This window comes from Carcharhinus amblyrhynchos, chromosome 2 (assembly GCF_965287045.1).
Source record: "Carcharhinus amblyrhynchos chromosome 2, sCarAmb.v2.hapA, whole genome shotgun sequence".
NCBI lineage: Eukaryota > Metazoa > Chordata > Chondrichthyes > Carcharhiniformes > Carcharhinidae > Carcharhinus > Carcharhinus amblyrhynchos.
This window is the reverse complement of record NC_137325.1, coordinates 58,564,957-59,136,965: the sequence shown is the minus strand read 5'-3', so window position 1 is coordinate 59,136,965 and position 572,009 is coordinate 58,564,957. Positions and strand designations below refer to the sequence as shown.

Sequence of the window (572,009 nt, the reverse complement as noted above, 5' to 3'; positions counted from 1 at the left end):
TGGGCTGTTCACAGTGGGTGCTGTGTGTAACTGGGATGTTCACAGTCAGTGCTGTGTGTAACTGGGCTGTTCACAGTCAGTGCTGTGTGTAACTGGCCTGTTCACAGTGGGTGCTGTGTGTAACTGGGCTGTTCACAGTGGGTGCTGTGTGTAACTGGGCTGTTCACAGTCAGTGCTGTGTGTAACTGGGCTGTTCACAGTCAGTGCTGTGTGTAACTGGGCTGTTCACAGTGGGTGCTGTGTGTAACTGGGCTGTTCACAGTCAGTGCTGTGTGTAACTGAGCTGTTCACAGTCAGTGCTGTGTGTAACTGGCCTGTTCACAGTGGGTGCTGTGTGTAACTGGGCTGTTCACAGTGGGTGCTGTGTGTAACTGGGCTGTTCACAGTGGGTGCTGTGTGTAACTGGGCTGTTCACAGGGGGTGCTGTGTGTAACTGGGCTGTTCACAGTCAGTGCTGTGTGTAACTGGGCGGTTCACAGTCAGTGCTGTGTGTAACTGGGCTGTTCACAGTGGGTGTTGTGTGTAACTGGGCTGTTCACAGTCAGTGCTGTGTGTAACTGGGCTGTTCACAGTCAGTGCTGTGTGTAACTGGGCTGTTCACAGTCAGTGCTGTGTGTAACTGGGCTGTTCACAGTGGGTGTTGTGTGTAACTGGGCTGTTCACAGTCAGTGCTGTGTGTAAGTGGGCTGTTCACAGTGGGTGCTGTGTGTAACTGGGCTGTTCACAGTCAGTGCTGTGTGTAACTGGGCTGTTCACAGTCAGTGCTGTGTGTAACTGGGCTGTTCACAGTCAGTGCTGTGTGTAACTGGGCTGTTCACAGTCAGTGCTGTGTGTAACTGGGCTGTTCACAGTCAGTGCTGTGTGTAACTGGGCTGTTCACAGTGGGTGCTGTGTGTAACTGGGCTGTTCACAGTCAGTGCTGTGTGTAACTGGGCTGTTCACAGTCAGTGCTGTGTGTAACTGGGCTGTTCACAGTGGGTGCTGTGTGTAACTGTGCTGTTCACAGTGGGTGCTGTGTGTAACTGGGCTGTTCACAGGGGGTGCTGTGTGTAACTGGGCTGTTCACAGTCAGTGCTGTGTGTAACTGGGCTGTTCACAGTGGGTGCTGTGTGTAACTGGGCTGTTCACAGTGGGTGCTGTGTGTAACTGGGCTGTTCATAGTCAGTGCTGTGTGTAACTGGGCTGTTCACAGGGGGTGTTGTGTGTAACTGGGCTGTTCACAGTGGGTGTTGTGTGTAACTGGGCTGTTCACAGGGGGTGCTGTGTGTAACTGGGCTGTTCACAGTCAGTGCTGTGTGTAACTGGGCTGTTCACAGTGGGTGCTGTGTGTAACTGGGCTGTTCACAGTCAGTGCTGTGTGTAACCGGGCTGTTCACAGTGGGTGTTGTGTGTAACTGGGCTGTTCACAGGGGGTGTTGTGTGTAACTGGGCTGTTCACAGTGGCTGTTGTGTGTAACTGGGCTGTTCACAGGGGGTGTTGTGTGTAACTGGGCTGTTCACAGTGGCTGTTGTGTGTAACTGGGCTGTTCACAGGGGGTGTTGTGTGTAACTGGGCTGTTCACAGGGGGTGCTGTGTGTAACTGGGCTGTTCACAGTCAGTGCTGTGTGTAACTGGGCTGTTCACAGTCAGTGCTGTGTGTAACTGGCCTGTTCACAGTGGGTGCTGTGTGTAACTGGGCTGTTCACAGTGGGTGTTGTGTGTAACTGGGCTGTTCACAGTCAGTGCTGTGTGTAACTGGGCTGTTCACAGTCAGTGCTGTGTGTAACTGGGCTGTTCACAGTGGGTGCTGTGTGTAACTGGGCTGTTCACAGGGGGTGTTGTGTGTAACTGGGCTGTTCACAGGGGGTGTTATGTGTAACTGGGCTGTTCACAGTGGGTGCTGTGTGTAACTGGGCTGTTCACAGTCAGTGCTGTGTGTAACTGGGCTGTTCACAGTGGGTGCTGTGTGTAACTGGGCTGTTCACAGGGGGTGCTGTGTGTAACTGGGCTGTTCACAGTGGGTGCTGTGTGTAACTGGGCTGTTCACAGGGGGTGCTGTGTGTAACTGGGCTGTTCACAGTCAGTGCTGTGTGTAACTGGGCTGTTCACAGTGGGTGCTGTGTGTAACTGGGCTGTTCACAGTGGGTGTTGTGTGTAACTGGGCTGTTCACAGTCAGTGCTGTGTGTAACTGGGCTGTTCACAGGGGGTGCTGTGTGTAACTGGGCTGTTCACAGTCAGTGCTGTGTGTAACTGGGCTGTTCACAGTCAGTGCTGTGTGTAACTGGGCTGTTCACAGGGGGTGTTGTGTGTAACTGGGCTGTTCACAGTCAGTGCTGTGTGTAACTGGGCTGTTCATAGTCAGTGCTGTGTGTAACTGGGCTGTTCACAGTCAGTGCTGTGTGTAACTGGGCTGTTCACAGGGGGTGCTGTGTGTAACTGGGCTGTTCACAGTCAGTGCTGTGTGTAACTGGGCTGTTCACAGTCAGTGCTGTGTGTAACTGGGTTGTTCACAGTCAGTGCTGTGTGTAACTGGGCTGTTCACAGGGGGTGCTGTGTGTAACTGGGCTGTTCACAGTGGGTGCTGTGTGTAACTGGGCTGTTCACAGTCAGTGCTGTGTGTAACTGGGCTGTTCACAGTCAGTGCTGTGTGTAACTGGGCTGTTCACAGTCAGTGCTGTGTGTAACTGGGCTGTTCACAGTGGGTGCTGTGTGTAACTGTGCTGTTCACAGTGGGTGCTGTGTGTAACTGGGCTGTTCACAGTGGGTGCTGTGTGTAACTGGGCTGTTCACAGGGGGTGCTGTGTGTAACTGGGCTGTTCACAGTCATTGCTGTGTGTAACTGGGCTGTTCACAGTGGGTGCTGTGTGTAACTGGGCTGTTCACAGTGGGTGCTGTGTGTAACTGGGCTGTTCACAGTCAGTGCTGTGTGTAACTGGGCTGTTCACAGGGGGTGCTGTGTGTAACTGGGCTGTTCACAGTGGGTGCTGTGTGTAACTGGGCTGTTCACAGGGGGTGCTTTGTGTAACTGGGCTGTTCACAGTCAGTGCTGTGTGTAACTGGGCTGTTCACAGTCAGTGCTGTGTGTAACTGGGCTATTCACAGTGGGTATTGTGTGTAACTGGGCTGTTCACAGTGGGTGCTGTGTGTAACTGGGCTGTTCACAGTCAGTGCTGTGTGTAACTGGGCTGTTCACAGTCAGTGCTGTGTGTAACTGGCCTGTTCACAGTGGGTGCTGTGTGTAACTGGGCTGTTCACAGTGGGTGTTGTGTGTAACTGGGCTGTTCACAGTCAGTGCTGTGTGTAACTGGGCTGTTCACAGTCAGTGCTGTGTGTAACTGGGCTGTTCACAGTGGGTGCTGTGTGTAACTGGGCTGTTCACAGGGGGTGTTGTGTGTAACTGGGCTGTTCACAGGGGGTGTTATGTGTAACTGGGCTGTTCACAGTGGGTGCTGTGTGTAACTGGGCTGTTCACAGTCAGTGCTGTGTGTAACTGGGCTGTTCACAGTCAGTGCTGTGTGTAACTGGGCTGTTCACAGGGGGTGCTGTGTGTAACTGGGCTGTTCACAGTCAGTGCTGTGTGTAACTGGGCTGTTCACAGTCAGTGCTGTGTGTAACTGGGCTGTTCACAGTGGGTGCTGTGTGTAACTGGGCTGTTCACAGTGGGTGTTGTGTGTAACTGGGCTGTTCACAGTCAGTGCTGTGTGTAACTGGGCTGTTCACAGGGGGTGCTGTGTGTAACTGGGCTGTTCACAGTCAGTGCTGTGTGTAACTGGGCTGTTCACAGTGGGTGCTGTGTGTAACTGGGCTGTTCACAGGGGGTGTTGTGTGTAACTGGGCTGTTCACAGTCAGTGCTGTGTGTAACTGGGCTGTTCATAGTCAGTGCTGTGTGTAACTGGGCTGTTCACAGTCAGTGCTGTGTGTAACTGGGCTGTTCACAGGGGGTGCTGTGTGTAACTGGGCTGTTCACAGTCAGTGCTGTGTGTAACTGGGCTGTTCACAGTCAGTGCTGTGTGTAACTGGGCTGTTCACAGTCAGTGCTGTGTGTAACTGGGCTGTTCACAGTCAGTGCTGTGTGTAACTGGGCTGTTCACAGGGGGTGCTGTGTGTAACTGGGCTGTTCACAGGGGGTGCTGTGTGTAACTGGGCTGTTCACAGTCAGTGCTGTGTGTAACTGGGCTGTTCACAGTCAGTGCTGTGTGTAACTGGGCTGTTCACAGTCAGTGCTGTGTGTAACTGGGCTGTTCACAGTGGGTGCTGTGTGTAACTGTGCTGTTCACAGTGGGTGCTGTGTGTAACTGGGCTGTTCACAGTGGGTGCTGTGTGTAACTGGGCTGTTCACAGGGGGTGCTGTGTGTAACTGGGCTGTTCACAGTCATTGCTGTGTGTAACTGGGCTGTTCACAGTGGGTGCTGTGTGTAACTGGGCTGTTCACAGTGGGTGCTGTGTGTAACTGGGCTGTTCACAGTCAGTGCTGTGTGTAACTGGGCTGTTCACAGGGGGTGCTGTGTGTAACTGGGCTGTTCACAGTGGGTGCTGTGTGTAACTGGGCTGTTCACAGGGGGTGCTTTGTGTAACTGGGCTGTTCACAGTCAGTGCTGTGTGTAACTGGGCTGTTCACAGTCAGTGCTGTGTGTAACTGGGCTATTCACAGTGGGTATTGTGTGTAACTGGGCTGTTCACAGGGGGTGCTGTGTGTAACTGGGCTGTTCACAGTCAGTGCTGTGTGTAACTGGGCTATTCACAGGGGGTGCTGTGTGTAACTGGGCTGTTCACAGTCAGTGCTGTGTGTAACTGGGCTATTTACTGTAGGTGCCTAGCTGGGCTTCTCATGGTGGATGTTGTGGGTAACTAGGCTGCTTACAATGAGTGTTGTGGATGCATTGACCAATTGACAATGTATTAAGGGCCAAAGGGCATCCAGCCATCACTAAAGATTTCCAAAAATGCACTGTATGAGGAGCTTTTGTGTAAGTAAACCTGGCTGTGCTTAAGCTTCTTTCGACCTCAATGGGGTTGTGATGTCAAATTGCTGGGATGGCTGCTTAGGCCTCTAGATTCTCCTATGAGGGAACGCCTCAGCTATAAGACTGAACAGGGAATGCGAGTAGCATGGACAAAGCATAAGGGCATGACAGTGCTTTCTGGCTGTGAGTGGGAGTGCCATAGTTGGTCATTCTGCATTAAATACTTGGACATATCTGCCCACAGGGAGGTATGGACAGATATCTGTCCATATAGATATCTGTATATCTATATACAGTTCAATGCTGCATTCTTGATAGTGGTATTCTGATTGAGGAGGAGAAGGGCCCTGCACCACATAATGCAGCTTTGAGAGACCTCCTCCGACTCCTATTTTCTATGTTTCTATCAGAGCTGACTTGACGTGTATGGTTAAACCTCGTGTTGTCAGACTTCTTGACATGTATGGTCCAGGGGAGCCCAAAGAAGAAGGAGAGGCTATAGGGATAGATGGATTCATAAGAACATAAGAAATAGGAGCAGGAGTAGGCCATCTAGCCCTTCGAGCCTGCCCCGCCATTCAATAAGATCATGGCTGATCTGTCGTGTCTCAGTTTCACATTCCCGCCCTCTCCCCATAACCCTTAATCCCCTCACTTATCAAAAACCCATCAACCCGCGTCTTAAAAATATTTAGCGAGGCAGCCTCCACCACTTCAACGGGCAGAGAATTCCAGAGATTCACCACCCTTTGAGTGAAGAAGTTCCTCCTCAACTCCGTTCTAAACCGTCCCCCCTTTATCTTGAGGCTGTGCCCCCTAGTCCTACTGTCCTTTCTGAGCGGGAAGAGTCTCTCCACCTCTATCCTATCCATCCCATTCATCATCTTATACGTCTCAATGAGATCTCCCCTCATTCTAACGAGTACAAGCCTAATTTATTCAGCCTCTCCTCATAGCTCAACCCCCTCAACTCCGGCATCAGCCTAGTAAACCTCCTCTGCACTCCCTCCAAGGCCAAAATATCCTTGCGTAAGTACGGCGCCCAAAACTGCACACAGTACTCCAGCTGCGGCCTCACCAATGCCCTATACAGCTGCAGCAAGACCTCCCTACTTTTATATTCAATCCTCCTCGCTATGAAGGCCAGCATCCCATTCGCCTTCCTGACCACCTGCTGCACCTGCAGGCTGGGTTTTTGCGACTCATGCACAAGGACCCCGAGGTCCCTCTGCACCGTCGCCTGCTGCAGTTTTTCTCCACGTAAGTAATAGTCCTTCCTACCATTATTCCTACCAAAGTGGACCACCTCGCACTTGCCAACATTAAATTCCATTTGCCAGTTCCTGGCCCATTCGCCCAGCCTATCTAGATCCTTCTGCAGACTCTCCACACCCTCCGCGCAATTTGCCTTTCCACCAATCTTGGTGTCATCAGCAAATTTCGACACCCTACACTTGGTTCCCTCCTCCGGATCATCTATATAAATGGTAAATAGCTGAGGCCCCAGCACCGACCCCTGGGGCACTCCACTAGTCACCATCCGCCAATCTGAATAGCACCCATTGACCCCCACTCTCTGCCTCCTATTTGACAACCAGTCCTCTATCCACGCTAACACCCTACCCCCAATGTTAGGGGGATTAGCAGGGTAAATGTATGAGATTATGGGAATAGGGCCTGGGTGGGATTATGGTTGGTGCAGACTCGATGGGATGAAAGGCCACTTTCTGTACTGTAGGGATTCTATGATTCTATGATTGAAATGCCGGCAATGGCAATCTCCAACACCAAAGATTCCAACCATCTTCTCTTGACATTCAATAGTGCTACCATTGCTGAGTCCCCACTATCAACATCCTGGGAGTTACCATTGACCAGGAACTCAACTGGGCCAGCCATATTAATGAAAGCAAAATACTGTGGATGCTGAAATAAAAACAGAAAATGCTGGAAAATCTCAGGACTGGCAGCATCTATGGATTGAGAAAATGGGGAACAATCTTACCAGAATTTGGCAGAGTGTTGGTTCCGGTTAGAAAAAAGCATGTTTCACTCTAGAGAAACAGGTCAGTTTTCTCCCCAGATTTTGCCACACTCGGTGAGTTTTATGCTGTCATGCAGGGGGTTAGAGCCTCAACACACCTGCAAAGCCCAGCTGCACTGAGAGCGGAATGCCATGTTTATAGGCCACCTGATCAGAACACGAGTGACCCTCTCCCCCTGCACCATCGATCAGAGACAGCACTTATACCCCCACCTCCCTGGTGAGAGTTGGAAAACAACCTGTTCCACTATCTTGATCAGAGTCAACACCTCTTTCTCGCCACCCCTTCCCTGCCCAACAGTCAGTGCCAGCAACCCCTCCCTTACCCCCAAACATCAGACCCCTTCCACCCACCACCCCCCCCCCCACCCCCCAGCCCCTCCAACCACATAGTCAATGCCAGCACACCTTCACTCGAACTTGGGCATGGTGACAACCTGACAGTGCCAACATGGCAGTGCCAACCTGTGCCAAGGGGCAATGCCAGGGCAGAGTACTACCTGGCTATGTCCCTCCCCCTTGGGGGCTATATTCACCTTTATATCATTATTTGCATGTTCCCCTCCGTCCCAACTTCAAACCGTTCACTGTTCCTCTACAGTTGCTGGGTCAAACTCCTGGAATTCCCTTCCTAACAGTACTCTGGGTGTACGCACATCATGTGAACAGCAACTGTTCAAGAAGACAGTTCACATCCACCTTCTTGAGTGAAATAACAATGGGTAATAAACATTGGCTTAGCCAGTGATTTTCCATGAAATAATAAAAAGGAATCTTTCTGAATGGATACATTAGGTGATCTCTAATCACTTGTGATATCTCCAACTTGTTGCAAACCCAATAGTAAGGCAGCCCATGCTGTAATTGATGGTCTAAACTGTCTGAGGCTTAAGACCAGGTTATTTCTCTATACAGGGAGAGTGACAGTGGGATAGAAAAAATTTATAATTGCAAACTATAAATTTCAATCAAACTGTTTTGTCATTCTTTAAACAAGTTAAGGTTTTAATTATTGTTGGTTTGAGACGAATAATTTGGAATTGCAATGCTTTCTATTCAACATAATTCATACTGCAATTAAACTCCTGAGCGCACTAATGAACTGCAGCAAAATTGTCAACATCATTAAAAAGTATTGGAAAGGTAACCCTTAAACAATGTAATTATACTTCCTTTGCATTTGTTGTGTCAATTAAAATACTTTATAGGCTGAAACATTTTCAGAAAGTAAAAAATAAACTGAAAATGACATCAAATACAAATTCATATTGTCTAAAACCACTCTTCAATGTACATTAAAAATTTAAAATGAAAGCAGGTTACATTGCTGGTGACTCTTCCAATAAAAGACAATTTTATAGCGTGTGAGCCTACTTTGAAGCTATTTAACTTTTCAAAATAATAAGACACAAGTATGCATCAAAGAGCAAATCTATTATTAATTTTGTTAATAATACAAAGAGTACAGGAGAGGCTTAATATGGAAACTTATACCTGTGTTCTTAAGCATATGGTCATCTTCCATATCTGCAATAATGATACACAAAGTTAAACCTCAATCGCTACTCTGATTCCATAATTGCTGCCTTATCTTCTGACTAACCATTAGATATAAAATGAGGGAAAACTTTATTGACCTAAACATCAGCAAGGGTGAAGTCATTCTATTTGGCTTCTGTCAGAAGACAACCATATTAGATTCAGTGGTGAGTAATGAGCAAGAACTAATTCACAAGATAATGGTGCTTGAATATTTCTCTGATACTGATCATGATATGATCAGGAGCAGTATAATGTTTGAAAGGTAAACTGTGAAACAGCTACGAAGAAGCACGAGTTAGATTAGAGGTATCATGGCAGAAGTTTAGCGAGAGATGCCCAGAAAGAATTTAATGTGAAAGAGAATGAGTTTATATTCCTGAGGAGCAGTAGGTCTACACTATATAAAAGAGGCCATGGATGACTTAAGAGTCATGTGACTGCAAAAACCGAAAAAAGAAATTGCATACAGCAATGGAGGGGGGGAAAGCACTGATATTGGTGAAAGGGAAAGATATTAAGAATCGCAAGTGCAACAGAAGGGAAAGTAAGAACTATAAAGTCTGCATGAAAAGAAATTTACAATGGATATCAAAATAAACACAATACCTTTTTGCCATCACATTTGGAGGGGAAGGTAGCCAGTCGCAATGTGGGCTGGTTGAACAGCAGGATTGAGATATTAAACCAAGGCCCCAGCTGCCTGCTCAGACACATGTAAAAGGTCCCATGGCCCTATTTCAAAGACAGGATAATACTAATCGACTGCAGCAGGATAACAGACTGAGAAGGCAAGTGGCAGATAGAATTTGATTAAGAGAAGTGTGAGCTGGAGTGTGAGAGAGGCAATATATTTAATGGCACAGTTCTAAAGAGTGCACAGTGACAGAGGGACCAGAGTTATATGTGTGTGTGTATAAATCTTTGAAAGTAGAAGTATATATTGAGTGGTTAGCAAGGTGTACACAACCTTTCACTTCATAAGTAGAGGCACTGAGTATAAAGTTATAAAGTTCTAGATAGACCTGTTCTGGTCACCACATGAAGGATGTGAGGGTCCCTGAGGGGGAGGGGGAGTGGGGAAGTGGTTGGGGGGGTGTGGAGGGGGGAAAAGGGGGGGGGAGAGGAGGGTGGAAGAGGAGGGGGAAGTGGAGGGGGAGGGATGAGTGGAGGAAGGGATGGGGAGTGGTGGGGAGAGTGAAATGGAGGAGGGAACAGAGAGTGGAGGGTGAGGGGTAGGAGGGGTGGGGTGGAAGGGTGATGTGGAAGGGAGATTGGAGGGAGGATGGGGAAGAGGGAGTAGAGGGGGGATGGGGAAGGGGGAGTAGAGGGGGGACGGGGAAGAGGGAGTAGAGGGGGGATGGGGAAGGGGGAGTAGAGGGGGGATGGGGAAGGGGGAGTAGAGGGGGGATGGGGAAGGGGGAGTGGAGGGGGGATGGGGATTGGGAAGGGGGAGTGGAGGGAGAATGGGGATGGGGAAGGGGGAGTGGAAGTGGGAAGGGGAGGGGGAAGAGGGAGCGGGGAGCGGGAAGGGGGGAGGGGAGAGGAGGGAGGCAGACAATGGGAGGGGGAAGGGGAGGGGGCATGGAGTAGAGCATGGAGGTAAGGAGGAGGGGAGGGAGGAAGAGAAGGAGAGGGGAGTGGAATAGAGAATGCAGGGAAGGGAGGAGTGGAGGGGAGAAGAAAAGGGGAGGGAGGAGTAGAGGGGAGAAGAAAAGGAGAGGGAGAATGGAAGGGACAAGGGAGTGGAGGGAGGAGGGGGAGTGGAGGGGGGAATGGGGGTGACGAAGTGGGAGGGAGAGTGGAGGTGGGAAGGAAAAGGGGTGGAGAGGAGATTTACCAGAAATGTTCCAGGGATGAGCGTTTTTAATGCACAACATTATGGTGGAGAAGATAGGGTTGTTCTCCGCTGAATGAAGCAGATTGAGGGGAAATGTGATAGAGGTGCACAAGATTCTGGCAGGTTTGGATATAGTAGACAAGAAAAAACTATTTCTGTCAGATTTTGGACAAGGGGGAAATATGAGGAAGAACCTTTTTACACAGTAATCGGTAATGATATGGCATTCACTGTTCACCAGTGTGGTGGAAACAGAGACAATGAATGATTTCAAAATGAAACAGGATGGATGCTTGATGGAGAACTTGCAGGGCTCTGAGGATAGAGCAATGGAATATTCCTAATTGCTCCACAGAGAGATTGGATGGATTCGATGGATTGAATGACCTCCTTCTAAATGATTTAATGGGGCGGATTTTTGTCTTTGAGGTGGGAAGCTCAAGTCAGGAAATCTCTCAGTTGGCAGGCCTGTTTCTATATCATTGGCCCCCACATGCATTATTTTCACTCTGGACAGGCAGAAAGGGGAGTCAGGCCCACTGACCCTGGAAGCAGTTTCAATCTTTCAATCCTGGGAATGTCCACAGTTGATGGGGAGTTTTGAAACATAATCACTGCTGTAATGTAGGATTAATTTTGGCAGAGTGATCTCCCAAATCCAGCAATGTGGTAAATGACCAGTTGATTTACTCTGGTGTTGATTAAGTTATAATTGATAAAAATACAGGCCAGGATTTCTCCAAAACAAAACTAAGTGCCAAATGGGAAGGAAGGTGGGGCCATTTCCCACCCGTTATTTGGATGTACTTACCAGAGTAAATCTCCTACACTCTGTGCAATGCAGAGTACCTCAGTCTGATTCACTTGGAAACTCAGGGACAGAGCCTATTTCCAACCAAGAGGCTGGCAGCATACTGCTGAATGGGCCTTCCCGCATGCACTGATCTGTCAGTGCAGGGATCGGCACATGCGCAATGCCTCCTGCCCACCATTGCCAGCCTCCTGATCACTGGCCTTCCCCGGTGTCCTCAACAGCCCCCACTGGAGAATCGGACCCACCCCCAGGCCAAACCCAATCTCCCCACCCCCTGGCCTGCCCTGATCTCGCCCAACCATTGCCAGCCTCAATCTATCCCCCCCACCAGTCCTGACCATGCCACCCCTTGGTTAGCCCTGACCCCCACCCCCTTTCCAGCCCTGACCCCTCCTACTCTGATGTCCAGGTCTGGCCCCACCATCCGCCACCCCCCACCCCACCATGACAAGCCCTGATCATCTCCTCACATTTGAAATTTCAATTGAAAAATAACATCAATTCTTCCTTTTTCCTTTCCTCACTAACGCTTTTGTCATTAAATCGCTTTCCAACCTTATGTATCATCGATGTGTTAACCAATGTGTTTGTCTGGCTTTCATCAAATTAATCTTAAAATAGTGAAAACATATTTTATTGCTTTGATAGTGTTAATACTACTCGCGCCTTCTTCCTGGTTGTTGTTCCTGGAATTCAGATGCTGGGTGTCATTTGGCATTCAAAAAATTTAGAACAACTATTGCAAGAAGACAAAGCAAAGCATCACAAGTGTTCCTTTTCTGATGGAACCCGCTGTGGCAGAATGATGAGGTTCAAGTGGAATTGAACTGAGTGACTGAAGCCAGCATGGGGTTCTTCTTTCAGTTTGCTACGCTGAGTGATTTGCTGACTACAGTTAAGAGGAGACCATCAGCAAATGTACACCCAATTTCAGTTAGTATTTTTTGCCCATTTTTATAATCTTATCGCAAGCTGCAATTTCCAGGGGCATCCACAGAACTTTTGAAAAAAAAAGTTCCAACATATAGAAGCAGATGAAATCTTGAAGACCATATTACACTTCGACATATCTGTTTCTATGTGAAATCTATTTCAATTTCACCCACTGATCCCACTTGCAGAGTGGAAGTAGATCTCCACGCACTGATTGCCCCCAATAGGCCCCATGCGCCCTGTATGCCCTTCTGGCCTCACCCCCCCCCCCACCCTTGACACTGCCCACTGCCTGGTGGGCAGTGCTAAGGTGCATAGTGGGCAGAGCCAGTTTGCCTTTTGGGCAGTACCAGGGTGCCAGCTTGCACTGCCATGCTGGGACTGGCCAAAGTGCAACCCCTTGCCTCCAACCTCTTGGGGGGAGTCTCAATGGCCTCTCTCCCCACCAGCAGAGTGAGGATGCCTATTCCCCATTAGTGGGGAGCCGTTGTAATCTCTGGTAGTGGGAATCACCCTTGGCGGGTGGAGATAGCAGCGGGCCTGAAGAATACTGTCCTGGGCCCACTAATCATATGGAAATGTCAATTTCAATGAGATATCTGTATGATAATCAATTTCATGCCAATTTCTGGCGTGGAGCTGATTGCACTAAAAAATGCAGGCGACTTGTGACCCACTGTACACCGAACCTCACAGAATGCCTTCCATTGGTTTCTTGCAAACTCACTGCACTACTCAAGCAACACAGCAGGCTGGGAGAATCCCGGACATAAGTTCCTGGCTCCATGTTTGGGGATTGGGGAAGGAGGTGGGAATGTTCTGTGGGGTATTTGTTTCTCTTTTATGATTTTTCTTGTTTTCAGATCATGGTGCTCTACAAAGATGGCGCCCTGATCTGTCAGGTGCAGAGGTTGCTGGCGTGGCACCTCTCCATCAGTGTGACATCGTGGGACCCATCTCCAGCAGCTTTTGACAATCTGTCAGAAGATATGGCAGGAACAGCCAGCAGTACAGCTGGTGGGATGCACACTGCCTTTCCCACCTGACTCAACACAGTGTCCAATGAAGAGAAAATTCTACCCAATCAGTCATTTTAATATTTCTTTGACAGCAAAACGGATAATGAAACAGGGAATTACGATGGGGTGGTGATGAAAAAATGAGGAGAGAAGGCCAGCAAATTAAAAAGATGCACTCGAGGTCTCTGTCAAATCTGAATCCTCAGCTGAGAAAAATGAAACTCCACAGGGGGTTTCCTGCTGTAACTTCATGGCACCTCCAGAAAAATAACCATTCTGAATGAATCCCTACAGTGCGAAAAGGAGGCCATTTGACCCATCAAACCTGGACCGACACCAATCCCACCGAGGCCCTATCCTTGTAACCCCACACACATTTACCCTAGCTAGTCCCCCTGACACTAAGCACGGGCAATCAACCTAACTCGCATATCTTTGGACTGTGGGAGGAAACCAAAGCACTCAGAGGAAACCCACACAGACACAAGGAGAAGATGCAAATTGAACGCTGGAATTGAACCCAGGCCCCTGGCACTGTGAGGCAGCAGCGTTAACCACTGTGCCACCAATTTTCTGGGACTTTCTCTGCTTTTCCAATGAATCTGAGATGGATGATCATCTGGAAGATCAATGGGTGAGTGGTTAGCACTGCTACCTCACAGCGCCAGGAACCTGGGTTTGGGTCACTGTCTGTGTGGCGTTTGCACATCCTCCCTGTGTCTGTATGGGTTTCCTCTGGGTGCTCCGGTTTCCTTCCACACCCCAAAGAGGTGCGGGTTAAATTGATTGGTCATGCTAAATTGCCCATTAATGTCAGGTGTTTAGCAGGATAAATAAGTAAGGTTATGGGAATAGGGCTAGGGTGAGATTGTGTTCGGTGCAGACTTGATGGGCCGAGTGGCCTCCTTCTACTCTGTAAAGATTCCATGATCATGAGAACCCCTGTGGAGTTTCCAGGTCATTGTCTTTTCAGTTTATAAGGATAAACAAGTGTCAGGAAGCCATGTTCCTTTGTTTTATTTTGAACTTTTTTGCTGAAATAAAGCATTTCAACTACCCAAGGAGAGATATATTTGTGGTGCAACCCCTCCCTCAAGTATTCCCAATTACCATTCCTAAAATACGAGATTACATCGACAAAAATATCAGATGTTAGTGCCTTATGCAGAATTTAGATTTGTTACTCTATGCTCATTTAATGCAGGATTTATCTGACAGACACAGAGCACGAGTTGCCACTGGGGTATTGATTCGTGGTATCAGACCATTAGTCTAATAGTGACAAGCAGATGGAGCCTTCCTTCAGCCTTTGACATACATGATGGCAGTTGGATTTCTGTGAAATATGAAGACAAATGGCATGTTCTCTGGTCCGTGATTGTCTCTACTGTGTGCAACTCATACTTACATAAAAATAAACAAGAATATCTGTGACATATTTGCCAACAGTGCAAGTCCTGCTTACTGTAAAACAGGACTAGAGAAATATTTATTTCTGAAAACGAGCAAGATCAAGAGGAAATAAAATAATCCAATACGTGGTTTAGCATGATTGCATAATATGGATAATCTACAGAATTGTTTTGGAAAGCTTCCTTTTCAAGGTTTTGTTCCCTTCCATTTCTAATCTTATACAGTGCTGGCTCATTATCACACATATTCAGCCAGCATTCACAGTGAAATCAAGCTCGATAATATTTTATTTAATATTATTTTCAGCCTGCGATTCTGGAGAGATAATTTTTTCAAAAATGTCAAACACACACGAGCTGCAGTTTGAAGCTAACTACAGATCACTTGCTCTCACAGACTTGAGTAACGTCACAAATTTCCTTAAATTATAACCTGGGTTACTCATTCACCTGACATTCCTCTTTCTACTACTGAGCAGAGAAACTGCTTTTAAATTGGTTAGCACCTTCTGCAAAATGAGGGAAAATATTGGGTAAATGAACCAATATCGCATACATAATTTCAGGGTTTGGATGTTCCCTTCACTACATATTTACAGCTAATAAATGTAATGGTATGATGTGACCCAGCAGATATAAGGTTCAGCAATAACAACTTGCATTTATACCACACCTTTAATATAAAAATTCTAACAATTCTCACCAAAATGCAATTCTGTGCAATAATATTTAAAAGACAATGCAAGAACTCCCAATAAGCTAAAAACTGTGCAAGCCACTAGATAGACCACAACTGGAATACTGTGAATAATTTTGGTCCCTTTATCTGAGGAAGGATATACTAGCACTGGAGATAGTCTAGAGAATGTTCACTAGGTTGATTCTGGGCATGGAGGAATTTCCTTATGAGGAGAGGTTGAGTAGGTTGGCCTGCACTCATTAAAATTTAGAAGAATGAGAGGTGGCCTTATTGAGACATGTAAAATCCTCAGGGGGATTGACAGGGTAAATGCTGAGAGGCTTTTTCTCCTTATGGGAGATTCTAGGACCAGAAGGCATAATCTCAGAGCAAGGTGTTAGAACAAAGAACAAAGAACAAAAACAGCCCGGGAAACAGGCCCTTCGGCCCAATGAGCCCGCGCCGCCATTTTAACATTACCAGTCCCCCCCTCTACCCATGACCCTTATCTATTGTTTTATGGCAATCCACATTGAGGGAAACTAATTTAGGGGCAATTTATTACTTCCAATCAGTCTAATAGCACATCTTTGGGGTGTGGGAGGAAACCGGAGCACCCAGAGAAAACCCACGCAAGCACAGGGAGAATGCGCAAACTCCCACAGACACCGGCCCAAATCCATGTGTCTGCACAGCAATCAGTGATAGTCACTGAGCTGTCGTCTTGCCCAGTATCTGGTCCAGTTTAAGCACACACTAATGACATGAAGCACTAGGCCATTCTCGAACATTCAAGAGCAGCCCAAGTACGACCCATCGCGTGTATGCCCCTTGTCGGACAACAAGCCCCGTTGCCTGTTTAAGACAGAGATGTGGAGGAATTTCTTCTCTCAGAGGGTAGTGAATCTATGGAATTCTTTACTGCAGAGGGCTGTGGAGGCTGGATCATTAAATATCTTTAAGGCGGAGATAGATTTTTAATCAGGGAGGGAATTGAGGATTATGAGGATAAGGTGGGAAAGTGGAGTTGAAGATTATAAGATCATTCATGATTTGGTTGAATGGCAGAGAGCAGATTCAAAGGGCTGAATAGCCTACTTCTATTCCTGCATCTTATGGTCTACCAAAGATCATCCTTCTGAGTGTGTTTCCTTGTGTGAATAATAACATGAATACTCCTCAATCACACTGAAAAAAATTGAAATCCTGTAGACAGTGTAGAATTACTTGGAGAGTAAAGTGGTTATTATTCATACAAGTAATCTCAGAACTCAGCACAGTGATTTTCTAGTTCCTATATTAAGCTTGCTTAATCAACACTCTCAATTCTATCAGAGTAATCTGCACCTGACTCTGAATGAGACTAAAACAGGACTGTACTGTTGCCCAATGATTCCATAACTATTCAATAAAAACTATCCATTGTACCCATAGAATCCCTACAGTACAGAAGGAGGCCATTTGGCCCATCGAGTCTGCACTGACCACAATCTCACTCAGGATCCATGCCTATAACCCCACATATTTACTCTGCCAATCCCCTGACACTAGTGTCAATTTAGCATGGCCAATCAACCTAACCTATATATCTTTGGACTGTGGGAAGAAACCGGAGCACCCGGAGGAAACCCACGCAGACACAGGGAGAACGTGCAAACTCCACACAGACAGTGATCCGAGGCCAGAATAGAACCTGGGCCCCTAGCGCTGTGAGGCAGCAATGCTAACCAATGTGCCACCCCACAATGATGAATCACTCCAAGGAACGTATCGCAGTGCGATATGTAAAATGGGTCAAGAGCTAAACCTGCTTACACTTAACTAATCTGTTAATGTCTGCTCATGATCTTTTCATCAATAAACCAATGAAAAGATGCAGAGTATAATATCTATGGATTCTGTTTACCAGCAGTGAGAGATGTACATTCTGGTATTTCACAATCAACACTTAAAGGATTTTGCTTTAGGGAGCATTAAAGTAAGAATATTTATTCGGTGCATCTATCTGAAACATTTCTCTGAAACAGAATGCGGAATGGAACCCCTGAATGAAACTATATTGAGTGGGTACAAGAGAAGAAGATCCTTGGGGTGTATATTCAAGAATCCATGGGGGTGGCAGGGTAAAATGATGAGATAGTGAAGCAAGTGAAAGGGACACTTCTTTGCAAACAGAAGCATTGAGTTGAAAAGCAAGGAACTTGCGCTGAACATTTACAAATCTGGTTATTACTCAACTGGCATTTGTGTATAATTCTGGGCACCATACTTCAGAAAGCTGTTAAAACACGGGAGAGGTTGCAGGTGAGGTTTGCTATGCTGATACCAGGTGTAAGTAACATTATAACGGTGAGAAAACTGGAGTGATCCACACCAATCTGTCCGGCACAGTGCAGACCGCAATCGTCCCACAGTTGTTTTATGGGTGAATGGTGAGTTGTGCCCTGGTTCTGGGGTGGGGAGAGGGGGGAGCTAAACACACCAGTGAGCTTGGCTGCAAAGTGATCAGGCACCATTTTGGAAGGACGCCTTGATCTCACAGTGCACAGGAAGATTCAGTCCATCACCTCCCCACGGAAATCGGGACCCGCTCCCTCCGTCAGCAGTATGTTTTCCCACCCCCTCCTCAACGTGGGTCACGCATGAGGACATTGGAACCATCCTAATGGTTCTGCTTTCATGAACCTTGACATGCCCACGCCCCGCCCCCCATCATGACCCCTGTCCTTTCTGAATGTGATCCAGGTTACACCAGTAGAAAGGGACCGGGAAGTTACAAACCATTTGGCGTTGGGTGCAAAACCGATTTTTAAGTCCGCACGCTATTTTCCAAGATTGGTGCCATCTGCACCAGGCACAGTGAGACTGGAAAATCACCCCATCAGTTTTGTGGGAAGATTGAGGTTATTCTTCTTCAAATAGAGCAAGTTAAGAGAGGCCCAACTAAGGTATTCAAAAATTAAGGTGTTTGGTTGGAATAATTAGGGAGAAAACCATTCCTGCTGGCAAGGTTATAATAATTCCCAAAAGACTGATGGGGAACAGAGGAGACTCTTTTTCACAAAGAGGGTTACTAAAATCAAGAATTCATGACCTAAAAGAGTGGGAGAATCACATTTTGTAGGGACTTTTAAAAGTCAATTAAACAAGAGCAGAATTAATTGGTAGCATCTTGGGGAATAAGGTGGACTGCAGCACTAAATTGCTCAACCCTTTCAAACTATCAGAACAGATACAATGACCAACTGGTCTCTTGTGAGATGTACAGTCCTATGATCCTTCATTTATGCATGTATCAGTGTGGCAATTAATGTGATATACAGGACATTATACACTTTATTTTAATTTTAAAATGCAGTTTGGACCCCTTTTCCTTTACAATCATTGAATTGTACAATCTGATCAATTAATAAATGTTTCTAGCAACTTACAGTGCAATTATAACCTACAGAAAAATGTAATAACAAGAAACAATTCTAGAAGTTAAAGCCTATTACATAACTCTATGGCTTGAGAAACAAAGTAAGAAGTCTCACAACACTGGGTTAAAGTCCAACAGGTTTATTTGGTAGCAAGCACCACTCGCTTTTGGGGCTTTGCCCCTTTGTCAAGTGAGTGGGGAGTTCTGATCACAAACAGGGCATATAAAGGCACACACTCAGGTTACAGAATACTGATTAGAATGCAAGTCCTTACAGCTAATGTAAAAACTTGATGTCTGTGTCGATAAGCGCGGTCTTCTTGGAGACCCTCTCCACTTGAAGCCGGCAGTTTGCAGTGTCGATGGTGGTGTTGTGAGACTTCTTACTGTGTTTACCCAAGTCCAACACTGACAGCTCCACATCATGACTACCATTCAGTCTGCCCACCCCGATTTTCACCTACTCTGATCAGAGCCGGCACCCCACCCTTCTTCCTCCTGACCGCTGGATCCCTTTCCCCCAAACTCCCACCTACACAGTAAATACTGGCATCTTCCATAGATTCATGAGCACCTGGTTACACAATTCTGTTCCTGAAACCAGTTTATATATGTTTGTTTTGCAGAATTTGAAGTAGAGTGCCAGTATAGAAGCAACTATATAGAGTTGTGTTCAGATCCTATTTGGGACAGTGTTTTTAGTAGTTAACACTTCATCCAGAGAAATAAATACTGCCGTTGAAGGAAATCCATCAATGATTGACCAGGACAACATTGCTGTAAAAATCCTTAACAATGGTGAGGCATTTAGTAAACTTGGATTATATATCTGATATTAAAGAACAAACTGAGCAAAATGCTAGACATAATGATGAGAACTGACAAGATAATAAGTTGAGATATTTTTCTCGAGTAGAGGAATCCAGGGCATGAGAACACCACCTTCGACTTGAAACTGAGCCAGTTCATTGCAAATTCAGGAGGAAAAATCCTCACGTTCGCAATTGTAAGGATATGCAAAACAATTCCCTGGCAGGTCACAGATGCAGAATTAATTGCAGCACTTCATTGGGAGATGGGTTCTTAGGCTAAAAAAGGGCAGTCACTGTATGTGACAGAAGTTGTTGAGAATGGCAATATTAAGGGACATGAAGCAAAATCACAGTGATTCATCATTGTGGGGTGGCACATTGGTTAGCATTGCTACCTCACAGCGCTAGGGGCCCAGGTTCTATTCTGGCCTCGGATCACTGTCTGTGTGGAGTTTGCACATTCTCCCTGTGTCTGCGTGGGTTTCCTCCGGGTGCTCCGGTTTCTTCCCACAGTCCAAAGGCTTTTCTTTATATCCAGCAGGTTTGAAGGCAGGTGGCCTTGGTGAATGTATTGGGCCCATCATCCAGCTGTCCAGCCCTGCATAATCATATTAGCAGCTGGTGTGGCAGTGGACAGTCCACCCATCACTGAGTCAATTGGCGCCCATAAATGGGCAACTAATGCAGACTTAAAGGCCTCAACTGGCCACAGCCAGGAGTTAATGGGCTGAGGGAGAGGCCAGGCTTGTCTGGCAGTTTTTTTCCCTTGGATTAATAGTAAGTAGCAGGGCCCTAGTTGATCGGCCCATTGGAGAGCAGCCACCCCACCTCCCCCAATCCCCAACACCCCCCAACCCCCACTAATGTTTTACCCTACCAGAGGTTGTCATCACCACGTGGCCTCTGAAACTCTAGCCTACTACCCATGCCACCCTCCCCTGCCCACACCCTAACTGTGGCCTCCCAGCAGTGAAACCCTGACCATATTTAAATAATGATGTGGATGTGCCGGCGTTGGACTGGGGTAAACACAGTAAAAGGTCTGACAACACCAGATTTTAGTCCAACCAACTTATTTGATAGTAAACGCACAAGCTTTCGAGGTTTTCCCTCGAAAGCTTGTGTGTTTACTATCAAATAAATTGGTTGGACTAAAAGCTGGTGTTGTCAGACTTTTTACCATATTTAAGTAATCCAGTGCCACATGCCCCTGCATGGAGGAAGTGGGAAGTAGGGACATATTCTGATCAATGTTGTAAATTGTATCTAACATTTTATGTAAGCTGGTAAAAAAAAGCCAGTGGCACAATTAACTTTGTAATTTTAAACTGTACACTTTGGTTCTATTATTTCCAGTCTGATTAGCCAGCCAAACCCTCATTCAGTGCCACAAATAAAAATGCTCACCTATTCCCAGGACCAATCTATTACTCCTTTTGTAGCAGTTGCCTGACGTCAGATTGTAGTGGACTAAAGTGCAGCAGCTGTGAATTTGATAGATGAACTAACATTTGTCTTCCACGAGAAAGGCTTTTTGTTTTTTTAAGCGATTGCTTTGTAAGATTGCTGCAGAATATTGCTGCAACACCTGCCATCCCTTACTTACTTGGAGTGAAATTCATTCACTTTTGTTACAAAACACTATCTCTGTTGATGCATCTCACTTTTAAAAAATGTTTTAACATTTTTAATTTTTTTGTGTCATAAACCTCACTTCTAACATTTTTCCCGTTTCGAGTTTCGGGTAAACAGGTTCCATGATGTGGGATAATTGTGGCCATGCACTTTCACCCTATGCTCCATTAGGCAAAATAAAATCAAATAGATGGAAATTTCCCCCCAAAACATTCTAAGGGCAGAATTTTATGAAAACATTTCTAAGTGCCAAACAAGCATGAAAACAGGAAATAATTGCGCCTATTTTTTGGATGAGTTCCCAGTCGTAATTGTACGGCACTTAGGGAAAAAAAGGAGCCAGGATACAATTCTCGCTAGTAGGCAGGGGGGAGGGTGGGGGGGGGCAAGGAGCCTAATCTCACTAGTGAAGCCGGCCCAAAGCATAGGGAGATCTCTGGTCAACCCTCCCATACCCCTCAGCCCACAGGCACCAGGAATCGCCTGCTGCCAATCGCTCCCTGTATCAGTCTCCCCACTACCCTGTACATTACCACACCACTGCCCCCATCACCACCCTGCAGAATTCCTACCGCTCCCTGATCTCTGCCCCTGCAGACTTCCCCCCACCCTCCAGAGCTCCCCAACCCTCTGATCGCTGCCCCCATAATTAAGCCAGAGGTCCAGTAGGAGTGCCGATCAGCACTCCTACCAATCAACCTCAACCCTGCCCTCCCCCACACAGGGCAAGGTTCCCCCTTCCTTTTCCCCCCTGCCGAGCTAGCCCCCTGCCTCCCCCCTTTCATGGTTCCAACCCCTTCAGGCCCCAAGCTCCCTCAGTTCCCACTCTCTTAGCACTGTCCCTGGCATTGGCAGGTTGCCTGGTGGGCAGTGCCAGAGTACCAGGCAGGCACTGCCGAGCTGGCAATGCCCCATGGGCACTGCCCAGCCCTGAACCCGACCACCCAGTTGCTTCAGTGACCTCCAGTTTCACTGGTGAGGCCATCACGTCTGCTCCATGTTAGTGGGGACCAGCTATGATGTTCAGTAGTGAGGGCCTCGGCTGATGAGGGAGTTAAGATAAATGAGCCCAGACAACAGTGACTGGGACTCACTAATGACATGCAAATCATGATATTAATATTGAAATCAGCCTCTCGCCCTTTCTGGGTGCAAAGCTTATCTCTCCAGCCAAACAGTGTGGGTAAATTCGAGAGCTGGGAAACCAGTGCAAAACCGATTTTGCGCCTCTTACCCTATCTTACTGGCTCTCCTCACCCATTGACCAGTGTGGCAGACTGATAAGATTGTGCCCAGTATATCTTTGTTTTAAACAGCTAGATTTGAGCTCACCAGATGGTCACTTGTGAATACTCTGCTCATTGACTCTCTTTAAATCTCTACAGCCAATGGGAAACAGATAGGTAAGGGAAACACAGCAAACAAAAAGTGAATATTTCAGACCCCAGAAAATAACACCCATGATCTGAGCAGTAACTCTGAACACACTATGAAAAAATGAGGATTTCTCTTTGATTTTCAGGGTCGGAATTCTCTGCCCCTGGTTTTCCAGTCCAGCTGCTGTGAACAGGATTTTGGCTGAATGCCAAATTCTCCGTTCTTGCTGACAGTGGCAGCAGGAAATGTGAGATCGGAGAGTGCTGGCCCATATATCTGTAGTCCATATATTTAGCTTTTTATCAGTAGGTTCTGTAGCTTCATCACCATCAACAGCTATGTTACATTTCTTAACCATGATATGGAGATGCTGCAATTAGACTGGGGTAAGCACAGTCAGAAGTCTCACAACACCAGGTTAAAGTTCAACAGGTTTATCTGGTAGCACAAGCCACTAGCTTTCAAAGCGCTGCTCCTTTATCAGATGAGTGGGAGTTCTGATCACAAACAGGGCATATAAAGGCACAGGCTCAATTTACAAAATAATGGTTGGAATGGAATCTTTACAGGCAATCAAGTCTTAAAGGTACAGAGAATGTGAGTGGAGAGAGAGTTAAGCGTAGGTTAAAGTGATGTGTATTGTCTCCAGCCAGGACAGTTAGCGTCTCGAGTTCTTATGAGGGCATCTTTCAGCATCTCCACTGTTGCCACAGTGAAAAACCATACTGACCTCCTCAGAAGACAGGACACAGTGAACAGAGTACCCTTCATTGTCCAGTACTTCCCTGGAGCGGAGAAGTACGACATCTTCTCCAGAACCTTCAACATGTCATTGATGAAGATGACAATCTCGCCAAGGCCATCCCCACACCCTCACTTCTTGCCTTCAAACTGCACAGCCTCAAGCAGACCATTGTCCACAGCAAACCATCCAGCCTTCAGGAGAATAGTGACCACGATACCACACAACCCTACCACAGCAACCTCTGCAAGACATGCCGGATCATTGACACAGATGCTATCATCTCACGTGAGAACGCCATCCACCAGGTACAAGATATATACTCTTGCAACTTGGCCAATGTTGTCTACCTAATACGCTACAGGAAAGGATGTCTCGAGGCATGGTACAGTGGGGAGACCATGCAGACGCTGTGACAGCAAATGAATGAACACTGCTTGACAATCACTAGGCAGGAGTGTTCACTTCCAGTTGGGGAACACTTCAGCAGTCACGGGCATTCGGCCTCTGATCTTCGGGTAAGCGTTCTCTAAGGTGGCTTTCACTATATATGACAAAGCCGAATCACTGAGCACAAACTGATAGCCAAGTTCCGCACACACGAGGGCAGCTTCGACTGGGATCCTGGGTTCATGTCACACTATCTGTAACCCCCATGACTTGCCTGGGGGCAAAACCTCACTAACTGTCCTGGCTGGAGACAATACACATCTTTTTAACCTGTGCTTAGCCCTCTCTCCAGTCACATTGTCTGTACCTTTAAGACTTGATTACCTGTAAAGACTCACATTGCAACCATTATTTTGTAAATTGAGTTTGTGTCTTAATATGCCCTGTTTGTGATCAGAACTCCCACTCACCTGATGAAGGAGCAGCACTCTGAAAGCCTGTGACTTGTGCTACCAAATAAACCTGTTGAACTTATCCTAGTGTTGTGAGACTTCTTACATTTCTTAACTCCAGAATAAGCTATATTTGCTTATTTCTTTATCCATGACCATTTTATCCATCAGAGAAATCCCTATCTTTGGGTTAAATTGTTACAATAAGAAAATGAGGTATTTACTACTGTTATCAATTTGAAGTATTGAAAATGGAAGGAGTATCAGTGTTAAATCAATGATGATAAGTTAGAATAATGGTCTTAATCATTTAAAATAATTTGATACTATTAGAATGGCTTTTATAGTAGACAATAACATTTCACAGTTCTCTAGATAAAATGCAATGAAAATGGTTTCATGTGAATTCTGTGAATGAAATTTAACTCTTTTAAATATTATTAACATTAACTTACGGGGACAAAATTTCTTTTCACTGAATGGGGGGTGATTCTCAGCCCATGTTCGCTGTCAGAGAGAATGATGAGACAGGCTTCTAATTTGGAGAGAATTGGAAAACGCGGTTCTCTCTAGAGAGATCGTATTCAATTATTTTCACCACCCTTCGTCAATGATGACAGAAGCTTTATGCCCATAAAGGACAGGAACCTCATTTTGATGTATTTGAATAAATATTAATATAATTATCAGGCGTCTCACCCACCATGCTTTCCTCCCTTTCTGTATTTTCAAACACTGGTGAGATTTACAACAGGTTCATCCAGACGTGAACTGTGGAGGGGATACCCCCGGGGGCACAAAGGTGAGGATGGCCTCTGGGGTAAAGGGACATGCCTTGGCAATGCCCTGGAGGTACTCCAGCACAGGATGGCACTGCCAGATTGGGACACTTGGCAGTGCCATTCTGTGCCGGGGACAGTTTCGGGGCAGATCTTAGTGGAAGACTCATGAGGACATGGACTCATATGTGTGTAGTGATGAGGGCTGGGTGTGCACTGAAGTAGGAGGAAGTGCCAGTGATGATTGAGGTGAGGAGTGGTTGTGGTGGGGTAGAGAGATGGGGATGCTGGCGATATTCATGAGAGAGGAAGATGTTGGTAATGATCAGGGACGGACAAGAGAAATGCCAGTGATGATGGGGGGCAGTGGGGTGGAGAAGCTCATGATGATGGTGGAGGGCGGGGGGGGGGGGGGGGGGGGGGGGGGCGGGTGTTTTTCTTTTAAAAAGGGCAGCCCAATCTCTGTAGAAGTGGCTTTGCCGACGTCTTTAGATCATGCTCCTAAAAATGATGGCGTCAAAAACGTCCCACTGGTTTGATTTGACAAAGTGGTGTAAGATTTGCAGAGAAAGCCTGTCTGTTTGCCTGGAGTCAACCACTTTTCAGCCTGATTCTGACACTTCCATCCTTTCTATTGAGGCTCCTACAGACTGCATCAGAATTTACTGGGCTCAGGAGAAGTTACCATTCTGTTCTCACAAAAACTCTTTAAAAACGTCACACCCTGTTGATTGAAGCATAACCAGGTTTTATAACCAGTGTATTAAGTTCATAATTATTACTAAACAGCATAAGGTGCCTGAAAATTTGATTTTAAATTTGTGGAATTTCACATTTCTCTCTAATGATAAAAATATATGTTACTTTTTAAATGTTTATTAATGACATTTCACTTTTTTCTTATCCCACATCTATGTCCCAGATATCAGTTTTTTGTAAAATATAATGAAAACTGAAGAATATTCAGCTCATTTAACTTTCCGGTTTGCTGTCTATGAGAATTCTCCAATCTGATTGGCTGCTAACTCTATTTGAAGGTAACACCGTGGGCTGGATTTTCTGGCTGCATTCGCCCTAAGGCCGGAAATTCCCACCTGAGGTAAATGGACCTTGGCATGGCCCGTGTCCCATCTACTACGATTCCTGTGGTAGGTGGGACAAGAAAATTCCATTCTGTAGCTTTGTACACCTGAAGATTTTCAAGAATTTGCACCAGGTTGAAACTATCAACGATAAAGGGGAAGTCCATGCCACAGAACTCATGATACTTTTTTGGACAGTTTCCTTCAAAGGCAGCAGTGAGTGCTTTGCAATTGACTGTGAAGTCTGGGTCAAGAAATCTGACACAAGGGACATGCATAGGCTTGACATACTTTTGCATGGTAGAGTGGAAGGTTTGGACTTGCAAATTCCCATGTTGAAGGTTCTTGATTTCAGCTGAGAAGAGCAGCAAGCAAAAGCTCATTGTTTCTCAAAATAAAAAGAGTGAATAGAATGAAAGGTGCAATTTCCTAATCTTGGACTATCCTTGTCTGACTTTTCGCCACAAATTACACAGAGATGTACAATTGTGTAGGTAATTGCTTGTCTACAAATTCATCCAAGAAATGGGATATGACCTATTGGATCTTTTGACAGGGTGAACAGCTGGGTGGCTGGGGGGATGGGTCATTTGGCCAGGGTTGGGGGCAATGTGGGAGCAATTGGCTGGGTTTGAGGGGCAATTAAAGGGTGAAAAGCTGCAGCATGCTACGGTGCAGAGGGACCTGGGGGTCCTTGTGCATGAATCGCAAAAACCCAGTCCACAGGTGCAGCAGGTGATCAAGAAGGCGAATGGAATGTTGGCCTTCATAGCGAGGGGGATTGAATATAAAAGCAGGGAGGTTTTGCTGCAGCTGTATAGGGCATTGGTGAGGCCGCAGCTGGAGTACTGTGTGCAGTTTTGGGCGCCGCACTTACGCAAGGATATTTTGGCCTTGGAGGGAGTGCAGAGGAGGTTCACTAGGCTGATACCAGAGATGAGAGGGTTGGACAATGAAGAGAGGCTGAATAGACTGGGTCTGTACTCGGAGTTTAGAAGGATGAGGGGGGATCTTATAGAGACGTATAAGATAATGAAGGGGATGGATAGGGTAGAGGTGGAGAGATTCTTCCCGCTCAGAAAGGACAGCAGGGCGAGAGGGCACAGCCTCAAGATAAAGGGGGAGCAGTTTAGAACGGAGTTGAGGTGGAACTTCTTCACTCAAAGGGTGGTGAATCTCTGGAATTGTCTGCCCGTTGAAGTGGTGGAGGCTACCTCGCTAAATATATTTAAGACACGGGTAGATAGGTTTTTGATAGACAAGGGAATTAAAGGTTATGGGGAGAGGGCGGGAAAGTGGAACTGATCCACTTCAGATCAGCCATGATCTTATTGAATGGTGGGGCAGGCTCGAAGGGCTAGATGGCCTACTCCTGCTCCTATTTCTTATGTTCTTAATCAGCTGGGGGCTATCAGGGCGATATCCAGGGGAAGGGGGGACTGACAAATCTTTCTGTTTTATTGCACAGAACACTGAGAAGTCTTCCATGTTCAATAGTGCCCTCTAGCTGTCAGCAGCAGGCATTCTGGCAGGAATAGATTCCATCCACCCACTGTATTGGTGTGAATCACACTTTGCTTCTTTTGTTGCATGAAGTGGAATAAAATCTGTCTGAAAAAATGGGCATGATTCTCTTCTTTTTTCACACTCATTTAGTACTTAGAATTTTTTTAGTAAGATCACCCTGAAGTCTTCATTGGCACCTTCTTAAAGCTCTATTTATTTAATTGCATTCAAATTCCAGTATCTGCCTTGATGGGATTTGAACCTGCACTCCCAGGACCACAGCATTACCTTGTGTCCCTGGATTACTAATACCAGTGACAATATCACTGTGCTACTGTCTCCCCCAGTGCAAGGTTGTCAATCAATTCATCACAAATGTGCAGCATCCATGTACTAAACAAATTGAAGGTTGAACTGCACCAAAATGGAGAAAGGCAGGATCATGAAAAGAGTGAAAAAGCACACAGATTTGTGATTTGGAAAAATATGCAAAAACATTTGGCAACAGACAGGCAAGTAATATGTTAGCCTCATCACAAGGGTACTTGAATATAGAATAAAGCTGTCTTGCTGCAGTTGTATAGAGCCTTGGTACAGTTTTGGTCTTCTCATCCGAGGAATATATTTACCATCGAGGTAATGCACTGGCTGTTTATCAGATTAATCTCTTGGGTGGCAGGGTTGTTTTATGAGAAGAGATTGAGGAGATTAAGTACGTATTCCCTGGAATTTCAAAGAATGAGGAGCAACCTCATTGAAACATAAAAAATTCTTACAGCATGTTACAAGCTGGATATGGATAAGATGTTTCGCTTGGCTGGTGAGTCTAAACCTAGAAGACATAGGGCAGCATTTGATGGCCTCACTCTGATAAGACTGGAAATTCCTGCCCAAGGTCAATGGAGATTTTCGTTGCTGGACCTTCACCCACATCGTTTCCATGGCGGGCAAGGTGGTAGAGTTCCGGCCATAATCTTAGGATAAGGAGTGAGCCATTTAAGATTGAAATGAAGAGGAATTTCTTCACTCAGTGCATGGTGAATATTTGGGATTGTCTACCTCAGACATCTGTAGAAACTCAGTCGTTGTACATGTTCAAAACATTAATTGATAGATTTCTGGAGACGAATTACTTCATGGGATGTGGAGATGATCAGCCATAATTTAATTCAATGGCAGAGTAGGTTTGATGGATTCCTATTCCTATGTTCCCAGGGAGATTATTAGGGGCAATGGTCTGCAATTTATTGGTAAATCATTTCAGGATATGTGTGAGGAGTGGAATATTAATCACACTACCTCACCTCACTATCCTAGAACTAACAACTGAGCTAAACGAATGATTCACCCAGTGAAATCTCTAATTCTCAAATATTGATAGATCAAGCAAGATCTGCACATTGTAATATTATATTTGAAAACGACACCTTTAAATGCATCTATTCCATCATTGGCAGAGCTTATCTTTGGCAGACTGGTAAATGCCAATTTATCCTTCTCTTATCCATGCTACTCCCTCAGAAAATAGAGAACAACTTTTCAAATCACAAGAGGAGATTACCAATGTACATGATAAACACGCAGGTACAGAATTGCTCAGTTTACAGTTAGAACAAGTTCACATTCAGGATCCCACAGAAGGTCTGTGGCAACCAGTCAAGTGACAAGGATTTGTTCAGAACCAAGGCCCTATTAAGTCATTACACACAAAGGTGCAATGTGAGGCAGAACTGAGGGCAACTCAAATCCATTCCAGCTTCTCGATCACTGTACAGTCCTATTTTATCTCAAACATGATCACAATGCAATCAGGCACAACATTCAAGAATAACAATCCCATCAATCATTGTGAGCAATTCCAGACAAGATCACCATTGCAAGATTTGGGTGTATTAGCAAACTATTCATCAGCTCTCTGCATTTATGTAATACAAAGAACAAAGAACAACACAGCACGGGAAACAGGCCCTTCGGCCCAACGAGCCCACGCCGCCCATTTCAACATTGTGAGTCCCCTCTCCACCCATGACCCTTGTCTATGCTTATGGCACTCCACATTGGAAACCAGATTGAGGGGAGACTAATTCAGGGACAATTTGTTACACCAATCAGCCTAAGAGCTCATCTTTGGGGTGTGGGAGAAAACCGGAGCACCTGGAGAAAACCCATGCAAGCACGGGGAGAATGCACAAACTTGCACAGACACTGGCCCAAATCCATGTATCTTCACAGCAAACAGTGATGGTCACTGAGCTGTCATGTTGCCCAGCATCTGGTCCAGTTTAAGCACACACTAACGACATGAAGTACTAGGCTACTCTTGAAACATCCAAGAGCAGCCCTCGCACCGTGTCTATGCCCCTTGTTGGACAACAAGGCGGACCGAAGCACCTGTGGATTAAAAGAGAAAAACATCAATACCATGCACATCTTATGCAAACATTCAAGGGAATCCCCAGAAGCTCAAACTAAAGCAAGTGAGCCAGAAAAATATGTTGGAAGGTCCATAGGAATCAATTGATTCCCAGGGACATCCCAAGGCTCCTGATCCTCATTTAAAACAGTAATGGTAGCTGTACATGAATATTTATTGTAAATACTCTCACATCTTTGGAAGGATCATTCTACTTGGACACTAGACGCGGGCCTTGGTTCTTAGACAGGTTGTAGATATTTGTTTATTAGTCCTATATTTTAACAGGTTGCAGAGTAGGCATGTTGCACCGAAGCATGATTCAAATCTCTCTCTCTCTAGAGAGAATACTGGTCATGCTTGCCCCAAGGCTGGAAATTCCTGCCTGAGGTTAACAGACCGTTGCATGGTCTGTCAAATTTTCTGTCCCGCCTGCTATGATTCCCGTGGCAGACGGGATGGGAAAATTCTGCCCAGAGAGCCTAATACATGACTGACTGGTGTCAGTAGTACATCATCATCTATGTTGTAGATTAGCTTATCCCCTTTATATTACAGAGGACACAGGATAGCTGTTAAAGATGCAAAGCTTCTGAATGCAACAAACTGGAACAACACTTATGTACAAATCTCAACAGAACGGGAACATTAAATTCTGCCTTGAAGCTTACCACTGGGCAACATTTTTCTCAACTCTTGAGAGGGTAACTGCATTGATCAATATGATATTGTCAATGCAACGATCTCACAGTCAGTAAAGGATTGCTCATTTTATTTAATGTAGGCATTTCACAGATGGAAACGAGGCAGATACAAGATGATTGATTCAAGAAACTGGATAAATGCTTGAAAAGTAAATGTGGCTAGATCAGCAAATGGGATTGAAGTAGACTGCTGTGGTGAAACTGAACAGCAACTGAGTTACTGGGCCAGACAACCTTCTTCAGTGTTATAATTTCTGTAATTCACATTTTTTGCAACTTTACAGAGCATCACTTCAATTTCCTCACTGGACGATTCCAGATCATTTTGTATTCCGTAAAAGAAAATGAATCATTCAAACACCAGCATATTTAAATCCTAACTAGGTTGAATTTAAAAAGTCAACACACTATTCCTCTCTCAAACCTGATCATCCAAAACCTTGGATCAGTTCCAGGTCACACACTGTGCCAATCCAGTACAACCTGGTGTTGTCAGACTTCTTACTATGCCAATCCAGTACAACATCCCTATTGCTGTGTGGCGGCACAACTGAGAGGTGGTGGAGCTTGGTTTCAAGTTGCAATTAGTCATTACATGCCTACCCTCAGCTGTAGGTAGCTTATACTGGATGGCATGGCTTTGCATTCATATCTCCACTGACCCAAATAAAACCCATTGTCATAAGGATGTAGAGGCTTTGGAGAAAACACTTACCAGGGTGTTGCCTGGTATGGAGGGCATTAAGCTATCAGGAGAGGTTAGAGAAACTTGGTTTGTTCTCACTGGAACAACGGAGGTTGAAGTCTACAAGACTGTGATGCACATGGACAGAATGGATAGTCAGAAGCTTTTTCCCAGGGTGGAAGGGTCAATTACTAGGGAATATAGATTTAAGGTGCGAAGGGCAAGATTTAAAGGAGATATACAAGCCAAGTTTTTCACACAGAGAGTGGTGAATGCCCGGAACTCGCTGTGGGAGCAGATATGATAGTGGCTTTTAAGGGGTATCTTGACAAATACATGAATAGGGTGAGAATAGAGGGATATGGTTGCTGGAAGGATAGGGGATTTTGGTTCAGTCGGGCAGCATGGTCAGTGCAGGCTTGGAGGGCCAAAGGCTTGTTCCTGTGCTGTAATTTTCTTTGTTCTTTGTTCTTTATTGTCATCAATTGCAACTCCAGTCTAAGTGCATTAATTGATGGCATATTCCACAGGACCCAACCTTACCACCCCTTTCCAAATTAAGATAGCCAGAAGAGAACAAGAGCAAGAAAAGGCATGTAACGTGTGCTACACAAACTGTGGGACACCCTCCATTAATGAGGCACACAGTGAGCTCGATAGAGTCTGTAAATCATAGATCGGGATAAATAGATGTGACACACAATAGTAACAGCACAGAGATTCAGTACACAACAGAGATCTTCCGCAATTGCTTCTGGTGAGAAACTGGGAACTGAGTTCCAGTCTCCAATGCAAGATGCTCCTTGACTCATGACAACAGCAGAACAACAACATGGAGCACTCATACCCATTGATCTCAATGGGTACGACATGCCACACTCACCATCCACACGTTCAGCTCATCAGACTCGAGGCATCTGCTTCATTTAGCCCAGTTATTGATAAAATAAATATAATAAAACCCCGAGGGAAAACAAATGTTCCATTGTTACAAACAGAGCAGTGGTATTATTCTGTGTTCTTCATAGACTTCCATTTGGACAATGTGTTTTGTTTTACTACAGTTAGACATAACCTTCTAGCTACCTCTCTTGCAAATAATCCTCCTTGCAGGAACAATGGGGAAACCTTGAGGTCTCTCACATGGGGAAAACAGGGAAGTAGAATTCCAGAAATGATGGTGAATGACCAACTGACATGTGTCCACTGACATCATGACTGACCCATTTTCCCAAGGATCTAAAACTGGACAGCTAGGGCAGTGGCTGAGTTTGGCCCTTTTCATGTGCAGTTTGAACTCCTATGATGCATAAAGGACCCTGATTGCAATTCCAGTGGCCAGTAGCCCAAACATTGCCCATGAGGAAGATTTACCCTCATCATGACGTGAGAACCAATTGGAATGTGAATACTGATGCATGCAGGATATACCAATTATATAGGGTGCACATTTACAACTACACTAGATCTGCTCTGTAGTCCTATCTGATAAAGTAAACCTCTGACACAAAGTGAATGACTCAATGCAATCTTAGTCTGGAAAATGATGTGCAAATGTGCTGGACTTTATTGAGCCCAATATAGGAGGACAGTCGACGCAGATTCATGTGGTCACCTTCACAGTGAGTAGATTATTATTTGATCTCTTTGCTCCTAATATGAAAACCCGACAGGACCAATTCCTTGCATGAGCATTCCAAACACAAGGCTTAACTTGGAAGAAATGCAAATCATGAAATCACAAGCATGCAATCTGTGGTTCTCCGACCACTATCTCAAATAACTGAAAAATCTTGAATAAAAAAAATGAATTTTTTTTCTCTTTTCAGACACAAGGGTCTCAATTTTCAGTTTTCATCCGCTTGGTCCTGTTGAGTCGGGTGTCAGCCTGCAAACGTGGTGCCCTCCCTTTATTTGAATAATTTGCATCATTCAGTTGAGCATGATCCAAATTGTGGTAGGCTCAATGGGTGCTGCCATACTGGGGTCCAGCTAACCTACACTGCTGAAAGGTAGTCTCTTTCTCCTAAAGGGAGTTGCACTGAAGAAAAAGCAGCTGATTGTCACATTGTAACCGTCTGCAAATGGAAACAAAGCGCCAACGAAGAGAATAGAGGACTCCCAAGTTTATGAATGCAGCATTGGAGGCATTAGCCATGGGTGTCGACAGGAGAGGAGAGACCGTGTTTCTGAGGGCTGGGGCAGGGTAGAGGAGGGGTACAGGAAACCTTCAAGGAATGTTCTCCAAAGGGGCTGGGAATGGGTGGCCAGAGAGGTCAGCTCCCTGAGTCTGGCCTGAGTGCTGACAGCAACACCTCATGGTCAATGTGTCTGAATGTATCTTCACAAGACATCTCCCACCCAAAGCATAAGGCTTTCACACTGCTAAATGCACCGCACTCCCATCATCATTACCAGGACTCGGGCCTCAAATTCAGGTAGTCCAACTCACCGTCACACACTTTCAAATGATGCTGGCATCACAGTCTCTTCTTGCTGCCCCCATTTTTCTCCAGCCATTCAACAGTGGGAGGCACATCATCCGATTATAGTGTCATACAAACACTGACATTCTACTCTCCCTTTTTCAGGACAGGTCACCCATAGTAATTGAGAGCAAAGCTCAACTGTTTCCCAGCCTTACCATCATACAGGACGTCCCATCACAGGATTCCCTTGACCAAGATCCTGCAATATAACCCTCAATAAATCTTTCCAAAACATCTTTATCCAAAAACAAAAATGAATTATTCCCCTTGTGCATTCCTTTAGTGCTTGCCTCGCCTTTATCTATCTTGATATACTGATGTTGTCACACCCTACTGGCTGCAGCAAGGCTGGTGGAAGACTTTACCCCGCGGAGACTGCAGATCACCTTGTGGAATATCCTTGAGGTGCTATGGGCTTTGATTGAGTGCCTTCACATTGCACCTTCTTGGTATGTGTGCCAGCAGTCTGGGTCAGTAGACTGAGAGGCAAGGCCCTGACAGATTACCAGCTGTAATTGGAACAGGAATGTCATGATCCTGAGAGAGGAGAGCAGGTATATGCTGCAGGGAGCCACTTCCACATCCTCAGCTTACCATCAATCCTAGCTATCTTTTGTTCTTTAAGATGTGGATATGGCAAGGACAGCATTTGTTGCCCATCCCTAACTGCCTTTGAACTAAATAGTTTGCTAAGCTATTTCACAGGACAGTTTAAGACTTAACCACATCTCTGTGAGTTTGGAGTTACATGTAGACCAGCTCAGACCAGGTAAGGATGGCACATTTCCTTCCCTAAATGAACCAGGTAGATTTTTATGACAATTTTAGGAGAAAGAGATTATCTTTCAGCAGTGTAGGTTAGCTGGACCCCAGGATAGCAGCACACACTGAGCCTCCCACAATTTGGATCATGTATAGATGTATTAAGTAAACTTTAATTCTTCCCACTGCCGTGGTGAGATTTGAACCTGTGTCCCCATGGCATTAGCCTGGCCCTCTGGATTATTTGTCCATAGATGCTGCCACTGCACCACCATCTCCCCATGGGAATAGATTGTTAGACAGCCATAAAATCAAACATACTTTTTTGAGCATTGCGATCCAAATCATGATGGCAGCAGTCTGACACTGCATAGCATCTAACATGACGTCAGCCAGAACTTACATTGTGCCACTGATTGGTTGGGTGGCTTCTGCCTAGGCTGCGGTGGAATCTGAAACAGTGACCACCAGACAGTCCTTCAAGGAAGAGCTCCGTAAGTGCAGTCAGGGAGTTGATCACCATTTCCACACTCAAAGCTCTGTGTAAAGACTTGCACTATGTTGGATAGACCCCTCTCTGCTCACTGTCAGTGAGAAGAGGCTGTCTGAAAGGCCTGCTAATTTCTGTGGAAACATTTCCGTGGAAATGACCATCAGCCTTTTCCTGTTTGCCACGGCATCCAAGTTTTCATTGGAGTCTTCGCAGCAAAAGTTATCTGGGACCTTGCCCTCTGGTGACCTGGTACACATTTGATCCTTTCCCCTGCCACATTTGCAGGCCATTTGTACTCACTGACTCATTACAGGTTGATCCCACTTCTATAACATCCCTTGAAGTATGAAACTTTTTTTTCAAATTTCTATTCCACCCAAAATACCAGATTCATATTCTAATTGAATCCAATTCAAGATCTGCCAAAAGGGACAATCAAGATCCATCTGACAAAATGAGACATGGCATCCCATCTTGGGCTTGATCTGACACTTCATCTTAGCCAAAAGGCCAAGGTGGTTTTGAAAAATAGCATCAGGCGATGCCTTGGTTGAATCTTATTGGCTCCCCTGATCATTGACTCTACCCTAACTAGGAGATCAACCTGCCTGATCACTGACTGTCCCCTGCCAGGTACGAGATGTGCCAGTATTCGAGTAGGGGCTGAAAATGTCATATAAAGTGATGGTTCTTCCTCACGTCCACTACTTACTGTGTCCATGGTTAGACTGCACACACTGGCCAGGCAACAGTCCTTGCGTATCAGAAAGCATAAATGCAGGAAGCGATAATTGGGATCAGGGTTTGGGTGGGAAACAAATACTACACAGTCAAACAATTTGCAGCTTATACTTTGCATCAGATAACAGAGTGTGTGTGAAGTGGGATTTGAGCAGATATATTTGCAGAGCATATTGCTAACTGGAATGGTTTTGGGGACCCTGGTTGCAATAAATTCAATGACAGCACACCAATATTTCACAGCACCAACTCCTGCAAAGGGACGTGGCCATGCCTGTCTCTGCTGCTTTCTTCTATTGTGTGTAAGATAGAGGGAAAATGTCAGTAAACGTGTTGCAATATGTTCCGGTGATGTGCCTGTTAGAGCTGAATCACTGGAGGTATTCTCATATGAATAGTGAAATGTGGATGTGAGGCTCACAGCGGTTGTTTTAAGTATGTGAAGGTGAGAAACATGCAAATGTCATACAAAGGCCTGATTGCTAGAGGTTGTGAATAAATGAGTCATGAGGTAGCGGTGCATTGAGCAGTGTGTAAGGTTGGTGGTGTGATGAATAAAATATGGCAATATAAGATGTGCTGTCTGACCTTGAACGCTCATGTGAGATCAGTGACCTTAGTGGCCAGTAGCCAGGAGCTTGAAACCAGATTACTGCATTAACTTTGATGACTATCTGGTCCCATTCTCTGTGCAGTGTATGCCTGGAGGACATCATGGTGTCCTGTGGAAGCATTAACACCTTGCCTCCTTTCTATCTCCTGACCAAGACCTCCAGCACCGTATTGAAGAATCTAGGAGCCCTCACATTGGTCTGATACAATTGGTATTCTTGCTTCCTTGAGACAGTTCTTATACCTTTTGCAACCACAGTACATCTCCCCTTTAAGAAATGCAGGCCAACTTTAACTTCTGCTCGTCTTGCATGGGTATCCTGGGTACGCTGTTGAGTGTGCAGCTACCCAGGAACACACTTAGCTTTAGGCTGTACGCCACCATCACGGAATGAACAAGTAGTAGAAGTTTGTGTGCAGTCTGCATCATCTTGATCAAGTGTAGAGTAATGGTGCTTATTGCACTATTGTAATCACAACACCCATTCCTGCAAATGGGCCACGGTGTGAAACTAATTGAATGGCCACTTTTCTTTTCAAAAATACTAAAATGATTACAACAGCTGCCATACAGCCACATCACTCAGTTTATTTCTCTAATTGGTTTCAGCCGTCATGCTCCTTTCTGGCTGAGCTATGCACATTGACTTTTAGTTCATGGGAAAATTCAGTAACCCAGTGCACCTGTATGGAGTACAGCTTGGAGACAGGGCAGTGGTTAGGAAATGACCAGGTTCCAACTACTGATCTACCATGCAGTCATTTAACAATAGAGACTTGCCCAATACTCCCTGTGAATGGGGCTCAGCCAGGCTAGAGAATTAAGCCAAACATTTTGTCGTGGGTGGTGGCGGGGAAACCAAGTTTAAAAATGGCTGAATGGGGGAAGTAAACTGGTTGCACATTTGGAATAGGTCCAGGCACCTTCTCTTCTGGAAATGTTGAAGTGGAGGTGTAGTTTATACTTAGTGCCCTAGCTGGATTCCTCCCCCTATCTGTCAATGATACTGATGGTTCCCGAATGAAGTAATGGTAGGTAGCAGGATGTGGTATCAGTTTGAGGTGCTCCTTCTAATGATTTCTGATCTTCCTATTCCCCCACCAGCATCCAGCTACTGAAAGCCCCAATCTCAACCAAAACCTTTGTGGGTTTCCAATTTGAATCGTCAGGATTCTCTTTTCTAAATGCAGCTTTTGCCATTTCTCACTGCATCATCAGTGCCATTTCTATGTGGTGGATCTATCTTGGTGGCAATGATCCCACCAGGGGCTGACATGACCCCTGATGCCATGGTGTCAGTGGAGCAGATGCAGGTCCCACATTGCTGACAGCAGGACCACAGCCACTTTCTCCTTCTCTAGTTCATCTTGACTGTCTGCTCCCTTGTTCCCCTCAAGTTGAGTTGGTATTTTCTTCATCGTCCAACTCTACAATTCAAACTTTTCCATCCTTAATCCAAACCAGCACTCTCCCACCTCTTCATCCAGTTATTCTACTCCCCACAGTTCATGGTGATATTCTTCCCCCTTGATTAATCATAGAATCATAGAATCCTTACAGTGCAGAAGGAGGCCATTCAGCCCATCAAGTTTGCACTGACCACCTAGACCCCATACCCATAACATCATATATTTGCTCTGCTAATCCCTTGACTCTAGGGTCAATTTAGCATGGCCAATCAACCAAATCTGCACATTTTTGGAATGTGGGAGGAAACCAGAGCACCCGGAGGAAATCCACACTGACACGAGGAGAACATGCAAAAATCCACATAGACTCGAGGCTGAAATTGAACCTGGGTCCCTGGTGCTGTGGAGCAGCAGAGCTAACCACTCTGCCACCGTGCCACCCATCCTTCTTCCATCTTCACATGAAGCTGCTCTTCTCCTTTCCCATGGTCACTTCCAACGGCTGTCCTCCTCTTCCTTCACTTAAGTGGGAGGGATTCTGGTTGCTACACACTATGGGTGGGAATTAATGTTTGTCCTCACCAGTTATTATGAACACAAATAACTCTCAGATAATTTGTGATCTTCTTGGGGTTACGACATTTATTTGTTATTACCTGTGGTAATCTAAAAATAATGAGATTAGGAGGAAGACTGAAATATCCCTTGAATCTATGAGAAGAAAGTAAGCATCTAAAATGAAAATAATTGGAAATATCTGAAGGCCTTAGATCTCCTGAATTGAATGGTAATGTATCTGAAGTGTTCTCTTTTGGCATTTGCAGATGTGAATATTAGAATATTATAAGCTAGGTATTTCTTTATAGCAGTTGGAAGGTTGAAAGCCTTGTGGGTCACCCCTTTGTGGGATGAGGAAACTAAAGTAAGCCACCGGGTTTTCTGCACAGTGTGACATTTCCGTTATTGGAGAGGTGCCTGCTACCATGACTAATGCTGCAATGTTAGTTTAATTGGTTTCCTTGGTAGTTTGAATTTTCTTACAAGTATTAACTTGTAGCCAAGTATACCCACTGGATCAATTATTGGGATGTGTCAGAAAAATCTAAAGGAATGAACTTGTGAACTGAACAAAGAAAACCAGGAGCAGCCAAACCAGAAAGTAGAAAATATGCCACATTGAAGTTTTCACACCTCAGACATAAATAACACAATGTAATAATCTAATGTAAAAAAGGCATCTATGATTCATGTTCTAAATAGCGAAAGAGACTCAGGTGTCTGAAAATACTCAATCAGCCAAGGGAGATTTTTGCACGAAGATGTTAAAGAGTTCTGGTAAAATGAATGTGAAGAACTTCCAGATAATTTGTGATCTACTTGGGGTTATGACGTTTATTTGTTATTACCTGTGGTAATCTAAAAATAATGAGATTAGAAGCAAGACTGAAATAACCCTTGAATCTGAGAAGAAAATAAGCATCTAAAATGAAAATAATTGGAAATATCTGAAGATCTTAAATCTCCTGAATTGTTTGGTAATGCATCTAAAGTGGAATCTTGTGCAGTCACTGGTGGCGAGCTTGGAGATGGGAAAAGTGTTTACTTAGTGGTGCATACCGGAACCCCACCACCTTCCTACTTCCACCAGAATTAAGTTCTGGGTGGGAAGGCTTATAGAATCCTACAGTATAGAGGAGACTATTCAGCCCATTGAGTCTGCATGGACTCTCCAACAGAGCATCCCACCAAGGCCCTATCCCCAGAACCCACATATTTACCCCACTAATTCCCCTAACCCACACATCTCGGGACATTAAGGGGCAATTTAGCATGGGCAATCTACCTGACCTGCACATCTTTGGACTGTGGGAGGAAACCGGAGCACCCGGAGGGAATACATGCAGATATAGGGAGAACTTCAGACTTCACTCAGACAGTCACTGAAAGCTGAAATTAAACCCAGGTCCCTGATGCTGTGAATAGTAACCACTGTGCCACCGTGCTGTCCATGATTGACTTTCCCACCCTGCCACCAATTGAGGCTCTTAAGTGGTGAAATAATGATCATGTCTGGGCCTTATCCTGCCACCACTAGTAAAAGGTGAAGTCCTGATTGTCTGCTGTCCTCTTTGAGGGGGAGATCTGACTGGTGGAGATTTAACCTGAGGATCACTACACCCCTGGCAAGGGGCAAGGTTGAGAAGATGGGCCTTCATGAATAACCTCAGTTGGTACAGGAATTGAAATTGTGCTGTTGGCATCATTCTGAATCACGAATCAGCTGTCCAGCCAAATGAGCTAAACCGAACACTAGTATTACCCAGCAGCAGGCAGGTCTGTTGTCAGTGGTCCTGCATGACAGGGAAGGCTGTGTGGCCATGACCAGCTTGTCACCTCCTGTAGGTGAGGTCCATCAGTCAAATATATTCAAGGTTTGATCGAGGTTTGGACATCAGGAGGTGGAGGGCTGCTGAGAGTCACCACTGTCCACTTCCTGCTGACCTCCACCTTGCCAAACCCTTCCAACCCCGACTGACATTATTTACTTGTGGCCTGGGTTGCTCCGTGATCACCGGATTCTGGCTGGCTGACATCCCAGCAGCAGCCACAGTGACGCAGCTGAGTACAACAGCTGGTACATCTGATGCAACAGTACAACATTGGCCTCTAATTGGTCAGCAGATACCCGTAACATCAGATTAACATTGGAAACCAAAACAAGGTTTAGCATTGCCAGAATAAATGAACATATGTAAACTTGAATCCTTTGCTGTTTTGCCTGCTACATCTCTGCTGTTATCAGATCAATGGCTGCCAGAAAGAACTTGTATATGATACCAGCCATCCTTCTTCAGTGTGCAGTTGCAAATATTGGAACATTTCTAATGCTTATAATATCATAAAAATGTGGCAATGGGGTTGCTTCAATGTCTTTAAGTTAGAGTGGAAAAAATCAGGTTCAACTCCTTAATGCTAACTCCTACTGGATAGACTGTGTGATCTGGCTTGAAGTCAGGTTTAGACTCGATTGTAATGCCTTCCATAGACAAATGGACCTCTGACCTTCATTGCTTATGGTCATTAGGTGAGATACAAGAAAGTGACCAGCATCTCTGAAATTATGGAGGATTTTAACAGCAAAAATGACAGATTAACTTTATATAGTGCCTTCAACATAATGAAACATCCCACGGTACATAATAGGAGCATTATAAAACAAATATGACATCAAGCCAGATAAGGAGATATCAGGTCAGATGATCAAATGTGTTGTCAAAGAGGTAACTTTTAATGAAAGTCTTAAAGGAGGAAAGCAAGGCAGAGAGGCCAAGAAGTAAAGGGAGAGTATTTCAGAGTAACTGAAAGCACTGTCACCAGTAATGGAGCAATTAAACTCAGGGACACACAAAAGGGCCAGGATGAGCTGATTGCTGATAACTTGGAGGGTTGTGGAGCTGAGGGAGGTTATAAAAAGAATGAGGGGCGAGATTTGAAAACAAGGCTGGGAATTTTAAAATCAAGACATTGCTCAACTGGGAGCCACTGTAGCTCAGCGAGCAACGTGATAATAGGGGAAGGGGACTTGCTGCAAGTTAAAAATCAGGTGCAGAATTTTTGCTTGTCTTCAAGTTGAATGTGGGAGATCAGATAGGAGTGTATTGGACTAGTGAAATCTAAAGGTAATAAAGGCATAAATGACTACAGATAAGCTGAGACTGGGGTAAAGTCAGGCTGTGTGATGGAGGGAGAAATACATGGTCTTAAAGATGGCGCAGATATAACCAACAGCTCATTTTAGGATTAAATGTAGCACAATGGTTGTGAACAGACTGGCTTAATCTCAGTCTGTTGCCAGGGAGAAAGATGGAGTCCGTAGATAGAGTACAGAGTTTGAAGTGGGAATGAAAACAATGCCTTCAGTCTGTCCAATATTTAATGGAAAGAAATTCTTGTTTGTTCAGGTCTGGATATCAAAAACAGTCTGGTAATTTAGCAACAGTGCAGGAGTCAAAAGAGGTCATGGTGATGTGATGTCTTCAGTAGATATGTGAAAACCAGCACTTAATTAGCCCAAGCTTGCAATAGCTGCCAGATTCCTTGATGCACCTTTATGTTAGATTTTGTATTGATGCATTCAGGTAAATGTTCAGGGAACTCAATGTTCATAATGTCAAACATTGTCCATTTTTTGTTCAGTATACAAATATAGGTTTGTGTTGATATGTAATTAATTACAGGAGCTCTCTATGCAATTTAATCAGCAGTGTGAGCAAGAAGATCACAGAATGAGGGCACACCATGACAGAAAGTGGGCTCTGAGATTTTCTGGAGCTGCACTGGGACCTTGGTGCAAGATGCAGAGGAGGAGAAGATATCATCAATGTGGAAGGGGCACCAAGACAAGCTCTCTGAATGCAATGGGAGCAGGTTGCTATGGCAGTCAGTGCTAGGAGTTTAGTGTTGAGGACCCAGATGTGGTGCCACAAAATGTTCAATGAACATTTTGAACAGTCAAGGTCAGTGAATTAATCTTCAAATGCCTTATCTCACTAACTACACCGCTAGCCTTACACACTATCTAAGTTACCACACCTCCATCTCTCACTTAGTTAGTCTCTATCAATCACTGTTCAAATCTAACATTCATAGCATCATCTAACCTCAACACACTCAGCACTGCTGCAAGCTTCACACCCACAAAATTGAACACACTGCCAACTATTCGACCATGACAGCCACATCATCCAAACACTAGCACACTGGTCTCTCTCTCCTGAAGGACAAGGTAATGTACAACCACAAACAGCAGCAGGTAACCAATGGGGACAATCATTGCATGTCCTTCCACTGATGGAAGAGATGGTGCTCACCATCGTTGAGGTGGACATGACAGAGACAGCCGTCAGTGATGGCATTGAAATGTTTGAAAATGACAGTATGTTCATAGCTAATTCACTCTTCCACATCCCACACCCCCGCCCCTCCCTTGATCTCTTCTGATTAACAAGCTGCAGATGGTGTAAGAATGCCCCTCTTACTCACCTCATCCATTCATCACAAATGTAACCCTGTGTCTGTCTCATTTCAAGATCTGCAAGCTGACCAGGTGGAAGAGAAGAAGATGAGAGAGCAGGAAGTCAGCAATGGTGAAATTCTGTCCCTCACATCATATTTGCAGCCACTAGCTTGAATACTTTAGAGGCAGGGTAGATGCAGCATTGTACAGCTCTGCAGCTAGGTTGGGTAACAGAGGTGCCAGCTTATCAGAGAGTGAGATGGCCCATGAATTTGTCGAGGAGAATTCAGATGAGGGTTTTGATGAGGTAAGAGGCTTTGAAGGGATCCACAGTATCCAGCAGCAATCTGCTCTCCAATACATTTCTAGGATACCTGAGGCTCTGAGGGGTATGAAGCTGCTCTCCTCTTTTGAATACATTTGTCCTCTAACTACTGCCCCTCCAACAAAGCCCTTGCTGCTGCCTGTCAGACAGACAGCCCTGATTGCTGCTGCTCCTGCCAGGGTGATGCAGTCCCAACTGGCCTGACCTTCTAGAACCAAAGTTGCTCCAGGGTGACCTCAAGACCTTCTCCACGCTTCCCCCTACCTCCCCTGAAAATCAGCAGCATCCACCAGCCATGCTGCAGCTACTGGAGTAGCACACTATAGGAGCATTCGGACAGGTAAAGGCACATGCAAGATAGACAGAAAGGCAAGACACAACAGTAATTAGTTGGCTGCTCTACAGAATATTGGTTAGTTTGATTTATAAAATTGATTTGAATTCTTTGAGTGGGGATGGCTGTTATTTCAACATTGTGGCCAAGATAATCTGTAGCAGGAGAAAGGTAAAATGTTGGGCGATTGTTGAATGGGGAATTGGGGTTACATTCACTGGTACCGCAATTGGATGAACTAAATCACAGGCAGGCCAGCCAGAATAGGAATGTGTTGGGTACCTTCCCACTTCCCTCACTTCCTCCTCCTGCTCCATTTCCTCTTTCTCCTCTTCCATAGTTGTTTGCTACATAGCTGGTGGCAAGGACTGTGCCCTCATAATAATGAGGTTGTGCAGAATGCAGCAAACCATAATGAATCATGTGCTCCAGTAAGTACAACAGGGCTCCTCCGGAGTGGCCCTGGCAACATAAGCCACTCAACAATGCTCCATGTGGTGTAATGCTCTCATTTGCATGCTGTCCAAGACAAGTTTTTACACAGAAGGTGGTGGGTGCCTGGAACTCATTGCTGGGGGAGGTAGTAGAAGCAGATATGATAGTGAGTTTTGAGGGGCATTTGGACAAACACATGAACAGGATGGCAATAGAGGGATATGGTGCCCGGAAGGGCAGGGGGTTTTAGTTCAGTCCAGCAGCATGGTTGGTGCAGGCTTGGAGGGACAAAGGGCCTGTTCCTATGCTGTAAATGTCTTTGTTCTTTTGTTCAAAGCTATCTTCTCTCAATGTCTGCTTCTCTCATGCATGCAGTATGTATATTCCACCCCTTCAGAATACAGACGCTCATTGTTTCTGCAACAATGGCAGCAAATTGGGAGGTGTTATAGATATCATCTGCTCCAATCCGGAAAGAGCCTAACATTCCATGGCCATGGCTACATTCACAGCCACTGGCAATCCCATTCGCACCCTGCTCTGAAGCTGCAGCAGCTTATAGTTTTCTGTGAGTGCTTGCTTAGTGAAATAATGTGATTGTACTTACTGTGGCTCTCTGAGATTGAGGTAGATAGATTGCTTCCGAAAGACACTAGGCAGATATAGCCTCCTTTTTCTCCTTCCTCCTCCTCCTTCCTTCAGCAGCCTATCCTCCTCTGTGCTGCTTCTGCTCAATCTCTTGTCATGCTACAGGTTAATTGTGCTAGAAACCAGAACATGCTTGACTAGGGGCAAGTGTGTAGAATCAAAAATGATACTATTGGCACTACGTATTGATTATTATTAAACTCTACCTAATTTGCATACATCCAGTGCCAATGTTCCTCCCAAAATAGTGTCTATGCGTCCACCAGCAGAAGTGTGTGCACAAGGCATGGACACTATCCTGAACCTAAAATGGCACCAATCATGCGGAAGATACAGGCATTATGCAACTGAATTTTAGGGCCTATATTCTCTCAACTTAAGGGATGTAATTTTTTTCAAACGCTGAAAACACTGAAATAGAATTTTGTCAGCATAGATTAGCATTTGGCATTGAGGCCTTCTGAAAAATGATCTGCCCATGATGGCAATCTAACTTTTCCCTTTTCAGATGTCGATGAATGTGTTTATTTTTAGCACTTTCTGCTTTTATTTATTTCACTGTTTATTAGTAGCTACCCAATGAGGATGCTTTATATATTTAACTGCCGGGAATATGTTTTTCAATTCACAAGTAGGCTTACATTAACACTACAATGAAGTTACTATGAAAATTCCCTAGTCGCCATACTCTGGCACCTATTCGGGTACACGGAGGGAGAATTTAGCATGTAATCTGCACATCTTTGGACAGTGGGAGGAAACTGGAGTACCTAGAGGAAACCCACACAGAAACTGGGAAGTAAGTGCAGATTCCGCACAGACAATCAAAGGTTCAATTGATTTCCTCCGTAATTCCAATGGGAGATCAGGAGGAAAAACGGATACAGTTGTAAACAGGCTTTCCACTGAAGCTATATTGGCTAATCAGAAAGTAATACAAGAAAATCCTCAGCAATGATATTTATAACCATAACTTTTTTTTAAACAGGAAGTTCAGGAGAAAATGACAATTGATGCAAGAATTTCCAAAGGAACAGTAGCAGGAACCAAATCCTGGATTTTTTTTTCAAAGAAAGATTTTCTATTGCAGCATAGAAGTATGCCTGTCCAAGCACAGCCTTTTTATACTGTGTGAAAAATTAAAATTCAATCATACAATCTTAATAGCCAGTTGAACATCACCATGCAGATATAGTAAAACCTGCATGCTGAGTACATAATCATTCATAATGCAAAGTTCAGACCGGAATAGAATTTTGTGTTACAATTTTCCTTGCACTACAAAGAGGAATATGTTGGTGACTTTGCTATCAATCCTAACATGCACTCTAGACACCCACATGAGGATATTTACATTAAACGGAATGCTTTCACATCGGAATGGCAGATAGAATTGCAGACAGGTTAAATGAGAGTGCTGCCAGTTGCCAGATGAAATATAGTCTGAAAAAGTGTGAAATGATCTACATGGATTGGAAGACAGCAGAATATTTTTAAACCTTTTTTTTGAAAGGTGAGAGACTAATAAATGGTAGAGTGCAGAGAAATCTGGATGCCCTCGTACACAAACCACAGCAAGTTAACATGTAGATACGTCAAGCGATTAGAAGCCAAATGATACATTTGTCTTTATTGCAAGGATGTTGGAGCACAATTGTAAGGATTTCTTGTTGCTGAATTCACTCCCTCTCCCCACACAACTACACTCTGCATTATAATCAGCCACTCTCCCCACCCCAACACTAATCAGCCACTCTCCTCATGCTCCCCACATACTGTAATCAGTGCCGTTCCCCACCCCCAGACTATAATCAGTTCCTCACCCTCCCCTTACACTGTAATCAGTCCCTCGCCCCTCCCCTCACACACTGTAATCAGCCCCTCCCTCTCCCCTCACACACTGTAATCACTCTCACCCTTCCCCTCACACAATGTAATTGGACTTCTCCTCTTCCCTCACACTCTGTAATCTGCCCCTCGTCCTCCCCTCACACACTGTAATCAATCCTCTCCCCTTCCCTCACACACTGTAATCAATCCTCTCTCCTTCCCTCACACACTGTAATCAATCCTCTCCCCTTCCCTCACACACTGTAATCAATCCCCTCCCCTTCCCTCACACACTGTAATCAATCCTCTCCCCTCCCCTCACACACTGTAATCAATCCTCTCCCCTTCCCTCACAGACTGTAATCAATCCTCTCCCCTTCCCTCACACACTGTAATCAATCCTCTCCCCTTCCCTCACACACTGTAATCAATCCTCTCCCCTTCCCTCACACACTGTAATCAATCCTCTCCTCTCCCCTCACACACTGTAATCAATCCTCTCCCCTTCCCTCACACACTGTAATCAATCCTCTCCCCTTCCCTCACACACTGTAATCAATCCTCTCCCCTTCCCTCACACACTGTAATCAATCCTCTCCCCTTCCCTCACACACTGTAATCAGCCCCTGACCCCTCCCCTCACACACTGTAATCAGTCCTCTCCCCTTCCCTCACACACTGTAATCAGCCCCTGACCCCTCCCCTCACACACTGTAATCAATCCTCTCCCCTTCCCTCACACACTGTAATCAGCCCCTGACCCCTCCCCTCACACACTGTAATCAATCCTCTCCCCTCCCCTCACACACTGTAATCAATCCTCTCCCCTTCCCTCACACACTGTAATCAATCCTCTCCCCTTCCCTCACACACTGTAATCAGCCCCTGACCCCTCCCCTCACACACTGTAATCAGCCCCTCTTCCCTCACACACTGTAATCAATCCTCTCCCCTTCCCTCACACACTGTAATCAATCCTCTCCCCTCCCCTCACACACTGTAATCAATCCTCTCCCCTCCCCTCACACACTGTAATCAATCCTCTCCCCTCCCCTCACACACTGTAATCAATCCTCTCCCCTTCCCTCACACACTGTAATCAATCCTCTCCCCTTCCCTCACACACTGTAATCAATCCTCTCCCCTTCCCTCACACACTGTAATCAATCCTCTCCCCTTCCCTCACACACTGTAATCAATCCTCTCCCCTTCCCTCACACACTGTAATCAGCCCCTCTCCCCTTCCCTCACACACTGTAATCAGCGCCTCTCCCCTCACACACTGTAATCAGCTCCTGACCCCTCCCCTCACACACTGTAATCAGCCCCTCACCGCTCCCTCATACACTGTAATCAGCGCCTCTCCATCCCCTCACACACTGTAATCAACATTTTAAATGATGAATCAGAACTGCATCCCAACATATGAAAAACTAAATGCAGCTGACGCCTAACTAGAGAGATGTGCACCAAAGAAGAAAACTTGAAAAAACAGGAGAAGAAGCTTTGCTATAAACAGGGATGTGCATCCCAGATCGTAACAACTCATTGCATAGAAACATGTGTCACCTCTGGTTATTTTGCCATCTTATGTATTTGTCCCAGCTCCCCACTGCCTGTTGTTCTTGTTTAAAATGTGTTAGGTCACAGTTCATCTACTGCCTCAATGATAATTCTGAATCAAATTTAATAATGCTCTTTACTACTAAACCAAAAGCTTTAGGAAGCATTTAGCTAAAAGAAATCTGAGAAACTGGGGATCTCAGAAGCATAGGCATAGTTTAACCAGAGCAACACAAGTAATTATATTAAATTCTGAAACTCATCTCCCACAGTAATTAATGTTGTCCTATTGGATTATTAGGTAAATTCTTCCGTTTTATGCAAAATTAACAATAATTACAGTGGTTGGATTAAAGAACATCAAAAAACAAAGGAGATAGTCCTTTGAAGTGGTGGAGGCTACCTCGCTAAATATATTTAAGACACGGGTAGATAGGTTTTTGGCAGACAAGGGAATTAAGGGTTATGGGGAGAAAGCAGGAAAGTGGAACTGAGCCACTTCAGATCAGCCATGATCTTATTGAATGGCGGGGCAGGCTCGGAGGGCTAGATGGCCTACTCCTGCTCCTATTTCTTATGTTCTTATGTTCTTATAGTCATTGACTTCAGGAAGTGTAATAGAGAAAATGCCCCTGTTTATACCAAAGGGATGAGGTAGAAAAGGTCAAGAGCTTCAAGTTTTTAGGTGTCCAGATCACCAACAACCTGTCCTGGTCCTCTCATGCCAACACTATAGTTAAGAAAGTCCACCAATGCCACTACTTTCTCAGAAGACTAAGGATATTTGGCATGTCAGCTATGACTCTCAGCAACTTTTACAGATGCACCGTAGAAAGCATTCTTTCTGGTTGTATCACAGCTTGGTATGGCTCCTGCTCTGTCCAAAACCATGGTTGTGAATGTAGCCCAATCCATCAAACAAACCAGCCTCCCATCCATTGACTCTGTCTACACTTCCTGCTGCCTTGGAAAGGCAGCCAGCACAATCAATGCCATGCACCCCGGACATTCTCTCTTCCACCTTTTTCCATCGGGAGAAAGATACAAAAGTCTGAAATCACGTACCAACTGACTCAAGAACAGCTTCTTCCCTACTGCTGTCAGACTTTTGAATGGACCTTCCTTGCACTAAGTTTATCCTCCTCTACATCCTAGCGATGACTGTAAAACCACATTCTGTACTGTCTCCTTTCCTTCTCTGTGAACAGTATGCTTTGGCTGTATAGCACGCAAGAAACAATACTTTTCACGGTATATTAATACATGTGACAATAATCAATTCAAACTTGAATTGATGGGCAATTAGCTACATTCAGTCAAATTGTACTTGTTTAGAAATCATGGACGAGTGCAAACCGCAAAGGAAAGAATTTGGCAAAAGGCCATTGAAGCAAAAGTTTTCTTGACTGGTCCCGGGAAAATAAATCTCAGTGTTTGTACAGGACATATGTGCAAATTGGCTGCTTTGTTTGTCTCCACTGCAAAAGTATTAATTAGATGTGAAACGCTTTGGGATGTCATTGAGACAGGGCGAGAGAGTGAGAAGATAAAATAAACATGCAAGTTTAATAATTACCACAAACCAATTCTAAACTTCATGATTCAGCTTGCTTTCCATCTCTAAACTGCACTTGCTCAGAGTATAGCATCCCAGAAACTTCAAAACACAGACATAATTGGCAATTATCTTCAGTAAACAGAATGTTAGATCTGGGAAGATCATCAAATCAAATGACAGATTGCTGAAAGAGGTTCTGAGGAAAAAATATTAATTAAAGGATTCTAAAACACAACAGTATTTTCACCAGTGAATTTAATATTATTTATAAATCAGCTTATCATATTATTTTGTACATTTTTAGGGGTGAATTGCTGCTGTGATTTTCGCTGCTCTTTGTTCTAAATTTATTTGAGAGCTTCTCTACTTCTATTTTGGTTGTGTCACAATCGCAGACTAATATTCTGCCAAAATTTTACATGGGAAACATTCTAAACTAGGAATCAGCTGTTGAGATAGTCAATAACTTAAACTTATAAATGGAAGTGATGTAAAAATGGGTCTTGGAGATTTTAAAAGATAGGGCTGGGACTATTTCCTTTGGCAGCTTGTTTCTATTCTGGATTATCGGGATGGGAGGGAGGGGCCGGTTGTGTGGGGGGCACAGGGATATTATTGACGCACCGTCTTGGAAACTACTATCTTGTGCTTTGCTGTAACTAGACAGCAATTGTTTCTGTCAAGTCCGATCGGCCACTACATTTTTTAGAGAACGTGATCAGTTTATTTTTCTTCCTTGCTTGCTGTAGAGATTCCCAGACCTCGGTCTCTTTCTCATTCTCACTGTCTCTCCAACTCTGTCTCTCTCTGTGTTTCCAATACTGATTTGTGCAGAATCTTGCAAAAAGCCTTTGGATCACTTCCATCTTATTTATGGGTCTTGCCGTACACACAACTTGAGTACTCCAGGATTGCCTGAACAAACATTTGATAGACTATAACTCTAATATTTTAGTTGCAATACCAAAGATGTGTCCTCAAGAATCCTAGAGCCCTGTTTGGTTTGGAGGTGACCTGTTGAATGTGGATTCCCCATTGAAGATTGTGCCTACCTGTTGCAGAATTTGATTACAGACCTCAAAACTATCCATTAACTGATCTTTTTTGTTGGTAATGGTTTGAACCATGGAAACATAGAACAGAATTTGACATTACTTGGGCAGGTTTGCAACCAGAAGCATGTGAAATCATGTGAGAAGACATTGGTTATGTGCCTGAGCATCATCATGCACTCATCTGTTGTGGCTGAATAAAAGGTCATTTTTCAACATTGTGAAGCCAGCAGATATCTCATCCAGTTGGAGAATATGTCAGAAATGTGGCCTTTTGATTTTACAGCAATTAATGGTGTAGTGAGTGCTCAAAGTTCCAATATGCCCTCCTTCTGGAGTGATTTCTGTCAAAAACAAAGAAGCAGAAAATGATTCCTAAAGTAAATTTTATTGCTGTCAAAGTTAGCTTCAAAAAGTAGAATTCATGCTTTCCCTGCTTGGATATTTTACTCAAATAACTTTGTGATCCATAAAATTGGTTTCTAGATTTTTCTTTGTAGTCCTTTATTGACAAGGGCTCTTGTTGAGTCTTCACATCTGACAGAAAGTTATAAGATCAAGTCCCGTTCCAATGACTTGGAACATGTGATCTATGCTGACACTTCAGTGCAGTACTGAGGGAGTGCTACATCATCAGAAGAGCGGTTTTTGGGATGAGTCAATAAATCAAGGCACTATCTCTTGGGTGAACATTTCACCCAAGTGAACGATTTCTTGACATTTTTGCATGTGAGCAAGTGAGTTTTGTTTTTATTTGGACAATGATGTGGGAAGAGTTAAGATGTCATTCCTGCAGCATTAAGATATTTTAAGCTTCTACCTATTTTGCTTCTGTTACACGTTCCAAACCACACTAAAGATTCTGCTGGTATGAAAAATAGCCAGCGAGATGGTATGAAGAATCTCCACACTTTTTTACACTTGTGCCCTGCTTAGGCACATTTCGAGGCCATAATGCAAACTAAAATCTACTCTAGTATTTGAAACAAAGCAATTTGATTTGCCTAATATTTTAGTTATGTCTCCCAACTGATCAATCAGGATTGGTTTTTATATATTCATAGTAGATTCTATTTGTCTTTACTCATTTATGGAATGTGGGTATCGTTGATTGGCCTAGCATTTATTGCCCATCCCTAAGGACATTTAAGAGTAAACTACGTAACTGTGGCTCTGGAGCCACATGTAGGCCAGACCAGGTAAGGACAGCAGATTTCCTCCCTAAAGGACATTAAAGAACAAGATGGGTTTTTATGACAATTGACAATGGTTTCATGGTCATCATTAGACTTTTAATTCCAGATTTTTATTGAATTCAAATTTAACCATTAGCTGCGGTGGGATTTGAAATCGTGTGAGAATTACCCTGGGATTCTGGATTACTAGTCCAGCAACAATACCACTGCATTCTGCCTCCCCTACTGGTAGCCTTCTAACCACGTCCCACATTTTAGATTCAGAAATACCCTGTCTTCACCTCTCTGCATAACTTCATTGTTGAGAAGTTCTGCCACCTTCTTTGATGCTTGCAAGAAGCAGAGATGCTGATGTGGCAGAACCAAACGCTAGCAGATTTGGAGCCTACTTTGCCAGCAAAAATCTCACTACAAAATCTAACAGATGATCATTTAAAGATGACAGTTTTTTTAAAATTGTGGTTATAATTTTGAACCACAAGAACTTGACAAATCGATTTAATGAGAATGATATCAGTAACAAACTCCAATTAATTAGCACTTAATCCTCCAAATACTGGACGGCACAAATACAGAAATTTGATGTGAAGCACTATAGTTAATCCAGACTTTTAACATTGCTGAATTATGCAATGTTCACAATTATCAGATATCTCTTGCTATGCACCTTCGCTGCTGTGTAATATTCACACACAACCACTTATATACTCTTCTTTGTCTATCTTTATTTTATCTCAATATATTTTAGATTTGCACAAAGCATAGTGATTGACTCAATCCTAAAAGATCAGCACTGAAAACATGTTACAATTGTACTCAGTTACACCCCTGTCTGGGAATAAGTCATATTTAACACTTCCTCTGTAGGAATTCTGGTATCTGTGTTGAATCAACTGTTTCCTAGACTCATTTGAGATTAATTTAGTTTCTTATTTTATAAGAAGGAGAAGATTTTTTTTGCTTTATCATTAAGTCGATGCTGAACAATAAAACATTTGTCAATTTCTTCCACTCAGCGTTACTGTCAGTGCTCCAAGGAAAGGTAACAGCATGTTGAGATGCAAAGCTTCCTCTATTCTGCCCAACATTGCGTCTTCATGCAGCTTCAGAAGAATTCTCCTTACTTTACCAGTGTTGTGGGGTAATTGAGATGACCGGAACTGTTTTAACTATAAACGATGCAAAACTCACAAGGCAGATATCTCTGTATAAAGATGTAACATTTATTTAAAACAACAAGCAGCTGCAAGGAGATCATCAAAAGCGTTAAGTAGCTCTGAGATAGAGTGACAGAGCCTGTCAGATGAATCTAACGTATACAATCGAAAACAGATCAATTAAAGCTTTACTTATCTATCATTCCCACCTTTCATTAGTTTAAATCAATTACATTTAACATACACATATTAATAATACTCTCTGACATTCATCTCAGCCAACTGCATTCTACCATTCAGTATGGTGATATTTCATTCGGACCCTAACTCCCATCTTGGAGGAAATCACTTCCTTTGTTGCTTGGTTACTAGACGCTTACTACAGGGGTCAAAGTGGACGTTATCACCGGATTGTTGCCAAACTGGATAAACATGTGATCCCATGTCCAGGCACATCCTTATCCTAAGTCTAAACAATGAATAAACCCATTCATGAATGTTGCAATATATGTTCCCGCATAAGAAACTTTCTGATATGAATTTTACTTCCCAGGCATCTGGTTCTAAATTATTGGCCTTTATCATCATGCCTTGCGGTAACCTGCTTTGGGCTGAAGTGAACAATGACTCATACAATATGTAAAATACATTAAAATATCAACATATATGTTTAAAATAATTACTTGTTTAATTCTTTTACTGCATCCACATATATGTAAACTATTCTCTCATTGGTTTATTAACTTGTTTCAAGAATCATTTAACTCTTTACTGGTAGTCTTGTCAAAATTCTGTTTGAAACCCTTATTAACTGGTTGGAAATTTCCTACATCAACCAGCATGATGTAATTGCCATTCCATGGTATGGTCTCTCGGCTAGATTTCAACTCTGTCCTTAAAGAACCAAGAACTGTGTTCTCAACACCATTCTGTTCTTTTCAAGACAATTCTAACCCAACTCAGAACATGCAAACTTTGATGTTTGTGGCAACACATATTAAATGTAACATGATTACTCTGAATACTGTAATATTTGAGGCAAAATTTGAATCTTCACTGAACATTGTAATTAAAATTGGATTGGTTATTTAAGAGGTAGATGATCCACTCCAGCCAATTAATTACCATGGGGAGAAGAGTTAACAACTTACCTCATGGAGTGTGGGCAGGTTAGATCAGATGATCAGATCAGATTAGGTCAGATGAGTCCAAAGATGTGCAGGTTATGTTGATTGGTCATGCTAAGAAATTGCCTCTTAGTGTCCAGGGATGTGTAGGTGAGAGGGATTAGTGGGCACAATATATAGGGATATGGGGAGAGGACTTGGGTGGGATTATGTTTGGTGCAGACCCGATGGGCCAAAGGGCCTCTTTCTGCACTGTAGGGTTCTATGGTTCTACGATATTCTAGATCACGGTCAGAACGTTTACAAATTCTGCTTATCCAGTATTCATGTTTCATTACAGGCATAGCAATCATAGATTGCAATGAGCAGCACGGTGGCACAGTGATTACACTGCTACCTCACAGTACCAGGGACCCGGGTTCAATTCCAGCCTCAGGGAACTGTCTGTGTGGAGTTTGCACATTCTCCCCATGTCTGCATGCATTTTCTCCAGGGTGTTCCGGTTTCCTCCCACAATCCAAAGTGCGGATTAGGTGGATTGGCCATACTAAATTGATCTTAGTGTCTGGGGGATTTGCAGGTAAATATGTGGAGTTGGGGGAATAGGCCTGGGTGGGATTGTGGTCAGTGCAGACTTGATGGGTTGAACGGCCTCCTTTGGCCCTTAGAGTCTGTACTGATTTCAATCCCACCCGGGCCCTATTCCTGCAATCCATCATATTTACCCTGCTAATCCTCTGACATTAGGGTCAATTTAACATGGCCAGTCAACCTAACCTGCACATTTTTGGACCATTGGAGGAAACTAGAGCACCCAGAGGAAACACACGCAGATGTGGGAAGAATGTACAGACTCCATACAGTCATCTAAGGCTGGAATTGAACCCGGGTCCCTAGTATTGTGAGGCAGCAGTGCTAACCACTATGCCACCATGATAATATGACAGACAAGGCAGCAAGTAAAATAAGGATATGGAAGGAGGCAACAGTGGAGCGGAGGTGCGAGTATAGGTATTACACATTAACTGAATATAAAGGAGGCCTGTAGTACATCTTTGACCTCTTTAACATTGGCAAACTGAAAAAATGGGGTGGGAAGAAGAAGTTATAAATAAGCTAAACATTTATTTTGTCGATCGTGGAAGTCCAAATGAGATTTTTTCAATCAATGAGTGACCATTGAGGGAAAGAAGAATTCATATAGCAATATGAGCTCATGTTACTGGCTGACTAGAGTGTCACAAGAATCCAGTAGCGAGGCAGAGGCAGCGGAAACTATTCACATTTCATTGGTACTTCTGGCACAAAGCTGGTACACTTCACCAATCTGACTGGTAACAATATACCAAGTGAGATACTGGACAGTCCAACAGCTCAAAAATGATTTGAGAGAGTGAATAAAATCTTTCTCTCTATAACAAGATGATTTCTGAAACCTGAAATGAAAGATAGCAAGTATTGTAAAAGGAAAGCTTTGTCTGGAAAGAAAACAGGCTCAGCTACAAAATGATGCTCGCGAACTTGATAAGTGTGAAGAAAGGGAAGCTTAAAATTCAAACAGTGAAGAAATGGAGAAGTACAACACAAAGTGTATGCTGGACACAATCTTGCCAAAAATGGAAAAACATTTCATGAAACACCACACACTTTTAGAAAACAGCATTCATGAATTGGAGCAAGACCTCAGAATCAGATCAGACACCCCATCATGTAAGCAGGTCTATCCGGACAGAGCACAGTCACAAAACCACAACAAAAGAGACAGCAGAACAAAACATTGTGGCTGGTCATTGTTAAAAGAGTGAGACATCAAAAACCTCAAAAACAAATAGGCTCACATCAAGATTACAAAGAATAAGTCCCTATCACAACCACCACAGCAATCCAAAACCACATAAACTGTTCACATTAGAATTAATGATGATTAAATGCTCTAATGGGAAGCTTGATTTTCCTTTGAGGAGGAAGTTGCATGGATATTGAAGTGAAATTACGGATTGTGTTTTCCCATCCTGATGCAGCGTGTAATTGCATCAGATAGGTTTTAAAAGTTGCAGATGGGACCCAATTCCTCGATTCCTATCCCAATTCCTATTACATTAACATAGGAAAAGGGGTGGGTTGGTGAACCCATGTTCAGCTGTCCCAACGTTGCCAGCCCCACTGTGGAAATGAGCAGCTTTTGAAGGTGACTCAGAGATGTTGTGAACCTTGGAGAACTGTATGAAAGTTGGCAACACAAAAGGTGTTGCCAACTTCATTTCATAATGAAATGATGATTCATATGTCATATACATTTTTCATACAGTGATCAATAATAGGTTTGAAAAGGTTTTGAGCAACAACAATGTAAAAGTGAAAATGTCTTCAGAAACATTACAATGCATTATGCAATGGGTAAAATGCACTTCTGTGTTGTATAATAATGAAATTCAGATTTGACAGCATAAATTGACCCCTCTGTTTTTGTTGAAGTTCAGCTCAGTCATCGTTGGCTGTTTCAAAGCCTCAACAGAAGATTGAGCCATTTAGTTCAGTTCATCCATCTATGTGGCTATTTCAAAGTTTTCATTGATGATTGATGTTCTCACTGTTTGCAAAGACTTTGGTATATTCAGCTTTGGAAGTTTTATTGACACAGTTGTTCAATGGAATCCTAATGAATGCTTGGCTGAGTTCCAAGCCCACTAATGGATTGAGATCAGCAAGAGATGTTCAATGGTACCTCAATTAATGTCAGTTCCAAACCCACTATTGGATTTGATTCAGCAAAGGTTGCCAAGTGGATTGTGAATTTACTTAGCATGACCAATTTATGAGTTTCTTAAAGACTTCCTGATGTTATTATAGGGTTCATGAGTTTTGTATATAGTGGATACTGTATGAGTGGCTTTGGAAGATATGATGGAGTGAGGAGATGAGGAGCCAAGGACAGTATAGGGGATTCTAGGTGTTGAGGGAAGTAGATAGAGTGGTGGAATAAGGGAGCCTTACATTCTTCTCGAACTGGTTTGATATTTCAAACAACAGAGGTGGCCCTTTAAAACTGGCCGTCTTGGTATCAACCTCCCTCTGTCTCTACCTTGGGCCTGCTGCAGGAAGTGGCAAGCATTTACCAGCCCATCCTCACCTCCCTGCCACTGCTAAACAGGAGGCGGGAGAACAATGTCAGAGATTCCCTTACTCCCAATTCCCACTTTCAAGATACGAATCCATCCCTTTGTATCCTTCCAACCTGGAGGTTGTCACTAGCAGCTACAGTGTAGAATTATAATCTGTGCAACTAAAGAGCACATTGATTTAGGTGTGGTGCAGGAAGGACAGTTTCAGATTCTGGGATCACTGGGACCATTTCTGGGTAAGGTGGGACATGTACAAGTGGGACAGTTTACATCTGAACCAGAAAGGGATGAACATCTTTGCTGGATGTTTTGCTGGTGCTGTTGGGAGGAGTTTGAACTAATTTGGCAGTGGGAGGGGATACAGACTGTTAGCAGAGAAAAGGGCCAGAATCAAATAGCAAAGCAAATAAGTCAGAGGGAGTGCAGCTGTATAAGATTTCAAGGGAATAAAGCCAGGCTGGATGGCCTCTACTTTAAAACCAGGTAAAACACATAGGTTGAGGGCAGTGACTGACACGTGGAAATGTGATATAGTAGCCATCACAGAGACAGGGCAGGGAGGGGCAGGATTGGCAACTCAACATTCTGGGATATAGAATCTTCAGGCGAGACAGGGGAGGACGTAAAAAAGGAGGAGGCATTGCATTATTAGTTAAGCAGTCAGTACTGCAGTGAGGAGAGATGATGATATCTTGGAAGGAGCATCAAGTGAAGCTTTGTGGGTAGAGCTTAGGTGTTAAAAAAGGTAGCCACATTGTTAGGTGTTTATAGATAGTCAGAGGGATATTGAGGAGCAGTTATGTGCTCAGTTTGTGGAGGTGCGTAAAACCAATAATAATTGTTATTATATTAGGTGATTTCAACCTTCCCAACATTAGCTGGGATATACATAATGTTAAGGGCTTGGATGGAGTAAATGTCTTGAAATGCGTACAGGAGAACTTTTAAATCAATATGTGAAGGGCGCAACAAAGGAGGGAGCTGTGCTGGACTTGATTCTGGGGAATGAATCTGGACAGGTGGTTGAAGAGGTGGTGGGGGAGTATTTTAGTAATAGCAATCACAACAGGGTACCAGTTAAGCTTGTATTGCACAAGGGAATAGATAAGCTGTTAAAAAAAGTCTTGGATTAGGAGAATTTTAGTAAAATAAGATAGGATCTGGCCAAGGTAGAATGGAAGTAGCTTCTAATAGGAAAATTTATGTAAGAGCAGTGAGGGGCATTCAAAAAGGAAATGGAAAGGGTGCAATCCCAGCATGTTTGCTCTGAAGTGATAGGTAAGAATAACGAGCCCAGAGAACGATGGATGACCAGAGGTATTCAGGATACAATGAGAAGGAAAAGAAAGGCTTTTAAAAAGTACAAGGGGAGAAAATCAGTGGAGACATTAGTGAGGTATAGAAAGTGCAGGGTGGATCTTAAGAAGGCAATTAGGAATGCAAAGAGAGGATATGAGGTAGCTCTGGTTGGTAAAAGTAGGGGAAATCCCAAGGTATTCCATAAGTATATCAATAGGAAAAGGATAACCAAGAAAAGAGTAGGGCCCATTAGGGATCAAGGGGGAAATCTGTGGGTGGAGCCAGAGGACATTGGTAGAGTGTTGAATGAATACTTCACATCCATCTTCACCCAAGAGAATGAGAGCAATGGTATGGAATTCAGGGAGAGAGATTGTGAGGTTCTTGAGCAAATTGACAGAGAGAAGGAAAGATATTGGCGGTGTTGGCAGCCTTATTTCCAAGTCCAGATGAATTGTGCCCTAGGCTGCTGTGGAGGCAAGGGAGGTAATTGCAGGGGTTTGACCCAAATTTTCAATTCCTCTCAGGCCACGAAAGAGGTGCCAGAGGACTGGAGAACAGCTAATGTGATTCCACTATTTAAGAACAGTTGTAGAGATAAGCCAGGGAACTGCAGACCAGTGAGTCCCACATCAGTGGTAGGGAAACCATGAGAGAGACCTCTGAAGGAGAGCATCTATCGCCACTTGGAGAGGCAAAGTCTGATCAGGAATATTCAGCATGGCTTCACCAGAAAGGGATCATGCCTAACAAATTTGATTGAAATTTTTGAGGAAGCGACCAGGTGTATTGATGAGAGTAGTACAGTCAATGTTTATATGATTTCAGCCAAGCACTTGATAAGGTCCCACATGGGAGGCTTGTAAAGAAGGTAAATTCACATGGGATACAGGGTACTTTGATGAAGTGGATTCAAAATTGGTTCAGTTGTAAGAGACAGAGGGTAATGACAGAAGGCTGCTTTAGTAACTAGAAGCCAGTGTCCAGTGATGTACCACAGGGATCTGTGTTGGACCCCTACTTTTCGTCATTTATATAAGTGATATTGATGACAATGTGGGGGTAGGATTAATAAGTTTGTGGTTGACACAAGATTGGACGGGTGGTTAACAATGAGGCAGAGTGTCTTGGGATACAAGAAGATATAGATGGAGTGGTCAAATGGGCAGAGAAATGGCAGATGGAATTTAACCCTGAAAAGTATGAGGTGATTATACATTGCAAGGAGTAATTTGACAAGGAAAGTACTCAATGAATGGTAGGACACTAGGAAGTTCTGTGGAACAAAGGAACTTTGGTATATTTGTCCACAGATCTCTGAAAGTGGAAAGGAATGTTAGTAGGGTGGTAAAAAAGGCATATGGCACACATGTCTTTATCAATCGAGGCATAGATTACAAAAGCAGGGAAGTCATGTTGGAGTTGTATTGAACTTTGGCGAGGTCACAGCTAGAGTACTATGTGCAGTTCTGGTGGCCACATTATCAAAAGGAAGTGATTGCACAGTAGGGGGCGCAGAAGAGATTTATCAAGATTGTGCCTGGAATGGAACATTTGAGTTATGAAGAGATGTTGCATAGGTTTGGGTTTTGTTCATTCAAGCAGAGAAGACGAGGGGCGACCTGATTGAGGTGTTCAATATTATGAGAGACATGGACAGAGTGGACAAGGAGCAGCTGTTTCCCTTAGTTGAAGGGTCAGTCACGAGGGGACATAGGTTCAAGGTGAGAGGTAGGAGGTTTAGAGGGGATGCGAGGAAAAGTTTTTTTATCCAGAGGGTGATAATGATCTGGAATGTGCTGCCTGGGAGAGTGATGGAGGCGGCTTGCTTCACATCCTTTAAAAACTACCTGGATGCGCACTTGGCACATCATAACATCCAGGGCTTTGGACCAAGTGCTGGCAGATGGGATTAGGTGGAAGTTCAGGTGTTTTTAATGTGTTGGTGCAGACTCAAAGGGCCAAAGGGCTTCTTCTACACTGTAAAGTTCTATGATATTGTTCTTGATTATTACTGTATGTAGTAATAAATGCTGCAGATCATAAGATACTTAGCTATATTATATTCTAATAATGAGTTTCAACTTTTTCTCTCTTTAATGCAGATGAATTTAGTCTTTAATACTAATACCTAAATAATTGTCATTTGCTTCTTACTCACTTCAAAACTATAAATATATAAGATTAACCAACATAAAATCTCAGCCAAAAAAAAATTCCGTCATTAAATTCCAGAGTAAAGATAAAATTGCAGCTTTGTGATTCAATGCAATTTCTTAAAAATTGCAATATACATTTAAGCCTGAATATTACAAAGATAATCAAAATGCCATTATTGCATTGATTTCATGATTATGACAAATACTAAAAGTATTTTCCTTTCTATCCATCCATTCTGCACAGACTCAAGCTGCCACTGTTTAAAACAAACCCTGAAGACTTAAGTGGAGGAATTATTGTAAAGGTAACTGAAACTATGAACGTAGACCATAGTGTCAAACTCTAATAGAAATATACAAATGTTCTTCCAAGGGTAAACCTTCATAGAAAAATCTGGTAAAGAACAGTTCTGACATTGTGGCAATGCACCAACAATATTCAGATGGCTGGTCATTAGATTTCATGTATTGCAGCAGCCAATTTCATCCATCACTGCCAATGTATAACGGCCAGCACAGGTGCCCAAGGGGTTTGTAACCCTTATTAGACTTTCAAATATTTATTTCACCTTATGTTGGACAAAACCAATGTCATAGCAGTGGAGCTGGAACTCAACACCATTTAGTAGTTGAGGTTTGTCCACCATGCAAGGAATTTATTCTCACTGCCATGGCAGAGGAAGGACCATCTTCGAATCATCTTCCAGCTGTAGTTCAAACAGGGCAAAGTGCAAGTGTCTTAGTTGCCCTGCTCCCTTGGAAACTGGCCTTTTTAATCTCATTTATTTCTCATAGTAGTACAGTGTTGTTGTCACTCACAATAATGGGATAATATGCATTTGCTCTTGGGGGTATCATACTGTTGGTTCATGTCATGAAATGAAGATATCAATGTAGCATTCAGAAACATTGTCATAATTCGTTACTTATCATGAATGGCTGACTGTATTCCAGAAATATAAGAATTAACCTTCACACCTATGCTCCCAGGTATAATATTATAAAGCTTTGTAGCTGACCTGGTCGCATTGAATAGACAAGTTAGATATGGGTCGACTTCATTGTAACCCTAATTCTCCATCTGGGTACAATGTTGGGGATGTCAGAATGTGGAGACTCAGCTCCAGTTATAATTTAGGGACAATTTAAATGAGGCTGAGGTTACATCTGCATGCAATTCATATCTGATTGGTTCTAATGTTGCATCATTTTGAGACTTGGTCAATATTGTCCCAGATCTTCCAGTCAGCTTCAGTGCTGTGTGGAGTGACACTGCTCATGGAAATTTCGCCAACCCCACCACATTGCATTATTTCAGCTGGAACCTCAGATCCAGGCTGCAGCAGCAATGTGTCAGCGAGATATCTCCATGGCTCACCGACAAGGATAGGTGAAGTCGGGTGAAGAGAAGGCATACCCAATTTTATGACATTAGCTGCCTCATTCAGGTAGATTTTTTAAAGCTCTCGAGTCTTTTAGTGAATGAGTGGGTAAATGGGTGTGTGAGTGGATGGGTTGGTGGGTGGTTGTTTGAGTGGCAGCTGGACAGCCAGAGACAGCCCTCACTATGTTGCTTCTTTATAAGCAGGCGCACCCCATCATGATATAACAAAAGAACATAAGAACATAAGAAATAGGAGCAGGAGTAGGCCATTTAGCCCTTCGAGCCTGCCTCGCCATTCAATAAGATCATGGCTGATCTGTCGTGGCTCAGTTCCACATTCCCGCCCTCTCCCCATAACCCTTAATCCCCTCGCTTATCAAAAACCCATCAACCCGCTAATTTGTAAATTGGCTAATGGTCTTTGCATAGGGTTAGGGACACCTGGGGCAGAAGTCACACCTTTTAAGAGCTGCTGATCAGCACCACCAAGAAGGCAGTGGCCACTGGTGGTATTACACCCAACCCAGCCCTTCCATCAAGGAGGGACACAGACACAGGTGATGGCAAGAAGGGGGTTACAGGGTATGCAGGAGTGTCTGCAGCAAGGGTAAAGGGGCTGTCTCCCCGCCCACTCGCCACTCTTCCTGATTCCAGGCCCCTCCATCAGGCACTGAGAGTCTTTGAACAAGCGAACCCACAGGCAAACACATCAGCAAACCTGGGGAGTCTTATCTGAATTATTTGCTAGCTTGGGGAATGCAATGACTCCACACAGATTGATGTAGCAGTGACTAATTGAAAGGATTTATTAACAATAAGAACTTTATACACAAAGGGATCAATAGCATGACTAACAGAGGTCAACTCTTAACAACACCCCAACTCCAACGTAAACCCTCCAGCTTCGAGATTGCCCATCCTCCTTCCCAATTGGCTTGGATTCATGCACTGGCGTTCCATTGGCTCCAGCCTGGTCGGATGGCGTGCAGAGGCTAACCCCTTAAAAGAGCAATGCTCCCATAGTCCTTCCCCCTGAACCCCTTGGGCTACCTGTGATAAAACAAAAAGAAAAGCAGTTAACACATTGGCAGAGAAACAACAAATTACAGAAGGGACACCAGAGAAAAAAGCTGGTCCGGAGAGTTGAATGCCTTAGCTCTCTCAGGGGCTCTTCAGCAGCCAATGACATAGGATCCACCAATGGGGTGGACTTGCTAGCTAACCCTGGAGCTAAGCTTGGGCCTGCTTCGCCTTCTGCCTCAGCCACCTAAACCAGAAGCTACCTTGGCCCCATTGTGGTATTGGAACTGTCCCATTCAGGGGCTGCTACATATACACTTACTCATCACCTGGAATTAGCTCCAGTCTCTTGTGTAAGTGGGTGGCATGCTCCTTAACTCAATGTCCCTGTGACTCCATAACTCTCCGTGGTACCCAGGCTGATCCACCACCAAAATCCTATACCAGCACAAGGACATTCACATCGAACAATCTGTCACCCTTTTGAGAGTCATGATGCTCTTTTTGGAGGCTTACTTTGCCTCCACCCTCCCTGACAAACTTGAGAACAGTGAGAACTCTCACAACACCAGGTTAAAGTCCAACAGGTTTATTTGGTAGCACAAGACACAAGCTTTCGGAGCACTGCCTTTTCATCAGGTGAGTGGGAGTTCTGTTCACAAACAGGGCCTATAAAGGCACAAACTCAATTTACAAAATAATGATTAGAATATTCCATTTTTCACATTTCATCAACGCTGCCGTTGCTGACAAAGGGGCAGCGCTTTGAAAGCTTGTGGCTTGTGCTGCCAAACAAACCTATTGGACTTTAACCTGGTGTTGTGAGACTTCTTACTGTGTTTACCCCAGTCCGGCATCTCCACATCAAATTTGAGAACACCAGGTATGCAGGCATCGACCTATCAGCCATTCTGCAGACATCACTCCACTGGTGGCATGAGGTGTAGTGTTGTAGGATAACAAAAAGCATATTAATCACGATGGCACCAGCCTAAGAGCTCACTTCTTTATTGAAACTGAACATATTTGAGGCAGGATGGGAGTGGCTAATCTACTATGGTGTCTATCATTAGACTTGAAATTCATCTGCTGTGATTGTCGTTCTGTTGCCAGACACCAACACCTCAAGCAGATCATGGATTGCAAAGGTCTGCCTCAATTTCTCAATAGTACATGTGTTTGTGGTATCTCTTGAGTTGAACATGTAGCCACTTGGAATGGGCATCTACTAGGATCAGGAACATGTGCCTCAAAAAGGTCCAGCAAAATCTAGTGACCCTCGACAAAAGCCTGGCTGTTCCAAGGGTGCATGTTCACTGATGGAGGTAACAATTGCAGAATCTGACAACTTTCATATTGCCCAACAATTTGTTCAATGTCTTTATCAATGCCAGGCCACCCGACTTGACTGCTGACCAACACTTTCATTTTGTTCTGACCAGGATGGGCAGCATGTGACTCTTGAAGCAGGGGCCATTGCCCCAGATGTGGTACAATAGCATAGAACCCCCCCCCAACCCTCACATACACACACACAATAGCACTCCATCTTCACAGGTTATTTCATCCCTGCATTGCAAAGACGGCTTCACTTGCACTGCCTTGTCGAAGTGCCATCTTGTCTGTACCATTTTCTTGACCTTTGCCAACACCAGGTCAAACTGAAAAGGCTGCAAGACCTGGCAATCATCAAGCCTGTGCGGTTTTCTGAATGGGCCATGCCTATTGTTCCGGTTCTGAAACCAGATCATACTGTGAGGAACTGTGGAGATTATAAACTGACAGTGAACAAAGGAGTCCAGCTGGATTGATTCCCAAGAACCCTGCTTCATCCAGCCATGTATTCATCTACCTTATCCTTAGTTTTTCATACTCACATCCATGGTACTGGGAGTAATCCAGGTCCTGCTTGCTACCTACCTCCCTAAATCCTGACTGAAGGACCACATTCTTCATTTTGCCTGTGTTGTTCGTACCACTGTGGACTATGATCTTCAGTTAAGCATTCTCCTAGGTGGCTTTCATGACACACAACAGCACAGAGTCGCTGAGCAGAGACTGATAGCCAAGTTCCGCACACATGAGGACGGCCTCAACCGGGATCTTGGGTTCGTGTCACACTATCTGTAACCCCCATGACTTGCCTGGACTTGCAACATCTCACTAACTGTCCTGTCTGGAGACAATACACATCTCTTTAACCTATGCTTAACCCTCTCTCCACTCATATTGTCTGTACCTTTAAGACTTGATTACCTGTAAAGACTCACATTCCAATCATTATTCATGTAAATTGAGTTTGTGTCTTTATATGCCTGTTTGTGATCAGAACTCCCACTCACCTGACGAAGGGGCAGTGCTCCAAAAGCTAGTGGCTTTTGCTACCAAATAAACCTGTTGGACTTTAACCTGGTGTTGTGAGACTTCTTACTGTATTTACCTGCTTTCCTGCCAGTGGAGACAGCTTCTTCTTATTTACTCTATCAAAATACCTCATCACTTGAACATCTTTATTAAATATCCCCTTAATCTTTCTCTGATTGGAGAATAATTCAGGTTCTCCTGTCTCTCCACAGTACACACTGAAGTACATCAACTACTTCCAGCTCCAGACCTAGCAGGATCTTCCACAAAGACAAAGATGATAGGTAAGAGTGGACAATCTGGTTTCACGGTACTTATACTACAGGTCGCAATTGATGTTCACGTGGTTGGTAATCTGAAATTGATCTCCCATCCGATATAGAAGCCTTTTGATTGTCAGTCAGCTTGTGAAACAGCCATTCCACTCCAGATGCAGTGAAAATGAACATCTACCCCATTAATTCTTATCTACGCTTACACAATCTTCAAATTGGAGTGCATCCATGTAAAATCCAAGATTTAGCTTTGTAGCCCCACGGCTATCAGTTTCTTCAGGGAAGCATGAGGCAATATGTTGAAACGTTTAGCAAAAAGTAAAGCATTGCAGGTAGGTTTCCCTGACTGATAACAATCTATAATCTCAAACAAAACCTCAATCTGTCCAGCACATTCTCTACTGAAGCAGGACTTAGCTTGCTTCTTTAGATCTCTGAAACAGCCAATAAAATACCATAGCAAACAGCTTTAAAATTCACGGATATGAGATTCCTCAGTAGTTTTTGGGCTCACTAGTGAAAGGAACCATAACTTGCTCTAGAGCATCGAGAATATGTGTGCCTCAAAAGGGATCCCATTCAGCAGACTCAGAGGACATGTCAGTGAATTCACAAGGATATTGCTGTCCTCCCACATTTCCCTGAAAATGAGAGAGCCACAGGTCTGAACAATATTTCTGCTGAATTCCAGGTTTTAGGAATTTAGCAGAAATATTGTTCAGATCTGTGGCCCTCTCATTAGCTGGATGCTGCAATCTGTTGTCCACTGCCTCACACACAAATGTTTTTACTCAGACACCTTATCTCTGTAGCAGACTCTTACTTTTCATGGAGAAAGTTATTTCTATGACCTTTTTGGTCAAATACTCAATATAGTGTTCCTTCCACACTTAAAGATACTTTTGCACATACGTTGGAGATTACCATATCATAACTCAGTAAGTTCCTCATCCACAACCACCATCCAATTCCTTTTCTAAAACTGTTCATGGAATCAGTAACCAACATTTTATCAGGTGAAGCATTCTAAATCCTATAAACTCTGAGTAAAACCATTTCTCACCACCCCTCTAGATCATTCCTCAGTGGTTTTGAATCTGCAGCCCTGGGTTATTGACCCACTTGCTTTTCTATCAAAAGCTCTCATCACCTTGAAAACATCTATCAGGTTATCTCTTAACCTTTCTGTTCCAAGGGAATCCAACCATGTAGCATTAAGCAGTTCAGGGCTGATATGGGATTGGAGAAACAGTACTTGCCACATGATGATGCAAGAGGCCAACACATGAATTGGAGTCAAGAAGGAGGAAGCTCATTGTTTAGACTGAGTGGCACTTGAAGCCTTGCATATCTGTAAACTGTTATATTTGTCCAATAAATTCGATATTGTTCGGACATATATATGTCTCTGCAATCATTCCTTAACCAGTCACAATTGGTTACAACATGGTGGCAGTAGTGAAGGAACCATAAATCTGTGAAAATCAACAATTACTTCAGCAAGGCGTTTGATAAGATCCCCCATGCAAGACTTCGAGAATGTGAGAGGGCATGGGATCCAAGGGGCTTTGGCCTTGTGGATCCAGAACTGGCTTGCCTGCAGAAGGCAGAAAGTGGTTGTGGATGGGCCTTTTTCTGCATGGAGGTCGGTCACCAGTGGAGTGCCCCAGGGATCTGTTCTAGGACCCTTGCTGTTTGTCATTTTCATAAATAACCTGGATGAGGAAGTGGAGGGATGAGCTAGTAAGTTCGCCGACAATACGAAGGTTGGTGGTGTTGTGGATAGTCTGGAGGGATGTCAGAAGTTGCAGAGTGACATATCTAGGATGCAAGACTGGGCAGAGAAGTGGCGGATGGACTTCAACGTGGATAAGCGTGTAGTGGTCCATTTTGGCAGGACCAATGGGATGCAGGAGTACAATATCAAGGGTAGGAGTCTTAGCAGTGTAGAGGAGCAGAAGGATCGTGGGGTCCAGGTCCATAGGACTCTTAAATCGGCCTCGCAGGTGGAGCAGGTGGTCAAGAAGGCGTATGGTGTACTGGCCTTCATTAATCGAGGGATTGAGTTTAGGAGTTGGGAGGTAATGCTGCAACTTTATAAGACCCTTGTCAGACCCCACTTGGAGTACTGTGCGCAGTTCTGGTCGCCTCACTACAGGAAGGATGTGGAAGCTATTGAGAGGGTGCAGAGGAAATTTACAAGGATGTTGCCTGGATTGGGAGGCATGCCCTATGAAGATAGGTTGAGGGAGCTAGGTCCCTTCTTCCTGGAGAGACAAAGGTTGAGAGGTGACCTGATAGAGGTTTATAAAATGTTGAGAGGAATAGATAGGGTGGATTCTCGGAGGCTATTTCCCAGGGCTGAAATGGTTGCTACGAGAGGACACAGGTTTAAGGTGCTGGGAAGCAAGTACAGAGGAGACGTTAGGGGTAAGTTTTTCACTCAGAGGGTGGTGAGTGAGTGGAATCGGCTGCTGTTGGTGGTTGTAGAGGCGAACTCGCTGGGGTCTTTTAAAAGACTTCTGGGTGAGTATATGGGATCTTATGGCATTGGGAGTTACAGATAGTTCTATGGCTTGGTAGGTATAGATGTGATCGGCGCAACTTATGGGCCAAAGGGCCTGTTTGTGCTGTAGTGTTCTATATGTTCTATATAACAATTGTTAACAATGTTGTAGCAAAACAAGGCATTAATGAAACAGCAGACAAATTCAAAGGAGTCTTAAAAGCCTTTGATAATTATACAGATTAGCAAGATATTGGAAAGAGCCAAGTTTAACAAAAGTGTTCGGGTGAACCAGGTGTCTTTATCAATGATACGTCTAGCTGAAGGCTGCGAATACTGAATAAGTGTGGAATAGAAGGAAAATAGAAAGAAACTTAAGCAATGAGTAAGGAGGGCTGAAATGGGTCATGAAAAGTAATTCAATAGTAGGATTAAGGAATATCCCAAGGCTTTTTATACATATAAAAGGAGCAAGAGGGGAGCCAGGAAGATGGTTGGCCCATTCAAGGACTGGGAAGGAAACCCACGCGTGGACAAAGAGGAAATGGGCGAGGCATTAAATGAGTACTTGGGTCAGTATGTCCTGTTTGTGAACAGAACTCCCACTCACCTGACGAAGGAGCAGCAAGTGCTCCAAAAGCTGGTGGCTTTTGCTACCAACTAAACCTGTTGGACTTTAACCTGGTATTCTGAGACTTCTTAATACAGGAGAGGTCCCAGAGTACTGGAGAATATCTAATGTTGTTCTTTTGTTTAAGAATGATAGCAAGAATAATCCAGGTAATTGCAGGCTGGTGAGCCTTATGTCAGTGGTAGGGAAATTATTGGAGAGGATTCTTCAAGCTAGGGTTCACTCCCACTTGGAAATAAGTGGACGTATTAGCGAGAGGCAACATGGTTTTGTGAAGGAGACATCATGTCTCACCAACTTGATTGAGTTTTTTAAGGAAGTAACGAAGATGATTGATGGACGGTAGGGCAGTGGATGTTGTCTACATGGACTTCAGTAAGGCATTTGACAAGGTCCCTCATGGCAGACTGGTGCAGAAAGTGAAGTTGCATGAGATCAGAGGTGAACTGGCAAGGTGGATACAGAAGTGGCTTGGTCAAAGGAGACAGAGGGTAACAGTGGAAGGGTGCATTTCTGAATGGAGGGCTGTGATAAGGTATGTTCCTCAGGGATCAGTGCTGGGACCTTTGCTGATTGTAATATATATAAATGATTTGGAGGAAAATGTAACAGGTTTGATTAGTAAGTTTGCAGACGACACAAAGGTTGGTGGATGTAAGGATAGCAATGAGGACCATCAGAAGATATAGCAGGATATAGATCGGTTGGAAACATGGGCGGAGAGATGGCAGATGGAGTTTAATTCAAACAAATGTGAGGTAATGCATTTTGGAAGGTCTTGTGCAGATAGAAAATATATAGTAAATGGCGGAACCTTTAAGAGTATTGATAGGCGGAAGGATCTGGGTGTACAGGTACACAGGTCACTGAAAGTAGCAACGCAGGTGGGCAAGATAGACAAGAAGCATACGGCATGCTTACCTTCATTGCCAATTTTTAAACTCAATGCCCCGGCCAATCATGTTGCAGCTTTATAGAACCTTAGTTAGGCCGCTCTTGAAACATAGTGTTCAATTCTGGTCACCACACTACCAGAAAGATGTGGAGGCTTTGGAGAGGGTGCAGAAAAGATTTACCAGGATGTTGCCTGTATGGAGGCCATCAACTATGAGGAGAGGTTGGAGAAACTTGGTTTATTCTCACTGGAATGACAGAGGTTGAGGGGCAACATGATAAAAGTCTGCAAGATTATGAAGGATGTGGACAGATTGGATACTCAGAAGCTTTTTCCCAGGGTGGAGGAGTCAATCACTAGAGGACATAGATTTAAGATGCGAGGAGCAAGATTTAAAAGAGATGAACGAGACAAGTTTTTACAGAGAGGGTAGTGGGTGCCTGGAACTCACTGCCGGGGGAGGTAATGGAAGCAGATATGATAGTGAGTTTTAAGGAGCACCTTGACAAATACATGAATAGGATGGGAATGGAGGGATATGGTCCTGGGAAAAGTAGGGGGTTTTAATTCAGTCAGGCAGTATGTTCGGTGCAGGCTTGGAGAGCTGAAGGCCTGTTCCTGTGCTGTAATTTTCTTTGTCCTTTGTAAATGGTGTCATGGTGATCTGAGACCACAACATAGTTGTTGTTTTGGATGACACCCTATCTGATCTGCTGCAATCCAAAGAAGACTTCATTTTGGAGAAGGCATGTGGAGGGCAGTGGCAGGGGTGAAGGCAAACTGCATCCAGAACACCTTCAATGATGGTATAATTAATTAAAATTTATTAAATAATAGTTAAAGCGTTGTGGGGTAGATGGGGTTGTATACAAATTTAAATGTAAAATATACTTGGACGAAGACTTTGGCGGAGATATAGGGTGGGATTCTCCCAAAAAAACTCTAAGCGCTGAATTTGCATAAAAACTGGAGTAAATCTGTTTGTTTCTTCAAAGGAATTTCAACAATGAAGCTCCCACACTGTGGACTGCAGACAGCCCTAGTGTGAATCTCATTAAAAATCTGTATGGGGTCTATTGCTGCAGAGTGGGCTGATCTGTCAGTGCCGAGATAGGCGCATGTGCAGTAGTGCCGCATTGCTGGACCCCTGATCACTGGCCAGCTTGATGGCTGGTCAGCTCTGCAATCCTGCATTGCTGACCCTCTGACCACCCCGCCGACCACTTGACTGCTGGCCTCCTGGACATGTCTCCCCCTCTCTCCTCCCAACCCCATTGGCAGTCATGATCTCCCAATTTGCCTCTCCCCCACCCTGATATCCAACCCTAATTGCTGGACTCCCTCCCTCTGTCATTAGGTCCGAGTGCAGTGTAGCAGTGGGAATCCCCTGCCCTCTTGGCACTGTGTGATGCCTGGTGGGCAGTGTAAAGGTGTCCCTTGGGCAGTGCCAGGGGACCAGGCTGGCACTGCTAAGCTGGCAATGTCTAAGGGACATCCCTGTTACCCCTGACCTCCTGGAGGTCCTCCATGGACCCCCTTCACTCCAGCAGGGTCGAAATACCAGCTCCCTGTTAGTGGGGAGCTGTTGTAAACCACACTGGAGTGAAATATTCCTGGTGTGGGGGGGAGGCTAGCGGGCCTGGAGATTTCAGTCCAGGGCCTGCTAATTACATGTAAAATCAACATTAGCATAATTTATACAGTTCCGTCCCAATTTCTGGAGCTGGTGATGCTGGGAATCCATTTGAGTCTCCTGGCCCATTAGTAGTTAGAGTAGTGCAGCTGGCTGGGAAAAATCACCCTCATATTATTCATGTGTTCAGAGTTGAAAGGGTTAATGCATTGGGTTGGAGAAACATTGCAACAGCTTGGTACATTCGCCAGAGGAAAACTTGCTGCGGGCTGCAGAGAAGGGGGATGAAAACCCCAACAATAGTCTTATACAAAGTTATGTTCATCCAAAAAACTTGTTATCGTTCAGCCATATCTATGGGCAGAATTTTCCAGTCCCACTGCCCTGCCAAAATCAACAGGCTTTCGGCTGCTCTCTGAATTTTCCAGTCTCGCTGTGTTGATAGCCATTGTGGGCGGGACTAGAAAAGCACAGCCTTCGTCGCTATAATTGTTCATGAACCAATCAAAACCAACGTACATCAGTCCTAACATTTCCAACCTCTCCTCATCTCTGCTAACATCCTAATAAATGTCCTCTGCCCCCTTTCAGAGGCCTTCCCATCTTTCCTGGGGCCCAGAATTCTCCAACATGCTTCAGCTGAGTCTTAAACAGTAGCTCATAATATCTGATGTGATGTCTTTGCTGTCACATTCTGTTCTGTTATTTAGAAAGTGTTCAATTTGATTGAAGAATCCACCTTTCTGCTGTAACTATCCTGGGAGGATCTCACATTCTCTGAATTAATGACTAGTACAGCAACACGACAACAATGCTATTGCATGACAATTCTCGATCAGAGCTCAGTTGTACAACTTTAGCACGCATCATCATTCCACAGGCCTGTAATAATCCAGTCTGGTTAAGTGTGGTCTAACTGCATTGTGGCAAATCCTTGCTGCTTATCCCACAAAACATTGCCTCACGTTAGGGGTGAAATGTGGTTGATCTCAAGAGGGCCTCCCTGCAATCAGAATCTGCCATAAGTCTTTCAAGATACTTGTTTAGCATTATTTTGTTTCAGACCATACAAAATTGTGTAGTCACCTACAAGCAGCTCACATTTCATCACACCAGATAAATAGCAAAGAAACGACAGCAGTGAAGACAATGAATGCATTACAGAATTGTTATATTGAGTGCGTGCTTCTGCCATTTTCTATTTACTTGTGATCTCTATGGCGCTCAGTTGAAACACAAAGATTAGGACCATCACCTGTTATTTAATCTTATTGATTTTTGTACAAGTACAAACCTCTTTGCAAACCTGAGTAGACAAAGAATTCTCCGCCAATATTAAATTAAAAAATTAGGAAGATTATTCTGCTCAACTAAATGGATTATCTCAAGGATGCTACTGATGGGTGTAAATATATATGTGCATTGTATGGAGCTTAGGTAAATGAAATCCGGAGGAATTATCTGTAATGGAGCATAGTTTATCATGCAAGCCTTGACTAATCCTTTATATCAGGAAAAAGGGATATGAAAAATGGGCAGTTTAGAAGTGAAACTGTGGGAATTCATCAAATGATAAATGCAGTACTCTTTACTGTCTATTAATCTGCTATGTATTTAATCATTTGTATTTTAACCTAGTTGCAGTAACTTAATTACGTGTTAATGATTTTTTAAAAATCAATATTTTCATCACTTTTGCACTGAGTCATCCCTCTCCCTGGCAGCAGTCTGAGAATAAGCCAATGTGGTTGGGAGCCACATCTGATACCATGATGAGTTCTAACCTCATATTTGCACCATCACTAAGACAGCCCATTTCCACCTGCATAACATCTCTGGCTTCACCCCGTCTCAGCTCATCCTCTGATAATGCATGTCTTCATTGCCCTAGAATTGAGTACCCCAATGTATCCTTCGTTGATTTCCCACATTCCACCCTCCATAAACTTGGAGTCATCCAGAACCCCGCTGCCTTGTCACACCAGGGCCCACTCACCTAATCACTCCTATGCTCTCTGATCTACATTGGATCCCAGTCAAGCAATGTCTTGATTTAAAAATTCTCATCCTTGTTTTCAAACCCCTCCCTAACTCTGTAATATCCTCCAGCCCCACAACCCACTAAGATATTTGCACTCCTATAATTCTGGCAACCACAATTTTAATCCTTCTATCAATGGTGGCCACACCTTTAGTTACATAAGCCACAAGCTCTTACCTCACTTTCCTCCTTTATGACACTATTTAAAATCTTTGACCAAGTATTTGATCATCTGATCTGATATCTTGTGATGCTACTATGCCTTTCAGAGACATTTTAATGATGTTCTCTGCGGTTTTTAAGCAGGCCTTTTTTTTTTGATTTTGGCACCGTGATGCCTGTGAACCAACATTTTTTATTGTTGCTGAGGCCATATGATGGACCTTCTGTTAATTTTTGATTTGGACTAATGCAATGTCCTAGAGTTTTATGACCCTTTTGGGAATTGTTGATTTGCAATTGATTGGCAGATCAGGTACCTTTGAATGTTATTTTCTCACAGGAGAAATCCAAAGGTCTTTACTTTCATTTTGGCAGAAGCTGTTAGGACAACAGATGGAAAACAGTGTTTCACTCCCTGGTATTGGGAATTCTGCTTTTGGTAGCTGGCTAGCCAGAAGCTAGAGGGAATTGGTGTCCCTATCTCTCAAAGTGTGCCAGAAGTTCCAGGAAAGGAAAGCCTCACTGTTTCAATTCCATATCCAAAGGACTAATACACAGCAGCTGTTGCAAAACTGCAAGATCCAGCATCATGTGGGCATACCTACTTTCTGTGCCAAGCTTAAAATGGGAGGTATATTATAGCAATGTTTGTATTGGTTCTTAGCTGTTAAGGTTTATACAAAGTTATAGTTGTGTTTTTGTAAATGGTAAAGTATTGCTAATTTGTTTATTATGCGTTTAACTGTATTTTTAAACAAACTTTGTTCAAACTGAAAAACCTACAGTCTAGGCTGACTTCATAAAACATCTTGGATTATAACAATCTTTTAATGGAGTCATTCTTTGTTTTATAATGCTTGTATGAAGCACCTTGGAACATTTGATTATGTTGCAGGTTTTATTTAAATATAAGTTGTTGTTGTTTTCCTCAACATCAATTCTCAAAACTTTCAAGTACACATGGCAACATTTAATATTTTCACCCTAAGTTCCTTAATATCTATGTCTAGGACTTTGATGTATCAGGTAAGTCATCTTTGAACCTAATGCAATTGTTTGTTATATTTAATATTGCATGTTTAATCAAAAGTATGTCATGGTAAATTCTACTTACCAGAGCAACAAGTTGCTCTGGGGGTTGTGAATGAGTTGACCATTTGACCAATACTTTTCCTAGTTTGATGTATGGGGCTAGATTTTGATGGAGAGGGATGTCCCAGGAGGTAACTTCATATCCTGGTGCTGAACCCTAAATTGAACCAGGAACTCTCCATTTTCTTTTGGAGCTGAATGGTTGATTGGAAAGAGGTCTGGCCTGATAACTAATTTAGTGGTTAATTTGGTGGAAATAGAGAAGTTTCCACCCTCAGAATGGGCTAGATTTAAAAATACAGGCTGCCCTTTCATCAATTCTGAAATTGCTCCATCTCCATTCACCTTAAACTCTGAGGGTGCAGCATTCATTTCCAACTACAGCCTGCCTGCTGCATGGCTGGAGTCCCAACGGCCTTGTCCACTGCTCCAATACAATGTCAGGAAGCTAATGACCCCCCCTGTGCTGGATAAATATTTAATACTGGCTCCTCCCCTCATTTGTGTTGGATGAGATTGTGGGCAGCATGTGGCTGGGGGAATTGGGGGTGCTGTGATTGTGGGGACTGACTGTCAAATTGATGGCCACGCTGAACCTTTATGCTCCTTCCAGGCCCCCAGCTAGATGTCTGTGGCCTCCCCAGTCAGCTGTGCAACTGTGTCAAGCAGGTCACTGAAGCCCTGTATACCCGAGTTGGACAGTACATCAAGTTTAACCTGGACCAGGCACAGCAGGAAGCCCAGGCTACAGGGTTCGCAGCCATTATGGGGTTGCCGAATGTACAGGGAGCGATCGACTGCACCCGTGTTGCCCTCAAGCCCCTCTACAGAAGACTGATCAACAGAAAGGGGTTCCACTTCCTGAATGTTCAACTGGTATGTGACCACAATATGAACATTATGCACATCTGCATGAGACACCCAGGTAGCGTGCACGACAGCTTCACTGTAAGGAGCTCAGACATCCTCGATGCATTTGAGGAGCAGCCCAGGCTATGGGGGTTGGCTTGTGGATGATATGGGATACGCACTTTGGACATGGCTGACAATGCCTGTATGGAGGCCTGTGACTCAGGCGGAGACCTACTTTAATGAGGCCCATGTAGCCGTCCGCGCGATAATGGAGAGGTGCATTGGGCACCTCAAAATGCAATTCCAGTGCCTGGACCGATCTGGCAGGGCCCTCCAATTCAGCCCTCTGATAGCTTCCCCCATTATGGTCATGTGCTGTGCCTTGCACAATCTGGCTCTACAGAGAGGTGACATTTTGGAGGAGGAAGAGGACGACATGGGGGATGACCAGCTGGGCATTGCTGGGGAAGATGACCTGCAGGAGGAAGAAGAGGAGGAGGAGGAGGAGGAAAAAGAAGAACAGCACACTGAGGAACACCACCCAGGCGTTGGAGAGCTGGCAGCTCAAATTAGGCATGCAAGGGTAGCAAGGGAGGCCCTGATCACCAGGCAGTTCAGCCATCAGGGGCTTGCGTCTGTGGGTTCCATCCGCCTCCCCCACGCCCCCAAATTCCTCCTCTTTCCTACAACATTATCACACCAGAGTGGTGGGCCTGGATACTCTGTGTTAGCGAGTTTTTTGGCAGACAGGAGGGTGATGACAATTCACTAAGCACCATTATGATGGTGCCCTGATGCAAACTAGGCTGACACCTATCTGAGCTCCGCATGCACGCTGGCACCTGGGCCCAGTCTGTGTAGTGGGTAAGGGATCTGAAACCCCCATACAGGGCTCTGAGGCAGGTGGGGTAAGGGACGGGAGCGAATCGCTTGTGGGATCCGGGGAATCAATGGCTTCCTTTTCTCAGCTACACAGCATTAAGGGGCCTCCCCAACTGACGTCAACATGAAGCATCCCTCCGGCAATCATCAATGGAAGAGGATTCCAATTTGGGGCAAATCTGAGACAAATTAATCACAGATGGGTGGTGAAAAAGCAGTTCATTATAATAAAGGATTTAAATAAGATGTTCTAAGCTTAAAAACTTGAGAACAGAAAACACTAAGGTGCTTAAATATTTTCTAACTAGGTCAGCCGTTCACCAATGCAATTTCAGTGCAACGACAACTTCCTAACCTTACATGGCCTACCACTACATCTCAGTGACACCCCAGAATGTACATTGGAGGTGGAGGGGGCCAGTTGCCTGCCTCACCCATGGCCTGTGATGCACGTGGCTGGTGTCCTCTGGAGGTCTGGCCCTTGAGGGCCATGGTTTGCTTCCAGGTGTCTGGAATGCTTCTATAACACCCTCCTCATCCCGTTGTGCTGAGATGCCCCAGTGTCAGTAAGGGGGAAGTCAGAAGGTGTAGCAACAATCACAATCAGTTGGCTAGAAAGCCCTGGCATGGGCTTGAGCCCTTCCTCCTCCATTGGGTTTCCTATGGTTCCTGGGTCACTCAATGGGATGGCGGTGCCTCTGTAGTGAGCTCCAGAAGTTCCGGCATCACCTGGCACTGCCAGTCCTGGAGGACCACCTGTATCCTACCCATGGTGGTTGAGCCCTCTGTGATAGTCACGAGTCAGGGGCCACCTCTCAATGGCCGCAGCAAGTGCCCTCTAAGACTGGGCCAGCTCTGCAACACCGCAGCCATGACCCTCTGTGACTAGGTCACACTCTCAGGGCTGCTACGGTAGCCCGCTGTGTCTCAGCGCTGTCCTGCTGGGTCTCCTGCAAGCTCTTGAGCCTCTCAGCCATGGGTCGCAGAACCTCGAGAATCCTGTTCAGTCCCTCAGCTGTGGCCCGCTGTGACTCGGTTGCAGCCCTCTGGGACTGTGCTGTGGCCTACTATGACTCGGTCATCGTTTGGAGCCTACCACCCATTGTGAAGATCCCCTGCGTCAGGCTTTCCACAGTAGACGCCATCCTTGCAGTGTTGGCCTGAGAAGCACACAAGACGGGCAATAGCTGGTCTGCCTGAAAGCTTTGGGACTTCTCCCAACTGCTGCTCAGTTGGTCCTGTGTGGCTGTCAGCCCCTCCTACATTCCCTGGCACTGTTACTGAATCTCCAGCAGCTGAGGGAGAAGTGATCTCAGAAGCCCGGTTTGTAGCCTGGGGAACCTTTGGCAGGCCCCCGCGTGCCAGAGGCCTCAGACATCCTCTCCTCCAACCAATGTACATTATTAGGTGTGTCATGCTCACCACAGAGTGACCTAGAAAGCTCACCACTAGTTGTATCCACCAACGTGTCAGTATCTGAGATGGTGAGTTATGAGGTGAATGCTGATGCCAAAAGGGTGCCACACTTGGAGCTCCTTTCACCCATATTCTCCAAGGACTTGTCCGAGCTAACTGGACCAGGATGAGCGGGAGTTGCAGTATGGGCCTGAAGTCTAGAAGGCCCCGGAGTGTTCAGATCTGTCCCTGCGACCCAAAACACAGGGTTAAGTGCAAGGGACGGAGAGGAATCCGGGATGCCAAACAGGTGATTTACATTTCTCTGTTGAGCATAAAGCACCAAGAAAATTACATCACAGGAACAGGCCCTTCGACTCTCCAACTCTGTAATGACCAGGCTGCCCATCTGATTTGTAATCCCCTACCCTTCTGGGGACCACACGTCTTTGTTCCCATCCCATTCACATAGCTGTAAAGACACCCCTTAAAGGTCACTATTGTATCTGCATCCGCAACCGCATCTGGCAGTGATTTCCAGGCACCCAATACCCTCTCTGTGCAAATAAACAGGCCTCATACATCTCCTTTAAAACTTGCCCCTTGTATCCAAAACTCGTGCCCCCGAGAAGTTGCTTCAAAGTGCGTGGAGGAATAACAGGTGCTCACGTCTTGACGTCAGTCCGACAATGCTGTCACTGACAGCCTGCACCTCCCCTTCTTTTGACAGCTCCAGTGCCCACTCCTCAAAGGCAATGAGGATCTGGAGGTCTGATTCGCCACCCCCGCTTTGCCTTCTCACGGGTGTTATGGTCAGTCTTCTCCTGAGGAGACAGAAGGAGCCATGAAAGAAATGGTGGCGTGACTGCTGCAGAGTATCAGGTGATGGCCCTTCGAGGAGAAGTGCAATAGAGCTTGTGGGATGGATAGGAAGGAGCTGCTTGGGGGTCAGGAGCTGGAAACATTCTGGGTGCTGGAGATGGTGGGATCTGGGGGAAGATGCAAGATGGATTCACCCTTGCTGCACAGGCGAGGTCATTGACTTTCTTCCAGCACTGCTTCCCAGTTCAGGGGAGGCCAGCACCCTGGCAATGACTTCCCCACAAGCCGCATGTCCATCAGCAGCACCCCTCCCCAGTCTGCCTCCTGCTGGGGGGAAATAGGAGTCCTGCCCTGCATCCAGTAGCTGCCCCAGGTTGCCCTCAGAGAATCAGGATGCTGATCGTGCACACATTTGTGTAGGAAAGCCTTCCTGCCTGTCCATTCTTGAGTTTTTAATGGAACTGGTCCTTATTAGGGCAGATCAGCTGCAGGCAGTTTGGCAGAACATTCCAGCAAGTTCCATGTAGTTTGCTTGTTAGCATTGAGGGGAAGGCAAATGAGCACTTGCAGGTGTGCTGATTGGGCAGGGGCATGGGGGTGGGGGTGGGGGTGGGGGTGGGAACGGGGGTATGGGGTGTTGTTGTTGGATCAGTGCCTCAATGATTGGGAGAGGGAGGGAGATGTCACACAGCATTCGGAGTCCAGAGAAGATGGGGACCTTGCGTGGGATGGTCCAGGGTGGGGATGAAGGGATCACTGCCTGATACCTGTAGGGTGGCGGAGGGAGGGTGGATCTCTCTGCCTGAGATCAGTGGGGGGGAGGGGGGGGTCTGCTGCCATTCTGCCTGAGATCGGTGGGCCTGCTGTGACTCTGCCTGAGATCAGTGGGGGGGGAAGGTGGGTCCACTGCCACTCTGTCTGATATCAATGCAGAGATAGGGGAGGGGCCTACGATGGGTCTGGGTGGCGGGAGGTGTTGGGGGAATATCAGCCTGGGAGCGACATGGCAGGGGAGCAGCATTTTATCATTTATTTTGTGCATGTGGGGGCACCAATCGTAGCCGCAGGATTTTGGGTGCGCTAAGCCCACTCACAGGCTTAGTGCAGTGCGATTTGGAATCGCTGATATTTTTTCAGCAAAGTGCATGTGGGGGCACCTGAGAACGGGTCTAAAAGTCAGATCTGAAACTCCCAGTTTCAAGTCTGCCCAGCACTTAGAATCAAAATGGTAAAATAGGGTCCACTATCTGTTTACATACATTGATTTGATATTTATGTCTTTTACAGGTCTGATTTTAATTGTTCCATTATTGATACCTTCAGCTACTGAGGCCCAAAGTTCAGAAATTCCTTCCCTACACCTTTCCACCTCTCAATCCCTCTCTGTTCCTTTAAGATACTCTTTAACATCATAATCCTTTAACTAAGGATTTGGTGATCTGCCCTGATGTTAACTTATGTGGCTTGGTGTCTAAATTTGCGTGATAAAGTTGCTGTGAAGCTCCCTTGGGAGGTTTTATTATGTTGAAGGCGCTATAGAAATGTAAGTATTTATCGATGTTGAAGTGCCATTTCTATTTTTCTGAAGGTGATTGTAATGAAACTTGATGATTTGAAGCTTGATACATGTTGATGGGCTCTTTTATTTTATCGCAAGTTAAATATTTAGCTGCAAATAACTTCCAGTTTCTAATAATTGGTGTGGCTACAATTTTTCTAATAGATATTGTCAGCTTGGTTTAAAACTGTATGGAATTGTCCAGGGATATATCCTTTATAATTACAGTGACTAACAATCCTCCACGTGGGGTTTCACTGTTGCTTCGCAGCAAGATTGAAGTGCTTCCTGGAATTCCAATTCAGAGAGTTATTTTTAGCTCTGGATTCAGCGTGTTCACAAACCAAATTTAAATCCATCAATTACCATAACTTGCTTTGAATTTTAAGCACTGAGGCCAATTAACTTGCTTCTTGTCATTTAAAAATAAAACTTTGGTGACATTGTGAAAATTGCTTTGTTGACACTTCCACGATAAAATGTAGGTTACAATAAATGCAGCCCCTAATACGTATTCCGAGCCTGAAGCAAAACGAAATATCAGTCCTTGTTTCAATTGCATATCTGTCACTTCATTTGGTTATCCTGACATGTTGTTGATTACAAACTTGCACTTGTGTTAAATTTAGATCACTGATGGGGAATTGAAAGGTTGAGTACCAAATAACCTGAATTGAAGCAATAAAGTCTTCATCCTTTTTGCAATGAGTTTTTTTTAACATTCTGATCAAAGAACATATGAAAATGGAAGATTTTTTAAAAGAAATGGTCTTGTATTGTGAACAGTAATGAAATGGAGAGTAATATTTTCTTGAGACAGGGGCACAATGCTAAAATTGTCAAGGTCATTCTACAAAATCATGTTGCAGTTTTTTGCCCTGTTCATTAAATTCCTCAATGCTGCATTCCATGCTCTCCATTAAATCCTTGCAAATAAATTTAATCCCAGCAAAATCATTAGAAGCATCCAATAAACTATGATCTCTAATGGCCAAATTAAATCATGCAATCATGCATGTCATTGTTAAATAAGATTAATAGAAAAACTAATTTAAAATGGATCCTCCAGGCATTTGAAAATTGTTTGAGATGTATTTTGAACAGAAATACATTTCTGTAAACAAATGCCTGTTTACTTAACCTTTTATGACCACAGTCTTATACATGTCATTTGGGAACAATTGAGCTGGTTTTCTTTTTCCTAAACATCCACCCTCGGAAATTATTGTTACAATTTTTCAAATCTCAGGCTTAAAATGATACGGTGCATACAAATGTTTCAGTGACGTGTGAAATATCTCTGCAATTTGAACAAAATATTAACCCAGTTTTTTAAAGAAAGGATTAGTGCCAGTATTCACATTCCGTAAGGTAATCTCACACCATTTTAAATTCAAGGCAATGGTGCAAGTCTAACATTTTAAGATGATCTATTATTAGGTGCAAATTTTCAGAGTTTGCCGGAGCCCTGCCCACCAGGAGTACGTGATAGGAATTGGAGTGCTTACCCTCCCTGATTTTGCAGCATTTTTAATGGAGCAGAAGCTTTTGATTCCAATTCACAATTTTTCCAGAGGCTCGCAGCTGGAACAGACACTCATGAAATATCTTTAACTAAAATGAAATTGATGGTTTGGGAAAAGAAGAGGATTATTCATGTGAAAAGTACCTAGTAAATAAATGGCAACTAGTCCAATTTCTGCAGGACTGACTATGTCTATCACCTGAAGTGCTTGTTGGAAAGCTCAATGTTGCTGTGTGCTTAGATTCCCAAACAGTCTGTAATAAGACTCGACATACAAGAAAACATATGTTTGGTATGCCTAGTCACATTTTCACAAGTAATGGATTATTTTAAAGTGGACTCACTACACGCAGTATGAATACTTGCCTGCTCACTTACATGACAGTAGCATGTTAAAAGTGTGTGTTGAGTGGCTGCACCACTGAGCTAGGAGTGCAAGATTGTGAGAGGCCACCACAAGTTAGAGTTCATCTACGTGAAGGAGTGGTGCCTTTTGACTGGTACAGGAGCTGGAAAGCATTTTAAAAGTGAGTTTGCTTGGGGAAAGGCACAGAGATGTTATATTATGTTGGAGGACATGTTCCAAGCTTCCTCAACGCAGCACCAGAGTGTTTGATGCAGGAGATGGACAAGAGGAGAAAGGTCCCCTATCCACATGGGAGTAGGAGGCCCTCTTGGCAGGTACTGCAAAGTCAGTGGGAGCCGATTGCTATCATGAACAATGCCTGTTGTGTAGTCCTGAGGTGACCTGGCAATGATGTGATTGATTGTTCCAACATTGGATTTAAATATTAAAAATGTATTACTGTAACAAACATTAGTCAAATATCTTTCTTTCTGCAGCAAAGAATTTCAATTTTAACACAGTCATGCCGCATATCTGGAGCTCATTCAATTAATGAGAATTATTTTCAGAGTTTAGATGACTCCTCCTCTGTTTGTCCACTAGTGATGCTTGACATCACTAAAGCCAATAGCACAACAAATATATTAATAATTTGTGGCTCAATTGATACACGTTTACCTCAAAAATATTTCATTCCTTCTGCTCCAAGGTAAGTCAGAATGCCAGCATGCAAATGTTTGCTGTCTGTGAAGATTGGCAAACTTCAATCTCACTCAGACTCACAACTTTTCAACAAATGAATCATTCAAGGCAAAATTGTTCAGTTCTTCTTATACCCTTGCATTCCATAAAAATCAAAGTCAATAATAATTATTTTCTTCCTAACTTATTAATTCATTATGTGGTGACTTAAAGTAACCTTAATTCATAGATCACACAGCAGTTAAAGTGACAAATATCCCCAAACCCAAAGAGTAACACCGCAGCTTCAATTAATCTTAGATTAAAGTTTAATTAAGATTCCACTCTCTTAAACTGTCTCACATTGGCGGAGGGTGGGTGTGCCATCACTTCAGCTTTTGGATTTTCTGTTTTGCTGCTATGTTCACTGCAGAGGACCAGAAAAATTAGGAGCAAGTTAGTAACATCAGGGCCAGTGAACTATACTGCAAAGGTGACAGTATCATAGAATCCCTTGGTGTAGAAGGAGGCCATTCAACCCATCTGCAAGAGGGCTTGTATGCAGGGGGGTGCTCTGCAAGGGTGGGTGGTATGCAGGGGGGAGCTCTGCAAGGGTGGGTGGTATGCAGGGGGGAGCTCTGCAAGGGTGGGTGGTATGCAGGGGGGAGCTCTGCAAGGGAGGGAGGTATGTAGGGGGAGATCTGCAAGGGAGGGCAGTATGCAGGTGTGAGAGAATTTGCTCTAATGTTTGTAATTGGAATCAATGTTTGTGATTGGAATCAGTATCTTGGAATTGGTGTAATAAAAGAGATTCAAAATGGAAGATGGAATGAAACCAGTATAATCACAGAAGTATGTTAGCTAATTGTAGTATGATAATCAAATAAATATGATTGAATGACATGTAATCAATATAGTTACCCATGTAACCCACCAAAGTTGGTATAGTAAACACTTATTAATAAATATAGACAGTAGCCTCCCAAGGAACACTGGACATTGTCCAGCTTAATACGTGACTATAGCAAAAAGGAGAGTAAAATAAACACGTTTTCTTCACTAATTGATCTAAGTTAGCTAAACCACGATTATTGTGTAAACAGAATAGTTTGGATAAGGGCAGAGACTGGAACTACCATGGTTTCAAGGAAAAAGAGATATACTAATGAGGAACCAATCTCAAGCAGGGTAGATAAAGGGCTAGCCCAGAAATAATGATGGCTAAAACAAGGAAATCTAAGGGTAAGATAAGAGTTCTGAGATATGGAGCTGTAATGTGCATAAAAAGACTGTAAGCGGAATGATTCATTGGATTGATCCGGACATCCCGGCTTTATTGTCTTGTACTGGAAAATAAAGTCTACTGCTTGGAGGATTACGACTCAGACTCTCTGTTTCAAACGGTTAAAATCAGTTGTCGTCCTGGGGAACCACGACACAGGGGGGAGTTCTGCAAGGGGGCTAGTATGCACGGGGGGGATGATATGCATGGAGATATGGAATGCAGGGAGGAGCTCTGGAAGGAAGGTGATATGCAGGGAGGTGATATGCTGGGGGAGGGGTCTAGATATGACCAACTTCCTCACGGATACCACTTTAACTGGAAATATGGGCATTTCAATGATTGGTGGCCACTGTGGCAATGGCAATACCCAAATTTCTGAATCTTGAGAATGAGAACTTGGTTCCTGTGGCGTGAATCTTGCTGAAATCTGGTGGACGTCCCCTGCCAGAAGGGAAGAAAACTCCTCTGCAATCTGCAGCTCTCTCTTTCTGCCTTTTTCATGGGTGTGGTGTCATTACAGTCCTCCTTCCCTGGCTTTATTAACTTTGCTCCAAAGCTTGGTCTGGTTTTTATTGTTCTTTAGGCCTCCAACAAACCTGCCTCCAAGTACTGATAGAGTCTAAATCGGTGCTGCGAAGGAAACCTTGTGCGAACAAAGGCACAGATGAAATGTGACATGGACGGTGATAAAACAATTATTTTTGGGAAAGTTAGTAGATCTGCTGTTTACCAAGTTAGGACATTATTGTATCTTCTCGACAAAATTGGATTAAGTTTCTGAGTAAGGTCAGGCTGGATGGCATCTAATTTAATGCCAGGAGTATTGCAAGTAAAACAGATGAGTTGAGGACAATGATTGATATAAGTGTGATATAAGTAGCCATCACATAGACATAGTTGAAGGAAGGACACAATTGGCAACTCATCATTCCGATATATAGAATCTTCAGGCGAGACAGGGGAGGAGGTAAAAGAGGAGAAAGTATTGCATTATTAGTTAAGGAGTCAGTTACTGCAGTGGGGAGAGATGATATCTTGGAACGGGCATCAAATGAAGCTTTGTGGATAGAGCTTAAGAACAAAAAAGGGGCAGCCATTTGTTAGGTATTTATTGTAAACCCCCAGATAGTCAGAGGGATATTGAGGAGCAAATGTATACTCAGTTTGTGGAGGTGTGTAAAACCAATGCTAAAAGGGTTACTATATTAGGTGATTTCAACTTTCCCAATATTAACTCAGATATACATAGTGTTAAGGGCTTGGATGGCGTAGGTGTCTTGAAATGCGTACAGGGGAAATTTTAAATCAATATGTAGAGGGTTCAACAAGGGAGGGAGCTGTGCTGGGCCTTATTCTGGGGAATGAAGCCAGACAGGGGTTTGCAATGGTAGTGGAGGAATATTTTAGTGATAGCGATCACAACGTGGTATAATTAAAGTTTGTTATGGACAGGGAAATAGACAAGCTACAAAAAGAAGTTTTGGATTGAGGGAGAGTGGGTTTTAGTAAAATAAGACAGGATCTGGCCAAGGTAGACTGGGAACAGCTACTGATAGGAAAATCTTCAGAAGAGCACTGGGGGCATTCAAAAAGGAAGTGTGAAGGATGCAAGCCTCGCATGTCTCCTCTGGAGTGAGATAGGAATAACGAGCCTAGAGAACCATGGATGACCAGAGATATTCAGGATACAATGAGAAGGAAAAGGCTTTTAAAAAGTACAAAGAGAGCAAATCAGTGGAAGCATGAGTGAAGAATAGAAAGTTCTAGGTGGAGCCTAAGAAAGCAATTAAGAATACAAAGAGAGTATATGAGAAAACTCTGGCTGGTAAAAGTAGGGAAAATCCCAATATATTCCATCAGTATATATGGGAAGAGGATAACCAGGGAAAGAGTAGGGCCCATTAGGAACCAAGGGGGCAATCTGGGTGGAGCCAGAGGACATTGGTAGAGTGTTGAATGAATACTTCACATCCATCTTCACCCAAGAGAATGGTATGGAATTCAGGGAGGGAGACTGTGAATTTCTTGATCAAATTGACATAAGGAAGGAAAGGTATTGAGGGGTTGGCAGCTTTAAAAGTAGATAAATCTCCAAGTTTGGATTAATTGTGCCTTAGGCTGCTGTTGGAGGCAAGGGAAGAGATTGCAGGAGCTCTGACCCAAATTTTTAATTCCTCCCTGATCACAGGGGAGATGCTAGAGGACTGGAGAACAGCTAATGTGATTCCTCGATTTAAGTGTTGTAGAGACAGGCCCGGGAACTGCAGACTACTGAGTCTCATGTCAGTGGTAGGGAAACCATTGGAGAAACTACTGAAGGAGAGCATCTATCTCCACTTGGAGAGCAAAATTTGATCAGGAACAGTCAGCATGGCTTTGTCAGAGGGAGGTCACGCCTAACAAATTTAATTGAACTTTTTGAGGAAGTGTAGGTGAGGGTAGTGCCGTCGATGTAGTTTATATGGATTTCAGCAAAGCATTCTGACTGGTAAAGAAGGTAAATTCACTTGGGATACAGGGTCATTTATGAAGTGGATTCAAAATGAGCTCAATTGTAGGAGACAGAGGGTGATGACAGAAGGCTGCTTCAGTGACTGGAAGCCAGTGTCCAGTGCAGTACCACGGGAATCTGTTTTGGGCCTCCTATTATTCATCATTTATATAAATGACATTGATGATTGTGGGGGTGGGAGGGTGGGGGGGGGGGCGGTGGCAGGTGGTAGGATTAGTAAGTTTGCAGATGACACAAAGACTGGATGGATGATTAACAGTGAGGCAGAGTATCTTGGGGTACAAGAAGATATAGACGGACTAATCAAATGGGAAGATAAGTGGCAGGTGGAATTTAACCGTGAAAAGTGTGAAACAATACATAGGATAATTTGATAAGAAAATACTGAATGAATGGTAGGATGCCAGGAAGTTCTGTGGAAAAAAGGGACCTTGGTATGTTTGTCCACAGATCTCTGAAAGTGAAAGGGTATGTTAGTAGGGTGGTGAAAAAGGCATATGGGACACTTGCAGTTATCAATCGAGGCATAGATTACAAAAGCAGGGAAGTCATGTTGGAGTTGTATTGAACTTTGGTGAGGCTACAGCTAGAGTACTATGTGCAGTTCTGGTCACCACATTATAGGAAGGATGCAATTGCACTGTAGGAAGCGCAGAGGAGATTCGCCAAGATGTCGACTGGATGGAGTAATTAAGTTATGAAGAGACATCACATAGGCTTGGATTTTGTTCGTTCGAGCAGAGAAGACTGAGGGGTGACCTGATTGAGGTGTACAAGATTATAAGAGACATGGACAGAGTGAATAAGGAGCAGCTGATTCCCTTAGTTGAAGTTATTGAGCTCCAGAAGCCTTACCCTGTAATTTACAAACAACTTCTCTAATATGGGAGGGTTTCAGTTATCTTTGATGGTACCGTATATGGTAAATCTTCCTCTGTGTTTTCTTCAGTAGTTATGTTCAGTGGAGGATTAATGTATTAGGCACACCCAATTTGCTGTTCAGGTGTAAGGCGAAGTACTCACTCGTTGTAGACAGGTCAGCAACTCTTCAGCCCTCCCTATAAGGACAGCTACATTCTCAAATCCAGGAACTCAATGCAAAGACACTCCACAATGCTTCCAGACACTTTCAATAGCAAAGACATTCTAAAATACCTCACCTGCAAATTGGGTATCTGGCCCTTTAAATATACTAACTGCAGGGCCCCTCTTGCAACTGTGTGCATGTTCTGTAGGGAGTGACAGGAAAACATGTTAAATGGGCCTGTGTGGCTCAAGTTTATAAATGGAGAATCAAATCAGCCTACATGCCTGGCTATATGATGACACACAAGTTAGGAGGTTCCTTGCAGAGGTAGGGGCTGCCTTTGCTAACATCCTTCCTGGCTTTGAGAGGTGGAGGGGCCATGCTGGAAGTGATTGGAGGTGGTGCCCATCTCTCTCAGCGCTATGGATCCAATTTTCACACTCCATGAGTATTCGTATTTATGCTTTTCTTGCCAGATCGTGCAGCACTTGGTATAGTCTGCAGGCGTGGCCAATGCCACCATGCCAGTGGGGCAGGGCTGAAAAAGCAATGCTGGGAATTCCGAGATTGGGGCATCTTTGCAAGAAACAAGGGCCCATCCCCCCTCCATCTTACCCCCCTCCCCCACCAACCCACAGAATCACAGAATACTACAGTGCAGAAGAGGTCCTTCGGCCCTTCAAGTCTGCACTGACACATGAAATCCTCTGACCTGCCCACCTAATCCCACTTGCCACCCAAAGAACACAGGGAACTCCCCCCACTAAAGAGTGGATGTGATTTGACAGTACCCTGACATTGCCCCCTTGGCACCCAGGGGCAGTGCCGGGGGAGCAATGTCAGGGTACTGCCTGGGCATGTCCCCCTCACCTCGGTGATTGTACTTACCTCAGTGCCTCTGGCAGGTTCCCTTCACCTGCTTCATACTTTAGAAAAACCTGCTGTAAATCTCACTGACATGACATCACACCGATAAGGGGGAATTCATAACGTGGGGGGTAGGGGGCAACGATAGGCCGGGGAATCCCTTTAATGAGATGTTAATTTATTGAAATGAGGCTCCTGACCTTTCTGCTTGGGAACCTCATTACATCACAGGCAAAGAGTGGGGAAAATCAGCAAACGAGAATCTCGCTAGCGAGGTTCTGGTTTTTAGCTCTCTATATTTTGCACCCACATCCCTGTTTCCACTCATGACGAACGTGGGTACAAAATCACCGCCTAAGTTTTAAAAACAAAATGTATCGGTAAGACAATTTGTTTTCCGCAGTGTATTGATTTATCTTCTACTCTTGCCCTTGTGACTTTCTTCCCTTCATCTTGGCAGCCTGTTCAGCTTTCCTCAGCATTTTTTACTTCAGTTTACCAAAACACATACAAAACAAACTGGTAATTGCCCCCCAAGTGGTTTGGCATTCAGAAGCAAATTGTTTGAACTAAGATTTAACTCTGTTGGTTGAATTTATCAGCACGAGCTAGCTGGTGTATCCTTTCAGGTCAAATATAAAAGATCAGAACAACAACTCACTTTCCAACAACATCAAACCATCGACATTGCATTTCACAGAGCTCAAGAAGGAAGTAGCAGAGTGAAAACTTGGCATTTACCTAAAATAACACACAGCTACATCTGTAGAATCATAAAAAGAATCATAGAAACTCTACAGTGCAGAAGGAGGCCATTTGGCCCATCGAGACTGCACTAGAAACAATCCTGCATAGGCTCTATCCACATAACCCCATATATTTACTCCACTAATCCCTTAAACCTATGCATCCCGGGACACTAAGGGAAAATTTAGCATGGCCAATCAACCTAACCTGCACATCTTTGGACTGTGGGAGAAAACTGGAGCACCCGGACGAAACCCACGCAGACATGGGGAGAATGTGCAAACTCCACACAGACAGTGACCCAAGCTGGGAATCGAACCCAGGCTTCTGGATCTGTGAGGCAGCAGTGCTAACCACTATGTCACCGTGCCATCCGCACTTCAATAAATTGTAACACATTTTATTGGCTTTATGTAAGAGTGTCTGACACATGCAGAAACCAATTACCAAGTTTAAGAGTTACCAAATCAAGCTATTGATAAAGACATGTAAATTGTGATCTGAATTTCATAGGCATGGAGAATGTACAGACCTTCCAAAATGGTGGATGGAACCCAGTTCTGGAGGTACTGCTCCCATTTCCAACAATCCCATTTTTGCTGGTAGGGGTAAGGGATGGTTTAAAAAATAAACGATCTGCCTGTGTCACTGAGATGTTAAAAAAATCTTGCCCAGCAGATACAATGATTCATTGTTCACATTATTCTAAGGACTATCATTATGTCTTTATTAATGTTTGGTGGCTTTCCACAATTTATAATTATCCCAGCGGGGGTCCTAATTTCCCAGTTTGATTGACAGATCCAAGAGGTTATTAAAGGGTTAGGTGTCTTTGACATGGTGCTGAAGTTAATGGAAATTTTTGTTTGTAATTACAGGGTCTACAGAATCCAGTTTTGAAGCTAAGGAGGCTGTGGTATAGAAAAGACCCCAACTGAAAATTATTTTAGCTGTCAGGAGCTTACTTGTGAGTACGTTCCAGATGAAAGGATGGTGGTGGTGGCGCGGTGGGGAAGTGGGGGGGGAGGAGAGTTGCGGGGAAAGTGATGGTAATGCCAGCAATGATGGGGAGAAGGGGGTGATGCGTCAGGTATGATCAGGATGGATAAGACCACAGATACCTCTGGGGTTAGGGGTGTGGAGGTAAGGTTTTGTTTTACTGATTGGTGCACCCTGTGAAAAGGGCACCCCAGTCTCAGTGCAGTCGCTTCCCAGCTCTAAGAGTCACACCCCTCCCCCCACCCCCACCCCCCGCCAGACTGATGGCGCAAACCACATCCACTTTTTTGGCAGTTAAAGTGACAAAATTGGGAGAGAAAACTAGCCAGTGGAGCTGGAGAGTTCAGTGCCAGTTTTCACTCCAGAATGACATTCTGCCAAATTCCCATAAGATCCCATCCAAAAGGTCTGAACAATTTTGAAGGACCATGCTATGATCTGAGGTGAATACCAATGCTTCTGAACCATGTCAAATAGGTGGAGCTATTAGACTGCAGGTGCAAAGAAAAGTTAGTTTCCCCTTTGTTTACCTTCTATTACCGTCAGGACTATGGACCAATTCCATTATTTACTGTTCCAATGACAAACTCTGTTCCCTAGCCATTGATTTCACACCTCTCTGAAGCTGAATCAGCCTGTTCTGACCTCAAGGTGAGTTTCCAACCACATATTTGCACTAAGACCACTAAATAGAGTCCCAACAGTGCAGAAGGAGGCTATTTCAATCTCTGTCTCCACCCCTGCCTCAACTGCTGCTGAAAACTCCAAACATGTCTTTGTTATCTCTCAGTTAAACTATTTGAATGCACTCTTGGCTGCCCTCCCACACTCTCTACTGTTAGAACTTGATGTCCTCTAAAAATCTGCCTCCATATCCTTAATTGCCAAGTCGTATTCAACGATCTTCCCTGTGCACACTGATCTACATCGGCACTTGGCTAAGCAACACCTTTATAATTCACATCCCTCCATGGCCTCACTTCTCTCTATCTGTAAAATCTTTGCCAGTCTAGTATAATGGTATCTGGCATAGTAAGGATTAATGTGGGACTGGGAAACAGTAGCAACCACAGTGAGATGTAAAAAGATACCTGAACTGTGTAGAATGGTGAGCCCATGGCTTGGGCTATGCCCGGTATAAATGTACATGGGTGTGTGTTATCAAATGCTTAATGTTCAACCATACAAGACTCAGAACTTACCACATTTCCCCTTTTTCCACCGCGTTTTCCCATCCAGATTTGGCCTGAAACATATATGGTCCACAAATGACCACTTCTAGAGAGGTAAATTCAGAGCTTCTGGCAGCTTTCTGATTCAAATTGGTGGAGGGGGAGAGGCAGGGAGGCGGGTCAGATGGTTCTCTGGTGGTGGGGGGAGGGAGGCGGGACAGATCGTGCTCTGGTGGGATAGGGGGAGGCAGGTCAGGTGGCTCTCTGGTGGGGGGAGGGGAGGAGGGAGATGGGTCAGATGGCCTTCTGGTAGGGGGAGGGAAACGGGTCAGATGGCTCTCGGGTGGGGGGGGCAGGGGGATCCACTGCCACTCTGTATGTGATTGTTGGGGTTAAGTGGGGATCCGCTGCCACTCTGTGTGTAATTGGTGGGGGGGTAAGTGGGGATCCGCTACCACTCCGTGTGCAATCGGTGGGGGTGAAGGGGGCCATGATCAATTTGGGTAGCAGGGGGATAAGGGAGTCAGTAATATTGTGGGAGTGGGAAAATATCAGTGGGGACCAGGGGAGAGGCAATATCTGGCCTGGAAACAATGTGGCAAGGGAGCATTTTTCTTTTTTTTTACTGTGCATGCACAGTTGAAGGCTCTGATCAGAGCTGCTGCATTTCGGGTGTGTTAAGTCCCACCCACAGGCTCCTGCAGCGCAATTCAGAATTGCTGCTATTTTTTCAGGCAGAGTGCATATGGGGGCACCTGAGAGCTGGTCTAAAAGTCAGACCTGAAACATTCCCAGTTTCAACGCTCAGAATCAAAATGGTAAAATCAGGCCCAACGTGTTCACACCAACCCCGGTCATGTTTTTCTCTGCCATGCTCTTTGATGCCTTCCATAATGGCATTGAAATTGGATATCACGTGGAACTGAGGCTGTTCAATCTGAGTTTACTCCAAGAAAAGATCCAAGGTCTCCAAGGTTATTCTTTCTGGCTTCCTGTTGGTTGATGACTGTGAGCTAGCTGTCAGTTTACAGAGCTCAACATACAATGCATCACAAGCTTGTTCTCCGAGGCATATGACAATTTTGGTTTTATGAATAATAAGAAAACATAAATAACCCATAGAATCCTTACATATAATCTCTATAGTGCAAAACGAGGCCATTTAGTCTGTCTAGTCTACACCAACTCTCCAAACTCTCCAGAGCATCTTATGCAGGCCTGCTCCTCCCATCCCCCATCCCTTTAACCCCATACCCTTAGCATGGTCAATCCACCTAACCTATACGTCTTTGGGCTGTGGGAGGAAACCAGAGGACCTCGGAGAAACTCACGCAGGCACAGGAAGAACTTGCAAACTCCATACAGTCACCCAAGGTTGGAGTTGAACCCAGGTCCAAGGCACTGTGAAGCAGCAGTGCTAACCACTATGCCACCATACCACCAAAATGTACCAGCCTGCTCCAGGAAAACCCTATCTCAAGTTCAAGTTTTCTCTCCACGTGGAAAACCTGTCCGCAATAGTTAAGTTCACATCTCTGTGGTATACTCTCTCAATCTAAGTGTAGTCTTCAGCAGACTTTGAACATCAGTCTGACAATGAAAAGGAATAAGTCTGTCCACCAGAAAATCTATAGAGCAGTAGTATGCTCAATCTGCTCTACACTTTGTGATGTCAGTGTAACTTGAAGAGATATTTTTAAAAATTTATGTTCTCCCAGCTGACAGCCTCAACTGATGTCATTGTCATCTGTTGTCCCCAAGGAGTCCTTTTATTGCTACTTAAGTGGTTTAAATGGGTTTTTTAATGTTTACTCTGGGATTAGTTTTATGGCCCTGCACTGTTAGGAGAAAAGATCATGGGTTCTGGACAGGCTTTTTCCCTTCCTAGAGATTTTAAGTTTTGTTTTTCTGTTAGGCTGCAGTTTGAGTTTGAGGTTTTTAGAAGGGACAGCAAGCTGAAAGAAAGTATTCTCTTTCTCCCTGTTCTATTTGGAAGTTCTGCTGGTTACCTGAAAACAAGGTCTTGCCTTTCTAAAGGGGAGAATCTGCTGTAGGTGGCTTGATCAGAGCCTACCTGGGGTTCTGGAAAATGGTTCTGACTTCAAAATGTTCTGAGTCTATCAAGAGAGTGGCAGAATTCAACAAAAGAACTCAATTCTAGTATCTCGCGAGCATTAGACTTTGCTCTGTTGAACATGTTAAAAGGGTTTTGTTTATGGGATTGGTTTGATTGGAGCATCTTAGATATATTTGTTAAAGGTTATACAATATTGTGGTTGTTTTGTTTTTGTTTGTATTTGATAAAAGTGATTGCTAATTTTGATTCCATACATGTTAACTATATTTTTAATTAAACTTTGCTTGATAAAAGCTCTCTTGTGGGTCATTTGAATCATAGCTGAAGTGAAACATATCATGCTTGTCTGAGCCAAATTCAAGATGCAAAATTTATGATCCAGGCGAGCTCCATAAAACACTTTGGAGTTTCTGACTTGAACCATAACACCATACATTTCTTGGACTGTATACCAAGGCCAGGCCAAGAAGCTCAACCATTTTCACTTGAGCTGCCATTAGAAGCTTCTGAGGATCAGATGATAGAATAAAATATCAGTGACTGAGATGTGTACCCAAGCTGACATACCAGGCACCAAACTGTATTTTGACATCACAACTAAGTTGGGCTGGTTATGAAATCAGAATGCCTGGTACTTACTTAGCAAAGTGAATCTTCTATGGAGAATTTGGGCAGGAATTTACAGTGACGTTCATCCCAAAACCATAAAATCCTGCCCCAGGTCAGCAGACCTTTCCATGGTCTGCCCTTTGCCTGCTCTGATTCCCATGGCAAGTGGGACAGTAAAATGCCAGCCACTGAGTCTGGGATGCACTCTCATGACAGCAAAGGAAGCTCTGCAAGGATACTCTGAAGACAGTACCTGGCACAACCAAACAAAAGGATACGGCTCCTTCAGAGGCAAGCTCATAAAATGCACGGCGAGCAAATCAAAGCCAGCAACTCATCCAGAATTCAGTCATCAGTGGTGTCCTGTCCCATTTGCAGCAGAAACTTCCAGGTACAAAACAACCTTAGCAGTAACCTATATACCCACCGAAACACTACCAAACAAATGATAAACACAGTCATTTTCACCATGATGTGGAAATGCTGGTGTTGGACTGGGGTAAACACAGTAAGAAGTCTCACAACACCAGATTAAAGTCCAACAGGTTTATTTGGCAGCACAAGCTTTCGGAGCGTTCCTCCTTCTTCAAGTGAGTGAACAACCGTGAGTGGCAGCAAATAAACCTGTTGGACTTTAACTTGGTGTTGTGAGACATCATACTGTCCATTATCATCGTGACAAATGAAAAAGTCGGTCATTTGTATGGGCAAGGTTTGTCCATTCTACACGTTCAATTTACCCAAATGAAAACATTTTGAATTAATTAATAGCTGATCTAATGCAAACAAGTATCCACAACTAAGATTACACTAGCTGTCATACTGACATATTGACAATTTGGTTTTGAAAAATAGTTATTTATTTTACAGTTGTTTTACGTCATACTTCCTTCAGATACAGGAGTAAAATGGTGCCAGTTAATATAAACATAGCAGTCTGAATTCAAGATCCTACAAATTAAATGGGAAATTGACCAACTGATGACTATTTGCTTTAATTAATTTCTTAATTAAAAATGAAAATTATGTTAAACTGGAAATGTTCATTGTAGATTTTATTTTAAACATTCAGGAGAATATAGAGAATTTTTAGGTATAACAAAAATAGAACATATTAACTTTCATAACTGCCTCTTAACATATTACTGTACAAGTCACAAATATGAACAGAAACTTATTTTTAAATATACTTAATCACTCAATTTGCACAGCACAGGTGAGTAATATTTAAATTGTATGTTTGCATAAAAATGTATTTCTCAAAAGATCCAAGTGCAATACTATGCCATTATAGTTACATGAACAATCAAGAAGTTAATAATGGGTGACACATTTCTAGTTTTTTTATTGCTTAAAATTATGTACCTGAGTAATAATTTTCTATGTAGACTATCAAGTCCCGGGAGGCACTGAAGAACTAAAAATTGTAAATAGTGACAGAATTACAGAGATAACAGATCTAGGAATCTGCAAGAGTCCTTTGCACACTAGTAATACTGGTACATTCGCAATGAGGTACAGTACAGCTTAATCAGAAATTAAGTCACATATGAGCAGCTATTACTAAGAACGTTCAGTAATATTAGTGCATCTTATGATGTGAGTTCAATCCATTTAGCCATATTACAAATAGCAAAGTATTTTGAAACTAAAGAGTTCTACTTTTGTATTTGAATTACATTAGATGTCATAAAATGGGGAAAAAGAGAGTGATCACTTATAGCTACTTTCTTTAAGGATGCAAAAATAGCCTTAGCCAGTGCCGGTTTTATAATTGAATCAATATTTACAATTACATTATATTGAGCAATATAGTGCAACATGCAAAATTATATAAGTAGCCCCTTTCCCCAAAAACTTGTCATCTTCAACTTTGGTGTGATTAATGTGCCAAAACATCTAGATAAACTCTAATGAAGAAATGGTTGATGTTTTTGAACATTGAAACCATTCATTGTATGCTATGGCAGATTCTCAGAAGGCAGCAGCATAACAAGATCTTAATTACACAAATAAATCAGGCTGGATAAACTACTAATAAAGCAGGTGATAAATACAAGTATTGCTGAAAAAAGAGACAGGCTGTCAAAGTTTTTCAACTTGCATTCATCAGAATTGATACACAAGTAGACAAATTGTAGAGGGAACAACAATTTATACTACAGGATTAGTTAGTAAGTGGACTCTGATCAGTATAGAAATTGCTATGGAGAATGCACCAGGGGAAAGTTAACTGACAAGCTTTTGTTTAGATTCAAACAAAGCAGGTCAACTTTAATTAATCAGGGCATTAATGCAGTCGACACTGATTAGTCAAGGCAGTGCCATGAGGAATAAACAAGGAAATGGCTGTCCCCCAAGTTGAAAAAGGCATAATGCATGGATGTGCTCCTTCTGTCTCCAAAGGACAAGGCTCTGTGTATGAATAGATGTGGCTCCTCGCATACATAAGTGAGCCAAACAGTGAGTCAGATTGATAATCCTAAATTGGTTGTCAGTGTAATTCTTAATGTAATCAGGATTGTTTAGCAATTACTGTCCAACTATGGAATCACAACTAATGTTGGACATTATGTTTTGAATTTTGCATGCACAGGCCGGTTGGGTACAATAAGTACTTTGTTTATTATGAAAAGGAGGTGTTGTTAGCTATGATCCATCAGTCATTGGTACAGATGGCCTACATAACTGGTATAGTAAATATACTGTGTGGTTATATAGTGAGCAATGATCTCATCAGGGGAATCATTGTCACACAAACCCATGAATGGGCCCAAGCCCACCAAATTCAGTTCTGAAAAGTGGCCAGCTTACTTCAGACTACCCTCGAAAGTAAAGAGTCTCAAAAATTTTGAGTAACAGGTCAAGCTAGTTGTTTCACATTATTATTATTTAGTAATGACACAAATAGTATACTCCACAAACAAGGTGCTGCCATCAAGCCAAAAAGTCATTCTGCCAATCACACAAATGAGTAATTTGGTATTTGAATTTCAGTGCTGGTGTGATGCCAGATATTAAGTCATACATCCCAACAACTGATAGATCATATCAAACAGCTGTTTGTAACAACAGAAATATTGACTGTACCCAACCAGCCCATGTTTGCAAAACTCAAAGCGAAGTGTCCAGCATTAAATGTGATTCCACAATTGGGCTATAATTATTAAACAATCCTGATTGTACTAAAAATTACATTGATAACCAATTTAGGAATATAGCCAGACTTGCAGTGTAGCTCACTTGCATATGCTAAAGCTATAAGCATTCACAGATAGGGCCCTGTCCTTTGCAAAGAGAAGGCACATGTCCATGCATTTTATTATTTTCAAATAAGCAACAGCTTGGGAGATGCCCATTTCTTGGTTCATTCCCCATGACAATGCCTTAACAAATCAAAGTTGATCCATGGCAACTTCTTACCCTGCCTGGTTTGAATTTAAAAGTTTAGCAGTTAACCGTTCCCTGGTGTATTCTCCATGGTAATGCCTTGATCAATCAGAGTTGATTTGCGAATGAATCAGCACTTTCTAAATTGCTACTCCCGTTATAACTGGTATTCTTGCATATCTATTGTGATGAGAAAAGGATTTTGACAGTGTGTCTCTTTTTCTGCAATACTCAATACTAACAACTATTAGCTAAATATAACATGAAAGATATGGATATTTTTCATTTTCAGTTGGAATTATCTGTAGCTGGTTTGCTTTTTCCCCTAACTAAATTAGAAAGCAGTATAATGATAGTGTTACAAAATCTGATCAGTCAGTACTGGTATAATACATTGATTATCTAATCATATCTGTGGAGAATTTGGTGTTCTAATGGGTTGATAACTATTACTTTGATCTTTACTGGGAATATTTCAAGATAGCTGGGATTGCTTCATGAAACAAACTATGTCAGTTATCCTGTGTTCACACTGGAAGAGAAACTGATACTGCTTTTAAAAACAGAACAAGACTAGTTTCTTCATTATTTCAAAGGTCCAATTAAAAATATCAAATACATGGAAATAGATTATGACATGAAAATGAAACATTGACTAGTTGATTGGTGGTTTCAAATCAGCATAATATACTTGAGTTATTCCTTATGCCACCTTTCTTGCATAAACAGTCACTTCTTAATAATTTTACACTCAAGCATAAAAAATATTATGCCAACAATGTGCATATTAAACTGAACTTTTACCAGATGTTGCCCATTACTAAACATGATGAAAATCAATCCCTTAAGATGGTTCCTCACAGTTTATCAGATTGTTTCATTTAAAGGCAATATGATAAACTATAAAAACAATTAAATAACAAAAGGTCAGGAGAAGAAAACATTGTTATTTAGTTGTGACATCAGTGCTAGTCTGAGTCCCTATCCACAATATTTAGTTGCATATTAATCTTAAACTTTTACTACATTGAACAAAGAACACCGTGTAACAATAATAAATGAATCAAATTCTTGTGCATTTTGAGCAATAAATGCAGAAATCCCTTTGAAGCAATTGAGTTTGTTCTGTAAGGAAAATATTGGATAGGAAATATTAATTGGATACACTGCAGTGTATTTGTCAATATAGCTTCTGGTTTCACTCCATGTCTTATTCACAGAGTTCAATGTGCATTTCAAGCAATTAATGTGTATCCGATAATTCCTTCCTATAATCCCACGTGCAGGCAGCTCTGTTGCGCATCTCATGATGATTTCTTATGGAACTCCGAAAAGCAGACTATCGTCTTGCAGTCAAATGGTTCTTGATTGCCCATGGATAAGTATAGTTCCTGAAACAGAAACATTGAGGGAATTACTGTGAGTCCAGCAGACATGAAATGGGATTACCTGTAATCTTTCATGGAATCATAGAATGGTTATAGTGCATGAAGAGGCCCTTTGTGTGTTGTATCTGCTGGCTCTCTAAAAGAGCAAATTACCAAGTCCCACTCCATCATCAATACTCTATAGCCATGGAATATTTTTCTCTTCAGATAATTATTCAATTGTCTTTTGAATGCCTTCATCCAATCTACCTGCACCACACTCTTGGACAGATGATTCCAGATCCAAAACATTTGTTACATTATAAAGATTTTCCTGATGTCATCACTGCCTTTTTTCTGATCAACTTAAACTCTCTGGTTCTCAATCCTTCTGTCAATGAGTACAGTTTCTCTATTCAGATTTCAAATACCTCTGTCAAATCACCTCGCAGTCTTCTCTTCTGCAAATAGGACAGCCCAAGTTTGTCTAATCTATGAACATAGCAGATGTTTCTCATCTCCGGGACTATTCCTGTGAATCTTTTCTATACCCTCTAATATCTTCACGTCCTTCCTAAAGCCTGGTGTCCAGAATTGGCCACAAGTCACCACTTGAGGTCAAACCATAATTTAAACAGATTCATTGTAACTTCCTTGTTCTTATACTCTACGGCCAGCATATTAAAGGGGATGAGTACAGGAGGTGTGGGTGTACAGCTCTCCCTCCTCCTCCCAGAAGTCAACATGGAGCGGAACGCCAGCCTGCCCCACAGCCATAACATACCGTGGATGGGCTAAATTGGCTACAAATGGACTTGAAACCCTCAGTGAGGAGGAAGTTCCACCTTGTGAGCTGCTGCCCAATCCAAATGGTCATCAGCTATAACAATCCTGACAGCACCAAGGATGCATTAATGGACACTGCTGGGACTGCAAGCAGGCCTGAGACGAAGGCCTATGGATCCTGCAGCAAGATAAGTCTGGGCTTCTGGGCAGGAAGGATTTGGGCAGTTTAGGAAGGGGAAGGAGGTGGGTTAGGGGGCGGCATGTTTTGGTGGTGAGAAGAGGGGTAATATCTTAGAGAGACTGCCTCTGAACATTATGTCTGCCTTCCTTCCCGCTCTTTTAAAAGCTTTTAACAATTTGGCAAATCTGCTTGACTGCCCATGCCAACCATATTATGGCATGGACAGAGTATTATCAAGCTCAATTGATGCTTGAGTATTTATTTAAATATGGTGGGTGGGCTGCTGGTATTGGTGACCACCCCACTCCACTGTATGGTGGTGAGCTCAGGAATGTGTTGGAGTTGTCACCCACCCTATTTTACGTACTCCTCACTGAAAATACAGTCAGTGGAGGCATGCAAAATCCAGCCCTATTCCCCTATTTCTAAAGCCCAGGGTGCAGTATGCTTTATTAACCACTGTCTCAACCTGCCTTGCTATCTTCACTTATAACCCTAGGTCCTTCTGTTCCTGCACCTGTTTAGAATTGCATTCTTTATTTCATATTTCACAACCTTGTTCTTCCTACTAAAATGCATCAGTTCACAATCATCTGCCACTTGACTGCCCATTCCACCCACCTACAGATAAAAGCACAGTACTGCAGTTGCTGGAATTTAAACAAAAACAGAAGAATGCTGGAGAATCTCAGCAGGGCTGACAACATCTGTGGAGAGAGAGTACATAGAACATATAGAACATAGAACACTACAGCACAAACAGGCCCTTCGGCCCACAAGTTGCGCCGATCATATCCATACTTACCAGGCCTACCTATAACCCTCAATCCCATTAAATCCCATGTACTCATCCAGGAGTCTCTTAAAAGACCCCAACGAGTTCGCCTCCACCACCACTGACGGCAGCTGATTCCACTCACTCACCACCCTCTGAGTGAAAAACTTACCCCTGACACTTCCTCTGTACCTACTCCCCAGCACCTTAAACCTGTGTCCTCTCATAGCGACCATTTCAGCCCTGGGAAATAGCCTCCAAGAATCCACCCTATCTATACCTCTCAACATCATATAAACCTCTGTCAGGTCACTTCTCATCCTTCGTCTCTCCAGGGAGAAAAGACCTAGCTCCCTCAACCTTTCCTCATAAGGCATGCCACCCAATCCAGTCAACATCCTTGTAAATCTCCTCTGCACCCTTTCAATAGCTTCCACATCCTTCTTGTAGTAAGGCGACCAGAAGTGCGCACAAGTGGGGTCTGACAAGGGTCTTATAAAGTTGCAGCATTATCTCCCGACTCCTAAACTCAATCCCTCGATTAATGAAGGCTAGTACACCATATGCCTTCTTGACCACATCCTCAGTAGAGTAGAGCCAATGTTTCGAGTCTAGATGACCCTTCATCAGAGCTGCTGATGTGAATCAATCGAGGGGATACGCTGGGGGTGCAAAGATAAGTATAGCCCCTTGGGGGACTAATGGGGGGAGGGACATGCCTTGGCAGTGCAATGCAGTGGAGTTCCAACTTCATGCATGCATGTTTTTCTTTTAAACATGTTCCTTGAAGCCAGCCACCCCATCTCAGGGCAAAATACTGTTGAACAGGCCGCACTTGAGGAGCGGATAGGCTTATTGCTGCTGGGATAGGAGTCTCAATGGGTTATGGGCACAGCGAGGTTTGGAGAATTGAGGGATTAGCACAGGGGGTTGGAAAGAGATTGGGAGCAGAGAGGAACAGGGCTGGGAGAGATTTGAGGGAAAGATGAGAGAGAAATGGGCAGATTGAGAGCTGAGAGAGAATTTGAAGAAAGAGATAAGGAGTGGGGAGAGTCACAAATCATGGGCATGGGAGTTAGTGATTGTCAGGGGTTGTTAGAAAATGGTGGTCAGGAAATGAGGGGTCAGTGCTCACGAGGGAGAGGAGGTTTTGGAATGATGATGGCTTTGGTGGGGAGCGGGGGAAGGAAACAATCACTTGGGTAATTAAGGAGATTAATAGGTCTGTTTTGAGGGCTGGAGAGATGCATTTCTGACACAGACTGCAAGAAGTGCTGGAAAAGCACACTATTGCTTCATGTTGCAGTCCTGGTCTCCTTGCAGCTGTTGGGTTTCTAAAGGCCTGGGAAAGCCAGTACTAAGCCTAAAAAGCAGAAAAAAATCTGAAGCACATGGCCTTGTTAAAATATTTAAATAAATAACACACTTCTTGAGGTAAATTAGTTGCCCAACTGCTGTCATACCTCTGTTAAAAGTAAAACTGCACAGGTTTGAGATGAAATAAATTCAAGTTTTGTAGTTTTTTACAGATGTATTTCCTGCCTGATCCAAAACCACACATTTTGGGAGATATAATTATTTGCTTTAAGTTTAAACTCACCTGTTGACAGTGTTCAGGATATCATAGTAACCATTTTCAATCAGAACATCTTCAATCATGGTCTACATATGAAACAAGCAGAAACATTGTAGAATAACAAATGGCATTTTAACTCCTCATCTTTCAAACACATACTTTTTATATATTAAATCTTTGTAAAAATATTTTTAATTTAAATTAGTATTCGACATTGTAGAATTAGGACAATTAGAGCAGATACCAAATTACGTATTCAAGTTTTTGAAACACAACAAATAAAATGCAATGTGGTTACTTTTTATAAAAAGTTAAAATTTTACCTATTATTAAAAAAAAGTCTAACACAAATTGATAAAACACTAACCTGCATCTGCTCATATGTTATTCCTTCCTCATATTCATAGCTGCAGGTATTGACTAGATTTTGGTAGGGAAGAATACCAACATTAACCATCAAATATAGGCTGTTGTAACAGATATACATGTTGCTGCTCACTGCTGCATGATTATTTAACATTCCATTTCAAGGATTTCTATCCATATAAACAAAACTCTGTTGTTTTTTGTCTTCACTGTCTGAATGATAATCTCACAGACTAAATTGCGTGTTCTTTGCAGAATCCGATCAATTTTCACTCCATTGATTTCAGTTGGGCTCTTCAACAAGTGCGCAATATTTTTCTGCCAGATCACCATCTCGGCATTGATTTCAAAATTTAATCCAAAGACTCTGCATTATCACTCTTCCTCTCTATTATTATTACACTATTATTACTCGCTATTATTACTTTCTCTGTTACAAAATTTGCATAGTTCATGCACCAATGCCCATGGGAAATTTTTGATACATGTATTCTGAAAAGTATTTACCCTATGATGTCTATTGTGTCAGCCTTGATTCAGTGGTAGCCCCTGGCCTCTGAGCCACCAGGCTGTGGGTTCTAATTCTACTTTGGAGATGTGAGCACAAAATTTGGGCTGGAAACTCTAGCACTGAGGGAGTGCAGCACTCACTGATGTGCCAATTTAAAGTTAAACTGAGGCTCTGCTCTCTGAAGTGGATATAAAAGATCCCATACATTATTTGAAAAGGAGGATGGGAGAGTCCATACTCCCCATGCCCTAACCAATAATTATCTTTCAATCAATATCATTAAAACAGGTTATTTAATCATTAATACTATTTATGGGATCTTACTGTGCACCAATTTGCTTCTGTGTTTCCAAAGGACAACAGCGACTATATTTCAAAAATATCTCATCAGCTGTAAAACTCTTTGGAGTGTTCTGAGGTTAAGAACAGCAGTAAGCAAATGCAAGTCTTTCTTCCTATACACTTTGAATAGACTAGGTTTGAAATTGTGATAAAGTTTTAGCAAGCATGGTTATTCATAACAAAAAAAGATTTTCTCAAACAGTAGGAATGTGCTTAATTAATAAAAGTAATAAATTGTTTAAGAGTACAAATAAGCAAATTTATTTTCATATGAATAAGTTAGGTTTTAAACTGATCACTTTTTTGCTAAACAATTGAAAAATTCAGTTATGTATATGGGGTTGATTTTACCAGCCCTGGAGCGGTGGACTTCAGGGTGGGGAGATATGGTGGTTCAGAAAATAACAGGGTGCCATCTTGAGACAGCTCCCTGACAGATTCCTGCCATCAGAACTTTCTTAGGGCAGGGGATAGTGAAGAATGGCTGCCCAGCAAGGAGGTAGGCAGCCAATCGATATAATTAGGGTCCCAGTTAGAGGTAAATATTACTAGCTCATAGTGGAACTGCATCCTTCCAAGTGTGGAGAGGATGCAGTCTCTCTGAGAGAGTTCAGGGCACCTTTGGAGTTATAGGCCTCATCATCCCAAAAAAAAGGTCAGGGACAGGAAAGATTATCCCGTCTTCCCCAGCAAGCCATCAAGGAGCAATCTGAGCAGCAGACTGGTTTCCCCTTCTGATTACTATATTTAATTTTGCTTCTCTGAGGGCACTTCCACCATGAGGCACCTTTGAGCTCTCCTACCTGCCTCAGCAGCATCCACCTCTCCTGGTGGCCCTCTGATTGGGCCAACAGCAGTAGGAGCCTGTAAGGATGGAGGGGGACAATTATAAGGTTGCCTCCAGGGATATTGTAGTGCTGGTATTGTTGGAGCTTGGAATTTACATTTGGTTCCAACATCAGGGTCCCAAACCAATAGAAAAATCCTGTTCATTATTTCTGGTCTATTCGGTCACACGATTTTTCAACATACATTTTAGTTGGTAGGGGTCTTTGTACCTCAGTCCTATTCTAAAGATCTCCCCTCCGTAAACTCCTGTGCTGCCTGCTTTCTCTTACCACCTTTTGAAACATTCCTTAAAATGTGTCTCCTCCAGCACATTACATTCATAATGTTAGAGTTGTGAAATATAAAAACAAAAGGTTGCTTATTTCCCTCATAAGCAATTTTTTTATAGTTAAGTAATTTGTATTCAGTGTCTATGCAAGCTATTACACTTAAAATAAGTAGTTGGTTGAACATGATTCCAAAGTATAGTCAATGCATAAATGTGTAAATTATAAGACTTTATCCATAGGCTGTTTGGTTTTCTTCAAACATCAATATAACTGCAGAATTCAACATGCTTTGCTGGACAAACCAGGTATGTATCTATTAAATAATCATTACCTGCCCTGTCTCCAGGGAATGCTGCATTCTCTTTTGATGTCTGGCGCATTAAATTACAACTCGCTGTCACAAAGTTCAGTTCAATCAGTTCAGGGGAGCCTTGAAGGAGCTATCAGAAAGAATACTTTTAGGAGATGTTGTACATCTGCTTGTAACATCTGCTTGAACAGGTATTTTGTGTCGGTCTTCACAGTGGAAGACACAAATAACATGCCAAAAATTGATGACAGGAAGGCTATGGCGGGTGAGAACCTAGAAACTATCATTATCATGAAAGAGGTATTGTTGGGCAAGTTAATAGGGCTAGAGATAGACAAGTCTCCTGGCCCTGATGGAATGCAACCCAGGGAATTAAAAGAGATGGCGGGAGAAATAGGAAATGCACTAGTGGTAATTTACCAAAATTCACTGGACTCTGGGATTGTTCCCACAGATTGGAAAACAGCAAATGTGACATCACAGTTTTAAAAAGGAGGTAAACAAAGGACAGGTAACTATAGACCAGTTAGTTTAACTTCTGTAGTAGGGAAAATGCTTGAATCTATCATCAAGGAAGAAATATTGAGACATCTGGAAATAAATTGACACACTGGTAAGATGCAGCATGGGTTCATGAAGGGCAGGTCATGTATGACTAATTTCGTAGAATTCTTTGAGAACATTAGATGTGCAGTGGACAATGAGGAACTTGTAGATGTGGTGTATCTGCATTTCCAGAAGGCATTTGACAAGGTGCCGCACCAAAGACTGCTACATAAGATAAAGGTGCCTGGTGTTATGGGTAATGTATTAGCATGGATGGAGGATTGGTTAACTAACAGAAAGCAAAGAGTGGGGATAAATGAGTGTTTTCCTGGTTGGCGATCGGTGACTAGTGCTGTGCCTCAGGGACTGCAATTGTTTACGATTTACATAGATGATTTGGAGTTGGGGACCAAGTGTAGTGTGTCAAAATTCGCAGATGACACTAAGATAGGTGGAAGAGCAAAGTGTGCAAAGGACCTGAAAGTCTGCAAAGGGATATTTGTAGTCTAAGTGAGTGGGCAATAGTCTGGCAGATGGAGTACAATGTTGGTAAATGTGAGGTCATCCATTTTGGTAGGAATAACAGCAAAATGGACTATTATTTAAATGGTAAAAAATTGCAGCATGCTAATGTGCAGAGGGATGTGGGTCTCCTTGCGCAGAAATCTCAAGGAGTTGGTTTGCTGTTGCAGCAGGTAATTAAGAAGGCAAATGGAATTTTGTCCTTCATTGCTAGAGGGATGGAGTTTAAAAACAGCAGGGTTACGTTGCAGCTTTATAAGGTGCTGGTGAGGCCACACCTGCAGTTCTGCGAACAGTTTTGGTCTCCTTACTTAAGAAAGGATATACTGGCACTGGAGGGGGTGCAGAGGAGATTCACTAGGTTGATTCTGGAGTTGAGGGCTTATGAGGGGAGGCTGAGTAGACTGGGGCTATACTCACTGGAATTCAGAAGAATGAGGGGAGATCTTATAGAAACATATAAGATGTTGAAGGGATTGGATAAAATAGAAGCAGGGAAGTTGTTTCCACTGGTAGGTGAAACTAGGACTAGGGGGCATGGCATCAAAATAAGGGGAAGCAAATTTAAGATTGAGTTGAGGAGGAACTTCTTCATACAAAAGATTATGAAACTCTGGAATTTCCTGCCCAGTGAAGCAGTTGAGGCTACCTCATTGAATGTTTTTAAGGCAAGAATAGATAAATGTTTGAACAATGAAGGAATTAAGAGTTATGGTGAGTGGGTGGGTAAGTGGAGTTGAGAGCACAAAAGATCGGCCAGGATCTTATTGAATGGCAGAGCAGGCTCGAGAGGCCAGATAGCCTACTCCTGCTCCTAGTTCTTATGCTCTTAACATGGTTTGGGCAGTCAATTTTGCTGCCTAGATCCTTAAAAGGGTATGAAGGAATGCACCTAGTGACCAAATGCAACATAAGATAACTTGTTTGATATTTACAATCTATACTTGATTGATTGTCTTTGTGTATAAACTCAATCTTATTTGCAACTGGTTACAAAAGAAATATAATTGAATATTTAATACATTAATTACTTATAGAAATGATTCACATTCCAAGCAACATGTAGATGTAATCTTTTGCACATTTGTAATTTGATATTTCCTGTGATTGTTTAAATTTGTGAAATTACCCTGAGTATAATGTCTTCACTTTGAAAACTGCAATGATGTTCAGAAACATATTTCTGAATTTACTAATTATTGAAATTTCAGATCTTTATGTCAGGTCATCTTATCTGTGCTATGGAAACAAACCTTTTTAAGCTCAGCTTTCAAGTTGCAGGGATTGCTCTGTGGACTAAATAAGGACTTTTTAAACCTTTCAATAACACTTTTTCGAAAGTTGTGATGTAAAGTTGGTGGAAGCTGTGAGGAAAGAGGAGAGAAATACATCAAGAATAGAATTGTTTTATTAATTCACACTTACATTAAAGTTTATTTATTATTGTCACAAGTAGGCTTACATTAACACTGCAATCAAGTTACTGTGAAAATCTCCACACTCCGGCGCCTGTTCTCATACACTGAGAAAATTTAACACGGCCAATGCATTTTACCAGCTTGTCTTTTGGACTATGGGAGGAAACTGGAGCACCCGGCGGAAACATACACAGACACAGGGAAAACGTCCAAACTCCACACAGACAGTGACCCAAGCCAGGAATCGAACCCGGTTCCCTGATTCTATGAGGCAGCAGTGCCAACCACTGTGGCACCATGCTGACCCATTACAAAAATATGAATATAGTTTGTTAATATTGAAGCCTGAAGCTACTGCATTCAATGATTCATATACACATCATAATAATGCATGCTATATATTGTGGCCGCATTAAACTGTCCTAAAGCACCCAACACTTTGTGGATTACTGAATGCGTCCTAAATTTCATACAAAACATTAACGCAGAAATGTCAAAGCAACATCATTGTGAGAAGTAGAGCACTATCAATCATTCTGCACTGATTTCTATTTAGTACACTCTGGTTTCTCTTGATCCAGAAATATTTTATACCTCTCATTAGGGAGCATTCAGAACAATGCAAAACTTCCAAAGATTATTCATTTTACCTCTTTGTACAGAGTTCAAAAGAAAACATTTCTTACAATGTAACTGGCTAATGCAATGGTTAACATGTTGCTCTTTTTAATTCTGGGGACTGAGTTTGAATCTAAATAAGACAAAATATGAAGGTCTCCTCTATTAATAAAATGGTGAAATGAGGTTCAAATTGTTCAGCCACAAATATGTCATGTTGAACAATAATTGTTAATTTCCCTCTCCAATTCTGATAGCTGGCAGCTCAGATACTGACACTGTGCATAATTTAAGACTTAGATGCAAAATCTGTTTGTGGTGAAACACTGGGTGAAAGACAATTGCTCAGACACCACTATCATCATCCCTGGGTATGTCCTGTCAGCAGGACAAACACACCAGAGGTAGCATAGGTATAGGAAGGAGTTGCCCTGGGAGTCCTCAGCATTAACATGGCATACCATGAAATCTCATGGCATCAAGTTAAACATAGTCAATGTAATCTCTTGCTTGCCATTACCTATCATGCCTCCTCAGATGATGAACCTCTTGTCAGAACAAGTCCCTTGTGCAAACACCTTTTACTATGGCTAGGAAACAGATGTCATATGTCAGTATTTAAAGACTTTTGTGCCTGTCAATTACTCCATCCTCTCAATCCCCACTGTTCTCTCTCCTTGCTCAATCTGGTGAGTTCCAGGAAGTTCTGGAAACTCAGACACTCAAAGTTAACAACACAATCCAAGGATATGGCTTCGCTCAAATGTCTTTTAACATGTGTGAATATCAGACTCAACATTCCCACAGTTTCCATACATTAATGAATGCACACGAGTTAATGCAAAATGTGGCAAGCTTTCATTGACGTCCCAGTACACGAGCAGTTTCAAGTCTGAACCTTCCATGTGCACAGAAATCCACCTGCCCTGGCTGTTAATTGAATCAATTGGGGATAAGAACATATGGGAGATAAGCACAGGTTTCATGAACACATAATAAGAAAGACTTAATGATGCAGAAGTGGACTGGAATTAGAAGATACACACGTGTCATGCTTCCTTCACCAACTGGCTAACAGGACTATAGGAGTGGCAGCTTAAAATTCAACATTTACTTGTAAATTGTGTGGTTATTAATTTCATAATTTAAATGGATATTGGCTTCTTAAAAAATTAAGTCATGGCTTAAGTTTATTGAAAATGAGAGCTACATTGATTTAAAGAAGAACTTTCCAGTAGGTACTATATTTCAGTAATAATGGCCAAAACACAACTGCTTTACTAATGTTCTTTAGGGAAGGAACTATACCGTCCTTAATCTGCATGTGACTCCAGATCTACAGTGGTTGACTCTTAACTGCCCTCTAAAATGGCTTAGCAAACCACTCAAATGTGTCAAGCTGCTGTAGAAACTTTAATGTAAAATCAAACCAAATAGGCCACCTGCCTTCGACCTAAGCACTGAGTCAACGCTATACAGTCCTCCTCACTATCACCTGGGGACTTGTGCCAAAAACATTGTCTTCCAGACTAGTTAAGCAAAAACTTGGCATAGTACTTCTTACCAAATCATACCTTATAGTCAACATCCCAAAGTTCTGCATCACCATCCCTGGGAATATCTGTCTCATCAGTAAGACAGACCAACTGTCACCATAGAAAGCATTCTTTCTGGTTGTATCACAGCTTAATATGGCTCCTGCTGTGTCCAAGGCCGCAAGAAACTACAAAAGGTCATGAATAAAACCCAATTTGTCACGCAAACCAGCTTCCCATCCATTGACTCTGTCTACACTTCCCGCTGCGTCAGAATGCAGCCAGCATTATCAAGGGCCCCACGCACCTGGACATACTCTTTTCCACTTTCTTCTGTCAGGGAAAAAAATACAAAAGTCTGAGATCGCATACCAACTGACTCAAGAACAGCTTTTTTTTCTGCTGCTATCAGACTTTTGAATATTAGGTTGACCTTTCTCTACACCATAGCTATGATGGTAACTCTCCTTTCCTTCTCTAAATATGGTATGCTTTATCTGTATAGCGCACAAGAAACAATATTTTTCACTGTATATGTGACAATAATTAAATCAAATCCAATTAAAAGCATAGAAGTATATAGTTGGGAGACAATAGCCCTGGGAGTCCTCAGAATTGAGTTTGAATCTCATAAGATCTCACGATCTTAGGTTAAACATAAGCAAGGAAACCACTTGATGATTACTACATACTGCCACTGCCCTCTTTCAGGAGATGAATTGATATTTCTTCATGTACTCAAATATGACTTGGAAGAGGCATTGAAGTGGGCAAGGGTACAGAATCTACTTTAGTTGTGGGACTTCAATGTCCACCATCAAAAACAGTTCAACAACACTGCTACTGACTGAACTGGTTGAGGTTTAAAAGACATGTCTGCCATGCTGGGCCTACAGCAGGTAGTCAGTGAACCAATGAGAATGAAAAACCGACTCAACCTCACCCTCAACAATCTACCTGATGCAGATGCATCTGTCCATTACAGTACTGGTCGGAATGGCAACAGCAAAGTCCTTGTGAAGAAACTTAGGATACCATATATTTTCTTGTCAGGCACTCCTGTGATGTTAAATGGGATAGATAGATAGATTTAGCAGCTTAAAACTGGGCATCCGTGAAATGATGTGGGCTATCAGCAGAATTGCATTCAACTACAATTTGTCACCTCATAGCCTAGCATGTCCCTAACTCTACCATTACCATCAAGGGATTAACCCTGGTTCAATGAAGAATATAGGAGAATATGCTAGAAACAACAATAAGCATACCTAAAAAAAAGTTGCCAATCTGGTAATGCTATAACAGTATTTTAAATGCATGCTAAACAATGGAGGCAGCATGCAAAAGACAGAACATAGTGATCCAGTTACTAAAGAAAAAAAGCAATGAACTGAAGTCCTGTCTCATTCAGTTGTGAATGGTGCTGGGCAATTCAACAACTGACTGGAGGAGCCGGTTCCACAAACATTACCATCCTCTATGAATGAGGAACCCAGCACCAGTGCAAAAGACAAGATTGAAATATTTATAATCATCTTCAGCCAGACGTACTGAGTGGATGATCCATTTTAGCCTTCTCTCAAGATCCACAGTAACATACATTCCAGGCTTCACCTAATTCAATTCACTCTTTACTCTTGATATTAAGGCACTGGATACTGCAATGGCTATGAGCCCTGACAACAATCTGGCTGTAGTACTGAAGATTTGTCCATCAGAGCTAGATTTGCTATCAACCAAGCTGTTCCAATACAGCAGCAACACTGGCACATACCCAACAATGTGGAAAATTCCACAGCTATGTCCCAGTATATGCAATAAGCAGGATGCATTCAAACCTGCCAATTACCATCCCATCAGTCTATTCTCAAATATCGGCAAAACGATGGAAGATGTGGTTGACTGTGCTGTTAAGTGGCACTTACACAGAAATAACCTGTTTACTAATGTTCAATTTGGGTTCTGCCAGGGTCCACTTGGCTCCTGATCTGATTACAGCCTTGGTCCAAAGATGGGCAAAAGAGCTGACTTCCAGAGATGACATGAGACTAACCGTCCTTGATATCAAAGCAGTATTTAACCAAGTGCAGCATCAAAAGGAGCCCTGGCAACACTGAAGTCAATGGGACTGAAGGGGAAAGCTTTCCACCAGTCATTGTCATTCCCAGCACAAAAGAAGATGATTATGATTGTTGGAGGGCAATCATCCAAGTCCGAGGACATTGTTGCAGTTCTGCAGGTTAGTGTCCTAGGCCCAACATTTTCAGCAGCTTCATCAAATACCTTTCCTCCATCATAAGGTCAAAAATGTGGATTTTTATTGACGACTACACAGTTTTCAATAGCACCTGCAGCTCCTTGGATACTGAAGCAGTCCATGCTTGCATACTGTAAAACCTGGAAAATGTTCTGCTTTGGACTGATAAGTAGAAGTGACATTTTTGCCAGGCAATGACGATCTCCAATAAGAGAGAATCTAACCATCTCCTCTTGACATTCAAATGTATCACCAACACTGAATACCACTGCAACAACATTGCTAGGAGGTTACTAGGACCAGGATATAACTGAACCAGCCATATAAATATTATGGCTACAGAAATAGATCAGCGGCTGGGAATTCCATGGTGAATAACCTACTTCCTGACACCTAAAGCCTGACTCCCAATTATCAGGTACAAGTCAGGAAAGTGATGGAATACGCTCCACTTGGCTGGATGAGTACAGCTACAACAACGCTCAAGAAATGTGACATCATCAAGAACAAAACAACCACCTTAATCAGCACTCCATCCAGCAATTTAAATATCCACTGCCTCCACTATCAGTGCAGTGTGTATGTATCATTTACAAGAAACACTGCAATAATTCACCAACCCTTTTCCAACAAGACATTCCAAATCTATGACAGTTGTTATCTAGGACAGAAAAAAGTTTCATGGGAGCAACATCAACTGCAAATTCTCCTCCAAGCCAACACTATCCTTTCTTGGTATTGCTGTTTTTTTTCTCTTGCTCGGTCAAATGTTTGGAACTCCCTTCACAACAGCATTGTGGGAACAGCAGACCATATGGACTGCAGTGGTTGAAGAAATAGTTCACTGCTTAACAGCAATTAGAGAGGGGTAACAAACGCTGACCGTATCAGCGATGCTCACATCCTATGAAAAAATAAAAAAAGAAAGGAAATACAATAAATCAAATGAATTGGAATACATACTTGTGTAATATAGATGATTTTGTGCAGCTGAATAAGAATCTGTTGGATTGGGTCACTGATTTGACGTACTTTCCGTTGGGACACTGCTATTCCTGCAGATGCTAAGAATGAGAATGCCATAAGTAAAACAACTGACCATTTAGATACTCTAAATATATGATGCAAATGCTATCATGAGAGTACTAAGATACTACTTCATTTGAGAATAATACAAAACAGATTATGTAGTCACACTGACACTTATTCTGATTTAAAAGAAAGGAAACAGAGTTGTTTTATATTTCATGGAGGACGTGTTTTAAACCATAATAGAACCACAGTATCAGATTAAACACTAAATTCTGTCCATGAGCCTTCAAATGAGTTGTAATTAATTATCTGACCACAATTAGTGTGAACAAATTGCCACAGAAAGTTACAAAAACATATCAACCAACACCCAAAGAATTTGTACGTGTGAGTTTGTGATTGGAGCTTCTGCTGACTAAAACGTTCAGTAGTATATCGCAAGTAGCATTTTAAGTCTGAAAGTTTCTTATAAACTAACCTTTTAAACAGTACGGCATTATTAGAATCTTTCCACTGATCAATACAACCATAAGATAACCATGTTTATTGCTGAGCTTACCCAATCTAACCTAAACAATGATTTGTTATATTCAACCAGAGTTGGAATAAAGCTAGATAAAATACAAGGTACAAATATTCTTATTATTTGGCTTGAAGGAGGAGGGAAGGGAACAACACTGACCCTTTTACAGCAAATAGCCCATTGGTATAAGATGATCTTTTTCTCTTTCCTCACGCACATATGTTGCATCACAGCCTCTCTCTGATATTGTTCCTCAGTTCTTTGCTGAGAAGAGGCAGCAATGATGCATTTGATACCAAGGTGCATATTAAAATGTCAGTAACAATAAAACTTGTGCAAGTAAAATTGTAGCAACTGCCAATAGTCATTGTCAATATCGCATAAAAATACATTAAAATACAGTAAGATATAGCCCAATGTTGCAGCCTGTAATATAGAAAGTGAAATGTGTAATTGGAGGGAGCTTTTCATGTAAGGAATGAACTTTGGTGAAAAAATTAGGAAGATTGAACACCTTTAGTAAATATCTCCTTAATTTGTTCAACTTCTACATACAATCAAGGTGATTTTAGTGTTTTTCTTATTCACTCATGGGTGTTGCTGGCTAGGCCAGCATTTATTGCCCTCAAGAAGGCCCTTTATACATCCCCAGTGCTGTTAGGCAGGGGATTCCAGGATTTTAACCCAGCGACAGTGAAAGAAAAGTGATATGTTTCAAAGACAGGATGGTGAATGGCTTGGAGTGGAACTTTCAGGTAGTGTGTTCCCAGATATCTGCTGCCCTTGTGCTTCTAGATGGCAGCAATTGTAGATCAGGAAGATGCTGTCTAAGGAATCTTGGTGAGTTGCTGCAGTGCATCTTGCAGTACACACTGTTGCCACTGTGTATCAGTGATGGAGGGAGTATGTTAATGGATTAGTGGGTTGCTCTGTCCTGGAAGGTGTTAGCTTCTTGAGTGTTGTTGGGAGTTGCAGGCATCCAGGCAGTTAGAGAGCATTGCATCACACTCCTGACTTGTACCTCGTAGATAACAGGCAGACTTTGGAGAATCAGGAAGTGAGTTACTTGTCACAGGTTTCCTAGCCTCTAACTGTTGGTTTCCTCCGGGTGCTCTGGTTTCCTCCCACAGCCCAAAGATGTGCGGATTAGGTGGACTGGCCAAACAAAATTGCTTAGTGTCAGGTGGACTAGCTAGGGTAAATGCATAGGGTTATGGAGATAGGGCCTGGATGGGATTGTGATCGGTGCAGGCTCGATGGGCCAAATGGCCTTCTGCACTATAGGATTCCATGATTCTATGATTTAACCTGTTGCTATAGCCGCTGTATATAAACGGCTAGTCAAGTTCAGTTTCTGGGCAATGGTAACCCTAGGATGTTGATAGAGGGGGACTTTGGCAATGCAGTCTGCTATATCACATATCCAGTGACAGTGTGGCATTCATTGTAATAGTGTTACCATGTGAGCCTGGGTTGTATACTGGAGTCATAGAATCATAGAATCCTACAGTGCAGAAGGAGGCTATTTGACCCATTGAGTCTGCTCCAACCACAATCCCACCCAGGCCCTATCCCTTAACCCCAAGTATTTACCCTGCTAGTCCTCCTCACACTAAGGAGCAATTTACCATGGCCAATCAACCTAACCCACACATCTTTGGAGTGTGGGAGGAAACCGGAGCACCCAGAGGAAACCCATGCAGACACAGGGAGAATGTGCAAACTCAACACAATCAAGAAAGAGTGAGATCAGCGAAGCCAAAGTTCACATTCTAATGCCATGTTCTGCCTACTCCTCATTCTCACGGAAGATGACCACTGTGCACACACTGAGCACCATTTTGGAATTCTAGAGTATTTGTAGTATTTTTTAAAAAGTGTGCAAATCCCAATTTCTCATTCCAAGTCCTTCCAGTGTTTTCTCTGACAATAAGGTCATGCAATTAATTGGGGTAATGTTTGGGAACTGGAAGTAGGAGAAGTTCCAATTTGTCCCAATCTCCACCAACACCGCAGCCAAGGTGGCAAGATTGACAGGCTTGGCTCCCTATCAACTGGGATACATTTCAGAAGAGGCTGTAGCCAAGAATCAGATATGTTTCACAGTTTTTGAGGTCAGAGATTGCAGATAGTGATCACAGGGGTAGGAGTTGATGATGGCTAGAGGATGTTTTTGGATCAGGTTGATTGTGAGGGTTCACGGTGGGAGGGAATGGGGTGGGTTTGGATTGGTAATGAGGTTGGTGGTGACCATGGAAATTATGGGGAGGAGAGTCAGTGATGGATCCAATATTGGATATTGTGATCCAATATCTTCTTGGATTCACAAGAAGATATTGTGTAGGTGCAGGAATGGGAAATGTTTGGAAGTTTGTATGCTGAGCTTGGAAGAGAAGTTTCTGTTTCTGTGAACCCCATAAGCAGTCACATTCAATTTCTCCCTTCTCCTTTTACTCGCCAAGTTTCCTGAAATATAAAGACTTACAAAAATAGAAACATACAGTCTACTTAGAAGTTTTCAATGACAGAAATCTTCTTGAGAGAAAATTGGTTGCTTGCTCCTCATTCCACCTCCACTGAAACTGAAAGTGGGCAGATTCTAGGCAGATTAGGTTCCTGTTTCAGGTTCATTCCCTCTCACAGAACCAAACGCAGTCATTTTTGCAGGTTAAAATTACTGCCAAGCAATCAGCCACATAGCTGTTTTGTACACTGATTCCAGTGTTTGAATGTCTCATGTGTTTCTTGGTGACTGGTATTGACGATGCAGAGCACTACACATTTTGAATTAAATTTCCTCTGGATTGTATTCTCCTGTTTTGTTGTATGGTTCAACATTCTAGTTTGCTTTGCTGATTTCTGCTTTGCATTGGTTGGACATGGTGAGGATTGAGTATAATGGGGCTTAGCTATTCACTATTTCAATGGCATTCAAGGCAGACATATGTTACCTATTTTCCTTCCAATCTAAAATACTTTCTAATCCAATCTAAAATACTGGAGGGAGTGCAGAGGAGGTTTACTAGGCTGATACCGGAGTTGAGGGGATTGAGCTATGAGGAGAGGCTGAATAAACTAGGCTTGTACTCGTTAGAGTTTAGAAGAATGAGGGGAGATCTCATTGAGACGTATAAGATGATGAATGGGATGGATAGGATAGAGGTGGAGAGACTCTTCCCGCTCAAAAAAGACAGTAGGACTAGGGGGCACAGCCTCAAGATAAAGGGGAGGCGGTTTAGAACGGAGTTGAGGAGGAACTTCTTCACTCAAAGGGTGGTGAATCTCTGGAATTCTCTGCCCGTTGAAGTGGTGGAGGCTGCCTCGCTAAATATTTTTAAGAAGCGGGTTGATGGGTTCTTGATAAGAGAGGGGATTAAGGGTTATGGGGAGAGGGCGGGAAAGTGGAACTGAGCCACAACAGATCAGCCATGATCTTATTGAATGGCGGGGCAGGCTCGAAGGGCTAGATGGCCTACTCCTGCTCCTATTTCTTATGTTCTTATGTTCTTATTTACACTAGTGTCGTGTGAGTGTACCTTTAAGAAAGTATTTTTTAAATCATGCAGCTTACAGCTTCAGTGATGTCACTGGGGTGGGGCTAAGTGATAGGGCAGTCAAGTGATAGGGCTTTCAGTTTAGTTTGTGCCAGTCAGTGATAGGGTTTTTTTTTGGGCAGTGTGTTTGGAAGCAGTTTAGCAGCTAGCTAAGAAGCTATCTCTTTCTCTCCCTGTATTTTTCTCTTTGTTTGGTTCTGCCTTAAGGAAGCTGTATTTTGGGAAATAGATTTGACTACAATCTCTTCTGAATTTCTTCACATTCAACATAGAAGGCTGAATGTTGGTTACAGGTGGGCATTAATCTATGTTGTATTGTGTTTATTTGGACAATATTTTGTATTGAATGTTGGCTTTGGTTGGAACACATTAGAGATATTTCCTTAAGAGTTATACATTATTGTGGTTGTTATGTTTCTTGTTTGTTATTGTTAAAAGTTCTTGCTAAGTATCTTACTATACCTGTCAACAATATTCTTAATTGAACTTTTTTTTTGATAAAAACTTCTCGTGGGTCAGTTGAACCACACACTGAAGTGAAACCTCTCATACTCATCCTAGCCAAATTCAACGTTACCAGTCAGGCAAACTTCATAGAACACCTTGGAGCATCCAACCTGACTTGTAACATTAGTTTGTGGTGAATTTGATCTGCAATTGTTTTATCCCATTCACACACTGTAGGTGGCACTGTGACATAATGGTTAGCACTGTTGCCTCACAGTCATGATGTGGGTATACCGGCGTTGGACTGGCGTAAACACAGTAAAAAATCTGACCACACCAGGTTTTAGTCCAACCGATCTATTTGATAATAGACTCACAAGCTTTCGGGGTTAGCCCCTTCGTCAGGTGAATGGAGAGTTCTGGCCTCAGACAGAGCATATAAAGCACAGACAGTTTAGAGATTACTGATTAGAATGCGAATCCTTACACCTAACCTGCTGTTCAAGACCTGAAGTGGCTGACAATGTGAGTGGAAGGAGCACTGATCACAGGTTAAAGAGATGTGTATTGTCTCCAGACAGTACAGTAAGTGAGGTTTTGCAAACCCAGGCAAGTCATGGGGGTTACAGATAGTGCGACATGAACCCAAGATCCCTGCTGAGACCGTCCTCATGTGTGCGGAACTTGGCTATCAGTCTCTGTTCAGCGACTCTGCGCTGTCGTGTGTCGTGAAGGCCGCCTTGGAGAATGCTTACCCGAAGGTCAGAGGCTGAATGCCTGTGACCACTGAAGTGTTCGCCAACAGGGAGGGAACAGTCTTACCTGGTGATTGTCGAGCGATGTTCATTCACCTGTTATCGTAGCGTCTGCATGGTCTCCCCAATGTACCATGCTTCGGGACATCCTTTCTTGCAACGTATCAGGTAGACAATGTTGGCCGAGTTGCAAGAGTATTTACCATGTACCTGGTGGATGGTATTCTCACGTGTGATGATGGTATCCATGTCGATGATCCGGCATGTCTTGCAGAGGTTGCTGTGGCAGGGTTGTGTGGTATTGTGGTCACTGTTCTCCTGAAGGCTGGGTAGTTTGCTGCGAACAATGGTCTGTTTGAGGTTGTGTGGTCGTCTGAAGGCAAGAAGTGGGGGTGTGGGGATAGCCCTGGCGAGATGTTCATCTTCATCAATGATAGGTTGAAGACTCCGGAGAAGATGTCGTAGCTTCTCCACTCCGGGGAAGTACTGGACGACGAAGGGTACTCTGTCCACTGTGTCCCGTGTTTGCCTTCTGAGGAGATCGGTGCGGTTTTTCGCTGTGGCGTATCGGAACTGTCGATCTATGAGTCGAGCACCATATCCTGTTCTTATGAGGGCATCTTTCAGCGTCTGGAGGTGTCTGTCACGATCCTCCTCATCTGAGCAAATCCTGTGTATACGGAGGGCTTGTCTATAGGGAATGGCTTCTTTAACATGTTTAAGGTGGAAACTGGAGAAGTGGAGCATTGTGAGATTGTCTGTGGGCTTGCGGTACAGTGAGGTGCTGAGGTGACCGTCCTTAATGGAGATGCGTGTGTCCAAGAATGCAACTGATTCTGGGGAATAGTCCATGGTGAGTCTGATGGTGGGGTGGAATTTGTTGATATCATCATATAGTTGTTTCAGTGATTGTTCACCATGAGGCCAAAGGAAGAAAATGTCATCGATGTATCTAGTGTATAGCATTGGTTGAAGATTCTGTGCAGTGAAGAAGTCTTGTTCGAACCTTTGCATGAAGATGTTGGCATATTGAGGTGCAAATTTGGTCCCCATGGCTGTTCCATGTGTCTGGATGAAAAACTGGTTGTTGAAGGTGAAGACATTGTGGTCCAGGATAAAGCGGATGAGTTGTAAAATTGCATCTGGAAACTGGCAGTTGTCAGCATTGAGTACTGAGGCAGTCGCAGCAATGCCATCGTTGTGGGGGATGTTGGTGTAGAGCGCCGAGACATCCATTGTGACGAGGAGTGTCCCTGGTTCAACTGCTCCGTGTGTGCTGAGTTTCAGTAGGAAGTCCGTAGTGTCGCGACAAAAGCTGGGGGTTCTTTGTACAATGGGTTTCAGGATGCCCTCGACGTAGCCGGAGAGGTTCTCACACAGAGTCCCATTGCCCGATACGATGGGACGGCCAGGTGTGTTTGCCTTGTGTATCTTTGGGAGGCAGTAGAGATCTCCAATGCGGGAGTATGTGGAATGAGAGCACGGAGGGTGCTCTGAAGGTCCGGATCAAAGGTCTTGATCAGATTGTTGAGTTGACGAGTGTGTTCTTTGGTCAGATCTGTGGGTAATTGTCTGTAGTGTTCCTCATTGTTTAGTTGTCGGTACACTTCTTTACAGTAATCCGTTCTGTTCAGTATGACGATGGCCCCTCCTTTGCTGGTTTGATGACAATGTTGCGGTTTGTCTTGAGAGCGTGGATGGCGTTGCGTTGTGCTTGGGTGATGTTCGGGGCTGTCTTGCGGTTGATGAATCTGGTGTTAACGCACCTCCTGATGGTTTGGGCATACAAGTCCAGTCGAGGGCAGCGGCCTTCCGGAGGAGTCCAATTGGATTCCTTCCTCTTAGGTTGTTGCACTGTGGATCTCTCTGTCGGTTGTTCTGGTTCATCGGCTGTCTCATTGTGTTCGCTGTAGGCCTCTTGGGGTTTGTGGAAAAACTCCCTCACACTGCCAGAGACCTGGGTTTGATTCCCAGCTTGGGTTACAGTCTGTGCAGAGACTGCACGTTCACCTCGTGTCTATGAGTTTCCTTCGGGTGCTCTAATTTCCTCTCACAATTCGGAAGACATGCTGGTTAGGTGCATTGGCCATGCTAAATTCTCCCTTGGTGTACCCAAACAAGCGATGGAGTGTGGCAACTGGGGAATTTTCACAGAAAAATGCTCCTGGGCCTGGCGAGACGTGCCATCAATAGGTCCAGGCAGCGGGCGATCGACGTGGGTCATCCATCCTTACTGTCTGTCCCTCTACCGCGGCTACATTCGCGGCCAGGTGTCCCTGGAGAGGGAGCATGTGGTGTCCATGGGCGCAGTTGATGCCTTCCACGTTAGGCACCACAGGGGCTGGGGTGCATTATAGACCTTGACGATCACATTTTGATTTAAAGTTTTAAGTTTCCTTTCGATTTTGGTTTTTGTTTGGGCTGTTCGCCCCCTTCCTTTTTGGGGGGCTGCCCCTTTTAATTTGTCCCTAAGTTAATTTGAGTTTGTTTACTCGTTTGGCATGCAAAAGAGCACTTCATTGCACTGTTAATGTAAATCTACTTGCGACACAAATAAACTTAAAACTGTTTAATTTGTAATGTCTGAGTTCCATCCTTCATTTAAGATGCTCTTATTAATTTGATATTGCTTGCTAATGTAATAATTTTGCATTGAGTTTCTGAATCCAAATAAATGTAAATTAGAAATAGTACTAGCTTCGATATTGAGCCCTGGGACATCTAACTCTACTTTGCCTGCCCCATGTTACTCCATTAACCAGTACCCCACTATTTATCATAGTGAAGGCAATTTCCTACTAATATCTAGGTTTAGCTTGAATCTCCATAGCTTTTTCCTTCAACTTTATTAAATCTTTCCAATCCTTTCACATTATTTACATGTTTTTTATAAGCTAGGAGGTTTTGTAGTACAGTGGGTAGCACCCTGGCTCTAAGCCAGAAACTCCAGGTTTAAGTCCTACTCCAGAACTTGATGGCCATGAAAGGCACATTCATTATGTGGTCAAACAAGTTGATTTTCATTCTGTAAATCCTTCCAATATACCTATGGCAAGCAGCAAGAGCAAGATAGTCTCTATGTCAGCTATGCTTGATGTGGAGTAGTGCCACTTGAGCAATAGCTTTTAACAACCTACTCCAAGAAAAGCTAGTTACAGAAACAGCTTTGTCTGCCTCATGCATCTCTAGGCAGGGAAAGAGAATCAAAAAGAAGTAAAACAAGCAGCACTAAGTAATTGCCTCCAAAATTCGTATACTGTTTCTTGATAGCTATTTTCAGGTTTTTGTCAATAATTTTTTTCTCTGACATATAATAATGTTCAGAAGTTTTTTTTTCATTTTCACTGCATATTTTCCTTTCTATAGTTTTCCTTGTTTATAATTTCACATAACTACCATGATCTTTCAGCCTTCGAAGCACTATATCTGGCAGACTATGGCATTGCCACCCTGAGCTTAAGGAATTTCCTGTTCTCTTCGAGCAAGGTCTAATTCCAACTGAAGGTAATGGCAGAAGTAAGCCTAGTTGTAGGAGATCTAAACAAGCAAGACAAAGAAAAGACTGAAACGTTATCTCAATAAGTGAGTATTAATAAATGTACATTGCATTACAATAATTGTAGTTTCAAACAATGCTTAATTACCTGGTCTAGATTTGATATTTATTTGCCTTGACTTCCCTTCAGATCTGTGAAATAAACTGCAGTCAACATATAAGAACTTTATAAATGAGCTGTTGCTTTATTTGAAAATATGGAGTATTGTCACTTTACTGATTAATACCTAAAGAACTGAAGCATAATCTCTTTGCTAGCATATCAATGGGGACTGGGGAATAATCTGTGGCACATTTACCTAAAGAGATCATTTTGTGGGAGGGAATTAATAATTGTATTGTCTAGCGCTCAAAATAATTAAGAATTGCATACAGACATTCCAGACTGGCTAAGTAACAAGTAGAAAAAAAGTCCAACATTGAAAAGTTATGAAGCAGACCAAATAAACTTAAAGAAAATAAGGACCTATTACCAAATAGCAGACTATGTACCTCTCTGTGTTAAGCCACAGAATTCTAAAGGTCTGTATGCAATTGCCTTTAATTCAAACAAGTTAGTTGGTTCTACTGTGGGTATGTTTTTACATTACAAAATTTTTAAATGGGGTACTGATATCGCTTTGAGTGCACTATTAAATTTGATATCAAATTGATTCCAAATTCGGATTATTAATATCAAATTGTAATTCAAAGCATTGAGTACACTTGAAAGCAAAAATGATGTTAAAATTTCTGAGTAAGGGAAGCCTCTTTAGTAAATGCCATTTATTTGGCAGATAATATATTGTCTGTGAGCAACAAGCAATGATGACATTGTTTACTGTCGAGCCACATGTCATTGAAGGCTGCCACAAATATGACCAAAGGAAAGTCACTGTAGAAACCATAGCAGCAGTTTCCAGGAAAATGTGTCATTCAAATATATAAACTGTCACTAGGTTTAAGCACAAAAGTGGTCACAAACCCAGAAAAAGTGACAAATTCTTTCTTGGATATGACCAATAAATGAACTACGTTATGAACAAATGATGTCTTACCAGCCAATAAGAAAAATTTGCTGTCTGAATCTTGATGAAAGATCCTTCCAAAGAAAATGGAGCTCAAGGAGGAGAAAGGAAGACAGAATTAAAAATTCCTTTGGCATGGGTTTCCTCTGGATGCTCCGATTTCCTCTCACAGTCCAAAGATGTGTAGATTAGGTGGATTAGCAGGGTGAGTATGTGGGGTCTTGGGAATAGGATCTGGTGGGATACTCTATCAGAGTCAGTGCAGACTCGATGGGTTGAATGACCCCTTCTGCATTGTAGGGATTCAATGATTCTATTCTACAAGGAGTAATCGGGAATCATTATATTTCCTATGGTGAACTCTTTTAATAAACATTGGAAACAATTGAGATTTTAATTAAGTACACATTAACTTCACAGAATTGAGAAAAACACACGCGCACACACAGTTACAATCCAAGTCAAGAGCGTTTTCAGCTGAGACTTCAGGAGACTCAAACATTACATTATTGCATTAAAACATTTTGTTCAGCTCCTATCTGTCAAACAGAAAAGTGGAAGCAATCATTCTGTATTTTGAGTGTCCATTCTACTGGCATGGTTGGATGAGGATAGTAACAATGCCTTGATTGTGGACTGTTTGTCCTGATACAAATAATCAGGTGTATTTGGCCAGTCTACAGAGAAGCTTTACACCTGAAGCGAAGCAGCTGACTGGAATTCTCTGGTCTCACACAACCCACTGCAACTGCCAACGAGTTGGAAAAATTGGCACTTAGCCAAATCTCGGCGAATTCCAGTCCCAGGTACATTATGCTTAGTTCTAAAAGTTTGTCACTTCTCAGCCAACTAATAACTGAAGAAAAATAGATTGAAATGGAGTCTCAAATGTAGATCCATGACAGCGCACTGACATTGTTAACTTGATGATGTAGCTTGACAATCCTTTGAGAAATTTAAATCTTTTCCCTATGATGCATGAGATCATAACCTGGTCTCATAATACTGAAATAAAGGATGCGGCAAGGGTTCAGATATTACTAAATTAGCAGAGATAAAGGAAATCTTAAGATCCACAAACAACAAAACACATCAAGATGTCTGACAAATCTATAAAAGCCTACACGTTAGACAGGAGCGCCCAGTGTAGCTGGGGGAACAGTTAAATACTTCACTCCAAGGCTCAGTGACCCTGGAGTGGAATTTCCTTTCTCACTTAACCCTAGTTAATATTGGTTTGCAAGAACTCAGAACTTTATGACATTGAGAAATCTGTGAAGCAGGAAATTCTTATCACTGCAAAATGCTTAAAGTTCTAACAATCTTCTGATCCACTTTTGAACATGTGTCCAGAATAACCACTACCTGTCTGAGTACCCTTGCTATGGATAAAGAACTCCAATATCCCAGTCAACAAGGCACTGCTGGGACAACAGAGCACTCTAAGGTGGGGGGGACTTCCTCTCAAGAAAGGGATGGAAGTTTTTCCATTAAAGAAATTAATAATGTTCACTGCATGGCAGCTTTTGGTATTGTGGGTGGTTTCCTCCTGATGTTTTAAACTAAGAGGGTGGACACCATGGAACACAGTAAAATCCAGTCCAAAGTTATTGCAAGCTCATAAAGTCAGTCAAACAAAGCTAGCTGTCCCCTTCACAGCTGTGTCAACAAGGGATCTAAAACTGAATGCACTGAAACTTTTGAAGCATTCTGAACAGATGCCCAGCCGGTCAATCAAAGAAGTCAACCAGCTGGTGAACAAGATTGCCATCTCAAAGATCAACAGATCGCTGGAATTTAAATCAATCCAAGATGAAAGCTTTGTGTCCAGATGACAGATTAAAGTCAGACTCTCAATAATGTTGAATGCAGAAGAAGTACTTTAATGGAAGTGAACACTTACAAAATGCTGGTCACATTAATGGTGATTTACCTTTTAAGAACAAAGCCCTATCATCAATCATTACATTAAAACATAAGTTCTCATGCAGCATGTACCATAGAATCCCCACAGTGCACAAGGAAGCCATTTGGCCCATCGAGGCTGCACTGACCTTCTGAAAAAGCATCTTTCCAAGGCCAAACCCACTGCCCTATCCCTGTTACCCTGCACATTTACCATGGCTAACCCACCTATCCTAATATCTTGGGCCATGAAGGGGCAATTTAGCATTGCTAAATTTATTGATTGGAACCTTTATAGGTCGAATAGTACAGATAGTGCAGTTTTTGTACCGTGTGTGCAGGAAGGTTTCCTGAAAAATATGTGGATAGGCCGACAAGAGGTGGGACCACATTGGACTTGGTACTGGGTAATGAACTGGGCCAAGTGTTAGATTTGTTTGTGGGAGAGCACTTTGGACATAATGCACACAATTCAGTGTCTTTCATTATTGCAATGGAGAGGGATAGGGCCATCCAGCAGGGCAAGGTTTATAATTGGGGGAGGGGTAATTATGATGCAATTAGGCAAGAATTAGGGAGCATAAGATGGGAAAAGAAACTGTCAGGGAAAGGCACAAATGAAAAGCAGAACTTGTTCAAGGAACAAATACTGTGCGTCCTCGATAAGTATGTCCCTATCAGGCAAGGAGGAAATAGCTGAGTGAGGGAACCATGTTTCACAAAAGAGGTTGAATATCTTGTCAAGGGGAAAGAGGAAGTGTTTTAAGGATGAGAAAACAAAGTTCAATTGGGTTGCTTCAGGGTTACAAGATGGCAAGGAATGAGCTTAAAAAAAGAGTTGGGAGAGCTAGGAGGGGGCATGAGATGTTGGATGTGGGTCGGATCAATGAAAATTCCAAGGCTTTTTATTCTTATGTGAGAAATAAAAGAATGACCAGGTGAGGCTAGGGCCGGTCAGGGACAGTAATGGGAACTTGTGCATGGAGTCAGAAGAGATAGGAGAGGTGATGAATGAATACTTTTCTTCAGTATTCACCAAGGAGAGAGGCCATGTTTTTGGGGATGAGTGTGTGATACAGGCTGATAGGATGGAGGAGGTAGATGTTCTGAAGGAAGATGTATTAGCAATTTTGAAAAATCTGAGGGTCAATAAGTCCCCTGGACCAGATGGGATATATCCTAGGATTCTTTGGGAGGCAAGGGAGGAGATTGCAGAGCCTTTGGTTTTGATCTTTGGGTCCTCACTGTCCACAGGGATAGTGCCAGAGGACTGGAGAGTGGCGAATGTTGTTCCTCTGTTCAAGAAAGGAAATAGGAATGACTCTGGTAATTATAGGCTGGTTAGTCTTACTTCAGTGGTCAGTAAGTTAATGGAAAAGGTCCTGAGGGATAGGATTTATGATCATTTGGAAAGATACAGCTTAATCCAGGATAGTCAACATGAATTTGTGAAGGATAAGTCTTGCTTCACAAATTTGATTGAATTCTTTGAGGAGGTAACTAAGCGTGTGGATGAAGGTAGAGCAGTTGATGTCATATACATGGATTTTAGTAAGACATTTGATAAGGTTGCCCATGGTTGGCTCATGAAGTAAGTAAGAAGGTGTGGGACAGAGGGAAATTTGGCCGATTGGAAAAGTAACTGGCTATTTCATAGGAGTCATGATGTGGGTATGCCAGCGTTGGACTGGCGTAAACACAGTAAAAAGTCTGACAACACCAGGTTTTAGTCCAACCTATTTATTTGATAATATACTCACAAGCTTTCGAGGGGACTGCCTCTTCGTCAGGTGAATGGAGAGTTCTGGCCTCAGACAGGGCATATAAAGCACAGACAGTTTAGAGATTACTGATTAAAATGCGAATCCTTACACCTAACCTGCTGTTCAAGACCTGAAGTGGCTGATAATGTGAGTGGAAGGAGCACTGATCACAGTTTAAAGAGATGTGTATTGTCTCCAGACAGTACAGTAAGTGAGGTTTTGCAAACCCAGGCAAGTCACGGGGGTTACAGATAGTGCGACATGAACCCAAGATCCCTGTTGAGACCGTCCTCATGTGTGCGGAACTTGGCTATCAGTCTCTGTTCAGCGACTCTGCGCTGTCGTGTGTTGTGAAGGCCGCCTTGGAGAATGCTTACCCGAAGGTCAGAGGCTGAATGCCCGTGACCACTGAAGTGTTCGCCAACAGGAAGGGAACAGTCTTGCCTGGTGACTGTCGAGCGATGTTCATTCATCCGTTGTCGTAGCGTCTGCATGGTCTCCCCAATGTACCATGCTTCGGGACATCCTTTCTTGCAACGTATCAGGTAGACAATGTTGGCCGAGTTGCAAGAGTATTTACCATGTACCTGGTAGATGGTATTTTCACGTGTGATGATGGTATCCGTGTCGATGATCCGGCATGTCTTGCAGAGGTTGCTGTGACAGGGTTGTGTGGTATTGTGGTCACTGTTCTCCTGAAGGCTGGGTAGTTTGCTGCGAACAATGGTCTGTTTGAGGTTGTGTGGTTGTCTGAAAGCAAGAAGTGGGGGTGTGGGGATAGCCCTGGCGAGATGTTCGTCTTCATCAATGATATGTTGAAGACTCCGGAGAAGATGTCGTAGCTTCTCCGCTCCGGGGAAGTACTGGACGACGAAGGGTACTCTGTCCACTGTGTCCTGTGTTTGTCTTCTGAGGAGATCGGTGCGGTTTTTCGCTGTGGCGCATCGGAACTGTCGATCTATGAGTCGAGCGCCATATCCTGTTCTTATGAGGGCATCTTTCAGCGTCTGGAGGTGTCTGTCACGATCCTCCTCATCTGAGCAAATCCTGTGTACACGGAGGGCTTGTCCATAGGGAATGGCTTCTTTAACATGTTTAGGGTGGAAACTGGAGAAGTGGAGCATTGTGAGATTGTCTGTGGGCTTGCGGTACAGTGAGGTGCTGAGGTGACCGTCCTTAATGGAGATGCGTGTGTCCAAGAATGCAACTGATTCTGGGGAATAGTCCATGGTGAGTCTGATGGTGGGGTGGAATTTGTTGATATCATCATATAGTTGTTTCAGTGATTGTTCACCATGAGGCCAAAGGAAGAAAATGTCATCGATGAATCTAGTGTACAGCATCGGTTGAAGATTCTGTGCAGTGAAGAAGTCTTGTTCGAACCTTTGCATGAAGATGTTGGCATATTGAGGTGCAAATTTGGTCCCCATGGCTGTTCCATGTGTCTGGATGAAAAACTGGTTGTTGAAGGTGAAGACATTGTGGTCCAGGATAAAGCGGATGAGTTGTAAAATTGCATCTGGAAACTGGCAGTTGTCAGCATTGAGTACTGAGGCAGTCGCAGCAATGCCATCGTTGTGGGGGATGTTGGTGTAGAGCGCCGAGACATCCATTGTGACGAGGAGTGTCCCTGGTTCAACTGCTCCGTGTGTGCTGAGTTTCAGTAGGAAGTCCGTAGTGTCGCGACAAAAGCTGGGGGTTCTTTGTACAATGGGTTTCAGGATGCCCTCGACGTAGCCGGAGAGGTTCTCACACAGAGTTCCATTGCCCGATACGATGGGATGGCCAGGTGTGTTTGCCTTGTGTATCTTTGGGAGGCAGTAGAGATCTCCAATGCGGGGAGTACGTAGAATCAGAGCACGGAGGGTGCTCTGGAGGTCCGGATCAAAGGTCTTGATCAGATTGTTGAGTTGACGAGTGTGTTCTTTGGTCGGATCTGTGGGTAATTGTCTGTAGTGTTCCTCATTGTTTAGTTGTCGGTACACTTCTTTACAGTAATCCGTTCTGTTCAGTATGACTATTTATGACAGGTTAGGTGTAAGGATTCGCATTTTAATCAGTAATCTCTAAACTGTCTGTGCTTTATATGCTCTGTCTGAGGCCAGAACTCTCCATTCACCTGACGAAGAGGCAGTCCCCTCGAAAGCTTGTGAGTATATTATCAAATAAATAGGTTGGACTAAAACCTGGTGTTGTCAGACTTTTTACTGTATTTCATAGAAGACAGAGGGTGGTGGTAGATGGAAAATTTTCAGACTGGAGACCAGTTACGAGTGTTGTACCAGAGGAATCAATGCTGGGTCCTCTGCTATTTGTGATTTTTATCAATGACTTGAAGGAGGGGGCAGAAGAGTGGGTCAGCAGATGACACCAAGATTGGTGAAGTGGTGGATGAGGTGGAGGGCTGTTGTAGGCTGCAAAGAGACATTGATAGGATGCAGAACTGGGCCGAAAAATAGCAGATGGAGTTTAACCCTGATAAATGCGAGGTGATTCATTTTGGTAGGACAAATTTGAATGTGGATTACAGGGTCAACGGCAGAGTTCTGAGGAATGTGGAGGAACAGAGAGATCTTGGGGTGCGTTTCCACAGATCTCTGAAGGTTGCCACTCAAGTGGATAAAGCCATGAAGAAGGCCTACAGGGTGTTAGCTTTAATTAACAGGGGGTTAGCGCTTAAGAACCGTGGGGTAATGCTGCAACTGTACAGGACCTCAGTAGAATCACATTTGGAATATTGTGTGCAGTTCTGGTCACCTCACTAGAAGAAGAATGTAGAAGTGTTGGAGAGAGTGCAGAGTAGATTTACCAGGATGTTGCCTAGTTTGGAGGGTAGGTCTTATGAGGAAAGGTTGAGGGAGGTAGGGTTTTTCTCTTTAGAGGGGAAGAGGATGACAGGTGACTTAATAGTGGTTTATAAGATGGTGAGGAGGATAGATAGAGTGAACGTTCAGAGACTATTTCCTTGGGTGAATGTAGCTGTTACTAAGGGGCTATGAGGTTCATGGTGGGAGGTTCATGGTGGGAGATATAGGAGGGATATTCGAGGTAGGTTCTTTACTCAAGAGTGGTTGGGATGTGGAATGGACTGTCTGCTATGATTGTGGAGTCGCACACTTTAGGAACTCTCAAGTGGTTATTGGATAGGCACATGGAGCACACCAGAATGATAGGGCTGGCTTGATCTTGGTTTCGGACAGAGCTCAGCACAACATCGTGGGCCGAAGGGCCTGTACTGTGATGTACTGTTCTATGTTTCTACGTTTAGCAACTAACCTCCACATATTTGGACTGTAGGAGGAAATCAGAGCACTGGGGGAAACCCACACAGACACAGGAAGAATGGGCAAATTCCACACAGACTGTCACCCAAGACTGGAACTTAACCCAGGTCCCTGCTGCTGAGACAGCAATGTGAACACAATTAATCTCTCAAGATCAGAATGGGGTCTGGGATCCTAGAATAAGACCCCTTCCTCGCCATTGTTAAATCTTCTCAGCTTCTGTTCAGACATGGATGAGCACACTAAAACCTGGACCAGAATGTCTGTGCACATCCTACAATGAAAGCTGCAATGAAATGCTGACATCTAGATCAGAATTCTCCCAACAAAATTCTAAGGATTTTCGTGGGAAAAGTGGAATAATTTACGCTGCTCTTTTCAGTGGGAGTTCAGAGTAAAATCTCCCATGCTTTGTGCACTGCAGAGGCCACCAGTGTGAATATCATTAAATTTCAGGGAGGAGGGGTCTATTATCGCCCAGGAGACTGGTGCAGAGGCCAGGTGATTTCAATGTGCAGTGGCCCCGAATGGTCAGCTTCCTGTTCCTGGCCAGCCTGGGACCCCTATAGTGCTGACCCCCAACCCCTACAGCCTGATTGTGGCTCTCTCCAGTCATTCCTGGGCACCCCCACCCCCCCCACTCGCCCCGATCTCCAGGTTCTTCTCTCTCCCCACCCCCCCAACTCTGACAGACCCCAGCCTGCCCTGATCGCTGGCCTCCCTCCTGCCCCGACCGATCCTCATGCAGAGTGGCAGCAGAACTCCACTCCCACCGATCATCCTTGGGCCCTGCACGCATCAGGCCCCACTCCTTAGCATTGCCCATGCCTGACGGGCAGAGCCAAGGTATCCCTGGGCCTGGGCACTTTGCCCCTTGGAAGTGTCAGGGACACAGGCTGGTACTGCCAGGGTGCCCAGACCGAGGGTCCCCACACCCTGCTACCTGACCACTAGGGGCCCCGAATGCCCCCTCCCCCTTCAATCGGATCGTTCCTCGAAAGTGGGGACCTACTGTAGAGCCTGTTAGGGTGAAGTTCTCTGATGGGTGGAGATGCTAACGGACCCAGAGAATTCAGTCCCGGATCCGCTAATTACATTTAAATTTATATTAAAAAGAGATTACAATTATGTACGTGGCCTTCCTGCTGGTTTCCAGCACAGATCTGATGGTGCCAGAAATCTGACACTGGGAGATACGCTTGCAGCAGGAACGCACGCGCAAATCCTGAGCATGCCCGGCCACGAGATTGTCCCAACCTGCTGCGCTAGAAAATTTGCGTGGCTGGATGGGAGAATCACCTCCCTGCTCCCCCTCCCCAAATTCTCTAAAGTATTAATGATGGAGAATACATCAGATGTTTTATTCTTAAACTATTTATATAAAATTATATTCTTATTAAACTATTTATATAAAGGTGTTCAAATATTATTGGCCATGTGTAATGTCCTCATCATGGCAGAAAAATGGTGCTAGAATGGCAGAGCTGGAATCTGCTGACAAACTCCCTGAAAATGGGCATCAAATTGTAGGAAGACCTAGCACCAAATTTTTGTTCTCTGAAACTAATTCCGTGAATTTTCTGTAAATGCAAGTAGTCATCCTTAAATCTACAACAATAACAAACTTGCATTTACACAGGGGCTACAATGATGGTAAACATTTCAGTTGAGCTCACAGCAGACAAAATAGACCATAAGCTAGAGAAGGAGATATTAAAAGGAGTGAATAAAAGCTTGGCAAGAGAAGAGGGAGTGTAGGAGCCTAGATATTTGGAGGTACAGTTGACAATAGTATGAATGAAAGGAATCGGAGCTATACATTGGAGGAACACAAAGTTCCCAATGGTTTGAAGTTCACAAGGTTACAGAGACCTGGAGGAATGAGGCCATAATATGATTTCAACAGAAGACTAAAAGTTTTAAATGAGGCATTGTAGGGTTGTGAGCCAGAAAAGTATCTCATATTTTTGGTTAAGGCCAAGTTAATATTTTCATTGCATTTTTTATGTAAAATATGAAAAATTATCAGGACTGTGCTGCAAGTGTTCATTGTATAAAACATCATTTTACTAGGTATGTAGTTGATCATGACAAATTCACTAATCACCTTTCAAGGTCAAGAGAATGACTTGCTAATATTACTGTTCACCAGCTGAGACAAACTGCTTAAGATTGAAATGAAAATTTGACAAGGTTTACGCAATATAATGCAGAATACTTACTCAGTCTGACACTGAGTCTCAGTGCCAATAGAACTGATACTTCTTGGTAATGTAGCTGCAGGGGAAAAGAAGAACAATTTCACTCTTTCACAGTAACATGATCCATTCTTTATTGCAATTAATTTACTATGTTTTAAAATATGAGGGGAAGCATTTCTTTGGTTGTTTATAGGTACACATATTACAAATGCATTTTTATGGACTTGCATAATTTCATTAAAGCCCAATGCTCTTCATCATAAAAATAAACAGTTGAAAACTAATTTCCTGAATAATGTAGCTGCAATCTGAATTTGTCCAGTTTCATTTATGAAAGAATGACCTGCTCAATCGATGTAGCATATCTATAATATTACTGATCACTGGAAACTCTGTTTCCAGAAATACCATCACACCTCCTGTGGTGCTGCTCATGATAAGCGAGAAGAAAATCACCAAAATAATTGAGACATGAAATTTAAGTATGATACAGGAAGTGTATATGATTTGCAAGACCTTTAATATATGACTAGCAGATCTCTAGTGACAATGTTAATGGCAACCAAAGTTTTTAAATCAACAGGTTATTGCGCTAAGCAGCATTAAATGTATTAGCATCGAGAAGATGCTAGAATCTGAAAGCACTATGATGGAAACCTGGACTAGATTTTTGTCATGGAGATAGGAAGCAAGAGCTGGATCTGTCCCTGTGTCAGAAACCGGCTCTGATGGGAACTGACTGAAGTTCAGATTGTTGATATGGAAATGGTTTTCCTGACCAATTAGAGCCAGTGGGGACTGGGGTTAAATGAAGTGAGGGACTCATTCATACATCCATGGCAGTCATCATTGAAGCTGCAAATTGTCCTGAGAGAGAGTTTGTATCAGAATATTCCACAACACCACAGGGGAAACCAGAGGCCTGGCACCTGTGTGGGAGAGGATGATGTCCTCTTCCTGGAGAATGGCAGATGCAAGTCATCTCGTCATGCAGCAGGGCACCTCTTGCTTCAGTTTAATCTTTTTCTATATCCAATTCCTCCTCCTTCTGTTCCTCACCTGTTGAGCTAGCCCTTTCCTTGGCCTCTCCAACCTCAAGTCCACACCCCTTTGGAGGGCCATGTTTTAGAAAGCACAGCAGACCATCATTATAAACAAGGCCCTTATAGAGTACAGCTGGGCACCACCAGTCAGTCCAGTTCCTTCTGAGCCTGCGATGCACATTCAGCTGTGAAGCTGATCTGTTGTCCAGTCTTGGTGAAGACAGAACTTTCCACCTGGGTAATGCATTGGTTTGTAACCACCTGTGAGAATCTGCAGGGATCAGCATTTTGAGGGCACAGATGTAGATGATCATATTTCTCAGGTGTTGTAGTTTGTTTTGGATTCTGATTCTCAATCATATAAAGGTATCTGCTCCTTCATCCCCTAATCTTTCTCCTCTGGTCTCTCATTGCCCTGTCTTTCCTGTGCAGGTTGCTGTGCTTTATCTCTAATGGCCTTTATCTCTGAGGGTGCAGCACCCATTTCCATCTGCAGACTTCCTGATATCAGGTGGTCTAAACAGTCTTGCCCATTGCTCCAATGCCCTTGTGATGCCAAGATGGTAATGATGCCCTGAACTGGCAAAGTTTACAATGCTGATTCCCCTCAACGTATGGTAGGTTTCTGCAACTGTTAACTTAAATAGGATAAGCTCTTTCACCTACAAGAGGCCACTGCAACCTTTAGAAACTTTTCTGGCCCCCATGTCAAGAACTGGGAGCAAAGTCTTTGGGTGGACAATGTGAAGTGGTGAATGCATTTGGAGGCATTGGACAGGTTTTTCCAGCAGGAAGGAGTAATTTGGCAAGGAAGTATATTATGAAAGATCTGACACCAACAAGTTCTGAAAAACAAAGGGACCTTGGCGTGTTTGTCCATAGATCTCTCAAGGCAGAAAAACAGGTGGGTAAATAGGGTTGTGGAAAAGGCATATGGCACACTCGCCTTTATCAGTCGGGGTATAGATTACAAAAGCAGAGAGGTTATGATGGAGTTTGGTGAGCCCACAGCTAGATTACTGGTCGCCACATTATAGGAAGGATGTGAATGCACTGGCAGAGATGCAGAGGAGATTCACCAGGATGCTGCCTGGGATAACCGCAGGATTACCTCCAGTACTACCTGCTAGTGAGCACGGAACTAAGTGGATTGAGCAAATTGACACATGGTTGAAGAACTGGTGTAGGAAGAAGGGCATCACGTTTTCATAAAATCCTAGAATCCCTACAGTACAAAAAGAGGCCATTCGGCCATTGGATCTGCACCGATTCTCCCAAAACAGCATCTTGCCTAGACCCACCCCCCTATTCCCGTGCACTTACCACGGCTAATCCACCTAATCAGTATACCTTTGAATACTAAGGGCAATTTTAGTATTGCCAATCCATCTAACCTGCACATCTTTGGATTGTGGCATTGGGATCGCTTTTGGGCAGGTGGGGCCTGCACAAAATGGGCTGCATCATAGCAAGACTGGGATGAACATTCTTGCAGAGAGGTTCACTCATGTTCTCAGGGATGATATAAACCAGATGGGCAGAAGATGGGAACCTGAGAGGGAACACAGATTCAAAGGAAATAGAACTGATAAAAGGAAGTAGAAAGGAAAAATATAAGACGGGTGAAGCATAGGCAGCCATCAGATAGAGTCATAGAGGTTTACAGCATAGAAACAGGCCCTTCAGCCTAACTTGTCCATGCCACTCTTTTTTTTAAAGCCCCTAAGCTAGTCCCAATTGCTGGCATTTGGCCCATATCCCTCTATACCCATCTTATCCATGTAATTGTCTAAATGCTTTTTAAAAGAAAAAAATTGTACCAGCCTCTACTACTACCTCTGGCACTTGTTCTAAACACTCACCACCCTCTGTGAAAGAATTGCCCCTCTGGATTCTTTTGTATCACTCCCCTCTCACCTTAAACCTATGCCCTCTAGACTCCCCTATCCTTTGGGAAGAGATATTGACCATCTAGCTGGTTTATGCCCCTCATTATTTTATAGACTTCAATAAGATTACCCCTCAGCCTCCTACGCTTCAGAGAAAAAAGTCCCAGTCTATCCAGCACCTCCTTATCACTCGAACCATCAAGTCCCAGTAGCATCCTAGTAAATCTCTTTTGAACTCTTTCTAGTTTTATAATATCGTTTCTATAATAGGGTTACCAGAATTGCACACGGTATTCCAAGTGTGGCCTAACCAATGTCTTGTACAACTTCAACACGACGTCCCAATTCCTGTATTCAATGTTCTGATCAACAAAACCAAACATGCTGAATGCCTTCTTCAGTCTTTCCGCCTGTGACTCCACTTTCAAGAAGCTATGAACATGTACCCCTAGATCCCTTTGTTTTGTAACTCTCCCCAGTGCCCCACCATGAACTGAGTAAGTCCTGCCCTGGTTTAATCTACCAAAATGCATCACCTCACATTTATCAAAATTAAACTCCATCTGCCATTCATCAGCCCACTGGCCCAATTGATCAAAATCTCATTGCAATCCGAGATAACCTTTCTTCACTGTCCACTATGCCACCATTTTGGTGTCATCTGCAAACTTAATAACTATGCCACCTAAATGTTCATCCAAATCATTAATATAAATTACAAATAACAGTGAGCCCAGTGCCGACCCCTGAGGCACACAGCTGGTCACAGGCCTCTGGTTTGAAAAACAACGATGTACAACCACCCTCTGCCTTCTGTTATCAAGCTAATTTTGTATCCATTTAGCTACCTCATCCTGGATCCTGTGAGATTTAACCTTAAGCAATAATCTACCATATGGTACCTTGTCAAAGGCCTTGCTAAAGATGACCTTCCTGATCCTTAAGAGGTCCTACTCTCCCCCTAGTTACTCGTTTGCCCTTTTATGTATTTGTAGAAGCTCTTTGGATTCTCCTTTGCCTTATCTGCCAAAACAATCTCCTGTCCCCCTTTTTGCTCTCCTGATTTCTCTCTTAACTCTACTCCTACGCCAAGGATTCAAGGGATTCACTTGATCCCATCTGCTTATGCATGTCAAGTGCCTCCTTCTTCTTCTTGACCAGGACCTCAATATTCTGAGTCATCCAGGGTTCCCTACTTCTACCTGCCTAGCTCTTCACTCTAAGAGGAACGTGCTCACCTTGAACACACTTTTGAAACCCTCCCACTTACCAGATGTCCCTTTACCTTCCCAGAGACTCCCCAAATTAACTTTTGAAAGTTCCTGCCTGATATCATCAAAATTGGCCTAGCCCCAATTTAGAATTTTAACTTTTGGGCCAGACTTACCATCTTCCACAGCTATCTTAAAATTAATATAATTATGGTCACTGGTCCCAAAGTGATCCCTCGCTAACATTTCTGTCACCTGCCCTTCCTTATTTCTCAAGAGGAGGTCAAGTTTTGCCCTCTCTCTATCCACATACTGAATGAGAAATTCCCCCTGAATACACAAGAAATTCCTCTCCATTCATCGCTCTAATACTATAGCTGTCCCAGTCAATATTAGGGAAGTTAAAATCCCCTATTGTTACCACCCTTTTTTTTTGGAGCTATCTGTAATCTCCTTACATATTTGCTCCTCAATTTCCTGCTTACTATTTGGGGGCCAATAGTATAACTCTATCAGTGATTTCTCAGTTCTACCCACATAGACTCAGAGGCCGAACTCTTGAATATGACCCCTCTCGGTACTGCCCCCTGATGTTTTCCCTAATCAAAAGTTTCCCCTCCTCTCTTACCTCCTTTTCTATCTTTCCTGTAACATCTGTACCCTGAAACATTGAGCTGCCAGTCCTGTCTCTCCCTTAGCCATGTTTCAGTAATAGCTATAATATCCCAGTCCCATGTACCCATCCATGTCCTGAGTTCATCTACCTTGCCTGTCAGGCCTCTTGCATTGAAATAAATGCAGTTTAATCTGAACTTCCCTTGTTCTCTGCTCTGCTTATGCCTGATCTGTCTGCTACTAGGATTACTGACACCATCTTTACTACTTAATGTGTTCTCTTTAACTTCTAGATAGAATCAGGTTGGAGAATAATGTTAAAAAAGCAAATCTATCTGAATGCACATCATTCACAAGAAGGCTGATAATTTAGTTGCACAAATTGAGGTAAATGAGTATAATTTAATTGCCATTATGGAGACATGGCTGCAGGATGACCAAAATTGGGAACTGAATATCCAAGGATTTCTGCACTTAGGAAGTACAGGGAAAAGGAAAAGGAGATGTGATAGAAATCTGAAGTGACAAAGTCAGTACTTTAATACGAAAGGATATTAGATCAAAGGATCAAGATGTAGAATCAGTTTGGATGAAGCTAAGAAACAGTAAAGGCATAAAACATTGGTGGGAGTTGTTTATAGGCTATCATACTGTAGTGGTAATGCTGGCATAGTATAACTCAGGAAATTACAGATTCATGTAGCATGAGTAATTCAGTAATAAACGGCAACTTCAATTTACATGGAGACTGGTTTAAACAAATCAGCACTAATGCTGTGGCCAAGATGTCACTGCCAGGGTGGCAGTGCCCAAGGGGCACCCCCTTGCCCTCAGCCTTAATGAACTCCGGTTCCACTAGCAAGGCCAACACGACAGTTCCCCATTCATGGGGAGCAGGTGTTTTCCTTGTCAGAGAGAACCTCTCCCAGCAAGGCTACAAAGGCAAGTGAACTCAGATGATTGAGGGCAGGGCTCACGAAACAGATGTAAATTAGTATTTCCATACATTTTAATGAATTATTCAGCCTCTTGCCCATTTCCGGCGAGAAGCTGACCTCGCTGGAAATCTGGCTGTCATAAAATTGTCAGAACCAAGAAATTGGACATGATCCTGATTGTGGGCAGCACAGTGGTTAGCACTGTTGCTTCACAGCGCCAGGGACCCAGGTTCAATTCCCTACTTGGGTCGCTGTCTACGTGGAGTCTGCACATTCTCCCCATGTCCATACGGATCTCTTCCAGGTGCTCCAGTTTCTTCCCACAGTCCAAAAGACATGCAGGTTAGGTGCAACGGCCATGCTAAATTCTCCCTCAGTGTACCCACATAGGTGCCAGAGTGTGGCAACTAGGAGATTTTCACAATAACTTCATTGCAAGTAAGCCCACTTGTGGCTAATAAATAAACTTTACATTTAAACTTTTTTCTCGACTCTCTTCTGATTTTATGGCTTGCTCCACCATGGGTGGGGTGAGTCAGTAAAATTCCACCCAAAATATTTCATGCATTATTGCCCTTTTATTTGATCTATAATACATATGAAATTCTACAAAATTACCTCATCGAAAGGTAAAATTTAATCATAAAACAATTTCCAAGTTCTCCAAATTGGCAATAAAGTTTTTTTCTTAAATTCCTGATAGTTTCTGAAAAATTGTTTACTAGCTGCCTATCTTGTTTTGATTCTCACATTTCCTCCTTCAAATGTATCAGCAAACTACATGAACATTCCAGTTAGTAGGAGTAGGTCCTTCGAGCCTGCTCCACTATTCAAAAAGATCATGGCTGATCTGATTGTAACCTCCCACCCCCAACTATAATTTTTTTACCCCCTTACTAAGAATCTATCTTCCTCAAAAGGCAATTGAGCAGAGCTTTTGAATATTTTTAAGGCAATGGAAAGGAGCTCCATAACTCAGTCTTAAAAGGGCAAACTCTTATTTTTAAACAGTGACCCCAAGTTTTAGTTCATCCAACAAAAGGAAACATCCTTTGTGTCCAGTTTTCAAGTCCCCTGGGGATTGTAAAGTTCAATCCAGTTGCCTCTTTCTCTTCTAAACTACAGGGGACAGAAGTCGAGCCTGTCCAGCTTTTCCTTATTACACAACCCACCCATTCCTGGTAATAATCTAGTAAACTTTCTTCGTATTGATTCTAACTCACATATGTCCTTCCTTAAATATGGGCACCAATGCTGTAGACAATATTCCAGATGTGGTCTCATCAGTGTCCTGTACAAGTAAAGGATAACCTCCCTACTTTTGTATTCAATTCCCCTCACAATAAACAACATTTTATTAGCTTTCCTAATTACTTGCTGTACTCGCGTTATAGCCTTTTGATTTATGTACTAGATCTCCCTACACCTCGAGCTCTGCAATTTTTCATCACCTAGATAAGTTGCTTTTTTTTATTCTTCCTGCCAAAATGGACAATTTTGCACTTCTCCATACTACATTCCATTTGCCAGATTTTTGCCATTCAATTAATCTATGTTCTTTTATAGCCTCCATATGCCCCCTCATAATTTACATTACGACCTATCTTTGCTTCTTTAAATGCAACCCTTGACATAGGGAATGGATTTTAAAGCCCTCCTGGCAGCAGTTTAATGGGGGGGGGGGGAGCGGAATAATTGGACAGGAGGCTGCAGGAACGAGCTCCACAACATTCCTGCCTCTGCCTGACTGAATTTGGGTAACAAGATCAAAGGCAGGCTTCCTAATTGGACACTAAGGTTTCATTTCAGAGGCAGGAATGTCATGGGGCCCTTTCCTGCAGCCTCCTGCCCAATTAATCCCCCTCACACCAAACTGCTGCCATATTTATATTGACCACAGGCTTGTAACACAAAGGAGTTTATTTTTGCACTGGAGGTAAATGTCATCCTTGGTGGTTAATGGTCCTTACAAAACACCTATTATCCCAACTTTGAGCAGAAACATCAGTTCCCTGGTCCTGTTTATAACAGTCTAACAAAGTTGCAATTCATCTTGGTTCCCATTGAGAGTTAGCTCAGCTCTATTCCATGAACTTGCCTGTGAATAGCAACTATCGTTCACAAACTTACCCACAGATTATTTCCACGGTTGTGTCAGCTTTTTATTAACCCAACTGTTTAATTCTAAAGAATCATCTAAAGTATATTGGTTTATTCATCATGTGTGTCCCAAAAGTATCCACGGCTCTATAAATGGTGACATGAAAGAAAGATTTGCATTTTTATGGCACTTTTCACAACCACTAGAAATCTCAAAATGCTTTACAGCCAATATAGTTCTGAAGTGTAGTTACTTCTGTAATGTAGGAAACATGTAGCTAATCTGAGTACAGCAAGCTCTTAAACTCCTATAATCAGCAATGCAGTATTGAATTTGATGATCTGCCATGATCAAAATGATTGGCAGAGCAGGCTCGAAGGCCTACTCATGCTTCTATTTTCTATGTTTCTATAATGACCAGCTGATTTGTTTCTTTGGGGTTGTTGACTGAAGGATAATCACTGGCCAGGGCACCAGCAATAACTTCCTTGCTCCTCTTCAAAAAGAGTGTCTTGGAAACTTTACAACAACCTGAAAGTGTAGACAGGCAGTTTAATGTCTCACCCAAAAGACAATACTTCCAGTAGTGCCACACTCCCTTCAGTAATGCATTGGTGTGCCAACCTTAGCTTTTGTGCTCAGCTCCTGAAATGGAATTTAAACCCACACATCCTTATTGAGCTGACACTGCTACCAACTGAGGCACAACTGACACTAAAGAAAAATATGACTCTGGAAATGCAATGTAGGAATGCAAGATTAATTTTGCACTGACAGTATATAGAATACAGAACATTTTTGACATTGTATAAATAATCAAGAGCAAACTGATAAATCAATAATAAAACAGGCATTAGAAAATTAATACATTTAAGGAAATAGTAGGTATTGGTCTAAAATGGTGAGTTGAGGGCAATGAGAACAAACAGAGCTACTATAATATGAAGCAAAGGTTAGTTTTAGGCTCCAGCACAACACCAGGTGATAATAGCATGATGTCCCAAATGGGCAACTAATTCGTCGGTAGCTCATTTATCTGATCATGTTTTAAATACTCAATACATTAGGGAAAATTGCCAACCAGTGGGAGAAATGGATACCAAGTTGGGATATAGATATCAGAAATTGGCTCCATGTCAACAACTAATGATCAATGTCTGCAACTACACCATGAAAAGTAACTATTCCAGAGCACCGCCCAGTGCCTGGAGCCTGCAACTGCATGGGAATACTAAAATATGAATTCTCGAGTTTGTCCATAACTTTTGATGCCCATCAGAGAACCTGCTTTAATGTCGCCAGCAAATATCCAGCTTTTCTTCCTTTTGCCAAAGTACCATAAATACCAAGAACAAAACTGGACTCAGCACTGATTACTGAGACATCATTTTCCAGTTTTCTCCAGTCAAAGGAACAGCCTTACCTCTTCATCTATCATTAAATTTTTCTATGTATCGCAAGGTATTTGTATTTTCAATCTGAGTAATCCCAAGCCACCATTTCCTTTACATAGAACATAGAACATTACAGCGCAGAACAGGCCCTTCGGCCCACGATGTTGCGCCGACCAGTTACAAAACAATGACCCACTAACCTAAACCAATCCCTTCTCGTCCATAAACCTATCCACGGATCTCTTAAATGCCCCCAAACTAGGCGCATTTACAACTGCAGCAGGCAGGGCATTCCAATCCCTCACCACCCTCTGGGTAAAGAACCTACCCCTGACATCCGTCCTATAACTACCACCCCTTAATTTAAAGCCATGCCCCCTCGTGCTAGATTTCTCCATCAGAGGAAAAAGGCTATTACTATCCACCCTATCTAAACCTCTAATCATCTTATATGTTTCAATAAGATCCCCTTTTAGCCGCCTTCTTTCCAGCGAAAACAACCCCAAATCCCTCAGCCTCTCCTCGGGTTTAAAAGCACTCACCACTGCGAATCGGCCTCATTGTTCCGTTGGAGCAGAGTCGAGAGGCAGCGATTTTTGTGCGAGTAAGGAGGCAGTAAAAAGGTGCGTTTTTCTTTTCTGTTTATTTTGCTTAACTGTTTAATTCTAGTTTCAGTTGCGAGTTTTTTCGGCTTTTTTTTTAAATTAGTTAGAAACCGGAAGTCGTCACTAGGGCGTCGACCGGTAGTTGTAGTTTTTTTTCAGGCCTCTAACCCTATAAATTAGTCCAGAGAGGATACCCGATTCTCTACACTAGTAGAGAATCCCACCCTCCCACCTCCTCTAACCTAATTATAAGTGTGGGGAAGTTTTTTTTTATATTTTTTACTCTTTTTTTTTGCTGTTACCTGTTTCAGGGATGGCAGTTCGGGCAGTGTGCTGCATCTCCTGTGGGATGTATGTGGTGAGGGACTCCAGTAGTGTTTCAGGGGATTTTACTTGTAGGAAGTGTCTTAGATTGAAGCTTCTGGAGGAGCGTGTTAAGGAGCTGGAGGTGGTATTAGATGAGCTCCGCATAATTCGTGAGGCTGAGAGAGACATTGATAGGAGTTTTAAGGAAATAGTCACTCCTAGTAATCAGTCTTGGGTCAATGTCAAGAGGAGGGGAAAGAAGCATGTGGGAGGAGAATCCCCTGGGGCTGTTCCCCTCCAAAATAGGTTTTCGGTCCTGGAGGCTACAGTTGAGGAAGCATCAACTGGGGATAGCCAAAGGGAGCAGGACTCTGGGGGTGAGCCTATTGTAAAAGCTCAGGTGTCTAGGGGATGCAAGAGATTGGGCCTCGTGATTGGGGACTCTACAGTTAAAGGGACGGATAGGAGAGTTGGTAGTAAGGGTAGGGATTCAGGGCTGGTGTGTTGCCTACCAGGGGCTGGGGTCCGGGATGTGTCGGAGAGGATATTCAAGACTCTTAGGGGAGAGGGGGATCAACCCCAAGTTATAATTCATGTGGGGACACATGACATAGGGAGGCTAAGGGAAGGGGATATTAAGCAGAGTTTCATGGAGTTGGGATGGAAACTAAAGGCCAAGTCAAACAGAGTGGTTATCTCTGGACTCTTGCCTGTGCCACGGGATAGTTTAGAGAGGAATAGGGAGAGGGAAAGTTTGAACTTGTGGCTGAGGGGATGGTGCAGGAGGGAGGGGTTTAATTACTTGAGCAATTGGGGCTCATTCTGGGGAAGGTGGGATCTCTATAAGAGTGATGGTATACATCTGAACCAGAGGGGAACAAATATCCTGGGGGGTAAATTTGTGAAGGCTATGCGGAGTGGTTTAAACTGATTCAGAGGGGGGGTGGGATCCTGGGTAGAGGGGGTGAAAGTGAGGGGGGCATAGAAGGGGACGGCATTGCACGGCATTGTGGGGGTGGGGCGAAGCGAGGTTTGAAATGTATATACTTTAACGCGAGGAGTATTCGCAATAAAGTGGATGAACTTGCAGCGTGGACCAGTACCTGGGACTTTGATGTTGTGGCCACTTCAGAGACGTGGATAGAGCAGGGTCAGGAATGGATGTTGCAGGTGCCGGGGTACAAGTGCTTTAGTCGGAGTAGAGAAGGAGGTAGAAGGGGGGGTGGAGTAGCATTATTGGTCAAGGACTATATCACAGTGTCAGAGAGGAAGTTTAATGAGGACTTGTCTGTTGAGGTAGTATGGGCAGAAATTAGAAATAGGAGAGGAGAGGTCACCCTGTTGGGAGTCTTTTATAGACCTCCAAAAAGTTCTAGAGAGGTTGAGGAAAGGATTGCAGAGACGATCCTGGTTAGGAGTGAAAGTAATAGGGTAATTGTTATGGGGGATTTTAACTTTACTAACATTGATTGGAATTGCTATAGCTCTAGCTCGTTAGAGGGGTCAGTTTTTGTTCAAAGTGTGCAGGAAGGTTTTTTGACTCAATATGTAGATAGGCCAACTAGAGGTGAGGCTATATTGGACTTGGTGCTGGGAAATGAGCCAGACCAGGTGCTAGACTTGGAAGTTGGTGTGCTTTTTGGTGATAGTGACCACAATTCGGTTACGTTCACCTTAGTGATGGAAAGGGATAGGCATGAACCTCGGGTCAGTAGTTTTAGCTGGGGGAAGGGTAATTATGAGGCCATTAGGAGAGAATTAGGAAGCATTGGTTGGACTAGGAGATTACAGGGACTAGGAACGTCTGAAATGTGGAGTTTTTTCAAGGAGCAGCTACTGCGGGTCTGTGATAGGTATGTCCCTGTCAGGCAAGGAGGAATTGGTAGGGCTAGGGAACCGTGGTGCACAAAAAAAGTTGATTTGTTGGTTAGGAAGAAGAAGGAGGCTTATGTTCGGATGAGGCTTGAGGGCTCGGGTAGTGCAGTAGAAAGCTTTAGATTGGCTAGGAGGGAATTGAAGAGGGAGTTAAGAAGGGCTAGAAGAGGGCATGAGATGACTTTGGCTGATAGGATTAAGGAGAATCCTAAGGCGTTCTATAGGTATGTCAAGAACAGAAGGTTGGTTAGGGCAAGATTAGGGCCAGTTACAGACAGTAGGGGGAAGTTGTGTGTGGAACCGGAAGAGATTGGAGAGGCATTGAACCATTATTTCTCTTCGGTGTTCACGCAGGACGATATGAATGTAGCTGAGGAGGTCACTGGGGTGAAGGGGTGTAAAATAGAAAGTATTGTAGTTGATACAGAGGATGTCTTGGATATTCTAGATGGGTTGAAAATAGATAAGTCCCCTGGTCCAGACGGGATTTACCCTAGGATTCTATGGGAGGCAAGAGAGGTGATTGCAGAGCCACTGGCTCTGATCTTCAGGTCGTCGTTGGTCTCTGGTATAGTACCGGAAGATTGGAGGACAGCGAATGTTGTCCCATTGTTTAAGAAGGGGAACAGAGACTTCCCTGGGAATTATAGACCAGTGAGTCTTACTTCTGTAGTGGGCAAGGTTTTAGAAAGAATTATTAGGGATAGGATTTATAGTTATTTGGAGAGTAATGAATTGATTAGAGATAGTCAGCATGGTTTTGTAGCGGGAAGGTCGTGCCTTACTAACCTTATTGAGTTCTTTGAGAAGGTGACCAAAGAGGTGGATAGGGGTAAGGCAGTAGATGTGGTATATATGGATTTTAGTAAGGCGTTTGATAAGGTTCACCATGGTATGCTTCTGCAGAAAATGCAGATGTATGGGATTGGTGGTAATTTAGGTACTTGGATCAGGAATTGGTTAGCAGATAGGAGACAGAGGGTGGTGGTTGAAGGTAATTATTCATCATGGAGTGCGGTTACGAGTGGTGTGCCTCAGGGATCTGTTTTGGGGCCACTGCTGTTTGTAATCTTTATTAATGATCTGGATGAGGGTATAGTTGGGTGGATTAGTAAGTTTGCTGATGACACCAAAGTCGGAGGTGTGGTAGATTGTGAGGAAGGGTGTCGAAGTTTGCAGGGTGACTTGGACAGGTTGCAGAGCTGGGCTGCGAGGTGGCGGATGGAGTTTAATGCGGAGAAGTGTGAGGTAATCCATTTCGGTAGGAATAACAGATGTGTTGAGTATAGGGCTAACGGGAGGACTTTGAATAGAGTGGAGGAGCAGAGGGATCTAGGTGTATGTGTACATAGATCCCTGAAAGTTGGGAATCAAGTAGATAAGGTTGTTAAGAAGGCGTACGGTGTCTTGGCGTTTATTGGTAGGGGGATTGAATTTAGGAGTCGCAGCGTCATGTTGCAACTGTACACAACTCTGTTGCGGCCGCACTTGGAGTACTGTGTGCAGTTCTGGTCCCCACATTACAGGAAGGACGTGGAGGCTTTGGAGAGGGTGCAGAGGAGGTTTACCAGGATGTTGCCTGGTATGCAGGGGAGGTCCTATGAGGAGAGACTGAGGGATTTGGGGTTGTTTTCACTGGAAAGAAGGCGGCTAAGAGGGGATCTTATAGAAACATATAAGATGATTAGAGGTTTAGATAGGGTGGATGGTGATAGCCTGTTTCCTCGGATGGAGAAATCTAGCACGAGGGGGCATGGCTTTAAATTAAGGGGGGGTAGTTATAGGACGGATGTCAGGGGCAGGTTCTTTACCCAGAGGGTGGTGAGGGACTGGAATGCCCTGCCTGCTGCAGTTGTAAATGCGCCTAGTTTGGGGGCGTTTAAGAGATTGGTGGATAGGTTTATGGACAAAAAGGGATTGGTTTAGATTAGTGGGTCAATGTTTTTTTTTTAAAATAAGACTGGTCGGCGCAACATTGTGGGCCGAAGGGCCTGTTCCGCGCTGTAATGTTCTATGTTCATAGGACCTCCCCTCCATACCAGGCAACATTCCTACCTCACACTTCTCCGCATTAAACTCCATCCGCCACCTCTCGGCCCAGCTCTGCAACCTGTCTAAGTCTTCCTGCAAACTATGACACCCTTCATCACTATCTACCACACCTCCGACTTTGGTGTCATCAGCAAACTTACTAATCCACCCAACTATACCCTCATCCAGATCATTAATAAAAATTACAAACAGCAGTGGCCCCAAAACAGATCCCTGAGGCACACCACTCGAAACCGAACTCCATGATGAATATTTACCATCAACCACCACCCTCTAAGCCCATTTTATAGAATATAAAACACCCAGTCTGCAGGTGCAGCAGGTGGTCAAGAAGGCGAATGGGATGCTGGCCTTTATAGCGAGGGGGATAGAGGTCTTGCTGCAACTGTACATTTTATAGAATATAAAATACCATCTGAAATATCCCAGATGTAGAAATTTCTAACTTTTTTTTAGCAATGCCCTCCAACTTGATTAATGTATTTGAGAAAGTTTCTATTTTTACTATCACTCATTTTTAATGGGGGTTAAAAAAAGTTTTTAAAATATCAAAATGTGTAGGTTTCAGGGGACTCAACATTAAGTTGTTAATACACAATTGAAGTTTAGCACTCCGTGTCCTCCCTGTGCCCCACCCATTGATCCTCACTCCGAGGTATTATTTTGAAATCATCTAGGGTACTATATTTGAGATCACTACCTTTGATCTTCCTTAGACCCTTGTTGTTCAAGTAGAATGTTACATTCTTTAGTGCTTTCTTAATATTAAAGCTTTAACTTTAGGCCAGTTTTTTTGCAAAATCTCTCATGGATTGAGAGATTTTTAATCATACTGATATAAGAATCATTCATAGAAGAGCTATATCACCGGCAAAAGCAAGTGAAGAAACATTCTAGGACCTCAGAGTCATATTTTAGCCAAAAGTTAATACTGCTTCCAAAAATGACTTTGGAAATTTAATATCTACAGACATATGAATTAGAAGCAGGAGTAGGCTCCTTGGTCTCTTGCACCTGCTCTGCCAATCAAACCCTACACTCCCACCTATCCTTGATAACCTTTTGCGCCCCCCCTGCCTTGATTATCAAGAATCCATCTACCATCTTTCTTAAAAACATTCAATGACTCTGCTTCCACCACCTTCTGAGAAGCAGAGTTCCAAAGATTTACGAAGCTTTGAGAGAGAATTTTTCCTGCCTCTGATTTAAATGGGTGATCCTTTATTTTTAAGCAGCGACCCCTAGCTCTAGATTCTCCCACAGAGGAAACATCCTTTCCATATCCACCCTGTCAAGGCTCCTCAGGATCTTAAATGTTTCAATTAAGTCACCTCTTACTCTCCTAAACTCCTAAAATACATATCAACAATATATAATTACAGCAATCTATTTCTCTATCCCATTTGTCAGGACTTCTAAAAATTCTATTAAACTTGTAAACACAATTTACCTTTACTAAATCCATGCTGACTGTCCTTGATTGATCCGTGCATTCTAAATACATAGATGAGTATAATTACAGCACATAATACTGAAACATATCCTCCATTACAGATTTTTTTTAATTCATTCATGGGTTGTGGGCATCGATGGTTAGACCAGCATTTATTGCCTATCCCTAGTTTCTTTTGAGAAGGTGGCATTGAGTTGCTGCCTTGAACCGCTGCAATCGATGTGGTCATAGTGCTGTTAGGGAGAGAGTTCCAGAATTTTACCGCAGTGACAGTGAAGGATATATTCCTAAGTCAGGATAATGAGTGACTTGGATGGGAAATTTCAGGTGGTAGTGTTCCTATGGTTCTGCTGCTCTTATCTTTCTAGATGTTAGTGGTCATGGGTTTGAGTTCATGTTGTGCATCTTGTAGATGGTACACATTGCTGCCAATGGTGTTATAGGGAGTTATTGTGGAAGGGATGCCAATCAAGCAGGTTGCTTTGTTCTGGATGGTGTCTAGACTGTTATTGGAGTGTTGTTGGAGTGTATTCCATCTTACATTTTACTTATGCCTTTGTAGATGGTGGACAGCCTTTGGAGAGTTAGGAGGTGAATTATTTGCTACAGGATTCCAAGCCTCTGACCTGCTCTTGTAGCCACTGTTTTAGGTGAGTCCAGTTGAGTTTCTGGTCAATGGTAACCTTAAGGATATTGACAATAGGGGTTACCATTGATCAGAAACTGAACTGGACTAGCCATATAAATACTACGGTGACAAAAGCCTACAGAAATCCTGTGGTGAGCAATTCACCACCTGTTTTTTCTCTTACACCAATGGGTGGAATTTTCCATTCTCTGCACAGAGTGCTGCCTGAAGTGAGAAAAGCAACATGCAGCTCGCAGGTTGCACAGCCGAGTTTTCTCTCCAGATAATCCAGAATTCTACAAAAAAAACTCTAACGGTGTGGCCCATGCCGGCACCCCGATCTCTGATATAAAACACAAGAACATCCCCCACTACATGCACAAGGAGCCACTTCATGAAAATGAGAGATCCCCCATCCCATGGCCACAGGGTACCCCCACCTGTATGGACACAGGAACCCCTGCCACCCCATCTCAATGCACGAGGAACTCTGTAGATGCACATGGAAACCCCCCTCCTTCCTGAAATGGAGCTTCGAAGAGGGCCCCTTGGCTGTACCCCCTGGCAGTGCCAGGATGACATAGAGTGCTAGGGTACTGACTGGGCATGTCCTCCTCCCCTCAGGGGCTATACTTGCAACCCCGCCCCCCACACCCCTCCCCCCCCAACCGCCCACCCACCCAGCCCCGCCAAAACGGATTCTATTCATCTGGTTCCCACTTCTGAAAAGCAATTGTAAACCTTACTGATGTGACGTCACGTTGGTGAGGGAGGAATTCAAAATGTGGGGGAACGAGGTGGTGGGAAAGCCTGCTAATTATATTGAAATTCATTGAAATGAGATTCCTGACCTTCCTGACAGTCGGAGTGGGGAGAATGGGAAAACAAGATCTTGCCGGTGAGATTCTCGTTTTCTGAATCTTGCTAGATTTTGCACCCATTTGTGTTCGCGGCGAATGCAGGTGCAAAATCACAGAAAACCTGTCCCGTAATACATAGGAAATAATGTAACAACAAAATGTACCGCTGCCACAACAAAGCTTAGAACAAATATCATTACAATAAACATCACTAGTATTTTTCAATAGTTGGGAATTACGATGTAACTGTTCTTTATCTAATGATCACTTCTTCAAGCTTAAATTTGAAAGAACTTTTACTGAATTTGACAGCAAATTATTGATTTAGATAGGTTGAGTGGATGGTGACTGAGACCAGGAATAATTGTCATATACTCTAATTGGCAGGATCTGGCTAGCGATGCCACCCCAAAGATCTGTGGTGGGTCTAACCTATTTTCCAGATTTACCAACAAATTAGGTGATGGAATAAAAAGACATGTCCAAATTTCATGGAATCATAGAATCCTACAGTGCAGAAGGAGTCCATTCTGCCTATCGAATATGCGCTGACCACAATCCCACACAGGCTTGATCTCCACAACCCCATGCATTTACCCTTGCTAGTCAGACTGATACTAAGGGGCAATTTAGCATGGCCAGTCAACCTAACCTGCATATCTTTGGACTGTGGGAGGAAACCAGAGTACCCGGAGGAAACGCACACGGGGAGAACGTGCAAACTCCACACAGACAGTGACCCAAGCTGGGAAACAAACCCAGGTCCCTGACACTGTGAGGCAACAGCGATAACCACTGTGCTACTGCGCCGCCTCTGAAACAAATATAGAATAGTGTCGTAAGCAGTAGAGATGGAAGTGTAAAATTACAAAATGATCTGGATAGACTTTGTGAATGAGCAGAGCTGTGGCAAATGGATTTCAATGCAAGAAACTGAGGTTATCCACTTTAGACATGTAAAGGATGTAATGGAATTCTTTCTAAATGGTGAAAAGCTAATAATAGTGGAGGCCCAAAGAAACTTGGGAGTCTATTGCACAGTTCATTTAAAAGGTCATGAACAGATGCAAAAAATAATCAAAAAAGTTCATGGAATCCAGAGTTTTATATATCTGGAGGAATAGATTACAGCTGGGTAGAATTCATGCTTCAGCCACACAAACCTCTGGTTAGGCCACAGCTGGACTATTATGAGCAGTTCTAGTTATCATACCTTAGGAAGAATTGATTCATACTAGACTGCAAGCTGTGCGGAAAATATTTACTGGATTGATATCTTAACTCCAACAGCTAAGCTTCAAAGCAAGACTAAACAATATGACTTTGTATTTTCTGTATTCAGAAAATTAAGGCATGGTTTGATTTAAATTTTCAAGATATTAAGGGGAACTAATTGGGTAGACAGAGAGAAGCTATTTCTGCTAGTTGAGGAGTCAAGAATCAGGGAACATAGTTTAAAATTAAAGCCTGACCTGTCAGGAGACAAATTAGGAAATACAACTGCACGCCAATTTGGTTAGTAGTTTAGAACTCTCTGTGCAAATGGCAATCATGGAGATCAATTTTTAATTTTAAAGCTGGGATTGATGGATTTGGGGCAAAGCTGGGTATATGGAATTAGCTCACAGATCAGCAATGATTTCAATGGCCGGCTGAACAGACCCAAGGGACTAAATGACCAACTGTCATTCCTTTGTTCCACTATCATTATAGCCTTCCACTCCCACAAGAAGTCACATTCATATTTTCCACAACTAAGTGGCTTCAGTCCCATGGGCTAGAGAGGAAACATCCTTTATTCTTTCATAGGATATGGTTCCACTGGTAAGGGCAACCATCTCTAATTGCCTTAACTCAGTGGTTTCCTCAGTGGCAGTTAAGAGTCAATCATATTGCTGAGAATATGGAGTCACACATAGGCCAGTCCAGGTAAGGATGGCAGATTTCCTTCCCTAAAGGACATCAGTGAATGGGATGGGTTTTTACAACAATAGTTGTCACAGTCACCATTGCTGAGACAGGCTTTATAATTTCAGATTTATTAACCGAATTTAAATTCCACTACTTGCAGTGATGGAATCTGAACCATATCCCTAGAGCATTAACCTGGGTCTCTGGATTAGCAGTTCAGTAACACTACTACTATGCCACCATCTCTGCAAAAATATCCATGATCCAATGAGAAATGATCTAATGATCATCCTTAATCATTATCTAGCAATGCTTTCTGAAACATGTACAGTAAGTATATAGACTTCAGTGGCTTAGCTATGAGACCAATCATTGTGTACAGTCATGCAAAGAAAGGCTATTTTGGTGACAGAACAGAGGGCAAAGGTAATCAAACCCTCTGCTTCTGTAACATTGGTGCTGTCATGAAAGGAGGAAAAAATGGCTAAGTAACTTGCTGAATAATTTTCAAGCATAGCAGTACTTGTGAACAATCTGAAACAATGAACTATGAAATTTTAAAATGATACTCCTTACAACACCTGCAATATATGAGACTAATACATGAGTGTATCAACGATAACTGAGACTACGACATGCATGTAATGGATTGCTTTAATATTATGGAAATATTAGCAATGTATCTACCTATATTTGGTAAACTAGTCATACTTGGAGAATGAACTAGGTATGGTGAGTTATTTTAATAAGACTAAGGAAATGAGATCAAAGTAAATCATCTTCACTGTCTGGATGATAAAAGTATCCAATACGTTTGTGCCAAATCTCTCACCTTTGTAACGTACACAATGATAGTTAGTTTTAAACATTTTTTTCTTTCTTTGAACAAAACTTAGTTTTCAGACAAACAAATCAAGCCCAAATACTTCATTATTGCAATAAATTGACAATATCAAAATCACCTGTTATATCAACACAGCCAGAGCTTTCAAGGGAACATGATTGAAGACTGTTGCTTAGATGTGCTGCTTCTGCTCTGGATAGTGATTGAGATAATCTTCCCCGACTAAACAAATTAGAGGAAGAACTCTGACCTGTAAAGAAAACAATAATCTATCATAAAAGATTGTGGATTTGGTTTACAATTCTCAAATAAATTAGATAACCGATCAGATATTTTCAATCTATTTGTGAAAAAGGATTGATATATTATTAGATATATTTAATTGTGATATTATTCAGTATTACTGAGATTGCAACATGCTCCAGTATTTCACCCAAGTGGTTGCTTTTGAAGTTGTTGACTGTTGTTATATATTAATGTTGGTTTAACTCAGCCCAGATCTGATTGCAGTACACAACCAAGGAGGCATTGAAACGCATTCTGTCCTTAACTAATGTTCACATCTGGGCAGTTCTTAGGAGTACTCACTTCCATATCAAATACAATGACATTTCCGATAGCAGACTAATGAAGATACTGAGATTACCAGCATGCAAATACCTTTAATCAACTCACAATATTTAGAAAGCAAGGACTCAAAAATCACTAACAGAACAGAATAGAATTGAATTCGATGAGTGCAAAATCGATTTAGAAGACTACTCTGACAGTTCAGCCAGACAGTTTACTCAGTGGGTAGCTGGGCCATACAAACTAGGGAGATGCAAGTTTGTTCCATAATGTGTGAGGATCAGATGATCTTAGTGGAGAGAGCAGGGGTGGAAGTAATAGGTTAGAATGATATGGGTTAGAGAGGAGAAAAGCAGAAAACTCAGTTTTCTGCGCTCCTATGGAGCAACCCCTGCTGAAAGTATGAATGTATGAACATTAGGTGGCAATAGGACCAGGCTTCTCACAACCCATAGGTATGTAGCCTGCTGAAACCTACTACTGAGTGGAAAATCCATACCCTGAATAATAGTTATGAATGAGCTGAGTAACTGACATCATGGAATGATATATCAAGGTTTTCCGGATTGAAAGGGGAATCTTTGCAATTAAGATTGTTGTGAATCTAGCTAAGGAGATTTTGTAAGGGTGTGTCATTTGAGTGATGATTTGTCTCAGGGATCACAGATGGAATATGGCTGCTGGTGGAAGCAACTCCAGGGCTAAATTTTTTGAATGGAAAAAATGAGTGCTCCTATGTACCTAAGGACTGTGGAACAGCACAAAATGCAAAATTTCTGTGGGGACTGAGGTGGGTGCTGCTTGATATGATTATATGTTAATACATACAATTATTAGTAATAGGCACCATGTGGAACCTACCAAAGAAACTGGAATGAGAGGAAGATCAATCATTTGCCAATGTCAAGTCTAGCTTTGAAAAATGGGAAAGGTAAAGATCCAAGCAAGGAAATGAAGATTTGGAGAGGTTTTGTTCAAGGGGAATGACATTTTAATTTTATCACAACAAAGGACACTGGAAGGCTGAAGATTGTCCCCACGTTACCTACCAGTGAGGCAGGTAAATGAATTATTATTACAGATACAGGATCAGTACAGTCACTGACGTTAGCACGTGGTGTGAAGCTCACTGTAAAATGTTTGCTGAATAATAAGGTATTGATGGCAATTGTTTATCCATTTCTTTGGATGTGCCTTATTTACACATCCAAATGTGCCTTTTTTACTGGCTGTTAGAATGGATGCTGTTCCCACTTTACATGGTGAAGGAGTTGATTTCTTCTTAGAAAACAACTTGAAAACAGTTTCATTTTCAACAGGCTCAATGCCCTTCCCTAGTTTTGGGAAAGGCATCAGGCCTGTTGAAACTGAAATTGTACAGGAAAAGCTGGGTGACGTGAAAGACCCACCGATCTTTTGTAAGCACACTACTAAACTTAATACTTCAATTTAAACATGTTCACTGAGTCAGAAACTCAGCATGCTAATTTAAAAATGACATGGAACTACAGGCTGATAATTAATTATTAAGGGTAGTTGGAGATGATGTAAATCCAGTTGAATTTAAAATGTAGAAAAAGCATGAGCAAGATGATGCAAAGCAGACATCAACAGTACTGAAAGCTGCTGATGTAAAATGGGAAAATGTGCTTTGAAAGAGAGTGGAAAAGCTGAGTACAGAGTTAACACGATAATGTGACGAAGGAAATATATTCTTGAATGTAAACTAAAGCTTACAACCAAAGAGGTCATATTTCTTGATAAAATGTAACTAAAACAACTCAAATGCAATGGGAAGGAAAAAACTGAAAATTTGTGAATTGAATGAAATTGAACATGTTTTCTTAGCTGAACATTGATAAGACTTTAACAAAGTTCTTTAGAGAAGCTAAAGAGGATTTTACTTGACAGAAAAATGAACTGCTTGCATTAAGGAGGCAGTGTTAAACTTGTGTCTCCTGGAAAAGTGAAGAGTTAGATCATGGAGAAAAATTTGGAGTTAAAAGTCCTGAATTTGAACAGGATGCAGTGAATTTAATTGTTATGAAGAACGCCGAATGTTTGGCTAATTGAAACATTTTTAAAAGACTTGGAATCATAGAATTCCTACAGTGCACAAGGAAGCCATTCAACCTATTGAATCTGCACCACACCAACAACAATCGCCCCCAGGGCGATCCCCGAAACCCCATGTATTTAGCTCTGTTAATCCCCTTGAAAATAAGGGACAATTTAGCATGGCCGTTCCACCTAACCTGCAAGTTTGGATTGTGGGATGAAATTGGAGCACCTGGAGGAAACCCATGCAGATACAAGGAAACATGCAAACTCCACACAATTACCCAAGGCCAGAATTGAAACCAGGTCCCTGCCAGTGAGACAGCAGTGCTAACCACTGTGCTTTGCTTTGATTTGATTTATTATTGCCACATGAATTAGTATACAGCGAAAAGTATTGTTTCTTGTGCGCTATACAGACAAAGCATACTATTCACAGAGAAGAAAAGGAGAGGGTGCAGAATGTAGTGTTACAGTTATAGCTAGGATGTAGAGAAAGATCAACTTAGTGCAAGGTAAGTCCATTCAAAAGTCTGACAGCAGGGAAGAAGCTGTTCTTGAATCGGTTGGTATGCAACCTCAGACTTTTTGTATCTTTTTCCCAACAGAAGAGGCGGAAGACAATGTCCAGGATGCATGGGGTCTTTAATTATGCTGACTGCTTTTGAGGCAGAGGAAAGTGCAAACAGAGTCAATGGATGGAAGTCTGGTTTGAATGATGGACTGGGCTCACAACATTTTGTAGTTTCTTGTGGTCTTGGGCAGAGCAGGAGCCATACCAAGCTGTGATATAACCAAAAAGAATGCTTTCAATGGTGCGTTTGTAAAAGTTGGTGAGAGTTATAGCTGACATGCCAAATTTCCTTTGTCTTCTGAGAAAGTAAAGGCATTTGTGGGCTTTCTTGTCTATAGTGTCGGCATAGAGGGACCAGGACGGGTTGTTGGTAATCTTGACACCTAAAAACTTGAAGCTCTCGATGACTTCTACTTCGTCCCCATTGATGTAGACAGGGGTATGTTCTCCACTATGCTTCCTGAAGACGATGACAATCTCCTTTGTTTTGTTGACACTGAGGGAGAGATTACTGTCATCTCTATCTCATTCCTGTACTCTGTCTCGTCATTTTTTGGGATCTGACAATGACCACTAGGGTGGTGTCATCGGCAAACTTGAAAATCAAGTTGAAGGGGAATTTGGCTAGACAGTTATAGGTATATAAGGATATAGTATGGGGCTGAAGACACAGCCTTGTGGGGCACTGGTGTTGAGGATGATCGTGGAGGAGGTGTTGTTGCCTATCTTTACCGATTGTGGTCTGGGAGTTAGGAAGTTCAGGATCCCTAACGCAGAGGGAGGAACTGAAGCCCAGGCCATGAGTTTGGAGATGTGTTTTGCTGGAATAATGGTGTTGAAGGCTGAGTTATAATCAATAAGTAGGAGTCTCACATCGGTGTCTTTGTTATCTAGGTATCCCAGGGTCGAGTGCAGGGCCAGGGAAATGGTGTCTGCTGTGGACCTGTTGCAGCAGTAGGGAGCTGTAGTGGATCAGGCAACCTGGGTGGCTGGAATTGATTAATGCCATGACCCATCATTATGAAGTCCTTCAAAAGGTTAGTCATCCATCATTATGAAGTGCTTCAAAAGGTTAATGTCAGAGCCACTGGATGATGATCATTAAGGCACGCTTCTCTTTGGTACTGGGATGATGGTCATCTTCTTGATGCAGATAGGGACCTCAGATTGTTGTAAACAGAGGCTGAAGATGTCTGCAAATACTCAGCTGATCTGCGTAGGATCTGAGTGCTCATTTGGGTGCCCCATCCGGGCCAGTCGCTTTCCATGGGTTGACCTTCAAGGAAGCTGCTCTGACATCTGCAATGATGACCTCAGGTACAGGTTCATCTGAGGTTTCCGCAGTGGAGGGCATGCTCTCGCTGACCTCTTGCTCAAAATGGGCGTTGAATGCATTGAGTTTTTCAGGGAGGGGTGCGTTGGAGCTGGTGATTTTACATGCCTTTACCTGTAATGTCTTGCAGACCTTGCCATATTTGGTGGGGGTCTGTGTGGCCAGCCTTTGACTCCAGCTTAGTCCAGTACTGACTTTTGGCATAAGAACGTAAGAACATAAGTAGGAGGAGCAGGAGTAGACCATCTAGCCCTTCGAGCCTGCCCCGCCATTCAATAAGATCATGGCTGATCTGAAGTGGCTCAGTTCCACTTTCCTGCTTTCTCCCCATAACCCTTAATCCCCTTGCCTACCAAAAACCTATCTACCCGTGACTTAAGTATATTTAGCGAGGTAGCTTCCACCACTTCAACAGGCAGAGAATTCCAGAGATTCACCACCCTTTGAGTGAAGAAGTTCCTCCTCAACTCCGTTCTAAACTGCCCCCCCGCCTTATCTTGAGGCTATGCCCTCTAGTCCTGCTGTCCTTTCTGAGTGGGAAGAATCTCTCTACCTCTACCCTATCCATCCCCTTCATTATCTTATACATCTCTATAAGATCCCCCCTCATCCTTCTAAACTCCAACGAGTACAGACCCAGTCTATTTAGTCTCTCTTCATAGTCCAACCCCCTCATCTCCGGTATCAGCCTAGTAAACCTCCTCTGCACTCCCTCCAAGGCCAAAATATCCTTGTGCAAGTGTGGCGACCAAAACTGCACACAGTACTCCAGCTGCGGCCTCACCGGTGCCCTGTACAGTTGCAGCATCTTTGATGGATCTCCTTGGATCGTACTTGGCTTTCTTGTATAGGTCAAGATCATCTGACTTGAATGCCTCAGACCTGGACTTCAGCAAGCAGTGGATATCCCTGTGCTATTATGATACTTAAAAAAAATACATGCTGACAATGAAGGAAATGAAGATCAGGAATTTAAAAACTGAACAGAATCCAAGTGTGATTCAAACAGTGGAAACTCAGATGGCAATCCCAAGGCCGGAATTAAGCCTAGGACCCTGGCGCTGTGAGGCAGCAGTGCTAACCATTGTGCCAACATGAAATAACAGCTCAATGAGGGCTTGTCCAGGAGTTGAACCTAGCACCTCTTGCAAGCTCCCACTTCATAAAGCCAAAGCAAGGTTCGTACCTTTAGATCAACAAGCCGCCACTAATCCAGACAAATGTGAGATATTAGAGGATCAAATTTAGATGTGAATTATACCGTAAATGATAGAACCCTTCAGGACATTAACATACAGAAGGATCTGGATGTGCCACAGTTCCCTAAAAGTGGCAACACAGTGGTCAAAGTAATTAAGAAGGCCAATGGCATGCTTGCCTTCATCCTCCAGGGTATTAAGTACAAGAGTTAGGAAAACATGTTGCCGATATAAAAAACCTTGGTTAGGCCAAGGTATTACGTGCAGTTCTGGTCACCACACTGCCAGAAAGACATGAAAGCTTTGGAGAGAGTGCAAAGAAGGTCCACTAGGAATTTCCTTGGTCTCGAGCGTGTTGGTTATGAAACAAGGTTGAATAAACTAGGATTGTTCTCACTGGAAAGATGGAGGCTGAGGGGAGACCTGATAGAGATCTACAAAATTATGAGAGGCATAGACGGGGTGGATAATCAGAGGCTTTTCCAAAGGTTGAAGTGTCAGTTATAAAGGAGTACAGGTTCAAGGTGAGAGGGGAAAGGTTCAAGGAATGTGCAGGGGAAGTTTTTTTATGCAGAGAGTGGTGGGTGCCTGGAGTGCACTGCCAGAGGTGGTGATGGAAGCGGGCACATTAGTAACATTTAAGAGGCATCTGGATAGGTAGCTGAAGAGGGAGGAAATAGAGGGATATGGACTGAGTGAGGGCAGAAGGTTTATTTTTTAGTTTAGTTAGGCATCATTGGCACAGGCTTGGGCTGAAAAGCCTGTTCCTATGCTGTACTTTTCTTTGTTCTTTGTTAGTCACTAAATTGTCATGAGTTTCCACTATTTGAATCAGACTCTGACTCGGTTCCATTTTTAAATTCCTGATCTTCATTTTCTTCAGTGTCAGCATGTATTTTTTTAAGTATCATGGTAACACAGGGATAGCCACTGCCTACTGAAATCTAGGTCTGAAGTGTTCAAGTCAAGCGACTCTAACCTATACAAGAAAGCCAGATATGATCTAAGGAGATCCATCAAAGGTGCCAAAAGACAGTACCATTCTCCTCGCCTATCTCTATCCATCTGTAGAATTTTATATCCTCTTCACTGCTTGCTTTCCCACCTATTTTAGTATCATCCACACATTTTACAATGTTACACTCTGTCTCTGCTTGCAGATCGTTAATATAGATTGTAAACAGATGAGGTCCAAGGACTGACCACTGTGGCACCCTGCTAGTTACATTTCTTCAGCCAGAGAAGGACCCATTTTGAATCAGCCAATAACCTGAAAAGTTGCCAATTGATCAGTAAGGAGCTCCCTTCTCTAATCTCCCAAGTTATGACCCCATTGCTTACATATTAAAAATCCATTGGCTATAATTGTACTGGCTAGCCCCGCCCATTGATGGGCAGAGCGAGCGGGTAAAATTGCGTGAGAGCTGAGACGTCAGGGTCAAGCCTGATTTCTCAGCTCTTGCAATCTTACCAGCACTGGATATCTGGCATGATTAGCCTCTTGGTTATTTCCGGCAACAGGCTAAATAGTTTATTCAAATATATTACAATTCTAATTTATGTGAGCTTGGCAGTCAATCATCTGGGCTCACTTGCCTTTGTGAGCTCACCATGAAAGGTTCTGTCAGTGGGGGGCAGGTATTTTCCTTGCCGAACAGTCGTGTTGGACCATTGAGGTCTTCCCTCTCAGGGAGGTCGAGGGAACGGAGTGGAGTGCTCCTTGGGTATTGCCCAACAGGCAGGACCTGGAGGGGAGAGGCCATGTCGGCAGCTTGATCAGGTAATGGAGGAGAGGGCACTGCCACTCTGCATGCAATCAGTGGTGGATGGAGGGGGGACTCACTGCTGCTCTGCATTTGATCAGTGGAGAAGGTGTGATCGGTCTAGGCAGCGGGGGCAATATTTTCGGGTGATGTGGGGCTCACAATTGGCCACGGGGCTGGAGGCGTGGCTGTGTTGAGGCCAGCTGCAACAGCATGGGAGGTTCAATAAAAACATAAGAACATAACAACATAAGAAATAGGAGCAGGAGTAGGCCATCTAGCCCTTCGAGCCTGCTCCGCCATTCAACAAGATCATGGCTGATCTGAAGTGGATCAGTTCCACTTTCCCGCTTTCTCCCCATAGCTTTTAATTCCCTTGTCTGTCAGAACCCTAGCTACCCGTGACTTAAATATATTTAGCGAGGTAGCCTCCACCGCTTCAATGGGCAGAGAATTCCAGAGACTCACCAACCTTTGAGTGAAGAAGTTCCTCCTCAACTCCGATCTAAACTGTCCCCCCCTTATTTTGAGTCTGTGCCCTGTAGTTCTGCTATCCTTTCTAAGCGGGAAGAATCTCTCTACCTCTACTCTATCTAGCCCCTTCATTATCTTGTATGTCTCTATAAGATCCCCCCTCAGCCTTCTAAACTCCAATAGACCCAGTCTATTCAATCTCTCCTCATAGGCTATCCCCTTCATCTCCAGTATCAGCCTGGTGAACCTTCTCTGCACTCCCTCCCAGACCAATATATCCTTTCGCAAATGCGGCGACCAAAACTGCACACAGTACTCCATTTGCGGCCTCACCAGTGCCCTGTACAGTTGCAGCATGACCTCCTTGCTTTTATATTCTATTCCCCTCGCTATAAAGGCCAACATTCCATTCTTGATCACCTGCTGCACCTGCAGACTGGGTTTTTGCGATTCGTGCACAAGGATTCCCAGGTCCCTCTGCACCGTAGCATGCTGCAGCTTTTCACCCTTTAAATAATAATCCCTCCTGCTATTATTTCTACCAAAGTGGATAACCTCACGTTTGCTAACATGATACTCCATCTGCCAGGTCCTCGCCCACTCACACAGCCTATCCAGATCTCTCTGCAGACTTTCCGCGCCTGCCACGCAATTTGCTTTTCCACTCATCTTCGTGTCATCAGCAAATTTCGTTACCCTACACTCAGCCCCCTCCTCCAGATCGTCCATGTAAATGGTAAACAGTTGAGGCCCCAGCACCGATCCCTGCAGCACTCCACTAGTCACCGACTGCCAACCAGAATAGCACCCACTGATTCCAACTCTCTGCTTCCTATTAGACAATCAGTCCTCTGTCCACGCTAACACATCACCCCCAACTCCGTGCACCCTAACCTTTTGCAGCAACCTTTCGTGAGGCACCTTATCAAACACCTTCTGAAAATCTAAAAACACCGCATCCACCGGTTCCCCTCTGTCTACCGCACTAGTCACATCCTTACAGAAATCCAATAAATGCGTCAAACACGACTTCCCCTTCACGAATCCATGCTCCGTCTACTTGATCAAACCGTTCTTTTCTAGGTGTCTCGCTATTTCTTCTTTGATGACGGATTCTAGCATTTTTCCAACTATGGACGTTGAACTAACCGGCCTATAATTCCCTGCCTTTTGTCTGCTACCTTTTTAAACAGCGGCGCAACATTAGCCATTTTCCAATCTTCCGGCACTTCCCCAGAGTCCAGCGAATTTTGACAATTAATTACTAAGGCACCCGCTATCACCCCTGCCATTTCTTTCAGAACCCTGGGATGCATTCCATTCAGTCCTGGGGACTTGTCTACCTTTAGTCCCGTTAGTCTATCAAGCACTACCTCTCTAGTGACAGTAATCAAGATTGATGTTTTTTCCTATTACACTTACTCAGGGTAGAATCCTTTATGGGGCTAGGACTGGAGCTGCTGGAGTGATCTGAAATGTTCAATTCATCATCCAGTTCTGCATATATGTCTGCAATACAACAGAAAGAAAAGTGACACTTTTTAAAATGAGGGCATACGAGAGCAATGTTAATATCTTAGGTAAATAGCATAGGAACAAATAAGTAGGAGTAGGTCATTCAGTCCCTTGAGTCTGTTCTGCCATTTATTTAGATCATGGCAGATCATCTACCTCACATCACTTTCCCATACTATCCCCATATTCCTTGATGTCAATAGCATCCAAAAATCTATCGATTTCTGTCACAAACTGGCTCAATGACTGAGCTTTCACAACCTTCGGGTGGAGAATTCCAAAGATTCAGCATCTGAGTGAAGGAATTCCTCCTTTTCCTCTCGCTCTAAAATGGTTTTCCCCTTACTCTGAGAATCATTTTACATTACAAGTATGATCATTAAAGTAATAACTTATATCTTTAAAGATGCTGTGAAAATAGATCATTAATATTTGATTGGTGAGGGCTGAAAGGCCTATTCCTGTGCAGTGCTTTTCTTTTTTGTTAAAACACTAACATTGTATTTTATTATATTCTAATTGTATGAAAAAATTCTGAATTATTATTTGGCCATTCATGTTTTCGATATCAACATTTACAACATATACTGTAACCAAATTATTTGTATTAATTCTGTATTAAGTAACATTTTAGATGGGCTAACCATTTAGAGCTCTACATGTCTACCCATTCAATATTGTTAAGAATCTCAATTGTACCTTTTTCTGTGTTTTCTGCAGAATTAATGTTCTCAAGAAATACTGCATCATTCAGTATTTCATTCCCATCTTTAACATGCAGCGTGTGTATGTCATCTAATGGATTATCACTTGTTTCTGACGACTCACTTTTTAGACTGGCTGTTCCAATGCTGCTTCCCAGATTTGACTTATTGTGCTGCTTTAATTCAAGAAGGTAAACATTAATGCAGGAAGATAATTTGGCATTTTACCACACAATATAGCAACTCCATACTGCAGCCTTAGTTTTGTGGAAGATATGTATAATGTATGATTGAACATATAAATTATATTTGGTGGATCAAAGGAAACCTCCCCAGTGAAACATTAAATTATAAAAAGAATGGGCAGTAGCTGTGAAGAATCTCCTGGATTGGTTTCCACGTTTCACCTTGCCGAGAGCAAAGAACAGAGATGGCCAACCAGAAAGTGAAGAATGCGGTGATGGCTGAAAATATGTGAGCCTTGAGGATGCTGGGTCCTGAAAGATACAGATGTCAGATTGAACATGTAGCAGTTGGTGAGCAAGCCAAAATGGGGGAAGCATCTTCATGACTTTGTCCTCCTCACTCTACCTGTTGAAGATGTATTTGTCATGAGAACGTTCGTTGGAGTGGCCAGTGCACTTCTGGAAGCCAAGCTCTGTCACATTGATTACACCCTTCATTCTGTTGTGTGGCACTACCACCATGGTAAATAGGATAGATTAACAGATTTAGCAGATGAAAATTGGGCATCAATAATACACTGTGAGTCAAGGGCACTAGAATTGCACAACTCGATGGCCTGTAACTTCATGGCCCAGCCTATCCTTCATTACCATCAGACCAGGTCCCATTCTTTCCAGCTGATCTTGAGGTTTTCATGTTTTCAATTTTTTAAACAAATTCTTCAAAGTGTGGGAAAGAAGTGGAGGATGGGGGTGGGGGGGTGCGCACGGGGGAGTCTGTCTACTGGGGATCAGGGAATACTCTCCTCCAAGATAGGTTTAAGGCAGCAGGTATTCTATCACCCTTGCTGCCCCCGTTCTCTCACCTCCCAAGCCTCCCTTCCCAAGATACTGGACTTACCTGTTTCCAGGAGTCCATTGGGTCATCTTCAGTTTCCCCGTTCCAGTCTTGGCAATGCCCATTAATGTGCTCCAGGCCCATCTGGGGCTAATGGAGCTTTTGTCTAATCTAACCAGCCAGCAGCTCCTGAGGGTAGGACTTGCTGCTTAGTGATGGGTGGAAATCCTACAGGTTACCTATTTAGCCCACCCACATTGCTTTATGGCTGTGGGGCAGGCCAGTGTGCAATGGGTCAGCTTCACAACTTCTTTGCATCTGGGCAGATGAGGTGGGGGGGAGTGACAAGCTGTCTGTGCCTAAGTAATACTCTGCCCTGCATTTATGATTCATGTACAAATGATAAGAGAAAAAATGAATGCGTTTTGTATTGTGAATATATACAAATAGCCACAAGAACAGTTAATCTTCCTTTAAGGAAACTCAATGCTTTAGGTGGGCTAAATGGGTAGCCTGTGGGATTTCTGCCCCTTACTGGGCAGCAAATGCTGACCTCAGGAGCTGCTGGTCAGTTGAATTAGCTAACAGCTCCATTCACCCCAGCAGCACCTAAAGCACATTAATGGACATATACAATTAATCCACAGAAACATATATAATTTGAACTTTTGATGAGATAATGTGATGGTTGAACTTCCAAAAGGCATTTAATACATTGCCATATATTAGACAGAGATATGACAGATCTAAAGAAGAATCATATTGGACTCAAAATGTCAACTCTTTGTCCATAGCTGCTGCCAGACTGGCTAATCTTTTCCTGCACTTTCTATTTTTATATTGAAGGTGGTGGGACAGGTTGAGGAAATTGTTTAAAAAGCATAAGAGATGCTGTTTTTTATGAATGGCGTAAAAAGTCTGACAACACCAGGTTTTAGTCCAACCAATTTATTTGATAGTAAACACACAAGCTTTTGGGCCCGAAAGCTTGTGCGTTTACTATCAAATAAATCGGTTGGACTAAAACCTGGTGTTGTCAGACTTTTTACTGTGTTTACCCCAGTCCAACACCGGCACATCCACATCATTTTATGAATGGGGCATAGAGCGATGAACATTTGTCAAACGTGGATTTGGCCACAATTGGAGCAGTGTGTTCAATTTTAGAGATTATACATTAGGAAGGATGTGAAGACCTTAGAGATGGTGCAGAAACAATTAATGAGAATGATTTCAGGTATAAGAGCCTTCAGCTCATGGATAGACTGGAGAAGCTGAGACTGTTCTCAGGTGCTCAAAATCATGAAGGGTCATGACAGGCAGATGAAGAGAAACTATTCCCAAGGGCAAAAAGGTTGAGGGCTGGAGAACACAGATTGGCAAAAGAAGTGATAGGCAAAAGAACCAAAGGTGACATGAGGAAAATCATTTTTATGCTGTGAATGTTTATAATCAAGAATGCTCTGTCTGAAAGGGTAGTGGAAGCAGGTTTCATTGTGGCTTTCGATAAGAACTTGAAGGGAAAACAATTGTAGGCTAAAAGGCAAGGGCTAGAGGTATGAAACTGATTAAACCGCTTTTGCAGAGAGCACACATGGGCTTGATGGACCAACTGGACGCTTTTTGTGCTGTGACCGGCCTCTGAATCGATTCCATAATTCCTTCCTATATCGCCACCAGATTTTACAGTATAGTAGTCTGTAAGGCCATTATATTTAACAAACTCAGTTTTTACTGAAATACCACATTATTCACAAGATCTTGCAAACACTAACTTCTATAAATCCATTATATTAATTGTAACAATAACCAAAGTACAGAAAGACCCATAACATTATACCAATTACATATTTTATACTGCATGAAAATTTATTTTACCAACTTTAGCCAATTGTGTATGTGAACATGACAGGATAACTCTAAGTGTTTTGCAAGCTCCATTACTGAACAAGTATTAAAACACTGAATTGAACTATTAAGCCAGCTAAGAAATTTAAAAATACTGCAGCAAATTCACTGGGCCTCACTACATGAGCCTATATTTGCTTCTGATTATGAAATGTAGAACAGGATAATTAACACTATTGGCTTTCAACATAACTGCCTTCCAGATAGTTATCTTTGAGACTTAAACTTGATGACAAAAAGTATATGATGAGAATGTAAACAGCAAATAAAAAAACAGGATTTGTACAAAAAGACATCATGACTGAATATTTTTCTAATTCTGCACAGACCACAGCAGGCTACAACTGTAACATAATACTGCATAAAGAAGATTAGGATGCTTACATGTGACATCAGGGAGATTTGGTGGTGGTAAGTCATTACATTTCTGTTAGCTTCCATGAAATATCTCTGTGTGCGCCTTCTCTCCCGATCAAGCTTCTTCTCCATCATTATCTGCATTGCGCATAAGTTGTCCATGTATTTCATCATAATATCTGAAATCATCGCACTTACTTCTACAACATCTGGTCGTGCTTCTGAATCAGAGGTCAAACACCTGTAGTAATTGATTAATTTATATAACAAAAACAAAATGGAGTTTCTAAGTAAAAATGCAATGATTTTTAAAGTTTTATATTCTTTGGTATACACATGTATGCCTACATATTGTGCACATTCCAGCATCACATAATACACTGTAATTGAAAGCATAAATATCCTGTATGGTTGCTGAGTATTGTTTTCAAAATTCTATGAACAAAATTGAAGAATATGATATATTAGCATAATTGAATAAAATTGCCCAGCAAGAACAATTTAAAAGTGGAAAAAATTGTATTTCTTAGATGTTCCAGGCCTGAAATCTGTCTGGAAACAACTATGGTTCCACTTCCAACACTGAAAATGTTTTATATCTTTATTTCAAGTGTAGAATACAATAACTACAATCCGGACACGAGAGGCAGAGGTAGTGGTAATTTCACCTGTTGACAGCAGCTGCCACTCCTGCCTCCATCTCAAATGCTGACAACTGCCAGTCTCCAGATGCAATTTTACAACTCATCTGCCTCATCCTGGACCACAATGTCTTCACCTTCAACAACCAGTTCTTCATCCAGCCATGGGGACCAAATTTGCATCTCAATATGGCAACACCTTCATGCACATGTTCAAACAGGACTTTCAACTAATGGTATACACTAGATACATCAATGATATTTTCTTCCTTTGGACTCATGGTGAACAATCACTGAGACAACTATATGATGACATCAACAAGTGCCATCTCACCATGGACTACTCTCCGGAATTGGTTGCATTCTTGGACACACGCATCTCCATCAAGGACGGTCACCTCAGCATCCCACTGTACCGCATGATAACCTCATGATGATCTACTTCTCCAGCTTCCACCCTGACCACGTTACAGAAGCCACCCCTTACGGATAATCCCTCCATATACACAGGATCTGCTCAGATGAGGAAGGTCACAACAGACACCTCCAGACGCTGAAAGCTGCCCTCATCTCATCCTTCGACAGTTCCAATGCGCCATAGCGAAAAACTGCATCTACCTCTTCAGAAGACAAACGTGCGACACGGTGGACAGAGAACCATTTGTCATCCAGTACTTCCCCAGAACGGAGAAGCTACGACACCTTCTCCAGAGTCTTCAATATGTCATTGAAGATGAACGTCTTACCAAGGCCATTCCCAAACCGCCACTTCTTGCCTTCAAACAACCGCACAACTTTAAACAGACCATTGTCCATAGCAAACTACCCAGCCTTCAGGAGAATAGTGACCACAACAGCGCACAACCCTGCCACAGCAACCTCTGCAAGCCGTGCCAGATCATCGACATGGATGCCATCATCTCGCGTGAGAACACCATCCATCAGGTACACAGTACATACTCTTGCGACTCGTTGTCTACCTGATATGCTGCAGGAAAGGATGTCCCAAGGCATGGTACATTAGGGAGGCCATGCAGATACTACAACAACGGATGAATGAACATCGCTTGACAATCACCAGGCAAGAGTGTTCTCTTCTGTTGGGGAACACTTCAGCAGTCATGGGCATTCGGCCTCTGATCTTTGGGTAAGCATTCTCCAAGCGGCCTTCATGACACACAATGACACAGTCACTGAGCAGAGACTGATAGTCAAATTCCGCACATGAGGACGGCCTCAACCGGGACAGTGGGTTCATGTCACACTATCTGTAACCCCCACGACTTGCCTAAGCTTGCAAAATCTCACTAACTGTCCTGGCTGGAGACAATGCACATCTCTTTAACCTGTGCTTAACCCTCTCTCTACTCACATTGTCTGTATCTGGTAAAGACTCCTATTCCAATCATTATTTTGTAATTTGAGTTTGTCTCTTTATATGCCCTGTTTGTGAACAGAACTTCCACTGACTTGACGAAGGAGCAGCACTCTGAAAGCTAGTGGCTTTTGCTACCAAATAAACCTGGTGTTGTGAGACTTCATTTCTAACATCAGGGTATAAAAAATGTCACAACTGCACTTCCATGTAGAGAGGTACCAATCAAGCAGGTTGCTTCATCCTGGATATAGTTTGTTGCAATGTGATCTGCAGGTGTATGAGACAGCTTCATATAATGGGCATGTGGAGAAGGAGATTAGCAAGTTGTGAGCAGGATAGGAAGTGATTATATGCAAAAAGTGAAAGCAGTTTGCAGAGGATTTAAATGCTTTCCAGTTACAACTTTGAGGTAAAAACAGAATGTGGCCTATCCCTGCTTTGAGGGTAGCAGCAAATAAGTTTTGCTTTTGTTATTCATTCAGGGAATATGGGAATCACGACAGGCCAACATTTATCACCCATTCCTAGCTGCCCTCCAGAATTGGGGTTGTCTGTATGCTATTAGGCAGGGACTTCCAGATTTTGACTCCATGACAATGAAAGAATAGTGATTATTTTCAAATCTGGATGTTGTGTGGTTTGGAGGGGAACTTGGAAGTCATGGGGTCCCAATGCAGCTGCAGCTCTTGTCCCTCAAAGTGTTAGAGATCACTGATACAGAAGATGCTGTCAAAACTTTGCTGAGTTGCTGGTATGCTGGTACACATCCAGTCCATGTAATGGAGAGAGTAAGCATTGATGGGGTACTGATTAACAGGCTGCTTTTGTCCTGGATGGTTTCAAGTTCTTGAATGTTGTTAGAACTGCACTAATCCAAGCAAGTAATCCAAGCAATAATTCACCACAATCTGACGTGCCTTGTAATGTGCTGGAAAGGCTTTTGGCAGTCAGAAGGAGAAATACTTGCCACAGAATATCCAACCTCTGTTCTACTGTTGAAGCTCACACTAATTCTTTACTGGACCAATTATGTCTGTGGTTAATAGTGACTCCCAGTATATTAATGCTAAGGAGAAGGGTGCAGGGAATCCAATTAACGTAAATGTAAATTCTCTCATTGTGGATGATAATTGCCTGACACTTCTGTAGCACAAATATTACTTTTCACTTAGTAGTCCAAGCCTGAATGCTGTTTAGGTCTTGCTGCACGTGGACAGAAACTGATTCATTATTTGAAAATTGTGAACATGAATATTTAAATCATCAGCAAATATCCCCAGTGTTGACCTTGCACTTTACTGGAAGTCATTGATGAAGCAGCTGAAGATGGTTGGGCCAAAGACTCGATACTCAGGAAATCCTGAAACAATATTCTGAGATTGAGATGATAGGTCTCCAACAACCTCAACCATTTTCTACTGCGTGCTAGGTATGGCTCCAGTCAGTGCGGGGTTTGCTTCGCAGTGACTTTAATTTTACCAGAGCACGGTCAAATACTGCCTTGATATCACTCTTGCCTTACCTCTGGAATTCAACTTTTTGAACCTTGTTTGGATCAAGTTTCCAATGGGGTCCAGAGTGGAATTATTTTATGATCCTGAACCACCACCACCACCACCACCACCACCACCAACCCCCCCACCAAGTTTTTGGTATAATCTGTTAGAACCAGTAACATTTTGAAGTAGACAAAGCATGAGATTCAAGACAACTTGCTAAAAGAATAAAGACACAGGATTCCATGGGTTTTGAACAAACAAAAATAAACTTTACTACACAAAGTCAAAGATAAGACAATTTATAATATCTATCATATACGTGAACATTCAGGTCCATGTGAATTAAACAGGGAAATCATGGTCAAACTCACCACACTGCACAGTAAATGGCAGATGCAAACAAGACTGATATTAGATTTCTCAACAACAAACCCAGACCTCAGTAAACACTATGGGTGGAATTTTCTGGCTGATCATGCTGGGCGGATTCTATGGTCCTGCTGCAGTGAACAGAATTTTGGCCAAATTCTCCATTCTTGCTTGCAGCTGTGGATGGGCATAAAAATTCCAGCCTATGAATAAGCCAATTTTATTAAAACACTATCCCTCTCACAAAGGATTTCAGTTCCTGGAGACCTCCTCTTATTCTCTCAAAATGTTGTTCCAACCTGGATGGTCTCAAAACAATCCACTTGTTTTGGCAGCACAGTGGTTAGCACTGCTGCCTCACAGCGCCAGAGACCCAGGTTTGATTCCCAGCTTGGGTCACTGTCTGTGTGAAGTTTGCACATTCTCTCCGTGTCTGTGTGGGTTTCTTCCCACACTCCAAAGATGTGCAGATTAAGGGAATTGGCCATGCCAAATTCTCCCCCTGCGTATCCGAACAGGCGCCGGAGTGTGGCGACTAGGGGATCTTCACAGTAACTTCATTGCAGTGTTAATGTAAGACTACTTGTGACTAATAAATAAACTTGAAACTTTACTTTTATTTCATAGGATTACAATCTCAGCTCCCAAGACTCCATTCCCCTGGAACTGCAGTCTGCAACTCACAAGCACAACTTCAACTCTGTTTGGGTTGAGCAGAATACTACTGCTCCAAAGGAATACCTTCATCCCAATAGCATGAGTTACCGTCATCTTAGATCATCAGGGCTGCTCCCAAGACCCCATTGTGTAAACTCCATCAACTGCAGCCCTTTTCTGCTTTGAGCCTCTTTCTATGTCCCTCTGTTTAATTCTTCTTAACTGAGAATTCTCTCTGTCTGGGACATTTCCATTGGACCTCTCCTTGAACCCTTCCCCTGGACTGTTCCCCAATGTGGCATTTTACTCCCTGGTAACATGATCAGAATATTCACACCAGTTATCTCTTGCAAAGGGCACTGAGTCCATTCTCAGCCTGAAGAGCTACACAGCACCAGATTGTGTGTGAGCTGCTTCCTGCCAGTCTACGCATAGCCAGAACTCTCAGAGCCTATCAGGACTTGGGAGTTTCCAACTTCTGCCAACTTTAAGTTTTGATCTTGTAACAACATAAACTGCATACAGTAAGAAAGTGACATTCGACAGCATTGTTGCTGACACATTCCTTTACTTTGCTGATTATTGAAACTAGACTAACAGGGTGTAATTAGCTAGACTGGATTTGCTCTACCTTTTGTGGCTGGATGATACTTGGGCAATTTCTTCACTTTGTTGGGGAGCTGCCAGGGCTGTGGCTGTCATGGACATCTGCAGCTGGTAGACTGATGAAAATGAGGTCAAGTAGGTTTTCCCTCATACTGATTCTTTCACCATGTCTGCAGGCTGATTCAGGCTGTTACGTCCTTCAGGAGTGGCCGGCTCAATCACTAATGGTGTACTGACTGACGTTGAACTCAATTTCCTTGCTACTCTTAGCGCTTTTTTAAAATGGTTTTTAACAGGGAGGAGCACTGATCTAACAGCTGAGGGAGGGAGGTGGGAAATCTTTGTCCATGTTTGACCTGATTCCATAAGAATTCATGAGGTCTAGGGTGAATATTGAAGACTCCCAAGGCCACTGTCTTCTGTCTACCACAGTGCTGCCACCTTGGGTGAGTCTGACCTGCCGATTAGACAGGATATATACAGGTATATGGATGGAGAAGTCTACGATTTTAGTTGTCAGGTGCCTGATTAATCCATGTGACAATTCTCCCAATTTTGGCATATATCTTCAGAAGATGGGTTAGAAGTTTCTTTGTCATGAATCGGATGACTAGAGTGGTCAGGTGATCTGTCCAGTTTTATTTTATTTACTTTCTCATGGTGCTTAGATATAACGCAGGTGCTTTAAGTCATTTCAGACAGCAGTTCAAAGAATTAACCATACTGCAATGGCTCTGGGGTAATTCAGAGATCAGATCAACTAAGGAAAGGAGGTTGCCTTCTATGAAGGGCTTTAGTGACTAGATGGATTTTTTTCGACAATTTGTAATTGTTGCATTTTTCGCCAATTCATAACTGCATTTTCTTAAAGGATAGGCCTGAATGGGTTGGTGATTGGAGAAGCAAGTAGGACTGAAAATGGAAGTGTATAGACTAGAGAAGAGTGTGTGGTGGAAGCATTGTGGAAAAATCTTTGAGGAATAGAGACACCAAACCATCATTCTCAGCCTTGTTGCCTTAACAAAGTGATTTAGTATTTTGCAGTATTGCATCCACGTCCTAAGGATGATGTAGTTGAACCTTACATTCTTTGCCATCTACCTCCAAGTCTGCTGCAGCTTCCTCTGGAATAGATCTGTTGGTGAGCTCCATTCTGCTCCACCAAAATTGTTATTGCATGATCAGTGAACGCTGGAGCACTGGAATGAGACGTCTCTTACCCCAATCTCCAAATTATGACAACTTTAATAGAGTAAAATGACACCCTCTTCAAGTGCCAGAAGTATAAATGGACACCAAATCTAATGAAAATCAGGCCCTTAATTCAATGAGTTGCCCATCATTAGCAAACTACCTACATATCTTTTTCTAATGAAATTCAAGTAACAGCTAAAAGGATTCACGTCTCTTATTGATTACAGTGGGTTGATGGTCTTTTCACCCCAGTGATGTTCATCATTAGTTAACATCAGCCACCTCATCTCCAGAGGTCAAGAAAAATCCTGAAGTTGTTAGTATTGAGCCTTTTCTTTTGAATAGCCCAATAAAGTAAGTTGAATACAAACGTATGAATTAGGAGCAGGATAGGCCACTCGGTCCCTGACGCCTGATCCCTCAATACAATACGATCATGGCTGATTTGATTGTAACCTCCCACTTATTCCCGATAATTTTTTAGCCCCTTGTTTATCAAGAATCTATCTACCTCTGCCTTAAAACATTCAATGACTGCTTCTACTGCTTTTTGAGGAAGGGAGTTCCAAACATTCAATATCCTCTGAGAAAGAGAATTTCACTTTATCCCTGTCTTAAATTACCCCTTATTTTTAAGCAGTCACACCTAGTTCTAGATTCGTCCAGAAGAGGAAACATCCCCTCCACATTCACCCCACAATAATCTGTCAAGACCATTCATGATTTTAGGATGACCTAATATAAAAATCAACACCCAAGTGAAACACAAATTCTGTTTCTTGAGCTGACTGCAAAGCAGAGATGCAAGTTTTCTTCTATGCTGATAAAAATAATTCTCCAGAAGTTATGTGTAATAATTTTGCCAAGGCCAGTCCTCTGTCACCAACACTCTATATTTACAAAATGCACAAAGTACCACTTCTGTGGCATAAGTGTAGAGCTCCTACCAGCTATTTGTGTTCCGAAGTTCCTTTGACCAAAGCATCATTCAGGTACACTGCTACCTGAAATAATCCATGGAGTATGTTCTCCATTACCCATTGAAAAATGACACTTGCGGGAGACCCAAAAGGGCAGGCGAGTATTCGTATGAGCTTTTTGTGCGTATTAATTGTCACATACTTCTGGGAATTCAAGTTACGTGTGGCTCATGTCCAATTTAGAGAATGCTTAACTACTAGTTAACCTGCCGTACAGGTCTTTAATCTGGGACATGGGGTATTACCCGATTGACAGTAAGCTTACAGTCTCCACAAAGTTGGACTGACTTCATAGAATCCATAGAGTGCAGAAGAGACCTTTCAGCCCATCGAGTCTGCATCAACTCTGACTGTGTCTTACCCAGGTCCTCTTTTTCACCCTATCCCCATAACTCAGCATATTTCCCCTGGCTAATGCAAACCTTGGGACACTAAGGGGCAATTTTGCATGGCCAATCCACCTAACTTGCACATCCTTGGACTGTGGGAGGAAACCAGAGCACTCCGAGGAAACCCATGTAGATACAGAGAGAATATGCAAACTCCACACAGATAGTCATCTAAGGTTGGAATTGAACTTGGATCCCTGGAGCTGTGAGGCCGCAGTGCTAACCATTGTGTCATCACGGCACCCAGCTTGAGGACAGGAACAACAGGTGCAAACCACACTATGAAGTGTATGGGTTTTATTATGCTCAGCTTTCTCAGGTGTTCCAGTTCCTGCTGTGCTTTTTCCATAAGGGACTATGGAACTAGTCTTGCTCTAATTGAGTTGACGTAGATCTTAGCTTTAGTTGCCCATATTTTTCCAAACCCATCCCAGAAAACTTCAAGGTACTTACTCATGAAATTTTACAGTCCCGCTGCACCTAGCCTGAAGATCTCCAGCCAGTTCAGTCCAATGTGCTGGAGCCAATCTCCCCCATAAGGGCAGGTTCTTGTCCCCATACAATGATGAGTCAAAGTTGAGCTGACTGCTGCATGTAAGTCATGAGGGTCACTGTGGTGCCCTTTATCTGCAATGGTTCCCCCGTATATGTGGCCACCAGGGCTTTCATGTCTTCTAAGCTCAGGAACTGAGTACTACCCAGAGGCAATCATAAGTCTGCTCTCCAATGTTGGAGACCACAGCCCCCATTTCCACTTCCAATTTTTCCTTGCTAGATATTAATTTACAATAGGAATCATTGCTCCGTCCAACTCAAGGATGTCATTCCACAAGTGTATTTCATTTCTCTATTGATTTTGGATAAAGATTCACTGCACAGTGGTCAGTTAGATTGCTTTTTAAACTCTGTCTAAAAGTAATTTTATGCTTTTTTAAAAATTTTTTTTCTGGTGCATGCAGCCTTGAGGATTTGTGATTTTTATAGACAAAAAGTCAGTGTGATTCAAGAATTCTCTTTTCATAAGAATTGAACAATAAGCCCTCAGCACTCAGAGTGACCTGGATATTGTACATTGAACCACAAAGTTAACAGCTGTACAGGAACAGCAAATAGGACAACAATTACAAAGGCTTGGTGTTTAAGAGAAAATGTTTTACCGCAATTTTACAGGTCCTTGTTGAGACCACACCTGGAGTATACAGTGTACAATTTTGGTCCCCTTACCTCAGGAAAATATATTTGCCTTGGAGATATGTGAAGAGGTTCACTAGACTGATTTCTAGGATCAATTAATTCTTTCCTGCGCTGGAAGTCGAGAACCAGGGGCCACAGTTCCAGAATAAGGGATTGGACATTTAGAACGGAGATCAGGAGAATATATTTTTACTTAAGAGTTATAGCTTTTTGAGATTCTTTACCCTAGAGGGTTGTGGATGCTCAATGGTGGCATATATTCAAGACAGAGGGCCTGATTCCACCATTGCGTCGCGCCCGTTTTTGGGTGCAAAAACTTGGTAAAGTGGGCGTGAGGTGAATCGTGCGATCCGCGCCCGTGCAGATTCCCAGATGATCAAGGCCCAAAAATGGCCAAGATCCAAACCGCACCCAAAACGGGTGCAACGTCAAATTAAATGCATTTGCATGCATTTAAATTGACAATGAGCTGGACACCCAATCTTACCTGCACTTCCCCCTTCACCCATCCAGATTCGGTGTGAAACAGACATGCTCGGCAAAGGTCTGTTTTGGGTGCTCCAACTGCTGAAGAGGTAAATTCAGAGCTTTCGGCGGCTCTCCGACTCAGATCAGTGGTGGTGGGGGGAAGGAGGTGGACCAGATCATTCTCTGATGGGGTTAGGGAGGAGAAGGTGGGTCAGATGATTCTCTGGTGGTGGGAGGGAAGGCCATATCGTTTGCTGGTGTGTGTGTGTGTTGGTGGGTGGGTGGGGAGGGAGTGGAAGAGGAGGAAGGTGGGCCAGATAGATCTCTGGAATGGAGGGGAAGCGGGGGAACCACCTCCACGCTGAGTGGTCGGTGGGAGGGAGGGGGGCAGAGGGTCGAGATCAGCCTCAGTAGCAGGAGGTGGGTGCATAAGGAGGACAGTTATGTTGTGAGGGTGGGGCAATATCTGTGGGGGCCATCACTCCCAGGCCGCTTTATCCACTTTTTGTGACAGGAGTGTTTTTCGAATTTATTTCCACTGCCCATGTGCAGTTGAAGGCTCCAATCAGAGCAGCAGCATTTTGGATGTGATAAGCCCTGCCCACAGCACAACTCAAACTCACGATTTTTTTTCCAGGCTAAGTGAGTATGAGAGCGCCTGAGAACAGGTTTCCAAGTTGGAGCTGAATTGTGCCCAGATTCAGCGCTTAAAATAAAAATGGTAAAATCGCCCCCAGAGAGTAGATTTATGGATACCAATGTATAAAATAAGGTGGAGTTGAGGTAAGAGATCAGCTATGATCATCTCAAATGTTGGAGAAGGCACAAAAAGGAAGGATAGAACACTACTAGCTTATACTCTTACCTTTTGATTGTTCCTAATACTTTGTAAGAATAGAGTCCTTCTTTTACTGGTTCATATGCTGCTTCCACAATCTGTTAGAAATAAAGTTTCAAAAATTATTTGTAGGCAAGAAAAGATAAAAAAGCTTTTTGTCTACAGTTAAAATTAGTTTGAAGTGGCTAAGAACTGGTGCAAATCCCACCCGAATGAACAACTGCTCACCCCGTTTTACTCTCTAACAAACTGATTTGTATAATGTTTCTAGCTGCATATCTAGGAAGGGCTAGAGTGATGGGAGTGAAAAGCAGTGGGGATCATTAATATGAAGTGTTATACCAGAGATGTAGTTGTGTGGGAGGGGATGGTAATTAGTTAAGCATTCACATTTACACAAATAATATTGGGGATCTGCTGCTATGCACTCAAATCAATAAAAGAGCTTCCATTTGCACTCCATGGGCAGAATTTTGTAAGACCCATGAGGTGGATTTGGAGATGGAAGTTGCAGATAAATAAGAAGGCTCAATATCAGGATGGGGACTGAATGTATCTGATCTAGTCGGAAGTATGAATATTGGAAGTGTCTACATATCCAGCAATGGCAGGTATGGCAATAAGTAATAATCATGAAGACTAATAGGGGAATGAGGAGGAATTTTCAGGGATCTTCCCAGCAAGGGAGCAGCCTCCTGCTTAGTCCAAGCCCTGCAGCCCAGTGGAGATAGCCTCCCAGCAGAAGCTTAAAACGACTTGCTCTGTTTTTAGTATTCGGTTCTGAAAACCGGTGATCGAATGGTTCCTGTGGGAGTAAGGCAGAGTCAAGTCCTCAACACTACGGTAAGTTCAGCTGTAAAGCGGTGCCAGGAACAAGATGAAAAAAGCTTTAATTATAGGAGATTCAGTAGTTGGGGAAACAGACATGTGTTTCTGTGGTCTCAGATGTAATCCCAGGATGGTAAGTTCTTTCCTTAGTGCCAGGGTCAAGGATGTCCTTAAATGACTGCAGACCATTCTGCAGGAGGAGAGCAAACAGCCAGAGGTTGTAGTCCAAATTGATATCAAAGATATAGATAGAAACAAAAGTCTCGAGGCAGAGTTTTGGGAACTGAAAGTAGTTCCTCATGAGGTAGTAATCTCACAATTATGCTAGATGCCACATGCTAATGAATATAAAAATAGATGCATAGTATAGCTGAATAATTAGTTGGATAGTTGCTAGCAAAGGGATTTATATTCCAGAGGCATTGTGACTATTTCATACAAGTCACATAGCTTACCCCTCAACAGAGCCAGGACTGATATCACAGTGTGGAGGCTTTCTAGTGCTGTTGCCTAATATTGTTGCAGATGATTTAAACTAACTTAGAGAAAGGATGATGAAGAAGTTTGCAGATGATCATTGATCGTGTGATTGATAATCACAGATGAAATGAGGTGGTTAAGAAGACGTATGGGATTATTGCCTTTATTTGCCACAGGAGTTGAGGGGGTTGAGCTATGAGGAGAGGCTGAATAAACTAGGCTTGTACTCGTTAGAGTTTAGAAGAATGAGGGGAGATCTCATTGAGACGTATAAGATGATGAATGGGATGGATAGGATAGAGGTGGAGAGACTCTTCCCGCTCAGAAAGGACAGTAGGACTAGGGGGCACAGCCTCAAGATAAAAGGGGGGCGGTTTAGAACGGAGTTGAGGAGGAACTTCTTCACTCAAAGGGTGGTGAATCTCTGGAATTCTCTGCCCGTTGAAGTGGTGGAGGCTGCCTCGCTAAATATTTTTAAGACGCGGGTTGATGGGTTTTTGATAAGCGAGGGGATTAAGGGTTATGGGGAGAGGGCGGGAATGTGGAACTGAGCCACGACAGATCAGCCATGATCTTACTGAATGGCGGGGCAGGCTCGAAGGGCTAGATGGCCTACTCCTGCTCCTATTTCTTATGTTCTTATGTTCTTATAGAATAGGATATGAGAGGAAATTAGAACTGTAAGAAACACCATTTGATCTCAGCTAGAGTACTATGTACATTTCTGTTCCTTAGATTAAATGAAGGGTGTGATCAAACCAGACAGCACACAGAGGAGATTTACAAGGATGTTAACAGGAATGGAAAATTTTAGATATGAGAAATGATTTGGAATGTTTTCTTTGAAACACAAATCTGAGGAGAAATTTAATCAAGATGTTCAAAAATATGAGGGACATAAACATTGTAAATAAAAATAATCGATTTCCCTTAGCAGAGAGATCAATAACCACAGGGTATAGACTTAAAGTATTTGCCAGAATGATTAGAGGAGTGTTGAAGAGACATTGTGGGTGAAAACAGTGTGGTGGGGGGTCTGGAACTGACTGCTTGAAATAGTGGCAGAAGCAAAAATCCTTGTGCATGTTTATTTGGATAGGCACTTGATGTGTTGGAACCTCCTGGGCCCTGGACGTAGAGAATAAAAGTGGGATTCAGCTGCATTGTTCTCTTGTGGGTGACACAGACATGATGGACAAAATAGCCTTTTTCTGTGAGGTCAGTTTTCCATTTTTCCGATGATTCTGATGAGGAAACCCACAAGTGCCAATAATGATGCCAACACTGGAAAAAAAACTGAAGGCAAAAATAGCCTTCAAAAGCCCCTGACAGACTAATAGAATTAGACAATCTTAAAATGGTTACAGTACAGAGGGCTAGCAAACCTGAAAATACTGTTAACATTCTGCACCTTGAAATAACTTCAGGCCCAATGTTTTCTGCTGAAAACCCTGGACACTAAGTGAATGCACCTTAGTGTCATGCACATTGTTTCATTGAAAAATCATCCAGGGGACTTTCACACAATGGGTTGGATTTTGCCATCAGTAATGAAGCAATGTTGATCTAGAAGAACAAAGAACAACCCAGCACGGGAAACAGGCCCTTCGGCCCAAAGAGCCCGCACCACCATTTCAACAAAGCATTTTCCTACACCTACCCTGCCCCATGTGTATGTGAATGGTACCCCTAATGTAGCCAGATTCAGGGGAGAATAGTGTAGGGTCAATTTGGTACACCAATCAGCCTCAGAGCACATCTTTGGGGTGTGGGGGGAAACCAGAGCACCCGGAGGAAACCCACGTAACCACAGGGAGAATGCGTAGACTCCCACAGACACTGGCCCAAATCCATGTATCTGCACAGCTAGCAGTGATAGTCACTGAGCTGTTGTGGTGCCAGTCTGCTGGTCCAGGATTAAGCACACACAGCGACACAAAGTACTAGGCCATTCTCGAAACCTCCAAGAGCAGCCCACGCACGACCCACTGTGTGCATGCCCCTCGTTTGACAACAAGGTGGACCGACACTTGTGGATTAAAAGAGACAAAAACATTAACACGTAATACTACATTCCCAGTGTCGTCCTGAGGCTCTGACCCTTTTTAATACCGTCTACTATAACCCTCCATCCCTGTTTCGCTCATGTGTCTATCTAAGTAAACCTTAAACAAATTCAACGTGCCTGCCTCCACCACCTTACTTGGTAGTGCGTTCCATACCCCCACGGCCCTCTGCGTGAAAAACCTTCCTCTAGTATCCAAGCTGCCCACAAAGATCTAGTAAGCCCCGTGGCAAAGCTTTTCCATTTTCTGATGGTAGTTTAAATCAACTGCTAATTCAAGAGAATCTCCAGGCCTGTTGCAGTAGTGCTGTCAGTAAACAGGGTCATCAGCCAGTCACATTGAAGTATTCTCAGACAGCACATCAGGAAATTAAAAGCATTTTATCCCTCACTTTTAATTAGAATTTTCAGATCATGAACAAAATTCTCATTTTAAACTTTTTAAAAATGTGGATTCTTAAAAATCATAGTTGTGAAATTTTGCTTCCTACATAAATAAAATTAGTATCTTCAGCGCACCCTTTAGGAGAAGCGTTGAATCACTGACAGTGACTTCTGCATTTCCACATTATTCTACACACATGCACGTTCCTGAAATTGCTGACAGTTTCAATGGACTAATTAAAAATTAACGTTTAAAGTTTATATATTAGTGTCACAAGTAGGTGTACATTAACAGTGAAATGAAGTTACTGTGAAAATTCTCTAATCACCAAGCATTGGCAGCTGTTCAGGTACAGTGAGAGAATTTAGCATAGCCAGTGCACCTAATCAGCATGTATTTTGGGCTGTGGGAGGAAACCCTTGCAAACTGCGCAGAGACGGTGACTGGAGCCAGGAATTAAATCCTGGTCCCTGGCAACGCGAGGCAGCAATGCTAACCACTGTGCCACGATAGCAAATGCTGACAGTTTTACCACTGCAAACTCCAGACCATTTAAAATAAATTACTATCTGTTTCAAACATGAGCTTCCACTACTCACTCCAGATCCAATTTGAATAATAGTAAACACTTCTTCAGAGGTTTGTTTGTCATTTGGCCTTAAATGCCATACATGTACACTCTGGTGTTGATTGCACCAGATGTCAATTTTGGTGAATGCAGAGTAGGCAAATTGCAACATTCACTAATGTGTAACACTGATATATTGCCAGTGCTGCCACTTTGGAGCTCAACACTCCAGCTATTCATAATCTAGAATTCAGCCAGTCTAACTCCTGGTAGGGTTACTTCAATCAGAAACCTTTTGATTGGCAGCCTCACTTTGTCATTGGTTGAGGAACATGGAGATGGGATAATATCAATGCTATGGCTAAGTTAAACAGACTTGGCAAAGCCCGCTGTTAAAACAACAGTGGCACCTCCAATATGCTGGTTAAGTGGATTGGCCATGTGAAATTCTCCGTCTGTGTACCCGAACAGGCACCAGAGCGTGGCAACTAGGGGATTTTCACAGTAACTTCATTGCAGTGTTAATGTAAGCCTACTCATGACTAATAATAAATAAACTTTACAAAACTTTAGGAACTTTAGAATAAGCCTTAACTTCATCTGCTTCATCAATAACCTTCCCTCCATCATAAGGTCAGAAGTGGGGATGTTCGCTGATGATTATACAATGTTCAGCACCACTTGCGATTCCTCAGATATTGAAGTAGTCTGTACTCATATGCAAGAAGACCTGGATAATTCTCAGGATTGGGCTGATAAGTGGCAAAAAACATTTGCGCTGCACAAATGCCCAATAATAACCATCACCAGAAGAGAGAATTTAACCACCTCCTTGACATCACTGAATCTCTCAATGTCAACATCCTGGGGATGCCATTGACCAGAAACTGAACTGGACCAGGTATATAAATATTGTGACTATAAGAGCAGGTCAGAGGCTCGAAATTCTGTGGCGACTAATTCACCATCTAACGGCTTAAAGCCAGTACACAAGGCACAAGTTAGGAATCTAATGGCATACTCTCCACTTGCTTGGGTGAGTGCAGCTCCAATAACAGTCAAGAAGCAATCCCCTGATTGGAACCTTATCCACCATCTTAAACATTCAGTCACTCCACCACCAATGCACGTTCACTCACTCCACCACCAATGCACAGTAGCAATAGTGCATACCATCTACAAGATACACTTCAGCCTTTGACAGCACCATTCAAACTGGTGACCTCTACCACCTCGAAGGACAAGGGCAGCAGATGCATGGGAACATCACCACCTACAGATATCCCTCCAAACAACTCACCATTCTGACTTGGAACTATGGCTGGGAGCTTTCAGCTCCATCTGGGGATGTGACTGAAAAATTCTGGCAGTGGGAGAGGCCGAATAATCCCAGCCTATATCACGATTCCATTACTGTTGCCAAGTTAAAATCCTGGAACTGCCCTCCTAACAGCATCATATGTGTATCTACACTACATTAGCTGTCTTCTTGAATTACTGCAGCTTATCAGCACCTTCTCAAGGCCAAGTAGGGATGGGTAATATATGCTGCCAGCGGTGCCCACATACCATGAAAGAATAAGTAGAAACAAAAATCTCAGCATTTTTTTTTAAGTTGGAAAGTGAAAGATTTTATCGGTTAATCTAGGAAAACTGCTTAACAAAGATAAATCCAACAGCTCTAAAATAGGGAGGAGCATGAATACATGAGAGACATGGAAGGTAAATGGGGGAGAAAGCTCTGGTGTGTGGTTGCTGAAGTTAATATTCAGATCAGCTAGCTCCAAGGTCTTCAGAAGCAAAATAACTTCCTGAGATCCATCTAGCTTGATTGCAACAGTAAATGAGGCCAAAGCAAAAATGTAAGATTGGAAATGAAAAAAAATTAAATATTTTTAAAAACTGTGATTTTATGCCACAGGCATTTGTTATGGATTTGGTTGTCTGGAGAAATGAATAATTAGGGACTATCAGCTAAGGGAGGGAAGTATGGAGGAAGAAAGGAAGAAGGGAATTTGTTATTTGAAACCTTTCACGACTTCTGGATATTCCAAGGTACTTCAAAGCCAGTGAAATATCATTAGCCAGTGGTACATTTTAAAGATACATTTACAATTTTTATAATCATTAATTAAATCAGATCTGATAATGGTCACATCAACTGCGACAGGATGATATAGCTTTCATTTGCTGCTTTGATTTTGAGAATTATTTTTGTAATACTGAAAGACGAATTAATATTCCTACCTTTGTTGCCAAGGAGAGCATGTTACTACTGTAGAATGGAGGATTCAAAGTTGCCATTTGATACAAGATGCATCCTGCAGCCCAGATATCTGCCTTCTCTCCGTATGGCTCGCTCTTCACTATTTCTGGACTAAATGTGATAACAGCCATTGGTAAATGGAGTGCACAAGTGAATTTACTATCATTATGAATTATATGGTACAATGGTATTCTTGTGAAATGTCCTGATAAGTAAAAGATGTAAAATTTGATAAAATGTCTTTCTTTCTCCAGTGATACTCAAGCTCTGTACTACCAAATAACTATTTGTTTCAAAATGATACTCAAATGTTTTTCAGTTCTGATCAAAAGTCAGCAATTTGAAATGTTAATGCTGTTTCCCTTCCCTCAGACCTACTGGGTATTTCAAGCAGTTCATGTTTTTATTTTAGATTTCCAGCATCTGCAGTATTACGCTTTTACCCATGAATAAATCCTTTTTAAGATATGATTAATTAGACCTCTGGTTAAATCAATACCCTTGTTTAATATTCTTAAACTTTGGTTAAAGGTATTGTGGTTAACTTTTGTTGTGCAGATAATAGTACGTGTGAAATAAATTAACCAACGCTTTAATACAGACACATCAACAATGAATCTATTAAAATTCCAACAATTGGCCCTCTGAGATTTGTCTTAATTATTTGAGAGAGATATCTGGCATAACTTTCCTGTTCAATTGCTTCACACTGAAGTCAACAAAAAAGACATTAATTTGAGTACATTTCATATGCACTTGTGGGTATACTCATTGCTTGTGTTTATGATTACGTTCACATCGGAAAATATTACTTAGTAATTTTCTCTATTACAAAGTAAATGTCACATAAATAATAGATTCTCCTGAGACCTACTTCGGCATCAAAGCCACCATTTTCCATACTGTCTTAAAATGGAAGTTAAGAGTTCACTTGTCTTTTTTTCATATTTTAAAATTATAATTCTGATGATTAAAAAAAACTGCAGGTCGACTTTCCATCAGCATGACCCTAAGTCAACCATGGTATATTTTGCCACTTTTTTCCATGACACTGCTATTTCTAAGTTTAGTTATTGCCAGGATTATTACTATTTTTGCAACACTTTTCCTTCTGTGCATTAGGAAATTTTCACATTGTTATAAGGTATTTAAAACCTAAGGACATCTGAAGCTGAAGCCAAATATTTCCTTGAGAAAAACTTAGATCTGCATTCCTAATTGAAACTGATGAATGAATTTCAGAAATATGGAACTGCATTTTCATGATTCTGATTGGAATCAAATTGGGACAGGAAACAAAATGGCTATCGAGTGAGCTGGTGGCCACTTTTGGTCATTTTAATGAGTGTGGGAGGCAGAGGCCACAGAACCCAGCCACTCTTGTGAACAAAGCAATCAACGGTGTCATGGGCTCATTTAGAGCCCCATGGGATGGATGGGGGTGTGTGTGTTGGTTTCTTCAAAAGGAATAAATGGTCTGCAAAATACAAAGTTAAACCACTTATCCCCTTGAAGAAACCAAAGCAGTCAATCAGACTTGAGGTCTATCTAAACATGCAATTAGGAACAATGGAGATACTTGAGATGCATTCCAGCATGAAAGGAAATGCCTGGAGACTGAGTAGAAATCCATTAAACAGTGAACGGAAGCATCTTTTAAAGCGCCACTGGCATTGCCAAGGTGTGTGGCCTGAATGGGGGTTTGAAGTGGGGGAAAGGAGTTGAATGGGGATCTGAGGGGTTGGGGATTGAGTGGGAGTCTGAGGGGGAGTGGGAGTCTGCAGGGGAGAGGGCCTGAGGGGGTTCACACTCATGCCTGGGTCATGCTGGAGGGAGGGGTGACTCCTTATTTGAGTGTTGGGGGAAGGATGCCCCTTTTTGCTGGGGGTCCAGCATGACAGGTACACGGTGACAATGACCAACACCGCAGCCCATCCCATGTAATTCCTGCTGGAGGCTGTCTGCATGACAGGGCCCAGAGAATGGGTCTTCAAACCTGCTAAAAAGTTTACATATTAATTGGGTTGCCGCCCACTTTGGGTGGGAACCTGATCAAGGTCAATGGGCCGGGTCCGATCAGGTGAATCCCGATTGCCCTCATGCCCGGGGAGCATCCTGATTTTAGCCCCAAAGTCCAAATCAGAAGGCATCAAGATTCCTGCAATCAGTGAACATAGCTGGTGAACCCACCCTGCCCATATAAAGCAGGCAAACAAAATGCCACTTCATTTCATGTGTTGCTTGTTGCTTGGACCAAATGACTGAAGCTGTATACAACATGGAGTTAATGTGAATAAATTAATAGATACCGCATTGTTATTTGAACAATTTAAGCAGCTTCTTCAAGGTTATATCAAACCTAAATTTGTAGAATCATTTGCAATAAGAAAACTCGAAAATGCATTAATTTTTATAAAGTACATTCATCCTGTAGTTTTACAAGATCAAAGAAAAAAGCTCTCGTTAAATTCCAGTTTTATGCTTACCAGGAATATAATATAGTCCCAACAACTGAAGTCATTTTGCTGTTTTCTTGCTTCTGTTTTGCAAGGCCAAAATCAGCTTTAATCAAAACATGCAATAAATAAATATAAGTAACAACATGTACATAAAAAATAGTTGACTTGAATGCTACAATTTATAATATAAATTTTGTCAATACTATTATGTTGTTGTGTTAAATAGAGGTTATTGGAAAATTTGCTGGTGAAAATGCAGGTTAAGTAAGTAACATGCGTACCTTTTTGAAATCATTTTGTCCACGCAATATTTAAAGTTAATTTGAAAATAAAGACAGGACCTAAAGTATAAGAAAGTGTCACATGTAATATGTGATTATAGGAACTCTCCAATAATCACACCAAGGTTGCAGACATTTAGACTGTGGTCCAGCACATATGATACAAAGCAAATTTATGACTTGTAGCACCCTTAGATGGGTAGCATCTATAAACCAATGGAAAAACCCATTCTTTTTTTCTACCAACGCTAAAGCCAGAAAAGATGTACGACAAAGGGCTGGATTTTGGAAACCAAAATGGTTATTGGGAAATTTCCCTACTCATTGGACCCACCTCAGTTTGCATAGTTTGTGGTTCTGATCTGAGCTACAGGCTGTCCGGCGAGTTAAGACCCATCCACTGCCTGCAATGGATAGAAATAGTCTAGCTTTTTTTTTAACAGCTAAGTGCATAAGATTGGGAATGAAAACTCGGCCTAAAAACAGATCAGGAACTCTCCTGTTTTCACGCTAGCAGGACACTTAGAAAAAAATCTTGTAAAAATCCACTCGTAGTTTTAGTGATGCACAAAATAGCTTGCATGGCGACAGTTAAATACTGAAAAACGTAATTACAACAAACACTGCCACTGAAACCAACAGGCCTGCCTCATTCCAGTCATGCGGTCATAGGCACTTGGCCTCTGATCTTCAGGTAAGCATTCTCCAAGGTGGCCTTCACGACACACGATAACGTAGAGTCGCTGAGCAGAGACTGATAGCCAAGTTCTGCATACTGAGGATGGCCTCAACCAGGATCTTGGGTTCATGTCAGACTATCTGTAACCCTCACAACTTGCCTGGGCTTGCAAAATCTCACTAACTGTCCTGGCTGGAGACAATACACATCTCTTTAACCTGTGCTTAACCATCTCTCTACTCACATTGTCTGTACCTTTAAGACTTGATTCCTGTAAAGACTCGCATTCCAACCATTATTTTGTAAATTGAGTTTGTATCTTTACATGGCCTGTTTGTGAACAGAACTTACCTAATGAAGAAGCGGCGCTCTAAAAACTAGTGGCTTTTGCTACCAAATAAGCGTGTTGAACTTTAACCTGTTGTTGTGAAACTTCTTATTCTGATGGTCAAAAAGGACCGTAGGAGGAGAGGTAATAAGCCGTGGATAACGAAGGAGGTGAGGGAAAGTGTTAAATTAAAAGCGGAGGCATTTAGAGTAGCTAAGAGTAGTGGGTGAGAAGAGGATTGGGAGAGGTGTAAATGTCAACAAAGATTGACAAAGAAGTTGATAAAGAAGGGTAGGAGAAACTATGAAGCCGGGCTAGCGCTTAGTATAAAAAAGGATAGCAAGAGTTTTTATAAATATATAAAAAGGAAGAGGCTGGCTAGGGTGAACGTTTGTCCCTTAGAGGATGAGAAGGGGGACTTAGTGGTAGGGGATGGGGACATGGCTGAGGTCTTGAATAACTTTTTTGTTTCGGTCTTCATGGAGGAGGACGTGAATAATTTGCCAGGTGTTAGCGATGGAAAGGTGGTAGGACTGGAGGGTCTTAATGACATTACTGTTACTAGAGAGGCGGTGCTCGACAGACTGGAGGGGCTGATTGTGGACAAGTCCCCAGGACTGGATGGAATGCATCCGAGGGTTCTGAAAGAAATGGCGGAGGTGATAGTGGATGCCTTGGTGGTTATTTTCCAGACGTCGCTGGATTCCGGGGAAGTGCCGGAAGATTAGAAAACGGCTAATGTTACGCCGTTGTCTAAGAAGGGTGCCAGGCAAAAGGCAGGGAATTATAGGCCAGTTAGTTTAACGTCTGTTGTAGGTAAAATGTTAGAATCCGTCATCAAGGAGGAAATAGCGAGGCATCTTGAGAGAAATTGCTTGATAGAGCAGATGCAGCACGGTTTCGTTAAAGGGAAGTCGTGTCTGACAAATTTACTGGAGTTCTATGAGGATGTGTCTAGGGCGGTGGATAGAGGAGAGCTGGTGGATGTGGTCTTTCTGGATTTTCAGAAGGCGTTTGACAAGGTACCTCACAAGAGGTTATTGCAGAAGGTCAGGGGACATGGAGTTGGGGGTAGGGTGTTAGCGTGGATAGATGATTGGTGGTCAAATAGGAGGCAGAGAGTGGGGGTCAATGGGTGCTATTTGGATTGGCAGATGGTGACTAGTGGAGTGCCCCAGGGGTCGGTGCTGGGGCCTCAGCTATTTACCATTTATATAGATGATCTGGAGGAGGGAACCGAGTGTAGGGTGTCGAAATTTGCTGATGACACCAAGATTGGTGGAACGGCAAATTGTGCGGAGGGTGTGGAGAGTCTACAGAAGGATCTAGATAGGCTGGGCGAATAGGCCAGGAACTGGCAAATGGAATTTAATGTTGGCAAGTGCGAGGTGGTCCACTTTGGTAGGAATAATGGTAGGAAGGATTATTACTTACGTGGAGAAAAACTGCAGCAGGCGAGTGCAGAGGGACCTCGGGGTCCTTGTGCATGAGTCGCAAAAACCCAGCTTGCAGGTGCAGCAGGTGGTCAGGAAGGCGAATGGGATGCTGGCCTTCATAGCGAGGGGGATTGAATATAAAAACAGGGAGGTCTTGCTGTGGCTGTATAGGGCATTGGTGAGGCTGCAGCTGGAGTACTGTGTGCAGTTTTGGGTGCCGTACTTACGCAAGGATATTTTGGCCTTGGAGGGAGTGCAGAGGAGGTTTACTAGGCTGATGCCGGAGTTGAGGGGGTTGAGCTATGAGGAGAGGCTGAATAAATTAGGCTTGTACTCGTTAGAGTTTAGAAGAATGAGGGGAGATCTCATTGAGACGTATAAGATGATGAATGGGATGGATCGGATAGAGGTGGAGAGACTCTTCCCGCTCAGAAAGGATAGTAGGACTAGGGGGCACAGCCTCAAGATAAAGGGGAGGTGGTTTAGAACGGAGTTGAGGAGGAACTTCTTCACTCAAAGGGTGGTGAATCTCTGGAATTGGTGGAGGCTACCTCGCTAAATATTTTTAAGACGCGGGTTGATGGGTTTTTGATAAGAGAGGGGATTAAGGGTTATGGGGAGAGGGCGGGAATGTGGAACTGAGCCACGACAGATCAGCCATGATCTTATTGAATGGCGGGGCAGGTTTGAAGGGCTAGATGGCCTACTCCTGCTCCTATTTCTTATGTTCTTATTTCAGTCAAACAAGGAGTAATAGAGACTGCTGACATGGATGGTTCTCTGTATATTGACAGATTTGTAATATTCAAATGTCCATGTGCAGAGGCTTTCCATAGCAAACTTGAACATATGTCACCACATTCTCCCATGCTAGCCCCCTCCACATTTTACAGACACAAGATACACAGATTATTTTCTTCAAATTTCTGAAACCTTTTAAATTAACCCAAATAGCTGCATAATGGAGGATTCATGGCTAATGCTGAGATAATGGTACTTCATTGCTTAGGCACCATTTGAACATTAACTGAATCAAAGCCCTTTTCACATTAGGCTACAAGAATTATACAAGGAATCCTGATAACTAGATCAGTACCATAGATATCTCAGAGCTTTGTACAGCTGAGAAAATATCAAGGTTGTCGCTTTTAAAATTGATTTAACTCTGTGTTAAGTGAATGAGGAAGTCAGGTCAAAGGAAGTCAGGTCATTACCACGAAGACTGCTTGTTTTTTTTGGCTGCAAGATAGGGCTTGATGTGCCCAAGATACACTGGACTGTCAGACCAATTTATCCCAACTCTTCTCAAAATGAGACTCTGTGGGAATGATTCCATTTAAAATATGCAAGATTGGTTAATGAACTTGACTATTATTTTGTTTTGTCTTTTAGAGCAATTTTAAGTTCAGATATAAATAAGGTCTATGGCCTGAATTTTTCAAATGACAGGGTCTTGGTTCTTGCCATCCGAAGAGTCAGCAGGGAACGCACCATTACCAACTCCTCCTGCCCCACAGCTAATTTACTCTCCAACAAGATTGATACAGTCGGGACTTCAGCAAGCTGCTGGCCGATCTGATTGGCTGGCAATTCTCCAGTCACCATGGCAGCAGTGTTGCAGTGGACAGAATAAGTAGTTCAAGAAGATGTCAGAGACTCAGACCAGGAAAAAGGGGCCCGGATAAGTTCAATAGAGTCCCATGGTGGACAGGGAAGTGGGATAGTAAAGACCTAGGGAGGAAGGGTGTCAGACAATATTAAGGGTCTGGGGGAGAGGCTGGGTGTGGGGAATTAATTGTTATACTTGGGCATACTAACGTCTATATGACAGAGAATAAAGATGCAAGTTTTTAGTTCAAAATGTACTTGGTCTACTTCTTGAAATGTAAAAAAGAACAGGACGAGGCAATTAGGTCCTTTGGGCCTGCTCCACCATTCATTATGATCATGGCTAATCCCGCCTACCCATCTTATGAGAACATAAGAAATAGGAGCAGGAGTAGGCCATCTGGTCCTTCGAGCCTGCCCCGCCATTCAATAAGATCATAGCTGATCTGTCGTGGCTCAGTTTCACATTCCCGCCCTCTCCCCATAACCCTTAATCCCCTCTCTTATCAAAAACCCATCAACCCGCGTCTTAAAAATATTTAGCGAGGTAGCCTCCACCACTTCAACGGGCAGAGAATTCCAGAGATTCACCACCCTTTGAGTGAAGAAGTTCCTCCTCAACTCCGTTCTAAACAGCCCCCCCTTTATCTTGAGGCTGTGCCCCCTAGTCCTACTGTCCTTTCTGAGCGGGAAGAGTCTCTCCACCTCTATCCTATCCATCCCATTCATCATCATATACGTCTCAATGAGATCTCCCCTCATTCTTCTAAACTCTAACGAGTACAAGCCTCGTTTATTCAGCCACTCCTCATAGCTCAACCCCCTCAACTCCGGCATCAGCCTAGTAAACCTCCTCTGCACTCCCTCCAAGGCCAAAATATCCTTGCGTAAGTACGGCGCCCAAAACTGCACACAGTACTCCAGCTGGGGCCTCACCAATGCCCTATACAGCCTCAGCAAGACCTCCCTACTTTTATATTCAATCCCCCTCGCTATGAAGGCCAGCATCCCATTTGCCTTCCTGACCACCTGCTGCACCTGCAAGCTGGGTTTTTGCGACTCATGCACAAGGACCCCGAGGTCCCTCTGCACCGTCGCCTGCTGCAGTTTTTCTCCACGTAAGTAATAATCCTTCCTACCATTATTCCTACCAAAGTGGACCACCTCGCACTTGCCAACATTAAATTCCATTTGCCAGTTCCTGGCCCATTCGCCCAGCCTATCTAGATCCTTCTGCAGACTCTCCACACCCTCCGCACAATTTGCCGTTCCACCAATCTTGGTGTCATCAGCAAATTTCGACACCATACACTTGGTTCCCTCCTCCAGATCATGTATATAAATGGTAAATAGCTGAGGCCCCAGCACCAACCCCTGAGGCACTCCACTAGTCACCAACCGCCAATCCGAATAGCACCCATTGACCCCCACTCTCTGCCTCCTATTTGACAACCAGTCCTCTATCCACGCTAACACCCTACCCCCAACTCCATGTCCCCTGACCTTCTGCAATAACCTCTTGTGAGGTACCTTGTCAAACGCCTTCTGAAAATCCAGAAAGACCACATCCACCGGCTCTCCTCTATCCACCGCCCTAGACACATCCTCATAGAACTCCAGTAAATTTGTCAGACATGACTTCCCTTTAACGAAACCGTGCTGCGTCTGCTCTATCAAGCAATTCCCCTCAAGATGCCTCGCTATTTCCTCCTTGATGACGGATTCTAACATTTTACCTACAACAGACGTTAAACTAACCGGCCTATAATTCCCTGCCTTTTGCCTGGCACCCTTCTTAAATAACGGCGTAACATTAGCCGCTTTCCAATCTTCCGGCACTTCCCCGGAATCCAGCGACGTCTGGAAAATAACCACCAAGGCATCCACTATCACCTCCGCCATTTCTTTCAGAACCCTCAGATGCATTCCATCCGGTCCTGGCGACTTGTCCACAATCAGCCCCTCCAGTCTGTCGAGCACCGCCTCTCTAGTAACAGTAATGTCATTGAGACCCTCCAGTCCTACCACCTTTCCATCGCTAACACCCGGCAAATTATTCACGTCCTCCTCCGTGAAGACCGAAACAAAAAAGTTATTCAAGACCTCAGCCATTTCCCCATCCCCTACCACTAAGTCCCCCTTCTCATCCTCTAAGGGTCCAACATTCACCCTAGCCAGCCTCTTTCTTTTTATATACTTATAAAAACTCTTGCTATCCTTTTTTATATTAAGCGCTAGCCCAGCTTCATAGTTTATCCTACCCTTCTTTATCAATTTCTTTGTCAATCTTTGTTGACATTTAAACCTCTCCCAATCCTCTTCTCGCCCACTACTCTTAGCTACTCTAAACGCCTCCGCTTTCAATTTAACACTTTCCCTCACCTCCTTCGTTATCCACGGCTTATTACCTCTCCTCCCACGGTCCTTTTTGACCATCGGAATAAATTTCTGCTGAGCACCAAGAAAGATCTCCTTAAAAATCCTCCACTGCTCCTCAGCAGACCTACCTTCCAACACGCTCCCCCAGTCCACATTCGCCAATTCCCCTCTCATCCTACCGTACTCCCCTCTGTTCAAACAAAGGACACGCGTCCGGGAACCCACTTTGTCCTCCTCCATCTGCACCAGAAACTCCACCATACAATGATCACTCTCCCCAAGAGGATCCTTCACCGCAAGGTCCCTAATTCTACCCGCCTCATTACATAACACCAGATCCAAGATAGCTCACTCCCTTGTCGGCTCCAACACACACTGTTCAAGGAAACTATTCCGGCAGCTTTCCAAGAACTCCTCCTCGAGCCCATCGCGTCCAACATGGGTCGACCAATCAATATGTAGATTGAAATCCCCCATAACTACGGCCGTCCCATTCCTGCACGCCGCACTTATTTGCGCGTTAACAGCCCGCCCCACCTCCAGATCATTATTCGGGGGCCTATAGACGACACCCACCAGCGTCTTCCTCCCTTTGCTGTTCCTAATCTCTACCCACAACGATTCCACTTTCCTTTGATCCCCTTCACCCCAAGAGCTATATCTAATTCCTCCTTGAAAACATACAATGATTTGGTTTGAGTTGCTTTCTGTAGTTAGAATTCCACAGGCTTACCACTTTGAGTGAAGAAACTTCTCCTCATCTCAATTCTAAAAGTTGACCCTATATCATTAGACTATGACTCCTGCTTCTGGACACCCCCAGCATTGAGAACATTCTCCCTGCATCTACCCTGTCTACCCTCCTGTTCAAATTTTGTAAGCTTCTATGAGATCGTTCTTCTAAATTCCAACAAATATAGTCCTAAATCTCTCCTCATGGGTCAATCCCACCATCCCAGGAATCAGTTTGGTAAAACTTCTCTACACTCCCTCTGTAGCAGGAACATCCTTCTTCAGACAAGGAGACCAAAATTTCATAAAATATTCTGGGTATGGCCTCACCAATGCCCTGTATATTTGCAGCAAGACATCCCTGCTCCTTTACTCAAATCCTCTCTCTGTGAAGGCCAACGTACCATTTGCCTGCTACACCTGGATGCTTACCTTCAGTGACTTGTGTATGAGGACACCCAGGTGTCATTGCACATTCCCCTCTCTCAATTTATAGCCATTCAGATAATAATCTGTCTTCCTGTTTTTGCTACCAAAGTGGATAACCTCACATTTATCCACATTATACTGCATCTGCTGTGCATTTGGCCACTCGCTCATCTTGTCCAAATCCCACCGGAGCATCTGTATATTCTCGTCACAGCTCTGCCTCCCCACCCATCCCCCCTCCCCACCTCCACGCTTTGTGTCATCTGCAAATTTGGAGATTTTACATTTCGTTCCCTTAATATATATTGTGAATAGCTGAGGTCCCATCACTGATCCCTGCAGTATCCCACTAGTGATGAAAAGTGTTGGACAATACAGCAGGATATAGATATGCTGGTAAATTGGGCGGAGAAATGGCAGATGGAATTTAATCCAGATAAATGCGAGGTGATGCATTTTGGAAGAAATAATGTAGGGGGGAGTTGTACAATAAATGGCAGGACTATTAAGAGTATAGAAACACAGAGAGACCTGGGTGTGTAATTTCACAAGTCCTTGAAGGTGGCAGTACAGGTGGAGAAGGTGGTGAAGAAGGCATATGGTATGCTTGCCTTTATAGGAAGGGGTATAGAATATAAAAGCTGGCGTCTAATGTTGCAGTTGTATAGAACGTTGGTTAGACCACATTTGGAGTACTGCATCCAGTTCTGGTCACCGCACTACCAGAAGGACGTGGAGACCTGGAGAGAGTGCAGAGGAGGTTTACCAGGATGCTGCCTGGTATGGAAGGTCTTAGTTATGAGGAGAGATTGGGCAAATTGGGGCTGTTCTCCCTGGAAAGACGGAGAATGATGGGAGACCTAATAGAGATGTATAAGATTATGAAGGGTATAGATAGAGTGAACAGTGGGAAGCTTTTTCCCAGGTTGGATAGGAAAATCACGAGAGGCCACAGGCTTAGGATGAGAGGGGAGAGGTATGATTCAGATGTTAGAAAGAGGTTTTTCCACACAGAGGGTTGTGGGGGCCTGGAATGCACTGCCAAGTAGGGTGGTGGAGGCAGGCACACTAGAGTTGTTTAAGGCTTACCTAGATAGGCACATGAGCAGATTAGAGATGGAGGGATACAAAAGAATGTTCTATTAAGGATCAAGAGCCTCAGGACGTTCCTGGGAATCAATAGATTCCTATGGGCCATCCAATATATTTTATGGCTCACCTGTCTCTTACATTTGAGCTTCTGGGGATCTTCCATGAATGTCTGTATAGGCTGTGTTTGTTTATTTATGTCTCTTTTTTATATCCACAGGTGATTTGGTCCGCCTTGTTGGCCAACAAGGGGCATACACACAGTGGGTCGTGCGAGGGCTGCTCTTCGATGTTGCTTCGAGAGTTGCCTCGTGCTTCACGTCGTTAGCGCATGCTTAAACTGGACCAACTGACGGGCAACACAACAGCTCAGTGACTATCACTGTTTGCTTTGCAGATACAAGGACTCGGGTCGGATCTCCGACTTGGGTCAGTGTCTGTGGGAGTTTGCACATTCTCCCCGTGCTTTCTCCAGGCGCTCCGGTTTCCTCCCACACCCCAAAAACGTGCTTTTAGGCTGATTGGTGTTAACAAATTGTCCCTAAATTTGACCTGCCTTAATCTGGCACACATATAATTCTCTAAATTTGCACCCTTTTATTGTGGAATCCAAGAGGCGTAGACAAAAGTCGTAGGTAGAAGGAGGATTGGAATGAGGCACTCAGTGCTAAACTGGGCGGCGCGGGCTTCTAGGGCCGAAGGTCCTGTTTCCTGTGCTGTGTTGTTCTTTGTTCTAGTCACTGCCTGCCATTCAAAAAATGACCCACTTATTCCTCCTCTTTGTTCCTGTCTGCCAAACAGTTTTCTATCTATCTCATATACTACCTGAAATCCGCTAAAATTAAAACAATGCGCTTTAATTTTACATGCTAATCTCTTATGTAGGACTTCGCCAAAAGCCTTCTGAAAGTCCAAATAAATCACATCCTCTGGGTCCCACTCATCAAGTCTATTAGTTACATCCTTGAAGAATTCCATTTGATTTATCAAGCATAATTTCCCTTTCATTAATCCCATGCTAACTGTCTGATTCTACCACCGTTTACGAAGTGCTCTGCTGTGAAATCTTTGACAATGGGCTCTAGAATTTTCCTCATTACAAACGTCAGGCTGACTGGTCTATAATTTCCTGCTTTCTCTCTACCTCCCCTTTTAAATAGTAAGGTTACATTAGCTACCCTCCAATTTGTGGGAACTGGTCCAGTGTCTATAGGATCTTGGAAGGTGACCATCAAAGTAGTCACAATTTCTGGGTCCACTTCCTTATGTCCTCTGGGATGTAAACTATCAGGCCCTAGGGATTTATCAGCCTTCAAGACCATCAATTCCCCAACACCAATTCTCTACTAACACTGATTTTCTTCAGTTCCTCCCTCTCACTAAACTGTCATTAATCAATGAATACTAGTTAAGTTTTTGGGGAGAAAATTCCTGAAGTGTTCTAATGACTATTTGACCATAATAACATTCTGCCATGGAGATGGATCTGGTCACACACATTTGACTTTTTGTGCTTATGCTGTCAGTTTTCTATTGTTTCAGAAAAATTATATTTCTGTCTTGTTTCTTCAGTACCATTTCCCATTCTTCTCCAAATTTCCTGACTTGTTTCCAACAGTAATGAGATAGTTTTTAATGACTGTATCAGGTCAAGCATTTGATTTCCACAGGATATTTTCTCATGTAATGAATAACTCACTGAAGAATGATGAACAACTTATGTTCCTTCCTAGTCAACTGAAAATGTTGCAAAATGCCATTCCACTTAAAACTTGGAAGGTAGCTATATTTAACAGTTGCATTTAGCGAAAATTTTCATTCTTTCTACAAAACAATGTCACTTCAAACAAATTACAGAATTTTAAAAAATTCTAATAGCACTTTATATTTAAGTCTATTTGTTTTTTGTTTTCTATTTACACAGACACACATGCACAAAACATTACAATTAAGAAGTAGAGCACACGACAGAAGGAAATTGTAACCTAACGGGATTAATTCCAGTAATCTGAAGTGGTTAACAGATGTGGAGTGGGTGTATCTTCTGCTCCCGTCCACTTCCCCTGACCCTACATTAATTTAACATTAGTTGGGATGTTAATGACCTTGAGTTTAGACTTGTGTCTTCATCCTTGGAGGAAGCCCTGCTTCCTAGAACTGTGCAGTCAATTGAATGGTTGGCAGATCCTTGGATTCAGCAATGCCACCATGAGCAGTGGTCACTGCCAGAATTGCTTCTAATCTCAAATCACATGCTATGCCAGAGCTGAAATCAAGTCTCTCATGATCATCATAAGTATTTTAAATATTTTCTAGAATGTATTTAGTAAACCTAATACATTGGAAGAAACTCATATGAACTAGATACTCTTTTCTCAGACAATAAAATTTAATTCCAGAAGTAAAAGTGGTTTCAGTGAGAGTTATGATCTAAAAGTCCATTCCTTGGCTTTCCTAATCATAGGTGGCAGGCAAGCAATCAAGCCAGAAAGCAGTTGAGCTAGCTAAGCTCGAGGGCAAAAAGTCAGAAAGCATTTGAAGAGTTATAATGCTAAGGTTAATAGAGGTTCAGTGTTTGACTGACAGAAGTAACATTTGTAAAGAACCACTGCCATGTAATTAAGTAATTATGTTTCTAAGGCTAGTATGTTCAGAGTATCTCAGCTGAGCCAGAATGAGAAGGAAATATGATTTCTGTCTGAAAGTAGCCACCATCATAACACAAGATCACAAGTCAATCCATTGGAGGAACAAGCCATTTGCAAGCTGTTAACTTGTCAGTGACCTTGAACAGGAACTTCATATAATGCATGATCAACTCAGACTGAATATGTTTTGCTCTACTGCAATACAAACATTCCGGCAAAAATTGGAATACTGCAATATGTTTAAATTACATTTGCACCTTTAACAATTTACTTTTGAAAGTGTAAATTTCTACTTAATTGTACAATGAAATTTATGATTGTTTTAAATTAAATTTAAAATACTTATGCTAATTTCCATCTTTATGCTAATGAAGAGATTAACAATAATTTAGATGCTTGATTAAAGTAGTAACAGTTTATCTATCTTTATTTAGATTCATCTTTGATTACTTCAGCAAAAAGATAACTAATTTCACTCAGATTGTATAGTGATTGTATGAGGAGAAAATACTATTACTCTGAATTTGGTGTGTAAAAGAGGGCAAATGCAAATTAAATTGGGAATCTTTTAAACCTTTGACATCTATGGCAGTAAGTCCCTCCAGCCTGTTTATACATATTAAGCAAAAGGACACCATTGACATATTTAGACTAACTATTTGAACCTTTGAGGTATGCTGCATGTCCACAGAAAGCTTTTGACCCACAGCTATTCAATTACAAAACACTGTACTCTAACGTGCAATTTTATTTAGCTTGCTGTCAAGACCTACCTGTAGAAGCTAATTGCTTTTATTTTAAAAGACTTTTATTGGATTTTTTCCCCTCAATAAAAATTGGAAAAAATAAAGAACAAATGCATGTAGATCAGAGATAGAAATTGAGATTAAACTTCAATGATGGAAAGAAACAAAAGATTCCATTTATTGCGAATCTCACTTTGTCTCAGAAGTATACCAATTTTCATCACACACAATGAATTACTTTGAGTGCAATTTCAGTTTTTTTGTTGGCAAACTTAATAGAAATTTTCTGTACAGCAAGATCACTCAAATAGCAATGAAATTAAAAACAGTATAATTAATTTTGATAGTATTGATTGAAGGAGAAATATGACGTTTTGCCTTACTGTTTCAGTAAAAGAACTAAATCTTTAGCAAAGCAATTATTGATATATTACCAGCATACTGCGGAATTATCTACCCAATTATCCCATCTCCTCCTGTCAGGTAATGACTCGTCTTGATTGGACATCAATTTATTAGCCAAGATTATAAACTCATCAAGTTGGCAATAGCAGGTGCAAACTATTCTGCTACAGTTTTTCAGACTGCAGTGCAATTCTTCACATGAACACAAGAAAGGGCAGAAAACCAGATGGCCCATTGACCTTCTCCGCCATTCAATATGATCATGGCTGATTTCAGGCTTCAACTCCACTTTCCCTGCTATGTCCATGCATTAATTGTTGAAAACCATGTAAATTTGAGTGCATTGGACCTTTAATTACTTCAGTATGCCATTTTTTTTCTCAAGCTGCAGGTGGTCTCTTCACTTCGAGGCTCACTCGGTCTCTGTAAGATGACTGACTGGCATCATGACATCTGGATTCTGATCCAATGACACAAGTCAAATTTAACATCTCAAAGGATAATGGAATTCTAGCCTTTACAACGAGCAGAGTAGAATTCAAGGGAGTAGGAGTAACCATTCAGCAATATAAAGGTTTGGCTACAACACACCTGGAACAGTGTGAGCATTTCTGGGCACGCCAGATCAGGGAGGATCACTCATTATATAAACATCTTCTACTTCTTACTTCCACTATCCATAGTTCTTAAAGATTTTACCAAACTTGATTTCTGGCACTGTAGAATCCAGCTACACACTATATCTACAGTTACAGTTACACAGCTTTGGTTTTTAACTCGTTTAACCTAACCCTAACCAATAAAAAAAATCAATAAACTCAACTTTTGACTCTTTATTTACAATTCTCATAAAAGCTTCTCTCTACAGTTCTCAGTATTAAGCAGAGTTAAAACTCTCTGGCCGGAATTTCCTGGCCGTTCACGCCAGCAGGATTCTCTGGTCCCACTGTGGTGAATGGAGATTTGACTGAGCGTCAAATTCTCCATCCTCACTTGCATCAGCAGTGGTGAGGGCCAGAAAACTCCCCCTTCTGCATATCAGTTCTGAAATAAAAACTGCCTCACAAAATTCAAAGGTTCAAATTCTAATTCTCCCTGTATTGCTCTTCGCTTTTGATAACTGAGTAGTGTTAGATTTATTCTCCATGTATCTAGTCCTCAAACAAATAAATGACTTCAGTTTGTGACTCTGCAATCTACATAGCCTTCAGCCAAATATTTTAATTTTAAATAAAAAAAATGGATATCACATCCTTTGAATCAGAAAGTTCTATCATCTTCTCCTTGCTTCGTTTATTGTATATGTAACTATGATTGAATGGCATACTTTCTCCTCTTTCTACGATATACCAAACCTTAGTTTTTATGTTGTACTAAGAATTAAAGGCCATAAAATTTAACTTACTAATACCTATAGTACATCGCATTAATTTAAACCATGTTTTATGCTAATGAGACAAAATATAAAAGGTGGTAGGACTGGAGGGTCTTAATGACATTACTGTTACTAGAAAGGCGGTGCTCGACAGACTGGAGGGGCTGATTGTGGACAAGTCCCCAGGACCGGATGGAATGCATCCGAGGGTTCTGAAAGAAATGGCGGAGGTGATAGTGGATGCCTTGGTGGTTATTTTCCAAACGTCTCTGGATTCCGGGGAAGTGCCGGATGATTGGAAAACGGCTAATGTTACGCCGTTGTTTAAGAAGGGTGCCAGGAAATGGCAAATGGAACTTAATGTTGGCAAGTGTGAGGTGGTCCACTTTGGTAGGAAAAATGGTAGGAAGGACTATTACTTACGAGGCGAAAAACTGCAGCAGGCGACGGTGCAGAGGGACCTCGGGGTCCTTGTGCATGAGTCGCAAAAACCCAGCTTGCAGGTGCAGCAGGTGGTCAGGAAGGCGAATGGGATGCTGGCCTTCATAGCGAAGGGGATTGAATATAAAAGTAGGGAGGTCTTGCTGCAGCTGTATAGGGCATTGGTGAGGCCGCAACTGGAGTACTGTGTGCATTTTTGGGCGCCGCACCTGCGCAAAGATATTTTGGCCTTGGAGGGAGTGCAGAGGAGGTTTACTAGGCTGATACCGGAGTTGAGGGGGTTGAGCTATGAGGAGAGGCTGAATAAACTGGGCATGTACTCGTTAGAGTTTAGAAGAATGAGAGGAGATCTCATTGAGACGTATAAGATGATGAATGGGATGGATAGGATAGAGGTGGAAAGACTCTTCCCGCTCAAAAAAGACAATAGGACTAGGGGGCACAGCCTCAAGATAAAAGGGGGGCGGTTTAGAACGGAGTTGAGGAGGAACTTCTTCACTCAAAGGGTGGTGAATCTCTGGAATTCTCTGCCCGTTGAAGTGGTGGAGGCTGCCTCGCTAAATATTTTTAAGACGCGGGTTGATGGGTTTTTGATAGGAGAGGGGATTAAGGGTTATGGGGAAAGGGCGGGAAAGTGGAACTGAGCAGCGACAGATCAGCCATGATCTTATTGAATGGCGGGGCAGGCTCGAAGGGCTGGATGGCCTACTCCTGCTCCTATTTCTTATGTTCTTATGTTCTTATGAGACACAAGCATGCGGCATCATAGGAAGTGATCTTGCTTTCTCTTGTAGACCTCATGGCATAATGTAGACACACTAAGAGATAAAACCAACCAACCATAGAATTCTAACAGTGCAGAAGAGGCCATTTGGCCATCGAGTCTCCACTGACTCTCCAAAAGAGCATCCACCCAGGCCCACACCGCTTACCAGCAACCATCCCCCACCCCCACCAACCCTATCCCCGTAACCCCAGGCATTTACAATGACTAATCAACCTAATATACAAATCCTTGAAATTTGGGGCAATTCATCACGGCCAATCCACCCAACCTGCACATCTTTGGACTATGGGAGGAAACCAGAGAACCTGGAGGAAACCCACACAGGCACAGGGAGAATGTGCAAACTCCACACAATCACCCAAGGCTGGAATTGAATCTGGGGCCCTTATAAAGTTAATATTTTCCTTAACTCAGCAGACTCTGTAAATATTCTACATTCAGACAACCAAGAATATAATATGGTGACTGTGAGTGAAAGAACAAACACAGAAATGCCTCTGCCATTACCGGAAAGCTTTGAGCATGTTGCAGGTCACAAACAAGTAGAAGCGCAGCAGAACTGGTACTGAAGATTTACCAGATACCCTCCCCACATCAGGCCCCACTATGAATCTGTGCACTGAGCAGGTCAGTACATTATTATACATCATGAGTGACTGTGCAGATGACATCCTTGTCAGACAAAGGATCAACAATGAAAAAGCTATGTATGATGAAGTGGTAAGGAACACTTGAAATCTACTTCTATCTGAGAAAGAATACTATTATTCAGCAGGCTAAATTCAACAAGCATCCCCAAGAAAAAGGGGATTTATCAATGACTTGTTCAGTTGAATTGTATCTGACTTTCAGAATAGAAAAGGAACTGGAAAACCAAGAACAGCACAAAATACTTCAGAGCTGAATTTTCACTGTTGTGCACAGAGAACTGTGAATATTGAGGTGAACTATGAACTTAATAAAAAATTGCTGTTGGGAGTCTTGGATGAAGCATTGTCTGACCAAGATGATTTAATCTTCATAAAGACAATTCAACAGAGCAGACAAGTTGAGATCAGGAAGCAAAATTGAATCCAAAAGTAACTGAGTCAATGGAGTAGGAGAGGGAGGAAGGGCATTTATCAACTGTTCCCAGTCAAATTAAATCAGTGTGGTGGGAAAAACATAGGCAGGAAAATTATCCCAAAGAGGCCGAGTGCTATTTATGCAGAAAGAAAGGTCATTTTCAGGCTGTGTATCAGAAGAATTTTCTACAGCAAAAGCAAAAGCAAAAGCCTTCAAAAGATGGCAAGATCCATTAAGACATTAAAAATATTGGAAAATCTTAAAAGAATCAGGAACCACATGGAGGTTATTAGTGTGCTGATAATCTAGTGGATGAAAACAAAGCAAGCTTTAAGTTAAATACAAGTGCAGCAATTTTGGCTCTTTCTGACGCTGAACCGTTGTTGGAGAAAAATTCTCTTCAACCATCAGGCAAAAGGACTACGTGAGCTAGGAGATGTAGAACTCAAATGCTTTGTAAAGCTGGGTAAAATCTAACAAATTCTGATAGATCCATTGGGTTTTCACATTGGGACCATCCCTGAGCATCAGCTTATTGATTGTATCACAAATGAAACAACTACTTGTTTCAACATTGAGTCAATTGTCATCTTTACCTTAGATAATTGTGGATGAGGAACTTTTCTGGATGTAAGCAGGCACAATGACTTTATTTCAGGACAAAGAATTATGCAGTATGCAGTCTCTTCAACCATCAGGCAAAAGGACTACGTGAGCTAGGAGATATAGAACTCAAAGTCATAGGTCAATTGAGTACAACCCTTCAACAGAGAGAGAGAGAGACAAATAACTGAAACCTCAAATATAATACTAAACCAGAGTTATTTACTCTTAAGCAGGGAAGCCAGTATGGACTTGTATCTAATTTTCAGAGTAGATCAAGAACTGGAAAACTAAGAAGAATAGTGCAAAATAGCTGAATTTTCGCTGCTGTACATAGGGCTAGGAAAATTGAAAGCTAAAGACTGCATACTGCATAACTCTTTGTCCTGAAATCAGTAATAGTGACCATATAACTATTGGATTGTCATAAAAAGGCATCAGATTCATGAATGTCCTTTAGAGAACGTAGTCAGCCATCCTTTGCTGGTTTGGGTGATTCTAGACTTGCAGGTGATTAACTCTTCTGAAATGGCTTGGCAAGCTATTTACTCACCGTCACCTTCTCAAAAGCAATCAGGGGAAGGAAATAAATTTTAACATCAGTAACACCCACATCCTGTGAGTGAATATAACAAAGATCTTGGTTTAGTGCTTGCAGACATCAAAGATTTATACAATGGAAAGGTAACTTTTGTTTTGAATTTCTGTAATGTTTTAGTATCATGTTTTGGCCTTTTGCCAGAAGTATCTGCAGAAAAAACCTTTCAAGATTTGTTGACACTCGGAAATTATGGTAAACAGGTTTATTCAATCACAATGTCTATTAACATCAATTAATTGGTTTCCTCATTTTGCTATGACATGATCCAACAATAACTATTATTGTACTTAGGATCTGTTGTGTGGAAAGAGCTAATAAATGTTGTTAGTTACCTCTTGTAGGTCATATTCTTAATTGCACCATGCCTAGAGGGGATCAGTTCCTGGAAGTATATGCTCATTTCTATTATAAATGGAAACTGAAGTAGCAACAACACTTTGGTAATTGTTGATCCTCTGCTTTTGATTTTGGCTCCTGAGTTTGTTATAATACAAAATCTTTACTACATTATGGGATAATCTCACTCTAGCAACACATTTTTCAATTTCTCTCCCTATTATGTGGTTCTTCCAGATTATATCCCCCCAGGTGCTCCTTGAGGTCAGCTGTAAGGGGAAGAGAGAGATTTCCAGGAAAGCAGTAGGGAGTGTGTGGATGAAGTAGTAGACCACCCAGCCTCTTTTTCTTTATTGATGGTGCGGTGGAGAAGATTCCTGCGCTCTATATTTATGATAGATTGAATACAAGGACAGATTTTCAGGCACCTCCTGGGTCAATGTGAGGTATAGACTGATTGCAGTTTCCTGATCAAGTAATAAGCAATGACCAAGGCACAGAGCTTGTCAACTCATCTAGCTAAGTTTAGATATGCATTCTATAATTTAAAAATAAACTTTCAGTATATATTGGCTGAGGAAGGTGTTACATTAGGAACACAAGATCAACAAAGTACTCGGTTTTCTCTATAAATTGCTAAGCAGTTTCATATAGCCTCAATGAATTCTCATTCATTTGCAGTGAAATGATGGGGAGAGTGGGCCTCGAAGCAAGGTTGGAGCAGGGTGAGAGTGTGCATGTGGGAGAGAGGGGTATGCGATATGAGAATCCAACTTTCCAGCATCACTCCTCCCATTAAAGGTGACTAAGATAAGACTTAAGTACTTTTTATAATAACAGAACTGTTTAATAAACGTATACATATAAGAAATTGAAAAACCGTAAGTTAGGTTTTTATATGTTCGACAAAAGCAATTTGCTTTTTTAGCTGAACTCTTCATCACAATGAGTATATTTCTTAAGGATTCCGTCCATCCTTTTGGGATATCAAAAGGGCTTCTTGGCTGGAAACATTTGGGTAATCCTGGCCTAAGGCATTATACAACTAGACTTAAGCCCACATTCTGGAGTGCCTGAAAATAGTTCCAGAACTGAGCAATTTTGCAAGGAGTGAAAATCTGTTGTCTAACACTTGCAATTATAACATGTGATTAAGACATTCTAAAGTAAATAATTGCAGGCAGTTACAAAAATCTAGATTCCAATGTCTTTACTGTTACTGCTGTCATTTTACAACCCTAGTCTGGAATTCTATTACAGTACAATGGAACTCAAAGATTCTGTTGATTTTTCTTCAAAACAAACTGGTGACCAATTCTTAGATTTTGGATTGTAATTTTTGAAAAGTAACATCTAAAATGTAAAAACCAACATAATGAAGCAGGGGGCATTTTAAAAGCCTGCTGTGATAACTGTCTGCATTTTGGTAACTTTTGGCTCGTTTCTCTGAAGTTTTGTTACAGTAAACAGAAAAGATTAAAAAAGGAGAAAGTTGACAAATTTTGTATGGAACTGCAATGCCATCTAGTGATATGGAATATTAAAATCAAAAACCAAAACCCTAGAGACTGAAAGTAGAAAATACTTAGCAGATCAGGTAACATCAAAGCAGAAAAGAATAAGGTTAATATTTCACATCTTTGACTCTTCATAAGACCAGATATTACAGTTTATAAGGAGGTACAGGCAACGAGGAATAGGGATATGGAATAAATAATCACAACATTATGAAACTTGTACATGTTGAGTGTAAATCCCGACAGACAGTTTGGCATCTTTACTAACTTCAGCCCCTGCACCACTGTGCAAAGAAGGTGCAAAAACCCAAGTCAGGTGATTGGGTGCAACACCATAACCAGTAAGCGTCCCAGAGAGTGGAACAAGGGAGAGGATCAGAGAGAGGTCCCAAGGGACACAATCAGGTCCCAGTTAAGAAATGGAGAGTACAGAAACAGGCTCCAATATAGAAAAGGGATGCAGGAAGCTAACATTAAGTGAAGTGGGCTCAGGAAAGGTCCTGGTAATTGAAAAGAGTAAAAGAAGCCCTGATGATCCAAGAATGCAGTTGAAGGTTGGTGACTCGATGCTGTGGGCAGTTGGAGCAAAAGTACCCCTTTGGAGTAATAGTGTTTTGCCTGGCACAGCTGAAGATCTGAAATTGAGCTTGTAAGTTGATGCTTGAATATACTCAGAAATCCAGGGGAATGGAATCTCAGAAGATGAGACTGAAACCCTTTGAGATGGATCATCATTGAAGCTGTCAGAATTTGAGCAACTTTGGGAGTGAATTCCAAGGTGAAATTTTCAAAGGTGAAAATTGGAAACCCTTATGAAGGAGACGGAGTTTCAGTAATGTTGGATGACTTACAGTGTGATTAAGATCTGGGTGGGTCATTAGGAAATCCACAGAGTCTGTCATTTGTTGTGCAGTGTGATATATCTGAGCACAGTTTGCCTGTTAATTCACATGTACCTCATACTTACTCTGAATCACTTACCCTGAATGTTAGAGTACAGTATTGTACATTGTGCTACCTTTCTGACCTTGTATAATACAGCTTATTTTTGTTTGTTCAAAACCTGTGGGCTCTTATAGCTTTATTTCATTAGCAAGTAAATTGAATCCCAAACTTAGTCTATTTTAATCAAAACATTATTGGTTCCTAACTGGATCTGGCTAAGGATCACAACAACATATACATGAAAAGAAGCAAAAAATCTGTAAAACAGTCTATTGAAAACAATAATGTGATAATAGTCCAGTTCGGTTTCTTGTCAATGGTGAGCCCAGGTTATTGATAATAGGGAACTTGACAAAGGCAATCACAATGAATGTCAAAAGGATATGGTTAGGCTTTTACTTTTCGAGGTGATTGTTATCTGACCCTTTCTCCTACTGCCCCTGCACCACTACATTACCGCCACCAAACATCAAGCCATTGATTCCATGACATGTCACTGACCTTATCGCTTTTGGAGATCTTCGCTAAACTAGATCCACCTCGATTTAAGTTGATCTTTCTCTATGACTGTTACAGTACATTCCACACTCTGTCCTTTCCTTCCCTATAAACGGTATGCTTTGTCTGCATAGTGTGCAAGAAACAATACTTTTCAATATTACTAATACACGTGATAATAATAAATTAAATCAAATCAAATCTGCCTCCAACCTTATAATCCCCTAACAGTGAACAGTCTGCTTCTACTTTCTTCCTAAAATCCACTAACTACACTGCCCTGGTAGACCCATTGCTTCAATCTGTTTCTGCCCCATTGAAATGATTTATTTCTATTTTGATTCTATTTTTTCTTCTATTGCTAGTCACTTCCCAACTACATTTGTGATGTGATAATACCCATTGCATCAGCAGCTTCCTTTATTTTTTGGCTTCCCTATCACTATGGATGACTAATCCCTCTCCACCTCCAACCCTTTTGCATCTTCTTTAAGCAGGGGCCGAAGCAGTACCTATTCACCACCAGCCTCCTCCATCTGACTGAACTTGTTCTCACATTGAATGATTTCTCCTCCAACTCAACTCACTTCCTCCAAATACAGGGGTACTCACAGAGGTCCTAATTATACTATCTTTTTAGTCTGGTTCTCTTCAGATCCCTTCCTTCACCTCCTTTTATCAGTACATTGATGAATGTATTGGTGCACCTTCCGAACCCATGATCTCTACCATTTAGAAGGACAAGTGCAGCAGATGCTTGAGAACACCACCATCTGAAAGTTACCCTCGAAGCCACACACGATCCTGAGTTGGAACTTTATCACCATTTGTTCACTGTTGCTGGATTAAACTCCTGGAACTCCCTTCTTCACAGAAATGTGGATGTTCTTACTCCACATGAGCTGCAGTGATTCAAGAAGGCAGCTTACTACCACCTTCTCAAGGGCAATTAAGGATGGGGAATAAATGCTGATCTAGCCAGTGGCATCTGCATCCCATGAAATAAAAAATAAGTTGCTGTTCTTCCTGAAGTAGAAAATTACATCAATTTTACATCCAACTTCCATTGTCTTCACATTGTTCATCTCCGATTTTTCCCTTCCTTCATTTCTCTGTCCTCAGTTCTGAAACTATTTTATCAAACAATACTCACTATGAGCCCACTCTCTCTCACAGCTATCTTTAACTACACTTCCTCACAGCCCACTTCCTGTAAGGACTGTATTCAACGCTCCCGCTTTCACTTCTCTGTTGTATTCGTTTGGATGATACAACATTCTATATTGGTTTGTCTGATATGTCTTTCTTTTTCCTCAACCAAGGATTCCCATCCACTGTGGTTTAAGGGGACTTTGCTTGCATTTTTTTTATATTGAGGCTCATTTTTATCTCTTCTCCACCATGAGGTTCTCTTTATCTTCACTTTCCACCCACCAGCCTCCATATTCAACAAATCATCCTCATCACTTCAGCCACCTTTAAATTGATGCAACCACCAAACATATTAGCCCCCTCCTCCCTTTCTCAACATTCTCAGGAGACCATTACCATTGCAATGCCCTGGTCTAATCCTTATTCACCACCAAGACCCCCTCCTGTTCCTAAGGCATCTTTCCATGCAAGCACAACAGATGTAATGCAACACCTCTCCTTTTACCCTCTCCCTTTTCACCAACCAAAGCTCAAAACATTCCTTCAAAGTGAAAAGGTGATTTAACTGCATCTCTTTCAGTTTAATATACTATATTCAGTTCTCATGATGTGGTCTCTTCTACATTGGGGAACTGGTTTGAGGAATACTTCCATTCAGTCTGCAAGCAAAACCGTGAGTTAACAGTCACCTATTAACGTAATCCTCTATCTTACTCTCACTCTGACCTTTCTGTCCTTGACCTGCTGTAGTATTCCAATGATGCTCAATGCAATTTCAAGGAACAGCACCTCATCTTCTGATTAGGCCCTTCTGGATTCAAAATTGAGTTAAACAATTTTAGATCAGAGCCTCTTCTGTAATTTTGTTTTGTTTTTATTTCTTTTGTTTCTTTCTGACTTCCTCTACTTTTGGACGGCAGCTATTCACAATCCTGCTTTCAATCTTTTTTTATTGTCTTGACCTGTTACCAGTCACTTTGGACTTATGCCATGAAACCTTTGATGATTTATTCTTTCCTCCCCTTTACCCAATCTCAGACATTCTCTTTGTCCTTCTTCCCAGTCTTTTCCCCTTTCACTTGCCTATTCCCAGTTCTTTGTTGACATATCCCAAAGGCTGCTATTATAGTTGCTGTTGTTATGAATATTTGGTTAGGTTTTAAAAGCTACAAAAGCATTCATCTTAGCATAGGATTCACATTTTGATTTACAGTTTAGAGTCTACTAAAGGATTGGTTGCCTTTGAAGTTTGTAATAGATTGAAGAAGAGACAATATTTAAAATCTTTGAGTGGGTTTCATGAATGGGAGTTTATTTTTAATATTGGGTGTGCATGAGTGACAGTTGTATTAAATTGATACAAGTTCAGTTTTTTTCAGCTCCACGTGGTTCCTGAGGTCTACTCATAGTAAATACTTGATGAGTAGATATGAGGGTGGCAAGGAGTCATTAGGTGACATGAAGGTGCAGGAGTTGACATGGAGGGGGCATCAGGGTGTGAGGGCAATGAAGAAAATAGAAGGGCTTGAGTTGGCATAGAATTGGCATAGGAATGGATGTGTGTATGAGTTGGCAGGCTTTCTAACTTTCTAACTGTTACCAAAGTTGGTGGGCCTAATTCTATCCTACTCCTACCTCTCAAGATGAAAATGAAGTGTAAGGGAACCCTTTAATTGAGGCAAGTTGGAATGTTTTGCAATTCAAGTTATCTGGCTTGGTAGCAAAAATCCAGCCCATGTTGTTCAAACTCTGCAAAAATGAAGTAACTTGATGCTATTTGAAAGAATGCAAGACTTATTTTGTTTGTTTGATGCCAAATCTGTTTATCTTCATGTTATAGATACAGATGATACTGGAATTTTTTAAGAGGAAAGATTAGTAAAGATTTTTTTAAAAGCATTTTAAAGCTGACCCCATCCAATAGTTCAATTACCTCCTCAAATAATTCCAATAGGTTGGAAAAGCAATTATTCTAAGTGACTAAGATTCACTTCCTGATAATTTGACAGCACCCTTAATTTATGCAATCTGCTTACCACTGCAGTGGGACAAAAAGTGAAGTATTTAGTTACTAAACTGACTGGTGAATGTAGATCACATGGTTATGGTCCCAGAATAAGGGATTGGCTACATAAGACTGAGATAAAGAGAAATTTCTTTACTCAAAGAATTGCGAATCTCTGGAATTCCTTATTCCAGTGAGCTGTGGATGTTTGGCTGTTGAGCATACAAAAGACAACAGTCAATACATTTATCTTACTAAGGGTATTAAGGGATGTGAGGAGAATGCAGAGAGGTGGAGCTGGGGTAGAAAATCAGCCATGATCTTGTTGACTGGTGGAGCAGGTGTGAAGGACCAATGGCCCACTCCAGTTCTTATTTCCTAAGTTCTTGTAAAAAAAATTATGAATGCAAATTCATGGGATATAGTGAAGCAATAAAGACAATTATGGGTATCTGAATTTAAGTTATAAGAAATATTGAGCATGTTACACCTTGGAAAAGGATGCAATTGAAGTTTTCAAGATTCTGAATGGAATTAACAAAATTAATCCAGGCAAACTGTTTGCTGAGGTGAAGAGTTCAACTGCACAAAGCATAAATGAGAAATTAAGAAGTTACGAATACAAAGAATGTCATCCAGAAGCTTATCATTCAAAACATAATAATGTTAAAGAAGAATTGACCAGGAAAAAACAATTAAACCAACCAGAAATGACTCTCTCCGAGATTAGCAGATACAAAAAAGGTTGCAAGTTTGAAATTACTTTCTTAAAATGGTTACTTTAAAATCAAATGCTGATACAAGGTATCTTTTATTTTTGGTCTTTTTTAATTAGAACATCTTCACAGTGATTTCTGACTTCCATAATGAATGTTTCTGATGCAAGGAGTAATTTAAAAGATAATGCCATGTGTAACCATGTATGTCATGCCCGATTTTACCATTTTGATTCTAAGTCCTGGGCAGACTTGAATCTGGGAATGTTTTGGATCCAACTTTTAGACCTGTTCTCAGGTTATTTGCAATAGAGATTATAAAAGAACAAAATTTATGTTACTATTTCTAATTACCAAATATCTCAAAGTGTTTAAAAATACAGTGGATTACCTTTATGTTACAATTATTTAGGCATTCATGCTTCACAAAGGAAGATCCACAGACAATAATAACAACACAAAGTAAATAAAAGACCCCAGGAATGTTGCTTTCTTCTATTTGTGGTAATTTTAGGAGAGTTAGTGATTAAACGCTGTGGAAAACCTGGAGATAAACTGAAATGACCAGATTTTCCCTTCTCTGTGATTGTCCTCTTTTTATCTGTTTTTTTGAAAAAGTTGGCTGAAAAATGTAGGGTTTCCAAAAAAGAAATCTGGTCTTAATTTTTCAAAGAAAGATATAGGGCCCGATTTTACCATTTTGATTCTAAGTCCTGGGCAGACTTGAATCTGGGAATGTTTTGGATCCAAATTTTAGACCTGTTCTCAGGCGCCTCCATATGTACTCTGCCTGAAAAAGAAATCAGCGATTCTGAATTGCGCTGCAGAAGCTTGTGGGTAGGACTCATCGCGCCCGAAACGCTGCAGCTCTGATTGGAGCATTCAACTGCACATGCGCAGTAAAGAAAAAACCTTGACCACCGGAAAACGTCAGCAAGATCTCATTTTTTGATTTTCCCCACCCCTTGCCAGTATTGTCCTGAGTCTCCCACCCAGAAAAGGTGAGAACCTCATTTAAGTAAATTTAAATGTATTCAAAGTGAATTTCTTGCCATATGTTCTCCCCAGGTAAGGAAATCCCTCCTCACCGGCATGATATCTAGTTGGTGAGGTTTACAACAGCTATTGAAAAACAGGAAGCTGTAGAGGGGAACCTGCTGGGAGTCCAAAGGTAAGTAAAGCTTGCAAGGAGGGTCAAGAGGCATGCCTGAGCAGTGTGCAGTCACTGCTCCCTGGCACTGTGGCAGTGTCAACCTGGCAGTGATGCAGCATTTCCAGGATTTAATGCCAGGGGTGGACCCTCTGGGAATCGGGGAGGGTGGGGAGGGAGGAAGCCCTGGTGCTTGTGTGGGGGAGTGGAGGATTGCCATGTTGCTTTTGGGGTACACCCCATACTCATGGGGACTAGGGAAGTTGTTTTTCAATGCCAATCAGGGCACCTTTTAAAGATAGCATCCTGATCACAGAGGAACAAGTGTTGTTAGTTCTACCAGGCCCCACTACTATGACGGTGGAAACCATGCCCCCAGATTCCCTGTGCACAGACTGGCAGAGAATCTGGAGCGAAAACTCAGTTGTGCAGCTGGAAAGCTAAGCACTGTCTTTCTTGCCCCAACCAGCACTCTGTGCACAGCGTGTAAGATTTTGCCCATAATATTTTTGATTAATTCAGTGACACCAAAAGAGACAAATAAACTGACGAAAACATCTGATATAGTGCTCTGTGAGATATTTCACTCTCCACCATTGCACGTCAAAGTTTAAATGTTTAAAAAAATCATTACATGTATATTTGTTTCTGGGCAGCTGGTCAGTTTCACAAGCAGAAACCCAACCACATGTTTAATACTCTCCAAAGATAATGAGAATTCCATACATAGAGTTTCTGTTTGTTTAAAGGGAGGAAAATATTCTCTCTCCATAGCCCTTTCACATAACTCCAAGAATTTCTGCAGAAGTGTCAGAGAGTCAGCCTTTTCTGACTCTCCGAATGATTAACTTTAAAAGGCCAACTTGTACAAATATTCTTCAGTTACATACTTACTTATTGTTACCTTGTCTTGCTCACCCAGCATAATATTATTGGGTGTAAGATCCCTGTGGACAATTCTTTTTTCTTTGTGCAAATAACGCAGTGCAAGGCATATCTAAAAAGAAGAAAGTAATTGAACAAAATTATCTATCAGAAAAGTACATTTAGAAGTGGTGTAGACTCTGCAACTGTAATGACAGTGAAACTAGCAACTTTTACCATCATTACTATTGTGAAACTGACAGCAACTTTGTGTTTGCACTGCACCTTGAAAAAAAATCCAAAAGTTGCAGTCAGTGTGATTCCCTGCTACTCCATGGAGTGCACTGTTGAACTCTTCTCAGGCCTTTTGAAAATGCTAAACTGATAACATTTTTTATTTTAATGATAATATTGTAGTTAAAAAGTCCTGAAAGTGTTGCATCTTGTTGAGATGTAACTTTGTTTTCATGATGCACTATATCATATCTACTGAAGAACTTCTCTGGCTCTGGAAAACTAATTTTATGCTTGTGCAATTTCAAACTTCTCCATTTTGATAAAATTTCCATCACTTTTAAATATAACAAAAGTATGATAAATATGATATTTCAGTTTCTAATGTTTGTGCCCCAATCTTTATTTTGTTCTCTGTGAAGTTTATGAAAAGGATAAATAGTGCATTTTACTTCCTGGTTTGCTGTCCATGAGAATTCTTCAAAGTGAATTCTGAACCTATTTGATGGCATCACTGCTGTTGGATGGATAGGAAACCTTTTAAGCTGTCACCAGATTCAACTTAATGTCAAGAAAGGTGAAATCCACGTCAGAGAGCTTGCTAGATTTCTGTGGGCAGCTGTCTTTGAGATCAGTGACAAGCACTCTTGGTTTACCACTGACCACAAAATCTGGGACAATATAATGCAAAGATTACATATTAAAGACTGTGAATAGAGTTCTCCATAAGTATACATTGAAGATTACAAAACTCTTAAGACAGTCTTTGACTTGGAAAGGTTAATCACTGGGAAACAAAACTTCATATTGACGAGACCATATGCATTTCATTGTGTTTAAAAACAACGAAGTTAGTCAGACATTAGGCTTGGAAAGCCATTGTTTGCAGCGTTAATTCTGAAATGAACAATATAAGTTATATACAATGAACAGTATTAGAAATTGATACACATGCCATTTATAGCCATCTTACGTGTAACATATGGGGCCTATATGGTACTTAAAGAAGATTATGTTATCGTTTGTGTCTCTTCATATAATTGTATACCATAACTCCAAAAAAAAAAATGAAATCAGGCTTCTCTGGTATCAAGCATCATTTTCTATGGTAAAATGAATACACAATTTGTTCAACTTACAAACCACATGAAGGAAGTTGGGCAGAGATAAGTTGACTATTACAAAGGTAAAATACTGTAAATGTTGGAAATCGGTGTTATGAACAGAAAGTGCTGAAAATGCTCAGCAGATCAAGCATCACATGTAAGGAGATTTAACCTGGAGCATTTTAACCTGTGGATAAAGACTGAAAAACACAAATGTGTCGGGAAATGGATTCCAACTTGCTTACTTTAGATTTAGCTGCAACACATTAGGCTGTTTATGTGCAACTCCTCAGGAGAGACAGGTTGCCTACTAACATATACTAAACACTCAATTACTGTCATTTTTTAACGGAGTTCCAAATTTAGCAGCGCATCAATAAGTTTCTAGGGTTTCCTGAAATATGCCTGTGAATACAAGAACACAATACTTGGTAAAACTCATCAAAATACTATAATAAATATTCCATATTAAAAGCTGCTTTCTTACCCAATGATGGTAATGGTCAAGGGCTTTTCACAGTATCTTTTTTTGAGAGTTTATTTACTTTCTTCACTTTGGGCGGCACGGTAGCACATGATTAGCACTGCTGCCACATAGCACCAGGGACTCTGGTTCGATTCCCAACTTAGGTCACTGTCTATGTGGAGTTTGCACCTTCTCCCCATGTCTCTGTGGGCTCTTCTTGATGCTCTGGTTTCCTCCCACAGTCCAAAAGGTGTGGTTAGGTGCACTGATCACATTAAATTCTCCCTTAGTGTCCTCGAACAGGTGCCAGAGTGTGACGACTAGGGGGTTTTCACAGTAACTTCATTGCAGTGTTAATGTAAGCCTAATTGTGACACTAATACATTTTAAAAAAAAACTTTAATTTTTTTCAACTATATCAAGATGCCTTGACCTTAAATTGGTTCTCAGGCAAGGGGCATTATGATTGACATCATCGCCATTATCTGCACCAGCACCATCATCATCACTAGCCTACGACTGAGAAATCAGGAACTGCACAGCAGAGAGAGGATCAGCAGGAAAAAGCTTGGAGAGGGCATAACACAGAGTCGCAGGCAGAATTTCCTTGATATTTTGATATAGCAATGCTTCAGGAGGCTCAAGTTGTGTCAGATATCGGTAGACATCTATACCCTCCTGGAACAAATCTGTTGCTTGGTGCACCTGAAAGCCATACATTACCATTGGCTGCCAAAGTCACCAACATCCTCAACTTGTTTTGCTGCTGCATTATTTCAGCGTATTGCTCGGGGCATGCAGATCATCCAGAAGAATCTGTGAATCTCAACGTTTCTACAACATCAATATGCAACTGAAATGTGCTAACTAAAAGATATATCGTCATATTAGCACAAGATTCCTTGAGAACTGTCTTGATATTTTTATCCTTCAGCAGTCAAAGTTTCCTGATATATCTGGACTAGCAAACAGACTCAATGGATGTCAGTTAGAAGACAAGGGATGCTCACTTCATGCTTGACTGAAGTCACTTATTAAAATTTGAAGCAAATAAACTATTAGCTTGCTGGAAATGCTCTTCAGACGTCTGGTCAGATTGGAGGTGCCCTTCAAAGCACGTCAGCTAGGATATCCAGAATGGCCATGGTATGCTGAACAGCACTGTACAGGAACAAAGTTTGAACCTGCAGGTGTAACAGGTAGAGGAAACGAAAGACAAAAAAGATGAGAAGGAAGGTGATGATATGGGCAATAGATCATCAGCTGTTAATATTGCGGCCCAGGATGTCCTTCTTATTGCAAGGTTCATTCAGGTTGCTCGAGTGGACTAATGTCAGAAGCATTGTAACTTCCATTCTACAATCTCGCACCACCCAACTCCAGCCATCCCTAATGCCACTCACACAAAGAAAGCAATGGATTACCAATTTCACATCCCTGCATTGGTCATCAACAAGTTAAAAAGCAACTTGCCACCCAGCACCAAAGAATGGGGAAGAAAGGAAATGGTTCAAATGAATAATTTTTATTTCAAGTAATTTAATCACTGAACAATCAAAACTCTACAACTGAATATTTTCTTGGACACTGATGTGCCTACTTTTGTGTAACTAGAAAGCTTCAGTCTTCTTATGCCTATAGCTCCTGTTTGATGTTACCCCTGTAGTATCAGGTGAGGTGAGGTATGAGGCAGGTGAGGTTGGTGAGCAAACTGCACACGGTACAGTGCTGCAGCAGGACATAGGCAAAGAGAAAGGGAAAAGGAACGTAGTAGTGATTGGGGATAGTGGGGTGAAGGGTATTGACACTGTCCTTTGTCACAATGACAAAGTGCACAGAAGGGTGTGTTGTCTGCCTGGTGCTCGGGTCCGGGATGTCACAGCTGGGCTGCAGAGGAACCTGGAGTGGGAGGGTGAGAATCCGGTCGTTGTGGTTCATGTGGGTGCCGGTGACGTAAGCAAAATGCAGACTGAGGATCTGGGGAGGGAGTATGAAAAGCTGGGAATGGAATTAAAAAGTAGAACCGACAAGGTGGTTATCTCTGGGCTACTGCCTGAACCGTGTGCAGATGGGCGTAGGGTTGACAGGATTAAGGAAGTGAATGGGTGACTCAGGGATTGGTGTGGGAGGAATGGGTTTGAATTTATGGGGCATTGGCACCAGTATTGGGGTAGGTGGGACCTGTTCGGGCGGGATGGGGTTGGTCTGAACCGTGCTGGGACCAGAGTGCTGGCGAATCGAGTAAAGAGGACTGTAGACAGGGCTTTAAACTAATTAGGGGGGGGAGGGTGCGAGGGTAGGTGACCTTACGAGGTCTAAAGTTAAGGAGAGTGTACGTGTAAGGGAAGAGGCCGAGGATGTCCCAATAATAGAGGGAGTAGGGGGCGTGAGTATAGTTGGTGGCGTTGCGGCAAATAGGGTCCAGGTGAAGGCTGGGATGAAAGCACTTTATCTGAACGCACGAAGCATTCGGAATAAAGTGGATGAACTGATGGCGCAGATCGACACAAATGGATACGATCTGGTGGCCATTACAGAGACGTGGCTGCAGGGTGACAGAGACTGGGAGCTGAATGTACAGGGCTATCAAGTGTTTAGGAAGGATAGGCAGGAGGGAAAAGGGGCGGAGCGTAGCTCTGCTGATTAAGGATAGCATCACGGTGGTAGCAAGGGATGATATTAGAGCCAAGGAGCAGAGGGTGGAATCGTTGTGGGTGGAGATTAGGAACAGCAAAGGGAGGAAGACGCTGGTGGGTGTCATCTATAGGCCCCCGAATAATGATCTGGAGATGGGGCGGGCTGTTAATGCGCAAATAAGTGCGGCGTGCAGGAATGGGACGGCTGTAGTTATGGGGGATTTCAATCTGCATATTGATTGGTCGACCCATGTTGGACGTGGGGGGCTTGAGGAAGAGTTCTTGGAATGCTGCCGGGACAGTTTCCTCGAACAGTGTGTGTTGGAGCCGACGAGGGAGCAAGCTATCTTGGATCTGGTGCTATGTAATGAAGCGGGTAGAATTAGGGACCTTGTGGTGAAGGATCCTCTTGGGGAGAGTGATCATTGTATGGTGGAGTTTCTGGTGCAGATGGAGGAGGAGAAAGTGGGTTCCCGGACACGCGTCCTTTGTTTGAATAGAGGGGAGTACGGTAGGATGAGAGAAGAATTGGCGAATGTGGACTGGGAGAGCGCGTTGGAGGGAGGGTCTGTTGAGGAGCAGTGGAGGATCTTTAAGGAGATCTTTCTTGGTGCTCAACGGAAATTTATTCCGATGGTCAAAAAGGATAGTAGGAGGAGAGGTAATAAGCCGTGGATAACGAAGGAGGTGAAGGAAAGTGTTAAACTAAAAGCGGAGGAATTTAGAGTAGCTAAGAGTAGTGGGCGAGAAGAGGATTGGGAGAGGTTTAAATGTCAACAAAGATTGACAAAGAAGTTGATAAGGAAGGGTAGGAGAAACTATGAAGCTGGGCTAGCGCTTAATATAAAAAAGGATAGCAAGAGTTTTTATAAATATATAAAAAGGAAGAGGCTGGCTAGGGTGAATGTTGGTCCTTTAGAGGATGAGAAAGGGGACCTAGTGGTAGGGGATGAGGATATGGCCAAGGTATTCAATAACTTTTTTGTTTCTGTCTTCACGGAGGAGGACGTGAATAATTTGCCGGGTGTTAGCGATGGAAAGGTGGTAGGACTGGAGGGTCTTAATGACATTACTGTTACTAGAGAGGCGGTGCTCGACAGACTGGAGGGGCTGATTGTGGACAAGTCCCCAGGACCGGATGGAATGCATCCGAGGGTTCTGAAAGAAATGGTGGAGGTGATAGTGGATGCCTTGGTGGTTATTTTCCAAACGTCGCTGGATTCCGAGGAAGTGCCGGATGATTGGAAAACGGCTAATGTTACGTCGTTGTTTAAGAAGGGTGCCAGGCAAAAGGCGGGGAATTATAGGCCGGTTAGTTTAACGTCTATGGTAGGTAAAATGTTAGAATCTGTCATTAAGGAGGAAATTGCGAGGCATCTTGAAGGGAATTGCTTGATAGAGCAGACGCAGCACGGTTTCATTAAAGGGAAGTCGTGTCTGACAAATTTACTGGAGTTCTATGAGGATGTGTCTAGGGCGGTGGATAGAGGAGAGCCGGTGGATGTGGTCTTTCTAGATTTTCAGAAGGCGTTTGACAAAGTGCCTCACAAGAGGTTATTGCAGAAGGTCGAGGGACATGGAGTTGGGGGTAGGGTGTTAGCGTGGATAGAGGATTGGTTGTCAAATAGGAGGCAGAGAGTGGGGGTCAACGGGTACTATTCAGATTGGCGAATGGTGACTAGTGGAGTGCCCCAGGGGTCGGTGCTGGGGCCTCAGCTTTTTACCATTTATATAGATGATCTGGAGGAGGGATCCGAGTGTAGAGTGTCGAAATTTGCTGATGACACAAAGATTGGGGGAACGGCAAATTGTGCGGAGGGTGTGGAGAGTCTGCAGAAGGATCTAGATAGGCTGGGCGAATGGGCCAGGAAATGGCAAATGGAATTTAATGTTGGCAAGTGTGAGGTGGTCCACTTTGGTAGGAAGAATGATAGGAAGGACTATTACTTACGGGGCGAAAAACTGCAGCAGGCGACGGTGCAGAGGGACCTCGGGGTCCTTGTGCATGAGTCGCAAAAACCCAGCTTGCAGGTGCAACAGGTGGTCAGGAAGGCGAATGGGATGCTGGCCTTCATAGCGAGGGGGATTGAATATAAAAGTAGGGAGGTCTTGTTGCAGCTGTATAGGGCTTTGGTGAGGCCGCAACTGGAGTACTGTGTGCATTTTTGGGCGCCGCACCTGCGCAAAGATATTTTGGCCTTGGAGGGAGTGCAGAGGAGGTTTACTAGGCTGATACCGGAGTTGAGGGGGTTGAGCTATGAGGAGAGGCTGAATGAACTGGGCTTGTACTCGTTGGAGTTTAGAAGAATGAGGGGAGATCTCATTGAGACGTATAAGATGATGAATGGGATGGATAGGACAGAGGTGGAAAGACTCTTCCCGCTCAAAAAAGACAGTAGGACTAGGGGGCACAGCCTCAAGATAAAAGGGGGGCGGTTTAGAACGGAGTTGAGGAGGAACTTCTTCACTCAAAGGGTGGTGAATCTCTGGAATTCTCTGCCCACTGAAGTGGTGGAGGCTGCCTTGCTAAATATTTTTAAGACGCGGGTTGATGGGTTTTTGATAGGAGAGGGGATTAAGGGTTATGGGGAGAGGGCGGGAAAGTGGAACTGAGCAGCGACAGATCAGCCATGATCTTATTGAATGGCGGGGCAGGCTCGAAGGGCTGGATGGCCTACTCCTGCTCCTATTTCTTATGTTCTTATCAGCTAGGGTAGAGGAAGGTGACTCTTCCTGCCAAGATGTTGTTGGCTGACATTTTTTGGGTTTGGGATTCTGTCAGGACCCTGCTAAAGACGGCTCCAACTACCCCGTCCAGACATAGAATCATTGATGGGACACATTCAGCATGTCAGCTACTGGCATTTGAGGTGGGCAACATATGAGAAGCAAAAGTGGAATTTCCATATTCACTAATTCTTTCATAAGACCATAAGAAGTAGAGATGGAGTAGGCCATTTGACCTTTCAAGCCTCTTCCATCATTCAACAAGATCACTCACAATCCCATATCCCTTAATTCACTTAGTACGCAAACATCAGCTTTTGCCTTGAATATGCTCAACAACTGAACGCCCATAGCTCCTTGGGATTGAGAATGCCAATGAAACTTCTCCTCATCTCCGTTCTAAATGGTCAATCCTAAAATCTGAGACTGTGACAATGTGTTCTAAAATTCCCTGCAGAGTTATTTCCTCAGCATTTACCTGATAAGAATTTTATATGCTCCAATTAACGTCCTAGGTCCAACCATCTTCAGCTGCTTCATCAATGACCTTCCTTCCATCATAAGGTCAGAAGTGGAATGTGCGCTGATGACTGTACAGTGTTCAGTATCAGTCACAACTCCTCAGATACTGAAGCAGTCCATGTCTAAATGCCGGAAGACCTGGACAATATCCAGGCTGGGACGTGCAAGTAACATTCATGATACACAAGTGCCAGGCAATGGCCAACTCGAACAAGAAAGGATCTATTCATCACCCTTGATATTCAAAGGCATTACCATCGCTGAATCCCCACTATCAACATACCGAGAGTTATTATTGACCAGAAACTGAACTGGACCAGCCATATAAATACTGTGACTATTAGAACAGGCCAAAGAATAGGAATCCTCCAGAGAATAACTCACCTCTTGACTCTATGATCTACAAGGCACAAATGTGATGAAATATTCTCCACTTTCCTGGATGAATGCAGCTCCAACGACACTTAAGAAACTCAACATAATCTAGGACAAAGCAACCCACTTGATTGCCACCCCTTCCACAAATATTGAATCTCTCCACCACATTGTACTATCTATAAGGTGAACTGCAGTAACTCACCAAGATTCCTGAGGCAGCACTTTCCAAACTCATGACCACTACCATCTAGAAGGACAAGAGCAGTAGGCGCCTGGGAACATCACCGCCCAGAGGTTCCCCTCAAAGTCATTCATAGAACCATCAAAGAATACGTACAATGCGGAAGGAGCAATCAAGCATTTATCGACAACAATCCCCCCCCAGGCCTTATCCCCATAACCCCAAGTATTTAACCTGCTAATCCCCCTGACACTAAAGGGCAATTTAGCATGGCCAATCAACATAACCACATATCTTTGAAGTATGGGAGGAAAGCGGAGCTCCCGAAGGAAACCCATGCAGATACAGAGAGAACATACAAACTCCACACAGATAGTTACCTGAAGCTGGAATTTAACCTGGGTCCTTAACGCAGAGGGGCAGCTGCACTCACTAACCATTGTGCCATCGTGCTGCTCGTTATCCTAACTTGGAAATACATTGCCATTTCTTCAAAGTCATTGAGTCAAAATCCTAGAATTTCCTCCTGAACAGCACCATGGATGTACCTACACTTCAGGGATTGCAGCAGTTCAAGAAGGGGCAAAGTGGTTAGTACTGCTGCCTCACAGTGCCAGAGACCTGGGTTTGATTCCCTGCTTGGTTTAGGGAGCAGAAGGCATCAGATCGCCTCCATCTCTGATGTGCTAGGCTGAAGACGATAAGGAAATTATAGGATCACAATTCAGCAACCCTTACAAATGACCGATTCATCCCTGGACCCCGGCTTGGATGGTAAAGAACACACAGATGTTGTCTGTGTGGTATTTGCGCATTCTCCCCATGTCTTCATGGTTTCCTCCAGGTGCTCCAGTTTCCTCCCACAGTACAAAGGTGTGCGGGTTAGGTGGATTGGCCATGCTAAATTATCCCTTTGTGACGTGGGAACTTGCTGGGGTAAATGCATGAGGATATGGGAATAGGTCCTGGGTGGGATTGTGGTTGGTGCAGACTCGATGGGCTAAATGGCCTTCTTTTGCACTGTAGGAATCTATGATTCTAAGGCAGCTCACCACCACCTTCTCAAGGGCAACTAGTTATAGGCAATAAATGCTGGAGCACAGCTAGCGATCCTCCATCCCATAAATAAATTTTAAAAATTAGATCACCTTACTTTCCTAAGGTCCAGGGACTATAGGTCTTGTCTACTCAATTGGTTCTTGTAGAACAATACCCTTATCCCAGGAATCAGTCTGATAAGTATTTGTTGAACTCTTCTTAGAGCAAGTATATCCTTCCTTAGGTAAGAAAATTAAAAGTGCATAGACAATTCCAGGTGTGGTCTCACCAGTGTCCTTCACAATTAGTAAGATGTATTTACTGTGTATTCCAATCATTTTGCAACAAAAGTTAACATACGACTTGCCTTCCTAACACTGCACTGTCTAGATGTTAGCGTCATATGATTCATGTACAAGGACACCCAAGTTATTCTGAATACAAATATTTACCAGTATGTTACCATTCAAAAATCATTTTGCTTTTTCTACTTTTCCTACCAAAGTTGATAACTTCACACTTCACACTGGCTGAATTTTCTCAAAAAATGACCAAGAGTCATCTCCAGCGAGAAAAGTGGTGAGAATTCCATTGGGTGGGTTGGTGCAATCCAGATCATTTTGTTTTGAACGAGGGGAGATTCCCACGCAATTCTCCCACACAGTACAATAAATGATTTCTCCACACCAAGCCAGAATCCTCAGGTGTCTGATTTTCCCAACTTGGAGCTCAGCTATTCACTGTGAACAAGAGGGAGCTGCTATTAAACAATCCCTCAGCACTCACTCACAGTCAAGCCAGGAGCATGACTGCAGGAAGACATACTCCTCATTTCTAGGAGGCTGATTTATCGAGGTGGCTAGACCCAGTTGAGGAGAGGTGGGCTTTTCCATTGGGGTGGCAGAAGATCCCAGACCACCATGGCTAATCCTGCCTGGAATACAGTGGCAGCGGCAGCATGACCTCCAGGACTGGCATCTAATGTCAGAAGAGAATTATTACCACCCAGGAGCTGCAAGATGAGTACCCACCTGTCACCTCCTTGCATCATTTCCATCTGCACCCCTGGAATCTCACCCATGGCCCACTCCCTGCCTCCTCACATCCTCCCAACACCTGATCTCTCAGCACCTCCTTCGGCAGCCCTCAGCATTCCTCATCACAATCCTGATCTGCCTAGCCACAGTGCTCACACATGCCAACCAGGCATCCGGCTCAAAATGTCCTCTTTGTGTCTCCACTGGAGAGAATTTCTCACAATAAAAGAGGGAGAAGACAGATGGGGGATGCCAAAGTTATGCGTCCTCACCCCCAATGAGGAAAGGGTGCAGTTTTTCACAGGCGAGGACCCAGAGCAAGCAGTGATGGGCAACGCAGTTAGCCTACATCATAGAAGTGAAGATCTACAACATTTTCATCCAGATGACCTTTCTCAGGTGAGTTATGTAACTCCTAGATCTTTGTCCTGCTCAGTCACTGAACCCACGTCTCTTGTCTTGCAGGATCTCTACCAGAAAAAGCTGGGCCATCTGGGGTCAGTGCCCCTCTGCAACCTTGGAGGGCACCTCAGAAGAGTGTTCTGAGGAAGGCACTGACAAGGTGTCACAGCCTTCTCCTGCGCAGACACACATTTGGTGGGTGAGATTAGTAGACAGGCTCTTGACGTCGCCATTTGTTGAGCACCACTCGGCTGCTGATGCACATCAGGTGGAGGCAGGAAGTTTCAAGAAATCAGACAGTCTGCTGGATCCCAGACATTTCTCCTATCAGGTGCAACACCTCTGGAAAAAGTTCTCTGCTGCTGAAAATGTAAAGGCAGAGTTTGGAAATCCAGGAGGGAGTGTTTGCTACATTCCACAACTATAAGGCTGTTTGAAGGAGTCCCAAAGCCTTCAGTCGCAGGAGATGTTGCCGGCATTGCTTGGCACCCAGGTCAACACTTGCAAGGGTGATGTCTGCAATGGAAAGCCTGGAGCAGGATGTCCAAGACTTGACTATTGAACTCCAAGGCACCCAAAAGCTTAGCCCACCTACAGAGGACCATAGCTGAGGGCTTGGCACCATGACCAAGACAATGGCAGGCCTCCAGGACTGGCAGTGCCAGGTGATTTAGCGGCTTCTGGAATTATTCCAGTTGTCTCTCAGTCCCATAGAGTGACCCAGAAACTAATGGGTACCCTGAGAGAGGAGGAAGTACTGAAGCCCGTCCCAGGGCCTTCCACCAAGGAGAATCTGGCAGTCTCCAACCGTTCTGAATGACCCCTCCCTGACACAGGCTATTCTCAGGACAGAGGGCACTATTGACATCTGAAAGTCTTCCAGGGTCCTCCAGGTCCAAGCCCTCCAGAGGATGCCTGCTAAGAGTTTCAAAGGCCACAGGGAGCAGAAGGCATCAGATCACCTCCATCTCAGATGTGCATCCTGTGCAAACACCAAGACGTAATGCTAGGCTGAAGACGATAAGGAAATTATAGGATCACAATTCAGGAACCCTTACAAATGAGCAATTCATCCCTTGACCCTAGCTTGGAAGGTAAAGCAGCTGAGATGGGTGAAGGGTAAATGATGATAGCTAATTGGTTGGGTGATCATGTCTCGCAGAAATGTGAGAGGCCACAAATACTATCAGAGGCAAAGAAGGGAGATGCAACCATGCAACATGTATTCTCAGGCTTGGATGTCCTGCATTTTTATTACTGGTATGCTATTAAACTCAATGCACCCTGGGCAGCCAGTGTATAATCTGTGATTACAGATCTGCCAGGAAGCTTAGATTTCACCCTACTCTGTTCTTAACATGACTGTCCCACCTTCTCTGAGTGACATGCAGCCAGCCCCTTGGGCTGCCAATATTCATTCTTTGGACCCTCCCTCACTCAAGTTGGGAACAATCTCTCAGGCCATTGACAGCAACATTAGGTAAATTGAATTCAATTCTCTGGCTCTCGCATAGAGGTTTCATCAGTGACTACAAGGGGGTCTTCACTGAGGAACCCCTACACCTCAATGTTTTGTGTGTCGTTAATTGCTTGCATGGTGGGACACCACCTCCAATACAGCACTCCCTTTAGGCAAATGAGGTTCAGGAAAATCCACTTTAAAACATCTGGGGTTAGACAGAGCACCTCACCTGCCCTTTCTAGATAACACTAATGACTTGAAAAGACTCACTATGAAAAAAAGGGGTCAAAAAGTCACCTGCTCTCTTTGGAGCAGAAGGGAAACCCCATAAAAACATTTACACTGAATATCTGTGCTAAAAGGAAATCCTCCAGAGTTAATGGGCCATGAAAAAACTTGTGTAAACAAACAAACCTAATCCTTCCTTTGAAATAACCTGAATCAGTCAATCTGAAGGCTTGTAAAAGTTGATGAACTGTGCAAGAGCTTATGTCAACAAACCTAATCCCTCCTTTGAAAAAGCCTAGACCTGTCAATCAAAAGGCTTGTAGAAGTAATGGACCAGGAACTGAATGTAAATAATGCAGTTCAAAACTATTAAATATTTCAACGTTCCCAGAGGCTTTAAAAAGCTAAAAGGACATGAAATAGAATGGGAAAATCGTACTGCTAAGCTTCTCACCACATCATAGAGAAATGTTACTTTCAACCTGAGATCTGATTGAAATACACTTGTTTGGAGAGACTTCAAAGCTTCTCATAACATTAGAGAGAAGGCTTGTAACTTCAATATGACTGACAATCTGAAAGAGAGTTCAAGGTTTCAAAGCTCCAGTGAGCAGATAGCTATGCCACTCGCATCCTAGGAAAGGCCCCCAACTGAACCCCGTTCAGCCCTGCACAAACCTTAAACTCCCAACTCTCTTGAAGGACACCCCTCTACACTCTGACAGGGGATGCTCTGCCCACGGGCACCCTGCAGGCAAGTGCAGAGCATGTACTTCCCCCCATACAGTCCATTGCACCTGGATCCCTGCTTTTAAAGGCCAATAGTGATTTGTGCCCACATAACTTCCACAGGGGGGAGAGAGGGGTGGCTGGAGGCGGCGGGGTGGGGGGGTAGAAGGGGAGCTTATAGAGGGCTGCATACTCTGATATTGATTTTGTATTCCTGTTCTTGCCACCATCATCTCTGCTCTTGCTCACTTGTGAAATATGAATCATTAGGTGAAAACCCAACTATCCACCTTATGAATTTCGTGATGGTGCACCTCTCAAAATCAATCAGTTGCTCTGAGGAATTTTATTCTGCAATGTCCACCGATATCTCCCTCTTCCCTCAGCCCATCCTGATCTACCCAACTCCCCAAATTCCTCTCCTCACCCTCCCAAACCCACAGCCAGCCCCAATCTCCTGATCTGCTCCAATAGTCCCAACGTACCTCTCCTCCCTTAGCAGCACCATAACCTCCCCATCATCACATTTCCCACCATCCAGAAGGCCAGCCCCAATCTCCTCTTCCCTCCTTTTGTCTATGATCCTCTGGTAGAGCAGAACACCTCCAGCTCTACCGATCAATCCCCAATGTGCCCCGCCCCCTCATTAGGCCCATCCTCCTCTGGCCCCACCCTCTTGGCACTGCCTGATACCCGATAGGCTATATCAAGGTGCTCCCTGAGCTACATTGCTGAAAGTCCTAGCAGAGAGCAAAGATACAAATTCATACTGGCAAATCAAGACTATTGCAGCTTATCATTATGAAGATATTGGGGGCAATTCTCCCAGTCTGCTGCACTGCTCTAAGATTTCTGAATAATTGGTGCAGAGCTATTACAATATGAAATTGCGTATTTCTTTATCATTTGTGGGCCCAGGACTGAAGTCTCCAGGCCCGCAAACATCTCCCCCAATCCTGCTGCCAGGAATGGTTCACTCCAGCGGGTCATACAACAGCTCCCCACTACTGGGGAACAGGTGGCCGACCCCGCTGGAGTGAAGAGAGGCCAATGAGGCCCTCACCAGGAGGCTGAAGGAAAGGAGGGGTCCCACTGGACAGCACTAGACTGGCCCCCCTGGTACTGCCCAAGGAGCAAACTGACAATGCTCAGACAGCACTTTGGCACTGTCTATCAGGCAATGCCAAAGGGGTGAGGTCAGAGGAGGATGGGCCTATTGAAGGGGGCAGGGCTGGGGGTTGGGAGGGATGAATTTGGAGAGTTGGGTAGATCAGGGTGGGCCAAAGGAGACAGAGATATCAGGATTGGCCCAGAGAGGTCCAGGAGGCCAGTGATTTGGGGGAGGCGTCAGAGAGCCAGTGATGGGGAGTCCTGGGCTTGCCAGCGATCAGGAGACTGGCAATGCGGGCCCAATGCGCAAACACTGATCTCCATTCTGCCACGCGTAGTGGCCTGATCAGCATTATGCGGGCCAGAATAGGCCCCATCCCTTAATTTTCAGAGGGAGACATGCTACAGCACTCTGCAGTGCTCAGAGACTCAAAGGTATGATCTGAAAATCACATAAAAAAAAAAAATCGGTGGGAGTTTTTCCCGTTTTCACATGAATTGGAGAGAATCCTGGCCATCACACTTCACTCATGTCAAAACCAAGTTAATATAACTGAGTGCTGTATGACATTTAACTCTGTAACTGGGAACTCTCCATCTCTAATGGCCAGGGACAATGAAGCACCACACATCTCCACAGCCTCTTCCTCTACTGCTCCTCTTCAATCTTCGTATTTTGTGTTCCCTTTTTCTGCAATGAAATGACTGCAATGGAATGTGTTCACTCAATGAATACAATGCATTTTTTGATGGAGACAATGAGCGAAAGGTGGGAAATTGCATAGAAATGAGGGTGAGTGCCAATGGTGGATGGATAGTTTAGAACGCGAGGATATGAAGAAGTACATCTAAAGAGACTGATGAGGACATATGCAAGATAAGGCTGTGTGATACAGTAGAGTTGATATAATAGAGGGAAGGAGCGACCTTTGCAGCATGATGTAAGTTAATGGGCAACTGTACTCACCTTTCCTGCCCTGGTTAGGTTATTAAAGTGCTTACTGCAATGAATTCCAAAAGCCCTTGCTGCTGACCTCCTGGATCATCTTTAGCCTTCACTTCTTTGTGAGCAACAGGTTTCATCCTCTCACTGCAAAAAGAGCATCTCTCTTTGGTTCCTCACAGCACATTAAGTGAGGCACCAGTAAAGTGGACCACACCTAATCATTTTGTTTCCAAACTCAAAGTTCTCTGTCTCTTGTTTTCATCTCAAAGTTCTTGCAAATTACATCTCTGGGTTTACCCTTTAAATCCTGGAGTTGAGATTGTACCATGCGAGTCCACATGCACACAGCTGCAAAATTAACACCAAACCTGGAAATATATTTATATTGTGGTGCCTATTATAAAAACACAGACAGATGCATTGAACTCGCTTTGGGTTTGCAAAGCAATTTTAAACTTGCCCTGCCAACACTTCTCCAAGTTAACATTGGGCCAACATTTCATGACCTTTCATCGCAAGTTTTGGTGAGAGGTCACCATCCCGAAACATTAATTCTGATTCTGTCTCCATAGATGCAGCCAGACCTGCTGGCATTTCTAGCATTTTCTGTTTATAGGTAAGCCAGTAAAACAGTTCTTGGCATAACTGAATGGCATTTTTAACACAATGTGTAAATTCAGTGTCCATCATGAACTATTTTAAATGTTAATATAAAATGATCAGATCCCTATTATTGTCACTTGTAAATCTGATTGATTTGTGGTAACAATAAATATCAAAGTATCATTACCACTGATGAGCATAGCTGAAAATATTAGAATAAATGTATATTGCAAGAGAAACAGAAAATTACCAAAGATAAATTTTAAAAACAAATTGATAAAATAATTGTGGAAACCCATCATATCAGATTCACATTTGCTTTTGTCTCCAACGCACTCTCAATTTCAGTACTAAGATCATTGCAATGTATAAGGAACATGAAAGGTTCTTACTTGTATAAATATATTCCATATTCTTTCTTCTGTAAACTGTTGTTGCTTTTCTTTGAGGGAATTAAAGTGCTCACCAAGGGGTGCTCCTTCGATCAGTTCCATAACTATATACAATCGATCATCTGCAAAGAACAACAAAATACATGATGGTACCTTTTGATATAAGTGTTTAGGGACCCTTATTTTACCATCTAAAAAAATGCCAGAAACACATCTGCAATTTTACAAAACCTTCATGGAGAGTTCTGGTGAGAAAAATTGGCAAAACAAAAGAAAATGAAAGAAAATATCAGCAGCCAAGATAAATCTGAACATAGTGATTAGTAATTTACACAGTAGTCATACAGTAGATTATCAAACTTACATTTAACATGCAAGTGGAAGTAGCAACAAACTGTGACAATAAACTTCAATGTTTGTTAGGAAGAGTATTTGAAATGTTGCCACAGTGCACTATCATGCATCACATTCTGAGCATTAGGTAACTGAGCTTAAGTGGGTTGAAATACAAACAAGAAACTGGGGATCTTGAGTTTGAACAAGCTTTTCTTCAAGTTTTCATAATTCCAAGGGAAATAGCAAGTACCATTTTGAATGTTTATGATGAGGCTGCATGCACTACTTGCCACATGGTGGCAATATTCATCCTTGAAAACTCCAAGAGTTCAGCACTATACATAATGGACATTCTTGCTTAATAGTGAGTGGCTTCCATGGGTATTCTCTTTCTGCTAACACAATATATAAGCCAAATGATATTTCATGGGATTATATTTGTTGCTCAGTGTTAGAAATTGTATTTATAAAATATATTTCTATAAAGATTGACTTTACTGAAAGCTGACCTAGTTGATTGTTGTATTATTGCATTGATAGAACAAGAATATAAAAAACATGCTTAATATAGTAACAGCTCTGCTTCATTAAATGACAAAAATGAGCATGCCATTTTTTTTCCAGTTTTACCAGGGCAATCACCATCTTTAATTTAGGAATATCAATTATGTGAAAGGAAGATAATTTACAATTTATAGAGCCACTACAGATTCAGATGCATTTTATTTTCATTCATGAGTTGCGCACACCTCTGACTAGACCAGCATTTATTGTCCATCTCTAATTGCCCGTGAGAAGGGATTGGTGAGCTGCCTTCTTAACTTGCAGTCCATATGGTGTAGGTACGTCCATAGCACTGTTAGGGAGGAATTCCAGGATTTTGACCAGCGGCAGTGAAGGAATGATAATATATTTCCAAGTCAGGATGATATTTGGCCTGGAGGAAGCTTGCAGGTCATGGAGTTCCCATGCATTGGCTGTCCTTGCCCTTTCGTAGCCCTAATGGGTTTCAGATTATGCTGTCTAAGAAGGCTTGATGAGATCCTGTAGTGTATCTTGCAGATGGTACACACTGCTGTTACTGTGTTTTGGTGGAGGAGGGAGTGAATGTTTGTGGAAATGGTGCCAATCAACCAAGCTACTTTGTCCTGGATGGTGTTGGGCTTCTTGAGACTTTTTAGACATGTACTTACCTAGGCAAGTGGACAGTATTCCGTCACACTCCTGACTTACGCCCCATAGATTGTGAATAGGCTTTGGGGAGTCAGGAGGTGAGTTACTCACTGCTGAACTCCTAGCCACTCACCTGTTTTGTAGCTACACTACTTATATGGCTAGCCCATTTCAGTTTCTGATCAATAGTAACCCCAAGGATGTTGATGATGGAAATTCAGCGATGATAATGACATTGAATGTCAAGGTATTGCCTGGCACTTGTGTGGCATGAATGTTACTTGCCACTTGTTAGCCCAAGCTTGCATATTATCCTGATCTTGCTGTATTTGGACATGGACTGCTTGAGTATCTGAGGAGTCACAAATGATTCTGAACATCATGCATTCATCAGCGAACATTACAACTTCTGATCTTGTGATGGAAGGAACATCATTGATGTAGCAGCTGAAAATGGTTGGGCCAAGGACACTACCCTGAGAAACTACTGCAGTGATTTCCTGGGAGCTAGATAATTGACCTCCAACAACCGCAATCAGTTTCCTTCGTGTCAGGTAGGGCTCCAACCAGCAAAGAGTAATTATATTGCTTCCCACTGACTTCAGTTTTGCTAGGGCTCCTTGATGCCACACTTGGTCAAATGCTGCCTTGATGTAAAGGGAATTTACTCTCACTTCTAGAGTTCAGCTTTTTTGTCCATATTTGAACCAAGGCTATAATGAGGTCAGGAGCTGAAAGCCCTGTAGAACCCAAACTGAGCTTTTGGGAGCAACTTATTTCTAAGCAAGTTCCATTTGACAGCACTTTTAATGACTCCTTCCATCATGTTACTGATGACTAAAAGTTGATTGGCCGGATTGGATTTGTCATGCTTTTTACGGATAGGACAGACTTGGGCAATTTTCCACATTGCCAGGTAGATGCCAACATTAGAGTTGTATTGGAACAGCTTGGCTAGGGGTGAAGCAAATTCTGGATCATAAGCCTTTAATATTATTGCTGAAATATTGTCAGGGCCCATAGCCTTTCAGACGTTTCTTGATATCATCTGAATTGAATTTGTTGAAGACAGGCATCAGTGATGCTGGGACCTTTGGAGGAAGCTGAAATGAATCATCCTCTCAATACTTCTGGTTGACGATTGTGCAAATGCTGCAGCCTGTCTTTTGCACTCATGTACTGGGTTCCTCCAGGATGAGGATACTTGTGGAGCCTCTTCCTCCAGTGGACTATTTAATTGACCATCACCACTCAAGACTGGCTGTGACAATGCTGCAGAGCTTAGATCTGATCTGTTGGCTGTGGGATCACTTAGCTCTGTCTAACATATGCTGCTCATGCTACTTGGCACGCATGTAGTCATGAGTTAAAGCTTCACAAGATGTCACCTAATCTTTAGGTATACCTGATGCTGTTCCTAGTTCATTGAACTCTTCTTTGAATCAGGGTTATTCTCTGGTTTGTTGGTAATGGTAGAGTGGGGGACATAAGGTTACAGATTGTGGTTGAGTCAAATTCTGCTTTTGCTGATGACCCCAGTGCCTCATGGGTGCCTAGTCTTTAGTTGTTAGATCTCTTTGAAATCTATTCCATTCAGCACGATGATAGTGGCACACAACACATTGAAGGGTATCCCCAACATGAAGTCAGAATCTCACCTTCACAAGGGGTGTGTGGTGGTCGCTCCTACCAATACTGTCTTTGATAGATGAATCTGCAGCAGGCAGATAGGATGAGGTCAGATATGTTTTCCCTTCTTGTTGGTTCTCTCATCACCTGCTGCAGATCAATTGAGGCCACTATGTTCTGTAGGACCCAGCCAGCTTGATCAGTACTGGCACTACCAAGCCATTTTTGATGATGGACAACGAAATCCCCCCACCAAATGCACTAGTTGAATTTCTGGGTTGAAGCACATTTAAATCAAACTCTGAATATGTAATGTCATTATATACACAAATAAGTACATTCTAATGCTAGTCTTTTTTGCTTTTATCTGCAAAAATGTACTTACTTTCTACAAAAGTCTTGTAATATCTCACTACATTGGGATGATGGAGCTGCAAAAAATAAATGCCATGTATTAAAGGGAATTATTATAAAATAAACCAGGTTACTAATTATTTCTGTTGAGCCCTGTGCACTATTGTTCTGTCACACTCTTACCAACTACAAATGTGGTGTTATTCTTCAGCATTAAGTTATTGACATGCAAATATTACAAAGACAAGTATTTATTTAAATATCAATCATTTTCAAACAAACTGAAATATTCTTAAGTTTTTGCACTTGCTTTGTTCAAATGTGTAACATTTGATGTAAGGTCATCTGTCATCAAAAGCAATTGCAGCTAAAATCAGCCTAGTAACAAGGACAAATTTCACATTCTACAGAAAAGGAAGAACTTGCATTTATATGATGGCTTTCACAAACTCAGAACATCCCAAATGCCTCACAGTCAATGACGTACTATTTACTCTTCACAGTTCTGTTTTAGTTCAACAACAGGCAACAACTATTACACAGACAGGTATTTATTTAAATATAAATTATTTAATGATCAAATAATGTATTAATTGAGGATTAAATGTTGTACAAAATGATACCCAGCCTTTCTATGAATAGTGCTTTAGGATCTTTTATGTTAGGGATGTATCAGGAGTGTGGCATCCAACAAAATTGGAGGATAACTCACACAAGGTTTTGACCATTTCCCTCTCATTCCCTGCTCAATTTAAACCCACCCTCATATACTATTGATAATACGTTAACACTGCTTTCAGAAGCCCTTCATCTGCCTCAATTTACCCAAAATAGGTTAATCATTGTCCCATTTCAAGTTCAGAAGCTCCCTCAAGGAAAAGATGTGATGAACAAGACCTTACATTAACTGACATCAGCTAAGAGAAAGGCATCCTATAACGTTACATGTTAATAGTAGAATGGAGGGTTTTTCTTATTTTTATTAGATGTGAGCATCGTTGACAAGGTCAGCACTTACTGCTGATTTGCTAAATGCTCTTGAGAAGGTAATGGTGAGCTGCCTTCTATAGTCCATCTGAGGTAAATATACTTTCAGCTGTTGAGCACATACATTTGGCAAATCTGGAAGCAAGTGCAAAATGCATTTCCAGCCATGACTGGAACGCAATTTCACACTGAATGGCCAATTAACAAGCAGCCAGTGTGAAACATGCACTGTGAAAGGCTCAGTGCTGATGGAGAGGTCAGGCAGAGAGAAAGCACTGAGAAAAGGGAAACCGTGTGCTGGTTTTTCTAATGTGCTCCCTCAGTGAGCTGCTGACCAGTAAAAGATACATTGCGATGGAAAAACTATGCACGTAGTGTCTAGTCAGCACATTAAAGCACAAAGCTCAGTCCCAAGACACCTTTTAAACTTTTGTTTCAGTTCAAACTGTTCATCACACCCTGGATCAAGGTTGAAGCTAAAACAAAGACCTCCTGGCTAATCTGCCTGCCAAAAAGCAGACAGACCACGTAAAACCTTAATGTGCTAAATTACCTGCTCGATTATCGGCAAGCATGCTTCCAACTCTAGTGCGAGTGCACAACGATGTCAAGATGCACACCCAACATCTTTTCACACAATCGCATCTGCGTCAGGCATGCGTCCAACTGAGCAATGTAAAATTCTGGCCCAACAGTGCTGTTGTGAGGGGAATTCAAGGGTTTTTCACACAGCAACAGTGAATCAATTGTGACATAATTGCAACACAAAATGGTATATGACTGGAGGGCAATCTCATGTGGTGCTGTTCCCATGCACTTGCTGCCCTTGTCCTGCTAGATGGTAGAGATTGCAGATACAGAAGGGCTGTTGAAAGAAGTATGGCAAGTTGCTGCAGTGAATATTGAATATGGTGTACACTGCTGCCTCTGAGTGCCAGTGGAGGGAACGTTTAAGGTGGTGGACGGCATTGAACATCTTGAGTGTGGTTAGAGTACATTCATCCAGCCACATTCCTAATTTGTGACTTATAGATGGTGGACTGGCTTTAGGTCTTGTTGTGTATAGACATGGATTGTGTCAGTATCTGAGGCACATGAATACTACTGAACACTGTGAAAATGTCAGTGAACCTTCACACTTTTGACTACATGAGGGAGGGAAGATCATTGTTGAAGAAGCTGAAGATTGGGCAAAGACATTATCCTGAGGAACTCCTGCATTAATGTCCTGGAACTGAGATGATTCACTTCCAATAACCACAAACATCTTCCTTTCTGCTACGCATAACTCCAATCAATGAAGAATTTTTTCTCTTGATTCCTATTCACTTCAGTTTTGTTCAGGCTCCTTGATGCCACACATGGTCAAATGCTGCCTTGATGTCAAGGACAGTCACTCACTTTATTTCTTGAGTTCAACTCTTTAGTCTACATTTGGACCAAGGCTGTAAGGAGGTCAGGAGCTCAGTTATCCTGGCAGAACCGAAACTGAGCAATTGGAAGCAAGATATTGCAAGATGTTGCTTGATGGCAAGATCAAGGCCAGCTTCCATCACTTTGATGATGATCAAGAGTAGACTGATTGAAGGTAATTGGTCAGATTGGAATTTCTCTGTTGCTTAAGGATAAGAAATATGTGACCAATTTTGCACATTGTCAGATAAATACCAGTGTTGTGACTACTAGATCAGTTTGACTAACAGCATGGTTAGTTCTGGAGTACGCAGCTTCAGGGCCCATAGACTTTGAAGTATCCAATGCCTTTAGCCATTTCCTGATATTATATGGAGTGAACTAAATTGGCTGAAGACCTACATCAATGATGCTGAAGACTTCAGGAACAGGCAGAAATGGATCAGCCATTCTGCGCTTCTGGTTGCCTCAGCTTTACCTTTTGCAACTGATATCTGGCCTCTCCCATTATTGAAGATGGATATATTTGGATTTTCTTTCTCCTGTTAGTTGTCCACCTTAATTCATAGCTAGATATGGCAGTACTCCAGAATTTGGATCTGTCTTGGTTGGTTATAGGATTGCTTAGTTCTGTCCAATGCGTTCTCCTTCTGCTGTTTGGCAGACATGTTGCAGCTTCACCAGGTTGGAACCTCAGTTTTAGATATGCCTGGTACTGCTCCTAGTGTGCTCTCTTGCATTCTTTATTAAAACAGATTTAATTCAATGTCTACTTTGGATTATGGTAATGGCAGAGTAAGGCATATGCTGGGCCACGAAGTTGCAGATTATGATTGAATACAATACTGCTACTGCAGATAGCCTATTGCATCTCATGTACGCACAGGATGAGCTCCCAGATCTGTTCAGAATCTATTGCATTTAGCATGGTGATGGGCAATATGTTCAGCGTGAAGATGGGACTTTGCCACCACAAGGATTGTGTGCTGGTCTCTCCTACCAATACTATCATGGACATCTGTGCTAGTAGATTGGTGAGTATGAAGTCGAATAGGTTTCTCTCTCCCTTACTACCTGCTACAGGAATATTCAGCAGCTATATCCATTAGGACTCTGCCAACTCATCCAATGGTGCTACTGAGCCACTCTTAGCAATGGACATTGAAGTTCCCCCACCAATGTATATTCTGTAATCTTGTGTTGTTCCAAAATTCTTCCAAGTGGTTTTCAGTTGGAACAGTGCCGATTCATCATTTGAATGAAGGCAATAAGTGATGATCAGCAAGGGCTTTCCTTGTCCAAGTTTGAGGTAATGCCATGAAATTTCATGGAGTCGGAAGTCATACTGAGGATACCCAAGGCTACTCCCTCCCTACAGCGTACTTATGAAATAACTGTGGCCTCTAATCAAGCTGTCCCATAGAGCTACACCACTGGCATTTAATCAATGAAGTGAAAAATTGTCCAGATATCTTCTGTCCATGAAAGGCAGGATAAATCAATCTCACCAATTACCACATGCAGAAGTGGATGTACAATGAAACTCATCATGCTTAGGTGCAGGGCCCCAACGAATTAGGAGACCACGTGTTAGCTAGTGGCACCAGACAGCCAATCAGAGCCTGGTTACTCTGCGTTTGCTCTCACGTTGAGCTATCAGCAGGCAATGCAGAGTGAAATCAGACTCTGATTGGTGAGTCTGAAAGAGCAGGAAAATACTGGTCTGAACCAGGTGAATGATTAACTTGAGGTGTGTGAGGAATCAAGAGAGGCAACTCGGCGAGGATGGAGAGGCAAAGGCTGCTGAGGCTTCACCGTTTTTGTGAAAAGCAAATAGATATTGTAACTTGGCCTAAGGCAGGCCAGTACACCATCATGAGGTGAGGTCAGCTGCAGCAGGGAGCAAGGAGAGAGGAGTAGGCAACTCGACCCAGCCTGAGAGCAGATCAGCAACAGCAAGGCACCAAAAGCCAGCACGTGGTGAAGTCAGCCACCGAGTGAAACAGGCAAGGTGAGCAGATTTGCGACTCAACCCAGGGCAGGCCAGCAACTGTGAGGCATGACACCCCAAATAAAGCCTTAACTATGAAGAGATGAGTGAGGCAGGAAACTGCCTTGAAAATTGAGAGGGATAAGACTATGAGAATGGAGAGTGTGAGGTTGGGGTACTGTGAGGTGCATGAGGTCAAAGGGGGCCAGAAATGAAGGTGAGCGCACAGCTCCATGAAGTGTAAATTAACCTCTCATGTGTATTAGAGAGTCTAACAATCTCTCTTGACATTCAATAGCATTACTATCATCAAATTCCCTTCATTCACATTGTGTGGTCAACAGAAACTTAACCATACAAACCACATAAATGTGATGACGTATTTCTGTGGAAAGACAGAATTTGAAAATACATAAGTCTCACTGAAGTTCTTCATTTACAGTTAGATTTTTGAGGTCGGGCAGAGAGAGGACATGCCCCCCTTTCTTGCTCTGCCACTTTTCATTCGCCTCATGTCCAATCTTTGTTGCCTCTTGTGATGACTTGCCCTTACATTGTGACTTGTTGTCTTGTCCCCTGGAGTTTTTCCATTTTTATTCACGCTAGTCTTTTTTGAGCGGAGTGGTGGACAGGGATGTATTTGTGTGGTGGGAGAGAAAAGGAAAAGAGGGACTTTTTTGCTTGTGGAGTATATGGGAGGAAGGAGAAATTTGAGGAGGGGATCTGAGGGAGAAGAGCTTGTGTACTGCATTGGATAGAATCCCAAACTAGTTAAGTTAGTTAACAAGTTTTCATATGCATAGATGTCATGAGTAGAATGTCCAACATTAATGAACATGTCAAATGTGTCAGGAGAAAAAATTTGATTAGTATGTTTGGTGGCAAGTTACTCACCTCCTTACTCTCCAAATCCTTTCCACCATGTACCAGAACTCTGATACAATGCTCCCCACTTGCCTGAATGAGTGAAGCTCCATTAACATTCAAGAAGTTCAATGCAATCCAAGAAAAAAATAGCCCGCTTTATGAGCACCTCTTTCAGATTCACTCTCTCTGTTGCTGATGCAGCATAGCTGTAGCGTATACCATCTACAAGATGCACTGCAGTAATCCAGCAAACTTTGTTCAATAAAATCACCCAAATCTGCTGCCTCTACCACCTAAAAGAACAAGGCAGCAAGCACATGGGAACATCACCATCTCCAGGTTTCAAACTATGTCACACTGCATCCTGATTTGAGTCTGTACTGCCATTAATTCATCATTGTTAGGTAATAATTCTGGAACTTCTAACCTAAATAGCATTGTGAGAGTACCTTCACCATATAGATTGAAGCAGTTCAAGAAGGCAGCTACAATCACCTTCTCCAGGGCAACTGGGGTCCAGCAATAAATGGGCCATGTCAGTGACATTCACATCTCGTGAATAAATTATCAAAGAGAATAATAGTTTAAAAGCATGGTCCTTTACACATTTGGGATAATCTAATTGATTTAATGCTCTACGTGCTGATGTATTTTTACTAGAAACTTCAGCAAAATGAATTAACATTCATTCAGCAGACATTCTCTAATTATTATGAACACACAACTGATTATAAAAATATTAGTGATGGTCATTTTTAATGTACTATACATATAAAACAAAAACAGGCTTTAAAAAAAAAGACAAGAGAAAGCACCTGTTCTCTAATTATTGTTAGTTCAGACACGATTTTCTCTACACTACTATCACGATCCTTTTTGTCCTTTCCAAAAGCCGGGTTGTGCAAATTAACTTCTTTCATTGCGAGTAAATTCTGTCCACTGTATTTTCTAACCTGCAAAATCAAGAAGAAATCTAAAGTATATATTTAATGGGTACGTTGCAAAAAGCTACTAAAATATTACTATAAAAGGAAAGCTCACCTTAAAAACATTCCCAAATGCTCCACTCCCAAGATAGTCTAAAATGGCATAATTACCAATAAACTTTGTTGGAGCTTTATTTTGGTTAACTCCTTCAATATTTTCAGTGATTTGTTTTAGTTCATCAGTCTAGGCACAAAATTGCAAGACACATTACAATGTTTCTGTGGAAAAACAGAACTTTGAAAATAAACACGTCTAACTGGAGTTTTTCACTTACAGTTAAAGAGTTCAACTTAGTTACCAAATTTTCATATGCACGGATGTCACGAGCATAATGTCCAACGTCAATGAACATCTCAAACATGTCAGAAGGAAATAACCTGCATTTTAAAAATCTGATGAGTGAGAGTCAATCAAGAAAATGTTGACATTAAACAAGTGAAACAAACCTAGAGGACAGGAAAAAAAATCCACTATTCTTACACAATCAGTTAAATCCATGGGCTACTCATGTGTTATTAGATATTTGGAAATTATTGCTTTAGCAAGTACTTATCCTCTCTAATTTAAGTGAAAGCATATATTAATTGATGGGGTAGCTGTGATGTGTTACAGTTCATTCAGGAAGCACAAGTTGCTATGGTAACATACATTTTTGTAGTCTGGAGCTATGGTGATTGTGGAGGCTCCAATGTTCTCACCAACAAATAACTGACCAGGAATCTCTTCCACAATTACTGCCTATCACGATCATATATTGGAGGAGTATTGAGGAGTGTTTGAGGACTCTGAGTCTGTACATGATGGAGTTTGGAAAGATGAGAGGGGATCTCAGTGAAAAGAACAGAACACTGAAAGGCCTGGATAGAGTGGACATGGGGAAGATGATTCCATTAATTGGAGAGACTAGGATCCAAGGGTACAGCCTCAGAGATGAGAAGGGGTTTCTTCAGCCAGAAGGTGGTATACATTGCCACAGAAGGCTGTGGAAGCCAGTTCATGGAATGTATTTAAGACAGAGATAGATAGGTTCTCTATTGGTAAGGGAATCAAAAGTTATAGGGAAAAGGCAGCAGAATGGGGTTGAGAAACTTATCAGCCATGATTGAATGGAAAAGTAGACTTGCTGGGCCAAATCGCTTAATCCTGATCTTATATCTTATGATCTTATGGAAGGGTTTGCAGCTTGACACTCAATATGTTTCATGCATTATGAACACAACTTTTTTGGCTGTCAGGTCCTGAGCTGGGACTCAAAACTGTAGTTTATGAGTCAGAGGGAGGAGTGCTAACCATGCCATCACAAAATCTATTGTCAATTGAAGTAAGAGGTAGCAAATGGAATGCCTTGCTCAACTACAAAGATAATGGAGTCAAAGTTCACATGGACTAGCCTTTCAGCACTGGATTATGATTATTAGTACACCCATACCTGTTCATATTGAAGAGGGTAAGACACTAAACTTGTCTCATCCAAACGGTTTCAGTGCTACTTTCTGTACCTCCAGGCAAGCTCTGCAGGCCTACTAAAGAGGCACTTGTGAGAGGGTAGCGCATGGGTAGGGTGGTTAGCACTGCTACCACATAGCTCCAGGGACCTGGGTTCAATTCCAGCCTTGGGTAATTCATGTAAAGTTTGCACATTCTCCCCATATCTATGTGGGTGTCATCTGGGTGCTCCAGTTTCCTCCCAGAGTCCAAAGATGTATAGGTTAGATGGATTGATCATGCTAAATTGCCCCTTAGTGGCCCAAGATGTGTAGGTTACGGGCATTAGAGGGATAAATGGGTGGGGTAATGGGGATAGGACAGGGAATGGGCCTGGGTAAGATGCTCTTTCAGAGATTTGGTGCAAACTCAATGGGCCAAGTGGCCTCCTTCTGCACCTAGGGATTCTATGTTGTTTCTATGATTTATGAAGGCAAGAAATTGAAATTTGGAGGGAATGGAATCATGAACTTTTTCAAAATCTCAAATTTAAGCAGTCGTAACAACACTTGTGAAACTTAATGTGAATAGCTTAAATATTTCTAAAGCTTTTGCATCCCACAGGGCTGTGGGACATGAGGTGTCAAAAATTGGAAATGCCTGAAAGGCAGATGGGATTCAACCTTTGACTTGTAACAGATTTGCAGAAGTTGTTTAGCCGTGTTTATTGCTGTGGTTCAACAGCAGAAAATGAAGGATGTTAAATACTGCAAAAGTAATTGTGTGGAGATTATGGGTGGAGGAGTAAAAGATGGAAGACCACACCTGCTTGACTCTGTTCTGGCTACAAAGGGCACATTGTGCACAATATGTTTTCATGGAAAATAAAGTTGACTTTTATTGGTAGAATTCACAAAAGTGGAAATCAATTATGAGCTCATAGATAAATATACGTGAATTTTTAAAAAAAAATTATTATGAATTTTGAAAATCATAATTTGTGAGTTAAAAACATGTTTTGGTAGAATTTTTCACTCAGAGTCAATTCTGAGCAGATGTTGCAGTTCTTGCAGATTATCCAGAGGAGCACTCACAGAAAGCATCAGCACAAACTACATACCCTGGTTTAATACCTTGTTCGATAGTATTACTAATATAAAGAAAAGCTAAGTTTCTGACCTCAGTCCAGTGCTACAGTAAGGTACCACGCAGATATAGGGCACTTCTTGTAGAGGGGTGAAAATCAGATTTAAAAATCTGTAATGCATTACATTTTAACTTGCTTAAGGAGTTACTGAAATCCTGGAATAAAGAACAAGAGTTCATACCAATGTGTAGGTGACAATTACATTTGGATACTGTACCTTTTGAACAGCTGTCTGTTCCTTTCCATGCTGAAGAGAAAACGCAAAGCTCGAAATGCATAGCACTGTAATGAAAATGTTATGCGTTGGATGTACATAAATATTAATGAAATGAACAGGCATACTACATGTCAATACATGTACAGTTCAGATCTATAACACTATATATAAAAAGGCAGATGTTATTATATGACAAAAAGAGCCAATTATTTTTTGAGACACAGAGATAAATCACATCAATTTTCCCAGCCATTTCATATTGGTAATAGTTACACAAAACTAAAACTGACTGATCACAACTTATATTGAAAAATCAATGTTTGAGGGATTGTTTTCTTTGCTATTTTTACTATTGCACAAATGAGTTAAGCCACAGAAATTAACTTGCAATATTATGCACAGTCGCTTTCTGTTGTAATCTGAGAAATGAATTTTATTTTCAATAAGCAAATTCAACATACATCATCAACACGATCACCCTGATTTAGAACACAGAACTCTACAGCACAAACAGGCCCTTCGGACCACAAGTTGTGCCGATCACATCTATACCTACCAAGCCATAGAACTATCTGTAACTCCCAATCCCATTAGATCCCATATACTCATCCAGAAGTCTTTTAAAAGACCCCAGCAAGTTCGCCTCTACCACCACCGACAGCAGCTGATTCCACTCACTCACCTCCCTCTGATTTAAGCGAGGAGACTTAGAAAGTCAATTCAATTCAGTGCTCCATTTAGAAGCTGGTAAACTGAATGAAAAACTGAATTATTGATTGCATTTTTAAAAATGCATTCTTGGGCTATGGATATCACTGGCTAGCGCAGTAAGAAGTTTAACAACACCAGGTTAAAGTCCAACAGGTTTATTTGTAGCAAATGCCACTAGCTTTCGGAAGTGGCTGTTCCTTCATTAGGTGGATGGGAGTTCTGGTGTTGTGAATCTTCTTACTGTTTTTACAACACTGTTTGTCCAATGCTGGCATCTTCACATCATCACTGACTAGACCAGCATTCATTGCTTATTGCTCTTCAGAAAGTGGTGATCAGCTGCCTTTTTGAATCATTCTCAGCCATGTGGTGTAAGTAGACCCACAGTGCTGTTAGGGAGGGAGTTCCAGGATTTTGGCTCAGCATTAGTGAAGAAATGACTGATATAGTTCTGAATCAGGATGGTGTGTGGCTTGAAGGAAAACTTCAAGTTGGTGGTGCTACCATACATCTGCTGCCATTGGCCATCTGGATGGAAATGGTCATAGGTTTGGAAACTGCTCTCGAAGAAGCCTTGATGAGTTCCTGCAGTACATGTGCAGATCATACATATATAGACGTGTACTATGGAGGGTATGAATGTTTGTGGATTGTATATCAATCAGGTGGGCTGCTTTGTCCTGAATGGGATTGAGCTTTTTGAGTGTTGTTGGAGCTGCACTTATCCAGGCAAATGGAGAGTATTCCACCATCCTCCTAACTTGTGCCTCGTAGATGGTGATCCGGCTTTGGGAAACCATCGATAAATTACTCACTTCAGGCTTCCTAACCCCAAACCTGTTCTTATGGCCAAAGTATTTATGTGACTGCTTCAGTTCAGTTCTGGTCAATAGGAACCTCCAGGGAAGTTGATGATGGAGCTTCAGCACTAATGATACTATTGAATGCCAAGGGGCAATGATTAGATTCTCACTTGTTGGAAATGGTCATTGTCTTGCACTTGTGCCAGGACGTAACTTGCCACATGTCACCCCAAGCTTAGATATTGTCCAGGTCTTTCTGCGTTTGGACATAGAATCAAATAATCTTTATGAAGCAGAAGGAGGCCTTTTAGCCCATTGAGTCTATACTGGCTCTCCAAAAGTACATTCTACCTTGTCCAACTCACCTGCTTTATCCCCATAACTTTTCACATTCTTTCTTTTCAGATAGCAATCCAATTCCCCTTTAAATACCTCAATGAAACCTATTTCCACCACCCTATTAACATGTTTGTCACAGACTCCAGCCACCCTCTGGCTGAAAACTGTTTTCTCACATCATTTTCACTCCTTTTGTCAATTATTTTGATTCTTGATGCTCTTGAGTGGGAACAGTTTCTCACTGTTTACCCAGCCCACAACCCTCAGGATCTTGCATACCTCAAGGAGAATACCATAGGAGATCCTCACGTCTCCTGTGAGTCTTCTCTTCTCCAAGGAAAATAATCCCAACCTCTCCAATCTATCCTCATTACTACTGTTCCTTATCCCTGGAATCATTCTTGTAAATCTCTTCTGCAATCTCTTCAATGCCTTCACATCTTTCCTCAAGAAAGAGATACAGTACACCAGATGAGCCCTAACTAACATCATATAAAAGTACAACATGACCTCCTTACTCTTGTCCTTAATAATAATGGCTAGACACTATATGTTTTATTAACTGCTCTCTCAATATACTCTCTACCTTCAATAACTTATGTACATATACACCGAGGTCCTACTGTACCTGCACTTCCTTTAGAATATCTCCCTGTATTTTACCTTCTCTCCATATTCTTCCTGCCAAAATGAATCAGCTCACACTTTTCTACATTGAACTTCATCTGTCACTTGTTTGCCCAAACCACCAACATGTTTATGTTCTTTGAAGTTCAATAATATCTTCATAACAGTTGGCAATATTTCCAATCTTTGTTTTATCTGCAAATTTTGAAACCATGCCCTGAACACCACAGGTCATTAATATAAATCAGGAAGACCCTGAACCCTGGGGAACTCCAATACAAACCTTCCTCCAATTTGAAAAACAACCATTTATCACTACTTTGTTTCCTGTCACAAAGCCAATTTCTTATCCAAATGCCTAATTCCCTTTTATTCAATGAGCTAGTGTTTTGCTCACAAGTCTATTGTGTGGCACTGTACAAATATCTTTTGAAAATCCATATACAACACATCAAGAGCATTGTCCTGATCAACCTTCTCTGTTACCTCCTCAAAAAACTCCAGCAAGTTAGTTCAACATGATTTTCTTTCAATGAATCTATGCTGGCTTTCCTTAATTATCCTGCATTTATCCTGGTTTATCCTGCTGTTTTGCAGAGGGTTCCCTCCTACTGCAATCAACCTGACCGATTTGTAGTTGCTAAGGACTGTTTTAGAAACTGAAGAGCTACTGAATGCTGTGAAGGCTGCTGAACATTAAGCAATCATCCACAAACATTCCTATTTGTCTCATCTTATGATGTGCAGTCATCAGCAAACATCCCCACTTCTGACGTTATAATGGAAGGGAGGTCATTGATGAAGCAGCTGAAGATAGTTGGGCCTACACTCAATTGTAGTGTTGAGTACAATTCTGCTGCGGCAGATCTCCACCTACCCTGAGAAACTCTTGCAGCGATGTCCTGGAACAGAGATGATTGACCTCCAACAACAAAAATCATCTTCTATTGTGCTCAGTATGACTCCAACTAGAAACAAATTTTCCCCACAATTCCCAATGAGTCCAGTTTTGTTCCTTGATGCCATACTCAGTCAAATGCTGCCTGATGTCAAAGACATCACTCTTACCTCACCACTGGAGTTCAGGTCCTTTGCCCATGTTTGAATCAAGGTTCTCATGAGGTCAAGGGCTAAATGATCCTGATGAAACTCAGATTGTGCATCAATCAGCAGGTTATTAGGAAGTAAGTACTGCTTGTATATTAATGACAGTCTAGGTCATTAATATAATTTTGATGACCTTGTCCATTACTTTACTGATGATCAACAGTAGACTGATGGGGTGATCAATGGTCATGTTGGATTTGTCTTGATTTTAGTATACAGAACATACCTGGACAATTTTCCACATTCCTGAGTAGATTCCAGTTTGGAACAGTTTGGCCAGGGGTGCAGCAAGTTCAGTAGTATTGTTGGGATATTGTCAGGGCCCATAGCTTTTAACATCCAGTGCCTTCATCCTTTTCTTGATGTCACATAAAGTGAATTAAATTGGCTGAATAGTGGCATTTGTGATGCTGGGGACCTCCAAAGGAGGCTAAGATAGATCATTCAAATTTGCATTTGTGGCTGAAGATTGGTGCAAATGTTTCAGTCTTATTTTTCACAATAATGTGCTGTTCCTTCCCATCATCGAGGCTATTTTTGGAGCCTTCTCCAATAGGGTGTTGTTTAATTGCCAACCACAATTCATGATTGGAGATGGCAGGACTGCAGAGCTGATATCTGATTGATTGATTGTGGGATTGTTTATCTCTGTCTATCACTTGCTGATTCGGCTGTGTGTTCTGCAAATTGTTCTGAGTTGTAGCTTCACCAAGTTGATGCCTCATTTTTAAGTATGCCTGGTGCTGCCTCTAGCATGTCCTGTTGCACTCTTCACTGAACCAAGTTGGTCTTCCAGTCTAATAATAATGGCAGAGTGGGAAAATGCCAAGCCATGAGGTTGTAGATTGTATGGAGTACAATCCTGCTGCTGTTGACCTCCCACAGTGCCTTGTAGGTGCCCAGTCTTGAATTGCTAGCTTGAAGTCTATCCCATTCAGCAAGGTGGTCATGCTACACAACACAATGGAGAGTATTCATTCCATAAGACAAAGATTGTGCAGTGGTCATGCCTACTAATACTATCATGGACAGATGGATCTGAGGCATGCAGATTAGTGAGGATGAGGTCAAGTATGTTTCTCCCTCTTGCTGGTTCCCTCATCACCTGCTGCAGACCCAGGCTATTTCCTTTAGGAATTGGCCAGCACGGTCTGTACTGGTGCAATCAAACCACTCTTGGTAATGGACATTGAAGTCCCCCACGCAGAGTACATTCTGTGCCCTTGGCACAATCAGTGCTTCCTCTAGGCAGTGCTCAACATGGAGGATTACTGATTCATCAACTGAGGGATGGGTGGTATGTGGTAATCAGCAAGAGATTTCTCTGTCCACGTTGAACATGGTCACATAAGACTTCATGGGGTCCAGAATCGATGTTGAGGACTTTCAGGACAACTCTCTCTCCTCACTGTACACCACTGCACTACATAACTCTGTTGACTCTGCTCTGCTGGTGGGATAAGATATACCAGGAATGGTGATGGTTGTGTCTGCAACATTATCTGTGAACTATGATTTTGTGAACATGACTGTCAGACTGTTGTTTGACTAGTCTGTGGTGCAACTCTCCCAATTTTGTCACAAGCCTCCATCTGTCAGTAAGGAGAACTTTTGTCAGGTTGACAGGGCGGAGTATGCTGTTTTCTTGTCCATGCCTAAATTGATGTTGAGTGGTATGCCTGATTTCATTCCTTATATGCTTAGCAGGTTGGTACAACTGAGGGGCTTGCTAGACAATTTCAGAGGGCATTTAAGAGTCTATCACATTGCTGTGGGCTAGACCAGGTAAGGATGGCAAATTTTGTTCCCTAACATGTATTAATATGTGTTCATACATGCAACAATGCCAAATTCTGTCAATGTCCAAACTAATTGTTCAGAAACAAATATGATTCAATCTCTTAGGAATGCTTATACCAAAAAAAACATACTGGTTTTAGAAAAAAAATAAAATTGATGTGATAACAAAATTACCTGCAAGATATCTGCTTTTGGTGCATTCCCTTGTTTGCTTGGTAGAATTAACTTTCCTATCACATAAATGCCATTCCCCTGTGTAAAAAATTTAAAAAACAATAACATTAAAGATTTAGTTCAGGTTTTAAGCAATATATTCCTCAGATTCTATTAAATATTCAGACTAAACCTTTCCTAATTCTAATGATTTCAAGCTTCATTTCTGGTCAGCACTGCATCAGCTGCTCACAGTGAGGGTGGCAATATGGCTGCTACAATCACAATACCAGGGTAGTTAGGACATAGTTAATCTATTCCTGATTTTTATTGAGTGACCTTTGTTGGGAAGTACAATTGTGAGGTGTTGACTGAGAATAGCAGGGCCAGTGCAAGAGACCTTCAGCCTTGCACCACCCCCATAATTGACTTTCCAAAATGAATATTGCACATTAATTTGATTAAAAAGTTCGAATTTAAAATTACAGATTTATTTAACATGAAAAAGAGAATATTATGATACTGCTGATATTTTTTCATTGTTCCACAATTTCCACAAGAAATGTACTGGAAGAAATGCACATTATAATGTGCTACATGGGCCACATGATATAAAACTGTGTTCCTACAAACAGTTACTAAATGATTTTGTACACAATGTATAGAATCAATAATCATTATGACAGAGTGAGCTAGATTAAATTACATTCTTTGGTATTATTTACTACTTGTGAATTTTGAAATTGTCATGTAGATGTACAAATTTGCAAAATGTCACATGAGCAGAATGAACAATCTGGTATGAAATTTTGGGAACAATTGCAAAGGTAAATACATAGAAACCTATCTGTATATCAGTACAGGTAGATTTATATCAGCAGATCTGGACCTTTCATTTCCACTGTTGAAACCTGAAGTCGTTTCCATGTGTAAGAGTGGCCAAAGGCAAAAAGATCTGAATTTTTATGTGATGAGGAATCAAATACACATTATATAAGTAGCAAAGTCACTGCAGTGTGACTAGCTGGTGTCATGATCCATGTTGATGTTACCTGTGCAGGTGTCCCAACTTGAAACACCAGTTTGTGATGGTGTATAGTTTTTGTTTGGAATATTGTGAGGAGTCACATAAAAACCCAGTTAAGAACCAGTCCAGTTGCCATATAACAATTATAAAAGAAGATTTATTAACTTAAAAGAAAAGTACACACAAAAAGCACTGCAACACTCTAAGACACTTAAATACAGGAATAACTAAACATCCACAGTTTATGTAGAAATTACCTCTTGTTTCAAAATATGTCTATGATCCCTAAACAAATTACGACTTTCTTCTCACAAACAACATCCAAATTAACTAAATCTATAAATCAAGTCCAGCTTATAGTTACTACACAATACATAACTGATGATCAAGTCTGGGAAATGACTTTTTCTAGTCCAACAAGAATACTTAAACTGTCATTATGATGATTTCCTACAACTTCTTGGATTTAAGACTTAGATGTAATACTATAGCATCTCCGAGAAGTTAAAGTTTTTACAGGGCCCCTTTGCTGTGAAATGGATCTTGTTCTCCTGGTTGTGAGTATTGGACTCACTTCTAGCTGTGAGGTGTGGACTGACTTTTCTGCTTCTGAGTGGGGCGACAGTTGTACTGTTCTTCATTTTGTTATTTAAAATTAAGAGTCAGCTTCGACACATCTCAAAATCTTTCCTTTTGCGGAACTTATATTTTTATAGCTCTGAAATCACCCATTTAGGTAACTTGCTTCTGCTTGGGGATGTTAACATTTTTATAGCTGTCATCTAATTAATCTGATTCTACTCTACAGCAATTTACACCTGATCATCTTTCGATGCTGTCATGTCTTTTGAATACCCTGATCACCTTTAGAGGCTTGCCCATCCCTCAAAAAGCTGGCTGTAACTGTTGCTAAGCAGATTTCTACCTTTCAGGCCTTTTTTAATTTTTACTTGTGTTGCTTCTAGGTAAATTCTTGACACTGAAAATTATAGTACTATTTATGATCTGTAATGAAATGCAAATGGCTCTCATTACTTGGGTGCAATGGACTTCAAGTAGGTAGAAACATTACTATTGCCTTAGTTTACTCCCTATTAACAGCAAGACTGTTAATCAACAAATTTGGATCAACAAATTTGTAGAAAATTACAAAACTGTCCTCAATATTTCAACATGTCGCAGGGTAGAATAGGTGTAGGGTGATGCGGCGGCGGGGGCTCGTTGGGCCGAAGGGCCTGTTTCCCGTGCTGGGTTGTTCTTTGTTCTTTATGTCTGCTTTTCATGTACATATAATGCAGGGTAAAGTCCATACTAACAACAGAACATAACTTTGCTACTTAATGTGTACCATAGGCAGGGAAGCTTCAGTAAAGTGTCAAGGGTCAAGCTGAAGTTGCTATTTGAAAAATCACTGTTCATTGAGCGCAGGGGAAATAGAACAGCACCATAAACAGTGAGACTGAGAGCAGAGCCCAGGAGGTAAAAGAGCTCAGTGCTGGTAGCACTGGTACTGAGGCTCAGTGGACAATCAGATTTAGAGAAAATAAAGCTTGATGTTATGGGGAACTAGGTAAGTGATTGGTTGGTAAGTATTTACCCTATTGTTCATTTATCTTTAAGTACTGGTACAATTTCTTGGTAAATGTATTGTTTCCTTCATAGGTTTCTGTGATAGCAGGAGTAAAGCTTATTGGGAGTAGTAGGATTTATTAATTAGAATAAATAAATATAAATATACAAAATGGAATAAATACCTAAAACACATATCTGTGTAATTAAAAAATGCATAACTTTTAGTTGTAGGTGGTACCAGCTTTAATAAGCACAGTAAATTGTAATGTACATTGTAATTATTCAAAATTAATTAAGAAAGTAATTAAACTAAATTAATTAAATAAGATAAGTTTCATATGTATAAACAACATAACAATAGCTGGACAGGTGTTATGTTGCAACTGTGGATTGCAACAGTTTCTGGATGCTAAAGTGATCCAGGAATTATGGATCAGGATTATTGATCTCTAAACTGAACTATAGACATTGTGCTACATGAGAGGTGGAGAAATATTTGGACACATTGTTCCAGAAGATGGTTATATCTCTTAGAATAGTGTTATCTGTTTTAAACAGAAGTGAGGGACAGAATGATGTCACCGTGAGTGAGGCAGGTAAAAGAATTAAGCAGCAGAGGAGCCTCAGACTTTGCAATTGTCAATCAAGTTTGAGATGCTTGCAACAGGCGTGATAGGGGTGGGTCGCTGAGAGGTGGGGGAGTGACGTTGTTAGTTAAGGATTGCATCATAGCAGTGCAGAGGGAGGGAGCTATAGAGGATATAGGAATCGAGTCGCTATGGGTGGAGTTGAGGAATAAGAAGGGAGATGTTACTATGTTGGGTGTGTACTACAGACCGCCCAACAGCCCGAGGGCTGTGGAAGAAGGGATAAGCAGGGACATTCTAGATAAGTGCAGGAAGAATAGGGTGGTGGTAGTGGGAGATTTTAATCTCCCCGGGGTAGACTGGAAGGTGCTGAGATCAGAGGGTGCTGACGGGGAGGAATTTGTACAGTGTGTAATGGAAGGATCCCTGGAGCAGTATGTGGATAGCCCGACCAGAGAGGGGGCTATACTGGACTTGGTTCTGGGGAATGAGCCTGGGCAGGTGGTTGACGTTGAAGTAGGAGAGCAGGTGGCTAACAGTGACCACAACTCTGTCTGGTTTAAGATATTAATGGATAAAGATGAAGCCTGTCCTAAGGGGAGGGTGTTAAACTGGGGGAGGGCTAGATACAACCGGATTAGACAGGATCTTAAAGATACAGACTGGGGTAAGCTGTTTGATGGCAGGTCGACGCTGGGTATGTGGGAGTCTCTCAAGGGAAAACTAAAATCTTTGCAGGAAAGGCACATGCCGGTCAAGAGGAAGGATGGGAAGGGTAGGATTAGAGAGCCGTGGGTAACTAGGGATATTGAGGCCCTGGTCAGGAGGAAGAGGGAGGCGTACATTAGATCTAGGCATTTGAGGACAGAGATAGCGTTAGAAGAATACAGAGAATGTAGGAGAGAACTTAAAAGGGGCATCAGAAAGGCAAAAAGGGGCCACGAAATGGCTTTGGCGGGTAGGATTAAAGAAAATCCTAAGGCATTTTACTCCTATGTTAGAAATAAAAGGATGGTTAGAGGGAAGATTGGTCCTCTCAGGGACAGAGGAGGGGAACTATGCTTGGAGCCTGGGGGAATGGGGGAGATCCTGAATGAATACTTTGCGTCGGTATTCACGCAGGAGAGGGGCCCGATGTCTGGTGCTGTGCTTGAGGAGTTTGAGGATCCGTTGAGGGATATAGTCATCACGAGGGAAGAGGTGTTGGGACTTTTAGACAGTATAAAGACGGATAAATCTCCGGGGCCTGATGGCATCTATCCCAGGCTGCTAAGGGAGGTGAGGGATGAAATTGCTGGGCCTCTGACGCAAATCTTTGTCTCTTCTTTGGACACAGGTGAGGTCCCAGAGGATTGGCGCATTGCAAATGTAGTACCGTTGTTTAAGAAGGGTCAGAGGGATAACCCAGGGAATTATAGGCCGGTGAGCTTGACTTCAGTTATAGGCAAGCTAATGGAGAGGATCCTCAAGGATAGGATGTATGAACATCTGGAGCGCTGCAATCTGATCAGGGATACGCAGCATGGCTTCGTTACAGGGAGGTCGTGCCTTACAAATCTAGTGGAATTTTTTGAAGAGGTGACAAAAACGGTTGACGAAGGACAAGCCGTTGATGTCGTCTATATGGATTTCAGTAAGGCGTTTGACAAGGTCCCTCATGGTAGGCTGATAGAAAAGGTGAAGGCTCATGGGATACAAGGCCAGGTATGTAGATGGGTGGAGAACTGGCTTGGGAGGAGGAGACAGCGAGTAGTAGTGGAAGGCTCCTTTTCCAATTGGAGGCCTGTCACCAGTGGTGTGCCGCAGGGCTCGGTACTTGGACCTCTTCTATTTGTGGTATATATTAACGACTTGGAAGAGGGGGTAGGTGGTTTGATCAGCAAATTTGCTGATGACACTAAGATGGTTGGATTGGCGGGTACTGAGGAGCAGTGCCTGGCAATGCAACAGGACATAGACAGGCTGGTAGATTGGGCAGATAGATGGCAAATGGAATTTAATCCGGAGAAATGCGAGGTGATGCACTTTGGCCGGAATAATGTGGAGGGGAGTTATACGATAAAAGGTAGAACTATCCGGAGTATAGATACGCAGAGAGACCTGGGGGTGCAAGTGCACAAGTCCCTGAAGGTGTTGGTGCAGGTGCAGAATGTGATGAGGAAAGCGTATGGTATGTTAGCCTTCATAGGAAGAGGTATAGAATATAAGAGTAGGAGTCTGATGTTGCAGTTGTATAGAACGTTGGTTAGGCCTCACTTGGAGTACTGCGTCCAGTTCTGGTCGCCATACTACCGGAAGGATGTAGAGATCCTGGAGAGAGTGCAGAGGAGATTTACCAGGATGTTGCCTGGTATGGAAGGGCTGTCTTACGAGGAAAGATTGAATGAACTTGGGCTGTTTTCCCTTGAGAGACGTCGGCTGAGGGGGGATCTAATAGAGGTTTATAAGATTATGAAGGGGATAGATAGAGTAAATGGTGGTAAGCTTTTTCCGCTATTAGAAATGGATAGAACGAGGGGTCACGGGCTTAGGGTGAGGGGGGCTAGGTATAAGACAAATATTAGAGGGCAGTTTTTCACGCAAAGGGTAGTGGGGGTGTGGAATGCACTGCCGAGTAAGGTGGTGGAAGCAGGCACGCTAGGGTTGTTTAAGAGTCACTTAGACAGCCATATGAGCGGGCTACATATAGGGGGATATAGTAGGCCTTACTAAACATTGTAGGCTTGGGAATACGTTTTGCCTCAGGGATGTTAGTCTTTGCCTGTTTAATAATGAATTTTTTTGTCTCCACAGGCATTTAAGTCCAGCAAGGGGCATGCATGCGGCAGGTTGTAGTGGGCTGCTCTTGGACGATGCTTCGGGAGTTGCCTATTGCTTCATGTCGTTAGTGTGCTTAAACTGGACCATCTCGAGGGCAACATGACAGCTCAGAGACTATCTCTGTTGCTGTGCGGACACATGGATTTGGGCCTGTGTCTGTGGGAGTTTGCACGTTCTCCCCGTGGTTGCGTGGGTTTCCTCCGGGTGCTCCGGTTTCCTCCCACATCCCCCAAAGATGTGCTTTTAGGCTGATTGATTGGGTACTAAATTGTCCCTAAATTGGACCTCCTGATCCTCGCACGTTAGGTGTAGACTAAAATCATGAATAGGTCACAGACAGTGGGACGGCGGCACGGGCTCGTTGGGCCGAAGGGCCTGTTTCCCATGCTGTGTTGTTCTTTGTTCTTTGTTCTTTGTTCTTAACATGCGTGGACGAAAGCAAGGTCTACAAAGTGGATCAGCAGGCTGGCCGTGCGGTACGATACAGAAAGTCATCCAAGTTGGGGGAGCAAAAAGGAATGTAGTGTTAGTAGTGATAGTATAGAAGGGGGATTGACACTGTCTTTACAGCAAAGAATGAGAGTCCAGATGGCTGCATTGCCTGCCCAGTGTTCAGGGCTGGAGAAGAGCTGAAGGGGAAGGATCTAATTGTCATGCTACATATAGCTAGCAATGATATAGGCATGACAAGGAAAGAGATTCTGTGTAGTCAGTATGAAGAGGTAGGCACCAAATTAAGAAGTAGAACCTCAGGTAATAATCCTCAGATTATTACCTTTGAGCCGCATGCAAATTGGCATAGGGCAAACAACATTGGGAAATAAATGTGTGACTCAAAGATTGGTGTGGCAGAAATAGGTCCTGATTCATGGGTCACTGGCAGAGGATGCGCTTTTGAATGCAGAAGCTGGCTGGGTGACAACTGAGTTGTAGGTAAAATGTTAGAATCCGTCATCAAGGAGGAAATAGCGAGGCATCTTGAGGGGAATTGCTTGATAGAGCAGACGCAGCACGGTTTCGTTAAAGGGAAGTCGTGTCTGACAAATTTACTAGAGTTCTATGAGGATGTGTCTAGGGCGGTGGATAGAGGAGAGCCGGTGGATGTGGTCTTTCTGGATTTTCAGAAGGCGTTTGACAAGGTATCTTACAAGAGGTTATTGCAGAAGGTCAGGGGACATGGAGTTGGGGGTAGGGTGTTAGCATGGATAGAGGATTGGTTGTCAAATAGGAGGCAGAGAGTGGGGGTCAATGGGTGCTATTCGGATTGGCGGATGGTGACTAGTGGAGTGCCCCAGGGGTCGGTGCTGGGGCCTCAGCTATTTACCATTTATATAGATGATCTGGAGGAGGGAACCGAGTGTATGGTGTCGAAATTTGCTGATGACACCAAGATTGGTGGAACGGCAAATTGTGCGGAGGGTGTGGAGAGTCTGCAGAAGGATCTAGATAGGCTGGGCGAATGGGCCAGGAACTGGCAAATGGAATTTAATGTTGGCAAGTGCGAGGTGGTCCACTTTGGTAGGAATAATGGTAGGAAGGATTATTACTTACGTGGAGAAAAACTGCAGCAGGCGACGGTGCAGAGGGACCTCGGGGTCCTTGTGCATGAGTTGCAAAAACCCAGCTTGCAGGTGCAGCAGGTGGTCAGGAAGGCGAATGGGATGCTGGCCTTCATAGCGAGGAGGATTGAATATAAAAGTAGGGAGGTCTTGCTGCAGCTGTATAGGGCATTGGTGAGGCCGCAGCTGGAGTACTGTGTGCAGTTTTGGGCGCCGTACTTACGCAAGGATATTTTGGCCTTGGAGGGAGTGCAGAGGAGGTTTACTAGGCTGATACCGGAGTTGAGGGGGTTGAGCTATGAGGAGAGGCTGAATGAACTGGGCTTGTACTCGTTGGAGTTTAGAAGAATGAGGGGAGATCTCATTGAGACGTATAAGATGATGAATGGGATGGATAGGATAGAGGTGGAAAGACTCTTCCCGCTCAAAAAAGACAGTAGGACTAGGGGGCACAGCCTCAAGATAAAGGGGGGGCGGTTTAGAATGGAGTTGAGGAGGAACTTCTTCACTCAAAGGGTGGTGAATCTCTGGAATTCTCTGCCCGTTGAAGTGGTGGAGGCTACCTCGCTAAATATTTTTAAGACGCGGGTTGATGGGTTTTTGATAAGAGAGGGGATTAAGGGTTATGGGGAGAGGGCGGGAATGTGGAACTGAGCCACGACAGATCAGCCATGATCTTATTGAATGGCGGGGCAGGCTCGAAGGGCTAGATGGCCTACTCCTGCTCCTATTTCTTATGTTCTTATGAACCCTATTATGACTTTTTTATTATTATTAATCACAAGTAAGGCTTACATTAACACTGCAATGAACCTACTGTGAAATTCCACTTGTCACCACACTCCAGCGCCTGTTCAGGTCAGTGCAGCTAACCAGCATGTCTTTCAGAATGTAGGGGGGGAACTGGAGCACCTGGAGGAAACCCACACAGACACGGGGAGAACATGCAAACTTCACATCGACAGTGACCCAAGCCAGGCATCGAATCTGGGTCCCTGGCACTGTGAAGCAGCTCTAGGAGGTAGGGGAAGGGATGAGGGCAGGGGTGTGGAAAATGGGTCGGACCAGTGTGCTGCTCCAGTCATCAGTAATGTTGCTATTACAGAGACTGGGTTAAGGGAAGGACAGGATTGGCAGCTTAAAGTTCCAGGATACTGATATTTCAGGTGGGATAGAAGGGGGATGTAAAAAGGGTGGGGATGTTGCACTACTGTTTAAGGAGAATATCATAGCTGTACTGCGGGAGGACACCACGGAGGGCTCATATAATGAAGCAATATGGGTTAATCTCAGGAACAGGAAAGGTGTAGTCACAATGTTGAGGGTTTACTATAGGCCATCCAACTGCCAGCAGGGGATAGAGGAACAAATATATAGTCAGATTTTGATAAGGTGTAAAAGTTACAGGGTTGTTGTGGTGGGAGATTTTAACTTCCCCTGTATTTACTGGGACTCACTTAGTGCTGGGGTGTGGATGGGACAGGGTTTGTAAGGAGCATCCAGGAGGTCTTCTTGAAACATTAGGTAGGTAGACCAACTAGGGAAGGGGCCATACTGGACCGGGGAATGAGCTCAGCTAGATGGTCAATGTTTCAGTAGGAGAGCAGTTCGGGAACAGTGACCACAATTCAGTATGCTTTAAGGTGCTGATGGATAAAGAAATATAAGCGTAGTAAGGTGCTAAATTGGAGGAAGGTTAATTACGACAATATTAGGCAGGAACTGATGAATGTAGATTGGGGACAGATGTTTGAGGGCAAATCAACATCTGGCATGTGGAAGGCTTTCAAGTGTAGGGTGATAGGGATTAAGGACCGGCATATTCCTGTAAGGATGAAAGATAAGTATGGCAAGTTTTGGGAACTTGGATAATGAGAGATATTGTGAGTCTAGTCAAAGAGAAAAAGGAAGCATTTGTCAAAGCTAGGAAGCTGAGAAAACACAAAGCAAGTGTGGAATACAAGGAAAGTAGAAAGAAACTTAAGCAAGGAGTAAAGAGGGCTAAAAGGGGTCACAAAAAAGCATTGGCAATTGGATTAAGGAAACTCCCAAGGTTTTTACACATATATAGAGTGCAAAAGGGTGCCAGGGAGAGGGTTAACCCACTCAAGGACAAGGGAGGGAATCTATACATGCAGCCAGAGGAAATAGGCGAGGTATTAAATGAATATTTTGCATCAGTATTCACCAAAAAGGACTTGGTGGATGATGAGTCTGGGAATGGATGTGTAGATAGTTTTGAGTCATGTTGAGATCAAAAAGAAGATATTAGTGTTCTTGAGAAATATTAAGGTAGGTAAGTCCCCAGGACCTGATGGGACATACCCCAGAATACTGAGAGAGGCAAGGGAGGAAATTGCTCGGACCTTAAGAGAAATCTTCGTATCCTCAGCGGCTACAGGGGAGGTCCCAGAGGATTGGAGAATAGTCAATGTTGTTCCTTTGTTTAAGAAGGTTAGCAAGAATAATCCAGGTAATTACAAGCCAGTGGACCTTATGTCAGTGGTAGGGAAATTATTGGAGAGGATTCTTCGAGACAGGATTTATTCCGACTTGAAAATAAGTGGATGTATTAGTGAGAGGCAACATGGTTTTGTGAAGGGGAGGTCGTGTCTCTCTAACATTATCACTTTTTCGAGGAAGTGACAAAGATGATTGATGAGGGTAGGACAGTGGAGGGTTTTTACATGGACTTCAGTAAGGTCTTTGACAAGATCCCTCATGACAGACTGGTGCAGAAGGTGAAGTCACATGGGGTCAGAGGGGAACTGACAAGGCGGATACAAAACTGGCTGGGTCAAACTTCCATCCCAAACACGTTAAAGAAACCATCCCCTACGGACAAGCCCTCCGTATATACAGGATCTGCTCAGATGAGGAGAATCACAACAGACACCTCCAGACGCTGAAAGATGCCCTCATAAGAACAGGATATGGCGCTCGACTCATCTATTGACAGTTCCGATTTGCCACAGCGAAAAACCGCACCAACCTCCTCAGAAGACAAACATGGGACACGGTGGACAGAGTACCCTTTGTCGTCCAGTACTTCCCCGGAGCGGAGAAGCTACGACATCTTCTCCGGAGCCTTCAACATGTCATTGATAAAAACAAACATCTTGCCAGGGCCGTCCCCACACCCCCACTTCTTGCCATCAAACAACTGCTCAACCTCAAACAGACCATTGTCCGTAGCAAACAACCCAGGAGAAAAATGACCACAACACCACACAACCCTGCCACAATAACCTCTGCAAAGACATGCCGGATCATCGACATGGATGCCATCATCTCACATGAGAACACCATCCAACAGGTACATGGCACATACTCTTACAAGTCGGCCAACGTTGTCTACCTGATACACTGCAGGAAAGAATGTCCCGAGGCATGGTACATTGGGGAGACCATGCAAACGCTGCAAAAACGGATGAATGAACACCGCTCGACAATCACCAGGCAAGACTGTTCCCTTCCTGTTGGCAAACTCTTCAGCAGTCACGGGCATTCGGCCTCCGATCTTTGTGTAAATGTTCTCCAAGGCAGCCTTCATGACATGTGACAGTGCAGAGTCACTGAGCAGAGACTGATAGCCAAGTTCCGCACACATGAGGACGGCCTCAACCAGGATCTTCGGTTCATGTCACACTATCTGTAACTCCCATGATTTGCCTGAACTTGCAACATCTCACTTACTGTCCTGTCTGGAGACAATATACATCTCTTTAACCTATGCTTAATGCTATCTCCACTCATATTGTCTGCAGCTGTAAGACTTGAATAGCAGATTAGCTGCAAAGACGTGCATTCTAGTCAGTATTCTGTAAACTGTGTGCGTCTTTATATGCCCTGTTTGTTATCAGAGCTCTCCACTCAGCTTATAAAGGAACAGCATTCCGAAAGCTACTGGTGTTTACTACCAAATAAACCTGTTGGACTTTAACCTGGTGTTGTGAGATTCTTACTGGGTCAAAGAAAACAGGGAGTAGCAGTGGAAGGGTGTGTTTCTGAATGGAGGGCTGTGACAAATGGTGTTCCTCAGGGATCAGTGCTGGGACCTTTGCTGTTTGTAATATATATATAAATGATTTGGAAGAAAGTGTAACTGGATTGATTAGTAAGTTTGCGGATGATACAAAGGTTGGTGGATTTGCAGGTAGCGATGAGAACCATCAGAGGATACAGCAGGATATAGGTCAGTTGGAGACTTCGGCAGAGAGGTGGCAGATGGTGTTTAATCCAGACAAATGTGAGGTAATGCATTTTGGAAGGTCTAATACAAATAGGAAATATACAGTAAATGGCAGAACCCTTCGGAGTATTGATAGACAAAGGGATCTGGGTGTACAGGTACACAGATCACTGAAAGTGGCAACATAGGTAGAGAAGGTAGTCAAGAATGCATACAGCATGCTTGCCTTCATCGGCTGAGGCATTGAGTTTAAAAATTGGCAAGTCATGCTGCAATTTTATAGGACCTTAGTTAGGCCACAGTTAGAATATAGTGTTCAAATCTGGTCGCCACACCATCAGTAGGATGTGGAGGCTTTGGAGGGGGTACATAAAAGTTTTACCAGGATGTTGTCTGGCATGGAGGGCATTAGCTATGAGGAGATTTGGAGAAATCTGGTTTGTTCTCACTGGAGCGACGGAGGTTGAGGGGTGACTTGATAGACGTCTACAAGATTATGAGAGGCATGGACCGAGTGGATAGTCAGAAGTTTTTACCTAGGGTAGAAGAATCAATTACTAGGGGACACAGGTTTAAGGTGCAAGGGGCAAGGTTTAAAAGAGATGTACGAGGCAGATTTTTTACACAGAGGGTGCCTGGAACTCATTGTCGGGGGAGGTAGTGGAAGCAGATATGGTAGTGACTGTTAAGGGGCGTCTTGACAAATACACGAATAGGATGGGAATAGAGGGATATGGTCCCCAGATGGGTGGGGGGTTTTAGTTCAGTCAGGCAGCATGGTTGGTGCAGGCTTGCAGGGCTGAAGGGCCTGTTCCAGTGTTGTAATTTTTTTTGTTTTTTGTTCTTGTTATTACCAGGCCCATAGACCTTGCAGTGTCTAGCGCCTTAGATTGTTTGTTGATATCACGCAGAATGAATCAAATTGCCTGAAGGCTGGCACCTGAGATGCTGGAAACTCAGGAGCAGAATGAGATAGAGAATCCACTTAGCACTTCTGGCTGAAGATGGTTGCAAATGCTTCAGCCTTTACTTTTACAAATGACACACTGAGGATATTTGCAGAGTTTCCACCTTCAGTTAGTTATTTGATTGTCCATCACCATTCATAACTGGATGTGGCAGGACTGTGGAGCTTTGAATAACTTAAAGTTTGTTCCATGAACATCTTCCCTTGTAAATGAGCATTCATGTAGAATTCACTCAACCTCCACAAACACCAACATTCTGTATTCTTTCTTGAAAGTCAGTGGAACATGCTACAGTAGAGAAGGGCAGAATTAATGGGGAACAATGACTCCTGTATCTCCAGAGTCTTACTGAGGAGATGGCTCCCAGTATCATGTGGAAGGCTGAAACAGAGCCTGTGCCATTTGACATGGCTGAGGATGTTGAGAATGTCGGTATATCCTTGTCTTATGCCTTTTTCAACTCCGCTTCATTCCCATCTGATTATTTGGCACGATAAAACAGTTTCAGATGGTGTTATCATGGTACTCTTGATCTCCACCTCAATCCCTATCCCCCATCCCAAATTCCTATTTTCTACTTTTAGACATTTAATAACAGCAACATGAGCCAAAGGATGAGGAGAGAGAGCCACACCACAGCTCTTCCATTGCACATTCTACATACTAATGCCAACAGCATTTTGGTGAGTAGAGCAATTCAAATCACAGAAGCCAGTTTAGAGCTCTAAAAGCATGTGTAGTGTCCAAAAAATGGGTGCATGTAAGCTCAATTTCTCACCCTTAGGTTCATAGAATCATAGACCCCCACAGTGCAGAAAGAGGCCCTTCGGCCCATCGAGTCTGCACCGAACACAATCCCACCCAGGCCCTACCCCCATATCCCTACATTAATCCCTCTAACCTATACATCCCTGGACACTAAGGGGCAATTTCTTAGCATGGCCAATCAACCTAACCTGCACATCTTTAGACTGTGGGAGGAAACCAGAGTACCCGGAGGAAACCCACGCAGGCACAGGGAGAATGTGCAAACTCCACACAGACAGTGGCCCAAGCCGGGAATCAAACCCAGGACCCTGGAGCTGTGAAGCAACAGTGCTAATCACTGTGCTACCGTGAGGTTCTACACTCACAAGCTTTATCTATAAGCTCATTAATCATTCTGGTGTTTTCTCTGCACCTTTTTCACATCAATGTGGTGAAAATTCCAGACTCCCTGAGAAATTTCTAAACATTTGTGCCAATGAGCTCAAGAGACACAGCTTTGGGTTAGTCAAGAAACCTAGGAAGAGTCTCATCCAGTCCAACTGGTTTCCTCACTTAGATTATATTGAAGCATCCAACCATATATTCTACTAAATTACATCACTGATTTTTCTATCTTTTTTCAGCCTCTTTGTTAGAGCCTACATAATCTTTCTCTTGTAAACATGGAACTGACGAATTCATTTCATTTTTGAGCTCTATACACATTTTAATCAATCTTATCACTTTCAAAATCCAGCATTTGCATATTGCTATTTGATTTTAATTCTTTTCTTCTTTTGTTACCACACATTCATTAAGATTTGACTTTATTAAAATCAATGATAGTTGAGTTTGCTGACCTGTACAACCTGCTGAGCATTTGTATCATTTAGCACCAGCTCAGTAATAGCAGCACAACATGCTGAAATGACAAGAAGCAAATCATGTTAGATAAACGATAATAAAGTTTTGACATATCAAGTGGTTCAAGTAAATTTATCCCTGCGAATAATGTTTTACATCTTTGTGACATATTTAAGGCTATTCTTTATAATTTAACAAGTTTAACATTACTTACTATGGATTACCATTTAAGAGATTTACTCCATTTTAATTAGCAGGGGTGTCATGGTACACCATAATTGATGGTTTGGCTCCCAAAATTAAACCATGTATTTTAAAACAAAGTTTACAAAAAAGTAGTAAAAATGAATCAATTGCATCATCAGAGTTAATGGGACAGAAATTAGTTCACTTAGTGTCTACATCATTGCTCTGGGGGTGGGCAGTGTGCCAGTTACTAACTGCATAGCTCACATGACATTCTTCAATGCTACAAATGAAGAATACACGTGAGCCATGCTGTCAACGGCCAGCAGTGCTTCTGGCTTCCAAAGCATCAGCATAAGGTATGTGAATAAATTTCTCCCCCAGCTTCTTAACACAGCAATTTTCATGAGAGTTCTGTGTGTGAATGGGAAATTGATATTTCATAAATCATATGAAAAAAGGCACACAATGTGAATTGAACAATTGAGTTTTCAGTGCATGTAGTTATGCCCATGAATTTATGAAAAAGAGGGTATTTCACTTTTAAAAAGAATGGAAAAGGACAATTTACCTTAAAGCAGGATGGAGTCAAGGGGATTAGGTGACTTTCCTTGTTTGCAAGTGTACATGAAACTACCCGAGACTGGAGGTAGTCTGCTTTACCGGACACAATGGTAAAATGCAAATAATTTTTTGGGGGGCATTCTATCGAAGAGACATTAAAAATGCAACAAATCTCTCCTAAGGAGTTAACTGTTCTACAGACTCTACAAAATGCCTACAGACTCTACAAAATTACACAAATTGATGTTCAATTGCAACACAGACTTAGGGCAAGATTTTGCTGCCACTTTACAACCGTCTGCAGTGGGAAAATATCTTAAAATCGGACGTAAAGGGGCTAGTGCGAATGGCGCCAGTTTTCGCAACCAGTGTAATTTTATGATACTCGGATTTCCAGCACAGTCAGCCTCTAGCCAATAATGGACAAGAGGCTGGTTAATTTATTCAAATTTTTCTAAATTTTGATTTCAACGTGTTTAGCAATCCCGGCACTTAATTGTCCGGTCTTACTTGCCTTTATGGCCTTGCCAGGAGATTTCTCTGGCGAGAAAAACACCTGCTCCCCACGAATGGGAACAGTCTCACTGGTGGAACCAGAGGTCATTCAGGTCCCCTTGGGAGGCCAAAGGCAATCTGGGTGCCCCTTGGGCAGTGCCAGACTGGCAGTGCCACCCTGTCACCTTGGCAATGTCAGCCTGGCACTTGAACAATCAGGACCTATGTGGGGGGGGAGAGTCAATGGGCGTAAGGTCTGTGGGCAAGGAGGCCCGCTGCCACTGTGCATGTGATTGGTGGGGGAGGGCGGTGGGTCAGGACAGCGGGGCCACGATCGAAGGGGGGAGGCTGGTGGGGCTGAGACTGGGGGGAGGGAGAAGGTCCACGATCGGTCTGGGTGGAGGGGGCAATTGGTGGGGGCTGCATCTTGGGTCACGGGCCTCCATGATCATGGGAGAGGTACTTGAGGCTGCCTGCAATAGCAGGGGCCTGACAGCTCTTCTTATGTGCCAAACCCCTGCTATTGTTAATGCGCATGGGCAGCATTAGAGGTCTGCACACGTGCAATATCTCTCTCTGCAGGCTGTTGGAAGTTAAGCCCCACCCACTGCCACCTGTAGTGAGAAATGGATCGTCCAAAATTTTAAAGACAGAGAGCATAAGATTGGGCCTGAAAACACACCCAAAAAATGGATCTGGAACTCCCCCAGTTTCATGCTTGCCTGACACTTCGAAAAAATGTCGTAAAATCCTACCCTCTGTGTCTGTAGGCTAAAGTTCCACAAAATGGGTGTGAAGAATAAACATATTCTTGCAAGGAGTAATTGGCCAAGATTCAAACCCCACTGTACGTCAATGCGAACATTGTCAGGGATCAGCTGTGTAGTCAAAAATTACACTGACACTATGGTCACTTGACAGTAAACAGCTGTTAGAAGAAACACTTCATAAACATATGAGAGCATTCAGAATGTCAGTTAGTCTAGTAGACAAAAAGATCACAATGAGATGAGACCACACCCAGCAAAAGAGATAATCCTGCCTAGAATACAAACTGGCAGAGAACTGGGGCTATCTTTTTATCTGCAGATTTATAGAATAAGCCAAACCTTCAGCACAGGGGCTTGGCTATAACTTTGATTGTCAAGAAGATTGCAGAGAAGAGCCAGAAACCTACTGTTGCAAGGTGCAGGGAGTTGTGAATTCCTCACCTCTCATTTTCTTCTGTGAAACACAACGAAATCCGTAGGCCTGCAAGGTTTCCAGCTTCCATCTCAAAGAAGTGTAATAATGAATTTTGGATTCTTTAAACCTCTAAATGCATGCTACCTCTTTTGTAATCAACTTTTCTTGCATGTGTGTATGAGTTTTTCTTAGTTTCTTTATTAGTGTCGCAAGTAGGCTTACATTAACACTGCAATGATGTTACTATGGAAATCCCCTAATCGCCACACTCTGGAGCCTGTTGGGTACACAAAAGGAGAATTTAGCACAGCAATGCACCTAACCAGCACGTCTTTCAGACTGTGGGAGGAAACCAGGGTACCTGGAGGAAACCCACGTAGACACAGGGAGACTCCACACAGACAGTGATTCGAGCAGGAATCGAACCCTGGCCCCTGGTGCTGTGAGGCAGGGTTCAAAAGTGAAGGTTGAAAATACTTCCTCAAAATGTACCTTGTTGTGGTTAGTCAATGGGTGGGACAAAGAGGAACCATCCTACCATCTCCCTTACAAGTTGAGTGACACACAAACTGAAGTCCCATGTTTGGATATATTTCTGAGTCAATTGCATCTCAGTAACATAAAAGATGTAATGCTACCAACTTAAGTATATTAACAATTCTATTGAAAACAAAGAAACTCACAAAATCTATCCAATCAATGAAAAAGTCCGCCTTAATCATATTATTTATCAAAGCATGTGCCAATATTATTCTATTTAATGGTTTTTTAATTCAATGTTAAAATACTATACCTTCTTGCAAGGATAATGTATTCTCTTGTATTTCCTGAGTGCTCAGTTTCTCGGACAACTGAAGTTGTTGAATTCTCCCTGAAGCATTAGCACTAGACAGACTTCCTATTGAAGAGCGATCAGACACAAAATTTCTATCTCTATGGAAACACACAAAAAAAAACAGTTTTCTTAGAAGCATTTATGTGAAGTATTTCACATTAAGCCGCTGTTACCAAATACTATGTTCTCTATTGTGAACATAATCAGTTGACTGTAGAAAGCCAACGTTATATGAATCAATGTGATAGAATGGCTTGTATCTCATTAAAAAAAAATGCATACTAGGAAATGATGCACAAAAACCACACTTCCTGTACAACTAGCTCTAAATTTGTTTAATTTTGTGAACTTTAGATGCACGTACCAACTATTTGACCTTAAAAGATAAAGAATATTAAACTGTACGACAAATTCAAAAGGTATTTCTTGGACCATGTTATGGAGAAACAGATTCTACACAAAATATCTCATGGGGTTTCTCCAATGAACAATTTGACATTACAAATTAAACCACAAGAAGAATCAAGAGATATTGCTAAGTGTAGAGTATATTAATCTCCAATGTTATGTAAAATGTAAAAATCAAATTGACAATTTTCTATCTGCATGTTCAGAGTGCCTATTTCCGCTTACGTCCATAAAACTCAATATTTATTTTGTGCAAGTACCTTATCAATTCAGTTCACATTTGCCAGATAGATAATAAGAAAAGTTAAAATTAAATAGTACTTCGTCATTTTTAACATTTCTTTATAAGCTCACCCTTGTAGAATGTGGAGAAGTTGTTGGATGCCTCCCCACAATCGGATCTCTGTGCTGGCGTCAGGATCCTCACACAGCTGAACAAGAATCCAAACAATACTCCATAGCAATTTGAGGTGGTCCGAATGTAGCAAACTAAGCATTATGGGAATCCCTTCATAGATCTTCACCTGTTCTCTCACTTGAGCGTCTGCACAGAGTAGACGGAGCAGCTCAGCAGTCATTCTGTAAACATCACCAGCATTGAGGAAAGCAATCATAAACAGTTATTTCCTTCTAACAAAAGGACAGAAACAAAGCTGTCCACCTTCTCCATGTCACTGAAATCACCAGATATTACTGTTACTGCAATCACTGACAACTCCCCACCAATTAAAAAATACTTTGTGCTCTGTTATTAAACTTGGGGCACTACTTTTCACTTTGGGAGTCAACTCTTTTTTCTAGCAATCCTGAGCTCCTGGCACCGAAGGTTAAGGCACCTGGAAAGTTTATCCCATTAGGTCACAGGGGTAGGGGGCAATCTCAGCCTACCCTGCTGCAAGATCCGACATCCCTCCTGCTGATGCATATAAAAACAGGTCTAAAGCGAATAATCTGGCACAGAAACCTGCTACTACAGCTCGCAGGAAAAGCGCCACTTTTGCCATGTGCCGTGTTAGTCTGCAGAGGAGAAAATCCTGCCCTATGTTTTATAATGATGACATTACACCAGGAGCAGGCAGAAATGTAATAGGTTTTCAGCAAAGAACTGGTGGGACAAAAGCAAAAGGAAAGTCTATGATAGGTTGAAACACAGAACAGATTGAATGACAGAAGACTTAGTTTTCCAGGGCCAAAAGGAATGAGGATGGAGCAATAGGCTATCAGCTAACATTCATAATAAGCCCGCTGACTTCCACAGCTACTTCGACTATGCTTCCTCACACCCTACACTCTGTAAGATTCCACTCCATTCTCCCAGTTCCTCTGGCTCATCTGATGAGGATTTCCCCACACCATGGATAATGGTGGGCTCTTGCCATGTCTACCACATTTCCTGTGCTTCTGCTTTCACCCTCTTTCTCACTCTCACAGAACCTTGATCAGGTTCCACTTGTCCTCAATTTCCACCACACCTACCTCCATTTATCAGCATTTCTGCCATTTCCAGCATGATGTTACATTTTTATGGTCAATTTCCAAGAAATTACCAAGTTCAAAACCTGCCACATTTTTAATCTTTTAAAAAGCTTTAGCTGGCACCCTGCACCACAATAACTTTCCTCCACATCATGTGTGTGATGGGTGTCACAAGTACGCCATAGATGACGTTGCAGACCAAAGTATTTAAATGCTCTTGAATCAAGGAAATGTATAGAAACCGCAGAGTTACTCACAATGTTAGGGGGAATATCCATCTCCCCCAAGCCAGAGCAGTTTCAGAAAAGCTTGGCTCCTGCATGCTCCATTCTGCATTAAGCAACTACTGTGCACACGAGTACCTCATAAACTTAACTGTTTTCCCAAAATAAATTAACATGGGACAAAGATCAAAAAATCTCAACTTACCTTTTTGATAGTAAATCATATTCTTGTAAAATTGTTAACAGATTTTCTACAATAGTGAGTTCACCTATCTTCACTCTGCACTCTGGACTAAAAAAAAAGCTAAATGTTATTAGCTTATTCAGTTACAACCATTTATGTAAAGCTATATTTTATGCTGTTTAATGAAGTTACATACCTTTCAGCTAAGCTGGTGAGAGCAAGGAGAGCACCCAGTAATACATTATTGTCCTTGGCTGCCAGTAGTTTTACTAGGGTCTAAAGGGAATATTTCAAGTTAAAACATCTTGTTATTATTTTATTTCTTCTTACTTAACATAATAACAATCTTAATTTATAAACTCATTTGACGCTACTTAATCTCTGGTATTGGTGTAAAGTTGGCCAGTGCCTGAAAAAATGTTAAACCTTTTATACCATTTCCTGTTTCAGTTGAAAATTATATATGTTAATACATTTACTTACTACTGTGCACAAATTACTTCATCATTTTGTGTCATAAGAACAGGTGATTGGTTGATCTGAAAAACTTACCAAAGATAACTAAAGAAAGAAAGAAATTAGAATATGAGAGTAAACTAGCAAGAAAGATATAGTAAGAATTTCTACAAATATATTAACAGGAAGAAAGCAGCTGAACTAAACTTTGCTCCCTTAGGAATCAAACTGGTGAATTATTAATGGAATCAAGGAAATGGCAAAGACTTTCAACAAATATTTTTCATAGAATCCCTAGGGTGCAGAAACAGGTCTTCTGGCCCATTGAGTTTGCACCAGCTCTCTGAAACAGCATTGCAAGCGGGCCTTCCTCTCTGCATTAACCCTATAACCCCATGCATTTACCATGGCTAATCTATCTAACCTACACATCCTTGGACTGACTTCTTTATCATGTCTTCACATTAGAAAACACAAAAAGCATCCCAAAAGTAGAAGAAAATCAAGAACCAACAGTCAAAGAAGACAGAGGGTAGCAGTGGAAAGGTGCGTTTCTGAATGGAAGGCTGTGACAAGTGGCATTCCTCAGGGATCAATGCTGGGACCTTTGCTGTTTGTAATATATATAAATGATTTGGAGGAAAATGTAACTGGATTGGTTAGTAAGTTTGCGGATGACAGAAAGGTTGGTGGATTTGCAGATAGCGGTGAGGATCATCAGAGGATACAGCAGGATATAGATCAGTTGGAGACTTGGGCGGAGATGGCAGATGGCGTTTAATCCAGACAAATATCCAGATAATGTATTGCGGAAGGTCTAATACAGATAGGAAATATCCAGTATATGGCGGAACCCTTAAGGGTATAGATAGGCTAAGAGTATTGATTGGCTAAGAGTATTGATAGGCAAAGGGATCTGGTGTATAGGTACACAGGTCACTGAAAGTGGCAATGCAGCTGGAGAAGGTAGTCAGGAAGGCATACGGCATGCTTGCCTTCATGGACCAGGGCACTGCATTTAAAAATTGTTAAGTCATGTTGCAGCTTCATAGAACCTTAGTTAGGCCGCACTTGGAATACAGTGTTCAAGTTTGGTTGCCGCCACACTACCAGAAGGATGTGGAGACTTTACAGAGGGTACAGAAAAGGTTTACCAGGATGTTGCCTGTTATGGAGGACATTAGCTGTGAGGAGAGGGTGGAGAAACTTGGTTTGTTCTCACTGAAATAACGGAGGTTGAGGGGCGACCTGATAGAAGTCTACAAGATTATGAGAGGCCTGGACAGCGTGGATAGTCAGAAGCTTTTTCACAGGGTGGAACAGTCAATTACTAGGGGGCACAGGTTTAAGGTGCAAAGGCCAAGATTTAAAGGAGATATACAAGGCAGATTTTTTATACAGAGAGTAGTGGGTGCCTGGAATTCGTTGCTGGGGAAGGTAGTGGAAGCGGATACGGTGGTGACCTTTAAGGGATGTCTTGACAAGTACATGAATAAGATGGGAATAGAGGGATATTTCATGGAATTCTAGGGGGTTTCATTTCAGTCGGGCAGCATGGTTGGAGCAGGCTTGGAGGGCCGAAGAGCCTGTTCCTGTGCTGTAATTGTCTTTGTTTTTTTTTGTTCAACAGGGAGAAAGGAATTGAAATAATCACTTGCTAGAGAAAAAGTAATAAGCAAAATAATCACAGTAAGGGCTGACATATTCCCTCAAGCTGATGGACCTGCATCCTAGAGTCTTAAAGAGAGATGTTCATGCATTGTTTGTAATCTTCCAAAGTTCCCTGGCTTCTGGAAAGGTCCCAGCAGATTGGAAAATTCCAAATGTAATAGTTCTTTTCAAGAACAAAGGGGGGGCTGAGAGCAAGAAACTATGAGACAGTTAGCCAAACATCTATCATTGGGAAAATATTGATATCCATTATTAGGACATGGTAGCCAGACATTTAGAAAATCATAATACAATCAGGCAGAGTTAACATAGTTTGCTGAAAGGGAGATCATATTTGATATATCAGAGTTTTTGAGGTTGCAACAACCAGGACGGATAATGTGGATCAAGTAATTGTTGGTTTTGAAATTTGCAGTGTGCATTTTGTCTACTTAAGGCTACCAAACCTTACAATATAATAGCAGCTGTCCAAGGTAATACAGGATCCATGTTTTAACAGCAAACGCAGCAGATCTGCTTCTTATTAAATGTGGCTGAATCTTACTCTTCCTTCCCAAGAACTTCATAATAACAATGAAGATAGTAAAAACTTGAAAACAGTTCTTTAAAGTATGAAATTCTTCAAAAGTATTTATTTGCTTTCTGCAGACAGCATTTTAGGTAGTAGAGGCTGTGATACATGCACAATGATGAATGCCAACATATAGTGAACTGTCAAAAATAACCTTCCAGTCAAAAAAATAATAATCTCGGGTCATTATAGAAAAGCTTCTCTTTGAAGGGATCCATGATGCACATGATGACTGTACTGATCACAAATATCTTTATGCACATTCAAAGCCATCATTTGTATTTGCATGTTGGTAAAATCTGCTGCATATTTCCAAGGCACAATAGCAGGCTTTGCCCACAATGAACATGGAGAATTAGATACTTATGCCTTAGCAAAATGACTACAACTCATGCATTAACAATCTATTTCACAACCAAGAAAAATATTGGGCAAATTTCTCATCCCTCCTACCACGGGAATCGTGGCAGATGGGAACGGGCCAAGCAAAGGTCCGATGACCTCAGGTGGCAATTTTAGGCCTTGGGGGGAGCACAGCTGGAAAATCCCTCTCCTAATGTGTGAAACAATTGCCTTCCAACTTTCTAAGCAAAAAGCAAAGGAAACAATTGGTCAATATTACACATCTGACGCAACTAGCAACTGGATGTGACTTTGATGATGTTCAACATGTTGAATGGGAAATCAAAATGATCTAAGGTTGTCTCTTGTCTGTTGAAAAGCAATCTTGATGTGGGTATGCCGGCGTTGGACTGGCGTAAACACAGTAAAAAGTCTGACAACACCAGGTTTTAGTCCAACCTATTTATTTGATAATATACTCGCAAGCTTTCGAGGGGTTACCCTCTTCGTCAGGTGAGAACTCTCCATTCACCTGACGAAGAGGGTAACCCCTCGAAAGCTTGCGAGTATATTATCAAATAAATAGGTTGGACTAAAACCTGGTGTTGTCAGACTTTTTACTGTGAAAAGCAATCTGACAGTAGGCTGTCAGAGTCCAGAGTTACTTAAGGTGAAGCTGCCAACAGTAATTACCACACTCCAAGTTTAGCTCTGTGAATGCTGTTCATCATTCACATGCAAAACAACAACAAGTCTCATAATCAGAGTTGTGATCTGTCCAAACAATGTTGCCACTGAGGCAGTGTTTATCCACACTGGATAGACCATCCTTCTATTGACAGTGTAAAGCTTGTGGAAAAACTCAACCATTTTGCTTCGGATTGTTGCTCATCAGCAGATGCAGAATCAGTTCAGATGCGGCTAAGAAACAGCAAGGTGTAGCAAACATTGGTGGGAGTTCTTTATAGGCCACCAAATAGTAGTGATAATGTAGGGCATGGGATAAATCAGGGAATTAGAGGTACATGTAACAAGGGTAAAACAGTAATCATTGAGGACTTCAATATTCATATAGATTTAATAAGCCTAATTAGGATTAATGCTGTGGACGGCAAATTCTTGGAATGTTCATGAGATGATTAATTGTTGAGGAACGAAATAGAGAAGGCGCTATTTTATATCTGGTATTGTGCAATGAGAAAGGGCTGATTAATACCCTTGTTGTAAAAGAGTCTTTAGGGGAAGAGCAACCACAAAATGGTGACATTTTGCCTTAGGTTTGAAAGAGGTGTCGTTCAGGCTGAAACTAATACTAAATCTAAACAAAGGAAATTACAGGGGTATGAGAGGTAAGTTGGCTGTGACAATTTGAGAAACTCCATAAAAGGTTTGATGGTGGACATACAGTGGCTAACAATTAAGAGATTAATATGGGATTTACAATAAATACATACTTTTTAAGGAGCAAAAACTAATATGGAAAGCTTTGCAACTGTGGTTAATGAGAGAAGTTAAAGATCATATGAGATTAGATTTGCAAAAGATTAGTAAAGGCAAATGTAAGTCCATTACAGGCACAGACAGGCAATTTTATAATGGGGACTAATCAGTAAAAGTTGGGAAATAAGAAAATTGATTTGAACTGTTTTTTTCCTTATGAGAAGAAAATGGCAGAGAAGCTAAACAAATACAGTGGAGGAAGATACAGAAATCATTCCAAAAATACGAGCCCCAAGGGGCTAGTGAGTATAAGGAAATGAAAGAGATTAGTGTCAGTAAGAAAGTCATATGGGAAAAATTAATGGTATTGAATCTCAATAAATCCCCTGGATTTGATGATCTACATCCCACGGTGCTGAAAGGTGTCTGTGGAGATAAATGATGTATTGGTGGATTTCTTCCAAAATTCTATAGATTCTGGAATGGTTCCTACAGATTGGAAGGTGGCAAACATCATCCCAGTTTAAAGAAAGGAGGGAGAGAGAAAGAAAGAGAACTACAGACTTGTGGCTGACAACAGAGAAGGGAAAATGCCACAATCTACTATAAAGAATGTAATAACTAGATACCTAGAAAATAATGATAGATTGGAAGAGTCAAAAGGACTTATGAAAGGGAAATCATTTATGAAAAGGAAATCATGTTTGATAAACCTGTTGTGCAAACTTTCCCTAATGTGCCAGGCCAATAGGCCCCCACCTTATTATCTGCACATTTATCTCTTTCTAATAATACATGTGCGATCCATTTGACCCCCTTGTTTGTCTGTGTTTCATGCAGCCTTGTTGGTGTCTTTACTGTCCCTTTCATTTTTCAACCTCTTCATCCACCTCCTTGCTTTTCTGTCTGCCATTGTGAGCCTTCGCCATTCCTCCATCCCACTCCTTGCACAGCACTCCTTGCACCCTTTGTCTTTGCTTGTCTACATCATGCCACACACACACCTACCCCAGGCCTCCCTCACACTCCAGTTCCGGTTGAACATCAGACATTTCGCAGTGGCTGCATGTCCCACAGCATAGTGCTGCCTAGATAGGCACTGTTTTGTGGCATTAGGGGAAAGGAGGCCCTGATACCCTCCAGCACCATGCACAGTACCGAACCGAGGTGGTGACACAGGAGGGTCCATTCTACCAGCAGCATAGTGCTGTACATGAAGACCAGCCAGGCATGGAGATGGAGGGCAGGAACCAGTCTGTCTGGCAGAGTGGTGTTCATCATATCAGGGGCAGTCCAGCTGTATAACAGGTATTTTATTCATGAGACGCAAATGACATTCACACTCCCTGCCAGTGGGATGACTGACTCTCCATTAACTCACCACTGGGAGAATTGCATTATTTTTCTTGGAGCGATTGGTAATCTCCTTACATATTTGCTCCTCAATTTCCCACTGATTATTTGGGGGCCTATGGTACAACCCTATCAAAGTGATATTCCCCTTCTTATTTCCCAGTTCTATCCAACTAGACTCAGTGGCCGAACCCTTAGATATATCCCCTCTCAGTATGGTCGTGATGTTTTCTCCAACTCCACCTCGTCTCTTGCCTCCTGTTCTATGTAAAACAAAGCTTACAGAACGTCACGGAAGCAAGAGTTGTATCTCTTGCTTCACAATTAAAAAGTAACACCTTACTTGTTTACTGGAAAGCTTCTAGCTGCACTCATAGATTCATTGGCATTTACAGCACAGGAGGGGGCCATTTGGCCCATCGTGTCCATGCTAATCAACAAAGATCTGATTACACTAATCCCATTTTCCAGCACATGGCCCATAGCCCTGGAGTTTATGGCAGCACAAGTGAATATCTAAATATTTCTTAAACGTAATGAGAGTTTCTGAGTCAACCATCTTTTCAGGCAATGAGTTCAGATTCCCACCATTCTCTAGGTGAAAAGGTGTCTCCTCAACTCCCCTCTTAGCCTTCTACTTCTTACCTTAAATCTACCAACCACCCCCCTGCCCCCGGTTATTGACCTCTCTACTAACGGAAAAAAGTACCTTCCCAACCACCCTATTCATAAGCCTTATAACCTTATACATCTCTATCAAGTCACCGCTTAACCATTGCTGCTCCAAGTAAAAAAATCCCAGCTTATCTAATCTTTCCTCATAGCTCAGATCCTCCAGCCCAGACAGCATGCTCGTAAATATCTTTTGCACCATCTCCAATGAAAGCACTTCCTTCCTAATGTGGTGACCCGATCTCTAGTACTCCAGTACTCTAGCTGTGCCCTGACCCAACATTTTCTACAGTTCCAGCATGATATCCCTGTTCTTGATTTCTATGTCTTGGCTAATAAACTCAAGTATCCTACTTGCTTTCTTAACCACATTATCTATGTGTCCTGCCACCTTCAGGGATCAATGGGTATGCACTCCAAGGTCCCTCTGATCTTCAGTACTTTCCAGGGTCCTGCTGTTCATAGTGTAATCTTTTGCCTTGCTAGCCCTCCCTAAGTGCATCACTTCACACCTTTCTAGGTTGAATTCCGTTTGCCACTTCTCTGCCAATCTGACCAGTCCATTGATATCCTCCTGCAGTCTACAGCTATCCTCACTATTTACTATCCTACCAATTTTCATGTCAAACACAAACTTCTATGTCTTCCTCAGCTACTCCACAGAGCTAATGGCCAAAATATATGTGAAAGTGATTTTGCTTTTGTTTTGATACCGTAGATGCTAAGAGCCTGTTTCCCTTTGTTGGAGGGTCTAGAACTAAGGGTCATTTTGGGTACAAAGGGAGTCAAGGAATATGAAGATAAGGTGGAAAAGAGGAACTGACTTCAAGGTTCATCCATAATTTAATCAAATGACAGAATAGGCTCAAAGAGCTGTATGGCCTATTGCTTCTATTTCTTAAGTTTTTATGGCAGAGCTTGCCTATGGTAGAGCTTAGTTACAAACCTGCTTGTTATATGTCAGCATGTTACATAACTCCATCATTGATGGGTTGAAGCCTCTGCAGGAACTGCCTTTTAATTATGTGTGTATATCTCTGCTTGAATATTCTAGTATAGAGGCAGCAATGGGTGGATATTGATAGCTCAAGTTTGACTTAGCATCCCCATGTTGATTATTTTCATTTTTTTTGCCAAAAGGCAGAGATTAGGTAATTATGAGTTCCAAATCTGTGATTGTGTAGTAGAAAAAAGGGTAGCACCACCACAACAGCCACAAACGTACTTTGATAACAGAGGGAAGAGAATAACAAGCAAATTTCAGCAATATCCTCATAATGTTGCAACCTGTTAGTTTCTATAAGTTGATTTTCATATGTAGCTCAGTACTTAGCAAACCTGAACTCTTATATTGACGAGTAAATTGTGTGAAATAAGCAAAAATAATGGTAAGTTGCATTAATTATGTAATTATACACTAATTTAAAAACCTCTGGCACAAATTGATAACTGATTCCTATAACAATAATGAAGGAATGCAAAAATGACAGGGTTCCAGGATAATGGAGCTCCATCCAATTTTTAAATAAATTTTATGCTCAAAATTTGGGCATTGCCAATTAAAAAATCCAGGCTAAAGTATATGAGTTTTTATTGCAATATAATGTGATTCAAGAACCTTGCTTGAGGTTTAAATAGGACATGATTTCTATGTTGGTCAATAAAATATTTCCTTCAGTGATTTTGTTTAAAGAAATTATTCCACAGCAAGTTCTGATACATGTCTGTCTGTACACAGTTCACTGAATCTGTGCAATGTATTTGATAAAAAATGGAATATGGAAATTCTGAAACATTGTAATAATTGAAGTTAAAACCACTTAATTGACAAGTGAATGTTAAAAATCACTACCTATTTTTGCAATGCACAAATGTTTATAGAATAAACACATATTATTACACTTGGTGTCACGTATCATTGCAAGTTACCCTGAATGCCGTTTAGTCCAGTAAGCTACTAAATAGCTTTTCAGGCATCACATATCTCATACCTTATGTGCTCCACATGCAATTATCCATTCTCTTTGTTCTACAACAGCTGCCAGCTTTTGAAAAATATCTGAAATGAAATTCAAATCAAACAGCATCTCAGCAATGTCAAAATACCTGTACCAAATCACTAAGCAATGCTGCATTGCAAATTATTCTAACAGCAAGCAAAATAATTTCAGTAAACATTTGCTTCTATTTTAAGTGTACTTTCTCTCAGGTATTTTCAGATGAGAGAAATGGCAAAAAGATTCCAGATGTACAATGCCGGAGTTTATCAGTGAAATTCTCCTCAATGTTAGATAATGCCAAGATGCTTAGGATAAGTTGCGTCTAACCCAGAGGTGTACAAGTACGAGTATTAAATTTTAAATGTATTCATTGTTTAGATTGAAAAAAAATCAGTAGAATTAAAAACCCATCTCACACAAATTAGATACTCTGTTATGGGAACCACAATTACATGGTAGCTGTGTCATATCAGGACTGACACTTCCATGAATTTTTCTTTAAATTAGTGGTGTGAACCATGATGATGATTGTTCTTCTTTCTGCTACCCGATCCAAATTTTACACAACTGAGTCTAGTAAATTAACCAGCGTAAACTGAGTCCCAAATACTGGGAGTACATTGATGTAATAGATCTATTGATAAGATACTTTCTTTAGTCTCCTGAACATAGGTCAAATGAATCAATAATTAGTGGATTCTACAAAATTTGCCGAATTTTGTTGCAGAAATAAAATTGAATGGCAGTCCATCTACACAGTAAGAAGTCTCACAACACCAGGTTTGAGTCCAACCAGTTTATTTGATAGTAATCTCACAAGCTTTTGGAAATGGTGTTCCTTCGTCAAGTGTGTGGAAGGTTTTGATCAGAGAAGGGCATATACAGTCACACACGGTTTACAGAATACTGATTAGAATGCAAGTCTTTACAGCTAACCTGCTATTCAAGTCTTAAAGATGCAGACACTGTGAGTGGAGATAGCATTAGCATAGGTTAAAGAGTATTGTCTCCAGACGGGATAGTAAGTGAGATTTTACAAGCCCAGGCAAGTCATGGGGGTTACAGATAGTGCGACATGAAACCAAGATCCCGATTGAGGTCGTGCTCATGTGTGCAGAACTTGGCTATCAGTCTCTGCTCAGCAACTCTGTGCTGTCGTGTGCTGTGAAGGCCGCCTTGGAGAACGCTTACCCGAAGATGAGAGACTGAATACCCGTGACCGCTGAAGTGTTCGCCAACAGGAAGAGAACAGTCTTGTCTGGTGATTGTCGAGCGAACATCTACACACATGAGCACGGCCTCAACCAGGATCTTGGGTTCAAGTCGCAGTATCTGTAACCCCCATGACTTGCCTGGGCCTGTAAAATCTCACTTATTGTCCTGTCTGGAGACAATACACATCTCTTTAACCTATGCTAATGCTATCTCCACTCACATTGTCTACACCTTTAAGACTTGAATAGCAGGTTAGTTGTAAAGACTTGCGTTGTAATCAGTATTCTGTAAACTGTGTGTGACTTTATATGCCCTTCGCTGATCAGAACCTTCCACACACCTGACGAAGGAACACTGTTTCCGAAAGCTTGTGAGATTAATATCAAATAAATTGGTCGGACTCTAACCTGGTGTTGTGAGACTTCTTAATGTGTTTACCCCAGTCCAACCCGGCATCTCTACATCAGTCCACCTATACACAGTGAGGTGGAATTTCTGCTGGGGGTTAACATTTAGAGAGAAATCTAAACACCTTGTTTTGTCCAATAGAATAATGCCACAAGGTTCCACTTTTTAAAGTAAAACAGAAAACTTATTGTATACTTGGAACTACTTAACATGGTTTATAACTATATATGTTATTTATTCAGGTTTACTTCTTATTTCCTCAATAATTCTCTCATAAGACACTTCAATCTTATCCAAGTTACTTATTTCTGTAGTGACTATATAAATATCCCACAGTCCTCTGGAGAATTGTCCTGAGCTTCACCTATTCTCAGAAACTTTCAGTTCCCATCTCTTGACTATGGATGCCTCAATCCCTTGTTCTGGTTTGTTCCAAACTAATCCATTGGCTGTTTCCTTTGTCACAAGACTGCGCAGCCCACTGCAGTTTCTTCCCCTGGGTCCGAATGAGAGAATCTTCTAGATTTGTTCTTCACAGATTTCAAACTGAAATTAAGCCTCACCCATATTCCACATGGTGAATGGTGGAATTAAGATATTATTTTACTTACCACGCAGGTCCATCTAACTGTCATTTATTTTAGCTATCTTCTTTCCTTGTGCTGCAAACTGCAAGAAGTCGAAACTCCAACTAACTCTCCCAGCAAACACCCAGATACCTTCCCTAAGCTCCACACACCTCCATGATGATATAAACTGCTCTGGAATGTTCTCAAACTGACTTTTAGATTAATTATCCCTCATTTACAATTTCTTCTTTGATCTGAAGTAAATGGGTTTTACGATCTTTCAGGATTCAGCGAGTGCCTTAAAACTAATTTAGCTCTACCTCTCAAAGCAAAACCACCTTTCTGGAATTCCCTTCTTAGCAAGGATTGCAGACATCACATATCCAGTTCTTTAGCTAAGCAGGTCCACCTGCCGTTTTACAATCTTATCTTTCTAACTGTTAACCTCAAATCAACATGGCTCTAAATCTTTAAGTGTAATAGACTCAAAGCTTGCTTAATTGCATTTTCTACAGTTAAACTATAATTCCAAGAACTAAAAAAAGTACAAAAGCACTAGATTTCTGCAAAACTAGTGAAAATAATTTATCTCATGAGATAAATGAGTGATTTAATATGTATGTTAAACTTTATGATGTAATTCGTTAAGCATCTATAATTTCTTATAGCAATTTGGCAACTGTACTAAACCAACATACATTTCAACTGTTCATGCTGCATGTCAGGATTTTGTCTCACCATTTAGGAAGTTTCAAAATATTACAGTGAATCTGGAACTTAAAGGTTAAAACTTTAGAATCAAGCTTTAGATGTTTTCTTCACTATTGTTTACAAAGGCATGCTTTACAAACATGCCCCTCCTCATCCAACAATCAGTTTCAGTCTGTTTCTGTTTAATTGGGCACAAGTGAATCCCAAGTTGATGCCTGACACCTACATGCAATTAGCATTCAATTAGCAGGTTCCATTCATTCTCCTTAAATAAAGAGTTCATTTATACAACCAAATATCAAAACAAATTAAATCAAAGATTTCTGTATTTTGGTCAAAGCCTCACATTATGAGACAGTTGTCCTGTAGAATCCAGTAAATTCTTTGTGCATGCATTCATTTTTTTAAAATGACCAGACATTTGACAACTTGCATCCATCTATTTAATAAGAGACTTCCTCATATCCAACATTGCCTCAATCCAGAAAGTTAAATCTATAACCTTTTCTCACTTACATTTTTCATAGACTGAATATCATCCTACTGGATGTACTATTTGACTTAAAATGGGTATACTATCTTCAATATGGCCAATGTAAAAGATCTTACTTAAAATATATAGCAAATAGAATCTCAATCACATTAGCCAGCACTTTAGCAGCCAAATTACTTTACACAGATCTTTTTTCTTAGCTTCCCAAGATAAAGAACAACCATTTATATTCTTACCCATTAGAAAAATTCTGAATTCAGTTGTACGATCATACCCATCAGGAAAATTAGCATGTGAATCATCACTAAAAATGACGAGCTTCATGTTCATTGGGTCAGCTAAGGATGGCATTTATCCAGTTTCACCTTTCTTGATATTTAATTGTGTTTAAAACATTCACTACTGCAGGATGTTTCACTGTAATACTTAACTCCAGCATATCAACTAGCATCTGGACCAAATTACAAATCAAGCCTTGCAAGCTCTCAAGCTCTGTTTTATCTTTAGTTATAACATCATCTTTCTGTGATGACCTAATACATTAATGCAGTAGGGAATTAGCCCTCCATAATTAGGATTGTTGATTTAAAGTCATTCCAGACTTACATTGCTTAATAACGGAAGGATTATAATGAGACTTGGCAGAGTACCAGTACGTTTTACAGCTTTCACACTTCTCATTAATTGCTTCTATGAACTTCATAAAATTTTCCTCAACCACACCTGTAACTTTTATTTAAACTTATAACCTATGACAAGTAGAGAGATAGAAACACTAGTTTTGTTCAGGGGATGCAATAATGAATTGGTAGGTAAACTGAAAATCCATGACTTCCTATCATGCTTCATATTTCATTTGTGCCTTTTACATACAAGTTTATGCAGCAGCATTGGTATCTCACTGGAGACTAGATCAGTAGTTAAAAATGGTTTAACTTGGGCTATTTTAAATGGAATTACATCCTCACTATATTTCATATATCCCATTTTATATTTTATATCCCTTAATCCTCACCACTTAGAGAATCAAGATAACATCTGTCCTACATTCTGTCGAAATCCAGTTACTATCTAGTAGTGAACAGTTAAAGAAGTCATGATATACAGTCATCAGTGACTAAAACTCCTTACGACCAGGATAATTTGTTTGGATTCATCACCTTCATCCTGTTCTTCCGAATGATCATATTATGTGTCATTCGAAGACTCTGCCTCTTCTTTGGGCAGTTCACCACATAATGATACTTCAAATCATCTGAAATCTTAGTTAACAGTTCCTTGGAATTCCAGGGATTTGTTGGCCTATTGGTTTTCCAATTTTGTCTTCTGCTGGAATAACTAGTTTTACTCAAAGTGACTACATCCCTAGTATGTCATCTTTAACCCTTTGAATGTATTGGCACCTATATCAGGGCTATTTAGAGTCTGACAATCATTGAGTCTTCTTTATATCATTACACAATATTGCATTTGCTCCATAAAGAAAATGACGCAGACAGGAAAGGATATTTTCCCCCAGGATTTATTTTGAGACAACAAATATCTGATCCATTTCTCCAAGAATATTAGAACCACTTACCTGTTTATGTGTGAGACTTTGGCACAATCCAGTAAGTTAAACACAAGTACCTAGCCAGAGATCCCCAAATTTAATTTTGTCAATCTTTTATAGAATCTGTTCAAGTCCATGATATGGTGTTCCATGAAATGAACACCTGTTTTCCAAAATCTATCAGATTGTGAGCATGTTTCATAGGCACTTAACAGATAATCTTTCTTCTAGGTTTTACCCAAGAATTCTAATAGAGGACCCAAATTTCTATCAGTATCCATATGGGCATCCCTCTCACAATACTTTACTTCGAGGTTACTTCTTCCAGGAAGTGGCAACACCAAAATCATACCTCGTAGGGAACCCAAGTGTACTTGTGTATGGTTCAGACTTCAAGAATATTGGAGAATAATCATTCCCCAACAACTTGCACTTGTTTTCATTTTCCAAGTAGTGACTAGAATTTTAGCTTTCTGTACATTTTTTTTCTTGGTTTCAATCATCACTTTGGGCAACCATCCTTGACATCAAGTTATATTCCAGAAAGCCAAGTAGTGAAAATAATGCAACAGTCAAACTTTACATAATTTTATAAGCATTCATTTACTGATATACATATTACAATCATGTACCTCCTCACCCAACAGTTTTGGCCTGTTCTTTTTAATGAAAGTAGAAGATAAATCCACAGTTGCTGCCTGCCACCTGCATACAATTATGCACAGTTAATATAAAATTGGCTTCACTGGCTAGGTTGTTTTTGCTTTCTGTTGGATAAATTTCTGCTGGATTCTATTTTCACCATTTTAAACATTTCCCACTGTTGTTCTATTTCTAGGGCTGCCTGTAAATTTTCCAGATTTCATTTCCTTGTTTCATTCTCATCCAATTAAAATTGGCATTTTATTGAGTTGCTACTTTGGTCTTTGTCTTATTTATATCCTTCACAATCTTGATCTTAAACCTTACTATGGTTTGATCTGTATGGTCAGGATCTTATCTGTTCTGGTTCATTTCCTGATCCTAGATTCATCAATATTCACTCTTATTGGGATTTTTACATTCCCAGGTGAGAAGAGCCCTGCACAAATTGCAAAAGCCCCATTCCATCTGCTGCCCCCAGTTTACTTGGGGTAGTTAAAATGTCCCATGAATATTTTATGTAATTCACTTATTTTGCATATTTGCTCGCATATTTCTTTTTCTGTCTCCTTTCCATTAGTATTAGATGGCCTGTAATATGCCTCTATTAATATTACCAATCCCTTCTTAACCTGACAGCATATGGGGTGAGATTTTTCAGCTTTGCTCATCCTGAAACCATAAAATCTAGCCCAAGGTCAACAAATCTTTCCATGTTTCACCCCGCGCCTGCTCCATTTCCCATGGTGAGTGGGACGGTAGAATTCTGGACATGATCTTTGACTTTCATATACAATGCAGTAGTCTGTCATTTGAAATCTATAAATTAAGAACTGCATTTTGCAACCTATCATAATTATTTGTACGCAAAAGTCTTCATAATTGTGCAATCCTTTATTATTTTATATTTTATTTTTATTTTAATAATCATCCATAACTTAGGAATTATGATTATTTGTTTTATTTTTATCATGACCACAATTTGGCACATGTCACCATGATCATTTTCCAATAAACCAATTATCTCTCTACCTTTTATTTCAATCCATATGGATCTATTTCTGATCTGTTATTAGTTGTGTCTTTTTTCCTATTGTCATTCTTTGATTTCTGATTATTATGCCATATCATCTATCTTTCTGCCTTTCCTATCCTTTCTGATTATTTTATAACCTGTATTATCTAAGTGGAATTCAGTCCTTTATGTAGTAATGTTTCCATTACTCCTACTACATCTAGTTCCTCGATATGGATTACTACCTCCAGTTTACATTTTATTTTGGATCCTGAATGAGTCGTTTCATTTGTTTTTACAGGTTGTTCTTTTCACTTTACTTATTAATGGTCCTCTTGTAATTCTGTTTTCTGGCTTTATTTGTTCTCTGTTTATGTTATCCTTGAATATTACCTTGGTTTGACCTCTATTCTCACTTCCCATTTACTTCATCTTCACGTGCTATGCCATTTTCACCAGACCCTTCACTTGGGACTAATTTAAAGTCCCATTTATCTTTTTCTTATCAGGACACTGGTTCAGGTGAAGCTCATTCCAGTATTACTCCTCTTTTCTGGCTCAGGACTGATGCCAGTGTCCCACAAAATGGAACCACAGCCCCATCCCACAGATATCTTACACACACCTTCTGCTCTGCCTGTCCCTATATTAATTAGCACATGGCTTGCATAGTAATGCCAAATGTACACCTGCTTGGTCCTATTTTTTGATGATTAATTCCTCATATTCCCAAGAGTACCTCAATTTTCTTCTCCATGTCATTGGTCCCAAACATGGAACACTACTAAACACATTCCATTACACAGGAATTTTGTGAAGTGGCAAAGGAATCAATATAATTATTCAAAGAACGTGAAACTTTCTTTTACCTGAGTTGTAATTGGTTTCATTTTTTAAATGAAAAGCGATAGTGAAATAATGCTCACAAATTGGTTAATTTTTAGCAAGTGTGGAACTTACAGAACGTGATTTGCATGAAATTTGATAAATTCACAAGCTTAGCTTCCTTATAAATACTTACAATTTTGCTCATAAAAATGGGCCAGTGTGAATCATTTTAATTATGCAGATTATGTAATCATATGTTCTGAATTCATCCTCTCACCATGTTGCTCACTCTGCTAGTATGTATCAATTGTGGAGAAAATCTGATGCTCTGGCTTGCAATGAGAATTATGCTGTGTCCTAATTTTAAACCATATTTTTAAAGGCACAAACTGCAGCAAAATTAAAGCAATATTTTAAGAATTGACTGCATGCTCCATTCTGACTGTTGCTTCATCACTCGAACTCCAGCTAAGTAGAACTAGGCATTTAATGTTTAAATTGCTAAATATCCAATTCATATTGAGAAACACAATATGCTAACTGAATATAATGAAAATTCAACAGATGGTTTAGCCTGAACTCTTGAAAAGTCTGGCATTGTGTGATTGTCTTGATGAAGATGAACATCTCGCCAGGGCCATCCCCACACCCCCACTTCTTGCTTTCAGACAACCACGCAACCTCAAACAGACCATTGTTCGCAGCAAACTACCCAGCCTTCAGGAGAACAGTGACCACAATACCACACAACCCTGCCACAGCAACCTCTGCAAGACATGCCGGATCATCGACACGGATGACATCATCACACGTGAGAATATACCATCCACCAGGTACACGGTAAATACTCTTGCAACTCGGCCAACATTGTCTACCTGATACATTGCAAGAAAGGATGTCCCGAAGCATGGCACACTGGGGAGACCATGCAGACGCTACGACAACGGATGAATGAACATCGCTCGACAATCACCAGGCAAGACTGTTCCCTTCCTGTTAGTGAATACTTCAGTGGTCACGGGCATTCAGCCTCTGACCTTCGGGTAAGCATTCTCCAAGGCGGCCTTCACGACACATGACAGCGCAGAGTCGCTGAGCAGAGACTGATAGCCAAGTTCCGCACACATGAGGACGGTCTCAACAAGGATCTTGGGTTCATGTCGCATTATCTGTAACCCCTGTGACTTGCCTGGGTTTGCAAAACCTCACTTACTGTACTGTCTGGAGACAATACAAATCTCTTTAACCTGTGATCAGTGCTCCCTCCACACACATTGTCAGCCACTTTAGGACTTGAACAGCAGGTTAGGTGTAAAGATTCACATTCTAATCAGTAATCTGTAAACTGTCTGTGCTTTATATGCTCTGTCTGAGGCCAGAACTCTCCATTTGCCTGACGAAGGGACTAACCCCGAAAGCTAGTGAGTGTACTGTCAAATAAATCGGTTGGACTTAAACCTGGTGTTGTCAGACCTTTTACTGTGTTTACCCCAGTCCAACACCGGCATATCCACATCATGATGTGAGGAAACCAGTGTGCATCTCGTTAGTTGCACCATCAGCTTTTCTCGCCACATTGTGCAGCACTCTGTACAGAAAAAATATGCAGGCATGGCCCACGCCATCACACTGACAGGATGAGGTGGCAAAAAGCTGGTAACATTGGGTATCCTGAGAACAGGGCATCCTGGGGACTCTGCCAGGATGCAGTGCCAGGGTACTCCCCAGCCATGTCCCCCTGCCCTTGCATGCAATACTTACTTATGCACCTTCCGCCTGGTGCCCGTTTTTAAAAACTTGTTGTTAACTTTGCCAATGTAGGGGGAGATCTAAATGTTAGGGGAACACATAGCGGGGAAGCTATTTAGTTATATTATAATTTATTTCATTGAGGTTCCTGTGTTACATCACCAGCAAGGGGTGGAGAGAACTGGAAAACTATCTCTCACCAGTGAGATTCTCATTTTCCAAATCTTGCAATATTTTGTGCCCACTATTTCTGCTTGCAGTAAACTTGGGCATAAAGTCATGACATATATTTTGCAAGCAAACATTTTCCTATTTGTTCATGTTCATGTTTCTATCTGAACTCCATAAAGTTAGCAATAAACCAGATTTGTAAGAAATCCGATCCCCAACACAGATGTACATAGTATAAATTTGACTAATGGATTAAAATGAAAATAAATACTTGCAACTACACAGTATTTTTCAAATCCTCAGCAAGTTCGAAAAAATTTCTCAGCCAGCAAATTACTTTGAAATGTCACTACTGTTGTGCAGAAAAATGCAGCAGCCAATTTGTGAAGAGTTGTTGTTGTTCGTCCATCGTCATTGATGAGGACCTCAACACCATTAGTCATTTTGAGGCTGGTTGTGGTGTGTCTGAAGCCACACTGTGACTCTGAAAGCAGGCCCAGCTCCAGATGAGTGACCAGGCAACTTAGCAGGACTCTTGCGAGGGTTTTTCCTGTGATGGAGAACAGCGAGATTCCTCGGTGGTTGTCGCATACTTGCCGATTGCCCTTCCTCTTGTAGAGGTATACGATGGAAGCATCTTTAAGTTCCTGAGGAATGGATCCTTGCTTCCAAAAGGACTGGAACAACTCGGTGAGCTTCTCAATAAGTACAGGACCAACAGCTTTGTAGATCTCTGTGAGTATGGCATTTGCCCCGGGGCTTTGCCACTGGATAGCTGGCTGACAGCTTTCGTGGCTTCGGCTACGACCGCTGGGTCATCCATGGCACTGTTGTTATCAACTTGAGGAATTCTGTCTATTGCCTCATCGTTAATAGATGATGGTCAGTTAAGGAGGCTTCAAAGTGGTCAGCCCATCTCTGCAGGATGTGAGCCCTACCTATAATGAGAGTTCTACCATCTACTCAGGAGAGGGGATCTCTCGAAAGATTGTGGTCCATAGAGAGTGTTGAGGGCTTCATAGAACCGTTTCAAGTTGTTTTTTCAGCGTATCCCTGTATTTCATCTGCTTTGACGCTCAGCCGGGCATTCTGCATTTTATGCAGTTTATTCTGGACTGTCCTGCTAGCACTGGTAAAAGCATTTTTCTTGGCAGCTGATGATGGGTCATTCTGACAGGCCTGATGAAGATGGTGCTTTTTAACAAGTAGAGCCTATGTCTCCTTATCATTTTCATTGAACCAGTCATGCTGCTTGTGGATGGAGGGCCCGAGCATCTTCAGTGCAGATGTATGGATAGCATCCTTGAAGCGTTCCCAGTCGTCCTCAGCACTGCCTGCAAGGTGTAGGTCAGCAAGCTTGATTTCTAAGTCTTCAGCCAGTGCTGAAGATATGGTGGGGTTCTTTAGCTTGGCCGCATTGATTTTTTTCGTAACCTTGCTTCCTTATGGTTGCCTCTTGGGTCTGATGCGGAGCCTCATTTTGGAGACAATGAGCCTGTGATCTGTTCAGCAGTCAGCACCACACATGGCCTTGGTTATTCTGACATCCTGCCTGTCTTTTCTCCTGACAATGGCATAGTCAATAAGATGCCAATACTTAGAGCAGGGGTGTATCCAAGAGGTCTTGTTACGGGTAGGCAGACGGAAGGTTGTGTTGATGGTGAGTAGGTCGTATGCTGCACAGGTCTTCAGTAAGAGTAGGCCATTACTGTTACACTTGCCCACTCCATGCCTCCCAATGACTCCCTGCCAGATTGCAGAGTCACACCCTACTCTTGCATTGAAATCGCCAAGCAAGATCAGCTTGTCAGTACTGCTCACTGCTGAAAGTAGGGCATCTAGTTCTTTGTAGAACTTATCTTTCATCTCGTCCGGGTTGTTCATTGTTAGGGCATAGGTGCTGATCAGGGTGGTTTGACTTCTGTTCTGTAGCGGAAGCTGTAATGTCATAAGCTGGTTGTTCACACCATTGGGTAGACTATCAAGTATCCGAACAAGGTGACTCCTGACGGCGAATCCAACTCCAGCATCACGATGCTCATCGCTGCCGCGACCACTCCAGAAAAAAGTGTATCCACCTCCAGTTTCAGTCAACTGACCTACGTGGGCAAGACGAGTTTCACTCAGGGGTACAATGTCAATATTGTATCTTGCAAGCTCTCTGGCAACTAAGGCTGTTCTTCTCTCTGGTCTGTCTGCTGTAGGGTTGTCCAAAAGCGTTCATACATTCCAAGTGCCAATGGTGAGCAGTGTCAGCTTGTGTTTTATTTTGTTTGTTCGACCGCAAGCTGGGATCCCCGCCAGCCGCGGTAAACTGGCCAGGATGTAGTGATGATGTAGTGATGATGTGTAGTGAAGCAGGCAATGTTTAGGGCGCCTTTTCTAGCCCCTTCCTCATTCTATGGAGATGAGCAGTGCGTTCCTGAAGAGTCACCCAGATAGACACCAAGTTTCACTGCTGCTTTGGTTAGTGGAAAACAACCATTAGATCTGAGCTGCCTGTGTGCAGGTCAGTGACTACAGCTCCAAGTGTATCCACACCTGCTGCTTCATTGCTCGCCCATCACCACAGGACTTCAAGGGTTGAAGAGGACACTGATGATGATGATGATGATGATGGTGTTGAGACTAGCGCTTGATTTGGATTAAAGTTGCACAGCATCATCCTCACTCTCTCTTCCCAATTCCCATCTGGATTTAGTGGCAAGACAAGAGGCAAGATGGCTGGAGATGGGATAGGTACAGCGGATGATCAGGAAGTCTTCTGTGTCTAGTCCTGCTCTTCACATTCCATGACGCTTGCAGACACCACCTTCTTGACTGTTGGACCTTCCATTGGTCTCATCGGCTCAATCCGCCAGAGTCTGCCTTCACATGCTGGAATAGATATCTCTCTATCTCAACCAGGGTTGAGCCCCATCTGCTACCCTCACCTGGTTTAGCCAGCTTGTCAAAGCTGTTGCCCAGGGTGTGGCCGCTGTCGCATGCAAATAACTACAGGGAGCCACAGGTGAGAGCTGAGTGCCAGGTGGGGACAGTGAAGAATAAGTTTCCACAAACAGCAATGTGATAAATGCCCAGTTGATGTATTTTGGTCTTGTTGGTTGAACGATGAATAATGTTTAGGACACTGACAGAGTGCTATACTTCTGTCAGCTTTTTAAGCGTTTGCAATATGGCAAGGCTGTATTTGTTAGCTATGTTTAGTTGCCCAGAGGGCATTAGAGTTAAATTACATAATGTGCAGTCACTTATATGCCAGAACAGATTGAGATGGACAGTTCATTTACTCAAGGACATTGGTGAATCAGCTGAGTTTGTTAACAATCTGGCAATTTTTAGGATCATTTTATCCAGTGCCAGCTCATAAATTACTACATTTAGTAAACTTGTTTTCCAAACTTGCCAATGATAGGTTGTGAAATTCCAACTGCTAGATTCTTAGCAGTACAACTACATGCCAAGGATCTTCTACATCCAGCTAAATAGACAGACAGAACCTCAGATTAGCATCTAATCTAAAAGATAGCATTGTGGGGAAAAAGCAGCACCCTATCAGTACTTCAATCAAAAATCAGCCTAGGCATTTGTTCAAGTCCTGGAATGGGACATAAATCCAAACCATCCTGACTTAGAGATAAGATTTTATGTTAATAAGCTGGACACCCTAAATAAAACAAAACGAGAAGAGAGTTAATGAACATCGAATAATTGAATCCTTTGAAGTTTCATCATTTACTTGTGGTTAAATGAATTTAACTTACATGTCACAGTGACCAATCTGTCAACAACAAACTGCTGTCCTCCATATCCTAGATAGCCATGTGCCACTGTTTCCATGTACTGCGCAGAAAGAAAAAACACATTATACACATTTGAAAAATTATTAAATTAATTAGATTTAAAATGAAATACTAATCTAAAATGAAAAACATGAGGATGTACCTGTGCCAAGCTCTCAACACCTCCAAGTTCATTGAAAACTTTCTGAAATAAAAATGAGCAGCAGCACAAAAATATTAATATTCATTGAGTGATATTAAGAAGCAAAGTTCATTAGATCAGGTGAGACAAATCCCAATCACATGTAAGTTCACAATATATCTATAAAATGTGATTGTTGATATTAAAAACTGTAGAGGTATGATTGAGAGTCAATAGATTAATGCCAGCTGATTAGGACTCCAATCCACAAGTAAGGCTAAGGTTCCTTTAAGGTCTTCTCTTTTAATGATAGTTGCATCTGAAACATAGAGACTGTCACATAACATAACGGGGAAAGTTCAGGTAGAGTTTGAGGGAGGATTAGATTTGAAGAGTTAAACAATGGATAGAATGATCTTGATTACTGGTTACAACCTTGCCAGAATATTCAGATATGCTTCCACATAGGGGACAATAAGGGCATGTGTGACGGGATCAAAAAAGCAACGGGTGCATCAACAAAGAAAATTTTTCCATTGAAAACAAAGACAAAGGAAGCCATCACTGAGCGCAACGAACAGATTGAGACATTGCATTGAGTTGTACTCCAGGAAAAACACCATTATCAAGGACATTTCATACGCCGTAGACAGCCTGCCTGACATGAAAGATGTAGATACCAAAATCACAGTGGAGGAGCTGTGCAAAGCTATATGGTGTAAAGTGGGGTGTAAAGCGATTAGCATGATTGCTGCCGGTTTTTGTGACTGGCACTATTTTACGAGCACCAGATTTCCAGCACGGTCAGCATCTTACCGGAAATGGGTGAGAGGCAGGTTAATTTATTGAAATTTATTTAAAGAAGCATTTTCATGTCATTAGTGAGCCCAGCACTTAATCGTCCGGGCTCACCCTCCTTTATGACCTCGCCAGGAAAGGTTCTCATTGGCGAGGAATAGACATGTTCCCCATGAATGGGGAGCAGTCAACTTCGCCTCACTGATGGAACTGGTGACCACTGAGAACCCTGGCAAGCTGAGGGCAAGGGGGTGCCCTTTGGGCAGTGCCAGATTGGTAGTGCCAACCTGGCACCTGGTCAATGCCAGTCTGACATCTGGGTAATGCCAATCTGGCACCAGGGCAGGGTCAATGGGGAGCAGGAGGGTCATTGCTCCTCTGCAGTGATCATTGGGTGAAGGGGGGAGAGGCTGCCCACTGCTATTCTGCAGCAATCTGTGGGGGGTGAGGGGGAAGGAGAGGGGGCCCGCTGCCACTCTGCAGCTATCAGTGGGGGAGAGAGGGAAAGGGGTCCTGCTGCCATTCTGTAGCAATCAGTGGGGGGAAGGCAATGGGGCCCCAAATGGTGGAGGAGGGGGGTCAGTAATTAGTTTGGGCTGCAGGTGGGGGGTTTGGTGGGGTGTACTATCTCAGACCATGGGGGTGTGGGGGTGATGACAGTTGCTACAGTCTGCCTGTACTAGAGGAACCTGACAGTTATCTCCTTGTCTGTCAGACCCCTGGTACTGCTAATGCACATGTGCAGAATCAGAGCCCTGCACATGCGCACTACCTTCCTCTGCAGGCTTTCAGGCACATTAAGCCCTGCTCACAGTGGCGAGTAACAGGCTCACTCAAAATTTTGCAGGCAAAGTGTCAATGGGGGGCCTAAAAACATGTTCAAAAGACAGATCTGTAACTCTCTCAATTTCAAGTCCGCCCAGCACTTAGACAAAAAATGGTAAAATACCGTCCATTGTCAGCACATGCATGATGCAAAGATTGTGACTCTTTTTAAGAAAAGGGCAATTGCAATGATTGATTTGATTTGATTTATTATTGTCACATGAATCAGCATACAGTGAAAAGTATTGTTTCTTACGTGTAATACAGACAAAGAATACCATTCATAGAGAAGGAAATGAAGAAATGTAGTGTTACAGTCGTAGCTGGGGTGCGGAGAAAGATCAACTTAATGCAAGGTAGGTCTACTCAAAAGTCTGATGGCAGCAGGGAAGAAGCCCTTCTTGAGTCAGTTGTTACGTGAACTCAAACTTTTGTATATTTTTCCCGACGGAAGGAGGTGGAAGAGAGAACGTCCAGGGTGCATGGGGTCCTTAATTATTCTGGCTGCTTTGCTGAGGCAGCGGGAATGTAGACAGAGTCAATGGATGGGAGGCTGGTTTGCGTGATGGATTGGGCTACATTCACAATGCTTTGTATTTTCTTGCAGTCTTGGGCAGAACAGGAGCCATATCAAGCTGTGATACAACCAGAATGAATGCTTTCTACGGTGCATCTGTAAAAGTTGGTGAGAGTCATAGCTGACATGCCAAATTTCCTCAGTCTTGAGAAAGTAGAGGTGTAGATGGACTTTCTTAACTATAGTGTTGGCATGGGGGGACCAGGACAGGTTATTGGTGATTTGGACACCTAAACATTTGAAGCTCTCAACCTTTCTACTTCGTCCTTTGTGCAACTCGTCACTGAGAATTAAAAGAAAATTATTTACCCATGTTGCTCTTGTAAGATGGTAGTCATGATGTGGAGATGTTGCCGTTAGGCTGGGGTAAGCATAGGTCACAACACCAGGTTAAAGTCCAACAGGTTTATTTGGTAGCACAAGCTTTCGGAGTATCGCTCCTTCTTAGGTGAGTTGTGTTCACAAACAGGACACATATAGATACAAACTCAATTTACAAGGTAATGGTTGGAACATGAGTCTTTACAGGTAATCAGGTCTTAAAGGTGCAGGCAATGTGAGTGGAGAGAGGGGTAAGCACAGATTAAAGAGTTGTGTATTATCTCCAGCCAGGACAATTAGTGAGATTTTGCAGGACCAGGCAAGTCATAGGGTTACAGATAGCGTGATATGAACCTAAGATCCTGGTTGAGGCCGTCATCATGTATGCAGAACTTGGCTATCCAACACTACAGACTTCCTCCAGAAACACAGCACACGTGGAGTAGTCGAACCAGGAGCACTCCTTGTCATAATGGATGTCTCAGCACTCTACATCAGCATCCCCCACGATGACGGCATTGCTGCAACTGCCTCAGTACTCAATGCCAACAACTGCCAATCTCCAGATGCAATTCTACAACTCATCCGCATCATCCTAGACCACAATGTCTTTACCTTCAGAAACCAGTTCTTCACCCAGACACATGGAACAGCCATGGGGACCAAATTTGCACCTCATTATGCCAACATCTTCATGCACAGGTTCAAACAAGACCGCTTCACCGCACAGGACCTTCAACTGACGCTATACACTAGACACATCAATGACAGTTTCTTCCTTTGGACTCATGGCGAACAATCACTAAAACAACTATATGATGACAACAACAGGTTCCATCCCACCATCTGATTCACCATGGACTACTCTCCGGAATCGGTTGTATTCTTAGACACACGCATCTCCATCAAGAACGGTCAGCTCAGCACTTCACTGTACCGCAAGTCAATGGCTAACCTCACAATGCTCCACCTCTCCAGCTTCCACCCTAAATACATTAAAAAAGCCATCCCTTATGGACAAGCCTTCCGTATACACAGGATCTGCTCAGATGAGGAGAATCACAGCAGACACTGAAAGACACCGTCATAAGAGCAGGATATGGTGCTCGACTCATCAATCAACAGTTCCAACTTGTCACAGCGAAAAGCCACAATGACCTCCTCAGAAGGCAAACACAGGATATGGTGGACAGAGTTCCCTTCATCATCCAATGCTTCCCTGGAGCTGAGAAGCTATGACATCTTCTTCGGAGTCTTCAACATGTCATTGATGAAGATGAACATTTCATCAAGGCCATCCCCACTTCTCCACTTCTTGCCTTCAAACATGTGCACAACCTCAAACAGACCATAGTCTGCAGCAAACTACTCAGCCTTCAGGAGAAGATTGACCACGACACCACACAACCCTGCCACAGCAAATTCTGCAAGACATGCTGGATCATCGACATGGATTACATCATCTCACGTGAGAACACCATCCATCAGGTACACGGCACATACTCTTGCAACTTGGCCAACGTTGTCTACCTAATATGTTGCAGGAAAGGATGTCCTAAGGCATGGTACGTTGGGGAGACCATGCAGATGCTATGACAACAGATGAATGAACACCACTCAACAATCATCAGGCAAGAATGTTCTCTTCCTGTTGGCGAACACTTCAGCAGTCACAGGCATTCGGCCTCTGATCTTTGGGTAAGTATTCTCCAAGGTGGCCTTCATGACACACAACATCGCAGAATCACTGAGCAGAGACTGATAGCCAAGTTGCACACACATGAGGACAGCCACAAACGGGATCTTAGGTTCATGTCACACATCTGTATCCCCCGACTTGCCTGAGCTTGCAAAATCTCACTAACTGTCCTAGCTGGAGACAATACACATCTCTTTAACCTGTGCTTAACCCTCTCTCCACTCATTGTCTGTACCTTTAAGACTTGATTACCTGTAAAGACTCACATTCCAATCATTATCTTGTAAATTGAGGTTGTGTCTAATATATGCCCTGTTTATGAACACAAGTCCTCACTCACCTGAAGGAGTGACACTCTGAAAGCTTGTGCTACCAAGTAAACCTGTTGGACTTTAACCTGATGTTGTGAGACTTCTTACTGCCCTTGTAAGATTACAGACCTTGGTTGAATGCATTTATCCAGAATCCCAGTGTGGTTTCAGAACTGGAAGATTTACAATTGACAGGATTGCTTCAGTCCAGCAGCTGTAACAACAATGCTATGAGCAAAGACAACCATTATATATATGCCTTCATTGGCCTCATTAAGACATTTCACCATCTGTGCAGAGGCAGTCTATTTAACCTGCAGAAGAAAATTGGCTACCCATGATCTCTGGCTTCCATAAAAGCATGATGGGTAAGGTCAGCAATGATGGGGCAACATCAAAATCCCACATTGGAATCGCCCAGTTGTATTCTGGCGCCAACACTCTATGGCATATTCTTCTCTTTGTTGCTGCAATATGCTTTCAGATCATCCACAGAACACGTTTAAAGTTTAAAGTCAGGAAGACGAATATGTTGCCATATTCAATGTTACCATTTCACAAATCAGCATTGACAATGTGATGAAGGTTATTGGTAGCTTCACATATCTAAACTTTACAATCACCAGCAATCTGTCACTTGATGCTGAAATCATCACACACTTTGCAAAAGCCTGCTGTTGAGTCCAAGTTGAGTAAGAGAGTATAGAACAAGAGTAACCTAATGGACAACCCTAAATTGAAAGTTGAAAAGCCTGCATCCTCAGTGCCTTACACTACAGCAGTGAGAGCCGGACAATAAAACTAAGACAAAAGTAAAGTGGAATTCTACTTCCACTGTTTCATATGTACCCTTGGCATCTCTTAATGGGAAAGGTTAACAAACAAAAATCCTTCAAACCACCAGATACCTAAGCATATACTCATTGCTAAATCAATGACATGTGTGCAGGCTTGGTCATATATGTTAGATGGATGATAGCTGTATACCCAAAGACCTTCTGTACAGTGAATAAGACATCGATTCATAATGTGTTGGACTCCATTCATTTGCTACAAGGACACTTGCAAGCATGATATGAAGATGGCCAGCAGTAGTGCACACAACTGGGGACAGCCTGGATCTCTGGAGGCTCACTGTTTGGCTCACTGTTTGGAAGGGCATCAAAAGAGTCAAGGAGAAACAGAAAGCTTAGCTGAAAGAAAAGATGGCTCAGAGAATACAAAAGCCAATGAATCTGGAACTTCTCTGCTCACTGCCTGTATCTGCAGCAAGTGTGGCAAAGACTGCCATCCTCCCAGAATGAGGATCCTCAGTCACATTAGGCAACATTTAACATAGAGCTGATCACAAAGGCAAACTATTACTTAGGAGACAGAAGACCAGCAGGTGATCTAATTTTGTGTAAAGTGCATAATAATTATGATTGGCACTTGGATTGAGCAAGGGCTATGGCTTGTAAAGAAACCTCTTAAGATGTTAAGGTCCTGTAACAAAATACAATTGGCCAAAAAGTAATACTCAAGTAAATGATGAGGAGATGCAGTAAGCTTTTCTTTCTTATCTTAACCTCTACTTCAATAACCTCTTACAGCCCTCAGAACTCCTCTTGGGCATCCCATTCCTACTTCCCTCTGTCCGACCATTAAGGCTCCTTACAACTGTCTAATTCCCATTCTCTGTAATTCCCTCTCAAAGTTCTTCTATTTCCCTTTCCTTCTTTCCACAGCAATGTCCAAACTTTTAGTTACTCTCTCAATATCTCCTCTTTTGGCTTGGCATTCATTTTCACTGATCACAATTTTATGAAATGACTTGATGCATTTCGTCATAATATTTTTGAGTTATTTTTAAGCACGTTAAGTGAGAGGTATTTAAAATCAGGAATATCAGATTAATCAGTGCAGGCTTGTTTTTCCAATTTTTGAATCTGGTTCCATTTACAGGTCTACATTATTTCAAGATAAGAGATGAACACTAGAGTAATTCATGAATTGTCCCATTCTTTAACCTATATAAAAGGAAATATTGTTTAAGTTCAGTATGTCTTAAGTTTTCTTGTTGGGCACAGCCCAGAAGTTATGTCATAAAATATATCCATATTATCATATTGTATTGATATCATGGTGCGCAATCTTAACTTTTCATGCCTAGCATTAACTGGGCAATAATGAGATCAACAATATTATTGTCCTTGTATCCCAATGCTGTGTCCAGTGACATTTTGAAATAGACCATTTATGGTTTTTGGGTAGAACTGGTTGGAGCATGCCTACTTCTATCACTTCCATAGATTGAGCCACGACAGATCAGCCATGATCTTATTGAATGGCGGGGCAGGCTCGAAGGGCTAGTTGGCCTACTCCTGCTCCTATTTCTTATGTTCTTATGTTCTTATTATAGAGCCAAAGGCGCCCAGTAAAGGTAAAATGGAAAATATATTTGTGGGCTCTGGAAGAACATGACTAGGGTAAATTATATTGGCCAATCTTGATCCAGGAAAAACACAGGGGAGGTCATTTGATGTCTTGCAATTCATTGGCTCAATGTAAACAAGGCTGGGATTTGTTGAATTATGGACACCACTTTACTGCCCACCCCATACAATGGGTGGCATGCTTTCCCAGTTTTTAAATAATCTTTCCTTGTGGATGTGAACATCACCAACAAGGCCAACATTTGTAAGCCCATCCCTAATAGATCTTAAAAAGGTGATGCCTTCTCAAACCGCAGTTGTCTATTCTGTAGCAGTTTGATACATGAATGACTTGCTAGGTCACTTCAGAGGGCAGTTAAAAGTCAACCATATTGCTATGGGTCTGGAGTCACATGTAAGCCAAACCAGATATCAAATTTCTTTCCCTAAAGGGCATTAGTGAACCAGATGGGTTTTTAATAACAACTGATGATCACCATAACTGACTCTTTGCAGTTTTATTTATTAATTATGTTTATCAATTAAATTTAAATTCTATCAGCTCCTTTTGATAGGATTTGAACCTGGGGCTCCAGGGCATTAGCCTCATCCTTTGGATTACAAATCCATAATTACCATTATGCCACTGAGTCCCCTGCCAGTTTGTACGCCAGTTGGATGTATAAGTTAACAGCAATTCCTCAGTACAATATGATCTAAAGTAACATCATACACTTCAATTCTATTTTTCCCTAAATATATATATGCCAAATGAAGTGGTAACTAAGTAACAGCCTATTAACTGCTCACAATGTTTCCTGCAAATAAAATGTTTCTGATGTATAATGCTCAGGAGAGCCGATTGGTTTATCGTTTTGATTAATGAAACGTACAAAAATGCTTACACAATGAAGAGATGATATGAAGTATATCTCAATCTTTGTGTTGACCTCCAACTGGCTAAATTACATGGTGCCATGTTTTTGTTTCTTACGAAATTGACCATAATTATTCATTGGCTATAAATCTACTTTCACTTATCAAATAACATGCTCAGATGATCCTTTTAAAAAAAACAATTTTCCCTCAATTTTCATATGTGACTTCTATTCATTATGCTTATTGATAAGTACTGCATTCCAAAAATTAGGAAATTAATACAAACATGATATAAACTGTCAATTTACATTCTCTTAAGTGTTGGTTTTAACATAATTCAGCCTAAAAGTTCCAGTGACCCAACTGATGGGCAACAGTGTGGCAAGGTGGGAAAGCTGCTAGCCACTTCAGCAAGCAATTCCAAATCCTTGAGATTATGCCACTTAAATTCAGGGAAGTCATTCTGCTTGTTAAGACAAAGATGTTCATACCAATGGAATGGAAAAACTTCAAATTGCAATGTGGCACTCTGGTAAGTGACATAAAACTCTTGCCTCAAAAGAGGAAAGGAAAAAAAAACAAATCTTTACCTTCTTGCATGCCTTCTGGCTAGCTTTGTCATATGTGAAAACCTTCCGTAGATAGCTTTTGCCTACACAAATAGGTATAATCCTGCTGAACGGATTAATGGCAAATCAAGTGTAATTTTCAGAGCAGTTCAGAAATACTTGCCAGGCCGATTTCCAAAATTGGCCCTCAATGTAATGAGGCATGTTTAAGAGCCTTATATATAATGGATATAATGTGAGATGTGAGCAGCAAAAACCCAATTGAATTGCAGTTCCAAGTTAGCAGGCATTTACCAGGATAAACCTTTTGGTGAGACTGCACAACAACTGCTCCAACAAAGTGGAAACAGCTTTGCCGGCAGCATTCCTCCTGTTGCCGTGGTGGAACTGCAGAGCTACATGCATGGAACTGATAGTGCATGAAGTCTACTATTCTGGTATTTTTATGTGCTCTCTCATCCTGATGTGCTATTCTCAGGGAAAAGAGAATGAAGTATTCTTTCTTTGCTTGCAGTGCCTGTGACCTCTCCATGTCAATGTACCACAAACTGAGAAGTTTTCCACATCTGGAAGGATGTTCAGGTGGACAATGTTAGGAATGATGGTAACCTCCACAGTCACTGAAAGGAACACCCTCACAATGATATGAGCTCCAGGTTGGTGAAAACCTTTTGTGTGAAGTGTAGCCTCTTCATTGGCACAGCTCATGGCTCATGGCAAAGTAGGAATGGTACTTCCTTTGAGACTAGGACTGTCATGGAGAACCTTTCCTCTTCTTGGAGCTTCTCCTCTCTGCCTCCACCTTTCTATTTATTGCTCATATTGCAGATCAAGTAATTTTTTTCTACTGTAGCGATTGCTCTACAACTGTGCAAAACGTTGATATTTCCATCCTTGTCATGATCAGCAAAATGTCCAAATGGCTAAATAAACTCATTACAGCACCTCCACAAACTTTGCCTTAACAAAGGTAAATCATAAGTACCTCACTTGTTAACTGTTAAGTGTTCCTTCAAACAGCCCCAGAACAAGGCTCATCATGTTTCGGAAAACCAGTTGTTTCAGGAGTGGTTAACAAAGATGCTGCTAGCACGTGCACTGAACAAATTTAGTCCTGGTATTGCATCAGGCCCATCAGGATAGCATTCATTAGCATACACTGGTGCACCCACAGTAGTCCACTTCAGTAATGTCACACAGAAAGTGGTGACCTGCACATTGTGTGCAAGGAAACTTGAGGTAGGCTTTAGCAGTACCATGCTACTGAGTTTCACGCCCAATTAAACTTATTAGTAGAAATTTTCCTAAGTCTGTGTGTAACAACACTGCTTCACTAGGGAATTGGCACCATTTTTGTTTTGCTAATTTAGGTGTGTTTATTTTCACAGGTTTGCTTTGACCCACTCATTTCTATTCAGGAATGGTAAAAAAAAATGAGTGAAATAAGAACATAAGAACATAAGAAATAGGAGCAGGAGTAGGCCATCTGGCCCTTCGAGCCTGCCCCGCCATTCAATAAGATCATGGCTGATCTGTCGTGGCTCAGTTCCACTTTCCCGCCCTCTCCCCATAACCCTTAATCCCCTCTCTTATCAAAAACCCATCAACCCGCTTCTTAAAAATATTTAGCGAGGCAGCCTCCACCACTTCAACGGGCAGAGAATTCCAGAGATTCACCACCCTTTGAGTGAAGAAGTTCCTCCTCAACTCCGTTCTAAACCGCCCCCCCTTTATCTTGAGGCTGTGCCCCCTAGTCCTATTGTCTTTTTTGAGCGGGAAGAGTCTCTCCACCTCTATCCTATCCATCCCATTCATCATCTTATACGTCTCAATGAGATCTCCCCTCATTCTTCTAAACTCTAACGAGTACAAGCCTAGTTTATTCAGCCTCTCCTCATAGCTCAACCCCCTCAACTCCGGTATCAGCCTAGTAAACCTCCTCTGCACTCCCTCCAAGGCCAAAATATCAAGCACACCAAATCTTATCCAAAAAAAACTTCTTTTGAAAACAAAGACAAATTTTGCTTTCAAAAAGGGGGCGGCATGGTAGCATAGTGGTTAGCACTGCTGCTTCACAGTTCTAGGGACCTGGGTTCAATTCCTGACTTGGGTCACTGTCTGTTTGCACATTCTCCTTGTGTCTGTGTGGGTTTCCTCTGGGTGCTCTGGTTTCCTCCCACAGTCCAAAGATGTGCAGGTTAGATTGATTGGCTATGCTAAAATTGCCCTTACTGTCTTGAGATGCGTAGGTTAGAGGGATTAGTGGATAAATATATACGGATATGGAGGTAGGGCCTGAGTGGGATTGTGGTTGGTGCAGACTCAATGGGCTGAATGGCCTCTTTCTGTACTGTAGGGATTCTATGATTCTATAAATTTTGATGGCATACCAAACCACCTTCCAGTCAGTGAAAACATCAGCAGCAGCAGCCAGTAATTAGCACAATGAGAATAAGTGATAACAAATAATGCAATTAGCTTCAAATTATTAGTGCAACATTACAATATTGGCAAGAAGTCTTCATATATTTTACATAAATCTACAAAGCATTGAGTGAATGAAAGGTAAAAGTCCATTGTTTATTGAACAAACCTGATAAAATGGATCCCTCATTATTAATCTCAGACAGATTAACACCCGGAGAAAATTAGCAGGTGGGACTCTGACCACCCACTCTCTGTAACAAAAAAGATACCATAACAAGTTACAAATTCATCTGTATTGTAGTTAACATAGTGCTTTCTTTGTAAATTATTAATCAGACATAACAGACCTCTGATTATCTGTCAATCAATACCAAGCTCTCTCTTTCCTGACCACATAGTTTATGAAACTCCAAAGCAGATTTCATACAACCTAAAATAATAATTCAGACTTGCTTTGTCAATCTATAACAAATCCAGTTGTTAACATAAAATAATACTCAGTTTTTGGACTGCTTCGATTGATCAGTTTAAAGGACACATCTGTTGGTGGGTATATTTGAGGAGAGACAGAACTTCATGGAGCACTGGAGATTGTGCAGCTGCCAACAGATTGGTGATAGCAGCAGGATTGGTGGAGAACAAGAAACAATGTGGAATTTAAGGGGAGCATGGCTGGAAAGATAGTTTCCCTGAGGCATGGCATGGTATTGATGAAAAGGAAGGTGTTGACATAGGTGGACTTGAAAGGTCTGGGATGGGACTGACGTGAGAGGGAGTGGAAGGTATTGTGGAATTGGGTAAGTGTGGCAAAATGTCACAGACAATTATTTCATACAAATTGTTATTCGAAAGCAAATCTTTATGCTAAGAAATAAAGACTCTGCTTTGCACAACATGTCTCAGGTCAAGATGCCATACCTTGCAACTCCACTCATTCCTCTTTCTGTTACCACATGACATGCTGTGGTACTGTGGCCTCTTTAAGTGTGCACTCCCTGATAGCCACATGGTTGGGCTGGACCCTATGGGGTGCTGAAGCAGTAAGCTGAGCCAATTGAGAGCATGTATCAGGAGAGGATCTGCAGTTAGAAACAAGAAGAAATAGTGTACAGTCACACAGTTATTCTGTCTGACTATGGTGGAAATATGGTTATTTGTTCATTAGTGGCAAGAAAGCTTTTTGTTCTTTGACTTGCCTTCGATTTATTACACTGGTAATGGGGAAAAACATTGCAAATTCTTGGGGATCGCAGTGCACAGCTTGACGGGGAAGAGATTGGAGTGTTGAAAATAAGAAGGAATGGGACAGGCATATGTTAAAATGCCTTTGATCAGCAAATTAGAACAATTTGAAGTAGAAAACTGGGGATAGCATATTGAAAAGCTACATTACTTTGGAGCGAATGAGATAACAACTGAAGAAGAGCGGCCAACAGACCTGCAGCTTAATAAGAAGGTTAACATCACCTGATGCTCCAGTATTGGCTGAGACCAAAATCTCTTTAGAAAAACTGCAGAATTGGCTCAGGCTACTGAATGTGCAGACAGGATGTAAGTGAGTAGCAAATTGTCCAAATGAGGTATACCACTTGTGCTGGAAAATGGCTGTTATGAAGGGGCACCCAAATACAGGCACTGAAGAGTCCAATAAAAGGGATACAGGCAGATGTGCAAGAGAGAACACTCCCAAGAAGCGTGCTGATATAGGAATTCTGTGTGATTCAGGTACGATGTGGATATGCCGGCGTTGGACTGGGGTAAACACAGTAAAAAGTCTGACAACACCAGGTTTTAGTCCAACCGATTTATTTGATAGTAAACTCACAAGCTTTCGGGTTAGCCCCTTCGTCAGGTGAATGGAGAGCTCTGGCCTCAGACAGAGCATATAAAGCACAGACAGTTTAGAGATTACTGATTAAAATGCGAACCTTTACACCTAACCTGCTGTTCAAGTCCTGAAGTGGCTGACAATGTGAGTGGAAGGAGCACTGATCACAGGTTAAAGAGATGTGTATTGTCTCCAGACAGTACAGTAAGTGAGGTCTTGCAAACCCAGGCAAGTCACGGGGGTTACAGATAGTGCGACATGAACCCAAGATCCCTGTTGAGACCGTCCTCATGTGTGTGGAACTTGGCTATCAGTCTCTGTTCAGCGACTCTGCGCTGTCGTGTGTTGTGAAGGCCGCCTTGGAGAATGCTTACCCGAAGGTCAGAGGCTGAATGCCCGTGACCACTGAAATGTTCGTCAACAGGAAGGGAACAGTCTTGCCTGGTGATTGTCGAGCAATGTTCATTCATCCGTTGTCGTAGCGTCTGCATGGTCTCCCCAATGTACCATGCTTCAGGACATCCGAACACTACAGACAGTTACCCACAGATCCGACCAAAGAACACACTCGTCAACTCAACAATCTGATCAAGACCTTTGATCCGGACCTTCAGAGCACCCTCCGTGCTCTCATTCCACGTACTCCCCGCATTGGAGATCTCTACAGCCTCCCAAAGATACACAAGGCAAACACACCTGGCCGTCCCATCGTATCGGGCAATGGGACTCTGTGTGAGAACCTCTCCGGCTACGTCGAGGGCATCCTGAAACCCATTGTACAAAGAACCCCCAGCTTTTGTCGCGACACTACGGACTTCCTACTGAAACTCAGCACACACGGAGCAGTTGAACCAGGGACACTCCTCGTCACAATGGATGTCTCGGCGCTCTACACCAACATCCCCCACAATGATGGCATTGCTGCGACTGCCTCAGTACTCAATGCTGACAACTGCCAGTTTCCAGATGCAATTTTACAACTCACCCGCTTTATCCTGGACCACAATGTCTTCACCTTCAACAACCAGTTTTTCATCCAGACACACGGAACAGCCATGGGGACCAAATTTGCACCTCAGTATGCCAACATCTTCATGCACAGGTTCGAACAAGACTTCTTCACTGCACAGAATCTTCAACCGATGCTGTACACTAGATACATCAATGACATTTTCTTCCTTTGGCCTCATGGTGAACAATCACTGAAACAACTATATGATGATATCAACAAATTCCGCCCCACCATCAGACTCACCATGGACTATTCCCCAGAATCGGTTGCACTCTTGGACACACGCATCTCCATCAAGGACGGTCACCTCAGCACCTCACTGTACCGCAAGCCCACAGACAATCTCACAATGCTCCACTTCTCCAGCTTCCACCTTAAACATGTTAAAGTGATAATTCCCTATGGACAAGCCCTCCGTATACACAGGATTTGCTCAGATGAGGAGGATCGTGACAGACACCTCCAGACGCTGAAAGATGCCCTCATAAGAACAGGATATGGCGCTCGACTCATAGATCGACAGTTCCGATGTGCCACAGCGAAAAACCACACCGATCTCCTCAGAAGACAAACACGGGACACAGTGGACAGAGTACCCTTCGTCGTCCAGTACTTCCCCGGAGCGGAGAAGCTACGACATCTTCTCCGGAGTCTTCAACATATCATTGATGAAGACGAACATCTCGCCAGGGCCATCCCCACACCCCCACTTCTTGTCTTCAAACAGCCACGCAACCTCAAACAGACCATTGTTCGCAGCAAACTACCCAGCCTTCAGGAGAACAGTGACCACAATACCACACAACCCTGCCACAGCAACCTCTGCAAGACATGCCGGATCATCGACATGGATACCATCATCACATGTGAGAATAATATCCACCAGGTACACAGTAAATACTCTTGCAACTCAGCCAACATTGTCTACCTGATACGTTGCAAGAAAGGATGTCCCGAAGCATGGTACATTGGGGAGACCATGCAGACGCTACGACAACGGATGAATGAACATTGCTAGACAATCACCAGGCAAGACTGTTCCCTTCCTGTTGACGAACATTTCAGTGGTCACGGGCATTCAGCCTCTGACCTTCGGGTAAGCATTCTCCAAGGCGGCCTTCACAACACACGACAGCGCAGAGTCACTGAACAGAGACTGATAGCCAAGTTCCACACACATGAGGACGGTCTCAACAGGGATCTTGGGTTCATGTCGCACTATCTGTAACCCCCGTGACTTGCCTGGGTTTGCAAAACCTCACTTATTGTACTGTCTGGAGACAATACACATCTCTTTAACCTGTGATCAGTGCTCCTTCCACACACATTGTCAGCCACTTCAGGACTTGAACAGCAGGTTAGGTGTAAAGATTCGCATTCTAATCAGTAATCTCTAAACTGTCTGTGCTTTATATGCTCTGTCTGAGGCCAGAACTCTCCATTCACCTGACGAAGGGGCTAACCCGAAAGCTTGTGAGTTTACTATCAAATAAATCGGTTGGACTAAAACCTGGTGTTGTCAGACTTTTTACTGATTCAGGTACAACAGAAAGGGTCATTTATAAGCAAGGTGCAGAATGACACTGTCAGGGCCGAATGTGTGAAAAGAAACCACAGCAGCTAATTTAACACCTTTAAAGAAACTAGATGAGGAGCCCGACAGGGGACTGATGGTTACCTGACAATTGGTTACACTTAATCAGGCCCAGCTGAGTAAAGTTGCATTATGCTCTCACTTTTCCTAACTGGTATATAGAAGACACAGCATGAAACTGCTTCTCTATTGGGAAAGAGCTAAAATCACTCTCAACTGCCTTCTTAGCCATATCATTAATGATTTGGAAGAAGGAACTGAAGGCGCTATTGCTAAGTTTGCAGATGATACAAAGATATGTAGAGGGACAGGTAGTATTGAGAAAGCGGGGTGGCTGCAAAAGGACTTGGACAGGTTAAGAGAGTGGGCAAAGAAGTGGCAGATGGAATATAATGTGGAAAAGTGTGAGGTTATGCACTTTGGAAGGAGGAATTGAGACAGACTATTTTCTAAACAGGAGATGCTTAGGAAATTAGAAACATAAAGGGACTTGGGAGTCATCATTCAAGATTCTCTTAAGGTTAAGAACATAAGAACGTAAGAACATAAGAAATAGAAGCAGGAGTAGGCCATCTAGCCCCTCGAGCCTGCCCCGCCATTCAATAAGATCATGGCTGATCTGTCATGGCTCAGTTCCACATTTCCGCCCTCTCCCCATAACCCTTAATCCCCTTGCCTATCAAAAACCTATCAACCCGCGTCTTAAAAATATTTAGCGAGGCAGCCTCCACCACTTCAACGGGCAGAGAATTCCAGAGATTCACCACCCTTCGAGTGAAGAAGTTCCTCCTCAACTCCGTTCTAAACTGCCCCCCCTTTATCCTGAGGCTGTGCCCTCTCATCCTACTGTCCTTTCTGAGCGGGAAGAGCCTCTCCACTCTATCCTATCCATCCCATTCAACATCTTATACGTCTCAATGAGATCTCCCCTCATTCTTCTAAACTCTAATGAGTACAAGCCTAGTTTATTCAGCCTCTCCTCATAGCTCAATCCCCTCAACCCCGGAATCAGCCTAGTAAACCTCCTCTGCACTCCCTCCAAGGCCAAAATATCCTTGCGTAAGTGCGGCGACAATCAGCAGTTAGGAAAGCAAATGCAATGTTAGCATTCATGTCGAGAAGGCTAGAATACAAGAACTGGGACGTATTTCTGAGGCTGTATAACGCTCTGGTCAGACCTCATTTGGAGTATTGTGAATAGTTTTGGGCCCCATTTCTAAGGAAGGATGTGCTGCCCTTGGAAAGGGTCAGAGGAGGTTCACAAGAATGATCTCTAGAATGAAGAGCTTGTCATATGAGGAACAGTTGAGGATTCTGGGTCTGTACTCATTGGAGTTTAGAAGAATGAGGGGGGATCTTATTGTAATTTATAGGATATTGCGAGTGAGTATTTAGAGTGGATATGGGGAGGCTGTTTCCACTAGTTGGAAAAACTAGAACCAGAGGGCACAACCTCAGGCTAAAGGGACCATCCTTTAAAACAAAGATGAGGAGGAATTTCTTCAGCCAGAGGGTGGTGAATCTGTGGAACTCTCTGCTGCAGAAGGCTGTGGAGGCCAGGTTAATGAGTGTCTTTAAGACAGAGATAGATAGATAGCTTCTTGATAATAAGGGGATCAGGGGTTATGGGGAAAAGGCAGGAGAATGGGAATGAGAAAATATTAGTCCTGATTGAATGGCAGAGCAAACTCGATGGGCTCAGTGGCCTAATTCTGCTCCTATGTCTTATGGTCTTATAGTTTTATCAGTCGCCTTCATGCTCAGCTGTAGGGATCCCGTCGACTTCATCAACACAGCCTGGAAAAAGTAGCTGTAGGTGGGAACAAGCTAATAAGTGACCCCAATAGATCAGTCTTTAATTTTCTGACCATCCCAATGTGTTCAAAACTACCTTCAGGAGCTGGAGAAGCTTCCCCTATAGCATAGGAGTTAATTTGGGCTCAAAATCCAAGATTCACTATTATGAAGAAAATGCTGAGAGGCTTTCTTGCAGGCTTTCCTGACAATACAGGAGCAGATGAAAGGGTTCTACAAACTCCAGCAAGAATGAATGGATTGTGAATGTGGAAAGAACTAAAGTAACAATTCAGAATTGATATAGGGGACTGGTGGATTCAAGATGATAGATCCACAGTCTATATGACCTAAATTTGTTCTACAACAGACAAGAAGCTTAGCTTTTGGCCTTTGAATTATGCCATGGCAGAAACGTGGCCAAAAAAAGTGGACAAAGATTGTGTCGCCTTTTTTGAAAGGAGAGACAAACATGGCAAACTGTTGACTTGAAACAGCTGCATATTTTTGATTACCAGACACTGAAACAGGAAACTCAGGCCCATGCTAGGGTTACTGTGATGCATAAGGCATTATTGTTTCAAGCCTGGGCCAAAATCAGAGGTAACAACGCCTGGCTCAGTGGCAGCAACAGGCTGGGGAGATGATGGCGTAGAGGTAACACCACTGATTAGTAACCAGATGCCCAGTCTAATCCTCTGGGGGACGCAAGTTCAATTCCCATCATGACAGCTGATGGAATTTAAATTCCATTAATAAAAATCAGTCTAGAATTGAAAACAAGTCTCAGTAATGGTGACAATTAAGCTTCAGTCAATTATGCTCAAAACCAACCTGACTACTGTCTTTTAGTGAAGGAAATCTGCCATTCTTACCTGGTCTGGCCTTCACGCGACTCCAGCAATGTGGTTGACTCTTAACTGCTGTCTGAAATAGCCCAGCAAATCACTGAGTCCAAGGGCAATTAGGGATGGGCAATAAATGCTGGCCTTGTCAGTGCTAGGGGAGTTTCACAGTAAACTTGAAGCCTATATTCCATGAAAGAATTTTAAAATATTATCTGGCAAGGGTCATGGAACTAGTTGTCGTGGACTGATACATCCAAACTCAACTACCAAAGGTTAGGAATCAGATCAGACAAGGACAGCCAGCAGACACCCAGGCGTTGGAGGCAGTAACAAAGCAATTTCTGATAGCGGACAAGCTGGCTTGCAATTGAGGAAACTAGGTTAGTGAACATGAGTGTGGGAATGAATGAGTGAGTGTGGGTGAGAGATGAGAGTGTGTGTGGGGTGAAGAGGCTGACCATGTATGTGAAAGAAAGAGAGGAGGCTGAGAGGGAGAGGAGTGTGCTTTGGCATTTACCTTCACCCCCACACACCAAAAGGCACTCTTGCCTATCTCTCAGTTGGTGAAGATAAGTGAGCACACTGAGACTGGGAATGAGCTGGAGATGCAGGCTCTCACCCATTCACACTCTATTGGATATCTCTATTAATTCTCATCCTTAAAATTATAAATTTATTATTGACTTTTTTTCCTCAGCAAGTTGTTTTTCATTCCTCAACTTCTCATTTTGAAAGTCATGTTTACTGTTGTGTCAAACCTTACCTTCCTTAAATTTGCTCATGCACTCCCCAATTCCCAAGTCTGAGAAAAGTTAAAATATGGAATGGCTCCCACTCAAAAACATTGGACAAGCCTAGGCAAGACAATGCCCTAATATTGAAATTGGGGAATCTATGGGTTGCAAGTCTCAGAACCCAGATTGTAATGTGATTTTGGAGGTTATCCTCCCTCACAGGCCATATGAGCTATGTTGAGGAAACCCAGTGTATTTTTCTTAAGCCCATAAAATTCAATTGTGAAGAGGTCACTGCACTGATAGATCTTGGTTGCACCATGACCTTAGTAACTACCTAATTGCCCGACCCTGCAGTGACTTCATGGGCCCAAAGTAAGTGCAGAGTATGTGAAAGGAAAGTGCACCATTACCTGAGTATTACAATAAACATTAGAGTCTGATGAAAAAAGTGAGTGATTACTGCAAGATGTTTGCTAATCCCAAATTTTTCTAACAAGGACCAAAATCAAATGACATACTTCTTTGAAGTGGCAATCAATGGCGGAATGTCACTCTAGCAACTTACCTGTGCTTGAAATGGGAAGTGCCTCCCTCCCTGACCTTTTGACTCAGGGCTGTTGAGATTAAAGAAGTGAAGCGCACCCCCAGCTCCGGCAGCGAAGTACAAAAGGAGGTGAGCAAAGCAGGGCATGAACTGCTGTAAAACAGTTGAGTTTGAAGGTCTTACTGAAAGGGACAAGTTAAGTTGCTGAGGTAAATGAATGGGGTGTGGGAGTAAGCATTTTATAAATGTTGAACAATGTGTGATGATTCCTGACCACAAGGATGGCAGTGTTATGTGGCATAATGACCTCTCCCTGAGGGCAAATGCTAACTCTCTGACACTACCTTTTATCTCTCCAGACCATTACTACAATACCAAACATCAAGTCATCATTTCCAAGACCACTGCTGATCTCGACTTCACTCAAAACCTTCCCTTAATGTCCTCCCACCACAGTCATGCAACCTCAAACAGCCTGCTTCTACCTTCTTTACAAACAAAATTGCCTTGGTACACCCATTGTTTCAACCTCTTCATGACCCACTGAACTAATTTCTTCCTATCTCAACTTTATATTTTTCTCCCCTCATCCAGTCTCTTGTCACCTACATCTATGATCCTTCTGATGACCAGGGTGCTTTCATAAAAGCCTCCATTTCCTTTTTGTACAATGTCCCTCTAAGAACTAAGGTAAAACTGAGAAGTACTCTGAGAAGGAGGTAATTGATTTCTGGGTTATGATATCATTAAGTTTCAAGAAATGCCCACATGGACAGAGAAAAAATGGCTGCAACAATAAGTTAACAACAATAATGGCAATAGTGGCTTTAAAATGGCTTTTCTGGCTGAGAGTTAAGCATGCTGGGATTTTTGGTCAACTTATAATCAAAACTAGTTGTAGGTCCTGTGTTGGCCAAATAAGGGATATTGTTTACATTTGACGCAGGCATTGTGGCTTTGATTTATGACTGTTATGGCATTGTTTCAAAAATAATTTCACTGGATGTTCGAGCCATGTGATCAGTTTCTGGTTACACAATCGGCTGGATGACAGAGAATATTCTGGAAGCGAGTGAAGGATTGTGGATAAAAAGACATGTGCAGTCTTTGTTTGGGAGTGATAACTTGGAAGAGACCAAATGTCGTAAGAAGATCTATATCCTTCAGAGAAGAAGAAGAAGATAGATTCTACATTGAGAATATTTCTTGGTCAAAGTTTTCTTAAACTCGATAGCATCTATTTTCAATTAAATAGTTAAAGGTGAAGCTCATTTAAAATTGATGTTCAGTTAAAATTAATTTCTAGTTTAAGAGTTAAAGTTCAGTTGAAAGTTGATGTTCAGTTAGAGTTAAAGTGTGGTAAAAAGTTAATGAGTTGCAGCTGTTTGAGTTGGTACCAGAAGTATTAAATAAAGAAATAGTTGAATTACTCTCCTTGTTTGTCTCATTAAACTGAAATGCTTGCAAGGTGTTTAAATTAAAAGCCAAGTAACACCCATATGTACTATCATGAGAAAGAAAGATGAAATAAAGTAAATAGAAAATTAATTGCAGGGGTAATGGGTTCCAGCCTGTCTTGTGGCAGGTACTTCAGAACACAGAGTTTGTTTGAGGAGAGCAAGCTAGTTTTCTATGAAAACAACAGTTTTTCTGTTTGGCAATAAGAAGAAAATATATCTCCAGATGCTTTTGGTGATGTGAGTGAGCTAAGTCTCTGTAATAGAGAACCAGACCGCAAATCAGGTGTGCTACTTGGTTGGTTAAAAAGAACTCTGGATAGTTATGCCACCCTGTCTGTCATGACACATGAAAGACTGTTTGCAGGCATACGCCTTGTTATTAAATGAGTCCAAGGGCTATGGATGGAATACAGCCACTGGTGAATGCGCATCTCTGAAGGGCCGAAACAATTGAGTGCAAAGTGGGAGATCCAACATAACAGAGGTCAACTTGGAAAGTCTGTGAGATTGCATATTTGTGCAGGGAGTAATCAAATGCTCTTGATGATGCATGAGGTATCTTTGTTGTATTGGCTATTTAAAGTAAAATTTACCTTTTTTATGTTAAATATCCTTCACCAGTTAATTAATTTATGAATTATGTTGATTTCAGCTAGTTTGTTATATTAAAAGTTATCTTTCAATTGTGACAATGAGGATTCCTTTCTTTTGAAAGTTATTGGTCTCTGCAGTCATCATAACACAGTTTCAATGCCCTCCATCACTAACAGTTCACAAATTGTAGGCCCCAACAGTCTCCTTTTCACCATTAGGAAGTAGGAACAGGAGTAGGCTATTCAACTCCTTGAGGTTGTCCCCACATTCAATGAGATCATGTCTGATCTGTGGCCTAATTCCATATACCTGCATTTGGCCCACATCCCTGAATAACTTAATTGTATCTGTGTCAGATTTAAAATTAGCAACTAATATGACATCAGCTGCCATTTGTGGAAGAGAATTCCAAACCTCTACAACCGTTTGTGTATAGGAGTGCTTCCTAACATTGCACCTAAATGGTTTGGCCCTAATTTTTAAACTATGCCCCCTTGTTCTAGAATCTCCAACCAGTGGAAATAGTTTATCTTCATTTATCCTGTCCTTTCCTGTAAATAGCGTGAAACCTTCAATCTGATCGCCTTTCAACCATCTAAATTTTAGAGAAAACGGGCCTAATTTGAATAAGCTTTCCTTATTACTTAACCTCTGAAGTCCAGGTATCATTCTTGCAAACGAATGTTGTACTCCTCCTAAGGCCAATATATCCTTCTTAAGGTATGGTGCCCAGATCTGCTCACAGTGTTCTAAGTGGGGTCCAACTAGGGTTTTGTATAGCTGCAGTATAACTTCTGAGCCCTTATACTCCAGATATAAAGGCCAGCATTCTATTAGCTTTCTCCATTGTTTTCTGCATCTGTTCGTAGCATTTCAAAGGTCTGTACCTATACCTCAAAGTCTCTTGGAACATCCACTGCGTTTAATGCCTGGGGCAGTGCATTGTTCTTCCAGCAGAGATAGAATTAGTGCTGGTGCTATAAGAGTGTTGATTTCCTGTGCGTGATGGGTTCAGGTGATATAGCATTGGGGCTTAGAGCTTTGTTCATGGTGGGTAAGTCAATGGCTTTGCTAAGCTCCCCCAAAGTAGGTTTAAAATCATAACAGGTAGGCCTTTTACATTGTGTTTTCAGCTTCTTCAGGGGCTATATTGCCCTTAGAGTAAAAACCCAAGGTAGTGCTTTACCTATTCCTCTAACTGTTTTTTGCAGTCATTATTGACCTCCCCTGTCTTTGTTTTCAAAAGCACTGTTTTCTTTGCTATGGGCCTGTTGCTTTTTACTCCCTTCAGACATTGTCCTAACATTCCCTTTATTGAAGGACATCTGTATATTCTGGCAAAGTTGCAACCAGTAGTCATTTGTGAACCAGCGAGCAGTCTGCTGAATTTTACTCCAACCAGCCCTTTGTGTAATTGGAATCTTCTTGCTTGGATCCCTCTTGCAACTAATGACAGGGAACTGTTTGACTTCAATGATAGGTTTCATCACAGTGATGTTAACCTTGAAATAGTTCCTTCTTTTTTGCTTCCCATACTAGGGACCCTAGTTCCCATTTTGAGCATGGTATTATAGATAGCTCCTCGAAGTATATTCAATTTTGCTATTGCATTCTGTGGGACTTTACTGGGGAGTGCCCATTCAACTGAGTCGAGGAGCTACTGGATTTTTCAGGATAGGCAGAATGGCTGACATCAACACAAGGAAGACGTTTCTGCTTTGAATGAGAAACTTCATGAGCTGCATTCTAATCCTTATGCACATCAGGGAATCACATGTATCGCAGTCAGTGCTGTGATAGCTGTGAGAATGCTGTTCAGAGTAAGGCTTAGTGATGATCAAGTCCAGCTGGTGCCAATTCCCTATTCTTAGATATCTCCAGGACACCCTGCAACATGGCTTGTTCTGAAAGAATTGTTAGTTACATGAAGCTTGTGGTAGCTGCAAAGCTCAAATATTCTCTGTACATTCTCATTTATCTTTCCCAAACCATGCCTCATTGATAAAGTCCCTATTCCATCAGGTCAGCCTAAGGATAATCTATATATGTTATATAACTTTGTTTATTTGTTTGCAAGCTCCCCTGATTTACTTGAGCCAATTTCAACCAGATTTGGTGGGATGATACCTTGGATTAAGGGGTTTGTTACTGGGGAGAGATTGAAGGGAGACTTTGCCCTCCTAGCATGGATGCTTGACTCCACCTGCAATGTGGCCCTATTGATATTATAATTCAAACATTCTTTAACCAATCTTAAGCATACATTTTAAGAAAGGATGTGTCATATTTACATCATAAATTGCTGACTTTCTTGCATGTTTCATTTGTTTTCTTTTTTTTATGATTTTACTTGTTTCATGCAATTTATGTTCTGTGACAGTACACTTGGTAAGGGAAATGACATGTGGCACACAGAACAAGGGAAGATAAAGATGCTAGAGTAAGAAGGGCAGAAGTTGACAGAAAGCAACAGAATGCAAGAACCACCAGTGTTGCAAATAAGAAACCAAGGTTCTTTAGGAAAATTTTAAACTCTGATCCTCAGCATAATTATGAGGCAGACCCAGAGTATGATATTGGCAATAGATCAGAGGTATTGTGGTGCAACAAAGTGGAAAAACAGCCACCATTAATGTGTTACACAAATGGCAAAGTACAATTGCCACCCTTAGGTGAGGCTCCCAAGGGAACATCAACAAAATAAAAACACGATTTGAAAAACAAAGTATCACAACTGAGCAGGATCACCAAGAAATCTCTATTTTGATTTAAGAGGGAAGAATTTCTAATGGGGTCCATTATTAAATATTTCATACTTCAACAAACATTAAAAATGCAGACATGATACTGAAAACAGAGACAGTAACACTATAGATGATACCTTTGACACTGATAATTGAACATTCATTAATAAAGATCAAGGCAATTGATGTGGATAATGAGAGTGGCATTAAGGATGTTGAGGATGATTAGCAGAAATTACGTAGCAGAAATTGTAAATTGTTATAGTCAAGCCAAGTAAGGCAAATGAATGTAAATTCACTGTGAAAAGAAACATTTATTGCCAAATAATGTTTTTGTGCATAATAATTTTGTGCAAATCTTGGTACTTTTGTTTTATATTTGTGATATTAAAATTATTAAAATGATTGTGATAGAAGGTAATTAAGTGAATTATTGAATAAAATCTATTGGATATTCAGTCTACATACTTATAAGGATAATATCTTAGCTTATTACTTAATAAAACATTATCATTACCTTATTTTTTAAATCTTACTTTTAATTTCCATCTCTATTTCCTGCATGTAGGAAAGGTAAGCTAATTTGTACAGGAATAATACCAGAAACAGTTATTTCAATCCCTTGAGGCTTGCCAACCATGCTAATTCAAAAATTGAGGTCATGACTGGGAGATCTATTAGAAAAAGTTTACTAATATGAAAATCAACCTAAAATGAAAATGCATTGTTGAAAAGTATTCAAAACTGGGATGATTACCTTATTTGATTTCTAGATAATGTATCAGTATTTTTCCATGTACTAAAAGCTGATTTGTATAGCTGTTGAACAATTTCATCTACCCAATGTAATGGCTTCAAGTGGCAACTTCCTCAAGCATTGGTATTAGAATTGGTGAGGGTGTTGCATAAACTGACCTCATCTAATAAGAGATTTGTTGGGCAATTTTTTTGTAGTGCATATATTCTGTCATTTTGATTCAGGAATTACATCTTTGTTCATATTGTCAGGGGACTATGACATCATCCTGTATTTCTTTTATAAAATATATACAAATAATCTCATTGCTAATTTCTAAAATAAAAAAAGGGTCTGAAGGTATGTCTGTCTGTGAGCCTCAATAAAGGAACTAAAATGGCAGTATCACATAAACGTGTTCCTTGTTATTTCTAAAGAAACACTAACAATCCTGTGGGCCGCAAAGACCAAATTCAAAGAGACCTATAAAAAGACCAATCTGCATTTTATAACCTAGGCCTGGCCAAGCACAGCCTATTCACCAGCTAGGAACCTTCTTTTCAAATCCTAATGATTGGAACATTTAATGATCTCAGGCACCCAGACAAAGGGATACATACCCTTTGTCAATACCAGAGCATAAGGGCCGGGAGTAATGTGACATGGACCCTGCTTGTGGAATCAGTAATATTGCACTGTAGAACTAAAAAGCTCAGCCTGCCATTTTTCAATCTACCAACAAGTAGCACTGAATAAAAGAACTCTGTCAGAATTGAAGTTCAGAATTGAGCTTCTGTACCATCATCCAAAAGACTGATTCATCTCCATGTGTCTATCTCCTTGTGTGAAGTCAACCCTTACTGAAAATGCATCGGGTTTAACCTGCAGACTACCGTGCAGGATACCTCATTGTACTCAAATCTAACAATTAGACTACAACAACTAAACTAAAAAAATTTGCTTGGCTAGATACCTAATGCTGGGCACTGATAATTGTCACAGTTTCCAAATTTTTGTTTGGTTTTAATTTCACTGACTCCACAATATATTTTATTTTAGCATAAAATATTGGCTCAGAACTTCTGTGGGGTGGCAATTACTATTAAGTTGCCCCTCTGCTCCTTTTTACTTATCCAAGTCTGGGGGCTGCACATTTCTTTGCCAGACATGTGACCTGGGTCTGGTGAGAAATGTGCAACTCTAGACTGCAGTGCTGCAGCTCCCAGAGACCTTTCTGTGCAGACGATGGGGAAGCAATGGCCTCAAGTTATTATCGCAAGACTGTCAACCCAGAAACTCAGCTAGTATTCTGGGGACTTGGATCTGAATCCTGCTATGGCAGATGGTGGAATTTGAATTCAATTTTAAAAAATCTGGAATTAAGAATCTACTGATGACCATGAAACAATCGTTGAATGTCAGAAAAACCTATCTAGTTCACTAATGTCATTTAGGGAAGGAAATCCATCATCCTTATCTGGTCTAACCTATATGTGACTACAGCAATGCGGTTGACTTTCAATTGCTCTCTAGCAACTAGGAATAGGTAATAAATGTTAGCCAGCCAGTGATGCCCATGTCCCACGAATGAATGAAAAAAATGTTTCGGCAAGATAATCAAGCCTTAACCTCCTTTTACAGCACTAGCTGCCATAAACCAAGTAAGTTTAAAGGTTTAAGCAAGATTGACAGGAGAAACAGTAATTGTATAAGGAAATGGGTAGATTGGGTTGGGTGAGAGTATGGGAGTTCACGTGGTTGGTGGGGTGGTATGGGGAGGTGGGGCAGGTCAGTCAGGGGGTTGAAAGGATATTTGAGGGAAGGGTGTCAATACCATAGATACCATGAGGTTTTAATCCTTCTAACCTTGCCTGGGCAATTATTTTGTTGGAGTTGAGCTCCAATGTCTCCAATTTAAATAGGTGTTTCAAATGGTTCCAAGTGCAGAAAAATTTTAACTTCCTGAGCAATTCCTTTGCAGTCCTTGCATGGGTACTTCCAGGGGTTGCAGACCCTCTGAGAATGTAAAATCTGAGCAATTATGTTAATATTTTACTGAAAGATACTTATACATTTCCACAATAATTTAGCAACAAATAGAATTCATTCCTACCTGCATGTAAGTCTCTGCTTTACCAGTGCAGTGAAAATCTCCAAGAAGAGCTCATGATGAGGATGACAACTAAATTTTCTTTCATTCTTATAATTGACACTAGTGAAGAATATAAAGAAAAAATTAAAAGGCATAACTCTCTATCAGCATATTTTATATGATGCAAAACCATAACTTTTTGTTTACACATTTGTCATTTTCAAACTTTACATTGGTCCTGCCACTTTTAAAGTATGCTACACAAAGCTGAAGTAGCAAATGCATTATCCGCTTCAGTATAGTAGGTGATGAATTTTGAAATACAGGCTGGAATTCTCCAATCTTGTCCTCCCAAGTTTATACAAGCTTATACAAGTTTAAAGCCTTGGAAACTGTATTCTTTATTGAACATTCTCTCAATCTGTCCTAACACCTTTGGAGATCTATGCACATATACATCCAGGTGCCTCTGCTCCTGCATTTCCTTTAGAATTGTATCTTTTTTTATTGTCCCTCCACATGCTTTCTATCAAAATGAATCACTTCACATTTCTCTGCATTGAACCTCATCTGTCCCTTGTCCATCTATTGCACAAACTTGTCAATGTCCTTTTGACATTCTACACTATCCTCCACACATTTCACAATACTTTCAAGTTTCGTATCATCTGCAAATTTTGAAATTGAGCCCAGAACACCAAAGGTTAAGATCATTTACGTCAGAAAGAGTGAGGATCCCATCACAGATACCTGGGGATGTCCATTTAAAACCTTCCTTCAGTCTAAAACATATCCATTAACCACTGCTATGTTTGCTGTCATGCTGTCACTTCTATATTCATGTTGCTACGGCCCTTTTATTACATAGCACTCGAGTTGGTGCTAGTTCATAATTTCCTCTCCTTGCATGTTCTATCTGTCTTTGAAATGCGCTTTTGAAGAAGGGTGCATTTCTTTTTATTTTATTGCACCAGGTGCAGCAAACCTGGAGGAGCTTCTGTCAGGACTTCAGGTCAATATTAGAACTCTTAGATGAAACCTTCAGATTGTCTTTTGAGAGCTTTTTTAGATTGCACCCCGAACTAGAGCTATCCACAAAAGATTCGCTTTGGCAAGGGAGTGATAGACATTCTGGCTACATGCCCAGCCATCTTAGTTGTGACTATCTCAATATTTTGTGGATACTTGGCATTTTAGTTTGGGTGAGTATTTCAGTATCTGGTATTTTGTCATGCCATCTAATCTTCAGAAGCTTCCAAAGGCAGTTCAAGTGAAAATTAAGCTTCTTGATATAAGCCCAAGTAGACAGCTCAAGCTTTGCATGCATAGAACACAGTGGCAGGGTTATTGTTCTATCGAATTGCTGTTTCGTTAGGCAGACTTACTTCTCTTTATTCCCAGGCTAATGTTTGAAATATTCCGAAGGTTACTCATGCTATGACAATTGTTGTATATGTTTCATCATCAGTATAGACAGCTCAAGAATAGGATTTAAGTGAACATATTCACTGATGAGGGAAAGTCAGTGTGGCATGGTGGTACAGTGGTTAGCACTGCTGTTTCAGTAGTGACCAAAGCTCAGTTCCAACCTTGGTTGACTGGCTATGTGGAGTTTGTACATTCTCTCCATGTCTGTGTGGGATTCCTCTGGGTGCTCCAGTTTCCTCCTACAGTTCAAAAGATATGCAGGTTAGATGGATTGGCCAAGCTAAAGTGCCCTTAGAGTCTTAAGACATGTAGGTGAGGGGAGTTGGCAAGGTAAATATGTGGAGTTAAGTGGTTAGGGTCTGGGTTGGATAATCTATCAGAGGGTTGGTGCAGACTCGATGGGCTGACTGGCCTTCTTCTGTACTGTAGGAATTCTATGAGTTTCAGAAAAAGTTTCTATGAGTTTCAGAAAAAGAGGAACCACTAATATGATATTTGCAGTTAAACACCTCCAGCAAAATGCCAAGAACAGAACATAGACCTCTGCAAGCATATGTTGACCAATCAAGCCTTGTACACTATCAGCTATGACGGCCTTTGGAAGGTAATGGAGAAATTTGGCTACCTTGAAAAATTCATCATGATGGTTCAATAGTTCCATAGTGACATGCTTGTGTGTGTCTTGGATAACGGTGAATCTCCTGACTCATTGCCACTCACTGATGGTATTAAACTTGCTGCATAGTAGCAGCACATCTGCATCCCGCCCAAGTTTATCTCACTGCCATTGTTTGGTACTTTATTTTTCCTGTTCTTTTAAGTTCTTTTGCTCTCTGTTCCACTTGTTGATCCTGTTCTATTTCCCTCCATTCCAGCTTTATGTTACAATTATTCTTCCTGGCAATATTTGACTTCCCACTAGTCACTGATACATTCCCTTTGTTGCACCTTTATCTTTTCTGTGAACCTTCATTTTTCACATTTTTGACAGCTATTTTGTATTGCTCTGTGGTCTGCAGCCCTTCACGCTCCTCATCTAGCTTCTATTCATTAACTGTCTCAGAAAGTTTTCCTTGTCCTTTTATCATCTAAGGCAGTCATTGACTGAATCGTAGATAATCTATCGGAGGGTCAGTGCAGACTTGATGGGCCAACTGGCATTCTTCTGTACTGTAGGAATTCTATGAGTTTCAGAAAGATAGGACATTCACAATGTTTTTCTCCACCATTCTCTCTAATGCTTTCCACGATGATGATCTGGCATAAAAATGAGATAGACGGGAAGCTGCTAAATCTGAAATAACTCCAGGGTCCAAAGACCAAAGTTTCCAAGGACATTCTTAATGATTTCCTGTTGCTGATGAATGTGCATTAGTTTCCAGTTCAGATCTGACTAGGCAATATAGCATGGATTTGTTCTCCAACGCATATGACAACTTTGGCTTTACAATCCGCACAAAGAAAACTGAAGTAATGTATCAGCCTGCTCCAGAAAAGGCCAATCTTGAATTTAAGGTTCAGTCAATGATCAACTTAGATGATAAGAGGGCAAGGACAGAGGCAGTTTGGAACTGAGGCAGTTAGCGAATAGAAGCTAGGTGAGGAGCGTGAAGGGCAGCAGACCACAAAGCAATACAAAATCCCAAACTTGGAAATATGAGGATTTGCAGAAAAGATAAAGGTGCAGCAAGGGAATGTCTCAGTGACTAGTGGGAAGTCTGAAAGAATAATTGTTGACAGAAAGCTGGAGTGGACAGAAATAGAACAAGATCAACAAGTAGAACAGAAAGCAAAAGAACTTATAAGAATAGGAAAAATGAAATACAAAACAATGGTAATGAGATAAAGATGGACAAGATACAGACAACTGAAAAATGAGACATGCAAGAAAATCAGGGCAGTAAAACAATATCAAAATTATTCCATATGGTACAAGCTTTTCAAAATGCATCCAGGTTTCCTAGATCAGCACCAGCAAACATAACTGTGTGAAATTTTGCTTATAAATAATTTGTTTATAAATAATTTGGACATTGCCATAAGGATCACAACCTTAAAATTTGCTAACACTTTTGTTGGAGCTTTGGAAAAGTGAGGCAGAATATAAACGATATCAGATTGACACTATAGCAACTCATATGAATGAGCAAGTAATTTAATGTGATTGGTGTAAATATAATGTAATAGAAGCCAGAGGAGGAACTAGAAATAGGCTGCTGTGCTCAATCAAAAGTATTGAACGATGTGAATGAACAGCCTACTAATAAATTAAACACAATTCCCAATAAATATGTTTGCAGGTGGATGCACCATAGAGTCATAAAATATGCCAGATGTAATAAATTTGTGCAACACATTGGTTATGCCATACTTAGAATACTGGATGTAATTTGAGGAACACAAATAAACAAAGCCATAGAAAGGATGAACTATTTGTTCACCTTGATGATACTCAGGGATGGGAAAGTATAGTTAGGACTTAAGCTAGTAACAGTTTCAGACTGGAGAAGACCATTAGTCATCTAACCCATCTATCCATCGTATTCCCTTGGCGCATTCCTAATGTCAATGAATGGGATTCATTCAGAGTTAAGAACATGTTCAATTCCTTCTCAAGTTCAGGGAAGAAAGAAATTGATGGACAGCAAAAATAGCACAAGGAAATAAGTGTGCAAGAAACATAAAAATAAGTAAAAAGAACATACCAAAAGTAAACCTGGGTCTCTTACTGACAGAATTAGGAGAAATGATAAGGTGGAGTAAGGAAATGACAAAGACATTAAACAAATATTTTCTGTACTGTACTTCAAAAACTTTCACAATTGTAGCTCAAAATTATCTCAAAATAGAGAGGAACGAAGGAACTGCTGAGAAACAGGATTTTAACAAATTAAGGTTAGTAAATAAATAGTACTCGAGAAATTAATGGGACTGAAAGTCACCAAATCTCCTGAATCTGATGGCCTACCCTCAGAGTTTAAACAGATGGCTGCTGCTACAATCTCAGCTAATGTTAATTCTGGACAAGAGTGAAACCTGGGTTAATAGATCCTAACATTGTTTTTTTTAGAAACCTTGGAGGAACATTATTGAACAATTTGGGATTCCTCTCGGGGGTTACTGAGCAATGGCACTTATGGGCAGTGAGGCTGTAACTGAAAGCTCTGTTGCTTTGTTCTATAAGTGAGATCTTGCAAACTTCCTTTGTCTCATCTATGCTATGCAAGGCTGTTATTGAAGTTAGTAGATTTAAAAGTATTGAAAAGTCTTGGAGTTTTTACTCAGTTGTCTGAAAAGGCATTTTGACAAGATAAGAGTTAAAATAGAAAGAACTGAAACTCGTACTTTAAATTATTCCTTTGCTTTCTTTCTTTCACAAAAAACACATATTTCTGTTGTTTTCGTTTAGGTTTTTGGTCTCTGCAGCCCACACAGTCATTAACATATCTCTGTAGATAACCAGGTGTCAGCTTCTCGACTGCCAGAAAGTTCCTTTTGTTTGAAATTCACAGTCAGGTATCGCTTCAGAGATTTTAAAGCCTTTGTCCAGTTTATGATATTTCAAGCATTAACCATTTATTTAACTATAATTTTATGAATATATGGAGTGTGAGGTCTAAGCCCCCTAACAAAAATAACAAACAATATCTACAAGATGGATGCAGGTAAGGGAAATACTAAAGGATTGAAAATAGAACTTGGAATAAGAACAGGCCAAAGAGGGAATTTAAACAATATTGGAAAGAGGCTACTTATAACTTGAGCCAGACAATCCCAACATTAAAAGATGCATACACCAAAACTGGCAGCTCAAGTCTGATCAACCTGTCACCAGAATCCAGAGAATTACTGGTTGCAAAGTCAGTGTAGGAAGGAGAGGGTGTGGTGGGGGGAACAAATGATACCATTAAATCAGGTTAAGTCCCTAGGAGTGATACAGGGCGAATCGATATATGAATTGGGCTCACATGGGTACATAACAAATGAAAGCGTTGGTATTTGGTTATTTCTATGGATGTGTCTTGCGTGGAATCACAATATTGTGTTGTGTGCACCCACAATACCCTAAGGCCACTAGGCAATAACTTCACTGTAAAAATCTTGGTGGGACCTCTGAAGAAGGCCTTTCAAGCAGTCCAGTCATCCTCAACTTTGTGGTGCTTTCTAATCAATCGAAATAACTATCTCTACAGGAATTGAGTTGCCTGAACAAAAATACATTCTGCCTCTGAGTTTCAGGTCATTCTGGGAAATTTTCCCTGGCAGGCAGACCCCTAATGAAAATGGCCTTCAGTGCTTGGCAGGATAATAAGCTGTGCAAAGATACACATTTGAGAAGGCTGTGTAGGAGACAATCAAGAAACCATAATAATCATCAAGGACTTTGTAACCTGTAGTCAACAAGTAACCAGCAATGGAAGAAATATGATGTATCTGGTCACTAAAGTGGCTAAAAGATTAGAGGACTTGGCCAGGGGCAGCACCACAACAAACTACAGCTGATGGCTGAGGCAACCATTTTGATCATCAGCACTTGTTGATATCAAAAGGCAATGATTATGCATGCCATGCAATTGATAACAATATCAAATGGAATTCTGCCCCAGTCCCAACCATTCTGATAACACTCTCTGGTGTATACAGGAAAATCTAATAATTGAGAAATTAAGAGCCCAGATTCAACCATACAAGATCAATCACAAGAGACTAGACTATTTTAGATGCAACGTTCATGAGGATCCAGCAGAATCCCTGGGTGACTTCACTGGCTGAGCATTCCTAGGTTGGCTCCCTGGGCCAGTGGTACAGGCATGGGACTGAAATAGTGCAAGCATTAAATTTGAAATCGCCATATGATCATTTATTGGGTCAAAGTAATTAGGTTATCTGGAACAATACGGCCACAGAAACTCTATCTTGGGAAGTACATTTTCCTTTAAAGGTGGGTGGAGAGCAATGTAACTATGAGTACTGTAACCATTGATTCAGAAAGAAAGATTCTCCTTTGCCTGCATACTTGAATAAACCAGCTTGACTTTACTCTCTCTAGACTGCATGGTGACTGAATATCCCAAACAATAACGGATATTTCCCCTTGCTAGGCAGCCCAGGACTTGAGAACAGAGTCTTATAATAGAGGTATGGCCTTTTAGGACTGAGATAAAAGAGAAATTTCTTCATTCAGTGTGTTGTGAGTCTCAGGAATTTTCTACTCCTGAGGCATATAACAGAGATCTCGGGCAGGATTTTACGGCCTCACTCAAGTGAGGCCTGGAAATCGTGCCCGAGGTCAATGGACGTTTCCATTGTCCGCCCTTCACCGCTACAATTCCGTGGTGGCGGGCACACACGCAGAGTGGTAGAATTCTGGTGCAACTGGTTTTTTTTGATACTCGGAATCGGGGTTATGGTAATAATTTCCAAAAGTGAGGGTAAGATAAAAAATCTACCATGTTCATATTGAATAGTGGAACCAACTAAATGGCTTCCTCTTATTTCTTAGGTTCAATACCTAAAAGTTTCAAGTTCCACAGCCTCAGTTGACTGTTGCTGCTGTTCTCCATATCGGATTCCGTCATTTTGTTTCCCTTGAACAAAATATTGCTGATGTGATTTAGATATAATTCCACGTCCTTTGTCAAAATTGAGGGCCGGCAACTAAACAAACACAAATGAAACAATATAGATCTGTTATTTTATATCATATAAGTAGAGACTTGTATTCAATTTTTGTCACCACCAAACATTAATTCCTAGATTTAGAGAAAAAAGACATACACTGACAATTTATACTATCAGGTCAACTATAATTCCCAGAATTTATAAAATGATAACTTAAATGCTACAAAATCAATCAGTTTCAAAATTATAAACATTCTGAGTACCAAGGTTTCACCAACAATCTATTAGTCAACTTTGCTGAAGGCATGTAATTCTGGATCATTTACCCTTCTCCTAACATCCAGTAATGCAACAAAATGGCAAGCCTGGGAGTAGGTTACCAATTCTTTAAATTCATTCATGCAATGTAGGCATCACTGGCAAGGCCAGCAATCATTCTTCACTGCCCTTGAAAAGGTGCTTGCTCACCATTTTGAACTACTGCAGTCCTTGTTTGGGAAACCAAGAGGGTGTTCTAGGATTTTAACTCCTTGACAAATAAGGAAAGTGAAATATTACCAAGTCATAAAGGTGTGTGACTATTGGAGGAACATTTACAGGTGGTGTGTTCTCATGTGCCTAATAGACAGCCTTGGCAGGTTCATACAGTGCATCTTGTAAATGATACACAATGTTGCCTGTGTGTTGATGGGGGAGGGAGTTAATGTTTAAGATAGTGGATTGAATACTGATCAAGTGGACTGCTTTGTCCTGGGTTGTGTCAAGCTTCTTGAATGTTGTTGATGCTTCATCCATCCAGGAAATCTTGCATCCCATGCCATGCAGATAATAAACAGGCTTTGGTGAATTATGCATGACAGAATTCTCAGTCTTTGACTTGTTCTTGTAGCCACAGTATTTATTTGCTGAATCAATTAAGTTTCCCCTTAATGTTGACATCTAAACTGTTGATGGTGAGGTTTCAACAATGGTAATGCCATTAGGTATCATGGGGACTTGATAGATTCTCTCTTGTTACACAGTCATTCACATTAGTCAGCAGATTATGCCAAGTAAGGTTTCACTTGAAAGCACTATCAATGACACCTTCTAACACTTAGTTCATAATTGAGAGTAGATTGGCAAGGTATTAACTAGGTTGGATTTGTCCTGCACATTGTAGACAGAATATACTGGGCAATTTTCCACATCATAAGGTAGATTCAATATTATGGCTGCACTGGAACAGGTCAGCTGGTGACACACCTGTTCTGGGGCACAAATCTCCAGTTCTAATGCCAGAATGTAGTCAGGGCCCTTTCTTCTAACTGGTGCAATCAGACATTACTTGAAAACATGTGGAATGAATTGAATCAGCTGAAGACTGGCATCTGTGATGTCAAGAAATTCAGGATGAGGTCAAGATAGAACATCTCCTCAGCACTTATAACTGAAAGTGGTTGTAAAAGTCTCAGCCTTGTCTTTTAAACTAGTGTACTAGACTCTGACATTATTCACAAAGAGGATGTTGTGAAGCTTACTCCTCTCCTTAAGTGTTTAATTGTCATACCACCATTCATGACTGGTTGTGGCAAGACTGCTGAGCCTTGATCTGATCATTACTTATAGGATCATTTGGCTTCACCTTTCAGTTCCTCCCATTTCACTCAGGATTGCCATAATGTTGGTTGATCACCCTTATCCATCTCCTCCTGTCAGTCACTCCCTCTTTTTCCAAACCCACTGTATTTAAGTCTTTTGCCACTGAGTCCAACCAATGAGGGGGAAGAGACATCCTAAAAACATGTATTGTGTTTCACACATTTTGGTATACTTTCACTATTTTCCACAGAAAGGATTTGGAAAAGAGTCAGATTTGGGGTTTTAAAGCTAAATGTATTCATATAGAGACAATAGGTGGTTAAATTGTAAACAGAATAGGCACTGATGTTACTGAATGAAAGTAATAAACAATTAATGATGTCTCAAAATGCTTTATGGCTATAAATTATTGTATCTGTTTGGATACACGACACTTTGACAGGAAAGGCTGTCCTTTAAGAGTATTTCAGAATTAAAAATATTATACTATTCAGTAAACACACTGATCCACTTTTAGTTATCCTCTAATCCAATTTTGAAGAGTTGTATACTAATGAAGTGTAGAATAGTTAAACAAAATGATGTACAAAACAATGCTATTAGCATCTTGCTAATAATGCGTTACCAGAAGATTCATGCTTTGTTTTTTCATTCTCTCTGTCCTGGTGAGAAATATTCTCTCATTCAAAGTAAAATACATTTAATATATGATGTACAGCATTCCTATTTCCAACTTGCTATTATATTACTGATGATTATACCTGTTGCTTGCTTGCAGGTACATTCAAGAGATTGAGTAGCCGCTTTAGATCTGAATATTCTCTAAAATGAAAAAAATGGTAGTAGTTGAAACTGTAATTAATAATTAAAATTCAGCAAGCCTTTTTACTCTATTAATGCCGAATATCAAATATAGCACTTTTATTTTTTCTGTTACTATAAAAAATTGCATTTAACAAGCACATTTTATGATGAAGTACTTTTGAAGTGCAGTCACTCTGTAATGTAGGAAGATATTTTAACCTTTAGTGTACATTTTGAATCATATTTTCCTGCAGTTGCTGAAATTGCAAAGGGTGACAATAAACATGAACATTGTAAACAGCGTGTAAATGTTGGGATAAAGACAGAAAATGCTGGAAATACTCAACTTTTCCGGTCAAGATTTTTCATTAGAAAATGTTCTAATGAAAACATTGGCCGGGACTTTCCAGCTCTTCCAGCTGGTAGGATCTTCCAGTCCTGCTGAAGCTAACCCTTTGCAGCAGGCTCCCCAGCAGCACAGTTAGTCAGCAATACAAATGGCCATTGACTTCTGTGGCACTGGAAGATCCCGTCAACAGCAAGACACCTCCACCATTGGAAACCCCAGCCATGGGGATGGGTGGAAAATCATGGCCATTAATTATGTTTCTCCCTCCTCAGATATTGCTTGACCTGCTGAGTATTCTGTTTTGATTTCATATTTCCAGCATGTGGAATATTTTGCTTTTATGAAAGTTGGGAAGTTGGTGAGAATGGGAATTCTCTAAATACTGGTTGTGTAGTCCCATATTAAAACTTGGGTCAACATTTTGCATTTAATTTAGAACTTGAAAAACTGTAAAAGACAATGCAATTAGTCAACACTTAACAGAAATGCTAGCTGGTTGCAGTGAACTGTCATTCAGCTGTAAACGATTGCCTGAATAGGTGATAATTTCTGTGAGCAGAGAGTAACTTGGTTATGGCTCAAAAAGGTGTATAAAAATAATCAATATATTTTACAGGATGGGTGCATATAGATTGTGAAAGTTGAGAATTTGCTATAGAGGGGAAGGAGATGTTTATTTACAGTAAGAAGTCTCACAACAGCAGGTTAAAGTCCAGCAAGTTTATTTGATAGCACGAGCTTTCGGAGTGCTGCTCCTTCATCAGGCACCTTCTTACTTTGCCCACCCCAGTCCAAAGTTGCATCTCCACATCTACAATACATGTTGTCATTTGTGTTTCAAATAAGTATTTAAACCATCTATAACTTAAATTAGATGGCAAAATTACCTCCTTCCATATGCTATAATGGCTTGATGAGTCTGATAAATTAGTAAATAAAACAAGGTTAGATAGGGATGCCAGTATGTGCTGCACCTGCAGCCTGTGGAAGTTTGTTTTGACTTCAACAACTACATGCAAAGTAAGTGTTGACATCTCCAGCAATATCAACTCCAAGTTGTTGGGAAGATCACCGATAGTTTGGTGCTACTCAGTGATACGATTGCCAAGCAGGACAGGAGGGTGGACACCTGCCTCATCAGCCTGGACCACGAAAAGCCATTTGACAGAATATTGCATATTTACATGATGGATGTGCTGTCCAATATGGGGTTTGGAAAGGGAATGCACAATTGGATCTGATTGCTCTATACAAATATCAGGAGTACAGTTTCAATCAATGGGTGGGAATCAGAAAGCTTTCAGATCAAATCTTGTGTCCGGCAGGGCTGCCCTCCCTCCTCTGTCCTGCTTGTATGTTGAATAGAATATTTTGCCAAGTCCACCAGGAAGGGTCCAGACATAAGGGGCGATGACAATTCCAGGAAATGGAGACTCAGGTCAAAGTCTCCTTATACATGGACGACATTGACATCTTCTGCTCAGATCTGATGTTGGTGCACGGGCCCTTGAATGCCAGTGACTAGTCAAACTTGGCCTCGGAAGCCAAGGTAAACTATGGCAAGCGCAAGGCCTTGTTCTTTGGGAACTTGACTGACTAATCCTTTGTCCCCTTCACCATCAAGTCAGACTTCCTAAAGGTGCTGGGATTATGGTTTAGAGTGACTGGAGCTTGCCCCAAAAACTGGGAGACTGTATTGCCAAGGTAAAGCAGAAATTGGGCACATGTGAGAGCAATACTCCCCTTCATTGCAGGCAAAAACCTGGTCATCAGGTGAGAGATACTCTCAGGGTTGGTGTACATGGAGCAGCTCTGGTTCATACTATGATCCTGCACCACAAGTCACTCGAGCTATCTTCAAGCTCATCTGGAGATCCAAGATGGACCATGTCCAAGCACAAATCTCTAGAAAAGGGAGGAAAAAATGTACCCAATGGCGCCCTCATCCTGATGGCTATCTTTGTTTGCCCCTGTCTCAAGCTTATATAGATCTTCGGTACGCAAACACCAAGTGTCACAATGTACTAAGGTTCTACTTATCCCTGGTGTTGTGAAGGATGGATTTGGCCTCAGTGCCATGGAACTCTCCAAGTAGTTAGAAATTCGGTATCACCTGTCCATCATGGAAAAATGTGTTCAGGAAAACAGCTTTGGTCTGCATGTAATGTCCTCAAGGCCCTGAGGGGAAAGAAGATGGTGGATCCTGATGGATGGTTCCCTGAGCAGACTTCCGAATCATTTGGCAGAACAGCTCACCACTAAGACTTTCAAGCAAGCACCTAGATTGGCTGCTGGTGAGAAAGATCCTCCCCATCAGATTCCTTACGCAAGCCTGCGGCAACTGCACCATCACGCACTGCCCTCAAAGTGACTGCAAAGGTAAAGAAACAGTAACACACCTCGTTGTGGAATGTAACTTTGCAAAGCAGATCTGGGGAGAGAGTATCACAAGTAGGGTTACATTAACACTGCAATAAACTTGCTGTGAAAATCCCCAAAGACTCTCATTGTGAATGTGCAGTCATGTTTAATAGGAATGCTCAGCTACCTGTCACCCTCTGGGTTAAGTGAGAAAAGATCTGGCAAAAGGAGTATAATAAGGGAAAATGTGAAACTATCCATTTTGGCAATAAGAACAAAAAAGAAATCTATTATTAAAATAGTGAGAGATTATTTTGCATGCAGGTACAGCAAGTAATTAAGAAGTTTAATAGAATATTATTGTTTATTGTGTAGAGAATTGAATGTAATGGTAGTGAGTTTATCCTTCAGTTACGTAGGGCACTGATGAAACCATATCTGGAGTATTAAGTACTGTATTGGTCTCCTTAATCAAGGAAGAATGTAAATGTGTTGGATGCAGCTCAGAAAAAGTTTACTGGAATAAGCAAGTTGCCTTATGAGGAAAGGTTGGACTTTTTAACCATTCGAGTTCGGAAGAGTAAGAGATGACTAAATTGAAACGTACAAGATCCTGAGGATTATTGAGAGGGTGGATGTGGAGAGGATGTTTCAACTAGTAGGAAAATGGAGAACAAGAGGGTCACTGTTTATAAACAGGAGATCATCTATTTACATCAGAGATGAGAATTCTTTTCACTCAGAGAATCGTGAGTCTTAGATGATCATAGAATCATACAGTGTAGAAGAGGTCTTTCAGCCCATCGGGTCTGCACCAACATTTGAAACACCTGGCCTCCCATCCAATCCCATTTAACTGCACTTGGTTTATAGCCTTGAATGTTGTGATGTGCCAAGTGCTCATCTTTGGAACACTCTTCCTCAAAAGGGAAGCAGAGAATTGGAATATTTTTAAGGCAGAGGTAGGTAGATTCTTAATAAGGAAAGAGGTGAAAGGTTATAGGGAGCAGGTGGGAGTGTGAAGTTCAGCTTACAATCAGATCAGCCATGATCTTATTGAATGGCGGAGCAGGCTCAAGAGGCCTACTCTTGCTTCTAATTCATATGTTCAAATGTAAGTAATGAACTTGGTATCCAATGTGCAGACTGAGCGAAAGTTGAGGGCTGGAGACTGCATTTTTGCCTTCTATATGGAGGGAGACTATGAAATGGGAATTAAGATTGCTCACTTGTATCAGATACAAGGAGGAGTGGAGAATCAGTCTGCAGGCAATATTGCCTAGGGATGTGGTAGCTCAGATTTGCCACATTCTCCATCAGGATGTCATGCCACATGGACTTGGTGGGAATGCAATGCTGATTGCTTTGAATGTTATCACTGTACTCAACTTTTTACCAACAGATCCTTTTAGGGCTCCATTGGAGATCTTTGCAGAATCTCACAATGGGCTACATACAAATGCATAAGGGAGATGACAGATGCCCTTTTCAGAAAATCTCATCATTACATGCAGTTCCACATGGATGTAGTGTTGGGTTCCATCAATTACACTCATGTAACCTTGAAAGCTTCCTGGCAGCAGCCTGTGACATTCATTAATTGAAAAGAATTTCGCTCTCTGAATGTCCTGTTCATCTGTGATCACAGAAAGCAGATCTAGCATGCTTGTTCTCGGTACACATTTTGAGTTGGGGCTGGGTCCTGGGGGCGGGGCGGGGGGTGCTGTTGTCACCTCAGGAAGACAATGAAGAGCTTCTCGTTGGAGGTGGAGGATTTAGAAGGAGATGAAACTGAAGACGGCGAGGATTCAGACAATCCATGAGGATGCTACTGTACGGGCACAATGTGGCAGATACGCCCATGACAGACTCATAGCTACAAGGTCATAAGAGGAATCAGATGAAGGCAAGTTTTCACAATCAAAGTTCTCTCCAGGTTTCAATACACAACAAAACCTTCAACATATCAGGACAGGTCATCAATCTCACAATAATCACAAAAGAAGTATAAGTTACTTCCAGTCCAAATGATGAGGTCATCTTTGAAAGGCACAGTAGCCTTGGGAATGTGTGATCACCTTGGAATGTGATTAGCACTCCAGTAATGCACCTCCTTAAGAACACAGAGTTCAGCCTTTCCAACTTTAACATCAACAAGTCAGTAGGCATGGTAGCCTTCAAGCAGCTGGAATGTCATTGCACACAGGGAAGCAACCATTCCATTATAACAGGAGCTTAATAAAGAAGTGCAATTAGGAAACACGTTCATCAATGGTTAGCGCTTCACTGTCTCAAGAGGGAGCAATATTCAAACAGCAAAAGTTCTCTAAATCCAGCTCTTGTGGATTAATAATGTGGAAACCTCAATTTGCTACTGAGTTCCAATATGCTTCAGACATCAGGACACAATGACCTGTTAACCTACAGCATGCACCCAAAGCTGCCAGTTATGTTTACATTGTCCTGACAGGGAGGGGGTTCAGCAGAACCACTGTTTGATTATTTACAAACACTCATGATTCTGTCTCCTTGAAGGCTGCCTACTCTACACCTTGCAATGCCTTGAAAGAAATGTGGCCCAGTCAATATTGATATAACAGTGATTGACAACATTGTCACATATTCTGCTGAGGACTCAAGCAACGTATCAAAATATCACATTCGTATCTTTATAGTTCTCAATATTAACCAACTCAAAGGCCAATCATTTCTATATGCCCACAATTCAACACAAATTCCATATTGAGTGGCATACTCTGCCTTTACAGAAGCATTCCATAAAACACTGCTAGGCACCCATTCAGGAGCAAAGAAAAATCCTCACAGGTAAGTAGATGGCTTCATGAGGATGACTCTTGAATGAATGAGGAATCTTGCATCACATCATTTAGCTGTTGAACACCTGAGGCTTGGAGAGGGATGGACACAAAATATAACGAATGAACACCTGTACCACCATCGTTAATTCAAGTTTCCATACCCTACAGCTATATTTAAGTACAATCTCAAAATATCTGTAGTGGATGTGGGAGCAGCCTGCTGTTACACCCTGTTGTCCAAGATGATTTTGGCGGGTATCCTCTAGAGCCCCAGGCCTGCAGGCCCCCGCTTACCAAGACCTCTGGGTCTCCTGCTTCTCAATCTCTTCATGAGGATCCACAGGCCCATGTTCCTCACAGCAAAGCTCTTCTCTTTGCCAGACAGCAACAGGCCCTTCTCCTCCTCAGTTGTGCTCGAGCCATTAAGCATTGCCTGCTGCCTACATTCTGTATTCCTCGTTTATGTGGAGATATAGTTGAGATACATGATTGTACTTTTGCCATCCATCACCAAGCTAGGGAGCCACTGTGAAGCCCTTGGGCTGCCCTTGTTCCAAAAATTCCATTCTAACGTCCAGTCTTGCAGCTGAAGGATCACAGGTAGCTGAACCTCACCCACCTATTATTATTGTTGGTATCCCTGCCCTTCCCTGAACTGCTTTCTGTGGATGTTATCGTGTCTGTGTTGACTTCACCCTTCTCCATCTTGAGGCCTTAACCACAGGGACCTAATGAGACATCCTTCTTAGTTACCAGATCCCCATTTTCAGGCTGCAGGTACTTTCCCTAATTGTGAATGTGCCATCTGCCATCCAATACCAATCCACCAACTCCCAAGACTCATGTGGGAGACCGATCACATCCTGCACACTATGCTGTGTACAACCAACAAAGCACAAACAAGATCTTCCCCTCCCTGGACTGACACAGGCATGCCAGACATAGTCTTGTAGCATAGTGCACAAGAGGAGGCACTGGTGTAGTGGAATTGTCACTGGACTAGTAATCCAGAGACGCAGAATAATGTTCTGGAGACCCAGGTTTGAATCTCACCATGGCTGATGATGAAATTTGGATAAAAATCTGGAATTAAAAATCTAATAATGACCATGAATCATTGTCAATTGTCATAAAAATGCATCTGGTTCATTAATATCTTTTTAGGGAAGGAGATCTGCTGCCCTTGGCTGGTCTGGCTTACATATGACTCCAGATCCACAGCAATGTGGTTGACTCTTAAATGTTCCTTCAAAGACAATTTGAGATGGGCAATAAATGCTGATCCAACCTATGTCACCTACAACCCATGAAAGAATAAAAAAAACCTGTCCCCAGTCATTTGTTTCTGACCACCCCTGCCCTTTCCTCTGTACAATCATCTCAACCCCAAAAGCATGTACATTTCAGTCAACCCCATCTCTTGTCCCTGTGCAGTCACTGCCATTGTCAGTCAAGCATGTGCTTTCCACCTCCTATCCCTCTCCACTAGTTTTGCCTGAGTTGCCTTGGAATGGAGTCAGAGCTGTCATAAGATGTACAGTAGTGAAATATACTTATAATTCGTGAGTGATGTGCAATTTGAGAAGTGTATGCTATTTGTATCTGGTTATGAGTCAGACTGGTCTAATTATGCACTGGTGGAGCAATTGAAGTTGAAATGTGAATGTGATTCTAGCAAGCTGGGTTTTTAATGAACATTTGTGAGATTCAAAGGAATGCAAATATGGTTCACAGCATGAAGTAGTGAGAAACCTGACCTGCCACATAAGTTAGGAGGAGAAAATTCCAACCTACTTTCCTGTTGATGGAAAACTGACTTTTGCAATCATAAGAACATAAGAAATAGGAGCAGGAGTAGGCCATCTAGCACTTCGAGCCTGCCCCGCCATTCAATAAGATCATGGCCAATCTGAAGTGGCTCAGTTCCACTTTCCCACTTTCTCCCCATAACCCTTAATCCCCTTGCCTACCAAAAACCTATCTACCCGCGTCTTAAATATATTTAGTGAGGTAGCCTCCACCACTTCAACGGGCAGAGAATTCCAGAGATTCACTACCCTTTGAGTGAAGAAGTTCCTCCTCACCTCTGTTCTAAACTGCACCCCCTTATCTTGAGGCTGTGCCCTCTAGTCCTGCTGTCCTTTCTGAGCGGGAAGAACCTCTCCACCTCTATCCCTTCCATCCCTTTCATCATCTTATACGTCTCAATGAGATCCCCCTCATCCTTCTAAACTCTAACGAGTACAAGCCCAGTCTATTCAGCCTCTCCTCGTAGCTCAACCCCCTCAACTCCAGTATCAGCCTAGTGAACCTCCTCTGCACTCCCTCCAAGGCCAAAATATCCTTGCACAAGTGCGGCGACCAAAACTGCACACAGTACTCCAGCTGCGGCCTCACCAGTGCCCTGTACAGTTGCAGCAAGACCTCCCTACTTTTATATTCAATTCCCCTCACTGTGAAGGCCAGCATCCCATCTGCCTTCCTGACCACCTGCTGCACCTGTTGGCTGGGTTTTTGCAACTCATGCACAAGGACCCCCAGGTCCCTCTGCACCGTAGCATGCTGCAGCTTTTCACCCTGTAAGTAGTAGTCCTTCCTACTATTATTCCTACCAAAGTGGATAACTTCACACTTGCCAAAGAACAAAGAACAACCCAGCACGGGAAACAGGCCCTTCGGCCCAACGAGCCCGCGCCGCCGCATTGCCCTACACCTATTCTACCCTGCATGTCTACGAATGGGACCCTACTCAGTCAGATTCAGGGAAGAAATAGTGTCAATTTGGTGGAAACCAATTAGCCTAAGAGCACATCTTTGGGGTGTGGGAGGAAACCGGAGCGCCCGGAGGAAACCCACGCAACCACAGGGAGAATGCGCAAACTCCCACAGACACAGGCCCAAATCCATGTATCTGCACAGCTAGCAGTGCTAGTCACTGAGCTGTTGTGGAGCCCGTCTATCGGTCCAGGATCAAGCACACACACCGACATGAAGTACTAGGCCACTCCTGGACTTCCAAGAGCAGCCCACGCACAACCCGCCGTGTGCATGCCCCTCGCTTGACACGAGGTGGACCTCCACCTGTGGAATAAAGACAAAACATATTAATCATACAGCCTGCCCTTCCGGTGTCTCCCGAGGTTTAACCCTATTTAATAGCCCCTACCATATCCCTCCATTCTCGTTTCACTCATGTGCCTATCTAACTGCATCTTAAACGAGTCCAACGTGCCTGCCTCCACCACCCTACTCGGTAGCGCATTCCAGACCCCCACAACTCTCTGTGTAAAGAACCTTCCTCTTACCTCCAAATTATACCTCCCCCCCCTCACCCTTAAGTGATGACCTCTTGTGTTCATACCCAGTCTAGGGAGCAGTCTCTCACTATTAACTCTATCTATTCCCTTCAGTATCTTATATACCTCTATCATGTCCCCTCTCAATCTCCTTCTTTCCAAGGAGAATAGCCCCAGTCTCTTCAGTCTCTCCTCGTAACCCAGTCCCCCCATGCCAGGCAACATCCTGGTAAACCTCCTCTGCACCCTTTCCAGAGACTCCACGTCCTTCCGGTAATAAGGTGACCAGAACTGGACGCAGTACTCCAAATGCGGTCTAACCAACGTTCTGTATAACTGAAGCATTAGACGGCAGCTTTTATACTCTAAGCCCCTTCCTATAAAGGCTAACATCCCATAAGCCTTCCTAACAACGTTCTCCACTTGTGACACAACCTTCATGGATTTGTGGACCTGCACTCCCAGGTCTCTCTGTACGTCTATACTCCTAATCGGCCTACCTTTTATCACATAGCTCCTCTCTGCATTATTCCTTCCAAAATGCATCACCTCGCATTTGTCAGGATTAAATGCCATCTGCCACCTATCTGCCCACTGCACCAACCTATCTATATCCTGTTGTATCACCTGACAATCCAGTTCTGTACCCGCCAACCCTGCCATCTTGGTGTCATCAGCAAACTTGCTGATCACACCACCTACTCCCTCTTCTAAGTCATTTATGTAGACTACAAAGAGGAGAGGTCCCAGTACCGAGCCCTGCGGCACACCACTGGTCACTGGCCTCCAGCCCGACAAGGTACCCTCCACAACTACCCTCTGTCTCCTATTTCCCAACCAGTTCTCAATCCACCTAGCTACCTGGCCTCGTATCCCATGCGCCTTAACCTTTTCTACCAGCCTACCGTGAGGGACTTTGTCAAACGCCTTACTGAAATCCATATAGATGACATCAACGGCTCTCCCATCGTCAACCGTTTTTGTCACCTCCTCAAAGAATTCCACCAGATTCGTAAGGCAAGACCTCCCTCTAACAAAGCCATGTTGCGTATCCCTAATCAGATCGCAACGCTCCAAATGCTCATACATCCTACCCCTAAGTATTTTTTCCATTAACTTCCCTACCACCGACGTCAAACTCACCGGCCTATAATTCCCAGGGTTATCCCTACTACCTTTTTTGAACAACGGGACCACATTTGCTACCCTCCAGTCTTCTGGGACCTCACCTGTGTCCAAAGAAGAGACAAAGATGTGCGCCAGAGGCCCAGCAATTTCATCTTTCGCCTCCCTAAGCAGCCTGGGATAAATACCATCAGGCCCCGGAGCTTTATCCGTCTTTACGCTACCTAAAAGCCCTAGCACTTCCTCTCTCGTAATAACTATATCCTGCAACTGAACCTCCGCTCCCTCCAAGAGACCGCACGATTCCGAACCCCTCTCCTTCGTGAATACCGACGCAAAGTATTCATTCAGGAGCTCCCCCATTCCCTCCGACTCAATACACAACTCTCCACTCTTGTCCCTAAGAGGACCAATTTTCCCTCTAACTACTCTCTTGCCTCTAATATAGGAATAAAATGCCTTAGGATTATCCTTAATCCTACCGGCCAAAGCCATCTCATGCCCTCTCTTCGCCCTTCTAATTCCCCTTTTTAGCTCCCTCCTACTCTCTCTATATTCCTCCAGCGCACACTCCGTACCCATTTGTTTTGACCTAACATACGCCTCCCTCTTCTTCCTAACCAAGTCTTCAATATCCCCCGTAATCCACGGCTCTCTAATCCTACCTTTCCCATCCTTTCGCTTAACCGGAGCAAACCTCCCCTGCAACCATTTCATTTTGTCCCTAAAAGTCTCCCACTTGCCAACCGTGGACTTGCCAGCTAACAGTCCCTCCCAGTCAGTTTGCTGCAGCTCCCTCCTAATCCTGCCATAGCTCGCCTTTCCCCAGTTCAGCACACTCCCGCTTGGACGGCACTCGTCCCTTTCCATTTTTATCCTAAAGTAGACGGACTTGTGGTCACTGTTTGCCACATGTTCGCCTACCTCTACCTCACCCACCTGCCCTGGCTCGTTTCCCAACACTAAATCCAGTATAGCCCCTCCCCTAGTCGGGCAAGTTACATACTGTTCTAGCGACCCTTCCATAACACATTTCACAAACTCCTCTCCCTCCGTACCCCCAGCTCTAGGCCCCCTCCAATTCACTCCGGGAAAATTAAAATCACCCACTACAACCACTCTATTCTTTCTGCACCTGTCCAAAATGCCCCTGCAAATTCCCTCCTCCACTGACTTTGGGCTGTTGGGTGGCCTATAGTACACCCCTAGCAGTGTGATCTCTCCCTTTTTATTCCTCAACTCCACCCACAGTGACTCAATCCCTATCTCTTCCATATCGCCCTCCCTCTGCACTACTGTGATGTTTTCCTTGACTAACAGTGCCACCCCTCCACCTCTCTTCAACACTCCTCTGTCACACCTAAAACACCTGTACCCAGGAACATTCAGCTGCCAGTCCTGCCCTTCCCGTAACCACATCTCCGTTACAGCCACCACATCCAACTGCCTCACAAACATCAAGGCCCTAAGCTCATCCGTTTTCCCTGCCACACTCCTAGCATTGAAACAGACACAGTTCAACCCACAAACGTCCCTCGGAACCACCTTCTCCCTTATAATTTTCCTTTCACCCGTCTCTCTCCCAGCCACCTCCCCACCCCCCCTCCCTATTAGTTTAAATCATTCCTGAACACCCCAGCTAACCTCCCTGCTAAGACACTAGTCCCCCTCCCGTTCAAATCCTCCCCACCCCTCCTGTACAGTTGCCCTTCTCTCCTAAACACCTCCCAGTGATCTACATAAGTAAACCCCTCTACCCTACACCAGTCCCTCAACCATGCATTCAACTGCATGATCTCGTCATTCTTAGCCCTGCTCGTACTGGGCAGCAACCCAGACAGTGCCACCCTAGAGGTCCTGCTCTTTAGTTTGGCCCCCAACTCCCTAAATTGCCTACGGACCTCTCCCCTACTCCTCCTTCCTATATCCCCCTCCCCTACGTGTACTATGACCTCTGCCTGGGTCCCCTCCCCTTTCAAAATTCCCTCTACCCTTTCCATTATATCCTTTACCCCTGCTCCAGGGAGGCAGACCACCATCCTGGAGTCGCGCCCTTGCCCACAGAACCTCCTATTAATCCCTCGGACCCTCCCATCCCCTACCACTATCACCTTACCAGCCCCCTTCCGTCCCTCTAAATCAGTCTCCCCTTCCTTCCTATTTTTCTGTGCCCCTGCCGACGAACCTTGGGGGGCCTCCGGGGAGGCCGGGGGACCCTGACTACTCTTCTTCTTCCTCTTTCCCCTCCTAACAGTCGTCCATCCTCCCTTCTCTTCAGCCCTTGAGACCTCCTCCTGCTCATGTTTCCCAGCCATTATCTCCTCATTCTCCCTAACTAGAAACGCATCTTCCAGTCGCCCCTCGAGTTGCCTGACCCGGGCCCTCAATCGCTGCAGTTCTAAACATTTACTGCAGATGTGTACCTTGGGGACACGTGACACCACCAGGAACTCCCACATGTGGCACCGGACGCAACTTACATTCCTCCCTATATTCCCTGCCATGTCCCAACCTCCTGTAAGTGCCCAAGGTAGAAATCTGTCACTCACCTTCTCCAAGCCTGCACTCGCCTAAGCCCAGCAAGCCAAAGCCCTTCTCACTCAGTTCCCACTCACTCCGCTGCCCGCTCCCGACGCTGCCCGCTCTATACTGCTACCCCTTTTTTATACCCCCCGCTCCCCCTTAACGACAATCCCCTGGCCTAACTTCCGGTACGGAAGTAAACTACACTCTAACAAGCCCCGAGAACCGGAAGTACAGGAAAAAAGCGGTTTTCACTTTAAATCACTCACTCACCACAGCCACAGCCACCAGGTTCAATGCTCCGGAGAACAATGAGAACAACATTGTATTCCATCTGCCAGGTCCTCGCCCACTCGCTCAGCCTATCTAGATCCCTCTGCAGACTTTCCACACCCTCCGCACAATTTGCTGTTCCACTTTTCTTTGTGTCATCGGCAAACTTCGACACCTTACACTCGGCTCCCTCCTCCAGATCATCTATATAAATGGTAAATAGCTGAGGCCCCAGCACTGATCCCTGGGGCACTCCACTAGTCACCAACTGCCAATCCGAATAGCACCCATTGACACCCACTCTCTGCCTCCTATTTGACAGCCAATCCCCTATCCACGCTAACACCTTACCCCCAACTCCATGCCCCCTAACCTTCTGAAACAACCTTTTGTGCGGCACCTTATCAAACATAAGAACATAAGAAATAGGAGCAGGAGTAGGCCATCCAGCCCTTCGAGCCTGCCCCGCCATTCAATAAGATCATGGCTGAACTGTCGCTGCTCAGTTCCACTTTCCCGCCCTCTCCCCATAACCCTTAATCCCCTCTCCTATCAAAAACCCATCAACCCGCGTCTTAAAAATATTTAGCGAGGCAGCCTCCACCACTTCAACGGGCAGAGAATTCCAGAGATTCACCACCCTTTGAGTGAAGAAGTTCCTCCTCAACTCCGTTCTAAACCGCCCCCCTTTTATCTTGAGGCTGTGCCCCCTAGTCCTATTGTCTTTTTTGAGCGGGAAGAGTCTTTCCACCTCTATCCTATTCATCATCTTATACGTCTCAATGAGATCTCCTCTCATTCTTCTAAACTCTAACGAGTACAAGCCCAGTTTATTCAGCCTCTCCTCATAGCTCAACCCCCTCAACTCCGGTATCAGCCTAGTAAACCTCCTCTGCACTCCCTCCAAGGCCAAAATATCTTTGCGCAGGTGCGCCGCCCAAAACTGCACACAGTACTCCAGCTGCGGCCTCACCAGTGCCCTATACAGCTGCAGCAAGACCTCCCTACTTTTATATTCAATCCCCCTCGCTATGAAGGCCAGCATCCCATTCGCCTTCCTGACCACCTGCTGCACCTGCAAGCTGGGTTTTTGCGACTCATGCACAAGGACCCCGAGGTCCCTCTGCACCGTCGCCTGCTGCAGTTTTTCGCCCCGTAAGTAATAGTCCTTCCTACCATTTTTCCTACCAAAGTGGACCACCTCACACTTGCCAACATTAAATTCCATTTGCCATTTCCTGGCCCATTCGCCCAGCCTATCTAGATCCTTCTGCAGACTCTCCACACCCTCCGCACAATTTGCCATTCCCCCAATCTTGGTGTCATCAGCAAATTTCGACACTCTACACTCGGTTCCCTCCTCCAGATCATCTATATAAATGGTAAAAAGCTGAGGCCCCAGCACCGACCCCTGGGGCACTCCACTAGTCACCATCTGCCAATCCGAATAGCACCCATTAACCCCGACTCTCTGCCTCCTATTTGACAACCAATCCTCTATCCACGCTAACACCCTACCCCCAACTCCATGTCCCTCGACCTTCTGCAATAACCTCTTGTGAGGCACTTTGTCAAACGCCTTCTGAAAATCGAGAAACACCACATCCACCGGTTCCCCTCTATCCACCACACTAGACACATCCTCATAGAATTCCAATAAATTCGTCAGACACGACTCCCCCTTAACGAATCCATGCTGCGTCTGCTCTATTAAACAATTCTTCTCAAGATGACTCGCTATTTTCTCTTTGATTACGGATTCAAGCATTTTTCCTACAACAGACGTTAAACTAACCGGCCTATAATTCCCTGCCTTTTGCCTGCTACCCTTTTTAAACAGCGGTGTAACATTAGCCGTTTTCCAATCTTCTGGCACTTCCCCGGAATCCAGCGAGGTTTGGAAAATAATCACCAAGGCATCCACTATCACCTCTGCCATTTCCTTCAGAACCCTTGGATGCATTCCATCCGGTCCTGGGGACTTGTCCACCATCAGTACCTGTAGTCTGTCGAGCACTGCCTCTCTAGTAACAATGATCTCATTCAGGCCCTCCACTCCTACCATCTTTCCATCGTTAACACCCGGCAAACTATTCGCGTCCTCGTCCGTGAAGACCGAAGCAAAAAAGTTATTCAAGGCCTCAGCCATTTTCTCATCCCCCACCACTAAATCCCCCCTCTCATCCTCTAAGGGTCCAACATTCACCCTAGCCAGCCTCCTCCTTTTTATATATTTATAAAAACTCTTACTATCCTTTTTTATATTTAGCGCTAGCCTCGATTCATAGTCTATCCTTCCTTTCTTTATCAACTTCTTTGTCATTCTTTGTTGATATTTAAACATCTCCCAATCCTCTTCTCGCCCACTACTTTTAGCGACTCTAAACGCATCAGCTTTTAATTTAATACTGTCCTTTATCTCCTTCGTTATCCATGGCTGATTATCTCTTCTCCTACGATCCTTCTTACCATCGGAATAAATTTCTGCTGAGCACCAAGAAAGATCTCCTTAAAGATCCCCCACTGTTCCTCAGCAGACCTACCGACCAATCTGCACCCCCAATCTACATTCGCCAATTCCTCTCTCATCCTATTGTACTCCCCTCTGTTCAAACAAAGGACACAGGTCCGGGATCCTACTTTCTCCTCCTCCATCTGCATCAGAAACTCCACCATACAATGATCACTCTTCCCAAGAGGATCATCTAAATTTTATACTCCACCCACCACATTTCTTGCTGCTGGTTGTTCCAGAAAATCCCAGTTAATCTCAGCAACTGAGTTAGGGTGAAATTTCTTCAGTAAGATGATTGTAAATCTTTAGAATTCAAGGCTGAAATTGATTTAAATAAATCAAGGATGAGGAAAATGGAATGAAGGTAGATGATCAGATGTGATATTATTAAATGTTGCAGGTACAGTGAGATATATGGCCTATTTCTGCTCCAATGTTCTTATGCCCCATCAGTTGTGAATTCCTACACAACTTATTTCCACTTAATTTACAGTAAAATACTATGTATAATGGTCTATACTTTGCTCTCAGTGACAAAGGCTTACCTTTATCTCACTGACAGCTGCATAACGTTGTTTTGTGGAGTGGAGATTTACTTTAATCCCGAAGCAAAGGACTGTATTGTGGGTGGCACGGTGCCACAGTGGTTAGCGTTGCTGCCTCACAGTGGCAGCGACCAGGGTTCGATTCCTGGCTTGGGTCACTGTCTGTGTGGAGTCTGCACATTCTCCCCATGTCTGCGTGGGTTTCCTCCAGGTGCTCTGTTTTCGGTTTCGGCTCCAGTTTCCTCCCGAAGTCTGAAAGATGCGTTGGTTAGGTGCATTGGCCGTACTTAATTCTCCCTCAGTGTACCTGAACAGGTGCCAGAGTATGGCGACTACAGGATTTTCACAGTAACTTCATTGCAATGTCAATGTAAGCCAATTTATGATACTAATAAATAAACATTAAAAATTTGACATAAAACAGAAAATGCTGCAAATATTCAAAAATGCAGCACTTGTGGAGAAAAACAAAGTTAATGGTTTGGATGATGAAGGGTCTTCATTGACCTGAAATGTTAACTCTGTTTCTCTCCACAGAAGCTACTGAGTATTTCTAGCATTTTCTGTTTTTATTTCCTCTAAGCTGCTATCTTTTCTAGCGCTGCACCCCTACAGATTAAGCATCCTCATAGAAACAGCTTATTTCTCTTTTAAATCCCCAAGTTAACTTTCTTCAGAGGCACTAGCCTCCATACATTATACCATCTGTTCAGTCCCAGAAAAATTGCTCATAAGAAATTACTAATCATGCTGTTAAAAAGCCCACTTACTCCTGAATGCACCAGTCCTAACTTTAGTTGCCACTTTTAGAGTAGTATTAGTGGGCAAATTCAACAAGTTCATGCCATTGCAATCATTTCAATGCTTGGTGAGGGTTCTAATATTTCACCCTGGGAAGTAACAAGGTATCTCTGACAATAACTATTCAATTTCCATTTTTTAACTGTGCATGCAAACTCCAGAAGTTGCTGTTAGGTTTCCTCCATTGATGTGTGATTACTCTTATTGCAAATTCTAGCCAATATTACTAAATTTGAGCCGCTTCCACACTTGAATTCCCATTACTAACATCCTTAGCATCAATAAAGTTTAAAATTTATTTATTAGTTTCACAAGTAGGCTTACATTAACACTGCAATTAAGTTACTGTGAAAATTCCCAAGACACCACACTTCTGCGCCTGTTTGGGTACACTGAGGAAGAATTTAGCATGGCCAATACACGTAACCAGCATGTCCTTCAAACTATGGGAGAAACGAGAGCACCCAGAGGAAACCCACTCAGACACGGGGAGGACATGCAGACTCCACACAGACAGTGACATGCCAGGAATCGAACCTGGGTCCCTAACTCTGTGAGGCAGCAATGCTAACCTTGCAAATTATTTAATTTGGAAGGGAAAGAAATAAATTATGGCTTGAACTTCTGTGGAGCGGCCAATAGAGTTGAACTTCCATTCTGCTCCTTATTACTTGAAAATGAAGACATTCCTTTCGTGCCAGGCTTTCCAACAGATGGGTGAGAACAGTGTAGAACCGTGGGATCTCAAGGCCTTGTGTCAAAGGCAGATAAGTCAAAGGTAAGGAAGCCACTTGCCCTTTTTACAGCACCATCTGCCATAAAGCAGGTAAGTTTAAAGGTCCAGACACCTTGAGAAGCCTTCTAGTTTAGTCATGGGGTCAGAAGGCATCAGCACTATAGTTATCTGTAAGTTAGTTGTTTTAATTCTCCTAACCTTATCTGAGTAACTATTACTGCAACACAGTGAAGACAATCTGAAATTTGCAATTTAAATTGCAGATCAATTGCCTAACGGAAGTTTGAACTGCCTGGACAATTGTCATACAATGGTTAGGTGGGGGCAATGGTATGGGGGTTTTCCCAGGTCATTTTAGGGGATCTCCCTGGCACCATGCCCTGAGAACATAAATTATGGATGTACTGTCAACAATGATTCAAAAAGAATATCATACTAGGATAGAGAAAATAATAGATATCAGAATCTAAAGGCAAGATTTCTCATAGATCAAGAGTGTACCAGTACAAATGGAAAACGATTAACCTGAATATTACTCTGAAATGAAGCTTAAAAATAAAATCTTTTGAGCAAGGTTTGGGTCATAGAATAACTGTATCAGTGACAAATCTGAGCTCAAAGGAAACAGTTGTGCAGTTCTAATAAATAGGTGGATCTGCCATCACAATGTAGAAAAGGCTATGTGCAGTGTTATCATTGAATAGTGTCCTTTGTTTAACTAAATAATCTCAATTGATGTACTAAATATACGAAAAATAACTTGAAGGCGAGAAAGCAACACAAAAAGAAGTTCCAAAAGAACATCAACACCCTCACAAATCTGGATCAATTAACAGAAGAGACATATGCAACGGAATTTTACTGCCCCAATCGCCATGTGAATCGGAGCTGGCGAGGGGTGGAGAATGGAAAGGTCCATTGACGTTGAGCAGGATTTTACAGTTTCAGGACTCAAAGGGTGCAATCTTCCAGCCACACTCGCGCCAAAACTGGAAAATCCCAGCCAAGATCAACAGCCCTTTGTGTGGTCTGCCAAAATGTTAATTGTTTTTCTCTCCCTATAGATGCTGGTAGACCTGCTTCTACAGTATTTTGCTTTCAATAGAATTATGATTACATTTTAAAATATATTCATATTTTATATTACCTATAGAACATAGAACATTGCATCGCAGTACAGGCCCTTCGGCCCTCGATGTTGCACCGACCAGTGGAACCAATCCAATGACCCTCTAACCTAAACTATTCCAATGTTATCCATATGCCTATCCACATACCATTTGAACGCCCTTAAAGTTGGCGAGTCCACAACTGCTGCAGGCAGGGCATTCCATGACCTTACTACCCTCTGAGTAAAGAACCTACCTCTGACATCCGTCCTATAATTACCACCCCTTAATTTAAAGCTATGTCCCCTTGTGTTAGCCATCACCATCCGAGGTAAAAGGCTCTCACTGTCCACCCTATCCAATCCCTTGATCATCTTGTATGCCTCAATCAGGTCACCTCGTAACCTTCTTCCCTCCAATGAAAATAACCTCAAGTCCCTCAGCCTTTCCTCATAAGACCTTCCCACCATACCAGGCAACATCCTGGTAAACCTCCTCTGCACCCTTTCCAATGCCTCCACATCCTTCTTATAATGCGGCGACCAGAACTGTACACAATACTCCAAGTGCGGCCGCACCAGAGTTTTGTACAGTTGTAACATGACCTCACGGCTCCGAAATTCAATCCCTCTACCAATAAAAGCTAACACACTGTACGCCTTCTTAACAAACTTATCAACCTGGGTGCAACTTTCAGGGAGCTATGCACATGTACCCCGAGATCCCTCTGCTCATCCACACTACTAAGAGTCCTTCCATTAGCCCTGTATTCTGTACCCCTGTTATTCTTACCAAAGTGAATCACCTCATACTTTTCCGTATTAAACTCCATCTGCCACCTCTCGGCCCAGCTCTGCAGCTTACCTATGTCCCTCTGCAAACTGTAACATCCATCCTCACTGTCTACAACTCCACCAACTTTGGTGTCACCAGCAAATTTCCTAATCCATCCTTCTACACCCTCATCCAGGTCATTTATAAAAATGACAAACGGCAGTGGCCCCAAAACAGATCCTTGAGGTACACTATGACTGGCTTTGCATAGAATGTAGCAAAAACAAGGTTAGGAGATACAGGATAAAATTTTAGGCTGTCCAGGCAGGCACATGTCTGTCCCAGAAGCCCATGAAACCGTGCTTGAAGACATCAGACGCTTGCAATATTTCAGTTAGAGAGAATGCATGAGAGTCAGAAGTGCGCCCGTCAATTATTAAGCCCATTAAGGAGCCAATTGAAAGCTATTTTAGGTGACCTGTCAACTTTTATGGTTAGCGGGTGGGCCATCTAGTCAGACGGCCTCAATGCTTTAGCTACAACCTCGATCTAGGGCGGGATGAAATGTCAGGGCTGAAATCAAGTGATAAAAGATGGCTAGTAACCGAGGATTTTGTTTGAATGCGCTGCCATAAGAACATAAGAACATAAGAAATAGGAGCAGGAGTAGGCCATCTAGCCCTTCGAGCCTGCCCCGCCATTCAATAAGATCATGGCTGATCTGTCGCTGCTCAGTTCCACTTTCCCGCCCTCTCCCCATAACCCTTAATCCCCTCTGCCTTGACACAATTTGTTGCTTTCTTTCACCGGGATTTAATTTGCCCAGGTCTACCCCACCCTGAGACAGTTCTACAGAGGCTGTCCCCTTGAGGCAACTCATTAGAAGCGTCAGGCCATACCCTCTCTTCTTGACACTCACCCTCTTCCTGCCTTCCCTGGCAGTACTGAGCAATTCCCAGCATGCACTTCATGCTGGCTGCCCATTAATTGGCCAGCCAGCATGAAATTGTAGCCAAAGCAGATTACGTGCCTGCTTCCAGGCACACCAATTATGTGCATGGCCAATGGGTGAAATATTCAAAGCTACTGTTTCAAATCAAAAAGTCCATTTAAGAATGACATTAAGAAGCTCTTTATGAAATGAAGGGACAATACATGAATTGACAGTCAGATAAAGTCGTGAACACAAAATCTCTGCAATGATTTAAAAGAATCATATTCTTTTTCCTGAGTGGGTGAACTGAAATAGCTCTAACAAACTTGCTCATTTGTACTTATTTTGTGACTCCACGCCTACTGAGATTAGCTAACAATTTCCATCAGGCATTGAACACAAGAACATCCTGATTGTAAAAGTTAACTATTCACTTAATAATGAAAGCTCTTGAGGACTTAATGTATCGGATAATGAAATTACACTATGGCCTGAATTTTGAGCATGCTGGGCGCGTGCATTCAGTGAGCCTGAAAATGAGTGCAAAATGCACTTCTGGCCATGATTGGTCCCTGAATGTGATTTCATGTTGGCTGGCCAATTAATGGGCAGCCAACATGAAACATACTTGAAAAAGACTCAATGCTGCCAGGGAGGGAAGGGCACCGAGAAGAGAGAGGGTGCCGGCTGGTGCTTCTAATGGGTTTCCTTAAAGGCAGTAAGAAGTCTCACAATACCAGGTTAAAGTCCAACAGATTTATTTGGTAGCACAAGCCACTAGCTTTTGGAGCGCTGCCCCTTCGTCAGGTGAGTGGGAGTTCTATTCATAAACAAGCATATAAAGACATAAATTCAATTTGCAAAATAATGATTGGAATGCGTGGAGAGAGTGTTTAGCACAGGTTAAAGATATGCGTATTGTCTCCAGATAGGATAGTTAGTGAGATTTTGCAAGCCCATGTAAGTCGTGGGGGTTACAGATAGTGTGACATGAACCCAGGATCCCGGTTGAGGCCGTCCTCATGTGCGGAACTTTGCTATACTTGGCGCATATTGACACAGACATCAGGTTTCTAGACCTTGGGTTCATGTGTTTAGCCCAACACCGGCATCGCCACATCATTACCTTAAAGGGACAGCTGTTGAGAGCTGTCTCAGGTGCTGCAGGCCTGTACAAATTAAATCCCAATGAAAAGTGCAGCAAACTGTATCTCGGCAGCACATTCAAACACAATGTTCAGTCCCCAGAAACCTTTTGAATTTTATTTCAGCCCTGATACTTCATCCACCTTGGATTGAGGTTGAAGCTAAAACGTAAAGGCCGCCTGGCCAATCGGCCTGCCTACTAACCATAAAAATAGACAGGTCATATAAAATAGCTTTCAATTGGCCCCTTAATGGACTCAATTGTCTGCATAATTGTCAGTGGGCATGCCTTCTGACTGGAAGTTCTCAAAGTGTGCAATGACGTCTGGATGTGCACCAGATGTCTTCTCATACAATTCGCCTAAGCAATGCAAAATTCTGGCCTATGTAAATTTAAACTATTTAATTAAGAACCACCAGTCTGTACTCCAGAAATATGCAGTGTACACTGTGCATCCAGTTCAGACCCACAACAAATAGAGCACCAAAATTTTCTGCATCTTTTTAAATACTCCACTAATTTAAACATTAGGTTTTACTTTAGTTTTTATAATCAATGGTAAGTATCATTTGTTATTATATTCACACAAGTATCTCTTGCTATTAAGGGTTTCATCAAAACCATTTTCAAACACTACCATCTCACCTGGATCTTTTCACTACTGAAGGGTCCACTTTTGTTCTTGATGTAGACAAATCATTTGGATGTGACAATGAAAACATAATAATGAAACTTGCTGACAACTCAAAAGGAGATGGTTTTACGGTGATTCTTGCTGTTTGCAAATGACCTCTGGAGGAAATTAACAAGTTAGCAGAATGGCCAGACAGGTGGCAGAGGGTCTACAATGGGGACAATTGTGAGACTTCACACTTTGGAAGGAAAAATAAAGACATGTTCATTGAAAATACATTGAAGGGTATGATATAACCCCTTCATTTGTTGAAAATATAATTGCATGTAAATAAAGCAATAAAAGACCAACAGCATTTTGGTTTTATAATTAAGGGTACAGAGTGTAAGAACAAGTAAATGAAAATGAATTTAGATATGGCAACGTCACAGTTAGATCTCTGTGTGCAGTTTTAAAAGTCCACTGCAAAAGAAATTCAAGACATACAAAGTGTCCACCATCGATTCAATATGCTATCAGGGATGAGAACCTATAGCTATATTGGGCAACTTATGACATTGAAACTATTTTCACTATAGAAGGGAAAGTTAATGATTTAAGAAGGATTGGTTTGATTAGTTTGATTTATTATTGTCACATGTATTAACATGCAGTGAAAAGTATTGTTTCTTGCACGTTATACAGGCAAAAACATATCGTTCATAGAGAAGGAAACGAGAGAGTGAAGAATGTAGTGTTACAGTCATAGCTAGGGTGTAGAGAAAGATCAACTTAATGCAAGGTAAGTCCATTCAAAAGTCTGACAGCAGGGAAGAAGCTGTTCTTGGGTCGATTGGTACGTGACCTCAGACTTTTGTATCTTTTCCCGAAGGAAGAAGGTGGAAAAGAGAATGTCCGGGGTGCATGGCGTCCTTAATTATCCTGGCTACTTTGCCAAGGCAGTGGGAAGTGTCGACAAAGTCAATGGATGGGAGGCTGGTTTGCGTGATGGAATGGGCTACATTCATAACCTTTTGTAGCTCCTTGCGATCAAGGGCACAGCAGGAGCCGTACCAAGCTGTGATACAACCAGAAAGAATGTTTTCTATGGTGCATCTGTAAAAGTTGGTGAGAGTCATAGCTGAGATGCCAAATTTCCTCAGTCTTCTGAGAAAGTAGAGGCGTTGTTGGGTTTTCGGCATGGAGGGACCAAGACCAAGAGGTTGCTGGTGATCTGGACACCTAAAAACTTGAAGCTCTTGACCCTTTGTACTTTGTCCCCATTGATCTCCTTTATGCTTCCTGAAGTTGATGACAATCTCTTTTGTTTTGTTGACACTGAGGGAGAGGTTATTGTTGCTGCACTAGTTTACCAGATTCTCTATCTCATTCCTGTGCTCTGTCTCATCGCTGTTTGAGATCCGACCCACCTTTGTGATGTTGTCAGCAAACTTGAAAATTGAACTGGAGGGGAATTTGGCCACACAGTTATAGGTGTATAAGGAATATAGTAGGGGGCTGAGAACATAGCTTTGTGGGGCACCGGTGTTGAGGATGATCATGGAGGAGGTGTTGTTGTCTATCCTTACTGATTGTGGTCTGTGAGTTAGGAAGTTCAGGATCCAGTTGTAGAGGGAGTTGCTGAGGCCCAGGCCACAGAGTTTGGAGATGAGTTTTGTGGGAATAATAATGTTCTAACAGATTTTATTGAGCAATATGGAAAGAAAATTTCTTCTAGCTGGGAAGTCAGTTACTAGAAGTCATCAATCTTGTTTTATTTGTTCATGACATGTATTTATTGCCCATTCCTAATTACCTTCAGGAGGTGATGGTCTGATGTCTGTTTCAACTACTTCAGTCCATGTGATGTAGTAACACCCACCGCGATCTTAGGAAGGGAATTCCAGGATTTTAACCCAGCATCAGTGAAGGAACAGTGGAATAGTGCCATGTCAGGGTGGTGTGCAACTTGGGAGGGCAACTTGCAGGTAATGGTATTCCATTACTATTTACTGTTTTTGTTTTTCTAGGTGGTAGAGTCATAGCTTCAGAAGGTGCTGTCGGAGGAGGTGAATTGCAGCAGCATTTTTGCAAATGGTATACTCTGCTGCTATGGTTCACCGGTGATGGATGGGATGCCAGTCAAGTGAGCTGCTTTGTCCTGGATGCTGCTGAGCTTCAAGTGTTGTTGGAGCTGCATTTATCCAGGCAATACAGTATTCCATCACACTCTTGACTTATGCCTTGTAGATGTTTTACTGTGTGTGTGGATGCCAAAGTTCTGTTTTCCACCATAATACTGCTGAACAGCTTTAGTTCTGGATATCGCAAAACCCGGGCCATTGACTTAGAAAATGTAAACAACATAATATAAATGTAATCTGTTTAACGGGAATCTTGATTTCCCTAAGAAAATAGTTCACAAGTAATTCATCCAATTCATATAATATTTAATATTTTGAAACGGTTATAAGCATGAATGTTGACTATTTCTCTCCAGAGATGCTGCCTGATTATCTAATTTTTTGAGCAGCCTTTCTTCTTTTGTCAGATGTCTGGCATCTGCAGTATTTTGCTTTTGTATTAATATTTTGACTACAACTTCAGGTTGAAAAATGAAATATGAGAATAAGGTGCTAACATAATTAAAAAAAAGAGAAAGCTGAGGTGCAGGATAATAGTCTCAGCATAATGCTAACCTCAGGCTATATATACAAGTTATTGGCATGGTTTCAGTATTGTGATTTTCAGAACAGCATATGCCATTTGTTTCTCTCTTCTCCCAGGACTTCTGCGCCCTTTTTGAGTTTTGCTTATTGTGTGGGTGCATGGGGCCTTTGCCTTCAGCTCCAAATCCTGTTGGGCATGCGCAACGGCCTGACTAACAAAAAATTTAAACCGCACATATGTGGCTCCTTCTTGGACGGTGCATGCGTGGCACCAATCTTGGAGATGCCAACTACAGAGCTGAAGACAAGGGTCAGTTTTAGTTCAATTACATGGATTTTTAATCATTTTGAATTTTTTTTGCAGCACACTTTGTGGGGGAGGAGTCTTCGCAGCACAGTTGGAAAACACTGTTCTACATTATTGGCAGCAAAATGATAGATTCAATTTTTACCTTGCAGTACAAATAAAATCTTTACAATAGGTTACTATTGTAAAATACTAGTTGGTATAATGTTAAATGCAGAATTTACATCGATTGATAAACATTAATATTGGATTTTGGAACATAATTTAAAAACACCATGATTACAAACAAGGTAATAGGATACTTAGAACACATAAAACTAATGTGACATTGGATGATATAATGACACATCATTAATTAACAAAGTACAGTAGAATTCCCTCCAATAACATATATTAAAATTGTACCAATTTATTAACATAAATTTTATTTACATGAAATTAGTTTAAAAGATTGAAAATCACTCAATGACAAATAATATTACGAGCTTTAAACAATGATACTTGGGCATAACTTCCAAGATTGCACCAGTTTGGGATGCAGTGCCAATCTGCATATGCATTCGAAAATCGCTGGTACATACCGTCCATGATTTTCTGTTCATTCATTTTCGAATATTCACTGCTGGTGAGCAAAGTTCTGCACCAGTGGCACAAATTCAAAAAAATTAACCTCATTCAGTTTTAATGCTATTTTAAAGAAACTGATTTGCCAGATGCTGTAAACAGAATTTAATATTGTAAAAACATGTTGTGATGCCAAATTCATCTTGACAACTGATGTTATGCTGTACATTGATACTGGTTTTCTATTCTTTAGTGTTAACACAGTATACATAGATTTTCAATCCTTTTTTTTAAAATATACACTATGACAGTGTGCTTTAGTGAAACAGTTTACATTTTGTAAAGTCCACAAAGTCAGAAGTAGTAGCAAGATCCTTCTAAAAATTTCTGCTCTATATTTTCAATACATGATCACGTTCAATGATAGCAGGTTAAAAGCATTTTAAATTCTCAGATATTGAAAAATCATGAAAAGTATTTCTGTTAGTAACAGAATAACATACTTGTCTGGACTTCTTCTGAGTTTGGTGATTGATGTTTTTACTGCAACTTTGATCTTTTTATCTTGCTCAAGCATTTTAATGCTTCACTCAGACAATGTTAAAACACCACTCCTGTAGAAATAAAAATAGGTTAAAATCTTAATAAAATCTGAATTCAATCTATTTCTATTCTGGCAGGGACCTTTGGAAACATTTTTTACTCCTTCCAGTTTTATTCCCTTGTCTTCTGAAAGCAGTGGTTTATATTGGTTTACAGTACCATGATGCCAACAGCCTTCTGGTACTTCACTCAAAAGATTGTAGACAAGGTTGGGGTTTGGGATTTGGCAATTATACCTGGGGTGGAGGGATTAAAAGAGAAGTAGAGGGGTCACGCGCATGGTGACAATAAACAGACAGAAGTAGTCACGGTCAGGGAAGGGTCTGTTGGGAATATTGGAGGGGAACAGAGCAGGTAGGGGAGGGAGCAAGGAGAGAAGTTGTGGCTGGAGGGGAAGTGAAGAGAGGCAATTGAAGAGTGGAGGTGGGAAAGGGGAAGAGAGGGCTGAGGGGCAGATTACAGTTGGGTGGGTTTAGAACGAAAGATAAGAGAATTGGGAGAGCAGAGCTCTGTGGTGGATGTTGGGGTAATGACAGGACGAATTGAGAGGGAGAGGTGGGCTGCTCATGGACAAATAAGTAATAATCAAGTTCAACCTGGAGGACAAATGCCTGTTCCTTCTAACCCATATGTAGTACACGTATCTGAACGCATGTGACATTCACAATTAAACAGGTGAATTGTCAGATCAATCTACATATAGTCCAGGTACAGCTAACTAATGTTGTAGAGAATGAACTCTTGGAATGTATGTAATATGGTTTTCTAGAGCTGCATGTTGAGGAACCAACTAAGGAACGAGCTACTTTAGATCAAATTTTGATGCATGAAAAGGTATTTAATAATCTGGTTTCCTCCCACACTCTAAACATGTGCGGATTAGGTTAATTGATCATGCTAAATTGCCCTTTAGTATAAGGGGAACTCGCAGGATAAATACATAGGGTACAGGGTTATGTTTAACAAACTTGTTGGAGTTTTTTCGAGGACATAACTAGCAAAATATATAAGAAGCAACTGGTGGATGTGTATATTTAGATTTTCAGAAAGATTTTGATCAAGTCCCACACAAGAGGATAGTAAATAAATCTTGAGCACATGGTATTGGAGGGACTTTACAACCATGGATTGAGAACTGATTAACAGACAGAAAACAAAGTTGGAATAAACAGGTCATTTTTAGATTGACAGGCTTTAACCTGCCTTTAATCTATGTTTTTGGGGCATAGATAAGCTGCAGAGCTGGGCTGAGAGGTGGCAATTTAATGCGGAAAAGTGTGAGGTGATTCACTTTGGTAAGAGTAACAGGAGTACAGAATACAGTGCTAATGGAAGGACTCTTGGTAATGTTGACGAGCAGAGAGATCTCGGTGTACATGTGCATAGTTCCCTGAAAGTTGGCACCCAGGTTGATAAGGTTGTTAAGAAGGCGTACGGTGTGTTAGCTTTTATTGGTAGAGGGATTGAATTTCGCAGCCGTGAAATCATGTTGCAACTGTACAAAACTCTGGAGCGGCCGCACTTGGGAGTATTGCGTACAGTTCTGGTCGCTGCATTATAAGAAAGACGTGGAAGCATTAGAAAGGGTGCAGAGGAGGTTTACCAGAATGTTGCCAAGTATGGTGGGAAGGCCTTATGAGGAAAGGCTGAGGGACTTGAGGTTATTTTCGTTAGAGAGAAGGTTAAGAGGTGACCTAATTGAGGCATACAAGATGATCAGAGGGTCAGATAGCGTGGACAGTGAGAGTCTTTTTCCTCGGATGGTGATGGCTAACACGAGGGGACATAACTTTAAATTGAGGGGTGGTAATTATAGGACGGATGTCAGAGGTAGGTTCTTTACTCAGAGGGTAGTAAGGGCATGGAATGCCCTGCCTGCAGCAGTTGTGGACTTGCCAACTTTAAGGGCGTTCAAATGGTCAGTGGATAGGCATATGGATAACATTGGAATAGTTTAGGTTAAAGGGTCATTATATTCGTTCCACTGGTTGGCGCAGCATTGAGGGCCGAAGGGCCTGTACTGCGATGTAATGTTCTATGTTAACTCGTGGGTATGCACGGATCAGTGTGAATACCTGGGGTCCAAACAATCTTAACAACAATTTGGATGTGGGGATTAACCGTAATATTTCCAAATTTGCAGATGACGTGGAAGTGAAAGTTGTGAAAAGAATGCAAGGATACTTCAAGGGGATTTGGAGAGGATAAGAGAATGGGTGAAAATTTGACAGATGGAATACCATGTAGGGAAATGAGAGGCTATCCACTTTGAACTGGGCCTTTATTCTCCAAAGTTTAGAAGAGTGAGAGGTTACAGGGATACATGGGGTCCCCCATTCTCCCAATTCCGCTGAGCTATTTTTTAGCGCAGCAAGTCAGCAGAATCCCATAATGGCAGATTTGGTGGGTTTGCGCAAGCGTTCGCACCCTCCTTGTGTCTCCCAGCACCAATATCCGGCAGGGTCTGCTCCACACTGGAATCAGTGCTGAGAGACGTGGAAATGATTTAAATAATTTAAATCATTAAATAATCATCACAATTTAAATCAGATCAGTGGGCCCAAGACTGAAGATTCTGGGTCTACTAGCCTTTTCCACCCTGCCAGAGCGTTTCACTCCAGTGGGGATTACAATAGCTCCCTGTTTTCGGGGAACTCGTGGTCCGACACCACTGGAGTGAAGGAGGGGTAATCGGGGCCCCCCAAGGGGTTGGGCAGCGGGGGAGCGGTGCCTCCTGGGCATGGGCATCCTGGCAGTGCCAGCCTGTGCCCCTAGCACAGCGCAAAGGAAAAAAGACCAGGGGCACCTTGGCACTGTCCATTGGGCAGAACCAAGGGGACGGGGCCTATTGGGGCCGGGGCCCACTGCCACTCAGCCTCGGAATCAATCAGGAAGAAGGGATTGGAGTGGGCTGGGGAGAGGGCGGGGTGGGAGAAGATCAGCCTGCTGGGGGGGGGGGGTTGCAACTGCAGGGGGGGATGCTGGAGAGATCAGGACAGCCAGCGGTTGTGGGGGGGGCAAGGGGGGGGAGGAAGTGATCAGGTCACAAGGGGGATTTGGTGGCGGGGGTGGGGGGGGCGGGGGCAGGGATGGCGGTGAGCTGGCAAGCAATTGAGCTGGCCAGCACGGGAAGCTGTCAGCGTGCGGCCACAACACATGCACTGATCTCTGCGCTGACAGATCGGCGCATGGACAGTGGGCCGCTCAACACACCAATTCCAGTCTTTCCAGTGGGAATAGGCCCCACCCTCTAGTTGTTAACGATATTCACACTGGTGGCCTCTGAAGTGCAAAGCATGGGAGATTCTTGTCCAAACTCCCACTAAACAAACAGTGTGAATTACTCCAGTTTTCACGCAAATTTGACACTTAGAATTTTTTTTAGGGAGAATTCCACCCAGGATCCTTTACTTAGTAGCAAAAAAGCTTCCATTTAACACTGCTTCAGATATCTTTTTCACTGCTGCATGAAGCCTGGATTATATACTCAAATCTCGAAGGCTTGAATCCATGGTCTCTAATTTATATATGAGAAAGCTGACATATATGGGCTTGTGGCATGATGACTGTGTTAGGTGGGATAAATTGGGAACAGGTTCATCAGCTCAAAACTGAGCAGCCAGAAGGTAATGTGGGCCATTAGCAGCAGCTGAATTTTATTCAACCTCAATCTGTAACCTCACGGCCTGGCATATCCCCCATTCTAACATTATCACTAAGCCTGGTTCAATGATAAATGCAGCACCAGTCAGATCTTAAATGAGGTGTCAACATGGCAAAACTAGCATACAAACAACAGAACCAGCATGCAATAGACCGAGTTAAACAATCCCTCAAACAACAGATCAGATCTAAACTCAGCAATCCTGTCAATCCAGTCATAAGTGGTGTTGGACAATTAAACAATTGTGGGAATAAGCTCCACAAATATTCCCATCTTCAATGTTGATGCAGCCCAGCACATCAATGTAAAAGATAAAGCTGAAACATGTATAACCGTCTGTAGCCTAAAAAGTGCCGAATGGGTGATCAGTCTTAGGTTCCTCCCAAGGTCCTCAGCATCACAAATGCCAATCTACAGTAAATTTTATCCACTCCATGTGATACCAGAAATGGCTGAAGATACCGGGTACAGCAAAAACTATGGGTCCTGATGACAACTGTAATTGTGGCAATTACGGTTCTGGCAATTGTACTGAAGACTTATGCTCTAGAATGAGACCTGTTCCCTAGCCAGGTTGTTCCAGCACAGCTGCAACACTGGCACCTACCCAGCAATGTGGAAAATTGTACAGGTATGTCCTTCACACAAAAGACAGGACAAATGCAACTAAGCTAACTATCACCTATCAGTCTACTCTCAATCATTAACAAGGTACTGGAAGGGGTCATCCATCAACATTGCTATCAAACAGCACATGCTCAGCAATAATCTGCCCACTAATGCTCAGTTTGGGTTCTGCCAGGGCCACTCAGCTCTAGTTTCACTATAGCCTTGGTCAAACATGAACAAAAGAGCTAAATTCCAGAAGCGAAGTGAAAATGACTACCATCGACATCAAAGTAGCATCTGATTGAGCATAGCACTAGCAAAACTGAAGTCAATGGAAATCAAGGGGAATACTCACCACTGATTGGAATCATACCTCGCACAAAGAAAAATGGTTGTGATTGTTGGAATTAATCATCTCAGACTCAGTACATTGTTTCAGAAGTTCCGCAGGGTAGTGCCCTAGGTCCAACCACCTTCAGCTGTTTTATCAATGACTTTCCCTCCATTATAAAGTCAGGAGTAGCGAAGTTTACTGATGATTGCACAACGTTCAGCACAATCCATGACTCCTCAGATACTGACAGAGTCCATGTCCACATGCAGCAAGATCTGGACAATATTCAGGCTTGTGCCAATAAGTGTCAGGTAACATTAACCCATCCAAGTGCCAGGCACTGACCATCTCCAATGAAAGAGAATCTTCCCAACTCTCCTGCACTTCAAAAACCATTCCCAAATCCCCCACTATCAACATCCTTGGAATTACCATTGACTAGAAACTGGACTGGACTAGTCATATAAATAACGTAGTCAGTATTTGTCAAGGATCAACATTTCGAAATAAATTAAAATACAATTGATATTTCATTTAAAACATTAAATTAAGCAATAAGTGAGCAGGTTAGAGGCTGGGAATTCTGGAATGAGTAACTCACCTCCTGACTCCCCAAAGCCTGCCCATCATCTTCACATCTCAAGACAGGAGTGTGATGGAATACTCGCCACTTACCTGGATGATTGCAGCTCCAACAACACTCAAAAAGCTTGACACCAACCAGGGCAAAACAACTGGCTTGATTGGTACCCTTCCACATACACTCCTTCCAACACCAATGCAGTGGTAGCAGTGTACCATCTACAAGAAGCACTGCAGCAACTCACCAAATCTCCTTTGGCATTTTGCAAACCTATGAGCTCTAGCACCTAGAAGGACAAGGGCAGCAGATGCATGGGAACACAACCAACTTCAAGTTCCCTTCCAAGCCATACACCAGCCTGACTTTGTTGCCATTCATTCACTGTGGCTAGGTCAAAATCCTGAAAGTCCCTTCCTAACAGCTTTGCAGCAGTTCAAAAGGTCACTTACCAGTATGTTCTCAAGGACAATTAGGAATGTGAGATAAATTGTTGTCTAGCCAGCAACACCAACATGCCATGAACAATTAAATATGATGCTAACCAAAAACATTTATTTATTCAGCAGGTTAAATTTACTGTACTGTAAATAATTTAACAGGAATTCATAATTTATACACAAGTGCAACTGTATGTTTTCATGAGCTGCATTAAAATACACACTCAATCCTGTTGTACAATACTGCATATATTGTATACAACAGAAATAGATTAATATGAGGCTATTCAATCCATTTTTCGCTGAACAATGTATAATTTGGCATATGACAAACTATTTCCAACTTAGGTCTGAGGAAGGCGATTAAAATGAAAATCTTCGATTTAAAACTCTTTAAAACTTTTCCCTGAGCTCAAAACATAACCTAACAAGATTCCAATGGGCCAATATTTACAGTTACTTTCCACAACTGATATTTGTTTGATCCCAACAACATAACAATCATTATTTTTCCTAGCATATATGAATAGCTTTTTGTTTTCATTCTTCAGTAACCTTCAACATCATTGGTAACCAGATACATTTCAGCTTCCTTATAAAAAGAGTTATTCATAATACCATTAAACTTTTATTTACAGAGCTTTTTTTTACATAGCAACAAAGCTAAAAACAAAAGTTATTTTAATATTAGACACAGGGCAGGTGAAATTTATAGAGTGGTTTGAAATCATATTTTTTGGTAAGAAGAATAAAACAAGGCAAAATAAACTAAATAGTACAATTTTCAACCGGGATACAAGAAGGGGTGAAGTTACACAAATTTTTGAAAGTGGCAGGATGACTTGAGAAGCTTGTTAAAAAAAGCTTCCTTGGTTGTACTAATTAGAGCATGAAGTACAAGAGCAAGAAAGTTATACTAAGTCTTTATAAAACACTGGTTAGGCCTCAATTGTAGTATTGTATTTAATTTTGTGTAATTCGTTTTAGAAAGGGTGAAAAGGACAGCCATTCTCACTTCACCACTGGAATTCAGCTCTTTTGTCCATATTTGAACAAAAGCTGTAATGAAATCTGAAGCTAAAGGTCCCTGGCAGAACCCAAACTGAGCATCAATGAGCGGGCTGTTGCTGAGGAAGTTCTGCTTGATAGCACTATTGGTATCACCGTCTATCACTACAGAAGGTGATAAATTTTTCAAAAACTTCCATAGGTATTTACAGGCAATATAAGCTAAAAGGTACCACTCTGAATGGCATGTAGGAGCAGAGGACCTGGGTCTATATGTATACGAGTCATTGGAGCTGCAGGACAGATTAAGGAAGCAGCTAATGAAGCATAAAGTATCCTCGGCTAATTAACAGAGGCATAGCGTACAAGAACAAGGAAGTAGGTTGAACTTGTATAAGATACTAGTTTGGCCTCAGCTGCAGTACTGCATTGAGTTCTGTGATGTGGAGATGCTTGCGTTGGGCTGGGGTAAGCACAATAAAAAGTCTCACAACGCGAGGTTAAAGTCCAACAGATTTATTTGGTAGCTCAAGTTTTTGGAGTGTCGCTCCTTCTCCTGGTGAGTGAGGAGTTGTGTTCACAAACATGGCATATATAGACACAGACTCAATTTACAAGATAATGGTTGGAATGCGAGTCTTTATAGGTAATCAAGTCTTAAAGGTACAGACAATGTGAGTGGAGAGAGGGTTAAGCACAAGTTAAAGAGGTGTGTATTGTCTCCAGCCAGGACAGTTAGTGAAGTTTTGCAAGCCCAGGCAAGTCGTGAGGGTTACACATAGTGTGACATGAACCCAAGATCCTGGCTGAGGCCATCCTCATGTGTGTGGAATTTGGCTATCAGTCTCTGTTCAGTGATTCTGCGTTGTCATGTGTCGTGCAGGCTACTTTGGACAACACTTACCTGAAGATCAGAGGCTGAATGCCCGTGACTGTGTTCTGGGTACCACACTTTAGGAAAGAAGTGAAAGCACTGAAGAGACTGCAGAAAAGATTCATGAGAATGGTTCCAGGGATGAGGAACTTCGGTTATAAAGGTAAACTGGAGAAGTTAGAACTGTTTTCTTTGGAGAAGATAAGGCTGAGAGGAGATTTGTTAGAGGTCTTCAAAATCATGAGGTATCAGAACAGAGTAGATAGAGAAAAACTGATCCCACTAATGAAAGGATTGAGACTGAGGGTATGGATTTAAAATAATCGGGAGAAGCAAAAGCAACAAGGAAAATCTTTTTTACACAGTGAGTGGTTAATGTCTGGAATGCACTGCCTGAGAGTGCAGTAGAGGCACATTCAGTCAAGGCATTCAAAAGGGAATTAGACTTATTAGAAAAGGAACAATGTGCACGGTTATGGGATGAAGGCAGCGAATGACACTCGCTGAATTGCTCATTTGGAGAAAGGCCACATTGGGAAGAATAGCCTGCCTCTGTGATGCAACAAGTCTGAGATTCTGTGAAAAGATACCGAAGAGACAGAATAGAATGGTTCCAGGAACTTATGCAGACACACAGGAGAAGCTGAAGAGGAAATTTGAAGTATTCAAAATCATAAATGGTTTTAATAGAGTAAGGAGAAACAGTTTCTAACAGCAGATGGAATGACAAACAGGGACACAGATTTAAGATAATTGGTAAAAGAACTAAAAGTGACATGAAAGGTTACCAACCTGAAATGTTAACTCTCCTATTTTATTCCATTCTGTCTTTCTCTCTTAACATACTCAGCAGAACACTTAACTGCAAGACTGTATGTTTATATCTTCAGACTTAATTAAGATTTATCTGAGGAGCATTTTGCTCTTTTTTCTTCTTTGATCCTTCTACAGCCTTCCACAAGTCAACCAATCCCATTGTTATTTAATGCTTCTCTTCTGTCATTTAGCTCAGTGCATCTGCTCGTTTGGTTTCACTCTTTTCAAAACTTTTGCTATGCCTTTGACATCCTTCCTGAGCTATTGTGCACAGAACTGTACACAATTCTCCAACCAAGGCAATGACTTGTAAAACCTTAAAACTTTCGTACTAAATTCCCTTATTTACAAAGCTGAGTACCTTGTATGCTTTTAACCTGCTTATCGACTTGCTATCTCCAAAAGTTTGTAAATATGCACACCTCTGCTCCAAGTCCCTCTGCTCTTGCATCCACATAGATTACAATGTGCATTGTTACTGCTGAAATTCATCACTCCAAACATTATTGGAGAGATGCTGGTGAGTGGCAATATCATTTGAGTAATAAACCAGAAGCACAGGCTAATGTTCTGGGGACATGGTTTCAAATCTCACTACAGCAACTAGTGGATTTTAAATTAACTTAATAAATCTGGAATGTAAAACTGTTCTCAGTAATGGGGAACATGACAACTAGCACCAATTGTTGAAAAACCTATCCTAGTTCATTTTATGGAACATTTTGGGGAAAAAAATTTGCCATTCTTACCTGGTCTGGCCTACATGGGACTCTAAAATCATAGAATCGTTACTGCTCAAGAGGCAGCTATTTGTTTGCACCGGATCTTTAAACAAGCATTATGACTTAATACCACTCCCCTGTACATTGTTTCTATTCAACCAATTATCTAATGCCCTCTTTAATGCCGTGATTAATGTTTTCTCCACCATATTTTCAAGCCTGAACCACTTGTATGAATATGTTTTATGTCACATCACATTTGTTTTTTTGCAAATCACTTTAAATCTGCACCGTCATTCTTGATCCTTTTACAAATGGGGACAGTTTCTCCCTATATACTCCGTCCAGCCCTCATGATTTTGAGCATCCTCATCAGATCTCCTCTTAGCCTTCTCCTCTTCAAAAAGAACAGTACCAACCTCTCCAATCTATCCTTACAACTGAAGTTTCTCATTTCTGGAACCATTCTTGTAGACTTCTTCTGTACTATCTCCAACATGTTCACATGCTTTCAATAGTGTGGCACCCAGAACCATAAGCAGTATTCCAGCTGAGATACAACTAATGTCTTGTATAAGTTCAGTATAACCTCCTTGCTCTTGCATTCTATGCCCATATTAATAAAGTCTACAGTACAATATGCCTTACTAACTGTTCTCTTCCCTTATCCTGCCACTTTCAATGACCTATGCAAACACACACCCAAGTCTCTCTGCTCCCACATCCTTTATCCCTTATTTTGTATTGTATGTCCATGTTCTTTCTACCAAAATGTATCACTTCACACTTCTGTGCATTGAACTTCATCCGCCACCTATCTGCCCACTCCACCAACTTGTTTTGAAGTTCTACACTGTCTCTTCACAGCTTACAATACTTCCAAGTTTTGTGTCATCCACAAACTTTAAAATCAGCCCCTGCATACCAAGATCTAGATCATTAGTATGTAATAATAGTATCATCAGGAAGACCAATACCAACCTCTGGGAACACCATGACAAACCTTTCTCCAGCCTAAAAAATATCTCTTGTCAATTGCTCTCTGCTTCCTAATATTCAGCCAATTTTGTACCAATGTTGCTATCATAACTTTTATTTCATAAGCTATAACTTTTCTCATAAGTGTATTGCGTGGCACTGTATTGAATGCCTTCTAAAAGTCCATGTACACCACATCAATAGCATTAACCACATCCACCCTTCCTAATAACTCCTCAAAAAAGCAAGTTAGTCAAATATGATTTCCCCTTTAGAAATCCGTGTTGGTTCTTCCTAATAGATTCATAGTTTTCTAGGTGACTGCTAATTCTATCCTGGGTAATTGTTTCTAGAGACTTGCCCATCATTGATGTTAAACTGGCTGCCCTGCATTTGCTAGGGTTATGCTTACAACGTTTTTTGAACAAGGACCTAATATTTACAATTCTCCAGGCCTCTGGCCTGAGCGTCCAGAAGACTGGAAGATTATGGTCACTGCCCCTATAATTTCTATTTTCACTTCCTTCAACATCCTTGGATGCATCTCATCTGGTCCTGGTGCCTTGTCAACTATGAGCACAGTCAACCCTTTTTCCTTATTAATTTTGAACTGTTCTAGGGGCAGAGTTTCTTTGTCTGTCACTATGCCTTGGGTAGCATCTACCTCCTTGATAAAGAAAGATGCAAAGTATTAATTTGATATGTCAGCCATGTCTCCAGCCTCCATGAGAAAATTCCCTTTTGGGTCTCTGATCAGCCCTACTCTCCCTCTTACTATTTATATACCTATAGAAGACACCAAAATTATCTTTTATCTTGCTTGCCAGACTTTTCTCATAATCCCTCTTTGCTTCCTGAATGTGCTTTTTCACCTACTCCCTGAACCTTCTGTATTTCTCTTGGTTCTCAACTGTATTTTCTACCTGACACCTGTCATTAGCATACTTTTTCTCCCTTGTCTTAATTTTTATCTCATTTTTTCATCCAGGGAGCTCTGGGTTTGTTAGTCCTACCTTTCCCTCTTAAGGAATACACCTTGACAGTGTCTGTACCATCTCTGTTTTTTTTCAAAGGTAGCCCATTGTTCAGCTACAGTTTTTCCCACCAATCTTTTGTTCCAGTCTACCCAGCCCAGGTCCATTTTTGCCTCACTGAAGTCAGCTTTCCCATAGTTAATCATTTCTACTCTAAATTTCATATTTTTCTTTTCTATCTTCATCCCAAACCTTACAACATAATAACCACTGTCTCCTAAACATTTCCCCAACAAAGTGATTAATTACCCGGTCTGGCCTATATGTGGCTTCGGACACACAGCAAAGTGATTAGCTCTTAACCGCCTCTGAAATGGCCCAGCAAGCCACTTAGCTCAAGGTCAATTAGAGATAGGTAACAAATGATGGCCTTGCCAGTGACACCCAGATCCCACGAAATGAAGAAAAAGAAATGCTTCTGCCATTTATTTGTCAATTTCATTAGTCTATGTCCTCCTGAAGTCTTATATTGCTTGTTCACTAATTAAATTACCAGACTTTGCTTTGCCCAAACTTCTCAAGTATATTCCCTGAACCCAAATCTAAGATATTTATATGCAACAAGAGAAATAATGGCCCTAATACTAACCCCTAGAGGACTCCACTGCCTAAGTCCTCAATCAAGGTAAGCTTTACTATCCATCACCTACCCTAATTATGTATCCAAGTTACTACCAAAACTTTAATACAATGTGTTTTTATTTTCTGAATAAATGTGTTGTGCAATATTTTATTAAAAGTCTTTTCAATATTCCCATATACACCATGTATGTTCATTTGTTCTGAAGTGACTCAAATAGGTTCGGAACACATCTTGTCTTTCACAAATCTGTCTGTTGTCACTTATTAGCCCATGCCTCTTGATTGACAAATAATTTTGTCCATGACAAAGACTCCAATAGTTTTCCCAACACTCATAGAAACTACATGCCAATCAGTGTAACAAACTTATCCCTCCTTTTTTTGAGCAAGTGTAACATTTGCATTCCACCAGTTCTCTGGCATGACTCTCATAACACAAGGAGGACTGGAAGATTGTGGTCAGAGCTTCTCCACCCTAGCTTCTATGAGGAATCCTTGGACCAGTGCATTTGTTATATTGAGTAACACCGTTAAGTAACTGTTTATTGGTATTTCACTTGTTGAATATTTTTCCTCTTCCTCAGCTACTTTAACGCCATCCCCAATTCATGTCCTCTGTCCTCCACAGAAGTTTCTATAATTGTCTCTAATTAGTTCCACCATTCTTTCAGTGTGATCGTGCATTGTACAGAAATAACAAAATGTTTGGATTCCCTTGTATCTTACCTATGCTTTTTTTTGCCCTTCTTGAATCCTTTTTTCAAAAGTTTTTTTCTTCCTGAAAATGAGGAACCGCTCCCAGCATTAATTGCAGCAGAGCAAGTGTTGGGATGGGGGGGGGAAGGGTAAAACCCAACCCGATACTTTCTGATGGCTAAATGTTTATATCTGCCATTTCTCTAAACTCCTTTCCTCTCTACCATACTTGAACTTCTGAACAACATGCCCCTGTAAGTCTCTGTCGCTCAGCTGCCCTAACATCAGTGTTTCCCGCCCTCCCTCCTCTGACCCAAAGAAAACCACTTCTCGGTATCTGAGAGCGGCTGAGCTGTCAGACTGAATTGGCCAGAAATCAGAGTGGCAAATGCCTACGGCCATACTAGTCTGAAAACGCCCGATCTCGGAAGCTAAGCAGACTCAGGCTTGGTTAGTACTTGGATCGGAGACCGCCTGGGAATACCAGGTGCAGTAGGCTTTTGCTGCCAGCAGAGGCTGCCCGCAACGCGTTTTTTTATATATACTGTATTCATACATAATCTGAAAAAACATTACATAAATATTTCCGATCAGTGTAACATAAAATGCGACCACATTTACATTCTCCCTGGGATCCAAATTTATGCTGTGTTCAGTCTAAGAACGTTACATATATTTCAATACAAGTCCAAAGTTCTTAATGAAACTATGTACATTGATCAACCTACACTTTGTGGTGTTTTAATAGCGTTATACACGGTTAGCGATTATAGGCTCAGTGAGAGCAGAAAGGTTGAGGGGGTTTCAGTGGACGTGCGTGAGAAGCGAACCAGTAGTTGAGCAGAACACCTTAAGGTGAGTGGGCTTGTTAAGGGTGACAAGCAGATCGAATGACAGAGCTGGGAGGAAGTTGGACAATTTACTACCCCCGGCCTGTTATAATCTCTGAATTGTGTCTGGGAAGCAGTGCATTTAGTTCAGAGAGGAGAGGCTGACGGCGCCTCGGGCCTGACTGTCACTCGGTTCCTCTCTTACTTACCGGCTTCTCATTGTGTGAGCGGATGATTCAGAGTGTCTCCCTTGCCCTCTGCCATTCCCCTCGCAGTCCCAGGCCACCAGCCCTTAGACACCAGCAGCACCTCTTCACACGCCAATCAGAGCGCCGCATACTCAGGGAGCCAGCGCCGTTCACCCAACCAGTGGCCTCGACATTGCCGCGTGGCCAACTCCATGGTGAGGGGGCGACGCCGCCAGCGCGTGTTGCCGTGGAAACCAGGCTCAACCCTAACAACCACCTGAGGGGCGCCGGCGGCCAGCTCAGGGAAACACCAAGTGAAAACAATCGCACCGACAATAGGAAACCCTCACCCTGCTTAACCCCTTTCTCGATGTGGAGATGCCGGTGTTGGACTGGGGTAAACACTGTAAGAAGTCTCACAACACCAGGTTAAAGTCTGGTGTTATGAGACTTCTTACTGTGTTCACCCCTTTCTCAACAGCACCTCTATCTCCCCACCCACCCCTACAATCCTAAATCAGGCAATGTCAATCTGTTTGTGGGCTGCCTTGCCAGTTGGCACTTCCAACAAACCCATCATCCAATCCACCCTTTCATCCATGTAAGTACTCCTAGACTTAAAAGTCCAGAATATACCCATACACATTTCTTCAACTACTGACATCCACAGGCAACGTAGCAACATTCCGTCACGAATAGACATACATTGGTTATGTCAGCGCAATTGCTTAATTCTTAGACCATATTCTTTATATGCTTTGCACTTAGTACTGATAGTAGTGGCTACCGAGATGATGTCAAGGTCAGCTGTGACATTTATATTCTTCTAATGAATCCAATTTCATTGAACTTGTGGTTTTTCCTTTCAAAAACCTATCCGGAGAGGGGGAAGGCTTCAATGTCATTTCAACAATTTTCAATCATATCACAGATCGTAACATTTGCTTGGTTTGCCTACTGTGGACTTTACTATTTAATACCCATCCCCAATGCATCCTGCTGCGTGTTGAAAGTTGTTAAATGCCAATTATCAAGCAATATGGCATTTATTTTGTTACACCAAAGCTTGGATTACGGTACACTATACGACTTGCTACTCTTGAATGCCCATAATTTCAGACGCGTGTCTCAATTCAAGCATAGATATGTCTCATTGATGAACACGAGTTAAGTCGCCTTCTTGACCCTGCTTTATTCTGTGCGGCATGAAAACTAACACCTCATCCCGTGAGAACCAGAAGTATAACCGGGCAGTTTTCTATATAACCTTATAACACTAATCATTAGTTTTCAATAAAGAAGAAAAGCTGCGGTTGGCTTCTTGTTGGACATTTATAGCGAAAACTTAACTGCCATAAGCAGGCAGGCAAGTTCGAATGCTTGAGTTACATCTCCTCAAAGTGAAGTTGGTTCGGGATTCTAACATTAGCTTGTTCGTTGTTAACAGCAAAGTTTTGTAGGCGAGTTCGGAATCCCTTCGGATCTAACAGATAAATTGTACATATCGATAATAAATTAAACATTATGAATTTAAAGCAACTATTTCTCTGGCTGTCAACAAACATGCCAGAGTTATCCAGGCGAATTCACAGCTTAGAGTGCTTCTTTAGTGAAAGTGATGGTCTGGAAAGTTTTTGAACAGTGAAATTGAAGAACGGCCTTCTTTGAGACTGGTACTGCACTTCTTCCGACAGCGTGCTCTTACTTCTTGGTAGTCAACTCACCTGTCTCGCATTTCACTCACCTCGATCTGCTCTTCCCTGCAGCCAGTCTCCGTTGCAGCATAAGGCAGCTTAAACAACCCGATCTTGCACCTCTTTCCATGAGAGGGACAGAACCAACTGTACCAGAAGCAACACCAGCAGCAATACCAACTATCTTCTCCTCAAGCCAAACACCACTCCGCAGCAGGGGTGGGGGAGGGGGTTAAAGATTCAGCATCGAGGAAGCAATACAGATAGAGGATCAGTCTTCTCGACATATATGAGCATCAATACCCAAGGAGGCTCAGACTTTTCAAGAAAGTCATCACTGTTATGTGCAGTATCCTGGAAAAGACCTTATAACAAAGTGTATTCACTGTACTGCTAAGAAGTGTGAGGTCATGCAATTTGGTCGCAAAAATGGGAAAATGACTAAAAGGGGAGAGACTTCGGTGTGCCCCGTGCCGAGGGATGTGTGTCCTCGTTCATGAGTCACACAAAATTAGCATGCAGGTACAGCAGATAAGAAAGAAAGTGAATGGAATGTTGGCATTTATAGCTAAATGAAATAAAATATAAAAGGTAAGAAAGTATTGTTGCAACTATACAAGGCACCTGGAGTATTGTGTACAGTATTGGTCCCCATACTTGAGGAAAGATGTTGTGGGCATTGGAGGCAGGTCAGAGGAGGTTCACAAGATTGATTCCAGTGATGACGGGCTTGTATGATGAGAGATTGAAGTTTAGGCCAATATTCTGCAGTTTAGAAGAATGAGGGGAAATCAAATCGAGGTATCCAAGATGATAAAAGGTATGGATAAAGTAGACGTGAAGCAGATGCTTCGGCTGGTGGGGCATTCTAAGACAAGAGGTCATAGTCTTAGGATAAGGGGTAGCAAATTTAAAACAGAATTGAGAAACTACTTTTCCCAAAGGGTTGTGAATCTGTGGAATTTGCTACCCCAAAGTGCAGTGGATGCAGGGACAGTGAGTAAATTTGAGTTAAACATTTTTTTTATTGGTATTGGGTTGAAGGATTATGGGGGGGGGGGGGGAGGGAAAAGAAAAATAGGGATGAGGAGCATATCAGCCATGATCAAATGGCAGAGCAGACTTGATGAGCTGAATGGCCTAATTCTGCTCCTATATCTTATAACTTACAGTTCCCCAAAGATATATACTCTCTTCTGCAAGGAGAGAAAACAAAGTCAAATTTAAAACAATGCATTGTGTGATTATAAGGCAAGGTGACTGAGACATGGGTGAGATGGGACAAAGATAAAGATGATGACTAATGTTGGTTAATCAGATAGTGTGGTGCCTGGGGAGCAAAGAATAAATGGAGCTGCTGTTCAGGAAAACGCTGGGAAAATCAGAGTGTAGGACTTGGTACCTGAAATGTTGTGGAGATGCTGGCATTGGACTGGGGTATGCAAAGTAAAGAGTCTTACAACATCAGGTTAAAGTCCAACACGTTTATTTGGTAGCACAAGCTTTCAGAGTGTCACTCCTTCTTCAGGTGAAGGAGTGACTCAGCTGAAGGGGTGACACTCCGAAAGCTTGTGCTACCAAATAAACCTATTGGACTTTAACCTGGTGTTGAGAGATTTCTTACTGTGCTTACCTGAAATGTTGTCAATGAATTCACTCCCTTGACCTCATCCATGCATGTCTGCTTTATTTAATAACAGAAACATAGAAACTAGAAGCATGAATAGGCCATTTGGCCATCGCGCCTGCTCCGCCATTCGTTTTGATCATGGCTGATCACCAAATTCAATATTCTGATCACCCCTTCCCCCCAATATCCCTTGATTCCTTTAGCCCCAAGAGCTATATCTAATTTCTTCTTGAAATCAGATGTTTTGGCCTCAACTACTTTCTATGATTGTGAATTCTACACGTGCATCACCCTCTGGGTGAAGAAATTTCTCCTCACCTCATCTCTCACTCTTCAAAACCCCAGTGAACATAATCCTAACCGACTTATTCTCTCCTCATATGAGACCTGCCATCCCAGGAATCAGCCTGGTAAACCTTCGCTGTACTCCCTCTATAGCAAGGGTATCCTTCTGCATACAAGGACACCAAAACTGCACACAATAATTGTGGTGTGGTCTCACCAACACCCTACACAATTTTAGTAAAACATCCCTTCTGATACTCAAATCGTCTCACCATTTGCCTTCTTTACTGCCTGCTGTACCTTCATATCTACTTTCAGGGACAGATGCACGAGGACAATAAGATCTTGCTGAGTATCCATCTCTCAATTTACACACATTCATGAAATTATTGCTACCAAAGCAGATAACCTCACATGTATACGCACTACACTACATCAGCCAGGCATATGCCCACACATGATATGGAGATGTTGACATTGGACTGGGGTAAACACAATAAGAAGTCTCACAACACCAGGTTAAAGTCCAACAAGTTTATTTGGTAGCAAAAGCCATTAGCTTTCGGAGTGCTTGCTGCTCCTTCATTAGGTGAGTGGGAGTTCTATTCACAAACAGAGCATATAAAGACACAAACTCAATTTACAAAATAATTTGGTTGGAATGCGAGTCTTTACAGGTAATCAAGTCTGAAAGGTACAGATAATGTGAGTGGATAGAGTGTTAAGCACAGGTTAAAGAGATGTGTATTGTCTCAGATGCAAATAGTCCGGAAACACTACACATCCCTTTAACCTGTGCTTAACGCTCTTTCCACTCACATTATCTGTGCCTTTGAGACTTGATTACCTGTAAAGACGCCATTCTAACCAAATTATTTTGTAAATTGAGTCTGTGTCTTTATATGCCCTATTTGTGAACAGGACTCCCACTCACCTGATGAAGGAGCAGCAAGCGCTCTGAAAGCTAGTGGCTTTTGCTACCAAATAAACCTGTTGGTCTTTAACCTGGTATTGAGAGACTTCTTACTGTGTATGCCCACACACTCAGCTATCCAAATCATGCTAGAGCATCTCTGCATCCTCCGCACAGCTTGTCCTTCCACCCAATTTTATATCATCTGCAAATTTGAAGATAATATATTAATGATTTAGAAGAGGTAACTAAATGTATGTCGAAATTTGGGGTCCAAGCACAGATTCCTGCGGAGCCCCACCAGTCACTGTCTGACAATCAGAAAAAGACCCATTTATGCCAACTCTTTGCTTCTCATCAGCTAGCCAGCTTTCCATCCATCTCAAGACATTACCTGCAATCTCACGTGCTTCAATTTTACAAACTAATCTGTTACGTGAGAGCTTGTCAAAAGCCGTCTGAAAGTCTAAATAAATTACATCCACTAGTTCTCCTCCATAAGGACTAGAAGCAGGAGTAGGCAATTCATCCCCTCAAGCCTGCTCTGCCATTGAATACTAATCTCATCTTTACTCTCCCGCCCCTTCTCCATGACTCTTCAATCCACCACTCATTAAAAATCTATCTCCTCCTTAAATTACTCAATGTCCCAGCATTCTGGCCACAGATTCACAATACATTGAGAGAAGTGATTTCTCTTCATCTGTTTTAAATCTGCTATCCTTTATTCTAAAACTATGACCTCTTATTCTAGATTGCCCCACAAGAAGAAATATCCTTTCTCCACCTATCTTGTCAATCCCCTTCAGCATCTTACATACCTCCACTAAATCTCCCCTCATTTTTCTAAACTCAGAGTATAGGTCTAAACTGCTCAATCTCTCTTTATAAGACAAACCCCTCATTTCTGGAATCAATTCTGAAATCCCACTCACTTGTCGAAGGGGCAGTGCTCCAAAAGCTTGTGGCTTGTGCTACCAAATAAAGCTGTTGGACTTTAACCTGGTGTTGTGAAACTTCTTACCGTGTTTACCCCATCCAACACTGGCATCTCCACATCATTCTGTTAGCTAGCCAAACCTCTATCCAAGCTAATAAATTACTCCTAACCACATCAGATCTTACCTTGTGAATTAACCTTTTGTGCCACACCTTATCAAATGCTTTCTGGAAGTCAAGATATACTAAATCTACAGAATCCCCAATTTCCACTTTGCTTTGAACGATTCTAGAAAATTAGTAAAACATGACAGTTAAGATATAGGATTTTCCCCCCACCTGTATATGCTGGCTTGATTTTGAGGCAGGCCCCTCATCCTTATCAAACATCTCCTCATTGCAGACTTTCTATTCTGCAGCAGACCTTCAGGCAAGAGAAACAGGTCTCCTCTTCATTCCCATGGTTTCTGCCCATGTCCAGTTTAGCTAATATGACCCTCGTTTGGATCCCTTTAATTATACATTTTTCAACAAATTGAGCAAACATCATCCTGCCTGCCTCTGATTAATCAGGAAACCCAAAAACAGAATGCTAGTACCAAGTTATAGAGCCATGGCAAAATATGCCATAGATTCTAACAAGCTCCTAACCTGCGACAGGTCCTACCAATTCACTGGAACTATCAGTTCAAAGTTCTGGTCATATATACACAGAAGGTAAACATGGAAATATCCTTTTCAGTCCCATAATCCATATTGGTTATTATCCACTGGGAGCAAATAATTCCAAATACATTTATCCACCCTGTTCCTATATCTTTTCCAACTTATTGAGCTATATCTAAACTTAAACATTGACATAATTTCTACATCAACATACAACAAAGTACAGTCCAGCTTCATAACTAATCATGAAGTAGCTTCTCTTGCCAACTGCTCTAAATCTCTTAAGTTAATCTTGTATCAATGATTCCTCATTCTAGATTCTCAGGAAAAGGAAATAGCTTGCTTCCATCTATCCTATCACAACCTTTTAACAATTTTAGTAATTTGAGCACATCATTCCTTCCTTTTTTTTAAAAAAAAGCAAAGCTTTCCTTTGTGTGCCCTTATAACCAGTCATCATGTGTTTTATACTCTCTCTAAAGCCTCAATATTCTTCCTACAGTATGGGACTCGATAATGCATACAATCCCATTAGATAACTTATTGTTTAATGATGCTCATCATTATTTTGACTTTTATATTCTATTCCTGTTATATGAAAATCTTCAATTCCTTTTTTATTACAAGTCTTATCAACATGAAGTGCTGTGAACCTGTGCACTCAATCATTCTGCTCTTTCATAGTACAGCATATGTTTCCATACACGGCTTATTTTTAAATAAAAATGCATCATCTCACACTTATTGAATTCCTTCTGCCATCTTTTAGCCCATTCCCCATCTTTTACAGCTTCATTTGGTCTAAGAATGACATATATTTCTTATTTGATACCACTTCCTCTAGTCATATATTCAACTGATGAAGTAATCCCCAACACGGAATACGAAAGGCAACACTACCCATTTTGAACTACTGTGACAAACTGTCCTTCACTATTACTATTTCTCTTAATCAATTTTTAACCCAATTTGCTATCACTCCTCTAATTCCATTGTCCTTGATTTTTTAAATCTCTGGGAGTGGCCTGGCTATGAGACAGTAGGAATTCTCACATCCTTTGGATAAATTATTCGACAGAATTAATTGAAATGTAACAATGTTAAAATGAATGGAATGGATCTTGTTCTTTGTTAACAGCAGAAAGAACTCTCCACACATCTGTTACAATCTCTTGAAATTTTCACCTAATCCTTACCCCTCCTGAAACAGTCAGACTAATTCTGGAATGTTTCTGTCAATGATCTGGCACTATGTGCATCATTTGATTGTCAATAAATTTTGGTCAAATAATGGCTAGGCACACCACCCAACAATGATTTATATTATTTTCTTTTGAAGTCTAGGGATGGTACTAAGCATCTTACCTTGTTTTCTTTAAACGACATTTTAAATTTTCAACTGTACTCACTGCAGAGTAGGGAAAAGGAAAATAGAAATTATTTCTTAATAAGAAAACAAAGATATCAAAGTGTAATGATATCAAAGTTAACACCTGTAACAATTACCAGGTAGCATAGACAGATGATTTTTTTAAATTCATGCAAGGTCCTATTGTAGTAAACCAGTAAAAAGTTAATCCAAGAATTTGAAAATAAAGTTACTGATATAGTGAAGATAATTTTGATTCTACCCATTTTGTGGAAATTGATTGATTGAATATAATTCACATGCAGTTGCACTGTCCCAATAATTTGGCTACCATTTGTAATATTTAACCTGCTCTCATGACCAGGTGGCCAAATGTGGATATGCCAGCGTTGGACTGGGGGCAGTGCTCCTGCCACTCACATTGTCAGTCACTTTAGGACTTGAACAGCAGGTTAGGTGTAAAGATTCGCATTCTAATCAGTAATCTGTAAACTGTCTGTGCTTTATATGCTCTGTCTGAGGCCAGAACTCTCCATTCACCTGAAGGAGAGGGAAACCCCTTGAAAGCTAGTGAGTTTACTATCAAATAAATCGGTTGGACTTAAACCTGGTGTTGTCAGACTTTTTACAGGTGGCCAAACCCAGTGAAGTTCTTCACATTTGCATTTTTGTGTTTTGTTCCAAATGATACCACCTGAATTTGAATGCAGTTCTAACTCAGACCCAAAAAGAGAAGTTGCTGCAGGTTCTTAAACTGGCCAATCTGGACAGAAAGGAATTCCACTGACAAAAAGAATGCAAGAGCAAAGTGTATTTCTTTCCTTTGTAAACACTGGGTAGCAAGAATACTCCTCCGTACCAGCTAGGAAGATTAGGTTTGCATTTCTGCAGATCCTCCCTTTCAGATGAGGGAATGCTCCTTAAACTCAACCTTGCCTTCTACTTTGTCATTTCCACCTCTTCAGAGTGGGAAGTCAGTCAGTGGGATTTACAGGAAGCCCTTTATTTAAGCTTATCTGATATCAAGTTACCAGGTGAAGAATTAATATACCAGTATAGATTCCCCTCAAACCCTGGCAATGAAAATCCAGGCTTGTGTTTAAAATTTTAGTTTGAGATGTCGAAATAGGTATAATAAAAATATTGAAAATTCAAGAGCAACGTTATTCATAAAGTCATCATTACAGTGTTGCAGGTCACTGCTTTTAGGTCCTTCACTTATTCTGTCTCTGAGTAAATGTTTATAAATAACATACATCATTTTTAATACAATAAGAGACTTTATTGCTTTCATTAACAGATTATGACATTACAAAAAATAGTTATTTTCCTCTAATGTTCAACTCAAAACAGGACATTGTCCTTAAAGAAAACAAAACAAAATCTGGGTTATGCACATATATCATCATTTAAACTAAGACAATGGGTTACTATAACATTTTTACATTGTTTTGGGTCTCTTTACAAAAATAAATGAAATCACTACTGTACTTTAGAAATAGTCATAAAAACTTTAACCATAATTATCTCAACTTAGACAATTTTATGAAAATTGATGAATACTAGGGATTTTATTTGTTCTGTGATTAAATAAGCAGAACATAGGAAGACATAAAATTACCATCAACTGCAGATTTAAAAGAAAAAAAAACAAATGGGACTAAACTGTCCCTGCCAGAAACCAGTTTCTCAAACTGTTAAAATCTCATACTGTATTTAGCATCTAACAGTCAACAGTATCAACACAATACTATTCTTTAGAGTAACCTAAAAAATTAAATAGAAAACTTCAGTTCACCAACTGACACTCGATTAAAATAAGTTTCTATAATTCACATCCCTTGTTATATTATGCAAACGCCATTATTCAATTACAGTGATTACAATCTGTACATTTAATAAAATAGCAGAAAATGGATTTACTGCTGAATGTATCCACAGAACTTGCTATATGCGTAACTATATAACCAGTATTAGGATACAAATCAAACCTTTCACAATATTACCATTTGTGTTTTGGCTATCTGTTTGGTGATTATTTTGCAATGATTGAATGCAAATGATGAATGCAATTCTATGTTGCATTGGCATTGTGTTTTAGATTAAAGATAAATGAACTTGTCCCACTTAAAAGTAAATGGCTGGTCAAACGAAATTTTAAGTTTCATCTAGAAGACAAAACAACTTCGCAAACTGTGTTAACGAATGGCAATATGGATCAGTGGGAAGATCCTGATTCCTGAGATGGCTCTAGAGTTACTGATCTAATACTAGAACTACAGAAGTGCCCATAGAAAGTGGTTACTCTATGTATCTAAAGTACAAAGACAAAATTACTACAACAATCTTTATAAAATTAGCCAAATTTTTTTTATATTCCATATAGCATGGCAATTTGAGTAAATTTGAGTAAATATAAATAAATAAAACATATAACACACTGCAATGCTAAATAAAGCCTACAGTATATCATGTTGAATAAAGTTAAATGTAAACAGTTCAGATGCAGATAGTCTCAAATCAGTATTGCAAAACTGATACACCATTCTGTAAATAAAATAACAGCAACAGACCAGTGTAATCAAGAAATGCGCACCTCTCAGGTATAATACTAATTTACATACTTGCTCTTGCATCACATCCTTTCAAAACACTTGTTACCACATGCTACCTCAATGTTACACAGTAGCATCAAAATTTTGGGATTGACAAATGAAGAGATAGATCTATGAGGATTTGGTTGAAAATCTTATTCACTGTTACGCATTTCAATAGGATTATGATGAATATCAATAAGCAACATATTTTTACTTTTTTGTATAGACAATGTACCCATGTTCATTGTGTACTACTTTCCAGTTTTCGATGAGTACATCATTTTCTGACATTTACCAGCAAGCAAATCAAATGCTGGGAAGCAGATTTTCTTAAAACTTGGGGTACAAGATTATTGCTTTGTTACTCTTCATAACCCTATGCCAAAATTGTAGATTGAAAATTATTGAGTCTGTAGATGAGAAGATTGAAACTGTAGCTGGCATTGCAATGAATGTAGAATAGTACAAGGGTTAAACAACCTTGGTCAGAAAAGTTTCAATCTGATTGAGACACTGATTAGATCCAGCAACAGGTCTCCATTTCCTGCAAAGGATCCAGAGGTTCAATTGCGGCTCAAGTAGTAGCTTTCATAAAGAGAAGTCTTTTTTGATTGATAAGGATGTAGTATGTTTCACACAGAGGTTTCAGCATCAAGGACATTTCTTGGGGGCACTTCTTCAATATTCACTTGGATATCCGTTGTACATTCAGGACTGCAAATTTGAAACAAGGAGAAAGGAAAATGCTTTGCTGCATTTCTGCTTTGGTAATCTAAATATTAATGTGTGTACAGCCAAACACTGTCAACCAGTAAATAAGAAGAAAAAGACAGAAACTTAACAATCAGCTCAACCTCTCTAAATTTGAATATTGCACACATTTTAATGCACAAGTTGTATTTAATTTTGAGACTTATGGTTCTATTTTTCTAACTTGAATTTCATCAATAATTCATGTACAATTTAAGTCAATAAATATAATTATTTTTGAAATACATATCAAGTTTCATCTAGTTATTCATCTTTCTCTTTCACAACTATAAGCATGAGTATCCATCTGTAATACTGAGCCAAAGAAAGGTGTATTGAAAATAATCAAATATCAACTCTAGAAAATTTTACTTTTAAAAGCAACTATCATACGACTGAACAGTAAATAAATTGGTGTATTGTTTAACAGGTTCTTTTTATGTTTTTCCAGTAACTATACTTCTAAACGCTTAACATCCAGTATCCTTAAAAACATCCCGCTTGAAACACATATCAAGCAGGGAGAAGGGATAAAGTATAAAAGTAGGGAAGTGCTACTGCAACGATATAGGACATTGGTGAGACAACATCTAAAGTACTGTGCACCGTTTTGGTCCCCTTACTTGAGGAAGGATATAAATGCACTAAAGGTGGTTCAGAGAAGGGTCACTAGATTGATTCCAGAGATGAAGGACTTGCCTTAAGAGAAGTTAAGATGTTTAGGTCTATACTCGTAGAGTTTAGGAAAGAGGAGATCTAATCGACGTATATAAAAATCTAAAATGGATTGACGGAGTAGACAGAGTGGATATTTCCCCTTGTTGGGCATTCTAGAACAAGAGACCATAGTTTTGGGTGACGGAGTGGTAGATTTAAAACAAAAATAACATGGAATTATCTCACTCAAAGGTTCATGAATTTGTGGAATTGTCTACCTGAGTGCAGAGGATGCCAGAACACTAAATAAGTTTGAGTAGATAGGTTTTTAATTAGTAGTGGGATGAAGGGTTATGGGGGGTGGGTAGGAAGGTAGAAATGATGCTGCGATGAGATCAGCTGTGATATTTTTGAATGGTGGAGTAGGCTCAAGGTGCTGAATTGTCTACTCCTAGCTCCTAATTCTGATAGTAATGAGTTGGTGGTGTGTTTTACACACTCCCCATTCTTTTCCCACATTAACACATCGGTCTAGATACCCTAATTTATTCTGCATGTTGTCTGCTCTGAAAATATGTCCTTGTTCATAAATTAATCACCTGTTTTGAGCTCAGAAATTGCTAAGTGTCATATACTTCTAAGTACTGAAAATATATCTTCAGTGGTTATCAAATTTGAAGTAGGAAATATAGATAGGGATTTTTGTACCTAACAATTTAGAAGTCTTTATGATCTCAGTAGCAGTTTAGCAAAAAAAATTGATTTGCTTTCATTTAAATATTAACTTTTCCATTATTTGCTGCGCCCCCCCCCCAATCCTTGTGTAGTATTAGATATTCAAAACAAAAAATGCCTTGTGCATCAGTTCATCAACTGTACATGAAATATTGGAGTCACAATGTCATTTCTGCATCATTACAAAGTAACGTTTTTAGAAGTTTAAGCTGGACATATATGTTACTCATAAGCAAATATTTTTCTCTGGTATGCATGAAGCAATTCTTAATCATGTGATAGTATTAAATGTAGTGTTTGTATATTTATAAAACAGTGTTAGTAAAATATATTCTCTAAATTAATGCCAGAGATACTGTGGGAGATGCCATTCTATTGCACAGAGATGATCCAAGAAAATGATTCGTCTAAAAATGGTGTTTGCTGAAAACAGTATATCTAATAATTCTTACCAGTTAAAAAGTTGTTATAATTAATTAAATATTTTATAACTTTGCTCAATTTTTAACATGAAAAGTTAGTAAGTTAAGGCTAGTGGCCTAATAATAGAGCTGGATTTTTAACTTGAGTGCTATGCAGAAAGAAAGTGGAGTATATTAAAATACAGAATGCAGTTTTAATAGTGATTAATGTAAGACACTTAACTTTTACTGCAAGTGCTCGGTTCTCTAAGAAGCAACACTGTCATACACGTATTGGTATCAGAATGCTATTTAGACATCAGGCCAATAATTAAGCTCAAACAAAAGCTACCTTGCTTCAAGTTTTACAACTTTTGCATTCTCAGCATTTACAGCAAGAGCCTTCCACACAGCAGTTTTGGCCATTTCATCAGATATGTTTACGACCGAAGGATCATCTGGGCTAGAGGACAAACATATGTTAGTACTTTGTACAAGCAGGGCCACCAACATTAAGGCCCCATTTTTCTCTTCACTTTGTCATTCAGCTCTTGCCCAATTTATATAATTCTGCATATGTACTGTTTATCAAAGATTTATAACTGTTGCATGTACATTCAGAATTGTTTCAATAAAACAACATAAAGCTATAAGGTTTTACACTTAATGCACAGCACATGTACCACGAAAAGATTAGTTTAATTTATTTATCACCTATCTTTTAGAAATGTCAAGTCGAACCTCTTTTGCATCAAAAAGCAATACTGTTATGCTATTGCCACCAGTTATTTAAACAATACTAAACTTATACCTAACATGGTCAATACTACAAACAACAAAAATATTTGTGCAATCCACCCCAATTTCCTGAAAGAATTTCATGCTGGAGCACAGTTGCAGTAGCTGTCTCAAAAATGACCCAATTCAGTTCATCAGGCATGCATCGGTGAAGTAGCTTCAAATATGCTATTCATCTGAGGGGAGGCAGTCCAAGAGCAGATAGGCTTCAACCCAATCCAAGTCCAACAACCTGCTCCGAAAACCGTGCTAACATTTTGACAGCTGTGACAACTTCTATAGGGCAGCCAAGACGATTCACAATACTTGAAAACAATTAAAAATGCTCTAAATAAAACAATGTTCTTATGTTCTTAACCCATAGTTTTGGCCTTATCAAATCCCAAGGTAAGGGTCTCCCCTAACATCTTATCAGGTGCAGCATCCATCTACTCAGTATTGTTGATTTGCATAGGTCTTACTATTTTGTTGGCAGTCATTGAATCAAACAGTAATTTACCCCACCGGGGTCAATCACTACTCAAATCTTTTGTGGCACTGTAAAATACCACATATTTAGTTTCTGCAGGACCTTTTGCAGCAAGCAGTTATGAACGCAAATACAGTGTCCGTCTTCACTGGAAATGATTTAAGTACAGGAGCAAGGAAATTTTACTGCAGCTGGACAGCGTCTTGGTCAGACCACATGGATATTATGAGCAGTTTTGGTCTCCTTACCCAAGAAAAGATGTGTTTGCAGTAGAAGGAGTGCAGCGATGGTTCAGCAGACTAATTCCTAGGATGACAGAGTTGTCATATGAGGGCAGATTTAGTTGACTAGGCCTATACTCACTAGAGTTTAGAAGAATGAGAGGGCTCTCATTGAAACAAAGTCCTGACAGGGCTAGACAGACTGGATGCAGGAATGTTTTTGCTGGCTGGGGATAGGATTTCAGAGCAAGGGGTCACGGTCTCAGAACATGCAGTAGGACTGAGATAAGGAGAAATATCTTCATTTAGATGGTGGTGAACTTGTAGAATTCTCTGCCACATAGAGCTATGGAGGCCACATCACTGAATGTACTTGAGAAAGAGATAGATTTCTAAACACTAAAGACATCAAGGGGTATGAGGAGAGCGCAGGACACTGGCGTTTGAGATTTCATGATCATGTTGAAAGGGGAGCAGGTTTGATGGGATGAATGGCCTGCTTCTACTCCTTTTTTATATGCTCCATGTTTCTTAAGAATGACATATTTGGTGGAATTTCTTGAGTTGTCCAGGAATATCTTCAGATGTACCAGAAGCTGAGGACAGGACACAGGGGGACAGGCAGTAAAGATAATTGTCCCAACATTGCTCAGAATTTGGCTTGTTTGGAAAATAAGACAAAGTCTGTATTGTTTGTTGATCTTCTGTCCCATTTTTGCAATATTTCTTCAGTGGTTATCAAATTTGAAGTAGGAAATATGGATAGGGATTTTTGTACATATACTGTATACTGTAAAAGCTGTACATTTAATCATAGATTGTACTAGGCAATGCAAGCAAAAAGAAACGGGACAGGAACAATCAGCAGGGCTGAAAATACGTAACAAGAACTCTCAGCTGAAGTAACGCACAATTTTTTAGAATTATCAGGTTTTATGACCATGAGGATTTTAAAAAATTTACTACTTCCCAAAAAAATGAAAAAGTTGCACATTTATAATTATATGACTTTACAACAATTTTGAGGGGCAGATTAGCAATGCAAGAAGGTGGAAAATATTTTTCACATTTAGCCATGTGAATGCAACGAGCAAGCTTCTGTTTCTTCTCAGTATGAGCATGAATTTAGAACTCTTTTCATTTCCATCCACTCCATGAATATCATACTGTACCTGTACTTAATACTTTTCACAGGAATCTTCAGAATGTTGCCACCCTCTAAAGGAAGCTGCACTGTCCCGCTTTCTGCGACTTCAAGCATTCTTTGAGCTTCCTATAACGGATTATAAAGTAAAGTTATATATTGGATGCCATACTTTCAAGGGGTCATTACAAAATGACATTATAGCAAAAACAAAGCATTTTTTGAAAATGTACCTTTTTTAAACTTTTGCAGTTCTGATCTCTTATTCTTGCAAGTATCAATACACAGTCATATTTTATTGAGGACATATTCAAAAGGCAAATACCTGGATTTGCTGAAGCTGCATTAATCAGGAAAGGAGCTCAAAATGGAAAACATTAAGGAAGGAGGAACTGTGTCACTTTTGTTATTCCTAAAGCAGTTAAATTTTACGTGCCAGAGCTGAAATGATTATTGAACAGCCTGAAAATTCTTAGAGAATGTAACACCCCAAAAATAGTTCAATAAATGAATGCATAAATGCTATTGGAAACTCAACACTATATAACTATAATTATTAACACACTGAAGTGCACAAGTTGGCTATTGCATTTGCCTACATAACTGTACCTCAAAAATAATATATCTGTAAAGCACTTTAGGATGCTGAGAATATGAAGCAGCAAATTTTCTTTAATGAGGGGTGTGCGTGCGTGCGTGCCAGCCAAATTAACTAAGTCAACAAACTGGGATAAATCAAAAATGCAGTTTCATAAAGTGATACTGACTCAAGGAAAACAGAATCTCAAAGGAAACTTTAAACATCAAACAAAGTATGATTAAAGGGGTCTGTGTGCACATGTGTGCAATATATAAATATATTGGCATAAATAGGCACATGCACAGAAGCATGTGAATGAAGACTGGAATCAGCCAACAATGGTCTGTTGATTTAAAAATTAAATCAGTGCAACTGCGGAAAAGTGAGCACTCCAACCCAAACATAGGTAAGAAAAACCCCTACGGTAAGTTTGAAACGAAGACAGATCCACATGACCCAGTTGACAGTCTATGAGAGATTTGAACTAATAAATAATATGCATTTCAGGCAGTTACTCAAAATTGCTTTTCTTGGTGAAAGAAATTTTTAAATCACTTCCATGCATCATTAGTTGAAAATCTGGAATTCCTCTATGCCCTGGGAATAGAAAATGGACAAAAATTCTATTCCAGTGACGCTCTGTCCTTTTTGTGGTACAAGAACATAGGGGCAGGACAAAACCATTCCACCATTCAAGCCAGCTCCACCATTCATGATGAAGGTTATCTTCTACCTCAGTTTCATCTTGTCACACTATCCTCATATTTATCAATTCTCTTCATATCCAGAAGTCTATCCATCTTGGACTTGAATACATTCAACAACTAAACATTTACAGCCCTCTGGTGTAGAGAATTCCAAAAATCCACAGTGGTTTAAGTGCAGATATTTCTGATCATATTCCTAAATTGTTTTACTTTGAGATCTCTAGCTCAGTATTCCTCTGCCAGGGCAACTGTCCTCATAATAGTTACACTATCAAAACCTTTAGGAATTTCATGTTTCAAATAGACCAACCCTCAATCCATATACACAACATCCAATGCCCCCCGCCACTCCATCTACCCTTATAATTTCAAATTGTTCATTTTTTAGACATTTCAATCACACCCTTCCTTTTAAATTTTGCTTTTTCAATTTCTGCTAATGTTTTTCCTTCATCCCTTCAAATCTACAGTTGAAGCTATGCTAATACATTGACCATAGAAAGCATACATTTGATTCTGTAAAACTCAGTACTATTCATTCAGATAAAAACTGCAGCTAATGTGAAAAATCTAGACTGTATTGAAATGTAATGCGAGAATAAGTGGGGCAATAATTGGGATAAAACCAGAACTCTTCAGCCCTGCTCAAATGGCGTTCCTTCACAACAGAACTGTCACATCCCCAAGGATATCGCACTTAAAAGTACTACATGCAGCTCTGTTATGAAGTTATGAAAAGAATATAGAGGCACTGGAAAGGGACAGAAAATGATACTAGAAATATGTTGGTATACATATCAGGAAAGGACAAAGAGACTAGGTTTCTTTTCTACTGAAAACAGAAGGTTGATGGGTGACCTAATAGGGATGTTTAAAAGTATGAAACTTTTTTTATAGAGTGGATACAAATGATTCTATTTGTAGGGAAGAGCTCAAAGGAAACATCAGAGTATCACCAAAAATTCTACAAGAGAATTCAGGAGACACTTCTTTACCCAGAGTTGTGAGAATGTGGAACTCGCTACCATTGTAAGTGCATGAAGGGAATAGCATAAATACGTTCAAGCTAGACAAGTACATAAGGGAGAAGGGAATAGTGTTACAACAATAGATTTAGATGAAAAAAAGAAGGCTTAAGTGGAGCTTAGTGCCAGCATGGACTGGTTGGGCCAAAATGATGCATGTCTGTGCCACATTTCCTATGTAATATCTTCAGCCCAAACCATCTTATTTTCCTTAATTAAAGGAATTGCCACTTGTGCTAAAGCAAAAATGTTAATCTCGATCATGAGTACCATGAATATAAACAACCCATTTGTGAGCAGAGGATTTACACAAATATTGAATGAAGTATTCCTTTTTTATTCCTTTCAATGCTATTTTTGATTAGCTGAAATGTGTCATTCTGTAAATAAATCAAATGGATGCAGCTCTAAGAATCAAATCATTCCTTCTTTTACCCCTGTGAGGTGAGTAGAAAAGATAAAGCCAAGAGGTGTAGCATTTAAGAGGAAGGTAAAAAGTGAAGCGTTGGATAGTTGCTGACCTGTTAGTTCTACAGGCTATTAAATTACGTTTATTTCAATACATGCAGCTGCATTTAGAGTTTAGTCTGGAAAATTCTTTTAATGGCATTTATATGATCTGTCCCTTAAGAATTCCCTCAATGAACAGATCCATCTAAAACAACAGGCACACCTGGATAAAACTGTCAGTCTGGAATGAGATTTTATTATGGTGCTTTATCAACCAGTCTGTGCAAATAAAAACATTTAAAAAATACTTGATTTTTCACCTGCTAATGGAATAAATTAGCCCACCAACACCTCTACTTTCTCAGAAGACTAAGGAAATTTGGCATGTCAACTACGACTCTTATCAACTTTTACAGATGCACCAAAGAAAGCATTATTTCTGGCTATATTATAGCTTGGTACAACTCCTGTTCCAAGACCGCAAGGAACTATAAAAGGTCGCGAATGTAGCCCAATCCATCATGCAAACAGCCTCTCATCCACTGACTGTCTACACTTGCCACTGCCTCAGCAAAGCGGCCAGCGTAATTATGGACCCTATGCACCCCAAATATTCTCTCTTCCACCTTCTTCCGCCAGGAAAAAGATATAAAAGTCTAAGACTACATACCAACCAAACCAAAAACAGCTTCTTTCCTGCTGACTTTTGAATGGACTTACCCTGCATTAAGTTGATCTTTTTCTACACCCTTGCTACGACTGTAACACTATGTTCTGCACTCCCTCGTTTCCTTCTCTATGAATGTCTTATAGCGCACAAGAAACAATACCTTTCACTGTATGTTATAGAGGATTACATCATGGAAACAAGCCCCTCGGCCCAACTTGTCCATGGCAATGGCTGAGCTGGTCCCAATTGCCTGCTTTTGGCCCATATCCCTCTATACCAATCTTACCCATGTAACTATCTAACTGCTTTTTAAAAGAGAAAATTGTGTTAATACAAATGACAATAATAAATCAAATCAAAATTTCTGTAGAAGAATGAAATAAAAGAAATAAAACAACCCTCATACATATAGCATCAATCACATCCTCAACAGTGTTAGGCAGTAAACAAAGCAGCTAAGTTGTACGCAGCAAATGTCACTACAGGAAGAGAGTGATCAGTTAATCAGTCCTTGGTGGATTTGATCAACTGACAGATGTTGACAGGGGCATCAGGGAAAATGCATTGTTCTTTTTTTGAATAGTGCTTTTTATGTGAGCAGGCAGGGTTAATTTAATGTCAGATTTGAATGACGCATCATTGTATAATGCAGCATGCTGCACTGTTGGGCTTGAGCAAAACTTTGACATGAGTGTATGTACTATAATTGAACCAATATATATTAAATAATCATAACCCTATATGAACCAAAATGTATTTGTACAAAATTGTCATTGTAAACAAACTGCTGAACAAATTTGAAAACCACAAAGCTTCACAAATTTTCAAAAAATTACAAGTATATGTTAAATAGAAATCAGTGGTTTGTTCTATGTAAGGATTTGACAAACAATTGTAATAGAATTTAGAAAACTGTTAAAAATGAGCCAGCTGTCATCATGACAATGATAAGCTACTTATCTTTCAAAGACAGAAAAGGCACTGCACAGCTTTCTGTAGCACTGAATTTAAATAAAATCAACTTTGCAGAGATTACTGCAAAAAACTACTGAAGGGCTGCAGTTCAAACCAAGTGATTTGTTAACATTAATGAATGAAGAACACAGATTTTATTTTAGGCCTCTGGTAGGAATTTTATATACAGAGATTAAAATTAAGTTAAAGACGCGCAAATTCTTCACGACTTAAAAGTAATCCCGGGAAATTGCTGCATTTAGATTCAAAACACAAATTAAATGATAATCCAGAATACATTTTCAAGTATTTGGGGCGCAGCAGTAACATGGACCCAACTGAGTACATTTCAAACATCAGCCTTAAAATGCATTGCTTTCCCCTATTACATTATTTCTTCAACTTCAATTGAAAGTCAGTTAAAAAAAATTGTGCTTGGGAAACAATGGAGAGAAATGGAATATAATCCATACATTTGTCTTTCTTCATACTTCTGAAATAACCCATTATAAAATACCAAAAACATACCCAATGTGGTTTAGATCCATTCTTCGTTTTCTAGAGCAAATTGAGTGAGCAGGAGAAAAAGCAGACAGAGGTCAGTCCCTTCAGAAATTACATAAAGCAAGCAGGGCAAACTATGTGTGAACCTGTTCACCGTCAAGTTTTAAACTGCCAAACAGAACAGCGGTGACAGTAAAGTGAAATAAAGCTGCAATATCATAAACAAAAGCATTCCTCCAGAATTTATCATTCTGATAGTCTATTTCCCCTAATCATCCAGTTTAATCTAGTAACAGGAATATTGTTTATCTGCTACAATGCCGCAATGTTTACAGGTTTTATGTCATGATTAGATTATATCTAGTAAAAGAACAATGTCCAGAAACATTTTACAATTGAAATGTTGTTCCTTCAGTTACAAAGAAGCACTTGTCCAGCTTAATTGTTTTCATTGGAGACTCAATTACAAACAGGCTACAGTAATTAGTTTCAGTGCTGTAAGTGCTGGGCAAGTCCCAAGAAAGACTACAAGCCCAATTTTACCATTTTCATTCTAAGTGCTGAATCTGGGCATAATGCAGATCCGACTTAGAAATCTGCTTTCAGGCACCTCCATACGCACTCAGCCTGAAAAAAATCACGGGTCCCATTCGCGCTGTGGGCAGGGCTTAGCGGACTCCAAATGATCGGAGCTCTGAATTGCACATGCACAGTTAGAAAAAAATTGAAAAAGCGCCCGTGTCAGATCGCTCCTGGGCCGCAGAAAGTCCTCCACTATCCACAGACATTGCTGTCCCCCTTATCAACAACACCCCCGCTACCCAGACCAATCACAACTCCTGCCCCCCCCCCCCAACCCCCTGATCACCTGCAGAGCGGCAGCGGATCTCCCTGCTCCCTCCACCCTGCCCCCACTAGAGATCCATTTGTCTGTTTCCCCCCCCCACCCCCACTCTCGTTCTACCCCACCAGTGAGCGATTGGGCCTCCCCCCTCCCCAGAGATACATCTTACCCTCCTCCCCTCCCCCCCCCAGACAATGATCTGGCCTCACTCCCCCCACAAAGGAACATCTGACCCACCGCCTCCTCCTCCCTCCCCACCAGACAACGATCAGCCCTCCCCACTCCCTCCCACCAGAGATACATTTAACCCACCTCTTCCTCCCCCCACCATCATCACACAATGATTTGGCCTCACTCTCCTCACCCCCATCCCAACCAGAGAATGATCTGACCCGCCTCCCTCCTTCCCCTGCCATCACTGATCTGAGTCAAGGAGCCGTTGGAAGCACTGAATGCACTCTTCAGCAGCTGCAGCGCCCCTTTCAGACTTTTATTTAGCAGGTCCATTATGGCGCAGTTCCAGATTGGCAAACGTGGTGGTAAAGTGGGAAATGCTGATAAAGGTGGGTGGGCAGTTTATTAATTCAATTTAAATGCATTTAAAGCGCCACTGCGCCCATTTTGGGTGTGAAGTGAATCGCCGCCATTCTCAGGTTTCGGTAAAGTGGCAATCTGCATGGATGCGGATCATGTTAATGGCCTCACACCTGACTTTACCAGGTTTTCGCGCCTGAAAACGGGTGCGATGCAATGGTAAAATCAGGCCCTACATGGCAAATTGGAACACCCCACTCAGAATACTGGATATTTGGAGCCATCTCTTAGCAAAGCAGCATATGCCACGTAAGTTCATTATTCAAAATAAGAATCTAATAGTTATCCGTTAGCGTTCCTAACTGAAGAGTTTAAGGATACATACACCAGTATCCCATTTTTGTTGCAGAACCATTTCCAATATACTTCGCTATATTCTAAATTTGTACTCTTCATGTCTGGACAAGGTAAATATAGTTCAATGAGGATCACATGGCCTGAATAAAATGGTAACCTCAGTAAACTTCAACATAAATGGCATTTTGGCTTAAGAAGTTAAGAGTAAAACCACTTTGCCCACGCAAACTGCTGTCTGACACAAATGGAATATGAGATCATTAACACTTAGTTTCTGTGCTACTAGAACTAGGTAAAAAAATAATCTCTGGAAGACGTAGTTAATTTGGATATCAGAAATATTTGATTAGTGTATTCTAGAATTTCAGGGAAAGTTCTATAAACCTTTCACTAGCAAAGTAAATACAGACACAATTTTTAAGAATAAATTGCACATGGTTATGAGGAATCTAATAATGAATTATTATGTTACATGGAGCTAATTTAACCCAGCGCTTGGTACATTATAATTTGTGAAGTAAATAGCATAAAGGCAAACATTTGTAGCACACATCTTTTAGTCACTCTCCATTGTGAATTATTTTTGAAGAAACCAATAGAAAAATATAGGGGGCGATTTCCCCAGCCTGCTGCGCAGCTTTTGTAGTGCAATGAGACTTAAGCAGAGGCCGTTTTGAAGGCATCTTGGCACTGCCCACCAGGTATCAGGCAGTACCAAGGGGACAGGGCCTCTGGAAGGAGACTGGTGGAGGGTGGGCATCCCGCTGCCACTCTGCACTCAGGTTGAGTGACAGGGAGGGGGGCCACAATCAGAGAGCGGGGGGAGGAATCAGGGCTGCTTGGGGGGGGGGGGGGGGGGTGGGGGGGGAAGCAAAATCAGGAGATTGGGGTGGGTCAAGGCTGGCCCAGACAGGTTTGGGGGCTAGTGATTGGACCCTGGGGGAGCAGGAGGGCCAGCAATGAGGGGTTTCAGGCTGGCCACATCGGAAGGTCGGCAGTGCGGGGCCACTGTGCAAGCGCCGATCTCAGTGCTAATAGATCAACATGTGCACAGTGGTCTGCTCAGGCTGCGCTGCTGGCCTCTCCTGGGGAAATAGACCCTGCCTCATGTTGAGGCATTCTACAGTGCACAAAGTGTGGGAGGTTCATTTTGAAATTCCAGCTGAAAAAATATTGGGATTTACTCCAGGTTTTATGCAAATTCGACACTTCGAACTTTTTGGGCGAATCACCCACATAATTTATATCTGATCACAGTGGATTAGATGATACAACAGTCTTTATAAAAATAAACTCATCTCTAATGCCCTTCAAAGTAATATTTCCAATACAAATGCCAAACAATTTTAAGTTATTAACCTGCCTAAAATTTCAACCAATTAAACTTACTTTGTGAATGATCCCAGCTGTTTATACTCAGCTACAATTATCTGGATTGCCTATTTAGAGCCATAGTGAAAGAGAAGTGTCAAGTTAGGGGCTGAATGTTATTATATTCAAGACTGAAAAATTTATTAGTAAAATTCAAAAATTATTTTGGCTCATGTTTGTACTAGATTAGTTTCATCATTTCTGATATCAGTTTAAATGCAGGCACATTTTTCCTTCTGTGTTGCAATTCTTTTTTTAAAAAAACACAAATAATTGATTAAATCACACCAAGACTCAAAAAAAAAATTGCCCAATTTCTTACCAGCTGTGCTAAAGAACAGCAAAGTTACAATGACTACCTAATTATATTGAAAATGTGGTTTTGTAATCCTGGGTCCTTTCTGATTTAAAATCATATTATTTTTAAACATTTAAGATGTAGTACAAGCAAATTTACTATGCGTAGGTAAGCTGTTTAAAAATTTATTTGTGGCATTTAATATTTTGCTCTCCTGTATGTTATCGCAGCTTTGACTTTCAAAATTAAATTGGCACCAATTACTATAACATTCACAGCATGGTTTTAAACTCTGCATTGCATACTGTTCTTGGGTGACCAAGAGAAAGAGAGAAATAAGAAACTGCCAAGTATTATTGTTAAAGATTGCATGCAAAGATTTGAATAGAGGTATACTTTACCCTGATTCACATACTGCACATAAACCACTCAAGAGAAAATCTAATTCAACTAAAATATGTAAACTAGAGGGAAAAACAAAGTTAGAATATTGCTCAAAATTTCTGTACAAAATCCTTAATTCCATAATGATAGATATCCAAGAATCAGCAAGGAATGTAGCAAAAGGTGGAAAAGAAGAGACCGATGCATTGTATTAATATTAAAGCTCATGTTTGGACTCACCAGAAACAGATTGAAAGCCTGTTTAGATCTCAGAAGGTCTGTGCACATACCTCAGTTTCCTTTTTCTTTTTCTGCATATCTTCCAATTTCTTCTTCTTGCTTTCAGGCATTAAATCATCCAACCAGCTAAGTTCTCGTTTGGTAAAGCAGAAATCCAAGAGTTTGCGAATGAACACCAGAGCAAGAACCTGCCATCAATACAGCAAAAGATCAGTTTGGTTCATTGCACACCCCCCCTCAGTATTTCACAATTGGTTTTCTCAGCCCCTATTATTTGAACTTCTCCCCACTCCCTCTTAATTTGACATCATCAGCACTCTTGATTGCTTTGTGTCTTGCTGTACCGCCTTTCAGGATACTTTTTAGTCTTTGCAGAAAGGAGGTTAGGCTCACTGGCATTTAAATAGTGGGTCATCTCTAGGGCCTTGTTTATAGGTTGGTGGCGTTAACTTTTTTTTTACCATCCTCTGTCACAACCCCCATGTTAACAGATTCTCCAACGGTGGCACCAAATGGTACTGTATCATCTTCCTTTAGTTTTTTTCTCTCAGTTTGTAAGTAACCATCTTATCAAAATAATGAACTTATTTTAGTATTTTCTTGATTTGCCTTCTCTCCTCCCCATCACAAAAAAATCAGCAACAAATCAGCTATTGCTCTATGATTCCAAGTTAAATTGTTCCAAAAGCCATTCCACAAGCTTACAGGCTTACATTACACGTTGATTTTTAAAAATACCCTCTGTAAAAGATGTTTCCTGTTTCCTACCCATATTTCTAACAGTTTCAGCCACACAATTTGCTATTGGAATGCACATTTATCATCAGCTACCCTCAAATGTTGCTTTCGTCACAGGTTGACTACTTCTCCAGTGACAGCAGTGTTTTTTTTCCCTCTTCTTTCCTTCTAAATCCAAATACTGCTGAAAGGATTTCAACAAAAATGAGTAGGCAATGGAAACACAATGATTACAGCCAGAATCAAGGATCAGAAAAGGATGCAAGAAGCTGGTTGCAATTATCCACACATTTCCTGATACTACTGATATGAAAGAGTAATTATTACAGAAACAGCATGAATTTCATTGCTCAGAACACTGAAAACAGGAGTTATACAAGACATTGGTACAGCCACACCTGGAACACACTCGGACCAGTTCTGGTCACCCTATTATAGAAGGATATTATTAAGCTAGAAAGAGTGCAGAAAAGATTTACTAGGATACTACCAGGACTTGATGGTTTGAGTTATAAAGGAGGGGCTGGATACACTGGGACTTTTTTCTCTAGAGCACAGGAGACTAGGGGTAATCTTATTGAGGTCTACAAAATAATGAGGGGCATAATCAGCTAGATAGTCAATATCTTTTCCCGAAGGTAAGGGAATCTAAAACTAGAGGGCATAGGTTTAAGGTGAGAGGGAGGGATACAAAAGAGTCCAGAGGGGCAATTTTTTCCACACAGAGGGTGGTGAGTGTCTCAAACAAGCTGCCACAGATAGTAGTAGGGGCGGGTACAATTTTGTCTTTTAAAAAGCATTTAGACAGTTACATGAGTAAGATGGGTATAGAGGATAGGAGCCAAATGCGGGCAATTGGGACGAGATTAGGGGTTAAGAGAGAGGCGGCATGGACAAGTTGAACAAAGGACCTGTTTCCATGCTGCAAACCTCTGATTTATTAAAGGGAAATTCTGTTTGACAAATCTAATAAAATTCTTCAAGGATGTAACCAGTACAGTTGATTAAGGGGAGCCAGCAGATGTGACTGATTTGGAATTTCAGAAAGCTTTTAGCAAAGTCCCACATAAGAAATCAGGGTGCAAAATTAAAGCACATGAGGTTAGGGGTAATGTATTGAGATGGATAGAAACTTGCAGGCAAACCAGAAACAGAGTAGGAATAAACAGGTCTTTTTCCAAATGGCAGGCAGTGACTAGTGGGGTACTGCAGGGATCAGTGTTGGGATCCCAGCTATTCACTATTAATGACTTAGATGAGGGACCCATATGTAATATCTCCAAATTTGAGATAACACCAAGCTGGGTGGGAGGGTGAGCTGTGAGGAGGATGCAGAGATCCTTCAGTGAGATTTGAACAATTGAGTGAAGGGCAAATGAATAGCAGATGCGGTATAATTTGGATAAAAGTGAGGTTATCCACTTTGGTGGCAAAAACAGAAAGAGAGATTGCTATTCGAATGGCCGTAAGTTAGGAGGGGCTACGAGACCTAGGTGTCCTCGTACACCAGTCACTGAAGGTGAGCAGGTGCAGCAGTCGGTAAAAAAGTGAACTGATACATTGGCCTTCATTGCAAGAGGACTAGAGTGCAGGAGCAGGGACATCATGCTGCAATTTTACAGGGCCTTTTGTGAGGCCACATCTGGAGTAGCATGTGCAGTTTTGGTCTCCTTATCTGAGGAAGGTAGGGAGTGCACAGAAGGTTTACCAGGCTGATTCTTGGGATGGCTGGACTGACATATGAGGTGACATTGAGTCAGTTAGGATTGTATTCACTAGAGTTCAGAAGTATGAGGGGGATTCCATAGAAATCTATAAAATTTTAACAGGACTAGACAGGACAGATGCTAGAATTATGTTTTCGATGGTGGTATCCAGAACCAGAGGTCACAGTCTGAGGATATTGTGTAAACCACTAATGACAGAGATGAGAAGTTTCTTCATCCAGAGAGTAGTCAGCCTGTGGAGACCATGAACACAGAAAGTAGTTGAGGCCAAAACATTGTATGTTTCCAAGAAGGAATTAGATATACCACTTGGCGCGATGGTGGTCAAAGGATATGGGGGGGGAACATGGGATCACGCCATCAGCCATGATAATAATCCACGGCGGAGCAGGCTCGAAGAGCTGAATGGTCTCCTCTTGCTTCTATTTTCTATGTTTCTATATAAATACATTGATGAGGACAGCAGAAAATGTGCTTGGAATAGAACTTAATTCTCACACAAGCTGGGAGAACAATCAATAAAAGTAAAATAATATATTCAAGACATTTTATTTAAACGTTGAAAGATTGCAAAACTCTAACGCAGCGGGATCTGGGTATCCTAGTGCATGAATCACAAATATTATGCAGTTACAGCAAGTAATTGGGAAAGTTGACTTGAGGGTTAACAACTAGACAGGCAAGTGCCATAAAACAGCAGGTGGGCTTATGTTGTTGGAGAAATTGTAGAAGAAGGATAATTGATTTGGAAGTCAGTTTGAGGATAGACCAGTGCATCAACATGGAGATGGGTGGAGCTTAAAAAGCTTCTCTCGTTTTGATTTATCTGCGTCTGCTGGGAGAGAAAGTGTTCTCAGCAGGGGAGAAATCGAATACTGAGAAGGTACTGCAGTAAGCAGTCTCCAGGCAGTTAGGGCTCAAAAGTCTTGGGGAGCTAAGAAGGTAGTGCAAGGTCACTGCAAGAAGTTAAGGCTCAGGAGAAGCCAAAGAGCCATTTAAAGCTTGGTGCAGCTGGGAGACAGGCATTTGGAGAAACCTAGGGGAAGTGCCAGCTTAACGAAGCTAGTGGTCTACTAAAGTCTTGGAAGTTTGCTAGTTGGAGGCATGAGTGTAGTATTGTGAACCTAGTCTCAGGAGAATAGATTGAACCAGCGGAGTTGAGCAGTTGTTGAGGCAATCCAAATTAGAGTTTCCCTTTAAGGGAATTCAGAGGTTAGATTTTCAAAAGTGAAGACTTAAAATTCTAAGTTTTACCTAGATTTTGAGATTCAGCATTCACTGAAGTCTGAATTCATATTAATTCTGAATGTTAGAGTATTAAGTAGATATTGTAAGTCATTGTGCTTTTCTAACTCTTAATAGTAAAATTTATTTTGTTTATTTAAAACCACAGAATCTTGTGGCTTTATTCTCTTAGTGGGTAACTGGGATTTCAAACTTTGTCTATTTGAAACAAAATGAGATGTGGGGTTTCTGACATCAGATGGCAACTTGAGGGGGAGGGGAGCACATGTTGGGTCAGGTGCAAGGTATCTATGGGGAATTGATTTGGGAGTGTGTGTGTGTGTGTGTGTGTGTGTGTGTGTGTGTGTGTGTGTGTGTGTGTGTGTGTATACACGCGCGCATGTATTGGAGTGAGGGGGTGGGTGGCAATGTCTTATGCGGTGCTTGGTTAGAAGTGCTTTTTTTCTTTTTAAATCTTTCAGAGCAACCATGAGAGTAGGACTGGCAGAAACAACCTAAGTTAGTGTTTGTTCTTATCTGTTAGATGTATTATATTTCAGCACAATTTTCCAGGGAAAATTAGCTCTTCAGGACAATTGCTAGATAAATCTTTCTGTGGGAACTTACGTAGGGATTGCCCAATGCACCACTTGCAAAAGTTATTGAGCTTGCATTTCAGAAGTGCTGGGATAAATAAAATAGCAATTAATGTTTCAGTTGTCAGGTTCCAGCTGCAGTAATGGGAATAGTTTTAGACACTGCACAACTTCAGAGTATACTGGCCTTGGCTTGGGTGCAGCATAGATAAGACCAGAATGATACAGACATACAAAGGTTAAATACAAACACTGACTGCATAAACTTTATACTTCCATGAACTGAAGGTTGAGAGAATAATCTCATCCAGATGTTACAGTGAGGTGTTTATGAAAAGATTTGGAGTTAGTAGACTAGATACTTAGAAACTATTATTCATGGGCAAAATGTGGAGTAAGGTACTTTAACCTTAAAATTAAAACTAGGCTATTTAAGAAATTAGGAAGCACCCCCTCCCCATCTCACAGTATTGGAAATATGAAACACTCTCCCCTCTCACCCAAAAGAAAGGGTTTATTAAAAATATAAAACTGACTCAATTTATTTTTGTTAGGCAATTACATTAAGGATTTATATCAAGGGTGAGTAAATAAAATTGAGATGCAGAGCAGCCATAATCTGATTGAAAATTTTAATAAACTCAAGGGGTTGAAAGGTCCTTTGCTGCTTGATCCATCGACTTGAATATAGCTGAGTTTTTATTGTTGGCTAGGACTGGGCATCCAAACTTTCCCTTATTTTGTAAAAATGAATTGGTTTCTATTTTAATAAACTCATTTTCAAATTATCAACTCGATCAGATTACATGAAAAGCTGACCATGTGAACATAATTTCCACATCACAGATTGTTGTTTTTGACAGAATAAAGCAACATCTAATTACTATAAAGCCATTCATTCATCTATAAATCTAAGTCTTGAGAGCTGCTTCATAAAAATAACAATGGGAATGACCAATAATCTCACCATCATGGGAAAGACAACTGCAGCAGCTGTAGTTTTGATGACCCAAAGAATAACAAGACAACTAAGCTGAATAACCGTGAAGATATGGACTTTCCACAGTGGCACGTAGCGTAGGTAGATTAAGTCAGGCTGGTGTTTAGCAGGCATTCCAAATAGCTTGATACGATCAAAAAACTGATAAAAAGAAATTGTTGGTCATTAGGACCATTATCTATTTACCAGAAAGAATTAAAAAAATGAAAGATTATTGAAACTATGTTATGCATGGTAACAAATACCTGAATTCCTTTCAAGGAAGAAACACCCATGTAGAGAAAGACACCATAAAGTACTGGCATTGGGATAAACTGTAAATAAGAATGGTTAGTTATTAACTAACATTTGCTTTAATAGGCCAAGTTATATATTTTGCAAATACTGTACATCTCCCCTGAACAGCTGCAAGTAGCTATGGGTTTACTGACTATAGCACATTTCACAAACTCGTAGTGTTCATATGAAAGTCCCATGTTGCATGTCAAAAAGAGCTGTTGCTTATATTTGTCAAAATGAAATTATTGTAGAAAGAGAAACAACATTGCACAAGTTTTGGATCAGCATAGTACATTTGGCTAAAATTCATCCAATATTCCAGAAATAATAGAATAACTATGCATCATCGGCATTCAAATTCTTCCACTCATGGAAAATGACATGACTTTTTTAAAAAAAAACTCAAATCCATGCAATACAGTTAGTTTGTTGTAACTTAGAAAACAAGATACCAACTGCCTTTCGGTACTTTCATCTTACCTTTAGAACTGAAGTCATAAAAACAGACAATCCCATTAGGATAAATATCAGTAAGCCTGTAACTCTCTGTTCTCGAATTCCCAGGAATTTTGGCTGTTCGCCAGGTGCTGAGCATTCTGATTCCACCTTCAGGCTATTAACGTGGCTGATAGAGAGGACGGTGGCAGCCACAAACCAGGGGAGGCCCATAATTGAACATATGCCCAGCATGATAGATACCATCAACAAATCAAGGTGATAACCACAACCTTTCTGCAAAACACCAGAGAATGTCAGCTTGTCAATTTTGTGTACATCAGGCCAGAGTAAATAACGATGGTGCCTCTAAGTTTATAACAGGGCCAGGTGGGAAATACTCTTCTTTTAAATCAAAAATGTGAAATGTCCTGAAATGTTCCATAGTATTTACTGCTCCAATTAAGAAAAAAAAACACGTTTCTCAAGAAGAAAACTAAATTAAAGTAATAACTATTCTCCCCGTGTGGGTTTCCTTTGGGTGCTCCAGTTTCCCCCCACTGTCTAAAAGAAGTGCATTGGTCGAACAGGCACCAGAATGTGACGACTAGGGTAATTTCATAGTCCTTACTTGTGACAAATAAATAAACTTTTTTTAAAAACTTCTTTAAAAATGAGAAAACTGCAATGGTGTCTACAGCTCTCAGTACAGTAAGACCCAAGGTAAGTCTGCATTGTAAAAGAAAGCCCAGGACCAATGGCTCAATGTCAAACATTCAAGGCAACTCATAACAGCATCATTCCTTATTACAAAATGGGCCAATGTTATTGGATTAGAAAAACAATCACCTTTTTAATTTTTTATAGAAATCATTGACAATAAGAGCTATATTAGCTTACAGAAAAATATCCACAAATATACCAAATAGAAATTTAAATACAAATGAGGAAGAACTAGATTCCAAAGTTCTCTAGTAACATACCAAATTTACATTATCTACATTTTGACTTTTGTAGACATTTAAATACCTTCAGCTTGTGCTCCTTTCTATTAATAATAACTGCTGTAATTTGTTGATCCATGAAAATGAGGATAGTGCATAGCAATGCTGGTACAAAAGCAGCAAGCATTGTCCACCAAGGGTTACCTCCAAGAGGGTCTATAAACCAACCTCTGTGCTTTCCAGTAGGCTACGTGCAAGGGTAAAACAAACAAGTTACTAATCATTGAACAGCAGAAAGACTTAAGAGTATAAAAAACAAATGGAAATACTCTAATTAATTAAGCTGCACACAAAACTGTTCTGAATGCATTAGACTCAGATAATCCACAAACACATTTTTGCATCTATGCATTGATGATTTGTTTCTTGACTGTTTAAAACAAGTAGCAAACTTTACAACCAGCATCATGTTCATCTTTAGTTCCTTTCAAATATCACAGCATGCGCCCCATGGAACTGGGGCGGGGGGCCTTGGGCAAAGTGCACACCGTGGGACCCGGGGCTCAGTGCGCAGAGCTGACAGGAGTGTGAGTGCGAGAGAGAGAGAGTGCGCGAGAGAGAGAGAGAGCGCGCGCAAGAGAGAGAGAGTGACAGAGGGAAGCGAGAGAAATGTGTGGGAGTAAGGGAGACAACGGGAGTAGTACAGAGAGAATGCGGGTGTTGGGGGTGGGGGGGGCGGCGGGTGAGCGTGCGCGTGAGTGAAAGGTTTAAGAGAATATATATGCGGAGGTTGGACAGGATCAGTGTGCACCCATTTACATAGTAAATGAGGGGCCTGAGACAGGGAATGAGCCTGACATACACCCTGTGAATTTTTATTAATTCACTGCTATAACATTGCATTTCCAAAAAAAATTGGTCTTAAGAAATCACTTATTAAGCATAAATATATCAGTTTAATGTTGTGCCAAACCTTAGCCCCCACCGCAATCCTACAGGGCACACACTGTGATATCTGAAAGGAACTAAAGATGAACACAATGCTCGTTGTGAAATTTGCTGCTTGTTTTAAACAGTCAGGAAACAAACCATCAACTCATAGGTACAAAAATTTGTTAACTGGCCCCTCGAGCGAGACAAAATTGGAAGTGTAGCCTCCACTCCTCTGAGCAAAAGGTTGGGCAAGCTTGCTCTTTAGTTCCAACGAATGAAAGTTAATCTTACTGGCACACATAGAATTCCTAAATGGTGGATCCAGGAAGGATATGGTCCCTGCCTTGAGGGTCTAGAAGCAGGGGGGGACAGTCTCAGAATATGATGTAGGCCATTTAGGATGGAGATGAAGCAGAGTTTCTTCACCCAGGAGGTGGAATTCTTTGAAATTCTCCACCCAAAACAATTGTGGTTGCTCAGTCAGAGTATATACTAGACAGAGATTGATAAATTTCTAGATAGTAAAAATATCAAGGAATATGTAGGTCATGTGGGCTAATGGCATTGAGGTAGATGATCAGCCATGATCTAGCTGACAGGTGGAGCAAACTTGAGGGACATCCATGCAGAACTCTTTTGGACAGCATCCTGCTCCAAGGTGCCAAAGCTCCACATTCTGGCTATCCCAAGTTTTTGTTTATCCTAACAACTAGCAAGTAGGCTGTGCTGTAGGATAGGATAAATTTGCTCAGATTTTCACACTCTAGGTCACCTGGTTTCTCTTTACACTTGCTGTCTTTCTAAACCACACTAGAATAAACTGCCCAGATCATGTTCGCCCTCCTTTGTGTGTCCATCTCACAATCTACTCAATGACACAGAGCTGAAGTACTGGAGCTGGAGATGTCCAGTGCAGATCTACTGGTTCGAAATAGTCTCATTGCCCACAAACTTTAAAATATCACAATTCAGGTACATAACTTGCTCTGCAGTATCTTAGTCTAAATTATTTATATTATTCATATCTACTTCTTAATTTGTTACAAGTTTTGTTTTCTTCACACTAATTTGCAATAAGCACTGCACAAACATTTTAAGCACTTGTTCCCCGAAACTTACATGAATCAAAAATCATTATTGGAGATTTAAAACAAAGTAACACTTCCTTCCTACTCCCAACAAGGTCCTGACTGCATGAAATTAAGAGTATTTAAGATACAGGTATTGGAAGTACAATGCTCAATAATTCACATTATCTATTTTTCAAATCAGTGGCTAGGAATCTCTGACCTCATTCACAGCCAGGATTCTCCGTTCCCTCTGCCATGAATGGTGATTTGAATGAGTGCCAAGTTCTCCATTCTTGCTAGTGGTGGTGGCAGGGCACACAACTTTGGAGAATTACGGCCAATGTACAATAAATTCCTTAAAGTATGGTTTAACCAAACTATATATTATGAGAGTCTCTTAATAGTGAAGAAACACAAAACTCTTACCTCAAATTTGTCAGGTACTTTAAGCTTTGGTGAAGGGACTCCAACAAGGAAATCAATCAATACCATAATAAGTATGGTAAGAAACACAGCAAAATCACTGATAATAGCTCTCACCTATAATTTCAATAAACAAAATGTATTTAATACACTGCAAGTCTTTTGAATTTTTACTTAACCAACCTAACTTAGTAAGAGTTGCACATATCTGCACAACTATTAATTACTTCCCACTGAGGGGACCAGCAGCAGTAATAAGAAGTCAGATCTATAGTGTATATTTCCTTTACTAGAGTCAGCAACATGACACATTATTGAATAAAACCTCATGCTCAAAAGATTAAAAAACGCTGGCCTATAAATTCAATGTCGCTGCACCAGATCGCCAATGGTAAATGGCAAATCAAGTATCTAATATGATAGACAGGAAGGAAACAATAACTACAATCCAAAAGTGCATTGTCTGCCATACTGATGGATGAAAAAAAAGTGCCCAAAAAATTAAGGCTTTTGCTTTGTGTATGCGCAAAATCTAACACTTGCTCCAAATCCCTTCTACAATATTGATTTACTTGTGGCAGCCAGCACCGAATGTGGAGCCCTTGTGCTCCCCCAGCATCACAACCACTTGCACTCCATCCCAACTATGGTTTCATCCCATCCATGAATCTGGCTACTATTACTTCCTGTGCAGTTGGACTCTTCTCCCAGTTACCATTTCAGAGGGCTTACTTAAAAGCCAGCTGCAACAAAGCAGCAACTTGATCTGCCCTTATTGTCTTACTGCAGCAGGCGACGGTGCAGAGGGACCTCGGGGTCCTTGTGCATGAGTCACAAAAACCCAGCCTGCAGGTGCAGCAGGTGGTGAGGAAGGCTAATGGGATGCTGGCCTTCATAGCGAGGGGGATTGAATATAAAAGTAGGGAGGTCTTGCTGCAGCTGTATAGGGCACTGGTGAGGCCCCAGCTGGAGTACTGTGTGCAGCTTTGGTCGCCGCACTTACGCAAGGATATTTTGGCCTTGGAGGGAGTGCAGAGGAGGTTTACTAGGCTGATGCCGGAGTTGAGGGGGTTGAGCTATGAGGAGAGGCTGAATAAACTAGGCTTGTACTCGTTAGAGTTTAGAAGAATGAGGGGAGATCTCATTGAGACATATAAGATGATGAATGGGATGGATAGGATAGAGGTGGAGAGACTCTTCCCGCTCAGAAAGGACAGTAGGACTAGGGGGCACAGCCTCAAGATAAAAGGGGGGGCGGTTTAGAACGGAGTTGAGGAGGAACTTCTTCACTCAAAGGGTGGTGAATCTCTGGAATTCTCTGCCCGTTGAAGTGGTGGAGGCTGCCTCGCTAAATATTTTTAAGACGCGGGTTGATGGGTTTTTGATAAGCGAGGGGATTAAGGGTTATGGGGAGAGGGCGGGAAAGTGGAACTGAGCCACGACAGATCAGCCATGATCTTACTGAATGGCGGGGCAGGCTCGAAGGGCTAGATGGCCTACTCCTGCTCCTATTTCTTATGTTAGCCCATGTATTTTGTTGTAAATTCCCCACTATCTCACAGTCCTGGTGAAGAAAGAAAGCTCATCTCTTCCTAATGTCCTTTTCGTCATCTCTGCCAATTACAAACCAGAAAACTATTTATGAACAAAATCAAAAGAAGGTCCATGATCCCAGTTGTTTGCAATTGTTTAATTGGCTGCTGTCCTTCAAATAGCACGTGGAAATGCTTATTCCCTCCCCCTCTCCTCCATGTTGCAGGGAAGATTCTAGCTTCCACTTGGCACGTGAAGTTATATGGCCACGTTTTAAAAGTGAAATCTAAGAAAATACAATCAATTCTTGCCCATGTTTTTGAAGAACAAAATGGTGATAAGTTGAGAAATGAAGAAGGAAGTTATAAATTAAGAAGGAAGTTATACAAAGAAATACCACAAAATTTGATAGCACTGATTTTCCAGCGTTACTGATGCTATTTTGGCACTGAAGTGTAAACCATGCCACACATTAATGGTACTGGCTATGATAGATGTCATTTTGGACAGGTCGCTAACAAAAATTAAGAGCATTGTCATCAGTATGAAAACCATGGCAGTGCAAAATGATCTGACATCAGTGGTGCCTTTTTTGACATCAACACACCAGCTAGTGCCCTTGTAATCTTGTACAGCTGAACATCAACATCTTATACATTTCTATCAGGTCACCTCTCATCCTTCGTCTCTCTATGGAGAAAAGACTGAGCTCCTTCAACTTATCCTCAATAAGGCATGCCACCCAATCCAGGCAACATCCTTGTAAATCTCCTCTGCACCCTTTCAAGAGCTTCCACATCCTTCCTGTAATGAGACGACCAGAACTGAGCACAATATTCCAAGAGAGGTCTGACTAGGGTCTTATAGCATTATCTCTTGACTCCTAAACTCAATCCCTCGATCGATGGCCAATACACCATATGCCTTCTTAACCACATCCTCTACCTGCGAGGCCGATTTAAGAGTCCTATGGACTCGGACCCCTAGATCCTTCCGATCCTGTACACTGCTAAGAGTCTTACCCTTGATATTATACTCCTTCATTCCAATTGATCTGCCAAAATGGACCACTACACATTTATCCGGGTTGAAATCCATCTGCCACTTCTCCGCCCAGTCTTGCACCCTATCTATGTCACGCTGCAACCTCTGACATCCCTCCAAACTATCTACAACACCACCAACCTTCGTGTCATCAGCAAACTTACCAACCCAACCCTCCACTTCCTCATCCAGGTCATTTATAAAAATTACTAACAGCAAGGGTCCCAAGAGCAGGTCCCTGGGACACTCCACTGGCGACCGACCTCTATGCAGAAAAAGACACATCCACAACCACTCTCTGCCTTCTGCAGGCAAACCAGTTCTGGATCCACAAAGCAACAGCCCCTTGGATCCCATGCTCTCTTATTTTCTCAAGAAGTCTTGCATGGGGGACATTATCGAACGCGTTGCTCACAGAAATATGCCACATTTGCAGTCAAACCACAGCAAGGTGCAAGTACCATTATCAGCGGCTGCAAAAGTGACCCTGGCCATTTAACTGAGTCACACTGGTCTCCTTCCATTCTGAAGCTGATGACATCTCCAAAATTTCAGTTTGCTATCTATTGCTTTATGAAGAAAACATTGCATGCAAAGAGTAGCAGTTGCTATCATAGGATAGTAGACTTTCCCAAGATGTCAGTTTAAGGGCACTGCATGTAAAATCAGAAATGTAGCTCAAATTGAAAAAGATCCTCTTCCTCATGTCCAGCTATGTGCTGCCATACTCAGCATATCATACAGATTAATGGCCAGTACCCTTGGAGTTATCAGCATCTGAGCCAGCACAAGAAACCAGAGAGTGACAAAGGTGACCTGCTGGCCACCTGGTTCCAGAGAACAATGCACACCCAAATAGACAGTACTCTTAACAAGAGCCATGCTGTCACATAAAATGTTTTGGAAAATGAGTACATTACTGGACTGCATAAACAACCCACTTGCTACCTTAACTCAGGAGGCACCTGCGGTACATTTCATGACTTGTTGTGATCTGTTGCACCCTGCACAATCGCTATTATGAGCCACTGCCAGCAGGTATGCAGTGACTAGTTGAAAAGGTGTGTGAGAGTAGTGGTACCATAGAACTATTGAAACATTAGAAATCAGTCTTTCCGCCCATCATGTCTGAACTGGCCAAACAAAAAAAACTGTCCATCCTAATCCCATCTTCTAGCACCCGATCCATAGCCTTGCAGGTTACAGCTCTTTACTGTAGATCCAGTTACCTTTCAAATGAGATTAGGGTTTCTGCCTCCACCACCAAACCAGGTAGTGAATTCCAAACACCTACCACCCTCTGAATGAAGTCTTTCATCATATCTCCTACCAATCACCTCAAATCTGTGCTCCCTAGTAACTGATCTCTCTGTTAAGGGAAGCAGGGCATCCCTGTCTATTCTCTACACCTCAACTTCCTGAGTTCCAAGGAAAACAACATCAACCTATCTAACCTTTCCTCATAACTGCAATTTTCAAGCCCTGCCAACATTCTTGTAAATACCCTCTATACTCTCTCCACAGCAATTATGCCCATCCTGCAATGTGGCAACCACATTGTACACAAAATTCCAGCTATGGCCTAATCAGCCTTTTATGCACTTTCATCATTGCATCCCTACTTTTGTGTTCTACGCCTCAATCAATAAAGGAAAGAATTCAATTTGCTTTCTTTACTATCTTATCCACCTGCCTGGCAGCCTTCGGGGATCAATGGACATGCACTCCAAGGTCTCATTTCCTCTACCCCTCCCAATATCTTCCCATTTATTGTGTATTCCCTAGCTTTATTTGCCAACTCCAAATGCACGACCTCATATTTTCTGGATTGAATTCCATCTACCACTTTTCCATTTATTCAACCAAACCATTGATATCATTCTGGACAGCCATCCTTTTCACTTTGTGTCATCTGCAAATTTCCAATCAAATCCAAATCATCAATATAAACAACAAACAGCAAGGGACCCAACACAGCCCTGTAGAACACCAGTGGAAACCATTTTCTATTCGCATATATATCCATCAATCATTGCCCTTTCTTTCCCACTGCTGAGCCAATTTTGGATTCAAATTGCCACATTCCCCTGTATCCCACGGGATTTTGTTTTTCTGGCCAGTCTACCATGTGGGGCCTTGTCAAATGCATTGCTAAAATCCATGCAGACAACATCCACTGCATTACCCTCATTATTGGCTCAGAAAATTTGAAGAAACTAGCAAGACATGATCATCCTCCCCCAAAAAAATTATGCCAACTATCCATAATTAATCTGTTCCTAAGTGACAGTTTATCTTGTCTCTCAGAATTGATTCTGATCATTTTCCCATCACCAAAGTCAGGTTGATTGGCCTGTAATTATTTAGTCTACCTCCAGCACCCCTTTCAAATAATGGTACGTCTGCAGACCTTCAATCTTCTGGTATCTCGCTTATACCTATGATCCTCTGAACATCCACTACTCCCCGCCCCCCAGTTTCCTTTTGACAGCCTGGGATACAATGTATTCTCCTTCAAGGATGTCAGTCCCTCCAGTATTTCTTCTCTTACTATTGTATATAATATTTCACACTCCTTTTCTTTAACTAGAGTAGTTGCATCACTTCTCTCCTTAGTGAAGCAGAGACAAAATATTCATATAGAGGCAAAGTAGGAAGGGAAGTTGGGAGCAGGCAACCAAAAAATTGCATTAAAATCAGACTGTTCATTATCAATTAATCCAACTGCAGTGCTGACAAACGCAACCCCAGTTTCCCATTCAACAGTTCCACATCTTACCTTTGCTTTTACTGACCATCACAGCATTCTGTTGGCCATAACATAAAATAAAAGCTATCACTAAACAAATAGATTAAATCATCCAAAAGTCTGCACAAAAGTAAATTCAATGAATTGCCTTATTGTCTGCATTCCAATAGTTTTGTCCATTCTGATGCTCCAATGTAGTGCTAGCCTGTGGCAGCAGCATGGCTGTTAGAAAACTTTTAATGGCTAAGACTGCAGATGACCTTGCACACTGTGGATTAAGGTCTTTGAAAGAGCAAACATAGGTTTATTTGAACTGGGCACTGCTGAGTTTGGGTTTCCTGCTTGTGAGAGTTATGCCTTGCTTCCTAAGATGGGACTTCCACATGCAGGTCACATTCGCCATTTTGAAAGGACTCTAGAGCTGGTCCAAATCTGCAAATATCTGGCCCACTGTGTCAATATCTGAACTGGTGGCTGCACATATGAAAACGAATGACAGGGTTTCATCTTCATCACGTTCTTCCAGCTCTCCCACCAATGCCAGTTATAGAGTGCGTAAAAGGAGAAAGGCACAAGGGTATGGTTACTAAGGGAGGAAACATCACTCATAAATAAGGTAAGGGGAAGTTGAATGTGAGGAGAAGATTAGGTATAAGCTCAACTTTGATGCTTTTCGTCCTGATGCTGGCCACACACAGTCATGGTCACCCCAATGATGATGAGGACCATTTCTTCCCAAAGCATGAGGAAATGCAGCTATGGCTACATCTCTGCCAACTTTGTGCCACCTTACCCTGAGAGACAACGAAGTATGAATCAGGTGCAATGTCTTTGGAAATGGTTAAATAGTAGGCAGTGTGTACAAACTCCAAGATGCGAGTGTAAGACATGGAAGGGCTAAGTGCACGAGTACAGTGTGAAGCATGGTGGTATAGACTGTTGATAGTTAAGTGAATGGGGATCTGGCATTAATCAGTGTTTGAGATTAGCAGTTCATTTGCAAGCATATGGCATTTGAAGATGCATTCTTCCACCATGAATAATTGCATGAGTTCACTGAACATCTTGTTGTACTGTATCCAGATACTTAGCTTAAGTTGCTGTCAGAACCACAATGGCTATCTGCTCAAAATACTTTAAAAATATCTGTCAGGAGTGCCTCCTGGTCCCCTGTGGGAATAATTCTCCTGTCCATTTCCTAAAGTAAGGCAGTCAAATGTTCCAGAGAACCTTGCAACATGACGTCTGCTGGGCTGTGTCATTCTTGCTTTTTACTCAGGGGAAACATATTGTGGGAATGACTTCAAGCATCTATGCCTGTCAAAATGCCCTTGCCTTTTACGTAACATGGGTTAACCTGGAAGTTATATTAGTTTCTCATATTTTCTTCATCTGCTGCTCAGCTACTCAACAGTTTGCTTAGTTCACGTTGCATGCTATTCAAGCTTGGGAGGTGACTGCATTAGAATTTATAGGCATTGATTAATCACATTATGCAGTTAGGAGGGGTCAAGCCAACAGATATTTAAAAACTTGGTTGAGGATTTTAAAATTTGTTGCTGTAGGAACTAAAGTAAATCAACAAGAATGTCATGGGGCAGTGAACTTAGGGCAGCAGAGAAAGACCAGCAATGTTTTTGGAGTGGAGGTTGTTAGCTTTTGCCATAGAAAGGATAGGGAATTGGAAACTTAGTTTGTAGGAATTCAAATAGGAATCAGGATTGCAAACAATTTGCTCAAGTCTGAGATAGTACTTATGAGACAGCAGAGTAAGCAACAGGAGTGAAGACAAAGGCCTTCCCATTATTTAATTGGATGATATCAGATAAGCAGCCGAAGTGCGCAGAGATAATGAAAGGGTATGTAGGGCAGCTGTGTGTAATCAACATACATGAAGAACTGAACTCTATGTCTCTGGATCTTGAACCAAGGAGCAAAGCATCAAGAAAGAGGAGGGAACCAAAAACAAATGGTTCAGGTACTTGAAGACCAGGAGAATATCCAATTACTAGAGAAGCTCTTCCTTCAACTAGTTAGCTCAGAGTGAAACCAAACTAAGATGGGTAAGAAAGACAAATAATTGGGGGAAAACAGCACGCTGTCTACAACATTTGCAGAGTGCAAGGAAGGATGATGCTTCAATCAGTCACAGAGATCATCATTTGCAACACTGGATCCATTTCATGCTTTGACAGGAATGGAAATTTTATTGGAGAAATTGAATTGTGTAGCTGCAGGAAAGATAGCCAAAGATTAGAACAGCATCAGCATTTCTAAATACAAAAGTGTATGAAAGAGAGAGATTCCAACTGGTAAGTTCTTCTACATTGAAACACAGAATGTATTACGTCTTACTTTACCTTTGTTGGGAAATAACGTTTGGTTTTGAATTGTTTCAGGAAGGAGCAGAGAAAAAATGTTGCAAAGAATAAAATTATTGACCAGAAGAGAACATCAGGAACATAGGGCCCATGTTGCCCACAGGCTGGTCCAACAAAGATCCCACCATATCTTTGACAATTCTAAACAAAAAAAGCACACAAATTAAATATGTATTAATATATATGTCATTCATTGAAAGAGATGGATGAAAAAACATTTCCATAATATTCAAATAACAAAACACTGGAATTTCTACACAGTGCACTTTAACACATACAAAGACATATTAAGAATGAATAAAAGCTAAGCCAGATAATATCAGATTGATATACTAAATATAGCAGTGTAAAATTCAATCTCATGTAAAGTTTGACCTGATTCTTGGCTTAAAAAGTTCATAGTTGCTCATATACCTCATGTAAAAGTTGATCTTAATTTTCAGGGATCAAAGCAATCAGTGCCTTCCTGGCACCTCTTTACACTAAAAGAGATGGCAGGTAGATGTTGTCCAGGAAAGCCCTGGCGTTAATCTGCTTGTCCACTGGGAGCCGCTTGAAACAATGCTGCTTAGTCATTCCCAAGGAGGGACAATCACAAACAAACAGTCAATCTCAACCTGCTGCTTCAGAACTCAGAACTAAATAACACCAACTGTCTGATTGCTGCAGACCAGATCTCACCAGAGTATACCCATCCATGTCATAGCAACAGGTCAGATGCAGCTACCCTATCAATGGGTCATCTAGATAAACCAGTCAATTCTTGCACAGGATGCTGGGTGGGCCCAAAACAAGCACCCATGTCAACTTCTCAAATACTACCCATGCCAAAAGTCAACCCTTCAATTTTTCCTGAATAAACTGGTCTCAAATATTCAACTTTTACACAGGCATATATGATATTTCAGTGGTTTGATCGGACATCAAATCACTGCTTAATCCTAATATGCATGAAGTGATATCTGTAACTTTATATGTCTGCCTTCCTCATTCATGAAACTGAGTCAAATGCAGATTTGGACAGCCATTTTATACCGAATTGCCTCTTCAACAACTATCTAGACATCATGTCACTGAAGAAAGGATTGGATACAAAGTGTCTAATCCAAGCCGACAAAGCCAACAAAAACGGGGAGGGAGAGCAAGAAATACACACCAGTAAGATCGTAGAAAGCCTTGCCTAAATTGGCTCAACTGTCTCATCAATGCAACCAGTATACTACTGCAACACAGCACCACAAAACATTGGTAACTGTTGGCATTGTGACCCTAATTTGACAAATCGCTTCTTAGCATATTTTTTGTCCAGGTAAATGCAATTGAAAAGTCTGATACAATTGCCAGCACCAAATTGCACACCCATGAAATTAAGCAATTAATCTGGCGAATCTGGTTAAGGTACTTGCCTTGGCCAAAGCCTAGGACTATGCCAACATGAAGTAAAGGTTTCCTCAGTCACCTTTCCATTACTAGTTTTGTCTGAAGCGAGTCCAGAGATGCAATTCTGAACTGTGAACTGTTACGAATGCTGAAGATAGTCATTTGATTCCACAGACTCACAAACCTTCCTTCAAACAAGCCACTATAGAATAGGAATCAACTGGTGAAGCTATCAAGAGATACTTGGTAAAACACTCCTAAGAAGTGCTGTACATCCTTCGAGTAAATTGACTTTCCACGAATAACCCCTGTAAGCCATAACCAGAACAAGACACTAAGTGTCTTTCCCCCCATTAAATAACAATCACAAATATAGAAAGTAAGAAATGATGACACAAATTAGCCCAAGGGCCCTAACAAACCCTCTGAAGCATTAAGCATTGTTAAAACTTAGGACCAGACTAAGCTCAATATTTTCTTAAAGGGACAATGTCCAAAAGGTGATTTCCACAATTTGTACCTGTTCCAATTGAACTGAGCGGTGTTCAAATTATGAGAAGGTTGAAAAAAAAAAGAAACATCCATCACACTGTGAGATAGGAATTCACCTGCACTATGTGGGCAGAAAAAAAATTGATCTTTACTCTACTTGTTCTATACCTCACCAAGGATTACATAACCAGATGTTGAATGTCTAAAATAGAATAAAAGCAAACAATCTCACAGCAGTGAAATTCTTTTTTCCTATGATCAAAATGTATACTTTGCGAAATTACAAGCAAAACTACAGTAACACAACATATCTGAAATTTCAAAGCTATCACAGTTAGGATTAAAATTAACTTGAAAAACAGCAGAAAAGTATTGAACTACAAAATACTCACTCCTTTCATGTGCTTAACAAAACTGACACCATACTTTATATCATAAAGATTGTTAGTGAATCATATTCAAATATAGATTTAACTTTCCTTATTTTGTGCAAAATAGTTAAGAGGCTCTATTTACTGATATGTGAATAATTGGAACATCTAGCATTGTCTGAAGTTCAAATCCAAAGTATAATTTAGTAATGTAGACGTTGAGGTTTACCTTGTAGAAACAAAATACTCACTGAAACTGTGAGATTCCTCCATGAAATATTATCTGCAGATTTATTTTCTCGATACCAGATATCAAGAGTTTTATTGGAAGGGTTAGATGGCTCAACACAGGCACACCTAAGAAAATAGTTTTACCCAATGAAAAACATCATACTTTTTTTTAAACACAGCTACAAGTAAATGGAAATCACAAATTGCTTATTTCCTACTGTGAACTAATTGTATCCATGATTGGTCCTTGGATTGTAAAGCAAAAGGTAAACAAATCTCAGTAAACCCATTATCAGCAATTATTTATGTCCTGGGTATGAAAAGAAAAAAGTGTTCCCACTTCGTCTATTCAGTACTTTAACAGATTTGTTATCCATTATCAACGCAAATATAATTTTGTAGATTCTATTATACATGAACATTGTATTAATAGTGAACTGACGGATCAACCAAAATCTACCCAAAAGATTTTAAGTTTACAATCTTTTTTAAATTTTTAAGTTTACAACCTGTCCAACGCATCTATTTATCCCATTTGTAATGAAATGTCTCAAGTTTGAACAGTAAAATTATATACCGTATTTTGATGTGATATCTCTTTTCAGGTCTGTTCTGCGATACTAGTTGGGTTACATAATTACAAATTTCAGGGAAATGTGGGATAGTAATCTCCATTTGTACACGTATAAATATGAATCAAGATAGTCTGCATAACACACATTGGTATTTTAAAGCCCTCTCATAAGCTCATGCCTTCTCAAAAGCTTCACAAACAGTGTACTATTGTTGAGAGGTGAAAACAACCAAATTGCACAAGCAAGACTTCACAAAATAGCAATGAGATAAACGACCAGATAATCAGCTTTAGTGATGTTGTTTGGGATAAATATTAGCCAGGACAAATGGAGACATCCCCTTCTCTTCTTCAAATAAGGTAATCGTGTATTTTTGGTCTACAAGAAAGCAGATGAACAGAACTCACTAGAGTAGTTCATTGGATGAATTCCAAGTTGTAATGCTCACTAACGTTACTATCACTATTATATTATGCAAACTGTAAAAGAAACAACCAATGCACCAACAATCTACACTCCCAGCTTGTATCTACTAAATGAGTTTAAAAGGACCACAAGTAGGACTTGTGGCAAATGTGTACAATGAACAGCATCATCCTCCAAAAAAAAACAAAGGGCAAGAAAGAAAGATATATCGCATGCATAATTTTTCATCTGGAGGTACAAGTCATAATAAATTTGCTCTTTTTTAAAGCTGATAGTAACAAAAATATTACCAAAACAAATGAAGCATCCTTGTTCAAGAAAGGATACAAGGACATTCCTGGTAACTACAGACAAATCAGTTTAACATTACTAGTGGTCAAGGTTTTAGAAACAACAATCAGGGAAAAACAATCCCTTTGAGATAATTAAGGAAAAGCCAGCACGGATTTGAAAAAGCAGACCATGCTTGACTAATTGAATTTTTCTGGTGAAATAAGAGAAGGCTGTTGAAAAGAAATGTAACGTTTGTTCTCCAGATGGATTTTAAGAAAGCTATGAGAGGAATCAGGTGAATGCCTGACAGTCAAGGAAGTCCAAGCACTGGGTACAGGAGTCCAGGTGTCCAGGTGAAAATCTCTCTAGCCAAAATTCAGTTCTGAATACTGATGAAGGGAATGGTCCTCTGGGGAACACAACCCACGACAAGGTTACAGACGTACAGCAGGTTGTCCATAGAATCCCTACAATGCAGGAGGTGGCTATTTGGTCCATCAAGTCTGCACCAACCCTCCAACAGGGTATCTACCCAGGCCCACCCCTTGCCCTATCCCTGTAACCCAATGCTTTCCCACAGCTAGTCCGCCTAACCTATACAGCTTTGGATTGTGGGATGCAATCAAGGCACCCAAAGCACACTCATGCAGACACTGGGAGAATGTGCAGAGTTTGCAGAGTCATCCAATGCAGAGTCATCCAATGCTGGAACCAAACCTAGGTCCCTGGCACTATGAGGCAGCAGTGCCAGGTCCTGGTGGAGGGGATGGTTTATGCAAGGAATAGTAACAGGATATTCAAGTTAGGGAAATGGGCAGGCATTATCACTGCTGCACTCATGACTCCTGGATGATATGTTTTCTCCTTGGTGTTAGGGTCAAGGATATTACTGAGCAGCTGGAGATTGGAGTAGTGTTGGTGAACATCCAGAAGTAATGGTCCATATTGGAACCAATGACATAGGTAAAAAGAGAGATGAGATTTTAGATTTTAGGAACTTACGAAAGACATTACAAATCAAGCCCTCAATGTATAATCTATTACTGTCTGTGCTCTGGTGAGTACAAAAATAGGAGGATAGTGAAGATGAATGTACATCTGGAGAGTCAGTGCATGAGAGGAACTTTAGACTCCTGAGCTTGTGCAAGCTAGACAAATTTCACCTCAAATCAATAGGGAGAAACCAACATTAAGGTGGGGAGTGTTTAAACCAGTTTGGCAGGAGGATAGGAGCCTGAGCATAGGTTCAGGAGGGAGAGGATCAAAATCGGAAATAGAACATAGAAAACTAATTATCCCATTTGGAAGGCCGAAAAAGCACTGATTAATAATTGCTAGTCTGTATTTAAATGCAAGATCAGTAAATAAGGCAGATGAAAAGTGAGAGATCAGATCAGATACTTGAAAGTGTATCACAGCTATTGCTGAAATTGGCTCAAGGACAACAATGGCAGCTAAACATTCCTGGTCCCAGAACGTTTTCTTCAGAAAACACTATACATCTCCAACGGTAGTGGAAAATAGGTAAAAGGAAATGTAGACAATTTGCTGAGAATTGCAAAAACAGTAGGGTAGTAGTACTAGGGCACTTCTGCTATCCTAATAATAACTAGGATAAAGGGTAGAGTGCAGAATGTTTAAAATGCATTTCAGATAATCTTTTTAGTTAGTATGTAGCAAGCTTACCAAAAGAAAGGACAGTCCTGGACTGGGCTTTAGAAAATGAAACTGGCAGAAGAGTATTTTGTTGTTGGTTATAATGCATTTAGATTTAGTGTAGCTATAAAAATGGACTTAAACTGACCAAATTAAAAGTTGTAAATGGGATAAAGGCCAATTTTATTAAGCTATGATGTTGTTGGCAAAAGTAGACTGGGAATAGCCACTTACAGGTAAATCAATGTCAGAAAAGATGGAGATATTCAAGAGGGAGACAGTGAGGTAGTTTCCATAAAGAAAAAAGGGTGGTACTTCCAAAGTAAGCCCTCATGGGTGTCAAAAAGCACACAGAGTATGATATCACAGTAAACAGAAATTTATCTCAAACACAGAGCTCAATTCTGCCAAAAATCCAGAGCATTACAAAATGCAGGCCAAAGATTAAAAAGGAAATTAGGAAAGCAAAGAGATGGCTTGAAAAAAATTAGCAAGAAAAATGCAAAAATAGCAAGAGAACTACTAAGAATAGAGTTTACTAAAGATGGTTCACCAGCAATGTTGTTCATGACAAACTTAACCCAACCAAACAAGTTGTAAAACATTTGGGTTCATCACAAGTACTGCGCAAGAGTTCAATCTGCGCATAATCCAAAACAAATTCTAAAAGGCAACGTGAAGAATGCAAAACCAAGATAGAAATCATTTAACTAAAGATCTGAAAAAGCCATATGGATAATGCAATGTGAAGGAGAAAATCTCATGCACAGATTGAAAGCCAGTGAATCAGTGGTTAAAAAAAATCCTCTTTGCAAGAAAGTTGGGACTTAAGCAAGCTGGACTTTAAATCCTACTGTCAAAAGTGGTTGGCTGTTACAGGTTAAGCTTTATATTATCAACAATGAATTGTGAATGAAGAATGTCACAAATGGGAAAGAATGTTACCAACACTGTGTGTGATGAGTCAGTCAAAGTTGTAATTTGTTTTACTTTGATAATGTTACAGAATAGATAATTACCAAATCAACTTCTTTTATGGGACAGAGCAATACTGAACATTACAAAACGGTTGTGTTTTGGAACATACCTTTAACCCACAGCTCAGAAACATGACTGTGTGATTTGGTTGCCATGGAGAAAGAGAAATGCAAATAGAAATTCAGTATCATGGGATGGTAATTTTAATACCTTTTCACAGTACCTCAGGAGAAAAAAAAGAAGGGGCTACTGCTGTGAGAAAGATAGGTGAACTTTTATTGTTAATAACCAACCAGAATGTTTGAGTTCAGTTTCTGTTCAAAAGGAAATAAAACAGACTGAGCACTTGAAGATTTAAGGAATGGAGAATTGCGTAGGTGTGCCTTGTTGGTGTTAATCATATCTAGGAAACTGAATGGTGCAATTGTTGAAAGGCACTGGAAGTTTCAATCTAGCATGGTAGGGAAAAGTGAACCGTCGCTAGAAAGCTGTGAATGTTTTTGAGACTGTTTTTATAATGTCACATATCTGCCTGAAGCATGAAGCACACTGAAAGGCTCTGGAGACATATTTTGGTTGTATTAGTTGATGCAAATGTACTTTTTCTTTAATTGAATGCATCAGTTGTCTGTTAATTAATGTTTGATCTGTGCTAATTTTAATTTGTCACTGTAAAAGTCTGAGTGAAATCCTGTCCATCATTTTATTTCCCTTGGCCATATAAAAAGGAAGAGAAGTTATTCCCAGAAAAGTAATACAGGTGAAACTTCTTTACTGAGGTTGTGGTGAATCTTTGGAATTCTCTACCCCAGTGGGATGTGGAGGTTCAGTCACTGAGTGTGTTCAATATAGAGATAAATAAATTTCTAGATACTGTTATCAAGTTGTATGCGAATAGTGAAGGAAGATGGCACTGAGTTAGAAGGTTATCCATGTTCTAATTGAATGGCAAGAGCAAGCTCAAGCAGCTGAATGGCCTATTCTGATGTTCCTCAAGTAAATGTTAGGCTTCTTAGAAGATGAGATCTGGGGCATTCATAATGCGAAGGAAGGAAAAGAGACTTTGAACAAGTATTTTTTTATTTGTCTTCATGCTAGAAGGCAATAAAAGTAGAAAACATTGACCTTATCGAAATCAATAAAATTCTGAGGGGACTTGACGGGATCGATGCTGAAAAGATGTTGCCTCTCATGGAGTAATCTTGAAGCAGAGGCATTGCTTCTGAATTTATGCTGGAGATGAAGCAAAATTTCTTCTGAAGATTGTTAACATTTGGAACTCTCTACCCAGAGGGCACTATATGCAGAGTGACAGAATATATTCAAGGCCAAGACACATTGATCAACAAGGGAGTCAAGAATTATGGAGGACAGGCAAGCAAGCTGATACCACGGTCAGCTCAGCCACGATCTTACTAAGTGGCACAGCAGGCTTGGTGGACCAAAAAGCCTCCTCCTGCTCCTGTTTCTATTGCTCTTCTGCTCTTTCAGTACCAGCATATGTATAACATCGACTGTAATACGGAACAAAACTTGATCTTTAATCCAATTACATGGCAATCACAATGCAGATTGCATACACATTGCTGAAAATCTCACATTTATGTTGGTAAAACCAACATTCTGTCATCCCCTCCAACACACAAAAGCAAATCATTTACACAGATTGATGCCAAGATTTTCACTATGAATATAGCACCAATTTTGTAATTATTTTATTCGAAAGAAGTAAAGAATTCCAATACGTCTTAAGACAAAGGCAGGCCGCAGATAGTTCAGGAGAATACAGTTAAATCATTATACCGCTGCTTCACATACTCCTTTAGCAGAAGTCAAATTTGAAACTCTCCAAAACAACAAGAATGCTTTCTTTGTGCACTATCCGCTTCAAGCACAGCAGACATTCCTGTCTAACTCTTACATAAGGGAAGAGTTTCTTTAAAAAAAATTAAATTCACTAAACATACTATTATCTCCATGAGTAAGCATACATTCTTGTGCTACACAGACTCAGGCAAGGACTGGTTTCAATTCCTCATTTTTCCCGAAAAAGGGAAGGTAGCCAATATTGCAGATCTAGATCAGTGACTTCCGCTAGTAAACATGTAGAAATCAGGTGTGGAATGAATTAATCTCCATGAGCCAACTGACCAGAGTACCAGCAGGCAATGTATCGCAAAACAAAAACATGCAAGCAGGATTTGGGCTCACAACCTGAGCATGCCTCAAAGCAAAAAACAGAACTTGAACCCTCAGTGAAATAAAAATCTTTATCCTGTCACTCTATCCTGAAATTATTAGTACTATTATTATTTCTGCCATTTGTCAGAATTCAGATACTTACTAGGAAACTAGGAATTAATAACAAACAACTTTAACTGCAAACCTCATATCTTAAATCAATTATAATAGTCCCGAGTTATATTATTTATAACAGTTTGATTTTCCCCACTCACTTTTACGCAAATATTCTGTACAAATCATAGTGAGGAAAGTTAATGTTATGAAATGCTTCCACCTTTTGTCAAACATAATCAGTACAAAGCAGAACATGACTGACAGAAGGGAAACAGAGGCATTCTCTTCAGCTTGAAGTCAAAAATATACTTCATTCCTAACCCAAAATAAAACCCTTGTGTTATATTAATAGCCTATTTCTGCTCCAACATGTGTTTTCTATGTCTTAAATGAATCTGAATAGTAAAACATGGGCAATCCTGTGCTGCGATTTCATGACTACGATGAATTGGGTTGAAGAGGCAAAATTTCACTTAGAACTTATTATGCCATCAGATAAAACATTTTCCACTTTCTTTTCATCAGTCTAGACCTTCCCAGTGTGCCAATCTGTTTATCGACATTGTCTTGGTGGTAACAAATAAACATTAATATCCACAATGGGCAGAAAGAAGATAAACTCCAAAAATTAAAAGTCATTAACGTAATGGACAAAGTAATTTAAATTATTCATAATTACCTACTCAAATTAAACGGGAAATGTGTACACAATTGAAACTACGTCTGAGCTCCAGAAACAGTAAGATACACTGTGGTAGTGTGGGGAACCGATAGCTGGACATCTTTTGAGAAATAAATATGACAAAGCCAAATCTCATGTTTGGTAATCGGGCAAGTTTGGAATCCTGATGTAACGACTAAATATTTTAAGAGATGTGAACTCATCAGTACCATCTGCATTGATTTAAAGGTAATGTAGCTTGTGTTTGAACATTATAGAATTGTTTAAAGCAACAAAGTAAATTAAGCAAAGCAGTAAGTGTAGCATTTACGCACTTGCAAAAGCATTTTACAGCATACAAGATGATTAAGACATAGATAATGTTTAGCCAGTTGAGCTTATTTATTGTCACAAGTAGGCTTGCACTGCAATGAAGTTACTGTGAAAATCCCCCAGTCACCACACTCCAGCTCCTGTTCGGGTACAGTGTGGGAGAATTTAGCATGGCTAATGTGCCTAACTAGCTCATCTTTCAAACTGTGGGAGGAAACTGGAACATCCGGAGGAAACCCATGCAGACATGGGGAGAATGTATGTGTGAAGTTGCACATAGTGACCCAAACCAGGAATCGAACCCGGGTCCCTGGTGCTGCCACATGAAATTAAAATGAACACGATCACGCAGAGATAAATGATTGGTGAGCTTAAGACAGAAAAGGAAGAGGTAAAGAGAGGTTCCCAGATCATAAAAGTGTAGTGAATATTATTATATGTCAAGACGGGCAGGAAGGTGACAGATGCAGCTTAAAGTATTAAAAAAAAGGGAATTCATATTATTCGGAACAAAAATTAGGAAAGAAAATGCACTTTAAATTAAGTAAAGGAACAGATAACCATTGCTACGAAAACAAAATATAGTTAGAAAGATGGCAGCTTAAGTAGATAAACCTATGAAATGCACCCATAAAGAGTCCTTAATTTTGTATCTGGAGACACAAAATGAAAGAGATAATACTGAATCTGTACAAAACCACAATTGGAGTTCTGTAAAATTTCGGACACCCATGTTGGATAACAAAACAAAATAAAAAATATTGCACAATAAATTCATTAAAATGTTAAGAGCAGTAAGAAACAATAGTCAAGAGGAGAGATATTGGGAATCTTGCCAGAGTTGATGGAGTGATGAATTGAAGTAAAACATTACAGAAAAAATAAATTTATGATTGCAAGAATTAAATGGAGCTCAAAAAAAATCTAATCACAAGATGGTAGAATGCACAAGTCTTATAAATTATTTCATAAAATCATGCAAAAGATATTTCAAAGGATATGGGAATCATGCAGGATAAAGAATTAAATTTGGCAGTGAATATGAAGACATTCTGTAATTATTGCACCAAATTACCCTTATCCATACAGCAATATCTGATTACATGTTCCTGGGATGCAAACTTTTACATGGCTAATCTTACCTCATGACTAATCCGTATGGATTTTCAACAATGAAATGATATTGAATGTTGTGGCCAAACAGACGATTTAAAATGGTGATTTGCAAAGCACTCTGGGACAATTGGGCAAAACTAAAAAGACAGGCTGCAACCCTGATGAGTGAATAAACAGGACATGGGTCATCTCCAGGATGAAAGCGACTTTCTGGTAGCACTGGGTTGTTTCATCTCCAGGATGAAAGAGACTTTCTGGTCACATTGGGTTGCTTACCAGAAATGAGGGCGCCGTGGCCCCTTGTTTGGCAAGGTGTAGACTATGTGCCTCCAGCACCTAAAGACATGCCTTTGGGGACACACCCAGAAATTGGTGTGGCAGCATCTGATTGGGCTTTATCATTCAGGGTAATCAAACCCTGATCGATTGATTGGCAATGACCAAAAGGGATATGAAACCCAATGGGGTATAAAGGGTGCTGCGCAACCAAGAATCTCTCTCTCTGACCCCACGAACAAGCTACAACAACAATGAATGACAACCAGCATGAAGACAGCCACCATGCCCAAGATGGAAGGAAGGAAGACCAGAGCCAAGAGTACCAGACCAGACCAAAGGACCAGATTACACAGATGACTACCATGACCAGCGCGCAGATAAAGGCGAATATCTGCTTGGGTACTTGCCAGTCACGCAAAGTTAAGGCGAGGTCTTGTATTGGATTTGAAGTTTAGTATTTTCCTGCAAGATAACTTACTGTTGGTTGGTTGGGTGATTATTGATTGTGTGGGTTTAAATAAATATTGGTTGTACTAACAAGATGTCTACTCGCAGTTATTTGTCCACCATATAACGATTAAAACAGATTATGCGGCAGGCACAACATAAAGGGTACTAGGAAATAAATGGAGGAAGTACAACTTAAGTTTCACTTTTGCAATGTGACCTAAGAGGTTTATAAAAACAACAGGTAAAAGGTGATACTTTTTGGCTAGATACGCAACATATCCTTAATGTAGGATTAATTGCAATGTTTAATGAAAATGACAGTAAAAGTTTATTGGTTAATATCATATAGTTGAGTCATAGAAAATAACGTATATTACCAAAATTAACCAAAGAAATGTTGCTTCTGCTTACGAGTATTGGGTAAGTGTCTCCGGATTATTCTGCATATTAAACGGAAATTTCTCTCCCAAGGCGAAGAGCTTTTCCAATGCTTCATAAATGAAAATAATGCAAATAAGTGCAGCAAAAGCCTCTTCCGTGAAGCGGGTTATGTAGCAAACCAGGCTACTCGCATCAGTGGCAACCAACGTTAGGCACAACAATGCAGTCCACAGTCCAATGCTGGCCCGAAGTGAGAGATATGAAAGTTCATATTCCCTGTTGATGGAAAGAATATTAATTTAAGTCACCTTTTCAAGAATAAACTGTATATTACACACAAGTAAATTAAATTGCAGAGGCCTACATGGGAATATACAGCTCAAAGAACTGGACTGATTGCCTCCATGTGCAATTTACTTGCCACCATGTGTTTCTAGACCACTACAATAGATAGCAGCAGTTTTCTTCATTACTGAGGATTTCTATTTTTTTGATATTCAGCTGGCTAAGAAGTGAAGCCCTTAGAAAACATTCACATAGGCAGAACAAACATTCTTTCCTGCACCATTTAAGCCGAAGTTTTGTCCACATCCAAATCAGTTTACTTTTGTTGGATGCCTTGGATTTTTTTTCTCTAGACATTAAATAATACAAGCTCAGGTGAATGAGCCAGGGAGAAATGGTTTCATAAAATAAAAGATTGACTATTTTAGAACGACAGTCTATTATGATTTGTTTGCTTTCGAAAGAACATCTACCATGATTTGTTTGAGGTATATCAAAAAGGTTGGTACAGATGTTAAGTTTCCCCTGAGAGAGCTAGAGGATTTCCTACCTTCCTGATCATGAATAAAGGATGTACCATATAATTCGTTTAACTATTTTCTGGTTAGGGACAACCTGAATCTAGTACCTGGCATTAATAAATAGTTGACAAGAAATAGAGGGATTAGAATAATTTGCATAAAAAGCAAAGCTTGACTGGACAACCCGATGGTGAAAAACATGTGCAATCATGTCAGTGAGGTGAATTAACTTTTGTAGTATATGCAATAATCCGTTTTGCCAGTGGCTAAATGGAGCCCACCACTGAATTTTATCAGGATACAGTCTTCAATGATGAGAGTCATGGATTGGAGTGCACCACAACAAGATTCCAAGCAAGGTCCCACTTGCGTCGATCTGCTGCAAAAAGGCCTTGGCCAGTACAGAAACAGTTGAGGAGTGCCCAATGTTGGCATGGCAGATTGAAACTGGGTGGGCGGGTTGCAGGATTTGTGATTAAGTGGTTTGTAGTAGTGGCATGTTGGTTCCATTCCTGTTGCCATAAGGCCTCTACTGTTATTGCTTGGCATGGTGGCCTTAGCCACACGTGGAGTGATGGGAGGTGAGCAGCAGGTGGTAAAGATTGATAAAGTCCTTGTGTAATGGCAGACTTGGTTTGATGCAAACCTTCTCCAGGATCTGGCCAAGGAACAAATTACTTGTTGAGAAATCTACAGAAGACAATGGTGGTGGTTGGGGGGGGGGGGGGGGGGGGGGTATTTTATAAATATATAACTGGGAAAAGGATAACCAGGGAAAGAGTAGAGTCTATTAAAAATTAAGGGGGGAAATCTGCAGGTGGAGGCAGAGGGCACTAGTAGGCTGTTAAATAAATACTTCACATCTGTCTTTACCCATGAGAATGAGGAGGTAGTTACAGAACTCAGGGAGACTGTGAGGGCCTAGAAAAAAATCATAGGGAGTGACAAGATATTAAAGGTATTGGTGGGCTTAAAAGTGGACAAATCTCCACGCCCAGATGAATTGTGTCCCAGGCTGTTGTGGGTGACAAGGGAGGAAATTGCAGGGGCTCTGATACAAATTTTTAATTCCTCCCTGGCTACCAGGGAGGTGTCAGAAGACTAGAGAACAAATAATGTGGTCCCACTATTTCAGAAAAGTTGTAGAGACAAGCCAGGCACTACAGACCAGTGAGTCTCACGTCTGTGGTTGGAAAACTATTGGAGAAGATTTTGAAGAAGAGAATTTATCTCCATTTGGAAACGAAAGGTTTCATCTGGGAGAGTCAGCATGTTTTTGTCAGAGGGAGGTCATGTCTAACAAATTTGATTGAATGTTTTGTGCATATAACCAAGTGTGTGGATGAGAGTAGTCTGGTTGATGTAGTGTGCATGGATTTTAGCAAAGCCTGTGACAAAGTCCCACATGGGAGATTTATTAAGGCGGCAAATACACATGGGACACAGGGTGATCTGATAAGGTGGATTCACAGTTGACTTAGCAGTAGGAGACAGAGGGTGAAGATAGACGGCTGCTTTAGTGACTGGAGGCCAGTGACCAGTGGCATGTCAGAGGGATCCGTGCTGGGCCTCCTATTGTTTGTCATTTATATAAATGACATAGCTGACTACGTGGGGGGTAGGATCAGTAAATTTGCCAATGACACAAAGACTGGCCAGGTGGTTAACAGTGAGGTTGGGTGTCTTGGGTTACAGGAAGATATAGACGAGATAATCAAATGGGTGAATCAATTCCAATGGGATGGAATTTGATCCTGAAAAGTGTGAGGTGATATATTTTGAAAGGAGTAATCTGACAAGGAAGTATACTATGAAAGGTCTGACACTAGGAAGTTCTAAGGAACAAAGGGACCTTAGTGTGTGTTTGTCCCATAGATCTCTGAAGGTGGTGGAAAGGCAGGTTAGCAGGGTGGTGAAAAAGGTATATGGCATACTTGCCTTTATCAATCAGGGTATAAATTACAAAAATAGAGAGGTTATAATGGAGTTGTATAGAACTTTGCTGAGGCCACAGCTGGAGTACTGTGCGCAGTTCTGGTTGCCACATTATAGGAAAGATGTTAACATACTGGAAAGGGTGCAGAGAAGATTCATGAGAATGTTGCCTGGGATGGAACATTTAAGTTATAAAGAGGTTGGATAGGCTTGGGTTGTTTTCTCTGGATCAGAGAAGACCTGATTTAGGTTTTCAAGATTAGTGACAGGGTGGATACAGAGCAGCTATTCTCCTTCGCAGCAAGTTAACCACCCAGGCAGTCTTTGTGTCATCGGCAAACTTACTGTCCTACCCCCCCCACGTAGTCAGCTATGTTATTTATATAAATAACAAACAATAGGTGACCCAGCACGGATCCCTGTGATACGCCACTGGTCACTGATCTCCAGTAACTAAAGCAGCCGTCTAGCATCACCCTCTGTCTCCTACTGCTGAGTCAACTGTGAATCCACCTTATCAGATCACCCTGTGTCCCATGTGTATTTGCCGCCTTAATAAATCTCCCATGTGGGACTTTGTCACAGGCTTTGCTAAAATCCATGCACACTACATCAATCAGACTACTCTCATCCACACACTTGGTTACATGCACAAAACATTCAATAAAATTTGTTAGACATGACCTCCCTCTGACAAAAACATGCTGACTCTCCCAGATGAAACCTTTCCTTTCCAAATGGAGATAGATTCTCCTCAGTCACAAAGAGACACAAGTTAAAAGTAAGGGGTGGGAGGTTTAGGGAGATTTGAAGAAAAATCATTTTATCCAGAGGGTGCTGATGATCTGGAATACATTGCCTGGGAAAGTGGTGGAGGCAGGATGCCTCACATCCTTTAAATAGCACCTGGATGAGTATTTGGCACGCCATAACATTCAAAGCTATGGGCCAAGTGCTGGCAAGTGGGAGTAGGTGCGATTAGGTCAGGGCCTTTTATACATCGGTGCTGACGCAATGGCCCAAAGGGCCTCTTCTGCACTGTAGTATTCTGTGATTCAAAGCTTTCATATTGTAATCTCCTTCCATATGTGAGGGTGACCATGAATCAGTGTTCACACTGAGCCACCTATTATTACCCTGTAAAACCTGAGGAAGCCAACAATCCTATAAGCAACCCAAATTCAGCAAGCTCAGGCTTCAGGAATCCTGGTATCACTACATCTAAAACTACTACAGTGAGTAATAGAATACAAATCTCCAAAATGAAATTGAGAAATAATTAAGTAGCTTATCACCTCACCACATCAAGTGGGGTTATCCACATCCAATAGTTGACTTTTAATCCCAGAGATAACTGGGATTACTGTAACTGTAGAAATTAATCACTGAATACTATTCATAAAATACCTAAGTACATCTTCAGTGAAGGAGATAACTCTATGATGCCAGTTGAATCCTAACTTAAAGTTTTTTTATTAAAGTTTATTTTATTAGTTACAAGTAAGGCTTACATTAACATTGCAATAAAGTTATTGTGAAATTCCCCTACTTGCCACTGCCTGTTCAGGTCCATGCACCTAACCAGCATGTCTTTCAGAATGTGGGAGGAAATTGGAGCACCCAGAGGAAGCCCACATGGACACGGGGAAAACATGTAAACTCCACACAGACAGTGACCCAAACTGGGAATCGAACTCATGTCCCTGGTGCTGTGAAGCAGCAGTGCTAACCACTATGCTACCATGCCACCCCTTTGCTCTGGTTTTAGATAGAATTGCAAGATACTGAGTCAATTCCAGAATCAAAGAAACAGAACAAGGAAAGAGATTAAAGTGTTTCTTAACGCATCATGACACTTGCATAAGCTTCAATAGCAAACATTTCAATAGCCAACTTGTCAGAAATAAACCTAAGAGATCTAGATTGAGTTCTTCACCTGATATCTGAGACTAGAGATCAACTGAGGTGGGTGAGTTCATCCCCATGAACTCGCTATGGCCTCATCATGGTATCATGATGTATATCCTGCCATATAATAAGAATTGCCTTTTTCTTGGATCACCTTGAAGACTCCAGAAATTAATGAGAATGGAAAAAACTGCACAGAAACTTCTGCCACTTCTGCCTGCCCAATCAGAACTTCCCTAGTCTTTTGTGCAAAACTGAGAACTGTTGATTTTCTGCCAGGGCAAACAGATCTGCAAATAGAAACCCTCTTAATGAGAATTTTTATTCCCAAGAATGAACCAATAAATAACATGTCAGCATGTAATTTATTCTGGCCAAAGTTATTCTAAAAGAGATGTCAAATGTTTATTCAAAGATGTTGCATCAATGTCAATTCATTATAGGCTGGCATTGCAACAAGCAACTGTCTGTTGTCAAGAGAATATATTAAGATGCAGATTAAATTTGAATTGGAAACTTAACTTGAACCCAAATAATCTTGCTGCTTGAAGATCAAACCAGATTGCATACTAATGGAGTTCCTGTTAGATCCACTGGCCCTGATCCAAAATTTCACAATTTGGGTGCTGGGGTAAAGCAGTGCAGCACATGAAGCAGTGGTTGAGCGTGGATCCAAGCACGTGCAGCAGCAGTTGAGAGAGAGTGACTCAGTCAATCAGTCTAGTGAAAAAGTGTGGTGGAACTGATCATCCTCCCCTCTATATAGTTTTATCGTAACAAAACAATTTTGTTGACTTTCACTTGCCGAATTGTTGTGTCTTGCGGCTGTCATGATGGTGACGTTGGGAGGCGGGTGGTGTGTGTGTGTGTGTGTGTGTGTGTGTGTGTGTGTGTGTGTGTGTGTGTGTGAGAGAGAGTGTGTGCATGCGCATGTTGGGAGAGGGGGGCTGTGGGGTGGTCTTGCTTCCAAAGTTTTAAAAACTCAGCAGCAAACTTAAGTTTGAAAAAATGCCCTTCCTAGGAAAATAGCTACATTTGACTACATTTGCTATTTCTTCACTGCTAATGAAACTGCAGGAAAAGACAGGCAAAGAAAGGTCAATCTGTTTACAGTATGTGGACCACAGACATAACCTCATTAGAAATTTACATCCCCAGAAGCTCCAGAGTTTTGACCAGCTTATAACATGCCCTGAGTTGCCTTCCACTGCCTCAAATTGTACCACCATCCACAGTACCATTTTGGATGCACTGCTGGTATCGTCAAAGCAAATTCAGAACTGGACTGAGAGAGACCCAGTCCTGTCCAAAGTAAAGTGCATGATTCTACATGGATGGAACTTTGACAAGTTGGACCAATTGAAGCCACTCAGGATCCACAATGACAAACTGAGCTGTGACGATAGAGTGCTATTATGGAATCTAGAGTAGTGGTTCCAGGCTAGCAAGAGAAATGTTGCTGCAAGAAATACACAACACTTACCTAGGGCAGACCAAAATGAAAATGCTCACCAGAAGTTATATTGGGTGGCCAGGCATTGATAATCTGATCAGGTTTGTAATCAACACCAATCACAACAAACATTGCCTCCTATGGCTCGTTGCACACATGGGAGTGGCCTGGCTGACCTAGAACACCATTACATGTAGATTTCAACAGTCCTTTTATGGCCACTATTTCAATTTTGTTGATGCCCATTCCAAGTGGCTTGATAGTCACGAAACAAGAACAACAATGTTGAGAAACTAAAGCATATCTTTGCCAAGCAGTGCCTGCCAGAAGGTTTGATCTCAGTTAACCACACTGCTGTTATAGGATTGAGGTACTGTATTTTATACAAAATAAATGAATACATCATGTGCGCATGGCACTTTATCACCCAGCCTCGAACAGCTTAGCATAAGCTGCCCTGACATTGCGAGTCACCTGATGAAGGAGCAGTGTTCCGAAAGCTTATGATGCCAAATAAACCTATTGGACTTGAACCTGATGTTGTGGGACTTCTTACTGCGCTCACCCCAGTCCAACACTGACATCTCCACAACATATCAACAAAGCAGGAAATGCATCACTGTGTTGTAACTATTCAATGGCTATTTATTCTGTAAGATGTTAAACTGATGAGACCCAGTGATATGGTTTTGTAACTGTTACAACAGAGTGTTCTTTGTCATGACAATGACTGAAATAAGTTTTCAGCAGCCACAGGAATGCAGCAATTATAACTGAACAGAAAAAATCAGAGGGACAAAACTAAGTCCAGTTTTGTTTTGAATATAATAAATATTTCTCTGAACTGCTGTTAAATCCAAGCTGAATAAATGCTTTATCTATCTCTCACTAAGGGGCTTTAATGTGCAAAAAATTAATTCATAGACATTTGTGTCAATGATGTAGGTCAGTGATGGGCAACCTATCACTTGGATACATGAGTGACCCTCCTTCATTTCAGATTGAAATCAGGCTTGTTCACAAAATCAATATGCCAAATATTTCATAATGAATTATAACAAATATTTAATCATTTATATCCTAATAAAACTATCAAATTTAAATGGTAAAAACAAAAGAAATATTTACACTTTGGGTACGGTTCACACAGTCAATGTTGCTTGCCATCAGCATGCACTTCACTTCACTTACCATTGAATTATATATTTATCACTTCAATCATACCGGTAGGAAAAAAATATGCAATCAGGAACCTGCAGAACGTGGCAATTCTGCACATGGGTAACAGTCAACAAAATGTCTTGTGGGCCACATATGGCTCCTGGAACCCAGGTTGCCCACTACTGATGTGAGTGAAAACTAGCTTCAGAATGAATCATACATTTTGTAGATACCTTCGGAATGTCCCAAAATACAACTACAAAACTGAATATTCTATGGCAAAGGTAGTGACTTTATTAGCAGTTTGGATCAACAGTCTAAATAATGCAAGGCATAATAACTATCTTGGCCTGCTAAGCAACTTCCTGAACAAAAAAATCCCAAGGTCTACCCTTTTCTCTTCCAATCTCCAAAATTTCAAGCACCTATGTAAAATTCACGCTGATAATGAATGACTGAAACTTCCAAAACAGTTACCACCACTTAAAGCCTGCAATTCCAACCCTTTTCCGGTGTCATGAGAATCTTGCTACAAAACGAAATGTATAGCCCACAAGAGGACCAATACTTTTACTACCTAAGGATTCATAGCAGAAAAGAGGGGTAAAATACTTTTTTGAAGATCTCTTGCTTGTGATTGCTGCAATACTGGATTGGTCATGCTTGAAGGTACATTTGCAAGTCCCCTTCGAGCTATATATCAGCCTAACTTGCAGCTATATTGCCATTCTTCCATGTCACTGGAAGAAACAATAGGGAAATGAGAGATAAGAATGGGCATCTAAAGACACAAGAGGGAAAATCATACAGGTGTTGTCTGTTTATGTATTGAAGCAAACTAGCACTTTACCTATTTCAGGAATAGTTTTTTTTTAGAAAGGACAGGAGAAAAATCACCAACTCATTCAAAGCGGAAGTGGTAAATGAATTTTTTTTTATGTTAATACTAAAATTCATTACATTGACAAGACCAAGTTAATGATGTAGCTTTCTCTTGGGATTTGCAATTTCATGCAGTACATTCAAAAGAGGGCTGAGTAATCTCAGCTCTTCTTCCTCTTTTTCCCCCATTTTGAGTGAGTTCATTTATATCTCATGCTTATCCCTCACTGTGCTAATACAGTACAGGGTAAATTCAACTGTGACAGCTACCCAAACCAGCAAGGGTGAATTGTTTACATATTGATTTTATATGTCAACGGGAAGTGTTGACATATAGCTGATCTGCTACTGCACACATTGCCCTTCTTGAAGCTGCATTTTATCCTCCTAGCTGCAGGATGCAATGCACTTTACAAAATAATACTTTCTTCTCAGAAATAGCAACCAAAAAAAAGGGAAAAATTCTTACTTGCATAATTTGAATAGTATTTTTTCAAACACCAATACAGGTCCTGTACTTCCCAAAATTGTAAGTGGCTGTCCAGCAAATAAGGAGTAGACAATTCCTGTCATTGAGGCTCCAAAGAGAGATTCTATTGCACTCTAAGGGAAAAAACAAATCAATTATTTTTTTTGCACACATTTCTAGCTTTGCAGTAGAAAGGGGGAGGAAGTTATTTTAAGGATTGCTTCAATAACATCTTAATTGTTTTATGAATTGTAATGTAACCTGCAATCAGTTTCAAAAATATTACAAATTAATATGGAGTTTTCATAAAATTCTAAGATACCATATATTGTAATACAAGCCTTCCATATAATCAAGATGCTCACTTCAATTTGTATTTTCCTCAATATTACTCACAGATATTGATGCTCTTCTATAACATTGCACATGGAATTTTCAATGTGAGATGATAAACCAGATAGTTCAGAGTGACTGGCTCTGATATTCACCATGGCAAGTGTCTGAAACAGTGGGGAGGAGTTGTGGTCAGGGAAACTCGAAATGGGGATATATGGTAGTTATTTAGAGGAGCAAACGTGGGGAGTGGTGTTCTACAATGATCAGTGCTGGAATACATGCTGTTCACAATTTATATTAACAATTTGGACTTTGCAATCAAAAACGATTTCTCAGTTTGTGGGTGACACCAAATTTGTGGTGGGGCCAATAGTTAACTGAGGACGACTGCAACAAATTAGAGGAGGTCATTAATAAGCTTGTAGAATGGGCAAATAATTAGCCAATGAAGCTCAACACAGCCAAATATGAAGTGGTATATTTTTGAAAGGAATAATAGGGAGGTCAGTTACTCATTGAAGGTCCAAGTTTTGGTGATGTAGAGGAACAAAGGAATTTTGGAATAAAAATATACCAATCACAGTTACCAGAAGTACCAAAATCATTAAAAAGAAAAGCACTAGATCTTGTAGTTCTTTTTTAAAAGAATAACTGAAACATTGAGACTTTAGAGCAAACATGCGTTACTACGCATAGTTCTTGTCGCCATATTATAGAAGGGATATATAGGAACATAAGAACTAGGAGCAGGAGTAGGCCATCTAGCCCTTCGAGCCTGCCCCGCCATTCAATAAGATCATGGCTGATCTGTCGTGGCTCAGTTCCACATTCCCGCCCTCTCCCCATAACCCTTAATCCCCTCTCTTATCAAAAACCCATCAACCCGCTTCTTAAAAATATTTAGCAAGGTAGCCTCCACCACTTCAACGGGCAGAGAATTCCAGAGATTCACCACACTTTGAGTGAAGAAGTTCTTCTTCAACTCCGTTCTAAACCGCCCCCCCTTTATCTTGAGGCTGTGCCCCCTAGTCCTACTGTCTTTTCTGAGCGGGAAGAGTCTCTCCACCTCTATCCTATCCATCCCATTCATCATCTTATACGTCTCAATGAGATCTCCCCTCATTCTTCTAAACTCTAACGAGTACAAGCCTAGTTTATTCAGCCTCTCCTCATAGCTCAACCCCCTCAACTCCGGCATCAGCCTAGTAAACCTCCTCTGCACTCCCTCCAAGGCCAAAATATCCTTGCGTAAGTACGGCGCCCAAAACTGCACACAGTACTCCAGCTGCGGCCTCACCAATGCCCTATATAGCCGCAGCAAGACCTCCCTACTTTTATATTCAATTCCCCTCGCTATGAAGGCCAGCATCCGATTAGCCTTCCTGACCACCTGCTGCACCTGCAAGCTGGGTTTTTGCGACTCATGCACAAGGACCCCGAGGTCCCTCTGCACCGTCGCCTGCTGCAGTTTTTCTCCACGTAAGTAATAATCCTTCCTACCATTATTCTTACCAAAGTGTACCACCTCGCACTTGCCAACATTAAATTCCATTTGCCAGTTCCTGGCCCACTCGCCCAGCCTATCTAGATCCTTCTGCAGACTCTCCACACCCTCCGCACAATTTGCCGTTCCACCAATCTTGGTGTCATCAGCAAATTTCGACACCATACACTCGGTTCCCTCCTCCAGATCATCTATATAAATGGTAAATAGCTGAGGCCCCAGCACCGACCCCTGAGGCACTCCACTAGTCACCAACCGCCAATCCGAATAGCACCCATTGACCCCCACTCTCTGCCTCCTATTTGACAACCAGTCCTCTATCCACGCTAACACCCTACCCCCAACTCCATGTCCCCTGACCTTCTGCAATAACCTCTTGTGAGGTACCTTGTCAAACGCCTTCTGAAAATCAAGAAAGACCACATCCACCGGCTCTCCTCTATCCACCACCCTAGACACATCCTCATAGAACTCCAGTAAATTTGTCAGACACGCCTTCCCCTTAACGAAACCGTGCTGCGTCGGCTCTATCAAGCAATTCCCCTCAAGATGCCTCGCTATTTCCTCCTTGATGACGGATTCTAACATTTTACCTACAACAGATGTTAAACTAACCGGCCTATAATTCCCCGCCTTTTGCCTGGCACCCTTCTTAAACAACGGCGTAACATTAGCCGCTTTCCACCGGGGAGGATGCACAGAAAATTTCAAAGCATGGTACCAGGATTGTGTGGGTGTACTCAACAGGAAAGGATTGGCAGGCTGAGTCTCCATTCTGCTGAAAAAAGGAAGCTGAGAAGAGCCTAATTGAGGTCTTTAAAATTATGAAACATTGTGATGATATAGTGGATACAAAGAGAATGTTTCCACTCATGGGATAATTAGAGGCCATCAATATAAAGTAGTTATCAAGGAATCCAACAGGAAATTCAGAAGCAAGGTCTTTTATTTCCAATTTTTTTTCAATTCACGATTATTCATATGGAAATTCATTTCAGCACATTGTATGCTCATTAAAGAATTGCAGAGAAATGAATGGCAAGAATAAAAAATGAAAAATGAAAGTAAACTATGCTATCATAAAGATCAATATGTAGTAGAAATTGTTCCAATAAATTAAAAGAGTCAGTGAATCTCACCCTAAGTGCACATTCTCATCCATACAATACAAACTTCCACTGAAAGTTCCTATTGAGAATGGCACCAATACTTTCAGGAACCATCTTGTCTTGCACCTGAGGGGTTGCAGCTTTCTGCCTGAATGTAACCAGCAATAATGCTGAGACAAGGGATGATTCTCACTGTTGACAGCACTCCTTAGTTTTGTCAAAATTCTTCAAAAGCAGATTTTGTCAAGAAAGACCTGCCTATCAAATGCGCTTTCTACCTAGTTTGAAACCATAGTTTGCTTTCCTAAAACAACACCAAGCAAGAAATGCACTCTCGAATACAGCCATGTGGAAGTGTTTCATGATTGTTGCACTGTTGCCTCACAGCGCCAGGGACATGGGTTCGATTCCCGGCTTAGGTCACTATGCAGAGTCTGCACGTTCTCCCCATGTCTGTGTGGGTTTCCTCCAGGTGCTCTGGTTTCCTCCCACAGTCCAAAGGCGTGCTGATTAGGTGCATTGGCCATTGCAATTCTCTCTCAGTGTATCTGAACAGACGCCAGAGTGTGGCGACTACGGGATTTTCACAGTAACTTAATTGCAATGTCAATGTAAGCCTGCTTGTAATTAATAAATAAACTTTTCTTAAACTTAACTTAATATTGGCTTCTGATAATTCCCAGAAACTAACACCTATTGGGTCCTGTAGTGAAGGAAATTCCTAATCTAAAGTAGAAGCGTGGAATTGACATCGAGATTGGCTCCATGTCTCTTAATAGCTTTGATTAGCAAAAATTGAGTTAGCACCATGGCTTTTAGTGGAAGAGCATTCCACCCTTCCACTGGCTTTTGCCTGAATGAGTATTTCCAAACTTCTCTGCTAAATGGTCTGGCTTTTAGTTATATTCCCATATCTCAGACTCCACCATCACAAGCTGCTCAATAACTAACTTTTTTCAAAATCCTAAAAAAAAGTTCAATCAAATCACTCCTTGTATTTTATATTCCAGAAGATCAGTAATAAATGAATAAACTATTGAGAAAATGGTACCTCTGGTGGAATTCAGTTTTGCAGAGCAAACACTGCATGAAACATTGTAAAAATCACAAGTATAATGTCTTGGATACTTACTATATTGTTTTCTGTAGCTTCACCCAATAACCCTCCAAATGTGATGACAGGAGACATGCAGGCACAATAAAGGAAAAGAATGGATGCCAAACACTGCAGACTAAATGCATCTTTGAAGTCACTCAAGTAGAACGGTGATTTTCTTTTGATGTCACGGATTAAGCCACCAAATATCCTGTGGGATAATTTAATAGTTTTCACAAAACTTCTGAATCCAGCATTTTATCTTAAATGTGAACTGAAGATAGAGGTACAACATGTTCAATTCTACCCAGCTGGGTCAAAAATTATAGGATAATATAAACAGTCATATCTCCTTTTATGGAAAGTTAGCAAATAATCTGACATTAAGGTTAAATCAGATTGTATGCAATCATTTTCTGAATAATGAATTTCAAAATTATAGACAAATACAAAATTCAAATGCCACTGTTTAACATACGATAGCTGTGGTGTAACAGATACAGCAACTTTCTTATTTGGCATAACCATTTCATTTCCACCTTGAACAGCAGAGATGCTGCATGTACTTCAAGGAGATGGTGGCACACAGTGATATTTTCGCTGGACTAGTAGCCCAGAGGCTCAAGGTAACGCACTGAGGACCCAGGCTCAAATCCCACCATGGCAGATGGTGAAATATGAATTCAATAAAAATTTGAAATTAATAGTCTCATAATGATCATGAAACCATTGCTGATTTTTGTTAAAAAAAAATCTGTCTTGCCTTTTGGGAAGGAAATATGCCATCCTTACCTAGTCTAACCCCTAGATCCACAGCAATGTGGTTGACTCTTAACTGCCCTCTGAAATGGCTAGCAAGTCAACTCAGTTCAAGGGCAATTAGGTATGGGCAACAAATACTGGCCTTGCCAGATCCCACATCCCATGAAAAAAAGAAAAAAAATCATCTGCCTGCCGTACAGACAGAGGAACAAAGCGCCATAGTTTTGGGTAGTAGATCAGAGGAAATATTTAATCACGTAGCATTATACGTTGTACAAATATTTGAAACTTTACTATTATTTCCAAATTGTTTTATAAGGTAAGCTCATGTGTTACCAACATTTACATATTTTTAGTTTAGAAAACATGAATGCACAATGAATCCTGAACTGCAGCTAAACTTACCTGATATTTAAAAATGTTTTGAAGGTAAGTATTTTAACAACTGTTGGGTGAGGTAAAATACAGAAAACTAGGGAAGGAAAATGAATAAGTAATCCAACCTCTGATGTTCTTCACAAAACTCAAACACGATAAAAGGAACCATCAGCTACCAGTCTTTTCAAAGACGACAAAGATGAACACGAAATGACTTAAAATTAACTTTTGAAGTAGGCACATAAAAATCTACTTTTTTTTGATAGAAAATTTATTATCTTTGTAGTTCCTTATAAATATCGGTGGCGATTCTCCAGCCCGCTGCTCTGCTTTTGTAGTGCAGTGGGCCACGACACTCTAGCGGAGGGTGTTTTGCGGGCTCCCCGCTGCACACCACAGCCTCTCGCAGCTCTGGCAGTGGGATTTCAAGCGCCGTCAGCTTCAGCAGCTGGAAATCGGCGCAGGGCTGCATAATGTATGCATGTCCTCATTTTAAAATAAATTAAATTCCATTAGCAGGCCTGAAATCTCTGGACCTGCTAGCCTCTCCCTCACCAAGAGTATTTCAGCAGGGTTTAGTACAACTCCCCACATGGAGAGCTGGTGGCCTGACCCCACAGGAGTGAAGGGTGGGGGTGGGGGTGGGAACAAGGCCCCCCGCAAGGGTCAGGCATGGGGTGGGTGGGAGGTGCCTTGGCAATGCCAGCCTGGGCCCCCTGGCACTGCCCAAGGCACAGTGCCAATGCCCAGGGGACTTCTTGGCCCTGCCTGATAGGCGTGTGATCTGTGGGAAGTGAGGTCCCATTGCCACTCTGCACTTTGGGCTGAATGACAGAGGTAGGGAGGCCAATGATCAGGGCTGATCGTCAGGAGGCTGGCAGGCAGAGGCCACTGCATATGTGCTGATCACGGCAGTGACAGATTGGTGTGTGCGCAGTGGTCCACTCTCCAGCACCCTCCACCTCAGCTTTTTGGACTAATTCACGCCAGTGTACTCTGCTGCGCACAGAGTGTGGGAGATTCATTTTGAAACTCCCATTGAAAAAAACAGTGGGATTTACTCCAGTTTTTACACAAATCTGGCACTTGAGTTTTTTGGGAGAATCGCCCACATCATGTCATTACTTTGCAAATTAGCAGCACTGCCAACTTAAAAGCAAATTTTATGATTCGTCAAACTTGTTTAAATCTTCCCCTTTGATCATAAAGTCTGCATATACAGAAATCTGCATTTTCTTGCATAAACTCTGTAATAGTACTACTGACAAAAAGGTTTCTTTGAAATTGAAGTCACAAAATGTGTGCGTTCTGATACACCACAAAATCAACACTAACGTTTGGTTTTAAATTCACAAACCAAGGTAAAAGAGTACCTAGAAGATGATATCACCACCAGCAGAGAATAAAATAGATGGCATGCAATAAATCATGAAGTAATGATTAAATGCTGGAAACTTGGCTTTCAAACACATTAAGTTTGTAGGAGTGAAAGAAATAAGGAGTTCCATAGATCTGGAAAAAAAGCACGAGGAGACCATGCAATGATTCTCATTTTTGACACAGGTGGAGGAAAACAGAGCTTGTGGACAGCATATTTGGATCATCGACAAAGTAAGGAACATGTACAAGAATCCTTACCTTAATTTTAGAATAGACAAGAAATGTTGTTATGGAGTGAAGTTGAGAGACAGATTAGCTCTCAGACCGCTAGCTTTTCTGACATCCTGTATAGAAGTGCAAGAAAGGTACTGAAAGACCTAGCATAAACGTAGGAATAACATTGAAGCTTGAATGGATTCAGATTGCGTATAGTTAAAAAAATCAGAAGAAATGGCAAAGCCAAGAACATCCTACAAAGACCACAGGTTAAATGAAGTAGTGTTTGCTGGTTTAGCTTTTCAAGAAAAATTAGTGAATCGTCACTGAGGGTGTTGTGGACAGCACATTTGGGAATTTGGTATAACAAGGCAGGGGCATTTAGAAGAGTACTTACCTTCAATGTTAAAACAGACAACGTTGATAGAGTGAAGTTAAGAGATTATCCCTCAGACTTCAACCTGCTCTTGCATTATAAAACACTAATCTGGCCTCAACTGGAATACTATCCAAATCTATGCACCATACTGCAGGAAGGATGTGAAAGCATTGTAGAGAGCACAGAGAAGATTTGTGAAATGATTCCAGAGACAAGACTTATATAAAATGGAGAATCTGAGGCCGAGAAAAGGTTGTCAGGACATATGATGGAGGTGTTCAAAATCACAACAGGTCTTGGCAGACTGGATAGGAAAAAGCTTTTTCCATTAGCAGAAAGGTCAGGAACCAGGCAAGAACCATTACAATTTAAAGTGATTGTCAAAAGAAACAATGACAACAAGAGTAAAATATTTTGTAATGCAGTGCGTGGTTTGGATCTGGAATCTGTCTGAAAGTATAGGAGTGGCCGATTTAATTGCGATTTTCAAAATTATCTGAAGAGGAAAGATTTTCAAGACTACAAGGAAGAAGGATAGTGGGACTAACTGAAGTGCTCTGGCAGAGAGCTGGCACTGACACAATGGGTCAAAGGCCTCTCTACGCATAATAATTCTACAATTATTTAATAAAGGAAAAAGATAGCCAAAGCCTCACTGAAACGTGTGGTGTAAGCATAGAACAATAATTCAGCCACTGAAGCACTTGGAGTTTGGACACACTAACGGAATTCAATTTGAAGGAAGTTGGCTAATATAGAATAGAAATAGCGGAGGTCGAAGTGGTCATATGAATATGGTAAGTGAAAGAAAACTCGCCAATTTTTGAGACGCCCTTTGGGAATTTTGTCTGGTTCACGTAATCAAATGTACCTTGATCAGGACAACTCCTCCCAGGTCATAAACCCCATCTTTCCTCTATGAATTCGTAAAAGTGTTACACAAGTTCTCTTCAATTTCACTCTTGCTACACTGTTCTTGCCATTCTGCTGTATTTTTTTTCCTCCTCCTAAATGTCAAATGTCATTTGGGTGACCCATTAGTGCAACAATCTGCCTCAAACTGTAAAGCAGTAACAACCTAGGCTAGTGTCTGTAACTGCACATGAGGTCATAAACTAGAAGTTAGAAAAAGGAGATTTTCATGCACTATGCTTATGTATGTTCTACTGACCAAATTTTTACTGACAGTAAAAATTCTACCTTGTTCTGCTGGCTGATCTCCCATTCATTACACTGGGAACTTTCACACCCATCATCTGAGGTTTTTGCTCTATCAGCCATGGAAAATGGCTTCTGTGACCCACTGATTTAATCAGGATGAATGTCTAAAACCCGCAGGAAATAAGGGTACAATTTGTTGGTGAAAATGCTTCCTTGTCCCTTGATGGAACCAATCCCCCATTTTTAACGTTGTTCCTATAGGGAAATGTGTTCCAACTTACGATGCAGTTTCCAGGAACCAACTGTGTTGTAGATCCAAGGATTGTCTGTACAACAAACATTTTTTACCTTCAACTTAATATTTTTGAAAGGACAGTTGGAAAGCAGTAACTGGACTAGGAAGCACATGGAACAGGAAACACGAATATGATTATTCTTCCTTTTAGACTAAATTTGCAAGATCTTATCTTTCCTATTTTCCCAAAACTCAAAAAAGTTGACATGTGCCACAGATGTTCAAGACATAAAACACAAAAAAGGCTTCAAAGTTGCCAGAACTGATTTTCAATTCTGCCCTCCAGCAGACATTGTGCAATCATGTTGATTAATTTCACAAGAAAAAATACCTCTGTAGCAATATGTAAAACAAACCTTCCAGTGCGCTCAAGTTCTGGCCCTGTGTGATGCTCTTCATGATTTGTGGTTCCATTGGTAATTGTTGGACCATTTGGAAGAGGAGGAGGACACTTCCGTTTTTCCTTTACCAGATAGATGAAAAAATATGATTATTTCACAAATAATCCTCACTCAAAGATTCACTGAATATCTTCTAGTCTGATAATTAAAAACCATTTACTAAAATAAATTTGCCAGTCACAAAAGCAGTTCAGTTTGGGTTTGTGAGGGAAAAGCTGCTGGAAGATTTTCTCTAGCTTAGAATCAGTAGAAAAAAAATCTACAATCTAGTGTTTGTAACTGTCCATGAATCATGAACTAGAAGGAGGTTAACTTGCACTGCGATTGGGTACATTCTAGTGACCAAATGCAATGAACTGAAGAAAGTAGACCAATTAAAATATCACAATTAAAATGAGATTATTCAACAATAACACATGATTACCCTGGAGGCAGAAAGCAATCAGCTTGAAGAGTTAGCTTGGAAAAAAGTTGTACAGAAGCTGTGGGAAAAGACTGGCAAAAATCAGTTCATGTATGTCCAAAGGCAAGACAAGGAGCTGAAGAGTTCACAATGGTGACATCTTTAAAGGAAAATTGGAGCCAGAAGCTAATGGGAGAGTGGGGAGAGCATAAAATCAAACTGAGTTTATAGCACAAGGTTTTTTTAAGTTATAGTGTTGAGGTAACAGTGCATACCTTCTTCAATCCTTTTTGATGTAAAGTTCATTTTTATTTCAAAACAGGAAATTTTGCAGTTTAGTTCTGTTAATTGCTAGGTGTTTAGATTTCTTCCTTAAATGTTAACAGTCCCCAAAATATTGTAAGAATAGCCCCTAAACAGATGGTTGAGAAAAACCAAGGAAAATAGTGGCAATAAAAACAAAATAGAAGAAAGTATTTTTGATGGGTATACAGACTGCTTGTGTTACTTCTGAAACTGTTGTTGTTGTTCAATATGGATGAATGTAAATTAATTTGTCTTCTTATAAATTGTCAACTGTGGAAAAATTAACTAAAATGTATCATTTTAGATGGAAGAAGTAGAGGGAGGGACCACACCTCAAATTTATATACACATATGACCAAATGTTTGTTCTTCAGGTGTGAAGATGAAGAATAGCAGAACATTTTATGATCGGGGAGATTACAACTAAGCCCAGTCTCTTACTCGCCAGATAGCCTTTCCTGCAGGAGTCACTGATTGCTATCAGAAACTAAGAGTACCGGTTAAACTTTTTGCTCGGGAGCACACTGAGGCAAATTGCAGTGCTACCAATACCATTCTAATCAAGTTCATCTAATTCAGAATTGATCAAGATTTCAACCTTCCTGAAAATAACACATCTGTTGGCACTGAAAAGGTTTTGTTACGTATCTCTAATATGACAGCACCCGATTAAAGGGTATATATCCAAAACAGTACAACAGGCCTTTCCACTTCACACACGCTGACTGACCTATTGAATACTTCTAGCATTCTCTGCTCTCATTCTGAATTGAGCATTTGCATTTTACTTTACTTAGCATCTGTTTAGTCTGTTGTCCAACCCTGCGTTCAGGGAACACCTAGGATTATCTTTACATTAACTCGTAAACAAATCATTGTATAACAGAAAACACAACTGAAGTTCTAACATCTGACTAGTGCATTTACACACTTAAAAGTAACTTAAGAACACATTTTAGTTTAAATTTAAAGTTTTCAAAAGTATTGTGTTAAAAATGAAATTCTATTAGGTTGCAAAGCAAATTCTTACCTGTGAAGGAACATTTTTTGGCGGTTCAATTCGTATCGAAGGATCCCACTCTCCTGGTGGGAGAACAGTAACTTGATCTAAAAATTCATCTATTCCTGCCAGCAGGTCTGTACGATCTTTTGCTTTGTAAGCAACGTCATGGAAAACCTTAATGTACACACAAACATATTTATTAGCCACTCCTGCTTTAACAAAGAATCCAGCAAGAAAGTGCTCTCTTACAACAACTGCAGTTTAAAAATTAGTCCCAGTGATTTACAACAATTGAAGTTTTTGAAAGTTAACTTGTGTTTCGTAAGACTCACTTGGCTCTAGAACACTGACAGACAGTAAGTATAAATCAGATTATTTCCAATAAAATTTACTAAAATTCTCTAAATTAACAGATCTAATAAGTGAGAGTTTCTAAAAATATTTCATAGATTGAAGGCTAATTTAGATCAAGAGTAATCAAGTGAGGGAACTCAACTTCACAATTTTTGATCCAAAATCAATTACAGCCCTGTACAGGACTCAGATGTGGAGATGCCAGCATTGGACTGGGGTAAGCACAATACTGCCAAATAAATAAATACTGCCAAACACAGTGCTGCCAAATAAACCTGTTGGACTTTAACCTGGCGTTGTGAGACTTCTTACAGGACTCAGATATCATTCTCTATTAATCACATCAAGAAAAAAATCAACTTGCCTCATCTGTCATTAGGGTAGCAATTGATCTACCAATTTCATGGTATTGCTGTGCTTTACCAGATGGTCCCAACATAAGAAACAAAAATCTAAACAGAAGGAAATGTACATTAGAAAATAAAACACAACATTTAGGGTAATGCCCAGAAAAGTAATCAAATAATTTGTTAGCAGTTAGCAATTAGTATTCAACACCAAGAATAGAATCATTTTTCATGTATATGCTAACACCACAATGCAGATATGTCGCAAGATGTATCTTTTTGGATCAATAGAATGCTACTGCACTTTCAGGCTAAAGCTGAATCACCCATAATATCTATTTTATGCATAACACATTTTGCAAACAGTGGCAAAAATACTAATTAAGTGAACCAAATAGCTGATATGCAGCAAATGAAAAACATATAGTCCAAAAATATATGTAAATGACGAAGCAGTGTTGTTGGTGGAATTCCTATCATTTCTAGAGACATTCTTGACACAAATGAGGATGGTTGTGATTTTTAGAGGTTAGTCATCATTGCAGGTTCTCCACCAAATCAACTTTAGTTGTTCCAATGATCTTGCCCTCTCATTAAGTGAAAAATTGGGGCTGATAATTCCAGCGTTCAACTCCATTCACAACTTCACCAATAACCAAGTAGCCCATGTCAGCCTACGCGGATACATAAATAATATCCAGCCTTGATTAACAAGTCGTAACTAACATTTGGATCACACAAGTTGTGCATAATGACTGCTTTGAGCAAATAAAAGCCCAGTCAATTACATTTGAACAAAGCTACTAACTTTACATTAATTACAGTTGCAATTAGTGAGTGGGATAAGACATAGGCAGCAAAGTTTTGGATGAGCTGAACTTTACAGAGAGTGGAGCTTGGAATGCTTGGTCAGAGCAGTGCAATAGTCAAATCTGGAGGTGGCAAAAAAATGGAAAAGAACTTCAGCAGTCAGATTGTGGCAGTGCTAGAGATAGACAACATCAGGCATGACAGGAAGCAGAATTATGACAAAGTTATTCATGTTGTTATTCAACACAAATAACTTTGACATGAATGACTTGCGCTTGAAGTTCAGTTCATAGTTAAATAGGACACAGAGTCTGCAGGACGTCTATTTCAGCCTTTGCTGATGGACTGGATGAGTGTTGCAATTCATGATGAGACTACACGATCAATTGCACAATCCAAAGACAATGGCTTCAGCCTTCCCAACAATGGAAATATGCAGCTTATCTAAGGCTTAATATTGGGAAAGCTACCAGACAACAGAGACAGTGGAGAGCTCAAGGGAGCTGGGAAGTTCAATGTCATTAGTGTACAGTGAAAACTGACACTATTCTACCTAAACAAACAGTAGCATGTTGATGACTATTACAATACATTTTGTAGCAAAATTACAGTCCCAATCTACGTGATTCAAGGCATTGATTGATGATGGCCTTCTGGAAACATAATTTGCATCACAGGACTGCTGCGATGAAAGGTGCAAGTTTAAGGCTCAAAGATACGTATGTTCGAAGGTACCATTAATATACTGCCTATATTAATATACTATGCCCATTTAAAGAACTAGGCTGGATTTATTCCATTCAGAAGTAATCATGTTCTTCAACAACAATTCAGCTGCCATGTACAAATTTCCTTCCATATCTTTAATTAGTTTTCCATCTGGACCAGATATTTAGCTTTCTAATTTTATCAATTTTAATTTTATTTTCCTTGGCATCATCTCTACTGGCAAGAACAGAGAATTGAGTTCAGCAGACTGTCATGGTACCAAAAAGGCATTTCATGGAATAATCCCAGAAGCAGGTTCATCACCACCATTCTCTTCATTAGAGATGAGCAACAAATATTTATCTTGACAGCAACACTTGCAATCCATGAATAACAAAAAAGCATGCACAATTAGTGTTTCATTTCTAGAGAGTGAACAACTGCAGAAGTATTTTATATTGCAAAAATGGAGCAAATCACAGCTTTAGTATACTTCTGATAAATAAAAATAGTCTTTAATGTCAGTTTCACCTGGTTGGAATAGGAACTTCTGTAAGTCCTGTAAGAAGAATAGCAGGAGACAGACGGACAAAGGCTATGATGGGTCTTTCAAGGAAGTTCACCTCTCCCACTAAGACATTGGAAGCCTCAGCACCAGGTGGAATCTTCCTCATGAAGTTCATGTCCACCTACAATGAAGATAGGATGGGACAAGAATGTAAGCAGCTCAAAAATAATTTAGTAACACAATGAAAAACTAATTACTTCCTCCAACACGAGAAAGGGATCAGTAATAATTCTAATCTAAGTTAATTTGAATTTGTATGCTTTTGTAGTGCACAATCAATTCAGACAGGTATACTAATCCTTTGCCTTCTGGAAATGAATTTTCATCGCAATTGACACTGCATATAGAAGCAAAGTGCTGATTTAACTTTAATTCAATGTAAAATCTTGAAGCGTGAGAATTGGGAGTCTGACCCTAACATTGGGCATGTTAGGGGCTCAAGACTGTGATACATTATTTAAAGATAAAATCAGTTCTTGAAATTTGAACAGGTAAAATTTAACATTTGCCTTAATCCACTTTAAGGTACAATTTTATATGAAGGGGAAACATATTTAAAGAAATTAGTATTACATGACATTTAACTTCCAAATATCCAAGACAACAAATATGTTGACTGCTACAAATCCAATTTTCAATAAAATTCATGTTAATTGAACACAGTTAAACTAACAACTGCTGCATATATAATCATGCTCCTGTATAACCATCACCACATAAAACTAAAGATTCAACACTGGCTAATACCATTAAAACACACACAAAATAAAACAATGTACACAACAGGAGTACATCAGAAGTCAAAGGACTAAAAACTTACTGTCGACCTCTTGAGTCTCATACCAAGCGTGACACAACTACAGTGCCAGGACTCAGACTCCAGTCCAACCAGGAGTCAAGGAAAGCACATTTTTTAAAAAAACGAGGTCAACGAGGAAAAGCAAAAAGGGGAAAACAAGAAAAAAGTCATAATAGAGATGCAGGCACAAATATACCTGCTTTCAAACTATAACCCAAATAATTCACATGAACTAACTACAGTTCAAAAAGTTTTAAAAATTAAATATGAAATTTTGAGCCAACTCTGAGAAAAGTAATATAACATAATGATGAAGTAAACATTATTCCCATAACTAACTTAACAATTTTACGTCAAGGCATAACATATTTTTGGCTTGTAATCCTAAACCATTAATTTCATTCGCCGTTAAGAATGACCCAAAGAAACAAGCATTGTCCAAATCTTCCAAATGTGCTATAGTAGAGAAAAAAAAAGTATCTGCATAGTCTATATTTTGTGAATACATTTAAATTTATAGGAATTCTATTCACCTAATTAATGAAAAGTATCTCAACAAGTTGCTGCATGTTATTTCACATGCACTTCTTTAAAAATCTCAAACATCAGTTAACATTTGAAAGACAGAGACTAAAATTTTCACATTTTCCCTTTCTCAAATTTATTGAATGAAAAAATTTTAAAATCTCACTTGCATTATCCAAACCTGACTGGCATGATCCAAAACCAATGTGAACTATGGCATTTCACAGAGAATTTCATTATTTTTATCTTAGCAAATGCTGTTAAAATGAACCGTCTGAATTTTTCTATCATTAATAAAGAGGGCAGATTTCTTGATACTACCATGTGCTCTGATGTGCCTTATTTCCCAATATTTATGACACCTGTTGGTTGGGATTCTCCCAAAAAAAATTGCATGAAAATTGGTATAATTCACGCTGGTATTTTCAGTAGGAGTTCAGAGAAGAATCTCCCTGGCCACTAGCATGAATATCTTTGGAAATTAGGGGGTGGGGGCTATCCCCACTGAAGAGGCTGAAATCAGCGTGCTGAGCAGGTTACTGCGCATATGCCAATCTATCAGTGCCAAGATCAGCGTATGTGTAGTCGCCCTGCTTCTACACATGCCTTCCAATTGCTGCCTTTTCACCACCCCCCCCCAACACAGCTGAATCGCTGGCCCCCCGACTATTCCTGGGCCAGCCCTAATCCCACCTCTCCCCCCCACCCACAATCCTGACCCACCCCAACCACCTTCCCTCCTTCCCCCACTAATCCCGATGCAGAGTGGCAGCGCAATGCCCCTCGCAACCCACCCAATCACCCCATCAGGCTCTAACCCCCATATGCCAATTAATCAAGTCAAGTCTCCCAATGGGGCACTGTCCAGTAGACCCCATCCCAATGGACAGTGCCAAGGTACTCCCTGGGTATTGGCATTTTGCCCCTTGGGCAGTGTCAGGAGGCACAGGCTGGCACTGCCAGTGTTAATGCCCAGGGGGAACCACTCACCACCCAACCTTAAGGACAGCCATGATGCCCCCTACCACTTCACTCTAGTGGTGTCAGGTCGCTAGTTCCCCATTAGGGAGGAGCAACTCTAAACCTTGCTGAAGTGAACCACTCCGGGGCGGGGGTGTTTGTGTGTGTGTGTGTGTGTGTGTGTGTGTGTGTGTGTGTGTGTGTGTGTGTGTGCGCGCGCGCGCGCGCGCGCACACACACACACATGGGGGGGCGGGGGGGGGGGGGGGGGGGATGCTGCGAGCCCTGCAAATTAACTAATGCGAAAATCTCCCAGCCCACTCCACTAAAATGTTAGCGCAACGGAATAGGAGAATTGCAGCCGTTATTTGGTCGTGACCCAAGTTGCAAACAAATGTGCTGGAACTGGAGTCAAAGAAATAAAAAAGACGCAAACAATATTTCCCATGGTGCTGTAAATTTATGAGTATTGTACATTACAATGTATAATGTATTATTGTGCTGGTGTGGAGCATCTGTGTGTTACTGGGTGTCCCTTTAGAACAAATGATTAATTAAAAGCTAAATTATATTAATTAAATTTACAGTTCAATTATATCAGTTCAGTTCTGCTTGATAGGTAAATTGAGGAACATTTCCAAACTGTTTTCAAAGATGAGCCTTGTTATTTTAAAAATATGCACAAGCACTCACATTATGCGCCTCTTCACATATTAGACCACATTCTTCTTCCTTAAAAGGGCTTTCATTGAATCATACACATAGTGCTGAGGAGGCTCTTCCATCAATTCTGCACTGACATGCGAGAAACATCTGAACTCCCATCTGATCCCATTTACTGGCACTTGGCCCATAGCCCTGAATGTTATGTCAAGTGCCCATCCAGATACTTTTTAAAGTACGTGAAGCAGCTCACCTCCACCACTCTCCCAGGCAGCACACTCCAGACTGTCACCACCCCCCGGGCAAAAATGTTTTTCTTTACAAACCCCCTAACCTGCCTGCCCCTCACCTTGAACTATGTCACCTTGTGACTGACCCCTCAACTAAGGGGTCAGACAGCTGTTCCTTACCCTATCTGCCCATGTCCTCAATCTTGTACATTTCGAACAGGTCATCCCTCAGTCTTCTCAGCTCCAAAAACAATCTAAGCTTACCCAACATCTCTTCATAACTTATGTTCCATCCTAGGCAGCATCCTGATGAATTTCCTTTGCAACCCCTCCGGTGCAATCACATCCTTCCTACAAACTGACAACCAGAACTGCACATAGTACTCTAGCTGTGGCCTCACCAAAGTTCTACACAACTCCACTTGACTTCTCTGCTTTTGTGACCTGTGTCTCGGTTGATGAAGGCAAGCGTCCCACATGTCTTTTTCACCACCCTACTAACATGATCTTCTGCCTTCAGAGATCTGTGGACAAACATGCCAAAGCTCCTAGGTTTCACAAAACTTCTTAGTGTCCTGCTATCCACTGAATACTTCCTTGTCAAATTACTTCTTCTATGTGTATCAACTCCACATTTCAGAGCAAAATTCCATCTGCCACTTACCTGCCCATTTGATTATTCCATCTGCATCTTCTTGTAGCCCAAGACATTCTGCCTCACTGTTACCATCTAGCCAATCTTTGTGTGATTCGCAAACTTACTAATCCTATTCTGCCCCCCTACACAGTCATCTATGTCATTTATATAAATGACAAATTACAGGAGACCCAAAACAGGTCCCTGTGGTACTCCAGTCACTAAAGCAGCCTCCTGTCATCACCCTCTGTCTCCTACAACTGAGCTCATTTTGAATCCACTTTATCAAATTACCCTGTAGCCCATGTGAATTTACCTTCTTTACAAGTCTCCTACGTGGGACCTTATCAAAGGCTTTGCTGAAATCCATATAAATTATAGCGATTGCACTATCCTCTGCTACTCATCTGGTCATATCCTCAAAAAATTCAATCAAATTTGTGAGGCACGACCTCCCTCTGACAAAGCCATGCTGACAATCTCTCATCAAGCCTTGCCTCTCCAAGTGGAGATAGATGCTTCCTTCAGTGTTTCTCCAATAGTTTACCTACCACTGAGGTGAGATTCACTGGTCTGTAGTTCCCTGGTTCATCTCTACAACCCTTTTTAAATAACAGAACAACATTAGCTGTTCTCTAGTCCTCTGGCACCTTTCGCGTGGCCAGAGAAGAATTGAAAATTTGGGTCAATGGATGCTATTCAGATTGGCGGTTGGTGACTAGGGGAATGCCCCAGGGATCGGTGCTGGGGCCTCAGCTATTTACCATTTATATAGATGATCTGGAGGAGGGAACTGAGTGTAAGGTGTCGAAATTTGCTGATGACACAAAGATTGGTGGAACGGCAAATTGTGCGGAGGGTGTGGAAAGTCTGCAGAGGGATCTAGATAGGCTGAGCGAGTGGGCGAGGACCTGGCAGATGGAATACAATGTTGGCAAGTGTGAGGTTATCCACTTTGGTAGGAACAATGGTAGGAAGGACTACTACTTACAGGGCGAAAAGCTGCAGCATGCTACGGTGCAGAGGGACCTGGGGGTCCTTGTGCATGAGTCGCAAAAACCCAGCCTACAGGTGCAGCAGGTGGTCAGGAAGGCAAATAGGATGCTGGTCTTCATAGCGAGGGGGATTGAATATAAAAGTAGGGAGGTCTTGCTGCAACTGTACAGGGCACTGGTGAGGCCGCAGCTGGAGTACTGTGTGCAGTTTTGGTCGCCGCACTTGCGCAAGGATATTTTGGCCTTGGAGGGAGTGCAGAGGAGGTTCACTAGGCTGATACCGGAATTGAGGGGGTTGAGCTATGAGGAGAGGCTGAATAAACTAGGCTTGTACTCGTTAGAGTTTAGAAGGATGAGGCGAGATCTCATTGAGATGTACAAGATGATGAAAGGGATGGATAGGGTAGAGGTGAAGAGGTTCTTCCCGCTCAGAAAGGACAGCAGGACTAGAGGGCACAGCCTCAAGATAAGGGGGGGGGACAGTTTAGAACAGAGTTGAGGAGGAACTTTTTCACTCAAAGGGTGGTGAATCTCTGGAATTCATTGAAGTAGTTGAGGCTTCCTCGCTAAATATATTTAAGACGCGGGTAGATAGGTTTTTGGTAGGCAAGGGGATTAAGGGTTATGGGGAGAAAGCAGGAAAGTGGAACTGAGTCACTTCAGATCAGCCATGATCTTGTTGAATGGCGGGGCAGGCTCAAAGGGCTAGATGGCCCACTCCTGCTCCTATTTCTTATGTTCTTATGGGTCAGAACTTGTGCAATCTCCCCTCTTGCCTCCCACAACAGCCTAGAGCACAATTCATCCAGAGCTGGAGATTTATCCACTTTTAACGCTACCAACTCCTCCAATACTTTGTCCTTCCTTATGTCAATTTACCCAAGAGCTGCAGAACATCTCTCCCCGAATTCTGTACTTTCATCCTCATTCTCTTGGGTAAAAATGGATGTGAAGTATTCACTCAACACACAACCAATGGCCTCTGGCTCCACCCACAAACTGCCCCCTTAGTCCCTAATTGGCCCTACTCTTTCCCTGGTTATCCTCTTCCCACTGATATACTTAGAGAATATCTTGGGATTTTCCCTACTTTTACCAGCCAGAGCTTTTTCATATCCCCTCTTTGCTTTCCTAATTGCTTTCTTAAGCTCCACCCTGCACTTTCCATACTTCAATGTTTCTGCTGATTTGCTCCCCTTGTCCTTGTTAAAAGCCTTTCTTTTCCTTCTCATTGTATCCCTCTTTCTAGGGACATTAGAAGTATGGATACAGAATTGGCTGAGTGACAGGAAAGAGCACCAGTTAATGGATGTTTTTTCAGACTAGAGGATGATTTGTAATGGAGTTCCCAGGGTTCTTCACAATATATTACTTAGATCTTGACAGATAGGGCAGAATTCTGAAATTTGCAGATGATACGGAAGTTGGAAGTATTGTGAGCTGTGAGCAGAATAATACAAGACAAAAGGAAACATTGGTGGAATGTATGGACAAGTGGCAGACAAAGTTTAATGCAGAGAAATGTAAAGTGATTGATTTTAAGAGAAAGAATGCGAAGAGATAATGGGCCGGATTCTCTGACCTTGCTCCTATCTGGGATTTTCCTTTTCTGCTGCTGTGAACAGAGATTTGGCCGAAGGCCAAATTCTCTGTTTGCTGTAGAATTCCAGTCAATTTAAAATAACGGGGGTGTAGGAAGCAGAGGGTCCTGAGTGCATAAGTTATTTAAAGTAGATGAGCAAGTTGAGAGAGGAGTTAGTAAGCATAATGCTACTGTCAATTCTGCCCGATTGCATAATTAATGGTACACGGACTCACAAGAATACCAATAAACTGATAATTGACCCTACATAACTACAAGGCTTTTGAAAAAATCTCAAAACACTGAAATACTTACATATAAGGAAATAGATTATCTTTGATTAGATTAAACTCTGGTTTAAAATAGCTTCGTAGAATAGTATGGACATGTTTAAAAATGTGAAAAACCATTCAATACCTCCATTTTCACACTGTCTAAATAGTTACCTTGCTGAAGTCCACTGTGCTGTTTTCTCTACTTGCGCTATTACACGTTTTTTCAATACTTTTGGTCTCCAAGATACCTGGTGCAGACTGGGGAGATGCTAGAAGTCCTGTTTATTTTGGACGTATGGGAAAAAGCATTTAGCAAAGTATGCTAAAAGACATATAATATTTATATATGTATACATGAAATGCAACTGTCACAAACCAAACCATTTGATTGTTAGAAATGGTGGCAAACAGTGTTGCAATCTGTAGAAGATAAGCACATGTTAACAAGTGATTAAGAGGCATGTTCACTTAATATTAAATCAACAAAGATAAAGCTTGGTGCTTGCTGCAAGTGTATTGTATTACCTCAAAATATTAAGCCATTCAAAAACATTGCTTCCATTATGTGTCATCCATTATGTTTAAAATTTAGGAAAAGTACATAGTAAGCTGAGATAAGGGCCCTGTAAATAAAACAAGTCAAGGCTCAAATTGAATAAAGCACTAAGTAGGTTATTGGCAATTTGTGTTAAGAGAAAATGTTGGATAATAAGTGAATACGCTATTCACACATCTAATGCACCACCAAATTGGGAGGTTCAACATTATCTTACCAGCTCAGTTTTCAATCCAGCTAATTAATTAATTTCCAGAAGACCTGATCAAGGCGCAAAATGGAACTTTTTTCAATTTCAAGGATACTACATCCAATGGGTTGCCTTTGCCCAGTAATTATGGACATAACTTGAGTATTGTTTGAAGAGAGATACTCTGTCTAAGCTTTTTGCCTTATATTCATCAGAACAGATGCACAAGAATACCAACTGTAAAGGGAAGAACAATTTACTCAGCATGAGAAGAGTGCTGACTGGTTGGCAAGTAGGCTCTGATTGATACAGACATTGCCATGGAACATTAGGGAGGAGGTCATTACCAAGCTTATTGTTAAAATTTAAACCAGGCAAGTCAACTGATTGGACAATGCATTGCCCTGAGGAATGAACCAGGGAATGTCTGTCCCCGACCCCCAAGCTTCTGATTTGTTGAAAAAAAAGCACAACAAGTGGACATGCTGAGAAAACAGTGGCAGGGCTGGACAAAATCAGCATGGATTTACACAAGGGAAATGCTTAACAAATCTACTAGAATTCTCCCAGAATGTAACTAGTAGAGCTGATGAGGGGGAGCCAGTAGAGATTATTTATTTGGACTTTCAGAAAGGTTTCAACAAGGTCCGACATAAGAGATTAGCATGTAAAATTAAAGTGCATTGAATTAGGGGTAGTGTATGAAGATGGATAGAAAACTGGTTACCAGAGGAAACAAAAAGTACAAATAAACAGATCTTTTTCTAAGTGGTAGGCAGTGACTAGAGAGTACCGCAGGATCAGTGCTAGGACCCCAGCTATTCACAACACACATGAATAATTTAGATGAGGTGAGGAAGACAAATGATATGTTGGCTTCCATAGTTAAAGAATCGATTACAGGAGCAGGGATGTCTTGCTGCAGTTATACAGGGCCTTAGTGAAGGGATATCTGGAATAGTGTGTGCAGTTTTGGTGTCCTTATCTAAGGAAGGACATTCTTGCTCTGGAGGGAGTGTAGCGAAGGTTTACAAGATTGATTCCTGGGATAGCAGGACTGACATATGAAGGGAGATCGAGTTGGTTAAGATTATATTTGCCGAAGTTTAGAAGAATGAGGGGAATCTCAGAGAAACCTATAAAATTCTAATAGTACTAGACAGTATAGATGCAGGTATAACGTTCCCGATGTCGGGAGAATCTAGAACCAGGGCAACCATCTTGAGGATATGAGGTAAATCATTTTAAACAGTAAGTCGTCTCACAACACCAAGTTAAAGTCCAACAGGTTTATTTGGAATCATGAGATTTTGGAGCGCTGCCCCTTCCTCAGGTGAGTCATTTTAGACTGAGATGAAGAGAAATTTCTTCACCCATAGAGTAGCGAGCCTGTGGAATTCTGTACCATGGAAAGTAATTGCAGCTAAAACATGGTGTATGCTTTCAAGCAGTTATATCTAACTCTTGTGGCTAAAGGGAACAAAGGATATAGGGGCAAAGCGGGAACAGGCTGTTGAGTTGCATGATCAGCCATGATCATAATGAATGGCTCAGCAGACTCAAAAGGTCCGAGTGGTCTATGCCTGCTCCTATTTTCTATGCTTCTGCAAAGGACAGCTGCACACAGTTTTTAAGAGCACATAGCCTGACTGAATCTTAAATTGGTTGTCAGTGTAATTCTCAGCACATTTAGAATTGCTTAACAAGTGCTTGTCAATTCAGAATCATACCTAATGTTGACAACACTACGTTTTGAGTTTGACTAGCATAGACTGGTTGGGTATGGTCAATACTTTGTTGTGAATAGCCAGTGGCAATGCCTCTACCATAGTCCATGTGCCAACCAATCAGTACTCTTTTCTCCTGCAACGCAAATCCCTTTACAACTCATATTCTAGCAAATTTGTACTGGTGAATGGAAGACAAAAAGCTTCCACAGCTCTTTTCTTCAGAGGGTCCTTAGCCTTTCGAGTTCCCCAGAGAATAATGGAGGATGGGTCACAAAACACATTCAAGGCTGAGTTAAGGCAGATTTTTGATTGTCAAGAAAGTAAAAGGTTTGGAAGGCACACAAAAAGTAGTGTTAAGGCCACAATTAGATCAGCCATAAAACAATTTCCACAAATCTCCCTCCATTTTTCACCTGTACTTCCATTCAAAAGAAACAATCATTCATTCTTCAATTAAAAAAAAAGTACCCTTGGCTGGAGAGAAAAAAACAATTGATATAGTGATTTCCATCACCAAGAACTTGTTGATTTTATTTCAGTCCTGCCAACAAACAAGTAACTCAGCTTGTTTTTTTTAAAAAAGCCTAGAATCGCCTCAATCGTTCAAAATACATTTTAGAAATTAAGAATTACTCCACTCTGCACTGCATAACCAAGCAGTGGAGGCAATGCAACATTTCATATTATGCTCAGAGTACAGTCCTCCCAAGTAGAAATGGATGAAACAACATATTACACATGGAAAAAGGACAATGCTGTCAGTTGGCTCTCTTTATTTTGGTACTGGTTACTTCAGAACAAAGCTACATTGAGAACTAAGTCTTGATTGTCCTGAGTTTTCCCAGCTTCCAAACTATAGCACAAATGCAGCACAAGTTTCATACATTTATTTCAAACAAATCACCACATAGCAACATTACATCATAAAGATGTGTCTTAAATCAGACAGGACAAGAAAGCACCTTTTCAACAATTGGATATAGTAAAGCCATACTGTACAGCTTCACAAGGCCACATAGGTGTCGTACAGCTTCTTCTCTGCTGCCATCAGACTTTTGAATGGTTCTACCTTATATTAAGTTGATCTTTCTCTACACCCTAACTATGAATGTGACACTATATTCTGCACTGCCTTATGTCCTTCTCTCTGAATGGTATGCTTTGTCTGTATAGCGCACGAGAAACAATACTTTTCACTGTATACTAACCATGTGACAATAATAAATCAAATTAAATAGAATGAAACAGCTCTAATTTAAACTGTAAAATGATTCACATATATCAACATAATGCAAGTTCTCAACGGACTTTTTTTGGCAAAATATTAACATAGGTTGAAATCATGCAAGTAGAAACATTCAATTCAAATCCAGACTTAAGTATGCCATTTTGATAATTAGTAATTGATGCAGGAACTAGATTTAAGTGTTCCATGAACAAAGTAAGATTATAAACTGCTTTGGTTTTTGATAAACCAATTACTGATAACCAAGTAATACCAAGTTCCCATGTCACGTGCTATTAAACACATTGCAGTTCTGCATTAATATTTAATATAAATAATATTTAATCTAAATAACATAGCTTCTATAGCACTTAATACAGGCTAACTGAGCAAAAATTTCTGCTAGATTTTGTTAAAAATAAAGACTATTACTAAAACATCGACAATGATGGCAGTGACCTAACCCTAGAATTCTGATGTTTGTGAATCGTTTACAATTTTAACTACAGCTGCTTCATTTGACAGTACTCAATTATTCAAAAGGGCTTTTTTTCTGTCCAGTCTGCCTTCTGATGCACATCTTCCCTAGTGTTGGTGTAATGCCAGTATGAAGTGATTTGTGCAAGATTAAAGAATTTAATGAAAAGTATAAACACAAATAAACTTTTGCTAAAATATATATTTAAAGACATGCAAAGGCAGAAAACAATTTAAACAAATGTTTGGTCAATTAAAGCGCAATACTTGTGAAAACTTACCATTGCCACATTGATATTTAAACATAAATTTAAATGACATCAGGGATGAAGGAAGGCTATAACGACCAACAGCAGCAGCACTACCTGCATACACTGAACCCTTAATGCAGTTAACATGCCCAAGGCACATCACAAGAATATTATCATTGTTTGACACTGAGCCACATAGAGACATTAGGATGGAGAACCAAAAGCTTCACCAGAGATTTGAAGGAGAATCATAAGAGGAGGAAAGGGGTAGAATTCCAGTAGTTAGAGTCAAGTCTGCTGAAAATTTGGCCAATCACGTAGTCATTAAATTGGGAATGTGGGAATGTTTAATAGGCTTGATTGGGGGGAAGCATAGATACAACGAGTTTTAATGCTGAAGGAGGTTACAGAGATAGGGTGGGGTGAGGCGCCTTGGAAAGATATGAAAACAATGATGTAAATTTTAAATCAAGCTGTTGCTTAGCAGTAATCCGAAAGGACTTGGTGCCACCTGCATACAATATTGGATGACCTCAAGTTTATGGAAGGTGGAAAATGGAAGGTTGACCACAATTGTGTTGGAATATACAACTCTAGAGGCAACAAAGGAAAACAGTGCGTGTGTCAGGGCAAAAGACGATGCTTTAAATCTTCTCAGTATTTAGTTGTAGAAAATATCTATTCATCCAGTACTGACAATTTAGAGACAGTGGAATCGTCAAGAGAAGTGATGATGAGACAGAACTGGGTATGGAACCTGACTGTGTTTGGATCGTTCTTTTGAGAGATAGCATGCAGATGAGAAATCGAAGGTTAGATTATAACAAGGATAGATTATTTGAAGACACCAAAGCTAAGTGTTCAGCAATTTGAAGTGAGACCATTGCAAATGATTTTCTGGCTATAAGTGGAGGCAAGATGGCATTATGTTAAACGCTACAAACAGGTTGAGAAGCACCAGGAGGGATCAACAACCAGATCAACAACCTGTATTAAAGTAATACAGGATGTCATTTGTGACTCTGATGAGAGTCAGTTTCATACTGTGGCCGCAGTGGAAACCTGGCTGCGGGGACCTGAACACAAAATCTTGGGAATCATTGGAACAATTTGGGAGATGACAATTCATTCAACCCTGAGAAATAAGAAAGGTTGAAGAAGTGGGAATAAGTTGCAAAGATGAGTTATTTTTGAAGCATGGTGACTGCAAACTTGAAAAAAGAAAGATGGTACCTGAGAATAGAAAACTGTTAACAAAGTGAAGGAAGAGGAAGGACAGAAATGGGAAGGAGCAGGATGGAGGGGAGAAGAAATTGGTACCGCAGATATAGAATCCGTACAGTGCAGAAGGAGGCCATTTGGCCTGAGATTATACCAACCACAATCCTACCCAGGCCCTATTCCCATAATCTTACACGTTTACCCTGCTAATCCTCCTATCTCTAGGATCAATTTAGCCTGGCCAATCAACCTAACCTGCACGTCTTTGGACTGTGGGAGGAAACCAAAGCACCCAAAGGAAACCCATGCAGACATGAGGAGGACATGCAAACTCCACAAAGACAATGACCTGAGGCTGGAATTGAATCTGGGTCCACCAAATTATTAAATCTGTGCCACCGTGCCACTCAATACAAAGATCTTCCATTCTGGGAGCAATGTCTTTACTTACACATTCCCTTTAAACTAACTTGAGCAGGTTTCTGAAAATAACTGTAATATCACAAATCATGCTACTATGACAAAAACATTCAACCTCTATGTAAATGCTTAATGTAGTAAAATATAATTTTTGAATGATTATTTTGGATAAAAAATCTGCAATAATCATATCAAAAATGAAATCTACACAGTGCCCATATCTCAGCTTAAAAAACACCACATGCACATACAACTTCCAATGTTATACAAAATTTGATAACCTTAACTCATATAATTAATGGCACATAATGTATAAAATTTTGTTACTATACTGAAAAATGGTGTAGCTGTTGCATGCAAAAGGCATGAAAGTATGTGCAAAAGTATTTTTTTTAAATTTTACAGTGGATTGCAATAAACTGCTTTTAAACTATTACCAAGGCATGCTATGTGGCATTATCATACTCCACTACTAGTGCTCCACATGCACAAACCTATTACAACCATTTGATATTTGCCTGCTTTACGTTCATCACATTCTTCATGTGCTTTCACCTGTCCTTCTTGTACCTCAAGTTCTTCATCAGGGGGGTGAACTATCACATCAGGAATATCCTCACCAGCACCAGACACCAGCAACTGACTGTGACCCTGACGGTGATGCTCAAGCTTTGGACTGCAGGGTGGTGTATTTTGAGGGGTGGGACTGGGACTTGCACACCTTGAACCTGCTAATGATCCACCCTTGGAACCAGGCATAAAGGAGCCAAATGGAAGAGAAAAATGAGAAGCTCTTCTTAACGAAAGACTTGAAGAAGAGAGACCAGCCCGGAGTGAAAGGCGGGAGGCAGAAAGGCCTTCCCCTATCATCAAAATGAAAAAAAAACAGAAATCAAAACATGAATAGGATTTAAAGAGCCACAGAGATCCATGCTGGTAGAAATAAATCTATTAAATCAGATGAAGATCTGTTGTGGCTGGTTGAATTATGCTTTTAAAAGAGGAAAGGCACAAGTGAGGAAGCAAATAATGAAAAAAGATGCATAAATGTACCAAAGCAAATCACTGAATGAAGTATTAGGTTGGTCTTCTGAAAAGATGCCAACCCACAAGTTTCATCAATAATGAGTTTTTGTAGGTTGCCATTTAATTTGCAATTAAAAATCCTTGATTTCATTTTTACAGATCAAAATTATTGAATTTGGTACGCCCTGCACATTCCATGGAGCATTCATTTGTAATCCTTTTCCCACTAGCTACACTGGCTTCATAGCATTCCCCAATTGTTATTACATGATCTGTAATGCAGTCTGGCTGCTCCAATTTTGTCTGTTGAACTTCTGGTCTTAGGCTGGCCATTTTTTTTTCTGGTTGCTTTCCACACCTCATCCACTTTGGTAAAAATATTTACCTTTGATTCCTGATTTCCCCCACTATAGACCCTCACTCCTCTATTTGATCCTTTCAATAGCCTCTTGCTTCCACAATTTTGGATCACTCAAGTCTCCCGCTCAATTAATTTGGTTCCCTCATTGGCAAGCCTTTCTCACCCTGCAAACTTTTCCATCAGCCCTTCCCTGGTCTTTTAGGGGATTGACTGCCATAGTGCACTACAATTAATTGACTCCAAAAGCAAATTGAATGGCATCACATTCCTCCACCCCCTGCTCACTGTGTAATTCTCTCCACTCTCTGACCTCTAACTTGCAAATTCTCCCTTGTGGCTGGTCTGTAGTCTTCACCCCACATGATCTAATGACTGCAACTGGTCCTTAATGCTTTCAGTGTTATACAACTCATTTTTTTTAACCTTTGGTCATTTGAAACCATTAAATGGAAATAAGTAATCCTTTTTATAGGAAATTCAGTGCTTGATGTCTCTTACCTAAATTTTAATGTTAGTTACCAGTTACTCTGACATTGCAAGTAATTTTAAGTTTAAATACTTAATATCAATGAGATGAAGCTAGTGCACTATTTAGATTTATAATGTTTATACAGGCAAGTAAAAGAATTGTACAGTGACAAGCAAATTTCATTTAATTCCCAGTAAAATTACCAAGGCCAATTCACTAGATATTTTCTCTGAAATAATTTGCCTAATTTTTTCTGTTAAGAAACACTGCCTACTAAAAAATAAAATTCTGGAACAGAAAACAGAATTTGTATCAAGTATTTTCAGCAGTGGTTTGTGTATAGGTACATAGTTAGTAACACAGATACAGCCTATGCAAACTTAAAGAGTTACATCAATTGATCACGGATTTCTCTGAATTGCTAAATAAGTAAAGTTTACAGATAAACAAGTGTCAGCAGTAAACAAAGTATTAAGACTCCAAACGTCTGAAACCATGGGGGCGATTCTCCCATTGCAATCCTCAACTCTTCTGGTGGGTCGGGCTGGAAGATGCGCATATTGGCCTTTTCCAGAACTGGCGTTTGCATCGGGAATGCATGCGCATCTCCCAGAGCCGGAAAACAGTCGGAGTCCAGACCACGCTGGAAACCAACAAGAATAAAGGTAAGCGATTTGAACTTTTTTTTAAAGCAGTTTAAATACGTTTAACATTTCATTTTTGGGAACTTGCCAATCCTGATTGAATCTCCCACCCCACCAGGAGTACTTCATTCCAGTGGGTTTGAGAGTAGATCCCCACATTTGGAGAACTAACAAGAGACCCCGCCAGAATGAAGGGGGGGCAATCGGGGCCTCCCAGGGGTTTGAGTGGGGGGCTGCCCCCTGGGCATGGGCACCCTGACAGTGCCAGCCTGTGCCCATCAGCCATCAGGTAGTGTCAAGGGCCCAATGCCACTCTGTATGGGGACCAGTCTGGACTGGAGGGAGGCCAATGATCGGGGAGGGGGGGGGGGGGAGGAAAGGTGGTGTGGTGGTTTGGAAATTGCCACTGCTGGGTGCGGTGGGGGCTGTGTTAGGGGGGGTCCCGGGCTGGCCAGTGATTCAGCTGGCCAGCAAATGGGGAGACTGGCAGATCAGGGCCACTGCGCATGTGCAGAGCTCCACAATTGTTAGACTCTAGTGCGAATAGGCTCCATCCCCTTGGGTTTTTAATGAGATTCCCGATTGTGACACCCCGCAGTGCACAGAGTTGGAGATTTGAGTGTGATGTTGAACTGACAAAACAGTTGTGATCTAAAACAGTTGTGATCTAGAACAGTTTTCCCACCAATTCAGCACTTTTGGGAGAATCGCCCTGCACATTTGAAGAAGTGCAAGTGCCAGGGACTTGTTTTATAAGATGTCATTTTTGACAAACTGGCTAAGAACATGGTTAATGGATAAAGGTACTTAGACACACAGTTCACTCAACAATTAGAAAACATGCATTAAAACCAGAACAGCAGACAAACATGCTGGTGCAGAAGGAATTCTGGCGATATTTAACAATAAATTGGAAACTATAGGAACAACTGGAAATTGAGCCAAAGCCAAAAGCAACCTCAACGATAAATTAAAAATACCAGTTTATTCTGATGCCATTATTCCGGATACAGTAAGAAATTGGATACTACAAAACATCTCACCATTTCGCTCAAGCAAGTGAGGATCAGAATGTTTCTTGCCTATATCTGCAAAGGAGCGGACAATAGGGATGCGGTTACTCAGTTTCTTCTCACTCTGGTGATGGTGCTTTTTCAAAAGTGCTTCCCGCACTTTGTCTCGCATGCTTTTATCCAGCTGATCAGATGCTATCATGTTATCTAGTACCATATCTGTAATACAATAAAGCAAGTGAGCAGAGAACAGCAGAAAGGCAAAATGTGCACAAAAAAAAGTAACAAGAACAGGTGCACAAACAAATTAAAGAAAACAAGCAAAAGAAAGACAAGAGAGAAAGTTTAACTTCAAATTGTAATTACCAAACTACTTTTTAAAAATTGCCTTGACCTATTTTCCACAATTCTAAAATCAGCAACTTAAATTTGCTATTCTTCTAATGGTTTTTTTTTAAAAACAGGCACATGCAATTTGTAATTGTTGAAATCATGTCATGGAATGAAAGAAATGAACATAAAGAAAAATGAGAAGATAAAATAATGTCTTTAATATAATAATATTTTGACATCAGAAACACTATTTAATCTGAAAGTTCAAATTGATGAAACATAAGCAATTTAATATACTATAATATGCATCGATAATAAAGTAGTTTAACCTTCCTTCGTGAGAATGGTTTCAGTCATACAAGCCTTACTAGCACCCTGGAATATTCAATTCCAATTTTCACACATAGTACAAGATGGCATTTTTATTATTCACATTATAAAAATTAAAGACTAGGTTATAAGTAGTTTTCTAAAGGATGTTATACTATCTATAAAAACAGCAAAAGGTGATCAAACAGCATCTCTAATTATGCACAGACCTGCTATTTCCTCTGTGGTGTTAGCTCTCATATCCAACATGACTGTTCCATTTAGTATGCAGCTTCGCAACTCAAACAAACTATGTAAAGACAGAGTAGCCACATACGGTTTACTCCATCGCTCTCCTCCATCTTCCACATCCTCCTCAAACTTCAGCCATCTGAAATAAGAGGCAGATTAATCGTTTAGTACCTAAACACTTTGATGTCATTAAGCCACAAAAAGGAGGCACTTAAAGAAACTGTTGGATGGTTTGAGTATTTACTACAAGATCAATGATAAGTAAAATAGTTTAAAATTTTACAGGCATACAAAGTATAATAGATATATTTCAATGAGCAACTCAATCCTTGCACTTGCTCCATAGATTTTATGTTCGTGAAGCCTGTGTGGATGAGAAGGGACTGCAGGGAGGATGAGCAAATTCACCACAACACGGCAGTGCAAGGGGGCATTTGGGGGTGTGTGTATGGGAAGGGAGAAATTAAGTAAAAGGGAATGTTGCTGCAGTCAAGGGCAGGCTAGTTTGGGGAATACATACTGTACTCTGCAGTTAAGAGCATCAGTCTCAAAGGCTATGCAGCTTGCCGAATGCCAGGGTTAAAGATATCACCTCAGGACTGGAGACAAAGGTGGAGGGGAAGGATCTGCTTGTCATGGTTCATATGCAGCTACATAGCAGAACATCTTTCTTGGTTCTATCCATGGGATTACGAACAGTTAGGAGCCAAATTAAAAGGCAGACCCACAAAAGTAAAAATCTCTGCATTGTTATCTGAGCCACAAGCAAATTGGTATAGTATAAATAAGATCAGAAAGTTGAATGTTTGGCTCCAAGTTTGAAGTTGGGGAATTGCATTTCAATTCATGGGACACTGGCATTTGTACAGGGCAAAGAGGGAGTCATACCATTGAGGTGGTGTTCACTCATGTGTTGGAAGCAATCTACTAGCAAATCATATAACTAGGTCTGTATAGAAGATTTTAATCCACATTCTAGCGTTGGAGTGTTCACACTCATATTTGTAAAGTTAGAGAAAGAACATGGCAATAGAATAAGGTGACAAATAGGAGTAATGATAAACAGAAGGCAGAACATACAAATTTTTTTTTAATAAAAGAGCTCACTAAAAATGTGGCAGGGTTAGGAAAAAAAAAGGTAAAAATACAAAATTAAAAGTTCTATCTGAATGCTCATAAAATTTGCAACCAGTTGGATGAATTGATAGTAGAAATAAATCAGTATGATATGATTGCCATTGTCACAAGGTTACCAGGGCTGGGGATCTGAATATTTGAGAATTTGACATTTCAGAAGGACAGGGAGAAAGGAAAAGGAAATGGTGCAACTCTTAATAAAAGATGAGATCAAGATGCCAGTGAGAAATGATCTTGTGTGGGACCAGTTTGCGTGGAGATAAGAAATAGCAAAGGAGGGAAATCACTAATGGGAGTAGCTTATAGGCCCCCTAACAATAGTTACACTGTAGGACAGAGTATAAATCAAGGTATAATGGCAGTTTGTAAGAAAGGAACTGCAGGACTCATGAGCTATTTTGAATTTCATAGACTAGACAAACAAAATTGGCAAAAGTAGTGTGGAGTGCGAGTTCATAGAGAATCTGCAGAATAGTTTCAACAGTGCTTTCTAGGACAGGGAGAAAGCTATATTAAGCCTGTGCAATAAAACAGGATCCTCTAGGCAAGGGTGATTATAATATGCTGAATTTCACATTCGGTTTGTGGGTCTGAAAAAAGTGCTCTCAATAAAGACACTTGCACGAGGGTAGGAAAAAGAGCTGGCTAAAACGGACTGGGGAGAAAAAGGTTAAAATGTAATAATGTGGTAGAGAAACATTAGCTGACTACTTCATAACTCTCCAGAAAGATACATTTCATTGAGAAAGAAAGACTCTCAAGAAAGTATGCACCATTGGTGGCTAACTAAGAATGGTACCAAGTTGAAAAAGGCATGCATACATCTCTTGTGATCCAAACCAGTGTGATGCTACTGTGCCTTTAAGAAATGTATTTTAATCATGTTCTCATGTTGTAAGCAACCCTGTTTTTTGTTTTTAAATGGGCCCGAGCTGTCTGAGCTAATGTCCTTTTATTGTTGCTAAAGTCATTTAATAGGCCTTTTGATAATTTTTTAACCTGGGCCTAATGCAGTATTCTGGGGTTTAATAACCCCTTTGGGAATTGTTGATTTGTGACTGATTGACAGGTCAGGTGCCTTTGGACAGTTCTTTTTTCTCACAGGGAAAATCCAAGAGTCACTTTCAGTTTAGTTAGAAGCCGTTGGACACTAGACTGAAAACTGTTCGTGCGTGTTTCTCTCTCTCTGGAATTGAAAATTCTGCTTGCTAGTTAGAAGTTGTTTGGACTGCAGACTGGAAACAGTGGCATTATCTTTACATTGAGAGGTGCTGGGAGCTCCAGGACGGGGAAGTCAGAGTTTCAGTTCTCCATCCAAAGGACTTATTCACAGTTGGTGTTGCAAAGCTGCAAGATCAACATTATGCGAACATACCTATAGAACATAGAACATAACAGCGCAGAACAGGCCCTTCGGCCCACGATGTTGCATCGACCAGTTAAAAAACAATGACCCACTAACCTAAACCAATCCCTTTTCGTCCATAAACCTATCCACGGATCTCTTAAACGCCCCCAAACTAGGCGCACTTACAACTGCAGCAGGCAGGGCATTCCAATCCCTCACCACCCTCTGGGTAAAGAACCTACCCCTGACATCCGTCCTATAACTACCCCCCCTTAATTTAAAGCCATGCCCCCTCGTGCTAGCTTTCGCCATCCGAGGAAAAAGGCTATCACTGTCCACCCCATCTAAACCTCTAATCATCTTATATGTTTCAATAAGATCCCCTCTTAGCCGCCTTCTTTCCAGCGAAAACAACCCCAAATCCCTCAGTCTCTCCTCATAGGACCTCCCCTCCATACCAGGCAACATCCTGGTATGGAGGGGAGGCTGTGCTAAGCCTAGAATGGGAGTGTATGTTTGTAGGGGTGCTTGTGTTGCAACAGTATTCATAGTTAAGGTACATACAATATCATTTTTTTGTTTGTAATTGGTAAAAGTTATTGGTAATTGTATTGCATGTTAACTGCATTCTTCATTAAACCTTGTTAGCTAAATGCTCCCTAGAGGGTCATTTGAATTATAGCTGAAGTGAAACATCTAATGCTTACCTGCGCCAAAAATTTAAAATGCAAACTTACGATCTAGGCTGACTTCATAAAGTAGCTTGGAGTTTATAACCTGGATTATAACACCAGCAAAGGATTACAAAAAAGAAGAGAAACTGAGATACGAGAGAAAACTAGCAAGTGTGGGAAGCTAACTGTTTTGTGTTTTCTTTATAATTTTTATAACATTTTCTACAGGGTACTTGTAGAAGCATTTTCTCATGGGATAAATACTGCTGAGGTCTCAGGTTTTACATGTACTGGGACACGTTAAAATGTGACAACATGTTGAGACCAGCATGTACATTCACAGCTCGAGATCTGCTAATCTTGGCAGAGGCATTAATTCGTGTACAGTCAGAGGTCAGAACGAATTAGTGTTGGCCACCTCTGCAAATGCGTTTAATTAACCAACGAATGTGAATGGGTGTTCTCTGAAATAATGTATAATAATGACTAAGAGAGAGAACAATAGGAGATTAGTAACATCATCTAAGACAGAGAAGGAATTCCTAAAAACCTCTTACACTTGTACCAGACCATGAGGTGTCAGCGAATTCTTGAACCTAACACTAGAAATATAAGAACAGATAGTAAAAGCTTCATAGCTGTAGAAAAAAAGGTAGCTAAAGTAAGCATTGCTTACTGTGGGGATGAGCCTATAAAATTAATAATTTTAAGGAAATAAGGAAACACCAGACACACTGAAGAAATACTTTGTATCAGGAGGAGACAAAAAAATCCCAAGAATAATCAAGAGGCAAAAGGGAGGAAGAAACTTAAATCATGATCACTAGAGAATAAGTACTGAGAAAAGTAGTAGGACTGAAGAATGACAGGTCCTACAGACATATAGGCTGTAATACACAAAAATTCCTTAGATTCTGTAAAGTTCCCAGCTGATTGGAAAATACAAATGTAACATCACTCGTTGAGAGGGAGGGAAGATAAAGCAGGAAAATGTAGACTAATTGGATTAACATCTATCACTGCAAAAGTGCTAGAACGCATCATTATGCAAATCTCATAGGTCAGATATTCCAGTCTCCATGTTGTTGAAGGATGCTAATCTCCTTGGAATTGCAAATTTCAAGTTCTGGTGGGCAATTTCCCTGTTCCTCGGATCCCTTCGCGAACGTCTGTAACTCTTGAGTAACAGTTGGAGAATTTGGACAGTTCCAGCGTGCTTACTTAAATAGTTAGCCAGGCAACGTTAGACAAATTATAATCTAGAGCAGAATTTTCTTAAGTGTTGTTTCAGGCAGAAAAAGTAGAGACCAGCATGCCAGCTGCCTTGCTGGATTTTCCCAATGTATTTTAAAACACTTGGAAAAATAATTGGAATGGTCTGGTCCTACAACATTGTTCTTACGACCTTGGCTTCTGTCAGACCAGCCCCATAACAGCTTACATTGTTCGGGTGATATATTAACATTGATAGATATAGGCAAATTAACAGGAAAGAGAGTCAAGACATATGGGTCATTTCAACTTGGTAAATTGGAACTAGAAGCACCACAAGAGTCCATTTACTATCTAAATTAATGCCTTCGATGAAGGGGCAAACTATATTGTAGCCAATTTTGCTGATGATGCAAAACCAGACAGGAAAGTACACCCTCATACATGAATCACAGAAAGTTAGCATGCAAGTGCAGTGATTAAATAGGATGGCAAATGGAATTTTGGCCATTATTGCAAGGGATTGCTGAGGAATTCACCCAAAAAAAAACACATTTGGAACTGTCAGTCCTAAGCCCTGAAGCCTTTGTATCAAGCGAATGGTAAGTCTTAACTGATGTGTGACTGTAAAGTTATCGTCAGGGTAAAGGAATAGTGGGAATCTGAATTGTCATCTTGTGTTTGTCTTGAGATCTTTCCAACCTTTTCGTCTGGTGTAATATAGTTCATTTTTCTTGTTTTCATCAATATTTTATTCTTTATATTGAACATTCATCAGTAGACTACTTTGAATTTGTTCAATAACTTTCCTCCACATTTTTCAAAAAAAAAGTTAGGATCCAACAAACCAGGTTTCATCTGGGATCTGCGTTGTCTGGTTTGAACAGCAGGTCAGGTCATAAGCTCAAAGTCAATACGGGTACAGCTAGGTTATATCAGTTACACGATTGTATATAATCACTATAGCTTCCCTGATGCAATTTAAACAACATCAGAAATTCTCTTTACTCAGAGTGGTGGGGATGTGGAATGCACTGCCTGCTGTGATGGTGGAGTCAGACACTTTAGGAACTTTCAAGCGGTTATTGGATAGGCTCATGGAGCACACCAGAATGATAGGGAGTGGGATAGCTTGATTTTGGGTTTGGACATAGCTCAGCACAACATCAAGGGCCAAAGGCCCTGTTCTGTGCTGTACTTTTCTATATCTTCTATTTTTCTATGTAGAAATTCCTTATTTATACCACAAGATCACAAATAATAACATAGTGGCATCATACTGGACTGTACATGAATGGGTAGATATAATTTATAAACAATAATTACAAAAGTGACTATTCTTCAAAAGTATTTAATTGGTTGTAAAGTGCTTTGGAGCACCCAGCTATCTTGAAAAGCACAGTATAAATTAAAGTTTTTCATCTTTCTTTTCTAATATAGCTTTCAAAATGCAAAAAATATAAAACCTAAACTTGTGTGACTTGAGTACCAATAATTCATTCTGTAATATTCTTTTATCCAATAACCTAAGTTGCATAACTCAAAGCTGAGACCAAAGCACAAATCAGGCAGCACAAATTTCCACTCGCTGTCCACATTTATCTTCACTAATCATGGTAAAGCACCTGTAACTTTCGCAACATCTCTCTCAAAGAGATGGGATCTCAGATACTCACTCATTGAGTGCATCTACCCTGTACATATTTTTCACTAGCACACAGGATGTCATTACTAAATGTGCACAAGGGTCTAGCAATACTACGGAACAAGCTATTAGTATCGTGTGTTCTCTCCTGATCAGCACATATAGTCTCATGAATATTAACTTCAACTGTTTTACATTTTGAGCTCCAGTATAATTATTAGCACAACCATTAGGATTTGGATAAAAAGATCTATAGATGCATAATAGTTAGGTCAGGATGCCAAGAGATTATTTTTATTACCTGAAGTCTATACCATATTTGCAGAGAGGCACAAACATTACATCATTCTAACAGACAATTAATGTATACAGAGACTACTGTTAAAGAAAGCAGAAATAGCAGATAGACAAACATTCACATACCTTAGCGATATCGTCAATCATGCTGGACTTTTTCCTTGAAAGCATCCCAAAATCACAATCTTTCGTGTAGTGCTACTGATACCAAAGAGTCTTTGATAATGTGCCAAAATATGACTTTATTACAACCAAACAAACCATTATCTACAGGCACAACTATCTGCTAAGAATGGAAAACACAGTCTTCACAAAGTCCATGACAAATGCAGAGTTGTGTCATGCACTGAATGATGACTAAGGTGCAACATAGTCTTGGAAAATCCAACAATTACTTGTTCAGTTGCTTCATGTGATTTGTCTCTAGCTCAAAATTTTTGTATAACTGCAAACAGTTAAGGACATGCTGTAGAGTGGCAGATTGCATCACTATTTGCAAGCAAGCCATACAAGATCATCTCTACTTTAGCAGCACTGAACAAGAGATTATGTTGCAATATTACTTGCCGACAGACTCATGTTTGTACCTCCATATCCCTTTCCTTCATTTTTGCCTGTTATTGCTTAAACTCTCTCCCAAGCGTTGAAATGTGTTCTGAGACTTTTCAGTCTGAAATATATTTGCCTATCTATAATCAACTCCCTTCTCTCCATTTAAATTCCATGTACTTGGAATTTTCCACTCTAAATACTACCTCCGATGGTGCAAATTTGCAGCTGTACTTACCATCCAACGTTGGAAACTGTACATTAAGCTAACAAATATTTCAGTCTAAACTACGAAAAAAATATATTAGGCTCAACAGGTCAAAACTACTGATTGCTAAGTCTGCCCCCAACTAAGATATATTTTTGCTTTTCCTTTAAGAATAGCAATAGATTTGAAACTAAGCTTTATATTGAGCGTACAAGATTTTGATAAACAGTTCTATATGCCAGTTTTTGCAATATTTTAATGCCAGAAATCCATGATTTAAATTAGTAACAAATATTGGTATAGGTAGCTAGAATTTAAGGTAATTAATGAAACAACGCAGTATTCAACAGTTTTGTTGCTCATCACAAACAAAATGTCACACATTTAATTCTACCAGGGTTAAAATCTAATTTGAAATATTGAATCCTACTACTGATGCATATCATTTCAATAATGATGCACATATTTCAATAATGGAGTACAACTACCCTAATATTAACTAATTTCAAATACTATTTTTCCAAAAATTAGAATTTCAGATGTGGTAACTGCTCGACATTCCCTGGCTATATTAAGCACTGAAAGCAGAAAGATATTTATTTAGCTGGTAAAGAAACTTGGGCTCAGATTGACAGGCAATGGAACACACCATTTGGAGGTTGGGACACGTGCTTATACATCTAAGGTTTCAAAGTTTCTACAAATGGACAACAGCTACTACTGCAGAAATTACACAGATCAAAATATATTCATCATGCATACTAAAATGTAGAGCGTAAAGAGGCCATTTGACCTAACTACTTGTGCCAATATTTAAGCTCTGCACAAGCTTCCTTCCAGCCCTCCTTATCTTATTGCAGCCATATATTTTGTTTCATTTTCCATGATACACTTACTTAGTTTCCTATGCATTTATGAATGCTCACAAATTTTCTTCGATTTGTTTTCAAAAAGAATACATATTGAGGCACTCATGTAATGAAATACAAATTGAGGCCAAGACCAAAGCAACAGATATTTAGAAGGAATATCAAAAAAATTAGACAGTGAGGTTGTATCAAGGAGAATCCTAAAGGAGACAATGGAGAGATTCAGGGAATTAGTTAGCATAAGGCAGAGAGACAACTGAAGGCAGATAGCCAATGTTGGGTGAAGGGAGGGAAAAAGGGACATAGGATGAAATTTTACAACCTCTTTGCATCTTTTTTGCAGCGGGAAAATATTGTAAAATCGGCGAGGAAGCGGCTAGCAGGAATGATGCCCGTTTTCGCGCCTGTCATAAACAAAGAACAACCCAGCATGGGAAACAGGTCCTTCGGCCCAACGAGCCCACGCCGCCGCATCACCCTACACCTATTCTACCCTGCATATCTACGAATGGAACCCCTAACTTAGCCAGATTCAGGGGAGAATAGTGTCAATTTGGTAAAACCAATCAGCCTAAGAGCACATCTTTGGGGTGTGGGATTTTACAACACCCAGATTTCCGGTGCAGTCAGCATCTTGCTGGAAATATGCACGGGACTGATTAATTTATTGAAATGTATGCAAATGCTGTTTTGCATCTGCTTAGCGATTCCAGCACTCAATCATCTGGACTTGCTTGCCTTTATGGCCTCGCCAGGAGAGGTCCTTTCTGGTGAGGAAAATACCTGCTTCTCACAAACGGGGAACAGTCGTGTTGGCCTTGCCGGTGGAACTGGAGGCCATTGAGGCCCTCCTGGGAGGCAGAGTGCAAGGCAGGGATGCCCCTTGGGCAGTGTCAGAATGGCAGTGCCATCCTGGCACCTGGACAATACCCACTGGGCACCTTGGCACCATCCACCAGGCAATGCCACGGTTGGGCCAATAGGGGTGTGTCCAGGGCAAAGAGGGGGTGAGGAAACCCACCCCATCACCCGGCCTGCAATCGGTGGGGAAGGAGCAGGGACCACAATCGGTTTGGACGGCAGTGGCTGCATCTCAGGCTATGGGCCCCCGCAACTCCCGGGGGAAGGGAGGTAAGTTGAAGCTGCCTGCAGTAGTGGGAGCCTAACAGCTCTCTGACTGTCAGGCCACTGCTACTGCTAATGCGCACGTGCAGCATTATAGGTCTCCACATGCACAATGCCTCCCCTTTGCAGGCTGGCTGGCAAACTAAGCCCTGCTCACAGCCTCCGTGGCTAAAAACAGACTAGTGCATCTTTTCAGAGTCAAAGTGCATAAAACTGGACATGAAAACTTACCCAAAAACTCCCCCATTTTCATGCTAGCTCGCAAAATTCTGCCCATAGAATAAAAAATGATAAGAGTCAGAGGAAGAGTGTTCAGGGTGGGGTGTTTGAGGCTGGAGGAGGTTTCAGAGATAGACAGGGTAAAAACAGTGAAATGACAACACAAGGATGATAAGTTTAAGTTGGAGGCATTGGAGTCTGAGAGCCAGAGAGCCAATGTAGGTCAACAAGGACAAGGAATGATACATGAATGGGATCTGCCATAGGATTTTCAACTTTGGAGTTTTGGATGAACTGAAAATTTATCAAGGGTGGGAGAATAGGACAGCATCTATGTGAGCACTACAATAGTCAAATCTAGAGATGACAAAAACAAAGATACGCATTTCACCAGTAAATGGGCTGTGGCAGGGCAGGTCCAGTGATACTGTCAAGTTAGAAATAGGGACAGTATTGTGGAGAAATAGAACAAGATTGTGAATAGTCTAGCTTAATCAATGATAAAGGCCAGGAAAGAAGAAAGAATCAGTGATAATGGAATGCCATTGGAGGAGGAGAAAGTTGATAGCTTCAGGCTTCTTAATATTTAACTGCAGTGAATTGTGGCTCTTCAAAGGTTGAATATCAGCAAGCATTCTCACAACAAAGGCTGTAGGTTTGAAAGAGGTGCTGGGTGTCAAACAAAATACACGTAAAAGCTGACCCCACATATGAAGATGTTATTACCAAAAGACAGCAAATTGATGAGGCAGGAGGAAGTATAGATCTTTGGGGGCCATCGGGATAATGACTGAAGTGGGAAGAAAAAGTTACTTCTTCTGGAAATGCTCTGGTTGTAATGGGAACAAATGATAGGAGAAAGGTTGACCACATAAAAGGCTGCAGAAAGGCAAAGAGCGAGACGATATAATGCATTATGGTGCCCAAAGGATGCCATTTGTGGCTATAGTTTGGGTTATTTCAGTGCCATGGGGCGGACTGAATTCTGATCGAAGAGTTTCAATCATGGAGTTGCAGGAAAGGTAGGCACTGATTTGAGAGATGGTGTGCAAGGGAGATTGGGAAAGCAAAAATGGAAAACAATGCCAACTCTTTTTTTCTCTATTTAGATGCAGCCAAATACGAATATTTCTAGCATTTTTTGTTTTTATTTCTGATTTCCAGCATCCGCAATATTTTTATCTTGTACTTGTGCAGAGAAAGGTCAAAATTGTTTCAGGAAGAGACACCTGGTCATACAAGATTGAAACAAAGCTTATCCAGAAGCATCTGCACTGAGCCAAAGTCCGCAGCATTCCAGGGCATGGCTCATGATTGATCGGTTAATCTGGTTCATTAATGCAGATTAATGCCACTGTTGGGCAAGAAGCTACAAATCTTCCCACTGAGCTCTAGATTACCTGCAAACCAAAATTCTAATGAGTGGAGAAGCCTGTCTTTGGAGGGCAGTCTTTTAATTTCTATCTTAATTAATATCCTTAAATTTGAAGTCCCTTTAAATCAGAACTTGCATTTAGTTCTTATTGTTCTCTGGGGAGAAAAAGCAGCAAAACTGTCAGTGAATCTATTCATCCCAAAAAGGCAACATATATTTTTGGATGCCAACTGAAAAACAGCTTATGGGTCACCATCAACCAAAATGCTGGAGCTACTCAAGAAAATTACTAGGATTAAACTAATTAACTTCCGACAAAAGGAAAATAACATCAATTTTAAAAATTGCTTCCTAGGTCTTCCAAGTTAATGCTATTTTTCCCAAAAAAGAAAACTTCATGTTATAATACGAGCAGATTAAATAAAACTTCAAGTTTGAAGAATTGTAAAAATCAGGCCTGCCAATCACCAGGAAAAAAGTGGTGGTTTTCTCAGAATCAAAACGAACATCTTTTGGTGACATAAAAATCCTTCCTTTATATACCATGTAAAATTATAAGAAATACTAGTCTGTAGATTGGGGAATCCTTCCAAGGTAACCAGGAATTAAAATGAAACAAAAATAATAAACCACTGCTGTTGCAATATTGGCATTTACCGGGCTGTTTCTTTCCACTCACAATCTTCTCCATCACGGAAGCAAAGTTCATCCAGTTCCGTAAATAGATCGTGAGGCATGTGCTCCTCATCATCATCCTCTATTCCCAGGATAAACTGGACACGCTGAGATGGGGTATCTGCATTTTTTTAAAGATTAGATTAAAATCAGGTTCATCTACTACGTTCATTCAACAAACTTGTATATTACTATTTTAAAGCTGAATATGCTCTGCTAAATTTTAAGGGTGCACATCTGGTTCACATTTTGCTCCACAGATATAAACTTCCTGAAAAAATTAGGATGTACAGATTGCAGCTTGACACAATGATGCTGTCACCATAAAGTAGTTTCTAGAACATTCTAAATACATACCCTGGAACGGTTTATTTCTTCAGAGCAGCATTTTCTGCATTCTCTAACATTGTTGCAAAGATGGATTGAAATAGACGAGATAGCTCGACTTTATACATTGCTAAGCAAGACTCGCATTCCAACCATTATCTTGCAATTGTGCCTTTGTCTATATATGCAAAGTTTGTTAACCTACCTCTCCACTCACCTGATGAAGAAGCAGCACTCCGAAAACTCTCGATTCCAAATAAACCTGTTGGACTTCAATCTGGTGTTGAGATTTCTTACTGTAGCCACCCGAGACCAACCTCCATATCATAGTAGGAAGAAAGGAAAACGTATATTTTGGGGGGGGGGGGGGGGGTGAGGAAAGGATGGAATACATGCATTTCCCTCCTTCTATACAATTGGAGAAACATTTGGAGTTCTTGCCTACGTTCTGACACTCCCATATCATATAAGACTGGAACAAATAAAAAACGTTGTGAATGTTAAAATGTGGATGTGTGGTGATGGTGGTGTAATTGGTATAAAATTTATCTGTGGTTATGGTAAATGCTTAAAAAAAAATTCAGCGTTACGCTACAGTCGGTTGTCGGGGGGAATGCAACTTAGATGCTGGGAGAGCAGGATAATTACTTATTTTAGCTTGCAAGTGGTTATGTTAAGTAGAGTTAATGGCCTTTTGTTTACGCAAGTTCTGGAATTTCTGATTAAAGTGATTGACATGATGTGATGGTACAGTCTTGGGTCTATAGCAGAGAGAAAACAGCTTTTGTAGAAAGCAGTTTAGTTTGCAGCTGAAGCCTGTTTAAGTTAGAAGGATTTTCAGGAACTCATTTTTCTCTCAAAGCATCAGTATTGTCTACATTCAATATACTGAGAATATTCATGATTGCCACTGTATTTAAAGTGGCATTTAAGTCATAAGAGAAATGTTACTTATTTGAAACTTGAACAGTGATGTCAGCAATTAAATTTGTTTCATTTTGATTTTCAAATATTGTTCAACTTTTTATTGTTAAGCTGCTTCATTGGTTAGAGCTGTATTTAAACTGTGTTATTAAAGAAAGTTTGTTTTACTATAAAAGATCCCCAAGGTGTCAGTAGAATTACTCTTGGAGCGAAGCATCCCAGCCTCACATTTATGCCAAAATAGAAAAAAATGCTGGGGTCGAGTCTGATGTCCGAAGGTAATGTGGAACTCTGTCTAACACTTTAACAATGACCAACTGGTGTCAAGTTGCATGTGGGCATGTGTGTAGTTTGTGTTGACCTGTCATTATCCAATCAAGGCAGCATGTAATGTTGGTAATACCCATGGTACAATACATTTCATTCAGCTCCTGTGCATACATATTTATTTATAAACATTTCCAGGGTACGTATTTAGAATATTCTTGCAGCGTCTATGGATAGAGTATTTCCTCAATGCAAACTGGCTGACCTACTGCGTATTCCTTGCGTTTTTTGTTTTTAAAAAACTACAACTTTTGTAAATAGTGCTACATCACAAATTTCAAACTTTGGAATTTAAAAGTGCTGTTCAAAATATACTATATTTTATAATATATATATGTATAAAATAATAGATTAAAAGTAGATCGAAATAATGCAGTTTTTTTTCCAAAAAATGCCATCATGGGATAGCAGTGGTAAACATATACAGCTGTTACCATAATTTGTGCCAAAATTGGATGATGATTTATTGAATCATAGGAAGATATATCACATATGGCAGCCAATCAGCACATCATATTTGTGACAGAATTATACAGCTCAAAACTCAAGTTCAGGGATTCCAAACCTTCAGGGGCAGCTGTACTCACTGGAGGACATTTGGGTGACTGCACGTTTCATGGATCACTGGTTCCAGGTGGTGCTCACCCCACAGCTAGACAGAGTTCTGCATAGCAAGTAGGAATGCACCTAAAAGCACAGAACAATGCAGGTATTTCAAGAATCTTACAAGTGTATGGTATTCTCAAAATGATATTCACCATCAACTGTCAGTGAGAGTGGCAATATGCCTACACGAGTGTAATCCTGTGCTTGGCATCACGAGGCAAAGGACCATAGAAGGAGCTACACTGATGTGTAGGACTACAGCAATAATTGAAGATCTGAGAATCAGGGTACAATAAGCAGTTCTTCAACTGTCAACTTGAGGGTTCTATGGTATATTGCCTCCCATCAAATAATCAAGAGTTGTAGAATATCCCACAATGGTGGAGAGGAGGAGCAGCTTAGGAGAAAGGGAAGAGCCAGAAGCTCTGGTTTACATGAGAATCAATGCATATGGAGAAATAGGGTTAAGGTCTTCCAATCAAATTTAAGAAACTAGGATGGAAGTTAGAAAGCAATGGCAAATTCTGGGTTACACTCAGTGAAGCGAAATTGGAAGACCTGGCAGACTGATGTACAATTAGAAATGTAGTACAGAAGACAGGATTTCAGATTCCTGGGAGACTGAGACCAGCTCTACATCAGAAGGGTCCTGTTCAAGATGAAAAGGGTGCACGTGAACAGGAATATGATCAATATCCTTATGGGCAGGTTAACTAAATTAAACCTTCCAACAAAGTAATAAATCAGCAAGGTGTTGGCTCCAAAATGTAACCTTAACGAGTTGAAACAAAATACAAAGACTGGGAAAGACAGGGTTAGAATGATACAAAATAGAAGGTGGTATTGTAGAAAATACGAAGAGGTAGGCTTGGAGTGCAAATATATGAAGTGAGATGGATAAGGTCCATGAGACACACATGAAAACAGTCACATAAGAATGTGATGTAGTGGCAATAACTGAGATCTTGGTCAAAAAATGGGAGGATTTGATGCTTAAAATTTCTGGGCACAAGGTATTCAGGAAAGATGGAGTGGGAGGGGGTAGGGGAAAAGAAATACCGGTTTTAAGGAAGCAGTTACAGCAACAGAGAATTTTTAAAAAGGGGGCTCAAAGGTACTCTCTCTTTGGATGCAGCTGAGAAACAATAAAGGCCCTAACCCAAATAAATACTCGGAAGGAGACAGAGCTGCAGATTTGGAAATAAATTACAAGAAGGTTATGATCTGCAGAGGAGTGATAATAGGAGATGTGAGCTATGCCAATGTTTAGTTTTTTTTTATTAGTGTCACAAATAGGTCTACATTAACACTGCAAAGAAGTTACTGTAAAAATACCCTAGTTATCACTACGACACCTATTTGGGTACACCATGGCAGAATTTAGCATGACCAATGAACCTATTCAGCATGTCTTTCAGACTGTGGAGGAAACCGGAGCACCCGGAGGCAATTCCGCAAACGTGGAGACAGCGCACAGACTCCGGGAATCGAACCCAGGTCCCTGGTACTGAGGCAGCAGTACTAACCACTGTGCCACTGTAGACCAATAAATGGTGGTGTTAAGAAGAGGAGGGAAAGTTCTGAAATGTATCTTGGAGAACATTCTTGATCCACGAGGGCAGATGTGTCAGCAGTGTGCCAATACCAACAGTATAACTGAAGTGGATGCCATTTCAGCTTTCCCTTTTTCCCTCCCATTTCCTACAGGAATGTAATTAACATTTCAAGTACCAGTAGCATGCATGCAAAATACATGCAATTCTGCAGCAAAGGATGCTTTACTGAGGTGAAACCACTGTTAGTTGGGAATGTTGCAGCTATGACTAAAAGAGTGTTTCCCGGTCAAACATGGAGGCTCTCGCTGGAATTCTACCTTGCTTCAGCGACCTGTAAAACGTCTCCCTCTATATCACAGTCAAAAAGCTCCAATACCATTAACATAAGACACAATAAGAGCACAAAGGTGCTACGTGTTTTTTTTATTTCATTGTAAGTAATTCGCATTACATTGGTTTCACTTCATCCATCATTGTCATTTAAGAGCGTGAGCGACAGTACAAGTGAGCAAGACCAACAAGCAAGGGCCTGAGAGCAAGTACCAAGAGCACCACAGCAAAGCACCTTAACTAGAGCAGCCACGGATACCTTCTGACAAATTTATTGGAATTTTTACGGATTGAATGTAGAGACTATTGCCTAAAAGGGGGTGCCTGTGAATAGTTTTTAGGGAAGAGTTTGGAAGACTAATCACAACTGTGTGGATGTAACAGTATTTTTTTTAAGTTTCCTCAATAATTGTTTTAATTTAATATTTTAATATTTAATATCTGCAAAAGTGTTATTAGAGTTTTAACTTTACTTCAGCACATTCCATTTTCATAAAATAATACGAATTGAGAATCATTGCGATAGCTTGCCAAGTTTCCTTTTGGACTGAGTTGGCAGGGCACATACCACCTGGCACAATACAACAATAGCATAAAATATGAACAAGTATTTGTACAAGTAGCCACCATTTTAGAATGTGAAAATAAAAACAAGTTCAAATTAAATCAATGCGACATATTTTGTTGAATTAATCAATTCTACAACCATAGCACAATCAAAACATTTTAAAAATGGGGAATTCATTGTCTTCAGCAGTCAGCACAAAGTATAAATTCATTCTGAGTCACCTTGGCTGTGGCTTCATCGGAAGTATGCACTCTAGATCAGATTCGGTGCTTTCAATTTCAAAATCAAATCTCCACAATACATTTTGCTCTCCATACGCTGAATTAGACATTCCATATTTTCTGAATAATCGGATGTTAGTTTGTGCATTATTTGTATTCCACAATTTGATGACAAAACCACAAAAAAAATCAAATGGGGCAGCCTACATATTTCCATTTGAGTTTCTCCCCATTAACTTATTCCATTTGGCATGAACATGGTCCTTGAATGGCTTGTTGAGGCACACATCCAAAAGGCTGAACTACGCAAGTCAGTCTCCCTGGTAGAACTTCAATTTGCATAGGCACCTCTCATAAGCTGTGTTCCTTGCATAAGGTGTCTGCTCTATACATTATTGATCCACAATATCAGTCCACCTTCATCCAACCGTTATCATGGGCATGCACAACTATTACTGCAAGAAACTCGATTTTCAACATCTCAGCTTATACTTTAATTTTGTTCTGCTGACTATGCTAGTTCCACCATGAATCTCATCTTTTCACGTCCCGTGGATTTAACTACAACTGTTTTCACTCCACAGTTCGGCTGCAGGGTATATCAAAATTCCTGGGCTTTTCATCCATGTTGTGACAAAACGGTACTCATGTTTTTGCTGCTAATGATGAATCACCGCAAACTGGTATCTTTGGTGAGCTCTAAGCAATCTTGATCTTCTTCCATAACACTAGATGTTTCTGTTTAATAAAACAGCTACACCAACTAGCTGTTGCTCTGGAATCTTTGCTGGACTCAGGGTTTGGTTCAAGTCACTGAAGTGCATATGCATTACATTTCTGGTGGAACATGAACATTTCTAAGGACATATTCTGATATATGCTTCTCAAGATCAGTACAGTGACCAGTCCCTGTTCTCAAAGCAGATTTGATCTGACACATTTTTTTCAGACCGGTTCCTTCTTCTTTAATTCTGGCACCAGTACTTCAGTGACACTGAATACACTTGCTATAGCACAGTTATTTTGACAAATTAACAGACATTACAACTTTTAGTTGTAACCAGCTTCATACTGTATTCTTTTTGCTGGAGGACCCATTTCTGTTCACCATACCTCAAACTCCCACATATCATCTTGACTACAATCCATGTCACCTGCCTAATCATGTACAAGATGAGTAATGCACGTGTTATGACGAAAGATCAAGGCCAACTCCCAATGCAAGTATAGCATTTCTTAGCAGCAGGGACAGGTCAATTTAGAAATAGAAAATAGCCGTAAACCATTCAATCCTGCTCCGCCATTCAACAAGATCATGGCTGATCCTCTATCTTAGCAACATACACCAGTGCCTCCCCATGCCCTTTGACACCTTTAGAGTCCAGAAATCTATCCATCCCCTTCTAATTATAGTCAGATTTGGCCTCCATAGCCTTCTGTGGTAGAGTTCCATTGGTTGATCACCCACTGGGTGAAGAAATTTCTTTATCTCAGCCCTAAATAGCCTACCCTGTATCCCAAGACTGTGACCTCTTGTTCTAGACCACTCTACAGAGGCAGACATCCAACATCCTCCGACAAAATCCAGTCTGTCCAGTACCACCTTGTCTTGAGATGGAGAGAAAGCTGGTTAGCAGACAGGAAGCAAAGAGTTGACATAAATGGGTCTTTTTTCTGATTAGCAGTCAGTGACTATTGTGGTTCTGCAGGGATCTTAGAACCCAACTGTTCACATTATATATTAATGATGTGGAAGAGGGAACTGAATGTATTATCTCCAAATTTGCAGATGGTACAAAGTTGGGTGGGAGGGTGAGCTGTGAGGAGGATGCAAAGATGCTTCAGCATGATTGGGACTGGCTGAGTGTGTGAGCATATGCATGGCAGATGCAGTATCATGTGGATAAATGCAAGTTTTTTCCACTTTGGCAGCAATATTAGGAAGACAGATTATTACCTGAACAGGTGTAAATTGAAAGAGACTTTTGTGTCCTCATGCATCAGTCGCTTAAATTAAGCACGCAGGTACAGCAGGCAGTAACGAAGACAAATAGTATGTTGGCCTTCATAGCAAGAGGATTTGAGTATAGGGATAGGGATGTTTTGCTGCAATTGTTGCATTGGTGAGGCCACACTTGGAGAATTGAGTGCAGTTTTGGTGCTCTTATCAAAGGAAGGATGTCCTTGGCTATAGAGGGAATACAGCGAGGTTTATGAGGCTGATTCCTAGAATGACAAGTCTCTCATATGAGGAAAGACTAAGTTGGTTAGGATCATATTCACTGGAGTTTAGAAGAGCAAGAAGGAAACTAATAGAAAATTATAAAATTCTAACAGGGTTAGATGAGGTAGATTCAAAAAGAATGTTCCCAGTGGTTGGGGAGTCCAGAACTAGAGATCACAGTTTGAGGGTAAAGGGTAAACCTTTTAGAACTGAAGTGAGGAGAAATTTCTTCACCCAAAGAATGGTGAATGTGTGGAATTCAATACATCGAAAGTAGCTGAGACCAAAACATCTGATTTCAAGAAGAAATTAGATGTAGCTCTCGGGGCTAAAGGAATCAAGGGAGTTTGTGGTGTGTGCGCGTGCGTGTGCGCGTGAAAGAGAGAGAGTGAGAGAGAGTGATCAGAATATTGAACTTGATGATCAGCCATGATCAAAATGGATGGCGGAGCAGACTCAAAGAGCCTCACCAATGCAACAATTGCAGCAAAACATCCCTATCCCTATACTCAAATCCTCTTGCTATGAAGGCCAACATACTATTTGTCTTCGTTACTGCCTGCTGTACCTGCGTGCTTAATTTAAGCGACTGATGCATGAGGACACAAAAGTCTCTTTCAATTTACACCTGTTCAGGTAATAATCTGTCTTCCTAATATTGCTGCCAAAGTGGAAAAAACTTGCATTTATCCACATGATACTGCATCTGCCATGCATATGCTCACACACTCAGCCAGTCCCAATCATGCTGAAGCATCTTTGCATCCTCCTCACAGCTCACCCTTACGGTCTACTCCTGATATTAGTTTCTATTATTAAATAAAGCAAACATACATGAATGAAGCCAAGGGAGTCATTTTATTGGCAACAGTTTACCAAAACTGTTCTTAATGTTGAATACCTGTAGATTAAACTTCCTCCCAAGCTCTTTTCCTCCAACAGCAGCCACATATGATGCAATTATACATGGACAAAGACTGATACCTAAAATGAATTAGCAATCTCAATAGAATTGAGACATAAGAAGTTTTTACTCTAAAACACAAACGTAAGATTTTTCATTTAAAAAACCTTCATTAAAAAAGTCAAAGCAGGAAAAATTTAAATCAAAATTAAAATTGCACTCAAAAGGAAGTAACATTTGTACAATGCATCAGCTAGGAAGTTTATTCTATGGACAGTATCAACAGATCTATTCTAAAATAAGGTAATATTACTGGCATCTAGCCATGCACAGATGGAAACATAGATCCTGTCCTGTATTTAGCCTACTCTAGATTTTGAAGGTGAATTATCAAACATCAGAAATGTGATCCTCATCAGTTACTAAGAAACATCATGATGAATAAAGGTGGGGGTCAACAAACTTGGTGAAAGTTATTCTAGGCTTATTGACTCTGACAAATAACATCTACACCCTGTAGAGTGAACATACAGTTCAATTTCTCTCCTAACAGGTGCTGCTGGACCTGCTGAGTTTCCCAGCATTCTTAGTTCTTGTCATTGAACATACAACAGGAAAATAGTAAATTAATATTCCTTTTCGACTAAAAATTTTTTAGGGTTGATCCCTCAACTGAGTACAATCACCACAATGGGCACATTTGGAGCTGAAAGATTACATTTTGCAACTTTTTCCCTGGTCAGCACATGGGATGAAGCAGACAATAACAGGTATGTTATCAAGATAATGCTTGGGAGTTTAAGGCAAGCTTCATCTGGAACTCGAAGCTAAATATAAATGAAATCTTTGTCCCACTCAGAAATAACATGAAGGAGATGGTTCCAATTGAAACATCAGTCACCAAGTTGAAAAGTTCTGAAATGGCCTTATGGAAGATAAAGTCATATAGTACACCAAAATCTGAATTACTAGCCCAGTTACATAACAACCATTCCACTGCACCAAACATGAGCTGGATTAATGATAACAACGCAAGTTGAAATCCAACCATGGAAGCGCAAAAATTTCAACTTGGTTAACTAAATAAAATACAGAATAAAGAGTTAATATCAGTCAGTAATGGGTCTACGAAACTTGATTGTTGTAAAAGTCTACCTACTTTAGTTTGTATCTTTTCCAATGGAAACTTGCCATTTCTATCTGGTCTGATCTACAAAGTGACTCCAGGCTCAGTCCTCTGAACTGGCCCAAAACAACAGTTATTTAAACAAAAACATACTACCTTGTATTTCAACCAATGCACCAGATTTGAACAGGTCTAAGCCACGTGCAGCCTATCTGACCCTGCACTAACATCTGGGAATTTGTGCCACAATTAGGAGTTTGTCACAGAAGAATCAAGCAACAGTCTGACAGAATCATATATTTCATCAATATCCCAGACCCCACCCCCTAGGTACATCATGACCCAAAGACAGGATAGACCACAAGACCTGGTGGCACAGTGATATACAGTCAGTTGAGAATAGGACCTGCGAATCCTCAGCATTAACTCTAAATTCCAAAAATCTCATGATATTAGGCAAGAAAGCCTCCTGTTGATAAGAATCTATTATCCTCACTCAGTCAGTGAATCAGTACTTCAAAGTTGAATCAGTTCTTTCACTTGGAGGAAGAACTGAGGGCAACAACAGTGAAAATGTTCTCCAAGACTTCAAATGATCATTACCAAGCATGGTTTGGTAGAACAGTTTTGACTGAAGGACATACTGGCCAGATTGGCAGATGAGAACATCAACAGGAGGGGGAAAATAATTTAGGCTAATTTTCACCAATCTACAAATGCAAAAGGGTCCATTTGTGAATATTTATTAACAATGACCACTACACAGTCTATGTCTACATAAAGGACCAGTTTCATTCTGAAGACACCCTCCAGTATACGGCATGGCACTGCCACCATGCTGAACAGGATAGATTCACAACTGATCTAGGGGCTCAAAACTGGACATGGAGGAGCTACTGCTGCCCATCAACAGCAGAATTGTATTCTATTAAACTTCACAGCCTCACGGCTCAGTGTATACCTCACCTTTACATTACCAAACTAGCCAACCAATTCTGGTTCAACAGAAAATTATTGTCCCTGAAAAAAATAAACACACACATACGGAAGAAATAATTTTTTTAGATAATAACTTCTTTTACGGAAGATGAGCACAACGAGACAGAGACTGGAACGGCATAGAAACATCATAACAAGGCATCGCAAGTCTACAGACAACAGGAGTCGTAGCTGAAACAGGTTAATTTTTCATTTTTGTACATGAATGAGAATAAAAGTTAGGTTATAATAAAACAATGCTAATAATACAATCCTTGAAGCATAATTATTGATTTTCTATCGACATCTGAAATTTAATGCTTCCTGTTCCACTTCAATTTTGTAAGTAAATCTCTTTCTAGTTTGCTAACTAGTTACTTTACCTGTGACTTGCATGTCTTGAAGTCAATCTATAAAACGTCAGAAAGCGTTTGAAGATTGACATGTCACTTTTCTGACATGGATTTGAAATAGAATTCAACTGCATTCAACACCAACAATAGAGCTGAAGTCAGGGGGGAAAAAAAAAAGTCTTCCTTGCCCAGCTTCTTCAGAAGGTACCAACACTAATTCATGTTTTGATACATTTCTACAAGTGCCAATGCTCTTATAACCTCAAATGGTTGTTATTCGTTTAAAGGTTAGTTCCAAACATGAATAAGTTATTCCATCATGCAAGACATTGCAGCTAGTCTGACCCTATCTTCTACTAATGCACAAACTTTTCAATTTTTGATTTCCATTCCCTGTCTGATGGCTTTCTTTCAGCAAAGGAACACAGAAGTATTACAATGACCCCTGGCGATTTATGATTTAATAAATTTGGCTTTTACAGACCAATGGCTCACTAGGTGGCACTTTTCAGCTCCCAAGACAGCTGAAAGGGACAATTAATAAATACAATTAAGAAAAATATAATAAAAGAAATGAAAAGGGAAAAAAAGGTGAGAGAGTGTGAAAAAGATTAGGAAGCAGCAAAAGTAAGCTTCAAATTAAGCAGCAAAAATAGCTTTAAATTAAGGGGTGGTAGTTTAGCTTTAAATTAAGGGGTGGTAGTTATAGGACAGATGTCAGGGGTAGGTTCTTTACCCAGAGGGTGGTGAGGGATTGGAATGCCCTGCCTGCTGCAGTTGTAAATGCGCCTAGTTTGGGGGCGTTTAAGAGGTCCGTGGATAGGTTTATGGATGGTAAGGGTTTGGTTTAGGTTAGAGGGTCATTGTTTTTTAACTGGTCGGCGCAACATCGTGGGCCGAAGGGCCTGTTCTGCGCTGTAATGTTCTATGTTCTATGTTCTAAAAGTGGAGAAATCCACAAGCACAAAAATAAAGAGACCATGGCAGGTAGAGGGTGCACTGCAAGTATCAAGAAATGACGGTGTGGAAGAAAGTCACAAATGTAAGGAAAGAAAGAAAAATCCAGGGAGGAAGCCCATGAGTACAAACAGAAGAGTTCTTTGAGCACAACACAAAAGAGGGGTATGTCGGGGGCTCCACAAATGCAATCTGGGGGACGTGGGGGAAATAAATCAGACAGAGTTTGGATAAAAGGAAAAATGAATAGAAGAAAGGAGATTTCAAGACAAGTAACAGGAAGGAAATGAATGCAAGAAGTCAAACACATTTTAGTCTCCTTTAATGGTATTAATTTGGCATTTTTTCCCCCCAAATAGCCATTCACGGGATATGGGCATCACTGGGCAGGCCAGAATTTATTGCCCATCCCTAATTGCCCTTGGGTGGTGATAGCCAACCTCCTTCTTGAACTTGAAGTCCATGTCAGGTAGGAACACCAACAATGTGGTTAGGAAGGGAGTTCCAGGATTTTGACCCAGGGCTATAGAACTACAATCAATTCTTACCATATGAGGGAGACTCTCTTCCATCGTCTTTATCAGAGTCCTTTTCTTTTCCCTTTTTCCTATGATGATGTTTATGGCCACGATGCCTATGACGCCTTCGACTTTGTCTACCAAGAGGAACATGAACCCCAATGTATACAGCCCTATGACCTGGAAAGCAAAAACAAATATAGTCACAAAACTTCTCATGAAACCTACAGAATCCAATAGCGATTTTGAAAAAATGGGAATTTACAAAGTGAGAGAACAACAATATATTATTTTCCCTAAAACCAGAAGTGTCAGAAGAACATGTACTTCTAAGAGGACTCCATGTGGGCAAACATCTGCAATAAAACTAACCTTGAACTGCCTGAGTTCAGGAGATATATAATAACTCAATCTTCCATGAAGTGGCTCATAGTTTTATAATAGGATGCTCATTCATTGTAGACCATAATATCAAGGCTACTTATGGCAGAGAATTACTTAAGGTGCACTATGTAATCTTTACTGGTGCTTTGACAACTATTTTACAGTACCGTCATTATTTTTGCCCAATGGGTAAGGGAGTGCTTTTTAAATTTTATTAAAAATTCATTAAAAATTCTGGGATAGGCATGAACCTCGGGCCAGTAGTTTTAGCTGGGGGAAGGGTAATTACGAGGCCATTAGGAGAGAATTAGGAAGCATAGGTTGGACTAGGAGATTACAGGGACTGGGAACGTCCGAAATGTGGAGTTTTTTCAAGGAGCAGCTACTGCGAGTCCGTGATAGGTATGTCCCTGTCAGACAAGGAGGAATTGGTAGGGCTAGGGAACCGTGGTGCACTAAAAAAGTTGATTCATTGGTTAAAAAGAAAAAGGAGGCTTATGTTCGGATGAGACTTGAGGGCTCGGGTAGTGCACTAGAAAACTTTAGATTGGCTAGGAGGGAGTTGAAGAGTGAGTTAAGAAGGGCTAAAAGAGGACATGAGAAGACTTTGGCTGATAGGATTAAGGAGAATCCTAAGGCGTTCTATAGGTATGTCAAGAACAGAAGGTTGGTTAGGGCGAGATTAGGGCCAGTTATAGACAGCAGAGGGAAGTTATGTGTGGAACCGGAAGAGATTGGAGAGGCATTGAACCAATATTTCTCTTCGGTGTTCACGCAGGGGGACAAGAATATAGCTGAGGAGGACACTGGGTTGCAGGGGAGTAGAATAGACAGTATTACAGTTGATAAGGAGGATGTGCTGGATATTCTTGAGGGTTTGAAAATAGATAAGTCCCCTGGTCCGGATGGGATTTACCCTAGGATTCTCTGGGAGGCAAGAGAAGTGATTGCAGAGCCTCTGGCTCTGATCTTCAGGTCGTCGTTGGCCTCTGGTATAGTACCGGAAGATTGGAGGTTAGCAAATGTTGTCCCATTGTTTAAGAAGGGGAACAGAGACTTCCCCGGGAATTATAGACCGGTGAGTCTCACTTCTGTTGTGGGCAAGGTTTTAGAAAAAATTATTAGGGATAGGATTTATAGTTATTTGGAGAGTAATGAATTGATTGGAGATAGTCAGCATGGTTTTGTAGCGGGTAGGTCGTGCCTTACTAACCTTATTGAGTTTTTTGAAAAAGTGACCAAAGAGGTAGATGGGGGTAAGGCAGTTGACGTGGTATATATGGATTTTAGTAAGGCGTTTGATAAGGTTCACCATGGTAGGCTTCTGCAGAAAATGCAGATGTATGGGATTGAGGGTAATCTAGGAAATTGGATCAGGAATTGGCTAGCAGATAGGAGACAGAGGGTGGTGGTTGATGGTAAATATTTATCATGGAGTTCGGTTACGAGTGGTGTGCCTCAGGGATCTGTTTTGGGGCCACTGCTGTTTGTAATTTTTATTAATGATCTGGATGAGGGTATAGTTGGGTGGATTAGTAAATTTGCTGATGACACCAAAGTCAGAGGTGTGGTAGATTGTGAGGAAGGGTGTCATAGTTTGCAGGAAGACTTGGACAGGTTGCAGAGCTGGGCCGAGAGGTGGCGGATGGAGTTTAATGCGGAGAAGTGTGAGGTAATTCACTTTGGTAGGAATAACAGATGTGTTGAGTATAGGGCTAACGGGAGGACTTTGAATAGTGTGGATGAACAGAGGGATCTAGGTGTATGTGTACATAGATCCCTGAAAGTTGAGAATCAAGTAGATAGGGTTGTTAAGAAGGCATACGGTGTCTTGGCGTTTACTGGTAGGGGGATTGAATTTAGGAGTCGCAGCGTCATGTTGCAACTGTACACAACTCTGGTGCGGCCGCACTTGGAGTACTGTGTGCAGTTCTGGTCCCCACATTACAGGAAGGATGTGGAGGCTTTGGAGAGGGTGCAGAGGAGGTTTACCAGGATGTTGCCTGGTATGGAAGGGAGGTCCTATGAGGAGAGACTGAGGGATTTGGGGTTGTTTTCGCTGGAAAGAAGGTGGCTAAGAGGGGATCTTATTGAAACATATAAGATGATTAGAGGTTTAGATAGGGTGGACAGTGATAGCCTTTTTCCTCGGATGGAGAAAGCTAGCACGAGGGGGCATGGCTTTAAATTAAGGGGGGGTAGTTATAGGACGGATGTCAGGGGTAGGTTCTTTACCCAGAGGGTGGTGAGGGATTGGAATGCCCTGCCTGCTGCAGTTGTAAATGCGCCTAGTTTGGGGGCGTTTAAGAGATCCGTGGATAGGTTTATGGACGAAAAGGGACTGGTTTAGGTTAGTGGGTCATTGTTTTTTAACTGGTCGGCGCAACATCGTGGGCCGAAGGGCCTGTTCTGCGCTGTAATGTTCTATGTTAACCAAGATACAGACCATTGTACACCAAAAGATAACTTGATACCAAAATTCCAAGCCCCCATAATATGGTCCAAAGAGTACAGCAAAACAGATGTCACTGATTGCAAAGTTAAAAAAAATTATCAAAGTGAAAAGACAAATTTTATCACTTTGATTCTATATGCTAGGCGGACTTGAAACTAGGAGTGTTTCAGGTCTGGTTTTTAGACCCGTTCAGAGGCACCCCCTGCCTGCAAAAATATCAACAATTCCAAATCACAGTGCACAAGCCTCTGGGTGGTGGTGGTGGTGCTTAACGCACCCAAACCCTGTAGCTCTGATTGATGCCTCCAAATGCACATGCACAGAAAAGAAAGATAGAATGCGGCTCTCTGGGCCAGATAATTTTCCCCCGGCCCATACAGACATTACCCCACTCACACAACATTACTGACACCACTACCCCTCCTTCCAGGCAGAATGGCAGCAGACTCCCCCCATCTCAGACAGAGCCGTCAGACACTAAGCACTTACTTCTTCACTAACTGGAATGCCCAAATCAGATTTAAACGGAGCATGTCTGTTTCATGCTGATTCAGGATGGGCGAATGAGGTGACAAAGGAGGAAGTGCTGGTAAAGTTGGGCATGCAACCCATTAAGTCAAAGTAAATGCATGTAAATGGTAAAATCGGGCCCAAAAAGAAGAATCTCTGGTAAACAAGGAAGTGCTGCTCTTAAAGCTGAACTACTCTTAAAATGTGCAAGGGTACAACAATTACAAGACATGGAACAAAAAGTACCTGCTAGAGCACCCAAAATTTTTGTGCAGTGCCAATATGTTTCCGGCTAAAAATAGTCATGAGTGGAAGGGGCTAGACAGTGGAAGTGGTGACAAGGGAATCTATCAAAAGACCATTCAGAGCTAAGTGGAAGGAAGTAACACAAGCACTCAGACTGACAATTCCCTGATACTCAGGAACTCCTAAATGTAGGGCAAGGTTTGAGGGCTCCACAAGCGAAGGCAAGTACAATGGCTGTAAGCTACCCTTAGTGCATATTTTGTACTTTTCACTACGTGAACTTATACTTCTGTACTAAATTAAAAACAAGGTGAATGTGGTTGCTGGAAATCTGAAATAACAGAAAATGTTGGAAAAACACAGCGGGTCGAGTTTTTCCAGCATTTTCTATGTCTATACCTTCACGCATTCATTAATCAAAAGCATAGTCCATGCACTGGGTGGTCTGTATCGCCACCTACATATGGTTAAACCATCCTGAAATGCAAGTATGTTTAAAAAAACCTCACTTACTTTCTTTGGGAATTCCATGGGGAGAAATTGAGAATTCTCAAATTATTATCTAATTCCCAGCAAAAACTAAGAATAATAAGCCTCTATCACGAGGGCAACAGTTACACACAATTCCTAAGAACAGCAGGACTACAGGAGATAGGACAGGAGGAGAAAGTGAAGGAAATCCTGGGAACTCACCCCACTTAATGCGGTAACAGATGGATATGTTCGAGGGCCAATTGCCTAATGCTACTTGCTGCCAAATGCCAATAGTCAAAAATCAGAAATACTTTGTTTTGGAAATCATACACTTAAACATTTCGTGAGCCAAACATGAAGGAAAAAGAATGGACTGCTTGAACCTAATTAACTGTTTATCTACAGAGAGGGAAAAGTAAGTGAAAAGAATTAACAAAATAATCTTCAATAACTGGCAGTGGGAATTACTCATCCAGCTATGTCAACTTGGGGTGATGTAGTAGATAGTCTAGAATCAACTCACAAGGAAGTTAGGGGTTGAAGCATTGGAAATAAGGAATAACATATTAGGTCAAAGGTTTAAGAGGATGGCAAGACACTAACTGCTGAGCATTTGTTACTTTTCAGGGTCCTGCCACGAAAAGACTTGACGAGCATCAATAGGTATTGGAACAATACTGAAAATATGTGATTGATTGCCACAGATTCTAGTGCCATTTTTTCGCCAATATCAGAGATAGCTTCATCACAATGCAGAGTATCATCGAACAAATGGCAACTTCATGAGGTCCATCAGAAGTTGTACAAGATGCAAAGCCCATATATAATGATTAACTAACTGACAAACGATGTCCTGGACGCTGACAATCTACAACTGTTGTCCATAAGGGATCTAAATTTCCTGTAGTATCCTCATAATCCAGGCTTTCTAATTAGTCTGTTGCTCCTGCTATCTAAAGAAATGATAAAGATCTTGAAGGGCATGTTGTTGTGAGGATCAGCTTTTAAAAAAGGTACAGTTTCTAATTTTCCTTTTTCTGGCTGGATTTAAACAAAACATTGTGAAACCATCCAAACTGTCACAATGCACATAATCTCACATTCCAAGTCGAACTTAAAAAAAAACACAGCCATTACAGAATATGAAAGACCCATCCCCTGTTGGCATCACACTATCCTTAAACTTTTCAAATAGGTTCTGAAATAAGACATCAAAATGCAATTATCTGTTCTGAAATAATAACTGCAGCAAACATGTATACAAAGCAGGTACGTTTAAGGACTGCTCACCAAGCAGGAGAGAAAGAACAACATTATGTACTGAGCACAACTTTTGAAGTTGTGTCTCTGCCTCTCTCTCTCTCCGAGAAGTATTGTGCCCCGTTTTTGATAAGTAACTATTCTGAGATTGATCTACTGTGAATTGAGACCTTTTGAAATAAAGCATGGAAATCTTCACTACGCAACTGCACCCAGGACGACAAATGAAAACTGTAATGTGGAATCACCATTTCAAGACCAGCCAAGGAACAACTAACCACAGTCCTCCATTTTGTTTTATACGTACTGTAAAAATCCTATAAACTAATCCTTTCACTCTGCCATTTGTATTGGTGCACAACAAAAACAGAAAATGTAGGCAAATCTCAGCAGGTCTGACAGCATCTATGGAGAGAGAATACAGCCAACATTTCAAACCTAGATCACCCTTTGTCACAGCCCCAATTGATCTCTGGTGAAGGGTCATCCAGACTTGAAATGCTGGCTCTATTTTCTCTCCACAGATGGATGCTGTCAGATCTGCTGAGATTTTCCAGCATTTTGTTTTTGTATTGGCTGAAACTCTGGTTGATGGAGGACTTTGCTGTTCATGGGGATGCTCATTTATTATTCAGCAGCAATTGACAGAAATCAAGGTAATGCTTGTTACTAAACAGAAAATATCAGAAATTATTTGTACAGCAAGGGCCAAACAAATCAAGTCTTTTGATCCAAATTCTGACCTGATGTCGTCTCAAAAACCAATGTCAATACAACTTATTTCCTCCTTTCCTTCCTATTAGTTCTGAATCCACACGAATTATTCCTTATACCCTCTTTATGCCAGCAGATTGGCATTATGCAATTTCTACCCCAAAATATCTTGATATTATTTACAAATCACAATTCAGCTTCTAAAACAGCAGTCAGAAAAATTTGGCTTATGACACTATTTACATAACTAACATGCTAGATTTCAAAGGACATTAAATTCAAATGGTACGGCAATGTACAAAAAATCGTATAAATAGAAAATTTAAAAACATTCAAAGTCACAGTTCAAAACCAGGGTTTCACTGGAATCTTTGATATAGTTCTCATAATACTGCGAAGCATTATCCAAAGGCATACGAGGCACTTACTGATTCTGCCCAGTTCAGCAATGCAAATACAAATAACTGAAGAACTAAAGAAGACGACCATGGACCCTCCATTATCCCTCACCGAAAAAAGTTAGAGTTGCAGGAATAAGTATTTTTAAAAGAAGTTGGGCATGTTTGTGATGCACTTTAGAAAAAAAAATGAGCCAGTGAACTTTGGAGCACAACAGCAGCTTGCAAAGGAAGCGACTAATCCTGAAAAGAGCAGCTTTGTGGTGTGCCGATTCTAAACTAACCAAAAACTGTGAGAACCAAAGGAACATGAAGACTAAGAAAACAAACTGCAATCTTCCTACTCAACACACTGCACGTACTGATACAAATACACTTTCACATTTGGCACTTCAATCATTGAGGTCAACAAAGGGTGACATACATGTTTGTTTTTCCCACATTTACATTGCTGAAACTGGCAGAAATATAAATCCACAAAAATAGAAGGATTAAGCATGCCATAGGAAGAATTCTTTACAGTGTTACGAGGGCCATCTTACATTAATAATAACGGAATAGATTCCCCAGTCATATGCTGATATTTCTGGAATATAATTCAGAAACAGTTTTTTCCTCCAAGTAAAACAAAACTATTACCTAGGGACAAGATATTTAGACTGTAAATGCTATGTTTCCTGGAGAGGCCGAATGCAGTTTCTTTTTAAAATAACAACGTGTGAGACCAAGCCCATTTACACATAAGTTACAACTTAAGTTAATGACACACCGATGTATATTAGTAGTTGCACGTTGGGGTTTCTGGAGTAAATTCATCCACATGAACTCCAAACAAGAATCTGAATTACAAAAAATATATTGCAGAATGTATTCAGCCCATTGTATTAATGCCAAAACTCTAGTCCTCACACCCCTTGTTCTTTCCCCATGGTGGTGCAAAATTTTCAAGTAAAGATCCAAACTCCTTTTGAAAGTAATTAATGAATCTGCTTCTACCATCCCAGGTCACACAATGCATTTCAGATCATAACTTGTTGTATAAAACAAAATTCATTATTTCATCTCTGGTTATTTTAGGAAACATCTTAAAACTGGGTCAATTGGTTACTTGTACTATTAGAAGTAAGAAGTCTCACAACACCAGGTTAAAGCCCAAAGTTCAACAGGTTTATTTGGAATCACAAGCTTTTGGAGCGCTGCTCCACATCCGGTGAGTGAAGCAGCACTCTGACAGCTCGTGATTCCAAATAAGCTTGTTGGACTTTAACATGGTGTTGAGAGACTTCTTACGGTGCCCACCCCAGTCCAACACCAGCATCTCCATCTCATGTATATTAGAAATAATTTTTCCATGTGTACTCAAAAACTTCATAATTTTGAACACCTACTAAATCTTGCATAAACCTTATTTCTCCAAGAACAATCCTAGCTTTTCTCATTTGTCCACGTAACTAAAACTTTTCATGCCTGGAATCATTCCTTGTATTTTTTTTACTTCCTGGCCTCAAAATCCTTTCAAAATTATGGTGCCCAGATTGCAAATAATAATCTAGCTGTGATTTACCCAATGATTTATAAAGATTTACTGTAACTACATTGTTTTTATGCTCTAGGCCTCAATTTATAAAGATTTTTAAGAGCTGTATTAATATGTTCTGCCAATTTCAAAGATATTTATGTATGAAAAGCTACGTTCTTGCACCCCTGTTAAAATGATATCATTTGATTATCCAGCTTCCTATAATTTATCTTTGAAATGTTTATTCCACACTTCTCTAAATTCAAATTTTATCTGTATGTGAAAACCCATTTCACTAGTCTTTGTCCTCCAAATTCAGCTAATACCTTCCTCCTGCTCAGCACATTTCCAAGGTTTATAATTTGTAAACTTTGAAATTTTGTCCCTATACTCAAGTGCAGGTACTAGTGTTTCAGGCCTGCCAACTCTCTTTTAGCAAAACTTTTGTGCTTAATGCTCTACAAATTCTGGCTTTGTACGGTTTCTTGCAGTCCCTCACTGAACAGCAAGAAAATGCCATGAAGTCAGGGAACACCTGGTGTTCGTGGCAGTAGTACAAGCATCAACATTATAAATCGATAATAAGCTTCGAGATTGCAGCCAACATCATTTCTGACCAAATTAAAATTTTTTTAAAAATAACACCGGTTAAATTACATAAATTGGGTCATAAAATTAATAAGATTGGAGTTAAAAGAAAAGGAAGAATTAAAATTTTCATGAAATCCTAAGCAGATCAAAATTATTTCAACCGAAAACGAGGAAAAGGCAAACAACACACTGAATGCAAATTGCAGAGAACATTTGAAATGACAAAAGGAATGGTGGTAAAGTGGGAGTCATGGGAAAAAAAAACAAAATTATTAGTCACTTCATTTCTGTCTCCACCCACAAGGGTGAAAATTGTTAAAAATCTGACATCTATTTTGTTCTTATTTTGCACAAAGCCAAAGATAGAATTAAGACAAATAGCAATTAAAACATGGCTATGATAAAATACTTCAACATGCTTTGAACCTAGATGTCTGTCCCAGAGAATTACACCAATGAGTCTCAAGTGGCGGGACTATAAATAGCTTATTAAGTGACTTTTCTTTGTACATCTGATAATTCAGGAAAGATATCAAAGAAAGGGGTCAAGTAGCATGCCTTGAAACTACAGGCCTGTACTTTTAACATTTATCGTAGGAAAGCTTGTAAAACGATTTTGACACAGTGGACAGATACTTGGAAAAACTGTTCCTGGAAGGCACTTGGATTTAAGACACCGAGAGACAGACATTTTACAAAAATAGTATTATGCTAAAGGTAGTGGGCACAGAATTATTACTAAAATTCAGGTCCAAAGGTCATTCCAAGAAATTTTGTTTTGTTGAAACAGGCTACATATGTTTAAAAAAAAATCAATCTGCAATATTGTCATCTTGAAATTGCAACAAGTATGTAAATTTTAGAACATCAAGAATTTTGAAAGATAAAATTACGTGCAAACTTACTCTCCAGTTCTTCTTTCTCAAAGTTTGTATTGACAATTGTGCTTGTTTTACCCAAATCCACGATAGCTTCTTCATCGTGTCTCTACAAAAATAGTGAGATCAGTGTCTATTACAAATCTGTAATAACTTCAAAGAATACATTGTTTGATGACTGGATGCATACATTGTGTACTTAATAATGTAATATTACTTTAAGTACTCTTATACATTGCTCAATTTCAAGTGCATCCAAGCTGCAGCTCACAAGCCATAGTTTCTGTGACCTCAAGGACTGGGAACCATCTTACTTGCACTTCTAGCTTTCCTTCACAAGAGTTTTGAAAGTCTGGACGTTTGAAAAAAAGTGTATTCTTAAGCGCCAAATCAAAAATCAAAACACAAAGCTGTTAGCATTGGAAACTTAAGATATTTGCAACTTGATTTGAACACAAATTTAAAAACAGTGGTCGAGCCTATTCCTGTTGAGTACAAGCGCAAGTTCAGTTCTGAGAAAAGGGTGTTTTTTTTTGCAGCTACATGCTTTTAAAGCAATATAAAATACACACACCTATTCCAAAAGTCAAGAATGAAAGGATTGTAACGATGGCACAGCGGTTAGCACTGCTGCTTCAGAGCGCCAGGGACCCGGGTTGGGTCACTGTCTGTGTGGAGTTTGCACGTTCTCCCCCTGTCTGCGTGGGTTTCCTTCAGGTGCTCCCACATTCTGAAAAATGTGCTGGTTAGGTGTATTGACCTGAACAGGTGCTGGACTGTGGTGACTAGGGGAATTACACAGTAACTTCACTGCCGTGTTAATGTAAGCCTTGCTTGCGACAATTAATAAATAAACTTTACTTATGGACAATGTTTTGAATAACAGTAATAACCCTAATATTGCAATCAGCGATGAAGGAATGCCACCGGCTACTGACCCCAAGGAAAGCTATCCACTAACATTTAGCAGGCTTTCATTTCCCCTTTTATTACCAATTTCATTTTGGTGCTGTCTGGAAGGAACCTCTGAGACCACGGAACAGTGAACATTGTGCAATTCTCAAACTGTAGACGTGGTTGACAGAGCCCTCAATGGTGTCAACCCCATTTCCTGCACTTGTGCTCTCATCCCTCCCCTAACCCTCCTTTAACTACTACAGATTTTCCCTGGTCCTTATTTTCCACTCTAGCTGCTACATTCAATGCATCATCCTTCGCCATTTCTGCTTTCTTCCCTTCCCTCCCAGCATTCTGATTAGACATTTTCCTCCACAACACTCCACTCCTTCATTCATTACCTATAACTTCACTCCTTTCCCCTTTCCTGCCACACGTTCACATGCAACAATAAAATATTCAACACATTTTACCTCTTCCCTTCCCCCTGTCCAAGGCTCTAACCACGCCTTCCAAGCAAAACAGCAATTTACTTGTACTTCTTCCCAGTTAGTATACCGTATTCACAACACCCTGGCAATCACCTCTCTGCTGGGAAAACTGAAGCTGGATTATTTATATGATATTCTAACTTAATATTTACTTTGGAAAACAGATTCTAATAAAGAATCTAAGTTTAAGTACTAGATAAACATATACAGAAACATTAATTTGAGTAAATGTTTGCAGAATATTTCCATTAAGCATAATGCCGTGCTTCCAGTCGGCTTATGAGAAGGGTGTGGTGATCACCATGGGTGATTTAAAACTATACAAAGATTGGACAAACCCCATTGGCAAAGGTAGCCTGGATGACGCAGGATGCAGGGGTGGGGGAAATTACAAAATCTAAAGTAAAGGAGAGGGTACGTGTGCAGGTTAATGGTGAAGATGTTCCACTAATTGAAGGAGTAGGGGGCACGAGAGAGGTTAGTAACATTTCTACAAATAAGGTCCAGATAAAGGCTGGTATAAAGACACTTTACCTGAATGCACGAAGCAATCAGAACAAAGTGAATGAGCTGATGGTGCAAATCAGCACAAATGGGTATGATCTAGTGGCCATTACGGAAATGTGGTTGCAGGGTCACCAGGACTGGGAACTGAATATCCAGGGGTATCAGACATTTAGGAAGGATAGACAGGAGGAAAAAGGAGGTGGGATAGTTCTGTTAATAAAAGGATAATATCAGGGCAGTAGGAAGAGAAGATATAGGGTCCAAAGAGCAAAACATGGAATCGTTGTGGGTGGAGATAAGAAATAGTAAGGGGAGAAAGACACTGGTGGGTGTGGTCTATAGGCCCCCAAATAATAATTTTGAGGTGGGGCGGGCTATAAACAAGCAAATAATTGATGCGTGCAGAAGCAGAATGGCGATAATTATGGGGGATTTTAATCTACATGTTGATTGGTTGACTCAAGTTGGACGTGGTGTGCTTGAGGAAGAGTTCCTGGAATGCTGTTGGGATAGTTTCCTTGAACTCCCTACGAGGGAGCGAGTTATCTTAGATCTGGTACTGTGTAATGAGGCAGGTAGAATGAGGGATCTTCTTGTGAGGGATCCTCTTGGGACGAGTGATGATAGTATGGTTGAATTTCTGATGCAGATGGAGGGTGAGAAAGTAGGGTCCCAAACCAGTGTCCTCTGTTTGAACAGAGGGGAGTATGATAAGATGAGGGCGGAAATGGCTAATGTAGATTGGGGGTGCAGATTGGTTGGTAGGACAGCTGAGGAACAACGGAAGATTTTTAAGGAGATCTTTTTTGGTACTCAGCAGAAATATATTCTGATGGTAAAGAAGGACTGTAAGAAAAGGGATAACCAGCTGTGGTTATCGAAGGAAATAAAGGGGAGTGTTAAATTAAAAGCCGACACGTACAGAGCAGCTAAAAATAGTGGGGAATTACAAGATTGGGAAAGATTTAAAAAACAACAAAGAAAGACTAAGAAAGCGATAAAGAAAGGAAAGACAGAGTATGAAGCTAAACTAGCTCTAAATATAAAAAATATGACAGTAAAAGTTTTTACAAATATATAAAGAAACTGGCTAGAGTGAATGTTGGACCCTTGGAGGACGACAGGGGGGATTTAGCGGTGGGTAACGAGGAAATGGCTGAGACTTTAAATCAGTTTTTTGTGTCAGCCTTCACGGAGGAGGACACAAAAATCTTACCGAACATTAAAGATAGAGGGATGATAGGAGATGAGGTCCTTAATACAATTATTGTCACTAGGGAGGTAGTGCTTGGCAGACTAAAAGGACTGAAGGTAGACAAGTCCCCGGGACCAGATGGAATGCATCCCAGCGTTTTGAAAGAAATGGCAGAAGTAAAAGCAGATGCCTTAGTAATTATTTATCAAAATTCACCGGACTTTGGGGAAGTGCCAGAGGATTGGAAAACAGCTAATGTTACGCCGCTGTTTAAAAAAGGTAGCATTCAAAAGGCAGAGAATTATAGGCCTGTTAGCTTAACGTCCGTAGTTGGAAAAATGCTAGAATCCATCATCAAAGAAGAAATAGCAGGACACCTAGAAAAGAACAGTTTGATCAAGCAGATACAGCACGGATTCGTGAAGGGGAAGTCGTGTTTAACGAATTTACTGGATTTCTATGAAGATGTGACTAGTGCGGTAGACAGAGGGGAACCGGTGGATGTGGTGTTTTTAGATTTCCAGAAGGTGTTCGATAAGTTGCCTCACAAAAGGTTGCTGCAGAAGGTTAGGGGTACATGGAGTTGGGGGTAAAGTGTTAGCGTGGATTGAGGACTGGTTATCTAACAGGAAGCAGAGAGTTGGAATCAATGGGTGCTTTTCTGGTTGGCAGTTGGTGACAAGTGGAGTGCCACAGGGATCAGTGCTACGGCCTCAACTGTTTACCATTTACATAGATGATCTGGAGGAGGGGGTTGAGTGTAGGGTAACAAAATTTGCTGATGACACGAAGATGAGTGGAAAAGCAAATTGGGTGGAGGGCACAGAAAGTCTGCAGAGAGACCTGGATAGGCTGTGTGAGTGGGCGAGGACCTGGCAGATGAAATATAATGTTAGCAAACATGAGGTTATCCACTTTGGTAGAAATAATAGTAGGAGGGATTATTATTTAAGGGGTGAAAAGTTGCAGCACGCTACAGTGCAGAGGGACCTGGGGGTCCTTGTGCATGTATCGCAAAAACCCAGTCTGCAGGTGCAGCAGGTGATCAAGAAGGCGAATGGAATGTTGGCCTTTATAGCGAGGGGAATAGAATATAAAAGCAGGGAGGTCTTGCTGCAACTGTACAAGGCATTGGTGAGGCCACAACTGGAGTACCGTGTGCAGTTTTGGTCCCCTTATTTGCGAGAGGATATATTGGCCTTGGAGGGAGTATAGAGAAGGTTCACTAGGTTGATACCAGAGATGAGGGGGTTAGCTTATGAGGAGAGATTGAATAGACTGGGCCTGTACTTGTTAGAATTTAGAAGGCTGAGGGGGGATCTTATAGAGACTTACAAGATAATGAAGGGGCTAGATAGGGTAGAGGTAGAGAGATTCTTTCTGCTTAGAAGGGAAAACAGAACTAGAGGGCACAGCCTCAAAATAAGAAGGGGGGGGCGCAGTTTAGAACGGAGTTGAGGAGGAACTTCTTCACTCAAAGGATGGTGAATCTCCGGAATTCTCTGACCATTAAAGTGGTGGAGGCTACCTCGTTAAATATATTTAAGTCACGGGTAGATAGATTTCTGATAGACAAGGGAATTAAGGGTTATGGGGAGAAGGCGCAAAAGTGGAACTGATCCACTTCAGATCAGCCATGATCTTATTGAATGGCGGGGCAGGCTCGAAGGGCTAGATGGCCTACTCCTGCTCCTATTTCTTATGTTCTTATGATGACTTTATAGAGTGGGGAGATCAGTACATTCCAGAGCCAACAGGACTGATTAATGACCTCAGTGAAGGCAGCCTGAGGCAGCAGTTACCATAATATAATTGAATTTCTCTTTCAGTTTGTGGGCAAGTGAAGTGGATTTAAGGCAAGTGTTTTAAATTTAAATAAGTGCAGGTATGAGGACATTAAGATAGAGATGCCTAAAGTGAAGTGGAAAATTAGGTTAAGACATAGGTCAGTAGAGATGCAGTGGCAGTCATTCAAGGAGATATTTCAGAATATTCAAAATATATATTTCAGTGGGAAAGAAAGACTCTAGGGAAAGGACATTCAATCCGTAGCTAACTAAGAAAGTTAAAGATAGTATCACATCTTAGCTAGCATTTTAATTCTCCCCTCCACTCCAACTTTGGTCTCTGGAACAGGTGAAGATGCCAAAAACATTTTTTTTAAGTTTATTTATTAGTATCACAAATAGGCTTACATTAACACTGCCATGAAGTTATTGTGAAAATCCCCCAGCTGCCACACTCCAGTACCTGTTTGGGTACATTGATGGAAAATTTAGCAAGGCCTATGCACCTAACCAGCACATCTTTTGGACTGTGGAAGAAAATCAGAGCACCCAGGGGAAACCCACGCAGACACAAGAGAACATGAAGATTCCACACAGTGATGGGAGCCAGGAATTGAACCTGGGTTCCTGGCATTGTGAGGCAGCAGTGCCAACCACTGTACCATCCACAATGCAATGCAATGTGAAATGCAAACTTGAGGAACAACATCTTATCTTTCAATTAGGTACTTTCCAGCCTTTCGGACGCAACACTGAATTAAACAATTTGAGATCATAAATGTGTTTCCATTTTTTGTGTTTGCTTCTGAATGGCAACTGTCAATGATTTAACTTCCCAGTAATATCTGTCACGTTATCACAGCCTTTTGCTTTATGCCTTCATTCCTATTATCAATAAATCTCTCCTGACTTCCACCCCATCAGAAACCATTCCTTTTGTTCAACTTCTGCTCCTGCTTCTATACTTGCTTTAAACCTGTTAAATATGCAGCTTTTTCCAGCTAAATGAAAAGTCATTGACCAGAAACTTGAACTTTGCTCGTCTCCTCACTGAAGCTGCCAGATCCAAATGTGCATTTCCAACATTTTGGGTTTCTTTTCAAAATACAATGTTAACATATGCACAACAGTGGAGATAAGTGGTCTTTGACTTAAAGATTGCCTCAAAATAAATGTTTTAGAGGAAAAAAAACTTGAACTAGATTTGAAATTAAAGTAGTTAATGGTTGCTTTTTGATCTGGAGGCAGATATACAGTAGGATTTCAAACGAGTGAGTGCAGGACCACAGCTTTTCTTGATATACATTAATGACCTAGAAGTGATTGTGCTGGCACAAATTCAAAATTTACTAATAACAGAAACTTGGAATGATTGTAAACAGAGAGGGCAATTGTAGACTTCAAGGGGGCAGAGACTGGTTAGTGGAACAAGCATACACTTGGCAAAGAACATTTAATGCAGAGAATTGTGAAGCGATTCCTTTGTAATTTTCTTTATTTTATATTATCTCTCTTCATGCGGCTCAGAGAGGTAAAATAAAATAAAGGAAATTACATACAAACTAGATGCAGGAGACCACCACTCAGCTCCTTAAGCCAGTTTGGTAATTCAACAAGATCATGGTTAATTGGATTTTCACCACCACCGCTGCCTCCCTCTTCTCCTCCCTTTGTTGATTAAGAATCGATCTCCCTCTGCCTTAAATGATATTTAATGACTTTGCTTCCACTGCCTTTTGAGAAAGGGAGTTCCAGACTTGCAACCCTCGGAGAAAAACATTTCTCCTATTATTCTAAAAGGGGCGCAGGCGTGTAGACATTGATCTCATCAAAAAGGGAAGGTTGAGAAGAAATTTGATGCAAGTGTTTAAAATTATGAGGGATCTAGACAGATCAGAGAGAGAAACATTCCCCCTATGATAGAATTGTTAAAAACCAGAAGACATTGATTATAAAGTGATGGCAAAAGAACCCATGGCAACATGAAGAAAAGCGTCTTTATTGAATGAGTGGTCAGGGTCCGGAATGGTCTCCCAGAGAGCAAGGTGGAGACAGATACAATCAGGGCTTTCAAAACTGAACTGGAGAGGAAGCATTCACAGGGAAACTGGACTACTTGTGTTGCTCTGCCAGAGAGCTGGCATGGACATGGGCTGTACAGCTTTTTCTTGCACTGTAGCAATTCTAGGATTCTATGAAATACATTCCTTGCATTTTGATTTAAGGCAATGTTCACCCAAGAGCTTTTTCTTCTCCGTATGTTCAGTTGGTAACCTAAAATCATGACTTAGTTAAACCAGAGCCCATAGGGACAAGATGGTTCCTTGCCTGAAAGGCATTTATGAATTCGCTGAATTTTTCCAATTAAACATCAGTTTTCATGGTATATGACCACAAACTAGTAGATTTGTTTAATTTAATTTCACAATTTGTCATAGTTGCAATTGAACTTAAACCTTTGGGTTGCTAGTCCAATACCATAATGACTAAGCTAATCAACCTTCATCATACCCTTGCAGGGATAGATGCTTAATGGATTTGGAAATATTGAACATGTGCTAACATGCAAACCAAAAATAGAATTTTCGTGGTATGGTTTTAAGATATCATAGTGCTCAATTCCCACCTCACTCATCATTAGTATGCACTTTAATGCCAAAGATGCTCTCCACTTAGGTTAATCTTTAATCAGATATTGTTACTTTATCCTGCCCTATCCATCCCAATATCAAATTGCTTACTTACACCCTTGTCTATTTTTAATCAGCATCTATTTATATAGCACCTACCACATACCAAAACATGTCATGGCATTTAGCAGCAACGTCATCAATAAATATTTTGACACAGAGCCACCTTAGGGTTTAGGGACAAGGTGGCTAAAAGTATAACCATCAACAGTGGAGCAATTAAAATCCAGCAAGTGTAAGGGGCCAGAATTGGAGAAGCAAAGAGATCTCCAAGATTTGTAGGTTGGATGAAGTTAGAGATAGGAAGGGCAAGCCATGGAACTGAGTGAATTTCAGTACTGAGGCAGCATTACATTTGGAATTTTGTACAAGTTAATGAGCACAGAACTGACGTCAGAACATACAAATTAGAAGCAATAGTATGCCATTTGGCTGTTGATGGGTGAACAATATTTGGTATTTAGAATAAAGACAACAAAGTTTTAGTTAAGGACAAATTTATGCAGGATAGCGGGCAGGAGCCCAACTAAGAGGATACCGGAATCGAGCCTGGAAATATCAAAGACCAAGATGGGAGATTTAGCAGTTAAGTCAAGATTAGCATCAAGCAATAAAGCATCAAAAAGCACCTGGTGGCACAGTGGTTAGCACAGCCGCCTCACAGCATCACAGACCCGAGTTCATTTCCAGCCTTGGGTCCTGTCTGTGTGGAGTTTACATAGTCTCTCCATGCCTGCATGGGCTTCCTCTGGGTGCTCCTGTTTCCTTCCACAGTCCAAGAATGTGCAGGTTAGGTGGATTGGCAATGCTAAGTTGTTCCCAAGTTATTTAGGTTAGGGGCGTTAATAGGGTAAATATGTGGAGCTACAGGGATAGGGCCTGGGCAGGATTCTCTGTTGAAGAGTCAGTTTTGACTTGGTCTGAATGAACTTCCTCCGCAGTGGGGATTCTATTCTATGATTCATGAATATTACAAATAGCAGTCACCAATTAGTTTTAATTCTAGCTGGAGTTGAAGCAGCAGCAAAAAATTATGACTGCCTACCACTTTGCCTTGTCTTTATACAGGGAACCAAAATAAGTTGAACATCACTCATTGGGGAAGTTTTCACATGTTAAACAAACTGTCAAAACAATACTAGGACCAAAAATTTGCTCTTGGCATGCATAAATTAAAGGTCTTCATACCTGAAGTACCTAGTCAAAGTTAAAGTCAGCAGATTCAAAATTGAAGATAACATTTTTGAAGCCTGAATTAACAGGTTAGGTCAGGTGCAATTTTGCCAGACAAAATTTTCAAATTTAAATCCAATTAACAATGCCCAGGACAATTTTATGCCATATCAAACAATAGAGCCATCAGACAATCAAATTCATGTTGAACTGTGATTTTTGAACCAACAATAATTTCAGCTCAACAAGGTCTGAAAAATCTCATCTCTATAACTGATCTTCTAAACCTAGAAAGTTGCTGATACATGTACGATACCGATTTTGTGAAATTCACAAAATCCATACACCGATAGAGGTATTGATTGCACTATTATTCCAACACCATTTTATTATATATTTGAGATGGCAATTGTTTCTGAAAATAAATCCGACTCACATGACATGTATATATAACCAAAGTAAAGTTAACAAATAACCTTACAATTGTATGGTTATAGGAATATTATAGCCAAATGCACTGGGAAAGTTGCCAGACACTTTCTCAAACTTTGTTGATCTTGCATCACTTTTTGCGACACAATAATTTATATTCAAGTTATAGTTATGCAAATTTTCACATCAAATACTATTGATTTGAAGGTATTACTTTGTAAATTCTGCAATATTTACGGCTGGCAAAATCTGGAACAACCTGGTCAATTAAACAGCAAAATTAACTTAAAAGTACACTATCTGAAATAAGCTTGAAGATATACTACTAGAACTTATAAACTGTAATAGGCTAGGTTCCAGTCAAGGATACACTAACAGTTATTGGCCAAAGAAAAGACTAACTGGTCAGTAGTCAACTAATGCAGATTACAAAGTAAATTTTTTCATAGTATGGATACTATAAAACTTCACAAATAATTGAATATATCAACAAAAATAATATAGTACTTGGCATTTTGGCGGCAGCAAGAAATAATGCGTGGACTGCATGTTCATGAGACTTCTTCAGTGTCTGAGTGAATGCAGTCTTGATTAGAATAGACGCAAGCAACCGTGCAAACTGCTCTTCAAATAAGCGCATAAAGGTTATGATGAAGGACAGGGGTTTATATTGCACAGCAACTGAAACTGAAATTCCAACCACATTTGCTTCTTTTCAATCTTAAAACAACTCCACAGAATACACCCAGTGATAAATGTATCTTGTCAATTATGTTTCTCTGCACTGCAAAACGCTGATGAAATCCTCAAGATAGGACTAATAAATATTCCTTTAATATTGAAACTGAGTCCTTTAAATGTTAAGATTAGCGACAAGCGATACATCCCAAAATCTGGAAGTGACCACAAGCTTAGTCAAAGAGATGAACATTAAGAAGGTTCTTAAAAAGAACGGGGAAGTGAAGACATGGTGACTTTTGGAAAAATTGCACAGGAAGGGTAAGAGAAACTCAAGCTCTGTCGCCAGTGGCAAGACAAGAAGGGGAACAATTTTAAAGTGAGTATTTTGAATTGAAGAGGTGGTTTGTAATTCTGGAGCAATTTACAGAGAAAGTGAAAAAACAAGGCAAGGAGGGTTTTAGAAACAAGCGTAGAATTATAAAGTTTAAGGGATTGAGAGACATTAGCCAACGTAAGTCAATCAGGATGGCTGCAATTTTCAACAGAACTTTGTTCAGGAGAAAAGACAGCCAAAAATTTGAGAAGTTGAAATTTAATGACAATGAGAGGCCAACTGGAAAAGCAATGGCACATTTAGGTCTAGAGGTGACAAAGATAGGGATGAAGTTTCGGTGGTAGACAAATGAAGCAGGCAACTTTATGGAAGCAATCATAGGGAGAGGTAAACAGTCAGACAATGCAAAGACTCAGTGTGTGATGGGCCTTCTCAATGCTTAGTATGGGAAATCTACAGCTCATCCAGACAATGTTGGACAATAACAGCAGAGAAATAGTGCAGGAGTTATGACAGATGAAGAAGCAGATTACAAGTAATGGTGGCATATAGGCACTGTTACTGCACATGTAATTCAGATAGCTGGGCTAACACAGCTGGTGGAATTTAAATTCAATTAATCTGGGCGAGATAAAAACATGACTCTGACAACCATAAACCTACCAGTATATCTTAAAAACCCGGCACAGTGGCAAGCACTGCTGCCTCTCAATGCCAGGGACCCGGGTTTGATTCCCGGCTTGGGTCACTGTGTGGGTTTTGCAGGTTCTCCTCATATCTGCATGGATTTCCTCTGGGTGCTCTAGATTCCTCCCACATTCTGAAAGACGTGCTTGACCCGAACAAGTGGTGGTGGATTGTAGAGACTAGGGGAATTTCACAGTAACTTCATTGCAATGTTAATGTAAGCCTTACTTTTGATTAATAAATAAATAAACTTTTTATAATAAACTAAAAACCCAGTCAGTTCATCAATATCCTTCTGGAGATATTTACCTTGATTCTCCAGTCTGGCCCACATGTGACTCTAGACCGTCAGCCCTCTGAAATGGCCCAGATAATCTATTGGTGGTACCCAGCAGCTACAGAAACATCAAAGAAGGATAAAATGGGATGGACCACTTGGCATCGAACTAGGCACGAGAAACAAAGACACATCCTGCCCTGTCAACCCTGCAAATTCCGCTTCACTAACATCTGGGGATATATGCCAAAATTGGGAGAACGATCCCACAAGCTAGCCAACCAATAGTTAGGTATGATTTATTGAGTATGACCATGCCAAATAGCCAACATCTCAGATTCTTTGCTCACCATCCTTGGTTACGTCCTACTCCACCAATAGGATAAACACACTACAGGTTACAGAACAATGGTACACACAACTGGGACAGCATGACTCAGGAAGTTCTCAACATTTCTCCAAATTCCAAGAGGTCTCATGGTATATCACATCATATGTGGATAAGGAAATATCCTGCTAATTAGTATCTATCATCCTGCTTCAACAAATGCATCTGTTCATCCATGTTGAAGATCACTTGCAAGAAACAGATGACAGCAAAGACACAATGTACCTGTTTTTTTTTGGGTGGGGGGCAAAGAATTCAACATCATTAATCACAAGTAGAACAATAGCACATCTACTATTTGAGCTGGCTGAGTCCAGAAGAGTTGCCGGACTAGGCCTGCAGTAGATGGCAACAGAACCAACCAGGGGAAAAAGCCTACTTTGCCCTCTCAAATCTACCAGCCACAGATGCATCAATAAAATGACAGAATTGATATAAGCAACCAACACTTCCTTGTGAAGACAAATACAGCATTGTAGCATCTTCCAGGTATGAGAACTGAAGGATGGACAATTTGCATATAATAGTTAAGGATGTTTTCTATAGTGTGTGGCACCACCATCACCATGCTAATTGAGATATAAGCAGAACAGATCTAGCAGCTCAAAACTAGGCATTGTAGCAATTACCGTGGGCCATCAGCAGCAGAGTTATATTCAACCACAATCTATAACCTTGTGACCTGGCATATCTTGCAATGTGTCATTACCATCATGTCATGATACCAACTATTAGACAATGAGAAGTGCAGGACAGCATGCAAGGAACAGTACCAGGCATACCTAAAAATTCAATGCCAACCTGGTGAAGCTACAATGCAGGACTACTTGCATGCTAAATAGCAGAAGCAGCATGCGATAGACAGAGTTAAGCATCCTAAAACCAATCGATCAATTCAAAGCTCTGAAGCCCTGCCACATCCAGTAATAAACAACTGGAGGCAGGCTGTAGGAAATCATCCCCATCCTCAATGGGGAAGTCTAGCACATCACTGTAAAAGACAAATCTGAAGCATTTTCAACCATCTTCAGCCAGGGGCATCAAGATGATGCACTGCAGCCTCTGACGAGATTCCCACCATCAGAAATGCTAGCCTTCAGTCAAGTGAATTAATTCCATGTGATATAAAATGTTGAACACAATGCATACAACAAAAGCTACATGCCCTAACAATAGCCCAGCTGTAGCAATGAAGTCCTGTGTACTAGAACTAGCCACTTCCTTAGTAAGCTGTTCCAGTGCAGCTACAACACTGGCACCTACCCAACAATGTGGAAAAGTGCCCAGATACAGGTCTGTCCACGAAACAAAAATACAAATCCAATCTGACCAATTACTGCATCACCAGTCTATTCTTGAGCAAAGTGTTGGAAGATGTCATCGACAGTGCTATCAAGCAACACATGCTCAGCAATGAGCTCACTGATGCTCAATTTGGGTTTTGCCAAGGTTAATCAGCCACAATCCTCATTACAGCCTTAGTCCAAAGGTGAGCCAAGAGTGATTGTCCTCAACATCAAGAAACACTTTGCTGAGTGCAAATTTAGAGGCCCAGCAAAATTGATGCTCATGGAAGTGAGGAGGAAAACATTCCATTGGAATCACTTCATTGCAATGTTAATGTAACAATCACTTCATTGCAATGTTAATGTAAGCCTTACTTGTTCTTTTGATTGGAATCACAATCTACACAAATGAAGATTTTGTGGTTGTTGGAGACCAATCATCTTTAACATGGAAATCACTGCAGGAGCTCTTCGGAGTAATTACCTAGGCCCAACCATTTACAGCTAATTCATCAGTGACCTGCTCCCCATCTAAACTGGGATATTCACTGACAATTGCCCAGTATTTCGTACCATTTGCAACTCAGATACCAAAGCATCCACATCCATATGCAGCAAGACCGTATCAACATTCAGCTCAAGAACAAAGAAAATTACAGCACAGAACAGGCCCTTCAGCCTTCCAAGCCTGCAGTGATCATGCTGCCCGAACAAACTAAAACCCCCTACGCTTCCAGGGATTGTATCCCTTTATTTCCATCCTATTCATGTATTTGTCAAGACGCCCCTTAAAAGTGACTATTGTATCTGCTACCCTCCTCAGCAGCGAGTTCCAGACAACCACCAACTTGTGTAAAAAAATTTAATAAAAGCAAATTACTGCAGATACTGGAATCTGAAACCGAAAGAGAAAATGCTGGAAAATTTCAGCAGGTTTGGCAGCATCTGTAAGGAGAGAAAAAAGCTAACGTTGAGTCCAGATGACTATTTGTCAAAGCTGATTTGACAAAGGGTCATTTGGACTTGAAATGTCAGCTCTTTTCTCTCCTTACAGATGCTGCCAGACCTGCTGAGATTTTCCAGCATTTTTTCTTTGGGTTCAACATTCAGCGTAATGTATGGTACAAATGTTACTTGCCATTTAAATTCTAGGCAATGACCATCTCCAAACAAGAACTCTGACCATCTCCCCTTGCCATCCAACAGCCTTACTGTTGCTAAATTGTCCATCAATAACAACCTGGGGATTACAGTGACCAGAAACTGAATCAGCCATATAAATATTGTGGTTATACAAGCAGATCAGAGGCTGGGAATTCTGGAGTGACTAACTCATTTCCTGCTTTTCCAAAGTTCGTCCAATATTTACAAGGCACAAGTCAGAAATGCAATGGAATATCTCCACTTGCCTGGCTAAATTCAACTGCAACAACACTGAAGCCACTGAACCATTTGAGACAAAGTAAAGCTTTTTTATTAGTCGCAAGTAAGGCTTACATTAACAATGCAATGAAGTGAATAGAAAATTCCCCTAGTCATCACAGTCTGGTACCTGTTCGGGTCAATGCACCTAACCAGCACGTCTTTCAGAATATGAAGGAAACCAGAGCACCTGGAGGAAACCCACGCAGACACAGGGGAACATGCAATGCAAGCTCCACTTTGACAGTGACCCAAGCCAGGAATCGAACCTGGGTCCCTGGCGCTGTGACCTGCGCCCCATCAAACAAATTAAACAACAGTCACTCACTCCGCCACCATAGTAGTACAAAGTGACTGTAGTGTGCACCATCTACAAGCTGCACTGGAGTTACTCAACAGGACTCCTTTGACAGCATTTTCCAATCCCTAGATCATTACTACCTAGAAGGATGAAGACAATAGATGCATGGGACCATTACAAACCTACAACATTCCTTCCAATTCACACCACTCTGACTTGGAACTACATTGCCATTCCTTCATTGCTGCTAGGTTAAAATGCCCAAATAAACTAAAACCCCCTACTGTGAATTATCCATACCACATAGAATCACAGAGTCACAACAGTGCAGAAGGACGCTATTTGGCCTACATGACAACAATCGCATCCAGGCTGTATCTCTGTAACTCCACATATTTATCTTGGTAATCTCATTGACATTAAGGGGCAATTTAGCTTTGCTGATCCACCTAATCTGTGCATCTTTGGACTGTCGGAGGAAGCCAGAGCATGCAGAGGGAATCAACACAGACACAGGGAGAAGATTCAAATTCCACAAAGTCACCCAAGGCCAGAATCTATGAGGCAGTGGTGCTAATCACTGTATCTATAGGTGGCACACTGGCACAGCCAAACAGGTACTCACCACAATCTCCTCAAGACTAATTAAGGATGGGCAGTAAATTTTGCCTTGCCCAAGATGCTCACATCCCAAGAACAAATGAGAAGTGTTAGATTTAGCAGTTTACGTGTGAAAGTTGATCCAATTTCAGAGGAGAACTTTAACAAGTAACAGCATCTTAAATGTGAGAAAGGCAAGGGCTTAGGATAGATACATTAGCATTTGAGGTCATCATTTTTATTTGACATTCAAGAAGAATAAATTAAGCTGTAGAAATGGTTAGTCTCTATCACAGATTAATGCATTTCTTACTTCTGCTAACTAGATACCACCTTTTGTAATTGTACTAGAAGATGTGCATCAGTTACAGCTTCTGCTGAAGCAGAAGCTGGATAATTTTGTTTTCGTTCCTAAGGGAGCTTGGTACCAAGAAGGAATGCAGCCTAGAAAGGTCAGATATGAAGCAGTCAAATTACTTTGTAAAAGGTCTCACAGAAATACGTGGTAACCACTTGCATTTATATCCCACTGTAACATAATAAAACATTCCCAGGCATTGCACTGGTCTGTTCTCAAACAAAATGATGACACAGTGGTTAGCACTGCTGCCTCACAGAGCCAGGGACCTAGGTTCAATTCACAGCTTGGGTCACTGTCTGTATGGAGTTTGCACATTCTCCCCATGTCTGCATAGATTTCCTCTGGGTGCTCCGGTTTCCTCCCACAGTCCAACGATGTGTGGATTAGGTGGATTGGCCACGCTAAATTGTCCCTTAGTGTCGGGAGACTACCTAGGCTAAATGCATGAGGTTATGGGCATAGAGCCTGGTGCAGACTCGATGAGCTGAATGGCCTCCTGAATTGGAGGAGTGCAAGAGAGTCTAAAAATGTTGCCAGCCTGGAACAGATCAGGGAAGCATATTGTCATGAAGCAATAAGGGGATTGGACTCAGTACTCCAGCTGAGTCCTAATCAATGATTTTAAAAGGTTTAGCGTAACTTCCACTCTCTTTTTTTAATAAAGAGGTAGAATTCATATTTTTCTGCTTCAGCTTTTCCTGCTATCTTCAATAGTTTCTGTATACACAAGCTCCAGGTCTCTGTTCATGCAATCGTATTGTTTAATTTACAGTTTACCTCCACTTCTTTAGCCCTTGTCCTATTGTTGTGGTGTATTTCCGAGATTTGCACCTGCAAAATTTTTAAATTGTGACACTCCAGCAGAAATTGTTGACCTCTATGAACAATGTTCTACAATGTAAGAATGTTCTAAAAACACTAGATATTGGTCATTCCACAGATACATCTGGATATCGAAGCTATAGGAAAGCAGTAGTTACGAGGGACCATACTTGGGGGAGGAGACGGTGTATTCTATATTCATGGCCAACAGTTGCATCATACTTTGACTCATTGCCTACTGAAGATACCCAGATGATCACCTTGGATCGCTGAAGATTTCTCCCACATATGTTCAGTAATAATCTAATGTGGAATGTGAACTGAGAGCTAAGCTAATCAACATAGCTTTAGCCTTTAGACTAAATGCACACATTGGCAGCTCATTTGTTGCCTTCAGCAATATAGCATTTCCATTAGCACTTCTACTAATGATTGCCCTACCTCCTTTATGGATACTTAAGTATTCATTTTGCATCTGAAAAAAATGGGTGCAGCACCATTGAATTTCTGGACACAATAACTTCAGATGCTTAGCACCATGTTTATCTTGGAAGTAAAGATGTGCTTTTTTCAGGATTGCCCCTCCAGTTTTTGTACAGTATTAATTGAACTAGTGTGACATTACAAAAACAATTGTCTTCTCCAAGTATCTTTTTCTATGCCCACACCCCAACACCTTATCTCCTGTTGATTTGTTTTTGACACTGTTGGTGTCGCTCAAAAAATTCCAATAGTCACGCTGTACTTATCTAAACTTTTGTAGCATCTTAGTTTTGCAGCCTTCTGCTTCTCAGCATGTAGTGTAAGATTTTTTTACGATTCAATTTTACTTCCCAAATCACAAGTGAATCATGTATTTAGGTGGTGGGATAAAGCTGCCTTTCCTGACACCTTCTTTTCTGAAGCTCTCAGGAAAGAAATCTGCTAAAGTTTACAAAAAGTTCATGGAGCACACCAGCAAAATGGGAAAGGGTTCATAAGTTTGGACAGTAATAGAAAAGTTTTTGTTAGTGTCACAAGTAGGCCCGCATTAATAATGCAATGAAGTTACTGTGAAATCCCCTACTCCCAATCTCCAGCGCCTGATAAAGATCATTATGGGACCTGCTTGAATAACAAACCAGATACCATTTTTATCCTAGTACTTCAGCAGCTTATATAGCTGCAAATATCTCCAAAAACTGAAGCAAAGTTCTCAAACTCTGCTAATGAACCTGTACCGTCTTGCAGTGCGACTGAGTGCCATAATCATTCATCTTGTTGCCGCTGGCTTGAATTTTAATTTTGCCAATTGTACAATAATAGCTATGTAAATGAGACAAACACCAAATATTTTTATTTTGTACCTGTTGAAAGGGCTTTGAATGCATTATAATGTTTTAATGTAACTATTAGTTGAAGTCAAAAGGTGCACTTTTTATATCAATGGGAATGTATGTCACTGCAACAGAAGTTGCAATGATTCATTGTGGCTGAAAGGCAATTCATCTCTTAAAATTAACTTTTGGCATCAAAGGTTTTTTAAACCAGAGACTCTGCTAATCATTTTTAGACAGTTTGCATGCACTTGCATTTACCATATTCAGTGAGATAGAAATCAGAGGATACACTTTCAAGATTGTTTAAAAGATCTCCATCTACCATTTTGTTTTCATGTCAAAGAATAAACAGTGCATAAATCTAAAAGTATTCTACTGTATTGATTTTACTTATGCCTCCTCATTCTTCAGAAATATATTTAGTTTGTACATTAGCCACAAAATAAGTCTGGTAAGATGGTATTTTATTCCATCCTTCAAAAGATGGAAACAAGGATATAGCATGGAGCTGACAGTCAAAATTGGGATTAGTTGGGAGGGGACCATAGTTAGTCAGCAAAGACTGGTTGGGTTGAAGGGCCTGTTTCTATGCTTTATGGCTCTATGACTCTAAGATTTAAAATCCAGAAGGAAAAGGGCAAACATTAATTCAACATGCAAATTCATCTCTGATGTTAAAAGAACATGGTTAATATAGAGCCTTTCATGGATACAGAATGTCCTAAAGTGCTTTATAGTTAATTAAATGCCTTTAAGTTTAGTCATTTTTGTCACATCGGAAATCCGACAGACAACAAGCATATGCCAACATGAAAAGACCCACAAACAGTAATGAGCTAATGACCAGATAATCTGTTTTTCTGTCTTTACTGAAAAATAAATCGTAACGTTCTACGTTAAGGATTGTGGGTTACCCACGCAGAGTGAAAATGAAATTAAAAGTTGTTAAACATCCCAACAGCATAACATCAATCATGTCACTGGCTCTTAAAGCAATCATGCAACCACTTAAATATATTACACAAATATATCATCAGGGCACTGGTAATAACTCTTCTTTGAAACTGTGTTGCAAGATAGTTTGTGTCCACCTGAGGGGCAGATGGTGCTTAAGTTAAGATTTTATCTGAAAGATGGCACCTCCAACAATACAGCACTTCCACAGTCCTGCATTAGAGTCAGTCTCGATTTTTGTGCTAAAATACTAGAGTACTAGAATAGGACTTTATTCACAATCTGAGAGTGCAACATATCCAAGTCACAACTCGGTACATTTTGAATTATAGGATGCATAGATTTGCCTATGCAAGTTGCTTTGTGCTGTGATCACAAATGAAAAAGATCATAAATAATGATTCTGAATCTGTATCAATAAATATATGAGCATTTTCCAATCCTTAAAATTTCAGTCAATTCAGAACTAATTTTGAAACCAATACCCATTGTTGAAAAAAATGCATCTACATCAAAGAACAAAGAAAATTACAGCACAGGAACAGGCCTTTCAGCCCTCCAAGCCTGCATCGACCATGCTACCCAACTAAAACCCTTTCGGGAACCATATCCTTCTATCCCCATCCTATTTGTGTATTTTTCAAGACACCCCTTAAAAATCACTACCGTATCCACTTCCACCATCTCCCCCGGCAACAAGTTCCATGCCCCACTACTGTGTGTAAAATATCTGCCTTGTACATCTCCTTTAAACCTTGCCCCCCGCACTTAAAACCTGTGTCCCCTAGTAATTGACTCTTCCAACGTGGGAAAAAGCTTCTGACTATCCACTCTGCCCATGCCTCTCATAATCTTGTAGACATCATAAGGCAGCACACTAAGTCCTTAGTAATCCAGTGCAATTTTACAATCAACAATTCTTCAGCATGCTGCACTAATTTACACTGTACTAAGCAAAAAAAATTCATTTACACTGCAACTCAGCCTTCTGAAAATAGCACAAGTATGAGGTGCAGGCTATCATTTTAGCAATCAATTTTAATGCAAGTTTATAAACAAAATCCAGCTTTTGCAGGACAATGTTAGTGCACACATATCACCACAGCAAAGAGAAAGGCTTCATGCCAGGTCTGAAGGATATAGCAACAACTAAATATTCACTAGTTACAAGCAAGATAAACTTTGTAATACATACAGATGCAAGATTCTCCTCAGAAACACAATTCTCCATGCTTGCTTTCAATATAGAAATAGTATGGTATCAATAGCCAATTCGCCTTCCAGTAATATATGCACAATGCCTCAATGCACAATGCCTGTTCAATTCACTGAACTGCAGTAACCTATTCCTTCTAACAGCAAAACACAGTACATGATGAGTATTTAATCTTAAGCCAGTAACTGCCATAGGTTGGATCACAGAAGAGGGGATTTCAGCTGTAACACATATTTTCAATGCCATCAGAATAGAATACCAAATAAGGATCTGGAACAAGTCTTTAGTGCAGTGTTCTATCAAAATAAAAGTCTCAAAGGCATCTTTATCAAAACAGATTTATTCAAGTTCGAAAGTTTTGACTTAGAGACATTATTGGCCCAGACTTTACAATCAACAGCAAAGCCATTGACCTTGAACAAAGATCCTTGTGGCATTGGTTTCCCCTTCCTGATGTTAATTTGAATTTGATACCAAGTCCAGAGGTCTCCAAAAGTCCAAGAACAGTAATCAAACAGGAAAAAGCAGCAAAGCATATTGAAGAATTCGCAAGCAGCAAACCAGAAAGTTAGAAGCACTGGTTACATCACTCTGCCAAAAGTGAAGGACAAAAAAAAAATCACGCACACACAGGATTAAGATATCAAACAAACTTAAAAAAATGGCATTTATCATTCACAAATATAAAATTAGTTTTTCAGGGCCAGAGATTTCTCAGCAGAACTGAGTACACCATTTAAATTGCAGTTATGCTATATTCAACAAGCTGTAATTTTTAATTATTTTTACAATGAAACTAATGAGAAATGGAATTCATGTCAATTCAGTGATTCCCAATCAAGTTATCAGTGCACCCTATGAATTCGTGCAGAGTCACTGACAGCTATTTCTGGATTTCCACATGCAACTGCACGTGTGCAAACTCCAGAACTTGCTGGCAGTTTCAGAGTTGTAATAAAGGTGAATGTCAACAGTTTAGTTGTCAATGCCACTGCAAAATCTAGGCCATTATCTTTTCAGATAATATTGATCTAGATAGTCAGTGGGATAAAAAGGATGAAATGCACTGTTGTACAGTTTTAATCACTTTTTAAAACTGAACTTAACGGCTCCATTTTTAACTGAAATATTTTGGTCATTACAGCAAACAGGGTGCATAGTATTTTTATTTACAGCATAATATGAAGTTAGGGAAAAGACATGGGATGATCATTCAATTTAGTATCTTTAAACATCTCTCAAAAACTTCAATAGCAGAGGTGCCTCACAAACCGAGATCTAGAAACTCCTGTAACCAGCCCATTTTATGCCGATTCATAGTTGCAAACTTGAGGAGATTGGCAAGTTCCATTATCATTTGTATTTTATCCACATTAAATTGTGGCCTTCACCAGAATAAAGTTATGGCTAACCAGACTTTCAGAATATTAGCTAATACGACAAATGTGTTACCTATTTGCACATTAGGAACTATTGTCTGGCATTTTTCCCGATTTGTGGCTAACACAACAATGGTTACTGGTCATCTTAAATTAGATGATTCTACAAATTTTTACTTCCAGGAAATAAGTGAAACTTTTGAGCGGCTCCAATACCGAGAGAACAGCTGCAGGGTATTTACTAAGGATGCACCTGTGAATTAGGATTAAGCCAAACCTTGTTTGGCCATTCTAGTAACCTACACCTTTATGTATTTTATAGCATATTACACTGTCAACCAAGCCTACTACTTAGGTATTGTTAGCACATCGAGATTATACTCCCTAGACCTACATCCATATTCCAGAAGTAGATCCTGCATTGGCCCCTGAAGTGCACCATTTGCTACCATTCTATAGTCTAAGTTACATTTATTTATCCCAACGCCTGGCTTTAACCAACTTTATATTCATGCTGTTACATTTTCTCTGGTAGAGTATGTCTGAACTTTTCAAACATGGCCCTCAAGAGCACCTTATTGAACAACTTCTGAAAAAACAAAATCACGCACATCCACCTAAAAGTTTTGTCAAAGTGGATCGTAATGAAAATCGTAAGGAGAGTTAGAAACAGACCAGTTATAGAAGCTCCAGAACATAAAATGTACAGTCACCAATAGTGGAGTGAATGAAATAGGGGATTTGCAAAGGGCAAGAGTTGCTGGAAGGTTTCTGAAGAATTGTAGAGCTGTAGTGGGGAGGATTGAATAGTCATGAAGAGATTTAAGCACAAGGAAAGGATGAGAATTATAATTTGGAGGCCAGAACTGTGGGGAAGGGCTAACTAACCTTGATGCACGACAGAATAAATGATTTTATGGGAGTATAAAAAAAAAGGCCATTCAGTGCAGCAGTGGCAGATAGAGCAATATTAAAGGTGGAAGTTAGTGGTTTTTGCTTTAAATTGAAGCAGGACTTGGTGTCCTGTTTGATCCCAAGGTGAGCTTCAAATCACATCCTCACTATCAGAAATTGGAGTTGTGACAAGTGTACAGAGTTTCCCTTCAGCAGAAAATTGACAAATTCTTGTCACATTTGAAGAGTTTGGTTTGAGCATCAGGAAGGTTAATGTCATGGTCTAGAACATTGCCATACCGCCAATCAGTATTGACAACATGATGCTTGAAGTTGTCGACAGCTTCATCTATCCAAGTTCAACAATTACCAATTTGTCACTCGACGCTGAAGTGAACGCTCACATTGCAAAAGCTCCAATCATTATGTGAAAGCTTAGATATGGTGTGGAGATGCCTCCGTTGGTCTGGAGTAAACACAGTAAGAAGTCTCACCACACCAGGTTAAAGTCCAACAAGTTTATTTGGTAGCACAAGCCACTAGCTTTCAGAGAGCTACTCCTTCATCAGGTGAATTCCACTCCTTCCATCACTCACCTGATGAAGGAGCAGCACTCTGAAAGCTTGTGATTTGTGCTACCAAATGAACCTGTTGGACTTTAACCTGGTGTGGTGAAACTTCTTACAAAGCTTAGACAGATATTGTAGAGCAGCAGCAACCTGTCCGACAACACCAACAATACTAAGTCTGCACCTTCAGTGTACTCCTCTGCAGTGAGACCTGGACAACATGTGCTGGGCAGGAAAAGAAAATGGAACAGTTTCTATCTTTGATGTCTCAAACATATCTTCTCTTGGCAGAAGAAGGTCACCAGCCTGAATATGGAGCATGCCAATTCTATCTGCATACATTATTACTGTGCTAACTGCGTTGGCTCAGCCACACAACATCCATATCTCCACTAGAAGGGCAACTGAGAGTGGGAAATTAAAGTAGCAGACATTGATTAAGGCAGCTGGAAAACAGTCAGTAGCCACTGTGATTTCTGGAGGCTGACTGCTTGCAACAGCAATGGGAGAGATGAGGACAAATGAAAAACTCCGGTGGCCAAGAGGAGAAGCTAAAGAAAACAGAGACCAGTGAATCCTGCACCTTCTCATCCCAGTGTCATCATCTGCAGCAAGTGCGACAAAAAGTGTCAGAACAGACTTCCCAAGCCACATGAGGCGATGGTCAATTCAGATTTGATCAGCAAGTGCAATCTATCATCTCACAAGATTCAAGGTTGACAAAAGAACAGAGTTTGTGGCAATCCTTGAAGATGGTTATTTCAGTCTTCACAATATTTAGGTAGAGGTAATTACAGTTCATTAAAGACAAAAATTCTGCTAAGAGGGGCTAAAAGATTCAAACAGTTCATAGGTACTAATTTGTGTAGATATGGTAGCAGAGCACCTGCAGATGATATTGTCAAGAGATAGCTTGAAGACGAGGGTTTGGAGAATTTCAAGAAAACAATCTTTGGATGACTTAAGATAATGTTGCAGATTCTAGATGAGAAGCCACTGTAGAATATACTCTGCTCATGCTAGGATAAGCAACTGCAAAACCACAGAAGGGCAATTCCAGATCATCACTAGTTGAGGAACAATACCACGATGCCACCGCCTCCCTGACTGGTCACCTTATTTAAGGGAGGATATAAATGCATTTACTAGACTAATACCTGCACTGTGAGGATTGTCTTGAGGAAAGTCTGGTCAGGCAAGGCTTTTATCTACTGCAGATAAGAATAAGAGATGACTTGATTGAAACATATTTGACAGGGTGAATGTGAAAGGGTATTTCCTCTTGAGAGAGAATCTAGAACTAGGGAATCACTTTTTAAAAATAAAGGGTCGCCAATTTAAGTCAGACATGGGGAGAATTTTTCTCTCAGTAGGTCATGAGATTTTGGAACTCTTTTCCTCAAGAGCCAGTGGAAACAGAATTTTTAAATTTTTTAATGCAGAGCTAGATAGTTTTTTGATGAGCAAGGAGGTGAGGGGTTATCAGGGATTGGTGAGAATGTGGAGCGAGGTTACAATCAGATCAGTCACGAACTTTTTTTAATTAGGGGTAACACAGTGGTTAGCACTGCTGCCTCACAGCACGAAGGACCCGGTTTCAATTCTGGCCTTCGGTTTACACATTGTCCCCATGCCTGCATGGGATTCCTCTGGGTGCTCCAGTTTCCTTCCATACTCCAAAGATGTGCAGATTAGGTTGAAGGGCCATGCTAAATTGACCTTTAGTGCCAGGGGGATTAGCATCGGTGTAGGCTTGATAGGCCGAATGGCCTCCATCTGAATTGTAATGATCTTATGATACTATGAATGGCAGAGCAAATTAGAGAGAGCACGTGGCCTGAGCCTGTTAATTTGTATGTTCTATGAGCCAGAGATGTGATCTTATTGATTTGTAATAGCTAAAGGAATAGGAAAATGCCAGAATGTTATTTGTTGGACAAGGGAAACGGTTTAAGCTGGTAAGAGATAAGTTTAGGAAGGATTTACAACTCCACACAATGTGATCAATGATTGAAATCGTCTCCCTGAAAACATATTTTCTGGATGAGTGAACAAACATGGACCAACAACAAGCCTTCTTTATCTATAATTACTTTTTGGTATTTTATGGGAGAATTAGGTGTACAGGACATAAGCCACTTGGTATTCAGCCACTTGGTGGTGCTCAAGAAGCATGAAAAGTAACCACTATATTTGATAAAAAAGAAACAAGTTTCACCACAACCAGGGCACTGAATGAAGAAGACAGTCTAAGTAACAAAAAAAATCGCATATGCAATGAACAAAATGTAGGATAGTTTGGTTGAAATCAGAACCAGTGTAATGACAAACCATTACAGTCAGCCCAGGGAGACTTCTATTTCTTCTGGATTTAGCAAATCTCACACTATATATTTATTAAAATGCCTCCAGGGACACATCCATCTTCAAAAGTAACCCTGCTCGTGTCAGTTAGATAAGAGCACAAGGCATTTTTTTTTGGTGCTGTTGCTTCCTTGGTACATTATACTGTGAAAGCAATTCTGAAATGTGAATATGGAAAGAATGTACACAATTTGGCATAGACAATTTTATCTCATGATATTTTATAATGCTCCATAACCAATTAAATAGTTTTGAAGTATTACAGTTTTGACATGTAGTCACCATTATTAATAAGCATTATAATAATAATAAATGGTCAAATTGTACACTGCGAGATCACAACAGCAAGATGATAAATGACTAGATTGTACGTTTTGGTACTGTCAGTTCAGAGGCTTTTGTGGACTGGGGCACTAAAAGAACTATTCTTTAAATAGTGCCACTTGATCTTATATACTCACTTATTCAGATAGACTGAATTTAGTTTCATGCCTCATCTGGAAAATAAACACTTCCAAAAATATGCAGTATTAAAGTAGATTAGGTTACTTGCTCAAATATTGGGAGCACAAGTCAAACCCAAAATCTAATGATTCATTGCTGACACTTCAGCACACTATAATGAATGTTATGTCATTTTCCATCCCCTTTATCCTATCCTACCAACTCCAACAAACGTTAGAACTATTTTGGTTACTCATTTCTTCCAGTCTAAATTCAAAAAAAAACCCAACAGATGAAATGCTAAAGAATATTTAGTTCGCAAGGAATTTTAGCTGACAACACAAACAAGGCTTTACAAATTACCAGACTTCATTATGAACAGTTAAAAAAAACATATGAACTATGTACAATTACAGCAGGGGAGGCGATGATTTCGTGGTGGTATCGCTAGACTATTAATCCAGAAACTCAGCCAATGTTCTGGGGACACAGGTTCAAATTTGAATTCAATAAAAAATATCTGGAATTAAGAATGTACTGATGACCATGAAACTATTGTCAAACGGAAAAACCCTTCTGGTTCACCGATGTCCTTTAGGGAAGGAAATCTGCCATCCTTACCTGGTTTGGTCTACATGTGACTCCAGAGCCACAGCAATGTGTTTGACTCTCAACTGCCTTCTGAACTGGCCTAGAAAGCCACTCAGTTCAACAGCAACCAGAGATGGGCAGTAAGTGCTGGCCAGCCAGCAATACCCATGTCAAATGAATGAATTAGAAAAATTCAGTAAAAGCTACAGCCAATGCAGTATCTAACAGAACTAATGTGAAAACAGAATCTTAAAGCAATCTCAAAATTCATTTCCAGGCATCACTACTGAATTTGATTTAGGCTGTCATAATGAAATATTTCATCCAGAAATGGAGTTATATTTTAGGAAGAATTCACAACATCATCATGGAAGCTATGTAAATGTGAAAGCAGTTTTTCTGGAAAGGAGATAAAAGTGTAGGTTCAAGTCAAACTTCTGTAGGTCTATTAAAAGACAAGGGAAAAAAAATCATCTTCATCTCCAGCTTTACTGGAATCCAGCCAGGCAATGACTAAGTTCCCATAAGCAAATACTTAAACCTCATAGTTGAATTACAATCCAGAGAAATCCGTTATGCAAAAATTTAACATTAATGGAAAACACTGCAATACCCAACTGGCACTGAATTTTTATATGCCTGATGCCTCAGAAGGACAATCTGACTAAGTCTCAGGCTTGAAAATTAACCCTTTCTCTCTCTCCAAAGATGTGGCTAGGCCTGCTGAATATTTCCAGCATTTTGTTTTCATTGCAGTACTAAAGTGTTAATTTGATCACAACAAGTTAGTTGCTAATGTCACACCAGTTCTGATTGTTTTGAATTGACACGGCAGATCTCTAGCATACTGCTAGAGAGAGAATTTTATGCATATATAAGGGGAGTAGGGTGGAGGGGAGCAGGCAGTCACTTTCAACTGTGAATAAAAGAGGAGCTAAAAATATTTATTAGACATCAATAATCAAGATCATAACAGGCACACATGGCTGACGTAATTTAGTGAAAAGAAGTATGAACGAATACAATTTGTAAAAACATAAAATGCTAATATGAATTGATTGCATGATTTTAAAAAGGGGGGCAGGAAGGACAAGGCCTTAAAAAATTAGTTGTCCCTGGTTGTCCTTTTTCTTGTTTTCTTCTAGCATTCAAACCCATTATTTATTTTTTGTGCAACCCCACATATGCATTATTTATCACAGAACAGTTATCTTTTAGGTTGCTGCAGTCATGCATCCTTGCAGCCCAAGAGGAACATTAATACAGGAATTGAGATATTTGAGATACCTGTACACAAATCTTCAAAAGGTGGCAGCACCAGCTGAGAAAGCTGCTGGAAAAAGTATATGAGTTCTTGGTTTTATAAATAGAGGGCAAAAGCAATGAAGTTACTCCAAATTGTCAGAAGTAAGGCTATGCTCCAACCAGAAAGTACTGTGTCCAGTTCTGGACAAAGCGCTAAGTTGGGGCGGCATGGTGGCACAGCAGTTAGCACTGCTGCCTCACAGCACCAGGGACCAGATTCAATTCTTGGCTTGCGTCATTGCATGTTAATGTAAGCCTACTTGTGACACAAAGAAATAAAACTTAAAGTAAGATAGAGTCACAGACGAATACAGCGCAGAAAAAACTCTTCAGCCCATCGAGTCTGCACCAACAATAGCTATGAAAGGAGTGCTAATTTTCCTACACTTGTCCAATATCCTTAAAATGCTATGACATTTCAAGCGCTCATCCAAATATTTTTTAAAAGGTTTCCCAGGTAGCGTATTCTAGATTTCCACCATCGTGAGTGAAAAAGTTTTTTTCTCAAATCCGTTCTGAATCTCCTGCTCTTTATCCTAAAGCCAACCCCCCTCATGATTGACTCATCAACCAAGAACAGCTGCCCCCTACTCACTTTGTCCATACCCCTCAAGTATGTCACCAGTCAGCTTTCTCTGCTCTAAAGAAAACAATCCAAGCCTATCCAGTCTCTCCTTAAAGCTCAAATGCTCTCTCTCAGGCAACATCCTGGTGAACCACCTCTGTACCCTCTCAACTGTTAAACGTCAAGACTTTGAAAAGGCTGCAGTGGAGATTCCTACAATGGGGGACTGCAGTTTCAGAGTCTGAAGAAACTGGAATTTTCCTAACTTTAAGTTTAATTATTAGTGTCACAAGTAGGCTTACCGTAACACTGCAATGAAGTTACTATAAAAATCGCCTTGCCGTTACATTCTGGCGTTTGTTTGCGTACACCAAGGGAGAATTTAGCATGCCAATGCATCTAACCAGCACGTCTTTCTGACTGTGGGAGGAAACCCACAGACATGGGGAGAACGTGCAGACTCCGCAGTGACCCAAGCTGGGAATCAAACCCTCAGAAACATTGAGCACCGTCTGTTTTATCAGAAGCCACTTGTTACCAATTTCAGTTAAAACAGCAGTCAGCCCACTACATTGCAAGATAATGCAGCAGGACAGTATTCAGTTGAAGTTATACTAACATCTTCAAGGTTTTACACCATTTCAGAACATTAAAGGAGAACATAATGGGGAAAATATGCAGCCTTTCTTTATACATACATGCATAGTTTAATCCTAAAAGCAACCAACTAGCTATGTTATGTCTTCACGTATATTTCATGGTAATTCTGTTGCTAATAAAAAGGTAGTTTATGTATTTCTTGAATTACATGCATCAGAAATTACTGTTAATTTTGACAGCATGCCTAAAGAACTAAACGTGAGTAAATCTAAATCCTTTCTCTGTACATTATGAATAAGTGCAAGGACAAGATTCAGTGGGGAAGAAAATAAAGAGAATAGTTCAAGAGTCAAGAGTCTAACCAACTGAGGATCTTTCAGCTCAAGCGTTTCAGCTTGAAGGCCTTCCTACCAACAGTTCTGCACTATCAATTCTACCTGGAGCAGTTTCATTCAAGATTTGGTTTGGAATCAGAGCAGACTCTGATTCCAAATGGGCTGAATGTCTTATTTCTGCCGCTATATCTTCTGGTCTTATGGAATGATTCTCCTACATTAGCCAGCTCACTTTATATTGTCAGGAAGTATTTGTTAATGGATGCAAACAAAACTGAGTTGATGACATTTTGAGTGAATAGCAACTTGGAGTTTTTAATTTTGACCATCATTCTCTTCAGAGCAGGAAACAGATTCAGAAACAATGTTGATGCTATGCAAAGACGTTTCACGTATGTGGAGAATTAAGATTGTTTAGTATCAATCAGTTAGATAGAAAAAAAACTTTTAAAGAGCATCACAGAATGGTCATAATGCAAAAAGAAAGCTGAAACAAAGATTTAAGTAATGTCTAAATCTCACATAAATGGCATTGTGTCAAGATCACAAGCAATTGCATATTCCATTCTAAATGTATTACAATGTTTTAGTCATGCAATTTTTTTAAACGTTCACTTCCACGCAATCCTAGTTTCGTGAAACTTATAAAAATAAGATTTTAAAATATAGCAAGCGCAAGAGAATTTTGTCACTACTGAAGCTGAAATAATTATAACTCCAGATGATGATTTTAATGGCTGTGTCGTGATCAGTTATAAAGTCTTCTAACTTCAGCATAACCTGTCCTTCATTTTAGCAAGCTATTTCAAACCATTCTGCCATCTAGCAGCAAAAACATATGGTTGATGCAAAGACTGGTGTACAGTTTCATTTATTTCCCAACAAATAAAAAAAAGTTTAATAGTTTTGGGTGAACACATTGCAGAAGTTGAAAAGTTAACCAAGAGCAGATTATAAATAGGAAAATAAAGGCTCAAGTTAACTTTTAAGTCATGTTTACATTAGCAATGAGTTACTACAGATACTAGAAAGCTTTGAATCATTAGACAACATGGGGAAAATGAGGCTGTACTGTTGAGAGGCCTACCATGGTTCAAGTTCCGGCAGACAATCTAACTAGGGAAGTGGAGAAAGCTTTAAACTAAAGAGTGAGGGTTCAGTTAATTGGTAAACTAGGAAATCAAAGGTATGAGTGCAGGTGAGTAGTCTGAGTGTCAACAGAAAACAACAGGTAGGGACAGATCAAATGAGCATTATATTACACCAAGGAGTCATACAAGAGCTCTAACTAAGAGGGGGAGGGTTCCAAGAACGGAAGGTTTAAAAAAAAATCAGGGCTATATGTGGGAGCAGTGGCACAGAATACTGAGGGGGAACTTGGCTATCAGAGTGTGGCAGGCAAGGACAGGAAACAAAGTAAAATATGCCACACACAGCAAATCCAGAGTTTAAAACAATTATTAAAAGAAAATCAAAATTCAAACTAAATGTCCTTCATCTGAATGCACAAAGTATTTACAACATAGCCAAGTTGACAGCGCAGATTGCAACATAAGAGTATGATGTATTGGCTATTACAGAAACTTGGTTACCAGGATTGGATGCTCAACATTCCAGGGTATGCAATGCTCCAAGAACAAGCCACAGGGGAAAAGAGGTGGGGTAGCATTGTTAATCAAGGAAGGTTTCAGAACAGTGCTCAACTGTGATATAAAGGCAGTGCGTAGTGATGTAGAATCAGGTTGAGTTGAAATCATGAATAGTAGGGGAAGGAAGACAAAGGTGGGCCCTGAGAATGTGATCTCTCAAGAAGTCAGAGCATAAATGGAGAAATATCAAGGGCATGTTTAAAGGGAACTGCAATTATTATGGGAGATTTTAATCTGCATATTGACAGGATAAACCAAACCAGCAAGGGTAACAAAGAAGAATTTGTGGAATGCATCAGGAATTTCGGTAGAGGTCCCACATTCAGTGGCTGCTCAAACAGCTGGACCGAAACGCTCAGCAGGAGTTTATCCTGATCAAAGAGAGGACTTTCACAAGAAAGAGGGAAGAGGGAAAATGGTTAACAAAGGAAGTCAAGGATAAACGTTAAATTGAAAAGCAGGATATACAAATTGGCAAGGGATGGTGGTAAACCAAAGAACTGGGAAGTTTTCAGAATCCAGCAACATAAGAACATAAGAAATAGGAGCAGGAGTAGGCCATCTAGCCCTTCGAGCCTGCCCCGCCATTCAATAAGATCATGGCTGATCTGTTGCTGCTCAGTTCCACTTTCCCGCCCTCTCCCCATAACCCTTAATCCCCTCTCTTATCAAAAGCCCATCAACCCGCGTCTTAAAAATATTTAGCGAGGCAGCCTCCACCACTTCAACGGGCAGAGAATTCCAGAGATTCAACACCCTTTAAGTGAAGAAGTTCCTCCTCAACCCCGTTCTAAACCGCCCCCCTTTTATCTTGAGGCTGTGCCCCCTAGTCCTACTGTCTTTTTTGAGCGGGAAGAGTCTCTCCACCTCTATCCTATCCATCCCATTCATCATCTTATACGTCTCAATGAGATCTCCCCTCATTCTTCTAAACTCTAACGAGTACAAGCCCAGTTTATTCAGCCTCTCCTCATAGCTCAACCCCCTCAACTCCGGTATCAGCCTAGTAAACCTCCTCTGCACTCCCTCCAAGGCCAAAATATCTTTGCGCAGGTGTGGCGCCCAAAACTGCACACGGTACTCCAGCTGCGGCCTCACCAATGCCCTATACAGCCGCAGCAAGACCTCCCTACTTTTATATTCAATCCCCCTCGCTATGAAGGCCAGCATCCCATTCGCCTTCCTGACCACCTGCTGCACCTGCAAGCTGGGTTTTTGCGACTCATGCACAAGAACCCCGAGGTCCCTCTGCACCGTCGCCTGCTGCAGTTTTTCGCCCCGTAAATAATAGTCCTTCCTACCATTCTTCCTACCAAAGTGGACCACCTCACACTTGCCAACATTAAATTCCATTTGCCATTTCCTGGCCCATTCGCCCAGTCTATCTAGATCCTTCTGCAGACTCTCCACACCCTCCGCACAATTTGCCGTTCCCCCAATCTTTGTGTCATCAGCAAATTTCGACACCCTACACTCGGTTCCCTCCTCCAGATCATCTATATAAATGGTAAAAAGCTGAGGCCCCAGCACCGACCCCTGGGGCACTCCACTAGTCACCATCCGCCAATCCGAATAGCACCCGTTGACCCCCACTCTCTGCCTCCTATTTGACAACCAATCCTCTATCCACGCTAACACCCTACCCCCAACTCCATGTCCCTCGACCTTCTGCAATAACCTCTTGTGAAGTACTTTGTCAAACGCCTTCTGAAAATCAAGACAGACCACATCCACCGGCTCTCCTCTATCCACCGCCCTAGACACGTCCTCATAGAACTCCAATAAATTTGTCAGACACGACTTCCCTTTAATGAAACCGTGCTGCGTCTGCTCTATCAAGCAATTCCCCTCAAGATGCCTCGCAATTTCCTCCTTAATGACAGATTCTAACATTTTACCTACCACAGACGTTAAACTAACCGGCCTATAATTCCCCGCCTTTTGCCTGGCACCCTTCTTAAACAACGGCGTAACATTAGCCGTTTTCCAATCATCCGGCACTTCCCCGGAATCCAGCGACCTCTGGAAAATAACCACCAAGGCATCCACTATCACCTCCGCCATTTCTTTCAGAACCCTCGGATGCATTCCATCCGGTCCTGGGGACTTGTCCACAATCAGCCCCTCCAGTCTGTCGAGCACCGCCTCTCTAGTAACAGTAATGTCATTGAGACCCTCCAGTCCTACCACCTTTCCATCGCTAACACCCGGCTAATTATTCACGTCCTCCTCCGTGAAGACAGAAACAAAAAAGTTATTCAATACCTTAGCCATATCCCCATCCCCTACCACTAGGTCCCCTTTCTCATCCTCTAAAGGACCAACATTCACCCTAGCCAGCCTCTTCCTTTTTATATATTTATAAAAACTCTTGCTATCCTTTTTTATATTAAGCGCTAGCCCAGCTTCATAGTTTCTCCTACCCTTCTTTATCAACTTCTTTGTCAATCTTTGTTGACATTTAAACCTCTCCCAATCCTCTTCTCGCCCACTACTCTTAGCTACTCTAAATTCCTCCGCTTTTAGTTTAACACTTTCCTTCACCTCCTTCGTTATCCACGGCTTATTACCTCTCCTCCTACTATCCTTTTTGACCATTGGAATAACAACAAAGTCTAAAAAGCTCATAAGGGAGAAAATGAATTTTGAGAAAACAAACTTGCATTCACCATAAAAACAGTAAGAGTTTCCATGGATATAGAAACAGGAAGCAAGTGGCTAAGGTCAATATGGGACCTCTACTGAATGAGACTGGTGAATTGATAATAGCAAACAAAAATGGTGAATTTGCAAAATGAAGTTTTTGCAGCAGTCTTCACCATGGAAGACATTGCAAATGTCCCTAAAGCATCAGATTGGCTGACTTCAAATAACGTAGTAGAACTAAAGGATAAAGTATTCGAAAAACTAAGGGTCTGAAAGCAGACAAGTCACCTGGACCCAGTGAACTGCACACTAGGGTTTTAAGGAAGTGGCTGCAGAGATAATGGACCCATTGGTTAAAAGCTTTTGTAACTCACTAAATTCCAGGACTATACCAGAAGATTGGAATACAGCCAATGTGACACCCTTGTTCAAAAAGGGAGAAAGGCAGAAGACGGATAATTATAGGCCAGTAAGATTAACATCTTTTATTGGCAAGATAAAGGAGTATTGACTATTGACTATTAATCAAAGAGAAAACAGCTAATCATTTAAGAAAGCTGAATGCAATCAAAACATGTCAGCATGGTTTTATGAAAGGTAAATAATGTTTGACGAATTTGCTCGAATTCTTTGAGGATGTAACAAGGAAAGTAGATAGAGGGGAACCTGCAGATGTAGTGCATTTAGATTTCCAAAATGGATTTGACAAGGTGCCACATAAAAGACCGGTATATCAAGTAAAAACCCACGTATTTGGAGGAAGTATGTTAGCATGGATTGAAAACTGGCTGTTACACAGAAAAGAGAGAGTTGGAATAAATGGATCAGAGTGCGAAGATGTAACTAGTGGAAAAACCACAAGGATCAGTTCCTGACTCACAACTATTCACCAGTTCCATTAATGACTTAGAGAAAGGAATAGAATGCAAGGTTTCCAAATTTGCCAATAATACAAGGATAGGTGGAAGGGCATGTTGTGACGAGAATACTATTATTCTGGATATAGATAAATTGGGTGACTGGATGAAAACCTGGCAAATGGAGTTTAATGTGGCAAGTGTGAGGTGAAGCGCTTTAGTAGGAGGAATCAAAAAGGTAGATTATCTAAATGGAGAGAGACTACAGGTGAATGACGTACAGAGGGATGTGTGTGTTCTAGTGCATGAATCACTAAAAGCCAGCAAGCAGGTCCAACAAGTAGTTATCAAGGCAAACAGCATTTTGGTCTTTATTGCAAACAGGTTGGAGTTTAAAAACAGGGAGGTTTTGTTGCAATTGTACAGGGTGTTGGTGAGGCCTCACCTGGAACACTGTGTACAGTTTTAGTCCTTACATCAACAAGGATGTCATAACATTGAAGGCAGTCCAAAGGAGATTCACAGGTTAATTCCTACAATGAGGGGGCTGTCTACCTAGGGAGACCAAATAGTCTGAGTCTACATTCCTTACAGTTTAGAAGAACAAGAGATGACCTTATTCAAACATGCACAATCCCAAGGCCGTTTGACAGGGTAGATGCGAGATGTTTTGATTAGTCTCAAACAAGGGAATATAGCTACAAGATAAAGGGCTGGTCAATTAAAACTGAGGTAAGTAGAAATTTCTTCTCACAGAGGGTGGTAGATCTCTGGAATTATCTGCCCCAAAAGGTGGAGGAGACTGGATCATTTGAAGTATTCAATGTGGAGGTAGATAAATATTTGACAGAACAATGAACACAGGGCAATGGGAAAAAGGGACAGAAAAGGAATTGAGGCCGGCATAGATCAGCCATGATTACTTTGAATGGCGGGGCAGTCTTGAAGAGCCTGGTGGCCTACTCCTGCTTTTATTTCTTGTGTTGTATTCTTGAGCACAGGGCTATGGAGATAGAACAGGTCAACGGTCTACTAAGTAGTGGTTTGGAGTCAATGGTTCAAATAAGCTTCAGTTCCATACTAAGTCTGACTATTCTGAAGCCAACTTCTAGCAAAGAATCTCAATTTTTTCAGCCCCCCCATCTTCCTGATTGCCAATTCCAGCAACAATCACAGTCCTTTTCTTTTCAGTCTTCCTGCTTTCCTCCACAGGTCAGACTCATCAATGAGCATCAAATGTCTCCAACATAGGATTTTGCCTTTGGCCTTCCAACCTCTATCTACCCAAAATTTCAATCTTACTCTCACCAGCCTTCTACTCCCAAACTTTTATACTAAACCACGCTCAGGTTCCAACCTTTCCCTTCACTTTAAACCATCCAGGCCTTACTTTTCTCCATCCATCCTCTATTCATATTTTTCTATTTCTTCCCAGGTCTCTAGACACTTATTTTGTTTTCCCCTTCTTCCTGCTTTGAATAAAGAATTTTAAACCACTGGTGAAAGGAGGGATGTAGGAACAGAGGTCAGGAGATTGCTTGAATTGTTTAACAGTAGGCTTGCCCAACATACAATTTGTTCCGCCAATGTTCTCTTTCCAGCCTGTGGAGCTAGTGTTCAAACTACAGGTATGTTCAATGAAAGGAGCTACTCCTCCAGTCACAGAACATCTTTTTTCACTGGTTTGCTACACCAGTGAATCTATTAGCAGCACCAGAGCCGGTGCTAGTAAGTGTATGAGCGTGCCTGTGTGAGTGAGCATCCGCGTAACAATGTTTCAAGTGCCTGCCTTAGCTTAAGTCTTCTACACACCTGGGTGCCTGTGGAAATATACATACAGGTGAAATTTGTAGATGACACCAAGGCTGGTGGGACAGTAATCAGAAATGAAGAAATTTACAAATCAATGTAGATTGGTTAGGTGGGCCAAAATATGGCAGATGGAGATTAACCTGGATAAGTGTGAGGTTATCCATTTTGGTCAGAAAAATGGAAAGGCAACTTATTATCAAAATGGAGAGTGATTTCAGGGTGTTTCAGTATACAGAGGGTCTGGGTGTCCTCATGCATGACTCGCAGATAATTGGTATGCAGGTAATAAGAAAAACAAATGGAATTTTAGCATTTATAGCTAAAGCAATAGAGTATAAAAGTAAGGAAGTGCTGCTGCAACTATATAAGACATTGGTGACACCGCACCTGGAGTACTGTACACAGTTTTGGTCCCCTTATTTGAGGAAGGATGTAGTAGCATTAGAAACCATTCAGTGGTGGTTCACTAGATTGATTCCAGTTTGTCTTATAAAAAAGAGAGATTGAGCAATTTATACTGTTTAAATTTTATACTGTCTAAAGTTTAAAAGAATGAGGAGATCTATATGATAAAAATGCGGAGTAGATGCAATCTAGAACAAGAGGTCAGAGTTTTAGGATAAGGGGTGGCAGATTTAAAACAGAGATGAGGAATAACTACTTCTCTCAAAGGGTGGTTAATCTGTGGAATTCACTACCCTAGGAGTGCAGTGGATGCCAGGACATTGAATAAATTTGAGGAGGTAGACAGGTTTTTATTTAGTTATGGGTTGAAGGGTTCTGGAGAACAGGCAAAAAAGTGGAGCTGAGGCCAAGTCAGGGTCAGCCATGATCGTAGTGAATGGCAGAGTAGGTTCGACATGCTGAACTTCCTATTCCTGCTCCTAGCTCTTATGTTCTTTTACTGGCTAAAAGGCCTTTTGTGATTGGTAGCACCACAGGATGTAAACTACATTAAAAGGTGTGGAGAGAAATTCTTAATTTGATTCTAAGCTTACATTTAGTTAGAATGGGTCCTTTGTGAAAAGAAATTAATGTATCTTCCTCTTATGCAAAACACTAGTGGCAATATTAGTGGTCAGATGGCAATGGTACCAGAGACATCCTATTAAGCTATTCCAAATAGTCTTGGTCTATTTTTGTCTCTCTACTTACTGTCTTTTTTGCAATAACAGAAAACAAAACAGTGGAACTATTTAATATTTCTCCAATCTGGATCAGTGTGAATCCTCTGTGCGCCTGCATCAGTGTGAATCCTCTGTGCGCCTGCATCAGTGTGAATCCTCTGTGCGCCTGCATCAGTGTGAATCCTCTGTGCGCCTGCATCAGTGTGAATCCTCTGTGCGCCTGCATCAGTGTGAATCCTCTGTGCGCCTGCATCAGTGTGAATCCTCTGTGCGCCTGCATCAGTGTGAATCCTCTGTGCGCCTGCATCAGTGTGAATCCTCTGTGCGCCTGCATCAGTGTGAATCCTCTGTGCGCCTGCATCAGTGTGAATCCTCTGTGCGCCTGCATCAGTGTGAATCCTCTGTGCGCCTGCATCAGTGTGAATCCTCTGTGCGCCTGCATCAGTGTGAATCCTCTGTGCGCCTGCATCAGTGTGAATCCTCTGTGCGCCTGCATCAGTGTGAATCCTCTGTGCGCCTGCATCAGTGTGAATCCTCTGTGCGCCTGCATCAGTGTGAATCCTCTGTGCGCCTGCATCAGTGTGAATCCTCTGTGCGCCTGCATCAGTGTGAATCCTCTGTGCGCCTGCATCAGTGTGAATCCTCTGTGCGCCTGCATCAGTGTGAATCCTCTGTGCGCCTGCATCAGTGTGAATCCAATAGCTCGGCACAACACTGACGGCCAAAGGGCCTGTACTGTGCCGTAATGTTCTATGTAATTACTACACAGCACATAGAGGCTGTGGACTTTGATCCAAGAAATACATGAAAGCAATATCAGATGGCAAACTGCAAGACAACAAATCATGTTTTAGAAGTGGAAATATATGGCATATTCTTATTTTAAATCTTTGAAGGGAGATGCTTACTTGTCTCACCTCACACAATTCACTTTCTCTCCTGGGGGAAGTAGCAAATCTATTATCAGAGAGGTGGAAGGGAAAGAGGAGTCAAGATTGAAAGTGGGAGAGGTACACAACAACATGGTCCAACTTTTACTGAAAAGTCAGCTTGCTGTAATCCAACTTCTCGCAATCCCATAACCGTGAACTGGAGCCCCCACCCACTTCTGACGATGTTGCACATTGTTTGGCTAATAGTGGCAACTACTGTGCAATTGGATTTCACTTAGTTGCAGCTGATTGCCAGCTATCTGGCCCGATTTAGTGGCGGTTGCTGTTGCTACTCTTACAATGTTTGGCTTCTAGTGACTGGCCACGGGCTTAAACTCTTTCATGACTACATGGCACAAGTACACACTAGATAATCTCAATAGCTGTCAGGCTGGCTCTGTGTTTAAACTGTATACCTCTTCCCCCTTTCCAGCTCCTCCCTCCCACCACACAGGAGTGTGCAGAAAATTTACAGTCACACAAATCGTATACTCCAAAATACACCAAAAAAACTGAAGTCCATGCACTACACCTACCTTCATGTATGATGCACTTCTAGAATTGCACTAAACCAAAGGGTAATTTGTTTTACCTACTTGCATCCAGGTGTACACTCATTTTTCCGTCCTTAAACTTAAACAGCTAAATTCAGTTGCTTTCTCACAGCAGGGTTGATCTCTGCAGAATGCTGCATGGCCTGCAGTCAGAATTAGAGACTGCTGACTTCTCTTCCTACTGTGTATTTGAATTTGAATAGGGCTGCTGGAATAGATTCTATCACTTTCTCTTCCAATCACTGAACTTTACAGCAAAGCATACAAAAATGTAATCGTTTTTCTTCCACAAAACCTGCATGCTCTACTCGTTCACGGGTCAGTGTTCTATGTACTTCCTTCTCATCAGCCTCCAACACCTAATCTTGCACAAATTCAGATGTGTCAGCTTAACTTCATGGTAAAACCTTTGTACCTGGCAGTGAAAAAATATTGGCAGACTTGCTTTAAATGCCCAAGACTCAAGTTCAACAGCGAGGAACTTGGCGTGTCCTGACCTAGTGCATGATGCACTAGAACAGGTGTAGTTTATACAGCAGTCAGCGAGATTATCAAAAGTACTTTCAAGGTCCATTTCCTCCACCCACCTCCAAAGTATTTGTATATCTGCTTGCACTTTGACAGTTATATATAAATTTCAAACTAATTTTATTTCACAGGAAAAATAACTTACAATACAAAAATATTACTGGTACCAAATAAAGGTCAGTAAATTTGACTTTATATCATACTGAGAGTTGTCCTGCAATAACTTAAAGCCATATTTACATCACTTTTCCACTAAGTTGCCTATTTTGCAAGAAAATTAATTTGAGAAATTAATTCAAGAAATAATTTGAGTAACAGTATTGCAAACAGCAGTATTGCAGCAACTTGTCATGGGCATTTTAGACACAGTTTGGCATTTTTTAAATTGTACACCTGTCTCAACCATTTGTGATTTTGTATACACTATGCCAAATTCTTAAAATGGTAGTTCAAAGCCAAGTCAATATTTGATTGTCACATGTATTATAATACAGCGAAAAGTACTGTTTCTTGCACACTATACAAAACATACCGTTTATAGAGAAGGAAAGGTGAGAGTGAAGAATCTACTGTTACAGTCATAGCTAGGATGTAGAGAAAGATCAACTTAGTGCGAGGCAGGGCCAAAGTCTGATGGCAGCAGGGAAGAAGCTGTCCTTGAGTTGGTTGGTATATGATCTCAGACTTTTGTATCTTTTTCCCATTGGAAGAGAGTATGTCTGGGGTGCGTAGGGTCCTTGGATATGCTGGCTGTTTTTCTGAGGCAGCAGGAAGCATAGACTGTGTCAATGGATGAGAGGCTGGTTTGAGTAACGGACTGGGCTTCATTCACAGCCCTTTGTAGTTTCTTGCGGTATTGGACAGAGCAGGTGCCATTCCAAACTGTGACACAAACAGAAAGAAATAATGCTTTCTATGATGCATCTGTAGGAGTTGGTGAGAGTTGTAGCAGACATGCCAAATTTCTTTAGTCTCCTGGGAAAGTAGAGGCATTGGTGGACTTTCTTAACTATATAGTGTCCAATGGAAGAACCAGCACAGGTTGTTGACGATCTGGATACCTACAAAATTTGAAGCTCTTGGCTATTTCTACTTTGTCCCCGTTGATGTAGACGCACGTACTCCACTACACTTCCTGAAGTCAATGATTATCTTCTTCATTTTGTTGACATTGCACCAGTTCACCAGATTATCTATCTCTTTCCTGTACTGTGTCACATAATTGTTTTGAGATCCGATCCACAATGGTGATAACATCAGCAAATTTGAAAAATCGAGGTGGAAGGGGATTTGGCCACACAGTCAAAGGTGAATAAGGAGTATAGTAAGGGGCTGAGGACAAGCCTTGTGGGGCATTGGTGTTGAGAGTGATCATGGAGGAGGTGTTGTTACATATCCTTACTGACTATGGTCTGTCTAGGATCCAGTTGCAGAGAGAGGAGCCAAACCCCAGGCCACGAAGTTTGGAGATAAGTCTTGTAGGAATAATGGTGTTAAAAGGCTGAGCTGTAGTCTACGAATGTGACTCTCTCATAGAAGTCTTTGTCTTCTAGGTGTTCCAGGATTGAGTGCAGGGCCATGGAGATGGCGTCTGCTATAGACTGTTGTGGCGCTAGGCAAACTGTAGTGGATCCAGTCTGATAGGCAGGAATTGATTTGTACCATGAGTAACCTTTCGAAGCACTTCATAATGATGGATGTTAGAGCCACTGGACAATAGTCATTAATTAATAGTCATTCACCTGACGAAGAGGTAAACCTCGAAAGCTTGAGAGTTTACTACCAAATAAAATCGGTTGGACTTAAACCTGGTGTTGTCAGACTTCTTACAATAGTCATTAAGGCAGGCTGCCTGGGTTTTCTTTGGTACAGGATGATGGTTGTCTTCTTGAAGCAGGTAGGATTTCAAATTGGTGAAAAAAGAGGTTGAAGATGTCTGCAAATACCCCCGCCAGCTGGTCTGCACAGGACCTGAGTGCTAATCTGGGTATCCCACCTGGACCAGTTGCTTTCCACGGATTGACTTTTGAGAAGGTTGCTTTGACATCGGCAATGGTGACCTTGGATACAGGTTTCTCCGAGGCTTTTGGGATGGAGGGTGTGCCCATGCTGACCTCTTGTTCAAAACAGGCACAGATTGCGCTGACCTCATCGCGGAGGGGTGCACTGGAGCTGGCGATTTTCCCTGCCTTCATCTGCCTAATACCTTCATCCTACCTGCCTGTTTTTATATGTTGCAGGAGTCCATGTGGCTAGCCTGGGATTCCAGCTTGGTCCAATACTGTTTTTTGGCATCTTTGATGGATCTCTGATCGATCATATTTGGCTTTCTTGTGTAGGTTGCTGTTGACCGAATTGAACGCCTCAGCCCTGGGCTTCAGCAGGCAGTGATATCCTTGTTCATCCATGGTTTCCAGTTGGGAAACACATGGATTTTCTTCTTTGGCACACAGTCTTCTACACACTTGCTAATAAAGCCAGTTACTGTCATGGCTTAGTTGTTCAGACTGGTTGCACAGCTTTCAAATACTGACCAGTCTACTGATTCTAAGCCATCCTGTAGGAAATCATCTGATTCCTCAAGGCGACATCATATAATTTTCTTTGACGGATTGTCCCGTTTCAGTTTTCAAACTCTATTATTTAAATATCTATTATTGCTTTAAAATCATGACTGAATATTCATTGGAAGATTTAAAGGAATTTCTAATGCAGATCATAGACAACAGAATTAAGTTGTTAACACATTTTTTATAAAGATAGTCACTGTTGAAATAAAATGAAGATGGCTTTGAAATATTCCTTATTTGAAATTTACATTACATGAAGTTCAAATTCCAGCACTTCAGTCTGCAACAGCCTCTATACTGTAACTCCAAACAAAGCAAAATATACAGGGAGGGAGAATATTTAATAATCCTTTGCAAGGCAATCTTGCCCTCTTTGGTTTTCCAACCTTAGCTTCAGAGTAAAATTGCACTACATCCAGTTTAAACCCTGATGTAGATACATATATTTAAAAAGTACTAACTTCAATCTGCCAATCCTAATGCTATCTTTTGACCGGGCCAGAGACAGACCTAGAGAGCTTAAATTTGAAAGAAATAGAAAATAATTCCACAATTAAAATGTGACCCAAAATCAGTTTTCATGATATTCTTTTTAAAAAATTAACATTTCATGTATTAGCCTAAATCTGCAGCAGAAATAATAATAGCGAAGTCAAGCCTGGGTTGAAGGTTTGAGTAACGCAACCAAAATGAAATTAAAACACGTGTCTGATGAATACCTGGGGTGAAGCAGCCAAAAAAAATTTCCAAATCCATGAAAGCAAATGGAATCATGCCCTTGGTGAATTGCATAGGAAGGAATGCCAACCCAAAGGAAATCAAGGATTAATTGATTGGGAGGTGCAGAAATACTTTGAACATTTTGACTCGGGTGAATAAAAACAACTTCGTTCTCCTCCCTCTCTCCAAACCTAAAACATGGAATTTACCAGGGTGACCAACTCTGGGGAACTGCTGAAAATAAAAGACATGCCAAAGTGTATTGGACTCATCAGGACACTTCACAACAACACCAACACAAAGAGAAAATGGCAATTAATACAGTATGAGAAGAGAATGCTGATTGGTTGGCAAGCGGACTCTAATTGGTAGAAGTGCTGCCATTCAGAATGCACCAGTTGATGGGTTACTGATAAATAAATTTTAAATAATGATAGTTATGCCAGGCTATCATTTCATTGACCAAGGAATTCTCTTGGAGAATGAATCAACAAATGGCTGTCCCTTATTTGTTTAGCTAAAGCAGGAACAATGTGTGTACATATTCTGTCTGGAAAGGAATAGGGAACTGTGTATTAATATACATAGCTTCCAGTACATGCAAACACACCACACTGCGTGCCCAACCAATCGGTTGTTGGCGTGATTCTTAGCACATTGAAGAGTATTCAATTCTGAAATCACAGCTAACGTTGAATGCTGTGTTTTGCATGCATGGGTGGGTTAGGTATGATCTGTACCTTGCACACTGAACAGCCGCTAGGTCATGCTATTTAATACCATCTGCCAATTTTAGGGATGTATGGCTACATACCTACTATCATAGTGGCACTGAAGTTCAAATGCTGCATTAGCAATTTACGTGATAGGCAGAATGTTTTTTGGCTTGACTGCAGCATCCTGTTAGTAGCAAATGCCGTTTGTGTTTGCTGCTACATAATAGCAGCATGAAACAGCTGGCTTCATCTCTCGCTCACGTGTTATCTTTTTTCAGCAATACTCAAGTTCTATACTGCCAAATGAGGATACCCCAGGAATTAAAATTAAAGTCACACTGATTGGGGAGGTGGAGGGGGACAGCTGGATTGAACCAGTTGGTCATATAGATACTGTGGCTAACATAGCAGGTTGAAGATGAAAAATTCTGGCATGAGTAACTCAGTTTCTGAATCCCCAAAGTCTGCCTACCATCTACAAGGCACGAGTCAGCAGTGTAATGGAATACTCTCCACGTGCCTGGAGAAGTGCAACTCCAACAACACTCAAAAAGCTTGACACCATCCAGAACAAAGAGGCTCGCTCAATTGCTGCACTTTCTACAAACATTCAATCTTTCCACCACCGATAAACAGTGACAACAGTGCGTACCATCTATGATATGCATTGCAAGAACTCACCAAGGTTTATGAAGCAGCAACTTTCAAAGCCATAACCACGACCATCAAGAAGTGATGAGCAATAAATGCTGGTCCAGCCAGCAACCCCCATACCCCACAAATTAAATCTTTTTTTAAACGCAATTGGGTTTGAACCAGTCGCTCCATGCCTTCATCCCAACCACCCCCACCAGCTTGCTGGACCCCTGCCCAATCCCCAGGGCTGCAACAGATCCTAAGACTTGGGCATTCCACACTCCTGTCTCCTAGGCTTGCAGAACCCAGCTGCACCACAATCAAAGACCCCATCCACCCGCTGTGACTTTGGAATTAGAAACAACCATATAAGTTATTGTCCTCCTATTCCTTGGCGCTGAGTCAGTGGACTGCGCATATTCAGAAGCACAGTGCACATGCACAGATGTCAATAAAACTTGGGCAGCAGAAAAAGGAGATCCCCAGCAAATATTTAGACCCTGACCTGAGTAATACAGAGCAAATGGCATTCCAGGAATCCAAGGGGGCTAGCAGCACAGGCATGTGGGTTAGGCAAGGAGTGTGCGAGGTGGTTGTGGAAACCAGTCACAAATCAAAGTGCTTTTATTCAGTATTTTCAATTAGTTTTTAAGGTTTCAAGCAAGTCTGAGGACACAGACCAACCGACTCAAGAACAAGTTCTTCCCAGCTGCCAGACTTTTGAATAGTCCTATCTCGCATTAAACTGATCTTTGTATATACCCTAGCTATGACTCTAATACTGCATTCTGCACTCTCTCCTTTCCTACTCAATGAATGATATGCTTTGTCTGTATAATGCACAAGAAACAATACTTTTCACTGTATACCAATACACTATCTGTGCAGATAGTGTATTGGTATACAGCATGGGTTTCCTCTGAGTGTTCTGGTTTCCTCCCACTGTCTAAAAGACATACTGATTAGGTGCATTGGTGCAAACAGGTGCCAGACTGTGGCGACTAGGGGAATTTCACAGTAACTTCGTTGCAGTGATTATATAAGCCTTACTTGTGACTAATGAATAAAGTTTTAAAAACGTGACAATAATAAATCAAGTCAATGTCAGCAGGACCTCTATAAAGGAGAGAAAAGAAAAGAGACAATGGCAGCAGTAATTTGGGATCAACCACTGTCCAAGCAGCAAACCGAGTCTGGGACGCGGAACGAAATCCAGTTTGCTTCACCATGGAAACTATCTCTAGTCCTGAGTTTGGATATTTTATGAAGTTTTGATACCTTTTGAATACTTGTCAGAGGTTAAATACGTTGTATGTAACAAAGTTTGATGACTGGTGTAATTTTGAGGTAACTTGGTACAGTATCATAAAAGGAGAGTTGTGCAATAATTTGAGAATTTAATTGTACTTTGTCCATGGCATCAATTGACCTGAGTTTCAGGGCAACAAAGTGGCATTAGAAAATTGTGGAATTAGATACCAAACTACATTATTTGAAAGAAAATTCTCTCATCATCACACTATGCCTTGGGTTGATTGATCCACATAATGAGTTTGGCTTGCATCAGATTTAGCAGAACTGAATTTTGTCAGCAAAGAGTCTTCAGCACTATGCATGCATGTGGGTATCCCCACACTTTTTATATTAATAGTTGGCAACTACAATTGGCTTATTACCACAAGCTGCCATTTGAAAGGAAAAAAAGTGGTCAACTGTCAAGTTACAAGCAGTATATTAAAAAACTAAAAGCACTCAATTAGCTCCTGAACACTGTTACAGAAAAGTTTCATGCAAAAAACTATGTTCAATCACTTACCGATCTTACCACAAATTGCAAAATAGGAACTGAAGAGTCAACAATAAACAAGTCTGCCCAGAGAAACAGAACACAATAAAAGCAAAGCCTAAAGCTCTGCAAAGAATGAAACATTTAGGGTTAATTCTCACTTTAGGCAGCATTTCAAACAGATTACACCATTAGGAAAGTTTAACCAATTTTGAAAGAAGCTTACCAATATAAATGAAATGGTAGAGCATTCGGTTAGGACAACAATACTGGCAAGGATCATCCTACTCTATATGCACTCAACCATTCTACAGCCAAACAATGAACATTAACAGCAGATATGAAGAAACCGCTGTCCAGATTAAGCAGACAATTGTCCAAATGGTAATGGACAATGAAACAGACAAAGTGAACAATTTTAACATTTTAAACAGAACTGTGTCTATATAGATAGTCATCTTGAATATGGTGCATAGTAAACATTAAGGTGACACATTAAATCAACAAAAAAGCTTAAATAAGCAACAGAACCAGGTCTATACATTGAAGTACAGAATAATCCCACAAAAATGTAAATTTTCCTACAGCAATATAAGTGTATCTTGGGGTGTGTACTGCCCCTGGAATGTGGTCAGATGACCTCTTGGGGGTTTAGTGTCTCCCAGTGTGGGACCCGGTTGTGCACGCTTAGATCTAATTGTGGAACAGTGCACACTTACAACAAAGAGCTCTGTGTTCAAATTACTGCATGGTTCTTTAGGCACCATAAGTCAACAGGTACTTCTGTAACACCTACCTCCAGCTTCTCCAGTCATAAAATTTATTTCTGTCCTCACTGGATAAGTAGCTTTATATCAATAAACAATCTACAAGATGTACAATATTTCACATTCCTCCATTACTGTTTGCTTCTAGGTTCCCATCTATGTCTCCGCTCTTATAACTTTTTCTCCTTGTTTGCAGCTTTATTTCTTCACTTTAGCTTTAACTAAATCTTTGCTTTACAGCCTGTCACGACCATAGTCTAGAAGTCTATTCTTCATTTCTCAGCGTTCTTTGATTTTAAATCAAAGGTTTTGCTTTCTCATAGTTACTGTCTTATCATTTGGACACTTCCAAATGGGGTTCCAATGTTAATTTGCATTTGTTATAGAAGATAAACCAGGAGAGAGATGATAAATAGTGAAGAGAAAAACAAAAATGGGGTGGTACAGTGGCTTTGTGGTTAGCACTGCTGCCTCACAGTGCCAGGGTTCCAGGTTCAATTCTATGGAGTTTGCATTTTCTCCCAGTGTCTGTGCAAGTTTCCTCCTCCAGTCCAAAGTTGTGTGGATTAGGTGGATTGGACATGCGAAATTGACCCTTGTGTCAGGGAATTAGCAGAGTAAATATGTAGAGTTGCGGGAACAGGGCCTGGGTGGGATTGTGGTCGGTGCAAACTCGATGGGCCAAATGGCCTCCTTCTGTACTGTAGGGATTCTATGATTTAAAACTAAATGCTGGAATATATTTAAAGTCATGGCTAAGGCAACAGCTGAAAAGGGGGGTAAAATATTAAAAGTCAAAACCTTCGCTGAGCAATAACGCACGCGCATTAGAAAATTGTTGATTCAAATTTCACTCTAGAGCCTAGGGCACACAATCTAACAGGCACAGAGGGACTGCTGCATGGTCAAGGGGGCTGTCTTTTAGATGAAGCCAAAGTCCTGTCTTCCTGCTCAGATGATCATAAATGATCACATGGCCCCATTACAAAAAGCGTAGAGGATTTCTTCCACTGGTCTGGTCAATTTTAATCACTGTAACAGGTTTTTCCTGTTTGCGGGACCTTGTTTTGCACAAACTAATCAGAGATAGGGAAATAAGTGGAAAAGAGGAAGCACGGAGAGCTAAATTCAAACAGGTCAAAATACTTAAATAAAAAAAACAATGAGGTAAAAGGCAAATCTTAGTTTACCTCTTGGTGATCAAAGTCACAAAAATCAAATTGCATAATAAGTGTATAACAAATTAAATAAGTTTCTGGTTATTGGGGACACATTTGAAAAAGAACTTTAATATACATGCCCAAACTATTTGCAGAATGCACTTCACTACAGAAAGCAAACTTGAATAATTTATGAACCTTTTCAAAAGAAGCCTGGATCACCAGTAATTACTGTTAATAGAATTAAATATTTGGGTTTTCTTTTTAAACAAACCACTCACTACGTTCTGTGTTAACTAAACCTGAAATAAAAAGTAAAGTAAAGCAACTGGCAGTGTTCTGAAAAGTAGAAAATCCATAACTTTGAAAAAGAAACTGCTGCAAAAGGCAAATTTAAAATAGCACATTGATGCATATACAAACATTTGGTTATCCCGTTTTACACTCAGTTAAGCACAGATTTTTTGTGCAGATGACATTGTTAGAGTTCGCATTTAATGATAAACAACTGATTAAGAAAAACTGGGCTTTTGTAAATTCTGATATATCATTTTTGAGAATAATGCTTGAATCATATTTTACTGTGGCAAGGAAAGGGACAAAAGGAAGTTCTGGACCAGAAAGGTCCATCCAACCAAGCCACAAATAAAAATTCCTCAGACCCATCAATTAATTATCCAAGCAATTTTTTCCTTAATACACCTCCCGCACCACCCCCACCACCTCCCCACCCCCACAATCCCAAACACTATTGCCTGGGAACAACAGGACTGTAGAAAAGTTATGGTGCAGGAAGAGGCCATCTAGCCCACCCTGTTTGCACTGGCTGAAACGAGCCACTTATTTTAACCCCATTTTCCAGCACTAACCCTGGCCTTGCACTTCAGGTGCAGATCCAGCTACCTTTCAAATGAGTTGAGCATTTCAAGCTTGACCACCAATTTAGGCACTGAATTCCAGACACTCACCAACCTCTAGGTGAAAATGTTTTTTCCTCATGACTCCTCTAAACCTTCTACCAATCACCTTAAAACTATGCTCCTGGTAACTGATCATTCTGCTCGGGAAGCAAGTCTTTGCTGTCTACCCTATCTAGGCCCCTCAATTTTGTACACCTCAGTTAGGTCACCCTTCAACATTCTCCATTCTAAAGAAAACAACCCTTGCCTATCCAATCTTTCTTTATAGCTACAATTTTCAAGCAATAAAAGTCATCTGCTGCATATGCCCAGTTATATCTTAACCATCCATATGTTTTCCCTCTTATCCCATGGTCATCATTCAACAGTTATCTTGAATCCATTGTGATTCAATTTTTCTATTCTCTTCAGGGTCATGAAAATCTCCCAAGTCTTCACAAGAGTAAGCAATCCCAGGCTGTTTGGCTTCTCATTGCTGTTGCCTCGAGCATTAGTTTGGTTGCCCTTTTGTCCACCAGTTCCATTGCAATGTAATTTGGAAGCTTGGATTCATTCTTGTTCCCTGCTAGCACACTCCTTGTGAATGCTTGCCACATTAGAGCTTCTTTCACATCTAACTTTTGCCTTCTCTGGTCTGTATGCAGTAAGTTAACCAAGTGAAATTCAGTGGGATCAAGACATTTAGATAATTAGCAACATCTCCCAGCACACTTTTGCTGTTGTGCGAGCAGCTAGTTGAACACAGCAAACAGAAAATCCACCTGGCAGCTAAAATTTAAAGGTGGGCGCCTACTTAAAAGTAAGTCACTTTGATTTGACTTGTCACATGTATTAACATACAATAAATAGTTTATTGCGCACTATACAGACAAAGAATACTGTTCAAATGAGAAGGAAACATGAGTGCAACACGTTGTATTTGATTTATTGTCATATGTATTAACATAGCAAAAAGTATTGTTTCTGGCACACTGTACAGACAAAACATACTGTTCATGGAGAAGGAAACAAGAGATGCAGAATGCACTGTTACAATCATAGCTAAGGTGTAGAGAAGGATCAACTTAATGCAAGGTAAGTCCATTCAGGAGTCTGACAGCAGCAGGGAAGAAGCTGTTTTTGATTCAGTTGGTATGTGACCTCAGGCTTTTGTATATTTTTCCCAACAGAAGGATGTGAAAGAGAGAATGTCTGGGGTACGTGGGGTCCTTAATTATGCTAGCTGCTTTGCCAAGGCAGCGGGAAGAGTAGACAGATGTGTGGACAGAGTCATTGCACACGGTGCAATTATTGCTTTTGTCTCAGTTCCAAATGGGTTGTACATACCATTACATACCATCATATATATGGTCAGCCATTGCTTGGTTAGGATGCTACATGGAGAACAGTAATGACAAGCCAAAATAAATTAAGTGAATGTGCAATGTGATGGAGCAGCACAGAACCTAAACTCATGTTTGATGGGTGGCAAAATACACTATGCTACATGAGGTCAGCTGCTTTCCTCAGGGAACAATAGTATATCTTGACAATTAGGAGGTCAGTCAGGCTCAGGAATCTAATGACTGCTATTTACAGTGGTTGGCACTTTTGGAACTAATGTCTCCAGGCACAAGACATTCTCCTTTTCACAGGAGGAACAGCATGCTAGTTCCATATGGCACAGAAATTTGAGCTTTACACCCTTGGGAAGATGTACATGGTAAATTCATACAGCAGGCGAGTTCCAGAAATTGTTGACCTAACTAGCTACGCAGCAGTCTCTTTTGTAATGCTGAGATGCCAAAACCATACTTCTTCAGCACCCAAGACAGCTCTTTGGACCAAAAAAAATGGACCCTTGAAACTAGGACTGGCGCATTCATTCTGAGCTGCAGTCACATTTCTTGTCCCCTCAAACATTGCTATCCACCTTCTATATGGAAGAGCATCATTGAGATCCCAATATATTGCCATCCAACCACCCCCCCGCCCCCGCAGTTTTGTTGTTGGAAATAGAAACAATGTTGCTTTAAGAAACTGGATTAGTTGTAATATTTTAGTAAAATGCAAAAGGCCTAAAGCCAGTGAAATAAAAATTTATGATTGCAGATAATACATTTAAATAAAAGCAAAAGAGTTGGTAATTAAAGCCAACTCTGAAGGTGCTATGTGAGTCACTGATGGCAGTGTCACTAATAGAGCAATAAGAAATCTCTCTGTCTTAAATTAAGGCCCATTCCACACATCCAAAAAGTTACAGTCCAAATATGCAGCTAGAGAAAGTAAATGTCCTTCTGAAATAACCTCAAGAGAAACTCATCAGGAAATTGTCTCCAGCAAATGCAATTATACAGACTTCAATTCAACTCTGGGATTATAAAGAAACCAGCTCACCTAAGAGCCGCAACATTCAACAATCTGTATCTCCAAGACAAGCAAAGAGCTTTTAACTGTATATTGCTTTACTTAGCAGTAATATATGTTAAAGTGATGTGCATCCTGAAAACTTTCCACTTCACATACACTTCGAGAAAAGAACAAGAGGAATAGAATATTTAGCTTCTGTCAGGAACAAAATAAATTTTTTAGCTGTTTAAACTAACTTACTTAGTCCACATGATATAATACCTGCTGCACAAAAGGAATGAATTGCTCAAATTAAAGCAAACCAAAGAACAATTCGTCAAAATATATTCAATATATAAAAAGATAGCGTTCTTCATGAAAGAGCGATGCTGGTTTTACACCACAGCATGAAGTGATCTTGATACTTTTTAGAATGGTACCAAATGTAATGGTCAGAACAGAATGAATTTGATTTGCAAAGCAACCTTCTATTACTCAATTTTCAATCGGTCAGAATTAGCGTATACATTTCAAAATTTACACAGCCCAAAAAGCAGCAAAATTTGACTTTACATAATGAAGCATCTCAACTCTAACTAAACAGCCCAAGGACATTTAAAATCCAGTGTCTTGATTAATCTCCTAGGTAATTCTATTAGTTGGTCACCTCAAGCAGGTTATCTACACATGCTGCTTTCCACACAGGTAGGAATCTTTAAAACTGTTTTATTAACCACTCTCTCTCATCACAAATCCCTGACATTGTTCCAATTGGTAAATCAGGGTGACTTCTGTTTAACTGCAAGTGGAATTACAAATTCTCTTTTGCTTTTAACGGACTAAAATGTACGTTAGTTCATATAGGTCACAACACTATTTATGTTGCACAACAATTGCAGGAAATAACATAATGATCCTCTTCTCTATGCTTGCAAATGCTCAATGATGCTCCCAGTTTAACAATAATTGTATCAATGTTAAATATCTGTCAGTATCATGCTTCTATTTTTATGTAAATAACTTTGTTGCTGGTTTCTATTTTAGAAGCCAATTCATGATTCAATTTCTGTTGAATTGAAGTCTCATGTTCAATGGAGAAGATACCCAGCAAACAACCACAACATAAATCTGTGTATATCCTGGCTTACACAGTTCATGCATCTTTACTCTGACTCTACTGACTTTTATCTTGAAAGTCAGGTAGTGGCCTGGTTTCTTCCTAGCTTCCATGCTTCAGGTCAAAACATTAGTAAATATTTGTAAACGTGCATCACCACCTGATGGGGCAAAAGCAACATTTCATAAAATTATGTGAATATACGCATATTAAAGTGAATAATTCTAATCCTGAGCAATAGTTTGGCTTTCAATTTTAAGCACAAAATATTACAACACTTACAGAAAATACATCACGCATCAGCTATAAAGTTAAAATGTGTTTTACTTAGCTAATAAACTTCCTTTGCAGGGTAGGCAAGGTATGATAGCCAGGACAATAAATTGTCTTCCAAACAACATGCATATTCCAGTGTTGTGGAATTCATTGTACAATGTAAAGAAGATTTTCAGGGACACAAGGAAGTAGAATAGAGCGGCTTCTTCAGGTAAAAAAAAGACTTGCAATTACATATGGATAAAGTGAATTTTTGTGGATGCTGGAATCTGAAACCAACAGAGAAAATGCTGGAAAATCTCAGCAGGTCTGACAAAGCTTTGACAAAGGGTCATCTGGACTCGAAACATCAGCTCTTTTTTCTCCTTACAGATGCTGCCAGACCTGCTTAAATTTTCCAGCATTTTCTCTTTTGGTTGCAATTACATATCATCTTTCATGACCACCTTATATCCCCAAGCGCAAAACAGCGAATGAAGTACTTCTCGGAAACATAGTTTGTCCTAGCATTGAAAATGGGTCAGCCAATTTGAGTACAGCAAACTTCCAGAAACAATAAGAAGATAATGATCAGATAATCTGCTTATGTGACGCTGATTGAAAGATAAATACTGACCTGAGCACCTGGGAGAACGTCCTAACTTTTCACTGAAAGAGTGCCAAAGGGGAAATACAGGACCTTGGTTTAAACACCTCATTCGAAAGACAGCACCCAAGTGTAGCAGTCACTCAGTACTGCACTGCGGCATCAGCTGAGAGTTTGTGTTCAAGTCTTGAAGTGGAAATAGAATCCACAACCTTCTGCTCAGAGGCAAGTGTGTTGCCAATTAAACTATTTACAAAAAACAAAGACACTCATGACTGAACACACTAGAAATAGATGCTTTTTTTTATTTTCTCCTCATAAACTAGACTTAGTTACAGAAGGGCAACATGCAGCTATTATGATAACTGTAAAACATCAGGCACTGTAATAAAATTAGAACTGAAATGAAAGCTTTATTTACCTTCAGTTGATTCCAAATGGCCATACAGCAAAAAGGCTTTAAAAACATTGCATGACTGAATTCACTACACCAACAATTGCACTAATATTGTACAAATCCATACTTGACTGGATTCCAAAGATTGTCACACAACTCTGAAGTCATTCTAAGCTAGTGGAACATGTAACAATATACCAACAGTAGAAAAAACTCTCCAAAGATGCATGATGCCCACAGAGCCACAAATTGGTGAAACCAAAGAAACTGACCTAACTTGTCACCAAGCTAGCCATAATGTCATATTAATATCAAATCTGATCAAGCTCAATTAGCTGTGCTCTACCAAACACTGCAGAAATAATAATTATGCCAGTTACCATCTCACCACTGCCCAGTAATTGCTGGTCAAATATCCATGTCTCAAACCACCTAAAACTGTATCCAAAATAAAAATCAAAGAACAATTAAATTATAAGTCACAGACTCAGTGCCATTCACAGCTACTGTTCACAACACAGGTTTAATCTGTTTTCAAAAACTGGGCTGACGGCAACAAGCAAATCTTGGGTTGGGAAAGACAATACATTAAAAAATTAGGCCTATTAAAATGGAATATTCATTCTGATTTGGTCATACAGGATCTCTCATCACTTCAATATACAAATTTACTGCACTTCAAATGGCGAATAACTTCAAAAAAGCCTCATCATGTTTTGTCATTAACTCGTGGATGCAGTAAAAGCGATCAAGCTTCTAACACAATAAACAATTCATTCACTACAATCATTACGTTCATTTTTACAGTTGTTTTTGAAATCCTGCCAGCAAAAATATTCCCTGTGGATGTCTGTCACATTTCAGGTACTTGACCTTTTCATTCATTTACTTTCTCCAAGTGAGAAGACTTAGCCGGCAAAATGCACCACTAGCATTCCACACCACCATAGTTTCAGATGCATCTGAGAGATCAGAGAACCACCTAAATATGGAGTTGCAGACTCACACAAAAATTTCCTTCTTTTCCAAGACTAGCACTCACCACCCAACCTCGTAAGAACAGGATATGGCACTCGACTCATTGATTGCCAGTTCCGATGCACCACAGTGAAAAGCCACACAGACCTCCTCAGGAGACAAACATGGAATACGGCAAACAGAGCACCCTTCACCATCCAGTATTTCCCCAGAACGGAGAAGCTACGACATCTTCTCTGGAGCCTTCAACATTTCATCGATGGAGAAGAACATCTCGCCAAGGCTATCCCCACATCTCCATCACTTGCCTTCAAACAACCGCACAACCTCAAACAGACAACTGTCTGCAGCAAACTACCCAGCCTTCAGGAGAACAGTGACCACAACATCACACAACCCTGCCACAGCAACCTGTGCAAGACATGCCAGATTATCAACACCATCATGTCACACGAGAACACCATCCACCGGGTGCACAGTAGATATCTTGCGACTCGGCTAACATTGTCTACCTGATATGCTGCAGGAAAGGATGTCCCGAGGCATGGTACATCGGGGAAACTATGCACACGCTACCGCAACAGATGAATGGACACCGCTTGACAATCACCAGGCAAGCGTGTTCCCTTCCTATTGGGGAACACTTCAGCAGTCAAAGGCATTCAGCCACTGATCTTTGGGCAAGTGTTCTCCAAGACGGCCTTCAAGACACACGGCAATGCTGAAATCACCAAACAGAAACTGATAGCCAAGTTCCGCACACATGAGGACGGCCTCAACCAGGATCTTGGGTTCATGTCACGCTATCTGTAACTCCCACGACTTGCCTGAGCTTGCAAAATCTCACTAACGGTCCTGGCTTCAGACAATCCACATCCTCTTTAACCTGTGCTTAACTCTGTTTCCACTCACATTGTCTACATCTGTAAAGACTTAGTTACCTGTTAAGACTCACATTCCAACCATTATCTTGTAATTGAATTTGTGTCTATATATGCCCTGTTTGTGAAACGAATCCTGCACTCACTGGATGAAGGAGCAGCACTCTGAAAGCTTGTGCTATAAACAAACTTGCTGGACTTTAACCTGGTATTGAGAGACTACTTACAGTGCTGAAAAAAACCTAGAAGTACTAACCTAGTTCAATCCTTATGAGAGAAACAAAACTAAGTAAATCTCACAAGTGGTAATTATGCCAATTTTAAAATGACTGAAGGGAAGACCAAAATTTTATCTTTTTCTAAGAACCCCCAAGGATTATCACTTACGTGGCGAAAAACTGCAGCAGGCGACGGTGCAGGGGGACCTTGGGGTCCTTGTGCATGAGTCGCAAAAACCCAGCTTGCAAGTGCAGCAGGTGATCAGGAAGGCGAATGGGATGCTGGCCTTCGTAGCGAGGGGGATTGAATATAAAAGGAGGTCTTGCTGCAGCTGTATAGGGCATTGGTGAGGCCGCAGCTGGAGTACTGTGTGCAGTTTTGGGCACCGTACTTACGCAAGGATATTTTGGCCTTGGAGGGAGTGCAGAGGAGGTTTACTAGGCTGATGCCGGAGTTGAGGGGGTTGAGCTATGAGGAGAGGCTGAATAAACTAGGCTTGTACTCGTTAGAGTTTAGAAGAATGAGGGGAGATCTCACTGAGACGTATAAGATGATGAATGGGATGGATAGGATAGAGGTGGAGAGACTCTTCCCGCTCAGAAAGGATAATAGGACTAGGGGACACAGCCTCAAGATAAAGGGGGGGCGGTTTAGAACGGAGTTGAGAAGGAACTTCTTCACTCAAAGGGTGGTGAATCTCTGGAATTCTCTGCCCGTTGAAGTGGTGGAGGCTACCTCGCTAAATATTTTTAAGACGCGGGTTGATGGGTTTTTGATAAGAGAGGGGATTAAGGGTTATGGGGAGAGGGCAGGAATGTGGAACTGAGCCACGACAGATCAGCCATGATCTTACTGAATGGCGGGGCAGGCTCGAAGGGCTAGATGGCCTACTCCTGCTCCTATTTCTTATGTTCTTATGACTCTACGAGGTTGTGTTTTCAATAAAACAAGACTGTCAGAAGAGCACACAAGACAATTTCTTCTGGAGATCAGAAGGAACAACTTGTATTTGTAAAGCACCTTTAAAGGTGCTTCACAGAAGATTTATAAAACAAGTATGACACAAAGGAACACAAGGAGATATTAGAAAAGGTCACAGGGCAGCAGTGCTGCCTCAATGCCAGGGACCTGGGTTTGATTTCCAGCTTGAGTGTCTGTGCAGAGTCTGCATGTTCTCCCCATGTCTGTGTGGGTCTCCTCTGGGTGCACTGACAATGCTCAATTCTCCCTCAGTGTACTTGAACAGATGCCAGAGTGTAGCAACTAGGGGAATTTCACAGAAGGTTAATTGCACTGTTAATGTAAGTCTCCTTGTGAAACTATTAAATAAACTTTAAACAAAAGCTTGATCAAAGAGGTCAATTTTAAGGAATGCCTTGAAAGAGGAAAGCAAGGCAGAGAGACAGAGGGAGGGATTTCCAGAACTTGGGCTGAAATATCTTAAAAGCTTTCTGAAAAGTCTAAGGTAATAACAGCAAAAATGCTCGAGAAGAAATTAATGGAGACAAGTGCATGGAGGCAGTAAATTCATCTGAGACTTTTCCTTGTATCCTATCAGGGGTACACTACAGGTAGCAGAACTTGCCAGTTGTAAATGTTGCATCAAGGACTTGAAATGACTTGCTTTAAAAAAAATTGAAAATTACCCAGAGAAAAAGTAAAGGCATTACAAAAAACTCAAGTTCCTTGTCAACATCCTCAAAAGCAACAATGTGGGATTTCGGCTTGATGTTGGAAGGGAGAAATTAGAACTAAGAGCAAGGCACAAAAGAGATTAAGGCTGCTGATCAGATGTCACAGGAACCAAAAGCTGATTTTGAAAATGAAGATCCCTTATGGAATAGATCAAATTTTAATGCCTCAGCCAATCCACTAAAACTTTTAAGTAATGAGTACTTAAGTACAAGTACATGAATAGAATTAGTCATGAACAAAACGTAACATGATGGGACAGAATTTTGGGTAAACTGTGTAAATTTAAAAGTCTGAAAATAAGAAAATAACTACTCCGCAGGTTCAGCAGAGCCAAATGCTTAAAGTTCAGTGCCACAACTCATGCTGATAACTTAAATACAGCACAAATATTAGAAAGGTATTGGCTATCTCCAATGTCTAGAAATTCATACAGACTTTGATAGGAATTCATTACTGTAACTGATGAGAAATACGACTTAAAAACAGAGAAACTTGGACATTAGGCAAATATTATGCACTGGTTCAGTGACCTCTTGCGCACTTCCAGTTTAGTTGTATTTGTATAAACAAGGACCAACACAGCATCACCTAAATGAATCCAATCCACTGACCCTAGGCACAGACAGGCAGGAATTTTACCATCTGGCCTACACATCAGAACTGCAAATGATAAGGGCATTTCACCAGCTGAACTGTCTTCGGAAGCGGTGACAAAAATAACGGGATGAAAACCACTAGACGGATAGAATAAACTTGCGAGTTGACTCCGAGAAGGGGCTGTCGGACTCCCCATCATTTTGACAGGATGGATAGAGGTGTCTGGGGAGCGGCCACAGACACACACACACACACACGAGGGAGAAGAGACCCTCGGAGAGGCGGGGGTTCCATCCAAGCCTCAGAGCCAACTTCGTTGTTCCGTTTCGGGGAACACGCTGTGTTTATATTCAAACAGACCGGCAACAGGAGTGAGAGACAAGCGAAGCTGTGTGGAGAAGGGCCCCGAACCGCAGGGTCGCCATCGACTCCAGTCGAACTGAAAACGGAACTGAGAGAGGAAAGGCGCCGGTCGGCTGTAACCACTCCCCGTGTAAACAGACAAAGGAGCGGGGAGCCCGAGGCGGCCGGCCGCCATCGAAGCGAACCCCGACCCTCTTCAATCACAACGGCCGTTGCCGAGTGGATACCGGGGAAAGCCGCAGGGATGGAGCCCCGGTCCTCGGGTTCCAAACCCAGCTACCGCCGGCACCATGGAAACGGCCATCCTCACTCCTCGCTGCCACAGTACACTACCCACCCTCGCCTAGCGGCCTCACCATAGTCAGCAAAGGTCTCATCTGCTCTCCCCGATCCTCCTCCATGATCGCCTCGCGCTCCTCCGGTCGGTTAGACCGAGCCGACTGATGTCACTCCGCTCCACCGGCACCGGCCGTCACCCTGATTGACAAGCCGACTGCCCAATCAACCGCGTGCTGCTCTAACTGACGGCTGAGACAGCCAATCAGACACCACTTCTATCAGGCAGCACCGCCTTAGGCCACCCATTCCGGGTTGTGATTGACGGTGTGGATTCACCAATCAGGAGCAGTAGCGTTGTGATTGACATCCTGGGTCGTCAACTACGTATGGGCTTTTCTGATTGACAGTAAAATTGACCTATCATCTTTCCAATCTTCAGGAAGGCGGGCTTTCGTTTGGTGATGTCATGGTAGGGCGGGAGTTAGTGATGATTCTAGACGACTGCCCAACTGGGTGTTTCTTACTGTCTGTCAGATGTCCAGTTAGTTTCCAGTGAACATCTTCGTACTCAGCTCCTTTTATTGTTACCTTTAAAGTTTGCGAAATCTGTCGCTTTTTGTACAATTCATGGAAATCACTGATTCAGTGACCCCGTGGATTCTGACCATAGCGGCACAGTGGTTAGCACTGCTGCCTCTCAGCGCTGGGGACCTGGGTTCAATTCTGGCCTCCAGTGTCTGCGTTTCGTGCGGGTGGTTCGATTTGCTCCCACAGTTCAAAGATGTGCCGGTTAGGTGGGTTGGCCATGATAAGTTACCCCTTAGTGTCCCAAGATGTGTAGGTTAGGGGGATTTGTGGGCTAAATACGTGGGGTTATGGGTCTGGGGTAGGATGCAAATTCGAAGGGCCGCCTCGTGCGCTGTCTGACTGCTTTGATTCTACAATGTTAACTCATTTTTCCCACAGTTGTTATAATGATTATTAGCAGGATTCTGGTACTCTGGTCAAAGCAACAAGTATATTGTTTAATTTACATGGCTAACATGATGTAAGATTATAACTTTCTTTTATTTAGACATGTGTAAATTATTATATCAGTGATGGAGATGTTGCCTTATCACTCTAAAAATGAAAATAGTCATAACCCTTGTAGTGCCAATTTGTTTGATCCTGTGATGTCCCCAACAATAATACTCTTACCAAGGCCAGTCTTCCATCGCCATCACCCTTTATTTACAATGTGCTCAGGGCCTACAGAGTTCAGCCTCAAAGTCTTTCGACACCGGCCTGAGTAGAGCCGGCTGGTTTTAAACGCCCTGCTGCTCCTTCATTATTGGATGCGTCTCCACTCGCTTAATAAGGCCCATGAGAAGATCTATTGATGATCCCCCATGGATACCATAAAAGAAATTAAATGGCTTTAGCCCCATTTCAGGAACTGATTGCTCCAGAACATTTCAGAGAGCACATCAAATGTGTGCTCTGCAGAAACAAAGAGACTATTAAGTATTCACGTATCAAGGACTTTTTGAACTATATTGCATCTCTGCCAAGTTCTGATGGATGTTATAACCTGTCTGGTTCATTTGTTGTAATGACAAGGCTGTGTGTACCATGATCAGTAAGGTAAATCAATAACATAATCCATCACAGACAAAAAATATATATTTATTCTCACACTGTATTACACATAACAAAAGGTCAAATCATTTTATGATTCAACCTTATTTGACCACAATTGCAGTCAAGTATTCAAATACAAACTAGGCACTAACTTTATCCCATTTCATAATCTAAATATTTGGGTTCAGTTGTTTATCACCACATTTCCTAACATAGTTTAGACATTAAAGATTCAAAAGTAAAGAATGTTCAATCTACTTCCTGCAATCTTATATATCAGTACTCATTGCTCATGGTATGTGCTTATCTGCAAGATCAAACACAGATTAGATGACAGCTTGACTCCAAGCTCCTTGTGATTTGCCAGTTCAGTTCTCCATCCCACCTCAGCCTCTGCATCTTTGGTCTTCCACAACAATCTATTAAAACTCAAGGAAATACAGCACAATATTTTCTCCAGCCACCTTGTAGCTTTCTGGCTGTAACACTGACTTTAATAACTTGAGATCTTAACTGTAGTTTCCATTTTGTTTCTAGCAGTAAATACTGACAATGTGGGATGGGTTTGTTGACAATTATTAGGGCAATAAGATGGATGGATATGGTGGTTAAGGTGGGCAATTTTTGTCAGAACACTATGCTGGTAAGGTAGGCTGCAGCTTTGAAATTAACCTGATATTTCCTTCTCCGATGACCACTGTAATCTTCCTCTTGGCCTTTTGGCTAAGATCAAGCATTAGGTCAAGCTTAAGGTCGACTGAAGCGTCTTACCTTGTCAGTTTGGACCTTGCTTGTCTCTTGTGGAGACCCTGAATTGGATTCAGTTGGCATTTGAATCTGATTTTTAAAGCAAGCAAGGAGATAGATGGATTTGAGTCTGCCCAGTCCACTCTGAGCATTGGCTTTGTGACTTTAAGAATGGACTAATTTTTTTCAAACCTGCTCCGTTTTGCTAGTTTTTGATGCTTCCCTTTCTACTTGCGTATCGTCCAGTTCTAATGAAGCGCTCATATTTGAAGTGCTCATATCTGAAGCACTAACTTGTCTACTCTCAACACAGATACTGTCTGATCTGCATTTCTTGTAGTTTCATGTAAAAAAAATTGTTCAGTTTTTTCACCTTGTGTCTTCATAACCTCTTTCATAATTGTTTGAATCTACTGACGTTATTAATGATACAAGGAAACAAAAAAACACATTCCAGACATATACCTCACTACAAGAAAAAACTTCTCAGTCAATGGGAGTTGTCCCTCTTTGAAGTACCCACTTCATTCTGTCTCGTCTTTTTCCATTTAACCAATTATACATAATTTCGGTCTACCTAAACTTTGTCCTCTTGTTGCTATTAAGTTCAAATTTCAACGTTGTATATAGTATCTTTATACTTACTGGTTTTAATGTGCAGAAAATCACAATAAATTGGCCTGGCGAGGACTGCAGGTCTCCTCCGGAGCTGCCCAGGCAATGGAAGTGTTGATTATGCACCGCTATGGTCTCCTCAATTACAGTTAGTTTGGCAGTACAGCTTTTGTTGCACACCCTAGTCATGAGTCAAGTGGGCAGCAGATAGACTTTGTTGTCCTGTAGTGATTGTTCAAATGCAGATGGCATGTTCTGCCACAGAAGGAAGGCATCATAACTGCTTCCAGGATATTGGTCAATGACCAGCAAGATGTGCTGTATATTGACGGAACAGAACCTCTTCCAATTTCAGTACATCTCAAAAGATGACATGCAAAACTATCTGCATGCTGTCATGGGGAAGACTATAGTCCAGACAAAGTTGTGCATTTACTCTGCCTGTTTCTGTCTGGAAAGAAAGAATGAAACACATTCAGTGTTTTTCACATAGAGCCTTAATGACCTCCTTCATCTTGGGGAAAGTGTTTACATTGCTCCCCCAAATGGTATCTTTGTGAATGTGATAAGAGGGTCTCCTCTGTCGAGGTTGTTTTGGTTTCTCTTTAATCCTGTTCTCACTCTTATGCTTCTTTCCTGTCTTCCCCCACCCATCATCAACTATACTTCTGAGCACAAAAAGTATGTGAGCTGGATGTATGGAAACAAGAACTGCTGCAATCCTTTTAGCGTTTATAATCCCAGAAGCTATCCCCTCTCATTTAATCTCCAGCACTTCAATTTTATGAGAATGACATTTGAACATCCCTTATTTTTCAAGTATGTAAAGTAAGGACTGCCTTTATCTGAGGGCTCACAAGGAGTTATGATCGTGACCGCCAACACCCTAAAATCCACTCCCAAATTTTATCCTGATCTGCCTAAAATCAACTTTGTACCAAGGAAACCAAGTCTGACTATATATATACTATACTTACAATACTATGTCCAGTTTCAAAAGCTCAAATCTCTCATTTCCCACAAATCCAAACAACAACAAGAAACAAATCTTAATTATGGCTAATTAATTAAGTGCTCTCAATTTAGGAGTTGACTTTGGTCCAATGAGCAGTCTACTGACTTTGGGCAGAAGCAGAGTCTGATAACTGCATTACTACTAAGAAATAATACCAACCATAGTTGAATAATAAGGACTGTTTTCTCTCATGCATATCTATATAGCAATTCATTTGAGATTTGACTACAGTTTTTTGTTTATTAAATATGTTCCAGGATATTTGGATGAGGAGTTAATCATTGCTGCTACTTACAATATCCAGGTAGTTATTCTTAATCTGAGAAGACCGCACATCATATTTTACACTGTGTAGGTGTGATTGCATTACACAGATGAAATAGGAAAAGTGATCAACTGCTTTTAGGAAGCTGCAAATTAATTTTCACAATTTTGAAAGTGTTATGGACTGACAGGTCAGCTGGCATTCATCTTCCTGAGATTTGGATTCCTGCCTGCTGCAGGCCTCAGAAATCATCTACCCTTAAAGTCCTCCCTTTTCTTTGATTTCTGACATGGATCCAAGTATATGTATCCTTAACAGTAAATTCAATTGTCTCACCGCAGTCTCAAAGGTATCCTGGGAGGATAGTTTTTCATTAAATGTCCTTGATTCCTTGAGTGCAATTTAATACCATCCTCCATGGCAAGTTTGGTGACAGGTGCATTTAAGCATGAAAGAGCCCCACCATCTTCTTACCTCTGCCCTGCCACCAATTGAGGACCCGCTTAAGGCCTCATCCCACCATCACTGATATTTATCCCACAGTGGGCAGGGACTCGTCATGTGGGAAGCTGAAAAATAAAATCTTATTGGTGTAGTCTGTTGGCTTCTAGGGCAGTGCTCCGTCATCTAATTGTTATTGAGGGACCTGACACCAAGAAGTGGGGCCTGCTGAGAGCCAACCCCCCTTTCTTCACTCTTACAGTTAATTCCCCTCATTGTCACAACCCCCACCATGCACTCCCCAACCTGCCATCACTTACATACGGTGTGGGGCCCTTGGTGATCCTGAGCCTTGGGTAGATGCATTGCTGTCAGTGGCACCACATCTCCAGTGGTACTGCAGGGCAATGAAAAGCTGATGGCCTACGATTGTCTGGTAGCTCTCAGTGAATGGGACTTGCCTCAGAGTCCCTGATTCCGGGAGAACTGACCGCTAACCAGTTAAATATCTGATTGGCACTTAATGTGGCAAGCTTTCCCAAAAAGAGCCGAGGACTCTTGTTGGCTCTCAAGCACCTCATTGGCTACATTAAATTCCGTCTCTTATTTCTAAAATTTCCCAAAAGTTTTACTTCTTTAAGAATTCTGCCCATCTTATACTCACTTGTATCTCATTTACTCAGTGTCTCCAATCTCTTTGATGCCTCATTGTTATCTATGCAGTTCAGGGTGGATGTTACTTTATTCATTAAGCGAATTAATTAAAGCTTTCTATCTATGGTACATACTCTATTAATAGAGTTCCAGCCTTCATGCAGTTGTGTTCTTGCTTATCCAATTGCATTTGATGATAACTTAACACTTTCTTCAGTCCAAAGGATGCTATCAGTGGTATTGTTGGGGAATACCATACCTTGGCAATGGTGCACAAAGTCATAGAATCCCTACAGTGCAGAAGGATATCATTTGGCCCATCGAGTCTGCACTGACTACAATCCCACCCAGGCTCTATTCCCATAACCCCGCATATTTACCCTCCTAATCCCGCAGACACTAGGGTCAATTTACGTGGCCAATCAACCTAACCTGCACATCTTTGGACTGTGGGAGGAAACCCACTCAGACATGGGGAAAATGTGCAAACTCCACACATTGACCCGAGGCCAGAATTGAACTCGGTCCCTGGCACTGTGAGGCAGCAGTGCTAACCACTGTGCCACTCCCAATCAATATCAGAAGTGGGAGTCCTTTTTTGATTCTGGGAGGAAGAGGAAGGGATAAGGGCAGAACTGTGAGAGATGGGTCAGAGAGTCCTGTCAACCACAGTGGGGGAATCCTCAGTTAAGGAAAGAGGAAGGCGTGTCAGAAGGACCATTATGGAAAGTAGTATTGTCAGACCAGATTCCACGGGAGAATGAGACGGAGTGCTTAGAGGAAGCAGAATGTGAGAAAGTGTGCACCAGCCTCTGTATTCAAAATCAGCTTCCTTCATTTCCATCACAGGTTATGATGCCAGCACCAAACACATTTTCCTCACCCTCCCTATCAGAATTCTGAAAGGTCCGTTCCTCCATGGCAGACTCCTCTATCACCCCGAATGCTTCATTCCCTTCCCATAGTGTTTTGCAATACAATCGCAGAAGGTGTAACACTGCCCCTTTACCTCCACTCTCCTCCCCGTCCAAGGACCTAAATGCTCCTTTCAAATGATTTAATTCTATTTCTTTCAACTTAGTCTCCTTCATTCGTTGCTCTCTATGCAGTCGTCTCCACACTGGGGAGACCAAACGCAGACTAGTTGACCATTTTATGGAACACTTATACTCAGTCCACAAGCATGACCCCAACCTTCCAGTCGCTTCCCACCTCAATTCACCATTTTGCTTTTATGCTCACATTTCTGTTGTCTGCCTGCTACAACTTTCCAGTGAAGCCCAAAGCGAGTTAGAGGGCCAGCATCTCAAATTTTCTATGCAGGAACTTTACCACTTTCTGGACTCATCAATGAGTTAGAACATAGAACATAGAACACTACAGCACAAACAGGCCCTTCGGCCCACGAGTTGCGCCGATCACATCAACACCTATCTATAACCCCCAATCCCATAAAACCCCATATACTCATCCAGAAGTCTTTTAAAAGACCCCAGCGAGTTCGCCTCCACCACCACTGACGGCAGCCGATTCCACTCACTCACCACCCTCTGAGTGAAAAACTTACCCCTAACATCACTTCTGTACTTTCCTCCCCGCACCTTAAATCTGTGATCTCTCGTAGTGACCATTTCAACCCGGGGAAATAGCCTCTGAGAATCCACCCTATCCATTCTTCTCAACATTTTATAAACCTCTATCAGGTCGCCTCTCAACCTTTGTCTCTCCAGGGAAAAGAGACCCAGCTCCCTCAACCTAACTTCATAAGGCATGCCTCTCAGTCCAGGCAACATCCTTGTAAATCTCCTCTGTACCCTTTCAATAGCTTCTACGTCTTTCCTATAGTGAGGCGACCAGAACTGCGCACAGTACTCCAAATGAGGCCTGACAAGGGTCTTATAAAGTTCAACAACTTATAGAGTTCAACAACTTCAGATCATTAACTCTGTTCTCCATTTTTATTTTTATTTTGCCAATTGGCAGTTTATATCATGTTTTTGCCTTCAGCTAAAATTGACCTTTATTCTGCTATTAACTCCTACTCTGGATTTTTGCTTTCTTTACTATAACCATTACCACTCCCTTTGCCTTTTGTTTCACTACATCTTTGGTATTTAATGTACTCTATCCTGCTCTCAAACCATCCCTGACATTCATGTTCTGCCTGATCTTTCCTCCTTTTTCAGCAGTATGAAACCCATCATGTTCTACCGCTCAAGTTCTGAAGAAGTGTCATATTGGACTAAGCATTAATTCCGTTTCACTTTTGACAGGTGTTGCCAGACCTGCTGAGTTTTTCCAGCATTTTCTGTATTTATTCTATTTGCCTTCCTAACTGCTTGCTGTACCCATGTGCTGATTTGAGATTCATTTAATAAAAATTATTCCTTCACTTTATCTGATAATAGTCTCAAATTTATGCCCCCTAGTAAAATTCCTCAACTATGTGAATATCAGTGAAACAAGCTGCATCTCTAACCTCTACTCATATGCTAATGCTTGTCATGTTTGGTATAATTAACTTTGCATCAATCTCTTTGCCTCTCTTCACGGCATTGATATCCTTTCTAAGTAAAGCACCAAAAACAGGACTCTATCTTCTAAATATGACATAATCAATGATTAATATAGATTTAGCATTACTTATTTCCTTTTGTACACAGTCCCCTTCTAGAAATTTTGGGTTGAATATTTAATTTTCCATGGCATGAGAATGGGTGTTGGCACACATTGAAAACTATGCCCTCTGATGCTATTTCCAGAGTGGAGGATGCAAGAGAGCCAGGATCTCTCTTGCCTCCAGCTAACTACCCATTAAGCTCCTCAAGGGGCTTGTTAACAGTCCAGGGAGGGTGAGAAGGGAATTTTCTAAGCAAGACAGCTTGAGGTCCAAACGAGTCGGAGCTCAGTGATTAACTGATGGGAGCAATGCAGTTGGACATTGTTTTGGGTAAAAAATGATTCAAAGTAATAGAAAAATAGGGTGATTGAAACAGAGCTCTTCATCTGCCTCCTTACTGATTGTTTGACCATACATTAGCTCCATGATACTGCTGCCTTTCTGTTCTATTCTGCAAGATTCATCTGCCTTTCATCATTGCAGTGAAGATGCCGGCATTGGACTGGGGTAAACACAGTAAGAAGTCTCATAACACCAGGTTAAAGTCCAACCAATTTATTTGGTAGCAAAAGCTTTCGGAGCGCTGCTCCTTCGTCAGGTGAGTGGGGACTTCTGATCACGAACAGGGCATCTAAAGGCACACACTCAGTTTACAGAGTACTGATTAGAATGTGAGTCTTTACAGCTAATCAAGTCTTAAAGGTGCAGACAGTGTGAGTGGAGATAGCATTCAGCTTAGGTGAAAGAGATGTGTATTGTCTCCAGACAGGACAGTAAGTGAGATTTTGCAAGCCCGGGTAGGTCATGGCAGTTACAAATTGTATGACGTGAACTCAAGATTCCAGATGAGGCCGACCTCATATGTGAGGAATTCGCTATTAGTCTCTGCTCTGTGACTCTACACTGTCATGTGTTGTGAAGGCCGCCTTGGAGAACGCTTACTTAAGCTAGTTGCATTTGCTGCCAAATAAACCTTTAACTTGGTGTTGTGAGACTTCTTACTGTTTTCATCATTGCAGTCAGGAGACTCCTTCCACCTTCATATCAGTCCCGAGCCCTCTGACTGGGTGACTCACTTGCTTCCGCTGAATCAATTGATTAATATGTGGCAACATATTGTGCCACCAATCTCTTTGTCCAACTCTTGTACGTATATGTATTGAGAGGAACAATAGTTCCTCCCTGGAGAATCAATGCCTGGGGATCCTGCTGTTTAAACCCCCAGTCTGAAAAATATTCATGAACCTGACCTTGAACCAAATTGCTGTCCTTTTGGTCACTTTCTTTTAATATTATGTGCTTTTATTACATCAACAAGGCTTCAAAAGGGTACCTAAGAGAAACAGAAAGCTAATGGTTACAATATCAGGCCAGCAATCTAAAATCCAGTAACTGGTTAGCACCATAAAATGACTATAAAACCTGCCAAGTTCTCATAGAAGCCTAAATGGTTCACTAACGTCCTTCTGAGAAGTAAATCTGACACCCCTATCCAATCTTGTGACTCCAATCATGTACTATGGGATTGAATATTGTCAGTGTTTATCATATCCCAAGATCAAAATTTTCTTTAACAGTACATGCCATTATTTATCTACAAAATTTGGTAAAAGGTTACCTTTAGATATGTTTTAAAGCACAATGTACCCATGCAAGTTATTAAGAGAGGGTAGAACTAGAATGACAGGTGGTGAATATGCCAATGAGTCAAACTTTGATCCTATTTTGTCATAGACTGTAATTTATAACCTGCCTGAATAATAGATAAACACTTCACATCTGTTAGGTTTGGAAGTCACTGACCTCATTTGGCTGTGTGCAGAGGGAAATAAAATCACCAAGATGGAGATGAAGATATTCACTCAAGTTTTTTAAATGAAATATCAAAGACTGTCAAACACAGCAAAGGCTATGACAAGGTAGCAATGCATAAAATAGGAGTTATGTTGTTTTTCTAAAACCAAGCAAGTTGTTCTGAGATCATTTAGAATTGTGATGTCTGCATTATTTTGTGTAATTATATTACATTAGTTAAGGTCAGATTGATGAGTTGATTGGCATCCATGACTGACCTGAGCTACAATGATGAGGGAAGTTTCTGTATCATTTTCTTGTATTTATGAAATAGTTTGAAGGTACAAAAGAATACGCAAGTTAACCCCATATATTAAGGAAGGTTATACTGTTTGTAATAAGTAGCATTGATTTTTAACCCCTGGGTGACAAATCAACAATCTGAACTGTAGGCCAGTCTTGGAGTGACAGGAGACAACCTCATTTGATATTAACACCTGGACCACATCCACATCTTCTCAACCAGCTTCCCCACCAAAATGGTCTTGAAGTCAACTGAAAATAACTATCCAGTAAATCAGATGACAAGCGGTCTGATTTATTAACTATCCATTTGATACTCCATCCACTCTGTTTAAATTTTGAATTTTTAAGTTCTCAGAAATGTTTTGGCTATACAGCAAAAAGGAATTTTGTTATATGAGCAACATTTTAATGGTTTAAAGAAGCTCTGACGTTGGGAAATGGAGATGTCTGCCACACTCAAAGGGTGGTGAATCTCTGGAATTCTCTACCCGTTGAAGTGGTGGAGGCTACCTCGCTAAATATATTTAAGTCACGGGTAGATAGGTTTCTGATAGACAGGGGAATTAAGGGTTATGGGGAGAAAGTGGGAAAGTGGAACTGATCCACTTCACATCAGCCGTGATCTTATTGATTGGTGGGGCAGTCTCGAAGGGCTAGATGGCCTACTTATGTTCTTATGTTCTTATTGGCACATGGAGGAGGGTCAGGTGGCTCAGCAGGTAGCACTCTCTTCTCAGAATCAGATGCTTGTGAGCTCAGGCCCGCACTCCAGAAACTTGGGCATGTAATCCTGGCTGACAACCCATATAAATCACTGAGTGAATGCTACTCAGTCAGAGGAGCTGTCTATTGGATGAGTCATCAATCCACCTTCTCAGGTGGACATAAAAGATCAAGCAGTGCTGCTCCAGGGCAGAACGGGGGCATTCTCCCTGGTGTCCAGACTAATATTTACCCCCACCAACCAACACCAACAGTCATCCAGATTGTCTGGTCATACATCTCACTGGCTGTTTATTAACTTTACAGCATTTCAAAAATATTTAATTGCTCATGAAACATTTTGGGACATCCTAAGGCACTGTATAAATGCAAGCTCCTTTCAAAGTTTATTAATTTATTAGTCACAATTAAGACTTACATTAACACTGCAATGAAGTTACTGTGAAATTCCCCTAGTCGCCACACTCTGGCGCCTGTTTGGGTCAATGCACCTAACAGACTGTGGGAGGAAACCGGAGCACTCAGAGGAAACCTGCGCAGACACGACCTTTACTTCTAGCCCTCAGAATGATTTGTTGGGTAGTTCATTGATAAATGTGTCAATTTGATGATGGGAGCTTGTTCATGGTACAAATTAAAGAAAAAGCCTTCTCCTTGATGGAGCACATCAGATGTTGCGAAAATCCAGACCAGTCAATACTTCCAAGATCGTTAACTCGAGCCTTTCCCGTGTTTAAATAGACTGAAGGATCAGTTTGTTCTTTCCTCGTCTACTAGTCCTGCTAAATATCCAATCTGACAAAATCAAATTTTAGAAATTAATTCTGTTTTCCCTTTTATCTATCCTGAACAAAAATGAACAAATTTATGTTAATACTCCTTTCTTAACATCTTAACTGGCATAAACCAGCATCATTTTTATTTGTGGACTCACTTCCACGAACACATTTTAGTTTTGGACCAAGATCACAGAGGTGAAATGGAGAACACTGTTAGTGTTTTCCACTGATTTTCTCATCCATTTATTTACATCTCTACTTTTGTTTAACTGAGCTGGACTAGCCATATAAATACTATAGAACATAGAACATAGAACATTACAGCGCAGAACAGGCCCTTCGGCCCACGATGTTGCGCCGACCAGTTAAAAAGAAACAATGACCCACTAATCTAAACCAATCCCTTTTCGTCCATAAACCTATCCACGGATCTCTTAAACGCCCCCAAACTAGGCGCATTTACAACTGCAGCAGGCAGGGCATTCCAATCCCTCACCACCCTCTGGGTAAAGAACCTACCCCTGACATCTGTCCTATAACTACCCCCCCTTAATTTAAAGCCATGCCCCCTCGTGCTAGCTTTCTCCATCCGAGGAAAAAGGCTATCACTATCCACCCTATCTAAACCTCTAATCATCTTATATGTTTCAATAAGATCCCCTCTTAGCCGCCTTCTTTCTAGCGAAAACAACCCCAAATCCCTCAGTCTCTCCTCATAGGACCTCCCCTCCATACCAGGCAACATCCTGGTAAACCTCCTCTGCACCTTCTCCAAAGCCTCCACATCCTTCCTGTAATGTGGGGACCAGAACTGCACACAGTACTCCAAGTGCGACCGCACCAGAGTTGTGTACAGTTGCAACATGACGCTGCGACTCCTAAATTCAACCCCCCTACCAATAAACGCCAAGACACCGTATGCCTTCTTAACAACCTTATCTACTTGACTCCCAACTTTCAGGGATCTATGTACACATACACCTAGATCCCTCTGCTCATCCACACTATTCAAAGTCCTCCCGTTAGCCCTATACTCAACACATCTGTTATTCCTACCAAAGTGAATCACCTCACACTTCTCCGCATTAAACTCCATCCGCCACCTCTCGGCTCAGCTCTGCAACCTGTCCAAGTCTCCCTGCAAACTATGACACCCTTCCTCACAATCTACCACACCTCCGACTTTGGTGTCATCAGCAAATTTACTAATCCACCCAGCTATACCCTCATCCAGATCATTAATAAAAATTACAAACAGCAGTGGCCCCAAAACAGATCCCTGAGGCACACCGCTCGTAACCGAACTCCATGATGAATATTTACCATCAACCACCACCCTCTGTCTCCTATCTGCTAGCCAATTCCTGATCCAATTTCCTAGACTACCCTCAATCCCATACATCTGCATTTTCTGCAGAAGCCTACCATGGTGAACCTTATCAAACGCCTTACTAAAATCCATATATACCACGTCAACTGCCTTACCCCCATCCACCTCTTTGGTCACTTTCTCAAAAAACTCAATAAGGTTAGTAAGGCACGACCTACCCGCTACAAAACCATGCTGACTATCTCCAATCAATTCATTACTCTCCAAATAACTATAAATCCTATCCCTAATAATTTTTTCTAAAACCTTGCCCACAACAGAAGTAAGACTCACCGGTCTATAATTCCCGGGGAAGTCTCTGTTCCCCTTCTTAAACAATGGGACAACATTCGCTAACCTCCAATCTTCCGGTACTATACCAGAGACCAACGACGACCTGACGATCAGAGCCAGAGGCTCTGCAATCACCTCTCTTGCCTCCCAGAGAATCCTAGGGTAAATCCCATCCGGACCAGGGGACTTATCTATTTTCAAACCCTCTTGAATATCCAGCACATTCCCCTTATCAACTGCAATACTGTCTATTTTACACCCCTGCAACCCAGTGTCCTCCTCAGCTATAATCATGTCCCCCTGCGTGAACACCGAAGAGAAATATTGGTTCAATGCCTCACCAATCTCTTCCGGTTCCACACGCAACTTCCCTCTACTGTCTGTAACTGGCCCTAATTTTGCCCTAACCAACCTTCTGTTCTTGACATACCTATAGAACGCCTTAGGATTCTCCTTAATCCTATCAGCCAAAGTCTTCGCATGTCCTCTTTTAGCCCTTCTTAACTCACTCTTCAACTCCCTCCTAGCCAATCTAAAGCTTTCTAATGCACTACCTGAGCCCTCAAGCCTCATCCGAACATAAGCCTCCTTTTTCTTTTTAACCAACGAATCAACTTTTTTAGTGCACCACGGTTCCCTAGCCCTACCAATTCCTCCTTGCCTGACAGGGACATACCTATCACGGACTCGCAGTAGCTGCTCCTTGAAAATACTATGGCTACAAGGGCAGGTCAAAGACTTGGAATTCTGCAGATTGTAATTTACCTTCTGTTTCCCCAAAGTCTGTCCAACATCTACAAGACACAAGTCAGGAGTCTGATGTAATATACTCCAATTGCCGGAATGAGTGCAGCTCCAAAAACACTCGAAGCTCAGCACCCTCCAAGACAAAGTGGCTCACTTGATCAGCACCCCGTTCCCCGCCTTAAGCATACATTCCCTCCACCATCAACACAGAATGGTAGCAGTGTGTGTACTATCTGCAAGATATTCTGTGGAAACTTGCCAAGCCTTCTCTGACAGCATTTGCAAACCCCCTGACCCTGACCACCTGGAATCTTGACAGTAACAGATGTACTCACCTCAAAGTCACACACATCCTGACTTGGAAACCAATCACTGTTCCTTCAATGTCAATGGGGGCAGCAACCTCCTCCAGCAACTTAATCATGAGCTGCTGCCTATAAAATCAAGGGGGACATGTTGCTGAGCATGTTGCCAACATGCTGTCTATTCCGAGATAACTACATTCCATTGACTTTTGCCAAAGACTAGCAAGAGGAGCAAGCTTGTGGCTTTGTTTAGGACAGCAGAATTTCTCATGATGCAGGGTATTATTGACTGCATACTTTTCAGTCACTGCATATCAACTCTGGTCTATACTGAGATGTGCAGAGAGAGTTGAGTCTCATATCAGCTGTGATCTTAGTGAATGACAGCACACACTTGAGGAGCTACTCCTTTTCCTTTGTTCTATATTTCTAGTTTAAAATAACAAATATTGGGATCAGATGACAACATAACCCATGAGAGAAAATCTTCTGGGTTTATGAAGTAATCAGAATCTACAGGTGTCTGGCCACATGGCAACTACATAACAGTACAACCTAATCAATGCAACTATGCAATTATATTCATTTGTTTTTTTATTTTTTTTGCTATGAATTGTCCAAGTCCATTCCAATTGAGACAGTTGAACTGCATCAAAATTCTGACTATTCCTGCATTAACTCTGGTCAAAATAAATTGGTTTGTACTTTACAGACTAATTAGTCTCTATTGTCTCTATTCACATTGAATATTTTTTAATAGTGACCAAAATCACTACAGATATCTCCATCAAAGTCTGTGTGATCTACTGCGGTAAAATTCCTACAAAGTTGATGATTTTATCTTTGTGTTATACCCAGTAGCTTGTGTGCAACGTACCTCCTTTCAAGATAACAGCCAATGAGGTTTTGTTTGTGTGATGAAGCTTACTGCAGTAAATTGACTTTTGCCTAATGCCTTATTGGAAACTATCACCAAGGCCCTATTAATATACAGCAAAATGCACTGGCAAAAGCAAAGCCCATCTTCAGACTCAGCTGAATATGGTATTCCATAAAACATATCAATTCTTTATTATTTTTGTATTCTAAACATTTATTAAGATAAAACATAAAACTGTAAGTGAGAATCTCATTTCAAATGAATAGCAGATATCTAAATTGAGTGATTTGAACTGCTGCACTTGCACAACATTTTTCAAAGTGGTTTTATTTAACTCTGTTTTGTCAAAAATATTGTATGATCATAACAAACATTTCATACACAAAGCTGTTACTAAGATCTAAGTAAACTGAGCTGGGTAGATTTTTGATGATTAGGTTATGGGGGCCAGACAGAGAGATGGGGTTGAGCCTAGAATCAGATCAACCATGATCATATTGAATGCAAAGCAGGCTTGAAGGTCAAATAGTACACTCTTGTTCCTAATCCTTGTGTTCTTGTGTGAAATCAAAGTGGATTCCACTTCCTTCAGCATCCTTTTGGTGTGTGACTATAGGCAGTGTGTCATTGATGTCTGAATGCCTTCATTCTGCAGCAGTTCACTCTTCAAGCAGTCTTTCAGCCACTACAGCAAACCAAAGGGTGGCTACTGGTAACAATAGCTACCCACCAATGACATGTTTCATTACTGCAGTTCACAACCTATGAACAAATATTGTACGCAATGAAAGCAATGTTGCCACAAGAAATTTTAAGGCAAATTATCAGTGTACTGAAACAATTTAACTGCACTGGAAATGTCCTGCAATATTTGAGTCTCATGATTTGTGTTGGCCTTCTATCTGTGCACAACCTGGCCATTATGTGAAAATAACCCTTGCCATCACCTACCTGACAGGAAGCTAAGGAGCAGGAGCAAGAGGAGGAGGAGGGAAGAATGTGAAAGAGGAAGAGAGGCGAAACCTTAACTTTCACTGGGATGTCGATGAAAAACTTAATGAAGTGCTAAACATTAATTGCAACTCCAATTCTCCAATCACTAGCACTTTCACAACACTTACCTTCCCCCTGCCACTGACCATCAACCACATCATCCTCTTGGCCACCAAATAAACATTCTAAAACAAAATAATGCCATATTGAATGAACTTAAAAAGCAGCACCATAGTTGGTAGGAATCTACTGACTTGTAGTGGAGAAGACTGCAGATGGTCTTGGAGGATGACCTCAAGCAGCTGTGGGCTAAGAAGTACTGGATTCGGACTTCACTACCTTGCCATGAGCAGCAACTGTCAGGACTGGTTGGCTGAAAGGCAACAGCAAGTGCATTTGTGGAACAGCAATGATGGAAAAATGAAAGCTGTCATTGTGACAGAGAGCAGCATGTTGTACTTCATGGTGCCACTATTACTCCCCTGGGGTGGTGCCTCAGTAATCCTAGTAATCTGTTGAAGAACAAATGGCTGGACTGCTGTGACACTCTGCATGCCCTTTGAACACTTACGAAGGCAGCAAGCTAAGTTTGCAGGACTTCAGTCCAAGCTTCCAAGGTAGCCCTCAGAGCCATGGTGGAAGTTACTTATGCTGCAGTGGAAGCTGAGACATTGGGCATCAGATGCTGCATCCTGGTTGTGCCCATTTGTGAGCCGATGGAGTAAACCATAACTTTCAAGCAAGAATGGATGGGCTCCAAAGTTCATGCAAAGCCCTGTGCCAAGCTGGTACCACACCATACATTTGCACATCTATCAGCCTTTTTCAGTCACCTGGCCCATCAGAGTCCTCATCTGAATACACTACAACAGAATTAATGTGCTATCTCATCCTCTGAAAGCTAGTACCTATACTATCCATCAGACATTTGAATGGACATACCTCACATTAAGTTGATCTTTCTCCGCACCCTAGCTTTGATTGTAACAATATATTCAGCACTCCTTTCCTTCCCTATGTATGATATGCTTTGTCTGTATAGCACACAAGAAATAATATTTTTCACTGTACACTAATACATGTGACAATAAATCAAATCCTTTCTCCCTGCCCCAGATGCAGCATATTTATACCTGCTGTCTCACCATTTTAAGGTCCGACCTTTATCCTATTTTTGTAGAATGCACAATATTAGTATCCAAAATGGTGGCCATGAGTGTGAAAACCATTGCTGGTGTGCCTTCATCATCACTTTCTTCTTGATCTTCCCTCAACGCTGGCCACAGATTCCTTAATGGCCCCTCTGAAAAAAGCCCAACTAACACAAAGCTAGGAGGTACTTGTTGGTCCTCCAGACCTCATGATCCAAACCAATTACTTGTAACTTGGAGCACCAACTGTTTTGAATGATCTCTACAATCTGTGGACTCTTGACATAGTTCTTAGCTATTGGTAGGTGTGACACATCTTCCCTTAGACAGACTGTACTCATACCCTGGTACTTGCTTAACACTTGTTTGTTAGTATTACATCAGGTTTCATAGTAGGCAAGTTGCTTCTGATCGTGGTGTGTTCCAACCTCTCTCTCTCAAGTCAAACACATGACTGACTTACATCAGTGATACATCATTATCCACATTATGTATTAGCATATGCATTCTGATAACTCTGACACTATATCTCCTCTCCAAAGTGCTATCTGCTTTTTAACACAATATAAAACAATGGGTGAGATTTTCTGTTCCCTCCCACTGGCAGGACCTTCAGGTCTCACCAGAGTCCAACAGGGATCATTGCAAACCCACCACAAAGGGGCAGGAAAGTTTTTAAGTATTTACATTGCATTTCTGTAACTCTCTTAAATCTACACATTCTATCCAATTCCAAATCCCAATCCCTTCTCTCCACAAGTCCCAGTCTTGGGGGATACTGTTCCCACAGTATTCTTGGACGTTAAGGAAGTTGGTTTGGAGATATGTGATCTTTCTTCTTTCCCATAGAGGACATCAACATTGGCACAATAGGACAACAACCTTTCGGCGTTGCTTGTAGGCAGAGTGCAGGGTTCTGGATCACCAAACTGCAAGGAAAATTAATCTTTTACAATGAAAGATTGATCTAAGAGAGAATACAGAAGGGCACCAACCTTTGGACTCACTGGGACTAGAAGAGAATAAATCAGGACTCTCTGAAGAATGTTCTGCTCCCTCAAAAGCACACAGGGGACAACCTTCAGAAGATGGATGATCTTCAACTCGAATAAAGACTCTCACAGGGTATCATTCACTACTGCATCAAAGACAGAAAAGATTCTGAAGATCTGAGATTCCAATGAATCTGGATGACAGAAAAAAAAACAACAAAATTCCTATAACCCTTTCAGGAAAAGAAGAATAAATTATTTCCCAATGGTATTTCAGAAGGAATGTCTACTTTATGTAGACAGTGGTAACAGAACTACGGACAGAAGCTGCTCCGTATTGGATAATGGGAAGAAGTTATGAAAACATAGAAGCAGTACAGCACCATTTCCTACAGTAGAATAAATGAAAACATCAAAATGATAATTCCTGTAGATGAATAACTCAAGAGACAAGTTTGCTGTACAGGATTATAAAGGTTTAGAAGTTCTGAAGATTCTGCTTCAACTTCTGAGGTAGCTCTAAAGAAAAGATTTTCAGCTGGGACCAAAGTATGGGCCTCAGTTGACTTTCAAAGCTCAAAATACGTGCTACCATCTCTTTCATAGTGTAATCCTCCATAGGTTGTAACATGGAATGAAGCAAGGCATTCTCCCTGGAAGACTCTTCAAGGACAACCATGATAAAATAGGTATTTCACTGGAAGAATCAGTAAAATGAAGTTGAATGCTTCTCAGTCTCCAGGAACACAGCTGTCTCTTCAAAAAAAGCATCAGAGATTTTATAGAATGCATCTATCAATAGGAAAGATGGACCAACCTCAAGGGCCTCATCTTCCTCAGTGCTGGACTGACCATATCCCATTATATCCTTCTGGAAAGAGCCAACTCAGGTTCAGCAGGTCTTTATGTGAATGGCCACCATCTGCTGTAGTGCCTTCTGTCTCCACTATCTCCAATCTACCTTCTTAAAGAACTCAAAGATTCATAATCTCAGTCTCAGCCTGGGGTCTAGTGGATGGCATCTCTGATGGAAAGGAACGTACTCCTGATTTGAATTAACATTCCTTAGCTGCTTAAGATTGAAGTTCTACTTGTTCTAAGTAAATGATTGAAGATTATTTTGGAGAACACATTCAAGTCCTGATCATCATTTGATTTTTCCAAAATTCTTAGACGAGTGCCACTCAATAAGGATTGTGCTAATTGTGAACAACATAAAGAGAATCAATGATATGCCACTCCTTGTAGCAAAGAGGAGCAGATATTTTGCCTTTGTTTGAAAGTTTTTTGCTACCTCGACCTCGAATTTGCTGTCTGGTGGATGAAGGGATATTGACTGAAGCCAGTTTAGATCATCTGCTCTGATGTTAACACCATCTCCAGTATCAATTTGAATAGTGGTATCAAAGTTTGCACTGTAACTGACCAAAAGGCTTGAATAAGACTAGTAACTTCCCCTAGAAACTCTGTAAGGACATATTTTTCTTAATTTCCAGTTGTTTGGATAGAGTGCATTTCATAAATATTTTCTTGTTTTCTACCTGATTGAAATTGTTGGATTTGCAGAAGCATTTGAACTGTCCAGTCTTCCCTGACTGAAAGAAATCCACATCCCCATTTGGACAGCCCAGGGATTTATGTTGATTTTACATACTACAATCAGCTGCTGCTGTGAAGTTTCTTGCCCTTTCACCTGACTTGGCAAGCTTTCTTATGGATGGGGACACAGCTCATGGAACTACCTAGTCAATAGGGTCATGTTAATCTGTGAGTTGTGCCAAATTATGACTTGCTTTATTTCTATCAGTTCAGTTTGCCTGACTTGCACTGGACCACTCAGTATAAAATTGTCTTTAGTTTGCACAAAGACAGTTTTTCATCTTGGACACCTGTGACCAGCTCATCCTTCAGTGCTCCATCTCTGCAAGAACTAGCTAGGCACATAGGTTGGTGAGAAATAGTTCAACTGCTTCCCTAGGTCGGTGGGACGTTTGGTTAAAACGTGCTGACTCTACTACAAAGTTTCACTTAGAGCTAAAATTGATGTGGGAGGCCTTGAGAACAATCCCGAAGTCCATGGTGAACTATTCTACCCACTGCATGAGGAGAACGTTATCTGGTATTGGACCTGCAGTGTAATGGAATGAATTAGCTTTTGCTCTTTTGCATGAAGATCTGATGTGGATTGACATCAAAGGAAATTTTGTTTCCATTTCTCCTACTTTTGACCACTGTTTTTTACCTTTGAGACAGGCAAACAGGCTGGATAGGAACAGAGACCGCTTACTGGGTACAATTATCAATGCCTCTCTCCAGTTTTCCCCCTTCTTCTGTCGAATTGTATGCATGAGCTTCTTGCTATAAGGTTTTTCTTCACATGGCTATGATTCCATCAATGGCACCAGTGTATTTTTTACATTGTCTCCAGTTTTGGATGGTCTCTCTGATCTGTGAACTCTTTGCATGGTTATTGGTATGTGCGACATATCTCCCCTTAGATAGATTGTAATTGTATCTGATACTTGCTTAATCCTAGTTTATTAGCACTACATCTAAACAGGTTACCTCGTAGATATGCTTCTCCAGAGCATGGTGCGTTTCAACATTTTTCTCTCAAATGTCTAACACATGACTGACTGATGTTAATGAAACATCATTATCTACATCATACACTAGCATATCCATTCTATTAATCCGTACACTACACTAATTGGCAGATTCTTTCCACAGCTTCATCTACATTCTGTGGCCCTTGGGCCTCTCCACTTGAGCACAGACTGTTATAAAACTATGGGTAATATCCTCATAAATAGGTTGATTTGAATTTCTTGAAAGGTCTAAACATTTTACTTTACAGCACTATTGTTTCCTGCAATGTCCTTTTAATGATTTATAAAATGGAAAATAAAGTTATTTCTCTGTTTAATGTCAAAGTCCTGAAGAAGAAGAATCAGAGCAGGCTTCTCATGAGTTGGCAACTGTTTCACAAGTGGGGTCCAAGCAGCAGTATTTCTTATTGAAAGTTGTTTACATGCCTTACTCCTGTTTTTAAAAGTGCTTTGCATTAGATGGATCCTGCACAGATGCTAACTTTGTTAAAGGTTATTTAATCAGAACAGTGATGGAAAAGTACAAAGACCGCCAGCTCACTCGATTAGTCTGAGAATTTATTTTAATGAAGAAAAGCAAATCAGAATTTAAACAAAACTTAGACATTCTCAGAAAATGTATTTAAAATTACCATCTCTGCAGCCCTCTTTAGGCAAAGACAAGGTAATCTTCCAATACATTAAGGCATTACTACAAAGGAGACGATTGCCCATTAATTTGATGCAGGGAAATGTGCCAAATTAATTTTACTGAATTTGTAATGGAATATTCTAATAGTGACATCCCAAGATATGGTTCACAGTAGCTCTGCCCTGTTAAGTATATAAAAACAAACACTTCAAAATGTTTTTACTCACATACTCACAATGTTAACACTCGCTGCAAGTTTTCTTTTGTTTCATCATGTGGCAAGGGAGGAAATTATGTGAACTCGCATCCTTTTTCAGTCACAGCTTGAAACAGTAATATACAAAAGGAGTTCATGAATTTTAATTCTGTAATGTTTCTATACTTATGAACTGCTAGTTAAAATTTAATTTTGGTACCCTGGCTCTCATTCAGCTTAAACTTGCTGTTACTATTAATTAAATCTGCGCAAATGAAATCTTTCCTGAGGAGAAAGCATTGTGCTTTAAATGCAATAAAACACAAATAGTGCCATTCAACATTGTGTAATATGTGTTATCAATAAAAAAGTCAAGGGTCAAATTTTTTTTTCTGTATGCATCTGTTTACTTGGTGCACATTGTAATCAGCTGTATTGTTCTGACATTTCTGTAATTTAAACAAAGATAATGTATAGTACACTACTTTAACCTTTCGTATACTGGATTAAGATTTTAATAGTCGACAATTTTATTACAGCCTTATACATTAAACAGATGATTTTATGTTAGCCAAAGTTTCAATCTCAGCAAAGGCAAATACATAAACAACTGATTAAACATTGGTAGCTAAATTAGATAGTCCCTCGTAACTAGCATGGAGACCACAAACAATGCTAAGTGCAAAAGTTGGATGTTTGATGAGTCGGGATTCAGTGAAGTCGAAAAAAGGTGTGGAGAAAAAAGAAGTGCTGCTTTTTTTGTCTCAAATCTGTGTAGTTTGTCTTGTGGGTAAATATTTAAGTTAACCATAATTTGAACTAAAAACTAAAAATTATTATATACAGCAATTAAAAATTTGTAAAACACTATAATGGGCAAAGCGATTGCATGTGTGATCATCAACATATGCCCATTGCAATATAGGAGGCAGCCTGGAAGTTTTGTACTGCCTACTTATTTCCATGATAGTGGCATGAGGCCCAGCACTAAGGGAAGGATGTGAAAGCACTGGGGATGTGAGATTTCAGTTCTGAGGATCCAAGACATCAGTTACATAGATTGGCAAAACTGAATGCTATGTGTGCTTGTCACAGAAGTTTGTAATAAACACATTTTAAACCTGGAAAGTTGAGAGCTTGTTATGTTCAATACTGGTCATGCTGCCTTGTACTAAAAAATCCATTTGTGTTTAATTCGACTCCAGCATTCCTAGTTCTCTTCATGGCTTCATGTAGATTGTAGTTATGATGTTTTCCGTTTACACTATGTATCTGCATATCATCTGCTATGCCAATTGCTCCTTTGCATCCTCTGTATGTCTTGTTACATTCTGCTGGTTCATGTTAAGGCCAAAAGGTAGACACAGGAATTTATGTCTACAAAAGCATGTGTTGAATGTTATCATAAGTGAAGTTTCCATGTCTAGTTTCACACTGCAGTATTTGTTTCTGGTATCAAGCTTGCAGAAAACTTTAGCCCCAGCAATTGTTGGTGTGATCTCTTCTAATGTTGGAAAGCAGTAATGAATGCTATTGATAACTTGATTAAGATTTTTAGGATCCAGACAAACTCTTAGTCATTTATTTATCTCCTCTCACATGACGGAATATGACTCTGGTGATTACCTTTTCTTCCATCTCTTGGAGCTTTCTTTCAAGCTTTCTTTTTAGTTCTGTTAGTACTTTATGTGGTTTCATCACTGCGTCAATGATGGTATGATACTCAAAGCACCCAACCAGCTCATTGAAATATTCTGGTACATTTTTACCAGATCTTTGCATCAGATAGGAGAGCACTTTCAATGGGGAAGACTCTTCAGTCCCCAATGTCGCTTCCTTCATCTCATGGTTTACTGAGATAACCTGCAGCTCTTCACAACTGCTCAATCCAGAATAGCAGGATGACCCACTTCAGTGAACATAGAGTTCATATCCTTGTCTTTGTATACCCCTCTGATTTGAGTTGTTCTGAGCTGTTGTTTCACAGTTGTCCTGTATGCAGTTTTAGAACATATTCTTTGGATAAACATTTGCTTCCAAATTTTCAGGAAAGATCTTCTGGTATAGTCTAAGTGGGAAGATGTTACTCTTCATCCTTAACCTTCACTTCCAGATTTATTGTTGTGGGCTTTTTCCTCACTCTCTTTCTGATCTGAATAGTGTGATTTTCTTTGCTCTGAAATTTGTGGCATCCAGCCATTTCATGCAGTAATATAGTTCTATGACAATTGTGTTCTCAAATTCATCATCATCTTCTAGGGAATGGATATTTTGATTTATTTTCCTGTCCATTCGCCCTGTTGCTCTAGCTCTATTGCCTCATCTAACATCTTTACCTTGGTTCTGCACATCTTTTGCCAAGATGGATGTACATGTGGAACACTTCCTTCTGTCTGTAAATTCATGTGGTTGTCCACAGCTCCTGCATGTCTTTCTCTCTGTCGTACATTATTTTGTTACTGCTGTATAGCATCAATGCTACTGCCATTCTTTTAGCTTAACTGAAAGTTAACCATTTGGATAGTTAGTGTCTTCATCTGCCAGCTCATGGTTTTGTGAGCACTGGCTCATGATACTGTGAGTTCAGCTTTCCCCATTAGCACCTTTTGTACTTCAGAGAGTGCAGAATCCCTAATTGATTGACATATCGGTCTTCCATCTATGTTCTTAAACTTACATTTTCTTGCTTCATTTTTTAAATCTTGTTACAAAGTTATCAATAGACTCGCCTAATTCCTGTCTGAGGCCTTGAAGTTCATACTGGTAGATCCAATGATTTGATTTTGGCTGGAGATGGATCCTGAACTTTTCGTGATCTGTATTTTGCTGTCCTCTTAAATATACCCTCAGCTGTGTTAAATAAATTTAATCCTATATCCTCTGCTAACAGAAGTATGTAGTTGACCCTCTCTTCATTGCTAATGCTTTTTAGGAAATACTGAATGTCAGGCTGCTCTTTTGTTTAAATTTCACAAATGCCTCTGCGCCATCATAAACTTCCCAACTCGTTATAGTCTATAGTTGTGCATTCATTGTTGTATAGGTCAATATTTCATTTTTGTATGATTCACTCATTTTTTTTCTGGCATTAATGTCGGTCCATTTTCGAAATAAGCACTAAATTAATTTAATGCTTTAAGCTCAGTCACAGACACTCATTGACACCATACTATATATTCTTATTGTCTTTTGTTTCCCAGATATTTATAATAATCATTGTTGGAAAATGAGAGCATTAATGTTCAAAACTATCCAACTGCCTTGTAGAAAAGAAGGACTGTTTTGAACTGGTTTTATTACATACACATGACACTCTAGTGTGGCTGTGAAAGGTGGTCCCCTACAACACTTACACATAACAACTAGTTTCTAGCTAATTAGTTTCCAGCACTTTACAGGTAACACAGTACTATACAACACTGCAACGTCTCCCTTAAAGAAGGTTTAGCGGAGATCTGATGTAGGTGTTTCAAATCATGAAATTTGGACAAAGTAGATAGGGGGAAAATGATCCCATTGTTGGAAGAGTGGAGAATCAGAGAGTACTGATTTAAGGTGATAGGCAAAAGAACCAGAGACACAATGGGCACTTGCCCCAAAACTAAAAAATCCCACCCGCAGTCAATGGATCTTTGCATGGCCCACTCCCTGCCCACAATGATTCCTATGGTGGGCAGGATGGGAAAATTCTGTGAGTGGTTTGCATCTGGAATGAGCTGCTTGACAATGTGGTGGAGGTAGATTTAATGCTGGCTTCCAAAATTAAAATTGATTATTGTCTGAATAGAAAAAGTTGCTCTTGCAGAGAGCCAACAGATGCCAATATAATACAACTATCAAGACAACTGCTGATACAACAGCCCAAATGAAACAATCAGACAGAAGGCTGAGCTGAAATTCAAGGAGCACATAAATGTAAAGTGGATATCTCGTACAATCAAACCTGATTTTCACTATTGTGCAATGCAAAATAATACTTTATCCAGTGGATAATCTAATGCATTGGAAAACATTTCCACTTTCACAATGCTGTTCAATTTAATGGTCACTTACCATTTTAAAATATGTCATCAACTCCTACATTCAAAACATTTATAACATATGATACAGCATTTCATAAGTTGGCAACACATTTTGTGCATATCTTTCATTTAGTTCCCAACTTCAAACAATGGCTCTGCATGTTTCACTACGCCTCTAAGTTAGTGTGAACCAGATCTCCTTCCAAAACTGGCTCAACTCCTTGAAAATTGGGAAATGTCTACTTTTGCAAAGGACCATTGTAACATTGGGACACTTGGGTGCAAGCTCACAACGCATGCTCTTTCCTATGCCACTGAAAATTGCTGCAAAGGAAATGGGAGAAAAAGATCAGTATTGGTTCAGGATCACTTTTTTTAAAGCCTGTCCAATGCAATTCAGCCCCTGTGTTGAGATGGCAAAATTAAGCCCTTTGTTTCTCTCTACATAGATACTGTCACATCTACTGTGTATTTCCAGCATTTTCTCCTCTGGATTCAGATTCTCTGCATCTGCAGTATTTTGGCTTTTTTTATTTCAATGAGAGATGTGGCTCGGATACATTTCATATTATCATCATCTATGAGCATTGAGTAACAAATCTGCACAATATATGTGCCAAAATCAATAACCAGGCAGTGATTCAACAGATAGTTACTTCTTCAAGATTGTTCACTGCTGCAAAGATAATGCTATGTTGCTGAAGTGATAGTTTCTCTAGATTAGGTAT

At 41.5% G+C, this 572,009-nt stretch overlaps 2 protein-coding genes and 1 pseudogene across 4 annotated transcripts; 1 reads left to right on the top strand and 2 right to left on the bottom strand.

Annotated features, from left to right (window-relative positions):
• Nucleotides 1–97,156: 97,156 nt before the first annotated feature.
• nek10 (NIMA-related kinase 10) lies at nt 97,157–362,536 on the bottom strand. The gene is made up of 37 exons (XM_080206316.1): nt 362,454–362,536; nt 348,978–349,088; nt 322,972–323,032; nt 320,520–320,665; nt 313,601–313,699; nt 297,763–297,847; nt 286,798–286,839; nt 286,617–286,695; nt 273,491–273,558; nt 265,191–265,270; nt 265,016–265,102; nt 263,465–263,689; nt 262,661–262,800; nt 259,434–259,495; nt 245,123–245,200; nt 239,562–239,626; nt 237,047–237,149; nt 236,827–236,955; nt 236,601–236,738; nt 230,560–230,605; nt 227,037–227,158; nt 210,870–210,972; nt 184,052–184,127; nt 181,547–181,676; nt 175,001–175,071; nt 164,788–165,001; nt 161,468–161,645; nt 160,676–160,762; nt 151,401–151,532; nt 131,579–131,633; nt 121,486–121,529; nt 112,494–112,594; nt 106,956–107,066; nt 104,656–104,764; nt 102,355–102,407; nt 102,012–102,073; nt 97,157–98,693 (listed from the first exon to the last, which is right to left on the bottom strand). The coding sequence occupies exons 2-37, from the start codon at nt 349,049–349,051 to the stop codon at nt 98,642–98,644; spliced, it is 3,507 nt and encodes a 1,168-aa protein (XP_080062442.1). The 5' UTR covers nt 349,052–349,088; nt 362,454–362,536; the 3' UTR covers nt 97,157–98,641.
• LOC145361858 (5S ribosomal RNA) lies at nt 361,805–361,913 on the top strand (annotated as a pseudogene).
• An 8,652-nt stretch (nt 362,537–371,188) lies between the features above and the next one.
• Nucleotides 371,189–545,705, bottom strand: LOC145354789 (sodium bicarbonate cotransporter 3-like). 3 transcript variants are annotated; one of them, XM_080206292.1, is made up of 27 exons: nt 497,228–497,285; nt 487,576–487,657; nt 478,150–478,299; nt 466,183–466,321; nt 454,846–455,006; nt 454,043–454,192; nt 450,979–451,323; nt 444,562–444,668; nt 437,688–437,845; nt 435,656–435,743; nt 434,965–435,111; nt 433,181–433,287; nt 428,290–428,464; nt 424,209–424,342; nt 415,625–415,870; nt 406,189–406,294; nt 403,674–403,835; nt 395,991–396,104; nt 393,647–393,808; nt 392,663–392,914; nt 392,149–392,217; nt 391,871–392,044; nt 386,669–386,806; nt 382,615–382,644; nt 377,729–377,829; nt 375,421–375,531; nt 371,189–373,239 (listed from the first exon to the last, which is right to left on the bottom strand). In XM_080206292.1, exons 1-27 carry the CDS (start codon nt 497,273–497,275, stop codon nt 373,158–373,160), a joined length of 3,738 nt encoding a protein of 1,245 aa, XP_080062418.1. In that variant the 5' UTR covers nt 497,276–497,285; the 3' UTR covers nt 371,189–373,157. The 3 variants fall into 3 exon arrangements, with proteins under 3 accessions (XP_080062418.1, XP_080062400.1, XP_080062409.1); XM_080206274.1 differs by lacking the exons at nt 450,979–451,323; nt 497,228–497,285 and adding an exon at nt 545,588–545,705 and having other exon boundaries at nt 454,004–454,192; XM_080206283.1 differs by lacking the exons at nt 382,615–382,644; nt 450,979–451,323 and having other exon boundaries at nt 454,004–454,192; nt 497,228–497,284.
• Nucleotides 545,706–572,009: the final 26,304 nt, after the last annotated feature.

Excerpts from the sequence above, each read along its gene's own strand:
- nek10 (XM_080206316.1), bottom strand. The coding sequence starts at position 349,051 with ATGCTTGAGCAAGATAAAAAGATCAAAGTTGCAGTAAAAACATCAATC. Across the intron at positions 227,159-230,559 it reads TTACAAGACTTTTGTAGAAA|ATGATCGATTGTATATAGTT; the intron begins GTAAGTACATTT and ends TGTTCTTTGCAG. Across the intron at positions 121,530-131,578 it reads GAGACTCAGTGTCAGACTGA|ATCTGAAGGGAAGTCAAGGC; the intron begins GTAAGTATTCTG and ends TTTATTTCACAG.
- LOC145354789 (XM_080206292.1), bottom strand. The coding sequence starts at position 497,275 with ATGAACATGCAGTCCACGCATTATTTCTTGCTGCCGCCAAAATGCCAA. Across the intron at positions 455,007-466,182 it reads GAGTGGAAAGAAACAGCCCG|ATGGCTGAAGTTTGAGGAGG; the intron begins GTAAATGCCAAT and ends CTCTTATTTCAG. Across the intron at positions 428,465-433,180 it reads GAACTTGAGCGCACTGGAAG|GATATTTGGTGGCTTAATCC; the intron begins GTTTGTTTTACA and ends ATTATCCCACAG.